General features: G+C 36.2%; 19 protein-coding genes across 24 annotated transcripts; 6 read left to right on the top strand and 13 right to left on the bottom strand.

Annotated features, from left to right (window-relative positions):
• Positions 1 to 14,149: 14,149 nt before the first annotated feature.
• LOC112050354 (polycomb protein EED) lies at positions 14,150 to 21,876 on the bottom strand. Its single transcript, XM_024088607.2, has 8 exons — positions 21,717 to 21,876; positions 21,347 to 21,486; positions 19,247 to 19,418; positions 18,417 to 18,690; positions 17,141 to 17,406; positions 16,172 to 16,324; positions 15,815 to 15,931; positions 14,150 to 15,212 (listed from the first exon to the last, which is right to left on the bottom strand). Exons 1-8 carry the CDS (start codon positions 21,738 to 21,740, stop codon positions 15,120 to 15,122), a joined length of 1,239 nt encoding a protein of 412 aa, XP_023944375.1. The 5' UTR covers positions 21,741 to 21,876; the 3' UTR covers positions 14,150 to 15,119.
• Positions 21,877 to 22,791: 915 nt separating this feature from the next.
• On the bottom strand, positions 22,792 to 42,781 carry LOC112050355 (transmembrane protease serine 9-like). The gene is made up of 6 exons (XM_024088609.2): positions 42,575 to 42,781; positions 33,024 to 33,183; positions 26,613 to 26,803; positions 25,554 to 25,645; positions 24,803 to 24,965; positions 22,792 to 24,100 (listed from the first exon to the last, which is right to left on the bottom strand). Exons 1-6 carry the CDS (start codon positions 42,633 to 42,635, stop codon positions 23,961 to 23,963), a joined length of 807 nt encoding a protein of 268 aa, XP_023944377.1. The 5' UTR covers positions 42,636 to 42,781; the 3' UTR covers positions 22,792 to 23,960.
• Positions 42,782 to 57,444: 14,663 nt separating this feature from the next.
• LOC112050339 (trypsin-1) lies at positions 57,445 to 67,316 on the top strand. 2 transcript variants are annotated; one of them, XM_024088591.2, is made up of 7 exons: positions 57,445 to 57,602; positions 62,007 to 62,253; positions 62,883 to 63,045; positions 63,846 to 64,008; positions 64,253 to 64,438; positions 65,055 to 65,229; positions 66,059 to 67,316. In XM_024088591.2, the coding sequence occupies exons 2-7, from the start codon at positions 62,013 to 62,015 to the stop codon at positions 66,175 to 66,177; spliced, it is 1,047 nt and encodes a 348-aa protein (XP_023944359.2). In that variant the 5' UTR covers positions 57,445 to 57,602; positions 62,007 to 62,012; the 3' UTR covers positions 66,178 to 67,316. The 2 variants fall into 2 exon arrangements, with proteins under 2 accessions (XP_023944359.2, XP_052739787.1); XM_052883827.1 differs by lacking the exon at positions 57,445 to 57,602 and adding an exon at positions 57,650 to 57,789.
• Positions 67,317 to 68,037: 721 nt separating this feature from the next.
• Positions 68,038 to 70,742, bottom strand: LOC112050338 (HCLS1-associated protein X-1). Its single transcript, XM_024088590.2, has 2 exons — positions 70,405 to 70,742; positions 68,038 to 69,628 (listed from the first exon to the last, which is right to left on the bottom strand). Exons 1-2 carry the CDS (start codon positions 70,594 to 70,596, stop codon positions 69,119 to 69,121), a joined length of 702 nt encoding a protein of 233 aa, XP_023944358.2. The 5' UTR covers positions 70,597 to 70,742; the 3' UTR covers positions 68,038 to 69,118.
• A 503-nt stretch (positions 70,743 to 71,245) lies between these two features.
• Positions 71,246 to 96,883, top strand: LOC112050337 (glucose transporter type 1). Of its 3 annotated transcripts, none has more exons than XM_024088585.2 (3): positions 71,246 to 71,561; positions 72,182 to 72,371; positions 91,967 to 96,883. In XM_024088585.2, the coding sequence occupies exons 2-3, from the start codon at positions 72,332 to 72,334 to the stop codon at positions 93,367 to 93,369; spliced, it is 1,443 nt and encodes a 480-aa protein (XP_023944353.1). In that variant the 5' UTR covers positions 71,246 to 71,561; positions 72,182 to 72,331; the 3' UTR covers positions 93,370 to 96,883. The 3 variants fall into 3 exon arrangements, with proteins under 3 accessions (XP_023944353.1, XP_023944355.1, XP_023944356.1); XM_024088587.2 differs by lacking the exon at positions 71,246 to 71,561 and adding an exon at positions 71,799 to 71,904; XM_024088588.2 differs by lacking the exons at positions 71,246 to 71,561; positions 72,182 to 72,371 and adding an exon at positions 81,843 to 81,999.
• Positions 96,725 to 109,768, bottom strand: LOC112050356 (soluble guanylate cyclase 89Db). Its single transcript, XM_024088610.2, has 15 exons — positions 109,681 to 109,768; positions 109,303 to 109,392; positions 107,967 to 108,044; positions 106,835 to 107,649; positions 105,924 to 106,117; positions 105,214 to 105,338; positions 103,095 to 103,226; positions 102,314 to 102,415; positions 101,432 to 101,598; positions 100,445 to 100,727; positions 99,781 to 99,924; positions 99,225 to 99,348; positions 98,398 to 98,507; positions 98,053 to 98,142; positions 96,725 to 97,448 (listed from the first exon to the last, which is right to left on the bottom strand). Exons 2-15 carry the CDS (start codon positions 109,342 to 109,344, stop codon positions 97,347 to 97,349), a joined length of 2,508 nt encoding a protein of 835 aa, XP_023944378.2. The 5' UTR covers positions 109,345 to 109,392; positions 109,681 to 109,768; the 3' UTR covers positions 96,725 to 97,346.
• An 8,688-nt stretch (positions 109,769 to 118,456) lies between these two features.
• On the top strand, positions 118,457 to 133,873 carry LOC112050353 (collagen alpha-1(I) chain). Its single transcript, XM_052883784.1, is given in 23 exon segments — positions 118,457 to 118,620; positions 119,637 to 119,671; positions 120,126 to 120,309; positions 121,000 to 121,184; positions 123,338 to 123,455; positions 123,776 to 123,900; positions 124,913 to 125,119; positions 125,215 to 125,313; positions 125,404 to 125,700; positions 125,789 to 126,256; positions 126,340 to 126,501; positions 126,835 to 127,032; positions 127,213 to 127,357; positions 128,063 to 128,323; positions 128,563 to 128,696; positions 128,802 to 129,071; positions 129,244 to 129,459; positions 129,628 to 129,916; positions 130,358 to 130,543; positions 131,017 to 131,238; positions 131,673 to 131,842; positions 132,372 to 132,593; positions 133,343 to 133,873. Coding segments are annotated over 23 exon segments (4,491 nt in total). The 5' UTR covers positions 118,457 to 118,469; the 3' UTR covers positions 133,490 to 133,873.
• An 80-nt stretch (positions 133,874 to 133,953) lies between these two features.
• LOC112050352 (uncharacterized) lies at positions 133,954 to 142,736 on the bottom strand. The gene is made up of 5 exons (XM_024088605.2): positions 142,499 to 142,736; positions 140,774 to 140,942; positions 137,811 to 138,010; positions 135,757 to 136,011; positions 133,954 to 135,027 (listed from the first exon to the last, which is right to left on the bottom strand). The coding sequence occupies exons 1-5, from the start codon at positions 142,527 to 142,529 to the stop codon at positions 134,846 to 134,848; spliced, it is 837 nt and encodes a 278-aa protein (XP_023944373.2). The 5' UTR covers positions 142,530 to 142,736; the 3' UTR covers positions 133,954 to 134,845.
• Positions 142,737 to 143,974: 1,238 nt separating this feature from the next.
• Positions 143,975 to 155,512, bottom strand: LOC112050348 (uncharacterized). Its single transcript, XM_024088602.2, has 5 exons — positions 155,439 to 155,512; positions 150,507 to 150,761; positions 148,994 to 149,199; positions 148,353 to 148,496; positions 143,975 to 144,355 (listed from the first exon to the last, which is right to left on the bottom strand). Exons 1-5 carry the CDS (start codon positions 155,443 to 155,445, stop codon positions 144,269 to 144,271), a joined length of 699 nt encoding a protein of 232 aa, XP_023944370.1. The 5' UTR covers positions 155,446 to 155,512; the 3' UTR covers positions 143,975 to 144,268.
• A 1,697-nt stretch (positions 155,513 to 157,209) lies between these two features.
• Positions 157,210 to 158,608, bottom strand: LOC112050347 (uncharacterized). Its single transcript, XM_052884019.1, has 2 exons — positions 157,434 to 158,608; positions 157,210 to 157,349 (listed from the first exon to the last, which is right to left on the bottom strand). The coding sequence occupies exons 1-2, from the start codon at positions 157,918 to 157,920 to the stop codon at positions 157,210 to 157,212; spliced, it is 627 nt and encodes a 208-aa protein (XP_052739979.1). The 5' UTR covers positions 157,921 to 158,608.
• A 2,830-nt stretch (positions 158,609 to 161,438) lies between these two features.
• On the top strand, positions 161,439 to 163,840 carry LOC112050344 (28S ribosomal protein S24, mitochondrial). Its single transcript, XM_024088596.2, has 4 exons — positions 161,439 to 161,629; positions 162,651 to 162,834; positions 162,923 to 163,023; positions 163,566 to 163,840. Exons 1-4 carry the CDS (start codon positions 161,603 to 161,605, stop codon positions 163,752 to 163,754), a joined length of 501 nt encoding a protein of 166 aa, XP_023944364.1. The 5' UTR covers positions 161,439 to 161,602; the 3' UTR covers positions 163,755 to 163,840.
• A 14,047-nt stretch (positions 163,841 to 177,887) lies between these two features.
• LOC112050357 (CCR4-NOT transcription complex subunit 6) lies at positions 177,888 to 442,253 on the bottom strand. 2 transcript variants are annotated; one of them, XM_052883870.1, is made up of 10 exons: positions 442,112 to 442,253; positions 438,454 to 438,629; positions 203,446 to 203,514; positions 185,469 to 185,626; positions 182,554 to 182,708; positions 181,932 to 182,083; positions 181,254 to 181,496; positions 179,642 to 179,813; positions 178,872 to 179,011; positions 177,888 to 178,374 (listed from the first exon to the last, which is right to left on the bottom strand). In XM_052883870.1, exons 1-10 carry the CDS (start codon positions 442,168 to 442,170, stop codon positions 178,295 to 178,297), a joined length of 1,404 nt encoding a protein of 467 aa, XP_052739830.1. In that variant the 5' UTR covers positions 442,171 to 442,253; the 3' UTR covers positions 177,888 to 178,294. The 2 variants fall into 2 exon arrangements, with proteins under 2 accessions (XP_052739830.1, XP_052739829.1); XM_052883869.1 differs by lacking the exon at positions 442,112 to 442,253 and adding an exon at positions 441,934 to 442,076.
• On the bottom strand, positions 306,158 to 307,601 carry LOC128198417 (uncharacterized). 2 transcript variants are annotated; one of them, XM_052883871.1, is made up of 2 exons: positions 307,007 to 307,601; positions 306,158 to 306,463 (listed from the first exon to the last, which is right to left on the bottom strand). In XM_052883871.1, exons 1-2 carry the CDS (start codon positions 307,554 to 307,556, stop codon positions 306,273 to 306,275), a joined length of 741 nt encoding a protein of 246 aa, XP_052739831.1. In that variant the 5' UTR covers positions 307,557 to 307,601; the 3' UTR covers positions 306,158 to 306,272. The 2 variants fall into 2 exon arrangements, with proteins under 2 accessions (XP_052739831.1, XP_052739832.1); XM_052883872.1 differs by having other exon boundaries at positions 306,159 to 306,463; positions 306,933 to 307,601.
• On the bottom strand, positions 397,100 to 404,250 carry LOC112047998 (uncharacterized). The gene has a single exon (XM_024085325.2). It carries the CDS (start codon positions 404,082 to 404,084, stop codon positions 402,675 to 402,677), a length of 1,410 nt encoding a protein of 469 aa, XP_023941093.2. The 5' UTR covers positions 404,085 to 404,250; the 3' UTR covers positions 397,100 to 402,674.
• Positions 442,254 to 442,267: 14 nt separating the features above from the next.
• Positions 442,268 to 454,655, bottom strand: LOC112047999 (CCR4-NOT transcription complex subunit 6-like). Its single transcript, XM_024085326.2, has 3 exons — positions 454,529 to 454,655; positions 444,002 to 444,117; positions 442,268 to 442,483 (listed from the first exon to the last, which is right to left on the bottom strand). The coding sequence occupies exons 2-3, from the start codon at positions 444,107 to 444,109 to the stop codon at positions 442,286 to 442,288; spliced, it is 306 nt and encodes a 101-aa protein (XP_023941094.2). The 5' UTR covers positions 444,110 to 444,117; positions 454,529 to 454,655; the 3' UTR covers positions 442,268 to 442,285.
• A 4,719-nt stretch (positions 454,656 to 459,374) lies between these two features.
• LOC112047991 (transmembrane protein 135) lies at positions 459,375 to 474,368 on the top strand. The gene is made up of 9 exons (XM_024085317.2): positions 459,375 to 459,961; positions 461,676 to 461,806; positions 462,458 to 462,584; positions 463,646 to 463,797; positions 464,359 to 464,470; positions 466,314 to 466,466; positions 466,908 to 467,048; positions 468,037 to 468,203; positions 469,014 to 474,368. Exons 1-9 carry the CDS (start codon positions 459,803 to 459,805, stop codon positions 469,075 to 469,077), a joined length of 1,206 nt encoding a protein of 401 aa, XP_023941085.2. The 5' UTR covers positions 459,375 to 459,802; the 3' UTR covers positions 469,078 to 474,368.
• An 816-nt stretch (positions 474,369 to 475,184) lies between these two features.
• LOC112047994 (heat shock protein 68) lies at positions 475,185 to 481,285 on the bottom strand. Its single transcript, XM_052883868.1, has 6 exons — positions 478,562 to 481,285; positions 477,577 to 478,458; positions 477,238 to 477,507; positions 477,063 to 477,164; positions 476,755 to 476,982; positions 475,185 to 476,130 (listed from the first exon to the last, which is right to left on the bottom strand). The coding sequence occupies exons 1-6, from the start codon at positions 478,730 to 478,732 to the stop codon at positions 475,879 to 475,881; spliced, it is 1,905 nt and encodes a 634-aa protein (XP_052739828.1). The 5' UTR covers positions 478,733 to 481,285; the 3' UTR covers positions 475,185 to 475,878.
• Positions 481,286 to 482,359: 1,074 nt separating this feature from the next.
• LOC112047992 (probable 2-oxoglutarate dehydrogenase E1 component DHKTD1 homolog, mitochondrial) lies at positions 482,360 to 512,670 on the bottom strand. Its single transcript, XM_024085318.2, has 20 exons — positions 512,411 to 512,670; positions 511,143 to 511,269; positions 509,902 to 510,067; positions 508,149 to 508,365; positions 506,383 to 506,544; positions 505,999 to 506,072; positions 504,800 to 504,913; positions 504,041 to 504,154; positions 502,679 to 502,786; positions 501,920 to 502,077; positions 500,532 to 500,667; positions 499,782 to 499,913; positions 492,434 to 492,536; positions 491,067 to 491,224; positions 490,094 to 490,250; positions 488,903 to 489,105; positions 488,495 to 488,615; positions 487,050 to 487,238; positions 484,750 to 484,835; positions 482,360 to 483,647 (listed from the first exon to the last, which is right to left on the bottom strand). Exons 1-20 carry the CDS (start codon positions 512,523 to 512,525, stop codon positions 483,537 to 483,539), a joined length of 2,751 nt encoding a protein of 916 aa, XP_023941086.2. The 5' UTR covers positions 512,526 to 512,670; the 3' UTR covers positions 482,360 to 483,536.
• Positions 512,671 to 517,803: 5,133 nt separating this feature from the next.
• Positions 517,804 to 529,528, top strand: LOC112048002 (sodium channel protein Nach-like). Its single transcript, XM_052884018.1, has 10 exons — positions 517,804 to 517,811; positions 518,324 to 518,515; positions 519,374 to 519,577; positions 520,787 to 520,922; positions 521,484 to 521,585; positions 522,625 to 522,820; positions 523,834 to 523,887; positions 524,536 to 524,614; positions 526,173 to 526,291; positions 529,397 to 529,528. The coding sequence occupies exons 1-10, from the start codon at positions 517,804 to 517,806 to the stop codon at positions 529,486 to 529,488; spliced, it is 1,182 nt and encodes a 393-aa protein (XP_052739978.1). The 3' UTR covers positions 529,489 to 529,528.
• Positions 529,529 to 534,875: the final 5,347 nt, after the last annotated feature.

The following is a 534,875-nucleotide window of genomic DNA, read 5'->3' as shown; positions in this document are numbered from 1 at the left end:
GTATATAAAAATACACATGCCCATATGTTATATTCTAGGTATTATAAGGATATTCAAATTAAAACTGCTTACTTTGCCCTAAGTGGCTTAATATTATTAATTAATATTGATAATTCCCAGACAATATGAAAAAATATCGATTCAACACTTGATCCGTGACATTACAATATATTGTAATAAAATGCCATATCAATTATAACAGCAATACATAGAACAATGGAACCAACATTGTACCAAATCGTACGTTTTATAAAAATAATTGGAAAACAACAAAAATATATGTAGTTAAATTGTAATTATTACTAAAAATAATTGATAGTAATAACCAAAGCAATAACTAAAACATATTTATATTAAAACACATTATTATATACATGATAATTATATTGTAATAATTGTAAATAATTATAGGATCCGTTTATTAACATTTTCTTTATAGTTATAGACTGACAATATAGATCTGACTGTCCATATTTCTGTAAATATTATTATTTATTTTATACACAAAAAAATTATTTCAATATTTTAAAACAAGGCTCTAAAATATCTAGTCATTTTTGTAGAACCAAATCTAATTGGAACTAAATCTATTGAAGTTTTATCGAATGCATGCGTTTTTCTAAATACTAGCCTAGTATAGGATTTAGTGTTTCTGGTGGTTATACCAACAATTTTTAATACACTTTACTGGGTATTGATAAATTTAAATAAAATAAAAAATCATTTGAATTATTGTTAGAAAATGAATTGAAGTTTATTACTCATTATATTATGCAATTATACGCATAACCGAGTCTTCGCCTTCACAGTATGGTGTGACGGATAACCATGACGACTGCATGCGAGCCTTTTGCTTTATTGATTTTTTTTTAATTTTTTGCCAAATTAACTTTCACCATAAATAATTTAATATAAGGCAAATTATTATACAGGATGCTCGGGAGTATTTCCCATAACTCTAGGGTTATTTATCCTTTAGACAAAACTAATTAAAATGTCTATGGAACATGTATTCTAAATTTTATATTTTCAGGGTAAATATATTTTTTTTTGGAAATAGATCTTAAATTGTGACTCTTATATTATGACCTAGCCAAACTTATACATTGATAAATATCATGAAGTAGCTTACTAGTGAAGTGCGGAGTGCCAGTTGCAATATCTCGTCGACAGTCTTACAACTAAGATTACGTATTTTAAAATGCAATAATAGGTTAAGGCATCATTTGAAATATGTTGGAAACATAAAAAGGTATTTTTTAGTTAAAAATATTAGTTATAATAATAATGATTTTTAATAAAGGTAAAACACCCAGTATACATATTACATAAAAATTATAAAATAGTGCAAAAAATAATATATAATACAATTTAATTTATGTTATGTTATTATATATATTATATATCATAGTTTATTTATATATTATATATTATAGTTATGCAGTTCGGCTCCTATAAGTGGACTTGTCAACACCTTGAAGTTATGGGAAATACACCCGAGCACCCTGTATATAATGTATTCAGAGGAACAGGAATATCGGTCTTGTAAATTACAGTGAATATGACCAATATTTCCAATTATTCTGAAAGATTATTTAACCTGTAGCTATTGTGGCTTAGATTTGATTTGCTTTTGATAGAAGAATGAATAATCCATTTGTCGCTTTGGCAAACCATTATCGTTCTCGCTACCATTTGTCGTCTTCTCTACTATTTATCGTCACTACCCTGTACCGTGCGGTTGAGGACTTTTGTCTATTAGGCAAATTATTTTTTTTTGCCAGTTTTTTTTTATATTATATATTACAGGATAGATTTTTGTGATATAATTAATCATTATTTTTTCTTAATTTTCTATTGTTAGTATTAATTTTTGCCCAAATTTTGGTTTGAAAAGTTTTTTTTATTGGAACTTTATTTCCAATTTATTCTTTTAAATTGTCGTTTACTCCCATATATCTTTGCTATTTATTCTTTACATTTGGAAGTTATTGTAAGCGATGTAATATGGATTGTAGATGTGGTAAGAAGCACAATGTTAGGTGGTAATGAAGCTTGTCGAGTTTAGTCTTATAGAATACGTCGGCCATTTTGTTTCAGTGATAATATACACATTTGGGTTATTAAAATTGATGAATTGATCCTAACTCTAAATCGTGTATAATTTAAATAATTTTTAATTGGCATCTTAAGTCTTATATTTAACATAACATAATAAAATATAGACTGTTTTTTTTTAAAACTCTTCAAACATGTTTCATTAGTTCGTTACCCTACAAGGACAATAAGATTACCTCGGGCCCTGGAACAGAATATTTATTTATGATCATACTGCACGAATTTTGTGTGTGTGACATTCATGGCGAGATGGACAAAATTTTGAACGGAACGTTTAAATTCGTTTGAACAGTATGGTCATGAATAAATATTGTACCCGGGCTCAAGGATTTATAGTAAACCACACAAAAAGTGATATTTTGCAGTTTTGAGTGTAAATATGAATTTAAAAGTTATACACAGATGACATTAAGTAATATTCAATCGTATTATTTTTGTCTTTATGTCAGTTAAACCGGCAGATGTCATTATAAATAACGTTAAATTTTTCCTTACACATAAAGATACATTATTGATTTTTACATGAAATGAAACAGATCTAATTACTAAGTAAAAATGTTAGGAAGATCCACAAGGAATACAATATATCAAATAACACAGTTTTCTTTAGTTGAAATTAAATAAAAATATAAATAGTAGTACAATGAAAAAATCCTATTTAATATTGTGATATCCAGTAGGAAGATAGCTTAGGGATTGAACCTGTTAAAAGTATGAATGCTTGATATTACTGGCGAGCACAGGTGTTATGATCGAAGTAACCAATATACTAATAATAATAGTAAGCAGTGCTTTTACGCCTATATGGAGTTCTCGCCGCTGCTCGATATAATTTATACTTTTAGAGGTTTTAAAGGGTGGCTTCCAATTTTCGATATATCTTTGAACAAGTCTAGTCAAAATTAATCAAAAATTACAATTAGAGTTTGGATGGTTTTAGTGTTAATTATTATGTAATGGTACGAGATCCGTTATTAGAAATATATACCCTCATCTGTTATTTATTTGTGATATTAATAAAATACAAGCTCTTGGAAAAAATTAACCTGTGAAATGAACCAACGTGAGCAACGCTTAAAGGCAGCTTACCGCTCAGAAATGACGGCATAGTGCTCAGAGTTATTTTCTGATAACAGCCTTCTAAGCATTATTCACGTTGTTCATTTCACTGGTTAATTCTGTCCACGGGCTTGTAGTCTATAAATAAATGTTAGATTATACTCTTTGCACATAGGTTGCATAGCACACTATTATCTATAACGTTTTTCATATCACTAATAAATAACAGACGTATTACTCGTATTTATAATAACTGATCTTGGACCATAAATAAAATAATATTATTTTTAATCAATAACACTTTAATTTATTCGAAGATTAAATTTAAAAATTATATTTACGACACGATGAGAAGATCGTTGTGATAATTGACAACATAAAAATAACATTTGAGAATTTGTATTCTCTTGCATTTAATATTTTCGTTAATTTTTAAATAATAATTAATAAACCTCATTTTGTTTACATTGAAAAGTAAAATGTTTATTTAATACATATATGTATTAAATGAACTACTAAAATTACTGGAAATAGTAGCTATTAGATAGCTTATAGAAAATTATCGTGTACAATATTCTGAAGTATATATTTAATTTAAATGTTGATAAATTGCTGTAATTGTTTTGAGTTGCAAACCTCATGATGGTCTTTTTAATGCGCCGCGGATTTAAAACTATTTTAAAAGACACGCCCCAATATAGTGATAATAATATTAAAATAATTGTTAATGACACTTTTACATCGTTATACTTATTAAATTAAAGTAGAAAAGTAGTGAGTAAACTTAATGGTCAACTCACAATAAATAATACTCAAAGACAAATATCACTTATATTTTGTATGAATTCGTAATCGAAAATCGAAAAAAATTGGCAATAATTTTTTTAAATCTCGTAAGTCGAAATAGACCAATGTCGACCAATAGCTGTCTCTTTCATTGCGTTAGGGCGAAAAAGATGACACTGGTTGTACTCAGCTACCGTCACACTGGGACCGCCATTGGTCGAAATTTTGTCTATTTCACTTCACAAGATAATATGTATTTGGTCGCATGCTAGGCGTACTGGAGTGTGTAGTCTTACGAAGTGTTTCAGATGTTTAAACATGACATTAATTTATTTGATCGCAAATCCGGAAGTTTTTTTTAATGTTCTGAATATTTTTTTATTTACCTCACTAGCACCAGTTGCCATGAACTACTTAAACTCACAATCATATATCTCGACGAGAGAAAATCAAATGTCGACCAATAGCAACAGAATCAAAATTATCTTATTTTTTTCATTTAACTCTTTTTATCGCTCTCTCTTTCGTTGGCATTGGGATGACAGAGATGTATCAACTCCTCCGGTATTGGTCGACAATATGTCTTTTTCTCTTTCACGAGGAATATCGTTGACGTATGCTAGGTCTACAGATATAAAACTATACAGAGCTACACTAGTAAGTTTTAATAACTATTTCTAATATTTAGGAATATTTAGAAATAAATTTAATATGCGACTGTATTTTAAGTCCCAAAATTATAAATATAATTTAAAATTCCTGAATTATATAATTAATTATTTTTGGCACAATAATTAGTATGAGAAAATAAATAATATGTAAAATATTTAAGTAGGCTTTTGTATATACAATGGTAAACGGTGATGATGTGATATCTGGCCTTCGGTTTGCAATGTTTAACGGTTAACAGCAGCTTTGTAGGGTAGTGTAGGAAATATTGCTGTAAAAGAAGGTAGATATTCTAAGGTTGAAAAAATTATGATAGGATATAATTGGTACATAAAAATCCTATTTGCAATGAAAAGTTTATATTATAAATGCCAGTAGGTATTTAAAAGTGCCGGTATCATGGGCAAAACACTCATGCCGGCTTAGGGTTCGTTTAAACGAGCAGCAACTGCTACCGACGACTGCAGTCGGCGATGTCTCGGCGGCATTCAACGGCAATCAACGACAGTCGTCGACTGCCGTCGACTGAAGTCAACTGCAGTCGTCGGTAGCAGTTACCATCTGCCGTTGGCAACCTGCTGCTCGTGTAAATGAACCCTTAGAATATTGTTGAAAAGTTATTATTCTATTTAATATTGATCACATAATGGTCATTTGATATGACGTCATTCGCATTAGCTTCTTTGATTTTTAATATATATTTTTTAAATTATTTTAGTGGATTATATAAATTCTGGTGCCTTATTTTATTGTTAAGAGATTAATTTTTCCTATGTAGACTTCAATTTAAACTTTAAATGAGTGCCATAAACGTCAAAACGGTCATTTTATAGTGCGGCTTATATGTAATAATTAAAAATAAAACGAAATTTAAAAGAACAATTTCTTCTTATAGATATAGTGCACATTGGAAATGTACACTTTCGCTTGCATTTTTTTAAATTTTAAAAATTATGAACTTAATGAAAAATTAAATTAAATTTAAATAATTTAATAATTATAATTTATATTAATTTAATTTAAATTTTGAATTAAAAAAATCAGTTTCAATACCCAGGTGCCCAATAAATTGGTAACTGAATGTCTTATATGTATTCATAGTGTACGTAACTGTAACAAAATGATAAGGAAAAATTACCATTTATTGATATTTGAATATTTTTAAGAGCTATAATTGTTTATTGTATTCATGAACCAAATAATGTACAATAGTTATAAATTATTTAAAAAGTTGCGTGTTATATACTTATACAAGTTGTATTGCAATAATTTTTACAATCGTATTTGAATTGTTATAAATTAAAAAGGAAATTTATATAAATATGCATCGATCTCTTATTAAAAAGTGAATGCACAATCAGCAACCAAAAAACGTCCCCACTCAATGAGTGCCAAACACAACTTCTTGGCACTCAATACAAGTACTCGCATTTGTAAATTCAACCTTAAACTCAGTCCTCAAGGTAGAATTTGCTCAGAATTTGGGATTTTATTGAATATTGGATGAACTATATTCAAAGGCCTTTAGGTATAATTTTCTTTACCGATAAAACTGTCAAAGCAAAATTGGCCACTTTTTAAGTGAAATTTTGTACATAATTGTGCGTTGTTTTTATAAGAGGTCAATGATAATATGTTATACTTTATATTACGTTTTTCAAAAACATTGGCTGTTACCTTCTTTAGAACTTGGGAATGATACTGTTTTCTTAGTCGCATTGTTAAGCCGGCTATACACGGGCAGCTCGTGCAGTTAACAATGATCAACATAGTCGATCCTGACTGCTCTAGGATGTTCGTGCATGTCCGGCTTTACTTTAAAAAAACATTGAGAGACATATATATTTTGGACGCATCGCATTAAACGGATTTTTAATTTAACGGTAGATTCATACGCCGTACGATGCGGATCAGTGGACGCACTTGTATGACTTTCTATACAAAGAATACTAAAATCCGTTTGATGCGATGCGTCCGATACGTACGATGCGGATCTGTAGACGCCTACCATAAGAGGGCTACATTTTGTTGTGTTTCTTTGGTTAAAGAGACATATACCTATATATCTAACCTGTATTTCTTTATCTACCATATGGTTTTACTACTTTATTTTCATTTTTAATATAAATCCATAAACTTCTCGTTACAAAATACTCTTTAACACATCAAACATTTTTACGTACACGTTTTTAAATAGTATAATTATAACATTAATTTGCAAGAAGCCAGGGTGTGGAGTATAATTATTTATTTAGCGAGGGCATATAAACAAATCTACCACAGGTAATTTCACTAATTGTGGTTGCCACATATATCCTGTAATCAATATTTAGGCCACACATCACTAACAACAACTAAAATATAACAAAAAAAAATAACTCCCTGAAATCGTATCCAGGTTTAGAGAGCCACTGTTCCCCCATTATTGTTTAGGATTATAATCAGTGATGTGCATTTCACACAGACCTAAAGGCACTGTATACCCTTAGAAGCCTTTTGGTGATGTTTATATATTCAGCGCTTACTCTAGCAAAAAGCATTTGCACACCACTGGGTATGATAGTTCTAGAATCCTCTCCTTACCGTCCCAATATTTAAACCTATTTTATTTCACTGTTTCAAAATTTTAACCCCGATGTATTGAAATAACGGCTACGTAAAACGTTTATTTTTTAATTTTTAACGCTTTATCCTTCAAGCCGAGAAATATTATTCATTTAATATTTTGTCGCGTATGCCCCGCGCTTCCATGCTAGAGAATTATTGCTTTTACATGAAACAGTGGCCATTTTATGCATGTTGGTATGTTTGAGTTGATTTAGTAGTCGGTGACGATGTAGACCGTGCACAACTTGTTGGCCGCTTCGCTTCTTTGCATGCGGAGATACGGAAGCTCACACACACTCAAACTTAACACACACACATACAAAGACAATGCTTCAAGGTTATTTACTGCTTCCCATTTTCTTCCTTTTCCTTCCTTTCCATTATTTATAAGCTCACTCGTTGTTCACGGTCTATATTTAGAGATATTTAATTTTTGAAATTTGGAAGGAAGTCGGTTGTCATAATGTTCATATATTTATTATTTCCGGTGTTGTTGGTAATTTACAACAATAGCAAACGGGAGAATAATGATAACATTATAAATTATAACCATAGTTTGCGTTTATGGATCGAGCCGTACAAATGTAGAAGTATATTAATGTAGGCATGATGAATAACTAGAACACCCGACTACAACAATGGCGGACCAGTGCCCTCGACTTACTGTCTACATACCTCCAAAACTCACTGAATACTTAAACCCTGTAATTGAAACAATTTCCATATACGGCTACAAAAACAACTATGTATTTTACATAAACACCTATATTTTTTACATCTGCACGATACCTTATTGTTGTTTAAATGCGATATTGTTTTTACAATGTTCTAAGAATTAAGAAGGCACAGAGTTATGGTTCATTTACACGAGCAGCTACTGCTACCGACGACTGCAGTCGACTGCAGTGGTCGGTAGCAGTTGCTGCTCGTGTAAATGAAAACTTATTTAGCGGGCGACAGAGCCAGCTATCCTCGGGAGTATTTCTGCGTAATTCGAATAAAAAATGGGAAGATCCGTAGAAAAAACCAAAGACACCGATATACTCGTAGGGTGGGGCACATAGTTTGGAGAGCCGATAGACGTTTATCCCAAAGTACTAAAATGCCTACACAACGCGAAGTTAAGCCGAATTTACATTTGTCTGACGTGTCGTGTCGTGACGCATCAGAACAGAATCGGTATCATACATTTTGTATGCGACACATCACGACATGTCACAATACATAAGTGTAAACGTTGCCATATAAAATGTATGATACCGATTCTGTTCTGTTGCGTCACGACACGACACGTCAGACAAATATAAATCCGGCTTTAGTCGACACTCACTAGTTGCACTGACAAAACATTAAAAGTAACATGCGGCTTAAGACCCTTGTATTTGAAACTCTTTACAAAATACCCATGTCACGTTCATCCAATGATAATAATAAACTAAATTGAACTTTGAAATTTGTAATAAAATACCTGACAGGACGCGTTTATGACGATACCTTAGCTAAATAGGTACGTAAAATATTTTATCATTTCGAAATGTCTTCCAAAGGGGCAGTTGCGTCAATATTTACATATACACTCAAGTTGCCAACGAAATGCATTTGGTACTTACCTACATCAATCTACAAACTGTAAATCTACTAAGGATGTACATTCTCTGAGTCTTCATTAGCACGAGAGTTTTTAACGTTAAAAACGCTTTCAAATACAAAAATAGCATTTCCCAAGTATAGTTTACTCGACAGCGTTTTTTAAAACACGAAGCTTTTTTATCGAGCCGTGTGTTGCATTTTCAATTTTGGCCGTTGGAAATAGAGCATGAATTAAATTAAGAACGTTATTAAAAGCGACAACGCTGTGTTTTACTTTAACGTATCGCTTTATATAACACGTGGGAATGAGGCCTTAAGTAGCACTTTCAATACAACGAGATAATTTTTGAGTCTAGTCTTTTTTAGGGCGACCCAAGCAGATGGTACTTTCATCATCACAATGCACACTCATTAATATCTACTATAGCTGTTCACCGGCCGGCCGGTTAACCGTAATCAAAATGCCAAGCCGCACACTCAATAATATTGTCAATGAAGTAGGGTTAAGTTGTCTGAAGTCGTACCCCGGCAGTATTACAGTATTGTTCCCGTAGGTAAGTGGTTCTCTCCTCAAATTAAACGTTTTACCTATCACAGCTTCTTGTAAAATGCTATTACTCTGGGCCTATTTACAATTATCCTTTCAAAAATTGTACACTTTATTGTCATTCGCCGATCGTAATCAAAAATTCACTATTCACCAGATGACATGTTTTGTATGTTTCTATAACCACATTTTAAATATTGAATAACAATTTTCCATGATATGTGATATTAAAATAACAAAGTTATCTGAAAATGTATGGAAGTGAAACATACGTTGGAAATATTTTGTCGGATTTGTCAAGCTTTTGCAAAAAATAGCAAAGTAAATGTAGTTAAATAAACTTCTGCTTAATAATATACCCAATGACACGCCGGTATTTACGCCACTTATTAAAACAACACTTGACCAACTGCTGCGGCATACAATATTATAATATCGCTCATACAAAGCGCTTTATACTCGAACGAGAAACACTTATGTCGCTAATGTCCTGCCGCTCAGAGGTTGCGTTTCTGACAGGTCGTGATTGAATGGGACAAATATATTTAATTATAATTGCCTCTTTTTTGTCTAATCACTAAAAAAAATAGTTGGAATTACTTTGAAACAGCGCAGTTCAACAACCTTGTACGCCAGTTCGAAGTTACATCGCCCATTCGATCACGACCTGTCAGAAACGCAATCCCTGAGCGGCCGGATTTTAGTCGCGACACTTGCTTGACATGACACTAGTAGTGTTGTAGTAGAAAGTAGTGTGTAGTGTCACACTATACTAAAACTAAACCCAATGTGGACTGTTTATCAACAAACAAATTAAAAAAAGTATTTAATATATATAATTATTAACTATAGTTACTAAATCGAGCACGAGTCTCCTCTCAGAATGAAAGGGTTGAGGCCTTAGTCCACCACACTGGCCAAATGCAGATTGGCAGACTTCACACACTTAGAAAATTAAGAAAATTCTCATGCAAATATGCAGGTTTCCTCACGATGTTTTTCCTTTACCGTTTAATTTAGTAAAATGCACGTAACTGAAATGTTGGAGGTGTATACTCCGGGCTGAATTCGAACCTACGCCCTCCGAATCGAAGGCAGAGTAGGCTATCACAACTCTTCAAATCGCTAAACTAGTGACAATGAATTTCATTAATACCTAAGCTTAAAACAATTAGTTAATATCTTTTGAATAAACTTTTATGAACAAACAATTTATAATTTTAAATAAATTAGCAGTAATGACATGCGTTTTCTACCTTAATTTTTAATTTGTTTGTTGATAAACATTCCACAGCAAGTTTGGCTTTAGTTTAATCACTACACATTACTTTCAATACAGCTTACCAATAAGCTATATTTTGAACTTTAATATTCTATACCTGCCAATAATTATAACCATAATCTCTATAGTTTGTATTTATTTTAAAAATATTCTTGATTAATTAAACTTTTATTAATTAGTTATTTAATTCCAGCGTTTTTTGAAAAAACGTTAGTTGAGATATTGTATGGATGAAGCTGCAATTCATTTAAAATGTCTTTCGATAAATCTTGGCATTTGTATTTGTAGAGTTTGGCTAGTGAAAGTAGAGACTGAAATTGCCTGGAAATTAAATAAAACATCGGAGGGCATTCCTAAAATTATAGTGCAAATATTGGAATAACTCAGTTTGATACTTGCATTTTTTAAATTGGTATTAATGTATTTGGTAATAACTTAATAAGTATGTTGTAACTATGTAATATTCTTTATTGTCATTTTTTTTTATTTGCCGATGATTCAGTTTCTATTTTAAATTGCCAAACTCTATGGATTCTAATCAGCCTGGCATCAAATTAACACTCAATGAGGGTAGATATTAAGTACTAAAATTAAGTGAGTTGCAACGCAATCCGTTTTGATGTGATCATTTGTGGAACTTTTGTATGTTTGGGTATTTTTTATATGAACGTTTAAATATGTGCTTGTATTATATTTGTGTACAAAATATTTAATTCTGTATAATTTGAGTCAAAATAGTCATTAGATGTATATTTTGTGTTATAAACACGTTAAAGAAATAAAACTATTATAATTTTTCACATTAGATACTAAGTTATTAAAGAAAATTCATTAAATTTAAATAAGATACATATATTATATGTATGAAAATAAAAATGAGAAATGTTTAAAATGAAACTTAAAATGTTCTTTATTGGTTGTATTGCTCGTTTAATTAGAAAATTTTAAAGACTGAATTTAATGAAAAAGAATGACTAAATTCAATTACGCTGTCATTATAAATTTAAGTGTATATTGGTTGTTAGGTACCCTTACGTATGTCTCATGTAGATATTAAGTTGTAGGGTCGTATCCGTGTTTAGATTATAATAGACCATTTAACGAGTAGGTGATATCCATGACTTTTAATATCTCAAATACGTATTGTTATTTTTTATAGAATATCTTGATTATTTTAACTGGCACATCATTATTTGTTCATTTACACGAGCAGCAACTGCTACTGACGACTGCAGTAGGCGATGTTTCGGCGGCAGTCGTTGACTGCAGTCTACGGCAGTCGACTGCAGTCGTCGGTAGCAGTTGCTGCTCGTGTAAATGAACACTAGTACTTAAGGACTCATGTGTTTTTTCTGTAAATAAAAGCAATACATCACTATGCATAAACTACATATGTAGTCACTGGTCACAAAGATAGTTATGCACAGAAAATGGAAAATTTATTGATTTTTTTCCAAGAAAATAAAATCTTTAATATTCTCGGAAATATTACTGAATGACGCATCAGAAGCCATGACGACATGTCACAACACATAAGTGTAAACGTTACCATACAAAATGTATGATACCGATTCTGTTCTAACGCGTCACGACACGCCACGTCAGACAAATATAAATCCGGTTTCATACATTTTGTATGCGACACATCAGAAGGCATCACGACATGTCACAACATTATAAGTATAAACGTTGCCATACAAAATGTATGATACCGATTCTGTTCTGATACGTCACGACACGACACGTCAGACAAATATAATTCCGCCTTTACTGGGATTCAGAAAGGTTCGTAATACAAGTTAACCTTTTTTATATTTGTAATATGTACGTATTTGAGGTTATAAAAAGTGTATATATGTGTAGAACACGTGAATATAGCAGATAATGTAACGCGAGTAGTGTACACGAGATAACACCTTGGCCCCTGTGATTCATTTTGTTGATACGTAGACGTAATTTGTTGGTCAATAAAAAAAAGATTTAACAGAATATTTGTGTTTTTCATATATTTTCCCTATTAAAATTCTCGTCAAAAAATGGATATCAATAAAAAGTGTTTTTAGAACACACGGCTACAGTAAATCTACTTTAGCTCTCCCTCGTAACCTTTAGTACGTGCCTTCGCGTCGCCCGATTACACTTTTCGTAACAGCATACTCCCCAAGTCGAGCGTGTGTAAAGAAGTTTAAACTTCAATAAATAAATATTTGTACAATACATCGTTGTCTAGCCCTAAAGTTATGATTAATCATTATGATTAGTAATTTCATAAATATTTTGCAGTTGTGAGAATCGAACCCACGGCTGTGTGCAGACGGCAGGGTCAGTACCAACTGCACTACTTGTATCGTGTCGTCATCATCACCATATACCTAACTAGCTTCGTCTTAACAGAGCATTGTCTATAAAGGATGTCCCGTAATTAACGGATAAAATGCAAATGGTAGATTCACCACCTAATTATCTAAAACGAATTTGAATAATTTTCCAAAAAACCCTAGGGTGACCAAGTTATACTTTTTTTTTCGGATTTTTCAAAATTTTCTGTCTCGAATCAGTTTTTTTAATACTGTAGCTGCTGGAATTAAGATTTTGAAGATCTGATTTTTGTTGAACATTTTAAGTACATACGGATTTAAATTATCAATGTACTTACTACTCTTGTAAATAATGTTTTATTTGTTTTGTACAGCTTTGAATGCAATAATTATTTTTCTTTTATTAAGATTACCCAATTAAAAAAAAATGTCCTGTAAAAAAAAGTATGGAGCTGAACTATGTAAATACAAACAGGAGACACAAGTTTTATACCAATCTGAAAAAAAATATTACTTGATCACCCTAGCTAGAAACTTTTGAAAAACTATTCAAATTAGTTTTAGATAATTAGGCGGTGTATCGAGAATTAGTGTTTTATCCATTAATAACGGGACACCCTGTATATGTAGTGCGTTTAATGTTGCTTTCATAATTTTGCCGGGGTACGAATTAAAGCACCCTTACCCTACATGTCAATAATATTGATGGTTTGCGGGCCAAAACCAAGCCAAAACCTTGCCAAGCTTTAGTTTCAGTTTCACATTGAAAGCAATTTTGATGGACGATACGAGTAAGCACAGAAATAGATATATACTAATATTATAAAGCTGAACTTGTTTGTTTGATTGAACGCGCTAATCTCAGGAACTACTGGTCCTATGCGAAAAAATCTTTCTGTGTTAGATAGCCCATTTATCGAGGAATGCTATAGGCTATATATTATCCCCGTATTCCTACTGGAACGGGAACCACGCGGGTAAATCCGCGCGGCGTCAGCTAGTATTATAATAATAGAAAAGACATGATCCACTGGAATAAACGTCTTGTAACATCGAAAGAAAATTCGAAAGCACAATTACGAAGGCTTGGCAATGCAAATTAGTTTTTTTTTTTAATAAATGAAAAAAAAACTTATATTATTTTCAAGGGACAATAAAATAAAACACTGTAGGTAATAATTTGACTAAAGCCAGTCTTATTATTGTGATTAAAATCAATTACAGATTTGCACATAATATTCGCGAACTTCTAGTCCGCTCTGAAGTAGCAATATGCCAAACTGCGCAGGTATAATAGCCCCGCTGAAACGATTGTGTACCCAGCGCACCTATATGCTTTGTTCAGAACGGACCATTGGCGTATCTAGGATTATTTCTTAGGGTGGGCCTGGCCCCAGACATCAAATATATTATTGCTATCATAATAGAATGCCATATCGGTAGCCCAGAATCCTAGGGTGGGCACAGGTCCATACTAGGGTGGGCACGGCCTACCCAGCCCCCCTGCTATATACGCCTATGGAACGGACAATAACTTTGGCGAGATTTATAGCTAAATTAGAAACTAAATCAATTTAAGGTCACCAAATAGACCACTGAGTTATTGCTTTCAGCAGGAATGTAGCCCAAAAGCCTTGTGAGATACTACTATAAAAAATTAACCTTCCTATAAACAGTTTAAAAGAAGGCACGACAGAGATAGATCTATTGTATTCATAGTTTGACATTAGATACCTATTGTTAGTGTGGAAATGTGAAGTTTTTACCCGTTCGTAAAAATGCATTCCATCAGTATTTTCTTATGACATTGTCACGTTCAACTATCGTTAGTAAACCGACTTTACAGACAATCGATTTTTTTTAACATAACGTCTGAGTCCATCACTTTCATAATCATAATTTAATATCATAAATACGAACGTTTCAAACGCTGAAATAGAATCCTAAGCGTTGGGGGTTTCAACATGATGCATTTTGTTTAGAGCTTTGGCGTTGTTGCTCGTGATTTTAAGGATTCGAATTATTTGCTGGAAACAAATATTATACCTTCTACATATGTATCAAGGTTATGTCCACTTTATATTTTGCTTTTGACAGATGTCAGGAACGCTTATTTTTGCGACCGAACGGTAATATCCTACAACTAGGTGTTCCCGTTGTTGACGCGGTCCCAACGCCAGATGGTGCCGTCATCACAGCACGTTAACAACACTTTGCCGTTCCGCGATAGAGTTACCTGTTGAAAAAAATTAAATATCTTTTTTATTATTTTATAGTAAAAGTTTGTCAAGAGATAAAGAAATCATTTGGACTGCATATACCCTTTCGCGCCACGACAGATATAGCATAAATATAGGCCTGCTAATTTTAGGTGAAAAACGAACAAAGTAATAACATAACACAATAAAAACTTCGTGTGTTCGTCCATCAAGCCGTCGATCCCAGGCAGACTGGGGTTCTAAATGTTTGCGTAACTGCAGCGGAGACCTTTTAACTCTAGCATTTACGAGGTGTGCGATATATACGCCTAAGGTAAGGAACCTGCGCAATGCCATCATTGTCAACAGTTGCGACATTCTTCACACAACTGTCACAAGATTGTTGCCTGTGCAAGTTGTGGCAAAAATCACCAGGAACCAAGCTCCCAAGAAAGAGAACCTAACGTGCATAAAACGCCAACTGCGGCGGCGCACACACAGTAAATAATTCCGCATGTTTTTCGTAAGACCCGCATCCGCAGAGCGGGTACCGTAGCGCGTACCTACACAGCACTACGCGCAACCGCATGCCCCGTACTACCATTTTTTGTGAGATTGTGAGATTGTGATGGACGCATACCTGTCTGACGGCGGCCACACAGCGCGGGTGCACCAGTTGCGAGACTCGCGAGCCGCCCGCCACGTTGCCTAGCTCCCAAACCATGGTCTTACCGCACTGGTTGCCCAGCGCTATCACCTGCAAACAAACATAATACAGTTTTGCTAGCAGACGCCCGCAACTCTGTTCGCGTACCATTCTGTTTTTTTTTACAATCCCGCGGGAATCATGGATTTCTCCGGGATATAGGCCTGGTAGCTTTCTAAACCGCTGAACAGATTTTGATCTTTTTTTCGATACAGAGATAGATTGGATCTTGGAGTAAACCAGCGTCCATTATTTGTGTAATTTTGGTGCTTTTGATCTGTGAAAGCTTACCCTCTGGCTGTAGTCCACAGCAAACCGTATGAACCATATCTCGCACTCCTTGTAGTCGAACCGGTGCACAATGGTGACAGCGTTGTCGCCTGGTCTCAGCTCCGTTTCCTCCAGCCGGCCCGGCTTCCAGCAGATTATCGCGTTTTCGCACGACTGTCAAATAAGCATGTGTTGAATACACACAGTCAGTAGTATCATTATGGGAATTAATAATTTCCACAGATTTCAGCTATAACGGCCAATCTCATTTAAGAGACTAGCTAGAATTTTTGTCTGCTAACTCAGGTCTCAAAACCTGAATTTCTTTACCCGTAAGCATAGTTAATGTAATAAGAACCATTTATTACATTGGGAATATTAGTCAGCCTGTTATTGTGCATTTTGGAAATTGTATGAGACAACACAACCACACGCCTCATGTAGTATACCTAATAGGCTAGTTGACACTTTTTTTAAAATGGTCGTAGATAGTTCATTGTTGTTCTACTTGACTGAAAAACTTTTATCATATTTTTTGAGATGACATTTGAATTGACAATACGAGCCAAAGAGCTTGTCAGCCATGACAGTCTATGTTTCAACTGTGTCATGACGTCACTATAATAAATCCCATACAAATGGAGCGTTTGACAATAATATTAGTTATCAATTAGTTCGACGTTTAGAACATCGAGTGTGTTAGCCACAAAATGAACGACAGCGTTTTTGACGTTTGGAAAATTAGAAAAAATATGTGTTATTTAAATTAAGTTTTATAAGAAATCCTTAAATTTTATTAATAGATATCGATATATTTCGGTATACCCTTATTCCACGTACTACACGAAATTAATATTGTTTATATTTAATTTAATATTAGTCAAGTACCCTATTTCTACCATTTTTTTTATATGGATATCTTGTGAATGAAATTGAATGAACTTCAATTTCATTCACAAGATTCACAACCCACTGTTTTTTCTGACGTACCTTTGATAAGATCAAATCCCCCATCCACCTGACACAATCAACATAATTTCTATGTATATCTCTTGTTGAGAAGTCTGGGAAGTGTTCCTTCAGTGAGTTGAAAGGCCTCAATGCTCTGTGTGGGTTGAAGTTGTAGCTCTGTTTGATTGCCTCGTGCATAGACGGCTTGTCCAGCCTCCACAGCTTCAGGGAGTGGTCCATCCCACAAGACATTATCCTTTCCCCTTTCAAGTCAAAATCTGCACTCAATACTTCATCTCTGTGACCTATAACAACATAAAGTAGTATTTTTAAAGTCAATCTAATTTTAAAGCCTTTAAGAATTTTTCGGTTGAAGTGAATTGTTTATTCAGATAGATTAGTTAAAAAGAATTTCACGCAAACAGAGTCGCGGGCGTTCGCTAGTTTCTAATATATTTTGATTTTGTCGCCAGTTTATCTCACATCTAGAGTTACACATCTAGAGTCTCACATCTAGGGTTATTGTTTCTCTTCTTCTTCTTCGACATCAAGAATGTCGCGCCTCTGCAGGTCTTCCCGAGGTCCCTATAATTATCACGTTGACTGTCGCCGATCTATTGTGCGGGTTTACTGTGAAATGCCCAAAGTGGAGGTTTTGTTTATGTATTAGGGCTGGGCATTTGCCTAGAATGTGCATAGGTGTTTCCTCTGCCTCTAGACAGAGTCTGCACAGATCTGTGTCCCGGAGTTTTAGGTTGAACATGTGTCTATTGAGTCCACAGTGTCCAGTGAGTTAACTTTTTCTCAGAAATTGTACTTTTTTCTGGACAAGGACAAAAGATTTTCACTGTCCATTTTTGTAATCTTCTGCATTAATGTGCTATATGTAACCTTTCTATCACAAACTGCTAGCTTAGACTGACGGAATTTTTAATATTTAAATGAAATGAAATGAACTTTATTTGCCTTAATACACTTAATAAATATACAAGATGGACATACAAAATATAAAGTCACAGTGTATTGCCATATAAATGGCGCGCAAATTTTACAATTTATATAATTGTTTGAGTATATATTAAAGTTTGTTTTTGTTTTATAAAAATTCAATTGGAAGTTCGCGCAAAATTCTGTTTTTCGCTAATCTTAGGATTTTCTCTGCATAATAATATGTGATAACCCAGGGTATAACCTATCTACATTCCAAATTTCAACCCAATTGGTTCAGCAGTTGATTACACAAACCTCCAGCTTCTTTAGTGTGATAGACATAAATTATCCTGTTTACTGTGTGTAATTTTCGATGTAAGCATACCTTCTACTCCTCCAAAGATAGCGATGCACACATCGGTCATGATGTTCCAAAGTCGCAAAGCGTGGTCCTTGCTCGCAGACAAGAGGAGATTGGGGTCGCGTGGGTGGAACTTGACCTCGTTGATGGCATGGCCGTGGCCTATGTAGTGCTTGATGCAGGTCTGTGTGGAGGGTTGGAACACTCGGACGATGCCCCTAGACCCTGCAACGGCTAACAGCGGTAGGAGAGTCTCCTCTTCGTATGACCATGCGCAAGTGTAAAAAGTCTCATCTACCTGGAAATTTGGAAACCTGATTAAATTATGGTGTCAAAAGCACCATTTTTTTTAAAAAGTCCAAGCCTCCATGGCTAAGGTACTCACTCCTACAACACAGTATTTACGACTCTTAAAGTAGTGCTTTAAAATACTTAATAAAAAAAATTAATAATTAACAAGGTGAGGCGGGTGCTGGTTGAATGTGGGGCTTCTCTAATGAGTCCTTATGCTATTCTCATGTTACAATTTATAGTATTTATAGTTGCATCATTCAGATACAGTTTCTTTCTCTATCACAATTCTGTAGCTTTAAGAATAGGGATGATGACAGTGTTCCGAAAAACCGAATGTATCATAAAAATCGATATATTCAAACCTTGTCATTGTTCCCATTAAGATGCACCCTACAACATATCTTGTGAAGAAAATAGACATAGTAGACCACTAGCAGTTGCATCAGATATATTATTACTATATTATGTTGTCTAGTCTACATGAGATTTGTTGTAGCACCCATCTTAGCCTCAGTACAAATCTAAAAGATAAATGATTTGTGAAAATGAGTTTGTCTCACATCAGGATCCGCATAGCACTGTAGAAACTTGAATCCTCCAGCTTCGGGACACTCATATATAGAGACTCTGTTGCTTCCAACCACAGCAAATATCTGTGGCTCGCCTTCTCCCAGGTGGTGGTTGAACTGGCAACCAAATAGAGGCTGCCCGTGATCTTCCTTTGCACTACAACTAAGGGAAATATTTGTTAATTCTTTACAAATTATCTACAATACACAAAAAATTCTAATTATTTTATTTCAGGTCTGATAAACTAATAGGAACTTTCAAATATTGTTTGTGTTATATTATAAGCTCTTTTAATTAAACATCATTTAAAATATCAATTGTATCATACTTCATATGTGAAGACCAAAACTAATTGTCTCCACCAAGGACCTCCTTACCATCAATCAGATCAGATCAATTCTGATACCAATCTTTTTTTTTTTTGTTAAAAAGTTGACCATTTGCATAGGCATCATTAACACTTATTTATGAATGCAATACTTAAAAAATAAGGTATGAAAGGATACAGTTAATTACTGTACTATTTTCATAGTACAGCTAAGTTTTAACCCACCTTGCAGATATATTCATATACTAGCGGACACCCGCGACTTCGTCCGCGTGAAACCCTACTTTTACCACTACCACTACCCTATCCTACCCCTACTCTACCCGAACCTTACCCCTACGCTACTCCTATCCTACCCCTACCCTATCCCTACCCTACCCCTACCGTAGGGTACCCTATCCTATGCTTACCCTACCACTACCCTACCCCTACCCTAACCCTACCCTACCCTTACTCTACCCCTACCCTACCACGTGACGGCGACGGAAGTTTAAAAAATGGAGTTACTTCTCCTGTTTTCTCAACATTTTCTTTGACTGCTCTGCTCCTGTTGATTGTAACGTGATGTAAAAGTTTATAACCTGCCCAGGTATATTTTTTTTTTTTTTTTTTTTTATTCTTTACAAGTTAGCCCTTGACAACAATCACACCTGATGGTAAGTGATGATGCTATCTAAGATGGAAGCGGACTAACTTGTTAGGAGGAGGATGAAAATTCACACCCCTTGCGGTTTCTACACGGCATCGTACCGGAACGCTAAATTGCTTGGCGGTACGTCTTTGTCGGTAGGGTGGTAACTAGCCACGGCCAAAGCCTCCCACCAGCCAGACCTGGACCAAATTAAGAAAATCTCAATCTGCCCAGCCGGGGATCGAACCCAGGACCTCTGTCATGTAAATCCACCGCGCATACCACTGCGCCACGGAGGCCGTCACACTGCGCCACGGAGGCCGGAGTATGAAGAATAATTGTAGCAAGTTTTGTTAAAATCCGTCGAGTAGTTTTTGTTTCTATAACGAACATACCACGCGATAGAAGCTTAAAAATTGAGCAATTTCTCCCGTTTTCCCAACATTTCCCTTCACTGCTCTGCCCCTATTGATTGTAGAGCGATGAAAAGTATACTGCAACCTGCCCAGGAGTATGAAAAGCATTTGTACCAAGTTTCGTTAAAATCTGTTGAGTAGTTTTTGTTTCAATAACGAACATACCATGCGGCGAAAGCTTAAAAAATTTAATAACATCTCCTGTTTTCCCAACATTTCCTTTCACTGCTCTGCTCCTATTGATCGTACCGTGATGAAAAGTATACTATAACCTGCCCAGGAGTATGAAGAATAATTGTACTAAGTTTCGTTAAAATCTGTCAAGTAGTTTTTGTTTCTTTAAAGAACATACAGACAGACAGACAAAAATTTTACTGATTGCATTTTTGGCATCAGTATCAACCACTAATCACCCCCTGATAGTTATTTTGGAAATATATTTCATGTACAGAATTGACCTCTCTACAGATTTATTATAAGTATATATAGATATAGACTGACAATCATAATATATAAACAGTCTATACATGTCAGTGTTATCAGTCCATAATACTTCTTATTTGACTCAGTATCATGATGTTTGAAAGTCCCTCCAAAAGGCCTATGTCCTGCAGTGGACGTCCATAAGTTGTCATGATAATGATGATGATACACGATTATCAGAAAAGTTATCCTATAAGACAGTTAACCTTAGATATAACTAAATGAAACATACTTGAATTTGTATGGGGGTTTCACTTGTTTCGTTACTTTTTTCTTTCCGCGTCTTCGTTTCTTGACCCGGGTATTTGTAGGAGTTTCACTACGTGATGTGTTGTCTGTGTTCGAAGTACTATCCACGCTTGAGGTGTCGTCCTAAAGCAAATTTTGTTTAAAATGACAACAACATTCCTGTGTTTGAAAGTATACACGGAACAAATATTTTTAGCGATTTTTATATAAGAATCGATGTACGAATACTTTAATGACAGGCATTTGTAATGGTGCGTACAAAAGCATGGTTTTTAATTGATGTTCACAATCAATGATAAAACAAAGTCACATTGCTGAGTCATAAAGAAACACATTGAAAACTATGTACTCACAGCCTCATTTTCAGAAAGGTTCATAGTATAATATTTACTAATTAATTTTAATAGCACTAGAGAGATTAAAGCACTTTGTTTAATACAATTACAAATAATTTTATCACTTTTTCTCAGTCAAACATCATCAGCTGGCAGTGGCGTCTTAAATGTCAAATTGTCGAATTTTCGCGGGATAATTGAGTTTGACAGCAATCAAACTAGTGTTGCTATTATAAAAATATGATATTGGTAAAATCCTTAGACCATTAATAACTGGACGTGGTTCGTTTTTCAGCACAGAATATCGAAATCGCTTGACCTACAAATATGGTAGTTTACAGTTAGTAGGTAGGTACGTACTGACTCGTAAATCTATGGTAGGTACCATGTTATTACATGTCTGATATGAACGGATATTGTGAAAGGGCCGGATCAAGGATTGGACAAAGGCGCAGGCGTATGCTAGTTTATTATAAATAAAACGAAAATGGTTTTTCATATAATGTGTAATAAAAATATAACAGAACATTGTTTTTTTAAGGAACAATAAATAATAATAATCATGGTAACATAATGTGGTAGATACGAGGTTTAATAAATAAAATACAAACATAGTTTTTAATCTACTTTACAATAAAATTATGTTAATAAGTATTACATCTAAGTCACAGCCATTGTTTTAACGGTTAAAAATAATATATCCTGACCAGAAATATTTAATAAAAACATTGATAGGTGGCGCCACAAGCACTTTTAGCAATCAGTTAACTTTGTTTTCCACAATACGGCGGCAGTTTGGTGATATGGTGGCGGTTTTTATTTTGCTGGTCAGGCTATACACGCACTTAGAAAGGTACTCAACAAAGTTACACTTATTGAGTACATCTACTATCCTATACTAATACTGATATGTACACATACACTAAACACTCTCTTCAACACTTTTAACTCTTTTTACAACAATAGGTGCCTACTTCGGTCAGAATGCCAATGTTAGGGTTAAAAATTTATAACTACCTACGTACTTACTCGTACAGGTCATTTTAAATTGCATCTCTATTGCCTTATTTTATAAGATTTCTATATTTACTTGTGCAACTTTTTGAAGACGATTTGGCTTTGAACATATGTCTTCTGTGGAATGTGCATATACAAGCGTTTGAAAAAGCACATTGGTGTGTAATTGAACATTAGAAAAGCTTTTTTTTTTATATTATCATCTATCAGTGATTGCTTGCATTTCTGCTGTGCTGAGGTTCCTTTATTTTACACACATAAAGGCATAATGTGTTTTCACCTTGCTATGTACTACATCCAAAGGCTTCAACATATCTCATGACGAAATATATATTCATTGTGTTCGATAAACAGCGGTGAAATCGAAAATATCGCTCTCTCATCGCGACTTAAGAGATAGCGATATTTAGGTTTAACAAACGTAGACAACATTTTGCGCACATAAAGAGAACAACTAAATATCTATAACAAAAAAATATAGTGCTATTCTGTAACGATTTTATAACTTGATAGTGTGTTTCGGATTCGTCTCTACTTCGCTCTGTCTACTACCGTATTATAGATAAACGTGAAATAGAGAGAGAGTGATAGACGCGAATGCGGAGTTCTCATACTCTCTCACTCACACTGTCGAGTAAAACGAAAATACGAGTGTGCTATAGGTACCTATAAAAAATACGAGTGTGCTCTACAAAACTCGACTAAAATAAAACTACTCTCTGTTGCTCCTACTCTAACATGCGAAACATACGTTCTGCCTTCATTAACCTATTTATGCCAGGCGATTTCAGTCTCTACTTTCATTAGTCAAACTCTATCTCCTTTCCAGTGTCGGATTAAGGTAATTTGATGTCCTAAGCAATCTTTTCCTGTGTGTTCCCCTACCCTTAAGTAAACTACAAATAAATAATCAAAAAAACGTGGTTGATTGAATTTGTAGCAATCAACGTCAATTTAAAACGGTCGGATTTTGAAATTGCCTTAACTTTCATGCGCTGGTTATTTTCGTCGGCAATCTCTGGTTCCAACATAGACAGGATACCCTAAGCAATTGCTTAAATAACTTATAGGCTAATCCAGGACTGCGTTCATCTCACGTCCCTTCACCTGATCACACGTTCTTATCGCTCGGATAACGCATTCATCACCTTTCTCCCCAAGTCAAGTGTTCGTAAAGAAGTTTTACATAAAACAAGGTTACAGAATAGCGCTACTGAAAGCAAGTATAGCCTCGTTTAGCCTCTGTCAGTGTGCCAGTGCCGAGGGTGGCAGACAGGTGCAGGCGTGCCGCAGCGCGACCTTCAGCCACGGCATGAAGCGGTCCACCCTCGCGTACACGCCGGGGTAGCCCTGTCGCGCGCAGCCTCGGCCCCAGGATACGATGCCTGTAACGAGTAGTTTTTTTAAAACCCTGACAGTCATGAATACATGTTAACTATTATTACAGTTCGTTTCACGTAGCCTGGAACGGGTGACAGTTAGTTTCTAATGATTTTACTTATTTCGTGGTTGTTCATTATGAATGTTATTTAAACGGGTACATACCACCCGTCCCGTCGTGACCACGATCCATGCAACTGGGTCGTTTTATCGTGGTATGTACCCGCTTAAATAATATTCATGACAGTTAGTTTCACTCTTGATAATAATTTGTCACGATAATAGTACGTATTAAAAACGTCATACAGACGACTTTCACCGTACCTATTGTGTTATGTAGATACTATTGAGCTATTGCCTCAGACCAATTACAATTGAACCTGTCTCGCTAGACGTTTACTCCTGTATCAAAAGCTAAAGATCACGATCTGACGTGTCTATACCAATTGCGTCTATAGAATCGATGTTTCATTGTGTTTTTCACAAATTACACATGTATGTATTACGATTTCAGTGTCATTGTGTGTAGTATAAGGACACAGGATATATTTTTGGTATTAAATATTTTCGATTTGTGTGTTTACTTCGTTCCCCTCAAAAACCGACAGAGAATTTGGTTGGTGAATTTGAGTGCGATACAAGTCCAAAGGTTAAAGTCGCTATGCCTCGTCTGGGCGTCACGTTCATCCATGCTCGTTTCAACGTACCGACAATAGTGAAGTGCGGTTGGGCCATGAGCAGCGGGCCCCCGGAGTCGCCCTTGCAGGAGTCCCGGTCGGGGGCGTTGGCACAGATCATGCGCGGCGTCACCTTGCGGCGCCCGTAGCCCGCGCTTGAGCACTCCTCGGGAGTCCAAATCTGCACCTCCGCCTGGACAACACAGAGAATATTAAATCATGTACATACTTCAACAATACTCACATGATTAAAATCTGATTGGCGTTTATTTAACATTAGGTATCACCTTAATCCCGTTGTAGTTATCCATATAAATATTATTGTACAATCATTATTAGCGTATCCACATTAATATTTAGTTCGTAGATAATCTATAAGTTTACAACGTATTAAATTGTAAGTCTACATGTGGCGCGCACATGTCGATACTAACAACTTAAGAACACATTACTAACCCAATATATTTAGTAATATTAAACCACTTTAAACAGTAAACGGCGATCGATAAATACGCTTTTCTTTGCCTCCTTACCTTCTAACTACACGCGGCAAACCGTCAAACCGAATTGGAGCGGCGTGGTAGGTCTAATATCTCCTATAAGGAGAGAGGCCTGTAGAACCATCAAGCAGTGTGATTTCTTCTAGCATTGCCGCCGACGTATCGTCCGGTCAACTGTCTGCCTTATTAGATACACCTGCTCAGACGTAACTCACGGAGAGCAAGTTGGTAGAAACCTTCAAAATCCCGATGTGTAATGATACAAGCGTAGATCGACTTACTTTCATGGGTATATTGGATGGGGGGCCCTTTTCAACAGTACTGCCCCATCCGGAGACAATAGCATCAGCACCTGATATGTTATCGTCATCGTCTAGAAATAAAAAGTTTGATGTGACAAAAGCATTTGATTACAATATATCTTCGGGCCCCTTACGTGTGAAAGCAAAGATTAGTAAAATGAAAAGCATATTATTATAAAAATGAGTGAAAGAGCATGAGAATTCCTCATTCGCGTCTATCTTTAAAATGGTAGTTGACAGAGGGAAGTAGAGACGAATTCGAGACCCACTATTAAGTTATAAAATCGTGACAAAAAAAAAAAAAACAATCTGTTTTTTTCTGGGTTAAGCGTGCGCCCTCGTGGTGGAAATATCCTTTGGTTAAGTTACTGTTTATTTTAAGCAAGCATTTTTGTTTCTTTTGTGATGAACCGATCTATAGTATAAAATTAAGATTGTAATATATATTCAATTAAGTACTTTGTCAAAGGGATCAAGAAATTGTTGTAAATATTACAAATTACGTAGGTAGATATCATAAATTATTATTGTTTTGACTAGAAAACAAGGAGTCTGAAAGCAATAGAGGTACCTTGTCATCAACGACATTATGTTGTACCTATATACGTCATTTATATATTTATTAGTCTTTTGACGGCCTCCGTGGCGCAGTGGTATGCGCGGTGGATTTACAAAACGGAGGTCCTGGGTTCGATCCCCGGTTGGGCAGATTGAAATTTTCTTAATTGGTCCAGGTCTGGCTGGTGGGAGGCTTCGGCCGTGGCTAGTTACCACCCTACCGGCAAATATGTACCGCCAAGCGATTTAGCGTTCCAGTACGATGCCGTGTAGGAACCGAAAGGGGTGTGGATTTTCATCCTCCTCCTTACAAGTTAGCCCGCTTCCATCTAAGACTACATCATCACTTACCATCAGGTGAGTTTGTAGTCAAGGGCTAACTTGTAAACAATAAAAAAAGTCTTAATTCCAAAATGACATAAAAACGCCTCATAGAAATCGAAGAAGAAGAGATTCGAGATGTAATAAAATCAATCTTACTCGGCAAGCACGCTGGTCTAAACAGATGATCCGGCAGAGGCTCCGCCAGCCTCAGCACGGCGATGTCGTTGTCGTACGTATAGCGGTTGAAGTCCGGATGCTGGAACACGTGCGCCACTCGGAAGCCGTCCGATCTCGATTTGTTCACGTCAAATTCTCCCACCAGCACCGTCAAGCGAGACGCTTCCACTCTGCGGAAAAAAAATCTTTACTTACTATCAATACGCTTAATAGATTTTTGTATTTTTTTAATATTATACAGTATGTTCCTTAATCTATACTAATATAATAAAGCTGTAGAGTTTGTTTGATTGAACGCGCTAATCTCAGGAACCACTGGTCCGATTTGAAAAATTCATTTAGGTGTTAGATAGCCCAATTATCGAGGAAGGCTATAGGCTATATATAATCCCCGTATTCCTACGGGAACGGGAACCACGCGGATGAAACCACGCGGCGTCAGCTAGTTAATGAATCAAACACAAAATATTGATAAACCACCTAGATATCTACAACTCATTTGAATAGTTTTGAAAAAATCTCTAGGCTGATCAAGTTACACTTTTTTTTACAAATAATGCAAGCAATTTTTTAATCAAACAGGCACAAACTGTAAATTATTTTGCAATACAAGATGGAATGAGAATGGAATGAACTTTAAAAAAAATCTTGTATTGAAAATTCATTCTGACTTACATTTTCCTAGCAATTTTGTAACTAAAAAACAGTAGACACAAGTTTTATACCAATTTACAAACCTCGATAAGTGTACAAGTTTTAAAAAATGATGGTCATTTTTTTAAATCAGGTCATCTTAATGAATGAAAAATATTTAATTCACTCAAAGCTTTTTCTACAAAACAAATAAAAGATTATTTATAAAAATAGTATCATAGTACATTGCAAATATTTAACAAAAATAAGATCTTTAAAATATTAGTTACAGCATTGAAAAAACTGATTCAAGATAGAAAAAATTTGAAAAATCCGAAAAATAAAACTCCCAAGGGATTTTTTCAAAACTATTCAAATTACTTTTAGATTCAGGTGGTGTATCTACCATTTGAGTTTTATCCATTAATTTCGGGACATCCTGTACATCTACTGCTTCTATTCAAACTTTTTATTATACCAGACAGACAGTCTGCGTACGCGCATCGTGTTAGTGAATCTCATAGCTTTTTTATTCTTTAATTAATTCATTAATATTCATATTCTTGTATTTATAGTACATTTTTATGTAATCTTATTTAAATTTGTCATATATCTCTTGATATCAAATCTTTATTATTGGATAAAGAAACGTGTTTTTTTACTTATTTATTTAGATAGTACCACTGACGTAAACAAGTTTAAAACGATACTTTTCTAAAGTCTTAAAATATGCTTAGAATGGCAAGCTCAACTTTCATTTTTGAACTGATTTTATTTTTCTTTTACAGAAAAACAAAATAGTTTCTCAGTAATTTGATTTTGTGTAATCACAATTTCTGCTAAAAGTGCACTGAGGTAATAACTTTCGCTTTTCTAAATTTTCTATAGAATCACGGTCAGTTTACTACGCCTAAGTTTCGATAGCAATTTCCTTTTCGATACGTAATTTGCAAAACTGGTTAATTAAGCAATAAACTGTGATTGATGTGATTCAGAATGAATTATAGCGAATTAGATATTTATGAGTGTCAAGCAAATATTGATCATAACAATGTTACAAAATCAGCGCCGTTATACAACAGTTATTAGGATAATTAAAAAGGTGAAAGGCAAGTGTAATGAGGAAAACCATCTAATATATCTCTTTAAGAACAATATATAACACATTAAAAAATCCGTCACTGGTCCACTGTTAATTAATAATATACCTAAAATTACAAATACCCCTAATTTAATTTTTTTGAAGGGTACAAAAATACGTTTTGAGAGGGTCCTCTGAGTTTCCGCTGCTATACCTAAGCTATACAATCATAAAACCTTTTATAGCTAATTTAAACTAAAATAACAAAAAAAAAAATACTAATTTATCGACGTATGATTCAAAATGAACGTAATTTTCACTAATTGAACGAAATTAGACTTTAATTTTTAATTTTACTGATTTATGCAAAAAGATTTAGGTATAAATCAGTAAAATTCCCATAAATAAGGACGTAAACAAATATGCTTTTTAACACAAATATTTTAAAATAAGAGTCTTAGAAGACATTAATTATGAATTCAAAGCACGGTGTACGAGCGAGGCAAATTGTGGAGCCGTGACGAAACGTCGAAAAGATGCGTCGGCACATACTCGACCGACCTAGACCCAATTCGTTATGACCTTGACTTCACTGAGTTCACATAGATCGACAAAAACATAAACATTATAATGATCTAAATCAAATTAAAAGAAAACTTATAGCTAAGGCCATAACCTACAGTTACAAAAAAATTAAACGAATTAGAGATAAATTTGAAAGCTATTTTCAGTATAATGTTATATGAAAATCTGTGTGTACTTAAGTAAGAGTATAATAAAAAATGTATAAAAAGGTTTACATATTTATTAAATAAGTATATTTAAAATTATAAAGGCTGACACATTGCTTTCTTTACAGATTTTATTACCATTATCCGCTGAGTCGTTCTTAATAAAACTTTCTTCTCTTGATATACGTATTACATAGCATCGTTAAAATAATCAATTTGGTTTTTTATTTCGTGCCCAGTTTTGCTATTAAGAAGATTTATACCTTTATTTAGATTTATGTTCCATTCTTCGACAAGCTTTACTCGTAACATCTTATTTAGAGTAAAGCTTGAGGAGCAATCAGGAGGTCTATCTGACTATTCGTTAGAGGTGCCAATAGATTAATATTACTAAAAATAAGTCATTTTTATCATTATATTTAAGTCAATTAGTAGCATTATCTTATATATCAGTTATGTTGGCATACAATAAATCGAATTGCGTGACTGTAGGTATTTTATATTTTGTATATAATTATTTTCTATATTCACTAACTTTGTGCAATTTTCCAATTACTCAGACAGATGTATCCACGTAATATTGAAATCCAAGACATTTGATCTGTGTTAAGTAAAAATTTCCATCATATTTTAAATGACATCTTTCGTAGAAGTTGCAAAATTTACGTCTTGTTTAAGATGTTGAGACAATACATCTTTGCACAAGATGAGACAACATTGTAAAAATGTTTTGTATGCATATTGCGGTTGGGGTCAGTTGCACAACTGGAAGGAGCCATACTGTGCCAGAGGTCACAGATCTCACACACAAAGTATGTCACTAGTACCAAAGGGCTGTTTTGAAAGTCAAATTATTGCGTAATGTGATCGATTTTACATAGCGTGCGCAATAACTCTTGAACTTGCAATTTTCACAATTATAAAACGCAGAGAAAGCTCTTTGCACGTTAAAAATGGCCCAATAAAATCATTGTCGATATTTTTAAATTAAACTAAAACAATAACATTTAATTGTGCTTTCATTGCAATGAAACTGTTGACCGAATTATTTTAATTCATCGAACCAGCGTAACCTTCTTTGCTCATATTTGAATGGGGAAATTAATATTAATTCAATTTATTACGGTACCGTTTCGCCGAGGCATTCGATTTAAACACCCTAATTACTATCGTCCTTCTCTTTATGAGTGTCATTATCTTTACCGTCAGTAGGTTACAAGGAATTCGCGAGAATATTACGGCACTTATTTGTGTTGTAGTCTGTTTTTTAAAGGTTGTACTGGAAATATAATTGTATTAAATAACTGTTAGAAAATTTTACTGATTTTTGATTTGATGGTTGAAGAGATTAGAAAAAACATTTTGTATTAGTTTGTCTTTTGACGTGGGAAAACTCAGACCAATTAATTACCTTCTATTATTTTTTACTTTACTAGGACCTACCTCGCTAGAGGTTACCCCTATGTGAAAAATATATGATCACGTTAAACATGAACATACAAAATAGAATCGATGTTTCATTGTGTGTTAAAATTACACGTCTTTATATTAGGATTTATTAGTGTAAGGACACAGGATAAATTTATTGGTGTTAAATATTTTCGATGTGTAAGTTTACCTCGCCACCTCTCAAAAAACGACAATACAGGTAACTCAGACCTGAGAGACAGAGTGTGGGAAAAGCTTGCAAAGATAATTACTATCTTTGGTTTGGTTCGAAAGAGGACCTAAGTATGGATGATATGATGACAGAGGGTGACTCAGATCGTTAGACGCAGGGTACGAGTAGAAAACATCGTAATGGTATGCTTACTCCTATTTTATAGGTTGTTTGTCTAATATAAATAAAACATAATTAGAGGTAAATAAGTGACGTGAAATAGTCTGTAACAAGATAAGTGACTGACTAAAGAAAGCTTGGTTTTAGTCTTTAACCTTTTCTACGTTACGAGAAAGAAATATTGAAAAGTAGGCATCTAATGTTTGATTAATATCACCACATATTATTTATCCACCGTGTAATAGATATGTAGGTGCAAATATCCAGTCATAGTCATAGAGTGATTATTTACTAAATTGTTGAAAACGGAGATGAAAGTGTCCGCGAGCATTAATATTTTGGCAAGTTTTTCATTTTTGCAGACTTTAGAGATTATGATAATAATGTCATACTGCACTTTTTTAAAGAATATGCCGGTCAGTGGGACAAACATACGTATTCGGTGTCCGTGTGGGATTTTAATGTCTCCGTGGAAGTGTTAAATAAATTAAGTTTCTGTTTTTTTGTCCATAATTATTGACGATATTTATTAAAAAACAAAGCCGTTAGTGAAATTTTACAGATAAAAGTGTGTTCTGACTTACCGTTTTGGTTTCTTTAAAAAAATGAGGTGTGTTTTTCAGACGTTAGGTATTAACCTAAGTATCTTACCCTTCAATTGATAAACCATTGAGACTCTATCAATCTACTTTTGCAGAAGTATATATCTCTAAGATCTTTCATTATGTTTGAATGTGTACGTCTTTGATCATTATCCCGTGGAGTATTTCTGAGATCTTTTTAACTTTATGCATATCTCGAAATATTTCTATAACATTTCAAACAGGAGTTTGAATGAGACCTCTTAACTAATCAAGGTATCTGTCAGAGTATCTCTGGGCTCTCTTTTATTTTATGTTTGAAAGTCCATAAGTATGTGCTTAGGTGCAAACAATTTAAAATATGTTAAAATAAACATCAATTTCTATTTCACCAAAGTTTGCTCACAGCCAACAACAATTATTCACTTTCGTTCGTCAGGTGTCAAGAGGCTCATCCACCCAAATATGCCATTGTTTGCAAATCTTTCAATTACTGTATTGAGCGTTGCTTTTATTATCGACCGTAACGACATTAAATCCTAAATCACTAAAGCTGGTAAAACTGCTACAGGGAAAGAGTAGAACATCATTTTACGAGTTCTCCTCTTTAAACGTCACTAATTTAAAAATCTAGGGCTGATTTCTCTAACTTCTGATAATTATCTATTCTCAAGTTTTGTCTTTGTCTTACATTAAATAAAAAGGCCTAAATCAAGGTTATCCGATAATTACGATTATCATCAGGTGGTTAAACCGGTCCTAAATCTTGGATTACGTCAAGCTGTGTTATTTACTTCAAATTATGATTGGCATCTGCTTCCTTTGAACTTTGAAGTTATGGGAAATATTCCCGAGCACAAAGTAAACAATACTGTAAAAGAATCAACGGTCATTTTCTAAAGTCGATGATTTTGTCTGATAGGAAGCTTATTACAATGTTATTTTAAGTTTAAATCATTAACATGTTTATTGAAAACGCTCATAATGTTTAATGATGACAATTTAAGCGAATGCATTGATAAATCACACGTGTCAAAATATTTAAATTATTGTCAGTGTGCCGTTAAGTCTCAATGTACGGGCGCGCCGAAAGTGAGGTAATGCCGAATTTATACTGTCCCGGGAATAAAAGATCCTCTTTGAAGGCTTTTAATGGTTGTTATATTGGCAATTTGATTTCTGGCCCACGCAAAGAATTTAGGTCACAATTCAAAAGTACTGCCCCAAATTCTTATACGTTTGTTCGAAATGCAGTCATTTCTACCGTTGGCTATTATGCACCTACGCGTTTGTGCTTCATAGAAGACAAACTAAACATAAATAAGACAAAAATAAAAAACACATAAACGTACAGGTACTTGTCTGTTATGATAATTCAGTTAAGATCTTTTAACATGAATGATCTTTTAGCACGTTGTAAGAAAAATTAAATCAGGATCGCTGTTTCTGAAGAATCAAATTGCATTATGAAGGGTAGTTCATTGGAATGTTAGAAGAATAATCTTTTATTTTATTCGGCTGTAGACGCGCTAAGAATATCGTGTCTTATCTATGACAATGATGTTGATGAAGATATGTACTTACTCATAAACACAATGCGTGGCGGTGAGGAGATGGTCGCGCGCGACGACGGTGGCGCCACAGATGAGTTTGCCGTCCCTCTTCAGCGCCGCCAACCAGGGTAGCTCCCCCGGGGTAACTGCCCCTCCGCCCACCACGCGAGCGCCGCGCGCTACCCCGCACGCTGGAAAGGAGACACAGGTTATGATTAACTACCCCGTTAGTCCTGTGTTCTAGAGACCTGAATATGATATAGAGCCTAAGAACCTAAAAGTTCCTCAGCCCATGCTTCTACAATTGATCAACATGATAGGCTATGGAGATTCAGCCGTGATAACTTTAAATAGAATAGAATAGAATAGAAATCATTTATTTGTTAACACAACACATAACTACATAATAACTTAAAACTAATAGATTTACATCGTAATAATAACTTAAAACTAATACATATATATATAGAAAATATGTTGTGCCAAAAAAATGGACCTGACTCAGCTAAAATTTGTTGTGAGTACATCAGTACCCACAACGCTGGTATTCTGTCAGACCCTTAGGAGGGAAGAACAGAACACAAAATAATTATATAACTAATAAAATAAAACAAAATACAGTTTAAAAATACAGTAGTGTAATCTCAGAAGAACAAAAAAAAAATTTAATCTCAATAGCTAGCAAACACAAAAGAAAAGAAAAATTTTAAAAAAAGGAAAAAAATATATAGAATTAGTTGTTTATTATTAATTAATAATTAATAATTGCCACAGTCTGCTTTTTGGCAATCTAACAAATACAATCGAAAATTTTTCTTAAAAGTAAATTTAGATTTTACCTCCCGAATAGGTGGGGGGATGTTGTTCCAATATTTTGTGGCAAGATATTTAAAACTGCCACGAAATGCTGTAGACCTGTGCTGTGGCATTATTAAAGGTGGTACTTTAGACCTCTTACCATAGCTAGGTTCCCGCCAAGCTAGCTTACTGTATAAATATGGAGGTTCTTTAGTTTTGACAACACCAAATAAAAGAGTGCCTACTAATAGCTGATACGGATACCTATGTTTCATATTTAATATTTTATTATTAATTAAAAATGGGGTGATGTGTGATCTGGGCGGGACGGTGAAACAAAAACGAGCACAAGCGTTTTGAACTCGCTGAATCAATCGCCACGACTTTTGTAGAAGACATGGGCCATATGCAGTAAAACAATAACTAAATTTTGAAAGTATTAATGTGTCACAAAGTTTAATGCTAATAAAGGATCGAATACTATATAGTACTTTTAGTCTGTAAAAACAATTCCGAGCAAGATCGATTAAGTGGTTCTCAAAGCGCAAGTTCTCATCGATACGTAATCCTAGATTCCGAGTATCATTGACATGTTCGATATTTACTCCATCAATGTGTACCCTAGGCTGTTACTTTAGAAGTCTGTACGTATTAAAGTACCCTAAAAAATCGCAAATAGGTTTTTTTTCAAAATTCTGACTATCGCAAATCTCACGAGAACCATGTTTATTCCCGGAATAAAAAGTAGCCTATGTGTTAATCCAAAACAAAATCTATTTCCATTCCAAATTTCAATCAAATCGATTTGCAAGCCGCAGCGTAAAGGAGGAATAAACATACACGGTTACACACACACAAACTTTCGGCTTTATAATATTAGTGTTTTCATTTCCTCCTCTAGTTAATTCCACTACAGACGTTGAATCTATAACAGTGTTTTTCGAAAGTTGCCAAGACTGCTAAAGGTGTGAAAACTAGGGAGACGCTTTTTCTTCCCACATCAAGCTTTTTATTTGATGGATTATAGATCTGGATCTTGGAACGAAGCCATATTTTGGGGCCCATACTTCTGTATTATACTTGCGTATAATAAAAGTGTGGGCTAACTTTTCAGCTTATAAATTGAAGAAAGTCTGGCTTTGGCTATAACAAGCTTTATGCATTTGCAAAAAGGTGATGCATTTCCCTTGACATTATTTGGATTTGGCATTGAACAATACACATAAGTTATCGTATTCGAAGCACCGATGGACAGGTCGATAATCATTTTAAATTACGCGCGAATATTTGGGACGACGTGCAGCGTTGTACAAAATTACAACTTGTTAAAGATTACCGTCTTACGGTAACTGTGGTGTGCGAAGATGTAAGAAACTGTGACGTGAGAATATATTGAGTTTTATTCATGTACAAGTAAAAGCGATGTAGGCCAAATGTCGAATTGATATATGCATGGACTGCAGTTCATCTCGTATTATGAAATGATATTAAATTCAAAATTCATTTATTTCAAGTAGGCTCAGTTTACAAGCACTTTATATGTCAGTTGACTCTTTGTAAAGATTCTACCTTCGGTTCGGAAGGCAGGTTCTGCTGAGAAGAAACAGGCAAGAAACTCAACAGCTGCTCTTTTAAAAATTGATGGCAACATTACAATTTATTATAGTTTTACTTCCTGGGTGAAGGTGGAAGCTGATCTATCGACCTCCAAGCATCTTTATCATTAAGACACTCATCAATGGTGTAGTAGCCTCGACTAAGTAAATGTTTTTAACACATTGCTTAAAGCTATGCATTAGCAGGTCCATCACAGCCTATATTAACTAAACTTATCTGCAATAAATTTAGCTCTTTAACAAAGAATAAATAATTATACATATATTATTATACTAAAGAAAGAAAATGGGATCGATGTGATTCGATCTAAAGTGCCTACTAGCAACATTGTCGATTGATTCATTATAAGGCATGGATCTAGTGATAAAATTTTGGGGTATGAGGATTTCAACACTTCTTAACACATACAAGAAAAAGATTATGATAAAGTACAATAAGAAGATAATATTTAATGTCTTTTAATTATGGACTTATAACTTTTTTACCACAATTTGCCCTGATGTTGCCTCGTCGAACCCTACGCACCTTAATTTAGGGAAAACTCTAGAACAATATAAAATTGAACCAGTAACTTATTGTTTATTTTGGTAGACTAGGTAATTTACAAATTGGCTTGTGATAAATATGATTGATTTTTAAGAAAATATTTCACCAATTATGGGATTGTGATTCTTGATCGGATCTCAGGATGAGCAAAAAACTAAAATTTTCCAAACTGTCTCTAATCTGGCAAACTTGGTCAATGAGTAGGTGGAAATTGATCGAAAGAACTTGGTCTGCTGCATTCTTTTGTTTTTATTGATTTTGCGAACAACATACAATTCGAGGTTAACGTGTTAAGTACGTCGAAGAAATTGAAGATGTCCCCGTCCAATTTGAAAATATTGGTTTGTACTTTAGTGTGACACGGAATTTGTAGGTGAACGTTGCAATTTTACTGCACTGAAGTAGGTTAATGATAAAGAAACTGAATGCATTTTTAAGTTATCTACTTAAACAGAACATACAAGGACGTCTAAAGTTAGTGTTGTGCATGACTTTTTAATATTTATTTTTATACCTAACTATATTATTTGAAAAGGAGATACCACATTAAAGAAGAAAGAATAATTCAAATGGTGGTCAATATCTCAACTGTTACTAAATCAGCCTATTTTTGCAAGGCAGTATTGTACTATCAACTTCCCAACTTGATACAGCTACTGAAATTTTGTGGCCTAAAGATAAGCATTATTTCACAGCCCGAACCGCGTCGAACCCAGGACCTCGCGATCCTAAGTTACAAAGTCTAAGTACTGGATCTACAAGGTCATGTACCTGCTGCATCCCTTATATGAATAAATAAACTTTGTCATATATGAATAAATAAATAAATTATTTTTTATTTCGGTTTAAAAACCGTAGTACTAAAATTTACGAAAATAGTAATCTGTAATGAGTTTAGTAACTTAATAACTTCATCTCAGTAGAACCAGCATAATTAGTCAACCTTGACGTATCAAAAGTGCTTGTAAACTAAGCCTACCTACTTGAAATAAATTAATTTTGATTTTGAACAATTTTTGGGAAACAAAGTTGAGATAATAATATTTAAAAGTAGGTTGGTGTGTAAGGTAAATGAAGTTATCTTAAGTAACGATCGTGAATTATCGTAAGTTAAGATTATCATCAGGTGTTAATGATTAAGATCACGACTGACAGTTTTGCGTCTTCTCCGAGATAAGGAGGAAATGTAAATGTCATAAAGTCGCCTAAAGTAGCTCATTTGTGTCAACTTTTATTAGTCTGTGCATTTGACCTATATTCGGTATTGCGATTATCTTATTAAAAATTCAAAATTCGTTTATTTCAAGTAAACTATGTCCCGTTACACCATTCAAGTGCAGGTTAGTCTAAAAGTAAGTTTTGTTGTTTCATCATCATTGGCAACCCAAATTTGTTCATTGTTGGGCATGAGTCTCCTTTAAGATTAAGAATAAGAAGGGTAAGGCAAAAGATCGCGAGGAAACCTGTGTGAAGTCTGCCAATCCGCATCCAATCCAACGTGGTGGACTATTAGCGGATTGGCAGACTTCACACAGGTTTCCTCACGATGTTTTGCCTTACCCTTCTTATTCTTAAAGGAGACTCACTGTCTGAAGCACATGATATTTAAGTTGGAGGTGCATATATATGATATAGTATCAATAGATAGTGAAATCGGCCTTAGTTTACAAGCACTTTTGAAACGCCAAATTTGACCATTTGTAGACACTACCACCGGTACAGAAGGCAGGTCCTGCTGAGAAGAACAACAAATTAATCCCGACAATAAGCTCAGCAGTTGCTCTTTTATTTGTTTCATCATAATAATATTTGATCTTTTCAAGTGACGAGGCCTTTCAAAGATCTTTCTTTTCAAATCGTACAATGTCAACATTTTGCGCGGAATAGATTATAACCTCAACAATGCGCTGAACAAATATCCGGAACACTTAACACACTTGCGAAAAATATTCAAAAGTTTTACTACTTTACGCCAAGACTTAAAAGAAGTATGTTTAGTCATTTGGCCAGATGACCGGAAGAAAAATGTTTATATAAGTACAAGTATAGAATAATTTTGCCGTTTATTTATTAGAATTGCTCATAAAATGCATATATGTCAAAGTTATTGCTAATTTTTACAAATTTATAGCAGTTTCTGTTTTTTTCAATATTTTAAGTACACCTGTTAGAAAATTAACGAAAAAGAATTATGTAATCACAGCCAATATCAAATAGATAAATAAATGAATAACAAGCTGGAAAGAATGTTAAATTGACTAGAGTTTTAGTTAAAACTTAAACTAAATTAGACATGTGTAACTGTAAACAAATTTAAATTAAAATCATGAGTAAAACGTGAATAAAATATGAAACCCGCATGTAAACATATTTAGAATTTTAATAATTTCTACATTTCCTTTAAAAAAATTCATGCAAATTATAGAAATTGTATGTATTGGATATCCCTTAATCGCATTTAAATTATTTCATAGCCTACTTCTGTTTTAACGTTACGCTTTTTTGATCAATTATCTATACCAATATTATAAAGAGGAAAGATATGATTGTTTGTTTGTTTGCATTGAATAGGCTCTGAAACTACTTAACCGATTTGAAAAGTTGTTTCACTGTTGAGAAGCTACACTATTCCAAAGTGCTACGAGTATGTGCTATATTTTATCCCCGTATTCCTACGGGAACGGGAACTAACCTTTAAAAAATATATATACTTATTTGGACAGAATAACATATCCACACCTTCCGTCATCAACCCATATTCGGCTTACTGCTGAGCTCGAGTCTCCTCTTAGAATGAGAGGGGTTAGGCCAATAGTCCACCACGCTGGCCCAATGCAGATTGGCAGACTTCACACACGCAGAGAATCAAGATAATTCTCTGGTATGCAGGTTTCCTCATGATGTTTTCCTTCACCGATTGAGACACGTGATATTTAATTTTTAAAATGCAAACAACTGAAAAGTTGGAGGTGCATACCCCGGACCAGATTCAAACCCACACCCTCCGGAATTGGAGGCAGAAGTCATATCCACTGGGCTATCACGGCTCTCTATCTTATCCACGCCTTGCTTTTAAATATTTTTTAGATTACGGTTATTTTCGTAGTCTTCGTTTCTTATTGTTTAAAATCAATAAGGTCAATCACAAGTCAGAGAGCCTCTAACAGTAAAAAATGGAAAGATAACATTACGTGAATCATCCATAGTTGTAACACTTACGCGATAGTTGTAAACTGTGTGTGTGTGAGCTTAATTTCTTTTGCTCGTTCCACTAAAGAGTAAAGACTCGATTGACGCTTTTATGGTTATATACCTTTGCTATGTTCCTAACATTCGAAGTACAATTTAAGCCAAAGTTATCACAATAATCAATCGAGTTTTATAGTGTTTTGTGAAAGGGTGCTACTTGGTATGGTAGAAATAATAACTACTTAGGCTGTTACATCTACGTCTTATATGCTAACAACCACAATACGCATCGGGTTTAATAATGGATTATTCTGATTTTTAGGACTTACAACGGTAGTCTTTTTTCTGGAGGGAAATCCTCATGGACATCCGAATAGGTAGTGCCGGACTCTTACTGGCTAAACCTCTCCTGTCATCCTGTAAGCCTTGTACCCGGCCATTGTCGTATCTAGGATTATTTCCTAGGGTGGGCCTGGCCCCCTGATATGAAGTCTATTATTAGTATCATAATAGAACTCCCTATCGATAGCCCAGTATCCTAGGGTGGGCACAGGTCCATTCTAGGGTGGGCATGGCCCACCCGGCCCCTGACTATATACGCCTATATACCCGGCGTTCAGCCTATATAACACGGTAATACTTCTGTCCATTTCTTATGTTGCCTTCCTCCTCTTTTTCTGCTTCTCCTTTTCCTTTATACTTTCTTCAAGCTAGTTGTCCACTATCCACTTTTTTCGGATTCCAACATTGTAAATACCTAATAATTTTTTTTATACATAAGCCACCTTTGCAGTAGATTCTCGCCTGTCGGTATCACTTTTGTCCATTTCTTATGTTGCCTTCCACCTCGTTTCCTTCTTCTCCTTTTGTAGCTTCTTCAAGGAAGTTGCCAAAAACTGTCCACTTTTTTCGGATTTCAACATTTTGAGGACTTTCTTTTTACATTCTTTACACATATTCCTTTTCCCACATCACGCAGTGAAAGATGGTATACAACGCTAGGCTGAACGCACCATTATGTATAAAGCTCGACAATATCAATAATGTATTGGAGCTTCGGACGAACTTACTGTATATATAATAACCCACAAAAGAAAGTAATCAAATGTAATTTATTTGCTACCAGTATAATTACACTTACGGCACTTAGGAACCTTAGTGTTTAATATTCTGTCGGTATTTTATTTATGGTTTTGAGTTAATTTTCAAAGATTTACAAAAAGTTTTAAAAGCATATCGAACAACTTTCAGTCTAAAGACTATTTCAGATTTTCGTTTTGACCTCTATTTTTCTATCGTGTCTATTCGTAATTTTGATTATTGTTATGATATTGAATGGGACATTACATTATTTTTTATTTTAGTCAAGAGTTTATTTGTTTGTTAAAACTACTAAATTCCACGCGGACGAAGTCGCAGGCGTCCGCTAGTAGGCTATATATTATCCTCGTATTTCTATGGATACGGGAACCACGCGGGTGAAACCGCGCGGCGTCAGCTAGTATTAGATATTGCTAAACGTTTAATTTTACGCTACTTCTCGTATGTATGTTGAGAACAGATTTAAGCTAATGTTAGTAGTAGGTAATTATGATGAATATGACAGAAGTAAACTAAAAAAAATAAAAAAAGTATCTCCATACGAAGATTAGAGATTGGTTTATTTACGAAACTTTGTTACGAAAACAGATAAATAAGAGTGTTTTATCAAGTGTTGGGAAACAGATAAGTGGTAAGTAGCAAAAATAGGTCAATTTGCTACTTACGTTCTCCTATGGTTATGTAAACCCACGTAAACTACAGTGTACCTATAGCCCGAGAGATCGTGGAAGACTTTCAGAAGGAGCTTGATAAGAAATAGAAGCATGTTTAAGTACGATATATAAAATTTTATGAAACACTGGATACAAATTTACATGCCCGCACTGGTTCACTTGCTACTTATTTAAACAAATATTCAATCTATTGTATATGTTTCTACTTTTGAAATATATTATGGAAATGAAACTTTTAAAATGTACTTTGGCATCGATTAAAAGAAAATAATGGGTTCCAAATACGCTTTCGTTCGTTATCAAGCCATATTCGGCTCACTGCTGATCTCGAGTCTCCTCTAAGAATGGTTAGGTTAGGTTAGGTCCACCACGCTGGCTCAATGCGGATTGGCAGACTGCACACACGCAGATAATTAAGAAAATTCTCTGGTATGCAGGTTTCCTCACGATGTTTTCCTTCACCGTTAGAGACACGTGATATTTTATTTCTTAAAATGCACACAACTAAAAAGTTGGAGGTGCACGCCCGATTTCGGGTTTCGAACCCACACCCTCCGGAATCAGAGGCAGAGGTCATCCACTGGGCTATCACGGCTCTCCTAATCTCGGAATCCGGATATCTCTCGGAAATACGCTTTATGATTCAAAAATTAGACAGCCGTATGTTAGTTTACTAAAGTAACAATTTATTCTTTTACACGTAAGCATCCCGTCAAAATTGACCACACTCTCTTGCATGACATGCACACATGTTAATCAAAGATGTAAACAGTGTACCTTACGTACTTTATAGTCATAAATTATAGGGTGCTTGTGTATCGCGAGCTAAGTGATGACATGTTACTTACTGCTTACTTTACACTTATTGTTACAACAGTAGAACTCTCTAAAGCACTAGAAGGTGTGCTAACACCATGACATAACTCTAGGAACCGAAACCTTTTGAATTTCGAGTGCTTTCAGAATGAAAATATAGTAGTACATTTGTTGCTTAACCTCTGCTTATTGCTTACTTTGATACGTTTATTTGTAGTTTACAAATACTTTTGTAATGTAATGTTTACTCGTCTGTTTCAGTTAAAAAAGGGGAATGATGATCGTGTTTGAACAATAAACATAAACGAGAACAATATTTTTTTTTCATAGAAAACAATAACAATAAATAAATCTCTTTCAAGTTACATCAAAGCTTCATCTGAAATTAAGGCACTATAACTGTTTTTCGTGCGTATTGTAGGATAGGCTGTAAATTTTTACTAACTCCTTTGTCACTCAGATGTTATAAAAAATTCAGTGTTTACAAACAAAATGTTGATGATACTTCCAAATATTATTGGATTATGTGTTAATTTAAATTATAATTGTTAATTTACTTTTTATGTAAAATTAATGAATGAAATTTCGATTATGTAGTATTTATACTTACTATTCCTTTTAATTTTGATTACGCGATCGATAAATTCGAGTGGGAGGAAAACTATGCAAGTTTAAAAATAAAAAATGTAACGACTTACCTAACACACATCACAATCGTAAACAACTATACACAATCTCATACACAACCTGCTCTACATAGCGTCGGATCAAACACTGGCGTTCACATGGCTAAGTGATACGAGATACTTCGACTCTTAGTATAATGGGGCAGGGAACTCACTGCAGGGTTTGCAGGCGCTGGCGACAGCGAGCACAGCGAGGAGACACAAGGCGCGGAACATGTCTGCCGGAGTCACAGTCCAATCTGGAGGCAAAGGGAGACGCCGGCCCAGCTATTATAGGCCGCGGGCGGCGCCTCTGATAAGGCCTCGGGGCCAGGGTGATCGGACCAGGCCAAGTTCACGGATACGGCGCGACTGAGCGAGTGTCACCGCAGACGCCGCGTCACCCCACCCAGTGCACCAACGCAGGACGGTGGAAGGATTTAGATAGTGACCTTCGCATCTATCAGCCGAGTCAATAGGTCGCGCGAACTTCGCTCGATATTGGAAAGTTTCGTTGTGACTAATCGTTAATCCGCCGAGGTAACTGGCGCATGTTCACGGGTAGCGATCTCTTTATTGCTGCGTCGGATCTTTTGTTATTGCTGATTGATTTATGTTTGAGATGTTTTACGATCACCGGAGGCCGTAAATTGGGCGCCCAATGTTGCCGTTATGTATCGCTTCGGCCTTCACAGAACTGTTCAGGGGATGAACTGAACGTTGTAACTGGAACAGAATATTTCAGTAACATCCTATTCGTTGAGTTAGATGATAAACGGAAGTGTTAAACGGGAAACGCTGACTCATATTCAATTTTAATAAAATCTAATCGATTTTATTTGTAGCATCTATTTCGGTCACAACTTTCTTGCTTATTGCTTATATTAGATGACTAGGGGGGTGTTTATCTAGATTAAGCCCATACCTAATTAATGCGTAAACAATTTATCTAACTGAATTATTAGTAACTATTAAATTTACAGCTTTTCAGTGACAGTTTGTCTCAAAAGGGAAACGCTGTCAAACTCTCATTTTGAGAAAAAGTCAAACTCCAAAAAATCATTTAAATTATGTCTAACAAAACATTTATAAATGATGGCCTGAAGGATAAGGATAAGCATTGCCATGTAGAAGGGGAATAGGACCAGCATACTGCCCTGCCATCATCATGGGGGCCCATAAGTAATCAGATGGCGTATATAACTTAATATTTTGTAAATCTATACTAATGTTCATTGAATATGCAATTTCGAAAAGGGCACATATTCTATACATACAATATCTCGCAAATATAAAATGTCTAATAATATATTTGGATTAATTTTAATAAATAAATAATTTTAGTAATTTTCGAAGGGTAATTAATGTAACACAATAGTTACTTTCACAATTTTTACACTGGTTTGGAAAATAATTATTTTTTTTTTAATTTTAAATTTTCACACATGTGCCCTATTCGAAATTGCATATTCAATCTATGTAGATAAATCTATTATGTTCGCTAATAAAGTTTTTCGAAAAATAAATGTCCATTGATGAGATATTAAGTATGTATCGACTATCGAAGTAACGGTCCCGAGGCACCTTGCGACACGTATCGGCCGATCCCTCACGACACTCTTATTTGGCATAATTAAGCGGTCACACATTCACCTTATTTGGTAACTGCGTCGAGAAATTGGTTGTAGCAGACCTTGATAGCGTTGCACGATTTAATACTTCTTTGTATTTTCTAAAAGTTGTCCTTTAAATGCATTGTACTCTCATTTATTTATCTTCGAACTATGTGCCCCGCCCATTGCCACTTCAGCTTTGCAACTCGTTGAGCTATGTCGGTGACTTTGGTTCTTCTGCGGATCTCCTCATTTCTGTTTCGATCACGCAGAGATACTCCGAGCATAGCACTTATAATATTAGTTAGGATTTCTTCTCTTGCTACTCGAAGTAATCAACGATTTCTTGAAGTAAATTACTAAAAACTTTGTAACCGTAATCATCAATCAATATTGCATCACGTATTATTTATGTCACCCGCTCGAATGTTAGTTGCACGTTTCTGTGGCGCAGTAAAAAAATCATTTCATAATGGAAATTCGACTGCATGTGCTTCGTCTTTGACCTAGATATGTTCAAGGATTCACCTACAATTCGTATGTTAATTATGATCTCGTTTGACCATCCTGTATTGTGTAGATTAATATGAACTTTACACATAACATTTAAGGATTATTTATATATTTCAAACATCATTACAGGTTACCCCCCAATTCACTAGCGTAGCCCTTAACATAAAAAGAAAATAACGAAACGAAAAATAACGAAATTATGAGTAGGTAGGTAAAATACCAAAGGCAGACTTCCGTTATTTTATAAACGCTGAAAGTTTAAAGCTCATGCTCCTACGAAAGGTCAGTACGGGTGCTAACTATGGCGTCTAAGTATAATGGGTAGATTTTAATATTTTCCTCTTCCCTTTGCTTAAGATCCTTAAAGTTCTATCTTAAATAGATTTTTTCGAAGAATTGCCGCGTAGCTAAGTGATTGTCGACTGGAGATATAATTTCTCATACTATGACGAGGAAAATATAAAAATACTTAGACGTTTTAGGGTCTGGGTCCTTCAAACCTGCTACCTCTAAAAGTAACCACGGTTCAATCTTCATTATTGGCTTGTACTTACCAATGGTAGGAGCATGAGCTAACAAACTACCAGCTGGCTGTCGCTGGCTCTCCATCTATAAGGTATTGGTCTCATTTACGTATAGTACTTATACTCGTACAGCCTACTAATATTATAAACGCGAAAGTTTGTATGGATGTATATTTGTTTGGATGTTTGTTACTCTTTAGCGCCGCTGCTACTGAAGCGATTTGGCTGAAAGAAATGGAAATAGATTTTACTCAGGATTAACAGCTACTTTTTATCCCGAAAAAATCCATGGATTCCCGAGATTTGCGAAAAACTGATGATTTTGATGGCATGAATGTTTGTTACTCTTTCACGCCTTAGCTACTGAACCGAATCACCTGAAATTTGAAGTAGAGATATATTATAGTCTAGATTAACGCGTAGGCTACTTTTTATCCCGGAAAAATCCATGGTTCCCGAGTGATTTGTGAAAAACTAAATTCCACGCGGACGTAGTCGCGGGCGTCCGCTAGTAATGTGATAATGTCGTCAATTCGGATTGTTTTTACATCGATTATGTGACCATGTAAACAAAGTGCAGGGATAACCTTTTAAGTGAGGATGCATGTAACGCTTCTGTCGAATATTTCACATAATATAAACAAACAAACAGTGTCTTCGTAATATTTTAATCCTGTTTAAATTTTAAGACGCAATTTGGTGAAAGTCAGTATAAGACGTGTTCTTGAATAAACAAAATAATTATGAAACATTTAATTAATTAACGTATGACATAAATTACTTTCAAGCACGTCATCATTAAAGCTCATTTTTGCCGCCAAGCAGCATTGCTATGTGTTCTGGCCTGAAGGGTGTGGTAGCCGGTACATTGTAGGCACATAAGCAGAAGCCGCCCCAGGTTGATTGCCGCTGAGCAGCACTTTGTAGGTCGCTCATCTCTTTAGCGCAGTTGGTATAGTTCTGTGTGTTCTCATGCTGGGATCTGGGAATCCTAAGTTGCATTCCCAGGTCGGGACAGTTTAGGATTTTATAATTTCTAGTCGTGCCAAGCGATTTAGCGTTTCGGCACGATGTCGTGTAGAAATTAAAAAGTGGATTTTTAGATTCCACCATCACTTTAGGTGAGATTGTAGTCAAGGGTTAACTTATAAAGAATAAAAAAAAAACAAATTAGTGAAGAAAAAAGATAAGGAAAATGGTTATCCGGAAGTAACAAATTTTCAAGTCAGGCCGTACTTGACTTTTTAAAGATAACACTATGAGAACTGGGATACAGGCCTCGGGACGCGTTCACTACAGACTTTCCAACTCCAAGGTGAGAATTTTTACTGAAAATTTCTTAGACGATACAAAAGTTCAATATTTGAAAGCTGGAATCACGCCTTGATTCCAGGACCTTGTGATCCGAAGCCACAAAGGGTAACCACTTGACCGACGAGACAGACTAGGTATTGGAAAGTCAGTAGTCACTGACTTTATAGACACCATAGACGTAAAAGAAGTCCAGAGACCGACTCCTGAACTAAAAAGTGACGCATCCCAATTCCGCTAGTTCGCATTTAGGTACACGCCGAAACGAACACATTCCTGTCTAGAACGGCCTTCGAAGCCGAGGTCTGAGTCTCAGAGGAGACGCCCTTAGAGAGTCGTTCCGCCCATCTATTCTACTTGTAAGGTGATGCTTCTGCGCTCGTCCAAACACCCCGGTGACGCCGCTGTGTGGAAAAAAGATTTACATATTATGATATTTCATCTACCTGACTATACAGTTTACACTTTACACTCACAGAAGATTAAAGCGGCTTCAGTTGTTTGACATCGAGGTACCGTCTGCCTATTTTATAAGTCTATGGAGGACACACCCTCAAGCGTAAAATAAAGGCGATCAATTACTATATCTACGATTGAAATCTTGGGTACACATGTCCTCTGAGATCTTTGTTACGCAATGCGAACACAATTTCACCCGATGCCGGATGGACGACGACGGTTTGCTTTAATTCTTTTATATTTGTACAAATCTTGCCCAACGTCTTTACGTAATTCCAGGACTAAAGCGAGCTCTCCATTTTGCAATTTCTCGATATTCGGTTACGCCGTGTTTTGCGCAGTTGTATTGACTGACCTACCATAAAAACTTTTTAAAGTGCAGTCTCTTTCCAACAGAGCATCGGATACGTGGACATGTTTTTTTTTAATAAAATGTTTTTATTATCAAGGAGAAAGTTTCCGTTAATAAATTACGTGTGCCGTAATGCCGTTTTGATATGCTTTTTATAATATTGCGTAAAGAACAATTTTCTATGATGATTTTTATAATATTTAACAAGCGGTAACACTCAGAGGAATCGAGTTTTACATTAAAGAGAATGAGACCACATAAAATTGTTGTTACTCGTTAATAAGTGTGTTACACGCCATTACTGAATCTTTGGCCCAATCTACTTTCTGATGATGAGATAAATTTACTTTAATTACTTTATTTCTTATTCGTGCCAAAACTGGAAAAGATAAACCTCAAAACATTAAAAAATTCAAATCCAGTATTCCTATACATTCATGTTACAGAACGCTCTTATAAAGCACTTGTTTTATTTTATTAATAAGTTTGTAGGCTCGAATATGTTATGTTAATTTGGTATCATATTTTTGGATTATTTAGTTACTACCTGATATTCGCGACTTTGTCCGCGTAAAATTAAGTTTTCCGTAAATCGTGTCCATAAACTATATAGTCATTAGTCAGCCAAGGTGAAATAGTAATAAACATTCTTACTCGAACAATCATGACCATCAGTTTTTCGCAAATCTCGCAAAAACATGGATTTTTGGGGTATAAATTAGCCTATGTGTTCATTTAGGGTATATTCCATCTTCGTTTTAAATTTCAGCCGAATCAAGAGTAACAAAAGATCCATACATCCATACAAACGTTTATAATATTAGTAGGATAGGATATTCTAGCCTGGAGGATGTAGTAGCCCAGTGGATATGACCTCTGCCTCCGAATCCGGAGGGTGTGGGTTCGAATTCGGTCCGGGGCATGCATCTCCAACTTTTCAGTTGTGTGTCGGTGAATGAAAAACATCGCGAGGAAACTTGCATACCAGAGAATTTTCTTAATTCTCTGTGTGAGTGAAATCTGCCAACCCGCATTGGGACAGCGTGGTGGACTATTGGCCTAACCCCTTTCATTCTGAGAAGAGACTCGAGCTCAGCAGTGAGCTGAATATGGGTTGATAATAGGATATTCTAACAATGTAGGTGAGTGTTACGAGACATAATTTTCGTAATATCTCAAAATGGCAATCGGTCCCGTTCAAGCTAGTTATGGCCATTGTCCTATAATGTCCAGTGTGCTAACTTGTCTAGTAACCTTACGTCTAGTTTCATAACCTAGACCGCTAATCTTCGAATCCTTATGTGATAAAACTTCGAATAACCGTTACAGTTAAAGATCAAGGTTACCGTACTCTTACATACCCAGCCCGTATAAACCATCAATAAATAACCATAAACAACATGTCCCACAAACCTAGTTATGATAAAATAGGAATTATCGGGCCAAGGGTTACTCAAGGGTGTATTTTATTGTTTGTTTGAACTAAGATGTGTGTAGACAAATAACATTGGCCTTGGTGTGATCGCAAGTGGGTGTGTGTGGTGGAAAGAGCCGCTAGCCGCGGGTTAGCAATGAATCAGTGGGGTTATGTGTGCCAAGGCGACGGGGCGCCCGTATGCTGATAACGATGTGCAGCCTTCTGTATGTGATAATACTTTGTATTAATAAAACACCTATGACTTGAATCCTTCGTTGACCTACTTTGTGTAGCATAATCTTGGTATAACATTTGACGACCGTAATTTCTTCCGTGTTGACTGTTTTTTTTTTGATAATAATATTAAAGTGGAAATCCACTAATTAAAATAGTATACGTGGCTTTAGCCGTGGCTAGTTACCACCCTACCGACAAAGACGTACCGCCAAGCGATTTAGGGTTCCGGTATGATGTCGTGTGGAAACGGAAAGGAGTGTGGATTTTTATCCTCCTCCTAACAAGTTAGCCCGCTTCCATCGTAGATTGCATCATCACTTACCATCAGGTGAGATTGTAGTCAAGGGCTAACTTGTAAAGAATGAAAAAAAAACTAAAGACTTTAATCTAAAAATAAATTTAAGAATCGATTTTAATTGGTAAAGTGCATAAGGCAATGGTCGTTCTCCGACCTAAATATAGGCCTACCTTCTGGTCGGGAGGAGTCGATTAATGCGATAGACAATAGGTTCTATTTGTAATTAAATTGTGTTATTACTGTTAATTTGAAGGACACACAAAACTCATCGACACATACTGCACGTGGTTGCACACGGCACTCGACATGTTTCGACACATCTTGCAACATTATGCAAATGGGCGCGCCTATTAAATCTCATTTGCTGTGTGTCTGTGCAAGTATATGCAACTGTGACTGACGCCCCTGATCTGATGGATGGAGAGCCTGCAAGAGCTAGATATACCTTTTTTATTCTTTACGAGTTAGCCTTTGACTACAATCTCAGCTGATGATAAGTGATAATGCAATCTAAGATGGAAGCGGACTAATTTGTTAGGAGTACGATGAAAATCCACACCCCTTTCGGTCTCTACACAACATCATACCGGAACGCTAAATCACTTGGCGGTACGTCTTTGTCGGTACCTAGCTACAGCCGAAGCCTCCCACCGGCCAAAATACCTCATTTTATAAAGCCTGAAAGTTAGTCTATTCTCCTATCATAGGTAAGTAAAGTACCTAGCCAGTTATGGAGTTTTGTCGGCGGTGGCTTTGTTTTTGATAGCAGTAGCATCGCTTGGTGGGGGGGCGAAGGAAGAAAAACAAGAACGAGCGTTAACTCTGAGACTCGGAGCTCGGCTTAGAGGACCGTTCTGGGAGGGTATTTTGGGGTACTTCCGAGATCGTGAGTTAAAAACCCGCGACTTGGTGACGTCAGATATCGGGGACCTCATCTTCGCCTCTGACGAAGACACTGTATTAGCTTTGACCGTCCAGATAAATCTAAAGCGTATATTTAATTTTTCCTCGGTATGACATGAGAAATCGTATCCTGAGTCGACAGTCTTTAAATCAAATCAAATCAAATCAAAATTCATTTATTTCAATTAGGCTTAGTTTACAAGTACTTTTGAAAGGTCAGGTTATGTCAAAATTTAATTTAATCTAATGGTGGTAATAATAGACGAAAACTTAAAATTAAATTTACGAGGGTTCCAAACGCGCCTTGGTCCGAGATCTTTAAAATCTTTAAGGGGGCTTACTTAAGCAAAGGGCTGCCATGAAGTGGACACATCATAATATACCGTAGAAAATATGAAAGAACTAGCCAGCTGTCGCCAGGTACGCCCTTAGACCTCTTTAATCCCTCTCGCAAAGTCCGTCTCAGCAGACGTCTACTAACGCTTTAAGCTACCTCCATGCTAAATCTCATCTTTGTACGTCAAGCAGTTTTTGATATTCCAAAAGGTTTTATCAAAAGCCGCTAAATGTACAAAAGCGAAAGGTACTCACTAGAAATCTTTCACTTTTGTATATTTAGACAACGTTTTATGCTTGGACTATTGAGTTACTAGATCTAGTCCCTTGAAAACTGCCACGCCACCACGGTCCAAACTCCATTATTGGTTTCTGTAACTACTTGCATAGGCTGACAAACACACAGCCTTCATAAAATGAAGTAGGTCTGGCAACAGCAGGCTGTCGTTCTACGATAATGAGTTGCCTGCATTCGTTTGACCATGCCGTAGAGCCGTGTGCTAGTTTTGTTCGATCATGTCGCTCTAGGGTTACGAAAGCTGTCCATAATCCATAGTAACCAGTAGCGTGCACTTCATAGACACAAAAATGCACTCAAGGACTTATTACGAAAATGGATTGAAAAAGGAGTTCGAGTCGTCGAGTTATGAAATGAGTGAAAAAAAGTGAGTTTTACGAAGTATTTCTCAGTAGCATAAAATACATCCTCGTTTCTCAGAAATAAATTAAGCCATCGATTCCGTACTTTATCTAAACTAATATTATAAAGATCTTCAGCTTCAGTTTGTTTGTTTGCTTGAACGCGCTAATCTCAGGAACTACTGGTTTGATTTGAAAAATTATTTCAGTGTTAGGTAGCTCATTTATCGAGGAAGGCTATAGGCTATATATTTTGCCCGCATTTCTACGGGAACGAAATTATACATACAATCCGAAAATCTTACATTATGATTTGATATCAAACGATCAAAATCAGGTGTTAATGATTATAGTCAAACATACGAACAGACTCAAAGCCGCCAACATGAATGCAGCATGGTGGGACTAAGCCTCTAATGCTGATCAGATTTCTAAACAAGCCATTTTGAAAAGTCAAGTGTCTGAGTGAATACTCTACCATAGGTTTTAAAAGTAAACTCTTCTTGGTAGCTTAACGACGTCTTTAGCATGTTCTTCGATTGCAAACTTTGTAACACCATCAACTTCACAACTCCGGGCTGAGAATTTTTACTGAAGTTTTGTTGGACGAATGAAGTCAGTCTTTCAATATTCCTATCCAGGACTCAAATTCAGGTCTCTTTATCCGAAGCGAAACACTTAGTGTTAGATATTATGAGTATAGGAGTTATAAAATACTTAAAACTTGGTGAAAATATCTATATCTATACTAATATTATAATGCTGAAGTGTTTGTTTGTTTGTTTGATTGATTGAACGCGCTAATCTCAGGAACTACTGGTCCGATTTGAAAAATTCTTTTAGTGTTAGATAGCCCATTTATCGAGGAAGGCCTCGAGCCTCGAGACAGTACAAAAAAAATTTCTACGCAGGATGCACTATAAATTTACTCGGAGTTACCTTTCTTATAACCAACTTCTTGAAAAATATGATATACTAGGCTTAAAGTGTAGACGAAAGCAACTCGAAGTCATGCTCTTGTATGATTTATGTAATAACAAGTACGATTGTGTAGCCCTAACGCGCAAAATTTGTTACAAAGTACCACTCAGGGCTCGAATGCGAAGTGTTCGAACGCATCAGCTCTTTGCTACCACCAACTGCCGTACAAATGCGGGCAAACGTTCTCCATTATATAGAATGACGCAATCTTACAATGAGTGCTTCAATAATATTGATATTTTTTCTACACGTGTAGGTACCTTCAAGAGGTTGGTTATAAAACGCTTACAGAGTTTATAGCTATTAGTTAATTAATAATTTAGTTTTAGTCTTTAGTCTTTTCTTTCATCCATTTTTTTTTATTCACTTTTCAATTTTTTTTTTTAAATTTGTTTGTAATAATTTTATATAAAGTATTTAGGTACGTAGTAGTCTACTTTATAGTATTGTAATCTGTGGTTTCCGAAGCTGGTGTCATATTTATAATTTTTATTTATATTACTAATATGATAATATGATTGTGTACTATGATATTGTTTGTAAGCCCTCAATAAAATAAAATAAAAAAGGCTATATAGGCTATATATTATCTCCGTATTGCCACGGGAACGGAAACCACGCGGGTGAAACCGCGCGGTGTCAGTTAGTTATATATATAAAACTAGCGGACGCTCGCGACTTCGTCCGCGTGTAATTCAGTTTTACACAAATCCCGCGGGGACCATGGATTTTTCCGGGATGAAAAGTAGCCTATGTGTTAATCCAGGGTATTATCTTTATTTTAATTTCACCCCAATCGGTTCAGTAATTGCGCATATCTCCATACAAACTTTCGCGTTTATAATATTAAGTAGGTTATTTCATTTCTTAAAAGTTCGAGTTTATTTCTTATAAAACGGGAGTCACAATTGTACATTAAAAACAAAATATAACAACTTAAAACACACCAAATAAAAAAAAGCTTTGTATTTTTGATTTTATAATAATGAATTTTAAAAAACTCTCATTCTTTTTATTTTGTGGAGATGATATATTTGTCTCATGATAAAAGAAAGTAATAAAATATTTTTGTACAAAAAATATTCATTTTTATTTAACGTTATTTCGTATGTAAAATTAAAGATATAAGTTATGGTTTTTAATTTGGTTATTTATGATATTAGGTAGCGGCCTCGATGGTCCAGCGGTTTGCTTGTATGGTTTTCTGTCACAAGGTCCTGGGTTCAAGTCCTGGGTCGGGCTATAAAATATTTATTTTTTGTTTTTTCCAAAAAATTCTCAGTCACAGGCTCAGTATAGGTTTACTAAGTCCGCCAAACCACATTTTTTTTGAAGGCCATATTTCAGAAAATCCTACATAGATCCATATTTCAATCTTAACTTAAGTTAAGATTGAAATATAGATCTATGTATTTCAAGTTTTCGACTTTAATTACCACCATAATTATATCACGACATAACTTGAAGTTTCAAAAGTGCTCGTAAACTAAGCCTAATTGAGATAAATGAAGTTCGATTTGAAAGCTGAGAATCGAACCCTGAACGTTAAATAACAAACGAAATGTTATACTCCTTAATTCATCATCACCAGCACATATTCGGCTCACTTCTGAGCTCGAGTCTCCTCTCAGAATGAGATGGGTTAGGCCAAATGTGAATTGGCAGACTTTACACACGTAAAGAATTTAGAAAATTCTCAGATATGCAGGTTTCCCCACGATGTTTTTCCTTAACCGTTTGAGACACGTGATATTTAATTTCTTAAAATGCACTTAACTGAAGAGTTGGAGGTGCATGCCCCGGTCCAGATTCGAAACTACACCCACCAGAATTGGAGGCAGAGGTCATCCCGACAGGAGGCAACATCCCGTCCAGTCCCAAGGAGGACCGAATCTACCTTCAAAACTTAAACCTTCCCCCTTACCTCTGTGGTCTAACCCCCAACACCCTCGCAAGGCTTCCAACAAACGGGTCTAACGGAGGTGATCCAAATCTATTAACTTTATTCAGCCAATCTGGCTTTCAGTGGCTATTATAAAGCTGACCCAAGGCCCCTGTCAGTCTTCTCGGCAGGCGTAAGACCTCAAGGCATAACCTAGGGTGCGTATATCGGCGGACCCTTGCGGAGAGAAAATGAGGAAGCAGTGTTTTCAAAATGTTTTTCACTGATAGAATTGTCTTTTTGAGTGTGCTTTAGGATTTTTCGTATGATTTGTCCTAAATCGATTTAACATGAATATAATATTCAATTTATGACATGCAAATCACTTAGGAGCTTATATACCTACCTACTTACATTTTTTATTATTTTTTTTATTTATTAATAACTGTTAAACACAATCAATACAGATGCTTAAAGCGACTATAAAAATCCAAATTGATAAGTCTGCTTTTAACTCGAATCCAATTTGCTAAGTTATGAGGTGATATAAATATGTGTTTCAATAAAGATGTTTATTACATAAAATAATATTTGACGTTTTTAATGTTTCCTTATTACTTAGATATCTTGAACGTGTCAGTTTAAAATAATACTGACTGCTGTTAACGTTTTTGCGACTTCATTATAATTTTATGGTGTCGATTACATATTATATTTTTTTAAGTTCACGGACTAAGCAGATGGCTCAGCAGGTCTCTAGCCAAGTTACAAATCAATTTTCTATCTAGAATTTACAAACTCTAACTATAAAACGTTACATATTCTACCGCTTCGAAAACTATACAAAGAATGAGTATCATTAACATCCCGTTTACGGTTCACCGTTGAGAACAAGTCTTTATCAGTCTAACCCCTCTTAGGGCTACACTAATAGTCTACCCGGCTGGTCCAATGCGAATTGGCAAACTTCACATACGAAGAGAATTGAGAAAGTTACTCAGGTATGCAGGTTTCCTTGCGATGTGTGATGTTTAATTTCATAAAATGCACATCTGAGAAGTTGGACATGCATGCTCTGAACCGGATTCGAACCTAAACCCTCCGATGTCATATCCACTGGTTTATCTGTGCTATCCCGTGATCGACCACACTTCACAGCATATGCAAACGAAGACTATGTCATATGTGCTGCCTTCCTGATCTCCTGAGGCGCAGATGTTAGAACCTACGCCCTCCGAATCGAAAGCAGAGGTCATATCCACTGGGCTATAACGACTCAATTTGCGTATTACACACCAGAGAAAACATTGTAAAAGTTTTCATCATCATCATATCAACCCATAATCGGCTCACTGTTAAGCTCGAGTCTCCTCTCAGAATGAGAGGGGTTAGGCCAATAGTACACCGCGTTGGCTCAATGCGGATTGGCAGACTTCACACACGCAGAAAATTAAGGAGAATTTTTAATTAATAATTAATTAAAAATTCTCCGGTATGCAGGTTTCCTTGGGAGTTTTTCCTTCACCGTTTGTGCATTTTAAGAAATTTAATATCATGTATTTAATTTCTTAAAATGCACACAATTGAAAAGGTGGAGATGCATGCCCCGGACCAGATTCAAACCCACACCCTCCGGAATCTGAGGCAGAGATCACATCCACTGGGCTATCACAGCTCTCAAGTACAAGTATTACTTGTACATATTTTATGGTTTAAACACTAGCTTGCAATTTTGCTAATAAAACTTCACTAGTATGCAAGTTGTGAGGCATAATTGTAATAATTCAAAAACTAGAACCGAGAAGAGCTTTTAGTAAAAATGGATAATACAAGGTAAGTTCCGAAAATGAATTTTGACCTCCTACCTACCAGTTACCTATAACGAAACGTTTTAAAGTAAGTAATTAAACGTTTAAATACATCAGCGCCTGTAGAATTGTTCATTTTAAAGACTATTTAGAATTATGATGTTTTGCAAAAAAGTAAATTTGAAAAAAATATACTAACCTACATACTAGTAAAAGAAAAGTGATATCATTTTGTTTTGAGTGAGTAAACATGTACCGGAAGAAGTTACGTATATTATGGATTTAAATTTAACTTGAAGCAAAAGACGACTCCTGAATTATTTATTTTAGCATTTCTGTGTAAGAAACGACTTCCACAAAGTTTATATGGTAAGTATATTTATTTGAAAATTTTGCAAAAGTTGATTGGAATACTTCTGTGTTAGGTAACTCTTGAGTGATGTTAAATTAGGTTGCATAGTAAGGAAGGCATAAATGTTCAGCAGAGAACGTCTATCGGCTGATAATGATGATGAATATGATTGAAGATAACACGTTAACCAAGAAAGGACCTATTAAGCGCCTAAAAGCCAACCAGGTATAGCCTGAGAATAAAATATAATCTCTTAAGGTCTGAGAAACTTGTACCCAAAGCTACCGTTAGTTATAAACCAACAAGTACCTCTACATTTCGTAAGTGCGTGTTGAGTTCGACAAAATAGATTGACTGTTTGCGGATGCCAGCGAGATTAGTACATGGTATTCTGTTCTTCAGCTAAAAATATCTACAAACCATGATTTCAATATTGCGCTAAGCCTAGAGCTTAAACAAAGCTTTTTCACCTGAATAAAAGCCACAAGGAGCCTGACACCCAGGGGTACTACGTTCGATTTCAGTTCGCTAAACTATCATACGCACTCCTGACTTAGTTGAAACGAAAAGAAGAATTTGCTCATGTTTATTAATGCAAAGCTACTTTTTTAACATTAAGAAGAATTGCTCATACAACACTCTCGGTTTCCCACAGAATTGCAACCAATATACTGATGTTATTTGTTCTACATCGAATCCTGTGAGAGCCTTGTAGAATTTTAAATGTAAGTCCTCTTCTATATCGATTTCAGTAACTAACAAGAGTCGATTTACGTCAGTAAACAAATTATTTCCTTTGTTCTATGATTGGGCAACAAACTTCTTGAGTTTTAATTATCGTTAACAATCCATATTCGGCTCACTGTTGAGCACGAGTCTCCACTCAGAACGAGAGGCATTAGAATAATAGTGCATCACTCTGGTTCAATGCGGAGAAAATTCTCAAATATGCAAGTTTCCTCACGATGTTTTTCCTTCACCGTTTGAGGAACGTGATATATAATTTCTTGAAATACGCATAACTGAAAAGTTGAAGGTGCATGTCCCAGACTTCATTCCAACCTACGCCTTCCGAATCAAAGGCAGATGTCGTATCCACTTATACACATATAATTATCATGGTTCTTCTTTGGCTGAATTTTAGTAAACTTTCACCTTTACGTATAATGATTAGTAGGATTCAAAATACTGTTCAATTGACACAATTTGATAAGTAAGTCAGTAGGGAACCGTTCAATAACATCAATACAGTAAGCCACCAGTCAATCACTAACGGGTATAGTCATTTATCATAATACATTGCGTGTCACGAGATTAGAGTCCCACATGACGGGGAAAAAAGTGGTAATAATTACAGCATTAGCAGATAATGATTCAGCTGAAATTACCTTGTAACTGTTGTGGAATTTATGGCATATGGAATAAAACTGGATGTTTGTAGCGGCTTCGTCCATTGCGCCGATTTGCCAGGACGAGGCGCGAGTGAAAGTGGAGATAGTTCTCTCTCTGTCGTGCAGCGAGTTGCGTATAACTGCGGGCTCCTCATTTGTCAACCTTTGCCAACACGGATACCACTGGCGTGAGTCCTTTTTAACTATGTTTTGGTGTTATGTTTATATGTGTGAATCCTTTTAATTGGGGACGTTGATTTTTTTTAAAATTTACATTTGCGTTGGATTCCTGGCAACTTCCGTGCTTTTATTTGAGTTTGTTTATCGCGTTTTAGCACAGGTTTAGCAGTTTTTAATTTACCGGCAAGTGTTTTGGTTAGTTGTATTTTTTTACATTAAAACTCTAGCTTAATATTTATATTAAGTATTTGGTATTATATGTTATTTAATAATATTGTTAATCACATAAATGCTAATTAAAACAGAAAAATTGTCAGAGAATTGCCTCAGATTATCGATATAAAACGCCAGTGCTGCAAGATTAATAATAATTAATTAATCTATTCGGAGATAATTGCGTTCTCTATAATCTATAAAACTCATTAAACTATTATAGTATAGTATATTAAACAGGATATTGATATATAAGTAGACGATGTGAGAGTGTATGTATGTAAATCACAGTAACATGTGTTTACCGTTAAGTTTGAATTCATGGCGCGGCGCCAGTGACCTAATAAGTGACCTCCATTAAATAATAGAAGCTTTGATGGATGTCGAACTACCTATAGCCATTATTCGATAGAGCTTATCTTTACTATTCGTTTTTTATGATATTAGCCATAGCTTTTAAACAAAACAACCATTCCCCCTCTAAGCGAACAGCTTGTGTATGTTGGGGATTTACAAAATACTTTTTAATCCTAGAAATCATTTATAATCCTGGGTATGTTGTGATGAGTTCTGGCTTCAATTTTCATCTCGGGTCAGTTATTATTTCTTAAATTGTCTCGTTAATCACCTAATTTTTTTCTGTTAGCTTTTATTTAAAATTTTGGTAATCATTATTATTATTCAATGTACAGAACTTCTGTTAGGTGGGTTTATATTTAATTTTGTTATACCTACATTGCCAGTAATCGTCCCTAATCACGAAAGTAAATTACACCTAACGAAATAATAAAATATATGTACATGTTATATTCAGCAATATTGCACTTGCCATTTTAAGTTAAGTTTGTATAACATTATTATTATTTTTACACTACATTACATAACATTACATTAATAGGTACCTAATCGGCAATACACTTTTTATTTTAAGTATGTACAAATATACATGTCTATAAATGATGCGGGAACAGGAAAACAGGCAACTCTCTACTAGAACGAGTTGCGGGAATCGATGCAGACTGCATACCAACCGTGGCTTTATGTAAAGTCACTTACACACGGACCACGAACGTATAAAAATGTCAAACGAAACGTGTCTCAAACGGTTAAGGAAAACATCGTCAGGAAACCTGCATACCAGAGAATTTTCTTAATTCTCTGCGTATGTGAAGTCTGCCAATCAACATTGGACCATCGTGGTGGACTATTGGCCTAACCCCTCTCATCCTGAAAAGAGACTCGAGCTTAGCAGTGAGCCGAATATGGGTTGATAATGATGATAGTACTAATAGTCATGTATAAGGCGAATTGCGACAGAGCTCGTTCATGTAAAAAGCTATGTCTAGGCTATGGTTGCCGTTGAAATGTCATGGTGGCATGAATGGGATATGATATTGCATTTCCAAACCTTAGGTTGACGTTTAACAGCACGTTGTATTATATTACCTGTAGTTTGTAAGTTCAAATAAAAATTCGTTTATATCAGTTGGCTTAGCTTACAAGCAATGACTATTTATAGAGACTTTATCACAGGTTCAGAAGGCAAGTTAATGCAGAGTAGGTAGTATACCAGCATGTTGCTAAGTTTTGCTTAGATATTTTATTTTACGTACGAGATTAATGTCAGATGGGCAAAATAATAATGTTAAACCTAACATTAATATCAGATGGGCCATGGGGATTTGTTGTTAATTTTTTTTAAATAAATATCTATTATAATAAACATCTGATAAAATTATTAACTTATTTCAAATGATTCGTTATTTTGAAATGTCTTCAAAATTATAACTATTTTAACAACGCATTTACACATTTTTATTTTACATCGTTTTTTAATTTAATTTGTTAATATTCATTTAATGTGTGTCGTGTGTAATAAGCTTTACGCTTTTCATGAGGATCACGTGGTTGATATCAAATCAGCGCCATTTCTTAGGGAAAGGTTTAGATAGTAAATACAGTAAAAGGTAACAGTAAGAAATTATTGGAAGGCTCTAAAACTTAACCGTAAACATTAAATTAGGTACAAATACAAGTCTTATACATACAGGTTAATTTTTAGAAGCAAACAATAGGTAGCTGAATTCGTAACAATGTTTTCGAAAATAATTGTGTTTTTGTTTATCCGTTACCTGTTATTATTTTAAGTATGAAAATGAATTTTTAATAACATATCTATATATATAAAAATGAATTGCTGTTCGTTAGTCTCGCTAAAACTCGAGAACTGCTGAACGGATTTATCGTATCTTGGCCTTCAAATGTTCGTGGAGGTATAGGGAAGGTTTAAAAGGTGAGAAAAATTAGAATAATTGCCGGGAAAACCATACAAATAACCCTTTTCTATTTCCCATACAAATGTTTAAGATTCAAGGGGTAGGGTATGGTAGGGGTAGAGTAGTGTAGAGTAGGGATAGGGAAGAAGTGCACATAAGTCAAAGCGAAGCTTGACCGGGTCCACTAGTAAATAATAAAAATATATACTTGAAAATAAAAGATGATTCTAATTTTTTATTAAATTAATATATTATCTATTAGTAGACTTAATAAACTTTATATTATGATTTATAATCAAAATAAAAAATACATTTGCCAAAATTATTTACAGTGTAAGCGCGTTGAAGTCTTTTGTTCGCGGTTAATCAAATTGTTAAATTATTTCCTTATTTTTATAGTACCGGACGCATGCGACTTCGTCCATTTAATGTGACCTTTTAACCGGGGCTCTGATAATATTAGCATACTTCTATCACTCTCCTTCGCTCGCCAGCATGTGTGAAATAAAATTTATCACGTTTACACCGTTGTTCTTTTGGCAGCTGCTAAGTGCAACATTCGAAGAGTCATTAAAAATAATCTATGATAATTAAGCGAATTATTATTATTGCATGCAACCCGATGTTGCTTAGAGTCCAGTGGCATTTTTTTAATTCTTTACAAGTTAGTCCTTGACCACAATCTCATCTGATGGTAAGTGATGACACAATCTTGGATGGAAGCGGGCTAACTTGTTAGGAGTAGGATGAAAATCCATTCCTTTCGGTTTCTACACGGCATCGCATCAGAACGCTAAATCGCTTGGCAGTACATCTTTGCCGGTAGGGTGTTAACTAGCCAAAGACTTCCACCATCCATCCGGACTTCCAGAACCAAACGCGCATAGCTCTGTGCCACAGAGGCGTGTAGGTTTATACTTTAATCAAAACGAGCCAAAAAGTTTCTGTACAATCAAGAAACCACGGTATTCATTAGCAGTTAGGCAGGACAAAAACACGTTTAATGGAAACGATGAGATAAATAATTGTAACGGTACAGACATGATGCCGGAGGGGCAGCGGTCAGGCTACCGGTTTTAGCGAGTGTCCTTGATTTGCTAAGACATCATGCTGGTTGATTAAATTCACTTAGTAGGACGTGCCAAGTGTGGACTAAATAAGTTTATTGCTTACATTTAATTGTATTATGGCTTTACACGCGACTGATATGAAGCGTAGGTTCGAATCCGGTCCGGGGTATGCACCTTCAACTTTTCAGTTAGGTATATGCATTTTAAGAAATGAAATATTACGTGTCTCAAACGGTGAAGGTAAAACATGCTGAGAATTTTCCTAATTCTCTACGTGTGTGAAGTCTACCAATCCGCATTGGGCCAGGGTGATGGTCTATTGGCCTAATCCCTCTCATTCTGATAGGAGACTTGTGCTCAGCAGTGAGCCAAATATGGGTTGTTGATGTTTGATAAGAAACATGATCCTTTTTCAAAGTCGTTCCCAAAGCGACTTAATTCCAACTGTTATCAATTATTATTATATGTCACATGCTAGGTATAAAAAGACCATAAAATTAACTAATCGATATACGATTGGAGGTAGAGAGCTTGTTGAATATTTCTGTAGGTAGGTAAATTTCAAATCATAATCAGAACTTTGTGATCGAAATGGGATGCAAAAATAAAATGTCACTAATAACGAAGTTTCCATGGAAATCATCAACGCTGCGCTGTAACTTTACAAAATGCGTCATTACTATAATATAATAATCTCAGAATACAGAATTTTGTATTCTAAGCTTTTAATATAAAATAGTGATTGATACGATACATTCTTTAGTATTGAGACTGCTTGGTGGATTTAAGTTTCAACTCCCCTTTGGCTGCTCTTATAAATAGAGAGGCCTGATGATGGTGATTGTCTTTCCAGGTAACCATGCGCTGGTTGCTATTCCTCTGCCTGGTGGTCGCAGTGAGTTGCCAGGAGGCAGCCATGAAGGCCGAGGACGGGCAGGAAGCGGCCACGAAGGCCGAGGATGGCCAGGGAGTGGCCACGAAGGCCGAGGGCGGACAAGAGAAGGGCATCGTGGACTGGATCAACAGCTGGCTCAGCAGTACCACCAGCACCACCACTGAGAAGCCTTCTAACGAGCCGCTTGTGGAATGCCCTACGTGTCGTTAGTATATTTATTTTAAATACAAAAGAGATTTATGGTTTTAATGGGTCTGTGGCGTCTTATACCAAACGGATGACCCGATTTGGATGCGAATTATTTCAGTAGAAATTTGGATTTCAGTAGAAAGTTAGATTGGAAAAAAAATCTTAGTTCTTTACGGTGTATCTATATAAAAGCCAACGGATATCTTTGGTAAACATTTTCAAAAAATGTTTTTTTTGACACCAATCGTCATTTTATCACGTGACGTGACCATTAGGCCATTTTAAATTTCTTTTTTTTATTTATTGAGAATGAGAAACTATTTTCCTGAACTAAAGATAATACATTCCTTTAGGGTGTTATCAAGTAAAACTTGAAGGTACCCTAAACACTAATAAAGCGAATAATAAATATTACATACATTATGTGAATGTGAAAGTAAGTCTGTATGTTATCGTTTCACGGCTAAACCCACATTACAGACATCGCTAAAAGCTTGCTAAAGCTAAACCTAGACAGATTTAATGAATTTTAGCATAGAGATAACTTGGACCTTGGAGGAGAATATATGCTAATTTTTATCCCGAAAAATCCATGGCTCCTACGAAAGTTCGCTAGTTGCTTTTAACTCATATTTTTTAATGTAGAGTGCGGCTTCACAAGAACCCGCCGGCGCATAGTGGGCGGCAACGAGACCAAGAAAAAGGAGATTCCGTGGATAGTTGTCCTTTTGTACAACGGCAGGTTCTACTGCGGCGGATCGCTAATCAACGATTTGTATGTGCTCACGGCAGCGCATTGCACCTCTGGGTAAATACATTGATTTATTATCCCTTAGTTATATCATACTAGTGGGGGTGCCCGCTAGTATGACTTCGTCTGCCTTTGGACCTCCTTGATCCAGCCCTGTCAGAAAATCCGTTCTTAGCGGTCGTCTACTTACTATAAGCTACCCACTGCTAAATTTCATCTTTAGACGTCCAGCGCAGTGGCGTAACGTGCCTAACCTCCCGGTGACGCCGTAGTGGTCCCACATGGAGCCACTTACTCAACACGAAAAAAAAAAATACTTGCCTTGGAGGGGCCCTGTAGTTTTGGGAGCCCCAATTAAAGGGTTAACAAATTCTCACAAAAAAAGTTTTTTTTTTACTTTTATCATTTCTGAAGTGAAAAACCAACATTTCTTTTTATGATGAAGCACCAAATTAAGTAAGATTGTAAATTACACTTTACCTTTTTTTTACTATCACACGTAAGGGCCCCCTGAAGTCCGGAAGCCCCGTATTATTGAGACGGCTGATACGGCGGTACCTACGCCAAGCGGTTCTTAGATATTTCGTAAACTTTCCGATTTATATAACTACTCGTATATTGATGATAAACATACCCAATGCTCATCACACAAGTAGGTATTTTTTAGTTGCGAGAATTGAACCCACGACTGTAAATGCAGAAACCAGGATCACTAGGCCATTGTGCCACGCGGCTGTCGATCAATGTTTAAGATAGTTAATTAAAGGTGAACCTAGGACATGGGACCCCATTATCATTTTAATGAGGAGATCATTGCTTAAAAAAACAAATCATGATATTTTTCTTTTTATTTTCAGTTTCCGCAAAGAGAAAATGACAGTGCGTTTCTTAGAACACGATCGTTCTGTTGTGAACGAAACAAAAACTATTGACAGAAAAGTCGCACAAATCATTCGACATTTGCGGTACAACCCTGGCAACTATGACAACGATATTGCTATGCTGAAGTTGAGCGAAAGGGTAAGTTTGATGTAATTACTAGCAGACTTTTTATTAAAAAAAACCTTAAAAAACTCCTTTTTAACCCTTTAAGGGTAAAAATCCGGAATGACAGTATTTTTAGTATTTTTCTAGTAGTAGGTACACATACCAATTTCTACAAATGTGACTTGAAAAATTAAGGACTTTCTATACAAACTTTCAACCCCTGTTTCACGCTGCTGCTGAAACAGGGGTTGAAAAAAAAATCCAACATAAATCGCAGGTAGATCTCAGCACAGCCCTGAAGCGTGTTCGAGTGGACGAAGTGGACAGTGAGGACGAGAACGACGTAGGCCTCCGCCCCGTGTGCCTGCCGCAGGCCGGCCTCACCTACAGCAACCAAACCGCCATGGTCGCCGGCTGGGGCACTACCGAGGAGGGTGGCAGCGTCTCCAACACTTTGCAAGAGGTACATAAAGCTAACCACTCACGGTCCGATATACCTACTACATGCTTGCAGCGCTGCTGGCATGTCCGGTAAAACTTATCGTGCTCGACTTGAAGGAAAAATTGCGATCATTGAATTGTGAATGATTTTCGAGATTGCTTTTTCATTGATTATGAAACATGGCTAAAACTCTCGAGATAATATTAACACGTGATATGGGCACAAGCAACAACTAGGCGGAAACCGTACTGTGTGTGTGTGTGTATCACGTGAAAATTCTAACGTAGTTTAAATTCTAAAATGCTTTTTCTTTTTAGTTAGAATCCTAAGTATAGGTCACAATTTTATCAAACTGTTATTATGCTAGCCACCCACGGTACGATATACCCACATACCAGCAACGCTGTCTGTATGACATCCGGTAAAACTCATTGCGTGTTTTTCCGCGTCGCGATTTTTGCTTCAAGTCAAGCCGTTACGCACACATTGGTATCGTGACCAACACACGATGACTTTTACGGGACGTCATGCCAGCAGAGCTGCATATTCTACTGCTCGTCACACTACTGAGATAACGCTGACTTGTCCTTGAATAAAAAAAAAATATTTTGAGTCGATTTTGAATCGCTGTTTCCAGGTGAGAGTGCCCATAATCTCCAACGCGGAGTGCCGTAAGACGGCGTACAAGAACCGCATCACAGAGAACATGCTGTGTGCGGGGGAGAAGGAAGGGGGGCACGACGCCTGCCAGGGAGACTCCGGCGGACCTTTGCATGTTCGTGACGCTACTACTGAGAAGCATCACATCGTTGGTAAGCTATTTTTTGACAATCTTTATAGACTAGTTGTTATTAGAGTTCCGTAACTCAAAAAAAAGGGGAATTCTTATACGATCATTTTGTTTGCCTTCTGCCAAGGACCTCGGAAACACGTGGAGGTATAGGTAGAGTTAAAATTAAAACCACATGAGTACTGACATCTACGGATTGTTAAAACTGTGAAAAGATCAAACTCTATCTAAGTTCAGGTAAAAAGTTATACGGCCATTAATGCCGCAAAAAACGTATATTTCGATTTTGACACTTAAGGAAATCAAAATTTACAGGGTAATTTACATTGACCTGGAACTATGACTTACTAGACTTGAGAGCCGTGACAGCCCAGTGGATATGACCTCTGCCTCCGATTTCGGAGGGTGTGGGTTCGAATCCGTTTCTGGGCATGCACCTTCAACTTTATATATCACGTGTCTCAAACGGTGAAGAGAAAACATCGTGAGGAAACCTACATACCAGACATTTTTCTCAATACTCTACGTGTGTGAAATCAACCAATCAGCATTGGGCCAGCGCGGTGGACTATTGGCCTAACTCCCCTTATTCTGAGAGGAGACTCGAGCTCAGCAGTGCACCGAATATGGGTTGATAATGACTAGAGAACTATAGCAAGTAATACAGTCTTAACTACAAGTACTTATTCTGAAAACTACACATTTGTGGTAAATCATAAAGAATATAACCTTTATTTAAATACACAATCAAGAACCTACGTATGGAACCCTCGGTGATGCGACCGACTCGCACTATTCCTGTTTTTTTTTTTAATACATCTTCATAGTACTTACTCATGATTCTGTTTCAGGCGTGGTTTCCTGGGGCGAAGGGTGCGCGAGACCGGACAGGCCCGGCGTTTACAGCAGGGTCAATCGATACTTAACCTGGATCAAGAGTAACACCAGAGACGCCTGCTACTGCCAGTAAAATTACTGCAAAACTTACAAATATACCTAGTATCACATCGGCATAATGAATTTTGCGTTTCTTGATAATAAAAACGGTAAAATAGTTGTAGTAGATTATAAAGAAGCTTTTATATTAATGCTAACATGTAGCACCAAAGCGATTACAGAGATACTCATAAATGCCTGCAAATATAACCTTACGTACTCGTGGGTTTATATTCACATTCACGCACTTTCGTTTCCGCACTTGGTCATGCGATTGGCCGCTGTGCGTAGGGTAGGCACTATACGTATCTAATGTTCGGAGAGATTGCGTTCCTGACAGAGATTGCGTTCCTCGTCCTCCTTCAGGTCGTGATCGAATGGGACAAACATATTCAATTACGATTGTCTCATTATAACAAAGACAAACAGTTGGCATAACCTTGAAACAGCAGTTCTACAACCTTGTACGCCAGTTCGAAGTTACATTGCCCATTCCATCACGAAATGTCAGAAACGCAAGCGGTCGAAATATGTATGAAATGTAATATTCCGTTTGCAATATAGGTTCCTACATACTGAGTCCTCAGGGAGGCAGTGTATTTTTTCATCTATGAAGTGCATACCCACTGCATATTATTGGCTGGGTCAACGAGGACACCCAACTGTATACAATATAAGAGTCTAACAGAACAGAATACACTTTTGTGTAAAGATCTTTGCTTTTTTTATTGTCAACGCATGTTTCGAATTGCAATTGCAAAGAGAGCAATAAAGACGAAATTGAGACAGATAGAGTTGAAAAGGTATTGTTATAATAATGCAGCAGAAAGAGATCCTAATTTTAGCTTCAAATATTCAATTTTACCTACAAATATCAATAAGTAAACTTATATATAAGCTTGTAATGACATTTATTATCTTTGCCATAAAAATAAAACTGATGATGGTGCTTTGAAGGTTTTTTAATGTCGCAGCCGTAGTTAGGTAGGTTACTGCTAAAGAAACCTTTTTAAAAATGGTTTTTAAATTGCTCCAATTGTAGGGTCAACAATGTATTTATTTCAGCATTTATGAATTAATTTAAGTGTATTTATTTTAAAATTAAGATTATAATTTATGTCACAGGGTAACCTTGACTGAGTGTACTTAAATAAAATGATTATTTTTAAGAAACTTGTGTTTTTGTAATTAAGTTTTTAGTTAAATCTTTGATCCAGTCCTGTGTTTACGTTGAAATAGGTTAAAAATTCTTGGTAGTAGTCAGCAAGTAGTATAGTCTGGCAAGTTCGTCGATAACACTCCTATGATATGCGGGCGACGGGGGACAGACTTCGCGAGTGTGAAATCGTGCGTGCGGAGAAGTGGTGGTGGTGCATCAGTCACGGGTTTTTCATTCATCGCTACACGCCCCCTGGCTCGCGCGGCCAATCGGTAGTGTTACGAACAAAGTTGCCAAGTAAGGCAACTTGATGCCCTAAGCAATCTTCCCATACGGGCCCTGCTATACTTATGAGAAGTACGAGTACGATACAACAAAGAATATGTATCAATCAACGTCAATTTAAAACGCGAGGATTATGAAATTACTTTACCTTTCGTGTCCTTTTTTTACTTGGTTGTCTCGTTTTTTTTATACTTTACAAGTTAGTCCTGACTACATCACCGGTGGTAAGTGATGATGCAGTCTAAGATGGAAGCAGGCAATACAATAGGAGCAAGGGTAGGGTTAGGGTAGGGGTAGGGTAGGGGTAGGATAGGGGTAGGGGTAGAGTAGTGTAGAGTAGGAATAGGGATGAAGACCACATAAGTCAAAGCAAAGCTTGACCAGGACTCCTAGTTTTAATTAATAAATATTAGGTAGATAGTTTATATCATTTTTAAATAAAATAAAGTATTCAATGCAGTGAATCAATTTATTATAATCAGATAAATATTAATTAAATGTAGTTTACAATCTAATTGGTAAGATAGGAATTTATCTTCTAAATAATCCAGGATTAGAAACAATATCATGTATGATAGAGATTATCATTTTTTGTTGTTTGTTTCTAGAATAGTATACAATACCTGTATAACTAGATTGGAGAGATTTAAAGGGATTTACTAAGTACTTATTGCTATTACAAAAATATTATTAAAAACTTTAAAACTAACTATCACATCATAAATAAATAAATATCTTTTCATTATCTGAGTTTACCAAGCCAATATTTCAAATATTGGAAATTATAAATCTTGCCATATTTGAAATATTTTTACTGAAAGAATGGAAAAAACGATTCACACTATTGTCACTAATTTTAGAGATGACATTAATGTAATTTGAAAAACTAAACAATCTGAGTACAGCAAGGATTCTAAAAAGTTTTGAATATTGATAAAAATTGTGTATCATGCAACATAATGGGAGCTTAGTGTTGGTACAGAATAATTATTACTATATTAAAGATGTATAAAGCAAGTTAAGAAACATGACATTAGAATAGATATTAATTTTTGTATGGAAAAATCAAATTATGTTTACAGACTTCCATACATCCAATCAGGAAAATTACCAAAATTATTATTAGAGCTTTACCTACAAATTTTTTATATAAATTTATAGTATTGCTTATCAATGATATTGCCAATTAAATACAACTCTAAAATCATATAAACAACACATACTCCTCAATGTGATTGCCAGTGGTGCAGCTTGCGTTAGAGGGGTCCTATCTCAATACTAATTGGGTAAACCAATAAACAAGTGGCAAATCCTGAAAATCTCTTTAGCAGTTTTTTCATGTTTTTTTCTCTGGGAAGCACCAGATTAACTGAGATTGTGGATTAAATACAAATGTTTGCTTTCACACTTAAGGGGCCCCTGTAGTCCAGACCCTGTATCATTGATACTGCTGATACGACTGCAGCTACACCCTAAACAGTCCTTAATCATTTATTCTATACTACAGAGTATATGAATTTCTGTAATAATTTTAATAGATATTTCTCAAAAAGGAAGACAGTTGAGACAGCATGATGTTAGTAGTTGCAATAGGGTTTAATCCAGGGTTGTAGGGGTTCCTTGAATCAGGTCCCGTTGTGGTAGTCTCCTCAACGACTTCATTACCATTTTTTATAATCCTCCGAGTTTCAATTGTACCATCAGGTTTTGTGATGCTTGTAGTTATTATAGTTTTACAGAACGACTGTCCAGGTACTAAACTGCCATCAAATGGAGTCAGTGGGACCTGTTTGTCTTTCTGTTGCAGTAAGCCAGAAATTTGGTTGGATGAGATCTTACCATCTAAATCGGTGTCCTCTCTCGGGTGTTCATACCTATGTTCATGGTAGCCAGGTTTCAAGTAGTAATCTCTGATACGGTTGCTGTCAAGAGTATCCGGTTCCTGGTCGCTGGTTGGGAACTCTGTGATAGTACCCATGTCACCATGTCCCATAAAAGCTTTCATGTCTCCAAATAGACTGCCAAAGTTTTTGAACATGTCCTGCGGTAGAAAGAAATTGTCATACGTAACTTTTGTGCCCACTCCTTACACAATTTTCTCCATCTAGTTGGGAGGGGAATGGTCCTACTATTACTACAATCTTAGACTGCATTGTTATGTAGTTTGTTGAATACAATTCTGGTACTGAAAATTTTGAGCTGTGATAGCTCAGTGGATATGACCTCTGCCTTTGATTCGGAAAGCATTGTTTTGAACCTGGTCCGGGCATGCATGTTTTGAGAATTTTAGTAAACCTAACATAATGAACTAACTGAAAAGGGCTAAGTAGTTAGTCTGTACGCCGTAGAAGTAGTTGCGAGAGGATTACAGCAAAATCTCTTTATAACTTTTTAAAAGACCCTGGCTCTCTAGAACTGCAGCAAGTTCTATATTAGAACAGGTATCCAAAGCTGCTCTAATAGCATCTTAACAAAATTGTCAAGGAAGGAAGAACAACACGAGCGGAGGAGGGGAGTGTTATTCGATCGTCAAGGAATTCCTTAACCCTACATCCTGTCGTCACAAATCCAGGACTCTGCATCAGAGTTTTTCTCTCTACCACACGATGGACCCAGCACCTGCATGGTGAATCAATGGAATGCTAAGATATTTGTCTCATATCTATATGTGTGAAGTCTGCCAATCCGCATTGGGTCAGCGTGGTGGACTATTGGCCTAACCCCTCTCATTCTGAGAGGAGACTCGTGCTAAAAGTGAGCCGAATAAAGGTAGTCAATGGTGATGACAAAAAATCTCATAATCAGAATCAAGTTTACCTGAACGTGATTGAGAAACTCCTGGTGCATCTCTTGCGGGTCGAACACCTGCATTTCGTTTCTGCTGTACAGTTCGTCATCATCGTCATCGTCATCGGAGCCCCATATCGGGTTGCGAAAATCATTCCTAGGCGGCTCTTGTCTTAGCCCAAGAAACGATCGAACTCTATCCATGAACGCATTACTGGACATCGCGAAGAACACTCGAGAATATTGGTTTGGATTTTAACACAAGTTTAGATTTTGATAATTGGTGATAGGTGATGTTTGTATTGACCTTTTTTCTAATTGCGCAACAAACAATTTTCTTTCATACATCAACGTCACTGTCGTGATGTCGTCTGTCATTGTCAACGACGTTTTGCGTGACGTTCAGAAATTCACATAAAAAATATTTGTGGTTTATTAAAATCCTGACACTGTTTATAACTAAAGGTAAAAAATATATACATGATGTTTATTTTTTGTACTCGAATTTTTTTTCAAGTTATTATTTTTATTTAAATGCTTGCATTGTGCAATATTTGCATTGTGATTATGATTAATAAATAAAATGAAACTATAATTTTATCACCAGATAGAATTATCATTACTATCCAGTAATTTTATTAATAAAAAATATTAAAGTTAAAGACAATATTTTTTATATTATTATTAATTTATGTATTAAATGAGTCAGATATTGGGCGATGGCTATTAATATTTGCATTTGGCTCTACTAAGCTGATGTAGTCTGTGACCACATCAATCGATTGAATACAAAATCTGTGAGGATGCGACGTAGGTATATTATATAAGTAGATAGGTCCCAATTCTAAGTTTTCATTGGATCTTTGGTCTCTGAACTGAACCGAAGCTCAAACAATATGCCTTCGGACTTCTGACAAAGTGACAAACAATCATAGTCATACGATTACGAATATTATGTTCACTTTACTTTGTCGTGCTCGCGATTTTTGTGTAGTGTGCTTCTGTGCGCTTCTTTCACTTGCGCAAGTTAATTGGAATTCTGTGACCGGCCCATTCCATTGATTAATGTTGTTAATTTGTTTACACTATGATTCAATTATTTATTTATAATACAAAATAAGGGCCTGTGCCAATTCAATTCAAGATCTCATTACCAAGTTTAAACTCACATTTTTAGTATTGTCAAGGTATGATTACAAATAATTTAATAATTAATTAATGTCATTAATTATTTACCTACCGATTTGAAACCATTAGTATTTAGTGATAGTACTTACCGCGTTCGCGCGTAACTTTATCGGGTTGTTCGTGTATCACCATTTTCTTTTTTGACCTTTATAATTTGTTTGTAAATTGAAATAACCAGTTTAATAAAACTTATTAGTTATTGTATTTGCGACATACTTATCACTCCGTTTGCTAGCAGTAAGTTGCGCGCGCTCTGCGTTGTTTAAATTGATTTGATATGTCTTGTTTAAATTTATAATTTATGCTAGTTATTTGATATCGCAGGGATGCTTAAATAGGTAGGTTAGTATTTCCTACGATACATAATAGAATATTGTTTATAAATATTGTAACAGATTGGTAACAGAGTAATAATCTACACAATAATAATTAATCTAAGTAATTTATTATTAACTCAATAGATAAACAGTTTGTTTTTCATATTTAGCTTCTAGTTTTAGATACTTTAAATTTTAGAATCTACTTCATTGCGTTTCCAAAATTGCTTGTAAATGTAAACAATTTAGACTTAGTAAAATAAAGCCTACCTAAAATTAATAAATTTTCATTTTTTTTTCAGTTTGTTGACAGCCTGCTGGCAACCCTGAATTGTGTGCGTCTTTTTAACGGCAATCGAATCGACATCTTTTAGTCGGATTGCCACTTGACTGCTCTAGCTTGACCATATTAATTTGAAGCCCATGTAAATCACTAGATTTGAAGAATTAAAATGGCAAGTGAAAACACATCGTCGCTGCTTCAGCCACAAGGTTCGTTATTTTTTTTTTATTTTTAGAATATTAATAAATTAAATTTAATACTCTTAATATTCATGGATTCTCTTTAATTTACTGAGTGTCATAAAATTTGAAAATCAAATTGTTGTTTAAGCCGCCTACAGACCTGCAGTTTTAACTGTACGGGGTTTTTAAATGATTTTGAATTTTGATTGAAATTGCGATAAGATTAAATTGTATAGATAAAACTGCGCAGGTAAAAGTAAAAGTCTTAGCCCGCGTAACTTTAGGTTTCATAGATATATACTTTTGTATATTTTTTAACGGACGATTAATTGATCCTTTAATCGGAGGATTAATTCCAGTCAGTAAAATGACTAGTGCAACTGTCACTGAAATGTTATTTTACTAATAAAATGAGTCACTGAAATGTTATTTTACTAGTAAAATGACATTTCAGGTACAGTTGTGCTTGTCATTTTACTGATGACTAGACTTATCAGTCGTACTATATTTAATATTTCGTTATTAGCTATATGAAATAGGTACCTATGATATTTATATGTACCTATTTCGTATTATCTCGAACACAATAGTTAATGAAATGCTATTACTCGTAAATCGTCACGACAAACTTACCTATGTTTGAAATTGCGATGATTTTGTCTACTGCAATAAAATTATTAGGTAGGTAGTTACTTATGTACTCGTAAATACTAGGTAATTTGATATCGCCCCTGAACATACATTGCTATAGTTACAAAATAACATGTATGACTTTCAAATTAAAATCATCTAGACATGCAATGTCTATTGAGGAAAATCGCATATCATTATGAATGAGTCTGCCCCTGCTCCGATGACTTCCTTGCATTGTTGAAAACGAAGGATGTTCGATCGACATTCGGCACTACGATTAATGGGTTGAAGAATTAGAAAACGGCGTTAGGGAATTAGGAAAATAAGGAAAGACTTTTTTCCCTAATTAATAATTAATAGGTAACTAATTTCAAATAAAAAATAGTTAAAAAAAAATAGGTAGATTTTTTGGAGTAAGAATCGATTCTTCATATATAGCCCTCGGTATGAAAAAAATATGGGCACTAAAATTCGATGAACGAATGACAGCGTTACGTTTTTTGTGGGCAACCTGTTCTGCGCACCTTCCACTTTTCAGGCGTAGGTATTGAGACGTACATAGTGTATGCTGCAGGGAAACATTTTTTTTTTTATTATTTTTTTTTTTATTCTTTACAAGTTAGCCCTTGACTACAATCTCACCTGATGGTAAGTGATGATGCAGTCTAAGATGGAAGCGGGCTAACTTGTTAGGAGGAGGATGAAAATCCACACCCCTTTTGGTTTCTACACGACATCGTACCGGAACGCTAAATCGCTTGGCGGTACGTCTTTGCCGGTAGGGTGGTAACTAGCCACGGCCGAAGCCTCCCACCAGCCAGACCTGGACAAATTAAGAAAATCTCAATCTGCCCAGCCGGGGATCGAACCCAGGACCTCTGTCTTGTAAATTCACCGCGCATACCACTGCGCTACGGAGGCCGTCAAAAAACACCTATTTAGACAGTCGATCTGAAAGAGAGAAGAAACTCCATTCATGCGTCGGAGCTGACCTGAGCTGACACACACTTTTTTTTCTATACATGTGAACAAAGTGGTCAAACGGTTCCGGAGATTTGATTAGGTATCAAAATTGTTTTGACACCGCAAACCTTATCGATAAAGTACCTAGTTTATAGGTAGATATGTATGTACTTATATTTTAATACCTATGTAAAAAGTATGTAAATATCTATATTGCAGTGTTTTCACAAAGTAATTAACTTTTAATTATATTTATTTTACAATAATTAGAAAAGCAATTTATTAAAAATAAGTAAATATGAAATACCAATAGCTACCAACACAACCCACACGGAGAATTCATGCCACGCGTATTACATTCTTCATATGAAAAGCCTATTCTTTTCTCGTACGAAAATATTTCTTGGAAGAAATATTAAATCTTTTACTTATAGCGCTAAATAGTTACGAATATTTTAAAAGAATTATGATTTTTATAAACTTTTTCGTTCCTAAAAAAATCTTTTGTTCTACGAGTACTGAAAAAAAGAATGAATTTAACAATTTACTCCCTTTCTTACGAACTTAGTGAAAATCCCATGTTAATACGCGGTACGTCAGTTGTCAATTATGCATGATCGAACACAAGATCGCTCTGATTTATTCCAACCCCTTAAACGTTGAGTTATTGGCATATTTATGCTTGTGTGAACTTCCTCTAATAGTCCTTAATTCACCATAAATATTCATGTCCCATACTTATGCAAAACAAATTATCATTGTGACTAAGCGATTGTACGTCAACAACCATCGGTTGCGTAGAAGTTTGATTTGGAATGAATTTCTAGGAGCGAAATCGATTTACTTAAAATAGTAGCAGACGCACCGTGGTTTTATCCGCGTTTCATCCGTTACGTCCTTTTAATTGATTGGTTTGAAGGCAGTGCTATGCTAAATATGCTTATAAAGTTAATTTTGTTTATTGGCACCGCCTTCAGACCGATACATATATACAATAGAAATGACATAGGTACGATGTTATTTTTCGCTTTATATAGTAATGCATCATTGAAGTTGGTTCAATTTTTATGTTAAAAAGATTTTTTTTGAGATATACCTATGTGAAAGCTACCTAAAGCTTTCACATATATCTTATATTTTGATTTGATTTTAACACAAAATTACTAAACTGAGTTTCGTGTAAATTAAATGGGACCAATGTGGAAGTATTACTTTTTTGTAAGTATTAATTTTCTAAATTGGTAAACATGAAAATAAACATTGGCGTCGAATTGCGAACCTTCCCCTTTTTTGAAGTCGCCTAAAAACTGATCTAATTGGAGTTACCTAAGACTCCAATAATAATAGTTATATTAAAATAATTACCAATATGTTAATTTTAAGTAGACAATATTTTTAAAACAGCAACCCAAGGGTTAGAGCTCACAAATACTACTCTTACATTACATGTACTTTGATTTTCTCGTATATATAGTCATCTACTTTTCTATAAACCTTTAAAACGAACGACTCCTAGCGTATCTACACGGCATTAATACAAGGACGCTAAATTGCTTCATCACATATTAAAGAATTGTCGTTGTTAGTTGATTAAAACTTTGAATGGTCTGTTGTTATTTAATTAATGCAACAATACGTTGATGATTGCAATTTTATGTGTAATACGTAGTATGTACAGCATTCTTTTGTGTCGTGAATGGCGTATTTCCTCACTTCAGTTTCAGACAGTTTTTGTTGTTGTTTTGCATCTTCGTTTTTGATGCAAACAACAAAATTTTGCAATGCATTTTGGGCGTCAATTTTTCCTTGTAGGTATTCGGTGGTCACGCCACTTAGGTACTTGGAAATTTTCAAGGAAGTTTTCCTCGTATTAAAAAATGATTTTATTTTTGAATGTAAAAATGACGTCTAAAGTGTTTTTTGACTGTCTCCCCTTTCGGAATTAACAATAATACAAAAAAAATTAACTATAGAAAAACCTACTTGTCTACCACTAGTAAAAGCCAAATTTTTCAACTCTTGTTTTTGTGACAGAACTCACGTCCACTGCTGGACGTAAGTCTTTTGTAGGAACTTCCAAACAACGGTCCTGAGCTGTAATCGACTCTTTAAAATTCGAACCATTCGAACCACGCGCAATCAGGCTACCGGAGTCCACGTGGCCACGTTTTTAAGATCTCTATTATATCTCTCCAGGAGGTGCCTATGAATTGGTCGCGTACCATGAGCCTCATAAGAAAGCCCAGTTAGTTATGTTGGGCTAATTTGGTTGGATCATTTGCTTGTCATCAAATAGTATAAATAAATGTTATTCTCAAACTCATATTCTATCTTTTGTTTGTATCTTCTTGATCAAAGTAGTAATGTTGACGCTGCGTTAGCTCTCACGTTTCGCCTGGCGCCGAGGAGTCGTCTCGTGAACGTATTAGTCCCCGACTTTAAGACTGTTTGGTCGATATTATGAGATGTTTCGTATGACGAAATTACGCCTACAGTCCGCCTACACACATTCAATATATATTTTTTTTATTTTTAGCGCCCGATAACACTAAGAATGTATTAACAGTTTCTATTACTAGTTGTGGCGCCGGTTGGGTATGTGTTGTGTTTATTAGAGGGAAGTCCATGATTCGGTTCTTGGTTCTGGTTGACGTCAAAATTAACTTTTCAAATGTATTTTATCTTACCTACTTGTGATTTACGATATGAATTTGGATCATACGTCATCTGGCTTCGACTGCAATATTAAAAAAAAAATATTTCGGATTTCGGAGAGTGTGCACAGGAGCTATTTGAGCTGGTACCACCGTCACCATTTAACCATCGCACTGCAAGACACCGGGTAGGTTTCCATCCCTGTCATTGACATCCGAATACTACAATACGAAGCGTTTTTTTTTATTCTTTACAAGTTAGCCTTTGACTACAATCTCACCTGATTTTAAGTGATGATGCATTCTAAGATGGAATTGGGCTAACTTGTTAGGAGGAGAATGAAATCCACACTCCTTTCGGTTTCTACACGACGTCGTACCGGAACACTAAATCGCTTGGCGGTACGTCTATGTCGATTCGATTTGCTTCTTCGTTTCATATACGCATGGCTAGGGTACGTAATTCTCACGAAGTCAGTGTTTCCTAATTCTTACAACCTGGTCATATTTAAAAAGAGAGTGAATAGGCAACTACTAGGCAAGCGTGTTCCATCTTAAGTCAAACATTGTTACCTTAAACCCCGGAACTTACATTGGAGATAGCCCAAGTACGTATCTATACGTTATGAAGAGGTAAAGTTTGTGATATTGGGAGTAATCTCTGGATCTACTGTAATTTTTTTTACCAGTAGTAAGCCACGTTATTTGTGAGTGTCATAGGCTAATGTTATCCCCGTATTCCCACGGGAACGGGAATTATGCGGGTGACACCGCAGAGCGTTAGTTAATCTCCTATAAGGAGGGAATCCTAGGTCTATAGTTGTCAGTTAAAATAAAATATAATGATGAAGTTGGCAGTCAACGTAATAAGAAAATGACTTCGTAGTATTTACACAAGTAACGCCCATATCGTCCAGTAACATGGCTTGCAATTTATACAGCGCTATCTATTAGTAATTTTGTTTGTGTTTTGTTGTACATATTTGGTTGGTGTTATTTTACGATGTTTTTATACTCTGATTATGTGTCACGCTTCACTCGCCTATAAGCGTTATGTTTTATTTTCTCATGAATATGGACCTACCAATTCGTAACAGTATGCAGCAATGCATGACTATGAAATTATTAAGTTTCATGGCGTTAGTTAACTATAGGTACTTGCAGACGAATGTTTTATAGTTCATACTGCGCAGAATCTCTGCGTTAGGCTGCTTGTCCACCAGAGCCGAGAGGGGGAGCGTAGTGGAGAAACAGACTAATGCGAAGCAGAGTTCCGTAATGGTGTCCAACGGAGTGGAGCGAGGGTGCGGAGCGGAGTTGCAGACTAAGTTAAATAAATAAATGTTAAATTAAATCTATTTGACCCCGCTCCATTTCCCCGCCCCGCTTACCGGTTTTATATTAATTTTTAAACTAGCTCGCAAGTCCCTATCCACACACGCAGGAGCGGAGATTTTGTGCAATCCTATTGGTTAATATTTCTCCGTTTTTCTGCTCCGCTGCCTCGCTCCGCTTCGATGGACTGGCAGCCTTATGGATAAATAAGCGGTTACATTACTTGAAAGAATTTAGGCACTTCGTCTTCGTTTTCGAAGACTATTTTCAGAGGATGACTATGTTGACGGTGCGGGGGTTTTCTGTGGTTATGTTGACTGGGTCGAAAGGATCATTTCAACCATTTCTTTTTGTGAGATGCGTTGTTGATTTGGTCAGAGGTGTACCTAATTAGGCGCCTAAATAGTACTCATGGCTGATGGGTACTGTAATTATGTTTATAAATTTTGATAACTAGACCAAAGTAAAGGTAAAGTAGTCAGATATATTTTATATAGGTGTACTGAGCAGTAGGTATTAGTCACAGGAAAACCCAGCAGGGGTCGCTTAGCTACCTAACAGTGCACATTGATTTTACTGTGCATGTGCCTGCCTACCTTATTAGCATAACTCGTTTGTTTGGTATAGAGTTATAATTAAAATACTAAACAAGCATATTAGCCTCTAGGGGCTAAAGTAATTTTGTTTTTTTAATTCTTGTCTGTTACGAGTACTAGTCTACTATAAAACGGAGGAGGTTTTATTCGAAAATTTAATCATTATAGGTAAGGCTCTGATTGTTTTGAAAAATAAATAAAAAACTTTAAATTGGAAATAAATCCAGCGTTCTTCTCTGTGAATGTGTTCATTTTTTTATTTAATTTTTATTGAAGACATGGGACATCCTTTACGGTGTAATACCTTTGCCTTTTTCTCATGTGAAAAAAATAAAATTAAAAAGCGAGAATTTAAAAAACAAATAATACACACTTGATTTATTTCAGAAAATAATTGTAATTTGTGACCGTAACTTTCATATATTTCAACATTAATTGTTATTGGTGTCTTCATCTACTTAGAATGGTGATCCTAATTTGGAGATGGATGAAATTTTCAATCTGTTACCATCAAAGTCCAGACGCATTTACTTAAATACTTACCTACGAAAAATTTAATAAGTGAAGAAAACAACAACAAATGGATTCACTTACGAAAGGAGTTTTTTAAACTATTATCTCCCACGTTTACCTCATATACTCGTTATTCATCTTCGCAGTAGTCGGAAATTATGTTACCGGGTAAAAGCATTTCCCATAATATCCAAAATTGTAGACTTTGTACATTTAATTTTCAATTAAATAAATCATTGAATATTGAACTAAACTATTTTATTTTCTCGCAATCGTAGTGAAAAGCAGAGTGTAACACGCGGGGCTAAACCCATTATATACTCGGTTTCTATTTAGGCGGCCCTCGACTTACGTCTCAGGCCCTAAAAATACCTCGTATATAATGGGTCTTTTTAGCCCCTTGTATAACAATCTACTATATTTGCAAAAATGATTACAGAACCAAATAGTCGATTGCTTAGGGTCTCCACACTATGTAACGTTTAGACCAGCCCCCCTAGCCAAGTAGCACGTCGATTCTCTCTCTACGATCGCAGGTATGCTATCTGCTTGTTCCGTCATTTGTAACAAAATAATATAATAGTTTAAAAAACTAAAAAACGCGCTTTTAGCATGCACTAAAAATTACAAATAGAAATTTTCATATTCCTGACAGCATACCCTTTCATTTGATACACATATCATGGGGTGCATTTCAAATAGCCTGTCCGCCATCTTGGGGAGGCCGCTTTATTGGATTTGTAATGACGTTTCTTAGCTGGTCATGCATTGTCATCAGAACTGAGAGCGTGTGCAAAGTTTCGTTCTAATCGAAGACCGGAAAGTGGGTCAAATTTAGATTCCAAGATTTTTTTACATATAAAGTTACAAGTGAAGCTATATAAGCGTGTTGAAAAGTAAATTTATAGTATTATACCTCATTAGCAATCATCTTGCGTTATATCCCCCAATGCATCTTGATTAGACTGTGCTCCCCAATAGGGTTGGCATGACGTATGTTTATTAATCGAAAGTTTTTTATTATTTGAGTAAATAATAAATGAGTTTATTTCATTTCATTCATCGTTATCATATTTTAAAGGTCCACTGCAGGGAGCCTTCCTTCTTAGGGGATGTATAGGGAATACGGAGTTTAGATTTACATTATTAACGAACAGTTAATAGCCGTGATAGCCCAGTGGATATGACCTCTGCCTCCGATTCCGGATGGCGTAGGTTCGAATATGGTCCGGGGCATGCACCTCTAATTTTCCAGTTATGTGCATTTTAAGAAATTAAATATCACTTGTGTTAAACGGTGAAGGAAAAACATCGTGAGGAAACCTGTATATCAGAGAATTTCCATAATTCTCTACGTGTGTGAAGTCTGCCAATCCGCATTGGGTCAGCGTGGTGGACTATTGGTCCCCTCATTCTGAGAGGAGATTCATGCGCCATATTGAGTCTAACATGAGTTGTTAATGATGAAGATAATATTTCATAACCCAAAATAGAGCTCTATATTTTTTATATTCTTTACAAGTTGACTGCAATCTCAACTGATGGTTTGATTATGCAATCTAAGATGGAAACGGGCCGATTTGTTAGGGTAGGATGAAATTCATACCTTTCGATTTCTACACGATATCATACTGCGCTACGGAGGCCGTCAAAGCATTCGAACTCGAACCAAAGCATTCGAACTGACCTCTAGAATAGTAGGTTTGATTAGTCTCACGTTCAAAGACACGTAGACTAACCACTGGATAGAAGGAGGCAGCAAAATATTACTTCATGACTTCGTTTCAATAGTCAGTAAGGCCAGTGGCCAGTATTACAATTGTAACGCCTCATCGCGCACCGTTTGTATCAGTGGAAGTTACTTTCACTTAATTTCTCTTTCTCTTTGATACCGTTTTGGTTTTCTCTGCGAGAATTTAACGTTTTCGTTGTGTACAATGCTTAATTGTTGTGCTTTTATTTTGTAGATAAACTATTTTTATGATGCCGTTGTGAAACAAAAAATACCCGTTTTCCATGTCCGTTTATTTGCGTTTTTGTCGGCGAATGATGTTGCTGAAAGTTATAATCTGTGGGACTTTTAAGCATAAAATGTAGAACTCTAGATGATAATAAATATATACTTGCTTGCTAAATAAAATAAATATGGCATTCAATTCAGTTACCACCCTACCGATAAAGACGTACCGCCAAGCGGTTTAGCGCTCCGGTACGATGTCGTGTAGAAACCGAAAGGGGTGTGGATTTTCATCCTCCTCTTAATAAGTTAGCCCGCATCCATTTTAGATTGCATCATCACTTACCATCAGGTAATCAAGGGCTAACTAGTAAAGAATAAAAAAAAATCAAAGCAGTTTGTTTTACGGCGCGTTGCAAAAACAACTCGAAAGAAGCTAAAACAGAAAGACAGAGTTCTTTCTATTTAGGCTTCTCAATAAGATTTAACAAAACTTTTTACATTAATTGGAAAATACTAACTAGTATAATTAATATTTTACTTGTAGTGTACTACTACTTTTAAACTTATTTTTTCTTAACAATTATATTGGCTAAACTCTAAATCTCGAGATCTCTAACCACAGTATATATTTTTACCTACCTACGAACACTGAGTGTTCTTTATGTTTTAGTTTTTTTTGAGCTGTAGCAACGCGGCGAAAAAAAAATTGCTTTTTGTATTCAGTTTACATCTAGTTTTTTTGTTGTGTGGATTTAGAAGGCCTCTAGTTACAAGCCGGCAAGTAACTCAGCGGTTGTTATTTTTAAATAATGTGTAAATGACAACCCTACAAAAGCGGTTGGCCTTATGCAAGCACAGCACTCGGCAGCGAAGTAAACGCAAAGCAAAGAAACCAGTCTGTCGTGCTCCGTTGCGCGCGTAGCATTTTTCCACCCGTACTCGAACATGCTGTCCTTGTAGTGTTGTGTTTACAACTGTGTTACATTGTCATCTGTTATTGTGTGAGTATTTACCCCTTCGTTACAAAAACCCTTTTATATTTAAAAAATAACACTATCTTCTTATTATAGACCGTTTAAAAACACATTTTTGTGTGTGTGTTAGCATTATTTATGATTATACTCGTAAAGTTGCGAGATGAGTAGATAAACAGTGTAGTGTTTTAATGATATATTTTTAGAATGCCTGTTTTTTGTTCGCGTAATTTCGCTTTTAATACGATAAAAGAGACTTCGTTGGACTTCGTTCGTATAATTGAGTTTTTCGTAAATCTAGCGGGAAACATGAATTTTCCGAAATTAAAGGTAGCCTAAGTGTAAATCCAGTATCTCTATCTCATTACTAATTTTAGCCATTAGTAGTTTTTGCGTGAAACATCCATACAAACTTGCGCGTTCGTAGTATTGTTTTTCTTCTTTCTTCTTCAAGTCCACCTGGCGGTGCATAGGGATGAAACAAATCTATCGTGGACTGCACTCTTGAGTAGGGTTGCCAACATTTTTTCAGAAAAATATAGTATTTTTCAGATTTAGCTATTCCAAAAACAATGGTTCTATGTCGCCTGTATTCAGCATATAGGTAGGTAGGTATTCCTAGATACGTGTAACCAGCGGCTATAAAAAAGAGACACATAACCTTTCGAAAGGAATTTGTTTCTCTTTCAACTTTTTTGGTAACGCTCGTTAACATTCTTGTACCTACCTACTTAAAGTGTAAGTAAGCGATAAGGAACAAATGTCAACCTACCCAAGGTTGATATTATTATTTATTTATTCATTCATGGTATAACAATAGAAACTAAGAATACCCCTACACAGCTGAGTAATCATTAGCGAGTGTGTTTTGTTTTCTTGTTTTTAACTTTTTTTGTTCCTCTTATACATTGCATTTAGGTATTAATAATTGCGGTGTAGAATTTTCTAGTTTCCTTCACTTTTTTGTTCACAAAACTTTAAATAGTTGTAGGTATGCACATATACATATCCTTTTTATCCCGGAAAATCCACGGTTCTTGCGGGATTTGAGAAAATTTAAATTAAATAATCACTAGTGAAATTCGCTAGTAGGTACCTACCTCATCATCATCATCATCATCATCATATCAGCCAATGGACGTCCACTGCAGGACATAGGCCTTTTGTAGGGAATTCTAAACATCACGATACTGAGCCGCCTGCATCCAGCGAATCCCTGCGAATCGCTTGATACACCGACATATGTAGCTCAACGAGTCGCGAAGCCGAAGTGGTACCTACATAATATTTAAAAATTAAACTTCGAGATATCTCGTTGATATTCCCACATAAACAGGCAATGAAATGAATGAATTTAACCATTACAAACTATGATATATCTATGATAAAAAAAAGCAACTTTTGAATTTATTTCCGACTGTGGCGTGCACTTCCTAGTTCACGCAGCATACCCTGAGGATTCATTACGTACCTATGCTAGAGGTGGAATTTTTTATTTTGTACAATTTGTACTTATAGAGCCTACCCTAGTTAAAAACCCGGTGCACACAAACAGACAAACCTCTTACCTCTTACCTCTTACTTGAAATAAATGAATTTTGTAATTTATATTATGATTCACCAACATTGTTGCTTGAAGTGTTACTACCCGGATATTTGTTATTCGTAGGCCGGAAAAGTCAGGGAACTACTCGATGAAGCCTTACAGGTTCATAAGCCAACACAGTATGACCGGGTCAACCCTATATCCTGTTTAGTAATAATATTAGTCAGTAGGCGTATATACTACAATGATACACCAAGAAGTGTTTCACTTTACTTCTCTTTGGTTAGTTATTTATATTAATGTTGTTCTAATAATTATTGGTCAGCAAAATTATCAGTTGATATGTTTTTGGCGGCCGTAAAAAACCCACCAGAGCTTGATCAAGACTTATCACAACAAAAGCTGACATTAGCTTGATAATGTATATTTACAAAATAAAGCCGTAATACTAGATTATTATTAGTCAACACGATTCTACTTAACTTATTTTACAAAATTCATGTGATAAGAAATATAAAATTTGTCACATTACAGCTTCCGACTAACAGCCCTGATCAGCAACTCATAATTTATCAGAAAATCAGAAGACTGATCTTCTGATTTATATATTCAGGGCTTACTTTTGACAGAAATCCGATTATTCAGACCATTAGAAATTATTTCGTAATTATTTCTAACAAAGCGTTTTGCTTCTTCATTTCTTATTGGAATAGAACTGTCTTACGAATTCTGTTTTCTGAATATTACCTGTCTTCCTTAATAAAAAAATATCGTCAAGAAAATTATACCATTAACCATCGGTTACTGGTAAAATTAATCGTCAAGGAAATGATACCATTAACCATCGGTTACTGGATAAATTGTATTCTTATTAGTCCGATAATTAATTAGATTGAAGGACTAGCTTAAGTATAGTTCATTTTTTATTTTTTTGGTTAACGGACGAGTAGCTTCAGCCTTAATAATAATTTTAATGATCTTGCTTGTAATGAGTCCTATCCGTAATTAACACCTATAAGACAAGACAAAGTGTTCTTTGTCAAAAGTTGTTTAGGTCCTTAGGTCATCGAGGTCAAGCGCGATCCCATTTCATATTAAAATATTTATTATCTATAACGGAAACAGCACATTAAAGTAACAATAAGTTTAACATTTCCCAAGGTTCTATACAATTGTATGTCGGTCGTGTCCTCAGTTCTCAGTCGCGACGACCTCACTTGTTTTCACGATGACGCCGGCGGGGACAACGACTTTATTTGCAACTGTTCACTGTTTAAACGCATTTTAATTAAGCAATTGATAACTGACTCATTCGTAACTTGTATGTATACCTACTTACACAACTTGGTGGCTGATATAAACATTGCTATATGCCTATTCTTCTTTATTCTGCTCATATTATTTGTTTGGATGGATGTTACTCCATCACGCTGGAGTGGTTGAACAGATTTGCCGTAGAGATAGATTATGATCTGGATCAGAGCGTATTTTATATTCCTATAGTACATAGACGGCACCTAAGCCGGTAAAACTCACAGTTAGTGTTGCCATGTTTCACAAGAATATTTAGACGAAAATATTTATGTGGGTTTTTCAAACCTACTAAATTCCATTCCATTCTTAGACGTTATTAGTAAACATAAAGAAAGATAAAACATAAATCAATTTATTTATGTTTTATCTTTCTTTACATCGAATCGTACTTATCTTTCGCAGAAATAAATATAAATGCACAACAAAAAGAACTTATAGAAGAAAAAAGGATTTTTGTAAATCGGTTAAATATGGCAAGCACGGAAAGTTTTCTATAATGCCAAGCAAATTAGCACAGCGTAACCCTATCTAGCATAAAGCAATAAAATAATTTAAAATTAATGAAAATTTATTTATTATTTATAGTTTTACAATCACTGATGTGGCTGAGTGAGTTCGTATAAGTAACTAGCGGACGCCCGCGACTTCGTCCGCGAGAAAACCGATATAAACTTTCAACCCCCATTTTATCCCCTGTCGAAATTTCAAAAACGCAAGAACAAATGTTTAATTATGTCTTATCAAGTGCTTAAATATATAGTTTCATGGTTTTATATTTTAAAATTAAGAAATCCCATACAAACTTTCAACCTCTATATTTCATCCTCTTCATCCCTTTTTTTCGTAATAAAAGGTAGCCTATGTCCTTTCTCAGGGTCTAAAGATTGTCTGTCCCAAATATCATCAAAATTGAGTTAAGAGGTTTGAGCGGGAAAGCGTAACAGACAGATAGAGTTACTTTTGCATTTATGATATTAGTAGGGATATCAAGCATGCAGCACTGACTTCAGATAAGGCAGTGATCTGAAGTTCTATCTCCTGTAGATACAAAAGCAATGAAATAATCAACGTTTTTTATCAGGTGTTTAGTTGCAATATCTGTGTTGCAGTATCGTCGGCTAGGTCAACCACTATCACGTCTCGATTTGCTTTGTTAACTCTTTGTAATGAAAGTGAAAACGGTTTGTTATACTTCTTAATATTTTTTCTATAACTCATAGATTAATGACGTTTTTATGTGCAATACTATTGTATTCAACCTCTAATCATATCATTTTCATTTTGTAATGCTAGCGGACACCCGCGACTTCGTCCGCGTTGAATTTAGTTTTTCACAAATCACTCGGGAACCATGTATTTTTCCGGGATGAAAAGTAAACATATGTGTTAATCAAGAGTAAAATATATTTCCTTTCAAATTTTAGCCAAATCGATTTAGTAGTTGCGGCGTTAAAGAGTAACAAACATACAAACTTTCACGTTTATAATATTAGTAGGGAATAGGATTAGCGGTAGCGATTGCAGAAAGATAATCGATATGTAACATAGCTAGAGCGGCAGGCGGTACTTTGCGGAACTTAATAATGAATAGGGATTGATTTATTTAATTTTCAACATGAGTAGAGTCATGTAAAATCAACATCTCCTAAGCCCTGGTTTCGGATTTAAACGAACGTAGATGATTTTCTGTTGGTTCCGGCGTGAAGTCGTCGCGGCGGATTTATAACATATACGGTTGTTGTACCTTGTTAGATTCTATCTACATATCTACTTAGATTTATATTAGTTGGTAAATGTAGGTTTAGTATTCCTCATCATTAGATTAATTAGTGTCGTGGTTGCGCTAGGGGAATTATCGCACATATATGTTATTTGACGATATTTACAACGTATAACGAAGTTGTTATTGTTAATAATAGTATATACGAGTATATTTTGACGGCCTCCGTGGCGTAGTAGTATGCGCGGTGGACAAAACGGAGGTCCTGGGTTCGATCCCCGGCTGGGCAGATTGAGATTTTCTTAATTTGTCCAGGTCTGGCTGGTGGGTGGCTTCGGCCGTGGCTAGTTACCACCCTACCGGCAAAGACGTACCGCCAAGCGATTTAGCGTTCCGGTACGATGCCGTGTAGAAACTGAAAGGGGTGTGAATTTTCATCCTCCTCATAACAAGTTAGCCCGCTTCCATCTTAGACTGCATCATCACTTACCATCAGGTGAGATTGTAGTCAAGGGCTAACTTGTAAAAAATAAAAATAAAAGAAATATTATATAGAGAAGAGGATTTGGCACTTAGTTGTCTGGATTACAGACTTAGGGATATGATTTAATTTGATCCAGTAATTGCTAACTTGATCTGATCCGACGTTTGAAAGCATTGAACGTGCTTTCTTCTTCGTAGATATAACACAAGAAACTTATATACTAAAAAAATAATCAACATAAAACTATCCCTATCTTAAAAGATCTTAATAGATCAAAGTCCCTGAAAGTATACTTATTAATCAATATACCTCATTATTATCAGGTATTACAGATCTAATTGTATTGCTCTTATCAGCAATAGATCAGCTCAAACTATTATCCGTATTGTGATAAGGTATCGCTGCTGTAATATTCGGAGATACTTGCTTTCAGTTTATTTTCAGTGACAAACCGTTTCCGACGATCTGTTGGGTAAGAAATGAATATTGCTAAATAAGTAAATCATCATCAAAAAAAGTAAAAAACTAAATAAGTAATACAAAGGTACGTATATTACTTACTGGTCATCAGGATATTCCAATATTTGTTAAATTTTTGATAATAAATAAATAACACTGTCATTTGTTAATCTATATCTAACAAAAAAGTCTTTGTCGTCGTACTTAGCAAAGAAATCTTTCACGGTAAATTCGTGGTCTCGCAAAAATTCTAGGATTAGAAATTAGCGCCAATGTTTCAAAAGCATCAATATCGTCCAAAATATCACTTAGCTGGCCTTCATAAATATCACTTAGGTTGTCAATCATTTATTTGTAAGGATCCCGTTAGGTAGTGAATATTCTGGCTCCTAATCTTAAGGAGTCTCTAAAGCGGTTAGGTGTTTCCTAAAGGTTGGTGAAAACGAAATAGTCAGTAAGTGTTACTTAAAGTTGCGTAAGTAGTCCCTAAAATTTAGGAAACGTTGGTGAAAACGGGCATAAGTGATTCAGAGAAGTTAGAGTAGGTACATCATTTCATGTCAAAAATATGTGTTATGTAAATGTAAATGGCTTCAAACTACAACCGTTTGTTTGATCCCCATAGATCAAACACACGGTTCTAATTTGAAGCCATTGAGTAAATGAGCCAAAATGAGTATTCTATGGTATTCTATATTTAGCATATTGTATTGACTAGCATAGCATACTGATGCTTATAAATTCAAAGAACATACTTTTACTTTAAGATAGTCGTAAGCATATTAAGATATATTCTTAATTTGAACAATAACCAACACCTACTCTTTTTTATATATTTGTAATTATTGGTATTTTCCGTAAAATCATAACCAATTTTATGTTTGGCGTATACAGTAATAAATCTGTCATAGTACCCTCTTGATTAGTACCCTCACATGACTTTAGTTTCAAAGTAAATGCAAAACATTCAATTGCAAAGTAGACTATCTGTATTATCTTTAAATATTTTGATAATAGTATATTTCACTATGCTAGACCGAACGTTGATTTAAGAAAGTCTTTTATAGGGTTAAGAAGGGTTAATTTTCAAGGTTAGGAGAATTCGTTTCTATCATTCAAGGGTGAAATTTAATGAAAAATACAGGTATACGAGTACATACGAGTAGGTCAAACACCTTTAGTTATGAACTTTTTAGAGTCAATCGATTTTTCTGCCCTTCTAACCTGTGAATTTCGTGATACATAGTCGTTTGGATTTCCGTGTTGTAAGTAATTCCTTTGCGTATATTTGTGTCAAAACATTCCGAGTGTAATAACCTTATTGCTTTATCTTGAACTTTTGATTTCAACTTCTGATCGTCTTTGCCTACTGTAAAATTGAAGAAACAAACGACGATTTGTAAATAACTTGGGATAACTATAATGACGCAATGACAAATAGGACGAGAGGGTAATTATTGGAGCAAAATTAACAATTTAATTGTTATATCACTATAGAGATTAAGAAAGATTACATTAATTTTACTCGTGTTAACTATGGCACACACGAAGAATTTACAGGATTTTTAAAATCAATAATATTTAACAAAAATACAGACTTTGTTCTAGTAATAATATGTTTTGAATGTTAATCCGATCGTAGAAATTTATACAGTTAAAGGATATATATACAGGTACAATACAATACATCGACATAGAGCACGAACTTTTGTGAAGAGATTTCATGAAACGATACTCATGTATAAATGTGGACAGTTTACCACGGAGGATATTCACTGAGTCGTTTTGTATAACATCATGTATATACTCGTATAATATGTTTAAGATACTAATAAATTAAATAAACAATAGTAAGATGGCAAATATGTTTATTAAATTCCTTATTAAAAAAATATATAAATAACTAAGGTCACAATATCTTTACTCTGCTAAGGTTCTCATCCAATCACTAAAGCAAAAATAATAGGTATAATCACGTCTTGAATTATCATACAACTCAATTCATACCAGTCATTGTGATAGCCTAATGACTCTTGGTCGCACCTTCTGCAGGGTTATTATGTAACTCGGTGTACCATTCATATATTAAGTCACTACATAGTTTGTCATCGTAATTGTGATCATCTAACATAGTTATTTCATCGAAATGATCTTGATTATGTCATTCATCATCATCGTCAAGTGGCAGTGATTTTTTTGTTTTACGATCATCTAACGTGACATTTCAACGAAATTACGTATTTTTCGTTGAAATAATGTTACTACTTGCTACTTTCTACCACTTCTATGTTACTGCCATTTTACGTAAAATGAGGAATTTTGTCATTTCGTTGAAATCATTTTTGTCATTTCGTTGATGTTATATGATTCCATAAACGAAAATATGATGAAAAGCGACGTACTTACTCATTATTTGAATGGTACACCGAGATACATTTTAGATTAAAATTTGTTTACAGTTAAAATGTTGATTAGCTGTTTTAAGTTGCATAAATACCTAAGCGGAACGAATGTTTTTGTCACCTTCAAGTTTTTGTATCCCATTATGAATAATAAGATCCGTTTGAGGTATTTTAAAACCTGTCTGCCGGCAATTTTCTGCTAAATCGTTTATTCCATTTTCAAAAAAAAAAAACAATTATTTTCTTCTTGAGTTGACCGGTCTTGTCAATCTTTTGTTGTTGTATTAAGTTCCACTAGAAATATCTATGTTCTATACTCTATACAATATAATTATATGTATATTAATTTTCCTATATTATATCATACTAGCGGACGCCCGCGACTTCGTCCGCGTGGAATTCAGTTTTTCACAATGAACCATGGATTTTTCCGGGAGTAAAATCTATTTCCATTCCAAATTTTAGAAAAATCGCTTCAGTAGCCGCAGCGTAAAGGAGAAACAAACATGTTTACACACTTACACAAACACAAACTTTCGCCTTTATAATATTAGTGTGATGTGATAATTAGTGTGAAGTGTGATAGGTATGCTAATTGCGTACATCTTATATGATGTAATAAGACGTCTCTAAACCGTCAAGAGAGACTTAACTATCTATGTCTAGCCGACGCACTGCGGTTTGCCCGCGTATGTCCCTTTCCCGTGAGAACATGGCAATTAATTAAAATATAGCCTAAGAAACTCACCAATAAGCCTTCTAGTGGTTAAAAAAACTTTTAGATTTAAAAAAAAAGAACGGTTTAGTAGATCCAGAGATTACTTCCTACAACAACACAAACTTGACCTCTTTATAATATTATTTGTATATTAGTATAGATATAAAAGTAGAAAGTTCTAATTAATTTATTAGAGGGAGCGGCAAAAGAAAAGTAGAACACAAAAAAACAATTTCTAAGTTTTTGTCATTCGTTTAACTATATTTGTGACTGTATCAGTTAATTTCCAAAAGTACTAAGCCGTTTTATTTTTAGAGATTTAGAGAATGAGGCTAAGTATATCCTGAAAGCTGTTTCACTCTACTAATAGAGTTAGAAAAGTCTTTCTAAAATGAAGAGGTTTCCTTTACAATTGCGAAGTTGTGTAAAAATTACAAGTAATATTTAGTTCAACACTAAGTAGAAACACTTGTGTGGGTGTGTTATAGGTAGACGATTCGTAATGCATCAATGCGCTAGCAATCGGCGTTCTTAATTGTGTTCGTTCCGTTTGTGTTTACTTTACGAAGACATTCCATCTGTTTAAGAGAGCTGTTTGAAATATTTTAATTGGTATAATTGAAGAGCAAGAAAATTTTCAAACTATAAGTACCTACTGAAAATCAATATAGTCGTATAGAAATAAAATTGAAGTGTATGTCTGTGATTTCAAAATTATTGAACTTTTCAAGCTACTTATTGCACGATACTAAAACGTAATTAAGTTTTTTTTTTATTATTGTCTGCCAGTTTGTCTGTCTGTTTATCCGAGCTTATCTCTGGGACGGCTGGACCGGGAGTTAGTGGAGGCTATGTAGCAACATATAGGCTACTTTTTATCCCGATAAAATACGTAGTCCCTGCGGGATTTTTGAAAAACAGAATCTCACGCGAACGAAGTCCCGTGCGTCAGCTAGTATATTATAAATAACAATACAAAAATTAAATAAAAAATAAAAATTCAAAGAACTTCCATCAAACTGTGCTGGACTCTTGTTTAGTGCATTTCAATTGCAGAGTAAATTGCTGTCCTAGAAAAGGAAAAAATTACATATTCATGTACATCGATTACAGTTTAATAAGTATGATGTAGAAGGAAAACCTAATTGTTTAATGCGACTCAACCAGCATGTTACTTTATAAAATACCTATAGACTAGATATCGATTATGTAACACAACACACCAGTTTAATGTACTAGTATTGCTTTAGTTATCTTGACAACTTCAGCCGTAACATAACGATAACCTATCTTAATCTCATCTTTCACTAGAAGGTATCTTATTAATATGGTTGTTTCTTGTATATTGCAGAGTCAGTATCTCGGCCCAAGATGACGAGCGGGGGCGCCACCGGGCCGTTGCTTTACGCCGTCTTCGCGGCCGTACTTGGAATGCTCCAGTTTGGATACAACACTGGAGTCATTAACGCTCCGAGAGGATTCATAGAAAATTTCATTAAAGAAAACTACGATGTCAACTCTGGAACGATTTTTGGCGTCATCGTCAGCATATTCGCCATCGGCGGAATGATTGGATGTCCGTTAGCCAGTTGGGTTGCTGATAAACGCGGTCGGAAGTTTGCTCTGCTCGCCAACGCTGCCTTCGGCGTGGTTGGAGCAGTCTTCATGGGCTTCAGCAAAGTGTCATCGTCACTCGCCATGCTGATTATCGGTAGATTTCTTATCGGCATCAACTGTGGCTTTGCCACAACTGCTTCACCAACTTACGTGTCAGAAGTTGCGCCTGTTAGATTGCGTGGTGCGTTCGGAACTGTAAACCAGTTAGCAGTTGCTTTCGGATTAGTTGGGGGACAGATTTTAGGTATCGATGTTGTCCTGGGAAGCGACGACGGTTGGCCCTGGCTACTCGGTTTAGCTATTGTACCATCAGCAGTTCAGTGCGTGATGATTCCTTTCGCCCCTGAATCTCCGCGATACCTCTTACTCGTCCAACGCGATGAAGAACAAGCTCGCAGCGTTTTAACGAAAATTAGAGGAACATCTGAAATCGACGACGAGATCAAGGATATGCACGACGAGGATCACGCAGAGAAGCAGGAGGAAACGTTTACAATTCCAGACTTAGTCCGCATCAAGTCTTTGCGTACACCATTAATTATTGGTATTGTTATGCATCTTTCGCAGCAGCTAGGAGGAATTAATGCCGTTCTGTATTATTCATCCACGATATTCATTAATACAGGACTTTCTGAACGAGATGCTCGGTTAGCGTCCATCGGAGTTGGGAGTATGTTGTTTATCATGGCTTTAGTATCGATACCTTTGATGGATCGCCTCGGTAGAAGAACACTGCAGTTGTGCGGATTGGGTGGCATGGCGGTGTTTTCAGTTTTAATGACAATAGCCTTCTTTACATACGAAAATAATACAACAATGAGTGTGTTTGCAGTTTTGTTTACCTTATTATACGTTGGGTTCTTTGGTGTCGGGCCGAGCTCTATTCCTTGGATGATCTTGTCGGAATTGTTTGGTCAGGGCGCTCGAAGTGCCGCAGTCAGTGTTGGAGCCCTTATCAATTGGTTTGCTAATTTTATTGTTGGCCTGACATTCATTCCATTGTCAGATTTACTAGGCAACTATGTGTTTATACCATATACGATACTTTTGCTTCTATTTTTCGCATTCACTTACTTCAAGCTACCTGAAACCAAAAATAGGACAATCGAGGAAGTGACGGCTCTATTTAAGAAGTAGAAATCATCTCGAATAGTTAAACTTAAGTTACATTCCTTAGACGTAAGAATACCTAATAACGCATTTAGCGATCGCTACAAATTGTGATAGTTACTGTATTATCTCGTTTTATTGTAAACGTTCGAGACAAGTTTTGTAAAACCTCGTATTTACCTTTCGAAATCGTATGTCTTCGGTTTCGAATACAAGTTAGGAAGACTGAAAACTTACGTACGTTAAATCTATTTTATTACTATAACTATGTACTTATTACCTTAGAATGGATTATAGCATATTAAACCTTTATATTTTAGGGGAAGTATATCACATTTAATATGGAAAAATGCATATAATATATTATATATATCTTGCCCACAATAACGTTAACACCTAACGTCTACCATAACGTTTTCTCATGATTATTGTGATAGTGGTATAACGTATAAATTATTTAATTTGAGGACCAAAATTTTAATTTTAGTTGTATAGTTTCTATGTTGAAATTCTTAATTTTAGAATGATAAGTCCATTTGTATTCATATTCTTATTTAAAGTAGATATTTGATTTTGGTGCTCATTATGTATGGTTGATTCTATTAATTTAAAACTTCTACAGTGCCTTAGCTTGTATTCCCGTTATTACCAATCATGATATTACATTATGGAGTTACTTAAATAAGGTGCGTTCTCACTGAAAAATATTGCTAAAAATTCAATAATTTGTTGTTTGTTGAGATGACTTTGTTTAATAATGTAAAAAGTACTTTCTTTAACATTTTGTAATTTTGCTATTTACTTTCTGTGAGGACGAATTATTTGTCTATTATATTGTTGCATCTATTAGTTGTAGCTATAGTTATTTAAGATTATAGAGTTCAAAATTTTCAAACTCCGTAGGCTCCTAGTTCACCGTCCTAGTGTATGTTTTAGTGCCAAGAACACTTATATTTACGATAGAAATAAAACTATTCATGTTACGATAAATGTATTTATTGTATAAATTAAGACCAATAAACCGTAGAGTATTGCACAATTTTTATACTCAATAAAAACTGGGAGATCTTTAGGGAAATTCGTCAGAAATAATAACATGTATCAGCCATTTTATTTAGACAAGTGTTTTATCTAAATTAAGAAGTATCGGCCCCTAAAGACCCCCTCGTTCAAATAACATTCATCACTGAATTCTCAAAAAAGACTTGCTATTATAATGTTATGGATACGTTTTGTTGTTTCTTCAAACATGTGTAACATTGCTGCTAAACATTCATGGTCTAAGATTCGGCATTCCTGAATATATACCTTCATCTGTTATTCATTAGTGTTACGAATTAAATGATATATAATATTCACAGTGACACATTGCAAATAGGTTGCCTAGTTAAATTGTGGCTAAACACATTCTTCATACAAAATCTAGGAAACCATGAATTAGATCAAAGGCCTTATAAAACCTAATACTGTTATTTATGCATAAAATTAGCTTTTCGGGTATATAATGTTTACCTCACTTTTTCTATTCTTTTTGGTATATTATGTTATAACTAGTGTACGATTTTTTAAATTAACTAATGAGAGAAGAATCTTAAATAAATTAAAAAAAAATAATCATTTAATAATTGTTCGGCCGCAATTTAACTAGGCAACCTATGTGTCAATGTGAATATTTTCTATAATTTATTTCTTATCCCAATTAAATAACAGGCGAGGGTATATATTTCTTATGACGGATCTCGTACCATAACGAATGCGGGGCATTGACTCCTGATTGATAATTATTGTTAATTAAACAAATTATAATTATTACAATAATAATATTTCATCCTTTTTTTTGTAATTTCTAAGAGAACTTCTTATCGGCACGCTTTTTTTATAAAGTTTATATATTTAAGTATTTTTACTACTTTTACAAGTACACATTTATATTTTTGCGAATTGTATGAGATTCATACCATTACAAGGCAAAATATTGTTAACATTATTTACATACATTTTAAAATTCATCAAATCTTGCGTTTTATCAGCTACTGACGAAACGATTCTAGACGATGGTATTCTAGTGATAATGGGTATCAGAGCATAAAATACTGAGATGTTGAGTGACTAATCAAGCGTGAAGTTTACGAACCTTAATGAGCAAAAAGGCCTTGACTTGACTACCAGCTAGCCTATTCACTAATTTGATCTTTAATAACAATCTATTAAAATAAACATCAAATCCATTGAGAAACGGTGTAGGCACCGGGTAACATTTGTTACGTAGAATCTGATTTTCGTGTAAACTAACATACGTTAAAGTTAGTGAATTGGCCTGTTGGATTTTCAAGTACAATATAGCTATTTAAATATCGTATAACACTACGACTAACAGCCCCTTCACACTGGCGTTTTAAAACGTTTTTCAAATCGCAGCACGTTACGAGAACTTGTTCGTATATTATGTTTTATAATTATAATTACAATTAATAAAATGTGTAAATTATTTTTAATTTGTTTTTTAAATTAATCAGTATTGTGATTTTGTGCTTTTTGATTTTTTTTTATTTGTAGTAATAGGTGGAATCTGTGGTCTAATGAAAAGGAAATTGATTAATGTAGTCTGATACTAACACAGGGCACTCGCGCCTTTCGTCCTTCGTCCAGTCGTGCACAGCCAAAGGAAACCATTCATTTTGGGCCCTTTTTGAAAGTGCCGGCGAACAAAAAAAAAATAGCACGAATCTTTAGAACTTGCCATTTGGAGTAATAGCTAATATGGCATATAAGTTGTAGGAGGGTCCCAAACCAAGTTATACAGGTTCGTGAAAATTGACAAAATGAATGGAACTAACGAGTCGTCGTTAGTTCCATTCATTTTGTAAATTTTTAAAAATGCCCGCAAAGAAAATACTGGTTCCTATCGTTAGAACTACCCATTTGGAGCAATAGTCAGTATGACACAAATATTACACACGTCAATTCTGCAGCACGTAGTGCAGCAGGGATGTGCTCTATGGAAATAATATTAAAATCATATCTAATACGATACTTTTTTTCTTGGCGTTAGATCGCATGGATTCAGTGCATAGACGCTTCGCTAGCATCGCATCATTCCAAGTGTTGTGCACGCCATTGACGATCAATTATTCTCACGTTTCTGCAGCACCCACGACTATAACTGATCGTGTATTGGGCGCTGCGTGCATGACGGCTCGACTTATGAAACGCTGCAGAAACGTGAGAATAATTGATCGTCAATGGCGTGCACAACACGTGCGTCCCTTACTCTAGTGTGAAGGTGCTCTTACTAAGTTTTAAAATGTATTGCGCGCAAGATTTACGTACACATTTGCTACATACATTGATATTTTATTATTAATCATAATTATAAGCAATATTTCGCACTATTATTGTTTTAAATCGTTTTATTAGGTTATTGTAAATATTTTAAAATAATATAATACAAAATACAATATTGTGAATCCTGTTATATTAATGACATAAATACGAATTTAATTCGCCTGTTGATATTAAATTATTATTTAGTATTATAATATGTTTTTTGTTTAATTATACACCTACTAAGTATTTGAACCTACTTTAAATAGAACTAGAGGACGCCTGCCACTTTGTCTGCGAGAAAAAAAAATTAAATATTAAAGTGGGTACAGTAAATTATCCTAAAAGATAGATAATGTCATCATGGACTAGTAGATCTAGTACAAGAAAGACAAATATTCCATGTATGTTTTTGTTGAGGCGGCTTGATTTTTTCGTTCCTCTTAAATTCATCAAGGTGAAAACCGAATGAAAATTCGGTATATAGTCTTTGAGTTTATTGCTAACAGACAGACAGATAACATATATGCAATTATGTCACTTATGGTAAATTGCTCATACCATTTGCTTTGTCAAGTTTCAGAAAACAACTTTAGATAGAATGTCGCGAAGATAATCATATCATTATCAATCGTTCTTTTCCTGAAGCCTCCAGAAGTTCTGTGTTCATGTGTCGGTGCCTAATCTTCACCGCAAATAGCGGAGAATAATTGTAGAGCTTCTTCCGGATCGTCTTCCTCAATTTCACCTTCCAACCAAAATGTCTCCATCATGCCTTTGCCCTGGAATTTATGAAAACATGTTTGTTTAGGAATTTCACCATATGTTTCTCTTTAGATTTGATTCTTCTTTTGCATGAGTAAAAATACTTTACTATTTATTATATTAGACATTGATGTGCCTTATTTAGCACCAATTTTAACTATTATTGAAAACTCGTTCATGAAACCTCACAACAACTATCATTTTCACCTTAGGCTTATGCCAAGTCTTCAGAAAACATTGTGGATGTGATAGCACCATTTGTTAATTTAGGGATCCATTTATGCATTATCTATACTAATATAATAAAGAGGAAAATTTTGTTTGTATGTTTGTTTGTAATGAATAGGCTCAAAAACTACTGGACCGATTTTAAAAATTCTTTCACCATTCGTAAGCTACATTATCCACAAGTAACATAGGCTAAATTTTATTTTGGAAAAAAATGGGGTTCCGTAAGATATTTAGGTTTTTCGGACACAAGGTGTAAAAAATCAACCAGATAATTAGGGTAGGGGTAGGTAGGAGTAGGGTAGGGGTAGGGTAGGTTAGGGGTGGTTTACATCGAGTTTCACGCGGACGAAGTCGCGGGCGTCGGCTAGTTAATAATATTATTTGTCTTACCTTAACTTTGATAAGACCTCTTCGTCTAAGTCTGAATTTTCCTGGCGGTAGTTCAGCTTTCGTCTGAGCAGAAATCTGTATGCGTCCAGGCTACGAAACATAATTAAATTATTTAGGTAGAATCGAGCTTTTCATAGCAGCATGTCTAAAAGACCCCGGTGAACCTACGAGTATCTATCGTGTACCTTCACTATAAATATTTTGTGAAAAAACCAAGTTTACACGCGCTGATGCAGCAGCAGAGAATTTGCAAGTTAAAATTAGTCTTCATGCAGAATACACAACTTTACATTAGTTTTGAATAACCGCCAACAACACTGAGGACGTAAGAAAACTTGAAGTTACCTCGCTTGTGGTTTGCATTCGGCTGGCTGTGTTGACGGTGTCCCCCACTAAACAGTAGCGAGGCTGTCGGAAACCCAGCACGGCGGCTTGGCAGGGACCCGAGTGAATACCTACAATGTATCAAAAATGTGCTAATGCTGACTTAACTTGTGCACACTGACGGACGAAATAGAAGATAATCGAGGAGGATTTTTCTAAGAAACACATTCTGGGATACCCCGAATTGCAGTATCCGCCACAACAACGGAATGTGATAATCCTACTAACGACAATGCCTGCATTGTTCGTCAAATAGTTAAGGCCAACCAGTGGTTCACCGCTTAGGCTTGTGGCTTCAAATCGTAAAGGTCCTCTGGTGATGATATATGGAGCCATTTTTGCTTCTGCTAATAATATTTATATATTGCAAGATACACTGAAATATATTAAGAAATTATCAATACCAGCCTATGTGATCATACGAAGCGTCAGCTTTAGTGCTCTGTATGGTCTGTGGATCAAACAGTATACCTGCTAATTGGATGCAATGTTTTTGACGTTTACCAATACCGTGTGTAAAGCTTCGCAATACAAGATTTTAGGTATCCTCGGTTACTGAGGGGCGCGGCGGCAAGGTATCACCCAGGTATATCAGGTAGGATTTTTGTATGACCTGTGAGTAGGATCACCTATTCCTGCTCGCACTTCGGATACGTTATAAATAATGCATCCGACTATACCACCCTAAGTCCGCCACCTCTCATTGGAACACCGTGAACATAAGCTCTACATCAGCTCCTCTCCCTTTTCTACTTCAGTAAATGAAGATGTACCTATGCTATTCTTACCAATAGTCAGCATGGGCAGAGAGCACGACACCGCGAGCGCCGCACTGGCTATTTCCTTAGCGTGCGCGCGCGTCTTTTCTGGTGCTCCCGATACCACCATATATACTGTGCCCACTGTCTCCACCTGCAGGGATAAGCTTACATAAATCCCTCCTTAAAAATAAAATTTAGTAACGTGATGTTTGTTGGTACATCAATTATCTTTGGCTAACGTTTACTAACAAATTGTCGACCTAGATGAACATTATTAATGTGTACTTTCTGCCAGGCCTTGATGACACTGTGTATATCTGATATTGAGTCCAATGGTTTCAGGTATCTTTGATACTGAGTCCAATACAGGGATTATGCTTTTATAACATTTAAAGCAGTGTCTTCGATTGGCTTGCACGACTAATAGATAGGTAATAGATATGTTTGGGATGTTGATGGAAGTTGGAATTTGACTTTCTGTTCTTATTAATATCTGTAAGTAACGCGTATTACCTATCAATCAATAGGCCAAAATTCAGCCAATTATGGAAGGATTTGCTGCACAGGCAGGCGAATACCAGACCTTATAGACACGATGGCTATCCAGCATGCGGTCGATCCTGGAGTACACATCGTTCATGTAGCTAACGGTCTGCATCACGTCGGCGCGCGTCGTTGCGTCTGCCAGTTGGATGCCGCAGAACATTATGCTGACGCAGTCAAATTTCTGGGAGTGAAAGAAAGACGACAGGAGAGTCATAAGCATATATACAGAAACAATGCATGTATGAATTTTCTTGTGCCTTTTAATTTTGAGATTGGGTTCGTGGAGACAAAGGGCTAGAGTTCTTTTTAAACAACTTTCGAAAAAGATTATCGAGTATATCAGTGACCACAAAGCAAGGCAGTTAGGCCTTGGGAAGCGAATTAGGTTATCAATTTAAAGAAATACTTACCGACTGCAGCCAGTATTTTGGACAATATTGCTTTATGTGGTGGAATCGAGGTTTTAGATTTAATTAAGATTTAGTGCCACTTTATAATTATACTTATAATAATATGAAATTGAATAATTTAATAGCCTTCCTCAATCAATGAACTATCTAACACTGATATATTTTTTCTATTCGGCAGCCAGTAGTCGTCTTCAAGTAACCAGCAGTTCTCAAGATTAACGCTTTCAACCAAACACAATTTCTTCCGTATTTATAATATTAGTGTAGAAGTAGAAATTATAGAATTTCAACCTTTTGCCAGCACTCTGCAGTTGCACTTTTTCCCGCTCGCAACTGTGCCGCAATGCCCCTCGGTATCATGGAATAGAGAAGCTGATCCCCCTTCTTCTTCCATTCGTCCAGCAGCCTGCAAGATTTTTCCAAAGAAAGACTCCTGGTCTCTGCTTTATCGAAGAGCAGCTCTAGACGTGAGAGATGCTGCCAGCCTTGCAGCAACAACTCTTTCGAGCGGCCATGTCCATTCATATCAGCTAAATAGAGGCCCGCTTGACGGAGTTCATCGAGGTCGTTGAAACTGTAACAAAGTAGAAATTAGAAACAATTGATATAGTAACTGTAACCTCCTTGGACCAGTGGTTAGCCTATGTGGCTTCGGATCAGGAGCTTCTGGGTTCGAAACTGGGTAAGTAAAATTTTTCCGCCCGGAGTTGTTGTTGTCAGCCCGGGGAATAATTTGCTGTTGATTTTGGACTATCATAAATGAACTCTGGCTTTCATTAACAACTGATAGTGGTTGTAATTTAATATTATCACCTAATTCCGCTAATCCGCATTGACCCTGAAGTAGGCCGTTTAAATGCAAAATAAGCGAAGCAAACAACAGCAGACAGTACTCATTTGCATGATATGGATGTAATTTTCCTTGATCTAGGAACGACAGTCATATGAATACTTAGTATTAGAATAGTACTCATATTTGGCAAGATAATAGTTTTTACTAACTTGACCTCCACAGCTGTTTAAGCAGATAGAGAAACTTGTCATCGGCAATATTTCGTATGTAACGAAACATTTTTGCTTTGAGTTTTTTTGGTGAAAAGTGAAAACCTATGTCCAAGAAGCTCCTGCGGCATTTAATTTTACAGAAAAACGTCAAGATTTTCAATTTTCAAAATGTGTTGTTCATTGAAACAGTTCATTCTTCAAATCGGGGGCAAGCAATGTATGAAAAATTGTCGATCTCTTTTATCAATTAATGGATGTGAATAAGTAACTCACATAGGGCTACACAAAAACGCAAGAGCATCAATCTCCTCTAGGAAGTAGATCGGCCCTTTCAGTAGGATCGCTCTCGCGCCCTGCGAGCCGCGGCGGGACTCGTTGGCTAATTTGGTACGCCAACGCATCAGCTCCAACTCGAACACTATCGTCTGCATGCATACCACCTGGAATATTACAACGAGAATCTTAGAAATAATTTTGCTCTTTGCCAAGAGCTGTGATAGCCTTGTGGATATGACCTCTGCCTCCGATTCCGCAGGGTATAGGCCCGGGGCATGCACCTTCAACTTTTCAGTTGTATCAAGCGGTGAAGGAAAACCATCGTGAGGAAACCTGCATACCAGACAATTTTCTTAACTCTCTGCGTGTGTGAAGTCTGCCAATCCGCATTGGGTCAGCGTGGTGGACTATTGGCCTAACCCCTCTCATTCGGAGAGGAGAATCGAGCTCAGAAGCCGAATATGCGTTGATAATGATGATGATGATTTTGCCCTTGAATACGATCTCATCTGAGATAAGTTACGATACTGTCTCTCCTATGGATGGTAGAGTGCACAATTCGGACGGTTTCTACGCGGTAGGTAACCTATATCTAATACTGGAACGCTGAAGAGCTTGGCGGTAGGTCTAGAGTAGTAACTGCGACCACGACAGATGCCTACCTACCACCAGATTTTAATATTGAAAACAAGAATTTTGTTGAAAACCAAAACATTACAAATTGTGTCAAAGGTGGTCACAACAAACTTGTTAGTATAACCTTAGATTGGGCTTTATATATCTAAGTTGAATAGTAAGATGTTTCTTATATAAAAGATATATATAGGTCCCCTACTCGGTAAAATATTTGTTAATGAAATGCCACATTTCATAATTTACCTTATCCCAGGTAAAAGAAACTTTAGGTTTCCTCAATCGAAGAATCTCGTTGATGGATATTTTTTCTATTTCACTGATTGGGCCTCCCCACGCTTCAACAAGCTGAAAAAGTCAAAAATATAATCATCAATACATATACGAGTAAATAATATTGAAGTATCTAAGTGTGTTTTCTCAAGTGCTTAAATATAGTTATTCTTACGACTCCAAATCACAAACAAGCTTTATAAAATTTTTGTCTGTTGGTCCTTCCATTTGTAAGTCTTTCTGTTTGTCCAGGCTATAGTTTGAAACGGCTGAACCGATTTTATCGGGACCTTCACTGAAGTTAAAGAAGGTTATGAAGCAACTCATAGGCTACTTTTATCTCGTAAAAATCTATGGTTCCCGCGGGATTTGTGCAGGTGTGGGGTAGGGGTAGAGGTAAGGTAGGGGTAGTTTAGGGGTAGAGTAGTGTAGAGGAGGGGTAGGGAAGAAGTGCACATTAGTCAAAGCGAAGCTTGACCGGATCTGCTAGTAAATGATAAAAAAGCGTGGTGTTGAACTGCACTGAGTTTGTCGTGCGCTCTTCTCGGACCAAGGCGCGTTTGTAACCCTCGTAACTTTAATTTCAAGTTTTTGACTTTTTTGAACGCGGGAAATTCCGAGGAATTGAAACAGTGCCATCTAGTGGCACTACTGCACAGCTGTTTCAATTCCTTAGAAAATCGTGTTTACGTTTACGCGATAGTCACCGTAAACATTGAAAACATTGAAAACTGCCACTAGGTACACTCCTTACCTTCTCGCCCGCCATCAGTATTTTCATTTTCCTGTCAAGTAAAACGCCGAAGGGGAAAAGCTGCACTAGAAGAGAAGTCGGCACCGGCGGCAAGAGACACGGCAGTGACTTGCGGACCATGAGCGATTGGACCTGGAGAGTAAGGTAAGTAAGGCAAAGATTTTATACTATAGATGTCCTGAAAAATTCTTTCTGTGTTAGATAGCCTATTATTTCTGAGGAAGGCTATAGGCTATATATTATCCCCGTATTCATACGGGGACGGGAACCACGCGGGTAACACCGCGCCCCGTCAGCTAGTTATTAATATCTATACTAATATTATAAAGCTGAAAAGTTTGTTTGTTTGTTTGATTGAACGCGCTAATGACAGGAACTACTGGTCCAATTTGAAAAATTATTTCTGTGTTAGATAGCCCATTTATCGAGAAAGGCTATATATTATCCCCGTATTCCAACGGGAAAGGGGATCATGCGGGTAAAACCCCGCGGCGTCAGCTAGTTTTTTATACATTCTCTAGAAGCAAAACTTCTGGGCACACTAGGAGATAACACAATCAATCCAGGAAAACAATATACGAACTCTACCACAAACATCTCTGCTAGCACTACACAGTCTAAACAAACTTAATTATAATTTTGTAAATATCTCTAACTAACAATGATTGGTTCCTTATTGATGTCACGTGCGTCTAATTTAAAATGCTGCTAATAAATAAAGTGTACATAGGTTCGCTAGCTGTGGGGTCCTTCAATAATATTGATGATAATGACACTGCAACCTTCTTGGTGTCATCGATCATCGAACAATACAGGTGACGCAGTCTATTATGGTTATCCCTTATGAGTACCCATAACAATGATTTTATACCGACTAGAATGTTTTTATTTATAAAACCCCTAAAGGTCATGAAATTATTAATTACATTCTCGATCAAGTCATCAACATTCTCTTTCAGTGCGCTTTCATTTGAAACCCCAATCGAGTATATTTGTACACATTCGGTTTTTCTTCCCCACTTTCAACCCCCACAACTTTTAAACGGCTCAACTGATTTTCATCAAACATATCTAAGAACACTCGCCCATTTGTCACCTATCATACAAAAAAAAACTAAATTGAAAACGCTCCATCCGTTCGGGAGCTATAGTGCCACAGACAGACTGACAGACATACACGTCAAACTTATAACACCCTTCTTTTTGCGTCGGTTAATAAAGTACTTCCTGCCTTTTCAAGGCACGAGTAGTTTAAGTACTTACCTACCAAGGTATTTATGTGAAAGAGATTACCATCTCTGTATTTGTGGCGATGAAAGCGTTCAGAATTATTTATGAGGCAGGTTTATTATTCGTTATCAAATTTTATTTATTACCTACCAATAAATTTTCTCTTATTCGAGAACATTTTTGTGCTTATTGTCCTTGAAGATTTCGTAACGAAAATTACTTAAGGAATATGCATGTACAAAAATTGACCTCTTCATTCGTCTTGCCTGTATGGCTTTTGATCATTGGTTCCCAGAGATCTGAAGGACCTGGGTTTGAGTTAGGGCTCACGCTATGTAATACTAAACTTTTCCTTTTTTTCCAAGATTTTCTCAGTATAAATTCTCAGCCTAAAAGTGCAAGTTAAGCCGTCGGTACCAGTCGTTATCATTAACGTATCATTGCGATCTTTTAAACGTCAAAACATTATCTAAACCAGACAACTGACACGTTGGAGCAATGTGGTAGCCTGGTGAGTCTAAGTTCTATATACCCTCTTTCCCACAACGGAAAGCGCAGTCTTGGTCGACCCCCTACTAGGTGAACCGAGGATATCAAGCAGATTGCAGGAAGCCGCTGGATGCTGGCGGCTCGAGATCGTTGTGTTTGGAGCTCCATGCAAGAGGCCTTTGTCCAGTGGACGTCCATCGGCTGATAATGATGATGATGATTCAGTGCTCGTAAGTAATATAATCTATTTAATGGGACGAATATCTTAGCATTCCATGGATTCACCGTGCAGGTGCCGGGTCCATCGCGTGGTAGAGAGAAAACCTCCGAGCAGAGTCCTGGACTTGTGACTGCAGGATGTAGGGTTAAGGAATTAATTGATTATTTTCTTCCTACTTACGTAATCGCTGTTGTCGAATTCGAGTCTCAACACGGCGACGTAGTAAGCGCCCTCCATGCTCTCCTTGACGATGGTTACTTTCAGCTTCAGAGAGAATATATCTTCTGCTATCTCATACAGCTGACCTGAGGTGAAGAACTCTCTTTCTTGATTTACTTATTAGGTAGTTCTATTATTATAATAATTAAAGAAACAATACAAATTAGATAGACACATGGATATATATGGAAACATTCATAAAGTAAAAATTTATATCTCGAAAAGGACTAGTACGAATCTTTAAAGTAAGTTCATGTCAAAAAGTTCATTATGTGTGTATATGTGTGTGTGTGTAAATAAAATAAAGCCCATGTTACTGAATATAAATAATTAAATGTAAAATGTAGCTTTCTAATGGTGAAAGAATTTTCAAATCTTTTTCAAATCGGTGCAGTAGCTTTTGAGTTAATCCATTACATACAAAAATACAAATATTATCTCTATATACTCGTAATATCATGCCTGGTGGAAAGCAATGATTGAAGTTTAACTGTGAAATTCATAGACGTTACGGGGCACCCCCAGGGAATCATTCATCCGCTGGTGTCGAAATCTCAAACAAATACAGTTTAAATGCGACACTCAGCGGGTGAAAGATCCCCTGGGGGTGTCCCCACAACGTCTATGAATTCCAAAGTTAAAATACTATGTGGTTTAAGTTAAGATCTTACCCATTAAATAGTGAGTGAAGCCGACCCTCCCACTGCTGTACACCAGCTCAGCGCCGTGTATGTGCGCGCGAGTCAACTGCATGCTCGGCGACCGCATCCGTGGGAAGGTGTAACTCATCCGCTGGTGTATGCTGTCCACTGACTGCAGGAAGGTGCAGAAGTATCTGCCGGTTGCGCGGATCATGGTGTCGTAGCTGATAACAAACAATCATCATTCATCATGCATTCATCATTATCAGCTGATGGACGTCCACTGCTGGACTTAGGCCTCTTGCGTGGACCTCCAAGTACAACGGTCTAGAGCCGCCAGCATCCAGCGGCTTCCTTCCGCTTCCGGTCCACCTAGTGAGGGGTCAACTAACACAGCGCTTTCCGGCGCGGGGTGGCCATTCCAGCACCCTAGGATCCCAACGACCATCGGCTCTTCGATCTATGTGGCTTGCCCATTGCCACTTCAGCTTCGCGACTCGCTGAGCTATGTCAGTGACTTTGGTTCGTCTGCGGATCTCCTCATTTTTGATTCGATCACGCAGATAAATACCAAGCATAGCTCGCTCTATTGCACGCTGAGTGACTTTGAGCCTTAGCCTATATTTATCATCATTATCAGCCTATGAAAACGACTCACAGAGCCATGCCATCCTTAAAGGGGATATGAAGCCGAAGCCCTTATAAAAAGGCTCGAAGTACCTTAGCGGGCGATGCAGCGAGCTCGAGACAAAGCAAAAAAGAGAAAAAAGTTACAAAGTATACATTTTTGGATACCTTTTCTAATATAGAACTTGAAACTACTAAATTGATTTGAAAAATTCGTCCACTGTTGGGAAGCTACACTATCCCTGAGTGCTATAGGCTATATTTTATCCCGTTATTCCTACGGGAACGGCAATGTTTTATAAGTTACAACTCACCCATAATTAGAAAAGAACTTCACAAAGCACCTTCCGAAAAAATGCATGACTTTATCAGGCGTGCTAAACTTTTCTCTCAATGTATTCAGTTTCTCTGTGTTTACAGTACTAAGACTGTTTAGTCTCGGTCGAACATTTCCAGATCCACGACGTTGGTAGATATCCACTGTGCAGCTGGTTTTTCTCAGAGAAGGTTTCAAAGAACTCCTTCTGGTGTTTTCCTGGACTGGCGAACTATTGGAACATCCAGGTTCAGTACATTTAGACTCTTTTGCAGGTTTAGGTTCTTTTGCACATTCTGGTTCTTTGGTAGATTTAGATTCTTTGATACATTTAACTTCTTTTGAACTTTCTGGTTCACTCGGAGATGTCGATTCCTTTTTGCATTCAGGCTCTGTATCCACGTTATCCGTTTCTGGGATTAGTTCATCTGCTGACATTTTTCTGTCTTTTATACGTTCCAAGTGTATACCCAAACTCCTTCTGTCTCTAGGACACGTTGCAGTCAATTCGTCTTCCTTAATCCTCTCAGGAGACATAGTGCTAGTTGGTGATCTTATTTCCTCTGAGGATGTGTAAGCGTCAATCTGTTTTTTAGTAACAGCAGTCAAAGCATTAGTGGATGTGAATGGACATTTGAAATGTTGGCCTCTGTTATCGCCGTGGACTGATGCACTCCTCCAGTTTGATTTGGACTTGATGGATGGTTTTTTCGGCACGGGACTGTTGGGTATGGGTCCAATAGTGTTTGAATCCATCATCAGTAATCTCGTTAATGCTGACGCCAGACGAAACATTAGAGTATCCGGATATTGCTAAAAGTAAGAGCAAAATTGATGATGGTCAATGGATCCTGGTTTTGAAATAACATTGTAGTTTGTTTTTTAATAAACTTTGAAAGCAATGAAATAATTAATATATTATGTTTCTTCATGACAAAAGTGTTGTCATTGGTTGGCCAATCGGAGGACTAGTACAATCAGATAACATAATTAGCTTTAACCAATAGTATGTATATGTAAATTCCCACAAACACCGCATCTATTATGGAAATTTCATCTGATCAGAATATAGCTAGAAAGAGAATACCTGATTGAATTTCCATTACTAAATGGCACACTCAATTACTCACCTGTCTCGTCATAAACACGGTATTCCTGGCGCCCGCCTCTCGTTGTATAGTGTCCCATATTTCTTGTCCACATTCCGCCTGAAAAATACATTTTCTTTTAGTCATAGTCAGATTTAATTTATGCAAAACACATTAATATTTTTAGGCAATAGTTTAAGTTTATATGTTTCGATTCGTCGATTAATAAGCTTTTGACCTTAACTTTACAATTGAAAATATCTGCTTATTAGATTTTTGCTTTTTGAATATCAGGGACACATTAAACAATAAAAATAACATTTTGTTCATTGTACATCCTTAATTTGTGCAAAATAAGTATCAAAACTTAGCCACATGATCGAATCCTGAAATAAAATAAAATAGGAAATAGGAATGTGATGTTCCTCTGACATTTGTATGGAACACAGAAATCTGAACAAAGAAGAAAGTTTTTAGATAAAAGTGTCTGAATCGGTTGTTCTACATGTAAGTATTTGTATTATATAACACGATATATTCTTAGATATGTGATTATTTAAGAGCATCATCCATCAACCCTACCATATGCGTCTGACACCTAGTGGAAAAAGTTCTGAAAATATAAGGCTTAGTTTACACTGCTGACTAGATACACTAGTGAAAGAATGATATAGAAGGATTTGATCAGTCACTACGTCTCAAGTGGAACTTTCTAAATCCTTCACGAAAGAAAGCTATCAGCTTTAAACAGAGTTGTTAGCCGCTTATCTATAAGAATTGATATTGAAAATTTATGATTTACATCGATTTTCAGTAGTCCACTAATCGTTTTACAAAAATATAACTCAAACATGAACAATTTATATTGAAAAACTCTTCAGCCCTTATTTCACCCCTTCTGGTTTTAGTTTTGGGAAAAAAGTACCTTCTTCGTATTATGGTATCAAATCGTGCTAAGTTTTAAATTCCTTCAATAGTTTCAGCGTTATGGTCGGTCAACAATAAGCATGGACAGATAGACAGACAAAAAATATAAAAAAATATTTTTTTGGCTTCAATATCGATTATGTAATGCCCTCCTAAAATGAAAATTACTTCAATGTACAGAATTGGACTTGTTACAGTTTTATTATAAGTACAGATTAGTTGCGTACCTAAAACTGAAAATCATCTTATATTATCACTCGGGTCACTGCTGAGCTCGAGTATTCTCTCAGAATTATATTGTCAATAGTCCACCACGTTGGACCAATGCGGATTGGCAGACTTCACAGACGCAGAGAATTAAGAAAATTCTCAGATATGCAGGTTTCCTCACGATGCTTTTCCTTCACCGTTTGAGACACGTGATATTTAATTTATAAGAAAATCATCTTACTATTATAAAATGTTGAACGCTTTCTAATAACATTCCATACATTCTGGTGGCTCAGTTATTGTTCACCCCACTTCAAAGGCAACGCGGCAACTAGAATAAATGAATCTTGATTAGTTTACATGAAGTTTCATTACTTAGCCTAAACCAATAAATTTATGATTTCCATTTGCAAAGGAGATAATATAACGAAATTGTATAATAGAATTTTGCTTGGACCTTTAATAATGATTATTATCATCTAATCATATCATGGCTTTGTAAAACTGATATTTATTATTTCAATGAAATAAATAATTCCACAAAAATTTTGATATTTTAATTGTTAATTTTAAAAATAAACTTTTACTTGTATGTTTTTTTTAATATTGAACTATTTACCATTATAATCAAAGTTCACTTTTCCACGAAAAATATAAGGGTTTTCTTCTTCGCCCTTATGACAACTTTCCCGTAAGGCTTTCGCGCTAGTACTGATGTCTAACTGCCAACGCATTAGGGGTGTCCTGTACGCAACTAGTTGGTATTCCGCGGGTGACGCCTATTGTATTCCTTTTAGAACGTGTAATAGCTTGCTTTACACACGCAGCGTGTATATGAATCTAAAATTATTTTTAGAGATCCTTATTATAAATGTCCTCGAATTTTCTAGCACTAAACGAACATTACATCGCTGGTTTTTCGTGATTTTGTTAGTAATAGAGCTTTTGGTGACAGAGCTAGTCTATCGTCATGCTTATTTCTGCCCTCAAGTCAGCATTGTTGTGTTTCGGCCTGAAAAGCATGGTTGCCAGTGACTACTAGCAGACGCCCGCAACTTCGTTCGCGTGAAATTCAGTTTTTTACAAATCCCGAGGAAACCATAGTTCTCAGGACAAAAACTAGCCTCAACGAAAACATGATTCCACTTTCTTACTAATCAGCAGGTAAAACAGGATGTTAGTTTTCGCTTTTTATTTTAATGGATACGTTTTTGGGTCGGTTGTATTTTTTTTATTAATGTTTTCGTCAAAAACTTGATAACATAATTGACTACATGGACAGTTATATTTATGCACTGTTCTTTGCGATGGACGTTGGGGTCCCAAGGTGCTGGAATGGAGACCCAGAAAGCGCAGTGTTGGTCGACCTCCCAGTATGTGGACCGCGGACATCAAGCGGATCGCAGAAAACCGCTGGATGCTGGCGGCTCGAAACCGTTATGCTTGGAGGTCCATACAAGAGGCCTATGTCCAGCAGTGGATGTCCATCGGCTGATAATGATGATGATGATGACTGTTCTTTGGTAATTAATCTGTATATACTATACAACGTTTTCAGGAGACAGTTGGAATCAGATGACCGCACTATGATGTCATGCACATTTCAATCATCAAGCGCTGCAAGTAGCTGAATTAGTTCAGTGGCTCAGAGACAATTGATGCCCTTCGAAGGACGGTTCAGTTTATATTTGGGTTAATGTCAGTTACATGTAAACGGGATACTTTGTTTTCAATCTATTGAACTTAATTACAATGTGTGATGATGACTTTTTTATTGCTGACGCCTCTTTATTACAATTTATTTATTATTTATACTTATAACCGTGATAGATAGGATATGACCTCTGCCTTCAATTCGGAAGGCATAGGTTCGAATCCGCTCCGGGCTTGCACTTCCAACTTTTCAGTTATGTGCATTATGAGAAATTAAATATCACGTATCTCAAATGGTGAAGGAAAAACATTGTGAGGATAATTGCATACCTGCGAATTTTCTTAATTTTCTGCGTATGTGAATTTTGTCGATCAGCATTCGGCCAGCATGGTGGACCATTAGCCTAACCCCTCTCATTGTAAGACGAGACTCGTGCTCCACAGTGAGCCGAATATGGGTTGGTAATTATGATGATGTCAATCTAATAAAGAGTAATAAAGAGGTAAAGTTTCTGAGGTGGTATTGTGGGAGTAATCTCTGAATCTACTGCACCGGTTTTGATATTTCTTTTACCAATAGAAAACCACATTAATTGCGAGAGCTGCTAGTAATCTAGAATATTTTTTTGTATCAGTGATTAATGTTATGAATTCAAAAGTTGATATGGATAGATGTTACTCAATCAAACGAACAAATCTCAAAAAATTTAGTTTAGAGATAGATTATGGTCTCGAACAGTACCTACGTAATGTAGATTTTAATCCGATATTTCCAATCGATCGATTTAACCAATATTTCATTTCCCTTCCATTTAGTAAAAAATACTGTGGTAATAGTCGTAGCTTATAGATGGTACTGACATAGCTTAGTACTTTTTCCAAAAAAAAAATCGTCTATAAATATTTAGATATAGATAGATTTACGTCCAGAAATAAATTGTGTAATTAAGTTTCGGTGTCACCCGGTGGTTTTCCTTTAATTAAATCGGTCGAGAGAGGCAATTGTCACAAATTGTAACAATTAATAAGAAAACTTCCATTAGAGCTTCCCAAATTGGGTTAGTAATTGTTTTCTACGATACGCTACCTGATTAATACTTTTATTTTATACCAAACAATTGTTCGTAATACAAAATTGTTATAAAATGTGGCCACCTTTTGGTATTCTAAATTTTATTTAAAAAAAGCTTACATCGGCCACAATAAAGTTTCACCCACGTAGTTCCCGTACCCGTGGGTACATGGGGATCAAGTATAACCTATATATGGGCTAATATAGGATTCTAATGCTGCAAGAATTTTTCATATCGGTCCATAGTCTCGAAGCCTTTTTTTGCAAACAAACAAGAATATGTTTCTTCTCATAATAGAAAAAAACGGTTGTTATTATAAAATAAAATAAAAATAAAAAAGCCTTTTACTAACATTATAAAAAAAAACTAAAGGTATTTACTTAATTAAAACTACATATATTTTTACTGTTATTACACCCGCTTTTTATTCATTTTACTTTTGTCGAAAGTATTTACGCTTTATTATTAGGATTTCGTTGCCGTAAAGAATCAGCTATTTAGCAATATATGTGCAAATTACACCCATATACGAGAATAAACACAATGATTTACAGTTTCAGTACGTTTTACATATTTTGGAAGCAGAGTAATGATAATAATAAAGCCATATAACCTGCAATAAGCACATTTGTGTCACCAAAGACATTTCTCTCAATATTCCACGGTGTCCGTAGTTAAATTTTATGCGAATGTGCACAGACCACTCATTTCATAGAGATAACAATAATTTGTGATTGTATAGTATTGATAGTGTCTTATAGCGAAAAGCTTCGACCAACGCCTTAAGAAGCTTTCGCTTAACTGTTGGATCAAGAGTCGGATACAAAAGGCAGTGATTCTTGAGACGGCGCGTATTACTAGAGAAGGTTCCTCACTCTGGAGCCCTGACCACCGGTTGCTTGGGCACTCAAATGTGGGAGGGTGAATTTTTTTTATAAATTTTTAATAATGTTTTGTATTTTATACTTATATTGTTAAAAATTAAAAAAAAGAATTAATAAATAAATGACAGATAATAAAAAAAATTGTGATTGTGCCATAAGTTGTTTTAGTCAATGGTCTTACGAGTACACCGAAAAGCTTCGATCAACAACTTAAGAAGTTTCTTCACTGCTATATACAGAAGGTTAAGTGATTCTTGATTTTTAATAATTTTTGAAACTATTACTCTAAAAATGATACAAACATACAAACTTTCAACCCATTTTTCACCCCATTTTATTTTCATTTTAGGGTCAAAAACTACCCTATGTTTTGCGTTAAGGTCTCATTTACTACTATACCAAAATTTATCTTAATCAGTTCAGACGGTTAGTCATGAAAAGGTAACAGACAGACAGACTTACTTTCGGATTTATAATTGAAATGTATTGATTTACAATACTTATCGATGATGATGACTTATCGCAATTCGAAGAACTATATACCTATAATTAATTATCATCATATTCTATGTTTTCCTTTGCACAAAAGAAAGGATGATATCAGGTACTGTAAAATTGTAACGGTTCTAAGTATAGAAGGATTCTACTGAAATTTTTATAGAGATATTGTATGACAATTCACCTAGCTAACTAACGATGATGATGATTTTTAATATTATGCTGATGATGGTGATGTTTACGATGATGATGATGTGTTTCATCTGTTAGTTTATTGATCTGTGCGTGCCTCTAATAGCTGGGCGCGTGTTGTGTTGACCCTTGCATTAAAAAGTGTCGTTTGTCTAGGAATTGGTGCGCGGGCCACTGATCGCACAGCACTAAATACACATTACTCCGCGGCCTAGTTATGCATCAGGGATGATCAACAATTGGGAGATAAACGGAGATATCGAAGACTGAGAACACTCCAGGGTGCTAAAGATGTGCGCCAAGAGATAATGAGATGTTTTCTACTCTCTCTCTCTCTTTCGTTTCAAAGCAACAAAAGACAGAGTGATATTGATGCTTCGTTGCGATGGTACGATAGAGAGAGAGAGAGAGCTAAACGTAGTCAAAATCTCTTGGCGTGCATCTTAGACTTGCTTATTTTCTAATAAGATTTACAGGATATGACATGTCTAACATTTTCGCCTTAATATAGTGTATTTTCGGATAAATACATTGTAATATACTTACAGACCCACGTTGCAGAATAAATAGATAGTCGTATATAAAAATATATAAGAACGTTCAGTGCTCTACAACTCCCTAAAAGTTAAATCGTGTTAAAACTGATGCTACTTGGCAATTAAAATACAAAATTACTTAAGTATTAGTCCGTCATAATTAGGTGTTAGACTTACAACTACAAGACAGGTAGGTATAGGTAGGTATACTTAAAATTTTGGTGATAACCGAGGGACTTAGCTTTTATAGTATTTATCCAATAACGTATTATACGAGTACTTTATTTAAAAAATATTATTGTAGTATTAGAAGTTGATTTTAATAAAATACTGTTGGCAAATAGGCGGCAGTTTATTTTTAAGCCTCCTTGTAAATATTTACAATATTTATATACTTAATATAACTAATATGTAGCTTTTTTTTTAAAAAAAAAGCTCTCAGTGCTTAAATTTTTCTTTTAAAAAACTTTTACATATGAAAGGTTTGGTACCCCTGCCCGCCTAGACGTAGTGCGTGCGAGGCTTGCGCGCACGCATATTTATTGCTATCCCGGAGGAGAGGCGCGCAATCGCAGCGGCGCGGGCGGGCCGCGCAACCCCTATACCAACTGTTCAGGTAAGCTGTGATTTTTATTACTATTAAAGTTGAGTAGCCAAAGGTTTTTAGAGTAGGTTTTTCATTATATATACTAGCAGAAGTCCATAATTTTAATTACACTGGGATTTTTGTAACTACCCAGGTATGATATTAATCAAACAATGCCAATAGTTTTCTTAATTTCCATTTATTAAAATAAGTTTATCATTATAATTATTTTACTCGCATACATCCGCGATTATATGTATATTTACATGGTTTTTTCTTGGTAATTTTTATCCAGATCCGAATTCCGATCTTAAAACAAAGCCTGATTAATCCAAAAATTGTCTAATACACTTACGATGAAAATCAGTAGTTGTGGAGAATATAGTGAATATGCCGAGAATGAATTATAAATAATGATTAAATTATTAAATATAACTATAAAAAAGGGAAAATATTTTTCCATACAACTATTTTTATAGTGAAAAGCTAATTCATCAGCATTCATCAGCATCAAAAATTTTTAGCTCCACAGTTGAGTCGCCGGATTCGAGTACGCATATTTTGATCCTCCCCTGTTGGACTATTGTATTATATTCCCATTGTAAGGATTTTCGTTTAGTTGTAATCTCAGACCAATTACCATTGTGTGTATTACGATTTCAATTTATAGTTGTGTGTAGTGTAACGATACAGAATATATTTATTGGTGTTACATTTTTTTGATGTGTGAGTTTATCTCGTCCCCCTCAAAAAACGACGTAAAATTTTGTTGGTGAATTTGAGTGTGATACAAGTCCAAAGGGTTACTAAGGTTTTAGTTATGGAGTCACAGGGAAAGAAGCTCTTTTTAATATAAGATTAGTTTGTTCAAAGAAAAGAAACTTAAATGCTTTTAGTATATTAAAGATACAATGTAGTAAAGTAACTAATTAGTAAGGTTCCGATTCCGGAGAATGTGGTTTAGAATCCGGTTAGGGGCATGCAACTCCAACATTTCAGTTGTGTGCATTTTAAGAAATTAAATATCACGTGTCTAAAACGATAAAGAAAAACATCGCGAGGAAACCTGCATATCAGAGAATTTTCTTAATTCTCTGCGTGTGTGAAGTCTGCCAATCCGCATTGGGCCAGCGTATTGGCCTAATCCCTCTCATTCTGAGAGGAGAATGAGAGGGATTGAGCCGAATATGGGGTGATAACAACGACGTTTGGTCAGGTTGAGGATTGCAGGGTAATAATAGTTGGGCAAATTAGTGTGAAGCTTTGCGACTACGCGATTACCTTATAATCAACTTTAAATTTTATGTAGGCGCTTAACCGACGAAAAAAAGGAGGAATGTTCGTAATTCGACGCGTATATATTTTTTAAGTATGAACATCATCATCATCATCATATCAGCCGATAAACGTCTACAGCAGGACGTAAATCTTTTGTAGGGACTTCCAAACATCACAATTCTGAACCGCCTGTATCCAGCGAAGCCCTGCGACTCGCTTGATGTCGTCAGGGGTCCTGGTTAGGGGTCGATCAACACTTCGACATTGACTCTTCGAACCATGTGCCCCGTGCATTGCCACTTGTTGAGCTATGTCGGTTACTTTGATTTTTCTAGCGATCTTCTCATTTCTGATTCGATCATGCATAGCTCTTTTCATCGCTTGTGGTACGACTCTGTGAGCCCTCTTGTTGCATAGTTAGCAAACAAGTCTTGGAACCATACATGGTCATCATTGCCAATACGCATTGTTGGAAGACTTTGTCTTCAGGCACTGAGGAATTAAGTCAGTTATATCAGTTAATTACATTAGTGAATTGTAAATAGCCTTAATACTTAGTTCATCAGTTCATTGAGTGGAATTTGTTCGATGAACTTGTTGTTAATGGATACAATGTTAATAATCTTGAACTTCGTTAATTAATGTTGTTACATGGATTTAGATCAGAGTTGTTATGGAGAGTTAAGGCCGCAAAATTCTCAGTAAGCAGGACTGAGTTGAGAATTCGACGGGGTTTAATCCATGTGTCTCGAAGAGCACGTTTAAAGTCGTAGTTTCCGATCATTAATATTAATATCTATACTTATAATAAAACTGGTCGAATTCTATACATTTATTCGCAATTTGAGATTTTACTTATACCATTTGTAACAACAAACGTTAGCGTGGCATAACGGACGACGGCGCCATCTATAAGTTATACTTATAATACGAATTCTGTACATTCTGTTGTTGGGGGCATTATATAATCGATACTGAAGCTAAAAATACTTTTCTTTTAATTTATTGTCTGTCTGTGTTTTTTTGTTATTCGGGCAGCACGCTGGAACTCAAATGAAACTAGGCACAATTTAAGACCATAATATGGAGAAGATTATAGGATACTTTTTATTGCGAAAAAAAAAATATAATAAAATAAGAAGGGGGTGAAATAGGGGTTGAAAGTTTTTATAGAAAGTCCTTCATTTTTAGAGTTACAGTTTTAAAAATTTGTTAAATCTGTTGTCTAAAGTGCTGAAATAGGGCTTAAAGCTTACATTGATTTGCACGCAAACGAAGTCACAGTTGTCCGCTAGTCTAATAATAATCGTCATATAGTCAACCTAGACTTAGAAGTCTAAGTGCGTCAATTCTCTTTGGAGGAGGGTCCTAGGTCAAAATCTCTAGAAATCGAATTTCGAACCTCCTCCATTTTTAAAGTCGGTAAAAACAAGGCCGACAAAGATGATGAGACGTAGGTTTCGATTTTATAAACTTATTCATAAAATAGCGGACGCCCGCAGAAATTCTGTTTTATTCAAACAAATTCTGCGAGAACCGTGGATTTTTCCGGGATAAAACTTAGCCTTTATGTTGTTCAATGCCCTTCTCTATTTTACTTAGTGTAAGCCTTGTAAAGTAGGTAATGTATGTATTAAAATCGGTTCAGCCATTCCAGAAAAACCGAAAGACAGACACAGTCAGGCAAATAGACAGAGAGAAAGAAAAAAATGCTTGATTGTGTTTTAGTATCGTGTAAATAATTTAAGAAAACACAGTTACTTATATTGAAATCACAAACTGACACGTATATTTTATTTATATATATTGATGATATTGATGTACATAATGATAAAAATTCCTTCTGAACACGTGCGTATAAACAATTGAATATCAATACATTCCACGCATTGAGCCAATTCAAAAGGTCAACGACTGCCCAAATCTGAGTGATGAAGGAGGTGAAACATTCATAGCCACTTGATGGTCACAAACAAACAGCCTATCTGTCGCTAAAATTAATTACTGTAGGCGCCAATTGGTACTGTCAACTTTATTCAGACATATGTTCGTTGGTGCCAGATACAGGTTACTGGGTCACATTCATAGAACGAGAAAAGTAGGGGACAGTTTTAGCGTATTCGTGTACGAGTAATTGGATGATACTATTTCATATTTGACTGGTAGATGGTCTAATTTTGTAACTGTTTCGGTTCCTGGAGATTTCATTGTTGACCAACGAGCGTCTCCTCGGAGACTTGGACCATTATCTGTGATTTCTTTCTTACTTTGTACCTGAGAGTTCGTTAGTGACTAACAGTTAATAAGTTTATGAACTTAGGAAGAACTTATAATAGTAATAACTATGAAACCTCATTGTATTTTTTAATTAATTTTTTTTTTATTAATAATTGTTGTAATCGAAAAATTTATAATCATCATTATAATAGCCTGTTACAAAATCCCACTACAGGCCAGTGTTTCCTCCTTTTACGAGAGGGGATATGAAGCTTAGACCCACCATGCTATTCATAGAAGAATAAATCATAGAACGAACCAGAACTTTGATGGCTTTTAATTTAAGCCTCAATAGCTCAATGGTAAAGGGGGCCATTACTTTTTCCCGGGAAAGAGAAACGGGAATATTGGTCATGTTTAAAAAAATATGGCAAATATTCTCAAAAAATATCGTTTTATTGTGATTATTTACAGAACAGAACAAGTAGACGATGTGGCAGACAGGAGTTGCCTGTCTCGCGCTGCTGGCGCTTCCAGCAGCCTGCAAGGATCTGGTGGACGTTCGGGAGGAGCTGCCTCAGGCGCAGGAACCTGATCTCATAAACTATGACGATTACAATCCTTTTGGTGAAGATGACAATGGTGAGGATGGTTCTTTGCCAAATTTTAATTGATATTTGTAATATTATATTGTTTTCTGTGAATTATATTTATTTCGACGTCATTATCATTATCAGCCGATGGACGTCCACTAATAGACATAGACCTCTTGCATGGATTTCCTAACACAACGGCCTCACCACCTTCTGGCTGGTGGGAGGCTTCGGCCGGTAGTTACTACCCTACCGACAAAGACGTACCGCCAAGCGATTTAGCGTTCCGGTACGATGTCGTGTAGAAACCGATAGGGGTGTGGATTTTCATCCTACTCCTAACAAGTTAGCCCGCTTCCATCTTAGATTGCATTATGACTTACCATCAGGTGAGATTGTAATCGAGGGCTAACTGTAAAGAATAAAAAAAAAAACTTCAACATTCTTCGGCTTTGAACTATGGGGCCTCCCATTGCCACTTCAACTTCACGACTCGTTGAGCTATGTCTGTGACTTTGGTTCATCTGCGGATCTCCTCATTTCTGATTCGATCACGCAGAAAAACTCCAAGCATAACCTGCTCCATCGCCCGCTGAGTGACTTCGAGCCTTCTAATAAGGCCCATAGTTAGCGACCAAGTATCGGATCCATAGGATCCATCATTACTGGCAACACGCACGTTCGAAGACTTTCGTCTTCAGATACTGAGAAGTTTTGGACGTAAAGTTGTCGCGGAGTTTCCCGAACGCTGCACAGCCGAGCTGGATTCGGTGGTTCACCTCTTTCTCGAATATTTATTTATTTGCATATTAAAGATAATCCTTAGAAAGCCCTTGAATTTTACAGCCGGAGCTGATGGAATATGTAATGTGGTGTAGGATCTGGACGAAACTGTCAACAGTGACTGCATTTCGACAGATGTGCCATAGAAGCATTTACCATTTTACTTTTAACCGGTTTTATTCGTATTATCATCAATTTTTTGTTAATTGGATGAAAAACTTGAAAAAAATGGATGTTGTACATAATGACATTGGGTTACATAATATTTTTTTTAATTTATAGCTATACTTGCTGAACGGGATTTCATCGGATCCACAGTCAGTAAGTATCCATTTGTATCTAACAATATTTTTCATGTAAGTATTTTTTTATATAAATACCATCGTTAACAATCAAAAAATTTATTTCCCACTGTAATGCTATAAAAAATCGAGTTATCCAGCTACGTAATGGTGTTTATAAAAAAAACATCCGAAATCAGTTGTTTTACGATTAAAGATCTTCTTACAAATTTGGTATAAAATAAGATTATGTGTTCTACAATACGTGTATGTTTGACGATTTTTGCCAGTTCAACTATAGTAAAAAAATTTCACCACAATCATATTTTACCTACGAGTAGTTAGGTAACCATTTTGAAACAAAACTAAAAAATTTTAAAACCCCCATGGTCATGAAATTATTAATTAAACTCTGGATCAAGTCATCAATATTGTTTTTCAATGCGTTTTCATTTGAGTATGGGTAACAACCATGGCCTATCAGTGACAGTCCTCTTTACCATTGCGCTATTGAGGCTAAATAATCTGAGTGTTGGTGGCAGGGCCGGCGAGAAGTTGCCTGGACATGGGTCGGACGTATGCCGACGGGGACACGTGGAAGCGCGACAACTGCACGCTCTGCCAGTGCTCCACCGGCCGCGTCAACTGCTCCGTGCTGCCTTCTTGTCTGGCTTGTAAGATAACAAGCTATTTTATAAGGACTTGCGAACGCCTTCGTCGGCTAAAAATTTGTTTTTATAATAAGTACATACCTTTTTGTCCGCCTTAGTTGGTGTTGTGGTTCGGATTACGAGTTCTTTGGATGGACCCTAGGTCGGGACATGAAATACTTATTGAATATTTTTTTTATTCTCTACAAGTTAGCCCTTGACTGATTATTACTTGATGGTAAGTGATGATGCAATCTAAGATGGAAGCGGGCTAACTTATTAGGAGGAGGATGAAAATCCACACCCGTTTCAGATTTTACCAGAACCCTAAATCGCTTGGCAGTACGCCTTTGCCGTTAGGGTGGTAACTAGCCACTGTCGAAGCCTCCCAGCCAAAAGTAAGTTGGGGTACTTGCAACCCCGTGAAATTATTTACCACAGTTTAAGGAAGAGGTCAGTCTGCCAGACCAATTATTTTACTTCTATCCTACATTTCACTTGTATCCAATGCAGGTTAGCGGGCTAAGAGTCGCAATGATTTTCTCTTTATCTATCATTATCAGATGTTAATGGTGATAATGATTTTCTTAAAAGAAAGAATAGTTGTAATATTTCACAGCCCAACCCAGACGACGAATTCAGGACCTCGTAATTTGTAGCCACATTAACCACTGATAGAGCTATAAACATGTATTTTACTCGTAACTCCACCAGCACCCGCAACCACTCGACCTGTGCCGTTGCCACCATCACGACCCAGTCCAGTGCCCGCACCTCCTGTGAGAGGAGTGGCGGGGGATCGGGGTGTAGACGGACCCCCCGGCCCGCCTGGCTCGCCTGGCGTTAACGGCGTACCCGGCGCCCCGGGCGTACCCGGCTCTGTAGGAACCATGCCTGATGTAAGTTGTACACAGACACTTTAAAAGAATCCAGCTGGCCTATATATCACGATATTTGGCCCTTATTAACAACCTATTAAACAACAAATCAAATCAAGTGAGAAAACTAATATTATAAAGCTGAAAAGTTTGTTTGTTTGAACGCGTTAATCTCAGGAACTACTGATCCGATTTGAAAAATACTTTCAGTGTTAGATAGCCCATTTATTGAGGAAGGCTATAGGCTATATATTATCCCCGTATTCTTACGAGAACGAGAACCACGCGGTTGAAATCGCGCGGCGGCAGCTAGTATATGATATACCTACTGTATGATATCCACGAAAGGATCCCACAGAAGACACCGAATAACAAATTTTTACATTGAATCTCAATTTCTAACATACGTCACAATTAGTGAATTAGCCTAATGGACAGCCATACGTAAAATTAGTAGCAAACCAAAAACTATTTACGCTTGTAGCTGGCATTAAGGCTGTATGCAAGCTCATGTTGTTTGTTGTTTTTTAGTGTTGTTTCTTAACGGCACAGTAAACTACACCATTACTAAGTATACAGCAACTATTTTGCGTATGCTGCACCTGTAGTGTGTAATTTGCAAGCTTCTTACGTAAGTACATAGCTTATTTTTGTCAGTGTACTTAGTTAATAGTGTACTCGTAGGTAAATTATTACTAGCGGACGCCCTCGACTAATAAAGTTCATTATATTAAAAAAAGTTAGAATATTCGTCACTTATCAGAAGGTAATAAAACTGGCCATAAGAGCTTATCGCCGTGGAGGTTTTATATTTGGTATATTTATTCATTCACTTATTGTAACAATTGTAAAAGGATAGAAAATAAAAGTACTATCAAATAGATGATGCGATGTGGAATGGAGGACTGGTTAAGATCTAATGAATGGTCGAAACAATATATCCACGCATGCGCGGTCGAGGGAATTCTAAATATGAAATGAATCTGGAATGTGAATGTAGATTGCCTAACCTAAAGTGGGCGAACGAAAGAGTACGTTCGCCACAAGCTTAACATCACTAAAAACTATTCAAAACTAAATTTGACCATAAATCCGAAAATGATTTCAATAGGTAAATCAAAATTTTAGAGACGGGAAGTGTAAGTTAAGTTAGAATTTGTATTTTTTTTTTAATTTCGATATCCTCTTTGAATCCTAAAGTTTCATAGTTAAAGGTAAATATTTTGCTTCAATTAGCTGAAGTAAGGAAGGCGATATTCATTCAATTTAAGTAGGTACTTATCTTTGTTCAATCTCTAAGAGTGATTCAATTTCTTTGAAAGGTTTTATGGCAAATCTGATTACCTACCGACTTAGTTCTTAGTCATTAAATTCTATTTTAATTTTCTCGCTGCCGTGTTTTTTCTTATCTGTTTTATATGGGGTTTATACGAATTCCCAAAAACAGCATCACATTAGCGGTTTCCAATTCCACTTTACATTTCCACTATATTGGAATTATATACAGCTAGCGGACGCACGCGACTTCAACCGCGTGGAATTCAGTTTTTCACAAATCCCGCGGGAACCATGTATTTTTCCGAGACGAAAAGTAGGAGTAATCAACAGTATAATCTTTTTCCATTCTAAATTTCAGCCAAATCGGTTCAGTTGCTGCGCAAAGGAGGAACAAATATACACACGAACTTTCGCCTTTATAATTTTCATTCCGGGCGGCAGTAATCACTTGACATCATGTGACCTGCCCAAGTTACTTTCTACAATCGCTAACGCTTTCAAAATTAAATAATGTATGGGAAAACCATATCAAACTGATAGGTGGGTCACTTGTCCTATTGATAACGAATTTCCTTTTGATGACTGGTGGGGTTAAAGACCCAATGTATTAGAATGGCGACCCCGCACCGGAAAGCGCAGGGTTGGTCGATCTTCAACGTAGACCGAGTACATCAAGCGGGTTGCAGGGAGTTGCTGGATGCTGACGGCTTGAGATCGCGTTGTTTGGAAATCGTTATATAAGGCACATATCCAGCATTAGACGTCTATCGCCTGATAATGAAGCTAATGCAGAAAGGAATCGATATACCTATAACATGGCTAGAGACCTTGCATGCTTGCTCGTGATAACAGCGATAAATAAAATTTAATTGTAATAATATTCTGGTAATATGCAGGTGAACGCTTATCTGGCTCAGTTGGCAGCAGCGGCTGGTGGCGACAAAGGTCCAGCGTTCGATCCTTATCACTATATGCAGGCATCGGTCGGCTCGCCGGGAATAAGAGGAATACCAGGTTACAATTATCTTCATTATTAATCTTTTTTTTTACAATCTTATTAACATAATAAGGGTTCCGTTTTTGTACTACGCACGTTTGGAACCCTAAAAATGAAACCAACTTTAGATACAAGCGACAGAAGACGTTTTTCAGTTATAAAATAACTGAAAAACGTCTTCTGTCGCATTTTAACATTAAATTAGTAGAAAATGAAATGCTATAAAGCTATTTCAAACTTAAATATAGGGTAATAACTTATATAAAGGGTTAATAACTTGGAATGGAAAGCCAGGTGTTAGCTAAAACAATGATTACAAAAACGCATATCATTCCAGGTCCACAAGGCCCGCCAGGTCCACAAGGTTTTCAAGGCCCTCGAGGAGAGCCTGGTGAAGCGGGGCTTCCTGGACAGCCTGGTCCGGCGGGAGAACGCGGACCGCAAGGGCCTCCCGGAAAAGATGTAAACATAAACATATATATATATATATATATATATATATATATATATATATATATTAGTGTAGCCCTGCGCACTTTTATACAAATTTTAATTATATTAAATTTTTATTTTTATTATTTCACCTAATTCTATTAATATTATTTTTTTTTTATTCTTTACAAGTTAGCCCTTGACTACAATGTCACCTGATGGTAAGTGATGATAAGATGGAAGCGGGCTAACTTGTTAGGAGGAGGATGAAAATCCACACCCCTTTCGGTTTCTACACGGCATCGTACCGGAACGCTAAATCGCTTGGCGGTACGTCTTTGCCGGTAGGGTGGTAACTACTGGCCGAAGCCTCCCACCAGCCAGACTTGGACAAATTAAGAAAATCTCAATCTGCCCAGCCGGGGATCGAACCCAGGACCTCCGTCTTCTAAATCCACCGCGCATACTACTGCGCCACGGAGGCCGTCAAAATTATATAAAATATTTTCGCTTTTTTTTATAAATATAATACTCCACAAAGCATTTTATAAAAATATAATTTAAAACGAGATTTATATTAAAAAAACTTCAAGAGTAGTGTTTTTCTGGTAGTACACATACAAATTTTTACAAAATATGTAACTTGAAAAATGAAGGACTTTCAACCACTGTTTCACCCTCTTCTAATTAAATTTCGTGACAAAAGGTATCCTATAACCCTCTTTGTGTTATGATCTCACATCGTGCCAACGGTCATTTTCAGCGTGATGCTCGGTCAACAAAAATACGGACAAACAGACAGACATAAAATAAAATAAAAAATTGGCTTCGGTATCGATTATATAATGCCCTTACTTATTTGTATGAGTTTGTGTGGGTTGTAACCTGAAATCTGTTAATTTTATGTATAAATCATTCCGTGAAATTAAATAATAATTAAGCATCTTCATATAGCAATGTTGTATGTTTTCCCGCTTGGCACATAATATCGGTTTTGTTGTTAGTCAAAGCCGTTATAACATATAATATTTACCAATTTCAGGGATCCCCTGGTGAGGATGGTGAGCCCGGTCCTTCGGGAGCGGCAGGTCAACCAGGTTCTCGAGGTAGTCCAGGCGTACCAGGCATCCAAGGGTTAAAGGGCCATAGAGGCTTTGATGGCAAAGATGGCGCAAAAGGTGAACAAGGATTGCCTGGCGAAAAGGGACCAACTGGATTGCCAGGTCAAATGGGCCCACCAGGACCTTTGGTGTGTATTTAAAAAAAATGCTAAGGTTTATCTAAGGACACAATGCCAATTTATGATACATTTTATACGTAGGTATTAATTTCTTTCTGTTTTAGGGCCCTGTTGGACCGCGAGGTGAAAGAGGTCGTGAAGGCCCCATCGGTCCGCCTGGTATGCGAGGCGTTGATGGAACTCCAGGGGCCCCAGGAGTTATGGTATATAACATAGCAATGGCTAAATTTTTCGCACTTTTAAAATTATATGTCAGTTTATTAACTTTCTAACAACTATTAATTTATTGCCAGGGTAACGTTGGGAAACCTGGTTCTCCAGGCTTTCCTGGTTCACCAGGCCTTAAAGGTGAACAAGGCATAGTAGGACCCAAAGGAAGCCAGGGTATGCAAGGCCCGAGAGGTGAGTCTGGACGACCTGGTCAGCCTGGAGAAGTTGGACCGACAGGCTTAGCTGGACGAGATGGTATTCCGGGTGAAAAGGGTGTGCAGGGTCAAGCTGGTTCATCGGGACCTCAAGGGTTCCCAGGGCCTCGGGGCATACCTGGTGTTGCTGGTGATGCAGGATTACCAGGAGTGAAGGGTATGCCGGTGAGTATTTTTTATGATGCAGTTTGATCGTTTAAAGACATAAGATTAATAGACAGGTCTAAAATTATTCTATTATTATATCTTTTAGGGACAACCCGGTGACCGTGGTATAAAAGGTGAAACTGGAATGCGTGGAGAGACAGGAGGTCCAGGTCCTCGTGGTTTACCGGGAGCCCTTGGACCAGAAGGAAAACGTGGCAAGAGGGGTTTGAGAGGGCCGGCTGGTAATATTGGACCTCAAGGCGACAGAGGTTTGCAAGGATTAAGAGGTTTGCCAGGGGCAGATGGACCGTTAGGTCCTAAAGGCCAACCTGGTGAAAGAGGAAGTGTTGGATTACCTGGACCAAAAGGAAGTACTGGTGATGCAGGGAGGCACGGACCTCAGGGCCTGCCAGGACCAAGAGGTATGATTGGAAGGCCAGGAATTACAGGCAAGTCGGGGCATCCTGGAGAAAGGGGTATACCCGGTGCTGATGGTAGACCGGGTGAACAAGGACCGCAAGGGTTACAAGGACAGCCAGGGTTAATAGGCAGCCCAGGAGAACGTGGCTTGCAGGTACCAATACAAAATATGATGACCTTTTATACTTTGATGTTATGCGATATAAATCATTATTCAGTTTTTCTTTAATATTTCAGGGTGAACCTGGTAAAGATGGTGAAGTTGGACAACCTGGACCATCTGGTCCTAAAGGTGATGCAGGGCGTGATGGTAGTCCTGGCGTCCAAGGTCCACAAGGCCCTGTTGGTCCTACAGGTGAAAGAGGGGCTACAGGTCCCACCGGACCCACTGGTTACCCTGTGAGTCTTATTTTTTAAATTACCCTTTTTTTCTTGACAAAAATATTAATTATTCTTAATGAAATTATACCCTAATATTATAAAATATCCCTTCACTATATAAAAAGAAAATTAAGTATATTTATTTGTACGTAAAGAATAAATTCATAAACTACTAGACAGATTTAAAAAAATATTTCACCAAAAGAAAACTACATTCTCATGGAGGCTATATCATCGCATTTTCACGGGATTTGGAACTACGCTAGCGAACTAGTGACCGTTGAAAGAGTAGAGAGTATAGTGACTTAAAGTACATTGATATAGGAATTCTTAAAGCTTGCAAATTTTTAGGGGCTGCCTGGAAGTGCAGGCTTAGCCGGTGCTCCAGGAAAAGATGGAGAACCAGGTGTGTCTGGTCCGGCTGGACCTCCAGGGGCTGCCGGGCCACGGGGAGAACGTGGTTTTCTTGGTGAAAGAGGCATACCGGGACAACCAGGAACACCAGGAGAAAAAGGCGAAGCGGGTGCCCAAGGCCTTGACGGCCCACCGGTAAATATTTTGTGCATCTAATAATAACTAATTTTATTGAGTAGATTATAATTCTTAACTCGTAGTTTATTTGTTGCTCTTTTGAATTAAATTAATTCATTATTTACTGATCTAATTACATAGATTCTATAAATTATAAAACATAAAAATCCTCAGTAATTTATTTATTTATTTTTACAGGGTCAAGAAGGTCCACGGGGTAGTAAAGGTCACCCTGGTCCAATGGGAGCAATGGGATTACCTGGTCCACGTGGCTTAACTGGTTTGTCTGGCGAAAAGGGAGAAAGAGGCTCAGCGGGACCACAAGGACCTGAAGGGCCAACAGGTATTTGTGTTGCTAAAATATTACAATCTCATTTATTTAATTTTCCCTTTTCTAAAATTTAACAACATTTAACAACAACAACAACTTCTGTATCCGACCCTTGATCCAGCATTTAAGCGAAAGCTTCTTATGGTGTTGGTCGAAGCTTTTTGCTATACGGCCATTGACTGAAACGACTATCGGAACAATAATATTACAGTTATGACTATCTTCTTCTTAATTCATCATTAACATCCTATATTTGATTCAGTGTTGAACACGAGTCTCATCTCAGAATGAGAGGAGTTAGGCTTATTATTCACCACGCTGGCACAATGTAGATTGGCAGACTTTACACGCATCGATAATTAGGTCAATTCTCAGATAAGCTGGTTTCCTCACAATATTTTTCACTCACCGTTTGAGACACCGCGTCTGTTTGTCTAAAAAATAGTAAAAAAAAATCAAGGTAACGAATTTTCATGCGGTTTAAACCAATAAATGAAAACCGCATGAAAATACAGTGAGCCGTGAAGAAGATTTTTATATAATTTTAAAAACGTTTGCGTAAATTGGTAGAAATATGACGATAATGGTTAAAAGTCTGGGGAAATTCCCCCCATTTGGGAATTTCGACGAAAATAATGTCAAAAATAATCCCTTTGAGATATTTAACTTTTAAGCGTCTAATAGTCTTAATTATGCTTATATTCAAAATGCTTTTAGGTCGACAAGGAGAACAAGGTCCACAAGGTCCAATTGGACTGACTGGACCACCGGGTGAACCTGCTGAAAGGGGTGAGCCGGGGGCACCAGGGATTCCTGGTGAGCCAGGAGCACCCGGGTCAACAGGCGAGCGTGGACAATCGGGTCCCCAAGGAGCGTCAGGCTTACCTGGTCCACCAGGGCTAACTGGCATGCCAGGATTAAAAGGAGATCGAGGTTATGCTGGGGCTAAAGGACAACAAGGAAGTCCGGGTAATCCAGGTAAATACAAGTTTTCAATTATATTTGGAAAAATTAGATAAAAAATGGAACTGAAAGGGCGCCATCTAGTGGCACTACTGTACAACTGTTTCAATTCCTTAGAAATTCGCGTTTACGGTTACTCTTTAGACACAGTATAAAAACATTTAAAATATTTATCATTCATCAAGTTTTTCATGCATATTACGTTCGTGAGATTTATTGGATCCTATAATATAACTTTCAAATTGATTTATCAGGAATTCCGGGAGAGCCAGGCCTGCGAGGCTTACCCGGGCAAGCAGGAGCTAAAGGAGCTCGGGGTGAACAAGGGCTTAAAGGTGATATTGGTCACATGGGACTAGCGGGTAGGCCAGGAGATTTAGGACCACCTGTAAGTAATACTGATCAAAAACAACATTTATAAGTTTGATGTAATTTTCTTATCGGTCTCTGTATATTATATAGAATTATTTTTATGTTTGTAATGTTCTAACAGGGTCCTCAAGGAAGCCAAGGTCCAGCTGGGTCACCTGGTATACCTGGCGCAAAAGGAGCTTCAGGTGACGCAGGAAGACCAGGCCCTGCTGGACCTCAAGGATTGACTGGATCTCCAGGACCTGAGGGAGTAAAGGGTGAGAGAGGCAGCGAAGGAGATACCGGACCTCAAGGACCACCTGGTTCCACTGGTCCAGCAGGGGAGAGAGGACCAAGTGGTATACCAGGTCTAGTTGGTCCGCCTGGAGCACAGGGATTAAGAGGAACGCAGGTCAGTATTTTATAAATATTTTTTGAAGTTGCCTAAAAGTTACAAATATGTATACAACATGATACAATCAAATTGACGGACCAGTCTTAGTTAAGTAACTGTAATACAGATTAAATAGCTCTGTTAAAGTATTGTTTATTATTTATTGATTATTGTTGCTATATACTCGCAGGGTGAAAGTGGAGCTCCTGGCAAGCCAGGTGCAGACGGAACACCTGGACATACTGGTGCTCCTGGACTGCAAGGACCTCCTGGACCAATGGGTGAACCTGGACCAGAAGGTCGTCCGGGTAAACTTGGTCAGCCTGGTATACCTGGAAGACCGGGAGATAAGGGACCAGTGGGACAACCCGGACAATCTGGACTCCCAGGACCTTCAGGATTGCAGGTCAGTAAAACTAATTAATGATTAATTTGTGTATTTACATCAATACGATTAACAGTTTTAGTTTTCTTAGGAATTTACATTATCGAAACAATTGGTCTGCATATCATCTTTAGAAATAAGAATCTTTAAAACAATACAGTGAAAGAGTGCGTTTTTTTATTATTTAAGGGTCCTCCTGGTTCATCTGGGCCGCCCGGACCCACTGGTGAAAGAGGTCCAAGAGGAGAATCTGGGCCAGCAGGCATTGAAGGACGCCAGGGCCCCACAGGAAAACAAGGCCCACCTGGGGTAGATGGTATCAAAGGAGAACGTGGAGAATCAGGAGCAGATGGAGCTAAAGGTCACGCAGGCTTACCCGGATTACCTGGAATGGTTGGTGCCCAAGGGAGAACTGGGGACAGAGGACTACCAGGGCCAATGGGACCGCCTGGAAAAGACGGTGATTCGGGAGCGAGAGGTAAAAATAATATTAATATCGTAGTACAATTATAATATGTTTTTTTTATTAATAACAGTTAATATGTGACTTCAGATCATGAGGTCCTGGGATTGGGCTGAAGCTTTTCATTCTTCCAAGAAAATGTCATTAAAAAAATTCAGTTCGGAGTTGAAAAGTTGGTGGTGTTAAGCTCTTGTGCCTCAGATAAGCTCATTAAACTACTTATTACTATCATTAACATCTGCTAGTGATCATTACAAGAGTGAAACGTTATCACCCTATGGCCCTTTGGAGCAGCGTCGTGGTCTAAGCTCCATAATATATCCACTTTTATAACAAGAGAGGGATGAGCATGACCCTATTATGGACCGTTATAATAGGTCATTAATAGTTCGTAAACCAAATTATTTATTAGTGATTAGGATCCTGAATACACTAATTTTGCAATTCTGTCAATAGGTCCGCCTGGCCGTGATGGAAGCATTGGTCCACAAGGTCCTGTGGGTCCACCTGGTGGTCGCGGTTCTCCTGGTGAACCAGGACGGCATGGCGCCCCAGGACCCGCGGGTCCACCGGGACCCCCCGGTCCAGCGGGAGAAGGACTTGCATATGATGCTGCCGCTATTGCTGCTATGCTTCAACAAGGTAACATTGTATAAAACGTCTCGTATATAACGTACTGTTACATCTGACCAATGCAGCCTTTTGGCTGATGAGAGTCATAGATCAGCTCTAATTGTATATTTATTAGTTGAGTAAGTGATTATCTTTGACAAAATTGTGAGAGTTTGTCGCCTTGGTGCCTAGACTAGTCTGATAACTTTAGTCGTTACATATCATACCATTCTAATTACTGACATACATTTTAAGATTGTATCGTCGCAATTAACAGTATTATAGTTAAATTTCTCGGTACCTGTCTCGGTATAGTAAACACCGTAATCAGTTAATATAGTATTGTCAGTCCTTTCCGCCTATGTTTAATTAGTAAACAGATTAATGATTAAGGTTCTCAGCAAATAACTTAATCGATGGAAAAGAAGACTTCATAAATTATGAGAATAGTATATAATGATTTGATTCGACTAAAATTATCATTTTATTTGATTAATTTAAAGGTTCCATCAAAGGACCAGACCCGTTAGGTGATGATCCAAACATAATGCCTCCAAGATTCTTCAAAGATGACATGACTGCGGCGGAAAAGAAGAGCATCGTTATGAAAGCTTACGAACGACTCAAAGTGTCTCTCGATAAATTCTTAAAACCAGACGGTTCCAAGGAAGCGCCTGCTAAGACATGTGGCGATATATTGTATCATCATCCTGAATATGAAAGTGGTAAGTATAATAAAGTTAGTGTTATTAAAAGATTACAAAAAAATAAATAACATACTTAATCCTTTTCCTAATATGTATCCAAACTTGAACTATACCAAAACTGGTCTACTTTGACATATCATTAAGATTCGAATGCTCTGATTTTCTGAGATCTTTCTCTGAAGAGAAAACTCTGACAAGTGAATGGTGTTTACTTACATCCTAATTCTAGATAATCCAAAAGTCTAATTAGACTCATCATTCAGATGAGTGCGAACTTTTCTTTACAGACAATTCAGTTAATAGTCAAATAATGAACAACTAACTAGGGCTTCCTTGACTATGTAGATCTAAGTCTACCTTCAGATTTGTTTCATACGTAATCAATCAAATGAGATGAGTAAGTCCTTAAACTGAGTGATGGGCAACTAATATAGATAACATTCTACATTCAGGTCAGTACTGGATAGATCCTAACGGAGGAGACATAAACGACGCAATACTGGTACACTGTGACATGCCAAACGGTGCAAGCTGCGTGTTCCCTAAGCCGATGATGTCTGAAGAGCTAACACACACTGGAAAGAACGAAGCGTGGCTAAGTGAACTGGATAACGGGTTTACGGTAAGCCATGAATTTAAAGATAGTGCTCTCACAAATTACAAAAAGGTTTAAAGTTTATTATTAAGTACGATGACATTCTAATGTGTTATAAAAGCTATTTGTTTACTTGCTTTAATACAAATATAAAAAAAAACTTGTAGGATTAAATTATTACAATGAAGTTTTTCTATTAATGTCTCTAACAAATTTTTAACGAATAATGCTAATTACAATAGGTATAATATGGAATTTGTTTTTAACCGACTTCAAAAAAAGGAGGAGGTTATCAATTTGTCGGAATCTTTTTTTTTTATGTGTGTTCACCAATTATTAAGACTCGAAAGTATTTCTCGGAAAAACCATTTCGATCACATACTTAAACTAGCAAGCGCTAGATTAAGCATAACGAGATGAAGAATTATATAATTCTATTAACCAGTTTGGTTTAGATTATAGTACCTAGAAATTGACAGTATTTGTTTGAGAATAGTCTCTCATATAAGATTATATCATCATCATAATCTCTGAGTTGTTGAACTATCTTTCACAGATCTCATATAAAGCGGACCACAGCCAACTCACGTATCTCCAACTCCTATCAATGAAGGCGGTACAGAATGTGACGCTGCATTGTCACAATATGATCGGCTACTACGACCCCGCGACGAGGAATTACAAACACGGTCTGAAGTTGCTCGCTTACACTGACGCGGAGGTTTTACCGAAAGCTAACAACAGGCTCAGATATAAGGCTCTATTGGACGAGTGTCAGGTAAGATATTTACTCCAGTTTTCACAGTTAGTTTGTGTTTTTATGATTTTAAATCTCGGAATGAAAACTTTCCGAGATTAAATATCATAAAAGCACAAATAACAAACGGAATGGGGATGATGACCTTGACCAGGTTTGAATATATTGATTTTTATGAGACACTCGGATAAATAAAAACGTAAAAAGCAAAGATTGTCTGTATGTTTGCAAAATAAATAAATAGTGGCGCAAATATGACCCTTTAAATCTCTGTAGCAACGAAAGTTATTAACGCAGATATCCTGTTACTGTCACAAAATTGCTTTACTATTAGCATACTCCTAATATATTCAAAATTCAAAAAAACTGTCATCATCACTATAGTAAGTTTGTTTAAACGCGACGAATCTATAATTTTACGAAATCATGACATCATAACTTATTGTGCAGTTAATCGTTTTTGAGCGATCCACGGCACCGCCGCAAAGAAGTCCTTTTATCTCTGATAATAATAATCGTAGATACACTGTTACTTCCACGAAATTGCTCTACTATTACATATTCTTCAAATATGTGTTTTAAAAATCAAAAATCAACGGTACGAGCGGTCGAACTCATCACTGAGGGGTAGTGGTTAGACCCCACCCCGTTGGTCTATTCGTACCCACTCCTAATACAGTCTTTCCCGACTAGTTTGAGAGGAATGGGATGGGAATATTGGTCATATTTAAAAGATATTGCAAATATTCAGTCAATTATTTGAATTACAGTACAAGAAACAAGAATGGGCGAAAACAGTGGTCCAGTACGAGTCGGACAAGGCAGGTCGACTGCCACTTCTTGACGTGGCGGTGAGGGACGTCGGCAGACCGCAGCAGATGTTCAAGATTGAAGTTGGTCTCGCTTGCTTTACATAGAGGTATTCTATGTGTAAACAAAATCTTTGAATAATTACCGTAGTACCTTTTTAATTGTGTTTAAGGTAGAAATGTTAAGTCTTGCACATAACTACTGGTACCTATGTAAAAAAATAATTCAACTATGATCAAAGTTAATACTTATTCTAAATATTTTATTCCTTTTAAATGTTTCAATGTTGACTGTATGAGCATATTTCCATGACTCCATATTTTAGTAGTATTAGGTATTTGTAGTAATAAAAGACTATCAGAGCATTTAAATAATCAACTTACAGAATAAAGTATTATTTACTAATTAATGAATCAAAGTTACTTAGATAAAATTTCAAGTTTTATTTTTTACGAGTATTATTAGATTTATGGTTATATGATTTTAGGTAAAGTTATATTATTATACGTCGTAAATAATAACTTGTATTATTTACGACGTAGATAACTAAGTAGATAATTAAGAAATGTAATAAAACTGTGTTCATTGTATTAATTTTTTATATTTACATAAAATATATTAGTTAAATCTAACCCTGTACTTAGTGTAAGTACTTAAGTTTGTATAAATAAGTCATATTATTAAGTCGTCACAACATAGTTTTAGAATTTACAAAGATCCTATATAAGGCTGTGTATGTAAATAATTGTAAATTGCTCCTATTTGTTGTTTTTTTAAGTTTTTTTACCAAACCTCGCCAAAACTTTAATATTAATTAAGATTTTTCTAAGAGATAAAAACAATGTTAGTATATGTAAACATTTAAGATAAAAATAGGTAAATACATTGAGAATTAATTAAAAATATCCATAATTCGAGGTTGTTTAATTTTATTAAAAACATATCTACCAAATGTTTTTTAAGCCGAAATCGAAAATAGTGACGCTCATAAACTGCAAACGGTGAGCGAATTTCGGTTTAATATTTTAGTTCCAAATTACTAAAATACAGAAAATATTTTAAAGCAATTAATTTATGCTAATAATTATGAAAACGGTTCTGTGGGAATTCTAAAGGAAATGGTTGCAATAAGTAATTACACCTATACATATTTAGTGATTAATGACTAAAAACCAAAATAAAATCAATGAGATTCAAAAAAATCTTAAAACACCTATTTATTTAATAGCTAAATTAACAAAAAATATTAGGTATAATAATTTTCTAGAAAAAAAAAATATCCTTTAAAAAAAACGATTTCGTAAAATGATAAAAATAGTTATTATCTCTGCGTCACAAAATTCATCAAAATTTATTTACTTCGTAATAAATCTGTTCTTTATCAGGGCTTTTCCGCGTGGACGAAGGCGCTATAAAGTCGAATATAAGTCTGATTTTAACAGGGTTTCCGCAGGGACTAAAGACTAATCATCACAGGAACCCTTCATAGTGCAAGAGACATATGGGGGCACGTCGCAGACGCACTTGGTGCATGTCTCCTGCACCGTGACGGCGTCGCCCACGTCTACGGTCATGTTGCCGTAGTAGCACTGCGAGCTGACGCCGCGCGTGTTCAGCCCACGGATTACTTTTGTTTTGTCCGTTGCTGTAAACAATAAATTAAGATGTGCTAAATAAATCAATTTGAGGCAAAGAAAAAACTATCAGGAATTGGCTATAATCAATTGTAAGAAAACCCAGTGTCAAACAAAGGTTTGTCAGGACAACTTAATTATCAAATCAGATTGTAACCAAAAAAGACCCTAGAATGGCAAACAATGACCTTGAGTGGAGTCACGAACTTGTGATCGTTGTATGTAGGGATCCCTTGAGAGTTAACTAACTCCCCCCTTTTACCCCTCCCTCTTCCCGCCTACCCCAAAATAACCCATGAAGGAATATCCTACAAAAGGTGTGGATGGATTGAACGCCACGACAAGAATAAGCTAGACCGTACCTACAGCGAGCGCCTTATATCGGCAGTCGTTCTCACCTGAGGGCTACCTCTCTCTAACTCCCTACTTTTGACGGAAACAAGTCAACAAGAGATCAAGCGTCGTCTTAGCCATCTCAGACTACTATTTCCTACAATATCCTATGTCAGACCTTGATGTAACAAAGTCTATAATGTTCCCCACTAGACTAAACTTAATTCACCTGTGAAAGCCAGTTGAGTAATTCCGAAGATTAATACGAAAAGTAGAATAAGAACTTCAAATGATTTATGTATTGTTTGTTCTGTTTTTTCGTTCCCAACTCGACTTTTGGCGATTCTTAGAGCAGACACAATTTAGAAATAAAGAAAACAATAAACACTATAATTAAATTAACTTACGACAAACAAACGAAATGGGGCAGCCCCGTTGATCCCTAAAGAACACGGGTGCGCATTTGTTGAAAATCATATCCTGGTAGTGGATTTCCACGGCACAGTCGAGGTCCCTGCAGCTGGTCGGGTCGTCGTACCGGCCATTCCATTGCGCAGTGCACGCGCACGTCTTCTGCGTGTTGACCGGCTTGAACGTCTGCCCTTCTTTGTACACCACGCCGTCCACTTCGCACGTTTTCAAACTTGCTATGGCGTCTTTTCCTGAAAATTCAATGTTAAGTATAATATCTACGAGCAGGGCCAGCCCGTCAATACAGTAAACGGAGCAAACGCTTCAGGCGCCAAATTCTAGAGAGCGCCTAAATGATAATTCTTCTCAACCGTAGACGGTACTGCGCCTGATATTCAATTCGTCACCCCATTGGTCGCGATCTTCACGTTCCATTCTTACTTTACACTCATAATTTGGTATAGGTATCTACATATTATTAGGAACAAACAGGAGAGGCACCATAATTATTGGATCTAGCTCCATTTTTAAATTTACTTCGGGGTGGCGCGTAATGTTTACAAACAAGCAAGTCAAAAAAACAACGTAAGCACATTGTTTTGTTGACTGATATGAAATGATGATGATGGTACTATGATATCAATCCATCATAATCATAATCACATCAGCCGATGGACTGCAGGGCATTGGCCTTTTTGTAGGGACTTCCAAACATCACGATCCTAAGCCGCCTGCATCCAGCGAATCCCTGCGACTCGCTTGAAGTCGTCAGTCCACCTGGTGGGGGGTTGACCAACACTGCGCTTTCTAGTGCGGGATCGCTATTCCAGCACCTTGGGACCCCAACGTCCATCTGCTCTTCGAACTATGTGCCCTGCCCATTGATACTTCAGCTACACGACTTGTTGTTTATTAGCGATGTTTAAACAAATCCATACTATCTACTAAATATACGTATGATGTAGTTAAATATTTTCTTACAAGAAATTTTATATAGATAATCACTTAATAGCACGTTATCAAAGAATGATGAAATCGATTGCACCAGCGTGTCTACTTGTTGAGCAATGTTTGTTGTATTTAATAACATGTGCTGAATACAAAGATGAACAAGATACGATTTGGAATAAACAATAGATCATTCACACTGTAATATGATACAAATATCGCGGTAGTGAGGAAAATGAGCCATTGTGTTCAGTGCATGCAGGAAGAAGGATGAATGTTTTTGAAGACATAATGAATCGTATCGAGTGCCCATAAATCCACTGTGACCACTTTTTGACCATGTCTCATTGGCAGCTTGATATCCCTATTTTGTTTTATTCTATGACATCTCTATTTATATCTATGATATCACAACTGATGTTAAGTGATAATGAAAAAGGTATCAGATATTTTAATACAAATGCCTGAATAGCTCAACGGTAAGAGCGGTTGGATTCACCACCGAGGGGTGGGGTTCGATCCCCGCCACGTTGGTCTATTGTCGTACCTACTTCTAGCACAGTCTTTTCCGACTAGTTGGAGGGGAATGAGAATATTGGTCACATTACAAAAAAATATGGCAAATATTATTTAAAAATAAAAAAAGTTTATTCTACTCGTATCCGTTCAGATCTGACAGTTTCTACACGACATTGTACCCGAACGCTAAATCGCTTGGCAGTACGTTTTTGCCCTTTGGGTGGTAACTAGCCACGGCGCATACCAGACCAGACCTGAACTATATCCCGATAACTTGATAATGATCGTTAGACAAATACACCCAAATGTAGATGTAAGCTCAAGCTATCAAAACAAGCTGATGATGATGTTATGTACGAAGAGCCAATGAATATTGAGGTCCCAGGGTGTTGATATACTCCTCAGCCCTCGTGAAAAATAACAGTGTCAGTTTTTACTCGTAGTTGACTGGGAGGACTGACGTAATCAAGCAAGATGCAGTGAACCACTGAATTAAGATGGCTGAAGGATAATGACTTTCCCAAGTACCTATAAAAGCCAATCCTGTGGACATCCATCTGCTGATGATGATGATGATATTTACCACACACGGTCCCAGTACTGCAGCACGAGTCAGCCTCATATGTGAGTATACACTCGTCATGCCCCTCCGCCTCCACGCAGTCCACCACCGCGCACGAGAACTGCGGGGTGCCGTTGATGATGCTGCAGTGGCAGTTCTTGGTGCACGGGTTCTTGACTATGTTCTGGGGGAACGATGATCCCGGTTTGTAGGACACTCCCCTGTAAAAATATTTTCAAAATAACACAACTTAAAGAACAAGTCAAAGTAGAGCCTCAATAGCTCAACGGTAAGAGCGGTCGGATTCATCACCGAGGGGTGGTGGTTCGATCCCCGCCCCGTTGGACTATTGTCGTAACCACTCCTAATTACAGTCTTTCTCGACTAGTTGGAGGGGAATGGGAATATTGGTCATATTTAAAAAAATATGGCAAATAAAAAATATATTTGTATTTAAATTTTATCATCAACATCAGTATAATTCTATTTTAATGGCCAGGCCAGGCTATCTTTTCAGAAGAAGGTATAATATGGCGCTTTGTGTGCAAGAAACAATCACTTGGTTATCAACTTGGTGTCTACAAGTCTGGCGAGTTTGCTGGTCCAGTCTACATCATCAAAAGGTGGTGAATTGCTCCTGATTGGCTCATTTTGGTGGTGGAAACCTACCCTCGATAAATAAAGGAACTTCTCGGATTCTTCCAACCAACTATGTTATACAGCCACAATTCTCTTCCCGTGGGAATATCTTTAATACTGTCTATCTAGGTTAGACTATCAAGCAACGACCATCAAAATTAAAAAAAAACTTCTAAAAGCATTTAATTTCACGCCTGAAACGGCGGCTCGAATTGATAACTTGTACCATTTAAACTAACTAATACATTTACGTCCGTCTTACCAATTGATTCGGTCTACGCAAACACATATTTGAACTACTCGTAAGTAGCAGGGCAGTGCATTGCAGGATGTGTTTCTAGCCAGTAGCGTAGCTAGGCATGGGCAGAGTTTCTTACGAGTATTGGGCGGTATTGATTTAATTTTTTTTTTTTTTTTATTCTTTACAAGTTAGCCCTTGACTACAATCTCACCTGATGGTAAGTGATGATGCAGTCTAAGATGGAAGCGGGCTAACTTGTTAGGAGGAGGATGAAAATCCACACCCCTTTCGGTTTCTACGCGGCATCGTACCGGAACGCTAAATCGCTTGGCGGTACGTCTTTGCCGGTAGGGTGGTAACTAGCCATGGCCGAAGCCTCCCACCAGCCAAACCTGGACAAATTAAGAAAATCTCAATCTGCCCAGCCGGGGATCGAACCCAGGACCTCCGTCTTGTAAATCTACCGTGCATACCACTGCGCCACGGAGGCCGTCAAAAAATAGTTTTGAAAAACCGCTACCGTTAAATAAATAATGATCACAATAATTTACGACTTTATTGTGGGCCATCAATTAGTTCTGAGTATCCAGAAATTAACTTTAACGTGTCTCAAACGGTAAAGGAAAAACATCGTGAGGAAACCTGCATACCTGAGAATTTTCTCAGTTCTCTTCGTATATGAAGTCTGCCAATCCGTATTGGGCCAGCGTGGTGCATTTTTAGCCCTTTTAACCCCTAAGGATGAGAAGGGTTATAGTCTAATAAGACTATTAACCCTTCTCATCCTCAGAAAAGACTCATGCTCAACAGTGAGCCATATATGGGTAGTTAATGATGATGATGATGATGATGATCCAGTATAACCAGTAGGAGTAGGTATAATAAAGAAAATCACTTATTTCTCCTAAGCAAATATTTTTTTTTTTTAAAGAATATTTGCCGTATCTTTAAAATATGACCAATATTCTCATTCCCCTCCAACTAGTCGGGAAAGACTGTATTAGGAGTGGGTACGACAATAGACCAACGGGGCGGGGATCGAACCACCACCACTCGGTGATGAGTCCGACCGCTTTTACCGTTGAGCTATTGAGGCTTACGCAAATATAACAACTGTGTATCGATTAAATATGATACAGCAATGTTGATTCAGTAAATATTAATTCAATATTGTAGTATCGAAGGCTGCGGTATTTCCAAATGACCGGTCATGAGGTCGGACCGTTTTTGTTGCGCGAGACAGACGGACATTCGCAAAAAGTACACCTTTCTTGGGATCATAAGGCCATGTCGGCTTCAAGGTTTTCGCTTTATTTGCTCTTTATTGTATCAACAATTCCTTACTCGGAAAGAATATCCTTTATGCTCATCTCAAAATAACTTCATAAATTAGCCAAAATGTAGAATTGTTTTTAAAATAAGCACTTGCCTACTGACTTTCGGTCATGGTGACCAATCTTATGTTGAGACTGGTCAGACGGCTAGCCTCCTATGTTTAAATAGTCCTTAAGAATGCAAACACAATGTGCACTCCCTTTTCTCAGATCAGCGCCTGTAGCCGTGTGGCACGGTGATTCTCTTTCTACAAACGCTAACGCTTCGAAAATTAAAAAAAAACGTATGTTAATTTTTATGATCGACACGGTCACGTGATCAAGTTATCGATCGGATCTGTCATTCCCATACATTTTGTTAGTTTTCGAAGCGTTAGAGTTTGTAGATAGAGAATCGACGTGCCACATGGCTAAGACCACAGAGATCTATTGATTTTCTTTTTTCTCAGCGTGTGTGAAATCTGCCAATCCGCATTGGGCCAGCGTGGTGGACTATTGGCCTAACCCCTCTCATTTTGAGAGGAGATTCGAGCTCAGTGAGAAGAATATGGGTTGATAATGACCTACTTACCAAAATTTTAGTAACAGTAATTGAGCACTAACTTAACATGCAATAAAATCAATTTATTGTTTAGATTATTGTTCATTGATTATTGTTTAGTTTCCGAACCGGTGGTATAATCTTTACAAATAGTCAACTGACGTATCAAAACTGCTTGTGAACTGAGCCTACTTGAAATAAACGCATTTTGAATTTTGAGATAACCTACCTGTAATAGCAGGTGTTCGGATCAGGGTTTATCCGTAGGTCTGGGCAATCGAAAGCGTCTGGGCAAATGGTCGAGTTGTCGGTCTGAGGCAACGGCGTGCAGCCCAGCTCCAGGTAAAACCCCGCCATGGAGCATTCGCCCGCCATGTCAGCATACACTGAGCTTAATACTGGAAACAGTTATAAAATTAAAAATATAAGAAATGTCAGAAGTATCGAGAGAATGAGATATGAATGAGAATGAGATATACAGGCTTCCCTCGGGCAGGCATTTCAATCGTAATTGAAATGCCTTGGAAAATGCACATAGGAAATCTTGGTCGAGAATATTATATTAAGTTTTTCACGTCATATCCAAAACTCAGATTTTTCTACTACCCTCGGACAGGCATTTCAATCGCAATTCAGCACAGTAAACCTGTGTGATGGTTACCGGAAAATGCACATAGGAAATCTTTGTCGAGAATTTTTAGTTAAGATTTTCACGACTCAGATTTTTCGGTTCATTTACATTCTAATCATTCATTTCTAAGCCGATTTCATATTGACATATTGACTGTAATTAGTGATGACGCAATTTAAACGGGTTAACGCAGCAAGCAAACAACTTGACAAAAATGTGTTAATTTAAGGCCAGTTTTTGTTAAACTCCACAATCAATCGCTGAATTGATTAAGAACATAATTGTTTTCTACTGAAAAACTGATTACGGAAAAGATAGTAAAACATAAAACTTTTTTTTAATTAAATAATCAAGCCTCAATAGCTCAACGGTAAGAGCGGTTGGACTCATCACCGAAAGGTGGTGGTTCGATCCCCGCCCCGTTGGTCTATTGTCGTACCACTCCTAGCACAGTCTTTCCCGACTAGTTGGAGGGGAAAGGGAATATTGGTCATATAAAAAATATGGCAAATATTCTTTTTTTTGAGGACATCAAGCGGGTTGCAGGGAGCCGTTGTATGCTGGCGGCTCGAGACCGTAGTGTTTGGAGTCCATGCAAGAGGTCTATGTCCAGGAGTGGACGTCCATCGGCTGATAATGATAATGATGAAATTTATAATTATATATAGTTATAGCAGCAACATAGCCCATTGGATCTTAAGTGAAAAATCATCGCTGACACAAGAACGTCCCTTTATAGGCGAGTCCTATAAGTAGGACTTTATATTGAGAAGACGTATGTAATTGTATTTTCAGGAGCAACTCCACCCATCACACAATCTGATCAGGACATCGGCAGCGGAAATAAAAAAAATGGCACACTGTTACTTTCTCGGTCTACAATGGACATGCAACTTAGAACTTGGGAATTTTTAATCCAGCCAGAATTGAAGCAGTATCGTTGAATACGTATACTTCGAGAGATCTTGGGTTCCCTAATTCTGTAGCCCATACTTTACGATTGATTAGAGTGGGAAAAGCACTTTAAAATAATGAAAATTCTGTGAATTTCGGTAACCTAGATAAACACGGGGTAGTGTCTTTAATCCTAATTAAATCGTTCACTATCGTCATCATCTCCTTTTCCTTATCCCACTTAAGTGGGGGCAAAATATGTGAATCTCCTCCAGCGTCTCTACTACTCGTCAATTCATCACTATACTTATTTAAATAGTACTTTAATGTCACTGTCCCTCTAAATATCATTCAACAAAAACAATGATTCACATAGTGCATTCATTACCTCGTACCACAATTAAATGCATTGTAATACAAAATACTTACATGTCAACACCAAACAAATCAATGGTATCATATTGCAGTTAACTAAAACTTCACTATTTTAATAAATATACACCAAAATATATGTTACAAACTTCCTAAAAAGTTTGCAAACCAAATGTGTGTGGAAAAATCACGTCTTAGTTTATGTTCTTCTTAGTTTACGTTTTAAAATTAACTTGTTTTTATTGATTTATTATAACACGTGTTAACCATACAGTCTCGCGAACGCGATTAAAGTTGAAACCCAAAGTAGTATGGCATTGTTATGCCAAGAAAAGATTGACGCATTAACTCAACGCATGGAAAGAGCTAAGAAGCTTAAGTTCTTCGGGAAAATGTGAGTTTACTTGTAAATAACTTGTAGGTGTTTACTATACTATACTTGCTACGTACATGTGAATGACACGTAGAATTCTGTTGACATTGCATTTTGTAAAATTAAATCGGCAGAATATATTATTATTTCTAATTGGGAATGCCCACCGGCTTACATCGTCAGTCCCGGGAACCCAGGTATCAGCAGCGAAGAGTTCATGCAAGCCGATTCCCGCCGGGTTACCTTTAAATTCATGCATATTGTTGTACTGTATAATATATGAGAAACCGGATGTATCACGCTGTATAAATGTCCTTTTCTTTGGGACAGCTTACCTTCATCTCAATTCCATCTATCGCCGCTCTCAGGTATACCTCTGTATAAAAGTATATGGAGATGATACGATAATATGATGTAAAAATAAGGATCTGATTAAATAATTGGTTTAATAAAAGTATGTTTCTTGAAGAAAAAATATTTTTATAACACTCAAAGTTTTTAAGTCTTCAAAAAAGTTCGTAAAACTCAGTCTGTATGGTCAACGATCTTTGCTTGTACCCGTTAGAGACAAATGAAACGATTAAATTGATTGAAGATGACGTAAAACGTTGTAGCGTTCTTTTTTGATAAAGTAAATGATTTCATTATTATAATGGGCATTCCCTTTTCAGTATTTCTTGAATTCACCATGTGGGTCTGTGTGGAACACACTCACTCTCACATCTCACAGAGAGAAAAACTCCTAGAAGATTTTGAGAATTGTGACACGAGCGTAGGTTGAAGGAGTTCCATGAAGCCGCGTGTCTAAACTCACCTTTACCGCTCGTGTTGTTCTCCCTGCTCAGCCATATTTGGTATATATTAATAACTAAGCTGAATTAGTAAGTTTTGCTAGTGTAGCTTTTGACATCCGTTCCAATATGGAGGCCAAGGCCAAGATCTAGCTGGTACAAGTATATCCTAGTTTAGTCTTAATAAATAGACATCAGACAGTGGAACAATAAGCTCGCAATAAGCAATTTGCTCTATCTATCTATAACTATTACGTACAGTGATTGATTCTACATCTTGTTTAAAGATGAAAGCCAATTCAATTGCTTCTAAGGGTCTTTATAATCAACAAATTCATCAAAGTAAATAAAATCTAAATAAAACACTGATGACAAATGTATCCAAAATATATTTCAAGACTATTATTGCAATAATGTCACTTTAACTATTTAATTTACATTACGTTAATGTATGATTATTAATTGACTTACATAATCTATAGCGGAAATATATGATATGTAATTAACAAACGTAAATACTCGATATATATATTAATGTAGTATGTACTTTTTAAACTTATGTAAATGCAATAAGTACCACAATTATTTGGTATTAAAAATGCTACGCTTAAAATAAATTATCCCTGATATGACACTCAGACTATCTTTGTTGCACTTATTGGTTTAGAAAAGGACGAGGCACTCGTACTCGGCGGAGCTCCTCTCTTCTCCATCGAATGGGTAGTAGCAGACGCCGTGGCTCTGGTGAATCTGGAATGAAGAAAAAAAGTTGATAAATCACATAAAATACTGTAGGAAATAGTAGTCTGGGACGGATATGACATCGCTCGATCTCGTGTTGGCTCGTGCCGACGCTAGGTGGCGCGACTTGTTTCGCCAAGAGTTGGAATTTAGCACAGAACAGAGATCGCTAAAAGCTAACGCTTTTAGCAATAGAAGTAGCATAGGGGCGTGGCCCGCTTACACCCGGGTGTGCGGAGCTTCGCAAGCCTATCCGCGCATGTACTAGCAGTCTTGTTTCGTTGACTGACACGTTACGTCCTGCGGTTGTCAAATTCGGTAATTGAAAATAATTAAAAACGATTAGAAAAATGCTGTATTGTGCCGTTTTGGAATACCAAAATGATAGCCGCCACAAACATTTATCAAATTATGGTGTTTCGTACCATCGTTAAAACGTATTTTATTATATTAAAATATGAAAAAATAATTTTACTCAAAGTCACAAACTAAAATGAACTTTACGTGAATAGTACTAAAGTTTACTTTATTTTAATACAAGTTCGATTTTCTCGAAGATTCTATGGAAACCAGTGGGCATACATTTACTGCGTCAACAACAACAACAAAACTATCATAAATCAAAAATATACAAAAATGATTTTATTGCAATAATTCTTCTTTTCCTAATTAAATGTATTTATTATTAATATTAATAATCCTTGTTATTTTATATTTAGCGAAAACACCCATTGATTTTACATAAAATTAACAACAAGAAATTGTAACCATTTGTATTTTGAACTTTCATTGTTAACGTGCGAAATATAATCTAAACTGCTATATTCTGAGTTGCGCGTTGTCAGTCGAACATTAATCACAAAATAATCTGTGTTAATTTTTAATTAAATATTTAGGAATGCTCCAGCTTTAAATAAAGGCTCATCATATGAATTTTTAAATGAAAGTACCTTTTTATATTATTTAAAAACTGGTTGTTAGGCATATAATGTACCTAAACGAACATTTTCTTTCAAACAATTTTAAGGTCAAAATAAACTCAAGAGACAGAGTGTTCGTTTTGCCTTTAGGTCCTTTAATTGAATTTCTCTGTCGGTCCCTCATGACTGACAATCGGTACCACCTTGGCGAGTCATCTTTCGATAAACAATGCTCCTCCATCGAGTACGGATACAGGCCATCTAGATGGCACTATAAAAGGTGTGGGCATCTGTTTCTATGAAAAGATCCGACCGTCGGATTGGTGATCTACCTCGTGGCCGTTTTCCTTTTAAATACCACCATGTTTCCACTGTTATGCCAGAGCTGTGAATTAATAAAAAAAAGACAGAAATGTAAGCGTCGAATCAGTAAAAATTAAATTACGTGTACGTGTACATCACCGCAGTATAAAATAAATAAATAAAAAAACACAAGCGACGAAGGGGAATGTTCATTGATTTGAGACAGTGAAACAAGATTAATACGATTATTTTATTGTCTGAAATCAACAAATATACGATTATTTTATTGATTTCAAAGCCAAAGGTTTCAATTGAAAAGCAGCATATTTTATTCTGCTTTTATCTGAAAACTGCAAAACATTTTAAAAATATGATTTCAATGTATATATTATATTATGCTTTATATAAAATAAGAGGAAAAATAGACCAAAAAAAAGTTTTTCTTTTTCTTGTTTTAGTTCTCCTGAAAAGAGTGTAATTTTGATTTATGTTAGTTTTGAATTTAAGCAGCTGCCACATGTCATTTGGCTATTCATTTAGGGATGTCGATAATAATATATCGATATTTTATATCTACTACTATTATATTATGATGACACGATAATGATGAAATTTTCGAAAAATTTTTTTAGGAATCTAATTTGTTCCAAACATTTTACGCAGTCAGACACGTTAATGTAAAGTGGAAACAGAAGATATTTAATAGTCACGGCAGTGCCAAACAAAAAGATTTTTTTTCTGAAAGTCGTATTCGTCTCTTTTAGGATACAAAAAAAATGACGTACTTAAAGTGTTAGGAACGTCAAATCTGAGTATTTGTAATTGACCTATTGACTACTAACGGGTTGGAAAATAATCTACTGGTAACATTCATCACTATACGAAATACTTAGAGTCATGTGTTTCTCAAAACTTAAACGAACGAATTTAGACATTGCAATAATGTGACATTGTGGTGTTTTTCTGATGATATCTAAAGTTGTCAGATAGGCATAACAATACTTGCAGTTTGGTCTATTTTGTATTGGCAAATATTGTACAGTATACAAAAGAATAGTCATGCGAAAGATACGACGACGCTGTACTATCTCGTGTTTTATTTTTTATTATTTGTTTTTATATCACTTTCATTTGTTAGTCAAATTGTCCTGAGAAATTTGTGAAACATTGTTTAACATTGTTTAACATCCAAATGTATCACTCCGAAACTACTTAATAAAATCAAATGAAACTTAGCACAATTTAAGCAAATAGTACGAAGAAGGTTATAGATTCTTCATGTTGCGAATAGAAAAATAGAAAGGGTGAAATAGGGTTATTCCCTATTTGTTAAGGTTTCTTACTTAATTTTTCAAGTACACAAGTTATGGACTTGTATATGAACTTCTTTGTTGTGTAAACTCGAATCGTGCAAAGTTTCAGTTGAATTAATGTTTTTTCAGAGTGGTAAATTAAAAAAATGCTGGTTTTTTACTTTCTTGTGTGTGTTTCTTCATATATTTTAAATTTTTGATTGTTGTTCTTCTAAGTTTTATAAAATTCAATTTTTTTTTAAACAACTGACGTTCGTTTTATTTACTGCGAGTAACGAGACTATCGATGTTTAAGATTATCGTTATTTCACATCCCTAGACAACATTAATAAAACAAAGTTAGGATCATTTTAAATCTTATTTATAAGGTAATAAAGCTTATATATAGAGACAACTAGTGACGAGTAGCGGTACTACAGATTTCATTCATGAATTTTCATTCAAGAATTTTCATTTGTTCTGAGACAACAGTAATAAATAATTTTCAACTCTAAAATAAGGGAAATATGTTTCGTTTTTCACTAAATATTAAACAGCCAATTAAGTGAAGAGTTTATCAGTGTGATAAGTATTATTACACTATAAATGTGTTTGTAAGGCCACGCCCCCGGGTACGCTGGTTTCAATACAAACAGTTGGCACTTTATAAATCTAGTTACTTCTTATATCTGTGGGATTTAGAGAGGGGTAGCGATCAGTTGGCGGGAACGACTTGCGATGTAAGGCGCTCGTCGTCCGGTCGGCTTCAGTATGCTTGTGACGTTCGAGCCGTCCATATTTCTTGTTATGTAATTCTATATGTGTTACTTGGAAGAGGCGGGGAGAATGACTTGAGTGGGAAAGGGGATTGTTTGTTAACTGTCAAAGGTGCCTTTAACCCTACACACAACATTCACGTTTTGGTTACAGTTTGATTTGTTAATTAAGTTGTCCTGACAAATATTGTGAATCATAACGTTTGTTTGATTGGTTTTCTTATTTTTGTAATTCACTTTTGAGTCTGCTTAAAATACATAATTATATTCGTGCTATTCATTATACACAACACTCAACATTGAAATTTTTCTTCTATCCGAGAAATTGTTAGTAACAACAAGAAGTTGGGAAACTAGTTGTGTTATGCGTGCTGCGGAAACCACCTTTAGCTACCAGTCCCGGTAACTATCTAGTAGTGATTGTAACAAATATTATCATCATAAACCACATTGGGTGTGGAAGATCCAAGCTGGAACACTTATAGATGCGAATTTCCGAGGTCTCATTATGAATAAGTGATGCCTTTAACAGCACCTTTAGCTGTCGATCTCGAAAATAATCTAATAATAATGATTATGGCACAACTAAAAATTTATTATCATCCAAGCCAGTCAACTCTCATTGGAGCAGTCTAGAGATCTAAGTTCAACATCTCTCTTATAGGATAAAGGAGTCTCGTGACCTGGTTTACGCTTTTATCAATTATGTTAATACCTTTCCAGGAGTAGTGCAGCCATCATGCGTAACTCTTCCGAAGTAGAGCTTCTCACCATCAGCAGTCATGCCAGCCTCGACTGCGCCCGGGGGTACGTTTCCACCAGTGGAGAACTGCCACGAGAACATGGCTGGTACCAGCACCTGGAAACCATCATGAGAATATGAATGACCAGGATTTATTCTAACTGAAAATATACTCTTTATTAAATTGTCTGCTTTACAAATAGGTACACTTAGACGACTTTTGTTATTGAGGTGTTCAAAACTAGAATCGATAACTTATCTTACACATGACATTCAGCGGAAAGGAGTTTAGATTTTTAATACCATACATACCGTATAACGATGTGATGTAAACATTATTTATACATTCGAGATAAAATTTTAGAAAGTCAGATTCTTTTCTAATAAGAGTTTATCCAAAAAATCAATAGCGATAGGTTTTCTATTGTTAAATACGAACAAGATATTAAGGTTAAAGTTTGATGGCAGTAGGACAGGGCATTGTGGAGTATGTCTTGAAGAACGGTGAATTGCTCATAAGATTGTATCCATAACTGGTAATAATAGAGACAACATCAATTCTTCTGGCATAGTTAATAAAATTCTTTTCCGTATTAGTAAACAATTTTATTTACCTCAAACTGGTCTTTCAGGATCTCTTCACCACCATACGCGATGTAGCATGCATTCTTTGTGGGGATGACTTTAGCAGGCAGGACGTCACCCTCGTGGTGGGCTCTACCTGCGTAGATCTCATCACCATCTGCGTCTGTGCCCACGCGCAGCGCGCCCATGGGTATGCTCCTCTGACTCAAACATGCTGGGACCCAACGATATGTGCCTATAACATTTCATGACTAAGTTAATTTGATGCCCATATCAGGAATATATGTCCGACAAAGAAAACTTCTAGGTAATAATCCCAAGAAATGATAGATTTGTAGACATTAAGATGATCATTATTTGAAGTGATCATGAAAATGTTCAGAAGTATCACAAGCTAATGATAAGGTGTTGTCATCTGAATGAATGAAAGCAACATCTATAACGAAGAAAACAAGATAATTTTCGTAAATAGCAATTGCAAAAAAATGTAAACGAAAATCATAAATGGCCCACTAACTGATTTTTTAGAGAAACAGTATTAAGTGTCATGAAAACATTATTACAAGAAACATTTAATATTAAGGATTGCCTTAAAACAAATTCAGTGTACCAGTTATCAAATAATATTTTTGATAATGGCGTTATAGTATCAGTGAATTATCAAAATACTTGGTAATCAGGTGAAAAATTGTTTTTATCTGCTGATAATGATTACTAGGTATGAAACAACGAGTTGCATTTTTGGTGTAATAACTTATCTTTGTTTAAAAATATGTATGGAATTTTATTGACAACACAAAAGCTATGGCCAAAACTCTATATGGTTTAGATGTTTTTTTCAAAATCAAAAATTTATATATAAACGGGTAACGTCTAGTATTTGTTTAAAGAAGTGACAAAGGATCACGAAGAATAAGAAAGGACAGGAGTAAGGAACCATAGAGAGGATTGGCCCAAGTCCCAACATCGGCTCACGATACGCGAAAATTTGAAGAGATAACACCTTAATCCTAAGCTAAATTAGAACGCAATGTCTTAAATTACATTATCTGGTTTATAATATAGTTAAATGTGTAGCAAAATATAGCAAGCAATGTACAAATAAGCTAAAAAATGTTATGTTTTTATGATTACGAGGTATAGCAATTTGAAAGTTTTGTAAATTTTGGAAGGCAACAAACTACAAAGGTGTCATCTCTTCGTTATCTTGTTGTGATTTATCGTTGTCAACAATCGCGTAATCTTTATATCTGACTGTTCCGTCCCATTCCTGATTTTTCTAGCTGTCAGAGGCCTTACCACAAGTTCTTAAATTCGTAGTGATGCCATAATGTTTCGACATTTCGTACTCTTGAGGGCATAATATGCTTCGCAGGATTGTTGAAACATTATGAAATCGCTACAGATTTGAGAGCTTGTGCTGAGGCTCCTGGTCAGTGCACTATGGTGGTGTAGTTAGGTCAGGTCAGTGGACTTTGGTGGTAGTCAATGTTAGGTAAAGATTGCGTGATTGATTCGACTTTTCACACCCGGGTAACTTACTCCAAGGCAACTCGACTGTCTCTCCGGTTAATTCAGGTTCCTCTGGTGGGGAGTCAACTACTTGGACCGTGTCGGGTGGTGGGGGGTAGGGAGGATGGTGGTGTGGTGGGTAGAAGTACGCGGGGTGGACCGGGTAGAACACGACCCCTGGGCCGTAAGGGTACGTCTGGGGAGGGTGGCCAGGGGCACCAGATCCAGGTGGTCCATGAGGGTAGCCGTGGTGCGGCGGCATTCCACCCCAACCGTAATATTTATCTGCGTAACAAATTTCGTTGTGAAATTTTGATGGCATCGTTTTGGTTTGGTGTCGTCTACCTCCAGACTTTAGGAGTAAAACCTTCATGTTTAATCATTTCAATTCAGATTTTATCAGTTAATTTATCTTTAAGTAAGTAAGCTTTTTCATCGCCAAATATATTAGGTATCTATTATTGTCATTGCTTGTAACTCCACTTTGTGTACCTATTAACACCACATTATAATGGTCTGGTTACGACATCAGATAGATTACATTAACGAGGTGGAATATGGAATTACTAATGTGATAAATGTTATAATTTTAGATCCCCTATTTAATAGGTTGTAGGTGAATTTAATTATTGGTGTCAGACAAACTAAACTAAACAAAATCCTAAATTAAAAATTCTATTAATTTATACTAAACTTTCAGTGACATGTAAAATAAAAATCGTTAACTTGGGAGTATGGTAAAAACAAGCGTTGAAAAATACTGAATAAACACATACATTACTTCCAAGCAGTTGTGCTATTTAGGCTTCATTATTTTCATTTCATATTACCTACAGTGCGTAGCAGGTATTAATGTCAAAACATTTTTAGTCATCAATTTTCTTGTTTGTCGCGCCTATAGCCATGTGATTACTTGATAAGGCTAGGTACATTTTTCCATGAACAAGAAAATTATTAATAAAATAAGAATGTACCTATTGATAATAATTATTATCAGTAAGAAATACTTTTCGATGCGTGTAATGTTTTTTTAGAAAACTAATTGATTCACGTCACTGCCTTCAGTGTTGTATCTACATTGACAGCAGTAGCACCATCGGGGGGTTTGACCCACCATTCAAACTACATGTGTCAAGTCCAAGTCGATGAACGTAGGGGACGGAATGTATCTCTAAAGGCTTCGATGAGTCTCGGACCTCGAATTAGAAGGTTGAAGATCGATGTGGTTTGTGGGCTTTAGTGAGATCAGGCCCAAAGTTTTGCCACTTCCAACAGATGTACTTCTTGCCTCATTGGACCAGTGGTTAGTCTATGTATATTATGGGTTCGAGTTCTAAGTCGGGTACCGAGGTTATAGGTTCGAGTCCTGAGTCGGGCTATGTAACACTGAGCTTTCTTTCCTTCTAAGAAATTTTCAGTACTGATTCTTAAAAAAATGTTCAGTCTTGAGTTGAGAATTTGGTAATATTAAATCCCCGTGCCTCGGAGAGCATGTTAACCGACCAAAAAGAGCAATAAAATATTTTACTGTTTTCAAAATATTCTTTAAAAAAAAATCGAATCATAAAATGAAGGTAGGTAAGCTAAGGTAATTAAGGTACTATTTGGGCAATATAAGATGATGTTTATTAGCAAGATGAGATGACATGACGAGACATTTTAGAAATTTTCTGTAGAGTACCCAATAAGGTACGAGTACATCGACCTAAAAGGTACGCTTTGCTTATCAAAATGTGAGTAGATAAGTAAGTAAACCGCAAATTAAGTAACTGTTTGTTTACTTATGTTATCACTTAAGTTAATGCGACATTAAATCGAGTTAATTAATGTCTGTGGTCCACTGTTACTAATGATGTGGTTTCGTTTTTTAAAATCTACAACAAAGCAAAATTTGCCAAACATTCTGATTCTTCTGTTATGGCTTGATAAAAAAAATAAAAATCCTGGCTACGTGTTCGTTATAACGGGCTATGTGTTCTAGTCCTTTTGAGCCTTAGTTCTTTTAGTAGCAAACTAATCACAGGCGGCTAAAGTGTGCATTATAGTGCCCACAATCCTGTTTTCTTATAATTTTTATTTTGTTACTAATTTATGCCCTATGTCGTTAAAGTAATGTATTCAAACGTTCCAGGCTTGTATCTGTAGTACTGTTATATATTAACTAGCGGACGCCCGCGACATCGTCCGCGTGGAATTCAGTTTTTCACAAATCCTGCGGGAACCATGGATTTTTCTGGGTTGAAAAGTAGCAAATCTACTTCAATTCCAAATTTCAGTCAAATAGCTTCAGCAGCCGCAACGCAAAGGAGGCACACTTAAATGCACACACACACACACCTCATATCCCATCATCATCATCATCATATCAGCCGATGGACGTCCACTGCAGGACATAGGCCTTTTGTAGGGACTTCCAAACATAACGATACTGAGCCGCCTGCATCCGGCGAATCCCTGCGACTCGCTTGATGTCGTCAGTCCACCTGGTGGGGGGTCGACCAACACTGCGCTTTGTAGTGCGGGGTCGCCATTCCAGCAACTTGGGACTCCAACGTCCATCGGCTCTTCGAACTATGTGGCCCGCCCATTGCCACTTCAGCTTCGCGACTCGTTGAGCTATGTCGGTCTATGGCATATCTTATAATAGGTACTATGTAGCAGTATTTCGGAGCTCGACCGAGAATTTATAACCAGGACAATATGATTCAAAGCTGCATATGCTAACCGCTGGACCAAAGAATCTGTTTGTCAAGAATGTAACAGTTTACACAGCTTTTGCGTTATCGGTGATATTGGCGTGGAATATATTTGCATAGCAATTCATCTGTTAGGTACGTGCATTGTTTCCTTGCAGACAAAGGTGCTCACCGGCTATGCAGACTAAGTTGATTTATGGAATATAGCGAATATTATTATTAATAGTAACTAGTCTACATCATCATCATTATTATCATCAAATCAGCCGATGGACGTTCACTACGGGATATCAAATTTTTTGAAGGGACCTCTAAATATAAAGATATATAATAATAGCCGGGTGGCTCAGGAGCGTCATATTTGGAAGTCCCTACTCTTACTTCCTTACATTCTACTGCCAATCACAATGGATTGACAAACTTCACACACATAGAGAAATAGGAAAATTTTCAGAGTTCCTCACGATGTTGTTTATCCTTTAAAGTTTGAACGAACAAAACACATGACATTTAATTAAATATTTATTATATTTAAATTAAATTTGTATTTAAGCTGATTTTGTGTTCCGTAGCTCCAAGCAATAATTATAATTGGTTTTTATATAAAAAAATCATTTTGGGTTCCCTTACTATTTTGTAAAATTGCTTTTTGGTCGTTGGTCCTTATTCTAGTAAAATGATATGGATAATGATGATTGATTTTGAGTTTGACATTGAGAAAAGTAACATTTTGTTATTCTTATTTTTTTTAATCAAAACAGTTACTTCCTTTAAACACTGCTCTTACAGATAAAATAATAAAATATTTGCCAGTTTAAGTAGGTAGGAAACGCATTTAGTAAAATATCGTTGTTTTTCGATGGACAAAATTCAATAAGTTATCAAATTGTTTTATTTATCAATCGTTATAACTAAGTATCGATAGTGTTATCATTGGCTGATAAACAATATTTAGGTACATAGGTGCATTCAATTACGTAATCTAAGAAGGAGTTGATTCAGACGAGCCTTTTTAAATACCTTTTTAAAGTAATTATAGGTACTATAGGTAGTACGAACTGAATCGATATTATAGTATACTCGCTAGGATATGTAAATGTAGCTATACGCCTCGTGTTGAAAGACTCATAGATTGGCGCACACCTAATATTCCTACCTAATAGGTAAAGGTAAGTCCTGATGAGATATAAGCCCGCCAGAAAAGCAAAGTAATTTACAGAACTTGGTAGCACGCAGCTATCAAAGGCCCCTAACCTAACGCTTAAGCGTCTTGATCCTGTAATGTCATCGGCAAGAATGCCTTTCAGCAGGCGAATTCAATCGCTGAAGTAATAGGTATGTTGGTTGACATACTTGTATACGATATTGAGATTCTTTGTAACAAATGTAATCCGGTGCCTACTGATAACCATTCGTGGATACAGTAAGTAGATGAAATTTCTTAGTCCATTTGATATTTATTTTAATTAGGTTTTGATGTTTATTTTAATTAAAGACCAAATTAGTGAATAGGCTAGCTGTCCGGACGGAACATGCCAAGGTGTGCGATGATGCTAAGCGAAGGGTGTATGGGGATAAGGTTAAATTTAAACAAAACACGAGTCGAGTAATGATTATACTTTTCGCAATATTAACTGAGGCATATATCCCACTTTTACTCTATGTGTCCATTATCTTTTTACTAAAATTTCGCTTAATTACAGAAGAAATATTAAATATTATTGATGTTAGATTAAAAAAAATACCACTAATGAAATTTTATTGTTACAAAACAATAATTAATAATTTTTGGATGAAATAAAACAAAAAGGGATGGGGCTATTAATGAAGTTAAGTTAAACAAATTAACAGTAATAAAAGTGTATTTTAAAAAAGGTCTGTTTGTCTGTTTTCTCTAATCTCTGGAACTAGTGAACGACTTTTCTTTCCTACAGTTTTTTAATAAAAGTACCTAAGGATCCGCCGGAAGTTTTAAAAAAAAGGAATTCCACGTCAAAATAGACGCAGGAGAGTATCTTCTTTTAGTTATTTGATAATTGTTAATTAATAATTAATTGGACATTGATAATTATAATAAAGACACTTATTTATTATTTAGGTAAATATTATAGAAATCGTGATCAAGATTTGTAAGGCGAAGAAAACTCAGTTACTTTATGTATTTTCTTAGAATCAAGGCCATTGCTTTCATTATATGAAAAATAGGTGACGTATACTCATTCAGTACATTCTAGTTCTGTAATCTTATCAGCGAATTATCACTTACCTGCCATGGTGCAGCGTTCACGCCTCACTAACAACTGATGCGATATCAACTACTACAATAGCTTATGTACTGACTGACGAACTTACCTGACTCATTATATAGATAATACGCTATAACTGTACCTATCTCGTATCAACTGTGCTAACAGATATAGTTTCGATATTATTGTAGAGAATTACCGATGCTCTAATTGTATTGAGTTTAAAAAGTTGGAACTCTGACTCATTGTCACTGTTCTACCTAAGTACCTTACATCGAAAGGTAATGCCCATCGGTCATTAGAACGTCGATCCAGGGAATCCACTTATACCTCCGTAATATAGTATACCTAACTCTTTAGGTGCGGGGATAGGGCCTGGTGTCGCGCTGGTACCCAGTGCGAGCACCAGTCCCCACATTATCATGTATATTCAAATTACGTAGATAACTTAATTAAGAAAATGTTTTCTCACGATGTTTTCCTTCCTTCCTTCACCAACTGAGAAACATGATATTAAATTTCTTAAAATGCAAATAACTGAAAAGTTGGAGGTTCCCCCGACCGGATTCAAACCTAGCCCTCTGAATCCAAGGCAGAAATCATATCACAGCTCTCACGGCATAGATACTTACCAACATCGATAATATAAAACGAGCGGTTACCTTTAACTGCCATTAGCCAATTTATAAGTATTTTACAAAACAGGTTTTGTGTAAGCGATAGTTAACATGTTAAAGAGCTAACTAGAGGAACTTTGTATAAAAGTACAAAAATAATAAACAAACAATAAACAAACAGTAAGTACATAGTTAATATTGGAAGTTAAATGTATTTGAAATTAAAATATTATATCAATTTATATGCCACTTGCTCATTTTCTACATGATTTGATAGTTTCTAAAAGTAATTGGGAAATATCCAGAAAGTAATCCAAGGCATAATTTGCTCTCCTCCGGAAATTCTGAACAGAACCGTATGTAACTATCAGATCTGTTAAAATGTCCTGGATGACTTTTTTCAGCATTTGTGGCGTGAGCCTGTTATGTTTTTCCAGTACATTCAATCTAGATATCACCTACAACCAATTATTATTTATTAGCAACTTAAAGATATATATATTTATTAGTAATTTATAAATCACTAGCTGACGCCGCGCGGTTTCAAACGCGTGGTTCCCGTTACCGTAGAAATATGGGGATAATATATAACCTTCCTTCCTCGATAAATGGGCTATTTAGCACTGAAAGCATGTTTCAAATCGGACCAGTAGTTCCTGAGATTAGCGCGTTGAAGCATACAAACTAACTTCAGCTTTATAATATTAGTATAGATTATAGAATCCAAGTGGGTCATTTTCTATGACTTGCTATGGTACTTAGGTTTTGTGCATATTGTAATTAGTCATTAAAATCAGTTAAAAACTTAGGTGTATAATAATAAAGTGATTGCCTCGTTGGTCCAGTGGTTATCTTATGTGGGTTTGGATCATGAGGTCCTGAATTTGAATCTTGGATAATGTAAGAAATTGTCAGTTCAATTCTCTGCCCCGACTTAGGAAATGGGTGGTGTTACACCCCATGTCTCGTAGAGCAAGTTAAGCCATCAGTCTATTTCATTATAATTAACATCTGATAGTGGTCGTTAATTATTTTAACATCACCCTAAGCCCACCAATTCGTATTGGAGCAGTGGGGTGGGTCTAATATATACCATATCCCTTCTCCTATAAGGACAGCCCTGTAGTGGACACCAAAATAATAATAATGATGACGAATTAATATGTAAGATCAATCATCTTAAATATGGACTACAAGTTACTTTAACTTTCCAAGACGACATTAGCTCTCCTAAAGCTGTTCCTTTTATATTCTCTCCAATTCTTTCCAGATTGCGCCTTAGAACCACCAGGTGGTGGTGACGACATACTTCATCTAAAAGATCATTGTAAATAATATGATAAGTAGTTACTTAGTAACAAATATAATGCTTCAGTAATATAAAATCTACTTACCTACCTTTTTTACAATTCGTTTCATCGTCCCCATTGCTACAATCCTGTACACCATCGCAAATTTTGTCTGCTACTACGGAATCGTTATTTAGACAGTAATATCTCGTTAGTTTAGGTTCAACTGCACATGCTTTGGCACATATTTTTGAACAAAATGCTACAGAACATTTACCGTTTCTACAATTACATCGTTCCCCAATTATTTTCTTGTTACCTGTATGGGACCTTTTCAAAGCTGTCCCTAAGTTTTGGTTAATTGACTGCAAAAATAAATAAGCTTCTTCTGACTCAGCACCGATATTGGTTTTCTTTACTATGTGTGAATATATTGTTCTCAACATTGAATAGCACTTATTTCTTAGCCTCTTTACAGTTTCTAGATTCGGTTTAGATTTCATGATAATATGTTGCAGTTTCTGTATTGAATTTCTTGTGTAGAGAATCATTTTTTTAATTGGATGACTTAGTTGGGATGCTCTTAACTCCAGCATCCTTAGAACATTACTGAAGATTTCATTTGCTTCCAATTGTGCGTAGCCCTGACCTTTAATTAAATGATTATTAGTCAAAATACATTAATTTAATGTTGTTATGAAGGTATCATTTATTTTTTTATGGATACTTTACCTGTGCATCCCTTTTCATCGCTTTCATCAAAGCAGTCTAATTTCCCGTCACATAATGAATTTAATGAGACAGTAGCTCTAGAGTTTGTAGATACACAATTCCATTTAGTAAGACTATGTTTTTGTCGGCATAGACGTTCACAGGAGTGTGTACAATTAAAACAAAATTCACGTTTACAGTTACAATTATTACCATCGAGCGATCCAATAGTTTCTTTAAATTCCTTTTTAAGTTTTATGTCAAACAAATCATTAGCTCTGCGTGTATCAAGAAAGATGTTTTCGGAACACATTGTATTATTAAGCTTATTTGCAAATGTATTGATAATTCGTGCAAATTTGTTTACCTGAATCATTTTATTTTTATCGGTATGATTTGTTGCATTCAGGAAATTGACTAATAAGTGCGTCATAACATTTAATTTTTTATTCATCATGGCTTTCATTGCTTTAACTTTATTAAATGATAAAGATTTAGTAATGTCTAATCCTAAACAATTCAAATGTTTAGTCGTCAGTGAATTCATCATAATTCGCTTCATATAAAGAAACTTCTCCATCACTGTAATAATAATACGAATTTTAATATTTAACAAAATATTAATGATCGCGAAAACGTACTCTATTACTATATGAAGATATTTTGAAAAATTTTGTCGGGGGGCATTAATCGATACTGAAGCTAAAAATATTGTACACCGGCCTTCGACTGTGATAGGGCCTGGCCCTGACGGCTGGGCATTTTATCCAAGCACATAAAACGCGCGGCCTCCGGCCATACATGTTTTGAGTTCGATTTTTATAAAATGATTAGTGGACTAAACATTAAAACATGCGAAAATATAAATAGAAGGCGAAAGGGTTGAAAGTGTACATCGATTTTCACGCGGACGAAGTTGCGGGCGTCTGCTAGTCATGAATAAATCTTAGAAAGTTTACAAAATATAATAAAATCGCTTTATAGTATAGTATTTTACCTAATGAGTAACAATTGTCTTCATCTGATTTGAACGGGCAATCGTAAGTCCCGTCACACAATTTATCTACTGTTAGATAACTATCTGCATATCTGCATTTGAACAGATTCATATTCTTTACATCTTCACAGGTACGAGTAATAAATTCACGGCATGTCGCTATGTTCACATTTTGATTCAATGTCTTATGCATGTATTGAGTAGTAATTTTGTTATCCAACTCAGAAGAATTTTTATCAACTGTGATGTTGTCGAGAGAGTTTTTAAAATGAGCTAAAAAACTTTGTTCAACCATTCTTTTTGAGTTATTTGAAAGTTGGTCATTTGGAATGTTTAATTCCGTAACAGATTTTCCAAAGTCTCTGCTTTTTTTCGATGTTTTTAATGCATTGACTTCACTTCCTGTATATGATAGAACTCCAATTCGCAACTCATTACGGAATTTGTGCTGATTGTTATTTTCCATGTCATGCATTTCCTTTCTTATAATTTCTTCGGTAGTAGTTTGTTTATTTTCCGTATCATTGAGCCATTTATACTTGATTTTTTCTATTATTAACTGAATTTGTTTTTTCTCCCTTAGTCCTAAATTTTCGGCTATTTTTAGCAATTCATTTTCGATACTATTAATAATGAGACTCCTATTATTTTTAGGTTCATGTGAAAGAAAAGTGCTTGCTATATTATCCAATAACATTGTTATTTCACGAATAATTGTCTTGTTAGAAGCTGCGTCATCGTCGTCGAGATCCTCTACAGTATTAAGAGTTGTGTCTGTTTAACATAGAAAATCAAAGTCAATTATTGAGTTATTAACAACATTCAGTACGTAACTTTAAATATAATGATGTTTTAGCAGACTCAGAAGTGGATTACAAAAATAAGAAACCTATGTCGAACAAAGGTTATGATTCACAATATTTGTCAGGACAACTTAATAAACAAATCAAACTGTTACCAAATTAAGAATCCCTAGAATGGAAAGACCCTAGAATGGAAGAGAATGACTTGAGAAGAGTCATGCACTTGTGAAAGTTGTGTGTAGGGACGTCTTTGACAGTTAACTAACACTCCCCTTTTCCACTCAAGTCACTCTCCCCGCCTATCCCAAGTAGAATTACACAACAAGAACACCAAGTAGAATTACTCATAAAGAATTACACAACAAGAAATGTGGACGGCTCGAAAGCCACGAGCAAAGATTACAGTGTATTATTGGCCACGAGAATACTGAAGCCGACCGAAGAGCGCCTTTTATCGCAAGTCGTTCCCGCCAACCGAACGGTACCCCTCTCTAAATCCCTACTCTTTACGGAAACAAGTCGCGCCTCCTACCGTCGGCACAAGCCAACACGAGATCGAGCGACGTCATACCCGTCTCAGACTACTAAGTATTTCTTACAGATGATTACATATATGGATTGTTTCTTTTGTGCAATAAATTAGCATTACATATTTTATAGGTTTAAGTATATTCTTACAATTTTTTACTATTCTTACGTAGGACATAGATCTAATATTGACGATCTTTTCAGACTTACCACCCATTACAAAGAAGGGATAATTATTGAAACACAATAATAGGAAAATTAAAATAGTGGAACACATTACTGCATTCATTTTTTCTACTCTACTCAATAAGGAATGCCCATTTAAGAAATCTATTAATCATGCCTACCTATTCTTATCAGTGAATGGTTAAATTTAATTATTATATTAATGAGTTTTTCCGTCCGTTTCGTAATAATTATTACCTACCTGTTTATTTTTGGTGAAAGCAGGTATACTTATTTATCTACTTTCATTGCAATGCGACTCTACTCAGCTACTCCGACATGATATTATCGGGTTAGTCTATAAATTACTGAGACATTTCTTCATCTAAGAAATAAACCCGGAGTTGGTGTTACACCCCGTGCCTCAAAGAGCACGTTAAACTGTCATCGGTCTGCGTGTATTCTAAGGGTCCCGACTCCCGGTCATAAAAATTTGATCTGATAGTGCTCCATAAAGAATTTAATATTATCAATAGCCTTCGCCCATTGAAAGAAAGAAAGAAAAAAAAATATTTATATTGGAGCATTGGAGCAGCGTGGTGAGTAATCTAAGCTCCATATCCGTTCTACTGTGAGGTGAAAAGCAACGGCATAAACGGCTATAGTGGACCGTTAAAGCGGATAATGTTGAATTTTAAAGTCATATAGTCGAAAGCTACCAAGAGAAAACCTTGGGAAGTTTTCGCTTGACTGTTGGATCAATATTCAAATCAAGATACAGAAGGCACCGGCACCAGGAGAAGTCACATGCACTAAATCGCAAAATCTCCAACGAATTTCTAAACGTTTTCCAAATTTGACAGAAGGGAAGAATGACATTGGCAGTTCTGTAATTTGACAGTTGACACTGATAGTTAAAGTTTAAAATATAACCTCAAAATTCAAATCAAATATTCAAATTGTATGTGGTTCTCTAATCTTTTCTACTTCTAGTATTTTATAAAAAAACGTGATTATTATTTTGTTTTAAACTGCAAAAGAATATTGAATGACTTTAATATCAATTTGAAAACTATGAACTCCATTATCAAGTACGCCCAGGTAAGTCAATCTTATTATCCTCATTAACAAATAATTATAATTTACTAACTGTGGCCCGCGGCTTCAACTATGTATAATTTAATAGACTTATACGTTGTTATAGGCTTTCAAAGTTTAGCACTACTTAGTAATTTTCCTTTCCTGGGTATAAACTATTATTAGTAAACTATAATAAGCCAAGCTCAATGTGCTATGTTTATCAACAAACAGATTAAAAACGAGGGTGTAAATCGCTAGTCATTGCACACCTAATATTTTTTTAAGATTAATAAACCATGCCTAAAAATATTACCCTGGGATATCTATTTAATTTTCTTGTTTTCACACAAATTATTCTTTTATGGTATAAATATATTTGTAAAATATTCTATTTACATAATACTAACAATACACAACCTGTGGATGGAAGCTGTGATGGCCTAGATATAAATAGTATATGACCTCTGCTTTTGATTCAGATAGCAAGTGTCCGGTTGAGTCTGGTCTGGGACATGCATCTGCAACTTTTCAGTTTAGTGAATTAAAAGAAATCAAACATCATAGGCCTCAAGCAGTGAAGGATCATTATAAGGAGATCTGCGTACCTGAGAATTTACTTAATACTTTTTGTATGTGAAGTCTGCCAATTTGCATTGGGCCAGTGTGGTGGACTATTAGCCTAAGCCTTCTCACTCTGAAAGGAGACTTATGCTGAACAGTAAGCCATGTATGGGTTATTGATGATAAAACTCAGTAGCACTTTTTATTCTGACTTTTTCTGACAGAAATCAATGTATAAGGCAAGCTGGGCATACTTTTAAATATCTTATATCACTTCATGAGTCTGGTCATCAGGCTAGCTTGGTGGTTTATAATCTCCTCAAGATATTACAAAAAGAATTTCCAAAAAAACATACATAATAAAAGTTCCAAAAGAGTCATTTTCATTGTAACCAATTTGTTGCAGTTGCTATAAAAATTCTTAGGATGATTCTATGGTTACTGAATGCTTACATCTAAAACGGTTTATATTAATTTTTAGTGCTCAAGCTTATCACAATGGTCACCAGTATTTGCGTCACAGTTTCACACATCTTCAGCCTTGAGCAGAGTGGTTTCAGGAAAATACAGAATAACAAAGAAAAGGGACCGCCCTCTTACCTATGAGATGGCTAATCCTCCTCATTTTATTGCTCACCGGAAGTCCTGGAACTCTTGGAATACATGTAAGTAACATAAGAAAATCAATTAAATTTTGGTAGCTTTTCATTTAATTGTTATTATAGTGGTGCTTATTAATTTTCTTGTTTACAGCAAGTTTAAAAGATGGACTTAGAAGATCAGAAACAGCAGTGGAAGATGAGTTTATTAGAAGATTCCTTAATGGCACTTGGCACGGTCTTGTATGCAGTGAGGTATGCAAATAATCAATTAATTTTCTAATAGGTAGTTAGGAGGAGGATGAAAATCCACACCCATTTTGGTTTCTACACAATGTCGCACAAGAACGCTAAATCACTTGTGCGGTACATATTTGCTGGTAGGCCGGTAACTAGATGCGGCCGATGCCTCCTACCAGCTGATATAGTATGTAATTTCAAACGTTTTATATCAATGATTATTTACTTGATCCTAAAAAACAAACTTTCTCACAAATCTCTGGAACAGATGAATCAATTTTAATGAGACTTCATGGTCACTGCTGGATTTGGTAACAACTGAATTTAACTTGGATGAAGTTTGGTAGTTCGATAGTCATCAATAAACATCTGATAGTGATTGTTACAATATCAAATATCACCCTAAATTTGTCAATCTGGAAATCTGGCATTGGAGCAATGGTTGATCGAAGCTTCATATCCCCTCTTCTATAGGGAGGGCTATCTGACTGTAGTAGGCCATTGATATAGATCAATAATATTTTTTAAAATTAAAATAAGGTTGTTATTGCTTGTAGGTTATAATAAAACGTCAGTTCAACCACATCCGTGTAGCAGCCATAGTGCGGCGCGCCGTCTCCCCCACTAAGATGTATTTCCTGATCGGCTACACAGAAGAGCTCCTCTCAAACTGGATACAGTGTCCTGTCACACTAGAGCTGCAAACAGTCGACAGCTACAAAGATGTTGTGTTTAAGTATATCTAAGTTTTCGTTGATATTAATTAGTGTAATATAGAATTAGAAAAATAATAGATGATATGAATTAAATTATAAATTACTTATATAAAGAAGTTTTAATGACATTAATCCCAAGCATGGCTTGTAAAGTTGGAATAAAAAATTAATAGTTTCAGAAATAAGTGTGAAATGATGAGGAAAAATAAACAAACTGGGAAAACAATCCAGGTTAAGCACTATTAATTATGTGTGCAAATTTTTCTGCTTTTGAAATAGTGTTTCGTGATTCAGATCTGCAATTTATTCCAATTGTGTAAAATTTTATGAGGGACATTGTTGGAATGCAGGCAGCACATTCCCAGTCAGAAATATTTCTGAGTGGCATATTTTTATACTTGACAGCATAGAATGTGTCAATACTATTGCAAGATTACCCTTGATGTTAGGCAAAAAACCAACAGAACATTTGCAGACCACATTGAGAAGACATTCTTTAATGAGCTGCCATCAAGTCTATGTGTGCTTTATGTGCCAGTAATTTCACTGATTGCTCTTCAGAGCAATGCTGCTTCCCTCAGAGTCTTCTTTTGATTTAAAAACATTTATATCTTTCCATGATATATAATCGAAACCTTCTGGGTCGAGTCCGAAATGAGGTGGAAAAATAAAAGTTGCCCAAATAAAATTCATATTCTCATATAATTTGATTCATTCAAATATACATAATGTGTCAACAAACAGAACAGCGAGACGCAAGACGCGGGCCGCGCCCACACACGCAGCGCCGCACGCACACACGCACGCACGCACACACGCACGCGCGCATACACACGCACGCACATACGCACTCATACACACGCGCGCACACACACACCGCGACCGAACTTCTGCACATACGCGCTTTGTACTTTAACGTTAACTTCTCTTTAACATTACTCGCGTTGCTTGATTTTGTAATTATTTCATTCAATGTGTAAATTGTATACAACACAAATAATATAAAAAAATAATTTTAAATTACAATTGTAAAAATTTAAATAATCGGATTTTCATGTACATTTAGAAGTTTATTACTATAGAACAAGTAATAATAATAATTATATTAACTATAATTGCTACTTAAAAGATATAAAATACACAAAATGTGACCACCACACAACTGGTTTGCATAAAACATATTCATAATAATTAATTATACCATTATAATAGTGATTTTTGTTTAACTCTTGCAATAATATATTGTATTGCACTTTACATGTCATCGAAATAAGAGTCATAAAGCATAATTTATATAAAGTAATTTCATTATTTCGACAAAAATAACAATCTCTCCACTACCTTGTCACAGATAGTATATTGAGAAATTAATATTTTATTTTGTGCAATAATGTCACATTTCAAAATAAATTTTATGACTTTTGTAATAAAAATCAATTTCCAAATTAAATTTTATTTCAGAATGTCTAGGGCAATATTGAAAACGAATTTTTTTTTGTCTTTGATGTCCCTGAATAGTTTATAATATTTAATATTTTATATATTTTTCTACGTTCTTTTTTAGGTTAGCTTTTATTTAGGTAGGTAATGGACCCGAAATTATACCACTCCACAAAAATACTAAAACTTTTTAATTTATTGTAAACAACCGCAAGGACAGGACAACATCTGTTGGGTTCAGTTAATTATAATATATTATTACTAGCAAAAAGTTATTTTAGATAAAAATTTTCATTAGGTGGAACTACTCATATCTTGCAATCATACATGTGACGTTATTGCATTGATCTAAACGCTTAAATGTATCACAAGCAATAATTATTATCCAACCGAAAATGAAGACAGTCATGTACGAAATCAAGCAACGCTTACAAAACATGAGAGTAGGTACATTATTACATTTCTCATAAGAATTTCTCTAAATTTCACATAAATGCCTATGGTGTTTTCTCTCAGGTAAATTTGTATTGTCTATCACAGTGACGTAAAGCATTTGTCCTTACATACTAGTGAGTTATACATTGCGATCTTATTATTATTATCACCATAAAACATGTTTTGTAAACTCGTTAAGGTGCTTCAGAAAATATTTATTTTTTCATTATTATGATATTCTTTTTTTTTTAATAAAGTCTCAAACAGTCTTTAGTGTTGAGCTAATTCGATAGGGCCTGTGGAATGTCATGACACCTTAGTATTCGAGGATGGTCACACTGACGTTGTTGGTGACGCCAACGATGCACAGACGCCACTAATCGTTAGCACTTTTTATACATTGACAATGGTCTTACATGCGATCTACCCTCAAATACTGAGAAGTTACAAGACTTAGGGTTCATTTACTCGAGCAGCACTGCTACCGACGACGGCAGTCGGCGACGTCTTGGTGGCAATAGACTGCAGTTGGCGACGTTTCGGCGACAGACGACGGTGGTCGTCGACTGCCGTTGATTGCCGTCGAATACCGCCGACTGCAGTCGACGGTAGCAGTTGCCAACTGCCAATGGCAACGCGCTGCTGGTGTAAATGAACCCTGACTGTCTTTTCATTTTGCTGGATGTATAGTAACACTTTTCGTCTACAAAACACACTGATGGTTATTAAAGTCTAAAATAAAGTGTCAGTCACTTATTGACTGACTTAAAACTCGTCTTTCAGTATTTGGAGGTTTGATTTGATTACATTTCGAGAAATCAACATTATCCATATAATTGCTTAGTACAAGAATACACCAGCGCACGATATCGTTCCCAGTATCGAAACAGTATACAGTCAGAGATATTATCCGTATTTTCAGTTTTTTCCCAAAATTGTTAGGGGCTTTGACTGTTTGTTGATATACGAATTCCAGCCTTAAGACACGGAGCTTAGGTGTAATTTACGATGACTGTCTAATGTAACGATACGCGAAATGACAAATGTACAGTAAGTGTACGCTGCACTCAGTAGGCCTAAGATCAACTACATCTCGTGAAGAGAAAGGGCATATTGTCAACCAATAGCGGCCGAATTGTAAACTATCGCTCTTTCGTTGCGATGAGACAAAAGAGAGAGCGATATTTTCGATCGACCTGCCGCTTTTGGTTGATGTTTTTTATTGTAACGTGCATCTTAAGCCTACAGAACATGCTTAAGCATATAGTACTATAGTGTTTTTCAGATAGCATGGGTACGGCGACAGTTAGTTTCGCTCTTGAAAGTTTGCCGCGATTCGCGATAATAGTACGTATTATGAACGTCATAAGGCAACTGTCACCGAACCCATGCTATCTGAAAGACACTTTACATGTGAGTCTCTATGACATTAAAATCTTGATTATTCGTGGAGTGACAAATTCACAAATTGCTGTTTATAGATTTGAATGTTATAGACACTATATACCAAAGATATAGGTCGGTATTATTTAAGCATTTTGAGTAACGTGTGCGCATCGTTTATATATATGTGAATATATATATAAAAACGCTTTACGTGTCCGGTCGGTCCCGGGTTGTGTTGTCCGTCTGTCAGTGCGCGCAGAAGTCCAAACCGCTGACAAATATGCGATGGTCCGCTCGTTTTTGTGGCATTTGATTGTCATTATTACATATTTACAAAATAAAATGTACAGATAACTCGAAGACTTTCCGTGATCACAAAGATAAAGGTCTAAAGAGCAGGTAAACATACTGTTCAAAATGTTTATACCGACTTGTTATTTTTTAAACGTTTAATTGACTGCAATCTGAAGAAATTTTGATTTGCGATACTTCTGATGCAACTTAAAATCTGATCTGATGATGATGGTGCTAGATGCAAAGACGGATTTTTCGAAATAAGTTAAATTTCTGGCGCGACAGATGTTGAATCGCTTTATATCACTATTTAAGCAGACGAGTGACCAAAATAACACTTTAAAAGTCCAATATTGACATCTAATTCATCAGCAATGGTCAATGAAAAACGAATTTATCACTATGTATAAACATTTGAATAGATAGTTCACCATCTCAATAGTCAATTGAATTCGGTACATGATTAGAACTCCCCAGAGTCAAGTAAGTTATTCAACAAAGCTGCAAATTTGTGCACAAAATCGTCACAAATTCAAAATTCTTTACACCTATTCCTGCTGGAACTAGTTTCAATGTAGTCATGACATGCACTACAGTTACATTGAGACCAATTTGTCCAAAAACATCCTAATCCATAGGAAATTATATAAAAAGAAGGATTTTCTAATCCCATACAAAAGTAAGATCATCATAATATTTACACACAAGTAAACTTATAGTATATTTTAAATAGACATATGTACAAATTAAAAAAAGTTACCAATTCGGCAATGATGATACAAAATGTATCTCTAAAAAGCACTTGGGAGTTCTAAAAATGCTTTATCGCAAAATATAATGAAGAGATAACATCGGATGGCGTCGGTTATGTAAAATAATGTACAAGTGAAAAATTATAACAAATGTAATGTGCGATCATAATAATTTCCTAAACTGCTAGACCTATTAAGTAAAATTGACCATCAAAATTCTATTAAAAATAAAGAGATCACATGTCCTACCACAAATAAGATAAAAAAAACTTGTTACAATAAAGCTCTCGTTAATCATTCATAATAATTAGTGATCATCTCAATTTAATACAAGTCCCAGCCTATTCTGACAAGACAGAAAAAAAAATCGTTTTAAAATTAGGGTTACTGCAGTAATAGAATATCGACCAAGGAAGTTTTGCAAGGCAAAATGAAGGTCAATGAGCTCCATGAAAAACTTTTAGAGCATTTTCGAATTTATTTTTAAAGATCCTAAAAAAAGGGATTGATACACTGTAGTGGATAAAATAAAAAAAGAGAGTTAACGTTTTTAGTCTCAAGCCAGTTAAAAACAAAATTTTGTAATGCTTGTGTATATAATACTGTCTATTAAACAAAAGACAGGAAGTCGCGCTGAAAATTTATTGAAAATGACATGTGCATTTATAGAGTTCACATACTTTGTGTGAAGTTGTTAGTTGCTAAATAAAAATATTTGTGATAAATTGATTATTTTTAACATTAAATAATTTGGTCGGTGTATAAAAAAACAAATTAATAATAACTTAAAGAAAGGAAGAGACGATTCAACTTCGGAAAGTAGGCGCAAACAACTCTGATTACATGTAAGAATAGGCTGAAGGTATTTGCACATGTAATACCACGAAGATGTGGAAAGAATGAAAAATAGTCACCACTTTTTTTTCTCATAGTTACCATGTGATGTGAAAAGAATTTACCATTTTCAATGGGGTAATGTCGCAAAAACTTCTTATTGCACATGCAAATACCTTTAAGAGCAAAAATTTGCAAAATGTTTTCAAAAAACTTGTATCTCCATTGGTTTGCATCAATACTGAATTTACTAATCATTTATTATATCGTGTACTTTCGTTTTGTTTCTGGGTTTTGTGAGTTTATACAATTTTGATCTGCCTAGAAACAACGGAAAAGAAAGACAATTTTGTTGACAGCGCAATTTAAACAGTTGTCAATAATTTTCGAGTCTAGACTATGTATCAGATAAACATACAGTTGTTAATGTTATAGTTTGTGATGAAATAGTTACACATGATTCAACATGCTACATAGTCTCTATCTCGGGTTTACATATTATCTGTATCTTATTTAACATTAGGACAAGTGAAGAAACACATACATTCAATCATTCATTCAATTTGCCCAAAGTATATTATAATCTATGCATTACTGAATAATATGTGAAATATCCCACTTCTGATGCCACAGTTAAGTAGGTAACACTAAACAATATAATCAGTTTTTTAAACAATAAAAGAACATTATTAAACACAAATACTAATAATTATTAAAACATGATTAAATAAAAATGAAAAATATACAGATAATGTGAAATAATTATTTTTTGAAATGCTGATTGAATGTGAGTGTTCCTTCATTAGTAAAAAATAAATTACCTCGGTTCAACATAAGTACAAAATTTCGTAAAATCTCCATAGCATCTATTGTGTCAGACTTTTAATTTGCTCCTAAACTTTGTCCAAAGTGAGCGATTATTTGCGATGGGTTGCGATGGGCTGCGATGCAGAAGCGATGCAATAATGATATAACGGAGCTGATATTACCGTATTTATTGTAAAAATGTCACTCTTAAAGATCTTATATTGCATCGCTTTGCTGCGCAATTTACATATATCTACCAGTTATAATCTATTTTGATGTATGGAATCGCTTTTTTAAAGTTAATTATTTGATGTTTGTTCAAAATCGGTGGACTATCAAAAACTTCTGTGTGGTATATTAGATAAATGCAAAAATATCAACAATATCTTGAACCTTTAATCACATCGTTGTAAATTTTCAAAACCGTTCGAAAAACAGAAAAATGTATAGGCAAACAAAGAATGCCGTTCTTTAAAAAAAATATCCAATGTGACCAGTTTCAAAACAACATTGCAATAAACATAGTTTGTGCTCACACAGGAAACTGTCAAGTGCAGCCATCGCGAATCCTAAATACTCTATAATAATTTACAAAAAAGTCTCAGAACAAGATTATCAATGATATGATTTTAAAATCTATCTGTACTTAAGAAGGAAAAAAATATACAGCGTCAATAGTAAAATTTGTATCGTATAAAACACCAGGTAGACCACAGATTAATCCTATAATTCAATATACCCTTTTTTAAATTGATTTAGCTCAAAACGTATCCACAAATTCATCTCGAAGACGTTACAGAGAGACGTATCACAATCGCGCTAGTAACATTAAATAAAATACAACAGCACCTATCGTTTGATATACACAATAATATAATATAGAGAATAAAAAATATTCAATCAAAATCATATATAATTCCAATCGTGTGGACTAAACAAAGCGTAGTATCAACTATGCAAATGGTCCATTTATTTTGTAGTAATATAAAAGTTTCAGTAAATATCACTAATTATTGACGAGACAACTAACGCTTCACAACGACGGCACGAGGTCAGGGATTGGCTTATCTATGTTTAGTGCAGACAATATACCAGTCTTAAAAAAAACACAGAAATAAGAACAATTTTGTTGCTCTTTAATTTCAATCAAAACCGGATACAAGTAGCATAAGATTTTTGTTATGTTGAAAACGATATACGTATTACCCAATAGTGGATCAAACAGTCGGTTCAGAAAACGACATAATGATGACATAATGAATTTATAAAATAATTTAAAAAATTACAAGATCGCACCAATCCCCGCCTATGACTAGTTATATAAACCATAGCTTCTGACCAAACCATCCCATATCACCGATAGAGTATAACCGACTTTCCTGACAAGAATCCAAAGGTAATCCAATAGAAAATCTTTTGCGTTTGAGACAATAATTTCGATTTTTTAAAAACCAGGCAGTAACTTTCTAATGACCTTGAACGACATAACAACTTCAGAAACGCAATCTGTGTTGTCAAATACTTTGACATCACAAATAACGAATCAAGTAAATCACATTATCAAGGATCGCCAGAAAGATAGCCTTTATTATATCTATTTCTGTATCACTCACCTATCATGTACGGACGCAATTCGACCAATCAGATTCGACCACTAGACACGCAGACTACGCGCACAAATACCTACAACATTCACACACACATTTGTACTACGCCAGTATGCTACCCGCTATCACTAACGAAAAGGGGGACTCGCTGTCGACCAACTCCTGAAAAGAGAATTCAATTCAAAGGCTAACAACACAACTAATATAAAAATGCATCTAACCATAATTTTTGGAACGGACCACTTTAAGCATGACAAAACCTAGAGTGTGCATTTTTGCAGGATTCACATAAGTGTACTTTGAAATCGCGATGCATCAGATTGTTCAGAGTCATATATTTTTTGACGATTTGAATGGTAATTAAGCATAAACTTTTCGCTTTTACATAAAATAAATGTCTCCAGTAACTCTGACGCATAGAAATACAACACGACACGTTAATATTAATCCGACAAAAGATTTAAAATAATTTATCAATTCATCTGAGATTAATGAAGGAATTCATATAAAATGTTAACAATTTGATTAGTGAAATGTACTCAAAACTCACACCCAAGATTCAGAATACTGAAAACACGTCTACGAAAATAGTACAATTTAATCCTTACAACTAATCATGTAATTTGTGAAGTATTTTCAAATGAGCCGATCGTCACCGTAGAAACTACTTAAAGACTAAAAAAAAATAGAGATGCTCGACAGCGAAGTATCGAGGAAGCATCGTTCATACAAAAAATGGAAGTCTAACGATAAGCTACACATTTATAAAACAGTTCGGAAATAGACGGCTGAAGTATAAAGTGGGGGATATAATAAGTCTCGCTGAGAAGTTTGTTGGAACACACGATGTTTTTTTTTATTATTAACCTAAGAGCGTCGCCCGACTTTGTTCAGTGCGCGAACACCGTATCACTATCTTACAACGGCACCAGCGTAACACAATTGCCTGAGAGCCCAACGACACACACTACTAGCCGACGCAGCCACTGACCAACGCAGCAAACTGACCAACGAAGCAAACTGACCAACGCAGCAATCTGACCAACGCAGCCAACTGCCCAATGTTGCCGGTGTCAATGCTTACTTCACATAGATTCGATGGAACTGAAGAATCTGTGCACAGGGATACGTCATTACGAATCATCTTTCAACGTGAATTTTGTAGAATAAACATAATCCGTATAAATACACTTGATTTATTACAGTGACAATTGACAGAGCAATTGTCAGAATAATAATGCGGAATTTAATGTGTAAATCTCAGGCTATACATATACTAATAATAATAATAATTAATAAACTACCAATGATGTGCAAGTTGAATTGATAAACAAAACTCATGAAAATAATAGGGATAATGTTTATTGACAAAAAAAGTTGAGAGAACTGTACCCATGTGAATAGATTCTTCATAATAGAGCAATAGTTTAGACCATACACTAATGGTTCATTTACACGAGCGGCAACTCTACCGACGACAGCAGTCAACCGCAGTTGGCGGCAGTCGACGGCCGTTGGCTGCCGCCGAAAGTCACACGACTGCAGTCGTCGGTAGCAGCCCGTTCGTATAAATGAACACTAACAATATACCGATTGTTCATTTAACAAGCCCCGACCAGTGAGACAATAATTGTATATAATTTAATAAAAGACGCAATACGTCTAACAACAATGCGAACACATACTTATGCTACCACATTCTATAAGCTAAGTTGATGTATTAATTTCCAATTATTTTGTACTATAGGATTTTAAATATTGATCATTCATAATAATTAATTTATTACTATCGACAAGTGATTATATTGCTTCGCGTTTATTTATTAATATTAAATTTCAATTTATTTACGAATATATAAACTACGTTATCGACATTGGGACACGGGCATTTAAGACATTATATGAATCAACTAAACACTCACGTTAGAGATCCACTGGCAGTGTTTCTTTACTAATCGCTAATATAAGTTAATCCGTATTAATATCAGAACAGTGTTTCCCAATTAGCATCGCAATTATAACAATCACAATATTGATTTATAATTGTAATTTTCGAGTTACGATATATATAGAAGATATTTTGTCTTCTGTATAACAATAATACAAAATATTAAATATTCCATTAAAAGACCAGAGTAATTTTCTGATGTTATTCTTTGAATAAAATAATAATAACAACTCCTATAACTGAAAATATATACTATCAGAAGTGAGATAATTAACAAAATTTTTAGAAACTAGACAATAAATATTAATAATTAAGAAGTAGTAATAAAAACTCTTTTTATATTTCGATTAGTCAAATTAAAAAGTAACAGGATGATGATTGGTGGGTAGATAGACTTTTTGAAAAAAAAAAAAAACTATACATTATTATAACTCATGTTTTGTATAGGGTATCTAATATCTATCAGTAATTCTTTTTGATTTTGATCACAATGTAATTATTGATTGACAAACAATCCTTGAAAGTAGATCATCTTAGAGCTAATTGGGAACTACCGTGCCGATTACAGACGATATATTGCGACGCTTAACAATTAAAAGGTCCCTTGTATAAAAAAGGCATTCTTGATACTACTGGAATAGATAGTAGGCATAACTAACGAATAGAAATCTACACGATTAGATTCAAAACCATCAGAGAGTATTAATAATGAACTTGTACATGCAGCAGCTTAAATTTGGTTTGATATTTAGTTAAAGTTACTTTCATCATTAACAACCCACACTCGGCTAACTGTTGAGCACGAGTCTCCTCTCAGAATGTGATGGGATAGGCCTTAGTTCACCACGCGTCCACCAGTAATGCGAATTGGCAGACTTCACACGCGTAGAGAATTAAGAAAATTTTCAGGCATGTAGGCATCATTGTTTGAGACACGTAATATTTATTGTTTAAAATGCACATTACTTAAATGTTGGAAGTGCATGCCCCGGACCGGATTCGAACCTACGCCCTCCGAATCGAAGGAAGGGGTCATATCCACTGGGCTATCACGTCTCAGTCAGTTACTTATAAAGTGACTTACCAAGATATTATTTTACAGCTGCACAAAATGCTTTACAATAACAAAATAATGATGTTTTTTTCATTTTACTAAACGTCAAGTTTTCAATGCAATCTCATCTGAATTTAAACAACAATGTAATCTAATATCATAGCGTATTAACTTCAGTTTAGTTTAACGCTACGTTGCGCGAACACGCTCATGATTAAACCCCGATTAGTTACAAACCAGTCGTATATATTGCTACAACTGCACGTTAATTACGCCATTCATCTATATTAGTAATGTAGCAACACTAAGTTAGATTAAATTCTAAAATTCATGAAAAACAGCGCACATATTTTGCCTCACTGATCCCCACATAACTTCACGCATTGCATACTATGCCCAGATTAAAAATACTTAAAATAATATACAGTGGAGGAATATATATATCACTAATTGGTAAATGGACGTTTGTACAGTAATCCGATTCAGTTTGTGCAAGAGATCCACACTTAAGTTCATAACAATACCGAAACCTGGCAAGGATTGTATTAAAATGATTTAATACGATGTAAAATATGGAGTATTTGCTTCATAAATTTTAACATTAACTTAAACGAAATATTTCGAAAAACAACAAACATTTTAAACAAACATTTTGAGATTTAATGCATGCTTAAAGTTTGAGATTTAATGCATGCAATTCGGAAAACTCTGTTATTAAGATTTAAAAAATATTGATTCAGATATGGATATTTATTACAAAAAAATATATATAGTGAAGAACATACAGTCACTATACAATAAATTGACTTGACCAAAGATGAACTTTTGTCTGAATTTACTTGACAAAAAAGATGAACTTGTCTAAATTGACTTGACAAAAGTTCACAAAAGTTGAACTTTTGTCTAAATTGACATGACAAAAGATGAACTTTTGTCTAAATTAACTTGACAAAGGATGAGCTTTTGTGATGATAATTTTTGAATCCATTGACAGTTCATTAAAACTATTACAATTCTTTTGCTGTCATCGGGTAACCAAGACTCTTAAATGGATTGTATCACAGATGAAAAACGTAGAATCTTTTCGATAAAATATCAATTTCAAAATTCGAATAACAAATTTTCGTGTCCAGCCATCTTGTCATCCGACACCAGGTCTCGGTGTTTACACATCAAAAAATATATTATCGCATCATTCCTCAACTGTATAATTATCAATAAACTAAGCGTAAAATTGCAGACAGACTACCGCCACTATTGAAAAAATATTATCATTTCTCAATATCTTACACATTGACAATATGCGAAACGTACCAAAACGTACAGATGACAAAATCGTCCAAATATATAGAAAAAAAATCATGATTGTTCTAGAAATTGCACTCGAGACGACACTATCGAAACGACGTCTGATCTGATGAATATAATAAAAACACACCTAAAGAACATGTGAATGAGCAAAGTCGGTAAAGTTTCTAACTTTCATATTTAAGCCTCGTACTCACTAGTATACATATTGTATGTGAAACAGTGTCAACTACAAAATCCTTGATTTCGTACATATGAATATCTAAATTATTTTTAAATGGCATCTCAATATATATTACACTAAAAATGATATCTCCAATATCACAGATTAATCAATAATAGGCAGATGGAGCGAACGGAACACGACGGTGTCGTAGCCACTTCAAATACAAAAAACAAAAACGAATACATTCTCAAGTCAGTAGGACACGAAGTGTCGCATAAATATTTTAAAAACTGTTCACAAAAACTCAAGAAATAAGATGGAGTATTTTTTTATTGGTAATTATTGATTATTATATTAATTTATTGTTGTTAGTGTTGAATTTTGAAATACAAATTATGAAAAAAGTTGGCGGATGTCAAGGAGACGCGTGACGTTTGTTTTTGGTGTTATGGGTTTCACCGGCTTTACCATGTCGCTTGTAAAGACTCACTCTGTATGATCTTTACTCCAATATATTCATAGTAATTACGTAAGCATTACAGTGTCAATGTCTTGAGTTGCCAGGTAAAAAAATTTAGATATACAATTATACATACTTAATTAATAAAGTATATAATTTTGTAGTGTATTTTAAATCTGTTTATACATATATTTGATTCAGAAACTACTGAAAATACCGGACAATTAAAATGTACATATCGGTCAAACATTGTCTCTGTTACTCGCACCTTTTGTAATGTTGATTCGTTCGAATAATAGCGGATCTCTGTATATATTATATTTTGTATACTAATGAATACGAGGCTTTACTCTACACTGAAAAAAATATATATTACCTACAATTATGTCAATAACTAAATAACTAGTCCAGTGTAGAGATACGTTTCATACGGACCACTACAACACTACTATACGATCCAGTCACTATATTACTAAGGCATATTACCGGCGAGATATTTTTTCTAGTTATTTGCGTTTACATAGGTATTCTGTACCGCCAGTACGAGATTGCAAGCTCTGATGTATCTATATACTATAATGTCAACAAAGAAAATTAGACCTAATGTTCTTTATTTTAAAGTTGTATTTAGATCTACTTGCATATTATATCATATGCACAATATAAAAATATTTTATTTTAAGTATGTCACAAATTATTAATTAAGGGAAAAAGGCATAATTAAGGGAAAAAGGTATATCAGATCGAACTCGTAAGTCACTAATAACTACAGAAGTACAGACTAACAAAAATGCCAAATTAGCTAGGTCTAAATACTAATAAAATAATACAATTTTTTTGGCTTTACATAATGTACCTATTGCAGAGTGCACCAAGAGTGTTGCCATAAATGACATGTTCCAGGAATAGGAGATAATATATAAACGAAAATAAACTTTAAAATAATGAGCACTAAATCCATTTTACTGTTGAAGTTATATTGCACAATCTCTACCTGAGGGTACAGAATATTATTATAACTACCAACTTTTAGTTCATGATCTTAGATTTAACTGTGTATATTCATTATATTCGTTGCGTTTTAAAAGATACATTAACCGGCGCATTTGTATATGGGTCATTTTTTTTTAAATTAAATTAGTCTGTATACGAATATAATATATTTCAAATGTCATTGTTATATCATTGTACTATTAAGAATAATATTATTGTAATTAAATAAACACATAAATTGTACATAAACACAAAACATTAAAGCTATTTCTAAACAGTTCTTATTAACAGGCGAATTGTGCATAAAATAAAAGCTTCATTGTGATTTTAAACAAGTAAAACAATATATTATAACAGTTCACTATTGCTTATGTTCTGTATCGACCAATCACGAGGCTGCATTTTAAACTAGCGCCCTGATTGGTAGGACTTGACACGTGACCTTGAGGGAAGGTTTGTGAGATGCTGTTATTAACATAACATTTACAACACATTCGCCAAATTTCTAACGTAACACAAAAATCTGAAGAATTTTAGACATTATTTCTGTGTTCAGAATTAATATTTAAAACTAGGAACGCATCGCATAATATATACCATATTTTAAAATATCGAACAAATTTCTAGCACAACACAAATTCATTGGACACAATATCATACATATAGACACAATAACATAATTGTATTCTCTAATAAGATAAAATTTACAAAAAAATAATAAAGCTCTTTAGTAATGATTTGTGAGCAAAACATGATTTTACAATTTGATAAATAAACATATAATACTAATAATAGATAAAATTCATTTTTGTCTTTCAATAAATCAGAAGATTCGATGATTAAGATGAATCACAAAAAAATAATAAAAACACCCAACAAATGCGCCGCAAAGGAAATAACAGAGTTATGTTACGATTCAATAATTGTGCTAAAAGTTGGTAGGCGTCAATCTCACGTGTCGGCGTGTTTGTGTTGCTTCTGGTGTTTGTGTGTCGGCTGCTGCTTGTGTTGCTGCTGTTGCTTGTGTTGCTGTTGCTGCTGCTGCTTGTGTTGCTGCTTGTGCTGGTGCCGCTGCCGCTGCGCGTGCTACCTGCGCCCGATCAGGCCGTTGCTGTTGCCGCTCGTGCTCGGGGACATTTCCAATTCTACTAGCAGCGGGAAGTGGTCTGGAATTATAAAGTGAACTCCTGAATCTGAGAGTATTTTAGTACAATTTGCATTTCATTTCGAAAAAATGAAAAGGTTTAATTTTTTAACGCCCGTGATTTCGTCCGCCAGTCCCTAAATAATTTTAAACTAATTACATAACCATGGTATAGAAGGATGAGTCCTATCCATCCGCCATCAGGAAGTTTATTGTAACTTAACAAAATAAAATAATACATAAACGGAACTTAAAAATAAGTATAATATAATAAAATAAGTATTAGATTAGTAGTTAGTAGCGCCATCTCTCGTGACAGACTTGTTTTACTTCACAAGCTTCTACGAGATAGTTTACAATAATTATGCCGTTAAAACTAAAAAGACTAAGAGAATTCAGCGCTGGGCATTTTGGGCAATAATGTGTTATTTCGATTACACTGTCTTGTCGTAACTCATTCATCAGCTTACTCTAAAAAAATTCATACTTCAAAAAATTTAAAAAATAAGCTATAGTCACCTGAGGGTATGTGCGGGTGCGGACAGCCGACGACCTTGTGCTCGCGGAACCAGTCCTGCGACAGCGGGCCCAGCAGCCCCAGCGGCGTCATCGACTGCTTGCTGTAGAAGATGTAGTCGATGATGCCTTTGAAGTCGAATCTGAAACACGAGCCAAATATTCATGCTTATAAAAGCTGAGCATTTTGGGGTAATGTAGTAAAAGTGTAGTTGCATGACTGAAGACTTTAAGGGGATTAGTACCGCCATCCTCAATTCTGCTATGACTTTAACTATAAAAATAAATTAATACACTTTGGGCTGGTCACCATCTTCTGTGTGTCGGTCGATGTGTCAGACAGTCTCACCGTGCGTATTGTCACTTGTTTTTTCGTGTCGGGATTGTTTGATAAAAACCAAACAATCCGACACTAATCAGAGGGTGGTGAAAGCGGCCCTTGACTTATAAACTTAAAAAATATTAATAAACATGATTTTCATAGAAATGCAAGTGCCGAGTTTTTGCTAAGAACTCCGAAAAAGAAGCTCCGAAGAAGTTCACATTTTCACCACTCGACTTCATTTGCCGAGCAGAGCTGGTGTGATGGAGCTGATGTGAGTTAAATCAAACTGCTACACAGACCTCGGCTTAGAGGGAAGTGCGGAGCGATGGAGTTTGTGGGCTCAGTCCTGTCAGCTCCTGTCAAAGGACGACGACGAGAGACGAAGTGTCTCTCTTCGACGGCGAACTGAAATTTTCTTATGAGAGTTAGCAAGTCATATTGTGCTCACGTGTAGTTAGTGTAGGGCATGATGTCCTCGCTGTACGCGGAGGCCAGCTTGAAGTTGTGCGTGAACTCGTGCTCGGAGCCCGGCATGCGACGCAGCGAGCCCGCATAGCCCAGCTCCTTGAAGTCCCGGTGCTCTGAAGATACTCGACCCGCTGACAAGAACTCAATCACGCCTGGAACATTTCGTCATCAACGTTATTTGCATATTGGATTCGCCCACTGCACTCACAGGCCTCGGTATCCTGTAGTAAAGAAATTTATCACGCTGATCCAATGTGTTTTGTAAAGACTTAAAACGTAAATTTTGAGCCCAAAAGAATATACAATTGTATCATCAAACTTACAAGTTGCTAGTGCTACTATGAATTTCTTGAAAGAAAGAAAACTCAATATTACATAGGAGCAGGATTGCCTGCCAGTGATCATCCCAAAAAATGTGGGTAATCATAGTTTCTAAATTAGGAAAACGGAGGATATGATAAGTACCTAGAATTAAATCGATATGGTACATACCTTCCTCGTCTGCCTGTGGGCTATCAATAAGTATTTCTTCAAGCATAAAAATGTCTAATCTGACGTTTATAGATGGTCTCGGCGATGATCAGCTTTTTATTAGCTTAAGAGAGATACTTGAAAAAATATTATGTTTTTAAATCCAATTATACCATTGGATAACCCATATGCCTATATTAATGCGGCTATAAGTTTAAATTATGAAGGTTCTGGTTTTAAAAATTGTGATCATCAAATCAAAATGGGATTGATTTCAATGCAAAAACTTTTGAACGAGGCATTCTGTTTGCATACATCTGTATATCGAATTTTTGGTATATTTAATCGGTTCAAATTTCAAGGAGATATAAAGTTGTGATAAAATCCCAAAATAAAACAAAACATACATTCTTTTTTTGGAGTCCAAACCTTTCAAAGTTTGAATGTTCTGCAAAAAGATCTTGATAACAGAAAGGTTAATCGTGATCCTGCGTGTCTTCGATCCATTATGAAAAGGCTTTTATTATATTATAAGTATTGTTTGTCAATCAACCACATTAGTGATGGATGATGAAGCTCAAGGTAAAGGGCGTTTGTTTTAAAAAATGTTTATTTAATGGAGGGTAAAATCCATGTTATTAGGAAGGAAATTGCGGCAACATACCTACCTACGGAAACAAAGCACAGGTGCATCCTACGTTAAATAATTGTTTTTCATCAAAATTCAATTACAGTTTTCGTCGTTAATTAGAATCGAAGTTTGACTTCCATAGCATTCCTTTCTTTTTAATAGCAGGTCATTTCTATGATCCATAAATGCCTGATTTTCCGAAACGAAAAAATAAATCAAAAATGAAAGTGTGGCAAGGTAAGCCTGAAGAGCTCTTCATTTCTTCCAACAATCTTATTTCATAATACAATACAATACAAAAACTTTACAGTCTATTTATGTTGTGATTATTACAGAAAAGTAGCAATCCAAATAAACACCACAAAACCTAAAAAAAGAAAGCTATAATTTAAGCTGAAATATTGTTGCAAACGTGTTAAATCGTCCACCTTATAACCAAGTGCATGATAGAATCCAACAGAAATGAAAAATAATACAGGTAAACCCTCACCGCTGTCTGGAAGTGAGTTGAAATCCCCGCATAGCAGTAGTTGAACATTTTCCTTCTGTCCCGACAAACGTAGCGTTCTCGCCGAGTCGTCCAGTATAGAGCGAAGTTCGTTGCTCAGCATCATGGTCTGGATCAACTTCACGTCGCAAAACTCAGGGTCCCAGTGTATGTGCGCCGTGCAAACTAGTATCGGCTGTGCTAGGGTGGATGGATCGGTGGGTATTCCGGATATGTCGTTAAACGCTGAAAATATAATGTATTTTGTTATGATATACTATATTCAAAATATTGGGAAGTGTACCTACAGTTATCAAATATTTTAGACCAAATTAGACAAAGGCAAGAGTTTGCAACAAAACTATACCAAACTTGGATTGTTGATGGGGTAACCTTCTCATACATGTTAAGTTCTTTTTAAACGTAAGCTATAAAGGTTAAAAGAATATTCACTTCTTCAAATGAAGATAATATTATAAACTTTAGTATTCTTCAAAGAAGCCCCAAGGTAAAGTCGCTAGGCTCAACTCCGCGAGGTCAGCTTCGACCCCAGCACGCTATACTATTGTCGTACCCACACCTAACAATCTTTCCGACTGATTATGGGGAAACAGGAACTAGTGTTAATTAAAATGATATGGCAAAAATTATTAAAAAAATACAAGTTACACAAATCATTACCGTTATCCCACGCTGCATCCTTTGTTTTTAATAACGCAGCCAAACCAATGTTGTCCTTCGGCATAACTCGATTCAACATATTGTCCGAACCTTCACTGTTCGCCATTGCTAGTTGGTTAAATTCGATTAGGTGTTCCTTTACTAGTGTGAATCTGTAAACCAAACCAATGAAATTTTGAAGTTAACCTTGAATATTGTATGCCTAATTTATATCTACATGGGCATACCAAGTAAAATTTTTGGAAGGCTCTGAATTCCATATACATTGCAAAAACAAAAAAAATGTTAAGGCGACAGAAAATGAAACACGAATGGCGTCAGTATGCATATAGAGCGTATACCATTGTATGCGTATCATTTATTACAATACAAGGGCTGGCTCATTTATTGCGTCTGATCAGCCTTGCTGTCTAACGCAGAAATGCAGCCAGTATTCCTGCTACCATTCCACGTGGGAATGATTCTTAATTTGTGTAGCTACTACTAGCTAATAGGTATCGTTGTTCTTACCTATTTATTCTTGTCCAATAAGGTATAAGAACGATCACAAAAGATTCCGTGGTTATCCTGGAGAAGACCAAATACAAGTTTAAAGTAGGTACTTAAAAATATAGTTACTTACTTTGAAGTTCTAAAGAAAATTGCGCATCCATCGACGTACTTTCGTTCCGATTCAGACATAGTCTTTGCGCGAGATTTGGGCGAAAATATGCCATCATAACCGTCCTGCTTAAGCTCGGGCAGAAAAAATGCATAGAATTGATCCGTTTCTACTTCCTGGAACAAAAAAATAAACAAGCTTAACAAGGTAAACTCTGGACAGAGTTAAACGATACAAAATACGGTTTAAAATTCTTAAAAAGGGTAAAAAAAATCACATCGGAAATAAGCATAATTTAAAAGGTTAGCTGTGTCCTCTTGCATGAAGCCAAGCCTCTTAAATCAAAGCTGAAAATTATTATTATTAATATCCATAAATTTTACCATTCTTTGGTACACTCGTACATTCCTGATAGCTTTCGAAAACATTGTTGCCTGCATAGTTAAAAATACATTTTTGGAATACCACAGATCATCGGAAACTCATGAATAGCCAATAATTTTCCATCTTATTGATGTTATAAGTAACAAGAGGAAGATAATTTTTAAAAGCATTCTATTGTAGGATGGCGTGTTAAAACATGACTGATTGGCCAACTCGAGTAAAGCTAGGCAGAGTTCGAGTTGATTTGTAGGTGCTTTAAAATGCTATTCAGTTTGGCATGTAAAATTTACATTGTACCCAGTGTAAAGTTTCTATCATTAGTATAGATTAATTACGTTAACACATCCATCATCATACAATAATTATAAAGACGAAAGTTTGTGTATAAATATAACATATTGTATGTTGTTCCATCACACCACAACTACTTAACGGGTTTAGATGAAATTTGGAATAGAGACACATTACGTTGGATTAACACATGAGCTTTTCTTCTGAAAAAATCAGTGATTCCCGGGGGATATGTGAAAAACAAATTGTATTTTTAGAGTCAAAATAGACATAATTAGATTCTGAAGTATTTAAGATATTTAAAACAACTTTTACACTAGTGAACAGATACGTTTATCTATGCATTCGTGTCTCTATATCTTTAAAGATCAATGATGTTTAAAACTAAGAATAGGTATCTATAGAGCCGACCAGTAACAGTGTCCATTATGAGATGCATTTACCTTTTGACATTGATGACTTCTTTAATGAGATCCAAACGTACAGATTAATGAACCATTGTAAACCAAGAGCCTGCCTTAGACATACCTCATTTTAGGAAGCATGACAATCTGACATACTTTCATGCTTCCTAAAATGAGGTATGTCATGCCGCATGCTACTACCGTAAGTAAATATGGTAGGCAAATACGACGTTTGGATCGTGTAGCAGCCAAGTTTTAAAGATTCGAATCCTCAATTGTTCAAAGGGAAAGCCAACAGAGGATCTGCAGAAACTTCAAAGGAAGATGCTCGAATACCTAGATCATATAATGCGAAATTCCAGTAATGACATTTAATTTTTTTACATCGGGAAATCCTCATGGATACCTTCTCGCTACGGGGAGGCAAGAAGTTTATGTCGGACTTCAACCGACTAAAACCCCACGGTGTTCCGACTCATCGCCTGATGACTGGGCCACGGGAATGTTTCCTAAGCTACTGCAACCCAGCCAGCAGCACCCGGAAATCAGGCTCTCAATTTCAAATAATATGACCTGCTCCAGCTTATTATCCAGAGAAAGATAAGGGTAAAACAAAGGACTGGTCATAGATGTACATCTCTGCTCAAGAACTTAGGCCAATGGTTCAATATGTGTGCCAGATCATTGTTTCCGTTGCAGTAAATAAAATAGAATTAGCCTTAATGATTGCTAACCTCCGATAGGAGATAGGATGTGGCACTAACAGAAGAAGAAGAATTGACCAATAAGAAACGTGATTTATTTATTGATATTTTCTAAAGGATATCATCATGAGGAATCATATCTCCAGTCCAGTTTCGTGGCAAAACTTTAAACTTTTAAGTCCTCTTAAAAAAAATAATAGTGTTTTTATGTTTTCTAACACAATATTAAGCCAATGAAAATATAAAAAAAAATATGCTTTATAGTCAGACGGTTAAGGGTCTAGACTCTTAAAACCTACTTTTCCAAGCCACCAAACTTAATTGGTTACTGTATTTACCTACGGTAGGACGTAGGAACATGGGCTGACAACTGTCAGCTTATCTAACATGGGGTTTGTCTGGCTATCGCAAGCTTTCGGTCCATTGGTCCAGCTCGAAAAAATGTTCGCTCTGTTTTTGTTGATCCATGTCATTACTCCACAGCGCTGCTCCGTCAAACTTATGAATTGATTGACGTTTCAGACTAAAGTATCATTTTTTATACCGCCGCCAACATTACTAACAGATGGTTACTTGCTCCGTAATAATATCTGTTCAAACGTTCAGATGATTGATATCTTTATTTCATAACACAGTAATAGCCTATTGTTATAATAATTCAAAGTTCAAACAAATCTTACAGGTGTTAGTTTCACAAATATTTTGGCTTTACAAGCTGGAGTTTTGTAATTTATTGGTTCAATAGTTAGCCTGTGTGGTTTCGGATCACGGTGTTCAAGGTCCAAGTCCCGGTCCGTCCACAAATCCAAAAACCAGTTCTCTCAAAAAAATCTCAGCCACGAGTTGGGAAGTGGTTGGTTACCCCAGTGCATCGAAATTCAGTTAATTCATCTGTCCGAGTACAATTATGAGCGACTATTATTATCAATCTAATGACAATTCATTAGAATCTGACTCAGACCACTTACATATTATGTCAATTTAGACTAAATGCTAAATATAGTTTAGAATATCTTTTACTTCTGATTTTAAGGTCAAGGCTGATCCAATGGACGCCAATGATCTCTATCATTAACTTCGAGAAATTAATCGTATTTACTTTATAAAATTGAGATTTCATTATGAAGTTGTCGTTGTTGTTGTGGTTACGGACCTGTAAGCTAATGATGTCAGCGGAGTAATGTCTGATCTCGTCGAGGATGCCCTTTTTCCTGTAGTCCCACTCCAGCGCCCAGCTGGGGCAGTAGCCGTACATCTGTCGCGTGGCGTACTTGTCGCACAGCACGTTGTAGCACATCACGGTGAATATACCTGGAAACGGAGAATAAAATCATAATATAAAACTGCACAATTGGTTCAGCACTTTAACTGTGAACGGGGTCATTTAGTACCATAGAACAAGATAGTGAGTATATTTGGCAATATTAGCAAAGCCCTGATAAGTCGGTGAGATGACTAAATTCACTTGTGATGTGTTTTTACAGATCAGATAAAATCTCAGTATGAAATAAAATCTGTATGAAAATGGAGCCTCTCTAGGAAATGTTCATTAGATAACATTAAAATGAAAAGCTTCAGATACTCGTATCACAAAATATATGAACTGCTACAGACAATGGACTACATCAATTCCTGTTTCTGTTCAATATTCTAAAACTGCGTCTCGGCAATTCTAACATTGTAAATATGTTTATATTTTTCTCGGCATAATATGAGAAATCATTTCACTAATCGCCAGTCACTTAACTTTGTGGCAACCTTTAGCTAGAGACTCTTAAAGTTTTCTTTAAAAAACTTAAAAGGTTTTTCTTTCTGCTTTTTAAAACAAGGTATCTGGCTCATAGGCTCTCAGTTCACAAACTTTGATATCGTCTGAATTTGGTAACCGTCGCTAGAGCAATAATCACGTGACACGAGGAGCTTCAGTTTTTCTAATCTATACAATGTCAGACATTATCGTGACCACTAGTGAGACCTAATGACGCGTTTATGCAACTCTTGCTGCAGGCTAGCGGCGAAAATGAGCAGTTTACTCGCCATTAACAGCTGCGTTAAGCGCCCTACAGCGGGCAGTTTAGTACATTGTTGAACGAGGTAATAGCGTAAACACCGAGCAGCGTAATCGATTATGAATTGCTACACTAGACATCGATTACGGTAGTGAACTGAACATAGGGAACAGCTTGAATATATAAATTACACCAAATTCTATAGACAGACACTACTTGTCTACTATTCTGTTCAATTCATAAACTTTGTTTAATAACCTGTTGTACTAATAGCGACTCTAAATGAAAATATTGTATTTCCCTTCATGTGGTAGACGAAATATCTTAGCATTCCATGGATTCACCGTGCAGGTGCAGGAGTCCATTGTGGCAAAGAGAAAAACTTCGAGCAAATCCCCGGACTTGTGACCGATGATGTAGGGTTAAGGACATCATTGACAGTTAACTAACACTCCCTTTCTCCGCTCGTGTTGTATTAATTGCAGAGAGAAACCGTAGAAGAAAAACAGTTTCGTAGCATATTTGCAAATTTAAATACGAATCTACCAGTCAGATTGTAAAATTATTTTCATATATGATAGCCAGAACGAATGTCATTTAAAGGGGTAAGGAGAATTAGGTGTTTAAACTTCTTCTTTTATGTACTTGTAATGAAAGTTTGTTCTTTAAAGTTCCATGGATAAGGGTTGCCGTCGAGGGCGTTTGCTACGAAGTAATATAGACGCCAATCGTAGATCGAATCTTTTTATATGTGGGTTAAAAAGTAAATGTTGCAATATCGGTAATATTCAATAATATATGGTAGCTAAGTGTTGTAACTTGTAATATGATAAATGAGGCAAATGTTGACGTACGCTTGGTTACGGATGTAGTTTCCTGGTAGATGGAATTTATGATTCAGGAAAACCGTGTCCTTAAAGTTAATTGCAACCGGCGACAATCTTCAATAGCAATTAATTTTCCGAACGCTCCATCTGCGCAGATATTGATTTACAACACTCAACTTTGCCATTTTCTAAGAATCAGTATTAACTATTAATCCTTCCGCGGTTGTTTATACATCATATATTTTATACAATCATTTTAACAAGGTTGTTTATGTCATAAAAACCCTTGTTAAAACTCGATGGAATCCTATAAACAGAGAGCCTAGTGGCAGTTTGATACTGTTACTGTCACGTCGCGTACAATCGCGAATTTCTAAGGAATTGAAACAGCGCCATCTAGTGGCACTACTGCACAACTGTTTCAATTCCATATAAATTTGCGTAAACGTCAACGTGATAGTAACAGTATGAAAATATTGAAAACTCCCACAAGGCACACAGAGCGTGCAAGTAACGCGTCCTCCAAATGCTGCCCCGTGTCAATCAATCTGAGACGTCGATGTTGAGCATCGTGTGTAATTACATCGGCCCCTACAGACCCGAATACAGCAATGCTTCATGGCGGTAGAAATAAGCATAATGCTGCCCAGAATTAGGGTGACGAAGGCAAATAAAACAATAATTGTTCGCACTATTTATACTCGAAGCCAAAATGACTTTAATCAAAAAAAAAAAACATTAATAAAGGTCTTGTGTCACCACTTATTTCAGTTAATTTCATGACAACGCGGACCACGTTTCGTCCTCGGCGGGGTCACGCCAGACCCGGAGTCAACGTGGCCCGCTATCAATGTGGCCGTGGCGCGTGCTCCTGCGACGCCCATTGTGTGCGCGATGAGCCGACACGCGCCGCACATGACAAACGTGCGCGTACAATAACAACGTGTTCAGAGGAATTAAGTACAGCAATAACCTATACTATCCACTATTGATTTTTGTTGGATATTTTTATTACAGCACTAAAACATATGACCAACGTGGGCCACGTTTCGTCCTCGGCGGGGTCACGCCAGACGCGGAGTCAACGTGGCCCGCGATCAATGCGGCGTCGGCGCGTGCTCCTGCGACGACCATTGCTTGTAGTTTCATCAGCATCGATACCTTTAGATCCGAACCAATACTGGCTTATGTAATGTAAGCAAGGCCTTTCAAACTATTAATTTATATATAAACAATCATTGAATGTCTATATTATATTTGGTCTAAAACCTGAAGATTACAAAGGTCGTTCAAAACTCGTTAAAAAAAAATAAAACTGGATACCCGAAATGGTATCAGCTATTTATAGTATTGGAGATGATTAGGCGAGCGTGACCGGCAGTTGTAACGGTGCCTGTCCATTGTCTATAACGAGCTTTGGCGATTCGGACGCGGATATTTGATAAATAAATCGCACAAACAACATTTGTTTTAGGCGGAGCGTGATCATCGCATGAGCGGACGTTGAACGCGGCGGTGGATCGGCGAACTGGTTGAACTTTGGTGATCAAAACTACCTACTGCAGTTTAGTATTGCAAAGAAAGATTGCATTTTTTTTTTCTATTATCTAAATGGTCTAATTATCCCATGACGATAACGAAACGATAGATCTCCGGCAATCCGGTCAATGTCTAGTCCAGCGCCCCCTTTAGTCTGATATGTTTATTTTTGTTTGTGTTAGTTTGAAATTGACTACATGTGATTATAATAACTTTAATTTTTACTGTTTATTAATTACAATGTTATTTTACAAAGAAAGCCTAGAGAGCGTCTTAAGCAGTACTTTATAATCCAACAAATACGATAGTCGGACACTGAACTGTAAAACTTTTCTCTCCTGTAAAACTCGGATTATCGAGGTTTCACTGTATAGGAACTTTGTCGGATTGCTGTTGATTAAAGTTTCAGATGTATGTACATTTGTACAATATACTGTAGGTAATATTTCTAGTTTAACTTGAAGGCAGAATAAGGAAAGGTCCTCATAGCCCGTGTGTCAGTAGCACGGCGAACGCAAATATGACGTAAGGACATTCAATAGGTGCTAACAAGCTGAAGATAACGACGTGCGGAACCCGGGTAACCCGAACTGTCGCCTCAGCTGTTGCTGCGCGAGCGTCTATTGATTTCACCTTCGCTCACTATAGAGGCATGCTTGGATTTTCTTTACCAAACTAAAAACTAAGATACAAAAGAAAAAAGATATAAATAGTGCAAATCTATAATTTAAAAATGAATCGCAAAATGCATTGGTAAGCGTATAACTCAACAAGGCCCGGACCAATTTGGCCAATTCTTTTTTATAATGGGGTAGGGGTGGGGTAGTGGTAGGGTAGACATAGGGTAGACGTAGGGTAGGTATAGGGTTGGTGTAGAGTCGGTAAGTGCACAAAAGTCAAAACGAAGCTTGACCGGGTCCCCTAGTATAAAATATTTATTTATTAGCTCTTTAAGTAAAAAATTCTTCTTAATAGCAAATTAAATAATATCATTATCATCATTCTACAACCGAGCACGAGTTTCCTCTCAGAATGAGAGGTATTAGGTTATAGTCCACCACGCTGTTCGAATGTGAATTGGCAGACTTCACACATAGAGAATTAAGATGATTCTTTGGTTGCATACCAAAGAATCATCTTATCGGGTTTCCTCCCGATGTTTTTCATTCACCGTTTTTGAGACACGTGATATTTAATTTCTTAAAATGCACATACTTAACGAAAAGTTGGAGGTGCATGCCCCGACCTCTGGCTTCGAACATACGCCCTCCAAGTCGACAGCAGTGATCATATTCTCTGGGCTTTTAAACACGCCGAATTAATTATTATACTTCTTTCTAAATAGTATGACTACCTAGCTGCTACTTAATCGAAAATGGAGTCTTCTGAATTATGCGATTACGATTATATTTTTACGTATTTTTCTCATCGTATATGTCTTTATTGAATAAGATTGAAAGACAAGACCAAACAGGAATAATTTTAAAAATTACAGATACCCCAAAATGGACCCCATTGGCACTTAAAACCAGAAACTAGGTACAGGTACAAGCTACAAGGTCACATAGCATTTCGCCTCGCTAGGCAACTCGTCGATCGTGGTCTAATTGAAACGTCGCCCATAAGGACGTAACACAAACGTGACCGGACTGCGTGGACCACGTTTTTGCGGCAATCAATCATACGGCAAAAAGACAAAAGGCGAGACTGGAAGGTCGACCGAACAAATATAATTTTCAATTTATTCATAAGCACACCCGTGATAGGGCAAAACGTATGGAAGCTATAAACAATTTTTTTAACCCCCAAAGCAATAACAGGGGTATTATAAGTTTGACGTGTCTGTCTGTGTATGTGTCTGTCTGACTGTCAGTGGCATCATAGCTCTTGAGCGGATTTTTTTTCTGTTCTTTACAAGTTAGCCCTTGACTACAATCTCACCTGATGGTAAGTGATGATGCAGTCTAAGATGGAAGCAGGCTAATTTGTTAGGAGGAGGATGAAAATGCACACCCCATTTCGGTTTCTACATGACATCGTACTGGAACGCTAAATCGCTTGGCGGTACGTTTTTGTCGGTAGGGTGGTAACTAGCCACGGCCGAAGCCTCCCACCAGTCAGACCTGGACCAATTAAGAAAATCTCAATTTGCCCAGGCGGGGATCGCACCCAGGACCTCCGTTTTGTAAATCCACCACGCATACAACTGCGCCACGAAGGCTGTCAAGATGAAGCGACTTCAATTTAGTTTTTTTTTGTATTAAAGATGACCTGTGTTCTTTGCTGATGAAAATCGATTAAGCCATTTAAAAATAGTGGGGGGAAGAATAACCGAATGTCTGCAAATATACTCAAGTGGGGTCTCAAATGAAAGCGCACTGAAAGAGAAAACTGATGCCTTAATCGAGTGTAATTAACTTCGTTTGATGAGAAAATTGGTGGTGGGAAAATTGGGACATGGAAATCCGATTGTTTATATTGAAATTAACAATTTTCTTTGATCCGGTTCACATATTGCAACAACATACAAACTTTTCTATTATGATAGAAAGAGATAGATAATTTCATGACCTTTTTCAAAATTTACAATTTTATGTTATTACATTCTCTACAGGACACCGAAAGAATTGATGCTTCCTGTCAAAACAGTTGCGTGCGTTCCCAACTAGGGTAAGTACTAACTTACAATTTGCAGAAAATAGAAAATTTATTCTCAAATAAAGGTTTCTAATGAGTCCTCAAGCCTCAAGGTAGGCAACGAAGGTAGGCAGCGCATATATGCATCTATTCCTTCCTTAGGGAGTTCCGTGCATCCCTTCGTTAGAGAGCCCTAAAGTTCCTGTTAATCTTTAAATAGTGTCTTTTGAAGGGTCGCTAGTTATGTGTCTGGTGATTGGGGAGTGGGGGCATACTTTATCATACAATGCCAAAAAAAATGCTTATAAACTTGGACCCATAAAACCTTCTAACAAAACCAATCGACAGCCAACACGATCTAAGTATATCACAGTAGCCTACCGAACTTACCATGGTAGGAGCATAGGCTGACTCAGCTATTATAAAATGAGGAAGAAGAAGACAAGTGTTACGTAAGGCTCTCGCTCTATGAAAGTTATATAAAATTCCAAGTATTCAAAATTACTTACTTAATAGTCCAAGTACATAACAGGTATGCAATACACTTACTCGAACAAGCCATTTGCATAAGAAAGTATGAAATGTATGGAAACGTGTAATTTGTATGGCTTATCAATATAAGTGCGGCGTATGGGGGGAATTTGTGGGAATAGCACACGTGGCTCTGCGGATATGTGCAATGAAATTTCCTATTAATATTCACATTATCGACATGCAAATCGATATGTGGTAGTTCCGGTAATATTCTACAACTAGTGGAAGCCAGTGATTTGGTTTGCGGCTTATAAATTGCTACCTACGTTTTATTGTGATGTAAGGTATAAGTTACTGGTCATTACTGTTCCTTTACTCCCAGGGTCACCCGCTCTAGTAATATGCTGCTATCTTCTTTCATCATTATCAACCTAGGCCTCCATCCTGATAGGTGTAAAATATATGGATCTTAGACCCACCACGCTGCTCCAATGCAGGTTGGCGGGATTAGGGTGAGTGTCCGGGACTGGCGGCTTTACTCGTAAGTGCTCATTGAGGCACGTTGTTATATCACCACCAAATTCCCAACTATCTTAGAAGAAAAAAAGCATAGTAGGTATTTTCATGACCCGACCAGGACCTCATCAATTCCAGGACCTCGCGATTCAATGTCACACAGGCTTACCATTGGACCAACAAGGCAGTTGCTAAATTCTTTTTTTATAGCCTGTTCTATAAAGGTAAAGTTTGTGGTATTGTATTAAATCAATCTAGGGATTACCCCCTGGGGTAATTAATCTCTGGATTTAATGAACCGATCTTGAAAATTCTTATACCACTATAAAGCCAAGTTATTTGTGAGTGTCATAGGCTATACATATATTATCCTAGTATTCTCAAGGGAACGGGAACAACGGGGTGATACTGCGAAGCGTCGGCTGGTTGGTGAAGAAGAGGGGGGGCACACGATTCGGTACGGCGCCGGAGCGGTGTCACTGCGTCTTACATAGAAATGTCTGTGGCATGTCACACGATGCGCTCCGGACTTGCAACCACCGAGACGAGGCGGGGAGGGGTGAATGCTTTGAGAAGTCGGAGCGGCACCGCTCAGTTGTGTATACATCACAAGGATTTACAAACTGTCCAACGCTGCTACGGCACTGCTGCGACATAAGAACGTTGCGGCGCCGCACCGCTCGTGTGCCCGTTGATACGGCGAAATCTTTGCGATGCGGCGCCGCAACACATCGTGTGCCCCCGCTCTAAGAAAGTCGTTTCACCTAGGTCGCGTCGTAACTCAAAAGGAATCAAGTCCGCCTCGCTGCCATCATGTCTCATATGAATATAATGGAGGGAGGCGCCAGCAGGCTATTGCCGATGTCATTACACAGGCATCTTGTGCAGTCGCTGAACTGGCTATTTCATCAATGACTTCAAAGCTGAGTAGTGATAGCCCAGTGTGCGGGTTTGAATCCGGTCCAGGGCATGCACTTCCAACTTTTCAGTTCTGTGCATTTTAAGAAATTAAATATCACGTGTCTCAAACGGTGAAAGAAAAACATCGTGAGGAAACCTGCAAATTTTCTTAATTCTCTGCGTGTGTAAAGTCTGCCAATCCGCATTGGGCCAGCGTGGTGGGCCAAACCCCTCTCATTTTGAAAGGAGACTCGAGCTCAACAGTGAGCCGAATATGGGTTGATAATGAATATAATATATCGTCGTCGTCGTTATCAACCCATATACGGCTCACTGCTGAGCTCGAGTCTCCTCTCAGAATGAGAGGGGTAAGGCCAATAGTCCACCACGCTGGCCCAATGCGGATTGGCAGACTTCACATACGCAGAGAATTAAGAAATTCTCTGGTATGCAGGTTTCCTCACGATGTTTTCCTTCACCGATTGAGACACGTGATATTTATTTCCATAAAATGCACACAACTGAAAGTTGGAAGTGCATGCCCCGGACCGGAGAGAGCAGTGGTAGCCCAGTGGATATGACCTCTGCCTCCGATTTCGGAGGGTGTGGGTTCGAATATATAATATTATTATATAAATATTAGTATGTATAGTATCGAAATTAATAATTACAAAGATTACAATTACTAATATTTGTTACTTTCAGATAAGAATAAATATAATACTTCGCATTTGTTAAGTAAGGTCTCTTTACATACGTTCCATCGTTTGCTTTAAAATCACCTAAATTTCGTTAGTCCGACAAAGGTTACAACTAGATTTTGAAGAATATATTCTATTACAGAAGTAAATTTTATACGCAGCGTGAAATATAGAGTCAAACTTACTAGTTAGTTAACTCAATGTAACTTTCCATATATTCTATTTATAGAAACAGCAGAAACAGCTCTAAATAGAGGCACTGCATCTGTTACCGTCCCACAGCGTGTATGTAGACTACTTTGGGAGTTGCAGTATTAGATGAAACTTAGTTGTGGTACAAAGTGCCCGTTAAAACTTTTACAGTTGCTTTAACGTAACACTCTCTAACATTTAATAGTATACTAGCAGAACCTCTCGGGTTCACCCGCGTAGTTTCGGTTTCCCTAGGAATAAGGAGATTAAATATAGCCTATACCACTCGGCGATAGTGTAGCTTCCAAACAGTGAAAAATTTGTTTCAAATCGGTTTAGTAGTTTGGGAGCTTAATCAATGCAAACGAACAAACAAACAATCAAATCTCTTTATAATATTAGTTTAGATAAAAATATATTTAAAAAAACATTTAACATAAACTCTTTAACATCCTCACATTCCAATAAGAAATTTGTCTCTTGCTTAATAGTGTTTGCCAAGCCAAAACTAAACGGGCTCACCTTGTTTAGTACAGCAATCATAGGCCACCCTCCGACTCCATCACCAGACCATGGATCACATTTATTATACCACCATACCATATCTGAGTCCAATCCAGTAAAACAAAACATCAGAAAGTGGTCTGATTGAGCATTACAAGTTTAACCTGCACATACGATACGAACAAGGCCAGTTAAATCAATCATTATCGACCCATATTCGGTTCACTGCTGAGCTCTAATCTGCTCTCAAAATGAGAAGGGTTAGGCCAAATAGTCCACCACGTTGGCCCAATACGGATTGGCAAACTTCACACACGCAGAGAACTAAGATTATTCCCAGGTACGCAGTTTTCCCCAGTTAAATAAAACCTTTTAAATGGCCTCTTGTTACATCCATGTCACTACAAGAGATAATGGGAATTGAAACACCGTGAACAACACCCAGACATATCCTAGAGTCACGGATGCGAGGAGGTCGCAGTCAATGTCTCTCATTGTCCATTGTTCCCCGAAAGGCCAACGAAGGGCATTTCCTCTCTTCCTGGGGCCAATTGACCGTGAGCTTCATTTAGTGCAATTGGTGGCTGGTCAAGCGACCTATAAAAATTGAAACTAGAAATTGAAAATGCGAAATGAGATAAAATTGAAAACGTTGTTGATATCCTCAAATGGAAAACAAAAGTTTTTAACAAATTTTCATCTCCTATTTCACTTATTTAAAGTTTATTTTAGGGACAAGATAACCATCAAGCGACTCTATTTCAAGACTGAAATATGGTTTAGCGGTTTAGACGTAAAAACGTAACAAACAAACATCATAACGAAACTTTGCAATTACGTCTTTTCTAGCATTATTTATAAAAAAATAACAGGAATTGTAACATGCGCTGCAAATGGCTGCCCTATTATGTGACATTTGTCCATGATTCCACCTGCAACCATACTCCAATAACCTCTAGCATTACAAAAGGCATGAATACCGTGTCTTTATATTACGTAGGTACGTTAAAATCCTTCCACAAGGACAGAGAATGCCAGAAGGTCATTGCGTTCCCAAACCCCGACTGTAGGCATGATATTGAGCTTACACGATCAAATTTTAACGAAACCTATCCGTCCTGTAGTCACGAATATCTCATTACGTAACATGCCTTTTGGATATCATGATACGGTATTATAAAGTTGGATGACTGCTGCTAGAGTTTTATTATTATTACTTTGACGATTATTAGGTATCATGCACAGCATAAGTGCTCCATGTTCTATGGGTATCAGTCTTTGCTGAATACCTTCTATAATGTTGCAAATGTGCAGAATAATTTAGCATATACGTGTATAAATTTTTTCATCACTTTATAACTGAGAGGTACTGGTTTAAATTGTCTAAAGCTGGTGTGAAAGGCCAGCTATCATTAGGTATCACCCATTGGCAAAGTCGTACTGCTAAGCGATTCAGCATTCTACAAAGAAATCGCTTATAAATCTATTTGGGGTAATAGATTTCATTTCAGATTAGCGCCCTACCAACTAAGACGTTTTTCATTGTGGCATATGATATTGAATTCATATGCCACAATGAAAAACGGCATAAACAATTTTAACTGAAATCATCAGCCATTAACTGAAATGACAACTGGCCTGGACCCTATTTCTATGAGATGCATTTTGGTTTACCTAATTCGTTTTAGTCCCGATTGGCTCATAATAATGATTGCTCTATAAAGATCCCTATCACATGTTATCATTAACTACCGAGATCGACGGTTTTACGTGAACTCCGAGCACAGGGATCTTCCAGTATTGAAAAGTTATTTCAATACTGGGCTGCTACTAAGAATTTCTTGAAGCAAGATAATCAAATTTCCGACATAGCTCAACGAGACTAGGAGCTAAAGTGGCAATGGGCTGGGCACATAGTTCGAAGAGCCGCTGGATGTTAGGGTCCCAAGGTGCTGGAATGGCGACCCCGCTCTAGAAAGCGTAGTGTTGATCGACCCAACCACCAGATGGACTGACGACATCAAGCGAGTCGCAGGGATTCGCTGGATGCAGGTGGCTCAGTATCGTGATGTTTGGAAGTCCCTACAAAAGGCCTATGTCCTGCAGTGGACGTCCATCGGCTGACAATCACAATCTCTATTACTCAAGACTAGAAGCATCCACAGTGAATCACAGTGTCGACGAGGCAGTTTAATTAAATGACATCAAATAATAGTTTTACCATCCTCTATTAATATAGTTTTGATTTAGCAAGAAAATTAATCGGATCCCGTTAGCCCGAGCAAAGGATTCGTTTAATTACAGAATAACGGCTATGAGCGAGCAACGCAACCGTTCAAGTGAACTTTGCTATTAGTGCAAACTGCAAACCGAGATAAATTGTACAATGGACAACTCTAAATTATTTACGGTCTTTAACCATTAATATAAGAGACAAACGGTAGAATTTACGATAAGTAATTATAGTGGGATCAATTTTAATAATTAATTTTAAATAGCTTTACAACTACCGTTTTGTTTGCCAGTAGTACACTTTATTAAGCAATTTAAATCGATGACCATTCATATACCTATTTATTGTTTTAATTATTCAATCAATATAATAAACTAATTGTTAATTATATTGGTTGAATTGCGGTTTTACTCATGTAGTATCTATACCTGTGGGACTATCTGAAAGAAAAGTGTCTACGTGCTACCAGTCTGAATTCTATGCCTCTACTAAATGTCATCCAGATTCGATCAGCCATTGAGCATTGAACAAACGGCCCTTAATGGTAGGCGCCCATATATCTGCGTCGTATTTAACGCATCGTAGTATTCTTTGTATAGAAAGTCTTACAAGTGCCTCCACTGATCCGCATCGTACGCATCGCTCGAATCTACCGTAAAATTACAAACACGTTTAATGCGATGCGTCCGATACTGACGATACGGATAGGTGGACAACCATCATTAATAGTAGTTAAGTTTCACGGGGAAATATTTTGATTGGGATTTGGGCATTTTTTTATAAAAGAATATTTGCCATATTTTTTATCCCATTCCTTTCCAACTAGTCGGGAATGACTGTGCTAGGAGTGGGTACGACAATAGACCAACGGGACTGGGATCGAAACACCACCCCTCGGCGATGAGTCCAACCGCTTTTACCGTTGAGCTATTGAGGCTTCAAAACTTCCTGTCATTATGACATCTATCATAATGACAGAAATCATCTACGAGTACATTATAACTGCGGCCATTTTTGTTCTATGCGTAACCTCGACAAAATATGTATTTTTAGCACACAGCTTGCATTTTTTATTCTGGAGAAACTTAGTGTTGCAAAATGTGCGTATGATATCTATTGAAACCTGTACAGCCTCTCACACAACTCAGGCTAACAGCCGCCAGTGAAACAAAGGTGAAAGGCTGTGATCAAACGCTTTGCACGCTCGATTCTCGGCTTTGATTTATGCAAATTAGGTGCACACGCAGCGCAACACCGCATTCTACGTTCATGAACCTTAAGGTCATTGTCTTAGAGAACAATTCACTATAACACGTTCATCAGATCGGTATCTGTAGTGTTATGCGTACACGTATAGCCCGTGACGGCAGGATGCATCGCCAATTGAAGACGAAAACAATTTATTTCATGCGCTTTCGGTTTTTTTCAAAAGGCCATCCCTTTTAATTTCATGGTTCATTTAGAAATTTGTGTATATATTATGAGTGTTCAATGAATCGTGTCAGTGTAGTCCAGCTTTATTTGAAATGTCTAGTACATATAAAACTTTGTTAACGTAGTCATAAAATTGACTATCACAGCAAAAGCCATCTGTGAAAATCCGATTGCTGACGTTGGCTATTCGCGCTACAATTTCATTAGTAAAGTATTCCAATAAAAACAACAGTAAATTAAATTTTATTGAAATAAATTCTCAACAAACACTAAAACAACGGTGAAAACATTTAATAGAACCAAGCATTTGTTTGCTGAAGTTCATGAGGAATGACAATGAAAATAAAGTTATTCATTAGACGTTGCCATAATGACTTCCTATAAATCAGATTTAGGATCGGTTTCACCACCACAGAAAAGTGTCTGATTACTGCTTATTTACAAGTTTTGTCCTATTATGGTTAAAATTAAAAAAATATCAAAATTCATTTATTTCAAGTAGGCTCAGTTTACAAGCACTTTTGAAACATCAATTGACTATTTGTAAATCAATTAACTATTTGTAAAGATTCTACCACTTAGAAGAGGTAAGACTATACAAAACTTTATTTCCCTTAACTCTGGGGTTATATTCTTTACCGAAAATTAATAAAAAATGTACAAAGAACATGTGTTCTAAAATTATTATTTTCGGAGTAAATAATATTTCTTTTGTAAATGGATCTTAAAATGTGTCCCTCACTCGCATCCTTCGCATCCTAAATATGACATAGCCAAACTTTAAAATTTCAAAATGCATAGTCGGAATCATTCGAAATACTTTGTATAAAAACATAAAAAAAATTTAGTTATTAAAAAAAATATTACTTAAGCAGTTCGGCTCCTCTAAGTGGACTCGTCAACATCTTGAAGTTACAAGAAATACCCTATCCCCAGCACCCTGTATATGACACTTATAAGAAGGTGGTAAAATCAACCCTTTGTCTCGCCGGTCATTAGTTTCCTTAATTTTTTCTATAGCCTTGCAAGTGGAAAATTAAACATCGTTGTTAAACATATCTCTATTAATTAAAATCGCCACGCAACATCGACGTAGACTTTCAGCATGAGGCTCAAGGGGGCTCAAGCTACAAGGGGTACAGGGCAGCAGATTGAAATTAATTTATTATAACCGATACATTATAGGCATGGGCGAGCCAACGATCATTGCCCCGCCCTTACACACCGGCCGGCTACCAAAGCGTATGAAGATGTATACGGCGCAGGTTAATTTGAATAAAGATAAGAGCATTTTATGATCTCGCCTCTCGCCGCAGCGCCGTGAACATAAAATTGAATCCACCCGGAGATATGGCACGCTTTTACTTTACCGCTTCATCGTTATTAGTTCTTTATTTCATAAGTGATTACAAAGATAAGAAAACTAATATCGAACAAAGGTTATGAATCACAATATTTGTCAGGACAACTTAATTAACAAATCAAACTGTAACTAAAATAAGACCCTAGAATTTCAGAGAATGATCTTGAGTGAAGTCACGTACTTGTGAACGTTGTGTGTAGGGTTAAAGGTACCTTTGACTGTTAACAAACACTCCCCTTTTCCACTCAAGTCACTCTCCCCGCCTATCCCAAGTAACCCATAAGGAATTACACATCAAGAGATATGGACGGCTCGAACGCCACGAGCACACTGAAGCCACCACGAGATCGAGCGACGTCATATCCGTCACAGACTACTATTTCTTACACTACTTATTAAAAACATGTTAATTTATAAGCGGCCAACGCGGCCGCTTATAAAATAAATGTTATATTTATGCGATTCGTTGTCGATTGCCAAAGAAGTCATGGTAGCGGAACATCAGAGATTACACTGAAATCGCGAGTACCGTACAATTTCGCCTCGCGATAAAGAAGAAGTTACGAAGGTATTTAGGTAATCCAGTGTTAGTTAATCAACACCGCTTTCGGTTTCTACACGACATCTTACAGGAACGCTAAATCGCTTGGCGGTACGTCTGTGCCGGTAGGGTGGTAACTAGCCACGGCTAAAACCTCCCACCAGCCAGACCGGGTCCATTTAAGATAACCTCAATCGGCCCAGCCGGGGCTCGAACCCAGGAACACCGTCTTGTAAATCCACCGCGCATATCACTGCGCCACAGAGGCCGTCAAAACTTGATAATATTATACAACAATCACCATCATTTGTTAAATATAAGATGTAAAGTTAAAAGTGTTTACTTGGCACGATCCAAGGAGTTTCGAGTTATTACAAAAGATTTCGTTGGAAGAAAGAAAAATGTTTTATACACATAGTTTAATCCAGACATCGAAGCCTTTTCTTCATGGTACGTAACCAAACAATATAACCATTGGAAAAACTTAACAGTTCCTTATTGGACGTACATCTTCTTAAAGTATAATAATGTTATTACCCTTTTTGTTCAAGCGACCAAACTTTATTACAAACGCCTTAATCTGGTGGTACCATCACTCCTTAATGGGCTCGAAAGTACAGGTTATCGAAATAAATAAATATCTCTTAAAAGTCAGAAGAAAAATATCGCATCATACATGTCACGCACATATTCAGGGACCGAATTGATATTCTGCGGACTCGAGAAAACCTGTCTTAATCAATTTAAATAAGGATGTTAACGCCTTGACTTACTATCGAACGACATGCCAATGTAACGCGGCGTATGGATGATCTGATCATAACGATCAGAATTCTGACCACGCCTATGTATTGCTACTAACCAAGTATGACCACTGTGAAGCAAACACTGCATTAATCTCATGATCGCACAATTACTTTACGCGCCTGTCAAATAAATTTTCAAACGAGTTTTTTGTTATTGAAATGGAAGATTTATCTTTAACGGCCAAGAGTTAATCGAATTAAAAAAAGTTGAAAACTCATTTCCATTTGTTGAATATAAAGGAAGGTAATTTGTATGAGGTAACATGACCCGACGCCGGGCTTTTTTATAAAACTATCCGCCGGCTAATTCTATTCGTCATAAGCGTTATTAAGAATCGCATTTATCCCAGCTGATGTGAAAAAAACTATAACCGCTCAACTATCTATAGCCCATTTTACAAACACTTATAAATGCCCTATTACTTAACTAATATTAAAGTATAACTTTTACTTAATATGTATTTCCCAAAATTTCCCATGTCAGTCTAAATGAAACAATCTATGACTTTAGAAGCAAAAAGAGATAGAAGAGGTAGGTTATACGCGGACCGCAAGTGGCACGTTAAAACTATGCTAATTAGCAAACCTGAGCTCAGTCAACGCACTGTCATTTTTGCGTGCCAGTTGTAAATATCAAATGTAGTTTCCTAACCTGTCTACCTCTTTTTTCTTCTAACATCATTGGAAACAATATACACTGAAAAAATCTTTTTAAATTTAAATAATCTGAGGATTCAACAAGCTTAAAACTTTCCTGTTTATAGCACATATGAATAGAATTATTTCTTTTTGTGATTGTACACTTTAATACATTTTATTAGGCAATTAACCTTTGAAACTGTAGACTCAATCGAGAAGTCAATGCAGACTAAGACACGGGGTCTGTTCTGGACTCCTAGTTTAAATATTCTAAAAGGATATACGATGGGGGGGCGTAGTTTGGTAATATTTATGTGTGCATACTGCATACATGCATGAGCCACACCCACAAAGAGACTGCGACGCACTTGGTGCAATAATTGATGACAGAACTTGTTCGCGATTATTCTATTAACGCTTTTTAATAACTTTCTGCGTGTTCATCGGCCATTAGTAAGATGAATTGCCGGCCGCTGGAATGTTAATTGTTTTCATTTGCAAATTTTCGCTCTGGGATTCAACTTCTGAACCTATTATTCTACAGCTTCAATAGCTCCGCGGTTAAGGGGCTAGACTCAAATACTAAGTCTAAGGTTCGACCTGCGCCAGTTGGGACTATTGTCGTACTCACTCCTAGCACAAGCTTTTTGCTTAGTTTACTTTGCGTAGTAAACCTAAAATATTTAAAATGACATGTAAGTAATATTTTTATTAAAAAAAACCCAAAATGTTTCACCGACCGTTTTGAAAATCAAACTCAGAACGGTTCGATTTCCACATAAGATGTCAAAACGGGTCAAATCTGGTTTTATATTTTTTAAGTTATCTCAGATAAACGGTCTAATAGTGGGTTTCGGTCGTGGATTGTTAGCACAATAGAAGCAAAAGTACACCGCGAAGTGATTTAGCGAATCGGTATGATGTCGCTTGGACATCAGTCAGAGGAATGGGCTAAAAAACTTAGACGTAGTTGAAACCTTCGTAGTTAAAGGCAAATATTCGTAAAGTAACAACAATGCTCCTGGCAAATTGTTATAGGTGATGATTTATTTTGCAACTTAACATAGGGTTGTACCTTCAATGGTTGTCATTACAAAGCTCAAAAGATCCGCACTCAAAGTAAAATTCAATTAAATATTGCGTAAAGTATTCCAAAAATTCAATACAGACAAAGAGACATCGCCAGAGGCGTACACTTATAAATGATTAATTAACTCGTTCCACATTGACAACAGCCCGACATTGACATAGATAAACAAAGAAGGAGGACAAAAAGTGACCATAAGTGTCGCCGCACACGGGCCACATGCGGCAGCCACAAACGCCGCTGCAAAAAGGGGACCACAAAAGTAGCTGAAGCGCGCGACAGCCACTTGTGGCCGGTGGTCGACACTTGTGATGATGCAATCTAAGATGGAAGCGGGCTAACTTGTTAGGAGGAGGATGAAAATCCACACTTCTTTCTGTTTCTACACGACATCGTACCGGAACGCTAAATCGCTTGGCGGTACGTCTTTGCCGGTAGGTTGGTAACTAGCCACGGCCAAAGACACTTGTGGCCGGAGGCTGCTACTTTTTTAACCCTTACATGCAGTATCATAATCGCGCGAGTGGCGTGTGGCGGCGTTTTTTGTCGGCGTTTAGTGGCCGGTGCGGGCCACAAGAAGCGAGCAGCAACGATTGTAGCGTGTCGCGGCCATCGGCGTCAACCGTGTGCGGCGAGTCCATACTAAAATGTATGAAAACTACAGGAAATAGCGGCGTTTTGTGGTTGTGGGCGGTGGCCCGTGTGCGGAAAGCCTAATATGTACTCACATGTCGGTCGACTCCTATTCGGTCGAGTCAAGGGTATCCAAGGCCTCTGTGGTGGTAACGTGGCAGTAACTGCAACAAACAAACAATTTAAATTAGCATTTTAATGCAACAAAATTTACATACAAAATAAAATTAAAGTTATATTAAAATAAATTCAGACAACGTTACAACTTATTATTTTATAAGGCTATAATTAGACGAACCAAGCGTCGGGACAATTCAATGACTTTTACGCATGATAGTGGACATACCTATACGAAATTTACTAACTAGCTGCTATTGTTAGTAATTCTCAAGTCACGTGTTTCCGTATTCAAATAGTGAATACGGAAACACGTGACTTGAGAATGTCTGTTCAAATGGAGAAAGTCGGTAAAAAATGTCATCCGGTGTCTACTGACAACCCAGACCAGTTGTCATTGTTACTTTTACGTTTAATGAAACACCAAAAATTCATGCAAGCAAAACGTCCTGCAAAGCTAGATGACTCATACGAAATTGAGATTCTACGATAAAAATGTCATCCGGTGCTTTTACTGATGGATATCTCACAGTCACAGTAGATAAATGACATTATGTCAATTAATTGGCTATTAGTTAGGGTAGGGGTAGGGTAGGGTATGGTAGGGTAGGGTAGGGTAGGGGTAGGGTACGGTAGGGGTAGGGTAGGGGTAGGGTAGAGGTAGTTGAAAGTTTACATCGAGTTTCACGCGGACGAAGTAGCGGTAGTAGTAGTAGGGGCGTCCGCTAGTAAGATAAGAAGATAAAGACCAAAATAGTGAATAGGCCAGATGTCTTGTGTTATAGGTGTTTATGTGTCTGTAATTACACTAGCAATTAAACTCACAGCAGTCTGCTATTATTGTGAAATGGTTCTAGTTCGAAATACATAATCTGACGGCATAACAACAACGTACAAGTAGGTAAGATGACAAAAAAGTAATTCAGTATCTCGAGCAAAAACTATTGCCGCGGTGATTCGTGGTTCGTGCATCATATTTTATATCCCATTTCGAATGTATTTGCAATAGCTTATCGTCGGCATCATATTTCGGAGACGACAAAAAATCCTTTTTAATCCCATGGTAAATCGATCCGCATTTTCGTTTACGTAGAAATATTTTATAAAAAGTACTTATTTAATTTTCATAGCATAGTGGATCTCTTATCCACTCGCACTCTCAAAAAAAAATCAAAGTTGTATTATTACTTCGGCATTAGATCATTCGTTTGTTATTTAGAATAGTCTATCCAAAAAGAAGTTACCCGTAAAATAGAAGACCAAGAAACGAGCATTCTTCTACATACGAGTATATGGGCCTAATTGACTATCTCCCTATTTTGAGGTCGATAAGAAATAAAAAAAAAACGTGTGAAATTAAGCGAGAGATTGTCAAATGTCGCATGAGCCACGGTTTCAATATCTCATTATTACTCTAACGGTACGAGAAAAAGTATTGTAGTTAAACAGAAAGTACAATAAAAACACCATTGTATTGGAATTGGTCTACAATGGAGACGTGGTTCGCTCTACATGCTTTTTAATTTTCATTTCCCATTAAGGGCTACAGAAATTGTGTCCTTAGTACGAGTTCACAAGTCTCGACAGCGTGTATTGTTATCGTAAGTATGTTGTCGAATATTATTTGAATGTGGTTACTGTTGTTTGTATATTTTGAATTTTGCGTACAATAGAATTGTACGCTGTATTATTATTAAGTGTGACATGGAATTCTATTGTTGTTGGTCTGTGATGTTTTAATATATTTATAAAATGTTTGTGAGTTTCAATGTCATGACGTGCACTATAATGCTAAATGTACATCAAGTAACTGAACTGAAATTTTAAAAATTCCAATTTCTGAATAATCATTTCTGCATTAAACTTAGAAACTCAATGACAAAACTTCAATTTTCAAAACAGAAATTTCTTTAATTAAAATCATCAGAAATCTAAATTAAAAATCATCAGAATTTTCTGATCTTAAAACTAAATTAAGAAAAAGGAATGTTATACTTAATTTACTATCCATATATACCGACCGAATTGAGAACCTCCTCCTTTTTGAAGTCGGTTAAAAATTTGCGAACACGTACTACGGGTATCCAATGACAATTTATAAAGTTATGGTCAATGACCGCTACTTCTCTTATCTATGCTGACCTTACCGAAATAGTCGATCAATAGTGATTAATACTGTGAAGTTACTTAACAAAACGAGGTCCTGGGGCGACATCACTGATGTGGGTCATAAACCGCAGTGGATCCATTCGCTGCAGTTGGCACAGTTCCCACTATAAACTATGATAGGAAAGGACAAAGTTGCTAATGGGTTTGACTACCCATATTATGTTGTACTGACTAATGGTCAGAACAGTAAATTGCAAAATTAAAATGAAGTTGGTTAGTAAAATAAATTTCAGAAATCCAACTCTAGCCTAAACTTTTTTTTTGAAACACCATAACATAACTAGTATGTTATAAGGCATTACTACAAGTGCTACACTCGAAGTTAGGCGTAGTGCACGCGATTTACGCGCGTATTTTGAATTCGCGCGATGCTTGTGGACGCGATGTATTGATGTCTAGTACTTTGACAGCGCGCGTATGAATTCGCGCGATACTATTCGCGACGAATTCGCCCCTTCTGGACAAGGTCTTAGTTATATGAACCAACGGCATGTTTTGTAACAATTCTCTTGTCATATCCTAAGTGTCCAAAAATTTCAATACGAAAAGGGCGAGATGTAAATCATAAGGACGTGGCATCAGACCATATCCTGCAAATCGCAATACATCGATTGTGCTTCGCAGTAGAAATAATCTAGGCAAGGCATTGATTCTGAGACAAAATTTGTCACAAAAAGCTTTTTTTTTCATTCTTCACAAGTTAGCCCTTGACTACAATCTCACCCGATGACAAGTGATGATGCGATCTAAGATGGAAGCGGGCTAACATGTTAGGAGCAGGATGAAAATCCACACCCCTTTAGGTTCTTCGGTAGGGTAGTAAGTAGCTACGGCCGAAGCCTACTACCAGCCATAAACTACTCTACCAGTCAGCTCTACTACTTGACAGGACCGATGCTGCAACCGAGGATGTGCCGCGGTGGGGCCCACCGCGGCTCATCCTCGATTCTGGGGACGGTTCTGTTCTTGGGGACTTCGTACCGGTAGCGAAGGAATAATAAAATTTGATGAAGATAAGCCGTCCCAAAGAAAAGGTTATGCATACCGCGTTCATACTCCACAACTCCTTTAAACTCCTTATTTCTCATACATCCATATATTTTCATTCATAATGGATATTTTAAAGGTAACCCGGCGCGAACCGGCTTGTATGGTTCCGACAAATTACAACTCTCTCACAAGGAGGAGGAGGATATCTCTCCGGTCTACCAAGAAGTCCTCGAATCCATCAACTTGGTCTATCACAAACGGAACCTATTAAGTAACGTAAAGTAAGTTAAAAGCTTTTGTTTGTTGCCAACATGTCGTCACATCAGACATGCGATACTCGCGATAGGAATCGCCGCCCATCAGTTACGTGGCCGTGTCGCGCGGTTCGGTGGGCGTGTAGCGGATCATGTCGTGTTTATTATTGCTTATGAAAATTTGAATAGTTCTCTAAAGGCGTTCTCAGACAATATCTCGTACATTGAAATATAAGATATTACAAGAATTTAATCTGAGCATGAGAACACTTTGTGTGAACAGAGCCGTGATAGCCCAGTGGATTCTCTGCTTCCGATTCCGGAGGGTGTGGGTTCGAATCCGGTCCGGGGCATGCACCTCCAACTTTTCAGTTGTGTGCATTTTAAGATATTTAAAATATCACGTGTCTCAAACGGTGACGGAAAAACATCGTGAGGAAACCTGCACACCAGAGTTTTCTTATTTCTCTGCGTGTGTGAAGTCTGCTAATCCGCATTGGGCCAGGCTGGTGGACTAATGACCTAACCCCTCTCACTCGGAGAGGAGGCTCGAGCTTAGCAGTGAGCCGAATATGGGTTGATGATGAATGATGATTAGAACACTTTAAAGATACCAAATCTTATCTGAAAAGTCCAAGACAACTATAACAATTCGATAAACACTATTAAAGACGTGTCTATCTACTAGAGACACGTTTTGTCATGACATCCCGAAAAGAGTCCTTATAAAAAACTACAGTTTTGTACCAAAACTCTCTGGGTCCAAGGAACTCAACACTTGGAAACCTGCTACTCACAATCTAGACCCCATAGTTTCTTACAGAATAGCATAAGCTGAAAAACTTTGAACTGTTATAGAATGCCACGCCAGTCTATGTCTTACAGTGGAATTCATAGACGTTGTAGAGGAACCCCCAGGGGATCATTCGCCCGCTGAGTGTCAAATTCTCAAACAAATAGAGGTTAAAGTTGACACTCTGCGGCTGAATTATCCTCTACAGCGTCTATGAATTGCACTGCTAGACTACTATAGTCTTAGTCTTTAAAGTCGTCATCAGAGGAATCCACTCCGGCGTGCAATGCGCAGGCGCGGGCGTCATCTCATTACCCTTTGTAATTAGGCCCGTAGGCTGCGCCGGCCCTGCACTAAATCACGACGGCGTTAGCATGCGAGCGGCGGCTCCAGTACAGCGCGCACTCGCAACACAATACCCGTTTATGGATGTGTTATTGAATATTAAACGCTAAAAACTCCCCGCCACTCGCCTGATGGATGTCCTTTTCGTAAACAATACTAAAATCGGGGGTCGTTCACACTTGAACAAAAGGACCGAATGGTTTTTTTCCGGAGTATGGGTACCGTAACTTTCCACATGTTGTATAGGATATTCAAATGATGGAAGGAGAACGTGCTTTGGGTTTAGCATGCAGAAAGAAGAATTCTCTGATCGATTAGCGTGAAGCAATTGTGAGGGCTTTGAAAGACTATTTGGTCAACAAGATGTTGAACAAAAAGGACGCAGAGAATGATCTCCTTATGTTAAGTGATTACAGCAATTTCAATACCAGAGTCATTTCTAATATATTGTTGATTTTTGACGGATTTGTTTACCTGCCCCTTAAATAACACCCGCATTGTAACAATAAGAAAACACTAGTGATTTAGCAAGATGAATCACGATTTGCATTGCATTTGCATGTGCGTGGTAAAATGATCTAAATAATCTAAGACATCGGTTGGTGGATGATAACCAGACATTAGACGACGCCAATTATGTACGTTCAGATAAAACAGAGGGTGGTGGTTAAAACAACTCTTCAGCATATCGCATCGAACTGTTTACATTCTAACGTAATCTGCAGTTAGCGCTAAAACACAGAACTGCCCCCTTAAATTGTAAACATCTCCATATCGGGACAAGCGTTGCATTCGCCTTAGCCTTTGACGACGAAACTAGTGAACATCAAGTTTCCAACGAGCCTAATAAGACAAGCGCAAACAAGGTGTTGTAGACATTGCTTAGCGAATTAAGCGGAGAGGTGATGGCGAATTGACACAACTACTCCTACGATACTAGCAGAGGCCACGCGGTTTCCGTCACTCTCGTAGTTTCCGTTCTCTTGGAAATACGGGGAAAAAAATGAAGCCTGCATGTTACTGATAACGCAGATTTTTAATCTGTGAAAAAAGAATTTAGAATCGATTTTGTGGTTTGGTGGTTTGTCTGTGCGACTTTGGATTCAAGTTCTGGGTAGGTCTAACGAATATTAAGATTCTTCCAAAATCTTTCAAAGTCTAGAAATTACCTAATTGGTATACATAACAGTGCCTAATATCTTAAATTAGGATCCTACGCCAAGCGACAAAAAAGCCTATAGTATAGGGCCATCAGTCTTCCCGTCGCACTGTGAAGTAGCAATAAAAACAGACATTGCACTTTGTAGTATACAACTTCTTCACTGGTTATAAAATGTGGAATAGTTAAAATTGAAGGTTAACTGGAAACATTTGGAAAATAACGGATACGTATAACAGAATGGTATACTTTTTATTAGACATCGTATTTTGGGTTAGGTATAATAAACCTTCTTTAGTAGTAATAGAATGTGGAGTAGTTTGTTTGAAAGGATAATGGATTCATTGAACAGATATAATATGTACAATGCACGTTTTTATTACGTTACGTAACAGAGCTGACTCGAATCAAACCAATCTTCACTGAACACAAGAGAAATTACCTAATTGGTATATATGCTAATTACCTAATATGCTGTCAAATTTGGTCAACATCATGAACATCTGATAGGGATCGTTACAAATATTTCCAACTTCAGTACTAATCAGCATTAGAATAGCGTTAAGCACTAAAAATAGAGGTCTAGTCTTGTAGTGGGCCAATAATGTAGCTTGTGAAATATTTGTGGTTAACGTTTTCTTTACTTATTCAGGTTATACAGAAAAAGATGTACTGCCAGATATTTTACGTTCCAGTATTCCAGATGATTCATAGAAATAAGTAAACCTTATAAATATTTCGAGTCCTTCCAAATAATACCGCTCCCGTTTTACAATGTTTTCCCACTTAAGATCATGTAAGATCGCAGACACGCATATCCAATTCAAATCAGTACACATGTTTGAATAAAAAAGATTCCCGATTGTTTAATAACAAGTGACTCCATAAAAATTCCCACCGGCTCTTGAAATCAGACACTCCGAGCGAGTGAGAGTCGAATGAGCGCTAGATGCGTCGAAGTTGATAAGATCCGGCATGCTCTTCACATTGTTCGCGCTCCGATACGTAAGATAAGGCTTTCACCGCTCGTCTGTCGAGTGCTCCCGTGAGAACCGGCCGCTAGATGTCGACACTGCTTCGGACAGAAGCAGGCCCGTTTGTCAATTAGGACGACGGAGGCTGTTTCTTTTTTGTTGTTAATCGTTCACCGACCAAAATTTCCCATTGACATACGTCAATCATGTTTTAATTCATTTTTATCTGTGCCAAGCATCACAAAGTAAAAAAAAAATGTACCCATTAAAATATGTTATTTGTTTTAAATAAATTGAATTGAATTTTATAAAGACGAAATTTTCAAAAAGTACGACTTAGATTAGAACAGAAAGATTTCATTTGTTATGACAACATAAAAACAAAAATAAAATATAAGTAATTAATACATTTAGTTTTTTGATGTGTACAACTTTAATGACACCAATTACTAATGTAGAATTAAAAAGCCAAATATCTGATTTGAAAGTAAACAGAAAGGTTTGTCCCATTACTCGTACATCTAATAATGCATGAGAAAGTAAAGAGATTGATAAGAATACATATATCTATTAAATTTTCGAGAACAAAACAAGCAACAATAGCTTTATTAGAAGCACGTACGCATACAAGAAATGAGGAAGAGAATATTTTTGCACGTATCCAAGTAATTCAAGCGACATAATACTGCAGAACTCCGGAGCACTGAAAAAGTTCTCCGTTATGAAGAAGGCACGAGGAAAAACAACAGTTACAAACAAATAGCAACAAGCACAAGCAGGTGCTGAATTTAATCAAGCCGTTACAAAGATGATGCAGCGAAATTCTTCACAAAAATAACGTTTGGGCCATCCTTTCCAGCAATATTATTAACGAGATACGGATCGATGTCGGGGTTAATCAATTCCATGCAATTTTTAGTCCATTGACTACGCCATCTCATGCCAGACGCCGGGGAGCCGAACAAGAACCGGTATAATCGGTTGCATCACATTCTAAAACAAAAACTATACACGAGCCTGTTTCTGCATACGCCTTTTTTTATTAACTCTGAAGTCTTACTTTTAATAATTGACAGGACGGCATAACGGGAACGTCGAGATAATGAATAGGTTGTTATTTTTTATGGATTACAGCCGATGTGTTTAATTTAAACACACAATATTTAAACCACTTATCAATATAAGTTCACATGGTATTCGTGACAAGTATTTTACTTGTCGCGAATGACTGAGATTCTTAGATTAAAATTTTATTTAGACCAAAAATAATTAATTTACAAGATTTCATGTCATGGCACTGGTACAATGCGCAAAAGTGAAATTTAAAAAAATCATTGTATAGATCGATCGATCATATTTTTCGTGAATTCCAATATATTCTTTAATTTTTGCTTTTAGTAAAAGGTTTATGTATCTCAGCATTACACAATATAATAATAATGATATACAATTACACGTATACTAACATAATAGTAACGAGTTTATAGGTATCGATATCTTCATGTACATTCGCTCTATATGGTTATGATAATAATAAAAAAAAACATTACCATTTGAAACATTATGACACGGAGTCATCATTCAAGGACTAGCGGTGTCATTGACCGCGCATAACTAATTCGTTGATTAAATAACGTCTAGCATAGAGATAACACGTTTACGAGCAATGAGCATGCAGACTGAATTAACACTTACTCTACTAGAATTTTGCAAATGAAAATATCTACAGATTATTCAACCTTCTATTTCTTTTTTAATGTTTCTTTTGATGTTCACTAGTATATACCTACGTTTGTACTTAAATAAACAATCTTTTGAATTATTAAAGAAGATAATATGTTTACATTAACAATTAATAAGATAATTTGTAGAATCAACGTTGGGTTTCTCAGACTAAATACATATGGACTAGTATCGCACCCAAATTCACGAACAAAATTTTCTGCTATTTTCTAAGGAAAAGGAGCTTAGATTTCATACATATCTTATACTAAACTAGCAGTTTTTGTTCGTTTTTTACACCATTTAACTACACAAAAAGGTATTTTTACGGAGGTTAATATCCGACGAACACGATTGTAATCTATGAAACATCGATTCTATAGAGACAGTGTATATAATCGCATAAGATCGTTGATCATATACTTTGACAGAAAAATAATATCTTGCAAGGCAGGTCTTTATTTAACTAGTCTGAGTTGGGTATAGATTGATGACTTTTCTGGCATAGTTGGCAATGTTCTGGTAATCAACTGAGATACTAAGCCAGGGTTTGCACTGTCAAGCTATTTAGCGTTCCTTGTACCTCTCACGAGTACGTCTTAGACGTCGCATCGTCACTTAACATCAAGTGAGATCGCAGACTAGGGCTAACTTGGCATTGTATAAAACAAAAGATTTGATGTTCATGTTGACAAAGTAATTATTTTAAGAAATAATTAAGAATATTCTCGATGTGAGTAAAAAGAGATTAACAAATCCGTTTGTTGGTCGGTGCATGCCCGATAAATTTCGAATCCATCTGGAATTCTTCGTCAAGGAATCCACTCGAGTATGTATCACCGACAATAACACGCTTGAATAGAGAATGCGGAAATAATATAAGAGCTGTTTAGAATTTTCCATCCCATACAAAAGCAATATTTCAGCTTCACTACAATCTTTGATCACATCTTCAAAACAACGTTTGCGGTTTGGCTTTGCAAGCCATATTGGAGGACACTCAAGGCGCTAATAGGGCCACTGTTAGGATCCTACGCCAAGCGACAAAGAAGCCTATAGTATAGGGCCATCAGTCTTCTGGTCGCACTGTGAAGTAGCAATAAAAACAGACATGGCACTTTGTAATATACAACTTCTTCACTGGTGATAAAATGTGGAATAGTTAAAATTGAAGGATAACTGGAAACAGTTGGAAAATAACGGATACGTAAAACAGAATGGTATACTTTTTATTAGACATCGTATTTTGGGTTAGGTATAATAAACCTTCTTTAGTAGTAATAGAATGTGGATAATGGATTCATTGAACAGATAATATGTACAATGCACGTTTGCGATACGTATTACGTTACGTAACAGAGCTGACTCCACAATCAACCAATCTCCACAGATCACAAGAGTTTCATAAATGAAATAGCCGCGTGAAAACAAACATTTTTATTAGGTTTGTTTATAAAGGATAGAAAAAATGATAAAGGATAGAAAATATGATCCAAATGCAGAAACTAATCTTTTTGAAAAAGAAGAAGATGAATTATACAGAAAATCATATATCTAAACTGCACTCATATACTCGTAATGTATAAAAGTGGCTATGCAGCTCATGATGGACAGGTGCAGCGTGTTAAGTGAATGTTGAAAAACTAAGTGGAATGTCCCTTCCGGCAAGTGTTCGCGCTTACTGATTAAATCGTAAAAAGATGATGGAGAAATGTATACTAAAGTTGAATATTATGAGGTTTCTACATTGTACAAAGTAAGGTCAAAAGATAAGTAGAATTATTAAGGAATTTCTTCCAAACGAAGATCGATCTTTTGATGCTTCTACAATGTAGAGGTCTTGCTAAAATGCCATTTGTTTTAAGGCCAAAGCAGTTATTGAGGCATTTTCAACGCCATAGAATTTAATTTGCAATCATGGAATTGGACCATTTGGACTTAACTCCTTCATTACTTACCTTCGACCTTTCTAAACCTTTTATTAGTAGGTATTTTAATGGTGATGGCAATCAATATTATGAATTAAAAATTAACGGATTACTTAAATGAATAACTTAGAGTTTACACACACACATTATAATTATAATTACTTTGATGTGATGATTTTATCAAATTATTTCGGAAAGTATTTCAGGACAGTGTAAGCCGTTGAGGATAGTTGTAATATTACTTGCATTCCGTTGCCTCAACATATAAATTCTCAAATGTTGATATATACTCGTAGTAAAAGCTTGTAAAAGTTGTTATTCTAACATTTAGGTAAGTACCTTAAGTAATAATATGAGTTTGAAGTGGTGTAACTGGCTGTGCAATTATTTTCAAGTACCCTTCAGCTATAGCAATTTTACATGTCATTACACAACGCTTTGAAATGTGCTGGAGACATTAAAAACTGTTTTCAAATGTCTCACCATATCGTCTTATAATAAAAAAAAGGAATTACGAAGCTGATTTTGTAGTAATGTGTAAAAAACGTAAACATGCTGATTTCTTTTGAGAAAAAAAATCTCTTCTTATGCTTTACATTTAAAAGACTAACGATGCAGTTATATGAGGAGAAAAGATACCGACATCGAATATGGAAAATGAAATCACGCCCGTAAAATCGTGAATCTGCTGATTTAGAAACATTCCAGTGTACCAGCTATTCGAAAAGAATATTGTCATAAATGCAATAGCCTAAAATCTTCACGTAATCAAAAACAAATTGAGTACAAACATAGTTATGGCATTGTGTTACTAATACAAGTTTCCCATAAAACTAAAGTACACAAAATTTGGCGGTGGCAATACAAAACGTAATTTTCAAAATGGTGAGAACTTGCAAATTGCGTAATGGGGTTTACGAGAGTGCAAATTGCGACTGTAAAGTGATGGCTTCGGCGGCGGTGATTTGTCTTTTTCTAAACGGATTCACCAGAAAAGGATAGAGAGAAGGATCGATTTAAAAGTAACGAGACATTTTGATTTTACTGCTCAAGTTTTGCTTGATGGGTTGTCGAAGGAATCCAGTCAGGGGAGAATGTATCGAAGGTTCCATGGTTCTATATACACTCGTATGTACTTCTAGCTAAACATTGCATACAATAAATACATACACCAGAACAAAACATACATAAGGTCTAATTAAAGCCCTTCACGACATTAAGTGCTATAAGTAAAATGATGAGATGATGAATGAGATTTAAATTAATAAAATTTTTGAGACGAGTTATTGTTATAGATATCCATATTTTAATAGGTTAATACACTTAACTTCAGCTGAGAATTTGCGCAATAGATTTTTTTACCCAAGGTAAACTTTTATATTAATTGTCAGTTATTTGCTTTGTTTCTTGTTTTAAGAAGCTTTTTCTTGAACACAAAGAATCTATCAATATAAAAAAACATCGATAGAATAAAAGTGAACTCCAAAGAGACCCTAAAAAGAATGCAATATATTCTGTGAATACTCAAAACGTACCGGCTGGAGGCGGCTCGAGCGAAGTACGAGCTAGCAATTGACGCAATTGACCTAAATGGACACCGGGATTAGACCGTCCTATAAACCGGTAACAAGCAATCTGAAGCTTTAATAGATTTCGCAAGCACTCTGCAAGTTCGCAGAACTTTACGGATTCGTTCAGGTTTCGTAATGTTGCTAAAAGGTTAACCGCCGCAAAAGTGACCTTGATAACATATTGAATACTTACACGTTTTTATTATCAGCACGCAATATTTTTTTTATAACCAATTTTTATTTCAATATGTTTAAGATAGTAGACACTAGACACGTGCCATATACAAATTATATAAAAAAAATCGAATGGAAGACTTTCTATGGCCCTAAACCATCATCAGGGCAAAGACGTTATCTAAAATACTTTTCTAACCAATTTTTAGTAGTTGTAGATTTCTTTATAACAGAGGTAGCTATAGACAATATTGCTGCCATGCTTATTTCTTTAGATGATACTGGTCTGAATGATATGGTTGCCGGTGTATTTAGGGTAAAAGGTTGAGGGCCACAGGGCGGTGCATTATAGGAATATTTTCCTTGAATGCCTTGGGGAGTGTTGCTCTGTTAAAGAGGTTATAATATCCTTATTTATTAGTGCACACCTTAGGTCCACAGGTAGACCATCTATGGTTGTTCTAAAAGAAACCACGATGAAACTGGCTTTTTTCTTTGTAAATTACAAGAGCTTTGAATTAAAATTCAATCGTATTTTTATAAATATGTTTATTGAAAAGTACAAAATTTACGACGCTCAAAATTATTATTTATCATTATTCTTCTTAGCAAGTGAGCACGTACATTTCATTATTGTATTCAAATATGCATCAAGCGGCCAGGCGTGCTACGGTCACGAACTTTTACTATAATTACCTATAAATGAGATGACGTCATGAGATTATAGTCTCAGATACCATGACAAAAAATAATAATCGTACAATTGCTGTTAAAAAATGAAATGTTAGCTTTCATGGTAGTACTAGTTCAAGTTCAGTTAGTACTTAAATTGGAGTTATTGCACAAGCTTTCTTTAAAAATATCATAATTTATTCTTTATATCAACATATACTTTATTTAGGTAATCTTTTAAGCTCTGTTAAAACGACAAGTAGCTTGAATACTACAATCAATTTATACTGTTATTTTTCTTCAATTTAATTTTTAGTTATTTAATAATATCATTAATATATAATTTTAAAAAATAAAATCTTACAGTTAAGTGCGTGATAGAATCTGATTTAAAATTTACATTTACATAACACCAAAAAGTTCAACACGTTATTTTAATTATGAAGCTAATTAAAGTTTAAAATTAATTAAAGAACTTTTCAAGACGCACAATCAAATCAAAACACTCATAATGAAATAAGCTATTTTTTTGTTCTTTCTTATATTCTGTTAGGTAGGTTTTGATTTATTTTTTTACTTATCAGAATAATCCGTGCATAAAATATTGTGTGGTTATTTGTTACACACGACAATGTACATTTATTAACCGACTTCAAAAAAAGGAGGAGGTCCTCAATTCGTCAGAGTCTTTTTTTTAATATATATAGATTATAGTATGGATGGTGTGCATGCCATTGCATGTTTGATGCGGTGGACTCTCAGATTAGATTTGGATTATTTTCAATGGTGAACAGCAGCCGCTTCGCTCGGCTGAGCCCAGCGGGGGTCCGGCTTTTAACTAAACTTTAGTTACCAACGCGTTTCGATCACTAAAAAAAGTCCTATGTGCCGCCGCTTACGAAAGCATAGAGAATAATACAAATTGGACCTTTTGATTACAATTGAAGATCTTTTTATGTGTAGGTATGCAAAAGGACAGAGATATTGATAAGCAGACATGATTGCGTATGCGATGCTTTATAACTTAACATATACTATACTTATACTTATCGGTCAATTTTAGTACCTAGCCTGATCTCCCCTGCGTGAAAGTTTTATTTAGAGCGTAGGCCCACCAACATGAAAGAGTTTAGGACCTCATAGTATGTTATTTGTTACAAGTCTCATTTGATCATTCATCAGTCTATCATAGCGATTTAGCGATAACGAGTAATAACTAACGCGTGAAATCCTAGAAACAGTCAAGTTAAACATCAAATGACATCGCAGTTAAAGGCGCTAATTTATTGCATGTAATAAAAATAAATTGCTTAAGATCTTGTATCTACGAAGAGTTTCGCATCTACTTGTAGATGCATGTGCTAACAATTACGTAGAGAAATATTGCAGAAAGAAGGGAAGTTGGATTGCAAAAGATTATATAAGTCAACACTGACTGTCATGATGACCGTTGGAGAAAGAAAGAAAGAAAAAAAATAAGTTTATTTATTTTTTAGTGTCACAAACAGTACATCCTATCTTAGATATTATATGACTGTCTGTGACACCAAACAGAAAGGGTTTACAGCTCAGCATTAGCCGTTCATGGCAGAAAAGCAATGCCCAGAGCTGATTTTCAGCTGAGACCTGGGTGACGTCACAATCAGTTATAATTACCTACTAATCAATATACTGAAGAACTACTATGGACAAGACAAAAATCCTTGAAACAATATAAAGAAATAATAATAATTGAAAATAAAATATTACGAAGAAACAAATAACATCGATAAATAAATATTAATTCATCAGGGCAAACGTTACGAAACAGCTAAACCTAGTACTTGTAATCTGTGGTTAAACATACCTGCTTGACGATGAAAAAAGTGCATCACAATCGTCCCGAAAGGTTCTAAGCAGAATGGTCTCAAACAAACTCAACATCTAAATGAACCAACACAAAACGCATGCCTAAACCGCGTGCCGCAGGTAAAAAAAAAGAGATAATAGAAAAGCCACCAGGCTTTTTTTGGTATCAGTAAAAAGCTTGAATATCCATCTAATTAACCACACTTGGTGGTTTCAAAAAGTTAAATTTGAACATGATACAATCAAAATGTACCTACATGGATCAAAACTGGCTTTTTTGCGGAGAGACGTAATATTCAAAGAGATGGTGTTTAGTTACGAACGCTGTGATTTTAGGGTTCCATTATCAAAAGGTCAAAACCGTCAAGATTTCCTATATCTATTTATGTCTCTAAATTATAATTTATTTATGCCCTCGAAGTAAAAGGAGGTAAAATACTTGAATTGAGGAGGAAAAGAAAAATTGCTTTTTGATTTAGTAGACCTGTGACCACTCACAAAATTGAAATAACTGTAATAATGAAGAGTACGTAAGGTTTCTTCATAATAAGATGGGGATACAAACTTTTTAACAAAACTACACTGGGAAGTCAGAAACAGTAAGAAAGTAAAAGTAAGCCTCTTCCAACTAAGCCCGCTTCCATCATAAACATCGTCACTTAACTTGTCATTGAATAAAATTATAAGAGTATTTCCTGATAAAAATTACACGAATCTTGCTTTTTCTCATACGTGTTATGATGAGAAGCGTCAAAAAAAAAATCAAATCGCATGGCATACAAAAACATTAAATTTATATTAATTTCACCAGCAACCCTTCAAAATTTAAACACATCGATAATGGCACACAAATAAACATAGTGCTTCTGTTATTCTACATGGTTAGTTTATGTGGAATTGTGTCACAAAAAAAATTAACCACGGAACTCAAAAGGCTTGATTCTAACTCGCGCTTATCCGTACTTTTTGTACTTTAACATAGTCCATAGTAAGCATAATATACGCCGGTGTCCTCCGCGCGACCGTTCACGGCCAAGGTCACTATACCCCGGCCATTATATTGTTATATTCAATTTGACAGATTGGTTCACGTGACGTCCGAATCGCATCCTACAGATGGGGCCGGTGCTTATCAAACAAAAACCCATACTTCGTCTACAAAATGTGTGTTATTAGTTATTTTTTAGCTTTTTAACGTATTGTTTTTTTTTACCTTTTTCGGTTTAGTGGTCACTTCACAGAACAATTTATAATCTGTCTAGTTTTATAATATGACGGGTGTAGCGAAACGAAGAAATGTTTGTAGGAAACGCGTTTAATAAAGTTGGAGATTAACGCGCTTCCGCGTTAAGACAGAAGAGTTATGTAGGTAATCTCTCTATAATGACTTTTTAACAAGGGTTATAGCCAATATAAAGAAACTGTCATTGTTGATAAGCTTTGCCTTAAATATCCGTTCTAGAGTTAAGATAAATTTAAGTAAAGTACATACAAAAACTGAACTGATACATAAATGTTGTTTTTTTTATTAAATTTGTTACACAGGTTATATGATTGCTGGAATTATTTTTTAAATTTAATTTTGTGAACCGCCGCCGCCAAATGATATGAGTCAAGGAGGGGTGAGTGCGTTGCGACGTCAGAGCGGCACCGCTCAGTTTTTTATACGTCACAAGGATTTTATAACCTGTCCAATGATGCTACGGCATTTGCAACGTTGCGGCGCCGCACCAGTCGTGTGCCCGCTTATACGGTGAAATCTTTGCGATGCGGCGCCGCAATGCATCGTGTGCCCTCGTAGAGCAGTGCTTTGCAGGGAACCCCAAAATATCCCGCAGATATGGTTGTCAACCTAATACCAGGTGGGCTATCTGTTTTTTCCGTGAACTATACCTGTGCGAAGCGAACGCACGAGCTGTCAAATAAAAAACAATCACACCGGTTGGACTATAATAAAATAATATACACTTACAAGTAGAACTATTTAGCCAGGTAGGTACGAGTAGGTAGCAAAAACTCTGTACCGCGCGGAGCCACGTGGCTCGACGGTTCCGACGACATTTAATGAGTCGGAAAATCACATTTCCACAGACAAACATGTCGTGACAGTGAAAACCGTCGCGTGACCACTCTTGTACCTGACTGACGCGGACGGCAATAGAGTAACCTCAATTTTCATGAAATGATACGTATACGGCACGAAGTTTATTGATGGAATGTTTTTTATGTCTCTTGTGGAACAAGTATCTACCTAGAAGACGTATTGATTTATTTCCTGTGTGTCTTAAAATTGACACCTCGGATTTGACATGACATGACATGACCTAGGTGCAGATAGTAGGTACATAATACTCGTACATTCCTATACATACATACAACAATAATTACCTGATTATATCAAATCTTTATAACAAGAATGACAGCAAAAAGGAGAATACAGTTGACGAATCTGAATCAGTAAAATAAATTGAACATGGAAATACAAATTACACTATTGTTAACTGATTATCTCAAGTGCACTTAAAGAAAATCAGTTAACTTGAGTCGTTAGATCTGTCGTTATAAACGCACATACGGATGTAAGTACCTAATAAAGTTTCAAGCCGTCGTAGTGTGTCGTAGGCTTTATTAGTTGTAATGTCACAAAGCAGTTTTTCTTCCAATTTCGTTTCTCTCCTATAAGAAAGACTGCTGACGCAGCGCGGTTTCACCCGTATGGTTCCCGTTCCCGTACGAATATAAACTATAGCCTTCCTCGATAAATGGGCTATCTAACACTGAAAGAATTTTTCAAATCGGACCTGTAGTTCCTGAGATTAGCGCGTTCAAACAAACAAACTCTTCAGCTTTATAATATTAGTATAGATGAATACAGATACAGGAGTGAATACGACAACTGTCGCAGTACCAAAAACCCCAAGACCACACAAATTTGAAGCAGACCTGCAGACCTCTTAAAATCGTTTTAAGCCAATACCACCGTCCGAGCTATAGGATATTATATTATATATATTCCATGTATTTTCCGCCGCTATTGGTTGACATATATCTTTATCTCGTCTCAAGTTAATGACGTGGTCATCGTCGACAATAATTATTGTCGCAGTCCCAAAAACACCATGACTACACAAAAAACAGACCCGTTGAATCGTTTTAAGCTAATACCACCCTCTGAGCTATAGAGGCTCAACATCACATGACAGAGTACAAAGCGAATGCAATTCACTCACAGAAGGGAGGAGTGGCTCGAATCAACGACGGTTTATGTCCAGATAATATCTGACCGACAGAATAAACAGCTCTTGTATTCCTATCACGCGCTCCCATTCCTTCAACTTAGTGCATCGTAAGTGCTTGCAAATGTGCAATAAACCGACGCTAGTGTGGGTGGCACGCACACTAGTACACGTAAAGACCTTGGTGACAGTGTGAACGAACTCGCGATAGGTAAATACTTTGATCCAAGGCCTATGATATAGTTATCTAAAATTCTATTACAAACACTATTTTCAATATCAAAGTATAGCTACTTTGGAACATCACAATAAAATACTTCTGTGTACTTAGTATTTCATTGTCATCTAGCTATAGACTTTCTTTTTTAATTTAAAAAAAATCCAAAAAAAAAACACAAAAAGCTAATAGATTAGTTACATAGCCAATAATGTCTAAAGGGTTTTGGTGAATTTTGCATGCCACTGTTGTATCTATTTGTACCTATTTGCTTAAGGATTTATTTTTATAATGAGTTAAAAACATTTTTTTTTAAGGAAAATTTAAAGATGTCAAAAAATCTACACAAACTTTCCACAAAAACAAAATGTTACTTGTTCACGTTTTTTCTTAACTGTTGAAGTACGTACCTACGCGTTGGTTAAGAGGAAGTCATAACCATTTACTACAATATACACAAGGGATCTGTGGGATAGGCAGTAGGCAGGTAAACAGTCTAATCTTTCATCAAATGTCACAAATGGTTAGGTCGGCCGTCGGTTTATCCACAGCAATGCCATGTCGAAAACAACTCCGTGCCATTCCAAAGATACGCACGTCCATATTACCACGGATATTACCTACCATATTCATACTGAAACCACAGACTACAGAAAACTAGATGACGCTAATATACATTCATACAAACATTAAGTGTTATCACGCTAACGGGCTACAAACTCTATTGATTTTGAGTTTATATGTACCTATATTAAATTATTATGGAGACATACTTAAGGAAATACGAAAAACCATTTTTGTTTTCATGAATATCCAGTATCTATTTGGTCACGCAAAAAAAGGACCTCACGAATAATATTCAGATTCGCCGTAAATATGTTGCACTTCTGTAGTAGGTAATATGAACCTTACAGTATATTTACATCTTAATAAAATATACTCTCTCTCCGCGTCGTGTTCCTCATTACTGAGGGTCGTAACCCCTATCACACATTCATAACTTTTTTCCGCACGATGTCACGCCATGCGGCTCGGCTTTTCGCGACTTGTAGAGCATCGTGTACTTTTGTATCGAGAGTGGTGCGGATTTGATCTGACCAACGCATCGGGCTACGTCCCCGAGGTCTCTTTCCTTCCACTATGCCAGTTATAACAAGTTTCTCTAGGTTTTCTCCTTCTTTCCTGGCAATGTGACCGAAGTACTCAAGGATCCTCTGAAGACAGATGGTGGAAAGTCTTTCGAGATGTTGAGTTGTTTCAACACCGATGCATTGACCATTAAAATATACTCTACTAGAAAATAAAAGAAGAAAATTTACGTTCATTTTGACTGAATTAATAGTGAATTAATTATCTCTTTCTTCATTATATCTATAATGTTGGATAGGTAAATATAAAATCGATTTTTTATTTCAAACATAAAAATAATATCAAGGACGATATATTATTATTTATATATTACCTAATAGTCACGTTATCATTAATTGCTGGCTTCAGAGTCTGACTACTTTAATTCGTCTATATTTTTTCTTTAGTTTGAGACGGAACCATGGAATTAATAAGAGAGAATTCCGCGAAATAATCGACGTTGTAGCGGTTGTAAATGATGTTGAATATATCATCATCAACAGTAATTTTGGTAAATGTGAAGACGAAAGCCGAGAAAAAGTTATAAAAAAGTGAATCATAATTTCTCAAGACATTTCGAAGAATCTTTGAAATGTAATGTTACCGAAGCGTTTCAAAATCTTGAACGTAAAATTACTTGAATTTGAGAATTAATTGTTCATAATTTGTTATGATATTTATGCGTAGTTAAGGCTGAAGCTTAAGTTACTGTCTTAATAATCCTGTAATTAACGACCAGAATAATCTATCCGTAGATGGAAGACGATTATAAGATGAGATTAGAATTTGTATTAGTTGAACTTTAGAAATTGTCGAACGGTAATAATTTATACTAATATTATAAAGCTGAAGAGTTTGTTTGTATGTTTGATTGAACGCGCTAATCTCAGGAACTAGTGTTTTGATTTGAAAAATTCTTTCAGTGTTAGATAGCCCCATTTATCGACGAAGGCTATATATTATCCCCATATTCCTACGGGAACGGGAATCACGCGGGTGAAACTGCGCAGAGTCAGCTAGTAGATATATAAGTCTAAACATTTCTAAACCAGTAAAATATTGTATCAGAAGTGGGATAAACATTTCAAAATTTTAGCAGTACTATTAAAATTATACAGACAGATTGTCCCTAGGGATAAAAAGGAGTTTCTGTTAAACGTAGAGGCGAAATAGGAATGTTACAAATAAAGCGATGTATTGTTAATTTGCCTTCTCCGACGTAGCGAGATAGCAGCGCTAGGTAAGTAATGGGCATGCGCCGCCCTGTACGACAAACAAGGCAATTGCTCGGACGCGTAGATAGCCATCATGCACGCTACGCTTAATACCATCCGACATTACGCGTATCTCAGTTTAAATACAAGAGGACCGTTGATATATTGCTACCCTCCATACATACCTAATACGGGTATCAACGATATTATACCAAGGATCCGGTAATCATAACAATTTAATTAGAAAGGCATATTTAATTCTAAGCGCGATAACGAGACGAATATATTGGAAATACTCCATCCACTCATATAATCATATGTTTTTGAATTAAGTCAATATAATTGCTGAATGCATTTTTATCTATGTTATCAACTAAAGCATTTGTTGAGAATACGCAATTGAATTAATTTATTTTTTCGCGTTTTCTATTAGAATACCTAATTTGAATACAAAATTTGCAGTATTTTAATGTAGAGTATTTCCAAGATAATATAGATTTAACTAAATCGACAAGACATCTCTGTATCCATGGAAAACGAACGTAACTAAACTTAAGAAACCGTCTAAGGAAAAGTCATATTTATGGAACAGCTGTTTATCTCTTACATTTCATATATCAATGTAATAACCACCACAATCAATGTAATAAACACCGCTACGTCATCAATATTCCTCGGACCCGTACTAAGCGGTTTAGTTCCTCGTTTCTTATACGCACTGCAAAGATGTGGAATGCTCTTCCAGCTTCCGTTTTCCCCACCTCCTACAACATGGGTACCTTCAAGTCAAGAGTGAATAGGCATCTTCTAGGCAAGCGCGTTCCACCATAGGCTGCATCACTGCTTACCATCAGGCGTGATTGCAGCTAAGCGCTTGCTTATACAAAATAAAAAAAAAAAAAAAAAAAAAAAAAATAAGAGCGACGTTTGTGAGGTACGTTTCATAAAACACAGGAATTTATTACAGGCCCTTAACTGTTTCGACCTTACCTACCTACTATATACGGCGGTTTAATGCTAAATCTGAGAATCGAGGGTAATAATATTATATAAACATTGGCATGAAACTATTATTTGTTTATTTCGTATTTATTCGAGTTCTCGGGAGCTGTAGCGAGTCGATCGGAATAGATTTATTTGAACTTTACGGGTGGCAAAATGAAGAACGACGTTAGTCTCTAGCGGTTAGAGGGTAACATCGTTTTATTAGTTCGTATATGTTAGATCCTATCCAATAATAATCATAATAGTTAAAGCTTGAACGCACAGCCTTTTTCAACGTAGATATAGGAAATACATTCGTTTGCACTCATGTAATGTTATCAACTTATCACACTAATATTATAAAGGCGAAAGTTTGTGTAAGTATGTATGTTTGTTTCTCCTTTGCGCTGCGGCTACTGAAGCGATTTCACTGAAATTTGGAAAAGAGATGGATTTTACTCTGAATAAACACATAGACTACTTTTCATCCCCGAAAAATTAATAGCTCCCGCGGGATTTGACAAAAACTAAATTCCACGCGGACGAAGTCGCGGGCGTCAGCCAGTTGTTTATAATTTTGAAACGTTGTATAACCGGCTGTGCCGCGGTTTCACTTGCGTACAATACGTTTCCGTGGACATATAGCAATAAAAAGTATCATAACATATTCTTGACTATAATCTATCCGTTGACATTGTTTCGGAGTTATAAATGGTGTAGCTTAATCCAACTTTGTTTCAAATACGAGAATATAACAAGATAATAGCGAGCGCATACGGTGACAGTGCGAATTGCATCGCAAATCCTCTGTCATCGCTTTAGTACATTATTTACGCATCATCGCGCACTACCGGCGGGTGTATTGCAGCGCAAAAAATACGGCTTTTAGCATATAGCTCTATGTAAATATACGTATTGTTACGAACTAGGGTTCAAAAATTTGGAATAAAACCTGGTGACTCGTATGACACTTCATTCGACTCCTTAATCCAAGTATCAATATACACGTCCAAACGTAGGCAATTCGTTTTTAAAAATCGTAGGGGAGTTCACTATAGTTCACTTGTATCGCTGCTATCACTTGATGTTACTCCACTTCGTTCCGAAGTTAAACTGCCCCGAGCGTCGCATCCGTCGCGTGACCCGTGGAAATGATTCTAGACCATTTTGGGAACACCTACACGCGTGTTGTTTATTCCACGAAATTCGACAAATACAATAACAAAAGATTGCAAACGACTCAAGTTGTAAACAACTCGACATGGGCGAGTGATTATGAACCTTATGTCTCTGGTAATAGGTTTCTCCGTAACAGTATGATGTATATTATTTGGTAGCTTAGTTATTAGACTATTGCTTTTGCTCATCTATCTGTGGGGCAGGGATCTAATTAGATTTTTATTTGTTTAACGAGCTCATCGGGGCATGGCGACGTACTCTAACATCACAAACGTCACCTAACAACGGACTGTTAAGGAAATGTTCCAAATAAAATATTTTTATTAGCCCAATTTAGGTCTTAAACCTGTGACAATAAAATCTGTAGACAAAGAAGTAGCCACTAAATATTAACGAGATTATTACTACTAACGGCTTGAATATACATAAATATTAAATAGGGCAGCTTGATTTGAAGATACCAAACATTTATTGAAAAATTTATATGAGTCACGATTATTTTCACATTTATTACACTTTTTACAACTAAATTGTAATCATTGTATAGTTCTTCTGCGTTCTGAATGAAGGCGGCTCCGGATCATGGCGTTTAGAAATACCTATTAAAGACCTAAGTGTAACTGTCCAATAGTGGACTTCCATTATAATGATGATGATGGTGATGAGGATGGATGATGATGACTATGTAATGGGAATTGATACTCTGTTTCCCTAACGAAAAAATTCTTATATTGCATTGTAGTTTGACTAGGATGCTAGGTAATAAAACGGTATCTGAATTATTTTCCGCAGTTAGCCCGCTTTCATGTTAGATTGCATCATCACTTACCATCAGGTGTGATTGTAGTCAAGGGCTAACTTGTAAAGAAAAAAAAATTGAGGTGACAGTAAACTCCAAAGGAAGTAGTACAATAATAATCTAAACATCTAGACAAAAAATCTCATTTTATGTAAAACGCTTTATCCAAACAGCAGTTAGACACGCTTCCGCGCGTTTTACAACATCCATTCGAATTATGTAATATTATTTATAGCTGTGATTAAGAGAGAGAAAGAAAAAAAGAAAGCACTGTAATATATAAATATATATTATTTTTACAGTCAAAATTGTCACTAAAATGCCCTTTAATTATTATAGGTATTTTAAAAATAAAGTAGTCGTGCTAAACTTCTAGTTTCAACATAAATCTTCCCCGGTACGGAAAACTATACTACTCAAAGAACAGCCTTTCCCTTCAATTACATTGTGGAAGATGAAGTTTCCAAAAATCCTTTTGAAATACAGGAGGCACCAATAACTTGAAATATTCCAAACGGGTCCCTTTTACATAGTAGGTTGACTTCCAAATTGAATACGTCTAATGCTGAGTCAAAATCACCTGAGGATGCTCTGGTAAGTATCACAGTGAAACACTTACGTAGAGGAATTTCTGTCAGATCTGAGTGATGTTTTCGTTAGGATTCGTCGATTTTTTTGCGGTGAGCAGCAAAATAATTTACAATCTGCCGGACCGATAGTCACACCATTTTATTAGTTTTGTAGGCCTAGCATGCGTCAACGATGTCCCGCGAAGAAAATATTTTTTCAACCAATAGCATCGGAATTGGAATATCGTCTTAACGCTTAACGAAAGAGAATGCTATACTTTCGATTCCTCTGCTATTGGTCAGCGAGTCGCCGATGATGTCGTGGTGCGCACTTCAGACCTACTAAACGGTCTGGGATGTTTGACACATACATTACGTACGGTCTGAAACATAGACAACCATTTACCTCCGGGTGAAACCGCGGAGCACAGCCGGTACATATAATAACAATATCATAGAATCATTTCCACGGAACTGGTCACGAACGAACACATTCGCAGCTCAAGCAACGTTACTCAACGCTCATCCTCATTAAAGTGTTACTGTTCTCGCTCTAAGGGTCCTGGGAAAGATCATACGTCTAGGCAGCTTTCCCTAAGGGTTCATTTACACGAGCAGCAACTGCTACCATCGACTGCAGTCGGCGACGTCTCGGCGGGAGTGCCGACTGCACTCGCAGTCGTAGGTAGCAGTTGCCAGCTGCTGTTGGCAACGTGTTGCTCGTGTAAATGAACCCTTAGCGCAGCCACCGACCGCGTTACGTTACGTCACAGTCACGCAACGACGCATTTAGTTAACCCACTTGCTGATCAATTTTCTTCATTCGATTTTATAGACCGGTTCGATTTTATGATATATACCGTTTGTGAGTTATAAGAACTTATTCATTGTACTGTGAATTGAATCTTTGTGTTTCGAAGACCTCGTGAAAAGGTCTTATAAAGGTTCTAACTTAAATCTCGTAGTAGATTCTAACTTAAATGCCGAATCTGACTTAAATAATTGGATCGTAGGATGTTTGTCACTCAGTAGCGCCAGAATGGCTTTAACGAATGTGGGTGAAATTTCGCAAAGTGATTATATTTTGGAATAGCTTATGGGTAAACTTTAACCGAGTTCCAAAAAGAATGAGGTTCTTTGTTCGGCTGTATGTATGTTTTTATATCAATTTTCATAAATATAAAGATTATATGAGAATGAAACCACAGATTATGAAATTTATTTATAGGAATATTGTTTTTATTTTTTTTACATTTTTCAACAGATTACCAAAAATGTATTTCCTTTTATTACAAAAAAAACAAAAACAATCTAGCTACTACTTTTATCCCGGATACAGTGTACAATTAGAGAACAGAAGCGGTTAAACAAGGAGTTGTTATTGTAGTCAGATTTAGAGGAAAAGCTTATCTAAGAGATAATCTCGTTAAGTATTCTACTAAAGGCGATGAGTTAAACAGAAACGCAGAAGGAAAACTTTACAATACAATACAATACAATACAATCCTTTATTTGCTGATACAGTTTACAAGGTCTTAACAAATAAATATAATCTGTTCTGTATCACGCCCGATTGGCATGCAAAATATTAGTTACATCTACAGTAAATATTATGTCATTCCAGAAATTACTTTTAATAATGAATAGAAGAACAATATTAATTAATTTGAAAAAAAAAGAAAATACAAATAAAAAAAAAATGAATCAAAAATCAATTTACATCATATTGTCAAAAGAATAAATTTATATTAAAATGTCAAAGCTAAAAATTCATTTATGTCATAAAACGCATTGTCCAGGAGAAACCTACGCAGATTATTTTTAAAACTAATTAAATTGTTCTCCTGTCTTATACGCTTTGGTAATTTATTATATATTCTAATAATCATCATGCAGATGCTCTTATTTAGGAAAGCAGTGTGGTGGGGAGGAAACCGAAATCTATCTCTGCAACGCTCACGATTATGCCTTTGAAATAATCTGTCGTTCGTTCTCAGAAATAATGCGATTTCAAATATATATAGGGATGTCACAGTAAATATCTTTAATTTTTTAAAATAGGGTCTACAACTTTCCCTTTTCTGCAATCCACATATTGCTCTTATGCATCTTTTTTGTGCAACAAAGACATTTGTGATGTAGCTAGTGTTACCCCAGAAAACTATCCCATACCTCAGAATCGAAGCAACTTGGGCATGATATGCCACAAGTAAGGTTTTATTATCAACTTTCTTGGAAAGCATAAATAACATGTAAGAAAGCTGATTTAACCTAGAACACACATATTCAGTATGCGTTTTCCATGAAAAATGTTTGTCAATATTTAATCCTAAAAATTTTGTTTCATAAGTTTCGTCAATTACTTTGTCGAAATATTTAATGTTTAAATCATATGTGATATGGCTCCTTATATTCTGAAAATTCATTAGTTTTGTTTTATTAAAGTTTAACGTAAGCGTATTATCGTCCAACCAATTCATTATATCTAACAGACTGTCATTTATAGAATTCTCGTGTTCAGTAATGTTCCTATTTATATAGATCACAGTGCAATCATCCGCAAATAGCACCATGGGATGATTTGTTGAATTCGGTAGATCATTTATATATATCAGGAAGAGTAGTGGACCTAATACACTTCCTTGAGGTACGCCTACTACCGCCTACGCGGTTCACTTTTAACTCGTATTATTATGAGGTACCTAGGTCTTTGTAGTTGCTTTCCTAATATTTTTTATGATTAAAATATGTCATAACAACCTCCGTGGCGCAGTGGCATGCGCGGTGGATGGACGGAGGTCCTGGGTTCGATCCCCGGCTGGACCGATTGCCTACCAAGTTAGCCCGCTTCCATCTTAGATTGCATCATCACTTATCTTACATCTAGTGAGATTGCAGACAAAGAAAATTAAAAAAATAATTGTAAAGAATAAAAAAAGTAAAAGACCATATTAATATTTTATTAAAAAGAAAAACAAAATAACTTAACATAAGGGGAATAATGGCACTGTGAGTAAATTTTTTGTCAATTAGTTGTACAAACATCCAGTGCTTGATTTTTCTATTGTCGTATCGGATTTAGGAGATATAGTTTGCCGAAATTCGGTCAAAAGGACCCTTTGTACATTTTTTTTCTTTGTTGTCACGCAGTTTAGGCTTAAATTCCGTAAATGACTATTTGGAAACAATCCTTTATTTTTGTTTTTAAAGTCGTATCTTCACATGACTACCGCAGATAACATTAAACGTACAGCCGTGAACCGTATAGCCTTTTATCTGTGTTTGTTTGGGTTAAAGTAAACTTGACTGCGATAGCGATAAAACAACAGTAAGTGTGACGCCATACTGTGTATAAATGCTTAGTTTACTAATACCAAAGCTTACGTAAAACACCCAGTTACGTGATAGCCCAGTGGATATGACCTCTGCCTCCGATTCCGGAGGGTGTGGGTTCGAATCCGGTCCGGGACATGCACCTCCAACTTTTCAGTTGTGTGCATTTTAAGAAATTAAAATATTACGTGTCTCAATCCGTGAAGGAAAACATCGTGAGGAAACCTGCATACCAGAGAATTAACTTAATTCTCTGCGTGTGTGAAGTCTGCCGATCCGCATTGGGCCAGCGTGGTGGACTATATTGGCCTTACCCCTCTCATTCTGAGAGGAGACTCGAGCTCAGCAGTGAGCCGAATATGGGTTGATGACGACGACGTAAAACACTTCGTTGGTCCCGTGGTTAAACATAGGTGGCTTCGGATCACGATGATCTGTTGTTTTCTCAAACCTCCGTCATTTACGGCGTAATTTCCTTGGTTGTTGTTGGGGGGTTGATATGAGACAACCTTCACAACCCCAACAAACTTCGTAACAACCCGCTGCCATACTGTTAAAAAGATTACACTTTACAATTAGACAAACTTTCCAGCTATTACAAGCAATAAAGCAATTTCGACTGCGATTTCACTTGATGTTAAGTGACAAGTATATAGCAGAGCAATGGTTGCTAGAGTTTAATATAATATAAGAACCACTTTCTCGATGCGTAGTTTAATCCCAGACATAATAAGATAAGACTTAGTACGTACTAGTTAACAGTTACGTGAAAGGTCAACAGAGTTACTTAACTCGACGCCAGGAAGGAGATAACTTCTAACATCTCATCAAACTTTATTAAAACCTAGATACGAGTATATTTAACTTTAAATATTAAGCATATTTGATGTTAAATATATCTAGGTTTTAATATAGTTTTAGTAATCTCTTCTTTACTAAGAAAATATTTCAATTATTAATCTGTTACATATACTGTTAAAAACATAATGCATGGGCTAACCTAATCACATTTTAATTTAAAAGCTAATTAAAGTATTGAAAGTGAAAATTACATCCAGATGCATGTTATGTTTTTGCAACGAATCACAGTTTTGATGCAATGAATTATCAGAACAATGCGTGAGCCTACATTGTCTCCCAAGCAACACTCCATGAGGTAATCGGGGCAAACTTTCTAGAGGAAATTCGGCTGGCTGGAGTGGTACAAACAGTACCAGGAAACTTACGCTAAAAATCCCAGCATTTTTAGGGAAAAAGCTCAAGAAGTAAAAGATTATCAAATTCAAACAGGTAGCCTACAAACTATCTCTGAAACTTGTAATTTTGTGCATTAAGCAGTCGAACCGTTTAGTCGAGCATGTTTATGAGTTGTAAAATATACAAGCTGACTTCAGGGTGAGTTTGTTTATACAGAATGGTATTGCGGTCTTATAATGTGCGTTCACCTTTATGTAAGTAATATTTAATACCAGGTTTTCATACAATACTGCACAGCTTTCTAGGCGTTCTCTCTATTCTACAAGTAACGTATTATTACTGTAGTTTCTAATGGTTTACATTTACAACAATAGAAGAGATATTATGAATCTCAGGAAAAATTTACATAAGTACTACAATACCTACAATACTATGAACTGCACTTAAATATTGCGTGTAAAACAGATGACGATGCGGTGAATCTATTAAATTCAATTCAATTGAAATCTCATTTATTACAATTAGGCTTAGTTTACAAGCACTTTCGAAAGGTCAGGTAATAATAATAATATTATTAGACAATGGTGATAAGAATTGGTCGAAAACTTAAATTAAAATTACGAGGGTTACAAACGCAACTTGGTCCGAGAAGAGCCAACAACAAACTCAGTCAAGGTAAAAAAAAAATGTTAATTTAAATAATGTAGGTATAATGTGGTAATTTATTATAATTAAAATTTTCCATGAAGAAGAAAAATTTGACAAGATTTTTCTTTTTGGAAGATATTAATCGCGTACAACAAGTAACCGTGACACTTCAATAGTGCTTAAATAAATCATACCTACTTTCCACCTACCATTTTTGCCGATTTTCTGTCTAATATTTATGTAAATACAAATATACCAATATAATATATTTTTATCTATTCACTTACAATGTACAATATACATTGACATAAAAGAAAGCTGCGGGTCAAATAAAGACGGATGGCTACGAGTCTTAAAAGTCAACGAGCTGTCCATATAAATCGAGAGAGATATTTTTACGAAAACAAAAAAAAACCACGCTAGCTCTAATGTATCTTAATGTATTTTCCTTAGACGTGACAGCTGAGATGGATGGTTAGACAGCGAAAGTGGGGTTCGTGCGGTGACTGCGAACTCGGCTTTCGACAAATGGGGGGTCACGTTCAAAGGATTTGTTCCTTTGGTAGGGGTCCTCTTTGTCCGCTGACGTTTTGACCGTTGATCCTGTGATAGGCGCAACGTGATGTACAATTGTATTCGATCTGATGTGATCTTCCTAACATATGATCCTATCTTTCATACCTTTTTTTACTTCACCTACATAATTTATTTTGTTGTGACAACTAAGTATGTAATCGTAACCGTAATAAATAACTTCTTACTTACCGAAATCGGATTTAATTATAAATATTTAAAAAATATATACATAATATATTATTAAGTACATGTGATAAATACCCCTCCCATGGATGCATAGCTTTATCCGATATCATTAACTAATTAATTAGTTTTGTTATTTTAATGCATATTTTGTCATGGAAAAGTAAGTGTAAGATTTAAAGTGAAAGTCGTTTTTTTTTCAAAATAATTATTTTTAATTATTTTTTTTTGTTTATTGTTCTGTGATTAATCTATACGCTGCCATATTGGATATCAAAGTGATAACAGAAAGAAGTGTCTTTGGCATTAACACATTTAAATATAAAATAAAGAACATTCTTACATCTCGTTTTTATTATTAGGTATGAAAAAGTTCATTATTAGAACACACACCCTTCATAGGTCAGGAAGTGTGGTGAAAACATTCACACACATACACACAAGTGTGTGTATGTGTGTAAATAGCGTGTTATGTAAAATCATACTTCAAGATTAGATATCCGTTTCTCCAACTCGCGGCCCTGCTTCTATTGTTATTCAAAACGCGCGATGTTTTAGGACTTCCTATGGTGGAAAAAAAAACACGTATGAATAGAACTTTTTAAAATTCGACACGTCACTTATTTGCATATTAGTGTAGTTATACCTAAAGCGGTACAAAAGGAAAATTAATGTTTTGTATCCAGTCGTGAGTGTTCTTTTATTTATGACTTATATCTCCATAATAATATGATTATTGTTTTTATGAACGGACCACCTGGTGTTGAGTTGGTGTTGATTTCTATTCAAAAGTTTTGGCACCACTCTTACACTATTAAAATGGGCTAATGTTTATTTTTAAAACAGTTAATTGTGTAATAGGTATTTATTTGCCAACGATATAAAAAGACATCCCAAAATGACATCTAGAACACCAAATTTGTATTAAATTATTGATGACAGTGGTAGAAGAAAGGTATGCTAGGATCGTAGCGAAATCGCATTTGCACTCCTCCGCTTTTAAATAAAACTTTTATCAATATCGATCCACCTGTTTAATCAATTTGCTTCCAGAGACTACTTCAACCTTATCACCGGCAAATTTTTGGTTCTTATAGCTAAAATAGCTAAAATGTAACAAAGTACAAAACAGGGTGTACATATCTACCATTAAAAATCATAATGTTGAAATGATGAAGCCCTTGTAATGGGCAAGAATATCTCATCCATTCGATACAAGAAAAAACCATGAATTAAACGTGACTACACCCTTTGCGAGGCGTCACGTGGACGAAAATTTCAAGTTCTATTCGGGCCACTGGCCGGGTAAGGTTTCGTATACAAACTATATACAGTTTGCCAACATTAGCACCAGTTAATTAAGTTTCTTATTTTTTTACCAAAAGAATACCACCCCAAAAAAGCTATGCAGCGAAGAAATGAGAAATGATTTTGATACACATTTAGAAATCACCAAAACCAAATAAAGACCTTTTTAGGCCTTACACACATCAATGGGCATTTATTTTTCAATTCTTCTTTTTCAAACTCTTTCATTGCTTTGGCATGAGACTGTGTAAAGTACTTTGGTACGTGTGGTTCGCACAAGCACACCAGTGTTCTAAGTTTAAAAATGCCTTGAAAGCAAACGGCCAGGAGTTCTGATATGCAACCTCTCTGGGTCGCCATATCAGGTATTCAGTGACCCATGGTGTGACTTACTAAATGATCTGTTAGTAGCGACTACCTACCATTAATTTGTCACATTATTTCGTACCCTTCGTAACTCCATAATTTTTTTTGTCAGTTTTTGCCGGGCATTTTTTCTCCTAACAGTAATTGCAAATTGCGTCCTTTATTTGTAACAGTCAGTTCTTCCTAATTCGGTATGACGAAATCATTGTTTTTAAAGCACATTATTAATGATACAACGCCTATAGTTAATTAGGTTCGGCTTGTGATGAATTTGGATCATATGTCCACGCTTCCAAGTATAAAAGAAGTGACATGAAAAATTTGTTGAAGTTTTTTGCTTATTCGTGACACTGATGAATATGTTGCAATGTTTATTTTTTGTTTGATAATTGTCCTAATTACAGGACCGACAAAGGTTTTGTGGCAAGCTACATAGCACAAATGAAACACTGCCATTCAATTGGCTGTCGTATAATCACACTATTTTTTTTTTATTATATATTATATGGACCTTATACCATTTTGGACTATGCCGCTCCGTAAGGAACAGCTTTTGTATTTGGACTAATCTTATAAATTAATAAATTTTCTTAATACCTTTCTATAGAGCTGTACCAGCGCCCTGGCCTCCTCTGATTGAGTATGAGCCATGGCACTATTACAGCCGCCTACCCCTCTTACCCGATTAGGAATGCAAATAGATCATCACAGATTTACATATAGGTTGTATTTTATTCCGCAAAATCTTACGCAAAAAAAAAACAAAAATTTGCAGGCGCCTGCTAGCTATAACATAACATACATATTTCATAAATCTAAATGAAATCTTATTCGGATAATATGGAGTAATTATCGGTTAATATCCTACGACTCCATCCTCCTCGACAACGATGGAAGTGTCTCATATGTTTGTCATTCCTTCGTCGCAATTGGACCTGGAATGCAAATAGATCAGCACCGGTTAACATATAGGTTGTATTTTATTCCGCAAAATCTTACGCAAAAATAAACGATAGTTATAACATAAATGATTCAGAAATCTAAATGAAATCGTATTCGGATAATATGGAGTAACATCTCCTTTTGAATTGTCAGCTGATAAAACAATCAAGCACCATATTAGGTATCTATGGCTGATACACGATGCCTATCTTGAGAGACTAGCAATTAGACTATGTAAGGCTACATACATCGGTGCAGTTGCAAAATCGTAAGGCAGAGGTTATGACTCGTGGCCATTTGGGACACAACTACACGAGAGAATGAGATTTTGCAAGACACAAACACAGATAGGTGTACCCAATGATTATTTTATACTGTAGATATGTTATGTGCCTACAAAATCAGCGCAAAAAGTGATCCGAATTTAGCGACTCCACTGTGAGCACACATACACAGTTTTCTGTTTACTTACACTTCCTAAGCACACAACTCGATTACTACACATTGTAGACAATACTTAGGTATTATGTGTTTAAACTTTCATTGTTTAATAAACGACTGGATGAAATTAAGACAGTTATGCACATTTGTCCGCCTCAGTTATGATGCGCTAGTGCCATATCTCTAGTGTAAAATATCGTTGGGTTCACCATGTTTACTGTTACCGAGTGATTGACTGATGTTAAAACATGCAGATGCTATCATAAACGTATGTTATTCACTTATACGTACTTGTTACATGTATTTATGTACCCATATATGCATTTGGTGTGTTGTTATAGTTGTTGTAATATGAACAACGGGATTTAATGATACTTTGCTTGTGTGCTCGATTTGTTACATACAATTATTTATTTACAAAAATCATAACATAAAAGATGTTCAGGGATTTTTAAGTGATAACTTCTTATAAGAGACTAAACTAATTCGTAACGTAATGCGTTATGGCGCCACTCTGTCTGGCTTCCGTTTTTGGCCTGAGCTTCAAATAATATCTCCTATAAGAAAAACTCAGCGGCGAAGAGTCAATAAAAGCCGATTCCCGCCGGGTTACCTTTTAAATTAATGTATGGATGTATGTATTTTTTTAAGAATATGTCTTTTTTTTATTTTTTTTTTATTATTTACAAGTTAGCCCTTGACTACAATCTCACGTGATGGTAAGTGATGATGCAATCTAAGATGGAAGCGGGCTAACTTGTCAGGAGGAGGATGAAAACCCCCCTTTCGATTTCTACACGGCATCGTACCGGAACGCTAAATCGCTTGGTGGTACGTTTTGCCGGTAGGGTGGTAACTAGCCACGGCCGAAGCCTCCCACCAGCCAATATATGACCAATATTCCCATTCCCCTCCAACCAGTCGAGAAAGACTGTGCTAGGAGTGGGTACGACAATAGACCAACGGGGCGGGGATCGAACCACCACTCCTCGGCAATGAGTCCAACCGCTCTTACCGTTGAGAAGCACTTGTGGAGTAACACGCGGTATACATCAGTTTGGGAAGCTTAGCTAAATGTAGCTACTACATCCTTCGCCACTAGCCCTGCAGTGGGCCATTAAAATATCTAGACTAGCTAGCTATCACCAAGTTAGCGCACTTTGCGCGTTGCAGTTTTATAGCAACAGTTACACCAATTATGATGCTTATGATGCTCGCGTATAATGTCGTAACTACGTTTAATTGCGCCAGTGATCCGTATAAATCACATCACCATTTAAGGGCAGCGAATAAACGGCGGCGTCCCGTTTTGTTGCACTTTAGCCGCGATGTTAATGTCTTCCCCTTTCATAAGAGGAATTGCCCGCGTGTCTTACGCAAATTATTTTATAATCGCTCGGGGGGGGAAAAAGCGGTAAACACGTTATATAACAATTTGCTGTAACATCAAGATAAGTGCAATAATCGTCACCTGCACCTTGTGAGGCGTGAATACCGCTGGTAGACTACAAGCGCTTGAACAAAAATTACATGTGAAATGACCCAACGTGAATAATGCTTAGAAGGTGTGTTACTGTATCTACCGCACTAAAAATAACTCTGAGCACTATGCCGTCATTTCTGAGCGGTATAGGCGAGTGAAGAGTAAGGCTTGCGACCCTTATATTTCGACTTCTGCGCTGGCAAAATGTACGGCGTTTTCGGGTAAAGTATCTCTATATGTGTACAAAACGAATTGCACAAATGCGGTACAGTAATAGTACAGTACAGTAATAAATTAATAATAATAGTAATGACCTATTTTGCTTCTGCAATTGTCGACACATAAAAAGCTTGTTCTGACTTCCGGCACCACCATTTTAGTACGGCACTAGGATTTTCGACATTTATTTTTAATCATCTTTAACACTATAACAAAGCCGTACAATTATAATGAGTCGTAATTCCTCATTTGCACCTGAGAAATTCCATTCACTCTCGTACTCACCACAGTTTGTACGCATAATGTTTAGAGTTATTTTCTGATATAGTAACAGCCTTCTAAGCGTTATTCACGTTGGGTCATTTCACAGATAATTTTTATTCAAGGGTTTGTAGTCTATGGAGAAACATCTCTATGTGAAAAAATGTTCCGAGTAAATGCGTCAATTGAGAAGGCACCACTGTAGCAAGAGTGTAAATATCTCAATGTTCTTACATCTCAGAATACAAATATTTAATTATGGAGAGATATTGACGGACTCAGTGGCGCAGTGGTACTTATGCGCGGTGGATTTACAAGACGGAGGTCATGGGTTCGATTCCCGGTTGGGCCGATTGAGAATTTCTTAATTGGTCCAGGCCTGGCTTGGCAGTCGGCAGACGTAGCGCCAAGCGATTTACGTTTCATCCTCCTCCTAACAAGTTAGCCCGCTTCCATCTTAGATTGCATCATCACTTACCATCAGGTGAGATTGTAGTCAAGGGCTAACTTGTAAATAATAAAAAAAAAATCCCGGTCCCCTCCAGTTAGTCTAAAATACTTTGTTAGGGGTGGGTACTTGTATTATTCAGTCCAGCGGGCAAGGCCCATTGTCGAACCCATGTAATGTAATTTCACGTATTTCGCATTTAACGTATTTTATGTACCCGTAAAATTAAAGGACCGTTTAATTGTACCTAGGCATCGGACGAATATATCTAGGTACGATGCGGTTCTGTGGACGCCTACCATAAAAAAAAATAATAAACGTTTTTTCTTTCTTTTTATAATATTTGTTTTATTAGAACGATCAGTGTAGATCAATGTAAAACGGGATTTTAGACTTTGACATCGTTGAGTTTTGAATGTCACAATAAAGCCTGTCACCATTGTACCACAGTAGATATATTACAAGCAGTATAATAACTCGGCCATATTTTTGAAATAAATACCTACAGCCGCGCGCTCCGTAAACATGTGATAGGGCTGCCTGCCTCCAGCATTTTAATTATATTTGCCAACTTTGTGCTTCCATTTAGTTATGTGATTGTAAATATACTTTTTTTAAATAAACAAATAAAATACTTTGTAAATTGTAGTAAAATAGGAAGTGATCAATAAAATGCGTGTTGTTTTTTGATTGGTAGATTTAAATAAGGCTGATACTAATCAATGATCTTGAAGGACCTTCATATATTTATTTTGGTGATGCCATCTATCTATTACCACCACACTAGGTGACCAAATAATAAAAAATCGGTCAAGTGCGTGTCGGGCCACGCGCAGTGTAGGGTTCCGTAGATTATGTTAGCACTTTAACCCCTTATGTAATGTACAAAAATACCGATAACGATACCCCCCCCCACACTATAGAATAGACGATAAAAAATTTACCCTGACTTGGCATGTAGGGAAGGAACTACAATAAACAAATTGAGATTGACCGGGTTCGCTAGTAGTTTAATAAAAAAATCTGGATAGGTATATTGATATCAGCTGGCTCTTTACTTTTTTTATTCAAATACATTAAAGTATGAGCAACACAATAATGTTGTTAAATTCAAACAACTTCTTTACGTAACTTCTTTATTACCTTAAAATACAGGTATACAAAACATACATGTCATAAGATTTAAATCTATGTATTACATAATAATCAAAGAAAACAACCTAAATGAAGAAGTTAATAAATAATTATTTAATAATATTATATTAACGTTTACGTCATTTACCTATTTACACAATTTTATCATTTAAGCATTTATTTATATATATATTTATTAAATTATGCCTTTAGAATACAAAATATTAATCAAACTTTATAAAAATAATAACTTTTTTCCTAGTCGTCATAATTAAAAAATCCAATACACTGCGTTCGTCACCGCGGCACAGTCGCAACAGTCTTCACCCCACGATCACCCCACGTACGAGCTGCGTAGGTATAGCTCGCGTTTCGACCTTTAGTATGAAGTCCAACTACTGCTTGTAATATATCTACTGTGATTGTACTGCGTCATGCGATGCCCTAGCTGGCACGGGCCGCGAGGCGAAGGTGAATAACCGAACTTTATCTTTGTAGACAAACTATATTGGACATGTGACATCATTATTGTGACAGCGTTGTTATTAACGTTAGTAATGGCCTTTGGTTCAGTTTTATCTACCGCCGGACACACAACACGAAAGTATAATTTCGATACAAAAAGATAAAACTCTAAAGGAGCAATGAATAAGCTCATTAGAACGCGATTGAAAAACGCGGATAGTTTAAAAAATACCTTACCATAAGCCTTGCCTGAGTTTGTTGTGGGACCATCGTAACTTTAATTTTAGGTTTTCGACTTTAATTACCACCATTAAATCATGTGCTCAGTCAGTGCTCGTAAACTAAGCCTAATTTAAATAAATTAATTTTGAATTGAATTGAATAGTTAAATACATTCTGATAAATTCTAACACGTCGATATAAATTCTAAAATTTTAGGATTTATTGTAAAGACCAGCTCGGTCCGTACTTATCCCATTTTGTTGTTCTATGATATTGTTATTAAATACTAACAAAGGCGAACAAACCAACATGAAAGTATTTAATTAAGAATTATTAATTCCCAGACTGATCCAATCTAGTAATCCATCACCCCAATTTGAACATGGGATTATTAAAACTTACAGTTGTAGAGGCCTGACTTCTTTCATCCGCAAAAACTTATCAAAAACTATGCAGCATTATATACGCGCCACAATACCAGTAAACATCGCAAAAGCTTCGCTTATTTCGTCCGTATTCGTATTTATTTATATCGCGCCAGCTCAAATTCCTTTGAAAAGTTACTTCAGTATTCCTTTTTAGGTTTTTGGCTGCGTCGGCATTCGGTGCCGGGTCGTAAATTTGGTAACTGTACACAACTCCTTTAGGTACACTGCGAGCTTCCAGGCGGACCACGCCCTATTCAAATTTTATATTTCGCTTTAAGAATTCCGAGAACAATACTATTCGTTTTATACTCATAATAATACAGGCAGGTAAGTATCTCGATAACTCGACTCAGCTGAATATAATTCGATTCATAAAATTCGTATTTTACATTAAAGAGAAAAATTCGCAGTCGCTTTTAGATATCAGACGCGAGAGAACTCACTTTTGTTTGTAAATCCTTCCCATGGGGAATACTACACTCTGAATTTCATAATTCTATATATTCAGTTGAGGTATCGATCTCACATTAACGCGAGACAATATTCTTTTGGTTATAGAACAACAAAGTGGGTGACTCATTTTTAGATGGCGCGCTAATACAGAAGAAATATCAATGTTAGAGAGTATAAAACTCAGATTAATTTTAAAGGCCGATTACAAAGCACAAACATACAATATTGAGAGAGATTTAGAGCATGGACTAGCTATTCTCGCTTCGTGCGGTAGAGTGTAGTGTTTGGCAATGGATGACTAACGATCACTATAAAATTTACTGTCATGTTAACGACCATTATACGAAAGCTTAACGTTTTTTCTTCTGAGGCACGTGTAATATAGCAAAACTTCGCAATAGAACACTGACGAGTCTACATCTCCTGATGATGCTCTAGTTTGTGAGTCATCATCATCATGTCAGCCGATGGACGTCCACTGCAGGACATAGACCTTTTGTAGGGACTACCAAACATCATGATTCCCTGCATTCGGCGAATCCCTGCGACTCACTTGATGTCGTCAGTCTACCTGATGAGGGGTCGACCAAAACTGCGTTTCCTAGTACTCGTAGTAGTAGTAGGGGTCTCCAAAGTCCATCGACTCTTCGAACTGTACCCCGCCCATTGCCACTTCAACTTCAAATAATGTTGATGAAATCGTCAAATAATGTTGTTCACGACGAACTTTCGCAAAGTTCTGCTTTTATTTAATACAACCCAATTTCGGGAATCATCTTGGGAGTTTCTTTTTAGGAATAGAACAAAAATCGCAAGTTTCACAGCCGAATAAGTCAACCACTCGTCCAAAGAGGCAGTCAATATAGTACTATCGAGAAAGTCAGAGAGCTATCTATCGAAGTTGTGAGAGAGAGCTATTAGAGTACAGATATTCAGAGACGTATAGACCACTGTTTAGTAACATTGACGATACGGACGGTGATATGAACAGATTCAATTATAGATTATAATGTTATCATTTCTATATCAGTAAATGCATATTTCAACATTAATTGCCTCAATAAATAAGATGATCATCTTAGAGGACTAGTTGGTATGCTACTAGTAATGTATTATTATATTAATGCGCTTAATCTCGGAATATCTTCAGTTCATATTAAATTCCTATGAAATCCTTTCGGCGATTACAATCACTTTGATGTAGGAATGCGATTTGGTTTATGAATTGATCTATATTCCTTATGTCTGATAATTTAATGCCCATAGTTACCTATTTCAATTATAGCCCACTACAAGGGTTACTTCCGTCTTATAGGAGAGGGAAAATGGAGCTTATTTTTGTTTATACTAATATTATAAAGAGCCGATTTAAAAAAAATCTTTTTCCACTATAAAGCCACGTTATCTGTGAGTGTCATAGGTTGATAAACACAGTATTCTAACTTTCTAAAAAATTCTAAGTGGAAACAGTTTATCAAACTGAAGTGTATGTGTTTACGCCTCATGTGCCAGTATCCTTTAAACTGAAACACATCAATGCTGTCGTCGGTAGAAATAAACATGGCGATAATACTTCCCCGGACGAGTTCTGACCCAAAAAGTATAATTGTACTAAGACCCACCACGTTGGACCAATACAGTCGCTCAAATCGATGCGAATTAATTTTACGGTAGATTCATGCGATCCGTACGATGCGGATCAGTGGACGCATTTGTATAACTTTCTATACAAAGATTACTTTCTACGACCCGTTCGATGCAATGCGCCCGAAATGTACGATGCGGATATGTGGACGTCTACCAAAATTCGTCGCTACTTAAACATTCTGTATATTTATGTATCTTACTAAAGAAATGCTTGAAACGACTTAATATAACATATCCTGAAATATCAATACATAGACAACTTTGCGGGAATCCGTACGACGGTTTCATTTGAGTCAATTATACAAATAATCTTTTTATAGAAATATCTCGAGATGCCCTCCCAAGTTTTGAAAGGGGTTACACTTATACTACGTAATAATAAATAACAATTATAACAATGTATATTATTTCAAGGTATAAGTTAATAAACACATCAGGAACAACAAACGCCGATGGACGTTGGGGTCCCTAGGTGCTGGGATGGCGACCCCGCACTGGAACCCCGCACAGCAGTGGACGATAATGAACATCAAACATCAGATGATAATGAGGATGATGATGGTGATGGTGATGATGATGATGATATTATTTTAACTTACAAAAACATTTTTTTTTATTCTTTACAAGTTAGCTCTTAACTAAAATCTCACCTGACGGTAAGTGATGATGCAATCAAAGATAGAAGCGGGCTAACTTGTTTGGAGGAGGATGAAAAATCCACACCCCTTTCGGTTTCTACGTTATATCTCTTGGCAGTACGTCTTTGTCGGGAGGGTGGTCACGGTCGAAGCCTCCCACCAGCCAGACCTGAACCAATTAAGATAACCTTAATCGGCCCAGCCGGAGACTCGAACCCAGGACCTCCGTCTTGTAAATCCAACGCACATGCCACTGCGCCACGGAGGCCGTTAAAACATCAGAGCAACACAAAAAAATTAGGTTCTCGTACCTCGTAAGCGGCCTGACCGCCTGAAATACCTGACGTGATTTTCGTCAGGTTTTTGCCGCCATAAATATTGGGCAGTCTCTCGTGAAAGGGTATTCACTCGATGGAGATGTCAACGTACGAACCATTGAAGATGGTAGCAAAAACCAAGAACAAAACGGCGATTGATTGAAGCAAAAAACTTTTGACATGCAAAATAGTCTCAGTCATAATAGCATGTTTACATTTGCCAACTCCTACTTGGGTTAGATACTGAGAAATAGGACTTCTTAAAGCTTTCAACTTCAATGGGTACGCGTTATGTACATAAAATCACACGACGTGCCGGTTTTGAACAGGATGAGTCTTACGGTAAGTTGGACATCAATAAGAACCGTGTATCGCTATCACAGAAACAGGGTAAAGGGTAGGGACCGTAAACTTAATGACTTCTAATGTAACAATACATACGTAGGAACGTATGTATGTATCAGTATGCACTGGCTTACATTGCTTTCTTTTCTGTAACACTAATAAGTAACTACATGACAGACAAGTTTTATGTTGGTTGTCGATTGCCGATGCCGACTTGGTTGTCGATTTACTCATTACATTAAGTATTTACAGTCACTTGGATCGACTTGTCGGCACATGTAAAGACCCTTTAACAAATGTTGAAATATCGCATGAAAGCTTACGAGTATTATTATAAATGATGTTAGGCATTGAAAATGCGAACGGTATGTTTTTTATGATTTAAACGCTGACAGCAAAAAAAATTGACGTCTTTCTCAACAAAGATAGCGTTATAATTAGTCAAAATTACAAAGCTCTGCGCTTGAAGGATTTGAAGTTAATTATATACCCACTTAGTTACATTGTATTGTTCGCAAGATATTCTTAGTACGGCTTTGCCAAAATTTAATTGGCCGTAACTACAATGACATCGATATAAGTCAACAAAGAGACTCCAAGCTTAAGCTTATACAGTTACGCTTATTCGTAAATCATAAAACAAAGGAATTTTACAAGGCATGGCATATATCCTGGCAACTACAAAATTTTGTGAATGTTTTCATGCATTTTTACGAAATATAAGTATTTTACGTACTTGTGTTTAGTAAAAATTAATGAAAACTATTACAATATATCCCACTTATAGAATAAGTTTGGCGTTAAAAACGACTGATAGATGAACATAATTGTATATCAAAATATGTTAAAAAATATATTGCGAGCGATAACAAATTCCTGGCCAATATCCATTACTACCAACGGTCGCAGCGGATAACAATCCTGGGCAACATGTACTTTTTTGCAAACAATATATGAGTTTTAACATAATACTCGTAAGCACTCCCGTCCGTGGTAACCCGATTGGTTGTTTTAATGATTTGCTCAATAATTTTGATAGGTACATTTATGAGACGACGTCTTGGCATCAGATCCTTCATAAAAAGTCCGTGAACCTGGCCGTGAACGAGTACATTTTTAATAATAGTCGTCTGTGGGCAATCGTGTTTTAAAAATCGTAAATCTCTCCCCAATTTTATGAATAAAACTGCCAACAGTTTTTTTGCGCATCTTCAATACAGGTGTTTCTCAACTGTGTAACAACTACTAACAACCTCTTTATTTCGGCACCAACAGACCAAATCACTATAATTATTTATCGCCAGAAAAATCATGTCATAAATCTTAGGTGAAATTACAGGTCTCATAACTCGATTACCATGTTATTAGCGGTGAGTCACTACGCAGAAACGTGACGGACTTCGAATCAGTTGGGCACAATGTGCCAAGTTAGTCTAGTTGTAGAACAATAGTAGACGTATCTGCTATTGGTCACCGAAACTAATTAATGTGGTCAGCCATTGCTTCCCGTATATTCAATTATTATAGTCAGTGGATTATTCTTTTTCTTAAAAATATTGGAAAAACTATGACATTCTGATAAATTTTCAGTCGGGAACACAGTCTTTACAAGCTGCGTGGTGCAGCCGGTTAAACCCGTAAAAAAAACAAATGTCACGCGTTTCCTTGACATCCGCATATAGAATTTTTTTCATAATTTGTATTTCAAAATTTAACACTAACAACAATTACGTAAATTAATATAATAATCAATAATTACTAATAAAAAATATTCCATATTTTTCTTTAGTTTTGTAAACAGTTTTTAAAATATTTAAAAACACAAAACGCCATTTTTCTTGAATAATATTGAAAGTTATTGATGCTACGCTTCGTGTCGTACTGACTCGAGAATGTATTCGTTTTTGAATATTGTATTTGGAGCGGCTACGATACTGTCATGTCCCGTACGCTCTATCTGCCTGTTATTGACTCATCAGTGGTCGGGAATAAATTACCGGAAAATAAGTTGTTTTTATTTGTCAGGGAGGCTACATCTCCAAAAACCACCATCGGCATCTTTGTTGGAATAATCCCATTCTTTAAGGCATGCCTTAACCTTCTGCCTACCAGAGATACTGCCCCTACCAGAGTTACTACTCCTGCCTACAAGAAAAAACTTATGCATAAGCTTTTTTTTTGGTATTCGTAAAGCACACCGTTACGTATTAAAAAAATCTGACCATATATTTCAAAGACGAACAAAATTCCTATCTAAGCAAAATACTAGGCCTATACTAGGAATGGCTACGACAAACATCCAGCAGGCAGGGATCGAACTCAGGAACTCTTGGGCTTAAGGTCATTAACCGATAGATTTAGATTTAATTCCGCCGCAAATGTTACTGAGACGGACATATCAAAAACCTAAATAACATTTTCACTGTTAAAGCTGACAATAATGTGATATCACTTTTCTATGAAATGCAATCTAACAAAACGTATTGAGTTACTAGGAAATCTACTGGCGTAATGTCATGATATAATTAGATATAAGATGGTATTGCGTCGAATAAAGCAGAAAGCGAAGGTTTGTCATATTGTCATTAAATTTATTAAGTAGGTACCTACTCTTAGTTTCTGCATTTGTACCTACTCCTCATCTACTTATCTACCTTGAGGTGATATACGATTCTTCATAATAAAATTTAAAGCCAAGCATCAAAAAAAGAAAGAAATTATCGTTAGGTAATAGTCACACAACCCAAATTTGTAAATGTACATTAACCCAGTGGCTCTACCATCTGTGAGCCTAGTGAGAGTTTTCAATGTTTTCATACAGTTACTATCGCGTTGACGTAAACGCGAATTTATATGTAATTGAAACAGTTATGCAGTAGTGCCACTAGATGGCGCTGTTTGAAATTCCTTAGAAATTCGCGTTTACGTTAACGCGATAGTAACAGTATCAAACTGCCACTAGGCCCTCTGAGCACTAAACAAAATAGTGCTCGAGTAGCCGAACATTATCATAATATTGCGCGATATGTGACACAACACACACGTACATACATACTCCTATATCATATCTATTTGATAACTACAACCTGTATACTATGCTCAGAGTGAAGTGTAACTAACAGATCTCCCAACCGTACAATACGCTTACTTTAAAAAAATCCTTGTTAAAACTCATATCGTCTAACAATAAAAATAAAAAATTACAATTAGCTTTTTAGTTTTAAGGCCAAGGTCGCCAGTGCTGATCGCATAGGTATATACGACAAGGAAGACAAAAGTCTAGGTCAACCGGTCACCAAACAGGAATCACATAAAGATGCCATTACAAGCACGACGTGCATTTGCCAAATTAAGGACAGGTCCGCAAACTTCACTTCACGCCGAGTTACCCAAGTAGACTTTGGCACTGCCTAATTTGTACGGTCAATTCTTTAAACTTCGTCTGAGTGGAAATTTGCATTCCTAATTGGGCATGCATTATTTATGTTTTAAAATTAAACTATGAATACGAAATGTCAGCATTCTATTTTTTTTTAATTCTCATTTAGAGAGATTTTTCGCTGAGCGAATAGGTAAATACTTCTCTGTGACGATGCTTAAAATTTAAACTTTATAATATAATCTAAATACTCTAAATTTTTAAGAATAAAAAGCACGTTTTTTGTGTTTGAAAAAGGGAAACAAGTTAAAATTAAAAAATTTGAAAACACCTCAAAGTCGTGAAATTAACTAAAGACTTTTATGCCAGAAATTCTATCCATTAAAACAGAAAAGTCAAAGAAATTTTTTCACTTAGTGGCTTTTGCCAGAAAACAAAATCGCATCGAATTCGGTCTATCCGTTTGAGAGTACGATGCCTCAGACAGAACACAGACAACTTATAACAGCCCTCTTTTTGTTGCGTCGGGGTTTAAAAAAGCCTTACCTAATTTTGGAAAAGAGCTAATTAATACTCTAGAAATGATGGACCGACATTAACAAAACATAGGTAAAAATCATCGCCAGGAAACTGGAAAAAAATCTGCATCGAAATCGGTCCATTCGTTGAGGACTACGATGCCACACATGACAACGACTGACATTGTCATAGATTGTGTAGTAAGTACCTAATGATCTGGCTGTAGCTTTTAAGTACCAGGCGAAGGATGGAATTTTGACGAAGTTAAGCCGCCCCAAAGAAAAGGAAATTCATACCGCTTGATACAAACTCCGGTTTCTCATACATCCATACGTATTCATTACAATTATGAATATGTGTGTATGAATTTTAAAACCAACCGACGGGAATCGGTCTGTATGGACTCTTCGACGCTGGTATCTACTACATATCTTTTAACATAAAAATATTATGTCAACTGTCACTATTTACAGTAGCAATTTGTCACCAGGGAAAATAAAAAGACCCACTGACAGATTTATAGCAAGCACCGAGTGAACTTATTAATACACTCGGGTCTAAGATCAATCGTTTCATTAAAGCGTCTGAACAAACAAACAAACAGACGGACCGCTCCAGCGCGGGGTCGACGAACCTCAACAGCTGCACGTCAAAATATAACACAAACCGAGAATAGCTTAGACTAAGAACATATATAATATGTGAGGAATTCACATTTCGCCCAAAATGTGGCACCACAAATTGATAATCAAAGACCTTTTCATGTAATTTGTAGATGAATAAAAATATTGTCCATGAAATTTTATTCAATGACAAATTAAGTAGCTTTTGATTGCGATCTCACACGATGTTAAGTGACGATATCTAGGTGGTAGCGGGCTTCCTTGGAAGAAGTACTAGTTGATATAGTATCCACCATCAAAATAGGCACCAATACAGACAGAATGCAATTATCTGACGATGATGGTGAATAACGAAAACCAATCACCATGATACACAACGCAATATTGCATTTGTGTGAGTGATACAAAGAGTTGTGATAGCCCAGTGGATACGACCTCTGCCTTTGATTCGGAGGGCGTATGTTCGAATCCGGTCCGGGCATACACATCAAACTTTTCAGTTATGTGCAATGTCATTTTAAGAAATTAAATATCACGTGTCTGAAACGGTGAAGTGAAAAACATCGTGAGGAAACCTGCATACCTGGGAATTTTCTTTCTCGTCTGTGAATCGTGTGAACGTGTGTGAAATCTGACAATCCGCATTGGGCCAGCGTGGACTATTGGCCTAACCCCTCATTCTGAGAGGCGACTCGTGCTCAACAGTGAGCCAAAAATGGGTTGCTAATGATGATGATGATGATGATGATGATGATGATGATGATGATGATGATGATAATGATGATGAGTGACACATTGAAAAGACTAGGTAGGTACTGACTGTATTATCTTCCAGTCGGTCGATCGGACTGTATTATCTAGAAAATCGGTTCCAAATTATTGATTTGGAACCGATTTTCTAGTGATGGTTATTCAAAATTAGACCCCCATATTTCTCAAACGCAAAGCTACGGCAACGTACATTACGATTTGCCTACTTTCAAGACATCAGTTACCGGGCCAGACGTGCCGGCTGCAGCAAGCCAGGCGATGTAAGATAATTAACAACGAAATTGGCCGAAGACAGCTAGACGCCTTACTTCTATGGCCCGCGATGCATTAGGCCCCGCAATAATAACACACCGCGAGGCCGACAAGAGGTAATTAAAAAAATTGTGGAACTCGGAAGGCCCGCTTCCCACACATTACCCGTACGAGATTTGCACGCTCACGAACATTCGAGTATCGAAACTTTGTAAGGTAAGGAAGGTATACAAAGTAACGAAAGTAAGTAAGAGAAACGATGAATATTGCGAATGCACTGCAAATGACAAAGCTTGAGTTCGATTTTACTCAATTAATATAATACTCGATGATATAAGTAACGTTGAATAAGTATAATTAGTAAAACCTATAGTTAGATGGTTTTATAACGTCGTATTGAATGTTACATTTTCAGCTGTCGGCTGATATATCCACTAGGTACAAAAGATTTACATCAAACCAGACCGAAGCTAACCTATAGAAACTAATAATCTAGTTACTTAATTACTACTTCATATCCTTAAACTGAGAACAAAAACAAAATACCCATAAGTTAAAAAGCATGACAGCGACGCCTCGTCGGCTAAAAATTTTGACTTCGCCTCGCATCAGCGGTGTTACGATAATAATCAGCTTGTGTATTCAATCTATCTATCCCGAAATTAACAAATGGGCAAATATTGAGTAGCTCAATGATGACATACAAAACTGATCGACAAATGTCGTCACATGTCGTCGTGATGTGTCGGTGAAAGCCACCACGATGGAGGACGTTATGAGAACATCCATTCCGACAACGTTTGTAATAACATCGGTAATAACACAGACAGAATGCAATCGAGTCGTTCTTCCTAACAAATGCTATAAGAGCCGGCGCAGACAGGAAAACTTCCAGCGTTCAATTCGTGTTCTTTAATTCAATGGACTTTCCGTAGTCTGAATTCAAGTAGTAGGAGAGTTTTTATGTATGTTCAGGGAAGCCTGGAGTTGATTATGTACATCAAGTTGAGGAGTACTTGGTGAAACTATTTGGGTGTGTTTGTTGCCAAAATACTGTTCTGTTCACTTATATAAATGAATCGCCTATTATCTGTATAGGTCTAACATATATCAATGATATCGTGAAGAAGGTAAAAACGTATTGTCGTACAATGGTGGCGGAATCAAAAATATGGCTCTCTCTTTCGTTGCGATGAGACGAAAGAGAGATTTCGATGAGCCGCTTTTGATAAGCATTTGACTTTTTCTCTTCATGAGATATCTCGTGACGCGGATTTTAGGCACACAGGTGGGACAGTTCTTGGTACGCCAATTATCACTATATAAAACTGCTTGTTATATTGTGCGGTCTTATAAAGTCACAAATATTGCAATGCAGAACGCAGAACGCAGAACGCAGAACGGACAGACGGCAGTACTGTCTGTCTATACGAGCTCTTAGAGACGGTATGTCACGGCCGCCAAGCACGCTCACGCTCTGTTTTGCATATCGCCAACGAAAGTGTAACACGTTAAGTAAAATCGACCTGTATTTCTAATAGCTGCGGAATAATGCAGCGCTCCTAAAAAGCTCTATGCAAATTAGGCGGAGTTGTTTTCCGTGGAAAAATAATGAAACATAATTAGCTTCTTGGTTTTCGTGTGCTATGGTTAGTATAATGTAACTTTTTGTTTGACTGGCTCGATGGTCAAGAAATAAACTCGTGCGGCAATGGATCGTTAGTTCCTGGGTTGGAATCGTAATTCAAGGTAATATTTGGTTTAACTTTCTTCTAACAAAATCCCTACTACTACTAAAAGGCCGGAGTTGGGAAATTGGTGGTGTTTACAACACGGTGTTTATTTAGTGTGCACGTTATGCCGTTAACACATGGAAGTTAACTTTATCCATTGAAGCATTAGATTAGAGGGTCTTAACCATCCTAGATTGCATTAATTGCATATTTAAAACCTGACTGCGTAAACCTTAAGGAGAAATAATATTCTGACGCACAACTGACGCCGTATTTGAAGAGTTCATAATAAGTTAAGATTTCATAATACTACATACAAATAATTAGACGTTCGTTCAACATAATACTCGAAAAACAAAAGCCTTCCAGGCAAACAAGCAAAAAATATAACGAGTTCCTCGGAAATGAATTGATTTACAGCAAGCCACACAATTAAAAAACTAACTTGAAAATTCTCCACATGCATTGCGCTGATCAAAATAATATATGCAAATTACTTAATGCTGGTATTATTAAACAAAGTATTGTGTGCTACCGTATCCGTGCGACCTCAATAACGAGCCTCCATTAGAAAAGTCAAAGTTCACATAAACAAGTCAAACAGTGTAATCGGCAGAACAATCTGCTAGCCGTCCAGCTGTTTGCAACCTTCTATTCTAAACATTAGCCGCTCCAGTTACATCGTCTCGCTCCCGACAACTGTGCGAATGAACCGCTCGTAGCCGCGAGACGAATTATCGACTCTCTAACGCACATCTTGAGTCACCGTGAAAATTTCACTTGCGTTAGAAAAGTCAGAGTTCACATAAACAAGTCAAACAGTGTAATCGGCAGAACAATCTGCTAGCCGTCCAGCTGTAAGGAACCGGCTAGTCCAAACATTAGCCGCTCCAGTTTCATCGTCTCGCTCCCGATAGCCGTGCGAATGATCGGCTCGTAGCCGCGAGGCGAATTGTCAACTCTCTAACGCACATCTTGAGTCACCGTGAAAATTGCACTTGTGCAAACTGCTACAGAGCAAATTAGTCAGCTGAACTAATAGGTTTAGTTGAACTAATAATTCTCCAAGTAGGTAAAATTTAATCAATACATCACCAAAAACGATTCTTCATTGATCAATATAGATAGTAGTCTATACTAATATTATAAAGAGGTAAAGTTTGTAAGTTTGTAAGTTTGTAACAATTTTTTGAAATGGGGTAATCTTCGGAACTACTAGACCGATTTTAAAAATTCTTTCACCAGTAGAATGCTACGTTATCGGGGAGTGCTATAGGCTATATTTTATATTTCTATCATATATAACTACTGAGATATCGCGGGTTTTCTCTTACAGGTCAGACCGAAAAACTTACTTATTCGCATGCGCTGCCTCAACCATTGCGTATAACTGAAATAAATGTATGGAGGCTTTTTGAACCTTTAAAAGTTCTACAAAAAAGTCCGCGACACCATATATCTATCTTTTATATTTTAGCAGATATAGTACCTTTAGTACTTTAATAAATTATTTAAATTTTAAACTAAGGTTTACGTCATTATTTACACAACTAAACTTAAATCCTTATCAAAATAAATGATTTAATAATCACAAGGATATTATAGAGATAAACTTTGCCCTTTACAGTATGTTAATTAGTTATATAGTTTCAGAGATAATACAAAATTTCTGAAAGTCGCAGAAATGCCGCTATATGACGCCCCGCGGTTTCAATTACGTGGTTCCCGTTCCCGTATGCATATGAGGACCAAACATAGCCTATGACACTCGCAAATAATGTAGCTTTCTATTGGTAAAAGAATTTTCCAAATCGGTCCAGTAGATCCAGAGATTACCCCCGACAACCACACAAACTTTACCTCTTTATAGTATTAGCATAGAAGTCGCTTGGGAAATTATAGTCTTTTGGTCATTGCACCACGCACAAAAGGCTGGACCAATTTTGCTGAGGGTAGGGATAAGATAGAGGTAGGGAAGGGGTAGGATAGAGGTAGGGTAGGGGTAATTCAGGGAAAGTGTAGGGTAGGGTAGGGTAGGGTATGTATAAGGTAGGGGTAGTGTAGGGTAGGGGCAAGGTAGAGGTAGGGGAAGGATATGGAACGTATTGGGTAGGGGAGGAGTAGGATAGGGGTAGGGTATGGGTAGGGTACGGGTAGGGTAGGGTTAGGGTAGGGATAAGGTAGGGGTAGGGAAGGGTTAGGGTTAGCGGTAGGGTAGGAGTAAGGTAGGGGTAGGGTAGGGGTAAATTAGGGGTAGGGTAGGATAGGGTATGGATAGGGTACGGGTAGGGTTAGGGTATGGTAAGGTGGGGGGAGGGAAGGGTTAGCGTTAGCGGTAGGGTAGGAGTAAGGTAGGGGTAGGGTAGGGTAGGGTAGGGTTGGGTAGGTTTACGAGCAGGGTAAGGTAGAGAAGGCAGAGGTAGAGAAGTTTACATCAATTTTTACGCGGACGAAGTCGCGGGCGTCCGCTAGTAAGTAATAAAATTATAATATGACCTAACATGGAAACGTTTTATTAATATTGTACAGGTAGGTATACCATACCTACCGTAAAAATAAAAATCCGTTTGATGCGATGGGTTATCGGACCCATCGCATCGTATGACGCCGATATGTGGACGCCTACGTTTACAATAATTATGTATAGGACTAATTTACCAAGATTATAAATTTGACCCAAAGCCCATTCCAATTTCTAAATTTCTATTGCGTTTCTGAACACTTAACTACCCGATAGATCCCTGGCACGGGCACAATACACCGTGCTCCACTTTTCCGCCGCAGAAAAAGTGAAGTTTCGTCAAATGCACCATTTACCTAATTCACGAGAGCGGAACGGATGTCGACGGCAGCATTGTGCTGCGTTTGACCGCGCCGCCATTGTGGGGTGCGTTAGATAACCCGCGAGAGTGGAGACGAGACAATGGACGACCATTTCGCATACGTACATGGAGAGCTGTGTCGCCAATTTGTGGGGAATACCCCAAATTACGGGGAAGTCTCACTCAATTTTTGATCATTCCTCACTTATGGGGATTAGTTGCATGTGTGGGGATTTTGTTAATTCTACATGACTACTAGTGGAGACTTATAAAAAAATTCAACAAAATATATTCCGAAAAAAAAAAATCTAATTTAAAGGCTTCTTGCTACTGCCTCGAAAAATATCATTGAAATCTGCTTTACTATTACCTTTTTTCTTTAATTTTACATATTTTTACATTGTGTAAAATAGGATATTTATCGGAAGCATATACCGATTATAAATATCCGAATTCTTTACAATATACCGCATTAGAGAATTTTGCACCGATTTCTGGGGAATTAGAAAAACAGGAATTGGCAACGCTGATTGAAGAGTGAGAGCGATCCAACGCGGAAAATACCAGAGCGGAAACCGGCGCGTGCGAGATTATACTATCAATGATTTATGACTCCACGTTTCTACGCTAGTTCTATTGTTCGGACTGCAATTTGCAGTGGATTGCCACCGCACATACGCGTTAGAAAAGGCTTAGTTTACACATAAATACATACATAGTTTAAAGAAAGTAGCATCGCATATTAATCAAATTTCGATATGCAAGATAACGCGATATTGTGTTCAAAAATCCAATGTAGGAAGTAAAAACTACATCGTCATTTTACATTATAAAAATATTATAGGTATATCATTTTTGTCTAAAATATTATAATGAATTTTTCCACTATAAATTTAGGTATACGAATTAGGAAATCAGGACAAGTTACTTGGGATAGGCGGGGAGAATAACTTGAGCAGTGATGGCGTGTGTTACCTAGTCCAAAAGGATCCCTTAAACCTGCTTCCAGAGTCACAAGCCTCTGGAACTGCTCATGGTTATTCTCTGCCATTCAATGGTTTGTTTTAGTTACATTTATTTGATTTCTTAACACTTTCGCTGCGGCACTGATTTTTCTGTACTTTCCTCTGCTGCGGTACGAGGTTTTTTGAGAAGTCATACTAAAACTTTATGTAGTTGTGTACGAGGTCCATCGACCTCGTAACTCTTGAAAATGCTAGACGTACGAGGTCGATTGACCTCGTGCCGCAGCGAATTTGTTAATCAAATTGTCCTGACAAATATGGTGTATCCATAGCCTCTGTTCAACATTGGTTTCCTTATTTTTTACATCCACTTCTGAGTCTGGTAAATATATATAATTTTTTGTTTTACGATATCATTGCACCTGCATAAAATTTGTATTCCCGCTTTGACACTAAAGATACATATCGTCGGAATACAGTCATATGGGTAGGCGGTTGATAACATCTGACGTTCGTGAGGCAGATACCTCGCGATCCGTCGGTAAATACGTATTCACACGCCCTTTCGGGTCATCAACGGAATATTGAAAAACACAAAAAAAAAACATTACAAAACAAAGTGTACTACATTACCGAAACTGATGGTTTACACTAATTTGTAGTGATTGCTGTAGCGCGTTCAGGGGTTCCGTAAGCGATGATTGATATACAGTGCTAATTATATGCATAAAATTGATATCTAATGAAGATTTAAGTTATGCGAGAACTTCTTAGAGAGAAAATCTTAGAAAATAATTTAAATCACTTAAATCGCTTAAATCACGCCATATGTTTACAAAATAGTCAAAATAGCAATATTGTCAAGTACTGTTACATCCATACCATCCTATATATTTCAGTACTGTTTTTTTTCGGGTAGATCAAAATCAGTACAACCTCATGTGTAAAAACCCTTTACTTATTCGTCAGCACGGAACCCTGAATATATGGTGTTTTTTAAATTATATTTTCTTCATAAATGTCAGTAAATTCAACTTTTTTTATAAAATTTTATCATCATCTATGTATCTTCAGCAACATCTCTACGCTGCTGCGGCATGAGCAACGTTAAGTTATGGTTAAACAGATTTATCTCGTCCAAATCTTCCATCCACGCAATGGCTACCGCATTCTCCGCAACACAATGTCTATTTATACAAGAACCGCAGCATTCAATTCGAGATCTAGCACAATAAACACAATTACGAATAAAGCTCATTGCACATTAATTCATCATTCGTACGGCACGCTCCGCTAAAAAATGGACTTTCATGTCCTACAAAATATTTATATTTATTTGACGCAAAGATCTTATTCAGCGACCTTAGTATTCAAATAAAGTAGAACAGTAGTGATGCTTTAGAAGTCTTTTTTTTTTACAATATAGTAAAGTTATCGTAACAAGCGAATTCGTTAATATTAAACTGTACCTAGCTATTACGGTACCAGACGCGTCTAATATGAGATGATCTCTTAAGCAACTTAGTCTAGTTATCTATGTATTATAGCTTAATCTTACAAAATTAAAAAGTACCTAACAATTCTCTTTTTATTATTGTCATAATTGTTTATGTTATATTAGGATTTCATATATGAACACTTGTATTTCAATTTATATATTATTTGTTTGCTTGTTTAGCATATTTTACGCAGGTTCAGATGTTTAACCATAACGATTCAACGTTATAGTTCAAAATATGTTTAAAAATCCATGCACTAATGTGCGAGCAGCATCTAATGTCGGCATTGGACCGAAACGACGCTTCTAACACCTACGCACGTTTGTCGATTACAGTCAGTGAATCACGACTTACACTCTGGAACGCCATAACCTACCATTAACCTGTTCTCGAGTTCGCACGTGGAACGCAGTTCCTACGTACGAGTACTACATAGTTAAGCCAACCTTCAAAGGAACTTAATGGAATTTAGCTCAATTTGCTAACAAAGAACGAGTCTCTTTAGTATTTATTACAGGTCCTACTGCTGTTTATTTTTATTTTGAGCATCTCTGTATCAATAATGAATAGCGCATGCAACAAATGACGATCGATTCTTAAAGAGAAAATTCCAAAACAAGTATAAAGTGCAGTATATTATCTATACTTATAATAAATCTGTAGAGAGGTCAATTATGTACATGAAATATATTTCCAGAATAACTATCAGGGGGTGGTTAGAGGTCGATACTGATGCCAAAAATGGAATCAGTAAAATTTTTGTCTGTCTGTCTGTATGTTCTTTATAGAAACAAAAACTACTCGACGGATTTTAACGAAACTTGGTACAATTATTCTTCATACTCCTGGGCAGGTTATAGTATACTTTTCATCACGCTACCGTCAATAGGAGCAGAGCAGTAAAGGGAAATGTTGAGAAAACGGGAGAAGTTACTCCATTTTTTAAGCTTCCGTCGCCGTCGCATGGTCCCTACCATAGGGGTAGTAGGATAGGGGTAGGGGTAAGGTAGGGGTAGGGTAGAGTAGGGGTAGGCGTAATAGTAGGGTTTCACGTAGACGAAGTCGCGGGCGTCCGCTAGTATGAAGTATGATAGGACAAGTGCAAACGACCCTAAAACAATTGTAAGGCCAAGTAGAAATTTAGCTCCAATTGGTCAGCGCTCGCTCGCCTTTTACCCAACTAACAGCGCATAAATCAGCTGCCCAGCTCGACGCAGCGTTGGTTCAGGGAATTCAAAGCATTCAAACGGATCGTAGGTAATCCTGTCCGTGTTGCATTATAGCGAAGGCTTTGGCGCCTCAAAGGCGCTAACGAGCGACGATATCATCTGATGAACGGTGTGGGCATATAATAAAGATGCAACAGGCCCGTCGCTGTGTGATGGGTGAAGTCCTATTTATGAGTTTGAACTGTGAATCAGCGGATTTAGCTGTGAGAACGCCTTTGAGAGGCCTTCCTCATTGTCATTCCTCATCTCCAACTAAGCTACAAAACGGATAGCCAGAATTGGCTAAGCCAGAAGCAACGTAGAGAATTAGTTAGGAAAAAATCACGGGGATGAAGTAGCGGTTTGGGACTTAATATACCTGCATGATCACACAGATAGATAAAATGAAATTGTTGTATTTATTGTGTTTTTTTCAAATTAAACTACTTTCTCAACCGTTCCTATTCTTAGGTATCTATATAAACCTACGTACACACATTCTGCTTTTAAGATCTTACCATTTTCGACCTCTGATTTTGGTAATAGTTGTATTTCAGAAATCTTCGGGCCAATTTAGGATTTTATATTTTCTAAATTTTATAGTCTTGCTAAAAGGCAAAGTATCAAGCAAAGTCAATTATTAGGTCAGGAATCAAATGAGCGCTCTATAATCGTAGATTGCTGTAATCCTAAATTTCATACATGATCACAGTCGAACGTTAATCTCTCAAAAAACAAAAAAGGAAATGGCATCCATGTAGACACGGATCGTTAAAATAAAAAGTGTCCGCAGAAGACGAACAGACATGGATCGTTAAAATGATTCAGATGAAATAGTTGATAATCGGTGAAATGTGGAAGAGCGCGTGGAACAAACAGTACAGGCTACAAGCAGTAATGAAGCCGCGGCACAATAGACGAAACACGTCGCGCGCACAATGGAGAGAGTCGATGAGCCAGCACATAACATTAATAAACGTCGCTACACGCTTCCCATGCAGCCTGACTCAGATAACACTGCCTACTACAATGTTACAAGAGACCGCCGTCATATTTCCGGTATGTGACAGCAATGGTCTCAAATATAATATCTAAGACTCCTAATGTTGTTTAACAAAAATAACAACTTCGGAGAACAAACTTCCAACAACACCTCTTTAGTCTTTAAAATACAATAAATTATCGCAATATGATTTATCTCTGATTTTTTAAAATTTTTAGTATGTTGATTAAGACACATTAGATCTACATACAAGTTTGTAACTTTTAAAAATTTGTGGAGAAAAATTTACCCACGAAATTTTTGGACTTCTTACAGATTCTGCTGTATCTTCTAATCCATGCATCTTCATTAAAAGCTACTTTTAGGTAATATGAAAATCTAGCAAATATTTGTCTTCCCACTCTTTCTTCGCAAGTTCTCTCTTCAGGGGTTGCCTGGTAGAGATTACTTTTAGTAATAAGGCCGCCTTTGCATGCTAAGTTTAAATTATCTTTTTATTGTTTTAATTTATAATTGTATTTTTGTGTGCAATAAAGTATTTCTTCTTCTTCTTCTTCAAATATCCGTCTACATATAGAAAATTCAAAATATACACAAACAAGCTGCTATTATATAGTTGCTGTTCTATACAACAACATAAAATATAAACAAACAATTTTTTTTTTATTCTTTAGAAGTTAGCCCTTGACTACAATCTCACCTGATGGTAAGTGATGATGCAGTCTAAGATGGAAGCGGGCTAACTTGTCAAGGAGGAGGATGAAAATCCACACCCCTTTCGGTTTCTACACGGCATCGTACCGGAAAGCTAAATCGCTTGGCTGTACGTCTTTGCCGGTAGGGTGGTAACTAGCCACGGCCGAAGACTCCCACCAGCCCAAAATTCTTAATAGTAAAGAACATCATTAAAAATTATTGCAGCCGTCTCTTAAATCATCTTTCCATTCGACCTTAATTCAAATATGGCTACGAACAGAGCGCCCAAGGACGGCCTATTTTCACACAGCATTGGTTTCCAGTTAAAATGAACGTGTTCAGAGAACGTAAACAAACTGAAGACGCGAACGAACGCTCACAAATACTTTTTTATTTCTTCTTGTAAAGAAAGCTCCCATGTGGATACGAGCTTTAGAAGTACGTGAGCTTGGTGAGCCGCGAGTTATTACTTAGCGAGCTTGAAAGCTTATTTCGTGATATTTATACATGACAAAACAACAGATTTTAAAATTGGTGAAGGCCCACCAATTTAGCTAGTGCATACTACACAATCAAAAATTATTTTGTATTGGAACACGCATTGAAACAACATGGCGGGTCTCCGATCCTTATTCCCTCTCCTTTAAGAAAAGAGACCTGGCCCTGTAGTAGGCCGTTAAAATAGACTGATATTGATGACTTTAAAAAACGATTGCATTTACCTCATTTTTAACCTCATGCAAAGTTTTACTTTTACAGGCGATATAATATTTCCAATGACACGTCGATAGCGCATAGAACCAATTTAAAAGTTAAAACAACTCAACATCTCGAAGAGACTATCCACCCACCACCGGTATTCAGAGGATCCTCGAGTACTTAGTAGTAGAGTAGAAGCCAGGAAAAAAGGAGATTAACATATATAAATTATACATATATAAATAATTGACAAAGTGGAAGGAAAGAGATCTCGAGGACGTAGCCCGAAGCGTTGGTCAAACCAAATCCGCGCCACTCTCGACACCAGTATACAGAGAATTATGTTTCCAATTAACATAAGGTGAACCATCTGTTTGATCCGACAACTAAAACTATTTACTCGAAAAAAAAAAACTCAATCGAATGTCCCGTTGAGTGAGAGACAAGAAAAAGAAACATACGTACTCGCAGCGATCGGGCTGCAATTACTCGAGCCGGGCGATAATTTAGCGTCATTATACCGACGCTGAGTATCTGTGTCGCGTACGGTGCGCACATGGAGATGCAATTTGTGTTCAATTACCGCTCGGTGCAATACCGCGGACTTTGTCGAGGACACTTTGTTGCTAGAGCACCGCCGCGCGGCGCCAACAATGGGGATGATGACTAGGTCTGAATATATTGATTTTTATGATACATTCGGGTAAATAGGGTCAATGTTAACTAATTTATACGTAAAAAGCAAAGATTTTTGCAAAATAAATGAGATTATAAAATTTCAAAAACTATTAAAATATTTTATCGTAATTAGATGAAAATTCATACAGTTTTAGCTTCCTTACATTAAATGTGACATTTTTTAATACATGAACTATAAACATAAACGCACAAATAACAAAGATATTAGTAATTTTGTTTGAACGCACATACAAATCTAACGATCATTACAATGCCTACGACGTCATTAGTTCGTGCCATTTTGTATGGGGCGTGTTACAGGGATCTGTGACAGCGTCGCAAATCTGACCCTTTAAATCCCTGTAGCTCCGAAAGTAATGATCGCAGATACCCTGTTCCTTTTACAAAATTGCTTTACTATTAGTATACTTTTAATTTATATACAATTTAAAAAAAACTGTCATCATCCTTATTCACTGGCATTACGTACTCTCGTAGGTATTGCCCTCTTCACGAGGAGACGCCCTGAGAGTCGTTCCGCTCATCTCTTCTTCTGATTCTGCTTTCGGGCCCCATCAGGTGATGATTCTGCGCTCGCCCAAACCCCTCGGAGAAGCCTCTGACGTCCTATTAAGGAGCCTAAGGCACCTACGCAATCAGAAAACAGACGTTGGCCAAAATAATGGCTATCATGAAGTGCATGTGTTTCGATATAACTAATAACTATCTATAATATTCGCCACAATTTTGGTCAAAGTAAAGAGCGGGCATAAGTGTTGCATCGGCGCTGACCAAGTTCTTTTTCTAGCTTGAGCCAACTTTGAATTTTATATTGGCATTTTGTGTCTAAAATTGCGTAGATTTATATTTGTGAGGACAGAGTAGCAGTTGAGTTAAAAAAAATCTTTAAAAAAACACACTGTTTTGGGGCTAGTTTTGATGACATTTCGGTCGCCAAAATCTGCTTGCGCAAAATTGTGTTGCAACCTTGACTAACTCCGTCCAGCGGGTTGAAGATCGGCTTTTGGATACTTTGCCTGCGCTACCAAAAGCTCAATTGAATCCTGATTTCTGAAGATATGGCCTAAGAACTTTAAAATCCAAATCTTTAGGTTAAATTAATAGGTAAAATATGAAAACACTAAATATACAAGTTTTATAGTGCAGTCTCCATTGACATACAAGGAAATTAATGTAATAGAAATTTACGTCTATTACAGGTGTATAAAACGAAGGTCTTTATTAAAGCATTTAAATGTATTATTCTCAAACGGTAGCCCGTGATTGATTTAAACGTATCGGAGGACGTGTACGGAAAATAAAACCGCGACACGAGGATTATATTGAAAAGTAGAAATTTACAATAAAGTATTGCCTGCAATGAATGAAAAACGTATGAAATCGGAATATTAACTGATGAAAATGAATAAATTGGAAACAAACTACAATGAATACTAAAGATTTCGACGAATTGTATTGCATAGAGAAAGTATAAACCGAGTGGTAAATCTTCCGTTTTTCATTCGAAAATAAAAAAAGAAATCTTTTATAAACCCATCTTTGGATAGGAATAATTGATAGCCCAAGGTCCACTAGAATGGAAAATCATTGCCTATACACAGAATAACACTTTGTAGGTCATGCAGGGAACAAGTCCAATTAAGCTAAATGTTAGTACATAAAAATGGTGATGATGAAAACATCTCTAAAGAGCTTAACAACTTTTTCATACATATTGTACGTACATATACCTACATACATGAATTTTTCCATTATCTTGTTAAATTACCAAAATCAATATTAGTTAAATTAAACACAAGTCATAAACATACTTTCATACGAAAAACGAAAGTGCAATAAGCAATGAAAATATGTTAATAAAAGTGTGGTTTTCGATTAAGTGCAACGAAAGCGAATTGCAGAGCAGACTGCAATCATTGCTTCACAATTACTCTGCGCTTTCTATAACAGTTGACTGTAAAATTAGTATAAGAGCCACTATAGACAGAGAGCCTACGACAGCTAGAGTTAAGACAACTGAGGACCGATCTGGAGCCTTGAAACCTTCCAAAGTCACCACAGACCAAAAACTTTCAATTATCTACTAAGGTTTTTTTTATTTACTACTAGTAGTAGTTTCTATATATTATAAAGAGGAAACATTTGATTGTCTGTTTGCAACTAATGATGTTAGTTCTAACATAATTGGTTTTAACTCTCTGAAATTACTAAACCAATTTGAAAAAATCTTTTAACGATGGAAAACTACATCATCAGGGGTGTATTTTATCACTGAAGTTAACGGGAACTACTACGTTAAAACCACGGTTCTGAAACAAATTTTAGAAAAACATAGATAATAATAATAATATGGGATGCAGTAAAAATGTCCCGAGGTCTAATGGGGTGAGTCTAAAAATAATCTGGAAGTACGAAATAAATAATGAAATCAGGAAGTAAACCACATTTCCGTTCTAGACCAAGTGACATGGGATTGGAGCCAGTGAATCATTTACCGCAGCATTTTTAAATGCATAAGTTAAATACCTACAATACCTATTAATAAAAAGCAGTGCAACCAGTTTAAAAATGTAGCGAGTTACATATTCATAACTACATACTCATAGAGACATGTCGGGCGATAAATAGTTTTAAACACCATTTTGTAAGGAAGAAAATGCATCTAAGACGCGATCTACTTTGCTTGATATATTTTCATTTTGGGTAATTTGTGATTTTTCTTTGAACCGACTTCAAAAAAAGGAGGAGGTTCTCGATTCGACGTGTATTTTATTTATTATTATTTCTTTTTAATATTTTTTGCCTCATAACTTCGTAATTTATTAACCAATTTTAAAAATATTAACCAGTATTTACTATCATTAATGATAGTTTCGCCAGGAGTTTTTATGGCAAACTGCTAGCAACACATTTTTTAACATCCTAATTTTGATATACAAAACACATTTCATTCATTTAACATGTCGTTTATAATCTTTTACTACAGTTCGTTTCACTCTGGAAAGTTTGCCGCGATTCACGATAATAGTAAGTATTAACTTCATACATGCGACACCGTACACATGCTATCTGAAAAAACACTTTACATGGATAGTTCAATCATCAAGACAAAAAGTTGTACAACAAAATGTCTCCACACTGACAGCGCTCCAAGTTTTCACCTCGTCACCCTTCCTCATGCCGTAGTCATTTTATTGTAGGCAAGTAAACGCAGTTTGGAGGCAAACCAGACTGAATTGAAGGGACACGTGGACCTTGAGATAACCGCCGACCGCAGATGCGGTGAGCCGAACGAACAGATACTGCTAGCCTTCGAACTAAACAAGGTAAGGTGTGATTCAGTTGTCGGCTTAATTCAATTTTATGGTACCGACTTAAGTAGAGCCTTTGGCTTCATGCAAACGAATCTACGATATGTAGTTCAGGAGCCCGACAGGGGATTTCGGGATTTACTCGGGCGCGAGAAATGAACTTAAGTATGAATACCTTGCATGTCGTTAATTTGTTCTACCATGTATGAGCCCTTAGGGGGTGGTACATTTAGGTCATCCAAAAAAGTATTCAACAAGAGCGTCAGATTAAGGTTAGGGTTACTTGGTAGCTAAAAAATGTGCATTTCTACAATTCTCTAAAACTTAAGGGAGTAAAAGGGTTAGGTACACAAAGCGTAGTCCTTGACAACCTCCACCTGTGACTCGTTGAATTGAAATGATATGATGCTGGAATAATAAAGAAATATTATAATCTGCAGCCGATTTCCGCTAGCCGAAGATTTATAAATATATGTAGACGCTTTCACCACTACTACTTATACCTAATCGGAAATATAGTAATTAGATGATTGGAGAAATAATAATCAATATTATTACTCCAATCATCTAATCTACCAAATCCAAGAGGTCCCCGCGACGCTTGAGTAAATCTCCATTTATCATCATGGGCTCTCCTACCAGGCCTTTCACAACCATTCAACAAGAAATGTCAATGTTATGTATGGAAATGTGAGCCAGCATTATACGTAGTCGTAAATACAATTTGAAACAATCTAGTTGACCATAAGATAGGACGGATTTATAACAACGCTAGTGTTCCGAAAACATAAATTTTGAGAAAGGGTTTGAGGTACGGTATTCGATCAAAAAGCCAAGAAATGTATAAAAAATATTAATGTATAATAGCCGCGATTAGAGAGAACAAGATTAATTTCATTTTCAAACTAAGTAAGTTTATAATGATATGGAAATTTCGAATATATTTAAACGAATGAATGTCAAAGTAATGCAAATTTAAAATATAAAGTAAAACAATCTTGGTTCGGAGATGAACCCGTTTTAGGTTTAAAATTTTCAATACCTTTGTACCTTTATAGGTCATCTACCTATTTCGGTTCGTACCAAGTATGCGATTTTATTTCATACTAGCGGGCGCTTGCGTCTTTGTCCGCGTGGAATTCAGTTTCTCACAAATCCCGCGGGAAACATGGATTTTTCCGGGATGAAAGTAGCCTATGTGTTAATCCAGAGTAAAATCTAGTTTCATCCTAAATTTCAGCTAAATCGCCGCAAAATTTAAAAAGTTTTATACAAACTTCCATACCCTATTTTATCCCCTTGGGGGCAAAATTGATCAAAAACCCTTCTTAGCAGATGCCTACGTTATAACATCTCTACTTGCATGTCGAATTTCAGCCCGATCCGCCCAGTGGTTTGGGTTGTGCGTTGATAAAGCACTATGACACTCAGTCACTTTTGAGTAATATATATTTAGACTAGCTGATGCCGCGCGCTTTTACCCACGTGGTTCCCGTTCCCGTAGGAAAACGGGGATAATATATAGCCTATAGCCTTCCTCGATAAATGGGCTATCTAACACTGAAAGAATTTTTCAAATCCGACCAGTAGCGCGTTCAATCAAACAAACAAACCAACAAACTCTTCAGCTTTATATATTAGTATATAGAAGTACAGATTCGATAGATTGTACTTTGTTACAATTTCATGTTTTTTTTTAATCAGATACAATGTTATAAATGCTTGTTTGGATAAAAGTTCTATAATAATTTCACAACACAATACTTACAACTCAGTGGCCTTATAATCGCGCGACTATGCACTTTGCTATTTTCAATTTTTATCTCGACCCCACCTACTTGTAACTTGTTTGCTTTATCAGTAACTTTGATTGTGGAATTACTTCGCTACAAATATATCTGTGTATTGCATCAGTTCAATTTGTGAGCATTGTTCGTTCCTAGAGAAAACTCAATAGATGTTTTGTAGGTTTATCACGCGGTGATACAGTTATCAAGTTAAATACATTTGTTATGTTATAAAATGAATAATTCACTTTATTTACGGATATTCCTACACTAGCTAATGCCGCGCGGTTTCACTCGCGTGGTTCCCGTTTCCGTAGGAATGCGGGGATAATATATATAATAAATGTACTATCTAACAGTGAAATAATTTTGCAAATCGGACCAGCAGTTTCTGACATTAGCTTTATAATATTAGTATAGATTTCTTTTACAATGTTGTTTTACATTCTTGTACAAAGGGCTACCTACGTATTTTCTCATAAGTCATTCCTTCTGAAATACATATTAATTATGAGTAACTTGATTTCACCGCCATTTGTCGACAATCTATACTAATATTATAAAGCTGAAGAGTTTGTTTGTTTGTTTGTTTGTTTGTTTGTTTGATTGAACGCGCTAATCTCAGGAACTACTGGTCCGATTTGAAAAATTCTTTCAGTGTTAGATAGCCCATTTATCGAGGAAGGCTATAGGCTATATTTTATCCCCGCATTCCTAAGGGAACGGCAACCACGCGGGTGAAACCGCGCGCGGTCAGCTAGTGATTCAATATAGCTTCTAAAACAACTTAAAGGATATTTCCAACTTAAGGCGCTGTATACCTACAGCTAAATCAAGCCGAATGATTGCGACTGTCTGTAAAATCCACAACTCATCACACTATCACATCTCATCACATCACACTAATATATAAATGCGAAAGTTTGTGTATAAGTGGGAAAGTGTGTAAGTATGTTTGTTCCTCTTTTACGCTGAGGCTAGGTACTAAAGCGTATTGGCTGAAATTTGGAATGGAAATAGATTTTACTCTGAATTAACTCATAGGCTACTTTTCATCCCGGTAAAATTCATGGTTCCCGCGGGATTTGTGAAAAACTGAATTCCACGCGGACGAAGTCGCGGGCGTCTGCTAGTCTCTCATAAGATGATATGTCGTTGACGCATCTTAGACCTACAGGGAGATCATATAAAATATAATGACTAATAATGTTATGCAAGAAGTAGCAACACATGTGGAAATGAATTTATATTCGAGAGATAAAGGGGAAACGATGGCCTGGTCGTAGACGTACATCTTGGCTCAAGAACTTACGCCAATGGTTTAATAAGAGTACCAGATCACTCTTTCGGACAGCAGTGAACAAAGTGAAATTAGCCTTAATGATTGCTGACCTCCGATACAAAATGGCACGATTAGAAGAAGAATCATAGATAATAATTGGACACAATATTAGCTATACATTAAGACGAAACTGCATTCGTGTGACGTGCTGGTGTGCGTATGTGTGTGTGTGTTGGGTAATCAGTTTTGCAACATCGGGCGTGTTGCGACGATGCGCCGGCGCCGGCCGATGCCCCACTAGTGAAAGTGTGAAAGTGAGACGCCAACGCAGCCGACAGCGTCGCCAGTACGACGCGACTGGCGGCTCTCATCGCTGATAGATCGTTGATCATGTTCAGAGAATGTCTATTAACGATGACAGGTTTGATTAGTTGTAGCTACCGCTAATCAAACCTTTTCGACCAATAGCGGCTATGACATCTGCCTTTCCAGTCCCGGGCATGCACCTCCAACTTTTCAGTTTAAGAAATTAAATATCACGTCTCTCAAACGGTGTAGGTACGGTAGGTAAGTAGGTACTTAAAGCCGTGATAATGCAGTGGATATGACATCTGCCTTTAATTCGGAAGGGTTTGTTCGAATCCGGTCTCGGGCATGCACCTCCAACTATCCAGTTTAAGAAATTAAATATCACGTGTCTCAAATGATGATGGAAAAATATCGTGAGGAAACCTGCATACCTGAGAGTATTCTTAATTCTTTACGTGTGTGAAGCGGATTGGCAAACTTTTAACCTAACCCCCTATTAATCTGAGTGAAGACTCGTGTTCAACAGTGAGCCAAATATGGGTTGTTAAGGATGAGCTACTAGTACACTATTTTTCCGATATAAGGTACTCAATTATTTACTACTACTACACCCCAAAGTTATTTAAAGTTTTTTTTTTTATGATCAGATTGAATAGTCAAAGCGTGAAAGAATAGCAGTACAATAAACAAACTCACTTTCGCATTTATTATATTAGTATGTATCAATATGTTAGTTTTTTTTTTATTCTTTACAAGTTAGCCCTTGACTACAATCTCACCTAGTGGTAAGTAATGATGTAGTCTTAAATGGAAGTGGGCTAACTTGGTAGGAGGAGGATGAAAATCCACACCCCTTTCTACACGGCATCGTACCGGAACACGAAATCGCTTGGCGGTACGTCTTTGCCGGTAGGGTGGTAACTAGCCACGGCCGAAGTCTCCCACCAGCCAGACCTGGACCAATTAAGAAAATCTCAATCTGCCCAGCCGGGGATCGAACCCAGGAACTCCGTTTTGTAAATCCACTGCGCCACGGAGTCCGTCAAATAGTGTTATCTTCACTAAGCGAACGAAGCCATAGGCAATAGCTAGCTTCATATAAGGTGCAGATTAATACCACATGCCGATGTCTTAGATAGGTATAAGTTTAATTGGCCAGACACTTTTTTCTCGAGAAATGCAATATAAAAATTTATTATCACACAAGTGCCGTTAAAAAACGGGATAAAACCGATAAGTTGGCTCTCTTAGTGATTAATTTGTTATCAAAAACATGAACTATTATTTTTATAGTCAACATGTTCTGTTATCTCGGCATACACGCAATTAGCATATATTTTATCGCACAGGGGTTACAGTCGTACGACGACAAAACAAACACAAATGCGTCTTAATAGCTTGCAGTCTATAATTATAATGCAAACTGTTAATTAATATTATATAAAATCCATTTTATTAAAAATAGATAAACTCTTGGTACTTTTTTTATTCTCTACAAGTTAGCGCTTGACTACAATCTCACTTGATGGCAAGTGATGGTGCAATCTAAGACAGATACTACTTCGGACAGATATAACTATTCTGGCATTACCCAACACCGGACTGCGAGTTTTCACTGTTTTTTTAAAAGAAAGAAAAGCTCGCACTTCCTGACTCAGGACTCGAACTCTTAACCTCGTTATCCGGCCAACGAGATAGTTGCTTGTAAATATTAACCCCCATACATAAAGAGTAAGTATTTACATTTTAATGAAAGGTTACACAATCTTACATTACAATCGTCCTTAATATACACTAAAGGTAATGAAAAAAAAACACTCCCTATTTCCCCACGCTGCTATGATACGTCCAATAGTTAAGGCCAATTAAAAAAAAGCATCATTATTAACAAAGAAAGCACGCCTACTCGGTTACCGTGTTAAGCGTGCATTCACCCCAAACGTCCCATTAAAAAGCTTGTGCCTTCACATTTAATTGCGTAAGAGCAGTAAACGAGGTCGTAATTGGAATGCGTTCCAATTAATGGACCGTGACGCATTAATGGGACACGAAATATTAATGGGATGCTGGGCGTTCAGTTCGAAATTGGAACGGGGTACGTCGGGCTCGGGTGAAAGTCGGGAGGGATATGGGTCAGGTGGTCATTTACCCTCAGGTACGCGTCATGTCTCTAAATACTTCGTGTCAGAAGTGTTTGTGGGCCGGTGAAATTGGTACGTCATATTTTATAGCTACTTTGTTTACGCTCGTGACCCATTTGACATTTGAATTTATGAATTCAAATTCGCGTACTGTCCACCCAGGTCCCAGGTGTTTATTGTTTGTACGGCTGTAGTACTTGAGGCTTTATACGTATAATTTAGTGTAAAAGTAAAAGGGACTAAGATATATTAAAAAAAACCCACAAAATGTCAATTATCACAATAGGATTTTATCTATTCAATCTATACTAATATTATAAAGCTGAAGAGTTTGTTTGTTTGATTGAACGCGTTAATCTCAGGAACTACTGGTCCAATTTGAAAAATTCTTTCAGTGTTAGATAGCCCATTTATCGAGGAAGGAGGAATAAGCTATATTTTATACCCGTATTCCTACGGGAACGGGAACCAGGCGTAAGGCGTAGTAGGTAATACTTACTCATTCAGTAGGTAATACTTAATCATAATTACCAACCTATTTTTTGTACACACAGGATCACTTGATAGGATACGTTTGACAGCAAAATACATTCCATTATCCTCTGAAACTGTCAGTTTCCTACCGATTTGACATTTTTCAATAAATGAAGCCGTCAAACGGATCTGTCAAGTTACACCATTGGTCACCCTCGCGAGATGGGATTTAGAGCTTAAACCCACCATACTGCTCTAACGCGGGTTGTAGGGGGTTGTTGTCGTTAAGAGGAGGATGAAAATCGACACCCCTTTTGGTTTCTACACGACATCTATATAAATCGCTTGGCGGTACATCTTTGTCGGTAGTAGTGGTAACTAGCCACGGCCGAAAGCCTTCCACCAGCCAAAAGGTGATAATGTTAATGATAAAAGCCAAAAAATGTTAATGATAATGAACATAAGGTAAGGGATGTAACACGCTCAACTACCCTACTCCACTGCTACTGAGAATTTCTATGAAAATACGGAAGCTCAATATTCCATAGCCCAACCCATGACCAGAAGCCACATCGGCTAACTACAGGACTAACGAGGCAGTCATATTGATTAATAGCTGCGAATGTCTCTGATGAAATTTGCATTGAATTTAATTAGAGATGACCACTCTAAACAATCTAGTTTAATGGGTGAAATTAATATAACAGTACTCCAATTAATATGCCATTCGGTCGGCCATCAAGGAAACGTTAATGAATTGCTATGTATGTCAGTGTTTAACCGTGTTTAACAAGCATGCATTGCAATTATTACCGAAATAATGCTTTTGCTCCAGTAATATCACGTATTAGCACGTTGCTATTTGCCTAAAATCTGTTTATTTGCTTGCTCTGTTAATTATTTACTCTACAATAGTTATTTATGCCACTGCCGTGTAATGGTGGCCATCAAGGCGCGAAACTTTTTTTGTGCAATGAGGCGAAGGCGAATGCACGAGTGCTACAATCGCTAATTACGTGCAGTGGCATACAATACTTTCTTTACGAACATGATATGACATGGAATTATTTCAAAATTAAAAAAAATAATAATCACGGTTTACTCGTGTGAGGTTCAAACACGTGTTTGGTACTAAACTAATTTTAGATCCATATAGGAGATGCTCGCAATTGTGTTAAATACAAGTTAGTAAAGTAAGTTTTTTGTAAGTTGCCTTACCGGATATATAACGCTCAAAAATCCTGATGGATATAAAGCTCATAATTTTCGCTTTATGTACCTGTAAAACCACAAAAAAATCCGTTGAATAGTTCCCAAGATTAGCGCAAATGTAATTTTCATCTAACTTACTAAATGTTGTCGCTTGATTAACATTAACAATAATACTTTTAAGTATTGTAAATACAATAGAACTGAGTATATTAAAACAAAAAAAAAACACAAATTTCAGAAATCTTCACTCAAACCTTTTCTTTTACTTTATGCGTCAAAGTGTTCCATATTTACCAATAAAATGTTTGTTTATGAAGCCACTTTTATTTTATGATAAAGTAAGCAGAAACAGGAACAGACTGTTTATCAGCCAGTTGCATGATGAATATAACGGTTTAAATATTACCATCAATTTGATTTTCTAACACCAAAAACATGAATAAGGCAACACTTAGTACTGAATAAAGGTTAAAAGTGCTTCTAGAACATGATTCACTTATCATAACAATAACACATGTCACATACGTACTCTCAGATAGATCTCTAAGATAAGTAAGTTAGTAAACTATAAAGTAGTGTAAGTACATTACCTACCATGCATATAGTTTGAATTTAACGTGTATTATTGAGACGCGCGGAGAGCGTTAGCCAAATTCGAGAGAACGCCTGACAATTCAAATTTTGAGCTTTAATGTATTCTAAGTTTTACAATCTATACAATTTGGCAACCACTTAGATATAATTTCTTTTGTCGGCAAAATCGATAACGACACACATTTGTAAAATTAAATTTAGCTGAAATTTTCACATTTACGTTTTGATAGGATAGGATATACCTAAGCTAACACCCAAAAATACTTGACAGATTTTAATGCCATTTTCCTTCAAGGATAGTTACTTCAAGGGTAATTACTCAAATCTGTATAAATCTGAATAACATCAAATAAAGTTTAAATAATCAGGGTTCTGAAGTCTGGTGAAAGTTAGCACAAGTAAATGTGTACATATTCATTCACTGAACATTATTTGAAAGGAAAAGTACTTGTAATTCGATTTAGAATCAGATCAAATTAGATTATTTGCCGCAACCCGTTCTCAGTTTACACAGGAACCAAGGACAAACTTTCACCTCTTGCGAGTTCCTTGTCGGAGAAAGTTTTGTAAGTTTATTTTTGTACCCAGACAGATCACTAGTTACAATTCACATGAAAGAGAATGTTTGTTTGTTAATTCTACTAATAATATAAACACAAAAGTTTGTATGGATGTTTGGATGCTTGTTACTCTTTAACGCCGCTACTACTGAAGCGATTTGGCTAAAATTTGGAATGGAAATGGATTTTACTCTGGATTAACACATAGGTTACTTTTTATCCCGAAAAAATCCATGGTTTCTCGAGATTTGCGAAAACTGATGATTTTAATGATATGTTTGTTCATTCATATCATTAAAATCACGCCTCGACTACCTAACCGAATTAGCTGAAATTCGGTATTGAGATATATTATAGCATGGATTAACACATAGGCTACTTTTTATCCCAGAAAAATCCATGGTTCCCGAGGGATTTGTGAATAACTAAATTCCACGCGGACGAAGTCGCGGGCGTCCGCTAGTATTATAATAATTGTTGCCCACGGCTGCGTCCACGTGCAATTCGGTTATATTTACGTATTAAAACCTTTTTTTAGAGTGCGAGTGACATGTAAAATATAAGTAATTTAATTATTAATGTGGATTATCAAAAGAAAAATAATAGACAAAATCATAAAAATAATCTGATGTTTGAGAAAACTGTAGTAATCAAGTATGATCACAAGATTCGCGTTTTATGATCAAGGGATTTTTAAGATGCATTAGAAGCAGTTCAATTGCCTTTTAATATCATTTCTCATTGTATAGTATGAAATTCTTTTTTCCTTTAAATCTAAAAGTTTAAATGAATGAATGCAAATTTTTTACTCAATCACGTCACAACACTGAAACCGATTTGGATGAAAATAAACACAGAGTTAGACAATAATCTGGGATAGGCAAATTTTTGTCTCGGTATTCCTACTCATTCTTCATGTCTATAACCAGACCGTAAAAAAATGGTTGGTTAATTGGCAAGAAATTATCAACTCTTAGCGAACCTAGTTCACTGATGGTAGTTGGTAGTTCATTTTAACACTTCGGCCGTGACTAGTTACCATCCTACCGGCATAGACTTGCCGCCAAGCGTTTTAGCATTCCGGTACGATGCCGCGAGAAACCTTCAGAGGTAGAATAAACCTCTTCCAAGTTAGCCCTTTGATCTTAGGCTGCATCGTCACCAGTGACGTGCACTTCGTAGATGCAAAAAAGCACTGCCTACCCTAAGGATTCAATACAAACCACGTTGAACCGCAGAATACTTAGTTGGACGAGGAATTTTCCAATTTTAACTTATAGTGCATACCCTAGTTAAAAACTTTATGCACGCCACTGATCGTCACCATGTGAAATCGCTGTCAAGGGTTAACTTGACAATGGAAATAAAAAAATAAAACTTTGCAATACCTATAGAGAAAGCTGCGTATTTTGTTACGCGCCTACTTGAAAAGGTTTCGCAACAACAAAGGATAAAACGGATGGATTACCAAAAACCCAACGGCGTGTATCAAGTGCACAGTGATTGTGGACCGCAGACCGCAACGAAATTCAAACAGGGACCTCAAGGACTGACTTTCACCACCGTATACCGAGCGGGCTCCTAAAAGAGAAAGTCTGTTAGGTAAATTAAAATTCTTTATTATTTTTCTGGTAATTCTGTCAATGTAACATAAAACTTCAAGGACAGAGGATAAAGACGGTTAAATTACTGTGAGACAAAATGTACCAACTTGTACACTTTGCTTTCGTAAAAAAATAAAGGTAGACATTGACAGGATAATTATATTTGTCCAGTATCTAAATATATAAATATCCAAAAACGCTTGACGTAGAAAGATGAAATTTAACAGAGAGGTAGTTTTTAGTTAGTTGTACAAAATAGTCCAATGGGAATAAACTATAAATACATCGCTTTAAATGTTTGAAACGTATGGACCGCTTATGATGCGACTTTTCTGTATAAAAGATGATGTAAATGAGATGATTATAAGCTTAAAGTATCTAATACATGATGAATATCACGAATATAATGACAAAGGCTAAAAAATGTTTGTTTTTCATTTTACATATAAGAAAATTTGAAGTCCGTGTACAGACCTCTAATTACACAATGAAAAAAAAAAGATCTTCGTGAATGAGCCTAATATGGACAGGTCAGGTTTGCTAGTAAATAATAATAAACGAGATGTCAACAGAGTCACAGAGATATACATGAGATTTTGGCTTGTTTATTTCTTGGAATGTATTGGAATCCCAAGCGACCGTATCGACAAGCAAAATCGTCAAAACGGGTTCTCAAACGTCCATTTTGCCCTTGACATATATACGATTTCCAGTTTATATTCGGCAAACGTTTACGTACAAACACATATTATGCAATTATATTATAATTCTAAACGAATCCTACAAAATATGGATCAAAAAGTTTCACGTTAATTTACATGTCATTTCTGTCTGTTTTCCTACCGAGAACAATTTCAAGTAGTACCATTCCGTTCCTAGAAACGCCAGTAATTTTTACCAAAATTGAAGTAAATCACCAACAAACGAACTGCCAGGTAGATACTACATTTGCTTTAACAGAGAAGTTCAAAATTTAGGAAATTTACCATAACGATATGTTTATACGCGCCTTTGTACCGGAAACATAAATCGGTTTTCGGTGCGTCGACCGATAGTGTGGTAACGGCTACAATCAAAGTCTAACGCTAGATAAGGAGGAGAATTCCTAAATTAAACCAAAACTCGGAATCGATGATCAAAGATTAAATGAAATTCCCAGTTGAAATGTAATCATTCAACAAAAGAATAAATATTGCAATTGTAACAATGTCTCTAGAAAGCATTAATCTTTAGCATAATCGAAGGTTCCGAGCCAGGAGTTAGAAAGCGTTGCTGTCGACCGCGAATGTTGGGAAATTGAGATTTTCTATTACAATCACAGCAAAAACTATTGTTTTCGGTGACCTTTTTACCTAATTTTCATCCGTCACGCTGCCGTTGATTGTTAGAAATTGAACTGCTTCGTAGCACTTTACAGCCTTCATAGGATTTTAAATACCTACCTATTTCTCTACATGAATTTATAGTTCTTGCTATTAAGAGAAATAACTAAGTTAATGATTGTACGTTACGTATTGTATTTTTGAAATTTGATTGTCATACCCTTTTCAAAAATCACAAGTCAAATAATGTTATGCATAAAATACAAACATTTTACAATAATTAAATTGCAGAACCGGAGAGATAACTTAATCTAGTCATGTAGGAATATAAATTGACAACCGTTTCAAGGAAATTCGCCAAGTTGGTTGGTACTGCTTAATTTTCAAATTAGTTCATCGGCATAACTTTGAGGACACTTTGGACAAGTTATTAATTAATTTAGGTCTGTTCTTATATAAAGTTCTGAAACACATTTAGCGCACGGATCATAAAATATCGGTGGTTGAGGTTTATTATCATTGCCATCATCATCATCATCATCATCATCATCATCATCATCATTATCAATATCAATATTAGCTGAAAGACGGATAACTGCTGGACATACATATCTTGTACGGATTATCTAAATATCCACTATCTTAAGCCGCCTGCATTCAGTGTCTCTCTGACCCTGTTTAACGTCATCGGCCCACCTAGTGGAAATCAAGCAACATTGTGTTTTCCGATACAGTACCACTATTCCAGGACTTTAAGACCCCAACGTCCATTAGCTTTTTGAACGACTTATGCGCTACGTCTATTGCATCTTCAGCTTTGCGACGCGTTTATTATTACTATGGTTATTAAAGATCTTTCGACACATTTGGTTAAAATAAACACTCCTGACATACAAAAAGGCGCATATAAAATTCAGTTCGATTAGCGAATGTAAATTTCGCGCGTGCGCGACGCCTCCGGCCCTTGTCGCTTGTTAGTTGTAACTAAGTCAGTCAGTTCCGTAACTCTCTGAATCATGGCATTAGCATTCAAGAGTTGCCGAGAGCTTCGTACCTCTTTGAAAATGAAATTAGATTATATTTGAATAACGTCGGCGATGTGGATCTTAGAAACGCATTTTACAGTGTCTTGAATCATTATTGACCCACCGCAGGGCACATGCCTCTTTATTAATAGAGAAAGGATTTACAATTCTGCTACACCGAGTTTCCATACAAGTATACAAAGATGGCCGTTTTAGTTAATATAACTAACGAATATTATAATGAGTAGTTTAGATGGATAGAAGGATGATAGTTGCTATAACATAAGAATGGTTTAACGGATCTGAATGAAAGGAAACTGGGTAAAACCTGACCTGGTCCGTGAAAATTTGCGTACAATATTTATTTACATTAAATAATAGATGCAGGGATCAGGGATTAATAGGACTACCTACAGATGATAAGAGGAATCTTAACTAGTGAGTTATTATGTATAATAACGTAATTAGAAGCATAATAAATGTAAGCATAAGTAATTATATAATATCTATCGTTTAGCTTACAAAAGTCGACGCAAGAAGTTGAGAACATTTAGCGTACTACTGCGAATCGAGTTGTTATTCAATGTGCAGTCCCAAAAAATATAAAAAGAAGGTATTTTATAGTACGTGCGTGCAAATTAGGAAACTAACCGGTTTACGGAATGTTATTTTGTTGTCTAGATGGTAACGGCTCAAATTATTTCTTTTAAACTATTTTTGTAGCATCACACTCTTGTATATTTGTGATCCATTCTTAATAAAATATAGTCAATACCACTTACTTATTTACTTGAAAACTCCATTAATATTAATAACCATCCACATCCAGAAATGCATCGCTTACCTGTAACAGAAAAAAAAAACAATTAAAAACGTGCTTATATATAAATGCTAGAAACAACAAAATATCTACCTACAGAAAATAATCAAACGAACGTAAGCTCATAATTTTGTAAATTTTGGATTAACTCGTATTGGTCTAACAGTGAGTTGTGACCAAACTTGTGTCATTTATATAAAAGCTCGAAGTTAGTAAGTTAGCAGATACCAATGGAGTTAGGATAAACAGTTTTGGGCTGGTTTTAATAGTCCAGACCTTCAATCGTCCATTTCTATATACATATTTTATTAGCTAAAATATATAATAATGACCTCAGTTGTCAGACAGTTTAATAGTAATCTTCGCTAGGCTTAGGGGGTAGGGGCTGGAAAACTCAGCTTTTAAAATATGTCTAACTTCTGGAACTCATAAGAAATAAGGTTTCGCTGTATATGTATGATTTTCTCATATAACTTTTAGTTTTACATCCACCAAGCTGAGTATCAATATTAAATAACGACACGATTACACTGGTGAGTGCGTCGACTAAGTCCTGCAAGATTTATGCAACCTGCAACGTTTTGTATTTGCACAATCAAGATGCATCATCTGATGATATAATTATACCATGGTAAATTTATTATTCTTCGTTTGTCATACAATTCCGCGAAGTAACGCCTTAACGCAGTACCTACTTAACAATTGCGTTCTACAACACCATTTATTGAATGTTGAGAAGCTTTATATCCTTTACATTAGATGACGGAAGCTAGATATTTTCTTATTAATAAATGACTTTGACGGACTTTTTCTGTGAAAACCTTAAGCTACAAGCGGTGATATAGACTGTGACTTTTCTAACATACACATAGCATATGAGACATAACCGTATAAGTTCATGATTAGCTTGCAACCGTTGAAAACTGATAACATCAATGAAAATATTTTACTTTTGGCTATAAAGTTCTAGCTTTTAAAACTATTCATTATGACCACTAGATTTTTACCCCTTTTTGTTAAGAATATTTGTCATGTCTGTTAAACATGAACAATATTTCTTTTTCCCTCCAACTAGTAGTGAAGACTGGTAGGAGGGGGTACAACAATATTTAAACGGCCAGATTTCAAAGCCATGACCTTTTAATATTTAGTACAACCATCGGGACCTATTAAAGCAAATTAGTATTATCCTCAATACTCAAACAGGCTGTAGGTGAGTGAAGCACCTTTAACACATTACCCATCTTTACATAGATTGGTTACCGCTTTACTAACATAAACTACGGTCATGTTAAAAGACAAAGCCTCTAATTAGTAGGACGTTAGTCCATAATTACCGATATTAGCATGTCGATGGTTAGATAATGTTAAGAGTAACGATCTGACTCACAAACATTGCTCTGTCATCGTTGAATCGATAAACTATACTTAGCAATTAAGTGATCAAATGTTACTCTGTCATGAATAGTATTGTTATCCAATAAGTATTACTCATAATAAATGACAACAAAAGAATCAATATTTCAATTATGTATACAACATTACTCAGTTTCAATGTTATGATTGTGAGTAATTTCCATTCATTCCTCTTTTGTTACTAACCTTCTAGTTCAACATTGTAATACCAAAGTGTTCAAGATAAAAATCCTCTATCTTTTAGACTACAGTGAACCTTTAAAATAGGCAGACTTAATAATGGTTTCCTTAATATGAGTATTGATAAATCTAAAGGATAATGTATTTCGGGGTTTCCTAATATATTTCATTTTATTAATAACTAAAAACGTTATGCAGAAATGTGAGTTCCACGAATTAAATGTAGGTTTCGTCAAAAGGAAAACTAAACTTTCCAAGAATACTAAAGGTACTCGTACACCTTACATTTCCGTCCCAATTTGTGAGTCCGTACACCGAGCTTTAGTATGTAAAACATGCATTTAAGTGTCAAGTTGGCCGTCGTGTCAGCGCACCACCACCGCTCCCGGGCCTTTATCATGCATCTACTGCACGTAGGGTTGCCAGATCGCCAAACCTAATAACCGGACCAGCCACTTTGGCAGGACATTTGGGTGAAAGGGCTGGACACCCTACATGATTGAGTATTTTGTGTCTCAATATATAAATAAGCACGACAAAAAAATGTATGTAAAATTAAGCTTTTTTTAATTATTACCATAAATGTTGTTAAAATTTCATGAATATAAATAAAATCGAATGCCAGATCAGTCTAATTACTTTATTATTAACTAGTAGAACCGCACGATTTTACCCACATAATTCCGCTTCCCGTTGGGAATACGGGGATAAAATAAAGCCTATGTTACTCTCTGAAAATATAGCTTTCTAATGGTAAAAGAATATAAAAGAAATTCAAATCGTTCCAGTACATTTTACGAGTTTATTCGTTACATACAAAAATACAAATCTTTTCTCTTTATTAGTATAGATAAGTTAGTAAATGTAAAAAGCCTTTCAACAGCCCGACACCGTTTATTTTGTCAGGACACGTAATCAAAAAGCCCATGTCCGGCTTTATCCGGACGCCTGGCAACGCTAACTACACGCAAAAAATGCTATTCACCATTTATCTCTCCCGTATTTGCATGCCGTGTGACGTTTTAATGGAGGCATACAATCTCTTTTTACATTTCTCGTGTATTAAATAAGTCATCTATCTGCAACATCTTGACAATGGCCGGGATTGTATTCTCATCTGGCTTTTAAATAAAGTTTCTCCATACGAAGTGACTCTTCATATGGGAGTTGTTATACTTTCTTTTTTTGTGCCTAATATATTCGTTTGTTGTGTCGAGATATAAATGCTATTCAATTTGAGATCACTTCAACTTTTTATCATTCGTGACACATTTATTAATTGTTTGCTTCTTGTCTTTTTGTTACACCGTGAATAGATCGTTCATTCAATTGTTCAACAAGGAATAATTTCGGTATGATGCAGATTATCTCTGAGAAAAGTAATATTTTAACAGTTTCGACGCAGAGCGTTTGCCCACAGCTTAACGTTGCTAATTTCCTTAGGGAACATGTGACGTTGCAACCTATGAAAACACTAATTTCCTTAGAGTAAACCAACCTGCTTATCCCATATTATGTACCACTACGCAAGCGCAAGCAGTGGAATTTTTCCTACATGCAATTTATACAGCACACACAATCATCATCATCATCATCATCATGTCAGTCGATGGACGTCCACTGCAGGACATAGGCCTTTTGTAGAGACTTCCAAACATCACGATACTGAGCCATCTGCATCCAGCGAATACCTGCGACTGGCTTGATGTCGTCAGTCCACCTGGTGGGGGGTTAAGCACACACAAACCAACTTTAAATGATATCAAAGACACGTTAAATTCAGTCCCTAAAAAACATTCAACGATGTTTCCTTACAATGTCCTCAATCAAATAACCAATTTCTAAATCGAAATCGGCATCGACTGAAATAGCGCCCCGAGTTCCAACGTTATTCATTACAGTGACACAAAACATTTCTACATTTCTATTTGCAAAAGATTTATCACGGTTAAGGTGGCCCAGGTAACCCGGAAGGCAGCTTAAATCATCCTCGCAGATGTCGTCGTAAACTACAATTAATACTCGTCATCTCATAATGAATTGAAGCAGGTTTTCTATCCCTAATATATCATGGGACTTACTGAATAGATTGTTGTAATGTAGCGTGTAGAGGTGAAATCTGATATAGCACCTTCGTTGTTGGGTACTGTCAAAACGCATATAAATAGTTTCTTCGTCTACTTTCAAATATTATGATCTCGTAGTACACATGTTAACATGTGCTTTTTAGGTCAAAACTTTTTCTCCTGCTCGTAAAACTATGGTCTTATATATATCTTTTGAGATATAAGTAAAAACCAAACCCCTTTTTAATTTTAGTTAATTGTCTATAACTTTTGCAATTTTTGCGAGCAATCCTTAATTTTTTTCAAAAACATGTGATTCCGAATCCTATGACACCTCGACCATAGTTTTAGGAGAAGTAGAAAAAGTTTTAACCTAAAAGGCACTTGTTAACTAGTGTATACTTGTATAGGTACGAGTTTGTATTAATAAAATAAATCGCGAAAGTGTATAAAGATAAATTATGTTCTTCACGGCCGAAATAAATCGTTTAAAATTAAAAAAAAAAAAACAACACAACAAAAGCTTCAAAATACAAAAAATACCTATCATTAACTATCATAATATAATTCTTTTGAACCGACAATAACTGTTTCGATGGGGTGCGTAGCGAACCATAAAACATGGGAAACGAGTATTTTCGGCGCTTCGCTTATGTTAATTGACAACCAATTAAAGGAGTTTTTTTTCTTTTCCTTTTTTACCTGACAGTCGACTGACAGAGGTTTTAAGATCGTCTCTAATAGATACCCGGTGAGTTAATGGTCTGGGCGACGGGTACATGGAATTGGGGCGTAGAATAGAATGCCTGAGCTTTGCAAACTTGTATTCTTGTAATGCTTTTAACACATCTGTGATTTTTATTATTAATAATATGAATATGTGTTTTAAATATTACAGTTATTATACTAATTATGCTGCGTTGCGAAATGGGGCTAGACGGAAAAAATTAAGACCAAAAAGGTGTAACGACACTTTCTACCCCACTGCGTAAGAAGGAGGGTAATGTTTTTGCTATAGTTGTAAGCCGTGACCTGAAGACAGCTAGTGAGCTCCAGGGTCCTCAAAAGGTCCCCCAACCCCAAAAGGCCTCCCGTTCTCAAAAGGCCTCCCGACGAAATTCGTCTCATCCAGGTGCCCCTTGACACCTCTTAAGTTTTTTGTAAATATTTTTGGTTATGAATGGTTTTTTTGGTTAATCTGTAGAGTACATATATAACTTCAGTATTGCTTAACTAGCTTTAATTTTATCATTCATCTATGTTAGTTAAAATATTATATTAAACTTTAAAAGTATTGAAATATCAAAGAACTATGTTTGCAAAGCATTTAAATACTGCGAAGATATGCCGCCTCACATGAACAGAATGATACAGTTTTGCACCTCGTCGCATGTCGTGATGTTCCTATCAAATTATAAATTCAGCAGACGAGATACAATAATGAATGAATATTCATGACATACTGCTATTATAATTCATTGACACGTTAAACAGCTTTTATAGGATAAGCTTAAGCGGTTATTCAGTCTATACAAATCTCAAGAGAAAGCTGCATTAAAAATACAGTTACTTTAATAGGTCACTCGTTTAAAATTAACTGGGTCTCAAAAATTTAGGCTGAAAAGTAAATGAAGATCACTTAACAGGGTAGGTGACGCTTATTAAATGTAATATAAACAATATTCATTTCGTGTAGTAGGTACATAGAATAAGGGTCTGAAATATATCGATATCATAGAAAACTTAATTATTTTTTTTTTCCAAACGTCAATAACGCTGTCGTCCTATTTGTGACGTCACGATGTTGCTAAAAGAATAAACGTCATACCAATTATAAACTAATAGCATTAACGTGAAGTCATGAAACAGTTAAACAATATACCATCATGACCATCATGATGATCATGATAGCGTCTTGGCTCGTATTTTCAAAAATCTTTAAAAATTTAAACTTTTATGTATTCATGTCTCAAAAAATTTTTTTTCTTTTTCAATATAGTAGAACGCTAATGAACAATTTTCTCTTTTAAAAAAATGACAACTAGTCCATAGCGTATATCGATTTAATTAAAAATAATGTATGTATATAAAGCATTCTAAACAAAGTACTGTCTTCAGCAGTGACCCTTGGGACATTAATAGACTAGGCTATTATATTTACAAGAGGCACCGGGGCAACAAATCGCGCCACACGTCGTGGCATCCAATTAAATTAAAACATACAAGACAAGAGATGAATTAATATTCAGAATACATTCGCAAATGTTAATTAATTTAATGAAACAAGTAGGCAAGCCATTAGCGACGAGGATAATCAGTTTTAATGAAGTCTTTAGAATCTTGTACGACATGCAAATTGTTGTCAGATTCTATACTATGTATTATGAGATTAATGCCGCCTGTCATGTTAATATGGGCGGTGGGTATATTCCGTGTTTGGTATTTGGCACAATCCTCTAACTATATCTTAACCTAAATCGTCATTTGATTAACATAACCATGAGCCTGAAGCTGGCATCTATGCTTATCCTTTGTAACTGTCTAACCCTTATGCATTAATGAAACACTTCTTTTAAGAAGACAATACGTAGTATAATGGTAGGCGTCTACAGATCCGCATCGTACGTATCGGACGCATCGCATCAAACGGATTTTTAATTTTACTTTAGATAAAATCCGTTCGATACGATTCACAGGATGCGGATCAGTGGACGCACTTGTATGACTTTCTATACATTTGATGCGATGTATCCAATGAGTAAGATGCGGTCTGCTGCTGTAAAAGTGCTTTCCTGTAAAGAAGATATATCTAGAGCTTCCAGATATTTTTATCTTAACAGACAGCTGGCTGTCAGACTGTCAGCCAACGCATTAACAATATTGTTTAACTTCATTAAAATGAATCTATTATTTTCAAAATTGGAATATTTTAACACAGCACCCGAACGATCAACAAAAAAAAGAATATAGACATACTTTTAGCAAACATTCGCAAATTAAAATATCAATGTCAAAAATTAATTCGATACGGATACACAGTATCCGTATCGAATTAATTCTTGACGGCCTCCGTGGCGCAGTGGTATGCGCGGTGGATTTACAAGACGGAGGTCCTGGGTTCGATCCCCGGCTGGGCAGATTGAGATTTTCTTTTGTCCAGGTCTGGCTGGTGGGAGGCTTCGGCTGTGGCTAGTTACCACCCTACCGGCAAAGACGTACCGCTAAGCGATTTAGCGTTCCGGTACGATGCCGTATAGAAACCGAAAGGGGTGTGGTTTTTCATCCTCCTCCTAACAAATTAGCCAGCTTCCATCTTAGATTGCATCATCACTTACTATCAGGTGAGATTGTAGTCAAGGGCTAACTTGTAAAAAATAAAAAAAATTAAAAAAAAAATCGATTGCGAGTTATTTTTAGCATCAGTACGCTTAGTGGATCTCTCCAAGGAAATGGGTTCAAAAGTAAACTAAAACTAAAAAGAAATAACAATACGTTAGACGAAACAAACAATAACGTCCACCAACCATCCTTTTACCGGATATTGAAAATATACCTACCATATATTATGTTTAGCACATTTTAGGGGAACGCGTAACCCGAAAAAAAAGACTGCTTTTTCTTAGTCGTTATCAACCCATATTCGGCTCACTGCTGAGCTCGAGTCTCCTCTCTGAATGAGAGGGGTTAGGCCAATAGTCCACCACGCTGGCCCAATGCGGATTGGCAGATTTCACACACGCAGAGAATTAAGAAAATTCTCTGATTGATTTGTTTTGATGATTTGCTTTTTCTTACTTTTGGCCATTTCTGAAGTGAAAACTATAGGCTTAACTTAACTATTAATGTTTTTTTTTTCGAGAAGCTATAGATTAAGTGATATTGTGGATTAGATTTTTCTTATTTTTACTCTCAAATATAAGGGTCCTGTAGTTAGCGGGCCCCGTATCATTGATATGGCTCATACGGCAATAGCTGCGCCCCGGACCGATGTCGAGTGTCTTCCAAAACAAGTAATAAAGTCATTGTTTTATTAAGCTGAAACTTAAGATTAAATTTCTTCATCGTCGTTAGAGTGAAAAAATAATCATTAGTTAACTAACCGCCTTTGCTATTCGCATCGCATAGCGCTGCCGCCAGTATCAAAACGCTGCTATATCGAGCGATCAGAGTTGGTTTGCGTGTGAACGACAATATAGAAGTGCGTAGCATGACTAAGCTGCCGTGTTAGCATTCACCGCGGTACATCGCCGGTCGATAATATGAATCAAGGATCGCCGGCGTCTGCTACATGTGTAAATTTGATACATGGACAGCTTAATTAACAGGTTGGCTGCATGAAATATGGATTGTCTTTCCATTGGTTTCATTAAAATAAATTCTTGCCGCATTTAGCTGCACTTTTAAAATAATAATGTTATTTTTCTGGAGTTTTGCTGCATGTCTATAAAATCTATGCAAAATTTTCGTTGTAAATTGTCTTGAATCTAAATTGCGTGATGAACACGCGTGAAGAGGGTTCCCAACGATGGTAATCTATCATGTTTTCTGAAATCTGAACTACGAAAGACAATGAATTTATATGTGTGCCAAATTTCAACTTAATTGAAGGTTAATAATAGATTCCGAGAAAATTGGCTGTGTATATAGACGGACACGCGAGTGATTTTATAAGGGTTCCATTTTTGTAGATATGTACATTTGAAACTCTAAAAATAAAAAGACGTAATACCTACCTTAATATTGAAGAAAAAAAAAACTTAACGAGGAATACAATTTTGCACTAGAATCAGGGATAAACTGATTCCATTAAGTATGCAGTAATATTACGGAACCCACTTAAGACGCATCTCCAGCATATAATTGCTCCTTTATTATATCTATGCAGGAGAATTTTATTTCCACGTTTAAGGGCGGCATGAACTTTCCCTCAAAGGCAGATATTTTTATACGATGACATGCAATTAGCGCAATTAAAAATGGAATCATCGTCGTTTAAAGAGCGCGGAATTATTATTTACCTCTTTTTTAACCCCTTTTAATTGCCTGCTTACCGGATAAAATGCGATCCCATTTTGAATTCTGTCGAGTTGGTTAAGTGGCACCCTTCAACATTTTAAAGGGATCACGGAAACAAGTTAAACTAGACGTTATTTATTACATTATTTGCGCAGGGAAGCGCGGTCTGTGCGTTACTTTATTCAGATTGAAACATATTTGACTATTTGCATATCATTGCTTTTTGTCTCTTCTCACTATATTTTGTGTTATTATATATTTATATTATTATATTTTGTGTGGCGTAGCAAATGAAATATAAATAAAATACAACTTTAATTTAGTCATTGTAAACGTAAAAATGTGCCAATACATAAATTATTTTTACGCAGTTTAATCTAAACAAACATCCGGAGATGGAGCTGTCGTCAGCAAAGGAAATCTCTTTGCCGGTAACATAAGAACAAAATATAGACATAAAATTGCATTAGAAGCAGTTACTCACAAGGAGTAATTATGTTTTTAAGATTATTAATTTAATTTACTTACATTAATAATCTTAAAAGGATCATTATCTAATATAGGCTTAAGATTTGATTTGTTGTCTGTTTTTTTACAAATTAACTAAAAACTACACCGATTTTAAAAATTCTTTCATCATTAGCAAGAAAGGTAAATCTTTACCAAGTAACTTATGCTGAAGTAATATATGAAATATCATAAGCGGTGAAAAGGCGGGGCGTTTGCTAGTTTTCAATACTCTAAAAGTAATTTACGTCGAAAAAAGTCTATATAAAAATTTAAAACCAATTTTCAGCTACAGAGTACAGACCTGACACAGATACTCGTACCAACTACATGAAATACAAATAGCGTTATGCTCAAGAAGCATTACTCCAGACTCTAGAGAGTTACCAAAATGAGCGTGACCCCATTTTTCCAAATACGCAGTTGTAGGTCTCAAGTCTCTAAACATTACATCTAAAGACTTCTTTGGAAGCGAACTCGTTGGTTATTAATTTCCACTTTCCACTTACACGGTTCATAAGCATTTCAAAAGAGACGGGAATTATTTCACAAGATGTACCTACCCTTAGGTATAGTCGTATTTATGTTTTACGTAGACATTCTGGAGGCTTCGACGGTTTACATAAATATCTACCAAAACATTTTTCGGGATTTGCCCTAAAACATTTTTAGAGGTAAAGTGTTTACCATAAAAAATCAGTTGTATACTCAATCAATATCCTTTCGAAGACTCATTCGTTATCCTTTGTAAATCTTCAGGGACAAACAATGTATAGAAAATTGAGAACATTATTTTAGAAGAGAGCAGTGTATACATTACGTTCTCTTTGGCGCAGTTGGTAGGCAGTGCTGCGGTTCTCAACAAAGAGTTCCTGGGTTCGATTACCAGCATCTGGTGGTAGGTTTCAGCCGTGGTTATTTACCACCCTACCGCAGTACCAACCAGCAAGCCATGGGTTCTATTTTAATGCCACGTTAAAACAGTCAGATAGAGGTTTTCTTAATTGGTCCAGGTCTGGCTGGTGGGAGGCTTCGGCCGTGGCTAATTACCACCCTACAGACAAAGATGTACCGCCAAGCCATTTAGCGTTCCGGTAGGATGTCGTGTAGAAACCGAAAGGAGTGTGGAATTCATCCCAATCCTAACATGTAAGCCCGCTTCCATCGTAGATTGCATCATCACTTACCATCAGGTGCGATTGTAGTCAAGGGCTAACTTGTAAAGAATAAAAAAAAGTATTATTAAATAAACTTGAACCAGTTCCATCTTAGACTGCATCGTCACTAAACAACAGCTGAGTTGGCAGGCACTTATATTTGTAGATCGCTTTAGAAACCATGTAATCCTTTCTACTCCTTCTCCTTTCTTTCTTCCTTTTCTTGGAATTGTTAATGAATATTTATACGGTCAGGAAAGTTGGAAGCTGTTCCCAAAAATAAAGTTACAATTGTAAAATGACGCTTGCCATCGTGCCAGGAAAACATTAATGTTACGGACCAACAGCAAAACCCATTAACAGAGAAAAACTGTCAACTGAATAATACAGTTCAACGTTCAACACCTACCGTTACGTGAGTGCGGTTTTAAAAAAATCTAAACACGAACCTCTATGGTCGCGTTAAAAGTTAAAGTCGGAAGATCTAGGCCAAAATTACATGTCAAGCCTTGCTAGGTCACAGGCAACGGCGACGTTTTACCTACACGAAGCAAACAACTTCCGTTCTACTATACTTTGAAACTCATGTTTGAAAATGGAATGCACGAGTGCGCTCTCGAGACCTCGACCGAAATAGGTTTTGGTATCTACCCGCATAATACCATATTAATAATGTAAAAGAAGTTAGTGTGCATTATCTTAATCTTAACACGATGGATGTAAGATAAAAATGGGCCAAAACATATTTAGAGCTTATATTTGAATTTTTGACTGAAACAAAACAAAAAATTAATGGAAACAGTCTTGATAAAATAAATGGTGAGGTAAGTAGGTATACATACTATTCTATAAAACTACTAAGACATACTTTTATGATAACTCAAAACAGTTTTAAATCAATTAATGTTTATTGAGTGATGTGATAGCCGAGTGGACCTCTGCCTTCTATTCAGAGGGCGTAAGGTTCGAATCTGGTCCGGGGCATACACCTCCAACTTTCAGTTATGTGCATTTTAAGAAATTAAATATCACTTATCTCAAACAGTGAAGGAAAAACATCGTGAGGAAACCTGAGAACTTTCTTAATTCTCTACGTCTGTGAAGTCTGCCAATCCGCATTGGGCCAGCGTGTTGGACTAAGGCCTGGGCCCCTCTCATTCTGAGAGGATGAACGGAATAGCTCAATAGTGAGTCAAATATGGGTTTTTCTTAATGTTTATTTTTTCACTGCTTTAAATGTTCTGTTTCTCTACTATTTAAAATTAACTTAACTATTTTACGTATTTATATAGAAAGCGATTGAATTTATAAAGAGCTACTGTCGCGTAGCACATTGCCACTGATTTGATTCCGCTTTAATCTTCAAATCTCCTCTTTCAATATCCGTCTTCTCTCGAATGCAAGAAAGTTCCATTCAACTTTAATAGAACTGTACAAAATTCAGACAGCTTCGTGAAACGCTAAGCACGCTGTAGCCTCTAGATTTAATAAATTCATCGCGTTCGATCAAGGCTGTAAGTACTAGCACAAAAAAAAATAAAAAGCAAATTACCTATCCGCAGTACAGACATCCGATATTATTTTTGCTCTGATTCAGGCAAGGTCACACGATTGTGCAAATATGCGAATCACGCTCTGATTACGGCGAAGTGTGTGTTTCAAGTAATTCATGTTAATGTCAAATTTCGGCGAGTTATCTCGTCAGCCTTAATCATCTTCAACTGTTACATGCATTGTTTAAGAAAAGGTGCTACCATTTAGGTTGAAAATTTATTTTCCGTGATTATTACTATTACCTTATATATAATTTTTTATGATTCTTCGAAGCAAGGAGTGAAGATGACATAATTCAAGTTTGTTTAGCTAAATTCATTCACTGCAAGACATTGGCCTTTTGAAGGGACTTCCAAACATCACGATCATCATCTGCCTGCATCCGGCGAATCCCTGCGACTCGCTTGATGTCGTCAACCCACCTGCAGGGGGTCGACTGTGCTATCTACTGCGGGGTCGCCATTTCAGCACCTTGGGACTTCAACGTGCATCGGCTGTTCGAACTATGTGCCACGGCCATTGCCACTTTAGCTTCGTTGAGCAGCTATGTCGGTGACTTTGGTTCTTCTGCGGATCTTCTCATTTCTGATTCGATCATGCAGAGATACTCCTTGCATAGATTGTTCCATCGCCCAACATCATATAACAAACAAATACGATTATCTCTCAAGTGTAAGTATCATCTTAAGAAACAAGTAAAATAGGCATATTATGCAGCTTAATATTAATGAGATGAGAATCTTACGCCCTTGGTACTCAGTATACGGTGACTGGTCGAGAGCTTATAAAGTAACGAGGCCACGTTTACATTCGGTTCATGACTTTGACTATAAACGGAGCGCATTTATGCGTGCCCAGGTATAAATCACTCGACGCTTCAGACCATTTCATCATTTACGTCGAATGCAGTAGTTGGAGTTTATCAAAAAGGCAACATGTAAAATACTTAGCGCTGGATTGGTAATCTTTATTGGCGTGGCTATGTTAAACATTCACAACGTTGCGGCATTCTTAATCTTAATCAATTTTAATGTGTAACTAAAATAAAATCAATTATTTAAATTGCGTCTAGACCAGTCGAACTATATGAGGCTCTAGTGATACGAACTGTAACTAGATCCAGAAGAAAATTTGATCTATGAAACTAAGTAATTCGGTTCTTATTCACGATATACTCGTACCTATAATAATTTGTTTCTTTTTTATCTTTACAAGTCGGCCCTTGACCACAATCTCACCTGATGGTAAGTGATGATGCAATCTAAGATGGAAGTGGGCTAACTTGATAGGAGACTGAAAATCCACACCCCTTTCGGTCTCTACACGACATCGTACCGGAGCGCTAAATCGCTTGGCGGTACGTCTTTGCCAGTAGGGTGGTAACTAGCCACGGTCGAAGCATTCCAACAGCAAGACCTGGACTAATTAAGAAAATCTCAATCGGCACAGCCGGTGATCGAATCTAGGACCTCCGTCTTGTAAATCCACCGCGCAAACCACTGCTTCACAATAGAAAAATTTTAAACGCAATCATGGTTCCTTAACTTAAGCAAAGAGTATGGCAAAAATATACCAAATATTTTGAATTAGATAAGTTTCAGTTAGCGACGAGCGCTGTAGTTATAGCTAATAGCTCGATACCCTAGCAACCGGAGTGAGTCGTCCAAGTCATACAATCCAAGGAGTGCGCTCGTGCAGCAATAACACACAAAGCCAGCTCAGAAAGAAATTGCCCGCTCAACTTAAAATGTCACAGCGCTCTCGGAACTAATATTTCCGCAGGTGCTATCTAAAGCGGTGGATCTTACCAAACAATTGCCGTCACATTGTTCGGTCCAAGTTCGAAACACGACCGTTGGACGTGCACGAACTTCATTACACGTACTGGTTGCGGTTAATAAAGCCGTTGTGTGTGTTGAGTTAGGCCGGGTTCCCACTTCTCTTTTGTGAGACTTTGATGTCACAGAAAGAGGCGACGGAAAGTTTGAGAGAGAGAGTCATTCTAACCGCCTTAGGAGAGCCTCTCACACTCACGATCGCCATTTGCTTACTTTACGAGGACCTCCGCGTGATGAATACGGGGAATCTGTCCCCCAACCAAAGAAGATAAAGAAAGCCTAATATACGGATGCCGCTGACTGAGTTGCAGTGGGTAACGAAACGTTCCCGTAGCCCAGTCAACAGGCGACGAGTCGGAACGTCGTGAGGTTTTAGTCGGTTAAAGTCCGACATAAACTTTCTTGCCTCCCCGCGGCGAGAAAGTATCCAAGAGGACTTACCGATGTAATTAAAGGCCGGTTCCTCACTACACTGGAACTGGTAAAACTGCCTGTACAGTGTACAATGTATATGAAGCTATTCAGTTTATTTCGGGTCTAGCAAATAGAGAAATTTTAACCGGACCCGCACAGATCCAAATTTAACTGAGGTGAGCCTTTGACTATCAGAATTTCTGGCGGGGTCCGGTGCAATGTCCGGAGTCCCGTATCCGGCAAATCTTGGTCCGGCGTAGTGGGCACCCAGCCTTAGGATCTGAGAGATTCCAGCTTATCGTGACAACGCCCACGTTTGATAACATCGACGACGGCAACAAAATTGGACCTTTGTGATCACGTAATTTAAGTTTTTGTTAAGTTCGTTATACCGACCACGCCTAAGGTCGCTGGAATTCATAAAAATCTTCATCGCGACAACGACAGACACATGCTAAATGTAAAAGGTAATACTCGTACCTACCGCAAAGATAGGAAATACTTTATTTGGTTTATTATTCGGTTTTTTTTAGAAGATAATCTTACCAAATCAAATAAGTACATTAATTAATCACATAAAAGAAGCACATAAAGAAAAATGTAGTGAAATAATTACAATTACTCCTAGATAGTAGTAGATAGATTCAAATAGCAGAATATTTCCCTGACGTTCCTTCTCAGGTTCCTCGTCCATTTCTCTGTTTTTCCTGACCACCTAGAGTTTCCCCTAACATGTAAACATGTAAACTTGTCTAACTAAGCATACTTTCGTATTAAAAATTCAACAAAGGTCTCCTAGTTTATACGGCTGCCACGATTAAACTAATTGACAGCAACAAATTTTCCAATTATGTAGCTTTTAGAGCATCCGTTCTGCTAATCAACCTTAATTTGACAACGGGGCAGTTCGAAATAGACGTTTGGACGTACCTAATGGGATAATTCGTCCTCATTATATTACAATCAGGAGTCAAGGGCGGAGTTTTGTTGGTCATCTATCATTGTTTATGATTCACGGAACGCGGACTGGATATCGTCCATTAACTAAACGCGGAACGCTATATTTAATAGTTTTTGTGTCGTACTGTTTACGTTATTGGGTCGAAGATAATGACATAACAAATGACTGTATCACGACTGTGTTTGCAGTACAAGTTCTACTGTGTAAATGTATTTGTTTAATGAAATAATAATTAACAGTTGCTTCGTGTCCTCCAAAGGGAGTAACATAGCAAATTAATAGATTGAATACTGCACAATTGAATTTAAAAGAACAGTAGAAAAAACGTACTTATTAAAAGAAATGTTGGTTTCACTGTATGCGAAATTTAATGCAAATTTTATATGTTACTAAATTATCTAGCATTGACGGTCTTTATAAATACCTGTATAAACCGCCTCAATAGGTTCTCGGTTTGAAGCTCGCCCGCTGAAATTTGTCATACCCTTTTCCTCAGGGGCAAGGAAAAGGTTACAAGCCTAATCCTACTACTATGTCTAGTATATTTCTAAAATAAAAAAAAAAAACAACTGAACTTTTTCGCATGTTCAATGTACATTATAAACGGGTAACATTGTAGAAAGTTCATCTTCATACTAAGTGTATTTTTTTTCTCAACATGAAGCAACCTAGACGTCGCGCCATCCAACATAGACGTCTGCCTGTTTTATTATTCTAACCTAGATTTAGCACGCTATCGTTTTATTATAGCATTTCACGGATTTATATTTAAGTAGACGCCGCTTGTTTGTCTAGTAGTATGAAAGCCAACATGTCTATTTTCGCAATGTACGATGAAGTCACAAAAAAGTATTTAGTGATTTTATAATCATTATAATGAAAACCAAAATCCTTTCTAACACGTCTCTGTACGAAAGGTATAACAAATAATAATCACTCTTAGCATTTATTCTAATCAGAGTACTTACTGGTTGGAAACATGAAAATTATTTTGCTCTTACACTTCGTCATGGCATCAGTCGGTCTACCCAACCAACAACGATTTTTCATATCAAAATGACGGAATATTAAAATAACGGGCTAAAATCCGATTGACACTGATCAATTGGATACGCTTGGATGAATGCGGTATCTAGCTAAACGTGAGTCCGTGTAGCTGTTAGTACAAAGAGGCAATGGTAACATCGGTTAATAACAGCGCTGTCATGTAGCGTAGTTCTAACAAAAATTAAATACGCCCATTCCTCGTACGCCCGTCCTTCTTATTCAATCTTGGTATGTTAAATTTAAATTAGGTGACAGAAACGATGGCACCTTACTTAACTTTTTATTTATTCTACAACTAAGAGATAGATCGCTATCTTGTATGCTATAAAAAATATCGGGTGTTTTCTTTACTAGAAAATCTTAGTTAGGAAGTTGGTGGTATTACGTGAGAGATACCATAATCAGCATTTTTAAAACACGACGCGTTTTTCGAGCATTGTTGCATTTTCAATATTGGGAGTTGATAATAGACCTTCATACTATCTTTGAACGCTTGTTTGACGTCCGTTAAAAAAACTCTCGTGCGAATCAGGGCTAAGAAGTTAGATAGTAGGTATACTGCCTAGGCTAAAGGGCTAAGAAGTTAGATGGTAGGTATACTACCTAACTTAGCCCTCATTCGCACCAGAGTTTTTGCAGACCGAAGTGTTTTGTCAATAAACCCCGAATTGACTCCAGACAGGAATCGATATCAGCGAAAGGCCGCAGCGCCGCCACTCACACGGGTCGACGTAATTCAGGTCGACATCTAAGCGGGATTAAATTAACGAGCTCATAATAGGATTACGCACAACGCAGTGTCCCAGTTCCGCAGACCGTTACCGAGCCGTACCGCGGCGCCGCCGGCCGGGTGTGATGTGACAATATAATGATTCGTGTATTTATCGGGCCCGCAATAATGCGTCCTCGTATTGCAGGCTGTATATGGGTCCATCAATCTGATGTATGAAAGCATGATTGTGTATATGGTAAACGCGTTACGTACATGGCAAAAGATTCGTGAGATGGAGTTTCTATTAGGGCCAGTGCGAATGGTTGGAGATATCGCCGGACCTTGAGGTGGCAAGTAGATTGGCACAAAATCACTGTCTGTCTGTATGTCTCTTACCATTTCACGGCTATCGTTAAACCGACCGATAAGACTCGCTAGTCTATTCACGAACTTAGAGTAACTTTACAAAACGTAACCAAAATGTGACCCATGAGAGCTTATTTTGTCTTCGATTCGGAGGAAGTCGAATCTTGTTCGGGGCATGAACCTCCAACGGGGAAGGAAAAACATCGTGAGGAAATGCATACCTGAGATTTTTTCTAAATCTCTACGAGTGTGAAGTCTGCCAATCCGCATTGGACCAGCGTGGTGGACAATCATCCTAACCCCTCTCATTCTGAGAGATTTGTGTTCAACAATTAGTCAAATATGGGTTGTCAATGATGACGTATCCACAAGCTGATACCACTAATTCTGAGAGGTTTGTGTTCAACAGTGAGTCAAATATGGGTTGTTAATGATGACGTGTCCACAAGCTGATACCACTGGATCACTCGTTCTACGCTGGCCCTTACAAAAGAAGGTGAAAGCCACATCTGGCCGGGCGTATGACGCGGCGACAGCGCCAAGTTGGGAACAATGGTTTACAAGTCACATCACGCACCATAATTGAGCGAGGCGGGCCGATCATGGACCGCGTGCCATTTCACTCCGTGACTCACGAATTAGAACTCCGACGAGGCTGCAATTATACAAACATTTCATAGATGCTCTCTTAGGCGGGATAATAATTTGTTCTTTATTTTTTCTTAAATTGTAATTGTTTGTGTGTTGGTAGAGCAAACAGAAACAACAGGTAGAATTGTGCCTACTTTAATGGTCTACCACAGGGTTCACCAAGTGGTCGGAATCAAATCACCGAAGTTTAGGGTTCCATTCCCATTTTCATGCATTACACACTCGTAACACAAAGTTGTCCGATGTAGAAACAAAATGAAGTATCATCATCATTAACAACCTATATTCGGCTCACTGGTGAGCACGAGTATCCTCTCAAAATGAGAGGGGTTATGCAATAGTCCAACCACCACGCTAGCCAAATGCGGATTGGCAGACTTCACACACGTAGAGAATTTAGAAAATTCTCAGGTATGCAGGTTTCCTCAAGATTTTCCTTCGCCGTTTGAGACACTAAAAAGTTGGAGGCAGAGGTCATATAGGCTGTCAAGTCACAAATTAAGTGTGTAATTGAAAAAGATATGGCTAATAGTATAAAAAAAATACATATCTACGAAAAATGACGCCAGAGAAATGGTAGAAAAGTGTAGCTACGATAAAACACAGTAATTGAATCAGAAAAATCCAAATTAAGGTCAATTATGTACTGAACAAAATTAGAACAGTTTAAACAATAGAAGAGAGAAGCGTGCTCACAATGTTTGTAAATTACGGCTACGGTAAGTACCTATTATTGTTACTCCTACGCGAATGATCAAGACAAACAAACATATACTCTCTTCAACCATTAGCATAGTAAATCAATAGCTGCAATACCACTAAGCGTTTTTACATACCAGGTTTCTTCTAGTTTTGTCAACGGAGATAGTGAAATAGATTATTATCTGTACAAATATTATAAAGCCGAAGAGTTTGTTTGTTTGCTTGAACGCGCTAATCTCAGGAACTACTGGTCCGATTTGAAAAATTCTTTCAGTTCCCATTTATCGAGGAAAGCTATAATTATATATATTATTAATAAGGTGTGGTCATGCAGTCTTCCACTTCTTAGAATTTCGCTTTAACATACGCTGCAAGTTATGTATGCAAGTAAGTGACTGGCCAGATCAGCCTAATGTTTCATTATTATTGAACAAAAAATAAAACTTTAAAAACTATAACCCGACTACGTAAAAAGGGGTTTAAAAAGAACGAAACAAGAAAATATTTCATGTCGAAATAGAGAAATGCATATGCAGAAAAGTGGTAATGGTAGGTCGCACAAATTATACACCTAGTAATTAGCGTATATCAACGTATAGAATGAATATATGAATAGCATTCTATACATAGATATACCATCACATAGATCACCAGTAAATCGAATACCTACAGTAGATGCGAACAAATATATGTATGTAGGTATACATTTGTTTCGGTTCTAAAATATACGTATATCCGTTATTCACATTATTTATATTTACTGGGCATTGTTCGAAATGCCCTTATTAACCTCTTGACCGACAACGTAGACGTAGACATGGGATGGAACGGTTGTTGTAACAACACGGCCAAGTAAGCTAACATCTTTTGTATCCGGTCAATGGAGCGCGGAACAATACGAAATTAATTTGCCAGTTTCCAAAACAAATATCACGATGAACATCAAGTTTTATGGTTATCGTTACGAAAGTTAATGAAATGTTTTAACGATTCAATATGAACAGATGAACTCGTGTTAACCTTTCATTATGATTGCTAACAGACTTCATAATACGATATTGTCTATCCGACATGTAGGTAACTTTATAGTTTGAATCCAGACGCTATTTGCGTTGTTCTCTGCGTATACAAGGTAGGTATCATAAGTATCATATATAAGGCTAAGAAATATACGAATATACGAAAATTTCAGTACACGAGATTAAAAAAAAATCGGTTGTCTGTAAAGGTTTACTGACGATAGTTGAACGTGACAACATCAGAAAATACTAATGGAATGGTTGCATTTTTCAAAAGAAAGTTTTAATTAACATAATAAATAAATAAAATAAAATAAGATTATTAAACAGTATTTTTTCTAAAATACAGTTTAATAATCTTCATTGACCAGAATATAGTTTATTTCTTGTAAAAAAAGTTGGCAACCCTAGAGCGAGATATACTTTATTTATTGTAAAAAAAAGTTAGCAACCCTAAAGTGAAGGAACGACGCATGACTTCATCTTTTTTCGAATGTGCAGGCTCCATCGAATTATAAGACGTTGTCAACTGACTGACTTGAACTCTACGAGGACCGGGGGTGTAATTTCAACTAATAAATTCTTAAGAAAAAGCTCAGTATTTCATAGCCTCACCCAGGACTAGAAACCACATAAGCAAATCAATGGACCAACAAGACATACTCGTACCTACTACGATGTAAGTATAACGTGGCAAGTTCATTGATGACAATCCCATGAGTATGATATGCGGGCAACGGGGGGAAAGGACTGCGCGGGTATGAAGTCGTGCGCGCGGACCATCGAGAGAGTTACGAACTACTATGCCAAGCTCATTGTACACTCGATTGTTTACTAGTCTCATATCAAATCTCAGGTATAAAAATAGAACCATAAAAATAGATCAAAGAGATGGGAGCTTCATGAGCGCAGTAGCAACGGTGACATTAGCAAACGTCGGTTTTACAATGCAGAGTGAGATCATTAGAGTCAGATACTAGGCTCAGATAACTCTAGAAAGTGTCGAGACACTAACAATAAGCGCAAGTGGAGCGGCTACGTAGGCGCTCTCCAATTAACAAGATAACGATTGAGAGAAGGTGGACCGATGCAAACACCACCATATAACTAAGAGCTAGTGGAAAATTTTATCAAGTAAAATTAATAATTAAAAAAATGTATATGGAATAGAAGGGTAAATGGATTTAAACGGTTAAAGTTAAGATAAATTCGGAAAGAGCTAGTGGAGAAAACTTTATCAAGTAAATTGATAATTAAAAAATGTATTTTAGAAGGATATATGGAATTAAACGGTTAAGATAAATTCAGAAGAATGCGGTTGGTTTATGGATGGCTATTTGAAGACAACATGAATTTTTCAATATCTTTTGCATGTTTTAAATATGACTTATAGTCTCGTTCTCTCCAGTTAATCGGAAAGACTGTGTTAGGGGTGGATACGAAATAAATTGGCATAAACAAAACATTAAGAACAGTTTTGATGTAGGTTATATTAAATTTATTAATTTACTACTATTTCCGAAAAGTTATGTATTGCAGAAAAAAAACTTATTGACAACATACAAAACACATGCATATAATAACTCGTACGCATTAACTTGACACCTGGTTACCACACACAGTACAAACATCATTCGAACCAGGTGTCAAGTTAATCCGCACGAGCTGTACTTTTAGGACTATTAAATAACTTTCCCAACTTCTCCGCTATCTCTCAGAGCGTAGAACGCAGCGACATAATCAGATGCATATAACATGACGACTCTTGCTATGAAAAGCAAACAATCGTAAGATAAAAATCTACTAAAGCCTTTTAATACGACAAACTTTACCTGAAATGCTATATCTTTAGCTACTAGGTATTGTAATACCTTTTATACTCGTATAACTATAATTTTGAATTTACAAATACCATTTCTATAAAGATAAGCAAAGTCATATTTTGAGCTTCTTATACAAATAGTTTTGACTATAATCCAAAAAATTATATACAAAGTTAACGAGTTACATAATTAAATAACGAACTTTGTTGTAGTAAAAAAGTAACTAAATGCAATTTTATAAGAAAACGATATCACAATATTTAACCGGTGACTTAATTTCTAAACTATCCAGGCATCCACTTAAATATACCTACCTACACGTACTATAAGGTACACACAACATTTCTAGCAAATCAGTTCAGCCGTATTTATGATAAATTAAGTGACAAACACACACACAGAAGAGTTATATAAAAGATGACACTAGAAAAAAGAAACAGGTACGTAGTCCTATTACAGAGCCTCGATAATAACTCGAAAGTTTTTCTGCAAGAATTACGAGTAAATTAATAACAGTAGGTATAATTGCATAGCGCGGAAATTACTTAATAGGAGAATTGATTTATCGACTAACACGATTGTAACCAATATATGCAGTTAACTTCATAATAAGTATGTGTAACTGTTGTCCGATGCAATGCAGCACGAACGATGGTGAAATGTTATAAAATGACGTAATTGCACAAGGGATTTTACACCTTATTGCATAAATAAGTGGGATCACAGTCGTGTGTGCTGTTTTAGTTTTTGCTCTGTGTACATTCTTAATCGTTCACGTTTTTTTATTGACGCCCGCACCGTTGTGCGTCGGTGTAATTATTTTTGTTCTAAGTCAGTCTGTCCTTAGCATCGTCCGGACGTCTGTTACGGTATTGACGTCACAGTGAACTGTACGGCGCAGTTTATAGCTTAGAGAAATTTATCATCATATCAGCTGACGACCTCTGCTGTACAGGCCTTTTGGAAGGACTTCCTAACACGACGATCCTACAGCACGTTAGAGCATCGCCGAAAAGTCGCCTGTCTGTCGTTTATCTTTAAGGTTTATTTCTGAGAGAGCGCACAGGAACTTTTCGATCTAGTTCCCTGTTCACCTTTTTACCATACAACTGCCAGGCATCGCAGAGGTCTACATCCATACGTAGTTTATGTCCCTGGGACGCGTACGAAGGTTTTCGGTTCTTCATTACGTCGTCAAAAAATTCTAGCACCTTGGGACCCCAAAGTCTAACATTTCTTCTAATCGCCCCTCTGCGTGCGCTTACTCTAAGAAGAAGCACACATAAGGTAAAATCTTTTAAAATAGACATCCTTAAACGGAATCTCTTAACGGAGACTTAGACATACTATGAAAATGTGTAAAAAAGTAAACGATTAACATTTGAAAATTTACGCCACATATGGTGCAGTGTAGGTCGTGATCTACTACACTAGTAATTAATTAATACTATAAATAAGCAGGTTCTATATTAGTAACAACTTCATCGTATCACCCCGAGCACTCCATAAAAGGTCATCCCAAATTAGGCGCCATAGAAGTTGCTAGAGCTCGTGAGTTAAATAAAACGAATCGAGAAACAAATCAAATTAACGTGAACAACAAAAAACTTTTCACTTAACTGCTATTGGTCTTTCCGCTTCTTTTACATAACACTATTTTGTGATCTACAAACATATTTATGACCTAAAAGATTAAATCTGTTAGTGTGCAGTTCCACGAGAGTTGAGTTTTGTTTTTCACGACTTATTTGTTGTACCCAATAAATGTTCCGTTTTAATTTTAATAAAGTACTGGGTGGTTCCAAACAACTTGAAAAGATTGCGTCGATTAGTTTACCTCCCATTCTACTTGGCGATGCAGTTGTCAGCATTAGCCCGACTGTGAAAAACTTAGGATTATTAATTGACAATACATTATCCTGGCGCCCACAAATTGCTGAGGTGAGCCGAAAAATTTTTGCCACTATCGGATGCCTTAGACGTTGGAAGAATTTTCTTCCTATTAAAACAAAAATTTCCTTAGCGCATTCTCTTATTCTTCCACTCTTAGACTATGCCGACTCTTCCTATCCTGACTTGTCTGAAGAACAGCTCAACAAACTTGAGCGTCTTCAGAATATGTGTATTAGATTCATCTTCTGTTTACGCAAGTTTGATCACATATCTGAATATCGTGCTCGTCTGAAATGGCTTCCTATCAGACAACGTCGTAAACTGCATATTCTGTCTCTTTTATACTCCATCCTTTATCATCCTTGCACTCCTTCTTATTTAAAACAGAAATTTTCTTTTCATGGCTCAAATACTGAGCGCCAAAATTTGAGAGCTTGTACAAACAGTCGGTTGCATGTTCCTCCTAGCCACACTAAGTTCTATAATAAGTCATTTACACGTACATCAATTACTCTCTGGAATGGTCTTCCTTATGAAATACGTAATTCAAAGACACTGGGAACTTTTAAAAGTCGTTTATTCAAATATTACCTGTATAGTTGTAATTCATAGTTTCTTTATAATTATTACTCAGGTATATTTATATATTTATTTTATTATATATTTATTTATTTATTTTATTATATATTATGTATATTTTATATTTATACATGTATTATATATAAATATACTATTTTAATTATTATATATATATATTTTTTGTTGCACTATCCCGCATTTAATTACATTAATTCCTTTATCCAAAGGTTGTCTGGTAGATATTGCTATAAGCAATAAGACCGCCTTTGCACATACTTGTTTTCTATGTTTTCCTTTGTTATTGTTTTTGTTTTATTTTGTGCAATAAAGTATAAATAAATAAAAAAAATAAATAAAGTACAGCTGTACATAGAAAAGCGATTTAGCTAAGCTTAGTATTTCAAATAGTCGCTGAAATGCGCGGGATGTGTTTGTATTTTAGTTTGCTTTAGTAGAGCCAAGATAAATTGTAATTAATAAATAAATCATGTTCCCCGGAGAAGAGTACTTAGGTATATCTGTTCGCCACTTGAAATAGAGATATAGATAGGCTTTGAGACACATACGAAATGTATGCTTAAAAAAGAGAAAATTTTAAACTAAAGTGTAAATTTATATTATATTCTAGGTAGATACTCAAATGCCTCGCCGCAACTCAGTATACAAAAATATATAATACCTACAAAGTTTGGCGTGTTGGGCAACTTCAGAGCAAAATTGAAGTTTGGCGCATACCATTTTACATGCCAAAAAACAGACTTTTTAATTGCTGTATGATAAATCGATGTGTGTTCTAAAGCTTTAAATAAAAAACGTCACATCTTTAAAATATGCATTTTTCACACTATATATCCTGTTCATCTTTTCTTAGATTATATACATAGCATTATTCATCGAGCCCCTCACTTTTAAGCTTACTGTTCCATATACTTTGTCCAGTGGAAAAGCAGCTTTCGTTCCCGCTCAGTATATCTGGCACCGATTTCTTGACCTGCGGCCAACATCCACTTTTCTATTTAATCTTATTTTTATGGTAAACATCCAGTCGCCGTTCAAATTTGAATTTTCCGTACATTTAAACCGCTTTTGGCTCAATATGCTGGCCGATTGTTGGAGTCATAAAATGCATAATTATGTATCAGCGAGAGCCCTTCTCGTTAGTTCAATACTAAGTTTTTGCTTTGAACCCTAGGAGCAAATCATAAGTAAGGCCTTGAAATATTGAGCTCCTCTTTCTTTTAGGAAATCCTGAATGCAGTCTGCAGCAGTCCGGAGTCAGGAAGTTAGTGGTGTTACACCTGGTGCCTCAGAGACTGCGTCAAACATTATGACCCAAAGCCACCCAGCTCGTATTCTTGAGGAAAGTGGTGGTTATATTTTTTTTTGTAGTCAATGACAAGTTAGCCCGTGACTGCGATCTTACCTGGTGTTAAGTGACTATACCGTCTATAACGGAAGTGGACGTTCTTGGAAGAGGAACAAGTTCATTTCACCCATACCTCTCGACGGTTTCTATGCGGCATCGTATTGGACTGCCAAATCGCTTGGCGGCACGTCTTTGCTATTTAGGTGATAACTAGTCACGGCAAATGCCCTACCACCAGACCAGGCCCAAGTCAATTTAGGAAATTTAAACTCTAAGAGCTGAAAATCGAATCTAGAACCTCTCTGTTGATGACACTAGCGTTACCAATTGCGCAAGAGAGGGCGTCAAAAATCACACTAATACTATAAAGGAGAAAATTTGTCTGTAAGTGTGTGTGTGTAAGTTAGTGTGTATGTTCATTCCTCCTTTACGCTGCGGCTTTTGAAGCGATTTGGCTGATATTTTAAATGGAAATAGATTTTACTCTGGGTTAACACATATACTACATTTCATCCCGGACAATCCATGTTTCCGCGGGATTTGTGAAAAACTGATTACCACGCGGACGAAGTCGCGGGCGCTAGTAATATATAAATCTAACCTCCAAATACACGCCTATAAGTAAAGGGGAGCCTAATCCTTTAGTGCGCTATTAAATATGGGATGATGATGAGTAGCTACAGCGGAGTTATCAGTCAGCGGATCGTAAGCGGAAATTATTCAATCTGCTCACAGCGCATTTCCAAGTTCTTTCAGCCGGAGAGCGGAATTAACGAGCTCGCTTCGGTATTAATAATCGTACCGACTTCTGAGCGGAGAAGCGACTATTTCCAATAGTGCTTCCTCGTTGTTAAATATTAGAATCATACAAGGTAAATCTATATTAATTGGCTCTAAATTATTTTGTCTAGCATGCACCGCATGTTGTGTTTTTGGTCAGGTGTAGGCCGTTTCATGAATTATTATTAATCAATCAATCAAATTCATCAATTTCAAATGTGTTTTTGACTGAATTCTAGTAGTCGAGTAGTGAGAAAATAAATGTGTCAATCTATTTGTAACATTTTTTAGGAAATAAAATAGGCAAGAAATATTGACCTGCACTATTTTAAATAAACAATATTCAAGTGAAAATTCAACACCATTAACCTCCTACCACAATGTGTTTACCTACATTGTTGTCATGAGATACAATAATGTTTTTATTATTAGCATATGTTCTCGAATTCCGTTTTTCAAAATACTGTTTTCCCACCTACTATATCTCAATGAAACAAAACACATTAAATTGCCATTTTTCCATTCATCGGGAACAATAAAAGAACTAACTAACCCACATTCGCATTCATAATATTAGATCGATATCATGATTGCTATGTGCAGCTGGAATGGAATAGTCGAAGCCTGGTACAGTAATTGGGGCAATTAATAATAAAGTACAATTTTAACTGAACCTAACATTAAAATACTCGCTAATGCATGCACAATTGCACATTGGAGGATGTGGAATAATTAGCACTATGCTGCGAACCTGAAACATCCAGATTTGCATAATTGTCGGTCCCTGGAAGGCGTGGTCTGGATTTTATTGAGGACAATTTAACTTCTAAAATTACATTTGCCAGTACAGTCAACGACAAATATAAACAAAGGTCTCTAATGTAAACGAAAACGAGCAATTCGCAATAAAAAGCAAATTAAATAAATGTTTGCTACAGGTGTATTTACTAAGAAAAAGTATTTTTTTTTTATAGTAGCATTTGCTTACCTTTAACCTTGAAACTATAAGATAGCGTTATAATTTTCTGAAGACTATTTCATACATATACATATGCATTTATATGTCAATGTGTTACTATTGTAGGTACCCTCGAAAAGACATAGTTAGCGAATAAGCCTTGCAAATATTTAAGTGACTACGAAAATTATACATACGAATACTTTAGATGAGACAAAAAAAACTAAAAATAAATGTTCGTTTGAAACTTTAGAGTAAGTGTAATTTTATAACACTTTCATTTGCTCCGAAACTAAATCAATCACTATGTAGAGTTTTATATTCACGTTGTCAGATCTACATAAAAGAACGCACGAGTAATTATCATTTTATCCATTCATACAAAAAGTACTCGAGGAATTAAAAAAAAGAACAGCAATAAATGAGTACCTAATAAAATCTACATACAGCTACACTAGTCGACTGTAATCATTTTAATATTCTCTTTGAATTTATTCAGTATCACATCTGACGGCGAGTGTACCAGGAACATTTGGAAAGGTAAGTGTAACTAGATGGACGTATGCAGACAGGCTGAGGGGCATGTCACAGGAATCGCGCTCCGGTGGGCACTGGGCCCGGATGATGTCCCCTTTGGGACCGACCGGTATAACAATTTCGCTGCTAACTGGCGCGTAAGGTGAAATTCCATGAATCGTTTATTTTATTCGTAAACTGGCGGACGCGCCGCGGTTTTACACGCGTAGTTTCCGTTCCCGTGAGATTACGGGTATAAAATCTAGCCTATTTTACTCAGAGCTAATATAGCTTTTTCTAATGGTGATTTTTTTTTAAATCGCTCGAGTACTTGTTTTTACAGATTTAAAAATACCGACCGAAACAAAAAAACAAATCTTATTTCGTTTATTTACCTTAATATTATGAAGAAGAAACATTTGTATTTTAAGATTTTCTCTAAACAAACTACTGTACCGATTTTTAAAATTCTTTCACCAAGAAAACAGGAGCGGCGCATCTGCCCTGGATCACTAAATTTTATAATTTAACAATGGTGTTCAAACGCATTTGTGCTCACTTTGTTACTACGGTCTAAATCAAGTCGTTTTACCGAAAATATATGGATTGGGTGATTTCAGACTAGCGTATTTTTTGCGCGTATACGGTCGTTTCAGCATACGCGCGTAAATGCGCGCTACATTACGCGCTTTAAAAAACCGGGCTCGCGTAAACGGGCATATTTCGGTGTGTTCGCTCGAACCGGCGGTGTCGTGGCAGTATCGATATAACTTAAACGAGCTTAGAAGTGCGTCACCGTTTGTACGAGTTGTGCGTATGCCAAAAGGCGCGCCTATACGCGCTTACGTGCGCTTCCAAAAACCAGCTCATACGCGCGTATAAAACGCTAGTCTGAAACCGCTTCTTCTTCTTCTTCTTTATTCTGGGCCGTTTCCGCACTTAGCCATTTGATTGGCCGTTGTGCGTGGGTCCCTCCGGTGTAGGTTCCCGCTGGATTTATTCCATCCAGCCGAGCTCGCTCCAGAAGCTTAGCAGGCCGCCCAGGTCGCCGATAGCCTCATGGAGTGTCGCTGAGGAGCCAATGTAGGTTGCTCGTTGTTCCGTTACGCCTCTGCAACTGAGCATAACGTGTAGCGGTGTCTCGTCCTCCTCCATGCAGGCTCTGCACAGAGGACTGTCTGTCATACCTAGAATTGAAAGGTGTTTGTTTAGTGGGCAATGACCAGTTATGAGGCCAACTACTGTTCTCAACTTATCTCGTGGAAGGTTTATAAGTTTCTTTGTTAACCTTGGGTCGGGGCTTGGAAGTGCCTCCTTTGTATGTCTACATGTGGTTATACTGCCCCATAGTTCAGCGTGGGTTCTGATGGTTTGTTTGTGCAACCATGTTTTGTATTCACTGAATGGTATGGGTACTATTGGTTCGGGTCCTACTACCTTCAGTGTCGTGGCGCGACGCGCCAGTTCGTCAGCCGCTTCATTACCTAAAATTCCGCTGTGTCCCTTTATCCATCTTAGGATGACTGTGTTATTTGTTGCAAGTTTTGTTAGGGCCTTGTGACAGTCCAGCAGTAGTTTTGACGTGGTCGAATGTTTTGCCAGTGCTTTTAGTACTGCCTGACTATCGCTAAGTATATTAATGTTAAAATTTGTTACCTGTCTGTTGGTCACGGCAACAGCCGCAGTTGTGATGCCGACGCATTCTGCCTGGAAGACTGAGTTGTGCTTACCAAGCGCTTGTGCAATCCGTATATTGAGGTCTTGGCAGTAGACTCCTGCTCCAGTACCTGTGTCTGTCTTTGACCCATCCGTGTACACATCTAGGGTGTCAGGGTTTGTGTAGCAGTTACTAGCTTCTTCTGTATTGATTTTGTATGTTTTGTCCATCACGAATTGTTTTTGTGTTTTATCACATATCCACTCCATACATGGGTTTATTTGTATTCCCTCTTTTAAGATGTTGGTGTGGGCTGTGTTTGTGTGTTTCCACAGTCCGCATGTTTTTAGTCTGAGAGCTGTAAGCGTTGCTTCCTCTTTTATATGGAGATGTAATGGAGGAATTCCTAGTATTACCTCCATTGCAGCTGTCGGTGTTGTGCACATACTGCCCGTTATGGATAGCAGTGCTTGTCTTTGGAATTTTTGAAGTTCCTGTTGAGTTGTCGTTTGGATCACTTTTGGCCACCAGACTATAGATGCATATGTCATTGAGCTTCTTACAACTGTAAGGTATAGCCACTTCATTATGTGCGGTTTTAGTCCCCATGTTTTGCCTATCATGCGTTTGCACTGACATAGGATGATTGTAGATTTCTGAATTTTCGTTTCAATATGTTTTTTCCAGTTCAACTGTTGATCTAGTGTTACCCCTAAGTATTTTACCTCTGTGGTTAGCTTTAGGGTTACTTTGAATAAAGTCGGTGTTTTTGGAAAGTTTGGTTTTCTTTTATGTGTGAACAGAATAAGTTCTGTTTTTCTGGGGTTAACAGATAGTTCGTTAAGTGTACACCATTTTTCTATCTGTTTGAGTGCATCTTGCATTATTCCACTTAGGGTGTTTTCATGTTTTCCTCCTATAAGTATTGTTAGGTCGTCAGCGTACCCTATTGTGAGGAAGCCATTGTTGTTCAGTTTACTGATTAGTTCATTTACCACCAGGTTCCATAGGAGTGGGGATAGTACTCCTCCTTGAGGGCATCCTCTGGCAGCAATGGCTTGAGTTTTACCATTTATGTTTATCTGTATCGCCCTGAGTGATAAAAGGGAATTTATCCATTTTCTTATTGTTAGAGGTACATTATGACGTTCAAGGGACTTTTCTATACTGTTGAACGTGGTTTTGTCGAAAGCACCTTCTATGTCTATGAAGGCTCCTAGTGTTGATAATTTATTTTCCATGTTGTGTTCTATTTTGTTTACCACTGAGTGTAGGGCTGTTTCTGTGGATTTGCTGGTACTGTAAGCATGTTGGTTCGGGTGTAGGGGGGTGTTACTCAGTACCCCATCCCTTAAAAATCTGTCTACTAACCTTTCCAGGGTTTTTAGCAAGAAGGATGTTAGGCTGATTGGTCTGAAAGCTTTCGGATCAGTGTAATCTGATTTACCTGGTTTTGGTAGGAGGATTACTTTCACATCTCTCCATAGTTTTGGTATATATCTGTAAGCTATGCAGGCTCTGTATATTTCTGCTAGCCATGGTGTTAGCCATTCCAAACCCCATTGTAAAAGGGCCGGAAAGATGTCATCCGTGCCTGGTGATTTGAAGGGGTGGAACGTGTTTATTGCCCACTGTATTCTGTTATGTGTGACTATCTTGTTGGCGAGTTCCCTGTCTGATTCTACTGGGTTGTAGGTTTCATTTATGTTTGTCCAGTCTGCAGAGTCTAGTATTTTGCATCCTGGGAAGTGTGTTTCTAGAAGAGTCTCACTTACTTCTTTGTCGTTTTTTGTGTAACTACCATCGGCTTTCTTTAGGGAGCCTAGTATGAGGGCGTTGTCTTTTGCAAGGATTTTCCTGTCTGAAACCGCTATAACCATCTGCGCTAGCCAGCCTATACATATAATATGTATATTTAAATAAATAAATTATAAATTCTAAAAGTTTATAGAGTTTGGGATGTGGTGGTATGTGAAAAAGGTATTACAGGCGTATTTCTCGTATTCGAGTAACGCAACAACAATTTTATAGGTTCAGATTAAGTCGTTCATTTCAGCATACGTCGGCATCTGTTAAACGTAATAAACTACGTTACAGTCGATAATGAAACGCAGGTGTTACCTTTTTTACCAACACCGGAATATGCCTTATATAAAGTGAAGGAAGCGACCATTATAAAATGTTTCATCTGTATAAGGATTATAATAGCTACTTCAGCATTTTTCTATAAAGGTAATTATCATCTGGCGCATTGCCCACGCGTCGTTGGAATCATTTGTAATTGATTGTTGAATGTGCTTATTCATTCAATCTAGATCGAATGCAGAGCTAATTCACCGCCTCTGTTATAATTCGGTAGTCTTTAAAATAGATTTTGAAGTCTTCAAATACGTTTTGCCGACATACGATTTGAATCCTTTAGCTTAATTCTATGTTAATATAGATGTGGCGTAAGACAATGAACTTTTAAATATACATTGAATACAGTAAACGTTTACGACGTTTATGAAGAAATACGATCTATAATAATAAATTGATGAACATTTTCAATCCATCATTATTTTTGTTTTCTAAAGTCAGTTAAAAATAAAAACATTGTGTAAAAGATTTCAAGTGAGCCCATATTATATCGAGGCTATATAAAACAGGTCCGCGAAACCTTAACAAAGGTCTACAGTTTCCTGCAAAAGGGACCTTTGAGTAATTTGTCCAATAAAGGCAGACCCTTAAAAAGGGTTTTCAGTTTATAATACCCTTTTAAGCTCAGTGAGTTACGTATGTACGCTACTTTCCCAATTTATTTTGTAAAGATACTGTGTTGACCTATATATATCATTATTGAAGATCCGAATTATTACACAGCAGCTAATTGCTTCGATTAATGTCAGACGGGGTGGTTCATTTTTCATGCAAAGGATCAGCGTTGCTGTCCATCGCGGAAATGCAGATTATTGCCACTATTCCACATGGGCATGATGTGTAAAGCTATTAGCTACTAAATAAAGCTTAACATTCTTGTTGTACTCTTTTATAATAAAAAAAAATACGTGTGGCACTCGGAGACTGCCAATATCTTTATATTGCATAGCATTCAAAGTCCGCGTTACGTAAAGCTATACGAAATACGCGATACGTACGAAAAGCTATCGACGTCGTCATCAACCCATGCCTCCAATTCCGGAGGGTGTGGGTTCGAATCCGGTCCGGGGCATGCACCTCCAACTTTTCAGTTGTGTGCATTTTAAGAAATTAAATATCACGTGTCTCAATCGGTGAAGGAAAACATCGTGAGGAAACCTGCATACCAGAGAATTATCTTAATTCTCTGCGTGTGTGAAGTCTGCCAATCCGCATTGGGCCAGCGTGGTGGACTATTGGCCTAACCCCACTCATTCTGAGAGGAGACTCGAGCTCAGCAGTGAGCCGAATATGGGTTGATGACGACGAAAAGCTATGCAATAACTTAATAAATAAAATCAATTTATTGCAGGTCAGGGATTCATAAACAAAATGATAGGCATACAGTATTCTTCCCACACAAAATAATAATTGCGCAAGTATGTGTTAGATACGAGTAAATATATTTCGTGAGGTGTTTGAGCTTAGGGCAAGGCCCGTTGCTGCCAAGGATACCAGCCGAGTAGAAGGGACGCTTAGCATTAACTGACATTCCAAGACGTATAATATCACGGTTACAGGTACTGCCTACTTGTAAACTAACTTACTGCCAACCTATAACTGCTCGTAGTATGCAATTAGTTTGGTAATGACTCAGATATAATTTAGAAAGATCGTAAATAAAGTTTATAACACATTTGCTCTTAAAGTATCGCATATATCACCAATTTCAATATCGTAATGTATCTCATTACGCACATGTGCCGTAATGTAAAGTAAAATCCACATGTGCCGTAATGTAATATAAAACCTTTACCATACGTCTAAAAACGAACGGTACTTTTTTAAATCTTGGCAAAGAGTTTTTATGTCACAAAAGTGAATTCAACATTTAATGAATAAAATTAACTCTGTGAGAAAACTTTTAATTCTTTAATTTTAATAATTTTGACAATAAATATCAACCATTTTCTGTATCTATTCATCTGTATCAGAAACACAAAAATATTAATTTACTTTATCAGTAATACTGGCTGTTTTTTAGTGCATTTGTCTACAAAAAAACAAACGCTGGTGTGCGCACTTCGTTATCTGTGCAAAAATTACAAGCGTATCAAAATGTCATCGGGAAAACAGGCAAAGATGCAAATTCATTTTCAGAAAGTGTGTTCAAAATGTGTTTCCTCGCAAATGTGTTATAAAACGTCGTATAACATACGTGCGCTTTGATAATTACAACCTCAGCTGCTTCCTTACTAAAGCTCTCGCCTCTGGCTCGAGCTGCAATATCGCTTTGGCTGTAATTTTCAACTTACCGCACTTATATCATAATGTACTAGAACAATTAATCAAGATATTTGCAATCTTAGGAATCTGGACGCAGTTCATAATTTATTTGAAACCTCAAGTTTCACGGTAACGGAAGGTGGGACTCATCACCGAGAGGAGTGGGTTCGATCCCCACCCGCTGGATTATTGTCCTACTTAGTAGCGTGAACTAAGGTTTAAACTAAATTTATCAACGTACAAATTATAGACAATGGAAAATTCCTACCAAAAACGTTCGTAATAAATACCATAAGGTAGGCAGTGATTTTTTCATTTTTAAGCTTTTTTCGACTAAAATGGAGAGTAATGTAGGTATAGCATAAAATTAGCACTACGGTTACTTCGGATCGATAATTCTCGGATTTGGGTCAGAAGTAGTTCAAAATTGTTTTGGGTTAAATTATTTCAGTTGAACGACGTTATTTAAATGCACAGATTTACTTATTTTGGTAGAAGGTCAGGGCCAATACCTGTGTTTGTAAGCACATATTTGAACATACAAACAGAAACTCCCAAGTTTTTTTTAATTTGTGAGTCATGTTTGCATTTTATACAATGTTTTAGTTATCAATGTTTATCCCAAAAAATACAGTATTTACAGTCCTAGCTACAATTCCTACCTACTATCAAGCATCGTAAGGAAACCTGTATCTTAGAGTTTTCTTTTTTCTCCAGAGTAGTCTCTACGTGTGTGAAGTCCGCAAATGGGATATCGTGGTGGATTGTTAGTCTTAACACCTCTCATTCTGAGAGGAGATTCGCGCTCAACAGTGAGCCAAATATGGGTTGTTAATGGTGATGATGATGATTTTAAATTATACGGTTTTGATAAAATTTAATCGGTAATTTTTTTAAGTATATAGAATAATTAGGTATCTTATTTTCTGTTTTAAAGATAGATCGAGAAAAGTAGATAAATAAAGGCGGTGCCATGTTTAACATAAATACTACCAAAGGGTCCTATAATACGAAATATTAAAGGACCCTTTGGCATACATATCTACAGTCATTATCGAAGGAAAGGAAAGGGTTTAACAGGGCATTCCGATGCAGACATCGCCCGTCACCCGAGTTATTCAAATGATACACTCGCATATTTGTGTGACTATATAATGTACGACGATTCAATAACTTGGCACGTGTGTGCCTTAAAAATGGCGTCCAAAGGTTCGATGTTTTAGTAGAAAACGGGAGGTTCTCTACACACAAACAGAAGATATTTTCTTTCGTTGCTCTCTTTGCTATTTTTAGGAATTTTAAGAATTTCCTATGCCCCCCAATAAAGTGAAATAACCTAGTAGAATTTTGTATTGACTGGTAACGACAATAGCCCAACGGTAGACGATCATCTAAACTAATATTGTAAAGAGGTAAGTTTATGAGGTTATATGGGTATTATATTTGTGAGTGTGATTGGCTATATTTTATCCCTGTATTCCCACGGAAAATACGCGGGTAAAACCGCGTGGTGCCAGCTAGTACTTAATATCTCTCGGATTTTAGTCAGAACCGTTAACTATAGAGTTATTGAGGCTCCGAGCCGTGATAGCTCCTCCAACTCTTCAGTTGTGTGCATTTTAAGAAATTAAATATCACGTGTCCTAAACGGTGAAGGAAAACATCGTGAGGAAACCTTCATACCAGAGAACTTTCTTAATTCTCTGCGTGTGTGAAGTCTGCCAATCCGCATTGGGCCAGCGTGGTGGACTATTGGCCTAACCCCTCTCATTCTAAGAGGAGACTCTAACTCAGCAGTGAGCCGAATATGGATTACCTCTATAAAATAATAATGATGATGATGACATATTGGTTTTTGTTCTAGGTCTGGATGAGGCAAGTGACCTACAGTGTCACATTAAGCGGCTAATGATAATTATAACGATATTTTTTACTACGGGTATTAAAGGTATGACTGGCACAAAAATAGAGCATTTCGTCCACATGGAGAGCACGTAAAAACCACATTAGGCCACGGAATAATTCCATTAATGGCATACCGAGCGGGAACAAGGATATCATACAAAGGTCAGCAGGCGTGAGGAGAGACCGGTCAGCCTTGAAGCGAGTAATTCACTTTCGTACTCGACAGTACACGGCCCTTCGTGTGGCCTCATTTCTCAACGCCTGTTTGCTTTGTTCTTTGGCGATACTGTTTGCGAAGTGGTTGTTTTTTTTTGTTCGTTTACATGTTGACTACCGTTCTTGTGCTATTGGTACGTTGAGCTTGCTTCGCGCTCGTTTATTTTTAACCGACATCGAGAAATAAGGTTTTGAAATAGGTAAGATTATTATTTTATTCAACTTGTTTGGGTCCTGCTTAAGTGTTCTGAGTCTATGCTGAACGATACATTCTTACGATCTTAACATTCTGAGCTAAAAATTTCGTTTACCTACCGGGTTCGACGACATTGCAACATTACGAGTATCTCACCTGAGACAGATTTTTAAGTATATTTTTTATTTCTTGTCACACTAGTGTTAGAAAATTAATTAAGAAGGCATTTGTATTAACGGATATGCTTCATTAGATGTTACAAACGACATTGTTATAACTGTAGTGATGTCACGCACCTTGCACTATACTAAAGCCTTTCTTCATGAGTACTATTTACCAACAAACAAATTAAAAATGAGCGTATAAATCACTAGTCATTTTACACATAATAATAATTATAATTAACTTGTTCTTAAATTAATGAAAATATATTATATTAATAAGCTTAGAACAATTAGATATGGTTAATATATTTTATATAACATTTTATAAACAAACCCTACATAATTTAAAATAAATAAGTTGTGAAATGACATGCGTTTTCTACCTTCATTTCTAATTTCTTTGTTGATAAACAGTACACATTAAGAAAGGCTGCAGTATAGTTTTCAGTAATTTTCAATTACTATGAATATTGTAAGAATAAATCTTACAATACCTATTCATAATTATCTCGGTTGAGATAAATAAATATGATGTAAAAATATAGGTATTTGTCATAGTTCTTATGACTGTCTGATTACGTTAAGCTTAAGTACATAATTAAATTCCAAATACACGACCTTAGTAAGTATTATTAATTTATTATCTTTTATTTTACTATCAGTCAATGACACCTTAATCAATGCTTATTATGACGATTATTTAGTTCAATTATTATTGATAAACTAGCGAAATAAATTTTATTCAATGAAATGATGAATGACAGTCTGCCTTTACGTGTAGGGTAACTGGATGTAAGAGAGGTAACCACCCAAAACCACCTATCACAATAAAAGTGAGCCATATTACAACTTAAAAACCCTACAGGTGAATCAAACTCCTCAGTCTGAACTCTCTAAGCCTCAATAGCTCAACGGTAAGAGCGGTCGGACTCATCACCGAGGGGTGGTGGTTCGATCCCCGCCCCGTTGCTCTTTTGTCGTACCCACTCCTAGCACAGTCTTTCCCGACTACTTGGAGGGGAATATTGGTCATATTATAAAAAAATATGGCAAATATTCTTTTAAAAAAAAATAAAAAAAAAACTGGAGACCACCCACTTATAAGGTCATCAAACTGCCAGGATAAAGGATAAAACACATTGGTAGGTAAATTAAACACTCAGCTATCTGCTCAAGTCCACACGCTGCAATTACTAGCACTACAAAGAAACTACAAACACACAACAAGTTCCGAACGAAGCGTACAATTTGCTATTTTGTGTTTTAATTTAAAGGAGCCGACATCTTCGTCACAAGCGCAAACTTAACGCATCCCGTAATTAATATCTACTTACCATAATGAGAGGACATTATTTTAATACACCGGTCGATATCTGCGAAGATGGATATAATTCTGGGCTTTTTTGTATGCGCTCTTAATTTGGAACGAGTAGGGTTGCCAACTATACGAGTATTATTTATTTATTCTTTACAAGTTAGCACTAGACTACAATCTCACCTGATGGTGAATGATGATTCAATCTAAGATGGAAGCGGGCCAACTTGTTAGAAGTAGGATGAAAATCCACACCCCTTTCGGTTTCTACACGACATTATCAAAGTTTGTACGACGGTATTATTACAAAGTTTGTTGTTAGAAACCTAATACACCATACACTAATGATGTGCAATAGAGAGATAAATTGAACAATAATTTTAAAAAGATTTTTACATATTGAACGATTTATGAAACAAACTTAGAAATAATTAATTTCAGGTTTTGTGTAAATTAGCTGAAATATGACAATGATTGTAATTTTTAGACATTTACAGTCGAAAAAAATTCATCGACAGTAGGAATATGAAAGATTTTACTGTGCATCGCGTGAACAAATAGATTCCAAAACATTTATATAATATATTTTTTTAAAACCTTCAAATAAAAAGAACACTCAAAACAGTCTATTTACTACAAAAAATATATCGCTACGTAGCGATAAGGCCGCCTTATGTTACTTTTTCTGTGCTATACTTTTTCCGTCTTATTATTTGTTTTTTGTTATGTTGTGGTGTACAAATAAAGTATAAATGAATAAACAAGTAAGCCCCTCCTTTTTAAGGATGTAGCAACCCTAGCAGCAGGACATAATAACTTTAATTGTATGTAAACACAAAATGTTAGCAAGTATTACAGTTGATTGTACAAAGGCGCACCGGCGATTGTTAGCCGGCTAACAGAATACGCAAACAATAAAATCGTGAACTTGCCACCATATTGCTGTGTATGAAAAACCTTCAACAGTTTTTTGTATCATAAAGAGAGAGAAAAACATTAATAATTCCATTTTTTATTCAACACTTACTCGAGGAGACTCGAGCTTACTGCTGCGGTTGATTCTCCTGTCAGAATGAGAGGGGTTAGACCAATATTCCACCACGCTGGCCCAACGCGAATTGGCAGACTTCACACACGCAGTGTATTAAGAAAATTCTCTGGTATGCAGGTTTCCTCTCAATGTTTTTTCTTCACCGTTTGAGACACGTAATATTTAATTTCTTAAAATGCACACAACTGAAAAGTTGGAGGTGATTGGAGGTCCCGGACCGGATTCGATCCCACACCCTCCGGTATCGGAGGCAGAGGTCATATCCACTGAGCTATCACGGCTCTTAACAACAATATATAAAGTCAAAGTCAAAATTCATTTATTTCACGTAGGCTCTTTCGAAACGTCAGGTTAAACTTAAGATAATGGTGATAATAATCATTCGAAAACTTAAAATTAAAGTTACGAGGGTTCCAAACGCGCTTTGGTCCGAGAAGAGCCCACAACAAACTCAGCCAAGGTTTATTTATTTTTATTTACCACCATTTAACAAACTTATTTAAAACTAAGCACACAGCGGATATAGGAATCAGAAATCCTCATTTTTGATTCGTTTGGACAAATATACTCAAGTTACTGACAACCTGACTAAGTGCATTTTTGGTCGAACCCCCACTATGTAAAACGACGCGAATGGTAAGGTAGCATGAAACCAATAGATGAAGCTGCCTCCAGCTAAGTCTGGTAATCTGTACAGGACCTATGCCTTCAGTAGACCTGGAAGCCCTTCAGCCGATGGTGAAATGTTAAAGATAATTATTATTATTATTCAACGGTAAAGGTTATACAGTCCGTCTGATTTCAGATGATCATGATTCTATCTAATAAAACATAACCTTTACACGCTTGTCAATAAATTGTATTCGCGAAATATAATTTGTATAAATAGCTGTTTATTATATACTATGTATAACATGTATATTTTTTTATCTTCCGCGTTCCGAACAGCTATTGTTATTGGCTAGCATGTTATTATTGGCTTAAAAAAACTATTAGTAATTCATTAGGAGCTGTTTCGCAAACTTTTCATGACACACACGAGTATACTGTTCAATGTCATCCGGAATAATAAAAGGTTGTTATTAGGCTATAATAATAAAAATATAATATTATAACACACTCGTACGTACTATATCTAATATAAAAATAAATATTTGAAATGTGTTGCTAAGCGCAAATTTCGAGATTTTTCGATCGATCTCGAGATCGCAGAGGATTTGGCTAATTCTTTTTTAGAATATTCCTTGAAGTACGAAGATAGTTTTTACGGGGAGATTTTTTTAGGGTAGGGGTAAGGTAGGGGTAGGGGTAGGGTAGGGTGAGGTGGGATTAGGATGGGAGTAGGGTAGGGTAGGGTAGGGGTAGGGGTAGGGAAGAAGCGCACATAAGTCAAAGCGAAGCTTGATCGGGTTCGCTTATCCACTACTATATTAGGTAGGTATTATTAGGATCGCTTTTAAATAATAGTTAAAAGTTCTATATAATTTAATTAATTAGGGATCATGTTCAAATGGAAATGCAAATAAATACACAAAACGTGATCTATAAAAAGATACTGGCATTGTTGAACTTTTCAACCCAGTTCCATGAAACCAACAATATCTCTTTCCGAGAAACGATCTCAGCAGCCAATCGCGATAGTGTTCGGGCCCCAATAATGCTGAATCGCCGAGAGGTTACCTACATCCCATCGAACCCTCAACGTATTGCCGAGGCTATAAAGGAAACATATTCTTTCATTGGACATTCTATTTTTATGATGTTTGAAATTGTACTATTTATTTGCAGATAGTCTAGACAATTTTCTCGGAAAGATAATACGGCCGATATCGCTCGCTATTTGGATTATTCAAACTGCCTGTCGATTACATACGCGCATAGCTTGAATTTAAAAACAGGTCGTTTTTTTATCGCTGTCTAGTTGTCTTGGACTTGGACCATGATCATAGGCAGTTTATAGTTAAAGCCCCTACACACTAGCTTCATAGACGCTGCATTTTTTGCCAACTTTCGATGCATGCTACCGCTGCGTCAACGGCGTACATTTGAGGAATGTCTATATTACAAGTAGGTCGCCTTAGTTTATGGTTATAACCTATACTACTATCAAATGGATTTTACTAGGTTATAATAATTTAATATCTAAAAACAATCCCCTGGCGTTTTAAAACTTTAAAAAGGCTTAATTTCTTGTTACATTACGAAAAATCCGCAAAGAATTTTTAAATAACAATTGATTGCTGTGGACTCGCTGAAGTTTATCGCAGTTCATTTGTTTATAACATTTATTCGGATTGCAGGAATAAATACGACGAATTTGAAAAAAACATCAAAATTCATTTATTTCAAGTAGGCTCAGTTTACAAGCACTTTTGAAAGGTCAGTTGACTATTTGTAAAGTTTCTACCACAGACTGATTGATAATACTTATGTAAAAATACCTAAGCAATGTAGGTAGGTACCCACCTATATATTTCGCAATTCATAACGAATCGTGTCGGTCATTTACGAGGTAACTAAATAGTTATTGAGTTGGACGCACGCCAAGTAACGAAGACGCAAAAAAAAGAACTTCTATGTGCAACAACAAAATGATAGCTCGCATTGTTACCCCGGACAGGTCAGGTATGCTCAATTTATTGGTCATCTGGAGGGCTATTCTGTAACGATGTTTTGTATAACACGCAAGTGCGAAGTGTTTCAAATTCGTCTATATCCTTCTCATTCCATAGACCGGTTTCAGACTAGCGTTTTATACGCGCGTATATGAGCTCGTTTTTGGAAGCGCATGTAGGCGCGTATAGGCACGCCTTTTGGCACACGCTCAACGTTTTCGTACGAGCGTTGACGCGCTCCTAAGCTCGTATAAGCGCGAGAGAGACCTCCCAGAGACATGACACCCACCGGTTCGAACGAACACACTCAAATATGCCCATTTACGCGAGTCCGAATTTTTGAAGCGCGTAATGTACCTAACGCGTATGCTGAAACGACCGTATAGGTACTCGCAAAAAATACTCTAGTCTGAAATCACTCATAGTATCGTGTTAGACAGAGAGATCGAGTTTAATTCGAAACTCGCATTCGCGAATTATAAAAATAACAGAATAACCCTATTGTCCACAGTGCGAAGTGCAGGCGTGAAATATCGATGAACCGTTCTCGAGGCTGGAATTAATCGGCGTGCATATTGAATTATATCACGAGTTGGTACTGGTAGTGTGCGGAGTTACGAACAGTATTGACTGAAAGAACTTTATTCAATGAATAAAAACTAGATAATAATAAATAATCGATAGGATTTTATCTCTATAATCTACTCGTATATTAATATGTATTACAAAGTAAAAGAGTTGTTTTTTACAGGCAAATCTCTAGAAACGAGCATTAGAATTACCAAAAAATACTTTTAAAAAAAAAACCACAACATCGGTGATGAGTCCGAACGCCTTACGTTGATATTGAGGCTTTCATTTAATTGACATAGACTTGCCTTGGCTGGATGAGGAAAGTTTGAAACTTGAAAATCGGTTCTTTAGACAGGTAAAGGTTGTTCTACGCAGGCAAAGTCGCGGGCGTCTGCTATCTATACTAATATAATAAAGCTGAAGAGTTTGTTTGTATGATTGAACGCGCTAATCTAAGGAACTGCTGGTCCGATTTAAAAAATTCTTTCAGTGTTAGATAGCCCATTTATCGAGGACGGCTATAGGCTATATATTATCCCCGTAGTCCTACGGGAACGAGAACCACGCTGGTAAAACCGCGCGGCGTCAGCTAGTCGTGTTATAAGTTCCAACTATTAAGGTAAATCTCTACGGGTGTATACTGTATGCAAACAGAGAAGGGCGAAGGTGAACATCTTAGTGGGGCATAAATCCTCAAATCTCGTTTAATACGTAAACTCTGAGCACGTTTTGACGGCGTGCGACAGAAATACGTGATGAAGAGCTCCGATGAAGACCAGATTGCACAGGTAACAGATGGCTTTATATTCGATCTAGACGTTTCTATAAATTTTGAATCTATTTTATACAACGCAACAGTCTACGCTTTATATATTTTATCCCTGAACACAATATATTGCTGCTAAAATATTGCAACGACGTAGATTGAACTAAATAAAGGCATATTAACGATTCGTTTAACTGATATGGTTATTTCTACTGTTTATTACTAGTACCTGCACAGAAGAATACCTCAGGGGCGCCCGGACTGATACACTCAGGCCAAAGCAACCCTTCCCGAACGGCCCTCTAAGTCGAGGTCCGAGTCTCAGAAGAGACGATCTTAGAAAGCCGTTCCGCCTATCTACTCTGCTTCTACCTTCGAGCCCCATCAGGCGATGCTTCTGCGCTCTCCCAAACCCCCCGGTGACGCCACTGAGATCCCATTAAGGAGACTACGGCACTTAAAAAATCAGAAAAAAAGAGAGAAACATGCGAGATGACGCAGCTAATGTTAAGTGGAATCCAGTAATATACAAAATGTAATAGAGGTAGGAAAACGGACGAAAAAATTCCAACGTATTCCAATAAGCATCACAGGCAAATTCTGACACAAAATTCGAACCGAAAAATTCTGCTAATCCTTCTAGTGAACGCAACCTTTGTAGAGAGATAAACTTCGTCAACAGAGTGGATCAATACCGAAAAAGATACAAAAGACTTGCGGATAAACGGCTCCCTCATATAAGGAAGTTAACCCAAGATAATATAGGATAAAGAGCATAAAGGAACACTTTCTTCTGATAATGTACTATACATACGAGTACATCTAAAGTAATATTATAAGGCGTAAATTGTGTGAGGTTGTAGGATGTACTAAACCGATCTTGAAAATTCTTTTACAAATAGAAAAATGCGTTTTTTGTGAGTGAAACCTCGGGTGTCGGATAGTTCTTTATATTTTCCATTAGTAACACAACATACACATAATCCTCCTTCCTACTAATATTATGAACGCGAAAGTTTGTATGGATGTATGTTTGTTTGGATGTTTATCACTCTTTAACGCCGCTACTACTGAAGCGATTTGGCTGACATTTGGAATGGAAATAGATTTTACTCTGGATTATGAGACGAATATCTTAGCATTCCATGGATTCACCGTGCGGGTGCCGGGTCCATCGCGTGGTAGAGAGAAAAACTTCGAGCAGAGTTCTGAACTTGTGACTACAGGATGTAGGGTTAAGGAATTCCTTGACGATCGATCAACACTCCCCGTTCTCTGCTCGTGTTATTCTCCCTGTCTAACCAAATTTGGTAAGATCCTACTAGAGCAGCTTTGGTTACTCGTTCTAATATAGAACTAGCTGCACTTCTAGAGGCTACTTTTTATCCCGAAACCTGATGATTTTGATAGTATGACTATATATACTCTTTCACGCCTCGGCTAGTAAACTGAATAACCTGAAATTTGAAGTAGAGATAGATTATAGTCTGGATTAACACATAGGGTACTTTCATCCCGGAAAAAGCCATTTGTGAAAACTGAATTCCACGCGGATGAAGTCGCGGGCTAGTCATACATAATCATCTCACATTTAGGGATGCTAATTAACTTGCCACGGCTACCATAAATATTGATCATCACATCCCACCTAATCTATTAAATTTACTGCTAATAAAATTAAATCATAAAATGTTCAATGGTATTTATTACAATCGGGTGCCGTAAAATTAAATTGATTATTTATGTAAAAGTTACGGTTGCCATAATTTATTTTCAACTTCATGTTTTTTTAATCCATGACTGTTATTTCGAAGTTACAGATTGACTTTGATCTCATTTGACGAAAAGTTGATGCTCTCTAGGAGGACGGAGATACCTGACTATAAGCCAGTTACTCGTAAATGTAATTGGATTCTATACTAAATAGCAAGCCGGTAAGTTTTCGTCTTTTGGGTGGTTCGAGTAAATAACCAGAAAAAACGTAGGCACTATCCAATCGGACTCCATTTAAATAAAAAGGATTATTTAATAGACCACTTCATTTATTTCCGCCATCCGCTTAAATAATTGAAAATCGAGTCGAAATTTTAAGTTATTCGCGATTGAAATGTAATTTTCACATTCCGGCGTTGATTTAATTGAAATTACTCGTCCAAAAAATGGTTTAAAAATATTTTAAACGTTCAATCATTTAGTTTATAAACCACGTTTCAATTATTGATTGAAATAAATGAAACACTTTCACAGATAGCGAAGTAAAACCCAGATTGATTTATCAGATTTACTCGTAAGCTCGTAGCTAAAGCTTGATATTTATTTAAAAAAAAATATATATGTGGCACTCGGGGACTGCCGCTGTAAAACTATTGCATACCATTTTTTATCAACTTATGCAATTAAAATTATTTATTTATTTTATTTATACAGTATTTTTTTTTCTTTAGAAAATAAATAAAAATAGAAATTGAGCTGGAATCAAACTCTGGTTTAATAACTTTTGCCACTTAGTTTTACACCACTTGTCCAGTTGAGTCGATATGATAACGTCGAAATGTGTTAACTTGATGCACGGCTTAGGTGTTAGAAGCATTCCGTTACGGAATTTCTCGATTCGGTCGCTGCGCTCAAAACCCGCGATAAAAGCTATGCAATAGCTTAAATCTATACTAATATTATAAAGCTGAAGAGTTTGTTTGTTTGATTGAACGCGCTGATCTCGGGAACTACTGGTCGGATTGAAAAAATTCTTTCAATGTTAGATAGCCCATTAATCGAGGAAGGCTATAGGCTATATAGTATCCTTGTATTCATACGGGAACGAGAACCACGCGGGTGAAACCGCGCAGCGCCAGCTAGTATATTTATATTGTAACGTACAATAAAGTAGTTTATAAACCAGGCTTCCATTATTAATGCCCAGCATTAATCAAAGTCTAAGCATGTACATTGTACATATCGAATAGTCGTATCGACATTAGAATGCAATAAGTTTCCGCGTTCTAGGATTGATCTAAACAATGCTGACATTACATTGAACTGGGCGGACGCTTTAATTTCTTAGAAGCCAAGGCCGTATGTTACATGTTCCTATTATCATCAATAGGCTATTTAGTTGTTTAATATGTATTCTTATATCTAAACGCGTGAGAATCCTTTTATATTTCCTAGTATTTCACCAGGATCTGTTATTGCTTTTCCACAACCTAATACATTTATTTTATAACAGTTTGTTCCCGCTTGTCAGGTGTTTCAGTGACATGAATTTTTGTATTTCGTATGAAAGCTATTTACAAATTAACAAAGAATAATTAATTTATTTTATTAATGTTTTCGCAATACTCTACAATGTTAAAAACCATTCTAGATTTTGGAGTGAAAAGCACGCCCGGATTATTTTCAAGTCTCGCGATAGCGTTACTGCTTCGGTTCATCGGTTTTTCAAGCTGAATAGAAACAAGACTCCTTGTTCATAATGAGCTTATCTGTAAAGCCTGATTTTATTAAAAATTTGGTTTTAAACCAATCCCTTTTTTTTAACGAATCCAACAAGCTTTGGTCAGACTCGACATTCGACACACACCATAAATATCGATTTTGAACTCAATCTCAAAGTTTTAGCAGGTACCTTTCTCCTAAAAAACAATGGTAAGGGTGCCATAACTACGACGTTATCTGCAAAGCCTGATTTTATTAAAATTTGGTTTTAATCCAATCCCTTTTTTTAACGAATCCAACAAACTTTGGATTCAACATTTGACACATACCATAAATATCGATTTTGATCTCAATTTCAAAGTTCTAGCAGGTACCTTTCTCCTAAAAAACAATGGTAAGGGTGCCATAAATACGACGTTTGTGTCAAAAACCAACCCCATATAAATGATATAAAGTATGAACAGTGCACATATACGCCTCGCCTATCTAATCTATTAAACAAGAAAGCAAACACGGGCGACGCGGCGACCGCCGCGACCTATCCTATTGTAAATATTACTTACGACTCGGTAGGTTTTATACCTACAAAGAAACACTCGGGGGTTTTTCACGTATTTCCCTGCCCATCTGATAAGCGTGGGTCGATGGACGGGCGGTGTTTTAAATTTTTAATCACTGCAAGGGCTTAGTTGGGTGGTGGTTAAATGCGCGGACCGCACTAGGGACATTTTGTCGCGAAACTATTTGTCTTACTCCTGCAGTCTAAAAAACTCGTATAACACATATTTATAGTGGTTTGACTTTGGATGTAGAAGTAAGTTGATAGAATTATCGCCTTTGTCTGTGTAACGTAAAGGAATGTCAAAATTGAAGAATTATATCCGTGAAATAAACGCATTGTTACGTTATTTAGAGTGCGATAAAGAGAAAAGATGTATGATATCGAAATCTGTTAACCTTTTAAATCACACATAAACACACATATAAAGATAATAATTTAGTAACATTATTGCACAGCTGATACTCCTTCAGTTGTCACACCAACGCGCCTCTCAAACTCTTGCCTATACACCTACATTACTACATTCAAAGTCTTACCGTCTTCCTAATGTAGAAAGACGGTAACTTACATGTATTAGTGACAGATGTCATGCACATACGATATTAGACGCGACATTTTTGTAAAATGTCGAGAGACTGTCTACACAGCGACTTTTTGTCGAACGACATGTCGTTTATGCGGTCTCACACAAACGGTGGCATATAAGTGCTCGCGTGGTGCTAAACTGGCGCCTGGGGGCTAATGGCGGGGGTTAGATAAGCTTCGAAGCTAGGGATTACCGGCATACGTTTCTGCACTTTTGTATTTCATTTGTATGAGTATGAATTGTAGGTGTTCGGTGTTAGATACTCTACGTGTTTAAAACAGGTTTGAACTAGTTAGCGCTTAAAGTAAATGACAGTTCAATTAAATAAGAAATTGAATCTAAAATGGATATACACGTATTAGTAGTGTCAAGAGTTAGTCAACCGTGATAGCTCAGTGGTTAATATGATTCGGAGGGCGTAGGTTCGAATCCGGTCCAGGGCATGCACCTCAAAATTTTCAGTTATGTGCAATTAAAGAAAATAAATACTATGTGTCTTAAACTATCATTTAAAATGCAAATTAAAATTAAATAAATCTTGATTAAGACAATTTATAGCGCCACCCAAAAGACGCCTTGAAAGATTTACAAACAAGCTTGATCTGTAGTCACCTAACATTAATGCAACTAGTCCAAGCAACATTTTTGCACTAGGTGAGCTCTTAGACCAATTATTTGTACAGGACCTGCTACGCTAGACGTTACCCCTCTGTCAAAGTACAAGATCAACGATCTAATACGTTTATAAAAACTTTTCATCTTTGTAATCGTTTTCGTCGTGTAAAGAGCTAAAACTGCTGGTTGGTGTAGTTGCGTGGAATAATAAAAAACAAACAATTTCTTAATTACTAAAAGATGAAGTAACGTTTCATTTGTAAGCACATATTTCTAACTTAATTAAGTATATAAAACTTGATTATGCAACACGGCTAAAACTCACGTGATATTAGGTCGGAGTATGCCCGACTAGTTTCGAACCCATACGGGGCCCTTAGTCATGAGCTGGTTCTTGCATCAGCCGCTTCGGAGTTTGAATCGTGCCGCGACGCAAGAACCAGCTCATGACTAAGGGCCCCGTATGGGTTCGAAACTAGTCGGGCATACTCCGACCTAATATCACGTGAGTTTTAGCCGTGTTGCATAATCAATTAATATGAATAACACTCACGATAGTTTAAATTCTAAAATATATAAAACTTGTAATAAAAACAATATCTAAAAAGAATCGATTCTTCAGAAGGAACAGCATAACATCGATCAAGTAATCGAATATTCTGTGTAACGATGTGATTGTTAGTATGAGTAAAAATAACACGTGTGTATTGCGAATGAAATTTATAGCTCTGTGTAGTACTGTAAGGACACAGAATATATTTATTGATGTTTAATATTTTCGATGTGTAAGTTTACCTCCTCTCCCAATGATGTTAGAAGAAAAAAAAGAGGTAGATAGGTTTCATAAACCACATTCGATATTTACAACTGGCACGCAAAAAATACTTCAGCGGCATTGTCAGCGGCGCAATGACAGTGCGGCGATTGAGCTCAGGTTTGCTAATTAGCATAGTTTTAACGTGCCACTTGCAGTCCGCGTATAACCTATCTACCCCTTTTTTATTTTAACATCATTGACCTCCTCCCTTAAAAAAACGACAGACTTTTTGTTATCGAATCTGAGTGCGATGCATCTCCATATCTAATTCATCTATGCGTAAGCTACATAATGTATGCGTGTCACTGGATCAGTAAGTTTTTTACCAACCGCCCGATATGGTGACACACAAAAACTTCAAACTGGTGACTAATGACTAATGTTCATATTAAATTCGTCCTAATAACCGTAACACAACCTCGATCTAATCACGCATAGATGAGTGTTGTATACAATGTGAGCCTCAATAGCTCATCGGATCAGTGGGTGGATTGAAATCAGAGATGTCCTAAATTCATGCCTAGAGTAGCCACACTGTGTTCGGAGTAGATAGTTAAAATAATCAGGTTTTTGGCTTTTAAATTAGAATTTCTACAATGGTTACAAAAGAAACTTTTTGTAAATAAATATTGTTTTCCGTGTTTATCAGTTGTTCAGTAAACGTACAGACATAAAGCTATCCTAGAAAACGTATTTAGTATATTATAGACAAACAAACAGATAAAAAAAGATCGGGTTGAATAAAGGATAAATCCGATCAAGTTACTAGACCGGGAAAATCTGGAAACAACTGCAAATATGGATGCAACTGAATCTGGAAATATGGACGCACCCTGTACGTATGTAGTTATGTAGTATGTACCATGACAATATACCGTATCTCCTGATACAGTGTTTTGTGGAAACACCTATAAATGAGTTCCTCATACGTGGTTACATTACTGGCATTTAAATGTTTTTTCAACACTCAATAAACCCTGAGAAATACTATTTCTAACAAATAATAGGGGACTTAACACAAAGAACTGTTATTTCTCATCAATAGATGTTTGGTAGATACAGTGTTTTGTCATGGCACGGCAGCGATTTACAGCGTAAAGCGTGCCCTTGTGTTGTTGCTGTTTTAAGGTAGGTCACTCGGGAGCAGTAAGTAAGCACTTGTCAGTTAAAAAGAAAGTGGGAATATAAATCTTAGACTGTGTCATAACCAGGGTGAAATCGATGTCTCAAAAAAAAAACAATCAAAATAAAATTGTAAAGAAAATAATCTGTCGTCTCGTTAGTATAACAGTAGTATCTTAATTGGCAGTGAAACGAAACACTTGCGTAGTGTAAAGTAAAAGTAATTAACCAGACTCGTACAATTAAACGCCTTGTTAAGGCGTGAAGTTCGTTTACATTCAGGTTTATGAACTTGCTGACATCAATATTTTTTTTTATATTCGTAAACTGAACAGTACAAAGAAAACATCTAGAACACCGAAACATCATAGTCTGATTTAACTAATAATAGACATCAAAACATAAAATGTGAAAATGGGAGCCAAATTCAATAATCACAAACATCCCATACATTCCGAACAATAATATTTCATAATTAACTAGGCTACATACATACTCCTAAACATAAAAAACGAAAGTTTCAATAGAAATTTAATTATAAATAGTAAATTAAGCATGGCTGAGTGGTCGTAAACCATGCCATTTACGCCGAGTTTTCTTAATTAAACCTACGAGTTCGAGTAAAATGACAGAACCTTTCTATTTCTATGACATGTGTGTAGACAATTGATTGAGATTGCATATTAGTAATTACTTTTTTTTTATTCTTTACAAGTTAGCCCTTGACTACAATCTCACCTGATGGTAAGTGATGATGCAGTCTAAGATGGAAGCGGGCTAACTTGTTAGGAGGAGGATGAAAATCCACACCCCATTCGGTTACTACACGGCATCGTACCGGAACACTAAATCGCTTGGCGGTACGTCTTTGCCGGTAGGGTGGTAATTAGCCACGGCCGAAGCCTCCCACCAGCCAAATTACTTATTAGTATAGCCTATTTTAATGGCCCACAGTAGTGCCAGGCCTTCCTTCTCCTCCTTCCTTCCACTTCCCCTATAGGGAAGGTGAATTATCTTATACCCAGAACGCTCGAGTTGGCGAACTTATATAACTTAACTAGCGGACGCCCACGACTTAGTCCGCGTGGAATTCAGTTTTTCAGAGAGAGAGATAATTAGAGATAGTGATCTCGAAACGTTGAGCTTTGAGTTTCAAAGTTTCTCGACCGACCTTTCGGACAGGTCGTGTCAACGGTTTTAGCCCTCATTCGCACGAGAGCTTTTAATAAAGCGTTCAAATACATTAAATGCATTCCCAAATCCCTATTCCACTAATATTATAATAAACGCGAAAGTTTATATGGATGTTTGGATGTTTGGATGTTTGTTACTCTATAACGCCGCTACTACTGCAAACATGGATGCAACTGAATCTGGAAATATGGACGCATCCTGTACGTATGTAGTTATGTACCATGACAATATACCGTATCTCCTGATACAGTGTCTTGTGGAAACACTTGTAAATGAGTTCCTCATACGTGGTTACATATCGTCATCAACCCATATTCGGCTCACTGCTGAGCTCGAGTCTCCTCTCAGAATGAGAGGGGTTAGTCCAATAGTCCACCACGCTGGCCCAATGTGGATTGGCAGACTTCACACACACAGAGAATTAAGATAATTCTCTGGTATGCAGGTTTTCTCACGATGTTTTCCTTCACCGTAGAGGGGTAATGCCAATAGTTTAGCCACGCTAGCGCAAACTGGCAAACTTCACATACGCAGAGAATTTAGAAAATTCTCTGATATGCAGGTTTCCTCAAGATGTAAGTAAGGTAGCCAAATATGGAGTTTTGACAATAGTGGCGTAAGTGAGGTCCATAGATCCTCATTAAAGTACAAACTGCATTTTTTAGAAACTAAATAAAAAGCCAAGAAAGAAAAAAGTAGTAGAAATAAAAAATTACCGTGACGCGAATGTTATTTTTATTGCAATGGAGATCTAAGTACGCTTAACAGAAATGCCAATAATGTAATTAGAAGCAATTTACTTCGAGGCTTTCGGGTCTAAAGTTATACCCATAATTTCGTAATGTTCAGTCCAAGTTAGATTACTTAATGCTCAAATTAATTACTCAAACTAATGCCTACCTGAGACGTTCAAATAAATTTAGAATTGGTAAATCTTCAAAGAGGACTAGAAGTTTGATGCATTAATGTGCAATGTTTTAAATAGCAGAACCTCGCAGTTTCAACAGAGATTATACCAGGGATATGGGGATACGGGGTTAAAATATAGCCTAAATGTTACTTAGTGACAATATAGCTTATTAATGGCGAAAGAATTTTTGAAATCGGTCCAGTAGTTTTGAGTTTGAGTTGAGAAATTAAAAATCAAGTGTCTCAAACGGTGCAAAGGACCTGAATACCGGATAATTTTCTTAGTTCTCTACGTGTGTGAAATCTGCCAATCCGCATTGGACCAGCGCGGACTATTGGCCTATCCCCTCTCATTCTGAGAGGAGACTTGTGCTCAAAGGTGAGCCGACAATGGATTGCTACTGATGAGAATGATGAGTTTTGAGTTTCATTAATAATCATTGTCTTAGAATCAATCGGTCACAGACAAACATGTCTAGCTAGCACTCTAATTTGTTAAAGAAAGTGCTCCTAACAATTGTACAAAATGTATATTACAATGTAATAAAATGTAAATTATATAAAAAACAAAATAAGAGTAGGTACACACAAAGGTGTAAAGTCAGATTTACAACGAACAATAACAAATTGCAAGGTTTACGATTGTAACCGAGCGATCTGTAATAGACCCGCGCGAGTCACAAGGGCATGGCGTGTCAACAAGACATTAGCAATGTATGCAATCTTGATCGCGCTCCGTAATTATAAACTTTCATGCGACATGATTGCGACCGTCATGCCATTTAATATCAATACAATTTAAGAGTAAATACTATTACATGTGTTTTAAAATACCTTATAGGAAAACATGCTTTAATATTCAGGTTTTATATAACTACGCTCTATTTTTAACCTGTAGTGTGTAGAGCGCTGTTATTTTTAAACAGAATAAAGAAATAATAAACAAACATCCAAATTATGCTAAATTTTATGATGTGAGACAGATTTCAATGTTGGTATCTATTCTTAATATTATAAAGCTGAAGATTTTGTTTGTTTGATTGAAAGCGTTAATCTCAGGAACTACTGGTCGGATTTAAACAATTCTTTCAGTGTTAGATAGCCTATTTATCGAGGAATGCTATAGGCTATATATTATCCCTGTAATCCTACGGGAAAGGTAACCACGCGGGTAAAACCGCGCGGCGTCAGCTAATACATATATAGAAAGCGTCTAATTCTAGTCTGATCACATAGCGTATTGACTGCACATTGTAAAAAATCACCCTAACGGTGTGAAAACTTGCGTTACACAGTTTTGGCGTGTTACAACTTCATACGGACTAGAAGTTCGGCGCATTCTATACATTAGATTAAAAACTGTCTGACATCATACAATTTTTTGATGATTGATTTCAAATCAGGTTTTATTGTTCGCATCAAATAAATCAAAGACATCCAAAAAGATATATGTACGTTTAAACATAAAATCAGATGATACGAACCCCAATATAAAACAGATATATTTTCCCTTCGCAAATCACGAGTAACAAAGTTATATTTCCAAAGGTCACGAAAACATCATCCGCAAATTATACCGATACCAAAAAATATTACCCGGACAAAAATATCATGGCAAACATAAAGGTCAAATTCATTTCGAAGGGCACCTTTCATATCATGAATAAGCAAGCAGGTAAATTGTGCAAAGTTTTTTATATCTTCTATTATTATTTAGAAATACAGGCTTTCGCTTGACTACAATGACGCCTGATGTAAAGCAGCAATGAGCTCTACGTTAGAGCTGCTTGCCTAGAATATGTCTCCTATAGATATGTTCACTCTTGCCTTGAAGTAGTTTAAATTGTAGGTGACAGAAATCACAGAAGCAAGAAGGACATTCCACACTTTGCTGTGCAAATTAGAATTTAATAATTAGAAACGTCATCGCAAAACGGTTAGTACGACTTGCTTAGGACCTTAGGATTTTTAGACCACCACGTAAGGATACCATCAATACCGGCCTCTTCCTGTTTTGTGGAATAAAGGCGAAAGAGGAAAAAGATGGTGAAGTTTCCTGCGAACACTCAACCAAGTATATCCGGTAAAATAACCGACAGAAAAGTAGATTCTGACGGTGCTGCAAATTTTGCAATTTCGTCAACTAAAACATTATACATACCTAAATGATTCGCACAAGTGAAAGCAATGAAGACGTCGAGATGAATGACGATATGGTGCAAAAAACGTGTTGCCAGTTTTCGTAAGGTGTATTTATCTCCAAGTGTTGCGTCGCCAACAGTAGGCAAATCATTATGAGTCGCTATCGAAATACCTCAAGTGCTATGTCGGCATTGTTGGGACACTATCGACCTTCACGAAGATGAGCGACATGCAAAAGAGACGCCATAAGCTGAACATTTTCAAGAGAATATTGAAGTAATTAACTAGTACCAAAAAAGACAGAATTTGTAAACAAATTGTTAAATCGCAGATATGTCATAGTTTACCGTGTTTATCTGTACCTGTGTGTAGGATCGTAGCTGACAAGTGGTTTTAATAGGTTTTAAAAAGATATCATAATGTGGACACATTGGGATGTGATGAAAGAAATAGCTGATACGACAATCGTCGTTTTCGTCGTTAAATGAGTCTTCTCTTAAACCTTAACCGATGTAACAATTTGTGGTTCAAATGAGGCAATGTCGTAACGTGCATGTTAGGTTTGAAAGCTTGGCAATAAATCGACAGAGTCACTCAGTCATGGACTTTTTATGACATTGCGACTAGGCCTCTTAGGCAACACGGAGAGGACGATGCAAAACAATTAACCGCGAACACTTGAAGATGGTTGTGTCACTGCGCTACGATATACAACAGAACTGTCATTACGGTAAATTATTGTGCATCGTATTTGAACACATGACAATCCTACCGAGCCTTGCACGGTGTCAGAACATATTGCTTATGTTATATTACTGCATTTGCAAGTAACTTAGTACTATAACCATCTTTTTGCAAGTGCAACTTTACGAAAATGTAAAGAAACTAGACGAAACTTTCAGAATGTCAAATGTTATTGTAAATTGATTTCTAAACTTTACAATACTAAAAAAGATTTTTCCATCTCTACTTGCTTTACTGAGATCTTTTAATGGTTTGAATGACTGAATATAAAAAATAAATGGCCGATATACTTGAATAATAATAATGCATAGAATACTCATCAATAAAAGTATAAAATGCATTAATGACGATCATGATACCGTCGTATCATGACAGGATCGTGACAGAGAAAGCGTTACTAACGATAATTATAAGATAATATTGATTACTCACGTATCTCGATTAATCAGCTACTTTAGCATACCTGAAAATTAAAATAGAACCAGTTTAGTATTATGAATTTGTAATTCGTTCCAATTAAACTATGATTGCTAGGCAAATGTTTTAGAACGAAATAACAAGTGACAAAGAAAACAATGGTGTCACGGTATATAAATTTCAATCAAGAAGGTCGTTAAGATTTTATAGAAAATCGACGAGCTGACATTGGGACGAACCTTCCATTTAAACAAGACAATACAGATGCTGAGATAATCTCAAGGACATCATTTATTACCATCAATATTTCAATGAAAATCAATTGTGATTTTCCGTTGTGCTATTTTATCTAATCGTTAAGTAAAATATAACGGAATTAATAATTTAAGCGCCTTTACTTGAAACGGTTAAGACTTTTTAGGGATGACTGGTTTCTACCACTGGTTTCCACAACAATGCTTTATTTTAAGCACGAATTGCACATTGGTGTTACATATTTGTAGACATTAAAGTAAATATTAGTTGCATCGAATTTTTTATTAGATCTAATTTAAACTTACACGATGGTGATCGTCAATGAAGTGGCCACGAATATACATAAGGTACAAAAGTGGCTTTATTATACAGGGTTAATTTTCGTAAATTGGCAATAATTTCAGAAATAACTTAGAATCGATAATACTATCGATCTATGATTTCAAAAACCCTCCTTAATTTTGACATTTTTTGAAATAATTTTTCCATGAAAATACACAATGTATGGACATAGTGTATCACTGCAAAATCCAACCGCGTAAAGATACCTAACTATCGCAAGGAAGCGGCTGGTAAGTAGGTAACTGTCTCTAGTCAAAACAAGTAGGTAGGTGTAGGTCCCACGTGTAAACAATCTTATCGCTCCAACCTTTTCGTCTTGCCGACAACAAACGCACCGCACCGCGGGCGCACGGTACGGGAGAAGGGGAGAGGGCGGCTTTTGTTTTAAATTATTGAATTGAATCAGTCAGTTACGATCGTGTCCTTGACCTAATTACTGCGCGTGCTTGCAAAGTTTTAAGTTTTTTATTAAGTGACCCGTAACCGTTATGTCTCGATCAGTGTACTCAAATCGAGAATTTTATGAAATGGTGCGCTGTTACAATTTAAGTGGTGAAAGCGATTAGTTCGCGCGCAAGTGTTATATCGGACTGAAAGCATACCTCGGCTGCAGAGACAAGGCTTAAACCCCAGGCTGCCATCTAGAGCCACAATTTTAGCGGCAACGCAAAGACTGTTAGATTACGGGCAGTTTACCACACCTAGACATGCTAGTGGTAGAGGCGGCCACAGGCAAATTACACTTCAACTGGAAATTGAAATTTTACAGTTCTTCGAACGTAAACCCTGCTCTAGCACGAACGATGCAGCTCGACGTTTTAGTGTGAGCCAATATTACGTGTGGAAGTTACTGAACACAACGGGACTCCATCCTTACCACTACCAACGCGTACAATCTTTACACGACAACGATGGCCCTGCTCGTGTACGTTTTAGTGAGTGGTTACTTGCAAATGAAAATGTTAATATTTTATGGACTGACGAAGCATTGTTTACGCGCGTAGGAATTTACAATAGTAAAAATGAACATTTTTGGGCCTTGAGTAATCCACACGTCATTAAAAGTAGTTACCATCAAGAACGATTCAGTATAAATGTATGGGCCGGTATAATTGGCAATGTCATCGTGGGTCCTATTTTTATTGAAGGTAGATTAACGGGCGCAACCTACCTGGATATGCTTAGTGGAGTCATAGAGGAGATGTTAGATGATGTGCCACTAAACCTAATACGCAACTATTACTATCAACACGATGGTGCTCCGCCTCATTACGCAAGTGATGTGCGCAATTTCTTGAACAATAAGTACGGTAACCAATGGATTGGACGCGGAGGCCCGGTACCGTGGCCAGCTAGGTCTCCAGACTTAACCCCACTTGATTTTTACTTGTGGGGTGAAATTAAGAGACGTGTCTATGTGGAAGAGGCACAAAGTGTTGATAATCTGCGTGACAAAATAAGTGCAGCCTTTAATGATATTAAAAGTGACACAGAAACACTTAATTTAATAAAAAACAATTTAGGCAAACGTGCCCGTTTGTGTGTTCAACGAAATGGCCTACATTTTGAGCAACTTTTAAAATATTCATAAATAAACTAAATAGGTACTTAGACAATATTAATGATTAACCTGCTTGCAATTATTTATCATCTAAGTAATTGTGTTTTTCGTGTTAAATTGTTATCATAACTTTTTAAAAATATCTAATAATAAAAGACATTACGTACTTTACCCATCTTCTTAGTTAGTTTTTAATAATTGATGAGTGATCGCTAGACACTAGGTTAGTCGTGTAGGTACTTGAGCCCAGCTGATCGCATCGCGTCGAACGAGAACCGCACCGGGCGGCGAGAGAGCATTGAACTTGATTTTTAGGTAAGTGCCTACAGCATATTAGACTCATATCTTACCTACTAGTACTCTACCTACAATGTACAGTGCCCTTGAGTTTTTAAGAATTAGGATTTCATTGGGAATTTTTCAAATCCTTGTAACTTAAAAACTACCATGATTTATGCAATAATTTTCAAATTGTATTTTTATTTTGCTTTTTAAATTTAAAATTCAAAATAATGAAAGTCTATGAAAATTAACCCTGTATAACTAAAAGCGCTTCTAAAGTAAGCAGAGTTAAAAATAAACAATCGTTTATTTAAACTCCGCTTTGAATAAATATAAAAGAATAATAAGTACCCTTGACCTTAGTTTAGACTAAACATTGCGTTTAATATTTTAAACAACGGATAAAATGGCCTAAACATCACATGTGTTGCTTAAACCGAAGCACGTGAATTAAGCAATAAAGTCGCGATGCTAAATTTATAACATTTGTTGCGAAACGATAATCGAGCTAAATAATGTCCATTGCAGTTGTGTTGTGGCTAAATCAAGTCACGCTCCGTGAGAGGTTAGATTGGTTCAGAGCAATGCGGCAGATTCAATTATCTTTGAATGTCTGAAGATGACAAAATCGTAATGTTGTAGCTTTGAACATCGATAAGTTTTCTTTTTTTTTTTTGTTTTTCACATTTTATTATAGTTATATCTAGTCATGTTATTTAAATTCAACTTGATCAATGAATCAGTTTCGGTGTACAAAGATGCAACGTTAACTAAAATTTTAGATAGGCTGTTCAAAATAACAATATTATAATTATCATCATCATTATGAGCCTACTTGACAAGTCTAGGGCCAGAGTTCCCTCCATGTAGGAGAAGGGATTTAGAGCAACAATAGGTAATAGTAGCAAACGAAGAATAGAGAAAAATGAATAAAATCAATATGATGAAAAATATAGCATTAACTTATATTATAGTATAATATTGTAAAGTTTATATTGGTGAGATATCAAGTAACCTATAGGTCATAGTGACCCTACAGACTACTTTAACCGACACGGATGTGTTTCAACATAAATTAAACTGGTGCTTTCACGTAAATCGAAACCAGTTTATAGGAAAAAAAAAGCGCACAGAAATCGACAGGTGTGCCGGGACGTCACTACCGGTCGCCGGCTGATAAGCGAATGTATGCCGGCCGTTCACCTGCGCCCACTGACACAGTCTCTATCCTTGTCCCGCAAGCCGGCGAGGTGGATCGTTGAAATGGGACGCATGTATCCGAGCACGGACAAAAGCGAGTACACGCAACAATTCCACTCAACAATACGTTATGCGACATTTCAATTTATGCAGAAAATATCTGCATTGTGGTAATTACAGTTATCCCACGACTCGACAATAGATTCAGTCACATGGAAACTTGCGGACGAAACACAATGTCGTCATGTTCGATATTGTTTTGCAGCAAAATAATGAAAAACCAAGATAAAATTCTGACTATTCTTTTTTTTTAAAACAAATATTACAAGTAGAAACTTAATTGCGCAAAGATATATAGAGATGTAAATATTCATCAAAAAAAAAGTTTTAGTTGAAAACATTACACACTCAAAACATAACTACTATGTATCAATAATTATAAACATTTGTAAACGATCTGATATAATATTACTAATTTTTTTTTTTTTACGTTTACATTATTGCGATAATTCAAGATTTCATCAAATATAATTTATTTTCTATAAATATAGCCTTTAAACAAATAAAAATATATTGTAACTATATTGATAATAATTGATTAGAGTAGATACATTTTGATAATGAAGTATTAGATAATTATTAAAATGTTGTAGAGGTTACATTATTACAGATGTATTTTAAATGTTCAAAACTGCAAACTAAACGAACAGTGTAGGCGCTTATCGTACACACAAAGCACACATTATAACACATGCAGGTGTTACATAAAAGTAAAGTAACAGCCCCTTAACAACCCACGACCGGGCAAAGACCTCCTTTCTTTTCAAAGAGACTAAAAACGCGATCCAAGCTCTGTATTTGTGTGTTTGAGCTTGGATATGTCAGTTTTATTTTATAGTGTTGGAGATATACGAATATTAAACTACTACCTATAACCTGGGTAAAATCCTGAAGTTTCAGGAAGGTATTAGCCTAGCCGATCGTCGCAAAATATTTCCCTTCTATCAATACATATTCTACTACGTAAGTGCAAACAATTTAGCTCTCCATTAAGATACACTGGAATCAATAATTTGATTAGAGCACTAAAACCCATCCTTGCAGGTTAGATTGCATGTATCAATATCATTATCAGGTATCATCTCAGATATTTCAAAACGATAACGGGACAGTTCTAACCGTTTATTTTAAGTCATGTCTTTACTCATGACCACGATTTCACTTTCGCTTTAAACTAAGCAAATAAATAGCCCGTGCTAGGAGTGGGTAAGACGACGTCGAACAAACCTTAAAACACTCGATTGAAGTCCCTTAACTGTAGAGCTACTGAGAATTAGATTGGTGATACATAACTTGTACCTTCAAGCAAATGATCTACGTCGAACTGTAACAATAAGTTAAATTTTGTATGCACATGTTCGGAAATGGGTCACTCCGTTGGGCTAGATTTTACTTTCACAATGGCGCTAGAGAGCCAAATTGTCCACAATCGGTGCGCAGTGGAAAGCATTTACCGAGGCAGCGTTTACCGGTTGTTAGCCACCTATTTGTGCAAACAATGGACAAGCGGTGGTATTTACCAAGTGAGATTGCATTGTTTGCTACCATTTTTTGTTACTCATTTAAAATAGATCACCGACTTTTTGCGATATTCCATTGCCAGTGGCAACCTCAATAAACAAAATAATTCACCACCCGTCTGCCTTTAGATTAAATAAAAACTTTGTTCAAAGAATTTAAAAGGCACTTTTGTTGTTTTATCTGGAGCATTAAATAAAAACAACAAGAACTAGTGAATTAAAAATTTAGGAAATTGTTTTGAATCAGAGGTTATAAATATTACATTAACACTAATTTTGTGGCCTTAAAAGTAAATAACTGTAGATTAATCTGCAAAAAGAGGTGCAATGATTCATTGTACAAAATATATCGAGAACAGCCATAATCACTACACTTAGTTTTTCTGTTTCAAAAACACAAATTCACATGTTATTTTCTCTTTGTAATTAGAATTAACAAATTAAAAATTTTAAAACAGTTTTACCGATTTTCTAAAATAATCATAAAGTACAACGAAACTGCAACTGTCAAATTGACGCATATTAATATAGAAATTAGAATAAATCATAATCATCAGCCGAAGGACATCTACTACTGCTACTGATGGACATATAGATCATAGATCATATAAAACAATTCATTTGAGAAAATCTAAATAAACATTTTAGAAGGCGGTTAAAATATTTCAGTCAAATGCAGTGTTGTTACTCGTACTACGAAACAAGCTATCGTCAATCGAACCGCGGTCGTTAGTGGCAATGCAGTTTTGTAACAACGGGCGCGAACGCCAGTTAGGCACGGTTTCGCAACTGGGGGCTTACGGATTCCCACGCGGATTTCGTATACAGGTGCTGTTCAAAGCAATTCGCAATAATTGCACGTTGTTAGCAAAAACTTTGCAGGAGATACTTATTAAGAAATACTCTTAATTGTGTCACTTGAAATTCTGAGTCTACAAGCTTTCGTTTTGTTTCTCCTATAAGATATGTCTGTCTTTAGTGGGTTTGTTGGACATGACTTGGGGCACCAGGATGCAAATTCAAAGGCATGTCATTAAACATCGTTAAGCGACGCGAAGCAGCATTTTGGTTTCCATTATTTCCTTTCATTTCGACATGAAGAAAGTTATTGCATTTAGTTAGAACATAGCACAACGTTTCACCCGACAAAGTCCGATCATAAGTTGGGTCAAGAAATTACAATTCCCTCGATTTTTCCTTGATCCTATTAGTTGAAAAATAGGAGTCCTGCATTCATTTCACGAAGCTGGATTTCTAGCAACTACCACAATAAATAAGCGAGACCGCATAAACCCTTCGCCCGGTAACGTCTTGACGGTTTACGCATTTTATTAATCACCCGCTTTTGTTGCGAGAGATTTATCGAGTCACGGCCTATCCCCGTACGCTAGAGTCAAGATGCAATAGATCGAGGTGCAATAAATATGTAATTCACGAACAAAACACCTAAGAGGTCGCCTGCTGCGCCTACTGATTTACATTTACGAGTTGGAACACGTTGTACCACGCCTTTGCCCTTTGAATTTATGTTGCCTACATCTAAATAACATGGCGGGCTTCGCAGTTTCAAGGCTAACAGAGCTATAGCCGGAGATTTCGATTAAGTGAAGCCATTACATGATAAATATATTCTTACAACGTAGTTATTATAATAAGTGTACTATTTAAAGCATCTTTACTAACTCGCACTTACTCTACATTGACCCAAATTATCTCACTTAGTTTCTAAATTAGTTCAGAACTTCCAATAAAATTTCGAGGAATGGGCATACCAACGTCATTAAAATTACATGATATACGATAGGTAAGGACGGGAATGCAGCTGCGTTGCAAATTATACGTTTAATAGTCCTAAGCCGAGGTGCGTCCATCGACAACCTTCCATTCTCCCCGGCAAACGCCAATGCCGATGAGGCTATTAAGTATTCACAAACGACAATTATCGTTTGATTTACAAAATCTGCAGTAAACCGTTTACTGTTTAGTTGTCAATATTTGACCATATACTCGTAGGCAATAATTTGCTAAAAATTTACAAACATATTTTTATTATACTGCGCGTGGTCTGTTTCTTTTTCAATAATGTTTATTATCAAAATATTCAAACATCCAAAATATACCTCACCTTGCATACCAGATAATTGTCTTAATTCTCTGCGTGTGTGAAGTCTGCCAATTCGCATTGGGCCAGCATGGTGGGTTATTGGCCTAACCCCTCTTATTCTGAGAGAAGACTCGAGCTCAGCAGTGAGCCGAATATGGGTTGATAATGATGATATCAGGTATTTGTCAATTAAAACGTATTATGCAACTCGTAAGCGAATTGTATAGAACTACGTTGTTCATACACATGGATTAATTTTATATACATAGACATCGAAATATTCCAACAGACTGCAATAATGAAATTAGAACTTTAATAAATACTAGTCACTACGAGTTTATAGATATTAATTAATGCTTTAATGACCCGGAACAATTGCAGGATATAGATATTTTATGACTTGAATAATATATATGATTGCAGTCATTCAAATGTACGGTAACGCGTCAATTTCCGTCTATATCATGAATAAAATAAATTGGCTTTATGTAGGGTACGCAGGAAACTTTACGATAATAACCAATAAAATGTTTACTTATCGTAAAACCAGTAGAGCGAAAACCTATTTGTGTGGAAGCGATCACTCGCTACGAAATGTTCGACCCTAAAACATACAGATATGTGATTTGGAAGTTGCAAATATGGTTTATCATTATACTAAAATCATCTTTCTCTTCTACTGATTCTGGCATTGAGTAGTTTTAAACGTTATACCTACGTAATACTAATTTTAGAGATTAGACATTTAGAATCTATGCTTAGTCACTTTAAATATTTCAACCAATGAATACTAAACTAAAGCTATAACTACAACTAACTGAGAATTTAATTTAAATTTCCAGGGAAATGCGGATTTAATATAGTTAATTATACCTAATTATTTAAAATAAGATTTAAAATATGTTAAACTTTTAAACAGTTGTTGGTTGGTTGAATAACTAAACTGTTTAAAAGATTAAATATAGACAAAGCCATCAAACAACATCAAACGAATTCCAAACTAAACAACAAATGCATGCATTCACAGATAAGTATCGTATTTAGGAGAGTTGAGTGAAATCGTAAACCTCAAAACCTCGATGAAGATACGAGAGAAATTGAAATTGACAGTAACGAAGGGGATCTAACGGAAAAAAGAGATTATGCATTTCATGCATACTTGAAATTCAATATTTTTATATCAAGCCAGTATTTCTAAGTAACCAAAATGTGGCAACAAAAATGCTGCAACTAAATTAAATATTGTTTTGAATCTAAGCAAAACATAGAAAAAGAAAGCATGCTCTGTAAATCAATACTAATATTATAAATGCAAAAGTAAGTCCGTCTGTTACCTTTTCACGGCTAAACTACTAAACCGATTTGGATGAAATTTGGTATAGAGATAAATAATATCTTGGAGCAGAAGCAGAAGCTAAAGCAGAGCTTTTTAATCCGGAAAAAGCTATGGTTCCCGCGGAATTTGTAAACCGCTGAATTTTATGCATACTTAGTTGCGGGCGTCTGCTAGTATACTGATATATTGAGGTAGGGTGGTGGGTTAATATGACGAGATTCATATTCTTACTAGAAATTGAAAACCGAGCACTCAGAATTATATCAATAAGAATGTAAACGTAGCCTTACGAGTATTTCAGAGGATACTACGATTCGTAAATTATGACATGGGTAGAGGTGGGGGCAAATGTTAATAAGATAGTAAATTGGAAATAACGTTTGTTGACGAGCAACATTGAGGGCAGGTCGTTCAAATGTGCGCGACAGTGAGCAAATGGGAATAGGCCGACCTTGGATGGGTAACAGTTAACACCAGAGAGCGGTCGCACGTCAATCATATTATTCAATTAGTTCAAAGCCGCGTTCTTGTACATTTCATTATGTAGAAATTAATTGTAATTTGCGTTGTTTAGGCTGGCATTAAAATGTTTATCGTTCAGTGATGTAAGTTTATTTTTTTGGAAGAACTGTTTATTATCATGTCGATCATTATGTAGGCACCTAAATAAATATATGGTATACAGCAGACGCCAAGATGTTTCACCCGCGTAATTTCCTTTCCCATGGGAATACGGGGATAAGATATAGCCCATGATTCTTACAAATAACTATGCTTTTCTATTGGTCAAAGAATTTTCAAAATTGGTTTAGTAGAACCAGAGATTACCTCCTACAACCTCATAAACTTTACGTATTTATAATATTCGTTTAGAAAAGCACTAATCCCAATCTACAAAATGACAAGGTTACATACATATAACGCTATTCGATTGTAATTTTGCGAACCTACCAATCTGTGTAGGAGCAACGTGATAGGTTAAAGCTCCAATTTACGTGCCCGGGAGTAGGCCATTAATACTTTAAATCGATTAAAGTTTCATCATTATCATATCAGCCGATGGACGTCTACTGCAATAGACCTTTTAGTTTTGTAATGACTTCCAAACATCACGATCCTGAGCCGCCCACATCCAGCGAAGTCCTGCGACTCACTCGATGTCGTCAGTCCATCTGGTGAAGGGTCTTCAAAGCAGACGCCCCATGGTTTCACCCGCGTGGTTCCCGTTCCCTTAGGAACATGAGGATAACATATAGCCTCGGGGATAGTGTACCTTCCTAACAGTGAAAGAATTTTATAAATCGTCTAAGTCATTTCAAAGCTTATTCAATACAAAGAAACAATCAAATCTTTCCTCTCTATAATATACTTAACTATATATATATAGTATATATATAGTATACTTAACTTGCTTTTACAAAATAAATGCGCATTTTGTTCTACATTACCCTAAGTATTCTATTATCTAATTTGACAGCGTAATTAGAGCTGTGTAACCTAAAGAGGCCTTTTAGTTGCGGTTAGAAAAGCCTTGTCAAGTTAAACTTTATCAGCGCGGGCACAATTACCTGTTATCGCGTTAAATAGAACACAGCGATAACAATACCCAACTAGAAGGAAAAATTGTGAATTCCATTTAAACAAAAACATGTAACTGTGAATTTGACACCACCGCTGCCAACTGTCACACTATAATTAATTCTAATATGTCAAGCATTGCCGTTTGAGCAACTTACGCCGGAGGAAATGATTTTCATGGAGACTTGATTGTTACTTTTAAAAATGTTTTGTCTGTCTTTAGCAGCACAACCTTGGGCTGACACACGTTAGCTACAAATTCAGCATTACTGATTGAAAAGAATTAAAACATGAGCCGTATAGCATAATGACAAAAAAAAGAACCAATCGGCTATGACGGCCTCCGTGGCGCAGTGGTATGCGCAGTGGATTTACCAGACAGAGGTCCTGGGTTCGATCACCGGCTGGGCCGATTGAAGTTTTCTTAACTGGCCCAGGTCTGGCTGGTGGGAAGCTTCAGCCGTGGATAGTTACCACCCTTCGTGTGTACTGTGTGTGTACATACTACGGGGTATGGATTTTCATCCTCTTCCTAAGAAGTTAGCCCGCTTCCATCTTAGTTTACGTTATCACTTACCATCAGGTGAAATTGTAGTCAAAGGCTAGCTTGTAAAGTATTAAAAAAAACCCACAACAAAGTCAGCCTTATTAAAGAAGGCCTACTTGGTAAGTGAATTTAAATTTAATACGAAATGTAAATAGAGACGTAATATAGCCCACTAAAATACAAAACGTGACTACATACAAAAAGCGCTAAGGACAGCTTCAATAAAACGCTCAAGCGTTCGTCTTGTACCGATTAATATACCCGTAGTTCACGATCACCTCGCTCTCTTCTCGATAGAAAAACTTGTCCGATCGCGTACAAGGCAGTCCCTTGTGGCGTGACACTGGGCGATAATTTATAGTGGCCTATATACACATATTGAACGACTTACTTGGAATTCTCTAACGACTCTCTACTCTTTATAACAGCTTGTTTAACTTTGAACATCTTGTTCTCTAAAATAACTGTAACTGGTGCATTTTCTTGATGCGCATCTGATCGTTAGAAAAGGTTTCCATTCGTCTAATGATAGGAATAGTCAGTTGTAAATCAGTCTATATCGAGTCGGTAACATAAAACTAAAAGTCTTAGGGCGAATATGCACATGTAACGTCAACTATTCGATCCGAGTGTAAACAAATGTTATACAGTTTAATGCTATTTCTATTTTTACATTGCAGGGCTAAGCCATCTAGAAGACGGCTTGGAGTTTCTTCAACCCACCACGCTTCTTCAACGCTGGTTGGCGAACAAAGGCTCTAAAACGATGATTATCAGTTATTAATGATATTTTTTAAACAGGGGCCGAAAGACAGCTTATAACCACCAACTTCCCAATTGCTACAATGAATTTCATGAAAGAAAGGACACTCGAAGAAGACGACTCAGGTCTCTTGGCTACAGAGGCCTGCCTCTGTAGCCAAGTTGCACGTCGATTCTCTTTCTACGATCGTAAACGCTTCGAAAACTAGAAAAATGTTAGGCAATGACAGACCTTGATCACGTGACCTGTCGATAGCAAATGTCATTTTTCTAGTTTTCACTTGGCTACAGGGGCTCGTTTTCTCCGAGTTTCCTGGACCACACAATTCGTCACAGGCAGTTATAAATTCGTCACAGGCAGTTATAAATAATCATTATACTTAATTCAATTGCTGCCATACTATGTCGTTACGTCGTCAGCAATAGGTTTATTCTGTAACATTTTTATAACCCAACAGTGTGAGTTTCAAATTCATCATTATCTCTATCTATCGTATCGTGTTAGACAAAGAGATACGAATCGAGACATCGATACAGAATAGCGCTATTCCACTAAAATTATAAGAAATACTACAATGTTACTTGAATGTCAAATATAATCCTGCAATAAATTTGATTCGGGCGATATTTTTAAACACTAAATGGTACGGTAGAGGTATAAGAGTTCCTTAAGATGCCAAATAACTTCAGTGTTTTATGAGAACAATTAAATTAAGCGGACGCATGAAATGTTTTTTTTTACTTAACCTTTAATAAAATACTCCATTCAAAGTCCATTTATTACCTTCGTATTCCTAAATATTAGGTAATTTTTCAAAAGATAAACATAACTATGTTTCAATAATATCATAAAACAATTCAATGAATTCATAAAAATATTCGTATCGTTTTGATTACTTGCTTATTTTTAGCAATTGTTTGCTCAAATGGCTAAAAACATCGAATTTCTTTTGAACCTGTGTGAAGCAACGAAACAACATAATTTAGTTTTTGTTTACATTGCACATTATCTATTTCTAAGTTGAGGTGTTTTATAGTTCTAATTCTCTGTCGTCCCAAAGCAATATTCTCATGATACCAATATTTTATTATTTATTTCACCTTGTTATATTTATGCGATACTTAGGTAGTCTATGTACTTTTTCTGACTGACTCCAAGAACCATATTTCTCGCTTCTTTTGCGTTAATAATTAAATTAAAACTAGAGGACGCCTGCGACTCCGTTCACGTGAGTCTGTTTTTAATAATCCCGCAGGTGCCATAGATTTTTCCGACATAAAAAGAAGCATATGTTCTGCTCCAGGGTCCAATTTATCACTAAGTAGGTATACCCACCAAACTTCCAAAAAAAGGCAACAAACAGAGGCTTACTTTCGCATTTATAATAATATTATAGAAGTAAGTATAGATGGATTGGTAGCAATTAAAAATATGTGGCTCAATGTATTCTTAAGGAGCTTGTTAAACAATTTCACGGCTACCAAGTCACTGTTTTATTAAAACGTACACAGTAGGCGTTCGAAAGATTGTTCAGTTTTATAATACTGCAGTGCCCGGTCTCGGTTAATTATATTTTCAATTTCACAACCCGCCCGGTTTGCCGCGGGCTGCGAGTAAGGGTGACCACAAACTTGACAGTTTCTACCAACAAATTGATAAATGTATTCAAATAAAGTGTAATTATTACTATCAGAGCTCTAATCCAATTATTTATATAATAAACATCTACATAAGTTGTGCATGTTGTTATAATTCCGGTACTTACAATGGCTCTTTAAGCTGTAATTAAAATAATAAACCTATAAGTTCTTGATGTGTTTTTAAGCAAAAAAATAACATAATATGTCGGTGATGCACTTAAATAGTGCCTCTCCAGTCTAATAAATACTAAGGTTAAGCTAGATGTTTCGTTTGTTAAAATATAGGTGCCAGTTAAGAATGACATTTCAACAGCGGGTCCAGATGAAAATCAGCGCTGCTGCTCTTTTTTATAAGGAATAGCAGAACCCTGCGGTTTCATCCGAGTATTTCCCATTCCCGTTGGAATACGAGGAAGAAATATAGCCTATGTTACTCCCTGACAATGTAGCTTCTAATTGATTAAAGAATTTATCAAATCGGTTCTGTAGTTTTTGAGTTTATTTGTTACATACCAAAAATACAAATGTAGATAAGACAAAATGCTAACTGCTACTCTCAATACTTATGGGTTGTGTGTGTCAACATTAATTAATTAATTATTGGAGGAATGAACTCCTCTAATCTTTACTTAGACCTCTACACAAGGATTTACTTAATCCTTAATACTAGTTAGTACCTACTTGAAGATTTATTAATCCTTAATTAGTAGAGATAGAATTTCTAACACTGTTGTGTGTGAAAATGTAACTAAAATATTAATTCCACCTTATAGTGTGCCTTATAGGTGCGGGTTGATAGCTTACAAACTTAACGACGAATATTTGCTGTGGCTCTTAATAACTGTATCGCTCGAAGAAGGCCTCTATTCACCAATCTTAATAACAGAAATAAATATGGTAAAACAAGAGTACGGGCGCAGACAAGTTGGAAACGCTCCAAGCTGAAGGGAAAACATTATGCGCATCTGTGCAATTACTTACGGACAGGCGATAAAATTACTTTGTACATTTTATAAGTTCCCTTTGAATGTATGTTAATGTGTGAGCTATGCACTATGAGCGCGTTGTTTGTTTGTTTGTTTATTTTCGTTGCGCATTCTGTTACGCAAACACATTCGTTGTGTGTATGTTTGAGATTACCTTTTGATTTACGGCCGCCAAAATGTTTATCTATTTGCTTTATTATTTCAATACGAGATAGAGAAAATATTGTTTATGATGATTTATGTAACGAGGAATGTCATCCGCCCAAAAAACCTTTTTTTTATATAGAATCTAAATATTATAATAAATCGGCAACGGTTTTGTCTGCGCGTGTTGCTGATATGATATTATATTTTTTTAAAGTGTAGCCTAGTTTACTGAGCGAAGTTTTAAATAGGGTGTCATCCAGCTCGATCTATGACCGAAACCCATAAATTTATAAGGAATATATTTGCCGTGACAGCCTAGTGGATATGAATATATTTTCAATTATATGCAGGGAACCTCCAGGTAGTAAACTCTGATTATACAAATTGCAAGGTTTATTTCGACTCATAAAAAACCCAGTCGAAAGCGTACAAAAAGTAACTAAGTAATTCAAGATGATTACTTACATAACCTACCTTACCATTTACCTACCGAGCAAAGTTTGTATCCTCATAATTTATTTTCTCTAGTGACCTCGTACAAAAAAGCTTTCAGTAATCCACTCTAATCCTCAGGTACCTACGTCACGAGTAGATCTCTCGTTGCTAAGGAGCCTATCTATCTGGTCGTTGGCATTACGTTAGCGGGGAACTTTCGACTTTTATCTCGAGCGAGGCGGCTCGTTATATTCAACTAAGCCAGATTAGGTAACTTTTTTATAAATTCAGCTTCTGAGATTTTTACTTCTTTACTAGCGGAAGTCTGCGATATTGTCTGCGACAATTTCTTTAATTAAAAATAAAATAACTGAGCTCATTTGTAAAATATGCTGCCATGTCTCTGCTGCTCCTCCGATTGATTGTAAGCAGTGCTTCTTTTTAATTCTTGCTTATTCCAAATAAAACATACGACTAATTCAACAATTAATAGGTTCCTAATATTCGGTTGTTTCAGATTTCTCTTCTACCGTTGATCTTGTGAAACGTACAGCTTGCACAAATGATTTCTCAGTTATGAGTTGTAATATCCTTTCCTATTCTACAAATACTTCAAGTCACCGCGGATAAAGGTACATAAACTGGGTAAGTGTTTAAGAGCTCTCAATAACACGGTCGTTTCACCAGCAGTACAGCTAGAGTGCCATAAATCAGCACCCTTTAACAAGTATTCTAAATTTATTACCATTCAAACGTTCCCAGTGGTCATTGCCTCTCATTGACATCGAGTTTCCAGTAGCAGTTTCTCTCACGCGATTTGGATCACGGATATTATAGAAAGCGGCTTACGCAAAATGGATATTTACGCAAACTTAAGTAGGCACTTGTATAGTTGAAGGTGCGCAGAGGTTAAGTTACCCTTTCCGCTAGAGCAGCGCTTTATTGCTCAGGATGTGTTTAGCAAGCGATACTGTTAATTGAAAATTTTATTAGTTTTGGCTAAATTCAGATTTGACAAAAAATGGTTTGGTTAAAACGCTCATTGCTCTGGTGGTGAGCCTATGCAGGTACGAATCACAGGGACTCTGTTTTGGAATCCTAGGACAGGTTTTGCAATTTTGGGTTTTTTTTCCTCCATAAATTCTTTATTTCTCCTTTTACCAAGAGCACGTTAAGGCACAGATCCCGGTTATTCGTATGAACATCTGATAGTTAGCGTTACAGAGTTTTTTGACAACACAGGTTACAAGTCAATAAAAAGGTGATGATGAAAAACTACACGTCACACCTGAGGATCCCCTCTGTTATTGCAATAGGAGTCGTAGTCCTTATGTGTGAGTGTCGTGACGACTTCCATCTCTGATAATACTTCTTAAGGTGTTGTGTGTGTGTGCATTGTGCCATATTTTTCTATCTCCGGCTGTTTGGAGAGCATTGTAGATAGCAGACTCGAGTATAGTGCGAATATGGTCAGACCAACGCATCACGCTGCACCCTAGCAGCCTTTTTCCTTCCACATTGCCAGTCATCATCATCATCATCATTATCATATCAGCCGATGGACGTCCACTGCAGGTCATACGCCATTTGTAGGAACTTCTAAACATCACGATCCTAAGCCGCCTGCATCTAGTGAATCCCTGCGACTCGTTGGATGTCGTTGGTCCACCTGGTGGGGGGTCGACCAACACTAGCTTTCTAGTGCGGGATCGCCATTCTAGCACCTTGGAACGTCATCGGCTCTTCGAACTATGCCATTGCCACTTCAGCTTCGTGACTATTTATGCTATGTCGGTAACTTTGGTTATTTTGCGGATCTCCTAATTTCTGATTCGGTCACGCAGAGATTCTCCAAACATAGCTCGTTCCATCGCCCGCTGTGTGACTGAGCCTTCTTATGACTATTCTTTCCAGATTGTCTCCGTCTTTCCTGGCAATGTGTCCGAAGTAGGTACTCAAGAATACGTTTAAAACAGATGGTAGAAGGCCTTGTTTTTAACCTTGAGCTTGGCAAGCATTGATTGCAATAGGAATATGTGCTCGGAATTTTCACTATTGATGTGTACAAGTATTGATGTGACAAGTAAGTATTCTATCAATCGTAATTCAAGATTTATTATATCAAGATAAATGACTGTATTGACTAGAAGACTTAATTTATCTTAGACATTAGATAATGGGATGTGTTGCCGACAGTTGCCAGTAAGACAAGACATGGAAGGCAAATGACATTTGACTTTGACGTTTGTATTTTACTTAATATATTAAATACAGATAATAGTAAATAATTATCTGTGACGTAGACAGTTTTGTTACTCATTTATATTGAATTTTTGACATTTTTTGCAAATAAAAGACGGCACTCTTTCACAGCTTAATTTAACATCGCACAGCTTCAATTTATATGGACGCTGGTCTTACGTTGCAACAGTGAAAATACCTACCGTGGTACATTTGACCTTTGACAGACAAACCTACCGGTCGTTTTCGCGATAAATGTCAAGTAACTTGCGTTTACTGGATTGCAGTAAATTCATCGTATGCACTACGAGTAGCTCAGCGCGCCTGTACGGAGGATTTGTGTTTGTGTGTATATTCGAAGACTTTCACTTTCTGGCCAACGGTCTTTTGAAATACGGTGTTCTAAGTACGCAGATTAAATGCGTGAACTTCAAATGATACTTTTAAATTCTTCATTGGAATGTACTCTAAAAATTATTTTTCGAGATGAATGACAGATAAAAAAAAAAGCTTAACAGCAAATTAGATCGAAGATATACAAAAGGTATCTTCAGTCCGAACTTTCCGGAATCAATATGTTAACCAAAGTGGTTTAGGTTCGGGAGACATGCTTGTGGCGGAAGCCTATACCAGATGCTATCTATAGAGCACTTCTGTGTTTCGAGGGCGAGGTTGCATGTAACACAAGGCGAACAGTATAAACACCCAAACCCGATTTCGTACTTTTCATGCCCATCAGTGGCAAAGGATGGAATTTAGATGAAGGTAAGCCGACCAAAAGAAAAGGAAATTCATACAGCGTGATACAAACTCCGGTTTCTCAAAAATCTAAATACAGAACAACAATAAATATGCATGGATTTTAAAGGTAACCCAATGAGAATCGGCTTGCATGAACTCTTCGCCGCTGATGCCCATGTAGGTGATACTGTTGTAGACTATACTATAGACATAAAAAAGAAACTACGAACTATTCAGAAAACGGAAATTCCGTAAATAATCGCATACCACTAGTATAATATAAACATAGGTACACGTAGTAATACGAGTAGCTAAATATGAAATAAGACTTAACGATTGTAACAGTGGCAGACAGCAACTTTTATTTATCGGTAGGGAGAAAAGATATAAATTACACCAATAATAACGTCGAAGCTTCGAAGAGGGAGATTTTCCTCTAATATTTGCTTTTGCTCGTGATTTACTTCACTCGTAAAAATATTTTTTTGTTGGTGACAGTTTTGCGGTGGGCGATCTTTTTTGATAAGATTCCTTGATTTCTTTTTATAAATATTTTTTATTCAGCTCTAATTCGGACCTCCTGGTGAGTGGTAAATTACTTTGGCAGGCAGTTAAGCATCTTTGGTCCAATGGTTAGCCTATGCAATATGCACCTACGTACGAATAATGAGGTCCTCTCTTGGATCCAGGGAGATAAGTTAAACGGTTTCATTGTAAATTCCTACAACCTTCAAGGAACATTGCTGTGTTCTGGCCAGAAGGGCTAAGTTGCCACTGTAATCAAAAACAGGCAAAATGGGACTAACGTGGGGCTTATCTTTTCGTCTGAAATTCTTAGTGCCTGAAGACAAAAGTCTTTGAACAATGTGTGTTGCCAGTGATGACCTGTGGGTCCGAGACTTGTTCGCTATGGGCCTCATAAGAAAGCTTAGTGCAACCATGCCCTATAGACCAGTAAACATCAATGTTTCTTGAAGGTTCTAATAAATTATAATTTTACCATTCAATTTATCTCCTAGGATCCAAAAGAGGCTCAATATAATAATGATAAGGCTCTGATGAGCCTTACGTGTACCAACTCCTCAGGTTGATGCGACACATGGCGGCACTTTGGACGTGTTTTTTCCTTGCCCTGCGCAGTGTTGCTCTGTAGGCAACAGTTTTTCACTTCCCAGGTGAACCCTCTGTTTCATCCGTCAATTATTAGTAAACAACAAGTTTGATTTTGGAAATACGTATTTAAATACTAATTCATTCCAACCACTAGTAGGTAGGTACATGAATGTGTGAACGAGTATATCAATTTGAATGCTAAATGAAGGATGGGAACTGACTTTTGGCAGATTACATGCGCGCTAACAAGCGATACATTATTCAGAAATAATTTCCATCCACTTAGTTGTGTGGCAGAGAGAAATGATCCGATATTTGTGAGCGTCGTTGTTTTCACTTTTTCATGAATAAAATGGTTATTCCTGTACGATAAATCGGTTCGTTTGACGCGGCTACAAATTCAATGCATTCTAATTTTTTATGTTATGCATGTTTATTAATTTTTTCTGCTTTTGCTCGAAAATAAGATATATTTATAAGTTTAAACAATATAATCGTCTCTTTTTTTGTCTGTACGATAATATATTTTTATATTAGTTTGCATATTTTTTTTTTCTTTTATATTATTATTTAGTACGATAATATAGCCCGCCCACCCTCATTGGAATAACGTAGTGGCTCGAAGCTCCATAATATCCCCTCTCCTAGTAAGTACTCTGCCGTTTAAATAGGCTGATAATAATGATAGTATTGTGGGCAAAAGAGCTACTTACATTAAACATTAGAACTGCTGAAAACTAAAAATATATGACTATTGACTGAATTCAATGATTTTCATCGAATAAAGTAACCATGACGTATGTATTTACGAGTAACTTTAGCATACCGATTATAACTCATAATGTTGTCAGTCCACCTGGTGGGGGATCGACCAACACTGTGACGTGTGTTATAATAAGTACTAATAAGTATTAGAAAAAATTTAAATATTGTCTGGAGTCATCCTAGATAGGAGATACTAATAATAATAGCGTTGATAGACCGTTTTCAAGACAAAAGCGAAGAAAAGTAACCATTTATCTACTAAACACTGCACAATCGTATGTTTTTAATATTCTCTTGTATTTTAGTTTTAAGCGCAGATTGGCATTGAGGTCAAACCGGCATTTTTCAATGCCGTTATATGAATATTTTATTTTAAAAATTATAGTCAGTGAATAACTGAATAAATAAAAATAAAATTGAACTTTTAAGGGCTTTAAGGTTTATATAGAAAAATTTATTACGAAAATTTGAGTAAGTACCTACATACATTTTGTTACGTGGTTTATTTTGCACTATAGTTATGGTTAGGCTTAATTAAAAAATGTATCTTATAGAAAATTAAATAAAAAATAAGGGTAGGAATATTTTTGTTCACTATTCCACTGCAGGGCAGTATGGGCCTCTTATGGTTTATAGAAAATATGTTAATTCTTCATAATTGAGATACTAACCCGTAAATCGTAAAGTAATCACAGACCAAAACTTGGTCGCTCAGACATTCACACCTTAGTACCTTACAGTATAGAATATCAAATCTCGGAAATGGGTTGATTGAATTAAAACCAATAAAAAAACCAAAAGATAAGTATGTATTATAGGTGTACCTATATGAGTACATACAATGTCGTAGTAATTGGACGACACTTATCGTGCTTGCTCTAGGCGCGGCACCATCTGGAGCTGCTGCGATTTATCGCGCCCCCAAAGTATTGCATCCCTGATGCTTTCGCTTCTCGCTTTGTCTATCTTATGGCGTTATTACATTTAAAATTTATTCCAATAAATATGTAACAATTGTTGATTTTTATAAGTTTATTAAGTAATTAGCAGTTTTTAAAAATCCTTTAATCATTGAGGTATTTTCTAGAACTCAATTTTTTTTTTTAATTCAATAAAAAAACCTAACCAAAAGATGATAGGTATAATAAGTGTACCTATACGAGTACATACTGTGTCGTAGTAATTGGACGACACTTATCGTGCTTGCTCTAGGCGCGGCACCATCTGCGGCTGCTGCGATTTATCGCGCCCGCAAACCGTTGCACCCGCAACTCTACAGCTTTCGCTTCTCGCTTTGTCTATTTATATTGAATCGTGGTGTTACTGTCTCATGACATTTAAAATGTATTCCAATAAATATGTAATGAGAGTTGCTTTTTATAACTTTATCAATTAATTAGCATTTTAAAAAAATCCGTTATCGTCATCAATGAGGTATTTCCTAGAAATTAATTAAATACAATTTTTTTAATCTAAAAACGAAACCCTAACAAAAATATACGGTGTACCTATACGAGTACAGACTGTGTTATGGTATTATTATATTGAAATTTACTTTAATGAGTATTTAAAAGAGCATTACTTTCTTATAAGTATTACCAATTATTTTTGTATTTTCATATAATAGGGGCATATTTATTATTAGACACAGTCTGGAAACATCCCATGTTATCATGGGAAGAAAACGCCACCCACCACCATGATTTCGCTTCGTTTATAGTTCTTTACAACTCACCATGAATATTACATAGGTACAAAGTTTGAGCATTAAGAACATGAATAAATATTTTGTTCCTGAGCCGAAGGATTCATATAAACAACGTAAACGTATGTTTCCACCGAGTCCAATTACACGACTTTCAGACAAAGTCTGATTACACCGCGCGGAAAAAATATCCATGTGTAAAGGCTGTAATGCTGTCAAGAGCTACTTAAATTACCAATCACGACAAGCCATAAAGTATTGCGGAAACCTTTTTACGTGGCTAACCGCACTGGGTAATTTATAATCTTATAATTGATATAAAAATCCAATGTCTAAAAAGCTGCTCGCATAATGCTGGCTAAACGATTGGCAGCAAGTTGATTAGAATTTAAGATGGCCCCTTCGACGCCATTGTAGGTACTAACATTTAATTTCACATTCACACAGCATTTCTACAATGTTTACAATAAATGTGCACGCATGACTAAAAAAAACACAAATGGTCGGGGTATTATTACAAAATTTCAATCTTCGCTACGGCAGCTCTAGCGATTTCTACTACATTAAAAAATACATATTTTCTAAATAACTTTATATCTCATTATGTGACGGTATTATGAATTGATATACCGCTGAACAATTTTCCGATTAACGATTTTATACTAATACTAGCTGACGCCGTGCGCTTTCACCCGCGTGGTTCCCGTTCCCGTAGGAATATGGATATAATATAATATAATATATAGCCTATAGCCTTCCTCGATAAATGGGCTATCTAACACTGAAATAATTTTTCAAATCGGAGTAGTAGTTCCTGAGATTAGCGCGTTCAATCAAACAAACAAACAAACTCTTCAGCTTTATAATATTAGTATAGATATATGTTACGTGCCTACAAAATCGCAAAAAGTGATCCGAATTTAGCTACTCTACTGCACACATGCACAATTTTGTGTTTATTTGCTATACTCGTATATTATACATATTTATGTATAAGTACATAGTTTTTACACTTCCTGAACACCCAACTCGACATTGTAGACAATACTTAGGTAAAATTTGATTAAATAACTTTCGTTTTTAAAATGAAATTAAGACATTTTAGCCATATTTGTTCGCCTCAGTTCAACGGCGTAGTGACTTATCTAAAAGTATAAATAGTACCGATAAAATACTGCGTAAAAACCAGTTCCTGAATATCTAACTTATTTAAGGTATTTAAAGTATATAATTAGGTATTGAATTCAATATTATAACTAAATAAAATGGTTATTTAACACTTTAAAATTCATAACTTTCGTGACAATAGCAATTAGCAGACATCATTCCTCGTTAAAAAAATCTCTCTCCGATACTACGCGAAAGCATACGACTTTCTTTTATTTTATAATTGCAACGTAATATATTACTGCGTTGACAAGCACATCTTTCACTGTCGTTTGATAATTTGCATCCATTTAGAGACGAGAATGTATTGATTGGCTTTTAGATTTATCTAAAAATTGATTGGTTACAATTAAAAGAGACGTTGGAACCACGGGCAAAGAATCCAGATGTTTACAATGATCTCTCTCAACCAGTAGCGTGCATAAGATCTTCGAAACTAGGATAGGCATAATACGTAGAAATTGTCGTCATCATCCTCATTATCAACTCATATTCGTCCCACTGCTGAGCTCGAGTCTCCTCTCAAAACGAAAGGGGTTAGGCCAATAGTCCACCACACGCTGGTCTAATGCGGATTGGCAGACTTCACACACGCAGTGAATTAAGTAATTATGAAATAAATTCGCGCTTGGCCACAATCACACATAATTAGTACGTGTAGACATAACATAAAAAGAAAAATGATTGATTAATGTAAACGTGTTTGTCTTTTAAAGATACCCAAGTTCTATCAGGAAAAACAAACCTCGCAGAAGGGCATTGCATACCTTAGACAAGCGAATGATAAAAGAAGGTGCAAAACGCTTAGACCTTATTATATATACTGTGCTTAGACTTTCTGCATTATTATTATTTAACATCAAGTCACGCAAATAAAACGTAATTGTAAATTACGCGTTAAAAAAAAGTTTAAACATTGCACACAAATCTGTACGCATAAGGAACCTACATAGGTAGCTAATGAGACAGAAACCTTCAAGTGCAGTCCGCTAGCTCCAGTTTCCACGGCTTTGAAGTAAAATGACATTTTCCTTGGAAGTGTAACGAACCCGGCGGTCACAAAGGGGGCCGTAGGTTTGAGTTCCGTGCGGTCACCGTCACCGGACACCGCGGAAGAGATCAGGTTTCCAGTCCTCATAAATCAAACTGCACTCCCCCTCGCGGTATCTATTTGGTCCGACATCGGCGTTTTGTCCAATAATATAGGTGCATAGCGCTAAATTATAATCTATGTAGGGCGCAAAATTATCTAGTTGATAAGAAGAGAACTTGTTGTTGCACAAATTAGTTTGGGAAATATATTATTTACTACAAATCGTAACGAGAAGTCCATTGTAATTTCTTTATTTGTTATTCTTTACACGTTAGCGCTTGACTACAATCACACCTGATGGTATGTGGTGATGCAATCTAAGATGAAAGCGGGCTAACTTGTTAGGAGTAGGATGAAAATCTACACCCCTTTCGGTTTCTACATAACATGTACCATAACGCTAAATCGCTTGGCGATACGTCTTTGCCGATAGGGTGTTAACTAGCTAAGGCCAAAACCTCCCACCAGTCATCTATTAAAGAAAAAATATATTCATAAAATCACACCTATAACTAATTGACAAGATAAGATAATACCTAATAATCATCTCTATCTATGAATCATGTTAAATTAAGTAAAAATAGTGAAGTTAGATTTTTATTGGGTTAGTATTCGGTCAATTTTGGATTTTTTATTAGAGGATATTTGCCATAAATGACCAATATTCATTCCCATCCATCTCTAAATAACAATTATTTGCAATAAAGACTATACAAAGAGTTGGTAAGGCAATAGTCAAGCGTATAATTTATTTTGTTAACAGAATCTCTAATTTCTAAAAAAAATAATAAAGCTCAAAAAGTTAAAATAGATTGTGCTACTTGGATAAAATGAAAGGTAAACGAAAAATATTTGGAGAACATTAATTTCATATCAAATCGTCGCACACGACCTTCGTTTGAAAGGGAATGTCAATGTTAAATAATTTTGTATTTTTTTTGTCGTCGTAATGTACTTACTGCATACCAAGGTTATAAAGTACTTACATTACGAAATGTTAAGTACTAACGAGAATTTCTCTCTACGCTGAATTTATGCTTTTTATAAGATTTTCTATACTAATATTATAAAGAGGTAAAGTTTGTAAGTTTGTAAGTTTGTCACATTTTTTAAATGGGGTAATCTTCGGAACTACTGGTCCGATCTTAAAAATTCTTTCACCAATAGAATGCTACATTTTCGGGGAGTGCTATAGGCTATATTTTATATTGGTATCATATATATTAACCGAGTTATCACAGTTTTTGTCATACAGGTCGGACTGAAAATCCTCTTAAACATACTTATTCGCATGCGCTGCCTTAACTATTGTGAAAAATTTAAATTAATGTATAGAGACTTTATGTATCTTTAAAAGTTCTACAAAAAAGTCCGCGACACTATATATCTATCTTCTATATATTAGCAGATATAGTACCTTTTGTGTTTTAAAAATTATTAATCTATACTAATCTATACTAATATTATAAAGAGGTAAAGTTTGTAAGTTTGTAAGTTTGTCACATTTTTTAAATGGGGTAATCTTCGGAACTACTGGTCCGATCTTAAAAATTCTTTCACCAATAGAATGCTACATTTTCGGGGAGTGCTATAGGCTATATTTTATATTGGTATCATATATATTAACCGAGTTATCACAGTTTTTGTCATACAGGTCGGACTGAAAATCCTCTTAAACATACTTATTCGCATGCGCTGCCTTAACTATTGTGAAAAATTTAAATTAATGTATAGAGACTTTATGTATCTTTAAAAGTTCTACAAAAAAGTCCGCGACACTATATATCTATCTTCTATATATTAGCAGATATAGTACCTTTTGTGTTTTAAAAATTATTAATTTTATATACTTAGGTTTACGTCATTATTTATACAACTAAACTTTAATCCTTATTAAAATAAATTATTTAATAATCACAAGGATATTATGGAGATAAGATTTGCCCTTTACAGTATGTTAATTACTTAAATACTTTCGGAGATAATACAAAATTTCTAAAAGACGCAGAAATTCCGCTATATGACGCCCGGCACTTTCATTTACGTAGTTCCCGTTCCCGTGTGAATATGGGGATCAAACATAGCCTATGACACTCGCAAATAACGTAGCTTTCTATTGGTAAAACAATTTTCCAAATCGGTCCAGTAGATCCAGCGATTACCTCCTACAACCACACGAACTTTACCTCTTTATATTATTAGCATAGAAGTCTTTATTTCTCTTGGTCATACCACCACTCTCGAAGGACTGGACCGATTTTGCTAAGGGCAGTAGTAAGATTGAGAAGTTACAGGGTAGGGTAGGGTACGGGTAGCGAAGCGTAGGGGTAGTGTAGGGGTAGGGTAGGTTTAGAGCCGGGTTTGGGGTAGTGGTAGGGTAGGGGTAGAGGTAGGGTAGTGGTAGGGTAGAGGTACGGGTAGGATAGGGAAGTGGTAGGGTAGGGGTAGGATAGGCGTGAGATAGGGGTACGGGTGGGATAGGGGTAGGAAAGGGATAGGGGTAGGAAAGGGATAGGGTACGGGGAGGGTAGGGGTAGGATGGGGGTAGGGGTAGGATGGGGGTAGGGGTAAGATGGGGGTAGGGTGTCGGTAAGGTAGGGGTAGGGTAGGAGTAGGTTTGGGGTAGGGTAGGGGTAGGGTGGGCGTAGGGGTAGGGTAGGGTAGGGTAGGGGTAGGGTAGATGTAGGGTTTGGGTAGGGTTGGGGTAGTAGTAAAGTTGACATCGAAATTTACGCGGACGAAGTCGCGGGCGTCCGCTAGTCACAGATAAAAAGATCGTTATCTCGATAAGTTTATTATTGAGTATTAGGCCTATAATCACATTATCTCATTACATGATTCCACTACTCCATATAGCCCTTTTGTAGGGTTTCTAAATACTGCTTTGCAACCAAAAAGGCAAAAAAGGTGTCGTCTGTACATCTTGTGTTATGACGACCAGGGCGGCTTTTTCTGGTGTTATTTTTCGTATCAGGCTATCTATGATTCGCTGACTATGTCAGCCTTAGGCCTCAGGCCTTTTTAGAAGGCTCAAAGTCACTCAGCGGGCGATAGAGCGAGCTATACTTGGAGTTTCTCTGCGTGATCGAATCAGAAATGAGGAGATCTGCAGACGAACCAAAGTCACTGACATAGCTCAGCGAGTCGCGAAGCTGAAGTGGCAATGGGCAGGCCACATAGCTCAAAAAGCCGTTGGATGTTGGGGTCCCAAGGTGCTGGAATGGCGACCTCACACCGGAAAGCGCAGTGTTGATCGACCCTCCACTAGGTGAACCGAGGATAACTATCAAGCGGGTTGCAGCGAGCCGCTGGATGCTGGCGGCCTGAGACCGATGTGCTTAGAGGTCCATGCAAGAGGCCTATGTCCAGCAGTGGACGGACAGCGGCTGATAAGGTAAGGTAAGGTATTGTCATCTAATATTCATGCAATAATGTGATGTCATGTAATATTGTCAAATGTCATTAAGACACAAGTTAAAAAGAAACATTAAATCGTAGACAGAGAAGCATTGCAAGCAAGCAAGATGATGAAGAAGGTGAAGATAAAAACAATTTGTTCAGTTGACACTCGGAATAAAGGCCCACAGCCTCCATACAAAATTGGGACATGTTCTTTAATCTTTATTAGAATAAGCCCGCGATTCCATGCGCAAGAAGTTTGTGAGAGTCATAGGCTATATTTTATACCGGTATTCTCGCAGGGATAGGAACCAAGTGGGTGAAACCACAGAGCGTTGGTTAGTATTGTCTAAAAAAGCAGTAAAAGATTTGTTGTTAATAAAAAGTAGGTAACATCGTCACTTCAACGGCTCAGTTAGTTGCTAAGCACGTAAATTGTAACGTTCCGCGAATAGGACGGGCTGATTCAGATCGAGGTCTACCAGTCGAGATGTTTGCGAATCGATAATAATTGCGCTCTGCGAACGAATTACTGTATACACATAATTATAATAATAAATATAGCGATCACGATCTCGCGAATGGCGTTAGATTTATTGCGGTTTAGTTAAACACCGGGAATATGCTACTAAGAAGTGAACAATGTTTTATACTCTTAAGACTTCTTAGGCGGCCTCCGTGGTGCAGTAGTATGCGCGGTGGATTTAATGACGGAGGTCCAGGGTTTGGTCCAGGTCTAGCTGGTGGGAGGCTTCGGCCATGGCTAGTTACCACCCTACCGACAAAAACGTACCGCCAATCGATTTAGCATTCCGATACGATGCCATGTAGAAACCGAAAGGCGTGTGGATTTTTATCCTCCTCCAAACAAGTTAGCCCGTTCCATCTTAGATTACATCATCACTACCATTACTGTAGTCAAGGGCTAACTTGTAAAGTATAAAGTGAGATTGTAGTCAAGGGCTAACTTGTAAAGTATAAAAAAAGACTATAATAGTATAAGTACAAGAGTAATTGACACATACTTGTTAACCAATTTTTAAAAACATAAAAAGTGTTAATTAAATTGTATAGAAACATAACGAGATTTACGAATCAATAGTCTAATAAATCATAACTACATCACCCTGGACCAGATTAGAGCCATAATAATTATCACACTCGCATGGGCATGTTGACGGACTCCGTGGCGCAGTGGTATGCGCGGTGGATTTACAAGACGGAGATCCAGGCTTCGATACCCGGTTGGGCCGATTGAGGTTTTCTTAATTGGTCCAGATCTTCTGCCGTGGCTAGTTATCACCCTACCGACAAAGACCGCTAAGTGATTTAGCGTTCAGGTATAATGTCGTGTAGAAGCCGAAAGAGGTGTGGATATTCATCCTACTCCTAACAAGTTAGCCCGCTTCCATCTAAGATTGCATCATCGCTTACCATCAGGTGAAATTGTGGTCCAGAGCTAACTGGTGAAAAATATAATGAAGTGAGATTATAGTTAAGTTTCAATAAGAATCTTACTCATTAGATTATCATTTGTGAGAACAATTCAATTAAAGTAGTGTGTTAACGGTCCGAGATCGAAGAGTGATAAATCTAATCACTGTCAATGCTAAATTGTAACGAATAAGTTAGTTAAGTTTGCGAGTTCTAGGTAACTACTACGTATATTATCTTCACAATATAGCTAACAGTTTCTCGGAAGTAAACGCAATAAATTAAATAATCGCAAACTGTTACGTAAATCAACAAGTGGAATCGAAACCGAATGGAAAGGCCCGCGGCGTTATAACTACAAAGAGTACGCATTTCGACTTTCCATTAGCAGTAACTTAATAAATTGAAAATTACATTGTTATTTCGTGACCATCGACATTGAATTTTAGCTTGTTGTTGTTGAGTGTAGCTTTGTATATTTGTAACCTCCAAAATAAACAATAAAGACGGAATGAGAATCAGCTATTTACAACTTAACACCTTTTTGTGTCTTCAATAGCCATTATGTAATCGACGTTTCTCCTTGATTATTCTACTCAAATAAAGAAGTAAAATGAGGCAGGTTTGTAATAAAAGGATCATCCCGAGAGATGATCCTTTTACCTTTCTACTTTCTGAATACCAACCCATAGCATCAAAAAACCGACGTTACGCTACAGGATGTACGAGTAAACAGAGACTGATCGCCACTACACAATCGATACCTAACAATCAATTGCAGCTTTACTTTACAAATGGGCTCTATAGGTCCAGAGCGAAAGGCATTACAGACGTTCATGACTTCGGGGGCCGCATCAAATCATCAAACATTATAGGCTCTTGACTTCACGGGCGAAACAGTCGTGTGTTAGCGGTATCAATGATACATCGCTTCCCGGAGGCCTCATCCATATATTGTCTACAGATAAACGGTTGCGTTCTCGCGAAACAGAAACATAGGGCTAATGCCAGGCAGTCATGTTAAACGTCGGATCTGACAGCTGCCCCGGGGATTACGTAACAACCTAACGATAGTCATTAGCAATCAATCTCGTGAATTCCGGTGGGTGGTAGACGGTTCGGCTGCAAAATTGGCGAAATGGGCCCTCGCGGTCAAATTGTGGAACCTCGTGCGGGCGGGTATCGAGATTGAAGACTTGTTCGTGATCGGTTTAAGTCCATTTTTAGTGATGCGCTCGCTCGTCCGACCGCAGAGACGTTAGAGGAGACCGCGAGAGCTTGAACACAGGGTTTTATCGAAATTGCAAGCGATACAGCTGATGGCTGCGGTTGGCGGCACGCGTTCCGAACACGTAGGAGCAATTGAAAAGAGCGCGAGTTATTGCGGGAAACGCGCGGGATCGAATCACAATTTGACGCTGTCGGGTTGAACAATATGGGCTATGAATATGAATTAAAAACGCGTTTTATTGTAAGTGAGCGATTTAAATTTGCATACCGACCGATGAATTGTTCATGATGAAACGCTCATGAATTAATCCATCAACAGACGCTTACGAGTTGATTAGACTCAATTGTTAATTTAAGGTGGCTTTTAAAATATTAAAGGTCTTTTTACGTTTGCCGAAACCATTCAAAGCGTCATTAATGAGATTGTGAAACATTTTATAGAACCAAAATTAACTATACCTATCTTATGCAATTCGTTTCTTCTGTTTCAATGTATACATACGTGAAAAGCAAGGTCATAATGTAGCAACCAGCAAGACATCATTAGCAATGAGTATGAAATATAATAGCGATAGGAAATATGTTGTGAGTCTTCCGGAGCTCATGTCCTGTAGGTTGTTAACCTATACTGTTCATTAGTGTTTCCGCTGGTCACGCATTGCGTATCGAGGTGTATGGGATGTTGCGACACAAGTACCTTTGTTATGTATGTCATAACATGAATGTACCTAGCAAACTACATACAAGCAGCCTGCCAAATAAAAGCTATATATACAGGAAGAAAATTTTTTTAGTGCGGATATTTTTATATTTTGTACATAAACAAAATTTAATGATCACGTATTTTTTCTTTTTTTTTTAACTCAAAAATAACAAAATTATCGTTAGCTAAAGTTATTTACTTTTGAACAGAATTTTAGGGTCACCCTATTGTGCGTTTATTTTATTTTCGTTTGATACCTAAAGAACGTCACCAGATCACTTTTAAGCTGAATATATCTTGTTTAGTAATAATATGTACATTATTTTGTTATTTTAGAGACATAAATTAAAAAAAAAATTACATAAAATGTATCGAACTGTTTGTAGATTTATATTCTATTAATGATACAGAACCACGAAAAAAAATATCCGCACTAAAGACCGAATCACCCTGTATATATTCAATTAACCAATAAGTCGAAGAGACGAATACCATAGCATTCCATGGATTCACCGTGCGGATGCCGGGTCCATCGCGTGGTAGAGAGAATAACTCCGAGCAGAGTCCTGAACTTGTGACTACAGGTTGTAGGGTTAAGGAATCGACACTCTTTGTTCTCTGCTCATATAACAAACCGACAAAAGGCAAAAAACAATAACTCAGCCCAGAACCATATACCAACTGTTCAAGAAGTCTGAGAAACTTTGCATAACTATTAATTAATTCGCTTTTGTTTGTTTTTTCGATCGCGTGAATTTAATTCCTAAAAGTTTTGTAAAGTCCTTAAGTATTCTCAAGATCGTTGATATCGGTTCTGCAATTGAGTTTTTAAGTCTTACAACAGTTGATGTTTATGTAAAAACCTCATAATTTTAAACGCATCAAGAGTAACAAAATTGTTTAAGACCAAAAGTCATACAACATGATTTTTATCTAATAACCAACATATCAATAATAACAAAATTGTTTGAATGCACTATGATAATACTAAACACGTGTACGAAAAAAAGTCCAATTCGAGTCGATGACATTAGTAAGGTAACAAAATATTAAAAAAAAAACAAAAAAGTAAGGTATCCACTGTCCATTGCTGGATAAATGTCTCGCAGAAGCTAAGCTCAGGTTACGATGACATACTAAAACAAAATATGAATAGCTAGGAATAGATTTCAGATGAAGGAAATGATGAGCAAATTCCTACACACTTCATTTAAGTTAACAAGATACGAGTAAAACTAAAATTTCTTACACGAAAGTCACAAGTCTTTTTGCGGCTATATTTTATTAACAGTGCGTGAACTGTCCAGCAATTAGATCTCTATACAGTATCTATTCTACTGAACCCACAAGCTCTCCCGTTAGTAAAGGAACCACGATCGGCAACGTCACACGCCGTTGAACTCAAGGGATTACTTGTCGAATTTTGATGGTCACATTACGAGATATCTGATTAATTCAATGGAGCGGGTATTGTGTTACCTTTTTTGTGTCCCTTCGCTTACCCGCGTGTGGTGTGATTGATCGTCTTGAATTAATTCAACCGTGTACATGTTTAACTCGTTTCTTGTTACTACGTAACTAATTGGAATTAGGAATACCTTTATGGGCATTTATAAATTCCCTGAAATTAATGCGTTAAGAAATTAGAATTGACGACCTTACGTAAGATCTCGAGTTCGATATCCGCTGCGGCCTGGGCGGCATAAGGAAATAATAACTTCTATAACAGTTAAGGCTTATTTTAATTAGCATCATAGCAATAAATACCTAATAGCGGACTTCTTCCAAATGTAACATTTATATGGATTAGAAGTACAGTTGCTCCTTTTTCATATTATTTGTCATTATGTTGATTTTTCAAATTTATATCAATCGCCGAACCGAGATCACACAGTCTATTGACTAATTTATCACAACATAAAAATATAAATTACGATTTCTGTTTTCAGATACCTGATTGTGACATAAAGCCAACTTCTGCATTTCTGGAGCGAGCTCAAGATTTGGTAAATCCATTGAAGAAAACAACGTACCTGCAACAAAAACAAAGACAGTTTTATATCTTGTAAATAAGATATTTTCTCAGTAAATATAGCAGCTGGAAGGGTTTGATGAAATCATCAGTAAAGTACGAGTAACTTCACCATGAACGTGAACAAGCGGTCAATTTATAAGCGATGATACGTCAAAGGATAACAAAAACGATCGAATCATGATTAAGATTGATAATATACAAGTCACATATGACAAGGGCACGTTCAGTGCATTTAGATTATAAGATACATTTCAATAGGGTTTGGTGGTTTAAAAAAAAGAAGATTGGAAACAAATTTCATTTTAGTGTTTTCTTTATAATTCCTTACTACTAATTCGATTTACAAATGAAAGAGATAAAACATCATCGACGGGTTTAAGCTTCGAATTGTTAATATTGTCAACGAGTAATAATGAAACCAAAAGGCTATGTAAAAATTGTTAATCAACAAATCTTTACTATGAAATTTGAAAAGGTGGAAAAACATTAATGTAATCTTAAAAATAAAGGAAAGTGGAGACATTTTCATTTAATCTGTTTAACAATAATACCATTAAGTAAGTCATGTAGAAATGTACGATGCAACAATCGGGTACCTAACCCGTCACTCGTGGGAAGATAGAGATAAGATCGTACTTTCATCCGATCACGCATGATTTAAGTGCGAACCTCACAACAATGCTTAAGAATGGTCACGTATTCGAAAACAAACAAATGTTTGTTGAAGAGATGGAATTTGTTGTGAGAAAGAATAACTATACATAATTGTAAAATGTAGGTCCATACTAGCGTTTATTGGGTGAGGATTATAAGAAATAGATGTTTGAATTTATTTTTTCTCACTGTTACTGTTTTCACATACGTCTACCACGAGATTTCTTTTTTAAAAATAAAGGTCTACTCTGTGACATGGCGTATGTGCGTCATTATGAATTTTTCGGACTATGTTACCACCATGAATTGTTTCAATAAAAGTTGTAGATTTCAAAGTAGCACGCGTTCAGAGTTTTATTAAATTTTTTATTTATTTAATTTTTCTGGTTTCTTGTCATCATCTCAGGTGTTGGACTTCACAGCTCGATATGGACCTTGTGGTAGGGAGTCCTACCCAAAAAAACAAGTCCCGAGCCACTTGCATCCACCTGCACCTTGCGATTGATGCCGTTATTCAAGCACTTTACAATCTCAACGTTCAACTGAACTCTGGTTCTTCTACGAATCTCATGATTTCTGATTTGTTCATGCAAAGATGCTCTAAGCACAGCCTTACCATTGCAAGCGGAGTAACTCTGGAGTTTTCTATAGCTAAGAAATATAAACTGCTTTTGTTACATATTCATTTTTTTGCCGATACCAATCTCCTGATTTGTAAAGACGCAACTTCGTTTTGAGACGCTAGAGACGAAGTTAGTCGATAAGGGCCATAAAACTCGGGTAGAACGATTGATTTGTATTGTGTACCCTACATGCCACGGTTCAAGCGTGTGTACCCAAGTGGAGATATCACCGAAACTTCCCCAATAAAGAAGTAAAATAGCGGAGAATCACGCAGGGTCGGAAATGTTTAGACCGTATAAAATTAAATGACTCATATTTTAGTTTGAATTATTTTCGACGTGTAAATTGGCTTTGTCAGCAACGATGTTACAAATTGTAATAACATGGTGGTTAGATTTGAATATCGTAGAGAATTAATGAATTAAAACAAATATATAAGATATGTATTATTTATATGGTTTCTCATTAATTTTGTTCATTTTCAATTTAGTGTTAAAATATTATTAAAAATAAAGTTGGCAAATCACCAATATTGACTCATCAATAAGAACACTTATGTATCTACGGATATCTACATAATTTAGGTTTTATATACGAAACATCGTAATAACAACATATTATATCGGACTGAAATCTTTAATTACAAGTAAGAATATCGTAAAAAACAAATACTACACAACACTATAGTGAAAATTGGCCTCGAATCACTAAACCTATTATTACAACTCGCTACAGATAGTCGTAAATCACGAACGCAAGAATAGGTGCTCTCCTAAACAATTTCGGACGCATGGCGTATGGATAAGACTCGGAACGGATCACGAAAATAGATATTTGCGCTCTTAAGTCATAAATTATTATAGTATGTGGAAGCGAGAGCCGGGGTGGCCGGGATTGTACTATTGTACGTCGATAACATGGTTACTGTTACTAAAAGCAAATGGTGATCATTGACGTGCATAAGGTTGTCGATCAGGGTATGCACTAGTAATAAAATTAAGCAAACTTGAAAAATCTATATTTAATCCACTGATGGTGGTATTGTAAAAGCATATCCAAAAATCAAAACAAACTTCCAGACAGTAATATCAAAAAACGGCCTATTTTTTGAAGCTCATAAATATGTAATTACTTGAAACCAACGACAAGATCTATTACATATATTGCTCAATTAGTAGGTACTTTGTCTCAAAATCAGAATTAATTTGGTCCAGCTCAATCAGCCATCCTAGGTTTACTAAGGAAACATTCGTTAGTATCATATAAATTTTGAGCAAAGGCGTAGTAAATAAATTTAAAGATGTAAGCCCCAATTTTACGAGCCCATAGACAATTCACCAAGAAGACGCGATTTAGCAACATATTTTACAACGTTATCCCGGACCATGACATTTATGATCCCGATCTGACCGTTAGACAAAAAGATTATTTCGTTCTATGTCTTAGTTTAGAATCCTATAACTTCAGGTTCCGTTACGTTACTTATCTAATCTAACACATAGGTTGTAAACTACAATTCGGATGGTGTACACGAACTGCGTGGGTAGAAATATTGGGTTTCTGCGACATAAAAAGTAGCATAACATCGTAAACCTTGTTATTTCATTCTCTCGAAGTTATTTCTCTTAACGTTTTTATTCTAGGTGATTTGATCCGAATTGTTTTTTTTACTATCGAGCTCAAGATCACAATTCACTACAAGGGAATTGTTCCACAGTTGTTTTAGCTTTTGTTGGAATATTAAAGAGAAAGGCGTAGTCTTAACTTAACAACTCTATTATTTCATTAATTTCGATTAATTACTTCTGTTTACTTATTACTTGTTTACAATGTGTGAATGTACCGTTGTTTCTTTATTTGTCTACGTAGCAACTGTAGCACAATCTTTTCAATGTCACCCTTACCACTTGAATGTTTTATTGAAGCCTCTGTTCAGTTGAGTATTTAGAATAGCTGATGTTAACATTTAAATTCATCGTCATTCAACATTAAGTATTAGAACGCAAACGTTACTATTTTATTGGCCGTAATCGCATTTTATGTTAATATTTTGTTTGCGTCTGGCCTTCGTACATAAAATATCCAGATCAAGGTGGAGTTTAATGTGAAGCCCGACCGTGACCCCGGGTCCGGCGTCCGGGTATCGCTAAAGAGTATAGACGTCCCACCATTTGGCAGAGAAACGGGGTATTACATATTCATGCTGCAGATACATTTTGCTAATAGAGCTTGCGAAGGTAGCATTGGGAAATGCTCATTTAACCGAGCAAGATTCGTGTGAATATTTTAAAGGTCAGATGTTTGGGGTTGGGGTAAACAACATTTATTTTAGATAGATATTTTTTCTCTAGCACAACATTATGCGAACAAAAGTAATTAGGTACTCCTAACTATTCATAGTGTTAATGAAGTCTTGGTCTATTTAGAGAAAGAAACAGTAGGTACACTCGACCAGTCTTTCTTATTTCCTGCTTAACTATAGAAAAATATGAAAGATATCATAATTTCCTTTATTAATGAGAACATGTTTGTTTTACTTCCGGCAAAAAATGAAAGAACGGTATAAATGTTAACAGAGTAAATGTAAATAAAAACAAAGGAAACAATCTGTGCAGAAACATTCTCTTTGTACAATAAGGGAAAACAAAATCCAATGTAAACAAATGTTGCTCAATTTACAGACGATTCATGATGCCCGGCGGCAATTTGCAAATCTCGTTTACGCGTAGGCGCTGTTACTAAGGCCGTATGAAAAGAAAAGAAATTAGAATAATCCATAAGGAAATCCATATTCCTATTAGGTTATTTTAATATACGATAACATTCCACATATCGTGTTTAAAACAAACATTTCATGTACTCGTATTTGTTTAGATTAAAATAATTTTGTTCTATTACTGTTTTACAGATTTTGATAAAAGCGTTTTAAAAAAAAATTCAGGCGTTTTAAAACGCGGAAGTTTACGATAATAACAAAAAATACGTGCCAAATTAAATTGTTTTGGATCTGAGTCAAAAGAATCGATGCTAAATAACACAACAAGGAAACCTAAAAAGTATTTGACAGTGTAAAGATCAGGTTCAATATGTGACCCATCTAAGACTGTATATCACACGTGTTAAATTTTTAAAACCTCCAACTGTCAAAAATAGCTGAAACACTACCTTCTGACGCAGTCGGATAAATATGTAATGAATAGCTATAAAAATAGAATAGAATAACGATTTACCTTGATTTATGATGTCAGAAGTAAATGGAAATTATTCGACATAAAGGTAAATTATAGTTTTTTTTTCTATTTATTAGTATATTGTAGGTATTTATTAACAGTAAAACGTCGATATTTTTTGCCTGAATGATTGAGGATGAATAACTATGTAAGATTATTCCAATATAAAAAGAAAATTCTATAAAGTAGACAAGAAATGTATATCTTAGTTATCCACGGTTTCGTTACACAACAATGCTTAAGACCACCCTTGCGAAGCACGATAGACTTAGATGAGAATTGTTAAAAATTAACGCTAAATTAAGCAGACTCTGGTTATTAGGAACACGCTGAGTTGAAGAAAATTGGTATTGAAAGATAAAAGATAAAAGATGAAGATTAGCCACGCCTGCGTCCCATGCCCATGCACTGGCAGGACGTGATGCGGCGTACAAATTAATCAAATGAAACGTGCTATTTTAATTAATGCCATTAGATAATTCTCGCGAGTTGAACACACGCACGTCCAAGTAGTAATATTAAAGAGCAGCAATTTTTCCTTCTCAGTACTTTACTCTTACTCGTATATGAGACTTAATCTAATGTAATAATTATCAATCTATTTCAAATGGCCCAATACAGGAACAAGGCAAGATTTATAGCTTTGGTTGGTGGGAGGCTTCGGTCGTGGCTAGTTACTACCCTACCGGCAAAGACGTACCGTCAAGCTATTTAGCGTTCCGGTACGATATTGTGTAGAAAACGAAAAGGTTGTGGATTTTCATCCTCATTCTAACACGTTAGCCCGCTTCCATCTTAAACTGCATCATTACTTACCAGGTGAAATTTTGAAGAATATATTAAAGAATATAGCTGGAATAAACCACGCTGCTACAATGCCGTTAGCGGATTTAGGTTGATGAAGCTGTAACCATCACTATAAGATGTTAAAGATAGAAAACCGGGATAGAGAATTCTAGAGAGAACCGAAGCCACATAAGTACCTACAGAAGAGCTGAGTAAATCATTGTATTGAATTATTTCAACAATTTAGATAAATTTGAACGTGTGATAATTGCAAATTACACGTTCCTATAAATCTAAACTATTAAAACTATTACAGATAAAGAGTAACTAAACCTCAACTACCTAAAAGGGCTAAGTAATGTGTCAATAAACTTGTCTATAATCTGATGGTTTTATCATGATTCCGAACATTTACCACAAACTCAGATTACGATACGCTTTCATATATTATTAAGTGGCTCTGATGAAATTGCGGTCGGCGTCGGTCCCCAAATCTTCCAACCTAAAACAGTACAAATGACCTCGTGAATAAAGTTCATATTTACGTTATCTAACCGTTATCTGTGTTACGCAACACATTCGGTATCACATTACAGGGTAAACGATCCGACCTTCGCACGCTTCGCTGGACTTTCCCGCAACACGGAGTCACAATGCTCCAATCGAGCTTTATTCCACCGATATTTCCAATCCACTAGAGGCGAAAACACTTTCAAGGAGGTTAATCCCGACGAGTTAACATCGGATATGCGGCGGCGTATCAGCCAAATTCGGGCGAACGCCAGCCAATATATTACGGAAGATGAATATGTGACAAAAAATCAAAAATCTGTATTACAGTATTAAATGCTTGCAAGTTTACACTGTCCTTCCAATCTGATAACACACATTATTCATAACTTCGTCCGCGTGGAATTCAGTTTTTCACAGATCCCGCAGGAACCATGTATGTTTCCGGGATGAAAAGTAGCCCATGTGTTAGGCCAGAGTAAAATCTATTTCTGTTTCCAATTTCAGCCAAAGCGGTTCAGTAGTTGCGGCGTTAAAAGTAACAAACATCCAGACAAACAGCCATACAAACTTTCGCGTTTATAACATTAGTAGAATGATTTTACCATCATCTGATTATGTTTTCAGAAAATTACTGCAGAAATTGTATCTTTAAGGAAAGCACGAAGAAGAATTGACGAAACGAATATTCGTGTCCAATTCATAAACTTAACCTTTTTTTGGGTGAAATATTAGGCCAATAAATTTAAATTAGCTAAGCGAAATAAATAACGACGCCGACACCATGCAGAGAATAAAAATAAGAAGTTGTGGTATATTGAAGAGCTATAAAATTCTTAAAAAATACGCATAAATTTATAATTATTATTGCTCTGAACTCAGACGGTCTACGTAAAAAGAAATACTTAATCCAATGGCACTTAACATAAAACAATAAAGTTAAAAATACTATAAGTCACCTTGCACAAACATCAAAATTAGAGACATTTTTCACACTACTGTTATGATCCGACTAACAATAACAAGTTCACATAAACAGAAGAGTACGCTTTTGAAAGTAAAAACACGATACACTAATTGCACGAAACGATTTGACACTTTCATATCTGTTAAATGAAAAAGAAAGCAAAGAGGTGTGACCTCTTCGTGACCTGGTGGTTAGCAGATTTAAATATAACGATGCAGTGCTAATTGCGCCTACGAAAGTGACTGACGAAAGGTATTAGGACATGTTACGAAGTCTGATGATAAATGAGAAGTAGAAGCTAGAAAACGTCAAATTTATAACCAGGTGATGTTAATCTGTTATTATCACGGAATAAATGTAATCGGAAAGTACAAACAAGTACAGAGCAGACATCTTTATTGTAACGAAGAAATTATATCCTACACGAGATAGGAACAGAGCGAAAATAAACAAAAGCAAATTCTGACTTGCGTGCATTTCAAACGAAGCACTTCGGTTTTTAGACCAGGCGCTGTGAGGTATTAAGTGTGCATTCTGTTTACAGTTATGAACTCAGAAGAGAATGCAGATTACGATTTTGCATGTTGCCAGGAGGTTTGTTGGTCCATTCTTTCGTGACGCCCTACCCCCTTTGATATTGAGTGTATGAAATTAAATGAAAAATAATTTGATCGTTAAAGTAAGTACATACATATATGGACTGAACAAATGCTTTGTCAATCAGTTTTATTGTTCGTTTTATTTAAGAATTTTAATCTACTAAAATAAAAGAACAAAGCATTTTTTTTAATGTATCACTTTAAACTACTGGATGAACTCTACTGAAACTTAAAACAATTAAAGTTTATAAGATACTTATTGTCGCAAAAGAAAAAATAGAAATTCACCGGATTATGCACACTCACAGCGCCTGGTCTACATGTTCTATAATGAACTGCAACAAATCGAATGCAGTTGAAATGCGAACGCCGCGTAAATTGTCAGCACCAGCAGTTGGAACATCCAATGAAGATAAATTGTGGGAGTAAGAGTGACGTCTTGAGTAGCATTGATAACATGAATCAATGGAGAGTTTAATGAATACATAAAACATCTGCACAACTGTCCTACTGTTCATTCAGCAACGCAGAAATGTAAAAGAGTGCAACACTAACGATAGGAATGGACATTTGAAATAGAGCAAAAGGGATACAACTTCTGTGGTGTGGAAATAAAGTGAAGTGGTTGCACTCAATAACGAACTGTAACAAATCAAACTCAATTGAAATGCGTCTCTATGTTAATTGTCAGTTATAGAGGATCCAATATGCAATGAAGATATACAGCGTGAGCTTGAATAATCAGTAATAGTATCAGTCGATAAGTAGAAATAAGTTTATAATGCTATAATTAAAACAGAAATAGAAAAACGTTACTCCTACTACTTGGTGTTTATTAAAATGGTTTTCCTTAAAATTCTAGCGTCGAAGAAAATAAAACGTGGGCGTTTTGGAAAATGTGAAGTTGGAACATTTTGAAATACAAAAAATCCTCATTCTTAATTCCGCGTTCCCTGAAGTGGTATGTTCTGAAATATGAGTGAATTTTAATATTTTAAAACGTACTCTAAAAATTCTGTAGTAATATTCTAATACGTAGTAATGGTATGAATTCGAAAAGTACGAGGTATCTTTTATGACGCCTTTTTTAAGCAAAAGCTTCTAAGTAATATTATCCGTATAGGAAATTTAAGAAATACACCTAAGAGTACTTTGATAAATATAAGAAGCTAAAAACGTTATAAAGTATTTGATTGAAATCGTTTGTCTGTCTGGCTGTTGTTCTATCTAACCTTACTTTTATTTATGTATTCTGGTGCAATTTTTATACAACAATTAAATCAACTCGGGCGAAATCGTAAAACCTTTGTCAAGAGTATTTTACTACATTCAGACAACAATAAACTTCTAATTGTACATTCAAAGCATTGAATAACACACAACCCACAAGAATTTGACATCAATAATATTGTGCCCTTTAATAGGACGAACACAATGACCAAGGCAATTCAATTAGGGCACGTATTGTAGACAATTGCGAAGAGTTGGCTTAAGCTATAAACACTGTATTTATATAAACAAACTGTATTAAAAGACAATATAAATTCAGTACCATGTTTAGAACGTGTATTGTTTTGTAATAAGCACGTATTATAATTTTCTTTTTTGAATAAAATGTTATATGTACCTACGTAATAAATAATTTATGTTGGTGTATCGTAAAACTAGTATTGTAGTAGTAAGCAACTTTTCGGTTACAATTATTTTTGTTTTATTTCGTTCTAATACAGCAGTGCTAAAAAAGAAAAATAACATTTGTAAGACCAAAAGAAACCACCAAACAAAAACTTTTTTTACATGGTAATGATAAAAATACGGCATTTTCAAATAGATAATAGGCAAAAAGTCTGTCAAATCTATCTGTAAAATACAGCATAGTAATATATACCTCTCACATAACACGAATATGTATTTACGCACTGACCTCGAACTTAAATAAATCAAAACTTAGATAAAATGTTAAACATTCGAATAACATTAAATGAACCAGTTATATTTAACACAGACCTATATAAAAAAATCAATATATTATTAAAACGGGTAGGCCGAGTAGGCATGTTGATGGGCGACCATGACATCTTACAACTAGTCAAAAATAATAGACGGCCATTTTCGGTAATTACAATGCAATATTGAAAGCAAAGACTAAAGTAATTAATGTTGAAAAATTAGTGAAATAATAATTTGGTGAATCATAATATACCGACAAAATAAACCAATGAATTTTTTAAAGAGTGACTCTAATGTTTACTCAATCATTCATATAGAAATAAATCACTCAAAATTGGATTATACTACAAAGGTAAATACCAAAACAGTAAAGATAAATACAAATTTTATAAAAACGAAAGACTTCATTATATGTATTTTTTTAAATTTAATTAATAAGCTCTGAAACTAAGTACTGAACCGATTTGGAAAATTTTTTCACCATTACAATCCTACATTATCCCTCATGAAAATAGGTAATATTTTATTCCGGCATTCCCATGGGAACCTCGCCGTTAAACCACGGGTCGTCTGCTAGTCATTAATAAATACACAAAGAAATGTTGCTTACTCAAAATGAGAGGAGACACCACTATTTGAAAAACGCTTTAAGGTTATAGCAAATTATTATCGCAAAGACAATAAAGCTAAGAAATAATTGCGACCATTTTAGCACGCCTACAGGCTACAGAAACGGGCTAATAACACTTTCGTTTGTAGATACTACCAGTGCTGGCAAAACGTTTGTTTTATATTGTGCTAGTTTACTTAGTACATTATTATTTGAGGCTAATTGAGAACTGGAGTGTATAGGGTTACTAAAATCACATTCTACGTAATAAAGGACAATTTCATGTTGTAATTTATATTCGTCTTTAGTTGACGTGATAGATTTTTTCTGCACTTGCATTGGATGAAGATCATCTAACTGATTCTATTCTACAGCGAAAGTCTATGACCTAACCTTCGTCACTTTATACAAGCTGAAAGTTTGCCGGGTCAAGCACCTACCGAAGGTAAGTACGGTATTCAACGATGGAGTATCAACCATGGCTTTTGCCATATTTTTTAATAAGAAAGGCCCAGGTGATCCTCAATGACCGATGTATAAAGCGTAATTTTTAATATTTTCAAGACAATATCAATCATGTCCTTAATCGCTAATCACTTCATGGCAATGATTTGTTCTCTATGTCGAAGGGTTACTATGAAGCTAACTGTATCCCCACTGGGGACATAATTCTTTATATTATGGCCAAAGTCCATATGGCCTCCCAAAGTCACTATCGTCCAAACTTCATACTTGCCTACCGCTTTCAGGCTCATTGTACTTATGATGTTGCTTGCGCTTGACTACAATCACGCATGAAGCAAAAAAATGATAAGATCTAAGACGAAGCTACGCTTATCTACAAGATGCCTATTCACTCTTGCCTTGACACTGCTCAAATTATACGTGTCAGGAAACACAGGCGCCGGTAGGACATTCCACATCTTAGCTAGCAGTTCTTATTACAAACGTTGTAGCGAAACGTTTCGTGTTGGTCGACAACAAAAGGATGCTATTGTTCACGGCGTCTCGCTGATGAGGTCAGTAATCTGCCATCGTAAACGCTACGTGCACTGGTCCAGTTTGTTCGACCGGCGACCGCTCCTTAGATCGCGTAGTGTGATTTACCCTTTAGGAGCTGAACGGGGAATCAATCGCACCGCGAGAGTAGCGGGGCAACTTTCTCATCGCCTTCGTATCGGGCAAGTGGCGAGTGCAACCGGTGTGTTTATACAACCACCGAGTTATTGCTCGGTCTTGTCGATGTAGGTACAAACGATTAGCGATCTCTAGGAAAAAAAGAGTGTATAATTAAAAAATAATCTCTCGAGTGTTTTAATTGCTCAGGTAATAATAACAAAGGATATTAGTCGGTCGTTAACTTTTTACACGCTTTTTATTTTTAACATCGAATCGGGATTCTCTTAGCAATCTATTATATCAATAATTATTATATATTACTTTTGGGCTTTGATAGTACACAACAATTAACAGAACACCAAATTCTATAGTTTTTTTATGGTAGGCTGTACCCAAGTAAAGCCTGATGAAAAGAAATGACGAGGTCTAAGTTGGAGCGCGCTTGTCCGGTAAATGACTATAAATTTAAATCTTTAAGTTATTAAAAAAAAAAACAAATCCACGTGTACAAACCGCCATTCCGCTAGCAATATTACCACTCATAGATAATTTAAAAATACCAGAGACAAGAAACGAAAGATGTTGTTCTAAGAAATGCCAAGAAAGAAGTTTCCAAGAATCCGATCAACAGTAACAGGTTTTAAATCCGGTAGCTAATCTATCGGTTCACATTCATGGAAGCTGTCAAAAAACCTTGTACATACCTACTCTCATTGCACCAGCGATTATTCCTAATCATAATGACACGGCAGATTATGATAATGTAAATCTACTTATATTTTTAGATACAGAGAAGCGACAAAGCGTTATTCGGCGACGTAGCGATGTTGTTTCGTAAATAATTGGTATCGAGATAACTTCCTCTTTGTGAATTGGGATCTCATTAGCAGCGACAATTTCTGAAAGGCATTAATTACATATATTGAGTGACATAATATGGCCTAGAACTAATAACTATTATACCACTACATTGAGTAATAAAAAAAGAAAGTACACATAAAATTTAATATAAAACTTGTGCAGCTTACTTATTCAATGCAATATATCATTCAAGTGCTAATTTACCTTTTATTGAGGTACTAGATTCTCTGAGACGTACAATACTTGAAAGTGCAATTTATGAGTTTAACTTTACTGCGTACCAAGATGGGCCTTTGGCGTTTTATTGATATTTAAACTCTGCAAGTACATTTCACACCTGTTATACAATTTTTTTATCGCTTTAATAGCATGCAAATAAGCATTTGTTAGTTTCCGTCCGCCAATCTGCATCAGAGCAGCTTGGTAGCTCTAAACGCTCTCTACTATATAGGGTGATGCCTGGCTAGGTAGAGAGCCACTAAATCTGAGTGTAAAACAAGGACTACGATTACTTGATACCTGATTACCTACATAAATGAACATTTGTAGCGAAAAATTTCAAGGGTACGTCGGTCTTATGGTAGGCGTCCACAGATCCGCACCATACGCATCGGACGCTTATAGCTAGCTATCTATACAAAGAATACTAAAATCCGTTTGATGCGTTTGATGTGATGCGTCCGATCCGCATACAATATAATCCGTCATGCGAGTACGTCTACTGATCCGCATCGTAGGGATCGCAACTAAGGAATTTTATCTACCGTAAAATTAAAAACCGTTTGGTGCGGTGCGCCCGATATGTACGATTGGATAAGTGGAAGAAGGAATTTCTTTAGAATAAAATTAAAGTTATTTAAAACTTAATACCAATAAATAAATCACATTAAATAATAAACAGTTATTAATAAATATTGAGATTTGTTTAAAAAGGTTCAATATTACATAAATAAACCATTCAGATTAGTATATCGCTTAATGCAAGACTTAATCTAACCGCAAAAAACAACACAGAACCGCTAACTCCTCTGCCTTGGTCCAACTACAGCCAAGTGTAAGAACATCAAGGAAAGCAACACTATCTGCTTTCTCTCCGGGCGGCTTTATCGGTCCGCGCCCATAGAAAACGCCCGGTGAAAATTATGAAATCACACAACACGCCCGCGGCGCTTATATCCGTCATATTACTCATATTGGCGCGGTAGATTACGCCAATCAAGCTCTTTCAACTTCCGCTTCAATTTATGTATATTATTATTCGATCACATACTGCTGATCGAAATCCGAATCAACAAACGTTTCAGCGAAAAATTTTGATTAATTCATTTCGGGAGTGAATAAAATGATATAAAATATAAAAATACAGAAAACTCAGGTTGAATTTAACATATTTCGTAGTATTCAGACAAAGAAATATTCAAACATGATAAAACTTTAAATTATTTTCATTACTCATCGGCTTCGAATGCTAAAAAAAAACTCTACGAAGAGACAATACGTACTTGTTTTCATTTCCAAAAAATAAACTTACGTTAAACAAAGAAATGACGGCTACCTTAATCAAATAATCACGTTTAATATTTCAATTTCAATTTGAGTGCATCCAAGAAAAAGGCGCATAAAAGAAATGAGAAGTCAACGGCCGATTAATGAGACGTTTTCATATAAATATGGGTTTATGTGGGATCATTAACATTCAAATGTCTATTCTAATAACTGAAGAGGGCGTCTTTATATGTTAATGTACTCGGCTGACGACATAAAATACTACTATCACACTGTTTATATTAATTGTGTAATGTGAAAGTTAGTGAACATATTTGTTATTAAACATCCCTATTTTAATTTTGTTATATGTAGGTAAATTGTTGTACGCCAGACATGACCGAAAATGTGTTGTTACTGACTGCAAAATAAATATCCAATTCAATATTAAAATATAGTGAACCCTACGCGGTTTCACCCGCGTAGTTCCGCGTAGTGGGAATACGGGGACAAAATATAGCCTATGTTCAGCAGGGATAATGTAGGATTCTAATGGTGAAAGAACTTTAAAAATCAGTCCAGTAGTTTCGTTATCTAATCGTAAAAATATATACGAATTGAGAAACCTCCTCCTTTTTTTGAAATCGGTTAAAAACCAAACAATACAATTTTACCTTTGCATTTATAATTTTAGTAGGATTAAGAATTTTGGTATCGATTAGGAATTTTAGCCATCTGTTACTACAAATATTTTGGACAAACTTAGACGCAGTAGGGTTCACGGTCGAGTCGGTCGGTCTTAACTATTATGGTGGACTCCATATTTGAGGTATTTTATTGTTTATAATAAACATTTTAATCATTTATTTCATTGTTTATTACAAACATTAATCAAATGAGGTGAGTGTAGTGATTGTCATGCGCCTATTAGAGAAACAATTGTAGATTGTTGTCTGACAAGTCGAATGGCTATTATATTGAAATTCATTCTAAATTACATACTCGCACGTAAAACTTATCTAGAAGTAATAGTCTATTTTCAGTTACTTAACGGATAAGAGCCTGATATCTGTTTACGTCACAGGCTAGCTAAAAATAATTATTCTGGTCAAATCCGAAGAAACAATCGATGTCAGGTTAAGATTTCATACAAATTACTCGATTTAGCTGCTGCTAAAATTGGTGAAGTGTGGTTTATTATGTAGCTTTGTTTTTTTAAAGAATGCGTTATCGAAGAATCAAAGTTCCACAGAGCACAGCATGGTGAGAAGTATCAAGCAGCGTGGCATTAACAAAGTCGAACTTGAATATCATCAAGCAACAATGTTCTTTATCATTCAGATAATTTAGAAAGTGCTTCACGCTGCGTCAGAAGTCCTCAATCGATATACTATCCCCAGTAGGTAGGTACTGCAATATTAAATAACCGCTTGTCAATAATCCTATTAATATGCAAATATAACGAGCGCGTCTGTCGACATTGATTCAGTTATGCTGTGACACCAATTGACACTTTCATATACATCGTTCTCTATGTGTATGAGCACTGATGTCGCCAGATACCATTGATGTATTAGCATACAAAGAGTATGTCTGTCTTATAAACTGGGCTAAACGTCTTCGGTACACAGCGCTTTGGTGCCGTGACACAAAAGTGTAATGCGGTGTAAAACGCTAATTAATGTGACCACAAACTTTTTCTTTCCACTTTAACGCGTTTTATATCGGACAACTTCATTTTATTGGCACGCAACTTTTAACAGCATATAATTAACACTTGACAGTTGAATTAAAGAAATAACATTTCTTAAGGGATGAAAATTCTTCTCCATCTTGATGAAGTTGATGAAAAAAGAAACCAAACGCAGAATAAATTTTCTTATGTGTTAGTGAAAGACTATTCAGTTTGTTCATAAAATGTCTGTCATGTCTATTTCCCTGTATATACAGTGCGGATGTCGGGTCCATCGTGTGGCAGAGAAAAAAACTCTGATTAGAGCGAAACATGTAACCCGGATGGTGAAAGAGTTCCTTCATCACATATTATCACTCCTCTTCTCTGTTGTTAGTTTTTGCTGGTATTCGTCACTCTCTACTCTTGCACCCATTCCTACGGAATATAAACCACACAGCCCCATTTTTAGTTAGTTCACCATTAATATGTTGTAATATATAATAGAATGAAAAGAAAAAAATAATATTAGCCATACAATACTTAGCTTCGTGATCACAATCGACGACATAGCTGAGGGAGAATTGATAACAAACAGTTCATAATCAAAGTGGCTAGTAATACAATATAATAGGAAGCACAATTGGAGCGGTTCACAAAACCGGACCCGATCGGTCACGACCAGCTCGCGCCGCGCTCAATCCTGAATACTTCATTAGATGACTAAACAGAACTCTTAATAAAGGAGTAAACGCAGCATTAACCATGCACATGACTCTAGATATTTTGCTCACGGTCGCTGCAATGCAAACAAAGAAATACTTCTCTGAAAACACCGCACACAGTTAAAGGAAACTCAAACTCAAATCGGATCGTAATTTGACCATTTAAAGTAGTTAACTTTTATTTCTTAGATACACAAAGTTCTTTCCAAAAATCAGGATCCTCAACAAGTCAATAAGAAAAGAAGAAAGAGTTATTTACAAAATAGTTATTGTATTGTCGATCTACCTATTAGTTCATGTGTTCGGATCGCATTTTGTTCATAACATTTACTTCACTATTTAAAATAAAATTCTCAAACATAATAATAATAACTAAATATCACATCAACTCAAAAATTAGGATCCTTAAGAAGTCAACGACATAAGAAGAAGAAGCAAGAGTGATTTACATAATATATAGTTATTATCATAAAGATCGATTATTTCATGTGTTATACCGGATACCATTACTGCCGGTCCACTTTATATAGGCCCTTACGAATTGACCGCACGTGGTTAGAAAAGATGTGAAACGAGTCAGATTGAGGGCAAAGCAGTTAATATGTCCACTAATGCGGACATTCGTCTGAAACACATGTATATTGTAGGCAGACATCGACGATTAATCAACGATAATTATGTATCGATGAAATAGCTGACAGTCTATTAATAACATACCGTTTGTAACACAGTGGTGAGTAGGTAATATTTATAATGGAAAGCACAAATTGAGAGAATTGTAATAAGTTAATATCGGATACGATTGCTCTTATAGGCTTATTAAGAGCTCATCGTGATTTAAACTTATCAAAATATAAACTTTATGACTCAATCGAAAATTCTAGCAGCACATGTAATAGCATTAGTAGGATAGGAAAGGGAAATGTATTTATTTTGTTAACACAGATATTAATGACTACTTTACAACATTGTAAATCCGTTAGTTTGTCTATTTCCACTCATTACGATCTCTTTCTGGATACCCAAGTGATTTTTAAAGCTATATTTTGATCTACAGATACAATCGCAATAATCACTTGTGTTTATTCCTTACATCACTTGCAGGCATATATGTACGAAAGTAATGTTCCAAACCCTTCCACGCAACAATCCTCGCACTCATCGTTCGTGCATCGACCCAACCGACGCGCTCAGATGATAAGCCGTTTTAAATGAGAATATTGTACTGACCGTCATTTGTCCTCGCCACTAACGAAAATATGGCTTACTGTCTGACAAATGAAGATCATATAGGTACGTAATGTTGAAATAAAATGTATGCATATGATTAAATTTGTAAAGAACAGATACGTTGCGCGCTGTCGTCTTTCAACCATGCACTTTTGGCAATCCAAACTTATATTAATGTATAGGAGGTTTGATTGTTTTTTTACGATTTTAATCAAAAACGGCTCGATCGATTTTAAAGTTCTTTCACCTTTAGGATGCTACATTTTCAATGCTCAACATCTCAACTACAGCATAGGCTATTATCCTCGTATTCCCACAGGACCGAGAAATACGCGAGTGAAACCTTGGGTCGTTGTTCTTGTGTAATGGTAGGCGTCCACAGATCCACACCGTACGCATCGGACGCATCGCATCAAACGGATTTTAGTATTCGTTTTATAGAAAGTCATACAAGTGCGTCCACTGATCCGCTACGTTCGGACGGATTTTATCTACCGTAAAATTAAATATACGTTTAATCTGTAATTTCTGCTAAAAGAGATAATTTATTACTCGTATCATTCACTATAGAATTACGCATTTCTATTTACAGTAACTTTGTAAATTTTGTAAATATTATAAATGCAAAACTGTGTCTATTTAATCTATACTAATATTATAAAGAGGTAAAGTTTGTAAGTTTGTAAGTTTGTCACATTTTTTAAATGGGGTAATCTTCGGAACTACTGGTCTGATTTTAAAAATTCTTTCACCAGTAGAATGCTACATTATCGGGGAGTGCTATAGGCTATATTTTATATTGGTATCATATATATTAGCCGAGTTATCACAGTTTTTGTCATACAGGTCGGACTGAAAATCCTCTTAAACAGACTTATTCGCATGCGCTGCCTTAACTATTGTGTAAAATTGAAATTAATGTAAAGAGACTTTATGTATCTTTAAAAGTTCTACAAAAAAGTCCGCGACACCATATATCTATCTTCTATATATTAGCAGATATAGTACCTTTTGTGTTTTAAAAATTATTAATTTTATATACTTAGGTTTGCGTCATTATTTATACAACTAAACTTTAATCCTTATTAAAATAAATTATTTAATAATCACAAGGATATTATGGAGATAAGATTTGTTCTTTACAGTATGTTAATTACTTCAATAGTTTCGGAGATAATACAAAATTTCTAAAAGACGCAGAAATTCCGCTATATGACGCCCCGCGCTTTCATTTATGTAGTTCCCGTTCCCGTGTGAATATAGGGATCAAACATAGTCTATGACACTCGCAAATAACGTAGCTTTCTATCGGTAAAACAATTTTCCAAATCGGTCCAGTAGATCCAGAGATTACCTCCTACAACCACACGAACTTTACCTCTTTATATTATTAGCATACAAGTCTCTATTTCTCTTGGTCATACCACTACTCTCGAAGGACTGGACCGATTTTTGTAGGAGTAAGATAGAGATGTTACAGGGTAGGGTAGGGTACGGATAGGGAAGCGTAGGCGTAGTGTAGGGGTAGTTTAGGTTTAGGGCCGGGTTTAGGGTAGTGGTAGGGTAGGGGTAGAGGTAGGGTAGTGGTAGGGTAGAGGTACGGGTAGGATAGGGAAGTGGTAGGGTAGGGGTAGGATAGGCGTGAGATAGGGGTACGGGTGGGATAGGGGTAGGAAAGGGATAGGGTACGGGGAGGGTAGGGATAGGATCGGGGTAGGGTGTAGGTTAGGTAGGGGTAGGGTAGGGGTAGGTTTGGGGTAGGGTAGGGGTAGGGTGGGGGTAGGGGTAGGGTAGATGTAGGGGTTGGGTAGGGTAGGGTTGGGGTAGTGGTAGGGTAGGGGTAGGGTAGGGTAGGGGTAGTAGTAAAGTTGACATCGAAATTTACGCGGACGAAGTCGCGGGCGTCCGCTAGTTATGTATACAAATAATTAAACACGCACGGCTAGTTCTTGCCTAATTTTGTTTTAAGATAATTTGCAGTGCAAACAACAATATACCTTTTCATCTCGAAAAAAATGATTTCTGTTAAGTATTAATTACAAGATAATATGATAATCCAAGTACTATACGTATAGAAAGGCTGAAATAATCTTTATTTGCGTATAAATAACACAACTAAGAGTATCATACTCTATCAGATAGATTAAGAAACCACCAGATTTTATTGTCAAATATGTTTAAAAAATGCCACAACTTCTCCGGCACTGAGGCGAAACATTTGCTAATTCTGAGACCCTGAATTAATTATAATTATCTACGACATTTGTTTAATTTTAGATTTCACCTTCAGAGTGTCAAGTTACAGTTCTCACGCCTTGAATATAAGCATTATGAAAATGTATGCATTTTTGCCTTGCCCAACGTAACTTGTGACTCTACTATTCTTAGAAAAATGTAATCGCACCCATGTGAACGAAGGCTTTTCATTTGAGTCGCAAAAATTATACCTACTTGATATACCGAGTACGCATAATGTGCCTTTTAGTATTATGTATTTCCAATGATAATGAGAGTCGGTTACGAGAGAGGACAATTCATATTACGACCAGTGCTTAAATTGGGTTTTATGTACACATAATACTCGTATAATATGACAATTAATCTCAAGCGTTGCTTTTAATGGAAGTCCTAGATTCGGAGGATCGAATTGAATCTTTGATTTAGATTTAGATTAGAACTGCCACATATAACTCTAATAATAATTCTTATTCTTATTTTAGTCAGTCCATGAGCATGGTGTTTTGAAATACCATTATAGACTCAATGTGCAGCAGTGGATGTTCTGATGATGATGAATGATGCAATTATTTGGATTTGATTTCCAACAAACTCTTGTAAGAAATAAATTGCAAATAAGGCTTTAGATAAGATTTTTAAATAAGGCCTTTTTAATACTTATTTCTTTTCTGATTAGTCTCTATGATGGGGCCGCAACAACATGACCGGGGGTTTGTGCGAGCGCAAAAATTCTTCCAAGCAATGGAAGGAAGCCTGAATGCAATATGCATTTAGGGGTGATGTTCTCAGTGATTGGATCGCAACAGCTTCACTAAGGGTTTGTGCGAGCGCAATAATTCTTTCAAGGTAGGGAAGAAAGCCTAAGGGCAATATGAATTTAAGGGAAATAGTCTCAATGAAGGGATCAACAGCTGCAGCAGCAGAAGTTTGGGCGAGCGAAAAACAAAATTTTGGGAAGGGAATCCTGGCAATATGAAAAGAGGTAGGAGGAGGACTTTAAGGCGTCTACTGTATGACTCGGTCCTTAGCCAGAGGGCCGTTGGAATAAACAACTGGCAGCGAGTTTTCTTCGGGACGGCGGGAGGCGGGGTAGAAAGCAGACCCGTATCCGCTCGACGGTTTCACCCACGATTTCACTCGCGAAAGCACACGTCACCCGAGATGTTACGACTGCGTACCGCATTAATAACAATAATAATAAAAGGTAATATACGAGTGCGATGCTTCGTTGAATGAATTTCGGACTTGCACACTGGAGTCGCCTACATCTTATTTACGAAACCACTAACCTACTGAAGCGTAGAAATAGAATATTAATAAAAACTCTGCAGATTTAGAAATACGGCTACTTTTCAATGATGTTATGCTATTACTAAATTTATAATCGAACGTTTTAGATAGCATCTGTAAGAATTATAATGACAAGTGAGCCCTAACTGTGTTCTCACGTAATGTTAAGTATCACCAGCCATACCTGAGTCAATATAGTAATTAAAAATATTCTTAACTGATCCGAGTTGGGAATCGAATCAGGACCTCTCTGTTGAGAACTACAGCACTACCAACTCAACTGCGCCATAGAGTTCACGCCTGTCGTCAGGTCAACTTGATCTGACCTCTATGAAGTTGAGTAGGTTAGGTATATAAGTACTGAAAATATTTTAAGGTGTGACGTAAAAGTACTCGCGGATTTTTAAAGTCTGCTTATTTGCAGACTTCAAAATCTGCAATATCCTATTGAATATATGACTTTTTTACGATTTTTTATTAAGACACATGTAGTCTGTCTACCTACTAACGTATTCTTCTTCTTTTATACTAATAGATACGACTCGTAAACAAACGTTAGACACGTTTAATGTATTAATTCCAAGTCATCAGATAAAGTATATGATCGAGCTATAAATCATTCCAACAGTATTAAAGATCTACTTGTTAAAACGGTAAATATCTATCTAGCTACTGAACAGCTTACTCTTCTGTACATTTAATTAGTTTCTTATATCTAAGAATGGAAACGTTATCTGTGGCTTAATAAAAAACTATACTTACTTTCAGGAGAATAGCTAAATTTTATTACCTTTATAAAATGGCTTATTACGTTTATAAAAGGCACTACATAAATAAATTGTACTACATTTTTTAGCCTTGAGATATTTCCATATTCAACACTGTATTAGAATATTCAGAAAATACTATGGCAGAGGACCCGAAAAACGTTGGTTGCTCTGCCAGGAATGTTCATTTCATGGAAGGGACCAGCCACGAGTTGGTATAAATTTTCGAGACTAACGTGGATTGACATTTTCTATCATACAAGTTGATGCAACTGCCTAGTTGGTTGGTTGGATCACAAGGTTCTGGGTTCAAATATTGGTTAGGGTCATGGAATATCTACTGGGGTTATAGTATAATAAATTTTTAGTACAAATTCTTAGCCCGGAGTTCGGAAGTAGGTGGTTACCCGTGCCTCGGAGTGCACGTTAACGTTAGGCGTCCACAAATCCGTATCGTACCTACGTATAGAACGCATCGAATCGAACGTATTGTAGTATTCATTAAATAGAAACTCATACAAGTGCGTCTACTGATCCACATCGTACGGATCGCATTGAATGGATTTTATCTATGGTAAAATTAAAAATCTTTTTGATGCGATGCGTTCGATACGATCTTTATATGTGAACACCTACGTTTAGCCGTCGGTCCCGGTCATTATCATTATCAACCGATAACGTTCGTTAATTAAACATTATCACCCTAGTCCCACCGACTCACATTGGATGAGCGTGGTGTGTCTAAGCTTCATATCCCCATTTTAAATTAAGGTATACTTGTAACATTTTTGTTATTTTCACGAACCCGGGACTTCTATCTGTAGATCCACGATTTGCAACGAGAAGAACGTTTAGTGTGGCGGGAAAATGATCGTTATTGCGTCTCAGACATGTAATGTATAACTTTGTCGTTATAGCGTAGGCGTGCTCATATTTACATTGAAGCGTCTTCAATACCCGGTCGTCGACAAGGTCAAACGCCACGTGCTGGCTGCAGAGTCGCTAGGGTTGCTACTCGGCTGGAATTTCTCCTCTCACATTATTTTTGTTGTTGAATTAGTAAAAACGAAAATGTCCACTTAAACATTATTGTCAATTTTAAATTATAGTAAGGATTTCTTAATAACTGAAAAAAGAAATAAGGACGATAAATATCACGAGAGTGTGAGCCATTTTTCCATAACAACATCATCATTAAACATACACACCAAAAGGTACATTTCTAGAATATTTGACTGATCGAATTTGAATTTTTAAACACACCTCTAGCTGCGTGTGCACTGCTTGATTGTTTCATGGTGTCCATACACCAGTCCTACTCAACACGTGACGTCACTAAGAAATTAATATCATAAAAAACCAGACACCTTGAATCTATTCAAGTAGTTCAGATAAAAGAAGCAATATTACATTAATTAATTCTACATCAATTAATCATTAAAAATAAAATAAAGGATCCATTTTTTGTGATGACTACAAAAAAAATATATTATAAGATACTTGGCAGTTCGACAAAAAATTAAAAAAAAATGTAGCGGTGTTACAACCCTAGCCGCACTGCTTTGTTACTGTTTTATGGTGCCTTATAAAACCCATACTCGAGTGCAAACCTATTAACATATGACGTAACTAAGAAATGAATATCATAACAAACCAGACACTTTGGTCCTTGAATCTATTTAGATAGTTGAGAAAAGAACACAATATTAGTCCGACTACACCACAGACAAAAACCTCATAGGTTTCAATTTCCAGAAACTTGGCTGATCGACAGAAATTTCTGGAAAATGCAGTGGAGTTACAACCCTATACGCGCCGTGTGCACTGCTTTGTTACTGTTTCATGGTGCCTTATAATACCCATTCTCGATGCAAACCTATTCAACACGTGACGTCAAAGAAATTTAAATATTTGTAAACACACCGCTGTTCACACATCACCTTGAGTTCAGTTTCAGGGTCCATCGCCTAATATACATAACCGGTAAACAATATCGTATTAAGTATCAATAAAACATGCCTATAACGCTCCCAATATACAACGTTAATGTTTTGTAAAAAAAAAAAGGATTAATTAAAAATCTTGTTCCAAATAGAAACGAGCGTCGTTCTCAGTCTAATTTATTGTGATCATATATATTTTTTTTCTTTTTGTAAATAGAAATCGAGGACGCCATGTTATGTTTTCCTACCAGGCAATAAATATTTGTTACGTTTGTGATACACGTCTGAGGTAAAATATCAACTAACTTTTTAATATCTAACATTATTCCTTCGCCTCGTGGGTCCAGTGCACGGGTCAGCTACGCATTTTAAAGTCTCACTTAGGTTCACGGTTTGATCAAATCACACGTAAGAAGTTATTAGATTTTAAATATTATCATCCCAGAGTTGAAGATTTATGGAAGGCGTCCACAGATCCGCATTGAACGTATCGGACGCATCGCATCAAACGGATTTTTAATTTTACGGTACGATAAAAACCGTACGATGCGGATCATTGGACGCACTTGTATGACTGTCTTTACAAATAATCCGTTTGCTGCGATGCGTCCGATGCGAATCTGTGGACGCCAGGCATTAGTGTAATTACACATGTCCCCGAATTCTAGGAGCATGCTGAATCAATATTGCAACAAACAAAGAAAAAATTTATTTGTTTGCGTAAATTCAAATGTTTTTTACACAGTAAATGTTATTGAAGTGTCTGTTTGTATTGTCAAAATAACAGTTATTTACTAAATTCATAGGCACGTGCATGAATGTTTACAAGTTTACACATAGCAGAAAAGGTATAGTTTTATGTCATTCTGCTTTATGCGTAGCAGCCTCGCTTTAATATTGTCTCCACGTAACATTGCGAGTGGCAAGTCACAAGCGTCGAGGTAATAAACTGCCTTAACGTTATAAAAATGTATTATATCATGTGTGTTCATAACATACATTGTTGTTACCAAAACAAAGAGATTGTGATATAGTATATACAAATATATTATAGAAGATTTTCAGGTAGTTGGTAGAACTGTGGTTCTCCACAGAGAGGTCCTGGATTCTCAGCTAAAAGTCAGTTAGTTCAGAAGGAAATGTTTAAGTACATAAACCGAGCAAGGCCACTGTGTATCAGTATATGGAAATCCCTTCCATCTGTTGATATCACACCTATATAGTTTATTTTAAAACACTCCTTCATACCTACTTCCCGTTATACGTTTACCTATTTAAGTATTTTCCTCGTTAAAAAAACATGTTTTGAATAATTTACAACAAGTTTATGAATAATTCATTTCATTATGTTGACCCAGTAGTTAGATAGTTCATGGATTAATTTCATCGCCTCGTGAATTTGATTTCCGTACATGTGATCTCCCAAAGAAATGAATATTTTGAGCAATAATTTGTGCTGTTTTTAGAGGAGAGTTATATGTTGGTTTATTTTACAAATAAATACAAAAACTAATCATCATTTATATTCGAGACAGTTTTTAATTGTATAAAGTATAGTGCACCAAACTCTTCGTTCAATCCAACGAGAATGTAATCATACGTTTTTGTTCAGTTATTCACATCGTGTTAGGAGACGGACGGATAATATAGTGATCAGTTAGCTATTATTAATTCATTGAGTTGTTTCAATAGTTCATAACCCACTCCCTATTTTTGTTACGCAAGGACCTCCATCATCTCCTCCCTCCTTTGCCTTTCTACAGAACAGCAAGACGCCATAAACAGTGACATCCTTACGTGGTGAACATCCAGACAACGTTTACGTTTTGCATCCACGTTCCTAGTTCGCATGACCAGTGTTAAATGCTGTACCGACGTCTGTGTTTCCTGCCGCCTTATTTTCGTTTCCTATTCTGAGCCTGACACCTATAGGCATTAGGCAAAGGCATCTTCCAGGCAATCGCGCTTCAACCTAGACCATACCACTTTTTTTTTTAATTTTTTTATATTTTGCCTAACTTCCAACATCGATAATCTTCGCCAGTTTGCCTATGTATGTTAGGTCGTAGACAACAAATGAAAAACCCGGTTAGTAGTGCTTAGTAGCTTATCCTTAAAAGCGACTGGAATGTCCGTAATCGCTTCATGTCATCGGGCTAGGTCGAGATAGGAAGCCATAGGAACGCGAATAAAAATGCTTCATATACTCGCACTCCACTAGCGCAAACCGGTTTGCGGCCTCAAACTACTAAAATCGCTACTCGTGTCTAATTCCTGATACCGCAATACATATACTTTTGCTAATCTTTTCATAATGGTATTTGACTCTGGGACAATATCTACAATTGACTTGGTGTTTTCTGAAGACGATGATGAAGTGATGTTTGACTTGGTGTTTTCTGAAGACGATGATGAAGTGATGTATTGAAGCCGTTTAAATCATAAAGATTTTAACTGGATTTTCAGACAGTTTTTTCAGATACGGCTTTAATTAACACAACACTAACTTGGTACTGCCTCCAAACTGATCCTGATCCGGGGTAGCAAATAGTGCGATGTTATTTTTCGCTTTTTAGTTTAGTAGAAACATTTTTGTGATTTTTGTGAAGTCGGTTATATTATTTTTTATTTTTTTTAGTACTTGTTGTTATAACAGCAACAGAAATAGGTACATCATTAAATTTTAACTATATTACTATCATGGTTCATGGGATACAGCCTGGTGACCAACGAACGGACAGCGGAATCTGAGTAAAAGGGTCTCGTTTTACCCTTTTGAATAAGGAACCCTAAAAAAATCCAAAAGCCCGCATGCTTCTACTGGCGCAAACGAGTTTGTGTCCTCAAAGTACTAAAATTGCTACTCGTGTTTATTTCTCATACATGTGTAATATTTGATACTAGCGAGCTTCGATCCCTTCATATTTACCTATGTTCGTAGTTTTAGGATAAACCCAAAATTTTAAGAAAATCAATAAATCGTTTGTTATTTAAGTGCTTTTAGATTCATTATCATCATTATTAACAGCCGAAGAACTTCCACAGCTGGACATAGGCCTCTTGCATGGACTTCCAAACACAAAGGTCGAGAGTCGCCAGCATCCAGCGGTTCCCTGCCACCCGCTTGACGTCCTCGGTCCATGTAGATTATTACTGACAAATAATAATCTAAATATACATATAGTATATTCATTATCCTTTAAATACTTAACTATTTCCGAACACGTGGAAGAAATATTTTAGACAAGTTAAGTTAAGTAAGTAAGTTAAGTTAAGTAAGGAGTTAGTTCATTTAATGCAATGTAAAGACAGCTGACTGAAACATAAAATGGTAAAGTAAGGTAAGTCGAATAGGTAAATTCCGACAAACCTGGTGAGTTCAACTGTTTATTTATTTTTACAATGAAAATTACAAACACTTTATATTTATACAATACGCTGATTGCTGATCCTACAATATCCCATTACGCATTCCTCTGCTAAATAATAAGTTAAACAGAAATCAATAGATACTCATAGCGCTTAAAGTGTTTGTATAATTCATTACTTAACCTCATTGTACGGTACGTAAAAGTGCTGTGAATTTGTACCATAAAGTAGAGGAGCCGAAGAGGGGACTTTTGCAGTTATTCTAGACTATACCTTGCACTTTGTCGAGCTACTCTACGAGTATGAGCCCTAAATATTGGTGGGTACGTTTAAGGCAACCAAAAAAAAAACTTACTTCAGAAATACTCAACCAGCACGTCAGATTAAGATAAGTTGGGTAGTTGACAGCTAAAAACGGCACATTTCGAAAATCTGACGATTTAAGCGTAACGTAATGGAATGGCAGGGTTTCAAAGTTACAAAATAAAACCCTCATATTTTAGTTCTCGAGGTACAAGCGCGATTATTTTTTTACTTATTTTTAAGGAAATAATCTCCTAATTAATCGCTAAAATTTTCTGACAATTTCAGTAAGTACCTAATAGAAATTGTTTTTAAAGTCTGTATTTTTTTTTCCACCGCTAAAAGCAAAAAAAGTAAATAACCATTTATTCTTCCTATAATTTAATCTACCAAATGTAATCGGTCCCAACGACGCTCGAGTAACTGCAAATTTAGCGTCCCGGGCTCCCCTACTATTAGTACCATAAAGGATTAAAAGACTCGCAAGCGTCGTCGTGACATTGACCAAGACGACGTCCTTGTTTGAAACAAAGTACTGTACATAAATGTTCCGCAAACACTTTCGTTTGGGTGCTTGGAGTGTTGGACAAGTGAAAGCGTTTTAGTTTCTTTTGGATTCAATTGGAATTCAACTAATATTACTGTACCGTGGGAGAAAAGCATACTGAAAAATCACACTTTATAGTTGAATTTAAGGAAACTACGTCCTAACAGACAAATTAACTAAAATGGTTATGCGGTTAGATAAATGTTTGTTGAAAGACTTTGGCCTCATTAGAACTACCGAGAGTTCTATATTAGAAAGGGTGCTCTAGTAGGATCATACCAAATTTTGCTACGTATGGAGAAAACTACGAACACATAGTATTGCGATGTTTTGAAGTGAATCCATGAATGTTAAGGTATTCATCTCTATTACTACTTTAAGTACCTGCTAGAAATTACGAGGTATACTAATCCCACTAACTGCCGAATACGAAGCCTCTATTAAAAAAAGTAACACATTTAATCACCTATTGGCGCTTAAGTCTGATTAGAAAATCAGAAAAATCTAATTACAACTTCTCTATCCCAACAATTCGCCTCTTTGTTACGAGGGCCTACGAGTTCCATCTAACAAATTATAAATATACTAAACTATCTATATGTTATTATAAACATTGTCTGTTATTTGCTGATAATAATTCTTCAATGTCATAATTACAGTTTTTCGTTTATAAGATACTGATTTGACTAAACCTAAAGATTCTATCTTTAGCTTTATTATTTAAACTCAGATTAAAGTAAACTATTTACATTTTATAATTAATTTAAATATTATAATGATATTAATTTCATAATGTTAGACTAAGCCGTAAAACTGTTTAATTAAAAAGTAGTTGTAAGATACAGAAACCATTTTGAATTGTAAAACTGTTTGAGTCATAGTCGGTAATTATTTTGTCGTCTGGTAGTCAGTCGAGCGCGATCTTTGTTGGTGATAATACACTTTGTTGGAACTATACAAAGATTTTCATTGCTGAATACACATTCCTGACGTCACGCTGCCCGTCTCAGTAATATCTTATCCAACAACAAACGACAACCAGCAAATTATCATTAACAACCCATACTCATATCCACTGGGCTAAGTACTACAGCTCTCTGCAATCAGCAAATAGATTTAAGGAACTGAGAAGAGGCAAGAAGCCGAAACATTCTTTACTAAGAATTATCTATTAATATCTTTTGTTGAAAATGACAGAAATCAGGGGAAAAAGAGCTTATAAAACTCAAACAAAGATACTATGGTAAATATCATCAGAAACTACTCGTAACATCGATCAACTGAAATGTATAAGTACAAATACGTAAGTAGGTAATAAAGTGAAAACAAAGCAAGCAAACTAAAGAAACTGAGAGAATTAAACGTTTGTCATACCAATCCATCATAATTAGGTATTAGTATGAAATCCTGATAAGATTGTGTGACATAATCAAAACAGGAATAAAAATAATTTATCGCTTATCATTATTTACAATGTTACGGACAAGAATTCAATTATAAACTCATCAATGTACTTTTTTTTTGCCGGACACAAGACAATTAAATCACATGCCAAGTTTACTCTCTATACATGATGTAAAAATAGATAGGTAGGTAGGTAAATAAAAAAAAATGTAATTATTTTTTGTTACCGAGTCGATTTAACGAGAACCATGAGGAAAATTTATTCATTTTTAGTTTTTAATACATTCCGCCAAGATATTTGATCAATGGTGTTTAAATATGAAATACGATTGTCGAATGGATAATAATAATAAGAACAAAACAGAAGTGGTTTAGACAAGGATTTTTAGAATGTCCCAAAGCTTTGAAAAGGCGAAAGAAAATGAAGACTTTTGGAGCCTTAAAAGCATTTTAAATGTATACTAATATTAAAAAAGTTTATAGTATTGTACGGGGGTTATCTCTGGATCTACTTAACCGATTTTAGAAATTCTTTTAGCATTAGAAAGTCACGTAATTTTTGTATGTTATAGGTTATATTTTATCCCCATATTCTCAATAGAACAGAAACTACCGGGTGTAACCGCGGGACGTCTGCAAGTCGATCATAAGTAGGCACACAACTACTACTAACTAAAAAAACGTCTTTGCTAAACATGTTATCAACAATGGTAGTTATAAAATCTGGATTATATACTCAATATTCGTATTTTTATGATAGCAGTATAGTTGTCCTTTTAGATTCACATGTTTTTTTACTTTTACCAAAAAAAGGAAACGACAGTATTCTGAGGGGACTTGGGTGAAGACGTTATTATAATTTAAATTCACCAGCATTCTTCTTTGTTAACAACCGTCAGCTTTGTACATCCAAGGATTCATGAATTGTCAATGATTTAAAATAGTCAACGTAAAGAAATACGCTTGCAAACTAACACCCCGATCGCAGGCGTATACCTTCTGCAAACAACTGCACAATGGCAAACGCGTAGCTAACTAAAAGCTGTTCCACAACAATAGAAAGTCGTGTGAGGAATTACGTAAATGCCCCGGCTGTAGCGACACGGGTCTACTGATTTTTTTTTACTGCTGCCTTTTGTAAATGTTGAAGATATTTTACTGGGGGACAAAAGGACAAAGCGACAAGTAAGAAATAGAGGACCTTTAGCTACTAAACGCTCTCAAATAGTGATGTTACGAAGCTTTAATTTCGACTACTACCTTATAGATAAACTTTCCAATTTCAGCTCCGTCAGCTCAGGTCAGAGTTTGTATGAAACTGGCCAAACTTCTGTATAATCTTCGGCTCTGAATCCGCTTCAGGTATTATTACTTCTGTGATGAACGTGAACGTGAAGTTGCAAACGGGCTTAGCGACAATTGAAACCATCTTTTCTTTAATAAAAGTTATACATTTTTCTCCTAAAAAACTATGAGTAGACACGACAAAAGTTCAAGGGATTTCGTCGTAACTTCTTTTCATCCGCATAAAGCTAGTAAATATTTATAGAAACTAATTGAACTCAGGTTAATATAAACATGATGTTAAAATGAAGCAAAAAATTAATGACACATATAATAAAAAGTGTAAACACATGCTTCGTGATAATATTTCTCAGAACGACGAGGAAAATTAAAGCATCTTTGATTACTCCTGCTATGAAGACTATAGATAAACCTGGAAATATTCCCAAAAGTAACTCTACTTGTTATGTAAATCTCTTTGGTAACAGCGCTATCGGTTCCTTGTTATGGTTATCTGGTCAGTATAAAAAAAACTTGCTGGACATGTTACGTTAAGTATTGCGCAATGGACAAAGTTGCAACAACTGTGTATGAACCAGAACATTCAATTTCAACAAATATACAAATAAATAGTATTTTTAAACTGAAATAGGAAGGAAAATTATTTTTCAAATCAAATACATTTTAAATAACATTATGAGCTCGTTTTAATCAGCACAATGCAGTTGTTGTTTACTTTCAATGTATTGGCAGGTTAATTTAAATATACATATATATTTTTGTATATTGTTACCATGGCATTCCTATCCTACATTATTTCGTAGTAGTTACTTGTACGTATCAGTAAGAAATCTAAATATAGGTCTCGAAAAATTATTTTTATAATGATAACCAACGAGAACGAGAGCACCTACTGGTCAAGCTCCGGTGCAATCTTGTTTCTTTTCTTTTAAGATTGTTATTATTTACCGTTATATTTATACCGTAATCAAGACATGAGATGAATATAAAGTTTTAAATTTCCCAAATTCGACAAAATTCAAAATGATGGATGCAGAATTTTGAGTGAAGATTTTCATAAAATATTAGACGTGTTACTTTGAAAATTTACACTCTAGGCAGACTGGCTAATGGTTTTCTTCGATGGTATTTCAATTACTCAGTTACCATGATGTAGAACACCATGGGGTTGGTTTACTTAGTTTGCAAGAGTCCGATAGAACTTTGGGGCTAGATTCACTATCTAGCCCCAAAGTTTAGTTTAAGTTTAGTCTAGTGTGTATTGTTTAAGTATACCTTTTTATTTCAGTTAGGGTATTTGACTCCCCAGCGAGTATCTGGTATATATATTTATGCTGGTATATAATATATATTTAAGCTACACTTAAAAAACGGAGAATATTGCCAATATTATAACCGCGAAAGTTAGTGTGGATTTTTGTATGTTTTTTTACTCTTTAACGCCGCTACTACTGAAGCGATTTGGCTGAAATTTGGAATGGAAATTGATTTTACTCTGGATTAACACATAGGCATACTTTTTATCCCGAAAAATTCCATCCCGAGATTTGCGAAAACTGATGATTTTGATGATACGAATGTTTGTTACTCTTTCACGCCTCGACTACTGAACCGAATTATCTGAAATTTGGTATAGAGTCATAGCCTGGATTAAAGCATAGGCTACTTTTTATTCCGGAAAATCCATGGACGAAGTCGCGGGCGTCTGCTAGTTATCAATATTTTCCCATACAAACAAATTCGCTATTGCTGATGAAACAGGTGACCGTAAAGGGTACGGTAAAGTTTAACTCAGTACATTAGATAGGAGCATCATTCAGTACACGTTCAAATAAAACAAAAAAGATATATAAGGGCATGATGGTTTTTTTATTGTACAAAAATAGTGTGCAAGCGTGTAACTCGTGCGTCACGACGTACACAAAACAAATGAATAAACCTATTTATAATTTTATGTATAAAATGCATTCACTCAGTAAGTTAAGGGCACCGGCAAATTATCGACTCTTGAACGGCAGACATTTTAGTCGCATCGTGGCTTCTTCATGCATAATTTCAGCTACACTTCTCTCAATACTCGATAAATTTAAATTTTATGCTAGATATATGCGATTATTTTTGAAGTGAAAACTTCTGTAGCGGCATAGTGCAGTTTTGAACAATGCCTCTACAGAAGCATTAACCGGGTTTTTCAGTCACACTTAAGAACTATTAACAATAAAGTCAAGATTGCAACTTCAAGAAAACATAAGATTTAGGGTAACATAACATCGTGTTTTTATAGTTTAAACTTACGATGTTTCACCTAATCTGCTAAGCTATAGAGGATCAATAGTGTAAAGCATAGGTTAATGGATAGAACAGTCGGTCAAGTTGCGAAGTTGCAAAATTAAGCCAGACAATTCAAATCTGACAATTTTTAAATTAGATACCGTCGCGGCAAAGTAAATTTTACATTCATCAGCCGATCGACTAAACTGTCTGCCAGGCAAGTCTATGGTCTGCGGGAGCCCTAAGACATAGCCTATTTTGTTTACATTACTCTTTAGTGTATCGTTGAGTTTTACAGCTGTTAACATTCAATTGTTCCCGAGACAAGAAAAAGACTCGACGTAGACAATTAAAAAAACTTAGTATCCCGTAGATAACCGTCTTAACAACAATGTGGATTTCTTTTAGAAATAAAATTATTTAAGCGTGTGTTATCGATAAACTATAAATTTTACCGTATCCGTCATGAAGTATTTAATTTAGGTTAAAATATCTCTAGACAACCGAATTGTTTTAAAAAATCCAACAGACAGACATTCACAGATAAAACGTAGAACATTTAGAAAATCATTTTTATATCCAAAAGGCACACTTACTAAGAAAAGTTGACACTAGCTTTTTACTGACATTTCAAAACAGCCTATAAATTATTTATGTAAAGTTTTTATTTTGTATAACATATCACGTTAATGGTGCTTCAATAAATTTCACTCTACTCTCACGACACTACTAATATCTTATCAGTGTAATAAAAATAAAAAAAATACTGTCACCCTTTTACTTTTGGATAACAGGCCATATAGACTAAGAGCCAGCAACAGCCTGACTTTCTTCATTTTATAAAATCTGAAAGTTTGTCAGCTCATGATCCTACCATAGGTAAATCCTATAATAACTAAATAAAATGTAACCTCCTAAAGTAGCAGGTTTCACCCTTGAAACCTCAAGGGTGAAAGTGTGATTCAAAATACATTAACTATATCTAATCGTTCTAAGCTTATTAATCGACTTTATTTTTATTAATTTAAGAACAAGATAATTATAATTATTATTATGTGTGAAATGACTAGCGATTTATGCCCTCATTTTTAATTTGGTTTGTAGTATAAACCCTCAGCCATCGAAGTGTATAGTGTATTTTTTTTATATTTGCTTCGCAATATGAGATATTATATCCCCAGTCGACAGTCAATTGTCTCCATGGCAACGCTTCGCTAGTACCTCTTTGCTAATTCTCAAAGTAAAACCTCATTAGCTCAACGGTGAAAGGGTCGGACTCATTATCGTGGCCGTGGTTTGATCCCCGCCCGCTGAACTATTGTCGTACCCATTCATAACACAGTGTATTCCGACTAAATGGAGGGGAATGAGAATATTGGTCATATTCAAAATAGAAGGCAAGTATTCTTTAAAAAAAAACGTAATCACGGTCCAAACTCCTTAATGGGCTACCTTATTTATCTATGGTAGGAGCATTAGCTGACGAACTGAGAAAATTTGTAAAATAAGGAAGGTCTGGCTGTCACTGGCTCTCTATCTAACAGAGGGGACCCTGTGCGATATTAATGTGACCGGTTTGTCATTTGAAGAGCGATAATAACTTGATATACATTACAATCAACACTGCGCTGCCTGTATGCATAACGCATTAAGATCCCGCCAAGAATGTAGGCTTAGTATACACGTATTATGATTATAGGTTGTTACATTTTATGTAATGCACTAATGATATATTACACACGAATATAACGTATGAAACGAGTTCAGCAGTTCTTTACAAATAAACATAATGTTCTCGTAATTAAAAAAATAAATTATACGTACGCAGTTGTCAAAGATGGTCCAATATAAATTAAATGGTCGACGGACATGACATACTTGTATTACGAAATATTGAGCTTAAATAAGTGGTATAATTTTATTTATTATTATTTCATTAATTTTTAACGTTTTCATTACATTGATAAATTTCACAATTTTATATATATTTTTTACTTTTATCAAAACCATCATCAGAAGTTGAAAAAAAAAACAATATGATAATTGTGTTTTTACGAAGTCGTTTTTTAATTTTATTTCAATTAAATAAAATATAAAACGAAATCCATTCATGCCACAATCCACTAATTACAAGACAAGATTCTTTTGAACATAAACTAAGTACGAAAAGTCTTTAATAAACTGGTTGACCTAGCACGGTAGTGTTCTTTTCGGAATTTTAGTTATAAACAAAAAGAAAACGCAGGTCGTCTCAAAAAAGAACTGGTTCAACCAAGTTGTTTTTATATGATATTCAGTATACACTTAAACGTACTGAAAAGTTATAAAACTATCTGCAGTAATTGACCTACTTGTAAACAGAATGCTTCTTTGGATTTTTTTAACAATTCAAGTAGGTAAGTACGATGTCACTGTTTAAGAAGTAAAGCTGCGGTATTCACAAACTATTGGTGCTTTAGATTACATAGAAGAGGTAACTCGTGCGAAAGATCGCTTTTTTCTCCCTAGTTGATAACACACTGTAATAACTCCTCGTCTACGTCGAGTCTATCTTAGAGAAAAATAAAACAAGAACCGATTTATCGTGTCGTCCCACGCAAACGACGCAATAAGCTAACACAAGACGGAACTATATGTATATATATGCAGTAAACTAACTAAACAGCCTGTATTCGTGTAAAACCCAACGATTTGGTGTGTATAACTTAGTTATATACACATTTATCTACATTATATGGAACTTTATCTGGTGTTCTCATTGTTGGACCCTTAACATTAAAAGACATAAACGAATAAAAATGAAATTACTGATTCGCCGTTCAAGTTTATTAACCCTTCCAAGAAATCGTATTTAATGAGGTATAGTTTTCTATAACTTTCCGCGTTTTAATAATGGTTAATGCATATGTACTTAGGATGTTTAAGTTAAATGATTTATGTGTGTACGATACGTATGCAAATGTGAATAAACATTCAACGTTTATTCACAGCGGCAAACCAAGACATGCGTAATTAACTCTTCCCAATGTCATACAAGTAAATTAACCATTTAATTAATTATTTAATTTATCATAATAACGATTATAATAAATGCGCAATATTGAGATTTTTGGAATAGATGCTTAATAAATTCAATGTCATGCAATAAATTATACCTTTTTTAATTCCATACACGTATTAATGCATGCATAATTATTATACAATAATAAATGCGAAATTTCAAGATGCTTAAAGTAGTAATATTCGTTTATCAATGTTATCATCTTCGAATAATAATAATAATAATATTCTACCTAAAGAAACATTTAAAACTTAAATAACTGCAACTAAATTTTAGTAAATTTAACGATATTTACACGCATACAAATCACATGCACATAATATACATAGATTAAGTTCAAATTATAACCAGATATCGCAATAATGTCTCGTTTTGGAAAAAAATTACTCAGTGACCGAAGGTTATTCCACGGAAATTAATAAACCCATAACTACACATGCATCTAATATTTTGTATCTATTCTATAATACTTGCAGGTGTTTTGGAAATTTTCATTTCTCTTTAGATTTACCGTTTTATGGCAACTTGCCTCACATAATTTAAAATTTATCACAAAATCTCATAATACAGCGTACGACTATATCATACTCATACAACGTTCAAATAATTTGCAACCATTGCATTTGAATAGCTCTAAAACAACAGACAAGACATACCTATTACCTATCTAGATATATATCAAAGTTAAAGCCGTGTCGTCAGTATCGACGAAGTGAATGAACTGGCGCGGTGAACAAACACTGATAAGAAAATTGTTAAGGATAAACATATCATTTATCTTTACTTTATGTGCAGTGCATAGCAGTAGGAAATGTTCAATACGTTACGTTACAACTAACAAGGGTTTTTCAACGCAAGTTTTTTTTTCAGAGAAATTACGAAAGTAATAAAGCTACTATTTCTGACATTTGGATAAGTACTAACGTGTTGTTTAAATAAGGTTATCGGTGAAATATTACTCGGTAACGTCGAAATTTTAACTTAATTAATTAAGATAATATTTGTGTGAACTACATTTATGATGATATTGATAATATTAGTTATATTGTTTTATTATAACAATAACAAACCAGAATTTTATTAGTTTAATGATAAGAGTAACTAACGCGACTCGTATAATTAATTAATGAATAACAAACAAGAAATTAACGAAGTAATTTCGTTAAATGCCTAATTAATTGATTATAACATTAATTAAATGTCAACGTAATCAGTGACTAACTTTTAGTATAATTAACGAATAATGTATTAGATACACTTCATTAACGATCTATTAAATTAGAATCGGATAAACACTACTGCTGCATTATAAGTACATGGTACGATGGCATTGATAAGTGAATAACTTGAGATTCAAGAATATACTTTCACAGTAACGGCAACCGGAAAAAATACGACCAACTAATTTAGTTTATATAAATCTGTGAATGTGGATATATTAAAACCTCTTAATGTTATAATTATACTCGCAACAATTCAAGGCCGCTAGTTTCAGACCACCGAGTATGAGCAAAACGGTTATGGTAAAAGTGAGCCACGAGAGGGAATAAAAAAGTCATTAATGCTATGAACCGGTGCACACGAGGCGCCACCCGGAACGGCGCGCGGTGAAAACCACGGGAAACCGCAATAGCGAGCACGCATCCGCGCAACCGTGTCAGTAGTGTGAAACTATAATTGCGCACGGCTGAGGCAACTGGAAATCTCTCGCAATGTGCCCTACTGCTGCCGCGTCAATGAATAAATAATCTCCCAATCCCAGATTGTAAAGAACCCAACACCAATCATCATGTCACCCAGTATTGAACGACACAATTTGAATTTTATCAACAAAACGGCGAATCAGAATTTGTAAATGCTCCAGACAAAGTTCCATTAAGTTCTCCTAAGCTAGTGTTAAAAATAAATTAATCATAGAATCTACAGGAAACCGATTTCGGAGATCTCGATTATATTGGGTCGCGTTGAGACACTCCGCGTTTGCCTCGCTGTAATGATTTGAGTCCAGCTCAAATGGCGAGCGTGAAGCCCCTCTGAACTGATGAATCTTACGCATCCAATTATTACAATTAAAATGGTCAACGAAGACAATTAGGCAGAAACTAAGGCTAAATCACAAATGTTGCGCGAGTTCTCGCCGGCCCCGAGTGCCTTCATGCACCCTGAATCCAGATTTACACTATTTTTAACATTGTTTGCACTTGACACTTTTTCACTGCTCACTGCACTTTTTGATTTTAGCTCGGAGTTCGCGTTCGCACTTCTATCGTTTACAGCACTTTCACTTTTATCGTCGAAAAAAGAACGACGATCGGAGGTCGAGGCCGGTGGCGAGGTCGAAAATAACTTTATTTCCAAGTCACGGTGGCCGTTTATTGAAGTGACGATTTCAGAAGATATCTCCAAAGCTAGAGGCGATCTAGGTTCCGGAGAGCTAGTTCTTCTGGGTGGTGGGAATAACGAATAGAGGTTTGGAGCAGAATATGCCTCACTGCTATTCGTTTTCCTTTCCGGAGTTCGCGCCGAAGGGTCACTCCAACTACGCCGTAACATCGTATCCGCTCCACGCCTGCCCAGTGGCCCCACAATTTTCATCGAGTCTTCTAATTTCGTGGGTGCAAAGTCAACACTTGAATTTTCGTCCAGTAAATGCGCAATGGAATTAGCATCCCAAATTTGTCCAACCGGGTCGCAATATCTACACTGACACGTGCTGGCGGCGGATTCTGAAGGGGCAGCCGCCTCCGCTAATCCAAAACGAGTAGCCTCAAAAGCCTCTCCTAACGCAGCCACCCTATATGTTTCTGGAGCCGGATCCGGGTAGTCTACCACATTTACGTTTAGATGGTACTGTAATGCCATATCTCTGGAATAAGATTTCTCATACATGCCATGCAACGACGACCCCATATTTGTACAGTGGTCGACATCGCCAAGTTCTAATGCAGCGGATGATAAATCGTGTGGCACTAAATTATTAGGTTTTCTATCTTTTTTACGCCGTTTACGCGGTTTTATAATTCTTGGCAACATTGTTTCAGAATTGGTGGAGCCGGAACTTTCATCACTAGCGACACTGACCGCGTCCGTGTTGTTGTTGCGTCCGCGAGAGGGGCGCGTTTGCTGCTGATGTTGTTGCTGATGTTGATTTCTGTGCCTCGTGTTTTCTGGGTCAGGTCTGTCTCTCGTAATATTCTCTGGCGGCAAAACTGTGCGATGATTACGTTGCTCCGGTACGGTGGTAAATTTTCTGCGGTCGTGCCTGTTCTGAATGATGAGTGGAGCACCCTGCGCGTGCATGGCGAGCTTGGACACGGGGTTTTCGCGAGGCGGTGGCGTTCGCCCGGTCATGGATATGAGCGGTGCTCCGAGCCAGGCGTTGTGATGCGGCGGCACCCCGTAGGGTGGGTAGTACGGTGGCGGGAATCCCGGTGCAGTGGCAGCATAGTGAGGGCGAGGGGCATCGCGGCGCCCAAGGGCGGCGCGCTCGCCCGGACTCATCGCGGCAATAGGGTCGTTTAACCCATATTCGAAACAGTTATATTCAATGTCACGGCGAAACTCCGAGTTGCGACACGATGTCGTAATCGTAAACTAACATCGAAGGCGCGTAGGAGCGTGGCGTGCTCGCGCCGTGGCAGTCGACTGACGACTGAAGTGAATGAGCGCGAGCCGGCCGCGGCCGCGATAGCCAAGTGGGAGTGCCGCGGCGCACCACGCGACTATCGCCGGTATAGATGCTACGGAAAGCTCACAGCCCTAATCACTCCGCCATTATATCCTTGTTTACTTTTGTAGCGCTCTAAAAATAATAGCCTGTTCGCCGATGGGATTAATTGCAGTTTTAACGCATTGCTATGGGGTAGCTAGTTATATATGCCAGTTCAAATTATTTTATGTTCATTATTGTTAATAAAGTTGTGCACTGGTTTAACTTCATCTAATAGCAATTGCGTTTAATTACATCAGTAATCAAAATATTGGTAAACAAGACCGTATTATAATAATCTATATTATGTCATATCTTAAGAGTATGTAACTTATCAACAATAACAAAAAAAATCTTACCATAAAATTGAGTAGAGCAAATTTTCGTAATGTGGAAACGGTCATCGAACTTATAGTGAATAACTTACCTGAAACAAAAATACAAGTATTAAATTCAGGATAGTAACAGAAATTCACCCACCTTCACCACAAAACCTATCGTATTATTATTATGTAATATATTAGGTAGTAGGATTACGGTTGAGGCGATATAAAGGACAGCGGGCACAACCGATTTGTGAAAAATTGCGTACAATATTTAAACTAGATTATATTAATTTAGTTTCAACGACGTAATCTTTAATATTATGATAACTCCCACTTTTAATCGTATGTATTTTTTATTATTTTTTACTGAGGAGGTAAAAAGTTACAGGTCGATAAAAAGCCACTGCTAATGCGAAATATCATAAAATAACAGCTTTGATTTTATGAATTTAATTTTTCGGCTAGTAGGTATTATATTTTTATGAACAAGTGACGCAGTGGGTAGTGACCCTACTTTCTGCATCATATGGTACTTGGGTTCGATTCCCACAACTGGAAAAAATTACAATACCCACAGTAATGCGATTCTTATTATCATAAACTAGTGTCCTTATTCTATCTATTTCATTATCATGTTCAACCTCCGACACAACAAAATGTGTATCATAAGTTTGACACCGATCTGTTTGTGTTTGTGTGTGTGTGTCCGTTTAGCTGTGGCATTGTAACTCTCAAACAGATTGACCGATTTTGATGCGGTTTTTTTATTCATTTGAAAGCCAGTCACCCTGCGGTGGTTCTTAGCTATGTTTGGTTATTATCTGTCTAACAGTGTAAGAGTAGGTATCAGGTCTATTCCAAAATGATCTAAAGCATTTTTAACGTTATTACAAGATTAAGCGCCTCAAGCGTGCCACTATGTTCGTTAATTTAGAATAATATTACCTAATTTTTTAACTTGAACCTGATTTGGTAACCAGAATGATCTCCAGAGAACTGAACTCATAGTAGACATTTCATATTTTTGGGTTCAATAGATTACTTTCAATAAGTAACCTTGCAGATTATGATCTTGTAATATGGTCACGTTGACCCAGTACAGCAACCAAGCAAGGATAATCACCAGAAATCTGATTTTTTAAGGATTATTCCTTAAACTATAAGTATTTTTGCGTTTTATAAAACTTTAATTTAACTTAATAATATTTTTGTCCTATGGTGCCCGTTGCCCTTTACAATGTATACGCATTATTATTCATGTATTGCAGCTTCGTGTAAGCGTTTGTAATGAACAACGCAACAGCGTAACAAAGCCATGACGAATGGCCCGCGAAGATTAAAAATGTAACAGCATAATAACAACCACAGTGCAAGACTTTTTTTTAAACACTAGTCGACGACTTTTCTGGTAGGTCGTCAGTATCGACTGTACCCTACAGCTACAGTCGATATAGAAAAATTGTAATTTACTAAAAAAAATCAGTTTAAGCATTCATCAGATAAAGTTGACAGACAGCATTATTTTCGAATTAATAATATTGAATGTAAGTACATGGATAAGTATAGATGAGCTCAACTCTGGTATGCAACTATTCGACAGAAGGACTTGTAAGAAAGATATTTTTTTTGATCAATTTAAAAAGAAAAATTTGATACAATACGCTCTTGATTCCAAAATACACGAAAGATTACGTAAGTACAACAGATACAAGAATTGTGTCTAAATATTTTATGTCTTATAATCGAAGTGTTGTAGGTCCAATTCTGTACATTGAAAATATTATGAAAGTTTTAGCTGGAGGCCAATAAAATCTATACTGAAACCAAAAATATATATATTTTTTATTTTTTGTCTGTATGTCAGTCTTTCTGTTTCTTTCTGACATCACGCCGAAACTACTGAATGAATGAAAGTTATAAATGATTCAAATAAATATATACAGTCTGTTATACGACACAAAATCCTTTTACAATTTCAGAAAATTAAACATTAAGAAGAGCTTTTAAAACTTTACCCTACCGGTGTTAATATTAAATTAATCAAGAGCCGTACCAAAGTTTTAAAAACACTCGACCGTTTCATTTCAACACTCACAGTTTGTAATTATAACGTTTTAATTGATGTAGATATTAAGCTCCACTTATTTCTCACCTGTCTTACTTTCACTGCTATTTTTTAGGTTATATAAATGTTAGAAATTCTCACATGGATGTAGGTGATAACTTTAATAATTAAGTTACAGTCGTTTACAGTCCGTTGACACGTAATGTTTTTAAATCGTTGTGATAAACGCAGCTTAAAGGACGATAGCTTTATTAATTAGAAAACATGCTCTTTCACTCATCATTATTATCACAATCGGGCTTATATTTTACCGCTCACTACAGGTCAAGGTCTCTTTAAAGAAGCGGGTATCTATACTAATATTATAAAGCTGAAGAGTTTGTTTGATTAAACGTGCTTATGGTCCAATTTGAAAAATTCTTTCAGTGTTAGATAGCCCATTTATCGAGGAAGGCTATAGGCTATATAATATCCCCATATTCCTACGGGAACGGGAACCGTCAGCTAGTATGAAAATAAAATCCACCAGGATGTTCCAATGCGGCGGCGGACTTAGTGGTGTTAATGTTTGGACTTAGCGATGGTAATGTTTGGACGTCAACGCATCATTTATCATCATCATTAGCAACCCATGTTCGGCTCACTGTTGAGCACGAGCCTCCTCTCAGAAATGAGAGGGGCCAATAGCCCACCACGCCGGTCCAATACGGATTGGCAGACTTCACCCACGTAGAGAATGGAGAAAATTCTCAGGTATGCACACCCAACGACGTAGGTAAGTACTTCTACTTCAGATTTAACGAAATAATTAATATGTTATCTGTAGTTATATAAACATCCGAGTACATGACAGGTCAGAAATGTCATCCGTCCGACCTTTGGAAACTCTTCGCGCCCACAGGCACGGGTGAAAGTGAGCAAGATGACTCACAGATCTCTCTCTTGATCAACGCCTTGTCCATACGGGTAAGTTCGTTCCCCGCAACCTATTACTCAAATATGTGCAAACAATTATGATCTTTATGAATGACACATAAAGTTCATATTTCTACAATAGTATAATCGTCAGATGGCATTGCGCATTGAATCCCATTTAGCATATGCATAATTGCATACGTGTTAACGACTGACTTTCAACGTCTAGTGTTTTTTATCGAAAGTCGTTTGCGGTTGTGACGTCACGCTGGTGATAATTACTAATTACACACTATCAAAATCGTATCAACATTTTTCAACCATGGTTTTTACATTATTTTATAACAGCTAGCAGCTGCAACCTTTCCCTGGTTTTAGCGACCAAGCCTCCAATTAAAACAAAATTAGAAAACACGCAATATATATAACACCTTGATTATCATATCTAAATTAGGACTTTTCACCTATCCAGTTAACATAATATGAGTTATGTTAACTGGGTAGGTGAAAAGCTTTTCTATCCACGACACGACGATGGTATATGCGTTTGTTTGTAGAAGATGTTTGTACAAATCAATATCGTCACATATTTCCAAAACTACCTACTAGTTCAATTTTGATACTGATGGTTTGATTTGTTCAGCCCCGCCCCCAACGGATATTTTAACCATCGTGGACGCCACGCCAACCATGTTCGCAAATCCAAATCCCGCGAAAACCATACATTTTTCCGAGACCACTAAAAGTAGCCTATGTTATCAAAAATTTAATTTAACTCTACAGCAAATTTCATTCAAATCGGTTCAGCGGTTTAGCCGTGAAAAGGTAACAGTCAGACAAACCTACTATCACATTTATAATAATACTATGGATGGTTTATTCAATAAGCTATAAGCAGAAGTTTGTAAGCTTACTAAATGACGTACACGTAATAGACAAGATATCACTGGAGCGGTAGCTTGGTCGATAGTATCGAGTAGATTTTATCGATATTTCGCATTGGTACACGATAAAAGGAAAGCGTATTGCAGTTACATCGACCTTTAGCCGGGCGGCTGTTGCGTGCTCACACAAAATTTATACTGTTCCCACTCTCGCTCTCAGATGGGTTGCAACGAGGTTTATTGCGAGTTATGATGGTTATTACGTACCGGCCGATTACCAATTCGTGTTAGGTGAAAGTTATTAAGGTAACTATCCAGACTGCGCTCGGTATTGCGTAAGCTCTGACGCGTCGTTAATCACCATCGGTGGAGCGTTACGAACATTTCGGTACAATTAAATGATTTAATGGTGCATGTAAATGAACTACATTTTACGTTTCGATGATACTCACAAAACGACTCGCACGTCATATGAAATTGTTGTGAGCAAAACTCTTAAACAAATTAATTGTATAGGAACGAATATATTAAAGGTGTCATATGGGTATGTTATTTTACGTTAGAATTAAAGAGTAATATTTATTAAAAATTACTAGCTGAGAGATTTGCCCTGCCACTAAAGCCACCTAAAATTTATCCCAAAAGCTTCATTTACAGTTACAGTAGTAATTAGCTAATACAAAATTTACAGTTTTGAAAGTAGAAAGAAAATAATGCTTATTTCATTAATGATTAAGACAGTTTAGCTACCCAGATGCTAAAACAATGTAAATCATAAAAGCATTTGTAAGAATTTGATGCAGCCAAAATACCTATTGAAAACACTCAATCATAATAGCATCATCTCGAAATAAATCTCTAGACAAGTTTACAAAACTAAAATCAGTAAACTAAGATGAAAATGTCTGTAATATAAGAACGAATTTAAAAACGATGCGGTCATAATAGAATATTGATATTGAGTGACGTTAAGTGTGCTTCATCATTTATTTAAAAGAGCTGTCCAATTCAAATAGTTTAAAGGTTTGAAGAGAGTGGAATTAAATCAATACCGCATAATGAAACGTCCCTAAATAAAAACTATCATAGGTCTATTAGAGAAATTGATTGACGTTAATGTGTCTACCAAACTGCTGATAAATTGTTCGTGTTTAAAATAAATTCCAACGATCCTCGTCGACAAACAAAAACTTTACTGTACAAGAATGTTCGTAAGCAGATACTGCCAGGAACAAACATCAAGTTGAGCTTTTATAAAAATCAATCAATTAAAAACATTAAAATAATTTCCGTCATTTGCATTATGAACCTTTGTCATTAAAACAAAATATTGATAAGAAATAAGTTAATAAATAATGATTGAAGCAATATAAAGATAAGAAGATCATTAGATTTAAGTTCCGTCAATAGACCAGTTGTACAATCTTACAAATGAAAACTATTGATCTAATACGGCTCAATTACTAATAAAAACTAGGTATTAGTTTTATATTGCACGCGAACACGTCGCTTACGTAAGTTTACGTAATACAATAATTGTATAGGTTATCCAATAGAAAGGCATTGGACATTAGGTGAAAGCAATTGAAACAGTATAAACTATAAGATAAAAACGAATATGACATCATCTACTGATTGCGTCACGCTCGAGAAGAGCGAGGGTAACATTATCTTAATCCCACTTGGTAAAAATAGTTTAGTATTATCACATCTTACAATCAATATCATCAAAATCATATCTACCGAAATCATCCAAGTCACTCTTAAGTAATTGAAATACTCAGTTAAACTAATTTAGCTAGAGCAGATTTAAAAAGAAGATCACACAAAAAATTTAATATCAAACATTAGAATTTAGTACAATAACACTTTAGAAAACCCACCAAGAAATAATCACCAATATAACGTTACAAAGAAGCTTAACATAAAACCATTATTGATGTCTTAAAAGTTTTATTGGAGCAAGCTGGTTTCGTAACCATCGTAATACAATAATTACAAATTACGAATGTGTTATGTAATACGAAAAGGACAAAGAGGTTCGGTGAAAGCAACTGTAGTGCGGAGATAAACCAAATCAGTACTGAATAGATAGATTGGTTGTATTGAATGTAGTACATTGAATGCTCGACCGCGTGCTTGAATAAGGTTTTTTTAACTCTAAAAAAGTTATCTTTGAACAGTGTTACGTCAAATTAGATTATATAGCAAGGTTATGTAATATAAACAGGTTGATTAGATATAACGAATCAACAAATGTTTAAAGTCGGACTAATATTAAAACGAGAAAGTTTGTATAGATGTCTGTTGCTTTTTTACGCAAAACTTCAGAATGGATTTGGCTGAAAATCCATGGTTCTTGCGGTATTTATGAAAAACGGAATTTTACACAGACTTCGCAGGCATAAACTTGTTAGTAATAATTTAAATCACTAAACATAATTATTATCAACTATTTTCCAAAATTTGGTATATATCAAGATTTTAGATGATGCAAAGAATTTCACAAAAGATGTTGAGGTAAAATTCCCTCCTGTTTTAATGTTTGTTAGAAGTGACATAAAGCATGAGGAAAAGAGTTGTTGTACAGTTAGTTGGTCTAGAATAAGTAGCAAATGAAGCAAAAGCAAAATAAATGCTTTTGTAAAATCTTTATAAGTAACAAAAATAAAACCAAATTCAATTGGTTCCGGTGATCGGTCTCAATTTAGTCATATCTCCGGCGTGGGTCTGCAGATTTCTCTCCGGGTTTACATAATAACATCGTCATGAAAGGCGTATTTCTGATACTTTCGCATTGTGTTTCGATCACACTTTCAAAATGTACACATATATTTGCATTGAGTGATAATCCACAGATAACGTTGTAATTAACAGCCCATTCAGAGATTTCACAAAAGGATTTTTACCATGTATTTAACAAGAGTTAAATCGGAATCAATTAAATAAGATGTATGTTTATTGTTTACTTAGTTATATATTTTCACAGTTTTGAAATGATAATAAATTATCTAAACGATCTTAACGATAACTTGGAAGAACCCATTTTTTATTTGACAGTAAATATTTGTTTTAGAAAATCATTTACGGCAACAGCTCTCGAAGCGCCGATCTTAAACAGATCGTCATATCAATAAAAACATTTAGGAAAAAACTTAGCAGATAGAAATTGCATCATCATTTAACAAAACTTTGTATTAAATCAACATTAGGACATTACACACATCAGTGGGTATACATGTATACTCGTATACATGTAATGGTAAAAATACTTAATATAATTTCCATTCACATGTTGTTGACATCCTTTCGACACGCACGAAGTGTTTTGCTTGTCAAAGCGAACGTTTAGCTAAGATGTGGTATGCCCTTCCGGTGTCAGTGGTTCCTCACACGTACGATCTGTGCAACTTGAAAATAATTATGAATTGGTAATTTCTAAGCAAGCGAGCTGTAACCTAGACCTTATCATTACTTTCCTTAGGCATGATTGTAGTCAAGCGCAAACGTATCTAGTACGAGTTAAATACCTATTCTTAAGATATGTAGAAAAGTTAACAACTGGCGGAATTTTTCAATTTAATATAAGAGAACTCTAATCATGTTTGAAAAAGGGTGACTTAGTGAAAAAAATAAACCTGACACGAGGAAACATTGTGATAAAGATGATAATAAACGACCTGTTTATTTTCAAGAGAAAATTTATAGGCTCCTCTATGAGATTTATTATAATTTAACCGATAAAGTGATTGACGAGTCGTCCCGCAACAATATTCACATTTCGCGAGAAAATTGCGTTACCCTATTGAACGATGAAAGGATCAATTTGACGGTGAATAAATTATTTTTTATATGATAATAACGTACAGTTACTGAATTTGACGCTGAATTTGAAAAGTTGACACTGAGCAAGTGACGATTCAAAAGTATATTAAATTAGCTACTCGTAGAAGCAGACCCGACAGTCATATCAACCATTCGTTTACAATTATTATTCCTGAACTTAAAATTTACGAAACAAAGGATTATTAGCTTCAATTAAAGCTTAATTAACGGCATTCCTGATTTTAAAGCTCATTACAAAGACATTAATCATTTATAAATATTCAGCCTTCAGTTATAGTTAACAATTAAACATAAACCCACTATGGACCGAAGTGGGTCATCGTACCCACTCCTCTTTTGTCCGGAGTGAGTAAGACAATAGTTCAATGGATTGAACTTACGGCCTTCGGTATAACCTTTTACTATTAAGGTAGTCCAATCAGACACGTAACGAATGTAACATAATAATTATTACCACATGTATCAACCAAAAGATCAAACATAGAATAACTTATTATATAGCAGCTTATACAGTTACTGACTGTGTAAACTATTGATTCCTTAATACTGATACGAATATTATCAATAGTACTCAGAGTCCAATAAATTCAAGACGTCCTAATGACGTCATAGCAGGTTTATTACAGATAATGTGACGCGGTGAGAGCGTGTGTATTGCTTTTGGTCCGACAGCATTTTTGAACAGAAAGCAATATCAAGAAATATTTAGAAAACGGTAGTTTCTTTCAGTGATACTCTGGAATTAAAACTGGGTAGCCATTGTCTTAGGAGTCAGCGCCTTCACTTTTTAAGTGTAGTTAAAAACAAATGTAAGATATGATAAATGAGTAAAATTAAACAAGAAGTTAACATGAGCAACAATTATTATTGTAAATCTAATTAATATATTCTTTTTAAAATTCCAAAACTATCTTTTTTTTTCTTGTGACGTTGTTAAATATTTTTGAGAATTTTGTGGCAAAGGAAGGTGTTTGTAACAAAACTTCACACTTCATCGGAGAAGTAAAATCTGCTTAGAAATCGTAAAATGCGCGTACGTTAAAAGTGTAAACAGTTGCCATAACATATGGATGGTTATTTTCCACGTTCCTCTTTTGTGACCGCAAAACATCTGTTGTAGGTTTCGCTACGAAAACCTGCTAAAACACATTTGTTTCTCAATTACTACCATTAACACTGCCTACTTTTCATCCTTTACACTTTTTGTATTGAGCCTGGATTGTTGTGTACTTAGTAAATAATAATTTATCTACATTAATATTATACTGAAAAAAGATTTGTATTTTTTATGTAACGAATAAACGAGGAAAGTACTGACCGATTTGAAAAATTCTTTCACCAATAGAAAGCTGAATTATCAGGGAGTAACATAGATAGGTATATTTTATTCCCATATTCTCACTAAACGTGTGAAACCGCGAGCATCTGGCATTACTATTTTATAAGCTTACGGTTGTTTTAAGGAAAATCGTATTTTGCAATTTTGATACCTATTTATATCGTGATGATTGCCACGAATCCTGCCATCTACCTTATCGTTAATGTTTTTACGCCATTTAGATAGGACTTGTGAAGGGCAACATGGTCGGGTGAATTAGATAATCATTTTAACGATTAAGATCTTTTTGTGTAATATTCCGACAATATTCAAGTTCAAAACAAAAATTTGATACATGACGATTAGAATACAAAATACTAGCTGATACCCTCGACTTCGTCTACGTAAAATTTAGGTTTCCACAATGTTTTTTTTTTCAAATAATAAAGAGCCAAATCCCGTCAATAGTTTTTGAGAGAAAGAGTTGTACAATCAGTTTTTCGAAAATCTCGCAGAAACCAGAAACCATTCCGGGACAACTTATGTGTAAATCTAGGGCGTAATCTATTTTCAATACAATACCTATAATTTCAGCTAAATCGGTTACCCAAGTAATCACGGCATTAAAGAGTAACAATATCGGGAAACCATGAATTATTCGGGATAATGAGTATCCTATGTGTTATTCCAGGATATTAACTATCTTCATTTTAAATTTCAGTCAAATCAGTTTACTAGTTGCGGCGTTAAAGAGTAACAAATATTCATACAAACTTTCGCGTTTATAATATTAGTAGAATAAATGTTCCACACTATTTACTTCATTTCTATATCAACATCTACTGGGCTTCGTAGATTGTAGAAAATTTTCAGTCTAAAGTTTGTGTTATAATTTCCTTTACTTTCATCCTAAGCAGGAACAGTAGTTGTTAACTATATCGCTCTGGCAATCAGTTACAACAATAAGGGCTACTAATGGTTCCTTGCTGTTACATCGTACACCAAGTGTTATCAATAGCGTGGACTGGTTTCCATTCTTATCAGCATTTGGTAACCGAGTAAGATTGCATGTTACAATTTCTTACACCATGTTTATAAATGTTCTTATCGAGAAACCAAAGAGAATGAAACAAACGTTGGACATTGGTATAATATCGTGCCTGTTTAAATATTAAGAATATGTTTCCCTTAGAGCTTCGTATCTTAAAAGGAAATAGAAAATGGTTGTCTGTCATTAATTACTCTTTCATTCAGGAATGTGTTGATGAATAAATTTATAATCAACATTAAATACTTAGGTCAAGTTAGATTTTTACAGGTTTAAGTAATATATCTATATACTCTATGGCTCCGAAGCCTGGACGATAAAGGCCACGGACCTTCCCGATAACCTGGATAAACTAATTGTGGTGGACAAGGTGGAGGAAAGGAGGAAAGTTAAGTTACTCACAGGCCTCCCTGTAACAACAGCCACTAGAAAAACGCTGAGGACCGGACTTGTGGAGGGGAATTGTAAACAACGCATCGATGGACTGCAGTGCGGATATGATTGATCTTCAGCAATGAAGGTTGCGACCAAGAAGAGTGAAGTAATACCACTAACCTAAAATAATCTAACTACCACATTACATTTAAAAGATACGGTCGTTTTTTGTCGCATATTGTGACACTCACAAGGTATTCAAAGGTTGAATTATTCACGTAAATTCCTATACAACAACACAGATAAGGAAATTTTGTGCCGTGATTAAACTTATGCCAATTTAACTTTGACAATTAATAAACATTTTATAGACCACAAATTGCTATTGGCACGCTTAAAAATCCTAAAGCTATTTTTTTAATTCCGTGGACAAGCATATAAAACCTTCATCATCATCATCATCATTAACAGCCGATGGACGTCCACAGCTGGACATAGGCCTCTTGCATGGACTTCCAAACAAAACGGTCTCAAGCCGCGAGCATCCAGCGGCTCTCTACAACCCGCTTGATATCCTCGGTCCACCTAATAAAACCTTATATTCAAAATATTATTTTTATAAATAACCATGGTCAAATTATAAAGACGATAACGTGTCTGTACAATGTCACATACCTACTCGCATTTATGTATTATTCACAAGTTGTTTTGCAATCGATACAAGTATAATTTTTGATAATTTTATTAATGTTTTGTTTCTCACCTTGAAAGTGCGAATATAAATTTTGAGGCAAAATTCTGAGATAATAACGATAACAGTTACGAAATCAATTTAAAACTCTAATAAGATTATCCAAAACACTTACACTATAAGATAGCTGTAGCTATCAAACGTAAAAAAATATCTACATTAAAATAAAAACACAGATACAATTGCTAAAATCATAAACCCAAGGCTAACATTTAAAATCCGGGAAATGATAATACTTTTCAAATGTCAAACATTGAGGTACTTACAGTGTCATAAAACATGGATCATTTAAATACAGATTCCACTCTACTTTAGTAAAGATTGCTGAAGCGACGTGGTAGAAAAAATCAGAGCAATAGTTCAAGCAGACAAAGAGGCAGTAATTCAACTGACTGAACTAGAAGAACTTACAATGTAAATACAACATAAAATATTCTCAAAGAAAGAAAGAACCGTTAATTTAGAACGCTAACATTGAATGATTCACAGTTGAAACCTAAATTATCACTGTTTGTAGGAAGATGTCGACATTTCATCACAAATGACAAAAATAGTAGGAATCTAGACTTTTGAAAATAAATTCAAACTAAAAGATACAATTTTGAGCGAGATTTAGATACATCTTATGAATGTCAAATATTGATGAATATAATGTCTTCTATCAATGTTGGAAACATTGACTACGAGTATGTCACAGTGTCGATACTAAGTTGAAGTATATAATAGTTATTTTCGTAATTATTGTTCTAAAACCAGAAATTGTAGCAAGGCGTATCCCGTTCCTCGTACTGACTAACGTTCGCCCGATCAGAACCTGTAAGTTGGTACAATTCCTTCTCCCGGGAAGCATTGAAAAGATTACGAAAAATAGTCACAACTTGAACCTTACAAATTTTTCATTGCAAAATCACTTTTCTGTGCGTTCATGGTTGCGTTAAAGTGCGTCCAACCGATTACAGGTTTTCATAGCGGCGTGTAAAGCAACCTTTTAACGATTGAAGGAGAAACGTTAAGTAGTAAAATTATATAATGTACATGAACATGGTCTCAACAGTATTGGAAGTGCACGAGCCGGCGCCGCAGTGGGACTTAATGCGATTTTGATTGGCGCCGGTCTAACACTTTCACTTGCGTTCAGTATACTCAACTTTATATCGAAGAGTTGTACGAGGTAGACCGGCTATTGAAAATAATAATAATAATAATAATAATCGTTTATTTATCACACAAGGTTTACAATTCTTCTCGAGTTCAAGAACTGGCTATTTTAGCTAGATAAATAATACAAATGTAGGGTGTAAACTTATTAATGGGGATGATGAATAGGTTTGAATATATTGATTTTTATGATACATTCGGGTAAATAAGGTTAATGATAACTAATTTATACATAAAAAGCAAAGATTGTCTGGATATTTGCAAAATAAATAGGATTATAAAATTTCAAAATCTATTAAATTTTTATTATCGTAATTAGATGAAAACTCATACAGTTTTAGCTTCCTTACATTAAATGTGACATTTTTCAATAAATGAACTATAAACATAAACGCACAAATAACAAAGATATTAGTAATTTTGTTTGAACGCCCATACAAACCTAACGATCAGCGAGCCAACGACGTCACTAAATCGTGCTATTTTGTATGGAGCGTTTTTCAGGGATCCGCGGCAGTGCCGCAAATCTGACCCTTTAAATCCCTGTAGCTCCGAAAGTAATGATCTCAGATACCCTGTTGCTTTAACAAAATTGCTGTGCTATTAGTATACTCTTAATTTATATACAATTCAAAAAACTGCCATCATCCCTATTGTTGAAAAAAAATTACAAAAGGAAAATACATAGCTATAATCCTAGATTAATTAGTAGAGTAGTTGTGACTTGAATTGAATAAAATAAACTCGTATAACTCAAAGACATTAACATGTGCTTGAGACGCATATCTTGATATCTTGGAGAAAAAGGACATGAAAAACCTATTTCAAAGCCAAATTATAAGAAACTGTCTCATTACAATTGTTAATACAATAGAAACCATAAAATACACTGGTAGTAATTTTGAAAATACTCGTCATGTGAATTATAATATGCAATAATTGGCAAAACTACAGGTATACCTGTATTTGTAATTGAGTTTTGTTATCATTGTTGGTTTGTCCTGTCTGACTGCCAAATAAAGTTCCAATATCTTTGCTATAATGCCTATGCCACGGCTCCTACGTGATACGTTCTCCCATTTATTGTAATACCCGTACAACTTTGAACAGCGGATTTGTTGAACACGTCACAGTAAATGGGATTTAGAAAATCTATCAGAATTGTTATTTTATTTGTATTTCTATTTGATTTTCCTACCCTCGGCCGTACGATAAGGGAACGACGTACGAAGGAGATGTGAGATAAGTATGTGATAAATGACAGGGCTATAAAATCTCAAAGAGTATTGAATACACATATTTATTTTTATTATTAATCATTTAATTATTGTCCATTATTTATACAATAGTTAATTATAATTTATCATCCGAGTCCGAGTACCTACTTATAAAGTATACAGCATACACCCCTCTTTAACTCCCTAAAATACTAAATTACCCCGATAGAAAGAAATTATTATTATTCCTATCATTATTATTGAGCGTCCCTCGTAATTTTCCGCGGAATCAACTTGTTATTGTAACCTAGATTTCAGTACTCGCAAAGTTTTCCAACAACAATAACAACCTAACCCTCAGAAATTCAGGAGCCAACGAACAATAATAATAAACTTCATGCCTAACCGAATTAACCGTCGATATAGTTTGTTATAGATTCCCGATAACTTTAAAAAACAGTACCACGAAATAGAGGCACATATCGATTAGGTAGTGGCTCTATTGAGTCAATTGTATTTTTATTTAAACATTCTTTTTTTTATCCTTACCTTTGTTCATGTACCTACCAATTTTGATAATTGAAAAATGAAGAACCTTTAACCGTACCTACGTATCGGACGCATCGCTTCAAACGGATTTTAGTATTCTTTACGGATTATTTTAGTACGGATCGCATCGAACAGATTTTATCTACCGTAAAATTGAAAAATCCTTTTGATGCGATGCGTCCGATACATACGATGCGGATCTGTGGACGCCTAGCTCTATACTGTCACACCGCTGTATTTTATTTACGTGACAAAAAGTAGCGTAAGTTTTACTCTTAGATTTTATTTAAAATCTCTATACCAAAATTCATCAACATTGATTTAAGTGATTAAGTGCAGTTTTTAAGTGAAAACGTAACAGGCAGATTTATTATATTAGTCAGACGGAACAGACAGTCATTCATTGTAAAACCTGAAAGATTTAATAGCATGAATAGTTTAAAAAACTTAAAAACACACTTGATATCCATATCTTGGACGTCCGCCATATTGGATTTAAGTCACGTGATTATTTTTTCGTATTCCTGACAAAACCCTTTTATTAGATATCCATATCATGGGGGTGAATTTCAAACAGCCAGTTCGCCATCTTTGGGAGGCCGCCATATTGGATTTGTAGTGACGTTTCTTAGCTAGTCATGTATTGTCATCAGAACTCAGAGCGTGTGCAAAATTTCATCCTAATTAAAGACCGGGAAGTGAAGCTAATTTAAGCGTGTTAAAAAAATAAAAATTCATAAATTCAAAATTCATTTATTTCAATTAGGTTTAGTTTACATGCACTTTTGAAACGTCAAGTTATATCACGATTATGTAAGTAAAATCGAAACTTCAATAAAGTTATGAAGGTTCGCCTTGGTCCGAGAGGTCTTGATATTAATCGAGACTATCATTCACAAAAATAAAAACAATAAATCTCAACGGGCATATTATAGTGCTCTCGTCATGGAAATCAATAGAGACTAATGGATGTTTAGTGTATGCTTGAAGTATATTTACGTTTTACCGGCTACAGGCGACGCGGAGTCGCGTAAAAATGTCTTCTTTCTTTTTTTCAAAGAAGAAATTGTATCTTAGAGTCTTACCACATAAACACTTTTAGTTGCGTCTACTTTTTAAACGCCTTCAAAAGTTACCAGTAATGACAAAATATACGTAAGTACTACTCTGATGTTTATTTCAGTGGTTTGAAATAAACTACGGAATTAATAATTATAATGTTTAGTTTGTCGCGATAAGAGTTAGTAAGGATCAAACTAAAATATAATAATTTCAAACTTAGAATGAAATACCTCTACGGACTGAACTAATTTGCAGATAATATGTGGTTATGCTATGGCATAATTTCTATGTTATGGCATAAATTTCACATATCTGCAAATTAGTTTAGTAATTTGCTAATAAGCGTATTCTTTAAATAATATTTATTATTTATAAGATTTTTTTACCACTACAATATACAATCTATAGGTATGTTAAGCCAGTATTTAGCCATATTCCTTTACTTATTTTTTACTTATTACCAAATAACTTAAAAAATAATTAAAAAAAATCATATTTATAGAAGTTAAGGCGATAATACTATTAAAAGTACTTACTTTTCAATCATTAACCTATTCCACTATTTTGTCACCCAAAATTAATATTAAACTATTGGGATTATTAATTACAGAAAATATCAGTATTTTTAAAAAACGATATTTAAAGAAAATACTATTTAATCTTCTATTTAAATATAAAAACGAAAGGCCACTCATCACGAAATATCAAAAACCACTTGACGCGCAAAGGTGAAATTAGGCATGGAGGTAGTGAGTACAAAGTCGCTAAAAGCGTATTTTGCAAGAGGGTCTCATTAAGCAGGTCTAGGATGAACGAAGTCGCTGGCGTCCGCTAGCAAAAAATAAACGCAACGAAAACGTTTCCAATGTGTCGCACCTCTTACATCTGAGTCGTAGTTGTATACGGCACGAGCGTGCTTTACGACGCAATAAACAACGGCGTGTCGAGCCTCCGAGATCGCAATATTAAGAGCTATCCAGTATCCGATACCTATTTGTGGCCATTTGGCCATAAATACGAAGATTCATGTCCAATACTATCATTTATCGGTGTCGGTGTGTCGTTAGTTGAAATCTCTATAAATTACTCCTAAGCAGTAATGCACCGGCTTATAATCATTTCTAGCAATGGATATTAAACTTAAGATAACTTAAATAAATGCTTAGAATTTATTTCATGCTCCTTAACAAACCCTTTAATTTGATACTCATACATAGGTGTAAAAATAATAACACTTATTGGGCCGCCAATCTGGGAGTCCGCCACGTGCGATACGTTTTAAAATATATTAAAAAACACAAGCAGCTACATAAAACGGTATTAATCAACAGATTTAAAAAAAGAACAATTATTGTATGAGATAAAAATTTATTTAATTACAAAAATAAAAATTAAACTAGTAATGGTAGCGTATTCTGTATTACATGTTTTAAACGTAACTATACGTGGTTTTTTTCTTAAATGCGTATTTTAAATAAATAAAATATTGCAAATATATAAATAAAGTTTATCTTTAATTGTGTGTATGATATTGATTATATCTCTATGTTAAATTCAACTAGCAATAGAATTAAAGTAGATGTATCTACTTTAATACTTTTCCACCTACTTTATTCATACTAAAACAAGCATAAAGTCGTCTTCGCTTCAAGGATAATCTCTTAGACGTTTTTTATGAAGAGAAACTCTCAGTAGATATATTAGTAATGCTCTACTTAGCTAATTGTTACAGAGAAATGAAAAAAGAATATACGGTCACAAAAAATATATTCAAGCGCTTAGCTCTCATGACTATATAATAAGACAAATATTACGAAGCTCGGCTTGGGATTTGTTCGCAGAAAATATTCGTCGTAATGCTAAATCTTATAAAGAAAGTGATTTTCATTTGAGAAATTTTTGCTGTTAGCGAGATTATCTTTTTCTATCTCGTGTTTTTGAGACGAGTCACGAATCGGAGTGTATTGTAATGTCAGATAATAAAAGTCTGGGCGAACATGAATATAATAAAGGCACAAACTACCTTTCTCTATTTGTTTAAGTTTCCCTTTCGTGTACAACAAAGAATTTCGGTCGATCTCAATTGTGCCCAATACTAGATCAAATATCAAGCTTCGTGCAAAGAGTCAATGTTATCAAAGGTTTACTATGACAGTTATTTAATAACACTTATTGTCCGAAAATCGACGGTAAGTTTTTGAATATCAAATCATAGGTAAAATATGATACAGGCACATTCTACACAATTAAATGTGTATTTGTATAAAATAAGTATAAGATCAATGAAAAATCAATGGATGAAGGGAACACATTATTTGTTGAGAATACAGAAAGTTTCCCTTTCGTGTACAACAAAGAATTTCGGTCGATCTCAATTGTGCCCAATACTAGATCAAATATCAAGCTTCGTGCAAAGAGTCAATGTTATCAAAGGTTAAATATGACAGTTATTTAATAACATTTACTGTCCGAAAATCGACGCTAAGTTTTTGAATATCAAATCATAGGTAAAATATGATACAGGCACATTCTACTCAATTAAATGTGTATTTGTATTAAATAAGTATAAGATCAATGAAAAATCAATGGATGAAGGGAACACATTATTTGTTGAGAATACAGAAATTAACAATATAATTATACATTCGACCATTTCTGGAGTATAACATTTTCTATAGACACGAGTAGGTAGTTAAAAAGTAAATAACAATTAAATTAAATCAAACAAATCAGCAAATATATTGTAAATAAAACGATCAGAATGTTCGAATGGTGATACCTAAATGGACTATATCGCTTGCCGAAAAGATGGACAGAAGACATTAAAATGAGTCGAAAGAAAAAAATTATGTAAGTTTATACTTGTAGATAAAATAAAATCAAATAACTGATTAATTCTGATATTTTTCACGAACAAACGCCGAATACCAGTCGAAAGCTGTCCTCAATGATATTGTATATCTAGTACATGCAAAGTCACTGATTTTAAACAAAAATATCAATATGTCAGCACTTTAAAGTGTATGCAATTTAATGTTATTTATCAATTTTCTAATATATCTGTGAGATTTGATCTTAAACAGATCCGGTACAACTTTCTACAAATACATACTTAACACTATGTATTAAGTATAAATTATTAAACTATGTACACTAAACTAAATACAGTCAAGTGTGCTAAGACTTGAATAATATAGTGTTCCGTAGTCACAAAGAAAATGTCAGTCTGATACCAAAATTACAAGATATTTAACTCTGTTTTGACTATAAGTTCTGTTTAAGTATATAACTGACATACACATTTGAATACTCTGTTTTTTAATAGTATTGAAACTTAAAAATGGATTATATTTACGCAAGGAAAATTAAAATGAGCTGTGATAGCCCAGTGGATATGACCTCTGCCTCCGATTGCGGAGGGTGCGGGTTCGAATCCTGTCCGGGGCAAGTTCCTCCAACTTTTGAGTTGTGTGCATTTTAAGAAATAAAATGTCACGTCTCAAACGGTGAAGGAAAAACATCGTGAGGAAACCTGCATACCAGAGAATTTCCTTAATTCTCTGCGTGTGTGAAGTCTGTCAAACCGCATTGGGCTAGCGTGATGGACAATTGGCCTAACCTCTCTCATTCTGAGAGGAGACTCGAGCTCAGCAGTGAGCCGAATATGGGTCGATAATTATGAAGATGAAGGATGATGATGAAGGCAAATTAACGGCAAAGAGGCCAGACACGACGACAATATTTCTTCAATAAACTTGTACTTAAAAAAACAACCTTCTAACTTTGATCAAGAACATGACTATGACAAACAAAAAGTATCAAAGTCATAAATAAAATTATATTAATGTCATTAATAATAAAATAGTACTTTTTTAATTAGAACACATTTTAGACAACATTTATTTTCCTTAACGGAACCCTAAAATAGATAAGTAATCTGTTTATACCACAGATATAAGAAGTAACTAGATTTATAAAGTGCCAACTGTTTGTATTGAAACCAGCGTACCCGGGGGCGTGGCCTTACAAACACATTTATAGTGTAATAATACTTATCACACTGATAAACTCTTCACGTAATTGGCTGTTTAATATTTAGTGAAAAAAGAAATATGTTACCCTTATTTTAGAGTTGAAAATTATTTATTACTGTTGTCTCAGAACAAATGAAAATTCTTGAATGAAAATTCATGAATGAAATTTATAGTACCGCTACTCGTCACTAGTTGTCTCTATTTATAAGCTTTATTACCTTATAATAAGATTCAAAATGATCCTAACTTTGTTTTATTAATATTGTCTAGGGATGTGAAATAACGATAGTCTTAAACATCGATAGTCTCGTTACTCGCAGTAAATAAAACAAACGTCTCTTATAAAACTAAGAAGAACAACAAATCAATCAAAAATTTAAAATATATGAAGAAACACACACAAGAAAGTAAAAAACAAGCATTTTTTTAATGTACCACTCTGAAAAAACATTAATTCAACTGAAACTTTGCACGATTCGAGTTTACACAACAAAGAAGGTCAAACACAAGCCCATAACTTGTGTACTTAAAATATTAAGTACTTTCCACGAAACCTTAACAAATAAGGGATAACCCTATTTCACCCTTTCTATTTTTATATTCGCAACATGAAAAATCTATAACCTTCTTCGTACTATATATTTGCTTAAATTGTGCTAAGTTTCATTTGATTTTATTAAGTAGTTTCGGAGTGATACATTTGGAAAAACCAATGTTAAACAATGTTTGACAAATTTCTCAGGACGATTTGACTAACAAATGAAAGTGATATAAAAACAAATAAAAAAAAATAAAACACGAGATAGTACAGTGTCGTCATATCTTTCTCAGACTATTCTTTTTCAACTATATTTATTTACAGAAGAAGATTTTTTATAATTTTTTCAGTATGTACTGTACAATATTTGCCAATACAAAATAGACCAAACTGCAAATATTGTAATGCCTATCTGTCAACTTTAGATATCATCAGAAAAACACCACAATGTCACTGCAATGTCTAAATTCGTTCGTTTAAGTTTTGAGAAACAAGTGACCAGCTGCTCTAAGTATTTCGTAAACTTAATTCCTAAATATTTCAACGAAAAGATTCACTCTTTTCTGCAAAGTAAAATAGTTCCTAAATATAAAAAAAACACGATAGTATATTCAAATCAAAAAAAAATTTTTTTTTTAATTCGTCGGTTTTTGCAGAAAATAACTCAATTATTTCCAATTTAACTATAATGAGTTTCATGATGAATGTTATCAGTAGATTATTTTCCAACCTGTTAGTAGTCAACAGGTCAATTACAAATACTTAGACTTGACGTTCCTAACACTTTAGTACGTCACTTTATTTGTATCCTAAAAGACACGAATACGACTTTTAGAAAAAAAAAAATCTTTTTGGCACTGCCGTGACTACTAAATATCTTCTGTTTCCACGTGTCTGACTACGTAAAATGTTTGGAACAAATTACAATGCGGTTTTGCATAAAACAAATTTTGCTTCCTAGTCGCCTCTATTCATTTTTTTCATCTCCGGATTCCTAAAAAAAATTTTCGAAAATTTCATCATTATCGTGTCATCTTAATAGTAGTAGATATAAAATATCGATATATTATTATCGACATCCCTAAATGAATAGCCAAATGACATATGGCAGCTGCTTAAATTCAAAACTAACATAAATCAAAATTACACTTTTTTCAGAAGAACTAAAACAAGAAAAATAAAAACTATTTTTTGGTCTATTTTTCCTCATATTTTATATAAAGTATAATATAACACATACATTGGAATCATATTTTTAAAATGTTTTGTAGTTTTCTGATAAACTGAATGCTAGAGGAGATATTAAAAGCATAAAATATGCTGCTTTTCAATTGAAACCTTTGGCTTTGAAATCAATAAAATAATCGTATATTTATTTATTATTATATAAATATAAAATAACAAGGATTATTAATATTAATAATTAATACATTTAATTAGGAATAGATGAATTATTGCAATAAAATAATTTTTGTATATTTTTGATTTATGATAGTTTTGTTGTTGTTGTTGACGCAGCAAATGTATGCCCACTGGTGTCAACAGAATCTTCGAGAAAATCGAACTTGTATTAAAATAAAGTAAACTTTAGTACTATTCCCGTAAAGTTTATTTTAGTTTGTGACTTTGGGTAAAATAATTTTTTCATATTTTAATGAAAATATAATAAAATACGTCTTAACGATGGTACGAAACACCATAATTTGATACATGTTGGTGGCGGCTATCATTTTTGTATTCCAAAACGGCACAATACAGCATTTTTCTAATCGATTTTAATTATTTTCATTTACCGAATTTGACAACCGCAGGACGTAACGTGTCAGTCAACGAAACAAGACTGCTAGTACATGCGCGGATAGGCTTGCGAAGCTCCGCAGACCCGGGTGTAAGCGGGCCACGCCCCTATGCTACTTCTATTGCTAAAAGCGTTAGCTTTTAGCGATCTCTGTTCTGTGGTTTATACAGTAGCAAAACATTAATGATATTTTGATTGACGCGCGGTGTACGGACTTAGATGAGACTTTCAAATCGTAAAGATTAGAATTTGGGCAACGTTTCATCGCGGCGCTATTCGATAGCATACAAAACAAAACTCTCTACTTTTAACTTTTACTATTACTAGAGTGGTTTTCTAGTAGACTAGTCAAGTAAGGTTCAAAACATCTATGTATTATATTTGTTAATGAATAATGTTCAGATAGCTTTTATAAAAATCAATTACATACTTAATGTAAAAGTTTTGTACAACAAGTTCAAAGGAGGAAGCTGGAATACCTGGGTCATATAATGTGAAAAAAAAATATTACCTGCTGAAACTTACTATCCAGGGTAAGATAAAGGGAAAACAAAGGTCTGGTCGTAGACGTACATCTTGGCTCAAGAACTTACGGCAATTATTTAATATGTGATCACTCAATGACCAGATCAATGTTTCAGGGCAACAGTGAATAAACTAAAATTAGCCTTAAAGTTTACTAACAGAAAAAGAAGAAAAAAAGTTTTTATAAAATCTTAGGGATTGTCATTTTTCTCTATGAAATCACTAGTGAGTAAATGCTTTCCATCGGGCTTAATTGTAGCCTATTATATTATATATGAGCCTATATTGTATAAAAAATATATTAGTCTATATTTCCAAATACCTACCTAACCCTAGAATCGTAAATCAGTAATCAGTCAGTCATTCAGGACAATGTATTTAATTAAATACAATAATAATTTAATTAAATACAAAGTCCAGGCGAAAATCGAACCCTCTGTGGAGCTATAAAAGCCTAGAAGTAACACTCAACCTTAGAGATATTAAGGTTTAAATATATTATTAAGTACTAAGTCGTCATTATCAACCCATATTCGGCTTACTGCTGAGCTCGAGTCTTCTCTAAAAATGAGAGGGGCCTAGTCCACCATGCTGACCCAATGAAGTAGGTAGGTCTTAGGTTGAATATTTTAACGAATAGATTTAAAAACGTCATTAAGCCATTAGATAACTCTGTTAATATTAAAAACATCTCTTTCCCATCAATAATATGAACAGTTTTCGCTTAAAGAAATAAACTGAAACTTTACGAAAGAAATAAGTAAAGGCGACCTTTAGACTTAGGACAGGACGTCCGTCCGCCCTTCGAAAGCTGCGTAGGTATCGTTTAAATGGATTATCCCTTTGCAACTAAACAGAGAACTGAAAGAATAAGTTGATAACTCGAATCAAACGTAGACAAAGGTGGCTTACTAATATTTTATGAGCCCATTGAGTGACTATTTATATTTACGAACTAGCGGACGCCCGCGACATCGTCTGCGTGAAACCCTACTACTACCCTACCCTACTCCCACTCTACGGCTACCCTACCATACAGGTGATGAGTAGGGACTCAACCCTATCCCTAACCTACTCCTACTTCTCTTGTTTTCCCAACATTTCCCTTCACTGCTCTGCACCTATTGATCGTAGCGTGATGAAAAGTTTACTATAACCTGCCCAGGAGTGTGAAGAATAACAATTGTTTCGTTAAAATCCGTCGAGTGCTTTTTGTTTCTATAACGAACATACAGACAGACAGAACCGACCCTTCAGAACCTTTCCACTAATTTTAAATTTAGTTAAAAACAGAAAATTTACATAGTGAAAAAAAACGTACCACTGCAATGTGCAAATACTAGAGAAGGGTAGAACAAAGAGATTGTATTAAAACTATATGGCCAAACAATGACGTAGAATCCTTAGTACGAATTATTACAATTCGTTAAAGGAATTTTTAAACGGATTTAGTACTGCTTTTTTTTTAAACTGAGTTAAAGAAAAAACAATGCAACCAGCTGAATTCGTATATCTCCGTAAAAGTGAAGCCAGGGTGACAAGCGATTCCATAAACTCGTTAAAAAGTTCGGTGCCGTTTTAATCACTTTTATTAACCGTTATCAATATAATATTTATTTTAATAAATATTATAACTTTCTTTATGTCCAATGTGCCTGTGTGACTGTGTGTGTGTGTGTGTGTGTGTGAAAGAGGTTTTCAGCTGTTGGAATTTGGGAAGTTAGGAAAGCGCGTTTCATCTTAGGCCACTTCTACAATGGTATCAGGAAAGATTTTTTTTTTCTTTTTATATAGGTAGGTATACCTCCGTGCTTTGGAGAACACGTTATGATGTCTTATCGGTCCCCGTCGTTTTAAATAAAATGAATTTTGTATAACGAGTATGTTTCATACTCGAAAACCGTCGAAAATTACGAGGTGTGTAGTTTCGTACTAGGGCAATGAGCAAGTGCTGGAAGGGATACATCGCCGACCTCCAGACTGCGTCCCGTCGGGACAAGGTCGTCCCGCCCTTGCATCCACCGTCCGCCCTTCGTAGTTAGGGCAAAGCCGATTGCCGTGATATCACCCGACGCACGCAATGCCACGATCTTGTTTGGTCATATTGCAAGGCAGAAAACTAATGAAATATGTTCGTAGCCGATGGCGGTGAGCTCGCAAAATGGAAACGTATTTTTTACATGATTCATCGTATACGAAATTTGCTTATAAATCATACTGTCGCATAAATTTGTTCAATCTCAAATTCACATAAACGATTTAGAGAAGATAGAAATGTAACGTACATTCAAGAAAAACGATTTAAAAAAAAGATTGACGATGGACGATTATAAGTTGAATAGAAAAAAATATAGAATTTCGACAATATAACGCACTGTCGAAATCTATACTAATATTATAAATAGGAAAGATTTGATTGATTGTTTGTTTGTTTGCATTGAATAGGCTCCGAAACTACTGAACCGATTCGGAAAATTCTTTCATGTCGGGAAGCTACAACAGCTCATATTTTATCCCCGTATTCTCACGGGAACAGGAACTGCGTAGTTCAAAAGATACTATAAAAAATATATTTTCCACAAACCGTGCTTTGAAAGTAATTGCTTAAGACTGTGAAACTTTTCTTCCAAACAAAAAGTTACACAATCAAATTATTTTTTTATTATACAACATAGAGGTACCTACTTCAAAAACTTTAAAGGAAATAATTTGTAAGAAAAATAAAAGTATCTTAACGAGTCGCTTGACGTCTCCAAGCGGTCGTTACGAAACGTTTAATTGTTTATTCGTGTGACAAAAACTCGCCAACGAATTACAATTCTTCTTTGGGAGTAGCGATGCCAGGCGTCCGGATAACGCTGGACATAGTCAGGCTTTTTAATTGCGTGTCCGGCCAAAACAAACGACGTCCGGCTTTTGTTTGTTTACATTTGTAAAACTTAATGTTTACTAATGACTTTATTTGAAAAAAAAATACCGGTCAAAATGAGAACCTGCTCCTTTTTTTGAAGTCGGTTAATGATTATTAACTATAAATTACTAAAACTGGTTCGATTTCATTGTATTTAATTAGAATTTAACAATATTTATAATTATAGTCAAAAAAGCTCATTTTACATGCATTTTTTGCCATACTTACTATAACTACATAAACACGAAATTCTCAATAATGTGTTCCTATGAGTGTCCGGCCTTTTCACTCTAATGTCCGGCCAAACTAACTATACTACAGCCTTTCTCGATGTTACCAACAAACAAATTAGAAATGAAAGTAAAAAACGCATGTCATTTCATAACTTATTTATTTAAAATTATGTATGATTTGTTTATAAAATGTTATATAAAATATATTAACCATATCTAATTGTTCTAGGCTTATTAATCAAATTTATTTTCATTAATTTGAAAATATAATTATTATTAGGTGTGAAATGACTAGTGATGTATAGCCTCATTTTTAATTTGTTTGTTCGTAAACAGTACTCATCAAGAAAAGCTGTAGTATAGTATGTCCGGCTATTGGACTTGGCGACCTGGCAACCCTATTTGGGACCCATGTTGAGTTTCGTTAATTTGAATTTAAATGCGCTTATTAAAATGCGACCTCAACTTGCGAGTAATTTTTTACGTACAAGAAGGCTGATTTCTTTTCTGCGGTCCGTATGCGACGATCGTGATGCGGTTACAAACTTTGGCCTCAATTAAAACGTTTATTAAAAATAAAAACTCCGTATAAGTGCAATTAGCAAGCAAGTAAGTTGCAAGAACCTCAATGGCCCAACGGTAAAGGGGTCGGTCTCATCTCCGAGGGGCGGTGCTATGATCCCCGCCCCGTTGGTCTATTGTCGTACCCACTCCTAATACAGTATTTCCCGACAAGTTGGTGGGGAATGGGAATATTAAACATACGTATTTAATTTATTAAAAAGAAATTATTATTTTTCATATCTCCCGTTCCTGAACCAAATCCAGGACGTTGTCAAAGGCCAGAAATAATCATAATCTCTTGAGTGCGTACCGATTCCATAATGTTTCGACAATTGAAGGTCGAACTTCATCTCTATAACTTCCATAAAGCTTCCATAAAGTAACAAAGGCGGTCCTGGACCAAATCTAGGATGTTCTCAATAAAGACCAGGTACCTTAACCACAAGTACTTAAATACGTAACGATTCCATGTTTCGACAAATGAAGGTATCTCTAACTACATTTAAAACCCCGTCCTCCCAACCATTGCAATCCACCTATGCTAGGAACGTGAGCTTACAAACTTTCGGCTTTTTAATTCTCAACCCATATTCGGCTCACTGCTGATCCCGAGTCTCCTCTCAGAATGAGAGGGCTTAGACCAAATATTCCACCACGCTCGCGCTGGCCCAATGCGGATTGGCAGACTTCACACACTCAGAAAATTAAGAAAATTCTCTTGTATGCAAGTTTCCTCACGAGGTTTTTCGTTCACCGTTGTGATATTTAATTTCTTAAAATGCACATAACTGAAAAGTTGGAAGTGCATGACCTAACCCTCCGGAATCGGAGGCAGAGGTCATAATCACTAGGCTATCACGTTTCAGCTTTTATCAAGTGACAAAGGTCTGGCCCTCCAGGCTCCAAATCAAGACAGTAGCGAAAGTAGACACGCAAATAACTTCCAAATTCAAAACAAGCGACACGACTCAACGATCGCTATCGAATAACAAAATAAGTTATCGATTGTATCACCGCATAACAAAATCAACACATCACTAGCAAACAATACGAGAAACAGATATAACATTTCGCAACGCGCGTACGCTCTTGCGCAAATCGCGCGTGACGTCATCGCGCGGTTCCGCCTTCACTTTCGCGTACACTTTCACCGCGGCGGCCATTGTCATTCGAACCGGTGACCAGTCAAAATCGAATCGATAATAATAATTTATTCAGCGCATTTGTAGGTCGGACGTGCGATCTAATAGATGCTACACGGCGTGCGTTTTTAATTTTTGACGCGTTTAAGCTAGTCTTTACTAATTTTTGATGCGTTTAAATCCGTCTTTACTAATTTTTGACGCGTTTAAAATCGTCTTTACTAATTTTTAACGCGTTTAAAACCGTCTTTACTAGTTTTTGACGCGTTTAAACCTGTCTTTACTAATTTTGACGCGTTTAAACCCATCTTTACTAAACTTAAGGGTTTATGTGACGGAACTTTGTAATCATCAACATAATAATCATCAACATAATTTGAAATATCACGTGTCTGAAACGGTGAAGGAAAAACATCGTGAGGAAACCTGCATACCAGAAAATTTTCTTAATTTTCTGCGTGTGTGAAGTCTGCCAATCCACATTGGGCCAGCGTGGTGGACTATTGGCCTAACCCCTCTCATTCTGAGAGGAGACTCGAGCTCAGCAGTGAGCCGAATATGGGTTGATAATGATGATAATTTGAAAGAAAGAAAATAAATAAAGATTTTTTTGGACACACTAAAACCCCCACTCCTGTGGGAATACGGTTTTAAAATATAGCCTACGTTGCTCGCTGATAATGTAGCGGGAATACGGTTTTAAAATATAGCCTACGTTGCTCGCTGATAATGTAGTTTTCCATAAGTGAAAAAAAATCGATCCAGTAGTTTGGAGCCAATTCGCAACAACAAAAAAAAACAAAACCAAACTTTATTTTTCTTTGTTATATTAGTTTTTATAATATGATCGCAAACTCGTAAGTAGGTTCTGTCGCATACGACCGAGTAGGTCGGTATTGTGCGCCGTTACACCGCGGTCACAGTTTCAATTGAAAACCAACCATACCCATCGAAGAACAATAGCCCCTTTCAATATCTCCAACGAAAATGTAACTAAATCCAACTTAACCTTGTAACGAGTAGACCAAGAGATGGACGCTAAACGTAGGCGTCCACTTATTTCCATCGTACATATCGGACGCATTGCAATATTTATATTATAAATTAATGTTATGACTAGACGAAATATTTATTGATTTAATAGGAACACTAACAGTGATAAAAATTATTATATGAACTAAAAAAGAATTAATAATTATAATCAATGACTATTAGCTTTCACTAACAAAATATTAAAAAACTACACCACAAGATGACATTGAAACATTTATCTAGCCGATTTTATTCTCAAGAATCACATGTGAAAGTTTTGAACTGCAGTAACATTCGCAGTATTAATTACAGTACAACGATGAACTGACCTATACCAACAAATAAACAATTACACTAAACACACAACACAATAGACTTTCAGCGTTTATCTCTTGGACTACACAGTTTCCACGGACGTTTTCTCTAACAGCCGCGGTAACGGGCCCGCGTTCGAAACAATCAATTATATAGACAAACGTCTTCTCACACTTTCTAACGCCATTGTAATGGAGCGAAACAATCATATCTCCCGCCGATTTATTGTCATGCACACTTGGGTAGTATGCGAGACAGAGATATAAAGGACATAGCTATTTACGAGTGTATCATTTAGGGATGCCCACATGCAGTCAATCATGGAGACTTAAGTTACTTAAAGTCGTATCACGGCTAAAATAGTACCATGGCAATGTGATGTATAATTTACTCTCTTAAAGTGTTTTTTCAGATAGCATGGGTATGGCGAGAGTCGCCTGTATGACGTTCGTAATACGTACTATTATCGTGAATCGCGGCAAAGTTTCAAGAGTGAAACAAACTGTCACCCGCACCATCCTACATGAAACGAACTGGAACAATATCATTAACATAATGCGGGCTCCCTTAGATGTGTAAGGGTTATTTAGATTAAAATCATTTTCCTAATACATGTAAACACACAATACTCGGCTGAATCATAGCATGGATTCCATTTGGACTCGGTAGGCGACGTTGCGATCTGGTTATTCGATGTTTTATTTTCTTTAGATCTATTGGTCATAAGTATTATCCAAGCTACACCTTGCTTATTTGTTTTTAATTTAAAAAAAATGTGTGATATGTATAAATCGATGTAAGTTTGGAATGTGTATAAAATATTGAGCTTTTCTTTCTTCCAAGAAATTCTTAATCAAAATTCTCAGCCCGGACTTGACTTTGAGAGTTGATCGTATTATACCTTTGTACCTCGGAGAGCACGTTAAGCCGTCGGTATCGGTCATCATCATTCTCATCATATCAACCGTGGACGTCCATGTCCACTGCATAACATAGGCCTTTTGTAGGGACTTACAAACATCACGATCCTGAGCCGCCGGCATCCAGCGAATGCCTGCGGCTCGCTTGATTGCACTGCGCTTTTTACTGCGGGGTCTCGATTCCAGCACCTTGGGAACCCAACGTCCATCGGCTCTTCGGACTATGTGCCAGCCCAATGCCACTTCAGCTTTGCAACTCGTCGAGCTATGTCAGTGTCTTCGGTTCTTCTGCGGATCTCCTCATTTCTGATTGGATCACGCAGAGATACTACGACTTACGAGAAACGTGCTGGGTTTAAGCTTCATATTTCCTGTCCTATACTTAGGGAGACTATAGACTACACTAGCCCTGCCCTGTAGAGCGCTCTCAAAATAGATTTATAATGATGATTCGCTAAACACTACTAACTCCTTTAAAAAGTGATACGGTCAGTCGATTCATACTTGTCTTTTTCCTTTAACATCATCAATGTCACGTATTGTTGTGTGTAATCACGACATTTCTGCTGAACAATTGCGATTTCTGCAAACTTTCATCCACGACCTTCGATCGCTGGCATATTTGGGTCGAATTGTCATTAAGGGCATCGCGGTTTCGGAGCGTACAACGGTTGCACTCAGATAAGATTTGCTTGGATAAAAGGCTTTTATATCAAATCGTGCCATGGTCGAAAACACCTTAATGGATATTGAACATATTTATTATGGTTTTCTCGACCATAGAAAACAAAGTCTATCAGTCCTAAAACGCCTCTAAATTATTAGTTTTGAAATTTGGTTTTGCATAAAATATTATAAATGGGATAGCATTCGTTTGTTTATTAGATGACCACTCCCAAATCTTTATTTCATTTTTACAATGATTGATTGCAAAACGTGATCAAAACTTTTCTATCGAATGTCAAACATTTAAGGGAGAAAAAGAGGATGCAATATAATAATAAAACATATTAAATCGCAAAGCGCGTAAAAATGTGATAGTTAAACCATTTAGAAAACTAAATATCATCATCATCATTTCACCAGCCATATTCGGCTCACTGCTTAGCCCGAGTCTCCTCTCAGAATGAAGAGGGGTTAGGCCAATAGTCTACCACGCTGGCCCTATACGGATTGGTAGACTACACACACGCAGAGAATTAAGAAAATTCTCTGGTATGCAGGTTTCCTCACGATGTTTTTCCTTAACCGTTTGAGACACGTGATATTTTTTTCTTAAAATGCACATAACTGAGAAGTTGGAGCTGCCCTTAGAACCATTTAGAAAACTAAATATACACATCACTAATTAGAAACACTTAACCAAAACAGTTAGAAACAAAACAACACAACCGATAAGACTCAAATGTTGGAGAGTTATTTGGATCACGATAAAAGAAAAACAATTTACCACAAAGAATAGAACGAAAGTCACCAAAACAAATATTTACTTTTAGAAAAATTAGGGCAAATATTCTTTCTCAACAGATTCGTTTTACAGTTTTCTGCACAAAAGTGTCTGTCAAATGACAATAAAAAAAAGCAAATACAAGTAAAACAGATTGAAATGGTAGAAAAAATCATACTTTGAGCGACAGAAATCAAGATATTGCTGAGAGAGACAAGCAAAAACAAAAAACCAACAGACGTTTTTACTTTCTAACACAATCACATCGAGCACAAAATAGAGGAGTTTCGCAGCAAAAACACATCTTTACTTACGTTATAACAGTCACCGTTCTCTATAACCGTATTTTGGCACTCGTTTAGTTTCCATATAATAATATATTGAGTAATCATAATAATAGATCAGAGCCGTGATAGCCCAGTATATATGCCCTCAGACTTCGACTCGGAGGGCGTAGGTTCGAATCTGGTCCAGGCATGCACCTCCAACTTTTCAGTTATGTGCATTTTAAGAAATTAAACTCTACCACATGATGGACCCGGCACCTGCACGGTGAATCCACGGAATGCTAAGATATTCGTCTCATGACTAACCAGGTATTGAAAACCGTGACTGGGACCGAGGTCTTAACTTGCTCTCCATTTTTTTATTCTTTACAAGTAGCCCTTGATTACAATCTCACCTGATGGTTAGTGATGATGCGATCTAAGTTAGAAGCGGGCTGACTTGTTAGGAGGAGGATGAAAATCCACACCCCTTTCGGTATACACGACATTGTACCGGAACGCTAAATCGCTTGGCGGTACGTCTTTGTCGCGCATACCACTGCGCCACGGAGGCCGTCAAACATACAAGATCCTAACTCCAGACTGCAACTGAGTGTTTCTTGGATGGAAGATAAACACATATCTAAGACACGGTACCAGGACCTCATGATCAATGCAATATAAATAAAGCATTTCCAATTGAAACCGCGTGAGTTCAAACAGCTCAATTAGATGCGAGTGAGTGACCGAACTGTCAAGTGCAAATCTTAATTGACCCCACTTTTATTAAAGACAGGCTCCGTTCTTGACCGTGATCTATTTATTACCCTCACTTACAGATTACCCTTGAACACGATCACTCCACGGGTCTGACAGAGCATCACTGACATTGAAATTTATTTATAACTAGCGGACGCCCGCGACTTCGTCCGCGTGAAACTCGATGTAAACTTTCAACTACCTCTACCCTACCCCTACCCTACCCCTTCCCTGCCCCTACCCTACGTTGAAATGTTTCCTGAATTTTCTTTGCTATAAACCTCACGGAGCCCGAGACCTTTCTAACGAATGCAAAACCGTGGAAATCGGTTCGTGCGTTCTGCAGTTATAGCGTCAGGAAGGAAAACCCGACTTATTTTTATATAGTAGACTAGCGGACGCCCGCGACTTCGTCCGCGTGAAACTCGATGTAAACTTTCAACTACCTCTACCCTACCCCTACCCTTTTACCTTTTTTAATTTCATATATGTCAACTTTACGTCAATATTAGTGAATTAGCCTGTAGATTTTAATGTTAATAATGATCTATGATTTGACGTGCTCTCCGAGGTCACTTCCCAGAGAGAAAAGCAATAGAACTGCTTTTCATGAAATGCGTTACATAAAATGAACTTTAATTTATTGATAGAATTATCTCCATATTTATTTACTATTCTAAAAAAATATATATTGCAATTTTCAGATAAAATAAATTTAAATAAATCAAGACTAAGAATAAGGAGAATAAATAGAATTATCTTACACATATGCTAGGAACACTGAAATAAGTTTGTACCTCGAAATTTCCGCTCCATAGTTTATTGAAGTTTAGACGAAAACTAACATCAAGACTAACCAACACAGCTATCATGTATTTTTCTTTTTTTAGGGTTCCGTAGTCCACCAGGAACCCTTATAGTTTAGCCATGTTATGCCTATTACTACTAGAAAGCCGTAGTTAGTTTGAATATGGACATTAAAAAAATTAACAAAGTCTTTAAAAATAAAATCTTGAAAAATATTTTTTGAGCTTCCTTCCGTGCATGCAAAGTGAGGATGAATTTTTTATCGTCTATCCCATGGTGAAGGGTGTCGTTATCGATATTTTTGTACATAAGGGATTAAAGTGTTAACTTAATCTACGGAACCCTACACTGCGCGTGGCCCGACACGCACTTGGCCGGTTTTCGTTTTGTATATTCCTATTTCGACATGTGTGTTTTTATGAAAATGTAAAGGGATCGTTTTCTAAAAACAGACATCGCTAGACGCTATCTAGGCCCCATAAAAAGAACTTATAGTTTTGTTTTTCCAAGTGGTAGCTAGATGGCGTTGATTGTTCAGAATTCTCATAACTATTCGTCGCTGCTGCCATCTAGAAGTCCGTAATGTAAACTTTTTTTTATTCTTTACAAGTTAGAACTTGACTACAATCTCACCTGTTGGTAAGTGATGATGCAATCTAAGATGGAAGCGGACTCACTTGATAGGAGGCTGAAAATCCACACCCCTTTCGGTTTCTACACGACATCGTACTGGAACGCTTTATCGCTTGGCGCTACGTCTTTGCCGGTACGGTGGTAACTAGTCACGGCCGAAAGTCTGATTGGTGGGAGGCTTCGGTCGTGGCTAGTTACCACCCTATCACCATCAGGTGAGATAGTAGTCAAGGTATAACTTGTAAAGAATAAAAAAAGAGAGATGTTTTTGTTTTCGCCGTTCAAATTGACATATTATGTCTTTCTCTCGTCTCATATCATTACATCTTGGTACGTAATTTGACAACAACACATAAATGTTTGTTTGTGTTGTATTACTGTATCAATGAATACACAGCCGTGATAGCCCAATGGATATGACCACTGCCTCCGATTCCGAAGGATGTGTGTTCGAATCCGGTCCGGGGCATGCACCTCCAACTTTACAGTTGTGTGCATTTCAACAAATTAAATATCACGTGTCTCAAACGGTGAAGGAAAAAACATCGTGAGGAAACCTGCACACCGGAGAATTTCTTAATTCTCTGCGTGTGTGAAGTCTGCCAATCCGCATTGGGCCAGCGTGGTGGACTATTGGCCTAACTTCTCGCATTCTGAGAGGATACTCGAGCTCAGCAGTGAGCCGTATATGGGTTGATAACGTATCAATATAAAAGCACTTACCTTGCATATTGTCGAGCAGATACGTCAGCAGTTTGGAGGTGCCGTTGTTGTCGTTGTAGATGGAGAGCATCTCCTTGCTGAGCGGGTTGCCCTGCAGCCCCAGGAGCTGGAGGTGGAACAGCTTGCCGAGGTCGTAGGGCAGTACCCTCAGGTAGTTGTTGTGTAAGTGTAATTCCCTGCAAACGAATATTTCTTCAATAGGGTAGTTGACTCGTATCAAATCTATACTAATATTATAAAGCTGAAGAGTTTTGTTTGTTTGTTTGATTGGTTGAACGTGCTAATCTCAGGAACATAGGGTAGTTGATCTATACTAATATTATAAAGCTGAAGAGTTTGTTTGTTTGGTTAAGAACGCGCTAATCTCAGGAACTACTGGCCCGATTGGAAAAATTCTTTCAGTGCTAGATAGTCCATTTATCGAGGAAGGCTATATATTATCCCCGTATACCTACGAATAAAGGTCTGAAATATATCGATACTAATTAATAATAGTTAAGAATTTCTTATAAAACTTAATTTAAAAATCATGTATTTTTTCAAATTCTCCAAACGTCAAAAACGCTTTCGTCCATTTTATGACGTCACAATGTTACTTGATGTATTAAACGTTAAATTAATTGCTAATATTTTTGTCAAACTCTCCGTTTGTAAAGGATTTATTAACGTGAAGTCATATAGACCATCATGGCCGACAGGCGTTTTGGCTCGTATTGTCATGCAATCCGGTCTCAAACAAATATGATTTGTTTTTAACCGTAAGATTCAGCTAATTTGATGTCATCATCATCATCATCATTATCGACCCATATTAGGCTCATCGCTGAGCACGAGTCTCCTATCATAATGAGAGGGGTAAGGCCAATAGTCCACGACGCTGGCCCAATGCGGATTTGCAGACTTCACACACGTAGAGAATTAAGAAAATTCTTTGGTATGCAAGTTTCCTCATATTGTTTCTCTTTCACCATTGGAGACACGTGATATTTAATTTCTCAAATTACACATAACTGAAAAGTTGGAGGTGCATGCGCCAGTCCGGATTCGACCTCTGGAATCGGACGCAGAGATCATATCCACTGGACTATCACGGCTCTAAATAATAATAATCTAAATCTTTAAAACTCAAAGGTGACTGACTGACATAGTGATCTATCAATGCACAGCCCAAACCACTGAACGGATCGGGCTGAAATTTGACATGCAGGTAGATGTTATGACGTAGGCATCCGCTAAGAAAGGATTTTGACCAATTCTACCCCCAAGGGGATAAAATAGGGAATGAGAGTTTGTATGTAACTTTGTCAATTTTGCGGCGATTTGGCTGAAATTGGGAATGAAAATAGATTTTACTCAGGATTAACACATAGGCTACTTTTCATCCCGGAAAATCCATTGTTCCCGCGGGATTTGTGAAAAACTGAATTCCACGCGGACGAAGTCGCGGACGCCCGCTAGTTAGATGTATAATTTCATAATACCAGTCACCAAATTCTCTCATCTCGTATACCATTGAATACACATTCATCATGAACCGGTTTGGAATAGGTGTTATTTATTTAGGTATTCGTTATAAATATTAAACGGATCTGTTTTGGATTCGCCAACTGTTTACTAAAAACGTCACAAGCCGCTTATCATGGCGGCACGGTTCAACGACCTTGCAAACAATATACATACGATACTCGTTTGTTTTGAGAGCGAATACCAACTTGCTGAAGGTGGTTTATCTGTCATATTATCATAATGATCGCGAGTTGATAGTGTAAAGAATAACGACCCGTGATACCTAACTAAATGTAAATTTTAGTTGTTTGATGGAACTTTATGTACATTGATTTTTTTTTTAAATCTGCACCTGGGTCACATTTTGAGAGATTTTCGATTTTTTTTTTTTTATTAAAAGAGCAACTGTTGAGTTTCTTGCCGGCTCTTCTCAGCAGGACCTGCCTTCCGAAGCGGTGGTAGAATCTTTACAAATGGTCAAATAATCAACTGACGTGTCAAAGGTGCTTGTAAACTGAGCCTACTTGAAATAAATGAATTTTGAATTTTTTAAGACTTCTAATAGCAGTTTTTTAAAAAACATCGATTTGTTTCTCTCATATTATCATAATGAACGCAAGTTGATAGTGTAAAGAATAACGACCCGCGATACCTAACTAAATGTAAATTTTATTTGCTTGATGGAACAAATCTTTATGTACATTCGCAAGATTTTAATTTTAAAATCAGCACTTGGGTCACATTTTGAGAGTTTTTCGATTTTATTTTATTTTTATTAAAAGAGCAACTGTTGAGTTTCTTGCCGGTTCTTCTCAGCAGGACCTGCCTTCCGAACCGGTGCTAGAATCTTTACAAATGGTCAAATAGTCAACTGACGTGTCAAAGGTGCTTGTAAACTGAGCCTACTTGAAATAAATGAATTTTGAATTTTTTAACACATCTAATAGCAGTTTTTAATAAAAGATCTATTTGTATCTATCATATTATCATAAGGATCGCAAGTTGATAGTGTAAATAATAACGACCCGTGACGAACAAATCTTTATGTACATTCGCAAAATTTGAATTTATTACCTGCACCTGGGTCACATGTCCCGAGATCTGTTTGGGAAGCCATCTAAGACTTCTTATATCAGTTTCCAATAAAAGATCTATTTGTATAGCATTTACAGGCATAGTAAATAAGTAGATTATTTTGATACCATAAACACTATCTTTATTTATTTATTTTTTTTGTTTCTTTCGTGTTAGTTTTTAGCCTTGATATTTTGTTTGTTGTCTTTTGGTAGTGTATATTGACTGTGTGGGTAGTGACTCAATCCCCGATGCCCGATGGAGTTAGTACGACTACTAAGTTACCACTCAGTTGGAGGGGAAACAGGGATCTATTATCATATTTAAAGATTTACATTTATCAAGGAAAAACCCTTGAAAATTTTACGTACACGAAATATAAACTTTCGTTATGTTAATTGGTAGAGATAATATTAACGATGTTTATAATAAAAATTATATAGTTGCAAAATAGTATGCAATCTTGCTTAGGTTCATGGCCTATGAATCAATTTTATAATATGATTTAATGAAAAATTCCGAAAAATATGGATATGAGCATTTACCTACTGTTACTTAAGATCTTTTGCAGCTGTCAGATCCGTCACTTAATATGATGAAATTGTGCATTTAGAAAACTTTTGGGTTGTTATACAGTTATTTATAGTATTTTCAGTGGGGGAGTACTAATTATGCACAACTTGATTTTTACATCGATTGATGAATTATTGTCAATTGATTTAAAAAAATTTAACTAAATCTTTAACTTTGCGCTTTTAGTCGATCAAATTTGTTGTTGGACATATCGAGTGTGTGTAAGTTGATCAACTGGTTGATGTCGGGTAGGACCCTCTAGTGTGTTATCGTTAATATACAACGGTATTCAGTACGTCAACTAATTATCAGACCATATTTGATTACCTTAGTTGTATCAGATCTCCCAGCTCAGCAGGCAATGTGCGCAATTTGTTGTTGTACATATCGAGTGTGTGTAAGTTGATCAACTGGTTGATGTAGGGCGGGATCCTCTGCAGTGTGTTATCGTTAATATACAACGGTATTCAGTACGCCAACTAATTTTTTGACCTTATTTGATTACCTTAGTTGTATCAGATCTCCCAGCTCAGCGGGCAATGTGCGCAATTTGTTGTTGGACATATCGAGTGTGTGCAAGTTGACCAACTGGTTGATGTCGGGCGGGATCCTCTGCAGTGTGTTATCGTTAATATACAACGGTATTCAGTACGCCAACTAATTTTTTGACCTTATTTGATTACCTTAGTTGTATCAGATCTCCCAGCTCAGCGGGCAATGTGCGCAATTTGTTGTTGGACATATCGAGTGTGTGCAAGTTGACCAACTGGTTGATGTCGGGCGGGATCCTCTGCAGTGAGTTGTCGTTCAGGTACAACGCCGAGAGGTGCGTCAGTTGAAACAATGGAGGCGCCAGCGCGCGCACACCTCCTGTTATCTGGAATACGAAAAAAACAAAACTGTTTACCTGACAGATAAGAGTAATCAACACGTTTTAAAATGCGTAAAATATATATTTAAATAAACACTATGATGAATAGTTTAATTTGATAACAATGAAACTTGTTTTTTTTTTTGTGTTACACCGACTAGGTTTTGTTGCATTTTAATTGCATTTTTTCTCTTATCTCAAAAAGTGCATAAGTTAACGAGTCTACAGTTCCTGTAGGACTAGAATGTGCACCACGTCATATCTCGAGTCGAGAGATTGGATATTGGATGAAAAAGAGAGCGACATCTGCAATTCTGCCGCTATTGGTCGACTTTTGTCTTTCTTTCGGCGCCAAATTTGTCATGTTACTCATCGCAAGTCATACAGTTGCGCATTTTTACTGAGCTATATCAACGAGTATAAGTAAGGATAACAACGGGAGGTAGATTAGTGTTTGCATACACACATATTATCTATCTTTCAGCTTAATAGAAATAAGCAGTCATTCCCTAATGACAAATTTCTATAGTGATTTTCAGATAGCATGGGTACGGTGACAGTTCGTTTCACTCTTGAAAGTTTGCCGCGATTCACGATAATAGTACGTATTATGAAAGTAATAAGGCAACTGTCACCGTACCCAAGGTATTATATCCATTGAGATTAGCCATCGTGGCCTAAATTTCTTTCGCAGTACATTATCACAAACGTAATGTATTGTTTACCCTCTTTTAACTTCAAACAATAGATGTTTAGAAATTATGCAGCGCCATTAAAACTTCGCCATTAAGTGTAACCAAATATTAAGTATTGTTTTAGAAAAGATTGAAGCAGAACAAGAACATTTAACTTCCTTCATCTATCTGACAACTACTTAATTCATTAATTCATCACTATTTTCGATTTCTCTATTCCATTATCTTTTTTTCCTCGATTTCTCTCTGACTCGATTATCTGTTGACGAGATATCTCGTGACGTACTTCCTAGGCACTTGACTTTACTTGCTTTTGATTCTATGATGAGAAAGAAATCCCATAATTATTAATGTTTTTATGTATGTGGTGTGGTACATTCGATAGACCTAAGCGTATCTATCGAAAGATGACTCGCCAAAGTGGTCACGATCCTCAGTCATGAGAAACCGACTGGAAAGAGAACTAAGGAATTGGGCGTTTCTGATGAAAAATACGCCCAATGGGCAAAATGAGGTTAAGAACCTAACCACGATTGCTAACTTGGTAAACTATCTCGTGAAAGCAAAGTGCGTGTCAGCAGACATGAGTTTATTTGTAAAAGTGTCGTTTATCACTTCAAACGTAGTTCAAAATGTTTGATTTAAACATTCGATTGCTGCTAAATAGAACTAACCTAACTTGCCCATTGGGCGTTTCTGATGAAAAATCGCCCAATGGGCAAAATAAGTTTAACAACCTAACCACGATTGCTAACGTGCTAAGCTATCTCGTGAGAGCAAAGTGCGTGTCAGCAGACATGAGTTTATTTGTAAAAGCGTCGTGCCTCACCTCAAGCGTAGTCCAGCCGCCTCGCCTGCCAGATGCCCGCTCCGCTTCCGACATAATGTGATACGTGCGCCCGCTTGCGCCCTCGTGCTTGTCTTTGTTGCGAGACATTCTGTCACCTGGAAACAACCGCCAATACTACTATTATATCGTCCTCATCTCCTTTTCAACGAAGGCCTGGCCGTAGACGTACATCTTGGCTCAAGAACTTACGGCAATTTTTTTCGGGCAGCAGTGAATAAAGTAAAATTAGACTTAATGATTGCTAACCTCCGATAGTAGATGGCACTAACAGAAGAAGAAGACATCTTCTTTGCCTTATCCTATTCAAGTGCCGTTGATCTAATTCAGTGATTCCCAAAGTGGTCTATATCGACCCCTAGGGGTCTATGACAAACAGCAAGGGGTCTATGTCAGCGAAAAAAAATTTGGGGTCTATTAAATGAAAATGGTTTCCACGATAGTGGATCATAACACATACACTGATAGTACCTATTTTTACATCATATTATCTTATAATATCCTATCCTAGTGCTAACCTAGTGAGTAATTGGAACCCATATGTAAAGCAACCTTCAAAAATTCAAAAATATATTATCTACTTAAGTACTTTACTAATTATAAAACCAACCTACGAGTACAATGTGTTTTATTTACCTGGTGAGATTATCTTAACGACAATGACAAAAATTTTTACTCTTTCTAACAAGTGAAGAAATATGACATCTACTTAATAATAATTTTCTAACCATAGGTTCCTTTTAAAGCGTAAATATTATTATAAATAACATTAAATAGTGAAAAAAACTAAAAAACACGCTTTTGGCACGCACAAAGTATTACAAATATTGGATTTAAGTCACGTGAATATTTATTCCGTACTCCTGTCAGCAAACACTTATTCATTTGATATCCATATTATGGGGGTGGATTTCAAAGAGTCAGTCTGCCATCTTGGGGAGGCCGCCATATTGGATTTGTAATGACGTTTCTAACTAGTCATGTATTGACATCAGAACTCACAGCGTGTGTAAAATTTCATCCTAATCAAAGACCGGGAAATGGCTCAAATTAAGATTCCAAGATTTTCTTACATACATAGTTACAAGTGAAGCTAATATAAAGCGTGTAAAATGAAATAAAAACTTGTACGACTCACAAAGAGGGTCATACTCGTATTAGTTAACATTAAGCTTAACTTATGTGCACAGGTAAAATTAAACTAAACTAAGTTATTTTAGAATGCAATTAAATAAAAAAAATAAAATAATAAAAATAAATAGAGGTACGAAATATTAGGGGAAATTGTTAGAAACTCCAGCTATTGTTAAACATTGAAATAAACTTTTATAACTTCGGGCTTCGAAAGTTCTTTCGAGACATTTTTTTTAATTACGGGACTTTATTGTTTCACGTTACAAGGAATAACGTGACCTAAAGGAGCGTTTACATTTACATTCAACATAAAGTCGTCTTTCTTACGTTTACAACTTTACACCTATCGTAAAGTAAGTTGTATACTGTAAGAATGTATAATGCATCGCTGTGCAGTTCACCGCCTTTCCATTATCTTAGCTTGTCGTTCTAACCAAACCAATAATAAACCCTATTAAAAGGTACCTACATTATATTACATTTGTAAATTAATTGAGGTCTTGATTTTTAGGGTTAAGTAGGCATCAAAATGCTAAACCAGAACCCTTATGCTTATAGCATCAATTTGTTGTCCGTCTGTCTGTAGGTATACCCCGTCCCTCTGTTTGTCCGTTTATCTCCCACACAAGACCCTTTCCCTATCTCGGGAACGCGTGAAAGTAACGAGTTGAAATTAAAACCATAATATAAAGTACGTATAAGTATACATGCACTTGAAGTTTTAAAATATTCACGTCCAAAGTTAACTTAAAAAAATACGGTTATTTATGCCTGCCACAATAAACCTACGGGTACTTTGACACTCAAGGGATTCAAAATTCATCTGAGGGCACTGCCCGGTGCCGATTTATGACGAAGAATAATTTGTACGGAACCCTCAGTGGGCGAATCAGATTCGCACTTGTCCGGTTTGATTCACGTTATTACACCGAACGTGATGTTAGGGCACGTTTACATCCGACGTAGTCACATGGTAACCCTATAGACGTGTTAGGTAAGGTACACAGATATTCCTTCTCTAGACATACTTATTGTTATTATCATCGTTTGGAGGCAGTTGGTAATTAAATTTAATTTTAAGCCAACAATTATTACTTAAATACTAAATAATAGTCACTTATTGCGTACAAAATTACACACATAGAGTAGTAAGACATCGTGAACATTCATTGGGCAATTTTGTGTCAAGTTAGTGTATGTTTTACTCTACTACTAGTCCGGAAGGCAGAATCTGTTAAAAAATCGACCAAGAAACTCAGCAGTTAATTTTTTTGAAAATATCAACATTTGAGAAATTATTAAAAAAAAAAAATACCTACCTAATAATTTGAGTTTTAAGTTTTAATGTAAATTATACCGTCGTCTCCGCTACTATATGACCCACTCCCAACGCACAATACCGAGTATAATGCCAAAATTATACTTGTAATATGCAAACTGACACACACAACTGGGCATGATGCGGTCGCACTTTCACACCAAGCCTCTAACTTCGCAATATAAATTTTATTCAACACTAGCCTACGTCCCGCGGTTTTACCCGCGTAGTTTCCGTTCCCTTGAGAATGCGGGGTTAATATATAGCCCTTAACACTAACAAATAACGTGGATTTTTATTGATAAAAAAAAATCAAAATCGGTTTAGTAGGTATATCCAGAGATTACCCCCCACAAAACCGCAAACTTTACCTCTTTATGATATTAGTATACATTATTACTTGAATGCAGCGTATCCACAACAAGACAGAAAAAGTTTAGAAATTATTATGACGAGTTCATATTCCATAATACTCTTTTCGAAAAATCGAACTTTTAGCACAGAATACATAAAATTTTAACACATATTATGGTTTTACTTATGTAGAAACATATACCCATTTTAGCCTATTTCAATTGGTTAAATTATTTAATTCAAACTCAAATTCGTCTATAACAAGTAGGTAGGCTTAGTTTACAATCTTTTGAAACGTCAATGTCAATCGTTTGTCTAATTGTGGAGACTCTACTACTTCCAAAGGCAGATTAAAGTCGGAAAAAAACTCAGCAGTTGCTCTTTTAAAATAATCATCACTTAATAAATAAATGAGCAGTAATAAGCAGTCACAAGATTTCGCATAAATGTGTTATTACCTGATATATATTACGAGTAAGCCCAAACGTAAACTGCGAAACCACAGCGTAATAGGTTTCGCAAACGCGAAAATCACCAACGCTTCTCTGCAGTAAGCAGTAGGCAGTAAGTACCCTAAGTAGGCCAATTTCTAATCCATTCATGTTCGAGACCCAAAATAAGAAACGTTGCTCAACTCTTTTTGTATTGGTGCCTTGCTACGGTTTGTTGCTGTGGGCTTCAAACATTGTGACAGGCCTTGACATATTGATTCGGATCGGCTCATCGTTTTCTATGACCCTAAGTGCCTTGGACCACGTAGTTGTTAAACTTCTTGTAATTATAAATATAGCTATTTTCTTAAACACTTCTTGTTTTTGCAACATGACACATTCTCCCCTTTTCCACATAACTAACCTAAAAGGTTTTGCCACGATTTGAAAATGCTAGATAGACCTCTCAGATGAGTCTAGGCTAGTACATTAACCGTGAAGCTAATGAGACCAGTATGACGAATCAAATAAAGGCAGGGCTAAACTACACCAGAAGCCCTGGGGCTTGTGTACCAGGGTGCAGGGTGAATTCACAATAAAATATCATTAAACAGCAAAACTTCGAGGAATCGAAGAGACTCGAGAAAATTCAAGAGCGTGGATGTGAAGAAATAAATAGGCTTAATAAATAAGAAATAATAAAAAGTTTAAAGTTAAAAAGGATCTTATTCATGAAGAACCACAAACTTAGCAACAGGTATTCCAACAAAATTGAAACGTCACAATGTCTTTTCTCATCAAGATTCGAAAATAGAATAAATTAAAAATATTTTTAACTTGTTTTGCCATTATCGAGAAAAACATTCTCATTGACTAATAAACAACAACACGCGTATTCCTATGCGAACCATATGAAAGCTTACACAGACTAAAAAGCTACTCTGGGCGCTGTCCTCTGTGGACAAAACTTAGAGCAACATCTCAAAAATTATGACACTGGTTCACCCTTTTCCATTTTGCCTTCAACCGGCGTATTTTAATGGATATCTTGAATAACTTATGTATTATCCTTTTAAACCACGATTGCAGAAGGGAAAGGCTATCCCGAACGGACGGGCCGATTTTTAAGCATGTATTATGAATGTGAAGCAACTTTTGAGGAATAGGTAGGTACTACCTAACTATATTCGAAGAGGATTGGATAAGCTGATTCAATGATATCAGTATTCTTCCATTATGATCAAAGGAATTTTAAAGACAAGTCTACATTCTAACTAGATTATTATTGCCTGTGGGGGGGGTTTATTATTTTTAATCGCTGCTTAAATGGCAAGCATATATGCATGCGGGTCACCAGATGTTAAGTGCCGTCGCTCATGGTCAATTGCAGCACCGGAGGCACTTCTAAATGTTGCTGGCCTCTGAGTGTTTGAATCTACCATATAAATAACCCCTTCTTATAGCTATGTGGAAACACCGCAGTATGAAGGTGCTTCCAGATCTTCCTTGTTTTTCGATAGTGCATTTGCAATATGGTTCGTAATGAGATTCAGTTACATTACCGAAGGATTTGGACGAACGTTGAAGCACTGGCAGAAGATACGCCGGAACGGTTACATAAGGGCGTCTCATGTGAGAATCGTACCTCGGTTTCAATATTGGCACTGATATTGTTGATTGGGTATGGCAAGTTGACGCCTTTGTGGCCATAGTTGGAGTGGAACTACGTTCGGGTGACCTAAGTAATCAGAGACGAAATTCGGGAAATCGAAATAATTGATCTGTTAAATTGGTGGTTATCAAGTCTTCATCATTAACAGTCATTGGGTATCTCCTCCTGGATATGTCCTAGCTCCAGTAGTGGATGTCCATTGGACATGTAAGGACTACACACCTCGATTTGCCGTATGTATCTTGAATGTCTTTGAATACCAGCTATCAGAAATGAGGATGGAGTTTACTAATACGGTTAGAATGATAATGTTTTCCATAACGAAAACAGATTAAACGGCTTAACTTACGAGTATACATTAGTGTGTTACTTATACTTGACTTGTTTCAAACTAAACCGGGATTCTTAATCATCGACAGTTCAAGCTACGAGCTGAGCCAATTATCTATTTCAATGACTGTAATACGCGCGTCAATTTTAAAAAAAAAAGAATTTTTACTTATAAATTTTGCGGATAAACAGTCTCGATTATAAGACATCGAAAACGTATGTTAAACTTAAATAAAACAATTCAAGTTTTGAGGTCGTTTTAGCGTTTATCCGAGTCGAACAGAACAAACTGTTTCAGAAACAATGTCGTGGCCTAGATTTAAATAAATGAATATTGTTATATTGTACTTTACCTACTTAGTTAATTAAAATGAGACCAATTAAATTTATCCGCGATAATAAAATGCACTCGATCCGTTGCCATATTATCATTCGCCTTTGTTTTCCTTTTAAATTGTCCTTGACTATAATTAGAGGACTGTTCACATTAATGAGTAGGTAAAAAGAATAGGTAAGAATTAAACGTCTTATTAGCATTTTTTGTTTACAATCTATTTGATTACATACCTACGTAGTATTTAATACATGTACTAAGCTCCAAAGACTGACACACACTGTCAACAAATCGTTAGAGAAACCAGTATTATTATTGGTTACCCATTTTGCTATGAGGTCCAAGTCTTAAACGCCCTTAAGGACATGTTATCCCTCACAATATACACAATATTGGACTCGACTCTGGCATAAATTCTTCGTCTGACATAAAGACCCCGATGACGACGCCTACGGTCCTATAAAGCCTACAGCAAAAAACAGCACTCTAGCGTTACTAAGGATTTCTGGGAGGATGCAGTGGCCGGACGTGTTAATGTCCGGTAATATGCAGGTTTCCTCACGATGTTTTATTTCACCGTTTCAGACCCGTGATATTTAATTTCCTAAAATGCACACAACTGAATAGGAGACAGAGGTTATATCCACTGGGCTATCACGGCTTAGCGGGACTTACAGCAATTTATTTAATTTTAAAGAAATTTGCAGTAGCCGCCTAGATATTGTTGCGTTATCGAATTTCAAAAACAAGGGATAGTGCACCTGTGTTTACGAATAACGCTGATGCACTATAACAAAATGTAATCGGTGACCGTGACCGATATTCGATCAGTATAATATTATTATTAAAACCCAGAACGATTCCCACAACTTGAAACCATTTCGCAACGATGAACGTTTCGCAATACAGACCAAAATAAGCCATACTGCTTGCTACCCACATGCATCTGCGGTCTGTTTATCTTACACCAAAAAATTAATTTACGTACAAAAATAACGTAACGATTGAGTTTCACGTAAACAACATACTTTAAGCTTATTTGATGATAATATGTACCTACGGTATTTAGGTACGCGTAAAGCAAACAATCATAAAGAGCCTTCCTGCCTTCGATTCGGAGGGCGCAGGTACGAATCCTGTCCAGGGCATGTACCTGCAACTTTTCAGTTATGTGCATTTTCAGAAATTTTTCACAGGTCTCAAACGGTGAGGAAACCTGCACACCTGAGAATTTTCTTAATTCTTTATGTGTGTTAAGTCTGCCAACCTGCATTGTGGCAGTATGGTGGACTATAGCCTAAAAGTGAATGAAGACCCATGCTCTGGCCCGTGTTTTGAGTTTCTCTCGTGTTTCTGAGCCGAATATGGGTTATTAATGATAAAAATGAATATGCAAACAACTGTTTTTTGAATTTTAAATTTTTATTAGGAGCCAATAGACAACCACCACTATGGGTAGGTGTTTATAGAACTCCAGTAAAGACCTCGAAACTCCATAATCTAGTGTGGTCTATTCGTACATTCATAGGCTCTATACAACCCATAATATGTTGTCGATTGAAAGAGAAAGAATCAACTAAACAAAGAAGGGAAACCCAACGTCTATCGATTCTTCGAAATATGTGTTGCGCTCGTGGTCACATCAGCTTTGCTATTGAGCTAAAATGGGAATGGTGTCCGGATTCACCTTCTCCTCATCACATCAGAAATCCCACGCAATTCAGAATTACTTATTATGTTATTGACTCTGAGCAAAACTATCTTCTTCTTCTTTTTTCCTGGTCCTTTTACACAATTGGCAATTAACATTGGCTGTTGTAATGTGCAAACTCTGACTATCTCCCACTGAAAAACTATGACCCTTTAAAAAGGACCTCAATTATTTACAGATCAAATCATCAAATTTGGGCCAGCAAATCGTGCTAAGTGATATCATAAATTTTTCTAAAATTGTATTCTTTCATAGAATATTGTAAAGCTATCTCATATGACTATAGTTCAAATAAAAATTGTTTTTTTAGGCCTAGTTCACAAGCATTTTATGAAGATCTTCGTATTTCAAATGCTTAATATTGTTGTGACATATTATGCGTAAGTACTAAGAAGCTATTATATTTCTACATAAATGCTGGATGGTAAAGAATTCAACTTCTTGAAAATTTAAAATCTTAAATTAATCATTGTACAATTATAGCAAACTCTAGCCATCCAAAACTTACTAAAAATATTTAATGTTTCATTAGTATTGTTAAAGAGGAAAAGGCACTAAGCTCTTGCTCCATGCTCCAAGGTCCCATTTATCATAATATCAAAATTCATCTTCATCAGATCAGCTGTTAAGCCGTGAAAAGGTAATAGTCTGACAGACTTACTTTTGCATTTATAATATTAGTATTGATTGTATAAAAAAAACATTCTGACAAATTGATAACCTCCCTTCTCATTTTTTTGAAGTCAGTTAAAACAAAGGTAAATATTATAATTAACTGAACTATGTGGATTTTCAATATCAAAATGTTTTTCTAGAATAACATCTCTGTTGCTTAGTAAAATTTCACCATTTATGAAATAAAGAGGTAACTATTACTATTAGTGTAAGTTTTTAACTAAGAATGTCTGATTTTGTTGTAGCCTTTAAAATTTTTGATTTATATATTTTAGAATAGTTTCAGATCAATCAAATTATCACAGGTGATACTGCTGCTATTTTTATAAGAATAAGATAAACTTTCTTTGGTAAAAGTATACTATTGCAGATGTGGACTTTAAATGGACTGCATTTAAAGCAAATATTTCACATCATCGCTTTAAATGTAGTAGAGAGAAAGCCACAAACTAACCACTGACAAGACAGACAACAAGGACATAGATAATAATTATTTGTCACTCTCCTGTGCAGGTTCCAGGTCCTTTGTAAGGCAAGGAAATGAACTCCTCTCAAATTCCGGGACTTGTGATCAAGATGTACAAGTTATTTAAATCTAAGCATAGACACTGCATTTACTTTCTTTCTATAGTATCATCATTTACAGCCCATATTCAGTTCACTGTGGAAGACGAGTCTCCTCTCAGAATGGAAAGGGCTACACCGTAGTCCACCATGCTGTCCAAATGTGGATTGGCAGACTTCACACACATAGAGAATTAAGAAAATTCTCAGGTATACAGGTTTCCTCACTATGTTTTTCCTGTATTGTTTGAGACATGTGATACTTAAATTTCTTTAATTGCTTATGACTGAAAAGTTGGAGCTGCATGCCCCGGGCCGGATTGAACCTACACCCTCCGTTTTGACTCATTTAATTATACTTTGTTAGATTATATATTCTTAAATTATACTTGATGATGGATCATTTTGTTTTTGTAAAGATTCTAAAGAGTGAATGAATAATGTAGTGAGTAATTTAACATGTTTAATCTAAGAAATTATTAAAGAATGATTGTTTTATGTACTCATGGGTGACTGAATCATCTTCTATTGATTCTATCACTATATGTTATACATCTATCTATCGATAGAGATAGTATTATTTTGTGAATGCTTAGTAAAAGATTAAGTGATAGCTTATGTATGATTAAAGTATTTCAGGTCAATGACTATAGATAAATGAGTATAATGGAATAAAAATATATTTTTATAGCTAAGTTACAATGAAAATGAATGTTAAGTTAGAATATAAAAAATCATTTAAATTTACTTTAACTTAATTATACAAAGTAATTAAATTATTAAAAGTTTTTTCTTTTATTATGTACCAATTTAAAATTTGTATAAAGTTTGACTGTTGTTGTATCTACCACTAGTTTGGAAGGCAATTTCTGCTAATGCCCCAAGAATTTTAGCTTTTGCCCTTTTAAAAAATCACTCTTTACAATATTCTGCAAGCAAGTATTACATACAATAATTAATTCTACTTCTTGTGAAATAAATTCTAACTAACTGCCAAACCGATCTACCTGCATGGTATTCAAGCTATGCCTTTAACCCATGTACAATGGCCAATCACATGGCCAAGTGCGGAAAAGGCCCAGAAAAAAGAAAAAAAAGAAGAAGATGGTATTCAAGGTTCAATGTCCAACACCACTAGTAACATGTTACTATTTAATAAATTAGGGAGTTTAATAAAATAATTTGTGTTGGCAATGACTTTGAAATGAAAAAAAAGTTTCAGTCAAACTATGCCCAATCTCAAAAGTAATAAACAATAGAACATAACCTCATCCAAGTACAAACTTTATCATTTGGACGTTTGCCACATCAAATATTGAATTATACAGTAAATTAACTACACGTTAGATTGTCATTTAATCTTGAGCTACAACAGTTAAAATTGGGGCCAGTGTCACTATGAGACATTGAACATAAGATGTGTACAGTGAACACATAGAATGAATAAAGTTGACGTAAAACAGTAAAACGTACGACTTGATGCATTTTAATTGCTACAAAACAACATCATCTGAATATATTCACATAATAATACGAGAAATACACTTACTTATCTACGAAAACACTGATAGTAACTATGTTATTATTACGCTATAGATACTATATACTGCATGGATTGGTGTACCTTTTTACCACCGCGAAGGTTCATTAGGGGTGTTAAAAGGACTTTGTTTGATAAAGGATTATCTTCGCCCGAGTAATATGAACAACGGGATCGTTCCATAACCTCCGACGTTCAAGAGGTAAACCTAGAGATTGAAAGGAATTAATCGACATCATACGCTTCCAGTAGTAGCACAAGGCCTGTTTTATAAAAAAAACATGGATTTAATTCATTATATTGGCGAGAAAAACGTAAATGCGTATGATCTTTGTATACAGCTGACATGAAAGAGATGGGTCGACGCACAGTCCAAGCGCCAAACTACAATCGAATATTACATTTAACTTTAAAGCAAAATATATTATTTTAAGCACTATAAATACCTTCATCTACTCCTTAAAAGCGTTAACTTTAATCCGGATTATAGTAACGGGATAAAAATCACTGTAAACACACAACAGCACAATCTTGACAAACACCACATCAAACGTCCATTTACCGACTGCAGCGACAATCTACAGAGGCGGCAAATTCTAGAACTTTTCAATTTCTTTTCACAGTCGCATAGGTCGCGTTCGTTTTAGTAATTTTAAAATGAATAACATAATTTAAAATAATCTAATTAAATAAACCTACTTTACTTTTAAAATACTACTAGAATTTAATGAAAGTTGTTTAATTATTTTTATTTTACTATTTATATACATGAGCTGAATTGAACTTATTTTAAAACTTGATTGTGTTCATAGTCATAAAGGTGTGTGCATATTTTATTAATTTACTTACTTTGAATTTACACACTATATGCATTTATTGCGCAAAAATGCTAATGAGCTATATTAATATGTTGTTAAAATAGGTACTAAACTGTGGTACTAAATCACAAAGTTTAAAAAATGGAATACTGTGCCATACAAATATTCTACTATGAATTTGAAATGTTTTTGAAAAATTACGATAAATATTTTAAAGGCAACAGTAAGCGTTGGAGAAAAATATTGGTTATGTAATAAGAATATGCATTAAGATAATATTTAAATACCTAGGTATATAATAAGTCCAAAGTCGAAAGTCCAGTGTCGCATTTTGACTTTCTTTGGTCATATTACAAGAAAAAATGACACATCCATAGAGAGACTTGTGGTGCAAGGAAAGGTGGAGGGCACAAGAGCACGTGGCAGGTCACCAATGCGCTGGACTGACCAAGTAAAAACCGCCCTCCATGGATCGCTCCACGAATGTTCTAGGAGAGCCACACGGCGGGAGGAATGGCGACGGATAGTGAGGCTTGCCACCGCGCCCAAATGACGACCACGACCACTCTGTCAAGAGTGTAACGACGAAGAAGAAGATATATTAAGTTGCCAAAGCTCAGTGAGACCAATACTACTAGTTTTAAAAGTAATCTGCGTAGGTTTCTTGGTTTCTACTCAGCAATAGGTACTACTTTAAATTTTATATTTTTTAAACGTTGACATTGCAATTTAATATGACATTGATACTCGTTTATTTTGTAATAATTAATTTTGTTATTGTAAAGTAACAATATTACAATATTTTATTCGTTTTACAGCTAACAACTTCGTATATTTCCAGTAGCTACTGTATGCAGTACTATATATGGTAGCCGGGGAGTTTACGTTGGATGCCTTGTAACGAGGAGTATCCGAATCACCCCCATGTATATTCTACGATTTTGCTTAGTTTAGGAGATGATGTTTTCTGCAATTTGACCTAACGTTGGTTTATAATTTTTTGTCATTGTACTGAGCACTTTTCGATAAGTTTGTAGATAATAATTAAGAACCATACTTAGGTACTTACTTACGACTTAACTAGGCATTGTAGAACTTACTTAAAATTTAGTGGCAAAGTCAAAACTACGGTTTTAACTCAACACTTGCGCAAGTTCGAAGTATCATAAAAAAATCGGAGAATCTATGAGTTTATAGTATTCTTAAAAACTTTCTAGGTTACTAACCAACAAAACAAACCCAAATAATGCTGGTGCTAACTGGCATTTATTTTCTGTAATTGACCTTTGAATCTAAATTATGGCAGTTTTTCGCGGCGGAGGCGCTTAAGTGGAGATAAATTGTTTATTTTGCAATTGTATTTTAAACGCGGTAGATTTAGACAATTTAAATCTTAAATGATGAGATTTAAGTGCATGCAATTATTTAACTGTCCTTGAGTTATTTTAATATATACGGCACATGGTCACGTGGTCCGCACGGTCAACTTTGAAGTTTGAAGTGTATCAGCAGTAATAAATAATAACTATATAAATAACGTATTATAATGTTACTAGAATTCATATCGACGGTATTTCTATTTTTGGCATTATATTTACGGGATTTTTGGGATATGGATCCATTTACTGTAATAGTATATGGGTGACTAAGCTTCGCTCGATGTTTTGATTGTTAGATCTTGATTTTCAAAATTAATGCTGGTTTATTGCTGTACCCAACTGCTGCACTCAGTCATACTCAGCAAGCCATAGTAGTAGTAGTAGTAGTAGTAGTAGTAGTAGTACTTCTCGTTATTGATTGCCTATATGGTTTCATGACACCAACTAGTTAATCATGTCTATTCAGTATTAATTTGTCTGATTAAGTACAGTTCGTTTCATGTAGGATGGTGCGGATAACAGTTCGTTTCACTCTTGAAAGTTTGCTGAGATTCACGATAGTAATACGTATTATGAACGTCTTACAGGCGACTGTCACCGTACTCATGCTATCTGAAAAACAGTTAAGTAAGTTGGTTCACCCCTTTACAAGATCCTAAAATCGTTTTGATATTGAATCGAAACATACATGGTTAAAATAATATTTGATATAATTAAATATTATATATAAATCTATGCTAGGTATATTTTATGAACAAAGGAATTAAAATTTATGAGGCCATAAAATTTACATACACTGACTTTTTGACCCGGCGATGAAACAATAGATATTGTTAAATACCTATCTCAATATTGTTTTATAGAACGGTTCAGTATAGGACGAATTTCAAAAGAAATTGTATAGTTATTAAAAATAGTAATACTGTACTGAAAAAAAATACTATTAATAATATCTGTTTAATTTAATTTATAATGCATAATGAAAAGTGATAATTATTTTATATTTTAGTTTTTTTTTTGAGTGTAAAATAAAAATGGTTGAAGTGAGTAAGATTTTATTGGATCGGTCTGGGATTTGTCAATATACGTGTGCTGCAGTAATACATCCCTGGACTAACAGTTGCGCCAATGCTACTTCAGACATGGTTCGAGCGTGCTTAAGAGGAAACTTCATTTTTTGGTCTCCTCTCTTATGCCTTAGTAGTGTAAGTATCGTAATATATGCTACAAATTAAAATTTTTCTAAAAACAAATCCCACAGCAAAATTGTATGCATCCATTATTTTCATTCTTTAGCACTTCTACAATCATACCCATCCCTGACCTGGTATTTTACCAGCACTTAACACATACCCTACCCCCACTCTACCCCTATCGTATCACTACTCTACCACTACCATACCACTTCCTACCTCTAACCTCTCTCTACTTTAAGATATTTCTACTATAACCCTACTTTACCGAGCTACAAATGATAGAGCATCAAACTACGAATTAAGTTGATCTCTAAAGAATATTTTCAATCATGTTGATGATAGTTCGATTTAAAGTTACAATCGTCCTTTTTATAATTAATTACAACGATATTTTCTACTATAGACAGGTTAAGATAATAATGAAGATTTGTCCACCTCAGTTTTGATGTGCTAGTGTCCTATCTGTAGTATAAAATATCTTTGATTAATTAGTTTTTCTTTCATATTTTGATTCTCTTGACAATATCAAACAACAATTAATAAAGAATTAACAACACAGGACCAGCCATTCAAGCGTGGTGCGTGAGTCGTGACCAAGGGAAAAAGGATTTTTTTTGGAATGAAGGCATTTATCCTAAGAATATTATGAACGCGAAAGTTTTTAAGGATGTTTGTTTGGATGCTTCTTACTCTTTAACGGCGCAACTACTGAACCGATTTTGCTGAAATTTGGAATGTAAATAGATTTTACTCTGGATTAACACATAGGCTACTTTTAACCCGGGAAAAATAATCGGATTCTATAGTTAATTGAGTAAATTGCTTTTCTTGCTCTGGCCTGAAAGAAAATTGTTCTATTTTATTTATTTTAAATGTTTTGCATATGCATATAATTATAAAGGCACACACTGACGATGCCATACTTTGATGTCAGCCGGGTCTTAAAAAAAAGATAACCTTTTGACCATAGACTAGACTCCTCAGCAGTTAATTTTTGCAATCTATATGGATAGATGACAACCTGACATTAATACAAAATTGCCAAAATCGGAATTTTCCTCCAATTTAGGGATAATTGTTGTGAGTCAGCGAGTGGCAGAAATCATCACGTAATTATAAAGCGGTAAGCATGCACATGCAACCGTAACGTTAAGGTTTTATAATACCTACACAATGAAGTACTTATTACTTACTTTTAATTTAACTAAAACACATTATTTAACTTATAAATAGATTTAGTTAACTTACTAATTACTTATTATTTAAAGGGTAATGATATTTTTAATAGGTAATGAATAACATATAAGATATTCTTTTGATTAGCATCATAAATTTTTCTCTTATTTATTTCTCCTTTTTTTAAAATTCTTAACAATGTTACATACAAAATATACAAACCACTATTAAAAAATTATATATAAAAAAATTTAACCCTCTCGCTTCGGGACATTTGAGTGCCTAAGCAACCGATGGTCAGAGCTCCAGAGTGAGGAACCTCGTCACAATACGCGCCGTCTTAAGAATCACTGCTTTCTGTATCCAACTCTTGCTAAACTTGCTATCTTTTCGCTATAAGACCAACAACTATCGGAACAATCATAGTTGACTCACATGGAGGTAATCTCGTGAGCATGGTCCAAGTATTTTGATACTTTTTCCTGTTCAGCTTTAACCAGATTACCGTCATATCAACAATTATTGCACGGCGAACCGATCGATCAACTACCACTTTAACAGGTCTATTGGCAACAAAATACCTGTCAGTGACTTTCGTTTTGTTTTTGAATTTGTTGGGATATTGGTAAATGTAATATTGCATATAGTAACACCGTGGTGACATTGACATTTGACAGATACAACATTTCACACTTGTCATGGTGGTCTTGACATTTGGAAAATGGAAATTGGAATTTACAATTTACATTGGATTGGCAATTGGCAGGTCATTTCATTGGTCAATTTGTCATGATTGTCGGTCATTGAAAGTTCACGCTCAACGCATCTCTTATTTAGTACTTACTCTTGCATGTACTTTGAGGAAATCTTCTGAATTTCCTCCAGACTTAATTAATCAGTGGTTTAGTAAATTGCGATATTCCCAGTGAGGTTGCGTATCAGTGAATTAGCCACAATTTAAAAAACAACAGTACGACACAGTACAGTTTAATTTTGGTTTGCTGTAGTTCGATATTGGTTTTCTATCTTGACGGTTGTTACTGGCCAAGTTATACATTTTATTAGTGATTAGAAGAGGTACATTAGTGCTCGTTAAGTGACGCTCATGTGTTTTAAGCAGTGATTAAGTCAGAAAAGTTGAATCTACTAAAATGGTTGAGGCAAGCAAACATTGGTTTCAAAAAGCCTGTAGCTCCAGTGATTGTCACACTCTGATCCATCCTTGGACGTATAAATGTAGTGATGCCAGCAGCATGATGCTCATGAGCTGTATAAAAGGAAGCTATAAGTTTTACGCGATGGTTTATCTTGTAAGTCATTTAATAACTTATTTTTAAAACAGTGGTTTACACCTATTAAAATTTAACATCTTATCTTTCATCGAAAGTATAACTTTAAAACATTCATGAGATTAAATGTCTCTTAAAATAATTTGTACCAAATAGAAACTATTGCATTCTTACAACTGAAAATACACCACAAAAGGGTTGGTCAGCTTTTTGCAGATGATAGCAAAATAAATAAATTTTTAGCTATTACTTGTTTATCTTAACTTTCCCAAGTCTTGGGTACTCATAATGTTTTAGTTGAAGTTCTCAACTACATATGAGAATTTGGGTTTTTGCTAACTTGTGGATACTTTCCTTGGGGGAACATACTAACTTGTATGCTTTACATGCGACTGACATATCTTGTGAAGAGAAATAGACAAATGTCTACTAATAGATACACAACCTTAAATATCACTTGCTATGTCTTTTGTGTTGGGGTGAAAGAGATCTTCTTGAGAGATGTGTTGTTGGTTGCAACTAGGCCTGTCATAACTACTCTACTCTAATCAGCCCCTGTAGCAAGTGGCATGTCAATTTTGTTTCTACGATCGCAAGCGTTTCGAAAACTAAAAAAAAGTATGGAAATGACATTGATCATGTGACATACATTTTTTTAGTTTTCGAAGTGTTGGCGATCGTAGAAAGAGAATCGACGTGCCACTTGGCTACAGGGGCTGTTCAGTGGTTTGAGCAGTGTGTTAATAGATCAGTCAGTAACAGTTGTCTTTTATAATACAGATTCAAAGTTTTACATTGTATGATGTTGAATAGGTAGATTTCAATAAAAAAATATTATACATATCTTTAGTATTCCTACAAAACACAAAACATAGTCATCATTCACGATTCTGTAGATATTATATGTAATTATTTTAATATATCTAGATTAACGCTATAGCAACCTCTGATATTGTTAGCTTAAGATAAGATATTGCAGAATATCATAATATAAAGTAATTTAATTACCAAAATGATAATGTTCAATGCCTTATCTATCATCAGCTACTACTAGATTAATTTCTAGGTATTAGGCTCCTGCCAATATCCACTGGGGAGACATTTATATTCAAAGGAGATAACTGAGTTAGGCTGAAACAAGTCTAATCTCTCAACAGATACATATTAAAAACTCCTTTGCAATATCTGTTTGTTTGCTTTTACACAATAATCTCATAAACTCAGAACATTAATTTATTAACATCATTCATTGGACTCAAGTGTTGTTGGGTAGTTGACTCATATCAAATTTAATATAAACAATATTAATTTCGCATATTACATGGAATAAGGGTCCAAAATATATCATTATTGATTAATAATAAAAGTTAAGGATTTTTTTATAAAACTCAATTCAACGTGAAAAACTTAGCCATCCATTTTATGAAGTCACAATGTTGTGATGATGTATTTAACGTCAAACTAATTGTTAACTAATATATGTATATGAAAAAGAATTATTTAATCTAATAGAAAGATAATGAGCTATTTAAGACCATTTAAAAAACGTGTCTACTAGCCTATTGTAGTCATGTGCTAATTTATAATTATTAAGAAATATTGCTGTTAGATTAACTATCATTAACTGTACTGAACTATTATGTTTTTTTAATACTTTTTCATATTGTAATGTTGTCAATTATTCAATGATAATTGATATAAGAAAATAATCTATTTGCTTTATTGATTTTTACAGATACAAATACTCATGAGAGGTAAAAAACTGGGCAAAAAAGAGATGATAGAACAATTTAAGTTATATTTGAAATCTGGTATATTTGGTTTAACTGTTGGAAGTTCTTTTGTAACATTAAATTGTATATTTAGGTAAGTATTTAATTATACTATTACTATAATATATACAATATGTACAATGTACATATCAATATTACAGAAGTAATGAGTCATAAATTTATTTATGGGTGTCTATAACATACTCCACAAGTTATTAGGTATTGCTTATCCAATGGAATGTTTTGTGGGTAATTCTCTATTTAGACAAGCACAAGCATTTTTATTTTGTAATACAGCAAAAATAGATCTGTTCTGGCAATAGGCATAGAAGTAAATCAAACGAAGAAGCGAAAAAGGACTAATTTAATAAAACCTGAATCCTGTAGTACTAACATGCGACCAAGTGTAGACAAATAGACAAAAAGACCAATGGCGGCAGAGCTGTCCCAGTCCCATCTCTTTCATACCAATATATTTCTGGTTGCATTGCCATTGGTTGAAATTTCTTACTGAGATTATCTTGTTTGTTTAGCATTGCTGCATTTCAAACTTGTTTCCTCTATAATTAATTGAGATAAAAAATACTGTAGATATAAAGAGAAAATCTTTGTGATATCCATGCAGGAGTAACCCAAGGAAGCCCCTTTGGTCCAAACTTGTAAATGATTTTGACTTCTGACCTTACCTTGACAGCAGTGGTTAAAGAATTTGTAATATTAATTGATACAATAATTTTGTTTACAGGAAACTGTTCTTTAGTCAATTCAATTATTACACAACAGTGTTACTTCCTTGTACAGTCAGCGGTGTCGCCGTTTACTTTGAACCACCTTATAGAAGAGTTATGGTTGTCAATCTTTTTGTTAATTTGGTAAGTATTGTTTAATCTAAAATCTTGAAATGTTGGTGCTTCGTCGTTCTATGTGTGCAATGTGTCACAGTCCTCATAGTAACGAATTCTTTGATTGTTTTGCTAAACGTAGGTGTTTTTAAATTTTGTATGATAGCTGCAGGGGCGTAGCTACTGTCGTATTAGCCATATCAGTAGGGGCCCAGGGGCTAGAGGGGTCCTTTTTTTTTTTCTTTACAAGTTAGCCCTTGACTACAATCTTACCTGAAGGTAAGTGTTGATGCAGTCTAAGATGGAAGCGGGCTAACTTGTTAGGAGGAGGATGAAAATCCACACCCCTTTCGGTTTCTACACGGCATCGTACCGGAACGCTAAATCGCTTGGCGGTACGTCTTTGCCGGTAGGGTGGTAACTAGCCACGGCTGAAGCCTCCCTTACATGTAAAAGCAGACATTAGTGAAATGTTATACACAATCACACTGAATCTGGTGCTTCCCGAAAAAAAAGAACATGTAAAAAAATAGCCTAGAGTTTTACTTCAGAAATAAAATTCCGTCATTATGAACAAAAATATAAAATCGTTAACTGTCGTATCATACTCGTACCTACTAAAAACAAAGTTATAACAATGTCGTGACCATCGTTGGCTATTAAATTCAAGTATTTAGTGCGAAAACGTAGTCAGAATATTTACTAAAATATTTATTGATCAGACCTATTTTTATTTATTTATTTAATTACGTTATATATCTTCGCTATCTAGAGATTTAGAAGGTCCTAGGACACTCAGCTGTTACAGATCCGAGAATATTTAGCAGATTTAAAGTTAATAGATCTAAGTTTACTAGATGTAATTACTCAGAGATACAAGATTTGTAGGTACTTCTAAACACCATTATATTAAGACCCCAAAATCGATTCTTTTATGTGCCCCGCCCAATGTCACTACTGTTTTGTGACTCGTTGAGCTGTAGTTCTATGTATACATATACCTACTCTTAGCACAGTTCTTTCTATCGCTCACTGAGTGACTTTATAGCTTTTAAATGGTCTAAATTTATAAATATTTAATCTTGTTTTAGGTTTTTGAATATTGGGCTCGGACTTTAGACCACATGGGTTGGTTGCGGCGGTCGGTTGGACGAGAAACACTTATATTCATGCTCGGTAGTTCTGCCCTATTCTATCTTATGAGATTGGAAAGAGAAAACCCCAAAAGGACGCCTTTGTTTTGGTAAGTCAACTACATTGTAACATCTACTAAATAAATTCAATTGAAGTGTATGTCTGTTAAGTAAAAATAACAGATTTTTACTGATACTTATACAACACTTACTTATTATAATTTATCAGTAGACAAATTTCTTGTGTCTGTTCTTGCACTTTTTTTTTATCCTTTTTTTTATTTTTTACAAATTAGCCCTTGACTACAATCTCACCTGATAATAAGTAAAGATGCAGTCTAAGATAGAAGCGGGCTAACTTGTTAGGAGGAGGATGAAAATCCACGTCCCTTTCGGTTTCTACACGACATCGTGCTGGAGCTAAATCGCTTGGCGGCACGTCTTTTTCGGTGGGGTGGTAACTAGCCACAGCAGAAGCCTCCCACCAGCCAGATCTGGACCAATTAAGAATATCTCAATTGGCCCAGCATCTCAACAGGCCTGGGGATCGAACCCAGGGCCTCCGTTTCGTAAATCCACCGTATATATACCACTGCGCCACGAAGGCCTTCAAAACTTACTGAAATATTTAAAAAGAATAACATGACATTAATATACCTATAAATCTTTAGGTTCTTTACACCTCCGCGTGTATCCAAGGAAGTCGGAGAGCCAATTCAAGGGATTGAGGGCAAAAGTCCGGCGTGCCCTCATAAAGGACCTTGTTTGAATTATATTTTTAGGGTAAGTTTATTTTTTTTTTCAAAATAGGTATAAGCTATGTATAAAAGGATATATAGATTGCTAAAATCAAAATAGCCCACGTCATGGCTACATGCGCGCTCCAAATTGCCTCTTCTATGTGTATTTGGCCTATAAGCCTGACATGACACGAACCTAGAATCTTTATGATCCGAAACCAAAGATTTTATCCTTTTAGATATATATCGCGTCGAAAGTGAGGCGAATAAAAGTGACTAATTTTCTTATCTTTATTGAGTCACATAGTAAACAACGAAGGTTATTTAAAGAAATAATACCTAAATGTTGTCTACAATGTCGAATTGTGTGTTCAGGAAGTGTATAATGTAAGTAAACACAAAACTGTGTATGTGTGCACTCAGTAGAGTAGCTAAACTCGGATTACTTTTTGCAGTGATTTCGTAGGCACGTAACATGTCTAATAGTATAAAATCGTTGTCCATAACCATACAACATAGCCTAATTTGCCATCTACCGTCTATAGCTAAAGTAACGTAAAATACGTACGAGAATTGCGAATAGGAAAACTATAACGTCACCATAAGTCACTGGGACTTACGTTAATAAGGATAAAATCTTGCTAATTGTGTGTATTATTGTTTGTCATATAAAATTTAATTATTGAGGATGTATTTTTGTTTCTTATATACATAAAAATATATTAAGCCTCCAAGCAACAAGGATAAATTATTTTAATTGCACTGGTATTTTGTGGTTTTTCCATCATGGCCATGTCATTGTGTAGTTTTGATTGTACACGTACATAAAAACTTTAATTGTATTATTCAGTCTCTCTTTATATGGCATATAATAAGAGGATGGATTCATTTTTTTTATTCTTTACAAGTTAGCCCTTGACTACAATCTCACCTGAAGGTAAGTGATGATGCAATCTACGATAAAAGCGGGCTAACTTGTAAGGAGTAGGATGAAAACCCTTTCGGTTTCTACACGACATCGTACCGGATCGCTGAATCGCTTGGCGTTACGTTTTTGCCGAGGCCTTCCACCAACCAGACATCACCAAACTCCGAGCAGAGCCTGAGCACTGAAAACATATTCCAAGGCCTGAGGTTTTAACCCGGGTGTAGTTATGGAGTTTCTTTATGATAATTTTCCTTTTCTGCTTGTTTTATTCTCTCTGTCCAGCGAAATTTTGTAGGACCCTACTAGATCAGCTTTGGATACCCTTTGAACACAGAACAAATAGAGGAGTATTAAAATACTCGTAAAATTACTTACCCAAATTGTAAAGTAGATTTGCGATAACAAGTAATCAATGATTTGTGGATCGCCGAGCTAGAAGGCTCATCGGTAACGAGGCGATAACTAGTGCTAAATTGCAATAGTTGGAGCATCGCCGAAAGCTTGCCTGTCTGTCGGTTTTCTACAGGATCTATTTCGGGGAGTATGTCCAGGAATTTTTCGATTTAGTTCCTTCTTCATCTTTTTACCATAGAACTGCCAGGCATCGCCGAGGTCTGCATCCATATGTAGATGTTCCTTGGACACGTAGAAACCAATTCGGCTTATCGTTCCTGATCCGTACTGCGTTTCCATTTTCCCTACCAACTACAACATGGGTATATTCAAGCCCAGAGTGAATAGGCATCTCCTAGGCAAGTGCGTTCCACCATAGACTGCATCATCGCATTGTTATTTTTAAGGCCAGTTTCGCCATCCATATTCAGATGTCTTATTTACTTGACATAAAGTTAATGTTTTTCTCACTTAACATAAAGTAAGAAAGTGACAAAACACTAGGTACATTTAGACTATCCAAAAGGTGATAAAACCGACTCTTATTCCTCTTTTTATATTCCAGGGCGCGGCCCAGTTGTTCGGCGTAGGTTGTCTGATGACCATACTCCGGACCATCGTGCCGCGGATACTGACTCCGGCGAAGGCGTTGAAATCTTTGAACCTGTCGCATCTCAAGCTTGGATTATTTTTCGGCGGTTACATTGGGATTTATAGGGTAAATATATTAAACTATATAGTGACTTTCAGTTAAAATTTACAGCCTGGAGTTAGGAAGATGGTAGTTTTATACCAAGGTGTTTTGAAGAGTATGGTAAGCCTTTGGTCCCGGTCATCATTATTAGCATTTGATAGTGAAAGTTAATTTAACATTATCACCCTAATCCCGCCAACCCACATCGGAGAAGTGTGTGTGTGGATCGTTAAAATATGCTGCTAATGAGCCAAACTTAAGGGCTGGTTTGATGTAGGTGGAACTAAGAAGTGGAGATACTCATTGTCTAGAGTCACAAGTGTTACGCGAATGCCAAAAAGTTTCGCCAACTAGTAGTAGTCAAGGATGAGCAAGGCGTAGTTCAATTTGAAATAATACGTATGTGATTTCTTCAAACAGACTTCCCCGAAAGGATTGACCATATCAAAAACCTGTCTATTACAGCTAGTGATTTGCCTTCTGTGCCGCAAGAACGGTCGGGACAGCGCGCTCTACGCACTGCCCGCGGGCTTCCTCGCCGGCATCGCCTTCAAAGCGTCGCCTTCCACGCCCATCGCTCTAGCGCCCGTCACTTCCACACTACAGGTGAGTGCATTACAGTTAGTGAAGTGTCTGCTGTGCCCAAGACATTCCATCCTTTCATTCCTTCCCCAATACAGGTTCGTAATGAATCCTCAGGGTACACAGTTAATTTTTCAAGTGCCGGGGGGTTTGGGCGAGCGCAGAAGCATCGCCTGATGGGGCCCGAAGGCAGAAGCAGAATAGATAGCAGGCGGAATGACTCTCTAAGGGCGTCTTCTAACCTCTGAGACTCGGACCTCGGTTTAGAAGGTCGTTCTGGAAGGGTGATTTGGCTTGAGTGTATTAGTCCGGCGCCCCCGGAATCGCGGGTTATTAGCCCACGTTCGGGTGACGTCAAATATCGGCGACTTCGTCTTTGCCGGCGAAGACGCTGTGTTGCTTGTGTTTGTATTGCCTGGGAAGCATTGTCGGTCGTTAACGTTATGTCATCGTCAGGATCATAAAGGACGTTTTTCGGTGTCTAGATCTACAATCTGCGTTGGAATCGAAGGTGTAATTGCAAGTCTAAACCACTAGTTTGTTGGGGTGGGTGGCTGCTCTCCCAAAATAAGTTTTTGAGAGCTGCCGTATTGGGCTAAAGTGAGGAAATCTATGTCTCTATGTAAGTCGTTATTGCGTACAAACCACGGAGTGCCCGTGGCCTGAGTTTAAGAGTGGGCAAACACTACGTAGGTCATTATTGGACAGGTGCAGGTCATATAGAGAGTGACCTTGGAGCGGTGGGATAATTTGTTTGTGCTTTGCCCACAAATCATGGAGATATAACCTAAAGTATAGACGTTCCTCATATGTCTAATTAAAACGGCTCTTGACTGGAGCACAGTTATGCTGCATGATGGAAGCAATAAACATGGAGGTAGTACTTAAAAAGATCACTATTTACAAAATATGGTTGTGGTTATGTGTGAGATTAAAATGAACCTATGATTATAATTAAATAATACAACTTTTATAAGCAGTACATGTACAATCTCATAATCTTTATTTGTAGATCCTGTTCTCGTGGCTGTACCAAAACGGCACGATACCCACGAACTGGCCGTTGGTGGAGTTGCTGTATTGCATATGCCAAGGGCTGCTGTTCCATGCGCGGGTCATGCACGAGGATGTCTGCCCGCGGTACATCGTCAACCTCATGCGAACTGTCACCAGCAAGAAGTAAGTATTCTACATTATTAAACCAATTGTATTATGAGAGAGTCCTGGACTTGTGATCAATGGATGTAGGGTTACGGAAAAAAAATATTAAATACATTTGTTAATTGAATCAAGTGAATATCACTAGACCACATTAAATACGTTAATGTGTTTTTTTACCTTATGACGTCATATATGTTACGTCAGTCAAAACCCTTGACGTATGGTGGACAATTGCTTTATTTATTTTAGTGACTGCTCGCTTGGGTTTTAAAATTGTTTTTCTACTAACAATAATAAGCCGTACAGAGTATTTTAGTCGAGTACGTTTGGATTTACCGCCCAAAAATCGTTCGTACTCAAGTAAAATACTAAAGTAGTCCGAACTAGGCATGAGTAGCATTTCTTTAGTTAAGTTAGGTTAGGCCGCAATTATGGGTTACTATTCTGGGGTACGCAAAATATACCTAGATATACTTAGGTATAGAATTTTTTCATATAAATATCCAGAGATTTTTTCTTGTTTACAAAAAATCGGTGGAAATTGCAACTTTAATGAGAAGCCTCTTCTACTTTTCTTCGAAGAAAACTTTTCTATGATTTTGTAAGAAAATAAAATCAGATTTTAAGGGATAAGATCAAGGCAGGCTGGCGTCTACTTACTTACTATTTAGATTGTTCAGATGACAAATGTAACGCACGTAATAATTTCTATGTAAAAAAAACATATTTATGTAAAAAAATAAAATTTCTTAAGATTTGTCTTCTGGACGTTAGTGTGATATTTGCTCTTTTAAGTATGAAATTAAGTCATTAATTTTTTCTTTTCAGAGCCGACGAAATCCAACACTCCTTCATACAGAAAATCCTTAGGTATAAAGATTTATATCCTTAATTCAGTTTTGTCTTTATTTACAAAGGAAACATCCTTTATGTTCAGGAAAAATTTAACTTGCGCTGTTCTTTTTCTTTCATTCGATCATTCATTGATTGTTATCTACATCAGTTGCGGTATAGTGCGTCGTAAATTTTGTTGATGGTATCAAGTGGCGTTCACAAGGAATTTAACTAGGTTATGCACTAAACGTACAAATTGTACAAAACAGAAAATTCTTTCCTCAATCTAGGTTTGTACTTATAGTATAAGTACGATATTAAAATATCGTATATATCAATATTTATACATATAATTATAGTATAAATAAAAAAACCATGTTATTTGCATAAATAATCGTAATAAATAAATTGCTCCCCCTAGTCAGAACTTTATATAAGTAGATATTGTGATACTTGTTTTTTTCTTTTTAGTTTTCGCTAAGCAGTTGGGTTTTTTGTTTTTATAATAATATTTTTTTATTTGTTTGTTGGACTATAGAGTAAAGGGGGAGGGCTTTATTTATTACGGTTTTTTTGTGCAAATAACATGTTTTTTTTTTCATTTGAAAGTGCGGTCTCTTATAACATATATACAATAAAGTCTACACAAACGAACCAGCGCAAGTAAGCCCGACTGAACACTTTTATATGTGTATTTAAATTATCGTCCGCACAAACAGTTACTACACTGTTAATACGCAGTGAAATCGTCTTTGCTTATTATGGAATATAAGTAATCCATGTTTTTTTTTAATTTATCGCGTTCTACCACATCAAAGGTTTTTTTTTATATTGAATACATTTGTAAAGGGCCACTTCTGCATTAGACGTGGGTCTACATTCTCAGACCAATTACCTTTGTACTTGTATCGCACTCAAACTCAGTAACAAAATTGTCTGTCGTTTTTTGATAGGGACGAGGTAAACTCGCACATCAAAAATATTGAATACTAATAAATATATGGTGTGTGCTTACACTACACACAACTATAAAGTTAAATCGTAAAACATACACGTGTTACTTTAAGGGTGGCCGCTCACTGACAATTTTAAGTTGGCCGATAGTTGGACGACTTTTTAATTGTGCGTGTTAATAGTTGGACGACTTAGTTAGACAGATGTGCGGGCTGCCATACCTGTTCTATACTCGGCCAACTAAAAGTTGTAAGTGAGCGGGGGCTCTAACACAGTGAACCATCGTTTCTACAGACGCAGTTTGTATACATTAGATCGTGATCATATACTTCTGACAGAGGGATAACGTCTAGCGATGCAGGTCCTATGGTAATTGGTCTGAGTGTTACTGTACGAGTATAATAGTGTTCATCTAATTCAGACAAAGCCGATAATTATAATAATATTAATTAGTAGTTCATTTCAAAAGCTAATTGATAATTTTTGATAGTTTCCGCCCCGGTCTGAATTTATTCGAGCAATTATCGCGCAACTACCTATAAGATTTGTTGTTATTATATCTTATCTAATATAGAAGGAAAAACATAGCAATAGTAGCGTAATTTATGTAATACTCGTCGAGTCGATAGTTGAGTATAATTGTGTAAATTACTTGACACTGGCTATTGTTAGAAATAATGACATTTATTTACTATGAATACTTACCTGAGGATTCGTTACTTATGGGCTATTGGTAGATAATCATTTTTGGTAGGCAATATTCTTCTTTACAAATGTTTGTAAAATTTTATTGATTTTGTGCCTTTAATATAACGGGTGCTTTTTAGTGTCAAATTCAGTCTTTTTGTGGAAAGACATTAGGGCCAGTGCAAGGATGTATTCATTGAAAGTCGTCAGTAAAAAAATGATACTAATTTATACACTGAATTTAATAAATCTAAAAAAGGAAGGTAACACAGCGCGTTTTTGCTCTGGAGCATACAAGAGAACGCTGGATCCTATTGCATATTAGTTGTGCCGATATGCGCTGTATTTTGCCATGCTTTGCCTCTTTCAAAATGAACTTTTCGAGTAAAGCCGATTCATACACTATCAAAAGCAACTATTCCGATATTATACAAGATATCTTTGACGGCCTCCGAGGTGCAGTGGTATGCGCGGAGGTTCTGGGTTCATTTTTCGGCTGGGCCGATTGAGGTTTTCTTAATTGGTCCAGGTCTGGTTATTGGGACGCTTCGCCTGAGATTAGTTACCACCCTACCGGTAAAAACGTATCGCCTAGCGATCTTGCGTTCCGGTACGATGTCGTGTAGAAACAGAAATGGGTGTGGATTTTCATCCTACGCCTAACAAGTTAGCCTTTTTCCATCTTAAACTGTATCATCACGTACCATCAGGTGAGATTGCAGTCAAGGGCTAAAGTGTAAAGATTAAAAAAAACAAAAGACCGGCGGATGCTCTGGTAAACTGGTGCAGAAGAATTATTTATCTTATCAGAATGCGCTAGAGGGTAGAGGAATATTTCTTGATATTCTCTCCTACCGTCCGGCAGTGTGCGTGCGCCATTAGGATCATTTTGTGCATGACATAACAATTCGAAACTTTAATGGCTCGAACTTTTAGTTTTATTTTTTTTATTTATTGAATTGAATGCCATCACATGACATGAAAATATATAATGTTTAACGGTTTGAGGCTAGTCTAATGATGGTTCGATCGATTTGTAATTTATATGAATATTTTATATGCAAAGGGACAATATAAGACTATAATAATTCTTGGACTTAGGAACAAAATATTTAACCTTGAGTCTAGGTAAATCTGGAAGATGGCTTAAAAGCCGTCATGCCACCATGGTTTAATTCGCTATGAATATCACATACACCAATTTTGAGCTGTATGAATAAATATTCTGTTCTTGGGTCTTCAAGGATTATAAAGGCTTAAGAGAAGAAAGATTTTTTATTCTATGATTTGTAGAGAGAACTCTAGTATTGGACCTATACTAAAGAGGAAACGCACCACATCTGGGGCGGATTACGTGATTATTGAAAAAAAAAACCAAGTTTTAATATTGGAAGTTACGTTACATACAAAAAAAATCGCCCCGGTTGACGTGTGACCTAGTGCTTAATATTTAATTATTTTTATTAAAAAAATTATTTAGTTTTATTTTAAGTATAATTTTGACATTAATAGTTTGTTCAGGGAACAATTATTTTGTAGCACAATTAAGAGTTAATAAGAGATTAATATAAGGGTGGAAGTCAACCATTAGTTGATAGGTACAAAATATTATTTAATGACGATAAGGAGCAATATGGGCACATATTGATAGAGCACATAGAGATAGAGTAAACCAGCAATATTTATAGAACTTAGGAACATTATAATAGTTGATTACTTAAGCTATGTATTGTACATTATCTTTGTTATCTTTATGTTGCGTTATAAAAGCGTTTTTTTGGGACAAAACTCACTTGACACGGACCGCCCCCGTATCGCCTTGCCGTCCACCCCCCCCACAATGTTATTTTTCATTCAAATATCTACCCAAAAATGTCTACAAGCTATCGGACCATAGGAAATGACGTCGGCGCGCTGCTAGCGAGCGTTAACCAGCCCAATTCAATCGAGTTTATGTCACATCGTTAAAAAATGTTTATTAATCTTTAAATACATAATAAACAGCGGTGACGGTGCATGGTAAGATTGTCCGAAGGCGAGGCGTTTCCGTTTCGTATCCTATTAGTGTGCTTCGAACTATGGAATTTCATACAAAGAATACTGAACAGCTCGAGGCGAAACGGACCGGGTAAGTGTCTGAGGCGTTATAGTGAGTTAAGCCTTTGTCCGATTTCTACCGCAAATCTATGGATAACAGTATCATTATTGTACGACTGACACTTGAACAAACAAACAGGCAAAACATTTTTACTATACTTTTGACGTTGTTGTCAAAAGAGAATTCAAAACATTATGTGCCTCCGTAGGTGCTGCGCGGATAGCGCTTTTATAGCTTGGCAAGTTTGTTCGTAATACTCCCGATGGCGCGCGCGGGCCGGGGAGCGTGTAGCGATGAATGAAAACCCCACGACTGATGCACCTCACTTCCCCGCACGCACGACTTCACACCCGCGCAGTCTTCTCCCCCGTCGCCCGCATATCATGGGAGTGTCATCAACGAACTTGCCAGACTATAGTATAATGTTTTGTAAAATGGCGACCGCTGCGACGTTAGTTCCAGTTTTGGCCGCCGGGTCAGATAAGTTTGCGGCACTATTATGTGGGTAAGATTTAACTGTTGCTATTGTTTAATATGCCTATAGATTAGATTATATCTAAATTATTTTTCCTGGCACATTCTCACATCGGACTTGTGTTGTCTATGAGTGGACGCAAAGATTTTATTTTTAGTCAATATTCATCTTAATGGGAATTCAGCGGCAGTAGCAGAAGTTACCTATAGCAGAAGAAGGCGTCTGGACTCTCCACTCAGGCCAAAACACCCTTCCAGAAAAAAAATCGTGTGAATGATTAAAATAATCTGCGAGTCTGTGATACCCAGATATATCTCATTTTATGAAGGTTGGGTAAAAGTTTGACAACCCTTGCTCAGGTTCTACCTTAGGGAGAGGCCACTCCCTTAGGTAATACCAATTATTGAGTTTGGTCTTTTTAAGAGATTGTCAATTATCCAAGTATAACAGTAGGTAACTTTTTATTTTTTTATTGGATATCATTAGGAATCACGTCTCCAGTCGTCAAATGGTTCGCTTCGTGGCAACCCTTCGCTAGACCTCTTGACATTTTATTCGTCCATAAGGTGCCAGGTAGATTAATTTAAATATACCCATGTATCATCATACATTTATGCCGTATCAAAAATATTTTAATTAATTTATATATCATCATACATTTATGCCATTTCATAGATAATTATTTATTTTATTAACCAATACATATGGTGCACAACTAATTAGTAATTTAGCCACGCACCCACTGGTGGGTGAATCCGGTGGGTGAACGGGTAGCACACACGTGTTTAGTAGAATACGAACAAAGCACACAGTAAAAATGGGTGACAGAGTTTATTTAAGAACAAATATTTTTTTTTACTTTATGTATTTTTTTATTTTGTAACATAATTTATTAATGCGAAAGCGGTGTTATGTTAACTTTAATTGTTTACTTATGATTGATGTTGGTGTAGATTGGTTTTATTTAATAAAAAAATTGCATTCCTAATAAGATTGATTTGCTATTAAATTTGTTTTACAACTCATATCTGTGGGATAATTGATTGCACAGTACGAAACTTTATTAAAGTACCAAAAAATTAGATACCATAAATAATATATTGTTATATTTTTGGAATAAAATAATTTAATAATGTGCGTGTATTTTATTTTAATACCCTTGCTTTATGTTACAATATTGTTTGTTCCTCGTGTTTCCTGATATGCATTCTATTAATAAACTCTTAAGGAAATACAAATCTATGTAAATCGGTGACCTGTATCCGGTACTTACAGACTTCAAGAACAATGCTGTAATTAAAATTACTTTGACGTGCTAAGTAGGAGTAGGTAGCTACCTACTTGTACCTACTGGTGTGACAATGTTTTTGGTTATTAATTTAAATTATTTTGGCTTTATATAAAATCTAAATCGTTAAGCAATCTCGTCCGTATTTGATTAGTATATTAGATTCTTGCTCCTAACTCTCCTAAGAGCATACAAAACGGTTTCTTATTAAAAAAGAACTTTCTAAAAGTTCCGAAATAACACCTAATAAAAATGAAGCCTCATTTTTAGGTGTTATTCCGAAACTTCGCAATCTAGTTTGTTCGGCACAAACACTGATTCAAGGACAGTTTCCAGTTTAAATTATTAAAAAATCAAGGAGGAAGCTTAAGATTGTTTTGCGAAATAGGCGAATAGTCTAGCCCTGCCATGTCGATCTAATGGCCGAACCGGAAATAACGCTCTCTCTTTCGTAGTCTAAGCTTTCGTCCCAGCGCAACGAATAGAGAGCAATATATCCGATTCGGTACTATTAGTCGACAATATGTCATTTTGTCTCCAAGAAATATTTTGTAGTGCACTTCGTAGGATTGGTAGTTCTACTAATTTATATTCCAAGATTTGCGTAAGTAACATTTTAAGTTTAATAAAAGTTGTAACGAGATCAAATTAAACAAATCGGTATACCTAGATAAATATTTTATTGTTGCTTCTACTATCTTTTGATCATTGGTAGATTAATTCATGTGCATTTCTTCTTTTGCAGAATAGTTTGTATATCAACTGAATCCATCCGGTTGGCAGGTCGAAGAAGGTTTAACACGAACTGTTTTTTTTAATAGGACGGGTTATAGAAGTAGGTATATTGGTATAAGAACCTACTGCCAACTAAATCAACTAGATCCATCTGGTATGTCCGGTTGTCTGCAGCAGTCTCTGTCTTCATACATTCCACGCCGTTGCTGTTGTGAGCGGTAAGCTGTTTGCAAATCGGGCAAATATTGATATATTTTTAACTAAATCAACTCGGCCCATCAGGTTTATTCGGTCGTCTACAATATTCTTTAGCTTTATACACTCAGCCGTTTTGAGCTGTATATATTAGCAAATAAGGTGTATAGAGGATATTGGTATATTGCCAAACAAAACTCGGTCCATCAGATCTATTTAGTCGTTTTCAGATGTCTATATCTTCATAAACTCCGCAGTGTTGAGCAATGTATTTTTAAATATAAAAAGAATATGAAATGATGCAGGATATGGTAGGTTATATATTGCCAACTAAATTAACTCGACCCATCAGATTTTTCCGGTCGTTTACGTCTCTATCATCATACACTATGCTGATAATATATATTTTTTATAATTAGGTAGGTCTCTAATTCATCTCCTCAACTCTTGGGCCGCCAGAACTAGGTGGCCTTGCACAACTCGGAGCGCTGCCTGGTACAGCTCCGTGTAGCTTCATCATTGGCGACAAACAAACAGCTTGAGCTGCTTTTAAACGGTTCTCGAGTTCTTCTTGCGGTGCGTCAGGGTTTGATTCAAGCCAACGGAGCTGGTTTGAGCATTCAGTGATGACTGCGTCTTTTTCGCTGTCAGTTAACCTAACACCCGCGTTTTCGGCTGCCTGTGGGAGTACAACAGTAACTTGATTGGAATTTTTCCTTGAAACAATAAAAGCAATATTTTTTTAAACATCTATGCCCTGACATACATAGGTACACTTATAAAAGGAATACAATGTGGATGCTTATAGAAGGTGATGTAACATGTACAAAAAATGTGCATTTTTAAATAATACTATCACCATTATCAGCCTATGGACGTCCACTGCTGGACTAGGTCTCTCATAGGGACTTCCAAACAACCCGGTGTCGAGCCATCAGAATCCAGCGGCTCACTGCAACCCGCTTTAAGTCATCGGTACACGTATCGGGAACTCGATTAACACTGCATTTTCAGGTGCGGGGTCGCCATTTCAGCACTTTGGTATCATTATTTCCATCAACCTTCAAACTATGTGTCACGCCTATTGTTTCTTCAGCTTCGCAGCTCGTTGAGTTATTACGAGTACCTATGCAAGTTTTTATGACATATAAATCATATAAATCGTAGGTATGTCTTTAAATACCTAATTGATCAAGGCTTTTCTGCTGTGCTGCGTTCCTTTAGTTTACACACACACAAAGGCGTTCGTTCTTTAACTGTAACAAAAAGTCAAACCGACTACATGAGATAGATAGGTACCTACCATTTTACATCCATACAAGTACGCTTCTAACTGATTTTTGACTTCCACTCTTTTTCTTATAGCTTCATCATCAGCTCTGAATTTTTCTGCGTCTTGAAGCATTTTGTCTATTTCGTTCTTGTTGAGACGTCCCTTGTCGTTTGATATGGTGATTTGCTCCGTACGACCGCTGCATGATTCGTATGCACTTACACTAAGAATACCATTCGCATCGATATCAAAAGTTACCTATAATATTATGAATTTTGTGTTAATTATTATTATTGACTCAAAAAAGGTCATCTAAATTATATTCATAGAACACTTACTTCGATCTGTGGAATTCCTCTAGGTGCTGGTGGAATACCAGTTAAATTGAAGGTACCCAATAAATTGTTGTCTTTCGTCATAGCCCGTTCACCTTCATAAACCTAAATAATCATATTTTATTAAATTTGCTTTCACCAGAATATATAAATACACAATCTTGAGCTTTTGTCTTACCTGTATTGTCACAGCAGGTTGATTATCGGCGTATGTGCTAAATATTTTCTTTTGGGCAATCGGTATCCGTGTATTTCTTTCAACTAATCGCGTCATGATTCCTCCTGCAGTTTCTATTCCTAGAGATAGCGGTATTATATCTACGAGGAGGACATCCTGAATTCGAGTATCTTTAGAACCGGTTAATATAGCTGCTTGAACTGCTGCTCCATAAGCAACTGCTTCATCAGGGTTGATGGATAGGTTTAGGGTTTTTCCGCTGAAGAAATCCTAAATAAAATATGTATTAGTTATTTCTTAGTCAGTTTCAAATACCTAATTTACTAAGTAGAAACCTACCTGTAGTAGTCTTTGAACTTTTGGTATTCTGGTTGAGCCACCAACCATAACTACATCGTGAATTTCTCTGGTATTTAAACTGGCATCTTTAAGTGCCTTTTCAACTGGTGCAAGAGTTTGGCGAAATAAATCTGAACACAATTCTTCAAAACGAGCTCTTGTTATTTTTGAATATAAATCTATGCCTTCATGTAAGGCCTCTACCTCTATACTAGCTTCGGTACTGGATGATAGTGTACGTTTAGCCCTTTCACACGCTGTTCTCAGTCGTCTTAACGCTTTTGGATTATCCGACATTTTTTTCTTATATTTTCTTTCGAATTCTTGACACAAATGATCTACCATTCGAGAATCAAAATCTTCACCTCCTAGATGCGTATCACCTGCTGTAGATCTCACCTCAAACAGAGATCCTTCTGATATTTGAAGTATAGACACATCAAATGTGCCACCACCCAGGTCGAATATAAGGACGGTCTTTTCTCCTTTTAAACCTTTATCTAGACCATAGGCAAGAGCCGCAGCAGTTGGCTCATTGATGACTCTCAACACATTGAGTGCCGCGATCACACCTGCATCTTTGGTGGCCTGACGCTGAGAATCATTAAAGTAAGCTGGAACTGTTATAACAGCGTCTTTCACAGTTCCACCAAGATACGTTTCAGCAGTCTCTTTCATTTTCGTTAAAACCATCGAAGATATTTCCTCAGGACTAAATTTTCGCTCTTGTTTCTTGTACTCAACAACAATTTTGGGCTTACCATTCTCTGCTACAACTTGGAACGGCCAGTGTTTTAGGTCTCGTTGCACGTGAGGGTCATCAAATCTTCTACCTATCAAACGTTTGGCGTCGAAGACTGTATTTTTTGGATTCATAGCAATCTGTAAATAATTGGCTAATGAGTAATAGATGAAACTCTTAGTGTTAGGTACTTTAAATTTTTATAATATGTCTTATTGAATATCAATATGATTGAACAGGTACCTGATTCTTAGCAGCATCTCCGATGAGCCTCTCAGAGTCATTAAAGGCGACATACGAAGGCGTTGTTCTGTTGCCTTGATCGTTAGCAATGATTTCAACTTTGCTGTGTTGGAACACACCAACACAAGAATATGTAGTGCCAAGGTCTATACCTACTGCTGGTACCACCATTGTGTTACGTTGTGAAATGGTCTATCTGAATAGTAGATTTAATGGAGAACGTCCTTATTACCTACTATTAATGTATTTATTACATTAATAGTAGGTAAAGCATACATTACGATAGTTAAAAGTGATTAAAAAAAATATTGGAACTGATCCACAGATTGCATAGGTTGCATTGTATCTAAAATTTTGATAAAGCCTGTGTGTTTTGTTTAAATATTCAGATCTTCGTTATTGGGTTATTGTGAGGCATCAAAAATTCGGAAAGTAATTTTTCAGTAACAACGTCTTAAAATAAAAAGGGAAATTTGATGTGAAATAAAATTTAAACTAACTAACTCTTGATAAAAAATTCTGTATAAGTTTAAATTTTCAAACTAATCCTATCGTCGTTATCAACCCATATACGGCTCACTGCTGAGCTCGAGTCTCCTCTCAGAATGAGAGGGGTTAGGCCAATAGTCCACCACGCTGGCCCAATGCGGATTGGCAGACTTCACACACGCAGAGAATTAAGAAGATTCTCAGGTATGCAGGTTTCCTCACGATGTTTACTTCACCGTTTCGAGACACATGATATTTAATTTCTTAAAATGCACACAACTGAAAAGTTGGAGGTACATGCCCCAGATTCGAACCCACACCCTCCGAAATCGGAGGCAGAGGTCATATCCACTGGGCTATCACGGCTCTTAATCCTATATTACTTGCAAAAGATTGAGACTTTAAATTATTTAAGTTATCTGAATGGCGAAGCGTAAAAAGTTTTCTTATTCGATTTGCATGTAAATGGAAATTTATTTAACTTGGTACTAGAAAAGTTTGCAAGCGTTAAAAGCGAATATCTCTAATATTATCCGTATTCTCTTGAGTTTTTCAGCGTTAGTTGTTTACAAACTTATCTGGTGATTATTACCTAAGTACCTATATTGATGATAAGATGAGGTTTACCGCAAATTTTTTTTAAAGCAATTTATCCAGAACATTTGATTCATATTTGTTGTCCTAATCGTTTACTTGTTTTTAATTTTCATGTTTATTACTATTTAATAATGCGATGTTATTATTGAAATTTATGTTGTGTGGTTGACAGTGACATATCTGTTAATGTTACATTGATCGAAACATTGATAGAACCTTTTTGTAGTGCAACTAATCTTTCTGTAATAAAATCAAGGTGTTTTGTTTTGTTACGGGTATTCGTTTACATTTGATTTATACTTACATACAATTACTTTCAATATGCACAAGTAGTGCTGCAGATACTTTATCAATGCTTATTCGTTTTCATTTGATTTAAACTTAGGTACCTAATTAATTTTTATTTGCACTGTAGTACTGCAGACACGTTTTGGCTGAATTACAAAATGAATTTTAAATTTTTTTAAAATTATAATAATTATAACATCGAGATTCTAGAAAACAGCCCACCTCATGATTCCGATTTTTTTAATACATTGGTACTTGTTTTCTACATATAGCAGGTGGGGTTATTTGATTGTTGCATTATTTAACACCCACATTAAAAAACATAGGAATGTTTATCTCCAAGTTTTAGTGTCGCAATAGTTTACGAGTAAAGCTAGGATTGCGTGATCGCCTTCTATTTGTGTCAACTCAAATGGCAGTAAACATTTATATCCATTGTAAATTCGAGCCGACGTTCCCAATTGCTTTATATTCGGAAATGCGTTTTTGTTCAGTCACCAGTTGATGTAAACAGAGCAACAAAGTTTTTTTTAGACATATACAGGATGTCTCGTAATTAATTCATAAACAAAAATCAGATCTTCAAAATCGTAATTCCAGCAGCTACAGCATTAAAAAACTCATCTAAGATAGAAAATTTTAAAATAACCCAAAAAATATAACTTAGTCAACCTAGGGATTTTTGGAAAACCAATCAAATTAGTTTTAGATAATTAGGTGGTGTATCTACTATTTGCGTTTTATCCATTAACTAGCTGACGCCGAGCGGTTTTACCCGCGTGGTTCCAGTTCCCGTAGGAATACAAGGATATTATATAGTCTATAGCCTTCCGCGATGAATGGGCTATATAACACTGAAAGATTTTTTGTAATTGGACCAGTAGTTACTGAGATTAGCGCGTTCAATCAAACAAACTCTTTAGCTTTATAATATTAGTATAGATTACAGGACATCCTGTATATATAAACGAATAAATAAAAGGAACTATAAACCAAATGTAAGCATAAATATTTAATTTGCAATTATATAACAAGACTAAATAATTTCTTAGCGTAAATAAATTCAACTAACATAAATAAGAATTATTAAACTTAACACCAGACTTCATTTCTTTTCGTTCTCTGTATCCTAGTAGTATCAACATCTTATAGGTAATATTTTCGATTTATTTTAACTAAAAATCTCTGTGTTGATTGTTGAATTGCAAACAATTTTCAAGTCTTCCACGAGAGACGCTGCCATCATAAAATTATAAAAGGCGTAATTAGTCACTACGTTGAATAAATACTCAAACAACTTAACATTTTAAATTAAATTTAAAAATAGTATTTTCAGTTTTAAATTTCTAATAGATGGTGGATTAGCGCTTTCCCTTTTTCTTCTTCTTATTGAAGTCAGGGGGACAGAACCCTCGGGCCTGTAGCAGTTCTTGCACATTGTGACATGCGTAGTAAACGTTGTCCATCGCTGCATCAGTGAGCATGTCTACGTTACATCGTCCCTTTGCTTTGCCTTTTTTCGGTCGTCCACCACCTCCTTTTTTGGACTTTTTCTTGTCTCCACCTTCCTCTTTGTCCTTTTTTTCTTTTTTCTTGCCTTTTCCTTTACCGGCCATTGCGATCGTATCGTTTCCGTGGTACCGGTTGTTAGGTATAGGTATTGATTAAACAATTAGTAAGAGTAGATGCTAACGAATTTGTTTGGGACAAACTGTACCTATACTTTTAGCTTACAGTTAGCATACTTAAAGTTTATTGTTAAAATTGAATGTAGAAAGAGTTCTAACAGTAGGAAAGTATATTTAGGTAGTTATTTGCGTTAGTTACTAAGCTTACTACCTACCAAGCAAATAGCTAAGACTGCTAATCTATACTTCTATACTAATATTATAAAGAGGTAAAGTTTGTAAGTTTGTCACATTTTTTAAATGGGGTATCTATACTCTATACTAATATTATAAAGAGGTAAAGTTTGTAAGTTTGTCACATTTTTTAAATGGGGTATCTATACTCTATACTAATATTATAAAGAGGTAAAGTTTGTAAGTTTGTCACATTTTTTAAATGGGGTAATCTTCGGAACTACTGGTCCGATTTTAAAAATTCTTTCACCAGTAGAATGCTACATTATCGTGGAGTGCTATAGGCTTTTTATATAAATATTTTATATTGGTATCATATATATTAGCCGAGTTATCATAGTTTTTGTCATACAGGTCGGACTGAAAATCCTCTTAAACAGACTTATTCGCATGCGCTGCCTTAACTATTGAGTAAAATTGAAATTAATGTATGGAGACTTTATGTATCTTTAAAAGTTCTACAAAAAAGTCCGCGACACCATATATCTATCTTCTATATATTAGCAGATATAGTACCTTTTGTGTTTTAAAATATAAGATAAATTGAATTAAACACAGTACCTGATAAAAATATTTTCTCTTTTATTTACACTTAAACAATTTTAAGTAGATAATGTTGGTACAATATGGTTTACAATTTTTTATGAATGCGGTATGCAATGTTATGTCTTTTTTTGATGCAGTCTTAGATGAAAGCGGGATAATTTGATAGGAGTAGGACGAAAATCCCTATAGGTTATCACACGACATTTAGCTATGGCCGAAGTCTTGTACCAGTACCAATTACGAAAACCTCAATCGGCCCAGCCGGGGATCGAACCCAGGACATCCGTCTAGTGTACCTACCGCGCATACCACTGCGCCACGGAAGCCGTCAAAATATCAATAGATATTTCAGATAAATATCAAAGGTTAGCTTTTACTCGCGCATTTTCCGATAGGAGTGTCTACCTATAGTAGGTATTTTTTGTAACATCTCGTGAAAAATGGGAGCAGCTTATGAATAATGTATACAAAGTAAATCATAAATTTCCTTCCGCTTTCATCTAAACTAAAAAAAAAGTTTTCAATCAAAGATTTTTTTACGCTGGCTTTACGGCTCGCACCTCAAAGCCTTTTTGCTGTGCGTATAATTTTCTTTAATAAACATATGGTGGCATAGGTACATATCAATTAAAAAATAATTAATTGAAACATGAAAACAAAAATATTTTTTTTTAAAGTCTAAATTACATTTCGTCTGAAATTACTTGGCTTACTTAAATTATTGTAAATTGAAGATTGAAGATATCTATTCACTCTCATCTTATAGATGCCCAGGTTGTAAAAATTACGAACTCGAACATCGGAAGAGAGTTCCATACCCTAGCCATGCATAAACGAAGAAGCAAAACATTTCGTACGAGTTTAGGAATGTAACATAGGGATGAAAACTCACCCGGTGTCTTGCAGGTTACGTAGGTTGCTGTTGATATTAATTTATTACGAAACACGGCTAAAACTCACGTGATACAATGTCGAGGTATGCCCGACTAGTTTCGAACCCAGGGGCCCTTAGTCATGAGCTGGTTCTTGCAACGCGGCACGATCCAAACTGCGACACGGCAGAGCGAGCGAGTGTCTCATAATAAATTAATATGAATAACACTCACGATAGTTTAAATTCTAAAGTTGTTGTTGATTAGACAACAAAAACAACAACAACACCAACAGATTGATTAGATATTATTATTAGTAATTTATTTAATATTGTAGAGTGGCTCCCGTAGTACGTGTTCCACTTCAACTCGATGTAGTTTCGAGGCGCCCACAGCAGTTGTAGGTGCTTCCGCTCTTCCCGCGTACAATAACTAGGGCATAAATAACATAAATAACAAAAATAGGGCATAAATAGCGAGCCGTGATAGCCCAGTGGATACGACCTCTGCCTTCGATTCTGGATGGTGTGAGTTCAAATCCTGTCCGGGGCATGCACCTCCAACTTTTCAGTTGTGTGCATTTAAAGAAATTAAATATCACGTGTCTCAAACGGTGAAGGAAAACATCGTGAGAAAACCTGCATACCAGAGAATTTTCTTAATTCTCTGCGTGTGTTGAAGTCTGCCAATCCGCATTGGGCCAGCGTGGTGGACTATTGGCCTAACCCCTCTCATTCAGAGAGGAGACTCGAGCTCAGCAGTGAGCCGAATATGGGTTGATAATGATGAAATAACAAAATGAGACTCGTTGGTTCAGTTTTTTTAACTTATTGTGTAAGTGCCGTAGGCTCCTTAATGGAATCTCAGCGACGTCACCGGGGCGAGCGCAGAAGCATCGCCTGATAGGGCCCGAAGGCAGAATCAGAATAAATGGGTGGAACGACTCTCTAAGGCCGTCTCCTCTGAGACTAGGTCCTCGTGTTAGTCGTTCTAGAAGGTTGTTTTGACCTGAATGTATCGGGCGCCCCCGAGATTATGAGTTAAAAGCCCGTATCCAGGTGACGTCAGATATCAGGGACCTCATCTTTGTCGGCGAAGACGCTGTTGTAGCTTATATTGTGGTCCAGTGGTTAGGTTATGTGGCTTCGGAACACAAGGTCCTACGTTTGTGCTATGATATACTAAGATTTTCTTTCTTCAATTTGGGAAGTTACTGTATGTACTTCGGAAAGCGCAATAAGCTGTGGGAAGCGGTGATTATCATTAGCATTGAATAGTGGTGGTTAGAGAATTTAGCATTATCACCTTAAGCCCACCAATCCGCATTGGAACAGCGTGATTAAGCGTGGTATGTCAACTAGCATACCTACGTCAAAGATAGTGAATTAGCCTGGGTCAATTTAGGCTCAAATTATAAAATTACTTACAATTTAGGCTCAAATTATAAATACATGAATATTCATGAACTTTAAAGGGCACCATAATGAAATTGTGAAAAGTAACAAATTACAAGCAAATTCTTTATAAGCGTCACCTTTTTGCCTAGAAGGTTTTCAAAGCGAGGTTTCACAAACGTCCACGCTCCCATATTTCTATGTTCTTCCTGACTCCATATGAATTCTGAAACAAATAGGGCCGATATTACGTTATACTAGACACGAAATCCATAGATTTCCCGACGATAGATACTAATATTAAAAAGAGGTAAAGTTTCTGGTGTTGTAGGTTATATTTTCTGGATTTACTGAACCGATTTTGAATATTATTATACCATCACTAGAAAGCCACGTTATATGTGATTGTCATAGGCTATATTTTATTTCCCTACCCTCACGGGAACGGGAACTACGCAGGTGAAACCGTATGGCAAGTCTAGTTGTTTTTATAGACTTTCTTTAATTTAACAGATGTTTCTGTATTATGTACGATGTACCAATATTATGGAAAGGGTTTAGTACGAATTGTTTTTAATTCGTTGTAAGTAAACATATCAGAATAATCTCGTAACTTATCGTACCACAACCATTTGTGTCGTAGGATTATCACATATAAAATAATGAGTTAGCGATAAATTCCAGTGGCATGTACTTAATCAACTTTTTGCTGGTTGTCATCCACAATGCGTGTACCCACAGTATCCAGCAGTTTATCAGCGAAGGAGCAACTGTTTTTGCAAATTATTTTTTTCGTTTAGTTTTATATTATGAATTGATCTATTATTTTATATTAGTAGGTCCCAGTATAAACAGTTAAATTATGTTATATAACCCTCATCAGTTATTTAGTCGTCAAATATGTCAAATGAAAGTTTATTTTATGTTTAATTATTTATCTGTATTAAGTTCTTGTTAACCCCTCTCACTCTGAGAGGAGACTCGAGCTCAGTGAGCCGAATATGAGTTGATAATGAAGTTCTTGTTAAGCCTTTGATCTAGTTTATGGTTTCCTAGATTTTGTATGAAAAATGTGTTTGGCCGCAATTTAAATAAGCAAAGGAGATGGTCCATTTCAGGTCCACTCTAGTACCCTGTATCATTTAAATTTAAAAATACAAGGATTTTATTAAAAATTATCAAAGTTAATAAATCTAACTAAATAAAAAGAAATAAATGAAATAAAAACCCAAGTTTTTTAGTTATACCAAGATGGCGCCCGTAGAGCAACTATGACATGACAATTGACAGCAAACGTCAAATCGATTATTGCATTGAAAACGTCATCTATCCGCCATTATTACCCTTATTATTGTTGCATTTCTTGGGAGATAATTAATATTATTTCGAAAGAATTAAAGTAAATTCATACATTTGTATAATCAAAAATAGTTAAAAAAATATCTTCTTTTATTTCCGCTATTGTAGTTACAATGACTGATCCTGGGCTCCATACAATTTTGGACAATCTCCTTTAAATAAGTCGTTTAAAATAGGCAGACACTTGAATAAATGTTTTTTTATTAGATAACGATGTAGATATTACGTACCTACAACTGAATACCAGATATAAAACCGCAGACGTGAAACGCCAAGGGCACGTAAGTAGGAATTTCAATTAAAACCGAATGAAATTGTACCCATTCGTCGACCGAGGCAACCGCAGGGACAGCGCCGGAAATGAGAAGGTGGAAATGACAGGGGACGCTTACTTCGGAATACGTGAGGTTGTGGCAATTCCCCATACGAAAATAAAAGGCGAATCGGATCTATATGAGAAGTCCCAAATTCGGTTACTAGCTGTACCTAATATTTGGATCAATAAAAAGATGTCCGCAAAAATTAAATTGGTTAGAAAAATGGTCATGGTTTCAGACTTTTTTTGTCAACTACTGATGATTTGTTAATTGTTATACTTAGGTGTAAAAACTAAATAATTTTGACCATATAACGAACAGTAAAAAAAATTATAAGTAAGTAGGTATACCTAAGAATCACATTCCCCTATATTTTGTACCGATCGGACCGAATAGAATATTTTATTCATAAAGAATCTCTGCCATGAATTTTTAAAGGTATGAAAATTAAACAAACTTCTTCTACACAGCAGATTCTCGTGACTTTATCCGCCCTTAGACCTCCATAATCCGGCCCTGTCGCAAAGTTGTTCTTAGGAAAGTATAAACTACTGCCGTGCCAAATTTGTAGTTCAAGTTGTTTTGTTGTGTTGTGTGTTGTGATGTCCTTAATCTATACTTATAATAAAACTGTAACAGGTCAAATTCTGTACATTGAAGATATTTTAAACTTTTTTATTGGAGGGCATACAATATACAATCGATACTGACGCTAAAAATTTTTTTTTTCGATTTCTTGTTAATAATAATGACGATATACTTACTCCTAGCATTTTTATACTTCGCAACTTCCTGTTGCAGCGCCTGAAGCGGGAACGGACTGAGTGCCTCTACCCTCAGAATGGCAACATCGTCTATTTTTGCTTTCAGCCTTTCTTTGTTGAGCTCATAGTAGTGCTTGCCGCAGACTAGTATCACCCGATTAACCCTTAAAGGATCAGCTATGACGTCACCTGTAAAATTGCCATAAAATCAAAGCTAATTAGAAAAAAAAAACATTAAAAGATTGTACTGCAAAGAGGCGACAACTTACAAGTAATCACGCATTTTGCTTAAGTTTTTGGTTGTGTCAAGGTTTATTTTCAATATTTTAGGAGTCATCTACTACTCGTAACCCTAAATATTTTAACTTTCTAGACTAATACCCTAAACCAAACTTTTTAAAATAGGTAATTTTAAATATCAAAAAAAATTTAAGTTCTGAAGAATAAAGTTTAATGTAGGTATACTGCTATTTTTGTTTTTCCACGAGATCTAAAATGAAACAAATTATAACCTTTAGCTTTATGACGTGTTGAGTTGCTACACCGCCATTTCAATTGTCTTAAATTACCGGAATGACCCACGAGTATTTAAAAACTTCAACAAATATTTACTACCTACTTTTTTAAATTACAAATGTGTGTGTGTGTGTGTGTGTTGTGTGCGATATACGTGAGTATTATCGCCGATGAACAGAAACTGAAAATATTTTGACACAAATCCCCTTTAGCTCGAATATCAATAGGTACATCAATCATACCGTGAAAGGATATAGGATTGTTATGTTATGAATGAAAGCTTTGTATCATTAAGATAAGGAAAATCAATGTGAACCGACAGGCGTAAACCTTTTCCAACCCAAAAGTTCCAGTATCAACGTCCCGACAAATACAATTTGTAGGATTTAGAGCGAGAAACAAATGTTAACAAGGGACTACCTTCTTTACCCTGAGCGTTTGATCTAAATCCCTACAGGCTTTCTCCTTCTAAGAATATTTTAATGAATTTAAACAAGTGCTATAGCTACAATCGTGCATGCCAAGACATAGATACTTCTCCGCGTTAACTTACCATTATAATGACTTATATGATCCATGTATAAATAAATAAATAAATGTATGTATCGTGTAACGATAGATTAACAAATCTACTATATAAAAATAAGTCGGGTTTTCCTTCCTGACGCTATAACTCCAGAACGCACGAACCGATTTCCACGGTTTTGCATTCATTGGAAAGGTCTCGGGCTCCGTGAGGTTTATAGCAAAGAAAATTCAAGAAAAATTTCAACGTAAGGTAGGGGTAGGGTAGGGGTAGGGTAGAAGTAGAATAGGGGTAGGGCAGGGGTAGGGTAGAGGTAGTTGAAAGTTTACATTGAGTTTCACGCGGACGAAGTCGCGGGCGTCCGCTAGTTATATGTATAAAATAATAGAAAAAAGCTCTGTACCAATAACTGGTTTGAAATGTGTTCCCGGTTCCAAGTCCAACAGTGGGGAGGCAGCATCGGCTAATCGCAGCAAAATTTTTGGCGCCACCACGATCAAAGGCTTCCGGTAATTGCGGACCATCTGAAAGATGTACATAGCGTTATAATGTTATAATATACTATTGTTAGATACACCCACGTAATCCCCGTTCCCGTGGTATTGTAGAGATAAAATAAAGCCTATGACGCTCTCAGTTGACATGGCTTTCCATTATTATAAGAATTTTCAAAATCGGTTCAATAAATCCAGAGATTACCCCCTACAATATCACAAACTTTACTTCTATAATATTAAGTACAAATCACAACATCATGTGGATCATTGTCAGGTTGTCGGAAACAGCAATGCTTAGAGTGAAGGAGTTTTACCTGTCGTCTCAACAGATGGAAATACTGAGCAGGAGTGGTCGGGTTGACGACGTGCATGCACACAGCTTCCGAATCAGGAGCGGTCTCCGAGCTGTCTGTAAGCTGCAGGAAACGTTCCATCCTGCAGGAGGAATGCTCTGATGCGGCGCCGTCAAACCCGTGTGGTAGCAGCATTACCAGTCCATTGCTGCGTACCCATTTGCCTAAAGAACAATAAATAATCAATTTGACGGCGACAAGTTACATACAAGCGGCTTATCACAAGTTTTTTTACGATATATAGGCCAGCATTTGGTCTATCAAGCCTGATTGTAAGTAAATACGCAGACTCTGGTACAACGTGCTTACCTAGAAGGCAAACGAGTTACATCACTCTTGACTTGACTTGGTAGGGAAAACGCAAGAAGGGCATTCCATAACTTCGCAGTACGAATCAGGAACGAAGAGACAAAACGCTTCGTACAAGTTTTAGAGCCTCAATAGCTCTACGGTAAGAGCGGTCGGATTCATCACCGAGGGGTGGTGGTTCGATCCCCGCCCCGTTGGACTATTGTCGTACCCACTCCTAATACAGTCTTTCCCGACTAGTTGGAGGGAAATGGGAATATTGGTCATATTTAAAAAGATATGGCAAATATTCTTTTAAAAAAAAAAAAAAAGTCCAAGGGACATCAACTACGAGTACGTATGAATGCAGATTACTGCGGTATAGAGACCGTCGTCGTAGCTGAAGGGCGTCTTATACTGCGCTTGCTGGTACGTGGCTTCCACTCCAGAACATGTCTGCCCATGGATCTATCTGTTCTGCGACAAATATGGCCCGCCGATTATTTTTGTTCTTCGATGGATTTCTTTGTTCAGGGTTTTGTTATTGAGAGAGACTCCTAACATGGCCCTCACCATAGCTCGCTTAGCGACTTTAAATTTGTGGATAAGGCCAACCGTCAGTGTACACGTTTTCTCTCAATACGTTATTACAGACGAGACACACTTATTAAAGAGTTTTGGGGTATTGACCATTGTATGATGTCGTTAGACCACTTGATGCGGGGTCAACACTGCGTTTTCTAGTGTGGTTCGACATTCCAGCACCTTGGGACCCCAACGGCCATTGGCTCTTCAAACTATGTGCTCCACCTTCGCGACTTGTTGAGCTGTGCTTTATAATATTAGTATAGATTTTCAACTCACTTTCTCCGGAAGCGATGTAAGTATCGACGACGATTTGCGCCCCGGTGTAGAAGTCGCCGAACTGCGCCTCCCAAATGCACAAATTGTCGGGCGAATCGTACGCCATGCCGTACTCGTAGCCTAATACTGCTTCTTCAGATAAAATAGAATTTGCCACCTGCAAAGTAATATAATTATGTCAGGGCCTTCTGTTAATAGTAAAGGAGTCGAAGTGGGGATTTTTTGATTTACTCGAGTGCGGCAGATAAGGGACTATACCGTGCATGTTGTTGAGTACCTCCTTAGTCCGATGAGGTGGTAGACTAACACGGTCGGTGAGAAATCAGGCGCAGGACCGACAGCTTTAGGTGGTCTCCGAGGCACGGGAGTATACTAGCACCACTAGCTTTCGAACTCCAGACTGCTATTAAAAAATTTCTTGTAAGAAAAATCCCAATAACGTATTTTTTTGTTGGCCTGACCCGGAATTCGAACCCTGAATCTCATAGTCCGTAGCCAAACCAGGTTACAACGGGACCGATAAGGTGGTTTTTATATTAAGGGAGATTCCCACTTTTTGAACCAGCTTAACACGGGACTAATGAGGCAGTCTCCTCTGATATAAGTCCACAAGCTGACGCCGAGTGGTTTCACCCGCGTGGTGGGTCCCGTTCCCTTACAAATACAGAGATAAAATATAGCCTATAATGGGCTATCTAACAGTGAAAGAATTTTTCAAATCGGACCAGTAGTTCCCGAGATTAGCGCGTGCAACCAAACAAACTCTGCAGCTTTATAATATTAGTATAGATTTTAACGCCGACTACATGGCTAAGCCTCTCTCGTTATAAGAGGGGATATGGAGCCCACCACGCTGCTCATGTGCGAGTTTGTGGGCTGCAACTTCAACAAACTTAAAAAAAACCAATATGATTGTGTACTATGATGTTGTTTGTAAGCCCTCAATAAAATAAAATATCTGCTATTAACTTACCTCCAGAAAGCCTTTCTGGTTTTCATGTATGTGATTAAGAGGCACATGCATGGTCTCATTCTCTTGATCAATGAGCATGACGTGGCGGTGCGAGAATGTGCCGCGCCCGACGTCTTCGCCACTCAACCTTACGTGACGACCCTCCATTAAAAGGGAACCTGGATAAACAAAAAGTATGTAAGTATTGTGCATTACCTTTTCACGGATAAGCTACTGAACTGATTTGGATGAAAGAGGAATGCCTACCGGCACAAGGAACCCAGGTATAACCCCGCATAAAAGTGTATGGAGATGATAATATGATGTATAAATAACGATCTGGTTAAATCTGGTTTAGCTGGTGGAAGGCTTCCCTACCGACAAAGACGTACCGCCAAGCGATTTAGCGTTCCGGTACGATGTCGTGTAGAAACCAAAAGGGGTGTGGATTTTCCTTCCCCTCCTAACAAGTTAGCCCGCTTCCATCCTAGATTGTCATCACTTACCATCAGGTGAGATTGTAGTCAAGGGCTAACTTGTAAAAAAAAAAAAAAAAAATTGGCAAAATAAAAGTATGATTAGTAAAAAAAAAATTATTAATTTTTTTATGGAAAAATGTTCGCCGATGTACCAAAGCGGCGAAGTAACATTTAAAACTGTATTAGTATTTTGTATTATTTTTTTCTATTACCTTAACAAACAAGGAAACGAACAAACAAATCAATAATAAATCTACAAAAAAAATCGTAAAACTGAGGCTGTACAAAATAAAGATGAAAAAAAAATGTCGTAAAACGCTATAGCAAATTTTTTTTTGATGTAGTAATGATTTCATTATGAAAGTAGAATTATCAAGATTTTTTAGATATAAATACATTGTCAGGTGGTTAGGGTAAGCCTGGGCCGGAAATGGGCATTTGGTATAGAGATAAATTTAAGTCAATGGTTCTAGAGAGATTTATAAGAAACAGAGTACAAAATATTCTTAGACTCGTCGAAGGGTTCAATGTTCTTATAAGTTTTTTCAAACTTTACAAGCCTCGTAAACAACCACAGCCTACGCAAGTATTTTTTTACGTTGAAGTTGGAGGCGAATTCTTTAAGAATGTACATAAATTGAGTTATCTAAACATACCTACCTATTTCCTTCCTAAACCTATTCATAGCCGTTCTCTCTCTGAAAACTCTCAGGCAAGTATGCATGTTGCCTCAAGATGTTTTTCCTTCACCGTTTGAGACATGATAATCAATTTCTTAAAATACACATACCTACTTAACTGAGAAGTTGGAGGTGCATGCCCGAACCGGATTCGAAACTACGCCCTCCGAATTAAAGGCAGAGTTCATATATTATGGCTTCAAAAAATAGAAATATTGGTAATACTTACCTATTGCCATAGCCTCAGCAGTTGCCCAGTCAATGTCCTTTTCCTCAGATATTTTGCTCAAACGGTTCTTGACATGAGTCTTAGCCAGGTGACTGTGAATGTTCTGTGAAATAAAATAAGAAATTTGACTTTGACTGCGATTTCACATGATATTAAATAATGGCAGTAGGCCCCCTAAATAGCGTTTAAACATAGTATCAAGTTAAATGAAGCTATATTTCCAACGCCCAAAATTGAAAATGCAACACAGCTCGCAAAGAACGTCGCGTTTTTAAAACGCTGATGTGTGAACATATACTTGGAAATGCATTTGTTCTATTTGAATGCGCTAGTACGAATGGGGGCTTATGGCAGATGCGATGCGTCCGATCTTCTTCTGACCAATTAACTTTGAGTCTTGACATCAAATCGCTTAGCAGTCTTTGCCAGTAGGATAGAAAAAGCAAAACATTTTAATTATCATTTGTTCCCCGATTGGTATTGTTATCCGGACGTGGATCCTGAACTTGCTTACGGGGTAATCGGGTGATCTCTCTTATTCATCAGTCGAAGTTTCAATTAACAACAACAATTGCTCCCAACATCCTTTCAATCCAAGATACGCACCATTAAGCGCCATTTTCCGTTTTTCTAGCGTTCGATCTAGCAGAAATTTTGTTTTTGCTTAAGCAGATTGAAGCTGCTACGGTCAAATTAAAGAGCTTAAAGCAAATAGGTATCTAAATAACAAAATAAGATTTGCTCCAATGAGGTCGTTCAATTTTTAAGAAAGTTTGTTCTATGATTTTCAAATTTATTCAAAACGTCATTAAACTTTTTTATAAAATTTTAACTACGTACCTATCTAAGTCATTAAACTAATTAAGTAAATCTGGAACTTAATTTAAGAATAAGTAAACTTAAATCTTAATCCCCGTAAGGACATTTCCATTAATCTCCAGAAGGCTAAAGGCATTCAAAGTGCGGGCTAATAAACCTTTTACTAAGCTAATGCTCCATTGAAGATCAAAGTTCACGTTGTTCAAATGAAGAATGAAGTCTCTCTTGAAGTAAGAACAGTGCTAATTAACAAATTGGTATTTTCCTTTCACTATAAGGACATAAAAGAAATAGTCGATATCACATCACAACATTTTTTTTATTCTCTACAAGTTAGCCCTTGACTACAATCTCAGCTGATGGTAAGTGATGACTAAATCTAAGATGTCAAGCGGCTAACTTGTTAGGAGTAGGAAGGAAATCCACACATTCCACAGACCTTTCGGTTTTTACGCGAATCGTACCGAAACACTAAATAGCTTGGCGGTACGTCTTTTGCCAGTAGGGGCTAACTAGTCATGGCTGAAGCCTCAATCGGCCCAACCGGGGATCGAACCCTGGACCTCCGTCTTGTAAATTCACCGCGCACACCACTGCGCCACGGGGGCATTTATTTATCTATTTATCCTTAGATTAGATTAGTATCATTAATTCAAGCGGTTACTAAGTATCTAATGATGGTATTTAAATGTTTTTAGGTTTTTATTAGGTACACAGATATTTTACATTCTTGATTGTTACTAGTGATTATTCTATTTGTGTTGATACTTGATACTAATCTCCGAAACTACACTTTTTCACGCAAATTTTCAAGCAGGTACAATTAAGCTTAGCTTAAAGCCAAAAACTTACGTGTAGCTATCATTGTCAACCCATATTCGGCTTACTGCTGAGCTCGAGTCTCCTCTCAGAATGAGAGGGGTTAGGCCAATAGTCCACCATGCTGGCCCAATGCGGATTGGCAGACTTCACATACGCATAGAATTAGGAAAATTCTCAGGTATGCAGGTTTTCTCACGATGTTTTCCTTCACCTTTTGAGACACGTGACATTTAATTTATTAAAATGCACACAACTGAAAAGTTGGAGGTGCATGCTCCGGACCGGATTCGAACCCACACCCTCCGTAATCGGAGGCAGAGGGCATATCCACTGGGCTATGGGCACGTGTAGCTTATATGTGTTTCGTAAAGATCTCCTGATTTTATCCGAAAAACACTGAATTCGAGTAGCGAGACCTAGTTTAGTATTTTGTATTACAATTAAGTTAGGCAAGGTTGTTGTACAAACATACGCTCTTAAAAGCTTTATTAATATTAAAACTAAATCAAAGTTCCTGCTAACAAGAAACCAGATTTTACCTCAGTGAATAAAATACGAAGCAACTTAACAACGACGCTAACCGACCCGTGAAGGTAGCTTAGCTTAAGAAGAAGGCTTTATAGCATTGTGATTATACTTGTTTCGCTTCAAAAGGAATAATTTGTTGACGTTAATTTTACAGAAATGAGCTTTAGTTTGCATTTTTTTTATTATTTTTTAAGTTAGCCCTTGTAAGTGATGATGTAGTCACGTCTTTGTCGGTAGGGTGGTAACTAGCCACGGCCGAAGCCTTACACCAGCTAGACCTGGACCAACTAAGAAAACCTCAATCGGCCCAGGGATCGAACCCAGGACCTCCGTCATTAAATACACCGCGCATACCACTGCGCCACGGAGGCCGTCAAATTTAGCGGTTTGGGGAGGTGCTTTACAACCAGACGGAGTTTTTTTTTGAATATTTTTTTTTACATTACTATGAGCATTGTTGTTGTATGTTATCGACCCATATGAGGCTCACTGCTGAGCTCGAGTCTCCTGTCAGAATGAGAGGGGTTAAGGAGATCGATGGGGTTAGGCAGACTTCACACACACATAATTAAGAAAATTCTCTGGTATTCAGGTTTCCTCACGATGTTTTTCCTTGACCGTTTGAGACATGTGATATTTAGTTTCTTAAAATGCACAAAACTGAAGAGAGGTGCATGCCCCGGACCGGATTCGAACCCACTCACTCGGAATCGGAGGCAGAAGTTATATTCACTGGGCTATCACGGCTATTGGCATTGGCAATGAGCATTAGTATTGATAAAAGAAGAAGAAAATTGGCAAATGTGTCGAAACAACAAGGTTTCCATTTACCTAGTCTACACTTACAGACAATAGCAAATTGGACTGTTCCATTCTATTTGCCGTCCCCGCCCGAAAAGATATTTTGTTTCATAGATAAGGAAAGGAATTTTATTTCTAAGTCGTCCCTTTCCCGATATTGTTACTTCGGCGTCGAAATTAACTTTATCCACTTTCTGTTGTCGAGAAAATTGTTATTTTCCAATCTTTAACTAGCTCTTGGGAACAGTATTTACTTGCCTCATAAATTAAGGAGGTTAACTGAACCGATTTCTCTTAAGTGCTTTCTGAGAGGAAATTGATTGATATTTCGGAAATAAGCACTCTGAACATAATTATTTACTTAAGATATTTATAAAAACATTTTTACTTAATAAAATCTAGGTAAATTTAAAATAAAGTCTGTAACTACTCATCGGATGTTCATTCAGTTTTCATCCTTAGATAGTATGACTAAAGAGAAGATTCACTAGATTTACTATACAAGTTTACCGATGACTACAATCTCAGCTGATGGTAAGTGATGACCTAATCGAAGATAGAAGCGGGCTTATTGGCTTGGTATAAGTATGATGAAAATCCACACTCCTTTCGGCTTGTACACGACATCGTACCGGAACGTTAAATCGCTTGGCGGTACGCTTTTGCCGGTAGGGTGGTAACTAGCCATACTCCTGTATTGGTTTTCCCGCTAGGTGGAAATTTTAATGTAACTTTGCATTTTATGAGTTGTTAAGTTCGGTTGAGAGTATCAATATTTTTTCAACTTGCCCACTACCCAGACCTGGATTAATTAAAAAAACATCAATCAGCCCAGCCGGGGATCGAACCCAAGACCTCCGTCTTGTAAATCCACTGCGCATACCACTGCACCACGGAGGCCGCATAGGCACTCTAAACGAAATGCCAAATTTCAAATCCCAATTTTTTCATGTCAGGATCTGATGATGGCATCCTGGAGAAATCGAGGGGATCTTTTGAAAATTGTAGGGACGGCTAGTGCGTTTGTTAGTGTTTCCATAAGGTATTTTAAACCACTACAATTTTATGAAGGTCTTGAGTTGGTCTGATGATGGAGCCAAAACATAGACGATGGAACTCGTCAACGATTTACAGCAGGTACCTTTTGTTTGGGCTTGATTTATTTGTATTGATGAGAACTTTCCACCTAGATGGGTTGTGACTGTATTAAGGGTCTGATGATGAAGACGAAGGACAGTTAAGAGAACTCCTCAACGGTTCACAGTAGCTACCTTGTGTTTGGACTTGATAAATTTTTATTGATGAGAACTTTCCACCTAGGTGGGTTGTGACTGTATTAGGGGTCTGGTGATGAAGATGAAGGATAGTTAAGGGAACTCCTCGACGGTTCACAGTAGCTACCTTGTGTTTTGACTTGATAATTTTGTATTGATGAGAACTTTCCACCTGGATAGGTTGTGACTGTATTAAGGGTCTGGTGACGAAGATGAAGGAGAGTTAAGGGAACTCCTCGACGGTTCACAGTAGCTACCTAGTGTTTGGACTTGATAAATTTTATATTGATGAGAACTTTCCAACCATGTGGATTGTGATGAAAACGGAGGACAGTCACCTTTCATGTTTTTCTGAATATTCATATTACGTGTGGATAAAGGGGGAGTAAAATTTTGTATATGAGTTAAGGTAGTATTTTTAAAATTGGGATTGTAGAACTTAGATACTTATTATAAAAAAATATTAATTTTTGTTCACACGGCGGTGCCAATCTAGTGTCATGTTTTAATTAAGGCCGTTTCTGAAAGAACCACAGAAATTTTGTAATTTAAACGGCTTTAATTAAAACATCACTGGCTTGGCACCGCCTTCAAACTGATCAGAAGGTAGCACATAGGTAAGATGTTATTTTTTGCTTTTTAGTTTAGGTTAATTTTTGAGTTGGAAGTCGGTTGAATTTTTTTATTAAAATTTTTTGTTATCTATAGAAGAGTTTGTTTTTTTGTTTGATTGAACGCGCTAATCTCAGCAACTACTGGTCCGATTTGAAAAATTCTTTCAGTGTTAGATAGCCCATTTATCGAGGAACGCTATAGGCTATATATTATTCCCGTATTCTTACGGAAACGGGTACTACGCGGGTGAAAGCGCGCGATGTCAGCCAGTTGTTTATAATATTCGATGATACTGTGTATTTTTAACGCGTTCTTAAAACAAAATAACTCTTAAGATCTCTATTACTCTCATTAAATCACTATTATACTCTAACTACTCGTGGGAGTATCTAAGGTTATTTATGCAAAGAATGGCATTAGCGGTTAAGCGCTGAAATAAATCCACTTTGTATTCCTGTTCCCGTCTCGGCCAGAGTTCATTTACATACTCGTAACAAGACGAGATTAAGCTTGCAGTTAAACAATGACAAAACAAAGTTAAGGCATCAGCACACACTACACAAAAATATTCTTTTTTCACGCTTTATATTATAGACTACAAGCCCTTGAACAAAAAATACCTGTGAAATGAACCAACGTGAATAACGCTTAGAAGGCTGTTACTGTATCAGAAAAAACTCTAAGCCGTCACTTCTGAGCGGTAGCATAGTGCTCAGAGTGATTTTCTGATAGTAATAGCCTTGTAAGCGGTATTCATGTTGGTTCATTTCACATGTAATTTTTGTTCAAGGGCTTGTAGTCTATTAGCTTCACTTGTAACTATGTATGTATGAAAGTCTTAGAATCTTAATTTGACCCACTTCCCGGTCTTCGTAAATGAAATTTTGCACACGCTCTGAGTTCTGATGACAATACATGACTAGCTAAGATACGTCATTACCAATTCAATATGGCGGCCTGCCCAAGATGGCGGACTTGCTGTTTGAAATCCACCCCCATGATATGGATATCAAATGAAAGGGTTTGCTGTCAGAAATATGAAAAAAATTGTCACGTAACTTAAATCCAATATTTGTAATTTTTGGGTAAGTATGTAACATTTTTACAGCAAACGAAGCAGATCGAAGTTGTCTCAACTCTAACATATTATATACTTGTTAAATGGATCGCACCATCTCTTTTGATAACTAACTTTTAACGACCTCTTTGGTTGAGCCGACGCAGTTGAGCATAACTTATTCATAACTTCCAAATTGGTTCAGTTCTTTTCTTGTGGTGGGTTTCGGCCTTGATATATTTGTAATGGCAAGGAAATTGGTACCTACCTATCTACCTACTGAAAAACAACCATACCATACCATATTCAAAGTTTTTTTCATTGAGAAATAATACAATAGGGAAATTAAACTTATCCTAATAACTATACAAATCATGCCCACGTGGAATGGTGGCAAGAATACTGGCTGCATTTCCGCGCTGGACAGCCAGGCTGATCCTTTGCTCAAAAAATAAGCCAGCCCTTCTGTCACCAGTCGTGGCAACTAGCCGCGAGAGAGATCATGTAAAGTTAACTAAGATGTCAGTCATTCATGGATATCTAAACATAAAAAACATAGCAACTTTAAGCCCTCAATCGCACGAGATTTTTTTAACGGACGTTATAGTATTTCAACGCTTTTTTAATGACCGTTAAAAGCTCTCGTGCGAATGAGGGCTTTGCAACCGCTTTACCGCAATCTCATTCTATCTCAATCACCTAATTTCGGTAGACGATTTGACTTTGGGATGTTTACCTTACAGAAACAGACGTTACACAGGGGCATTTGTGTGTGAATCTTTATTCATCTTCGAAGTGCGTTTCACTTTAGGCCGCATCTACACTTACCATCAGATAGGATCGTTGTCAAGCGCGAGTATATCTAACTATATAAAAGCGAAAGGTCACTCATTATAAAATCTCGAAAACCGCTTGACGTATAAAGATGAAATTTGACAGGGAGGTAGTTTATATTTGGAAATTGTTTGCTAAGCCGTGATAGCCCAGTGGATATGACCTCTGCCCCCGATTCTGGAGGATGTGGGTTCGAATTCGGTCCGGGGCATGCACCTCCAACTTTTCAGTTGTGTACATTTTAAGAAATTAAATATCACGTGTCTCTAACGGTGAAGGAAAACATCGTGAGGAAACCTGCAGACCAGAGAATTTTCTTAATTCTCTGCGTGTGTGAAGTCTGCCAATCCGCATCGGGCCAGCGTGGTGGACTATTGGCCTAAACCCTCTCATTCTGCGAGGAGACTCAAGCTCAGCAGTGAGCCGAATATGGGTTGATATCGACGAATTATTTGCTAAGAACGGAATTGCTACAGGACCGGATTCAGGAGGTTTACAAGCGAACGGAAAAAAAACAAAGAAGCGTCAGCAAAGCATAACCATTTGAGTGTTATAAGACGGTTATTCAGTAAACGGGTTTCGGTGTCTGAATACATACGAAATCGCTCGGCGTAGTCACAGAAGCACGTCCAATAACTTTCAGCATTTCCTTATCAACGCCAGTGTCCCACACTTCAACGGCGTCCGGCGCAGCGCACATACCAGACCATTGTTCTTGATAATATGTTATCTAAACAATAATAATTCATCGTTTATATATAATTGACCGTAATTATAACCTCCTTTTAAGATATCATCATCATCATCATCATCATCATCATATCAGCCGATGGACGACCACTACAGGATATAGACCTTTTGTAGGGACTTCCAAACATCACGATACTGAGCCACCATCCAGCGAATCCCTGCGACTCGAAATATAGAATAGGCTAATGATGGCGATTGTAATTGTTTTACTATAAATCAATTTTATCTGTTATTAATTACTTATTGAAATACACAAATATCTAGTATAAAAAAGAATTAAAATATGTAAATATATTCTTTTATTTTTCAATTGATAATTTCAATAGTTACATTTTATAAGAAAATTTCATTCAAAACAATAGTTAATCAATACCTGTGACATTGTACAGTTAACAGAATAAATGTTCTTGTGAACACTTTGTGTATTTTGTGCTTAAGTTAATAAGTAAAATTCATTAAAACCAATAGATAGGTAATTATAATTTACCTATGCCGAGAAGTTAATAGTAAATTCGACTTATTCTTGTGGAAATTTCAAGTATTTTGTGTTTATATGACAGGTAAAATTCATTAAATACAAAATGGTAATAGTATTTACCTGCGGCGAATAGGTAACAGCTAATTCGAATTGCTGTTGTAAGAACTTTGTGTATTCTGTATTTATGTTGGTCACGTCTTTTTCAGTGAGCACCGATTCAGAGATAAGTTTCTCTGCGTATAAATCGGGAATTGATCTGAAATATTTAATTTATTATTAACCTTTTTTATACGTGATATAGTAGTAGTAGTACACTACTATTACAGTAAAAGCTCATTATTCGCGGGGATACGTTCTCTAAATGTGTCGCGAATACAGAAACCGTGAATATGGAAAGGTATTTTATATGGGATTATAAGGGATACGTTCTTGGGTGGCAATATAAATAACAAAATATAAAGAAAAAGCAATTAATTGAAGTTATTGAATAACTTCTTTATTTTTTAATCCGCGAATAGTGAAAACTTGAATAAGGAGCGTACGTATATTTATTACGTAGTACGAACATCCGTATTAGAAACGACCCATCTGTTTATTGGATAAAAAGTATTTTTTATCAAAACTTGTAAAAATATAGTTTGGCACTTCCGATGGTCCGCGGGGGCCAGGAGGCGGGTAGCGATTACATAAACCTACAACTGATGCATCCCACTGCCAGCCTTTGCTCCGCGCGTACAACTACACACCCGCGCAGTCCTTCACTCCCCGTCGCCCGCATAGCATGTCATCAACGAACTTGCCAAGCTATAGTATTTTAGTACATTGAAAAATTTATTGCGAGTAGGTTGCCTGGGTCGTTTGGTCGTCGTCGTACTGTCAGACAGGGGAGGAAGTCAGCAGGACATTAGAAAATGTATCCAAATCTCCAAAAATGCCAACCAAACTAGTGAGAATTTGGCAAAGCAGAAGGGTCTCCAATAACACCAAGAAGAAACTCGTTAGAACTTTAGTCTTCTCAATTTTCCTTTATGGCGCCGAAGCCTGAATTATAAGGGCCACAGACAGAAAGAAGATAGATGCCTTTCTTTGAGATGTGGTCTTGGATTGCTTCGCATTTCCACTAGACTTTCAACTGTATGTTATCAGAGGATTTTGAGTTACTTCCCGATAACCTGGATAAAGTAATAGTGGTGGGGAAGGTGGAAGGGAAGCGACCACGCGGTCGATCACCTACCCGCTGGTCTGACCAGGTTAAGTCACTCACTGGACTCCCTGTAACAACAGCCATTAGAAAAGCTGAGGACCGGACTGTGTGGAGGGGAATCGTTAACAACGCATCGAAGGGACTGCAGTGCGGACTCGACCTTCAGCAATGAAGAATGCGACCAAGAAGAGAGGGTGCCTAAAAATTTCCTGACCAAATATATCATTAATGTTAGTTTTATTCGGTTTTTGGGGCAACCTACTTGCAACATACTACTTATGAATAAAATTTAAAATTTACTCACTCTCTATAGTGTATAAGTTTATATAGCAAAGGATTAGTAAACGTTGGGTCGTCCAATTCATTGTGTCCCCACCGACGGTAACAGTTGTAGTCTATGAACACGTCTTTGCGGAATTTCCTCTGGTATTCGAACGCTATGTTAGTGGCTTTTGAGACGAGCTGGAAATTATATTGGAAATTTTATAATTAATTTTTAATCAAGAAAATTGCAGTGTTAACAAAATTCTAAAGCTAAGGCTAATAAATATTGTTTTAAGCATAGAAATCTTTGGAAAACTATTAGGTATCCAAAAAGAAAACTTTAAAAACTAAAATCCGGCTATGTGATAAATTAGAATAATTAGGTTTTCTATGCACAGGTACATTTTATACATGGTGTACCTTAATTAATGCATAAAACACAAATGGAAGATACACCTAATTATTTAAAACGCATTTGAATAGTTTTGAAAAAAATTCTAGGGTGACTAAGTTATATTTTTCTTCGGATTTTTCATATTTTTGTATCTTTGATCAGTGTTTTTAACACTGTAGCTGCTGTAATTAAAATCTTAAATATCAGATTTTTCGGAAAACATTACGGAATACAGATTCAAGAGAGAAACATTTGAATTCAAAATAAAATTTGTCACCCACGGGATATTTTCAATTAGTTTCAGATGTTGTGTCTACCATTTGCGTTTTCTCCATTAAAAACTGGACACTCTGTATATCCAGATACATAGAACTTAAATCATACCCTTTTGGCTAAAACTCTCACCTCTGGGTGGTCACCATTTACGTGTATAACTGGAACGGCGATCGATTTGGCGAGGTCTGTCACATAAAGACTGGAACGACCCCGATTCGCCGGCAACGTGAAACCCACCTGTACAGAAATTCGTATTAAAATCAAACAAGGGCGAAAAAATAAAGGAAATTTTTCAACATTTCTGCCAGAGTTCTGAATTTCAATTATATTATGTGCTCATTTTCAATATCAGAGAAAGGAATAATTCGAGTTCGGCTCCGTATCCGAATTCGAATTATTCCTTGAATTGTTCTCGTGAGCAAACACGATTTGTTTCTAAATGATAATTGAAAATTAACTTTGTTCATTTTCTACTTTTACCGTTTGCCTAATTTTCAATGCAATAATTTTGACGTCTTTAACGAAATGGGGCAAACTTTTTTGTTACGGTCAAGTAAGTAACTGTAGCTTGTGTTATTGGGTGTAATAAAGCTGTTTCATCATATACATTGATATCAATTACCAATATTACCCATATTCGGCTCACTGCTGAGCTCGAGTTTCCTCTCAGAATGACAAGGGTTAGGCTAATAGTCCACCACACTGGCCCAATACAGATTGGCAGACGTCACACACGCAGAGAATTAAGGAAATTCTCTGGTATGCAGTGAGGAAACCTCATGACGTTTTTCCTTCACCGTTGGAGACACGTGGCATTTAATTTCTTAAAATGCACACAACTGAAAAGTTGGAGGTGCATGCCCCGGACTGTTTTGAACCCACACCTTCCGGAATCGGAGGCAGAGGTCATATCCCCTCGGCTATCACGACTATCAGAATTTATATACTACATATAAATACTGACGAGAGTTACATATTTGTACCTTTTGCCGTGGAGACCCTTGTTCCATGGAGTCGCAGTGACAAAAAATTTCGACTGGTGACAGAAGGGCTGGCTCATTTTTTGCGTAAACGATCAGCCTGGCTGTCCAACGCGGAAATGCAGTCAGTATTCTTGCCACCATACCACGTGGCCATAATTTGTATAATTATTAGTATAACTTAGCTTATTAATACTAATGTATATACACTACACACCCATACACTGGATAACACCTAAAGTTCATCACACAAATACTTTCCCGTTGTGGGAATCGAACCCACGTCTGTGGATGCAGGAAGCAGGGTCTCTATCTACTGCACCACGCGGCCGTCGAACATTATGATATGGTATGGAAAACTATGGTAATCTATACTTATAATAATTCAAAGTATAATTTGCATGATATTTGATTACCTAACTGGGCAAAGTTATTTGAAATCTTCGCCGTAGAGAGTGCTTCGCCGGCAAAGTTATACAACATTTGCTAAATACGATATTAGTTTACTAACTTGGTTATTAACAACTACGTGTAAAGAGCCCCCGACTTCAAAATGCGGGACTTGTGAGAGCATAAGAGTTTCTTGGTTCACTCCTTGTCCAGTGAAAGCTGCGTCACCATGGATCTATGAACACGTAAAAAAGTTTTTTATAAACAGTATTAGTTCTCTGCGTGATCGAATCAGGAATGAGGAGATCCGCAGACGGACCAAAGTCACTGACATAGCTCAGCGAGTCACAAAGCTGAAGTGGCAATGGGAAGGCCACACAGTTCGAAGAGCCGAAGGACGTTGGGGTCCCAAGGTGCTGGAATGGCGACCCTGCACCGGAAAGCGCAGTGTTGGTCGACCCCCTACTAGGTGGACTGAGGATATCAAACGGGTTGCAGGGAGCCGCTGGATGATGGCGGCACGAGACTGTTGTGCTTGGAGGTCCATGCAAGAGGCCTATGTCCAGCAGTGTACGTCTATCGGCTGATAAGGTATTAGTCTCTTTTCCCCAATTAAACGTAAGGACAGTGCTTTTTTAGCAATGACGTAGGTTCTCCTGATAGTTAGTGAAAAACCGTTGCCTTAAACAGAGTAACAATTTACAGTGACAAGCAAGGAACACGTTCATAATGGTAGGCGTCCACAGATCCGCATTGAATCGATCGATTTCTTGAGAAAACACACCCCGTATAACAGGAACATTCGAGGAGAAAGAGAAAGAAATTAGTGTGACGACGAAGAAAATCGATTTTGTTGATGGTGCTAATTCTGCTTAATTACCTGTACATTTAGAACTTTGTCGCCGAACCTCGACGACTCGTCGCTTGAATAATCGCCCTCCATTAGCTTTAATTGCTTGGATCTAGTTTTTCCCATCGACACTGGGTTCGCAACCTGAAAAATAAAAACAATTCTTAAGGTTTATGCTTTTCATTTTATTAAATGTACAGTATTATTTTAGAATAAAGTAAAAGTAAGCAAAGATTGAAAGTTTTCTTACTAAGTCAATAGAGTTAAACTTGGAAACAGTTTACCATTTTGTTAAATATTGTGTTAAAATTTTGTGTAGTCTTGAATATTTCATTTCTTTAGTTTATATTTTAATAAAGGTTTATTAGCAGACAAAAAGTTAGCTTTTATCAAATAAAATACAATATATACTAATATTTTAAAGAGAAAATATTTGATTGTTTGTTCGAATTGAATAGATTCTGAAACTACTGCCCCTGTAGCCACGTGGCACTCTTTCTACGATCGCTAACGCTAAAAAACTAGAAAAATGTATGGGAATGACAGATCTTGATCACGTTACCTGTCGATAGCAAATGTAATTTCCATACATTTTTTTTCGAAGCGTTAGCGATCGTAGAAAGAGAATCGACGTGTCACTTGGCTACTGGGGCTGGACCGATTGTAAAAATTGGACCGATTGTAAAAATTCTTTTATTAACTGAAAGCTAAATTAGCAGTGCGTAAGATAGGCTATATTTTAAGAATTTCCACGGGATGAGGTCTGTTAATAATACTTTAAAATTTTGTATTTATATACTCATTAGCTGACGCCGCGAGGTTTCACCCGCGTGGTTCCCGTAGGAATACGAGAATAATATATAGTCTATAGCCTTCCTCGATAAATGGGCTATCTAACACTGAAAGAATTTTTCAAATCGGTCTAGTAGTACTTGAGATTAGCGCGTTCAATCAAACAAACAAACTCTTTAGCTTTATAATATTAGTATAGATTGTCAGGTCGATTTCAACACAACACATTTGCAATAGGTAGGTTTTTGTTGTGTTGATTCTATTACGATTACGAGCATTGGCGTATCTAGGATTATTTCCTAGGGGGATGTGGGAGGGGCGACATGAAGTCTATTATTCATAATAGAATTCCATATCTGTAGCCCAGAATCCTAGGGTGGACGCAGGTCCATTCTAGATCTATGATGTGAGATATACGCCATACGAGTGTTTCATACCTCTAAATGGGACGGGTTATTTAGTAGAGAGAATCTGACTGTATTGCCGTTCATACTGATATCCGTAGATGCACCTGTGAAGTATAATTTTTTTTAACATAAAAAATATTTTTGGAGGAAAACATTTTGTTTTAGATGTGTTTATTCAGGATTGCAACTTTAGGATACAACAAAATTTTATAAAACACCATAAAGGCACGTTCCTTCTAATAAGTTTCACACAGAAAAAAAAAAAGAAATACTCAGGCTTCGTTTGTGAACAAGTTTACTCTAAAAATATTTGATAACAATTAGCGTTGCAGTAGTAATTGTTTACTCTAATGGGATTTTATTTTTTATACTAAATTAAATTAATTTTATAAAAAAAAATATTGGTTAACTCACTCAAGTGCGTGGCTATATCACACGCTGAGTTTGCCTCAGCGGGAAATTCTGGATTTCCATTAAATTTGTGGAAAATCTTCACCGGCGGACACTGCAGTAACCCGCTAAGAACATTCAATTTTCCTCTGTGAGCCATTGCTATCACCACATGCTTCAATTTTTCTATAAAAGAAATGTTAAAAAATACAAATACAAATTAAATCGAACTGTCTGTCTGTGATTTCAAAATAACTGTGTTTCATCAAGTCCTTGTAGTTATTTCATCATCATTATTATTAACATCCGATGGACGTCCACAGTTGGACATAGGCCATGTCAAATACCACGGTCTCGAGCCGTTATTTACATGATACTAAAACCCAAACAACCTGTTTTAAAATATTTGTCAGTCTGTTTGTCCAGGCTAATCTCTGGAACGCTGAACCGATTTTTATCGGACTTTTACTGGAAGATAGAGAAGGCTACAAAGCAACATATAGGCTACTATTTATACCGGAAAGTGCATGGTTCCCGAGGGATTTGTGAACTGATCATGGACTGAGACCATCTCATAGACTTACTTAATATGTTGTTATAATCTATCTCTTTTTAAAATTTTAGTAAAATTGGCTTAGTATAGTCGCGGCAATTATATTTTTTAGATAGAATAATGTGACCGACACAAATAAATATTCTCTTTTGTGATATTAGTGCGAAAATTAATAAATGTTGTGTTACCTGCTAAAATAATTTTGACCTAGCTTAATGTTTTAGACAGCTTCCAAAAGCACCCCGTGTTCAAAATACGACGGCAAACTTTTCAGTTCGTTTTCGAAACACGTCGGAGTTTTAATATTCATTACCAATTTATACTCCAGTCTCGCACATAACAAACAACGAAGAACTACTAATTGATTTCATAATATCCAGTTTACTTTCAATTTAAACTTTGTTCAGAGCAGTTAACTTATTACCGATTTGTAAACAAAGTATATAAAATTGCTATGTATACTGACACTGTTTCAGAAGGAAGCTAAATTGATGACTAATTTTTAAAACTTATGTATAAACTTAGAGCCTGTATGGCTAGATAGACCACCTCCATTCTGTTTAAGCTATTTGTAAGGCCATATTCCTATACCATAGGTAAATATGGTTAGCAATCGTAGTGTTTGTTCTGGGAGCTAGCAGGTTTGCTTAGGGCATCAAATCTAGGAGGGCACCAGACACGACCGAGAAAAATAAAAATAAAGTTTATAAACTATAACCCGACTACGTAAAAAGGGGTCTAAAAAGATCGAAACAAGAAAATATTTCAGATTGAAATAGAGAAATGCATAGGAATGTGCATGGTAGAGCCGTAGTCGCACCCATTATCTATATATCTCCCTTTTTAAGTAGTCGGGTTATAGGTTTTAAGCTTTATTTTGATTTAATACTTTTTCGTTACCCGATTGAGCCCAGCCTTGCGATATCTACTAGTACTTACGAGTACCTACGTCCTACATCGTCGCATTCTGATATGAAACGACTGGAGCGCGCGAACTTTACGATCGCATTTTAAAGATACATTTTGACTTAAACAATATGATATATGTACATATTTGTAATGTGCTCGCCAAGACCTTTCGTTTGATACCAAACACATAGTGATTATTTCGAGGTTAGAATATGAGGTTTAAAGCGAATCGTAGGTATCCGCTGGATGCAGGCGGCTCAGTATCGTGATGTTTGGAAGTCCCTACAAAAGGTCTATGTCCTGCTGATATGATGACTGAGATATTTACCTGAGGTAGTTAGTCTGAATAAAGTCGAAAAGAAAGTGAGAAGTGACTCGGCACCTTCCCCGCAGTATCTCTTCACTGTGGGGTATTTGATTGATAGGAACTTATCCCACGCTTGGGAATTTAGGAGTTCTTTTAATATCTCAATCCTTCTCTCTCTGTCTATTGTATCGGTACCGCTTTCTATTCGTCGCGCGAACCATTCCCTTTCCGCTTCTGTCTGTAAAAAAAAAGTTCAGTTAATAAGCGCTATATTGACGGCCTCCGTGGCGCAGTGGTATTCGCGCTGGATTTACAAGACGGTGGTCCTGGGTTCGATCCCCGGTTGGGTCGATTGAAATTTTCTTTATTGGTCCAGATCTGGCTGGCTTCGGCGATCTGGTAGGCTTCCGCCGTGGCTAGTTACCACCCTACCAGCAAAGACGTTCCTCCAAGCGATTTAGCGTTCCGGTACGATTTCGTGTACACAGCGAAAAGGGTGGATTTTTATCCTGTTTCTAACAAGTTAGCCCGTCTTAGATTGCATCATCTCTTACCGTCAGGTGAGATTGTAGTCAAGGCCTAACTTGTAAAGAATAAAAATATATATATTCTACTTTAAAAGTTAGTAAGTTTGTTATAACAGAGAAAAGTTTGAAAAGCGCTTAGGTTCTCGCGTTTTATGGCATGTAGGTACTCGGTTTCTAGGAACAGGAAGAAGAAATTCCTTTACTCGTATTTATTTCAAAGTTAAGTACTGACAGACAAAAGCTTCAAAAGCTCTCTCTTGTTCAATACTAGTTTTCTCTTCGTTAGAAATAACAAAGTTTGTATCTAATGATAAATCAGTAGTAAGAAAAACTTCCTAATATTTTTTTTTAGGTTATTCAGTATTCATATTTTACTTAGACGAAACTTAATTAGCAATCTCTATTCTCTTAAGTTATGATACTTACGAGTATTTACTCGAAATTAATTATTTATCCGGTAGAAAGATAAAATATTAAAACTCAAACCAGTAGATAGTTTGTATAAGTAATAACATAAAAATACTAATCCTTAAGTCGGAAAACTCTTCAAAGTATTTTTTTTTTCGGAACTTGTAGAGCGTATACAATGAGCAACAAAAAGTTTTAAATTAAAATTTTCGTATCTCAACGGAGAACCGCGGTATTGTAAAAAAACTGAAAACAACCCTTTTTGCAAGATGGCGGAAAATGGTTATGGAAATCTTGGTCGAAAATCGTCTTAAACAAAATTCAGCTTTCTCGGGTAATTTGCATTTCCTAATATATATTCTAACTAGCGACCCAAAGTCGCTAACTATGGGACTCATAAGAAGGCACACACAGCGGACGATGGAACGAGCTATGTTGAGTTTGTATGTATGAGTATCTCTGCGTGATCGAATCAGAAATGAGCAGATCCGCAGAAGAACCAAAGTCACCGACATAGCTCAACGAGTTGCGAAGCTGAAGTAGCAATAGGCGGGGCATATAGTTCGAAGAGCCGATGGACGTTGTGGTCCCAAAGTGCTGGAATGGCGATCCCACACTAGAAAGCGCAGTGCTGGACGACCCCCCACCAGGTGTATTGACGACATCAAGCGAGTCGCAGGGATTCGCTGGATGCAGGTGGCTCAGTATCGTGATGTTTGGAAGTCCCTACAAAAGGCCTATGTCCTACAGTTGATTCTAACTAGACTAAAAAGTTTCATGGCATTTGTGTTCTGTCTAGTTTTCCACTTAGTAGAATACAACAAATTCCTCGAAATTACCTCTAAGTAAGAAAACTCGTAGGAAATCAGTCCACAATATATTTGGCGTAACGTGTCTCGCAGCTCGCTCGCTGACTGCCTCCCGCTATGGCCGTATAGTAGCGCCGAGTCGACGGCATCGCCGCCCGATAGACCATAGCTTGATAGATCGAGCTCTTTGATGATCCTGGAATTGTCGTTTGATTGAGAAATAATACATTATGACTCAGCACGCACCGTTAGAGCTGGCGCTGCGCCTGCTCAATGATCTAACTGGTAACAATTTGGAATTGGACGTTTATCACTCTTCACCATCGGCGGTGGAGTGGCTTGTAAAAACCATTAAATTATTATTAATGGAGTAGGTATAGGAGATTCATTTTCCTATTTTGTTCAATTGAAATGTATGTTATTATTATTATTGATTAATCTTTTTGTTTTTAATTAGTACTTTTTTCTTTCTTTTTTTTTCTATTTTGTGTTATTTTTGTTGTAGTTTGTAAATTGTGTCTCACCACATTAAGTTAGTAATTATATAAAATTATAATGTATATTTATAGCCTGGGAAGGCGAATTGGGCAACTGTAATGTCTTCTCGGGTACAGTTAAAATTATGGAACTTAAGCTAACTTTACATAATAACTATACAAATCAGGCCCACGTGGAATGGTGCCAAGAATACTGGCCACATTTCCGCGTTGGACGGTCAGGCAGATCCTTTGAATGGGTTAACTTTTCTGTCAAATAGCCGCCGTGAAATAATTCGGAGATTTTTTTGGCAATGCGACTTGTGGTTAAATAAGTTTATTCTCTTAAAAAATCATCGTCGTTATCAGTATTATAACGGCACAATACAGGGCTAAGCTAAGAGGGATATGGGGCCTATGGGGCTGTATGGAGGCTTAGACCGACCACGCTGCTAAAAATCAGGTCGGTGTTATTGCATTTTGTAACGATCACTGTCAGATCCTAATGTCAGAGACCGACAACTTAACGTCTCTCAGAGGAAGGGTGTAACACGAATAACTTTATAACTCCTATCTGAGAATTTAATAGAAAAAATAGTTTAATATTTCTTAGCCCAACCTAGGATCTAGTGATCCGCAGCCACCTAGACTTACCACATAGCGTAGAACACTCACAAAAGACGTAGCTTTCTAGTGGTAAAATAATTTTCAAAATTGTTTTAGTAGATCCAGATATTACCCCTTACAGCACCACAAACTTTACCCCTTTATAATATAAAGATAGTAAATATTTACCTGTTCTGTTGTCTATAGTCCACATTGTCAACGTGTGCCTGCAGATGGCCGTACGTGCGATACGCCTCAACAAGTCGCTGTGCGCGGCAGTTCTCGTTGCGGATTGATGACACTTCGTCTGGTAACTCTACACATGTATTTTATAAATTAAAAAAAAAAACTACTTTTAAATTGAAGGAAATGTAAAACTTCCTCGATCCACCACAGCGAGGCTGTTCTAAATATTGACAGCGCGAATTATCATTCTACCCACATTTGTAGTTCCTCACGATTGGTGACACTGATTATGACACTGATATTGTTCATACCAACACACTACAGCGTTATTACATCTTTGAATTGTTAAAGTAATTTTTTTTTGTATATGCAAGCGCTTAGCTGCAATCACGCCTGATTACAGATATAAGAGGTTACTAGATTTATAGTGCTATTTTTTTTGTATTGAAACCAGCGTACCCGGGGGCGTGGTCTAAATGACTTTATTATTTAGTGAAAAAAGAAATATGTTACCCTTACTTTAGAGTTGAATATTATTTATTCCTTTTGTCACAGAACAAAACAAGACTGCTAGTACATGCACGGAAACGCTTGCGAAGTTCCGCAAACCCGGGTGTACTGGGGCCATGCCCCTTGCTACTACGTTCTGTACGACTGATGGTAAGCGATGATGCAGCCTATGGTGGAACGCGCTTGCCTAGAAGATTCATATTCACTCTTGACTTGAATTTGTAGCATAGGGTGCCAGCTGACATCTTTTAATCATCGGCAAGCTCACTAATGGTCTTTTTTAATTCAGTAGAAATATTTCGAATCTCCGGTCCCCACAGCCCCAGGGGTCTTTACACATAAGGCGTAGAAACTCCAGGTTGTAATATTTGCGACCTTGTGATCTGTTCAGAAATGGGTCGCCTCGAAATGAGACGCATCTATTCCTCATTTAGAAAATCATGTTGGTTTTCCCGCGAGGTGAATATAAACCGATTTTAATGTAATTTTGCATTTCATGAGTTGTTCGGTCTAGTTGAGATACAATCAACTTGCAAACGGCTAGACCTAGATATGGAAATTTTATTTAGCAATTGCAATAAACAGCAACCTTATTAAACTATAATATTTTGCTTTTATCGTCATATACCTAACACATTCTTTATTAAGCCATAATAAACACAGCAGTAATACAAAATAAACAACTTGTAATAACATTTATTCCCATAGTCTTAAGGTCTAGAATCCCGCTCCTGATTGCTACTGATTAATTGATAACATACCGAATTGGATCGCTTCTCGCGGTCGATGCCCGAACACCCCTACTCCTGAATGATACTTCATACAATCCTTCCTCCTTATTAACTGTCTCACTCGCACTTTACTAAAACCAATCATGTTGGTCACTCACTCCTATAAAAAACTCAATAACATTTCACAGCACTCCTTTAATTTCAAGGCCTTCTATATTTAAAACATTTTTGCGCGGGAGTTCTCTGGTCCACGTTTCGAAACGTACTGTGATAATATTGTTTGTCGTAAACATACGTTGTATAAATGAAAGAGATAGTTGTCTTTCAGTGATAAATGATAATAATATTTATACAGTCTGATATTTGGATCATTACGACATACTTACAAATTAATATTTTGATAACTGTTGTAATATTTTTCGATAAGATTTTGCACAAAACACTAACTACAAATGAGAGTCAAGGTCTTTCCGTTTATGTTGCCGTGTATATTGTGCTTAAAATAGGAACACTAAAAATGCCTCGCTTTTGAACCCTAAGGCAGTTTTCTCAAAGGTTACGTGCACTGAAGGTACTCAGGAAATGCATTCGCAAAGTAAAAAGACGAAGAATATAAAAATACTGAAACAAGTTTTAATATTTAAAACTAAAATTATATATGAACTTACTTGTAATAAAGTAATGAATTAAACGTTGTTTAATTATTCTTGTTAGTTATAAAGAAATGTAAAGGGGTTTTAAAACAAAACTGTCACTTTTAGATGACCAGTAGGTAATAGATATTTTTGTTTCTACTAAGTATACCTACTTTCATCATCATCTTTAACTACCCATATTCGGCTCACTATTGAGCACGAGTCTCCTCTCAGAGTGAGAGAGGTTAGGTCAATAGTCCACCACGCTGGCCCAACGCTAATTGACAAACACACGTTGAGAATTAAAAAGAGTTTGAAAAGTATGGCTTCTTCGTTAATGACGTCCCTTATGAAATTATTACTAGGTACATATTATACTGTTTTAATTGCGGTACATTAATATAATTAGAAGATACAAAAAATACCTACTCGCCAAAATGTATAGAGAAAAAGATAAATTAATGTATTTAAATAAATAATAAATTAATTTTAGAGCGACAGCTAGTGCGTACGAGCGATCAATCAAATAAAATCAAACCTATAAATAATTTTAAAATACATTTTATAGCGAAATGTGGTAATGCTTTTATGCAAACCAAACATTGTTCATTTATTTATTTATTTATTAATTTATTTGGTCCACCAGTGACTGTCGCAGCATTTACACAAATACAATCTAAAAAAAAACACAAACACAAGGCTCTGCACAATCAAATGAAGGTAGACACGGCATGCACATTTCCGTAATATCAAAATAAATTGACGATTACATTAAATCAGTTTACATAAGAAAAAAAAAATACATTTATAACAAGAAAAGGAAACATTTTACAACTACTATTTGAATATACTATACTAGCAGACGCCCGCGACTTCGTCCGCGTGAAAATCGATGTACATTTTCGACCCCGTCGCCCCTTCTATTTATATTTTCGTATGTTTTATATATAAAAATTACAAAATCACAACCCCGGCCGAAGAGTACAATAAAGAGCGCGTTTTTTGTGCTTGGTTAAAATGCCCAGTCGTAGCCATCGTAGGAGGCCCTATCCAATCCCCGGCCGACGGCAGGCGTGCAATTAATTGTGCCTGCGTAAAATGCCCAGCCGTAGCCACGGTCGAAGACCCTGTCACAAACCCCCGGATTCGGCCGCGCGTTCCGTTTTTTGTGCTTGGGTAAAATGCCCAGCCGTAGTCACGGTCGGAGGCTGTATCACAAACTCCCGGCCAAAGGCCGGGCCACAATACAGTACGCGACCGAAGACCGCGCGTTCCGTTTTTTGTGCATCGGTAAAATGCCCAGCCGTAGCCACGATCAGAGGCCATATTACAAACCCCCGGCCGAAAGCCGCGCTTTTTTTGTTTCGATAAAATACCCAGCCGTAGTCACGATCGAAGGCCGCGCGTTCCGTTTTTTGTGCTTGGGTAAAATGCCCAGCCGTAGTCACGTTCGAAGGCCATATTACAAACCCCCGGCCGAAGGCCGCGCTTTTTTTTGCTTGGGTAAAATACCCAGCCGTAGTCACGGTCGAAGGCTGTATCATAAACTCCCGGCCGAAGACCGCGCGTTTCGTTTTTTGTGCTTGTGTAAAATGCCCAGCCGTAGTCACGGTCGAAGGCTCTATAACAAACTCCCGGCCAAAGGCCGGGCTACAATACACCGCGCGGCCGAAGGCCACGCATTCCGTTTTTTATGCTTGGGTAAAATGCCCGGCCGTAGTCCCGGTCGCAGGCTCTATCACAAACTCCCGGCCGAAGGCTGGGCTACAATAAAGTGCGCGGCCGAAGACCACACGTTCTGTTTTTTGTGCATCGGTAAAATGCCCAGCCGTAGCCACGATCAGAGGCCATATTACAAACCCCCGGCCGAAGGCCGCGCTTTTTTTTTGCTTGGGTAAAATACCCAGCCGTAGTCACGGTCGAAGGCTGTATCATAAAATCCCGGCCGTAGGCCGCGCGTTCCGTTTTTTGTGCATCGGTAAAATGCCCAGCCGTAGCCACGATCAGAGGCCATATTACAAACCCCCGGCCGAAGGCCGCGCTTTTTTTATTGGGGTAAAATACCCAGCCGTAGTCACGGTCGAAGGCTGTATCATAAACTCCCGGCCGAAGGCCGCGCGTTCCGATTTTTGTGCTTGGGTAAAATGCCCTGCCGTTGTCACGGTCAAAGGCCCTATCACAAACTCCCGGCCGAATGCCGGTCTATAATAAAGTTTAAGGCGCGTTTTTTGTGCTTGGGTAAATTGACCAGGAAAAGAAGAGGACTTCTCGTACAAACTTTCAACCCCTATTTCACCCCCTTCTGATTTTATTTTCGCTATAAAAAGTATTCTATAACCTGCTCCGTATTATGTTCTCAAACCGTGCTAAGTTTCATTTGAATTCATTTAGTAGTTTCAGTGTGATGCCCGGTTAACAAAAAATAGGGACAGACAGACAGACAAATAATCGAAAAAAAAATGTTTTTCAATTCAGTATCAATTGTATAATTTTTTTTTTAAATAAATCAAAAAGTTAGTAGTATAGAGTATAGATAAGTATTTAATAGCTATTGCGCCAAATTCGTGCTTTTTTTATAGTAATAAATCTTGCACAACATTATACGATAAAAAAGTAGACAATGTGACTATTAAAACACAAAAAGGATTATTCCGTTTGAACCTGAACTTTTAAGTAGTTCCTGAGATTAGTTTCGCGCGTTCAACAAAATAAACAAACAAATTGGTCAGTTGAGTATTACACAGTTTTAGTACACAGTTTTAGTGGAAAACTCGTTTCTCCAAATAACGCCTGCGAATAAATTTGAGCAATCCGGTTTATTCAAGATAACTTTTTTCTGTCTGTCCGATTTTAATGAAACAAAGCCTATGTGTTGCCCTGAACTTTGCTTAATCTATTTGTGAAATCCGCGTCAAAATCCGTTCAGCAAAACCAGAGAATAGCGCGAACACACAGACAGAAGGACAGACAGACAGACAGACAGACAGGCAAGAAAATCAAAAAAAATATTTTTGTATTCTATTGCTCATTTCTAATCGCCCTAACTTGATTTTAGTTAAATTTGGTCAAAGTACAGACACTCGATTTCTACTCTTTTATTATAGTATAGATAGATATATAGATAGATAGATATATGCTGTCGCGACATTTTTTGTAGAAAATGATGTGTTCTACAAAGTTGTTGTACATTATTTTATTCTAACATCAATAGTTTTTGCAGCGCACGCTGGTAAAGAAAAACTTGGAGAAGGTTGAAAAGGTTTATTGTAAGTAAGGTTAGGTCCGATGACAAATTGGCAAGCTACAACCGTCTCGTGCGCGTGTTGGTTGAGAGTGAGATCATTTCACGGTCGAGTGAATGACGCTGCTGTATTTGCAACCCCTTGGCCTTTTGAATAGCAATGACAATGCTTGAGGGCATTAGCAGACTTTTGGGAAGGCGCGAACACACGCCGTGTACACCTTGGGTTACATTATTGGAGTTTCAGGAAGGATCCCTAATTTTTTTGAAAATAAGATATAGCCTATAGCCTTCCTCGATAAATGGGCTATCTATCACTGAAAGTATTTTTCAAATCGGACCAGTAGTTCCTGAGATTAGCGCGTTCAATCAAACAAACAAACAAACAAACTCTTCCGCTTTATAATATTAGTATAGAAGTATAGATAATACAAAAAATAAAATGGAATTGGTAAAAACAAAAAGAAAAATTAGTTTAGCAAATCTAGCAAAACTAACTTGCGATATGTCCTTATTGTTTTAACCATTTATATTATGTTTATATTATTGATAGAGCACACAAGAATTGAGGTGTATTCGCTATTTTCTTTTTAGAAAAAAAATATATATAAAAAGATGGTTAATATATATATATATATAAATAATATATATATTTATATATAAAGGTTATACCTCAAGGTTCTTTCTTTTACTTTTCTAACATAACATTTAAAATTGGTATTGTTTTAATTGCAATTTGTTCTGTAATCAGTTGGAACTAACAAGCTTAATGCATTATGTGATGCACGAATAACATGTTTTCGTTTGATTCATTATTGTTTTGAATAACAATCACTGTTTCCCTACATATTGTTATGCAAACAGTGTAAAAACATTATTTTGTAACAGAAGATAGAAAAAGAAACAAAAATGGTTAAACGACGCAAAAATATGTGTTATATTATGATCGTATTGTTTACCAAGATAAAAAGAAAACTTGGATATTTTGGGGACATGACCAATTTGCATGGAATTCGATATGTGTTTTCAATGACTCGCATACCTTTTCTGAAAAGGTAAGAATACTTTCCCTTCACAAGATACATTCGATAGCGTGAGATTTTTTACGCAGAATCTCGTTTCTGTGTAATTTATTATTAAAAAATACTTTTTTTTTAAAATTTACTGTAGTAGTCCTGCATGTCGCAACGAATTGAAATTGATGTATTTTAATCAACGACAAATTAGCTTTTGACTTCACTCTAATCAGAGTAAAGACTGTGCTCTAATACAGTTCAAGATCAAGAATCTAGTACAGTTCAAGAAGATCCCGCAAGTTTGCTCCGCTAGCAAGCTCAGATTACGGACTTGGTTGTTTCTTTAGGTTCTTTTTTTAATAATGACATAGAAGATACGCCACCATTCTTAATAATGCTCAGCAAAATCGCTGCAAAACCAAAACAGTATTCTGATGTTAAAAGAGTGCTTGTAAACTGAGCCTACTTGAAATAAATTGATTTCTAATTATGAAGCCATTAATGTTTCTTAAATAGTGTTTTTCAAATAGCATGGGACGGTGACAGTTTATTATCGTGATTCGCGGCAAACTTTTAAGAGCGATACCACAGTAGATACTGTCACCGTACCCTTGCTATTTATCTGAAAAACAGTTTAAGAGTTATTGAACATTTTAAACAAGCGTGCCACAATCTAGATCTCCTCGTCAGAAATGATGAATGTTAGCTAGCCTGGGTAACCTCTTTTTTTTTTTAAAGAATATTTAATTTTGTCATACATTTATTGTGTATACATCATATAAGAGCATCTGTAGAGTTTATCGCCAGTTATTCTCAGCACCTGCCTTCCGAAGTAGTAGAGTTTTTACAGTAAAAAAAAAATCCCAATTATGAATTGTAAGTGACCGGGTACCCTAAGTGTACAATATAATTTTTCATAGTAGATACTCGTAAGTTACATAAGATTGCTAACATTGATCATATCTGACGATGAGATCTAGATGGGGGCTCGCTTGCTTAAAATGTTTTAAGTGAGAGGGAGTTCTTAATGTGTCTTGCGTTTTGGTTTCAGATGGTTCTGGTCTGGTATACTATTGTCATGCTGCTTCGGCGCCAGCTCGGTGCTGCAGTCGGCTCTCAAGCTATTCTCATCAGGCGTTGCCTCCTACTCCGTGGAGACCAACTACTTGCACTGGGACACTCCATTCCCCGCTGTGACGATTTGCGAAAACGAAAACAACAGGGTTAATGTGTATTTAAAGGAGTAAGGATTACTTACTTTACCAGCTATACTAATATTATAATAGTAATTCCGTCTATCTGTCTGTATGTCTGTTATCTTTTCGCGGCCAAACCACTGAATAGTTTGAATGGAATAGATATAAATTGGACTTTGTAGCAGAACATGGTACGGAGTCGCGGGCGTCCTCTAGCCTTCTACGATTATATTCGTTTTGTGATAGATACCTTGGCCCCAACTTTAAATAAGATAAGGACGGCTTTGGAACACCTAGAGGTTTTATATGGGGCTATTGTGGTGACAGTATATACCACTCAATCTCTCGGGTGGACTTAGTTATTTTGATTTCATAACCAAACTGCTACTGCTGGTAACCAAACCGATGTCAGTGAAATTTCTATGGGACTAAAAATTTCAAAAATGTTTCACTAATGTCGTAGTTATAAGGTCATTCATCATTATCAACCGATATTCGGCTCACTGTTGAGCACGAGTCTCTTCTCAGAATAAGAGGGGTTAAGCCTTGGTCCACCACGCTGGTCCAATGCGTATTAGCAGACTTCATACACGTAGAGAATTAAGAAAATTCTCAGGTATGCAGGTTTCCTCACGATGTTTTTCCTTTATCGTTTGAGACACGTGATATTTAATTTCTTAAAATGCACATATTAAACAGAAGAGTTGGAGGTGCATGCCCCGGACCGGATTCGGATCTACGTTCTCCTAATCGAAGGTAGAGGTCTCATATCCACTGGGCTATCACGTCTCTCTTACGTAGTTATGACTGATAAGAGGTAACAAACATTAAAGAAAAACGCGTCGAATTGAGGACCTTTTCCGTTTTTCTAAAATCGGTTGAAAAATAATTTTGTCTCTACACAGGCATAAGAAATCATCCGCATTAGTGCCATTTTACAAAGACGTCGCGTACTGGAACGTTAAATACTGCAAAGTGTGTGACGTCTGCAAGATCAACGTCTCGTGCGAAGAAGACTTTCTTCACACGGTGAAGGAGATCAGACTTCCGTGTCCAGAATTGCTTACTGACTGCTGGTGGGGCGGCAAGCATTACAGATGTTGTGATATGTTGGTTGCTTTTACTTTTATATCGGCTGCTTTTATAACTTCTACATTGCAGGTTAATTCACTAACTTTGACGTATGCTTGTTGATATATTTTATACGAAATTGAGATTCCATGTAAGAAATGTTAGTTCGTGCTTACTGGTGGTATCATCATTCTGTCAATTGTGATAATATAGACCGAAATGGTAAATAAGTTGTGTTGTGTGCTGTTCGAATAATAATGTGATCAGAAATGGCGGCTCATTAATTTACATAAGTCAAAGTCAAAATTAATTTATTTCAATTTTTAGACTTAGCTTACAACTTTAAAAGCACCTTTACCATCTTTTCTTTTCAACGAACGGAACGTCAGGTTAAGACAAGATTTAATGGTGATAATTAAAGTAGAAAAGTTAAAATTAAAGTTACTAGGGTTCCAAAGCGCTTTGGACCGTAACGAGTCCACAACAAACTCAGCCAGGGTTAATCATTTTTTGTCTATCACCAATATTGGCAACAATCATATTGGCAGTTTGTACCGATGAGTGTGAGTAATGACATTTTCGTGTAACTCAAAGTTAGTGAATAGTCCAGCAGGTGTTTGTTTGATCGACAATTTGATCATCAACTTAACGATTCCCAGGATTTGGGACTTCATTACCTTAATATATGCGACTGCCTTCGGTTTGTTATTTAACCAGCCAAGTTTGTTTGTTTGTATTGTAGAGAAGCTACAAACAAACAAAATTGACGTTTAAAACAGTTAATAAACTAAACCTACTTAACATTAACTTCATTAAAAACCCATATTCGTCTCACTGTTGAGCAAGAGTCTCCTCTCAGAATGAGAGAGGTTAGCCTTAAACCACCGAATGCGGATTGACTGACTTCACACACATAGAAAATTAAGAAAATTCTCATGCATCCTCACTATGTTTTTCCTTCACCGTTTGAGACTTGTGATGTTTAATTTCTTAAAATGGACTTATATGAAAAGTTATTGCATGGCTCGAACCGTATTCGCACCTACGCCCTCCGAATCGAAGGCAGAGGCCATATCCACTGGGCTATCACGTCATTATTAGTAATATCAGAATCATACACTATTTTATTGAAAAAATAATTACTTACTGCAATATTCTTTTACATCGCTGCTTTGGAGCTTCGTTCCACCTTGCCGCTCCATTGTGGCTCTGCGAATTTAAACTAAACAAGTAATGGTGTCTTTCAGATTTCATCCGATAGCAACAGAATTCGGTGAATGCTTCGTATTCAATTCTGCACTCCTTGGCAATACAAGTATATTTACTGTGAATAGAAGAATTGGTCTGCCTGATTTACTTTTCACGGCAATCAATGTGGTGGACGTAAGTATTTTAACATAAAAACAGGCGTAACAATCAATAAGAGAGGTCGGATGTCTCTTGATCGACCAATTATTATTACACTGGTTAACATGTGCTCTTTAGTACAAAAAAAGTTCTCCGTCTCCTATGAAAATGTTTGAGGTGTCATTAGATTCGGAAAATGTAGATAGTTTTTGAAAAAATTGAAGGCCCACTCGCAAAAATTGCAAACAATTAACTGAAAATAATAAAGGGGTTCGGTTTTTGACTAATAACTCAAAAACTATTTAAGATATTTCCAATTTGACAAAAGATTCAAAAAGAATGAACGAAACGAATTTTGGTACGCCGAAATTGATAGCAGCAACGGAAAAATATAGACTATGTCCTTCGATTCAACGGGAGCTTCCAAAATTTGTTTAAAAGGAATATTTTTTCTCGTTTTTGCCATATTTTTCACCCCCCCCCCCCCCTTGAAATAAATAAACCTTTCCTGATTCCTGAGATTAACGCGTTAAAATAAACTTCAGCTTTATAATTATAAAGCTTTATAAAATTGAGTATAGATTTTGCGTGTTTCAGGTGACAGTTCACGCTCCTGACGACATGGTTTCCGTAGCAATGGAGAACATCTTTGGTCGTGGTACCATACCGCTTGTGACGGAGTTTGAAGCTGTTTTAAAGGTAGGTACTTGTAAATTCAGCCTCAATAGCTCAACAGTAAGAGCGGTCGGACTCATCACCGAGGGGTGGTTCGATCCCCGCCCCGTTGTTCTATTGTCGTACCCACTCCTAACACAGTCTTTCCCGACTAGTTGGAGGGGAATGGGAATATTGGTCATATTAAGAAAATAAAAACAAGATAAGGTAAATATTCTTTCTATAAAAAAAGGGGGTCAAGTAATTACTAGTATTAATTTTCATAACTATGTAATGTTTTTGCATTACCCAACATAAAGTATCCTACAGTGTCCAATTTATTTCGTGAAAGTAATATGGGTCTATCACTTACTCCTTATAGTCTTTATACCTAGAGAAAATATTTATTCATAATTCATGTTCAACCTTTGTGTATGTGATACCTATACATGGCCAAGTCTGACAAAATGAACCCCTATACGTTCATAATTTTAACCATGGTGGTGGGGCGTTCTTTCATCCACCATCTTTTTTCAACAACTAATCAGCAAAAATCTGCTCTTGGGTTTTTTTATTCAAAAACAATAAGTAGCAACTCTTACATCGTCGTCATCAACCCATATTCGGCTCACTGCTGAGCTCGAGTCTCCTCTCAGAATGAGAGGGGTAAGGCCAATAGCCCACCACGCTGGCCCAATGCGGATTGGCAGACTTCACACACGCAGAGAATTAAGATAATTCTCTGGTATGCAGGTTTCTTCACGGTGTTTTCCTTCACCAATTGAGAGACGTGATATTTAATTTCTTAAAATGCACACAACTGAAAAGTTGGAGGTGCATGCCCCGGACCGGATTCGAACCCACACCCTCCGGAAGCGGAGGCAGAGGTCATATCCACTGGGCTATCACGGCTCTCTCTCTCTCTTACATCAAAGGGCCCTAACTTTTTTTTTTCTTTATTTAAAGAGACTTTTCGCTGAGCGAATATGCCTCTCTGTTTTAGCTTCAACCTTAATTATACTACACTAATACATCAAATATAACATTATTAACATGTAGATAATTGTCTTTTTCCGCTGTACAGGTGGAGCAAACAGTCAACGACGCATCAGTGATGTCGCTGCCGACATCCATGCGAGGCTGTCTGTTCAAGGAGGAGCGGCCTTCGCTGCCCAGCTGGCCCTTCGAGGAGTACACCTACAGTGCCTGCCTCCTCTACTGCAGGGTGTTGGCGCAGACCAGCGCTTGCAACTGTACGCATCACTTCTTGTCCAACATGCGTAAGTATTATCAGCCTATTTTAATTTACCACTATCATTTTTTTATTCTCTACAAGTTAGGCCTTCACTATTATCTCACTTGATGGCAAATTATGCACATTTGTCCACCACAGTTTTAATCCCCTATCTTTAGTATTAAATATCGTTGATCTCAAGAAGCTAAAGATACCAATCTCCTTGACTATAATCTCACTTGATGGTAAGTGATGATGCAATCTAAGATGGAAGCGGGCTATCTTGTTAGGAGTAGGACAAAAATTTACATCCCTTTCGGTTTCTACACGACATCGTAGCGGAAAATCGCTTGGTAGTACATCTTTGCCGGTAGGGTAACTAGCCACGGCCGAAGTCTCGTACCAGCCAGACCTGGACTAATTAAGAAACCTCAATCAACCCAGCCGGGGATCGAACCCAGGACATCCGTCTTGTAAATCCACAGCGCCACGGAGGCCATCAAAGCTATAGAGCCAGGCCAATTTTCTCAGAGGATTGTTGAGATGATATAAAGCTTTGAATCACCATGATGCTCCAATGCGGTTTGGGAATTGTAGGTGAGAGGTATTGTGCTCTAGTCTCCAATGCGGATTGGCGAGGAACTTTGTAATAAGTAAGAGAAGTCCTACGCAGGACTTGAACCCAAGACCAAGTAATCGGAAGCCACAGGTTTACTACCGGATCGACGATGCAGTTGTCAAATCTGTTTAGTAGAAGAAAATGTGATGTAACATTCGTAAACATATCAGTTAAAGGTACGTCACCATTTTGTTACAATTACAAGTGGTATGTAATTGCTAATTAATGGTAGGTAATTGCTTTTATGAAGTCATACGCATTTTTGGGTGACGCGTACCTAATCGTCATCCAAGTCTAGGTATATGACGCAATTTTTTGCAGGAAATTAGATGCAGTACAGTTATGGTCTAATGGTTGTTTATTCATATTAGGAATTTATTTTAATAAAAGATTGAATATCCGGTAGCTGGTATACCGAGTATAATTCTATTGTTTTGCAGTAGGAACACCATCATGCAACATACAGGGACTAGTCTGTCTGTACCGAAACAAAGGTAAGTGAGTTTTTAACAACTCCCAGCAAATAAATATTCAGACAATACTGACTAACATAGCAACGCTCAGCCAAAACGAATGAAGCTACCAAACAAAAATTTGGACATAATATGCTCCCGACCGAAATTTCGACCATGGCGGCCAATCTCATGTTGAGATTAACCATATAAGCAGGAGACATTATAGTGCACAGGTGTGTGCGCAAGCACAGGTGCACTCTCATAGTCCGACACGACCGGCAAGAGATCAGGCGTAAGTTTTACGTGCTCTTCGAGGCACAGGGGTGTACCAACACTACCAACTTCTCCTCTACCAGCTGTTAGGTTAGGTTAATAACCATTTATTATAAAGCAAGTTAGCCCCGTCTACCAGCCGGGGTCAAGTTAACGCGACCCACTGAACTGGTGAGCTGGACCGCCGGAATCGAGTGAGCTGGAACCTGACTAACCTACTACTCCGAGGATTCGAACCCTGGACCTCATTATCCGTAACAATGAAGCAGTTTTGCGACATAGACTGACTAAGAAAGTATTTTATGGAAATGCGAGGGGGAATAGTGTTGTGAAGATAAAACAAACACTCTGTCTGGTTTGTTCCTCCTAGTCCGATAGTCTAGAGTCTGTGTTTTGAATTTAATTTTGTTTTAGATGCAATAGTGAAGTACCAATGCAACTGTCCTATGGCTTGCGATGACACCCAATACAAGGCTGTTCATATATTCTTTAAGTGAGTATGCAAAACATCCAGCATTTATTTCTACTCAGGTATTTAGAATCAAGGCATAAAACCATCGAGTGTAGTTCGCGAATAAGTACCTTCGTTTTTAAGTCCGGTAGGTTATTGATTTGTCCATAAAGTGCCGGAAGCCTTTACAATATGGAAAGGGTATCAGACAAAACTCTCGCTATTAAAGAAATAAGAAATTCCCATTCAATAATGAACGGCTAACTCAATTTTCTTCGACGTCACTGCGTTATCTACCTCTAGTTCCCTAACTAGATCACTTAACACAGTTTACTTGAATTACGAGTACAATAAATAAAAGAAAGAGCGGCAAAAATCATTCTGAAAATAAAGCTTTTAATTTGTACTAATAGGTATGATCTAAAGAAAGATAAAATGGTAAAGTTTGTGATGTTGTATAGGGGCAAGCTCTAAATCTATGTACTTGACTGATTTTGAAAATTCTTTTACTAGTGTCATAACGTTATTTATGAGTGTCATAGGCTATATTTTATCTATATTTTCACATAAACGGTAATTACGCGGGTAAAACCGCGGGTGTGAAAATGAATAAAGTTAAAATATACAATAAAAATCCTTGTTAGATATGGGTCATGAAAATCTCTATAATTTAGGCGTAGCTGCCAGGGTCTATTCAAAACAATTCAAAACAACGAAAGTGCTACATTTTAACGAAGCGTTTCGTCATGAGTGAATAGTCTTACTACTATTTTCCCTGCCTATAAGAATGTGAATATCTTCATGCCAAGAGAGAGTAACGTAATTTATTAAACGTAAGCTTATAGAAAAGTCATATTATAGTGTCAATGATTACGTAAATGACATAATTGCTTGGAAATGAAATGTATTACATGACAGGCTACTTATATACCTATTGTTAAATGGTGATAAACTAAAAAAGGATAAACCTGGCTGAGTTTGTTGTGGGCTCTTCTCGGACCAAGGCGCGTTTGGAACCCTCGTAACTTTAATTTTAAGTTTTCGAATAATTATTATCACCATTATCTTAAGTTTAATATTATTACCTGACGTTTCGAAAGAGCTTGTAAACTAAGCCTATTTGAAATAAATGAATTTTGACTTTGACTTTGAATACTCTGAATAGGCATATTCTAGGCAATCGCGTTCCACCACAGGCTGTATCATTGAATGTATCATACCTACCTTACACTAATGCCTGAAGGTGAGTTTATGGTATAGTCTATGGTGAAACTCGCTTACCCGAAGATGCATATTCACTAGATATTAACTGTTGTAGGCAGATAAAATAGGAGGAGTAGCATTCTAGATTTTATAGTACGTATGAGCAATGAGAAACCGCTTAGTAAATATCGAACTACGTAGCGGTGCAGAACTTTACGGCGATGCTTCTTGTTACTTACTTAATATCCTAGAAAGTTATAGAAGAATATTATGTAGGTTATGTAGGTATCATACCTACATAATATGCTATACTTATTGATACCAATTGATACTAGCGCCAGTATAAATTAGCGTTAGCGTTTTCTTAAGCTGATATTGTGATTTTGTTTGTGACCAGTCGCGTGAATAAATCACCCGAGCTGATGAAACGGGGGTCTCGGGCGAAGATCCGCTTCTCGAACCTTCCATCCTTGAGAGTACGACGGTTGGCTATCAAAGACCCGCTCGGCCTTGTTGGTTAGTATACTTCAAAAGTAGCTATAGCGTTGAATTCATTCATAGATACTACACCTAATAAGTGTTGAGGCCTCAAGTTAAAAACAAAACAATAGTTTTCAATACTAGGTCATTCTCCTTACCAGTCAAAACCATGATCCAATGAGTAAAACAAATTGGAAAATCATAGTTATGCCGGCGTTACATTTAGCTTCAAGCAAATACGGCCTCCGTAGCGCAGTGATCCCCAGCTGGGCCGATTGAGATGTTCTTAGTCACAGTCTTAATGTCCAGGTCTGGCTGGTGGGAGGCTTTAGCCGTGGCTAGCTACCACCCTATCGTTAAAGTCGTACCGCCAAGCGATTTAGCGTTCCGGTTCGATGTCGTGTAGAAACCGAAAGGGGTGTGGATTTTCATCCTCCTCCTACCAAGTTAGCCCGCTTCCATTTTAGATTGCATCATCACTTATCAGGTGAGATTGTAGTTAAGGGCTGACTTGTAAATAATAAAAAAAATGCGTTTTAAAATGCCTTGTCGAGAGGTGATTCAAGCGTTCAAAGTAGTTGACTTTGTGGAAAGATATGGTTGCAAAGCAGTCTGGCATGTTGCTCCAATGGGTGTATTAACAAGCGTACAAAGTCCCTCATTAAAATCTTTGATGCTATATGTAGCGCCGGCATTATAATAATATTTTAATCGAATTTTAAGCCACAGCGGCGAACCTCGTGTTGCGATTAACCATGTACGCAAGACATATTATAGTGCACAAGGTATGCAGAAATACAGATACTTACATTCTTTAGTCCCACATTTTCATCGACCGTAGACTTGCTATCCGTGGCACAGGCATATACTAACACCGGTAACCAGCGCCGGACCGAGGTAAATTTTAGAATGGAGCGAGATCCAATTATGGCGCCTTTCCTGTTTGCTCCTAACATTATATACTAGGGACGTTTGAAAAGTTCGTAGCCTAATTTATATCGGAATGTCATACATTTTTAACTGACTTCAAAAAAAGGAGGAGGTTTCTCAATTCGACCTTTCGATTTCGATTCGATTCAAGCCGTTTAAATCATAAAGATTTTAACTGGATTTTCAGATACTTCTTTCAGATACGGCTTTAAGTAACACAGCACTAACTTGACCGCCTTCAAACTGATCAGAAGGTAGCACATACGATGTTATGTTTCGCTTTTAATTTAATGGAAACTTTTTTATGATTTTAAGGTCGGTTGTTCTTTTTTATTTTTTTTTTAAATTACCCTCATGTTAAAGCTACATTATTCAATGTATAGCTATATTAATAAAATAAAATTTTATGCATTCGTTACGTTCCCCACGCGATCCCTTCAAACAATTCGTGACTAGATACTCGTATTTTTTAACATGAAAAGAAATCGAGTATCTTAATCTTAATAATAAACATAATCACTGCAATGAAGAACTTGAAGAAGAAAGGTTTAGCAAAAAGGCCGGTGTAAAATAAAGTTCGCGCGTTTTTTGCGCTTGGGTAAAATGCCCAGCCATAGTCTCAGTCAGAAGCCCTATCACAAAACCCGGCCGAAGGCCGCGCGTTTTTCACGCTTGGGTAAAATGCCCAGCCATAGCCACAGTCGAAAGCCCTATTACAAACCCCCGGCCGAAGGCCGGTGTACAACAAAGTTAGCGGCCGAAGGCCGCGCGTTTTTTGCGCTTGGGTAAAATGCCCAGCCATAGTCACAGTCAGAAGCCCTAATACAAACTCCCGGCCGAAGGCCGGTGCAGAACAAAGTTCGCGGCCAAATGGCAGCGTTTTTTGCGCTTGGGTAAAATGTTCCAAAAAGGCAGAAGCAGTTTTGCGTGTTGGAAAAGTAATGGTCTTAGCTTTTTGAGATTCGCGGGACGTAATTACGGTGGATTACTAAAAAAAGGCGTAAATATAAACTCTGCTTAATAGTGAAATCTGCTGCGATGTTTCAGAGGACAAATTAAAGAAAAATGGCCATGGTCATTAAGAAGAAAAGTTTTGTTTCATCAGGATAATTTGCGAGTTTCTGCTATGCTTTAACAAACGTTTCACACGTTTGTTAAAGCATAGTTAATTCATCAGTATAATTTAGAATTCTTACCTTATTCATATGATCTAGTCTCGTCTTCATCAGACTTTTATCTATTTCCGAAGCTAGAAAAAGCACTTATCGAGTTCAAAATTTTTATGAATTCATTTTCTAAGAGTTTAAAGAAAAAAAAATAGCTGGTATAGAAATGTTTCCAGGCCAACAAAATAAGTGTATTGAGCTCTAAATAAAGTTGAAAAATAAATTAACTAAAAAATTATAGCTTTGTAGTTTCCTGGTTTACTTAGGCTACAAACTTATGGAACGCGAAGATTTTGACCATATTCAGACCAATTGAAAATCAGGCACAATACCGTCTCTCGATTACGTAGTGCCCGGGTGCAATCATCACCCTAGCGCCGCTTAGTACCTATAGAACCCGCGCGACGAGTGGCGCTTGGGCGCCCCTGAGATCGCGGCACGCGGGTGTAAGGCACCCCATGCACTACAGGTAAAGACTCTAGCTCACGAAGCGCCCGGGTGCAATCATCACCGTAGCGCCCTCTATTACATGTATATACCCGGGTTAAAATCAACGCACTCCCTGCACCATAGGTAAAGAAAGACGCCTCTATTAGAAGTAAATTCGCGCACGTCGCGTTCATCTCTTCGCTTTAAATATAGACGATCGATTTAATTTATTTCTTTTCGATCGTCTATATTTAAAGCCTTGTCTTTACCATTTCGGCGCCCCCTAGGATTTGGCGCCTGGAGCGACCGCTCCGTTCGCCGTATGGACGGTCCGGCCCTGCCGGTAACTTCCCAAATCCAGGCTGATGTTAGCGTATTTTAAGGTCGGCGTGATCCGGGATTCGAACACTGGGACTTACAAACCTTAGGCCTTACAAACCTTGGACCTTACAGACCCTGGGACTTACAAACCCTGGAGTCTTATAAACCCTGGGCTTTATTGTCTGTATTTGAATGTAGTTGAGTAGGTACACACGCAAACTGACAATGTGTAAAACTGCAGAAACATCAGCAATGCAAAAAAAGGTTGTATTTGATGATGTAATTTTTGTTTTAGTGGACATAGGTGGAGTGGGGGGAGTTTTCTTTGGCGCCTCCCTCCTCAGTGTCATCGAGTTACTCTACCTTTGGTTCATACGAAGAAACTGAAGTTCTTGATTTTAATCTCACCAAATCTTTATTAAAGCTCAACGGGTGATTTGATAACAATTTGTTGCTTTAATTTTTTTTTTCTTTTTTTTTATTCTTTACAAGTTAGCCCTTGATAACAATCTCACCTGATGGTAAGTGATGATGCAATCTAAGATGGAAGCGGACTAACTTGGTAGGAGGAGGATGAAAATCCACACCGCTTTCGGTTTCTACATCGTACCGGAACGCTAAATCGCTTGGCGGTACGTCTTTGTCGGTAGGGTGGTAACTAGCCACGGCCGAAGCCTCCCACCATCCAAACCTGGACCAATTAAGAAAATCTCAATCGACCCAGCCGGGGATCGAACCCAGGACCTCCGTCTTGTAAATCCATCGCGCTTACCACTGCGCCACGGAGGCTGTCAAAATTTACTCGTACGTTTATAAGAGCAAGTTGACTACGATTTCTTCGTTGTGGATGTTTTTGTCATAATGATATTTCATAATAACATGGGTTCTTCAAATAAAACACATAAACTTTAACACTTTCACGTTTTAATTTTAATTCCGACATGAAAAATAGAGCTGTTCTATCTAAGCTTGAAGAATGTGAAGTCTGTTTATGGCTTGGCTTCTAAAGAATATATCGATTATGATGCAGCTTATTGTTTTAAATCTGAATTGATCTAGACTGACTCTACCTACATTGAAGAGCCAAAGTGTCAGTTTTAAGATATAGATAGGTGTCTTTATATTATGATTGTGGAAATTTCTGACATAAAGAGTTTCTACTTAAATTCATGAATGTCAAGTCAAAGACCTTCTCTGCTGATTAACCTTTTCTATGCCAGAGGTCATCAAAATTGATTCAACGGTTTAGTGAAAACAACAAAAACAGAGTAATTTACAACAATAATAGTTTCAATTTAGCATGGTCATGTTGTTAACCGCATATTTTGATTAGTAAATACAACAATACAATCATTTTGAGCTAAATATAAGTACTGTAGGTGTTAATTTAATTACCCGTGTTTTACCCATCTGGAATACCCAGACCCTGTAACTTCCTCTTTCAATCTTAAGTCTGGCTGGACTCAATATCAATACGAATAGATATAAAACCATTAATACACTTTGTGTATGTTTTGTATTTTTCACATAAATTCATATTTTTCAAGTAGGTATATTTTGGGTGTTTATTTATGTAATGTAGTTTAATCATTTCAGTGTTTTAATAATTCCACTTCTAACTTGAAATATCTTATAATGGACTACATGGACTTTTATATTTATAAGAAAATTTTTATATAATCTTTATATTATTTATAGCCTCAATAGCTCAACGGTAAGAGCGGTCGGACTGATCACCGAGGGGTGGTGGTTCGATCCCCGCCCCGTTGGTCTATTGTCGTACTCACTCCTAGCACAGTCTTCCCTGACTAGTTGGAGGGGTATGGGAATATTGGTCATATTATAAAATATATGGCAAATATAAAAAAAAAAGAAAAAAATAATATTAACAAAAAAACTCTTCCATCCACACTTTTATGATATTAGTAGAATAAATATAAAAAATAACTAAAAAAAAGTAAAATTTTAACAAAACTGTGCCTAGTATAATTCCACAACTTTACGTTTGTTCTTAGCTTCTGTTAACTAATTATGTCGTAAACAACAAGACTTCAAAAAAGGAGAACCATCTCCTTTTTTGAAGTCGGTTAATAAATGAATAATTTTGTCATACCTACTATGTGTTTCATTTCTTTATTTATATTTGTGAAGTCCTTATTGACTAGAAGACCTCAAATCACATTTTTTGGTTTTACTAAACTATTTTGGCTTACAGAACAAAAAAGTGCCTATATTAAAATTTTACTCTGCGTCGAATTAGTCATCATATAGGTTTTTTTTTATATTTTAACCATTTTTGTCAGGAACCAGACATTAATTAGACTATTAAGGAATTTTTATTTTATTTATTACAGTATTATTTTACTTACTACAGTGTGTGCATACTCTTATAATATCCAAAGCTCATATATTATCCTCTCTTATTTCCAGATGTGTATTTTAGTATATAAAACAATATTCGCAGACGCTCATGCATATTTTGTTTACAATACCACTATCAGTTAAACGTCTGGTGGACATTAACATTTCAAATATTGATAGTTCCGAGTACAATACAGTGAATTAAAATAATAATAATAATACAAGAAGAAATATTAATAATCAACAATAATGTTGGCGAGGAAACTGTGTTTATTAATAACTGTGCTATTATTATTAACGGCGACAGTTTGCGGATTACCTACAAGTAAGGGAAACAGATCGTATAATTATATGGACAGGGTTTTCTTTCCCGGTGAGAAAATCGAAGCAATAACAAGAGATCCTTTAGAAGATAAATTCGGATTGTCTGGAGGAAATCGTTGCGGCGCTGGTCAAATAAGAATGGGCCCAATTTGCGGATAATTTCGATTGTTAACTAAGCAAAAAAAAAAAACGGAAAACTACTGTAATGTATAAATAAAGAACTTTATAAGGACGTTTATGTAAATTTTAAGAATTTTGACTGTAATTAGGTTTTGCTAATTTAATAATTAAATAATATTGTGGTTTCAGCAGTGTTTGTAACACAGCTCGTTGTTGTGATAATAATTCAATATTTAATTATTTATACAATACTTTAAAAATAACGAAGCAATCATTAACTATCGTAATCCTAAGACGCTGGATCTGTAATATCAACGCATCTTAATGCAATGATGATTAAATGAAATCACTGAGCGACTAAAATGCTTTTACTAATAGAAAGCCTTTAAAAAAGCTTTTACCTATTAGCTAATGAGACGCTTCGGCTGTGGCTAGTTACCACCCTACCGACAAAGACGTACCGCCAAGCGATTAAGCGTTCCAGTACGATGTCGTGTAGAAACCGAAAGGGGCGTGGATTTTTATCCTCCTCCTAACAAGTTTATTTATCATTTATCTTAGCATCCTCACTTAACCATCAGATGAGATTGTAGTCAAGGGCTAACTTTATAATAAATAATAATCTTTATTACCTACTTATACACTTATTACTAGGAATACATAAATTCAATTAAATTTTAATTATTGTGCTTAAACTACAATACAAAAAAATTTTAATAAAAAAAATTCAACCGACTTCCAACTCAAAATATAACTTTAACTAAAAAGCAAAAAATAACTTAATAATATTTAATTAAACACGTTTAAACTACAAAATTTCTGTGGTTCTTTCAGAAACAGCTTTAATTAAAACACGACACTGGCTTGGCACCGCCTTCAAACTGATCAGAAGGTAGCACATAGGTAGGATGTTATTTTTTGCTTTTTAGTTAAAGTTATATTTTGAGTTGGAAGTCGGTTGAATTTTTTTTATTAAAATTTTTATTTTTTTATTTTTAGTGTTAGCATACCTACTGCGTGTGTACAGTCACAACCTATCTAAGTGGAAAGTTCTTACCAATACAAAATTATCAAGTCCAAACACAAGGTAGCTACTGTGAACCGTCGAGGAGTTCTCTTCACTGTGCTTCGTCTTCATCACCAGACCCTTAATACAGTCACAATCCATCTAGGTTGAAAGTTCTCATTAATACAAATTTATCAAGTCCAAACACAAGGTAGCTACTGTGAACCGTCGAGGAGTTCTCTTCACTGTCCCTCGTCTTCATTATCAGACCCTTAATACAGTCACAATCCATCTAGGTGGAAAGTTCTCATCAATACAAATTTATCAAGTCCAAACACAAGGTAGCTACTGTGAACCGTCGAGGAGTTCTCTTCACTGTCCCTCGTCTTCATCACCAGACCCTTAATACAGTCACAATCCATATAGGTGGAAAGTACTCATGAATATAAATTAATCAAGCCCAAACAAAAGGTGACTGCTGTAAATCCTTGACGAGTTCCATCGTCTGTGTTTCGGCTCCATCATCAAACCAACTCCAAACCTTCATAAAGTTGTAGTGGTTTAAAATACCTTATGGAAACACTAACAAACGCACTAGCCGTCTCTACAACTTTCGAAAGTTCCCCTCAATTTCTCCAGGATGCCATCATCAGATCCTGACATGAAAAAAATGGGGCCACCCTGGAAGTAAACCCTTCAAAACAAAAAAAGAATTTTTAAAATCGGTCCATAATTGACGGAATTATCGCTGGACATACATAAAAAAAAAACATACATACAGCCGAACGTAGAACCTCCACGGAAGTCGGTTAAAAATGAAATAAAACGTTACTTGTAAAGAAATAAAAATGAAAAAAATAGAAAGCAATGTTATTTGTAAACGTAACGGGTATAATTCAATGTAAGAATATAATTCACTGTTAACGTTTAATAAGGATACCATAATATGATTTTGTTGTCCCTTGGAGATTCAAGTAATACTTTGTGACGTGGAGGCAAAGTTATTTATCGTACCTATTCTCGTGAAACCATTAGCAGGATGTGTTGAATTGGTTGAAGTACGTAAATAATGTTTTTTATTCATCGACGTCATAAGCGTGCATCGTTATCAACCCATATTCAGCTCACTGCTGAGCTCGAGTCTCCTCTCAGTATGAGAGGGGTTAGGCCAATAGTCCACCACGCTGGTCCAATGCGGATTGGCAGACTTCACACACGCAGATAATTAAGAAAATTCTCTGACATGCAGTTTTCCTTCACCGTTTGAGACACGTGATGTCTAATTACTTAAAGTGCACACAACTGAAAAGTTGGAGGTGCATGCCCAGGACCGGATTCGAACCCACACCCTCCGGAATCGGAAGCAGGGGTCATATCCACTGGGCTATCATGGCTCTCATTTGCACAATTTATACCAAACAGAAAACTCCTTCACCAATTAGGAGTTCGTAATGAGTTCTTAGTGTAGGCCACTACCTGCGTTTTGTTTTTGCATCTATAAAGTACATACTACTGGTGACGTCATAGAAATGTAATGAAATACTTACATGTACTCAGTGCAATCTATTTCATTGTTTTGTTGTTATTAATTATAACTTTATCTCTTTAAATTGGTTGTCTGGGATGTATCTGTTTTTAGCGATAAGGTCGCTAACTGTTGCTACATATTCTGTATAACTTCAACTAGAATACACTTCGTATGTGGATATTATGAATGTTATTGGCATATTGTATATTGCTTAGCATTAATTACAAGTACATTTTTAAAACTGATAATAGTTATTTGTTATTATATCCCTGAAGCGTAGTAGTATGAAGAAAATTATATCAAAATTAAAATTCATTTATTTCGAACAGGTTTGGTACACTTTTGAAACGGCAAGTTTGACTATGTGTAAAGACTCTACCATTGGTTTGGAAGGTTCAAACCCCCCGGTGACGCCGCAGAGGTCCCATAAGGAGC

The sequence above is a fragment of the Bicyclus anynana genome, chromosome 10, assembly GCF_947172395.1.
Source record: "Bicyclus anynana chromosome 10, ilBicAnyn1.1, whole genome shotgun sequence".
In the NCBI taxonomy this organism is placed as follows: domain Eukaryota; kingdom Metazoa; phylum Arthropoda; class Insecta; order Lepidoptera; family Nymphalidae; genus Bicyclus; species Bicyclus anynana.
This window is presented reverse-complemented; position numbering and strand designations above follow the sequence as displayed.

Coding starts and splice junctions, on each gene's coding strand:
- LOC112050354 (XM_024088607.2), bottom strand. CDS start 21,740: ATGAACCTTTCTGAAAATGAGGCT. Junction 15,932..16,171: donor CTGTGGACTACAGCCAGAGG/GTAAGCTTTCAC, acceptor GTTTGTTTGCAG/GTGATAGCGCTGGGCAACCA. Junction 15,213..15,814: donor GTGTGGCCGCCGTCAGACAG/GTATGCGTCCAT, acceptor TTTTTTCAACAG/GTAACTCTATCGCGGAACGG.
- LOC112050355 (XM_024088609.2), bottom strand. CDS start 42,635: ATGTTCCGCGCCTTGTGTCTCCTCGCTGTGCTCGCTGTCGCCAGCGCC. Junction 33,184..42,574: donor CAGCGCCTGCAAACCCTGCA/GTGAGTTCCCTG, acceptor TCTCCTTTCCAG/CGTGCGGGGTAGCGCGCGGC. Junction 24,966..25,553: donor CATCCAATATACCCATGAAA/GTAAGTCGATCT, acceptor TGTGTTGTCCAG/GCGGAGGTGCAGATTTGGAC.
- LOC112050339 (XM_024088591.2), top strand. CDS start 62,013: ATGCGCTGGTTGCTATTCCTCTGCCTGGTGGTCGCAGTGAGTTGCCAG. Junction 64,439..65,054: donor TCTCCAACACTTTGCAAGAG/GTACATAAAGCT, acceptor CGCTGTTTCCAG/GTGAGAGTGCCCATAATCTC. Junction 65,230..66,058: donor TGAGAAGCATCACATCGTTG/GTAAGCTATTTT, acceptor ATTCTGTTTCAG/GCGTGGTTTCCTGGGGCGAA.
- LOC112050338 (XM_024088590.2), bottom strand. CDS start 70,596: ATGTCCAGTAATGCGTTCATGGATAGAGTTCGATCGTTTCTTGGGCTA. Junction 69,629..70,404: donor AGTTTCTCAATCACGTTCAG/GTAAACTTGATT, acceptor TTTCTACCGCAG/GACATGTTCAAAAACTTTGG.
- LOC112050337 (XM_024088585.2), top strand. CDS start 72,332: ATGGCAAGTGAAAACACATCGTCGCTGCTTCAGCCACAAG. Junction 72,372..91,966: donor GTCGCTGCTTCAGCCACAAG/GTTCGTTATTTT, acceptor TGTATATTGCAG/AGTCAGTATCTCGGCCCAAG.
- LOC112050356 (XM_024088610.2), bottom strand. CDS start 109,344: ATGTATGGAATGTTATTAGAAAGCGTTCAACATTTTATAATA. Junction 103,227..105,213: donor AATTCGACAACAGCGATTAC/GTAAGTAGGAAG, acceptor CTTACTCTCCAG/GTCCAATCGCTCATGGTCCG. Junction 99,349..99,780: donor ATAGCCATCGTGTCTATAAG/GTCTGGTATTCG, acceptor TTATCCCTGCAG/GTGGAGACAGTGGGCACAGT.
- LOC112050352 (XM_024088605.2), bottom strand. CDS start 142,529: ATGATACCATTGATTTGTTTGGTGTTGACAT. Junction 140,943..142,498: donor GATTTGTTTGGTGTTGACAT/GTAAGTATTTTG, acceptor AACTGTTTCCAG/TATTAAGCTCAGTGTATGCT. Junction 136,012..137,810: donor CAGTACTGGGACCGTGTGTG/GTAAATATCATC, acceptor TTGAATTTTCAG/GAAAAGACGCCATAGCAAGT.
- LOC112050348 (XM_024088602.2), bottom strand. Junction 148,497..148,993: donor TCCTGAAAGACCAGTTTGAG/GTAAATAAAATT, acceptor GATGGTTTCCAG/GTGCTGGTACCAGCCATGTT. Junction 144,356..148,352: donor GCTGCACTACTCCTGGAAAG/GTATTAACATAA, acceptor TCTTCATTCCAG/ATTCACCAGAGCCACGGCGT.
- LOC112050347 (XM_052884019.1), bottom strand. CDS start 157,920: ATGCTGGAGTTAAGAGCATCCCAACTAAGTCATCCAATTAAAAAAATG. Junction 157,350..157,433: donor TGAAACGAATTGTAAAAAAG/GTAGGTAAGTAG, acceptor ATGATCTTTTAG/ATGAAGTATGTCGTCACCAC.
- LOC112050344 (XM_024088596.2), top strand. CDS start 161,603: ATGAACTCCATTATCAAGTACGCCCAG. Junction 161,630..162,650: donor CCATTATCAAGTACGCCCAG/GTAAGTCAATCT, acceptor ATTAATTTTTAG/TGCTCAAGCTTATCACAATG. Junction 162,835..162,922: donor CTGGAACTCTTGGAATACAT/GTAAGTAACATA, acceptor TCTTGTTTACAG/CAAGTTTAAAAGATGGACTT.
- LOC128198417 (XM_052883871.1), bottom strand. CDS start 307,556: ATGATAGGCAAAACATGGGGACTAAAACCGCACATAATGAAGTGGCTA. Junction 306,464..307,006: donor ACGGATTGCACAAGCGCTTG/GTAAGCACAACT, acceptor TTTCAATTCTAG/GTATGACAGACAGTCCTCTG.
- LOC112047998 (XM_024085325.2), bottom strand. CDS start 404,084: ATGAGTCCGGGCGAGCGCGCCGCCCTTGGGCGCCGCGATGCCCCTCGC.
- LOC112050357 (XM_052883870.1), bottom strand. CDS start 442,170: ATGTCCAACAACAAATTGCGCACATTGCCCGCTGAGCTGGGAGATCTG. Junction 438,630..442,111: donor GGAGATCTGATACAACTAAG/GTAATCAAATAA, acceptor ATTCGTTTGCAG/GGAATTACACTTACACAACA. Junction 182,084..182,553: donor ATTTTCTTTAGAACTTCAAA/GTAAGTAACTAT, acceptor TTTGGTTTACAG/ATTCACACTAGTAAAGGAAC.
- LOC112047999 (XM_024085326.2), bottom strand. CDS start 444,109: ATGTCTCGCAACAAAGACAAGCACGAGGGCGCAAGCGGGCGCACGTAT. Junction 442,484..444,001: donor GCGGCTGGACTACGCTTGAG/GTGAGGCACGAC, acceptor TTCGTATTCCAG/ATAACAGGAGGTGTGCGCGC.
- LOC112047991 (XM_024085317.2), top strand. CDS start 459,803: ATGGTTGAGGCAAGCAAACATTGGTTTCAAAAAGCCTGTAGCTCCAGT. Junction 463,798..464,358: donor AAAAGGACGCCTTTGTTTTG/GTAAGTCAACTA, acceptor ATAAATCTTTAG/GTTCTTTACACCTCCGCGTG. Junction 468,204..469,013: donor CGAACTGTCACCAGCAAGAA/GTAAGTATTCTA, acceptor TTTTCTTTTCAG/AGCCGACGAAATCCAACACT.
- LOC112047994 (XM_052883868.1), bottom strand. CDS start 478,732: ATGGTGGTACCAGCAGTAGGTATAGACCTTGGCACTACATATTCTTGT. Junction 476,983..477,062: donor GAGGAATTCCACAGATCGAA/GTAAGTGTTCTA, acceptor ATAATATTATAG/GTAACTTTTGATATCGATGC. Junction 476,131..476,754: donor ACTTGTATGGATGTAAAATG/GTAGGTACCTAT, acceptor GTACTCCCACAG/GCAGCCGAAAACGCGGGTGT.
- LOC112047992 (XM_024085318.2), bottom strand. CDS start 512,525: ATGATTGGTTTTAGTAAAGTGCGAGTGAGACAGTTAATAAGGAGGAAG. Junction 504,914..505,998: donor ATAACCCGTCCCATTTAGAG/GTATGAAACACT, acceptor TTTATTTTTCAG/GTTGCGAACCCAGTGTCGAT. Junction 504,155..504,799: donor ACAAAGTTCTAAATGTACAG/GTAATTAAGCAG, acceptor ACGTGTTCATAG/ATCCATGGTGACGCAGCTTT.
- LOC112048002 (XM_052884018.1), top strand. Junction 518,516..519,373: donor GTTAATGTGTATTTAAAGGA/GTAAGGATTACT, acceptor GTCTCTACACAG/GCATAAGAAATCATCCGCAT. Junction 520,923..521,483: donor CGGCAATCAATGTGGTGGAC/GTAAGTATTTTA, acceptor TGCGTGTTTCAG/GTGACAGTTCACGCTCCTGA.